This window comes from Pleuronectes platessa, chromosome 11, assembly GCF_947347685.1.
Source record: "Pleuronectes platessa chromosome 11, fPlePla1.1, whole genome shotgun sequence".
Taxonomy (NCBI): Eukaryota; Metazoa; Chordata; class Actinopteri; order Pleuronectiformes; family Pleuronectidae; genus Pleuronectes; species Pleuronectes platessa.
The window spans coordinates 23,244,021-23,778,462 of record NC_070636.1 but is presented as its reverse complement, the minus strand read 5'-3'; the positions used below and the strand labels follow the sequence as shown (position 1 = coordinate 23,778,462).

The 534,442-nt window shown below is 42.0% G+C and overlaps 11 protein-coding genes, 1 long non-coding RNA gene, 350 other non-coding genes and 2 pseudogenes across 372 annotated transcripts; 5 read left to right on the top strand and 359 right to left on the bottom strand.

Annotated features, from left to right (window-relative positions):
* Positions 1 to 7,234: 7,234 nt before the first annotated feature.
* Positions 7,235 to 52,536, top strand: LOC128451577 (transcription regulator protein BACH2). The gene is made up of 5 exons (XM_053435457.1): positions 7,235 to 7,384; positions 27,110 to 27,390; positions 37,966 to 39,381; positions 50,673 to 50,879; positions 52,099 to 52,536. Exons 2-5 carry the CDS (start codon positions 27,124 to 27,126, stop codon positions 52,534 to 52,536), a joined length of 2,328 nt encoding a protein of 775 aa, XP_053291432.1. The 5' UTR covers positions 7,235 to 7,384; positions 27,110 to 27,123.
* Positions 52,537 to 59,730: 7,194 nt separating this feature from the next.
* LOC128450863 (gap junction alpha-10 protein-like) lies at positions 59,731 to 62,927 on the bottom strand. The gene is made up of 2 exons (XM_053434598.1): positions 61,491 to 62,927; positions 59,731 to 59,769 (listed from the first exon to the last, which is right to left on the bottom strand). Exons 1-2 carry the CDS (start codon positions 62,925 to 62,927, stop codon positions 59,731 to 59,733), a joined length of 1,476 nt encoding a protein of 491 aa, XP_053290573.1.
* A 7,555-nt stretch (positions 62,928 to 70,482) lies between these two features.
* ankrd6a (ankyrin repeat domain 6a) lies at positions 70,483 to 76,806 on the bottom strand. The gene is made up of 14 exons (XM_053433788.1): positions 76,657 to 76,806; positions 76,466 to 76,564; positions 76,098 to 76,196; positions 75,836 to 75,934; positions 75,208 to 75,306; positions 74,798 to 74,875; positions 74,543 to 74,647; positions 74,238 to 74,408; positions 73,500 to 73,625; positions 73,169 to 73,321; positions 72,642 to 72,755; positions 72,046 to 72,334; positions 71,038 to 71,405; positions 70,483 to 70,668 (listed from the first exon to the last, which is right to left on the bottom strand). Exons 1-14 carry the CDS (start codon positions 76,804 to 76,806, stop codon positions 70,483 to 70,485), a joined length of 2,136 nt encoding a protein of 711 aa, XP_053289763.1.
* A 5,566-nt stretch (positions 76,807 to 82,372) lies between these two features.
* LOC128452806 (U1 spliceosomal RNA) lies at positions 82,373 to 82,536 on the bottom strand. The gene has a single exon (XR_008341291.1). It is a non-coding gene; the product is annotated as a U1 spliceosomal RNA (small nuclear RNA).
* A 29,083-nt stretch (positions 82,537 to 111,619) lies between these two features.
* On the top strand, positions 111,620 to 114,825 carry LOC128451157 (zinc finger MYM-type protein 1-like). Its single transcript, XM_053434937.1, has 3 exons — positions 111,620 to 113,491; positions 113,605 to 113,707; positions 114,077 to 114,825. Exons 1-3 carry the CDS (start codon positions 111,993 to 111,995, stop codon positions 114,602 to 114,604), a joined length of 2,130 nt encoding a protein of 709 aa, XP_053290912.1. The 5' UTR covers positions 111,620 to 111,992; the 3' UTR covers positions 114,605 to 114,825.
* A 4,085-nt stretch (positions 114,826 to 118,910) lies between these two features.
* On the bottom strand, positions 118,911 to 119,543 carry LOC128450376 (histone H1-like). The gene has a single exon (XM_053433787.1). The coding sequence runs from the start codon at positions 119,520 to 119,522 to the stop codon at positions 118,911 to 118,913; it is 612 nt and encodes a 203-aa protein (XP_053289762.1). The 5' UTR covers positions 119,523 to 119,543.
* A 17,096-nt stretch (positions 119,544 to 136,639) lies between these two features.
* Positions 136,640 to 136,814, bottom strand: LOC128452808 (uncharacterized; annotated as a pseudogene).
* A 555-nt stretch (positions 136,815 to 137,369) lies between these two features.
* On the bottom strand, positions 137,370 to 137,533 carry LOC128452805 (U1 spliceosomal RNA). The gene has a single exon (XR_008341290.1). It is a non-coding gene; the product is annotated as a U1 spliceosomal RNA (small nuclear RNA).
* A 556-nt stretch (positions 137,534 to 138,089) lies between these two features.
* On the bottom strand, positions 138,090 to 138,253 carry LOC128452733 (U1 spliceosomal RNA). The gene has a single exon (XR_008341220.1). It is a non-coding gene; the product is annotated as a U1 spliceosomal RNA (small nuclear RNA).
* Positions 138,254 to 138,809: 556 nt separating this feature from the next.
* LOC128452499 (U1 spliceosomal RNA) lies at positions 138,810 to 138,973 on the bottom strand. Its single transcript, XR_008340993.1, has one exon. It is a non-coding gene; the product is annotated as a U1 spliceosomal RNA (small nuclear RNA).
* A 556-nt stretch (positions 138,974 to 139,529) lies between these two features.
* LOC128452791 (U1 spliceosomal RNA) lies at positions 139,530 to 139,693 on the bottom strand. The gene has a single exon (XR_008341277.1). It is a non-coding gene; the product is annotated as a U1 spliceosomal RNA (small nuclear RNA).
* A 555-nt stretch (positions 139,694 to 140,248) lies between these two features.
* On the bottom strand, positions 140,249 to 140,412 carry LOC128452257 (U1 spliceosomal RNA). Its single transcript, XR_008340757.1, has one exon. It is a non-coding gene; the product is annotated as a U1 spliceosomal RNA (small nuclear RNA).
* Positions 140,413 to 140,968: 556 nt separating this feature from the next.
* LOC128452759 (U1 spliceosomal RNA) lies at positions 140,969 to 141,132 on the bottom strand. Its single transcript, XR_008341246.1, has one exon. It is a non-coding gene; the product is annotated as a U1 spliceosomal RNA (small nuclear RNA).
* A 556-nt stretch (positions 141,133 to 141,688) lies between these two features.
* Positions 141,689 to 141,852, bottom strand: LOC128452245 (U1 spliceosomal RNA). Its single transcript, XR_008340746.1, has one exon. It is a non-coding gene; the product is annotated as a U1 spliceosomal RNA (small nuclear RNA).
* A 556-nt stretch (positions 141,853 to 142,408) lies between these two features.
* On the bottom strand, positions 142,409 to 142,572 carry LOC128452234 (U1 spliceosomal RNA). Its single transcript, XR_008340735.1, has one exon. It is a non-coding gene; the product is annotated as a U1 spliceosomal RNA (small nuclear RNA).
* Positions 142,573 to 143,128: 556 nt separating this feature from the next.
* Positions 143,129 to 143,292, bottom strand: LOC128452643 (U1 spliceosomal RNA). Its single transcript, XR_008341132.1, has one exon. It is a non-coding gene; the product is annotated as a U1 spliceosomal RNA (small nuclear RNA).
* A 555-nt stretch (positions 143,293 to 143,847) lies between these two features.
* On the bottom strand, positions 143,848 to 144,011 carry LOC128452221 (U1 spliceosomal RNA). Its single transcript, XR_008340723.1, has one exon. It is a non-coding gene; the product is annotated as a U1 spliceosomal RNA (small nuclear RNA).
* A 556-nt stretch (positions 144,012 to 144,567) lies between these two features.
* Positions 144,568 to 144,731, bottom strand: LOC128452799 (U1 spliceosomal RNA). The gene has a single exon (XR_008341285.1). It is a non-coding gene; the product is annotated as a U1 spliceosomal RNA (small nuclear RNA).
* Positions 144,732 to 145,286: 555 nt separating this feature from the next.
* Positions 145,287 to 145,450, bottom strand: LOC128452209 (U1 spliceosomal RNA). Its single transcript, XR_008340712.1, has one exon. It is a non-coding gene; the product is annotated as a U1 spliceosomal RNA (small nuclear RNA).
* A 555-nt stretch (positions 145,451 to 146,005) lies between these two features.
* Positions 146,006 to 146,169, bottom strand: LOC128452722 (U1 spliceosomal RNA). Its single transcript, XR_008341209.1, has one exon. It is a non-coding gene; the product is annotated as a U1 spliceosomal RNA (small nuclear RNA).
* Positions 146,170 to 146,725: 556 nt separating this feature from the next.
* Positions 146,726 to 146,889, bottom strand: LOC128452770 (U1 spliceosomal RNA). The gene has a single exon (XR_008341257.1). It is a non-coding gene; the product is annotated as a U1 spliceosomal RNA (small nuclear RNA).
* Positions 146,890 to 147,444: 555 nt separating this feature from the next.
* LOC128452710 (U1 spliceosomal RNA) lies at positions 147,445 to 147,608 on the bottom strand. Its single transcript, XR_008341198.1, has one exon. It is a non-coding gene; the product is annotated as a U1 spliceosomal RNA (small nuclear RNA).
* A 556-nt stretch (positions 147,609 to 148,164) lies between these two features.
* LOC128452772 (U1 spliceosomal RNA) lies at positions 148,165 to 148,328 on the bottom strand. Its single transcript, XR_008341259.1, has one exon. It is a non-coding gene; the product is annotated as a U1 spliceosomal RNA (small nuclear RNA).
* A 555-nt stretch (positions 148,329 to 148,883) lies between these two features.
* Positions 148,884 to 149,047, bottom strand: LOC128452699 (U1 spliceosomal RNA). Its single transcript, XR_008341187.1, has one exon. It is a non-coding gene; the product is annotated as a U1 spliceosomal RNA (small nuclear RNA).
* Positions 149,048 to 149,603: 556 nt separating this feature from the next.
* Positions 149,604 to 149,767, bottom strand: LOC128452766 (U1 spliceosomal RNA). Its single transcript, XR_008341253.1, has one exon. It is a non-coding gene; the product is annotated as a U1 spliceosomal RNA (small nuclear RNA).
* A 556-nt stretch (positions 149,768 to 150,323) lies between these two features.
* LOC128452769 (U1 spliceosomal RNA) lies at positions 150,324 to 150,487 on the bottom strand. Its single transcript, XR_008341256.1, has one exon. It is a non-coding gene; the product is annotated as a U1 spliceosomal RNA (small nuclear RNA).
* Positions 150,488 to 151,042: 555 nt separating this feature from the next.
* LOC128452687 (U1 spliceosomal RNA) lies at positions 151,043 to 151,206 on the bottom strand. Its single transcript, XR_008341175.1, has one exon. It is a non-coding gene; the product is annotated as a U1 spliceosomal RNA (small nuclear RNA).
* A 556-nt stretch (positions 151,207 to 151,762) lies between these two features.
* LOC128452768 (U1 spliceosomal RNA) lies at positions 151,763 to 151,926 on the bottom strand. The gene has a single exon (XR_008341255.1). It is a non-coding gene; the product is annotated as a U1 spliceosomal RNA (small nuclear RNA).
* Positions 151,927 to 152,481: 555 nt separating this feature from the next.
* Positions 152,482 to 152,645, bottom strand: LOC128452676 (U1 spliceosomal RNA). Its single transcript, XR_008341164.1, has one exon. It is a non-coding gene; the product is annotated as a U1 spliceosomal RNA (small nuclear RNA).
* Positions 152,646 to 153,201: 556 nt separating this feature from the next.
* Positions 153,202 to 153,365, bottom strand: LOC128452767 (U1 spliceosomal RNA). The gene has a single exon (XR_008341254.1). It is a non-coding gene; the product is annotated as a U1 spliceosomal RNA (small nuclear RNA).
* Positions 153,366 to 153,920: 555 nt separating this feature from the next.
* On the bottom strand, positions 153,921 to 154,084 carry LOC128452665 (U1 spliceosomal RNA). Its single transcript, XR_008341153.1, has one exon. It is a non-coding gene; the product is annotated as a U1 spliceosomal RNA (small nuclear RNA).
* Positions 154,085 to 154,640: 556 nt separating this feature from the next.
* On the bottom strand, positions 154,641 to 154,804 carry LOC128452765 (U1 spliceosomal RNA). Its single transcript, XR_008341252.1, has one exon. It is a non-coding gene; the product is annotated as a U1 spliceosomal RNA (small nuclear RNA).
* A 556-nt stretch (positions 154,805 to 155,360) lies between these two features.
* Positions 155,361 to 155,524, bottom strand: LOC128452653 (U1 spliceosomal RNA). The gene has a single exon (XR_008341142.1). It is a non-coding gene; the product is annotated as a U1 spliceosomal RNA (small nuclear RNA).
* Positions 155,525 to 156,080: 556 nt separating this feature from the next.
* On the bottom strand, positions 156,081 to 156,244 carry LOC128452642 (U1 spliceosomal RNA). Its single transcript, XR_008341131.1, has one exon. It is a non-coding gene; the product is annotated as a U1 spliceosomal RNA (small nuclear RNA).
* A 556-nt stretch (positions 156,245 to 156,800) lies between these two features.
* Positions 156,801 to 156,964, bottom strand: LOC128452764 (U1 spliceosomal RNA). Its single transcript, XR_008341251.1, has one exon. It is a non-coding gene; the product is annotated as a U1 spliceosomal RNA (small nuclear RNA).
* Positions 156,965 to 157,519: 555 nt separating this feature from the next.
* On the bottom strand, positions 157,520 to 157,683 carry LOC128452631 (U1 spliceosomal RNA). Its single transcript, XR_008341120.1, has one exon. It is a non-coding gene; the product is annotated as a U1 spliceosomal RNA (small nuclear RNA).
* A 556-nt stretch (positions 157,684 to 158,239) lies between these two features.
* On the bottom strand, positions 158,240 to 158,403 carry LOC128452801 (U1 spliceosomal RNA). Its single transcript, XR_008341287.1, has one exon. It is a non-coding gene; the product is annotated as a U1 spliceosomal RNA (small nuclear RNA).
* A 555-nt stretch (positions 158,404 to 158,958) lies between these two features.
* On the bottom strand, positions 158,959 to 159,122 carry LOC128452744 (U1 spliceosomal RNA). Its single transcript, XR_008341231.1, has one exon. It is a non-coding gene; the product is annotated as a U1 spliceosomal RNA (small nuclear RNA).
* Positions 159,123 to 159,678: 556 nt separating this feature from the next.
* LOC128452763 (U1 spliceosomal RNA) lies at positions 159,679 to 159,842 on the bottom strand. The gene has a single exon (XR_008341250.1). It is a non-coding gene; the product is annotated as a U1 spliceosomal RNA (small nuclear RNA).
* Positions 159,843 to 160,397: 555 nt separating this feature from the next.
* LOC128452620 (U1 spliceosomal RNA) lies at positions 160,398 to 160,561 on the bottom strand. Its single transcript, XR_008341109.1, has one exon. It is a non-coding gene; the product is annotated as a U1 spliceosomal RNA (small nuclear RNA).
* A 556-nt stretch (positions 160,562 to 161,117) lies between these two features.
* On the bottom strand, positions 161,118 to 161,281 carry LOC128452762 (U1 spliceosomal RNA). Its single transcript, XR_008341249.1, has one exon. It is a non-coding gene; the product is annotated as a U1 spliceosomal RNA (small nuclear RNA).
* Positions 161,282 to 161,836: 555 nt separating this feature from the next.
* Positions 161,837 to 162,000, bottom strand: LOC128452609 (U1 spliceosomal RNA). Its single transcript, XR_008341098.1, has one exon. It is a non-coding gene; the product is annotated as a U1 spliceosomal RNA (small nuclear RNA).
* A 556-nt stretch (positions 162,001 to 162,556) lies between these two features.
* Positions 162,557 to 162,720, bottom strand: LOC128452761 (U1 spliceosomal RNA). The gene has a single exon (XR_008341248.1). It is a non-coding gene; the product is annotated as a U1 spliceosomal RNA (small nuclear RNA).
* Positions 162,721 to 163,275: 555 nt separating this feature from the next.
* Positions 163,276 to 163,439, bottom strand: LOC128452597 (U1 spliceosomal RNA). The gene has a single exon (XR_008341087.1). It is a non-coding gene; the product is annotated as a U1 spliceosomal RNA (small nuclear RNA).
* A 556-nt stretch (positions 163,440 to 163,995) lies between these two features.
* LOC128452586 (U1 spliceosomal RNA) lies at positions 163,996 to 164,159 on the bottom strand. The gene has a single exon (XR_008341076.1). It is a non-coding gene; the product is annotated as a U1 spliceosomal RNA (small nuclear RNA).
* Positions 164,160 to 164,715: 556 nt separating this feature from the next.
* LOC128452760 (U1 spliceosomal RNA) lies at positions 164,716 to 164,879 on the bottom strand. Its single transcript, XR_008341247.1, has one exon. It is a non-coding gene; the product is annotated as a U1 spliceosomal RNA (small nuclear RNA).
* A 555-nt stretch (positions 164,880 to 165,434) lies between these two features.
* Positions 165,435 to 165,598, bottom strand: LOC128452574 (U1 spliceosomal RNA). Its single transcript, XR_008341064.1, has one exon. It is a non-coding gene; the product is annotated as a U1 spliceosomal RNA (small nuclear RNA).
* A 556-nt stretch (positions 165,599 to 166,154) lies between these two features.
* Positions 166,155 to 166,318, bottom strand: LOC128452641 (U1 spliceosomal RNA). Its single transcript, XR_008341130.1, has one exon. It is a non-coding gene; the product is annotated as a U1 spliceosomal RNA (small nuclear RNA).
* A 555-nt stretch (positions 166,319 to 166,873) lies between these two features.
* On the bottom strand, positions 166,874 to 167,037 carry LOC128452655 (U1 spliceosomal RNA). Its single transcript, XR_008341144.1, has one exon. It is a non-coding gene; the product is annotated as a U1 spliceosomal RNA (small nuclear RNA).
* Positions 167,038 to 167,593: 556 nt separating this feature from the next.
* On the bottom strand, positions 167,594 to 167,757 carry LOC128452197 (U1 spliceosomal RNA). The gene has a single exon (XR_008340701.1). It is a non-coding gene; the product is annotated as a U1 spliceosomal RNA (small nuclear RNA).
* A 555-nt stretch (positions 167,758 to 168,312) lies between these two features.
* On the bottom strand, positions 168,313 to 168,476 carry LOC128452315 (U1 spliceosomal RNA). Its single transcript, XR_008340814.1, has one exon. It is a non-coding gene; the product is annotated as a U1 spliceosomal RNA (small nuclear RNA).
* Positions 168,477 to 169,032: 556 nt separating this feature from the next.
* Positions 169,033 to 169,196, bottom strand: LOC128452750 (U1 spliceosomal RNA). Its single transcript, XR_008341237.1, has one exon. It is a non-coding gene; the product is annotated as a U1 spliceosomal RNA (small nuclear RNA).
* Positions 169,197 to 169,751: 555 nt separating this feature from the next.
* LOC128452186 (U1 spliceosomal RNA) lies at positions 169,752 to 169,915 on the bottom strand. Its single transcript, XR_008340690.1, has one exon. It is a non-coding gene; the product is annotated as a U1 spliceosomal RNA (small nuclear RNA).
* A 556-nt stretch (positions 169,916 to 170,471) lies between these two features.
* LOC128452749 (U1 spliceosomal RNA) lies at positions 170,472 to 170,635 on the bottom strand. Its single transcript, XR_008341236.1, has one exon. It is a non-coding gene; the product is annotated as a U1 spliceosomal RNA (small nuclear RNA).
* A 556-nt stretch (positions 170,636 to 171,191) lies between these two features.
* On the bottom strand, positions 171,192 to 171,355 carry LOC128452175 (U1 spliceosomal RNA). Its single transcript, XR_008340679.1, has one exon. It is a non-coding gene; the product is annotated as a U1 spliceosomal RNA (small nuclear RNA).
* A 555-nt stretch (positions 171,356 to 171,910) lies between these two features.
* On the bottom strand, positions 171,911 to 172,074 carry LOC128452164 (U1 spliceosomal RNA). The gene has a single exon (XR_008340668.1). It is a non-coding gene; the product is annotated as a U1 spliceosomal RNA (small nuclear RNA).
* A 556-nt stretch (positions 172,075 to 172,630) lies between these two features.
* LOC128452748 (U1 spliceosomal RNA) lies at positions 172,631 to 172,794 on the bottom strand. The gene has a single exon (XR_008341235.1). It is a non-coding gene; the product is annotated as a U1 spliceosomal RNA (small nuclear RNA).
* A 555-nt stretch (positions 172,795 to 173,349) lies between these two features.
* Positions 173,350 to 173,513, bottom strand: LOC128452153 (U1 spliceosomal RNA). The gene has a single exon (XR_008340657.1). It is a non-coding gene; the product is annotated as a U1 spliceosomal RNA (small nuclear RNA).
* A 555-nt stretch (positions 173,514 to 174,068) lies between these two features.
* LOC128452141 (U1 spliceosomal RNA) lies at positions 174,069 to 174,232 on the bottom strand. Its single transcript, XR_008340646.1, has one exon. It is a non-coding gene; the product is annotated as a U1 spliceosomal RNA (small nuclear RNA).
* Positions 174,233 to 174,788: 556 nt separating this feature from the next.
* Positions 174,789 to 174,952, bottom strand: LOC128452747 (U1 spliceosomal RNA). The gene has a single exon (XR_008341234.1). It is a non-coding gene; the product is annotated as a U1 spliceosomal RNA (small nuclear RNA).
* Positions 174,953 to 175,508: 556 nt separating this feature from the next.
* LOC128452130 (U1 spliceosomal RNA) lies at positions 175,509 to 175,672 on the bottom strand. The gene has a single exon (XR_008340635.1). It is a non-coding gene; the product is annotated as a U1 spliceosomal RNA (small nuclear RNA).
* Positions 175,673 to 176,227: 555 nt separating this feature from the next.
* Positions 176,228 to 176,391, bottom strand: LOC128452118 (U1 spliceosomal RNA). Its single transcript, XR_008340624.1, has one exon. It is a non-coding gene; the product is annotated as a U1 spliceosomal RNA (small nuclear RNA).
* Positions 176,392 to 176,947: 556 nt separating this feature from the next.
* Positions 176,948 to 177,111, bottom strand: LOC128452746 (U1 spliceosomal RNA). Its single transcript, XR_008341233.1, has one exon. It is a non-coding gene; the product is annotated as a U1 spliceosomal RNA (small nuclear RNA).
* A 555-nt stretch (positions 177,112 to 177,666) lies between these two features.
* Positions 177,667 to 177,830, bottom strand: LOC128452105 (U1 spliceosomal RNA). Its single transcript, XR_008340612.1, has one exon. It is a non-coding gene; the product is annotated as a U1 spliceosomal RNA (small nuclear RNA).
* Positions 177,831 to 178,386: 556 nt separating this feature from the next.
* On the bottom strand, positions 178,387 to 178,550 carry LOC128452093 (U1 spliceosomal RNA). The gene has a single exon (XR_008340601.1). It is a non-coding gene; the product is annotated as a U1 spliceosomal RNA (small nuclear RNA).
* Positions 178,551 to 179,105: 555 nt separating this feature from the next.
* Positions 179,106 to 179,269, bottom strand: LOC128452755 (U1 spliceosomal RNA). Its single transcript, XR_008341242.1, has one exon. It is a non-coding gene; the product is annotated as a U1 spliceosomal RNA (small nuclear RNA).
* A 555-nt stretch (positions 179,270 to 179,824) lies between these two features.
* LOC128452082 (U1 spliceosomal RNA) lies at positions 179,825 to 179,988 on the bottom strand. Its single transcript, XR_008340590.1, has one exon. It is a non-coding gene; the product is annotated as a U1 spliceosomal RNA (small nuclear RNA).
* A 556-nt stretch (positions 179,989 to 180,544) lies between these two features.
* LOC128452745 (U1 spliceosomal RNA) lies at positions 180,545 to 180,708 on the bottom strand. Its single transcript, XR_008341232.1, has one exon. It is a non-coding gene; the product is annotated as a U1 spliceosomal RNA (small nuclear RNA).
* A 556-nt stretch (positions 180,709 to 181,264) lies between these two features.
* On the bottom strand, positions 181,265 to 181,428 carry LOC128452743 (U1 spliceosomal RNA). Its single transcript, XR_008341230.1, has one exon. It is a non-coding gene; the product is annotated as a U1 spliceosomal RNA (small nuclear RNA).
* Positions 181,429 to 181,983: 555 nt separating this feature from the next.
* On the bottom strand, positions 181,984 to 182,147 carry LOC128452071 (U1 spliceosomal RNA). The gene has a single exon (XR_008340579.1). It is a non-coding gene; the product is annotated as a U1 spliceosomal RNA (small nuclear RNA).
* Positions 182,148 to 182,703: 556 nt separating this feature from the next.
* On the bottom strand, positions 182,704 to 182,867 carry LOC128452640 (U1 spliceosomal RNA). Its single transcript, XR_008341129.1, has one exon. It is a non-coding gene; the product is annotated as a U1 spliceosomal RNA (small nuclear RNA).
* Positions 182,868 to 183,422: 555 nt separating this feature from the next.
* Positions 183,423 to 183,586, bottom strand: LOC128452742 (U1 spliceosomal RNA). Its single transcript, XR_008341229.1, has one exon. It is a non-coding gene; the product is annotated as a U1 spliceosomal RNA (small nuclear RNA).
* Positions 183,587 to 184,141: 555 nt separating this feature from the next.
* LOC128452477 (U1 spliceosomal RNA) lies at positions 184,142 to 184,305 on the bottom strand. Its single transcript, XR_008340971.1, has one exon. It is a non-coding gene; the product is annotated as a U1 spliceosomal RNA (small nuclear RNA).
* Positions 184,306 to 184,861: 556 nt separating this feature from the next.
* Positions 184,862 to 185,025, bottom strand: LOC128452639 (U1 spliceosomal RNA). Its single transcript, XR_008341128.1, has one exon. It is a non-coding gene; the product is annotated as a U1 spliceosomal RNA (small nuclear RNA).
* Positions 185,026 to 185,580: 555 nt separating this feature from the next.
* LOC128452785 (U1 spliceosomal RNA) lies at positions 185,581 to 185,744 on the bottom strand. Its single transcript, XR_008341272.1, has one exon. It is a non-coding gene; the product is annotated as a U1 spliceosomal RNA (small nuclear RNA).
* A 556-nt stretch (positions 185,745 to 186,300) lies between these two features.
* Positions 186,301 to 186,464, bottom strand: LOC128452059 (U1 spliceosomal RNA). Its single transcript, XR_008340568.1, has one exon. It is a non-coding gene; the product is annotated as a U1 spliceosomal RNA (small nuclear RNA).
* A 556-nt stretch (positions 186,465 to 187,020) lies between these two features.
* Positions 187,021 to 187,184, bottom strand: LOC128452741 (U1 spliceosomal RNA). The gene has a single exon (XR_008341228.1). It is a non-coding gene; the product is annotated as a U1 spliceosomal RNA (small nuclear RNA).
* A 555-nt stretch (positions 187,185 to 187,739) lies between these two features.
* On the bottom strand, positions 187,740 to 187,903 carry LOC128452740 (U1 spliceosomal RNA). Its single transcript, XR_008341227.1, has one exon. It is a non-coding gene; the product is annotated as a U1 spliceosomal RNA (small nuclear RNA).
* A 555-nt stretch (positions 187,904 to 188,458) lies between these two features.
* LOC128452739 (U1 spliceosomal RNA) lies at positions 188,459 to 188,622 on the bottom strand. Its single transcript, XR_008341226.1, has one exon. It is a non-coding gene; the product is annotated as a U1 spliceosomal RNA (small nuclear RNA).
* A 555-nt stretch (positions 188,623 to 189,177) lies between these two features.
* LOC128452429 (U1 spliceosomal RNA) lies at positions 189,178 to 189,341 on the bottom strand. Its single transcript, XR_008340926.1, has one exon. It is a non-coding gene; the product is annotated as a U1 spliceosomal RNA (small nuclear RNA).
* A 556-nt stretch (positions 189,342 to 189,897) lies between these two features.
* On the bottom strand, positions 189,898 to 190,061 carry LOC128452048 (U1 spliceosomal RNA). Its single transcript, XR_008340557.1, has one exon. It is a non-coding gene; the product is annotated as a U1 spliceosomal RNA (small nuclear RNA).
* Positions 190,062 to 190,617: 556 nt separating this feature from the next.
* LOC128452738 (U1 spliceosomal RNA) lies at positions 190,618 to 190,781 on the bottom strand. The gene has a single exon (XR_008341225.1). It is a non-coding gene; the product is annotated as a U1 spliceosomal RNA (small nuclear RNA).
* A 555-nt stretch (positions 190,782 to 191,336) lies between these two features.
* On the bottom strand, positions 191,337 to 191,500 carry LOC128452036 (U1 spliceosomal RNA). Its single transcript, XR_008340546.1, has one exon. It is a non-coding gene; the product is annotated as a U1 spliceosomal RNA (small nuclear RNA).
* A 556-nt stretch (positions 191,501 to 192,056) lies between these two features.
* LOC128452025 (U1 spliceosomal RNA) lies at positions 192,057 to 192,220 on the bottom strand. Its single transcript, XR_008340535.1, has one exon. It is a non-coding gene; the product is annotated as a U1 spliceosomal RNA (small nuclear RNA).
* A 556-nt stretch (positions 192,221 to 192,776) lies between these two features.
* On the bottom strand, positions 192,777 to 192,941 carry LOC128452787 (U1 spliceosomal RNA). Its single transcript, XR_008341274.1, has one exon. It is a non-coding gene; the product is annotated as a U1 spliceosomal RNA (small nuclear RNA).
* Positions 192,942 to 193,497: 556 nt separating this feature from the next.
* On the bottom strand, positions 193,498 to 193,661 carry LOC128452737 (U1 spliceosomal RNA). The gene has a single exon (XR_008341224.1). It is a non-coding gene; the product is annotated as a U1 spliceosomal RNA (small nuclear RNA).
* A 555-nt stretch (positions 193,662 to 194,216) lies between these two features.
* LOC128452736 (U1 spliceosomal RNA) lies at positions 194,217 to 194,380 on the bottom strand. The gene has a single exon (XR_008341223.1). It is a non-coding gene; the product is annotated as a U1 spliceosomal RNA (small nuclear RNA).
* Positions 194,381 to 194,935: 555 nt separating this feature from the next.
* LOC128452510 (U1 spliceosomal RNA) lies at positions 194,936 to 195,099 on the bottom strand. The gene has a single exon (XR_008341004.1). It is a non-coding gene; the product is annotated as a U1 spliceosomal RNA (small nuclear RNA).
* A 556-nt stretch (positions 195,100 to 195,655) lies between these two features.
* LOC128452735 (U1 spliceosomal RNA) lies at positions 195,656 to 195,819 on the bottom strand. Its single transcript, XR_008341222.1, has one exon. It is a non-coding gene; the product is annotated as a U1 spliceosomal RNA (small nuclear RNA).
* A 555-nt stretch (positions 195,820 to 196,374) lies between these two features.
* LOC128452013 (U1 spliceosomal RNA) lies at positions 196,375 to 196,538 on the bottom strand. The gene has a single exon (XR_008340524.1). It is a non-coding gene; the product is annotated as a U1 spliceosomal RNA (small nuclear RNA).
* A 556-nt stretch (positions 196,539 to 197,094) lies between these two features.
* Positions 197,095 to 197,258, bottom strand: LOC128452734 (U1 spliceosomal RNA). The gene has a single exon (XR_008341221.1). It is a non-coding gene; the product is annotated as a U1 spliceosomal RNA (small nuclear RNA).
* A 555-nt stretch (positions 197,259 to 197,813) lies between these two features.
* On the bottom strand, positions 197,814 to 197,977 carry LOC128452638 (U1 spliceosomal RNA). The gene has a single exon (XR_008341127.1). It is a non-coding gene; the product is annotated as a U1 spliceosomal RNA (small nuclear RNA).
* Positions 197,978 to 198,532: 555 nt separating this feature from the next.
* LOC128452648 (U1 spliceosomal RNA) lies at positions 198,533 to 198,696 on the bottom strand. The gene has a single exon (XR_008341137.1). It is a non-coding gene; the product is annotated as a U1 spliceosomal RNA (small nuclear RNA).
* Positions 198,697 to 199,251: 555 nt separating this feature from the next.
* On the bottom strand, positions 199,252 to 199,415 carry LOC128452732 (U1 spliceosomal RNA). The gene has a single exon (XR_008341219.1). It is a non-coding gene; the product is annotated as a U1 spliceosomal RNA (small nuclear RNA).
* A 555-nt stretch (positions 199,416 to 199,970) lies between these two features.
* LOC128452731 (U1 spliceosomal RNA) lies at positions 199,971 to 200,134 on the bottom strand. The gene has a single exon (XR_008341218.1). It is a non-coding gene; the product is annotated as a U1 spliceosomal RNA (small nuclear RNA).
* A 555-nt stretch (positions 200,135 to 200,689) lies between these two features.
* LOC128452002 (U1 spliceosomal RNA) lies at positions 200,690 to 200,853 on the bottom strand. The gene has a single exon (XR_008340513.1). It is a non-coding gene; the product is annotated as a U1 spliceosomal RNA (small nuclear RNA).
* A 556-nt stretch (positions 200,854 to 201,409) lies between these two features.
* LOC128452418 (U1 spliceosomal RNA) lies at positions 201,410 to 201,573 on the bottom strand. Its single transcript, XR_008340915.1, has one exon. It is a non-coding gene; the product is annotated as a U1 spliceosomal RNA (small nuclear RNA).
* A 556-nt stretch (positions 201,574 to 202,129) lies between these two features.
* On the bottom strand, positions 202,130 to 202,293 carry LOC128451990 (U1 spliceosomal RNA). Its single transcript, XR_008340501.1, has one exon. It is a non-coding gene; the product is annotated as a U1 spliceosomal RNA (small nuclear RNA).
* A 556-nt stretch (positions 202,294 to 202,849) lies between these two features.
* Positions 202,850 to 203,013, bottom strand: LOC128452730 (U1 spliceosomal RNA). Its single transcript, XR_008341217.1, has one exon. It is a non-coding gene; the product is annotated as a U1 spliceosomal RNA (small nuclear RNA).
* A 555-nt stretch (positions 203,014 to 203,568) lies between these two features.
* LOC128451979 (U1 spliceosomal RNA) lies at positions 203,569 to 203,732 on the bottom strand. The gene has a single exon (XR_008340491.1). It is a non-coding gene; the product is annotated as a U1 spliceosomal RNA (small nuclear RNA).
* Positions 203,733 to 204,288: 556 nt separating this feature from the next.
* LOC128451968 (U1 spliceosomal RNA) lies at positions 204,289 to 204,452 on the bottom strand. The gene has a single exon (XR_008340483.1). It is a non-coding gene; the product is annotated as a U1 spliceosomal RNA (small nuclear RNA).
* A 556-nt stretch (positions 204,453 to 205,008) lies between these two features.
* LOC128452786 (U1 spliceosomal RNA) lies at positions 205,009 to 205,173 on the bottom strand. The gene has a single exon (XR_008341273.1). It is a non-coding gene; the product is annotated as a U1 spliceosomal RNA (small nuclear RNA).
* Positions 205,174 to 205,729: 556 nt separating this feature from the next.
* Positions 205,730 to 205,893, bottom strand: LOC128452729 (U1 spliceosomal RNA). The gene has a single exon (XR_008341216.1). It is a non-coding gene; the product is annotated as a U1 spliceosomal RNA (small nuclear RNA).
* Positions 205,894 to 206,448: 555 nt separating this feature from the next.
* On the bottom strand, positions 206,449 to 206,612 carry LOC128452728 (U1 spliceosomal RNA). Its single transcript, XR_008341215.1, has one exon. It is a non-coding gene; the product is annotated as a U1 spliceosomal RNA (small nuclear RNA).
* Positions 206,613 to 207,167: 555 nt separating this feature from the next.
* LOC128451956 (U1 spliceosomal RNA) lies at positions 207,168 to 207,331 on the bottom strand. Its single transcript, XR_008340476.1, has one exon. It is a non-coding gene; the product is annotated as a U1 spliceosomal RNA (small nuclear RNA).
* Positions 207,332 to 207,887: 556 nt separating this feature from the next.
* LOC128452727 (U1 spliceosomal RNA) lies at positions 207,888 to 208,051 on the bottom strand. Its single transcript, XR_008341214.1, has one exon. It is a non-coding gene; the product is annotated as a U1 spliceosomal RNA (small nuclear RNA).
* Positions 208,052 to 208,606: 555 nt separating this feature from the next.
* LOC128451944 (U1 spliceosomal RNA) lies at positions 208,607 to 208,770 on the bottom strand. Its single transcript, XR_008340465.1, has one exon. It is a non-coding gene; the product is annotated as a U1 spliceosomal RNA (small nuclear RNA).
* A 556-nt stretch (positions 208,771 to 209,326) lies between these two features.
* Positions 209,327 to 209,490, bottom strand: LOC128452637 (U1 spliceosomal RNA). Its single transcript, XR_008341126.1, has one exon. It is a non-coding gene; the product is annotated as a U1 spliceosomal RNA (small nuclear RNA).
* Positions 209,491 to 210,045: 555 nt separating this feature from the next.
* Positions 210,046 to 210,209, bottom strand: LOC128452726 (U1 spliceosomal RNA). Its single transcript, XR_008341213.1, has one exon. It is a non-coding gene; the product is annotated as a U1 spliceosomal RNA (small nuclear RNA).
* Positions 210,210 to 210,764: 555 nt separating this feature from the next.
* LOC128452654 (U1 spliceosomal RNA) lies at positions 210,765 to 210,928 on the bottom strand. Its single transcript, XR_008341143.1, has one exon. It is a non-coding gene; the product is annotated as a U1 spliceosomal RNA (small nuclear RNA).
* A 555-nt stretch (positions 210,929 to 211,483) lies between these two features.
* Positions 211,484 to 211,647, bottom strand: LOC128451932 (U1 spliceosomal RNA). Its single transcript, XR_008340453.1, has one exon. It is a non-coding gene; the product is annotated as a U1 spliceosomal RNA (small nuclear RNA).
* Positions 211,648 to 212,203: 556 nt separating this feature from the next.
* On the bottom strand, positions 212,204 to 212,367 carry LOC128452636 (U1 spliceosomal RNA). Its single transcript, XR_008341125.1, has one exon. It is a non-coding gene; the product is annotated as a U1 spliceosomal RNA (small nuclear RNA).
* A 555-nt stretch (positions 212,368 to 212,922) lies between these two features.
* On the bottom strand, positions 212,923 to 213,086 carry LOC128452725 (U1 spliceosomal RNA). Its single transcript, XR_008341212.1, has one exon. It is a non-coding gene; the product is annotated as a U1 spliceosomal RNA (small nuclear RNA).
* Positions 213,087 to 213,641: 555 nt separating this feature from the next.
* On the bottom strand, positions 213,642 to 213,805 carry LOC128452793 (U1 spliceosomal RNA). The gene has a single exon (XR_008341279.1). It is a non-coding gene; the product is annotated as a U1 spliceosomal RNA (small nuclear RNA).
* Positions 213,806 to 214,360: 555 nt separating this feature from the next.
* On the bottom strand, positions 214,361 to 214,524 carry LOC128452724 (U1 spliceosomal RNA). Its single transcript, XR_008341211.1, has one exon. It is a non-coding gene; the product is annotated as a U1 spliceosomal RNA (small nuclear RNA).
* A 555-nt stretch (positions 214,525 to 215,079) lies between these two features.
* LOC128451920 (U1 spliceosomal RNA) lies at positions 215,080 to 215,243 on the bottom strand. The gene has a single exon (XR_008340442.1). It is a non-coding gene; the product is annotated as a U1 spliceosomal RNA (small nuclear RNA).
* Positions 215,244 to 215,799: 556 nt separating this feature from the next.
* LOC128452407 (U1 spliceosomal RNA) lies at positions 215,800 to 215,963 on the bottom strand. Its single transcript, XR_008340904.1, has one exon. It is a non-coding gene; the product is annotated as a U1 spliceosomal RNA (small nuclear RNA).
* Positions 215,964 to 216,519: 556 nt separating this feature from the next.
* LOC128451909 (U1 spliceosomal RNA) lies at positions 216,520 to 216,683 on the bottom strand. The gene has a single exon (XR_008340431.1). It is a non-coding gene; the product is annotated as a U1 spliceosomal RNA (small nuclear RNA).
* Positions 216,684 to 217,239: 556 nt separating this feature from the next.
* Positions 217,240 to 217,403, bottom strand: LOC128452723 (U1 spliceosomal RNA). The gene has a single exon (XR_008341210.1). It is a non-coding gene; the product is annotated as a U1 spliceosomal RNA (small nuclear RNA).
* Positions 217,404 to 217,958: 555 nt separating this feature from the next.
* On the bottom strand, positions 217,959 to 218,122 carry LOC128451897 (U1 spliceosomal RNA). The gene has a single exon (XR_008340420.1). It is a non-coding gene; the product is annotated as a U1 spliceosomal RNA (small nuclear RNA).
* Positions 218,123 to 218,677: 555 nt separating this feature from the next.
* Positions 218,678 to 218,841, bottom strand: LOC128452488 (U1 spliceosomal RNA). Its single transcript, XR_008340982.1, has one exon. It is a non-coding gene; the product is annotated as a U1 spliceosomal RNA (small nuclear RNA).
* A 556-nt stretch (positions 218,842 to 219,397) lies between these two features.
* On the bottom strand, positions 219,398 to 219,561 carry LOC128451885 (U1 spliceosomal RNA). The gene has a single exon (XR_008340409.1). It is a non-coding gene; the product is annotated as a U1 spliceosomal RNA (small nuclear RNA).
* A 556-nt stretch (positions 219,562 to 220,117) lies between these two features.
* Positions 220,118 to 220,281, bottom strand: LOC128452721 (U1 spliceosomal RNA). The gene has a single exon (XR_008341208.1). It is a non-coding gene; the product is annotated as a U1 spliceosomal RNA (small nuclear RNA).
* Positions 220,282 to 220,836: 555 nt separating this feature from the next.
* On the bottom strand, positions 220,837 to 221,000 carry LOC128451871 (U1 spliceosomal RNA). The gene has a single exon (XR_008340397.1). It is a non-coding gene; the product is annotated as a U1 spliceosomal RNA (small nuclear RNA).
* A 555-nt stretch (positions 221,001 to 221,555) lies between these two features.
* On the bottom strand, positions 221,556 to 221,719 carry LOC128451860 (U1 spliceosomal RNA). The gene has a single exon (XR_008340386.1). It is a non-coding gene; the product is annotated as a U1 spliceosomal RNA (small nuclear RNA).
* A 556-nt stretch (positions 221,720 to 222,275) lies between these two features.
* LOC128452635 (U1 spliceosomal RNA) lies at positions 222,276 to 222,439 on the bottom strand. The gene has a single exon (XR_008341124.1). It is a non-coding gene; the product is annotated as a U1 spliceosomal RNA (small nuclear RNA).
* A 555-nt stretch (positions 222,440 to 222,994) lies between these two features.
* On the bottom strand, positions 222,995 to 223,158 carry LOC128452720 (U1 spliceosomal RNA). Its single transcript, XR_008341207.1, has one exon. It is a non-coding gene; the product is annotated as a U1 spliceosomal RNA (small nuclear RNA).
* A 555-nt stretch (positions 223,159 to 223,713) lies between these two features.
* On the bottom strand, positions 223,714 to 223,877 carry LOC128451849 (U1 spliceosomal RNA). Its single transcript, XR_008340375.1, has one exon. It is a non-coding gene; the product is annotated as a U1 spliceosomal RNA (small nuclear RNA).
* A 556-nt stretch (positions 223,878 to 224,433) lies between these two features.
* Positions 224,434 to 224,597, bottom strand: LOC128451837 (U1 spliceosomal RNA). The gene has a single exon (XR_008340364.1). It is a non-coding gene; the product is annotated as a U1 spliceosomal RNA (small nuclear RNA).
* Positions 224,598 to 225,153: 556 nt separating this feature from the next.
* On the bottom strand, positions 225,154 to 225,317 carry LOC128452719 (U1 spliceosomal RNA). The gene has a single exon (XR_008341206.1). It is a non-coding gene; the product is annotated as a U1 spliceosomal RNA (small nuclear RNA).
* Positions 225,318 to 225,872: 555 nt separating this feature from the next.
* On the bottom strand, positions 225,873 to 226,036 carry LOC128451825 (U1 spliceosomal RNA). The gene has a single exon (XR_008340353.1). It is a non-coding gene; the product is annotated as a U1 spliceosomal RNA (small nuclear RNA).
* A 556-nt stretch (positions 226,037 to 226,592) lies between these two features.
* Positions 226,593 to 226,756, bottom strand: LOC128451813 (U1 spliceosomal RNA). Its single transcript, XR_008340342.1, has one exon. It is a non-coding gene; the product is annotated as a U1 spliceosomal RNA (small nuclear RNA).
* Positions 226,757 to 227,312: 556 nt separating this feature from the next.
* On the bottom strand, positions 227,313 to 227,476 carry LOC128452718 (U1 spliceosomal RNA). The gene has a single exon (XR_008341205.1). It is a non-coding gene; the product is annotated as a U1 spliceosomal RNA (small nuclear RNA).
* Positions 227,477 to 228,031: 555 nt separating this feature from the next.
* LOC128452784 (U1 spliceosomal RNA) lies at positions 228,032 to 228,195 on the bottom strand. The gene has a single exon (XR_008341271.1). It is a non-coding gene; the product is annotated as a U1 spliceosomal RNA (small nuclear RNA).
* A 556-nt stretch (positions 228,196 to 228,751) lies between these two features.
* On the bottom strand, positions 228,752 to 228,915 carry LOC128451802 (U1 spliceosomal RNA). The gene has a single exon (XR_008340331.1). It is a non-coding gene; the product is annotated as a U1 spliceosomal RNA (small nuclear RNA).
* Positions 228,916 to 229,470: 555 nt separating this feature from the next.
* On the bottom strand, positions 229,471 to 229,634 carry LOC128452522 (U1 spliceosomal RNA). Its single transcript, XR_008341015.1, has one exon. It is a non-coding gene; the product is annotated as a U1 spliceosomal RNA (small nuclear RNA).
* A 556-nt stretch (positions 229,635 to 230,190) lies between these two features.
* On the bottom strand, positions 230,191 to 230,354 carry LOC128452634 (U1 spliceosomal RNA). Its single transcript, XR_008341123.1, has one exon. It is a non-coding gene; the product is annotated as a U1 spliceosomal RNA (small nuclear RNA).
* A 555-nt stretch (positions 230,355 to 230,909) lies between these two features.
* Positions 230,910 to 231,073, bottom strand: LOC128452717 (U1 spliceosomal RNA). Its single transcript, XR_008341204.1, has one exon. It is a non-coding gene; the product is annotated as a U1 spliceosomal RNA (small nuclear RNA).
* A 555-nt stretch (positions 231,074 to 231,628) lies between these two features.
* LOC128451790 (U1 spliceosomal RNA) lies at positions 231,629 to 231,792 on the bottom strand. Its single transcript, XR_008340320.1, has one exon. It is a non-coding gene; the product is annotated as a U1 spliceosomal RNA (small nuclear RNA).
* A 556-nt stretch (positions 231,793 to 232,348) lies between these two features.
* On the bottom strand, positions 232,349 to 232,511 carry LOC128452656 (U1 spliceosomal RNA). Its single transcript, XR_008341145.1, has one exon. It is a non-coding gene; the product is annotated as a U1 spliceosomal RNA (small nuclear RNA).
* A 556-nt stretch (positions 232,512 to 233,067) lies between these two features.
* On the bottom strand, positions 233,068 to 233,231 carry LOC128452716 (U1 spliceosomal RNA). Its single transcript, XR_008341203.1, has one exon. It is a non-coding gene; the product is annotated as a U1 spliceosomal RNA (small nuclear RNA).
* A 555-nt stretch (positions 233,232 to 233,786) lies between these two features.
* LOC128452783 (U1 spliceosomal RNA) lies at positions 233,787 to 233,950 on the bottom strand. The gene has a single exon (XR_008341270.1). It is a non-coding gene; the product is annotated as a U1 spliceosomal RNA (small nuclear RNA).
* Positions 233,951 to 234,506: 556 nt separating this feature from the next.
* LOC128452660 (U1 spliceosomal RNA) lies at positions 234,507 to 234,670 on the bottom strand. The gene has a single exon (XR_008341149.1). It is a non-coding gene; the product is annotated as a U1 spliceosomal RNA (small nuclear RNA).
* Positions 234,671 to 235,226: 556 nt separating this feature from the next.
* LOC128451778 (U1 spliceosomal RNA) lies at positions 235,227 to 235,390 on the bottom strand. The gene has a single exon (XR_008340309.1). It is a non-coding gene; the product is annotated as a U1 spliceosomal RNA (small nuclear RNA).
* A 556-nt stretch (positions 235,391 to 235,946) lies between these two features.
* On the bottom strand, positions 235,947 to 236,110 carry LOC128452633 (U1 spliceosomal RNA). Its single transcript, XR_008341122.1, has one exon. It is a non-coding gene; the product is annotated as a U1 spliceosomal RNA (small nuclear RNA).
* A 555-nt stretch (positions 236,111 to 236,665) lies between these two features.
* Positions 236,666 to 236,829, bottom strand: LOC128452715 (U1 spliceosomal RNA). Its single transcript, XR_008341202.1, has one exon. It is a non-coding gene; the product is annotated as a U1 spliceosomal RNA (small nuclear RNA).
* Positions 236,830 to 237,384: 555 nt separating this feature from the next.
* On the bottom strand, positions 237,385 to 237,548 carry LOC128451766 (U1 spliceosomal RNA). The gene has a single exon (XR_008340298.1). It is a non-coding gene; the product is annotated as a U1 spliceosomal RNA (small nuclear RNA).
* Positions 237,549 to 238,104: 556 nt separating this feature from the next.
* On the bottom strand, positions 238,105 to 238,268 carry LOC128452714 (U1 spliceosomal RNA). The gene has a single exon (XR_008341201.1). It is a non-coding gene; the product is annotated as a U1 spliceosomal RNA (small nuclear RNA).
* Positions 238,269 to 238,823: 555 nt separating this feature from the next.
* On the bottom strand, positions 238,824 to 238,987 carry LOC128452562 (U1 spliceosomal RNA). The gene has a single exon (XR_008341053.1). It is a non-coding gene; the product is annotated as a U1 spliceosomal RNA (small nuclear RNA).
* Positions 238,988 to 239,543: 556 nt separating this feature from the next.
* On the bottom strand, positions 239,544 to 239,707 carry LOC128452459 (U1 spliceosomal RNA). The gene has a single exon (XR_008340954.1). It is a non-coding gene; the product is annotated as a U1 spliceosomal RNA (small nuclear RNA).
* A 555-nt stretch (positions 239,708 to 240,262) lies between these two features.
* On the bottom strand, positions 240,263 to 240,426 carry LOC128452657 (U1 spliceosomal RNA). The gene has a single exon (XR_008341146.1). It is a non-coding gene; the product is annotated as a U1 spliceosomal RNA (small nuclear RNA).
* Positions 240,427 to 240,982: 556 nt separating this feature from the next.
* LOC128451754 (U1 spliceosomal RNA) lies at positions 240,983 to 241,146 on the bottom strand. Its single transcript, XR_008340286.1, has one exon. It is a non-coding gene; the product is annotated as a U1 spliceosomal RNA (small nuclear RNA).
* Positions 241,147 to 241,702: 556 nt separating this feature from the next.
* LOC128452713 (U1 spliceosomal RNA) lies at positions 241,703 to 241,866 on the bottom strand. Its single transcript, XR_008341200.1, has one exon. It is a non-coding gene; the product is annotated as a U1 spliceosomal RNA (small nuclear RNA).
* A 555-nt stretch (positions 241,867 to 242,421) lies between these two features.
* LOC128452798 (U1 spliceosomal RNA) lies at positions 242,422 to 242,585 on the bottom strand. The gene has a single exon (XR_008341284.1). It is a non-coding gene; the product is annotated as a U1 spliceosomal RNA (small nuclear RNA).
* A 556-nt stretch (positions 242,586 to 243,141) lies between these two features.
* On the bottom strand, positions 243,142 to 243,305 carry LOC128452466 (U1 spliceosomal RNA). The gene has a single exon (XR_008340960.1). It is a non-coding gene; the product is annotated as a U1 spliceosomal RNA (small nuclear RNA).
* Positions 243,306 to 243,861: 556 nt separating this feature from the next.
* LOC128452711 (U1 spliceosomal RNA) lies at positions 243,862 to 244,025 on the bottom strand. The gene has a single exon (XR_008341199.1). It is a non-coding gene; the product is annotated as a U1 spliceosomal RNA (small nuclear RNA).
* A 555-nt stretch (positions 244,026 to 244,580) lies between these two features.
* On the bottom strand, positions 244,581 to 244,744 carry LOC128452782 (U1 spliceosomal RNA). The gene has a single exon (XR_008341269.1). It is a non-coding gene; the product is annotated as a U1 spliceosomal RNA (small nuclear RNA).
* Positions 244,745 to 245,300: 556 nt separating this feature from the next.
* On the bottom strand, positions 245,301 to 245,464 carry LOC128452345 (U1 spliceosomal RNA). The gene has a single exon (XR_008340842.1). It is a non-coding gene; the product is annotated as a U1 spliceosomal RNA (small nuclear RNA).
* A 555-nt stretch (positions 245,465 to 246,019) lies between these two features.
* LOC128452709 (U1 spliceosomal RNA) lies at positions 246,020 to 246,183 on the bottom strand. The gene has a single exon (XR_008341197.1). It is a non-coding gene; the product is annotated as a U1 spliceosomal RNA (small nuclear RNA).
* Positions 246,184 to 246,738: 555 nt separating this feature from the next.
* On the bottom strand, positions 246,739 to 246,902 carry LOC128452781 (U1 spliceosomal RNA). Its single transcript, XR_008341268.1, has one exon. It is a non-coding gene; the product is annotated as a U1 spliceosomal RNA (small nuclear RNA).
* Positions 246,903 to 247,458: 556 nt separating this feature from the next.
* LOC128452453 (U1 spliceosomal RNA) lies at positions 247,459 to 247,622 on the bottom strand. The gene has a single exon (XR_008340948.1). It is a non-coding gene; the product is annotated as a U1 spliceosomal RNA (small nuclear RNA).
* Positions 247,623 to 248,178: 556 nt separating this feature from the next.
* LOC128451742 (U1 spliceosomal RNA) lies at positions 248,179 to 248,342 on the bottom strand. The gene has a single exon (XR_008340275.1). It is a non-coding gene; the product is annotated as a U1 spliceosomal RNA (small nuclear RNA).
* Positions 248,343 to 248,898: 556 nt separating this feature from the next.
* LOC128452708 (U1 spliceosomal RNA) lies at positions 248,899 to 249,062 on the bottom strand. The gene has a single exon (XR_008341196.1). It is a non-coding gene; the product is annotated as a U1 spliceosomal RNA (small nuclear RNA).
* A 555-nt stretch (positions 249,063 to 249,617) lies between these two features.
* Positions 249,618 to 249,781, bottom strand: LOC128452797 (U1 spliceosomal RNA). Its single transcript, XR_008341283.1, has one exon. It is a non-coding gene; the product is annotated as a U1 spliceosomal RNA (small nuclear RNA).
* A 556-nt stretch (positions 249,782 to 250,337) lies between these two features.
* Positions 250,338 to 250,501, bottom strand: LOC128452751 (U1 spliceosomal RNA). Its single transcript, XR_008341238.1, has one exon. It is a non-coding gene; the product is annotated as a U1 spliceosomal RNA (small nuclear RNA).
* A 556-nt stretch (positions 250,502 to 251,057) lies between these two features.
* LOC128452707 (U1 spliceosomal RNA) lies at positions 251,058 to 251,221 on the bottom strand. The gene has a single exon (XR_008341195.1). It is a non-coding gene; the product is annotated as a U1 spliceosomal RNA (small nuclear RNA).
* A 555-nt stretch (positions 251,222 to 251,776) lies between these two features.
* LOC128452780 (U1 spliceosomal RNA) lies at positions 251,777 to 251,940 on the bottom strand. Its single transcript, XR_008341267.1, has one exon. It is a non-coding gene; the product is annotated as a U1 spliceosomal RNA (small nuclear RNA).
* Positions 251,941 to 252,496: 556 nt separating this feature from the next.
* Positions 252,497 to 252,660, bottom strand: LOC128451731 (U1 spliceosomal RNA). The gene has a single exon (XR_008340264.1). It is a non-coding gene; the product is annotated as a U1 spliceosomal RNA (small nuclear RNA).
* A 555-nt stretch (positions 252,661 to 253,215) lies between these two features.
* LOC128451719 (U1 spliceosomal RNA) lies at positions 253,216 to 253,379 on the bottom strand. Its single transcript, XR_008340253.1, has one exon. It is a non-coding gene; the product is annotated as a U1 spliceosomal RNA (small nuclear RNA).
* A 556-nt stretch (positions 253,380 to 253,935) lies between these two features.
* Positions 253,936 to 254,099, bottom strand: LOC128452706 (U1 spliceosomal RNA). The gene has a single exon (XR_008341194.1). It is a non-coding gene; the product is annotated as a U1 spliceosomal RNA (small nuclear RNA).
* A 555-nt stretch (positions 254,100 to 254,654) lies between these two features.
* On the bottom strand, positions 254,655 to 254,818 carry LOC128452796 (U1 spliceosomal RNA). The gene has a single exon (XR_008341282.1). It is a non-coding gene; the product is annotated as a U1 spliceosomal RNA (small nuclear RNA).
* A 556-nt stretch (positions 254,819 to 255,374) lies between these two features.
* On the bottom strand, positions 255,375 to 255,538 carry LOC128451707 (U1 spliceosomal RNA). The gene has a single exon (XR_008340242.1). It is a non-coding gene; the product is annotated as a U1 spliceosomal RNA (small nuclear RNA).
* Positions 255,539 to 256,093: 555 nt separating this feature from the next.
* On the bottom strand, positions 256,094 to 256,257 carry LOC128451696 (U1 spliceosomal RNA). The gene has a single exon (XR_008340231.1). It is a non-coding gene; the product is annotated as a U1 spliceosomal RNA (small nuclear RNA).
* Positions 256,258 to 256,813: 556 nt separating this feature from the next.
* LOC128452705 (U1 spliceosomal RNA) lies at positions 256,814 to 256,977 on the bottom strand. Its single transcript, XR_008341193.1, has one exon. It is a non-coding gene; the product is annotated as a U1 spliceosomal RNA (small nuclear RNA).
* Positions 256,978 to 257,532: 555 nt separating this feature from the next.
* LOC128452795 (U1 spliceosomal RNA) lies at positions 257,533 to 257,696 on the bottom strand. Its single transcript, XR_008341281.1, has one exon. It is a non-coding gene; the product is annotated as a U1 spliceosomal RNA (small nuclear RNA).
* Positions 257,697 to 258,252: 556 nt separating this feature from the next.
* LOC128452441 (U1 spliceosomal RNA) lies at positions 258,253 to 258,416 on the bottom strand. Its single transcript, XR_008340937.1, has one exon. It is a non-coding gene; the product is annotated as a U1 spliceosomal RNA (small nuclear RNA).
* Positions 258,417 to 258,972: 556 nt separating this feature from the next.
* LOC128452704 (U1 spliceosomal RNA) lies at positions 258,973 to 259,136 on the bottom strand. Its single transcript, XR_008341192.1, has one exon. It is a non-coding gene; the product is annotated as a U1 spliceosomal RNA (small nuclear RNA).
* A 555-nt stretch (positions 259,137 to 259,691) lies between these two features.
* LOC128452779 (U1 spliceosomal RNA) lies at positions 259,692 to 259,855 on the bottom strand. Its single transcript, XR_008341266.1, has one exon. It is a non-coding gene; the product is annotated as a U1 spliceosomal RNA (small nuclear RNA).
* A 556-nt stretch (positions 259,856 to 260,411) lies between these two features.
* Positions 260,412 to 260,575, bottom strand: LOC128451684 (U1 spliceosomal RNA). The gene has a single exon (XR_008340220.1). It is a non-coding gene; the product is annotated as a U1 spliceosomal RNA (small nuclear RNA).
* Positions 260,576 to 261,130: 555 nt separating this feature from the next.
* LOC128452703 (U1 spliceosomal RNA) lies at positions 261,131 to 261,294 on the bottom strand. Its single transcript, XR_008341191.1, has one exon. It is a non-coding gene; the product is annotated as a U1 spliceosomal RNA (small nuclear RNA).
* A 555-nt stretch (positions 261,295 to 261,849) lies between these two features.
* Positions 261,850 to 262,013, bottom strand: LOC128451672 (U1 spliceosomal RNA). The gene has a single exon (XR_008340209.1). It is a non-coding gene; the product is annotated as a U1 spliceosomal RNA (small nuclear RNA).
* Positions 262,014 to 262,569: 556 nt separating this feature from the next.
* On the bottom strand, positions 262,570 to 262,733 carry LOC128452632 (U1 spliceosomal RNA). The gene has a single exon (XR_008341121.1). It is a non-coding gene; the product is annotated as a U1 spliceosomal RNA (small nuclear RNA).
* Positions 262,734 to 263,288: 555 nt separating this feature from the next.
* LOC128452778 (U1 spliceosomal RNA) lies at positions 263,289 to 263,452 on the bottom strand. Its single transcript, XR_008341265.1, has one exon. It is a non-coding gene; the product is annotated as a U1 spliceosomal RNA (small nuclear RNA).
* Positions 263,453 to 264,008: 556 nt separating this feature from the next.
* LOC128451660 (U1 spliceosomal RNA) lies at positions 264,009 to 264,172 on the bottom strand. The gene has a single exon (XR_008340198.1). It is a non-coding gene; the product is annotated as a U1 spliceosomal RNA (small nuclear RNA).
* Positions 264,173 to 264,728: 556 nt separating this feature from the next.
* Positions 264,729 to 264,892, bottom strand: LOC128451649 (U1 spliceosomal RNA). Its single transcript, XR_008340187.1, has one exon. It is a non-coding gene; the product is annotated as a U1 spliceosomal RNA (small nuclear RNA).
* Positions 264,893 to 265,448: 556 nt separating this feature from the next.
* Positions 265,449 to 265,612, bottom strand: LOC128452630 (U1 spliceosomal RNA). The gene has a single exon (XR_008341119.1). It is a non-coding gene; the product is annotated as a U1 spliceosomal RNA (small nuclear RNA).
* A 555-nt stretch (positions 265,613 to 266,167) lies between these two features.
* Positions 266,168 to 266,331, bottom strand: LOC128452629 (U1 spliceosomal RNA). Its single transcript, XR_008341118.1, has one exon. It is a non-coding gene; the product is annotated as a U1 spliceosomal RNA (small nuclear RNA).
* Positions 266,332 to 266,886: 555 nt separating this feature from the next.
* On the bottom strand, positions 266,887 to 267,050 carry LOC128452702 (U1 spliceosomal RNA). Its single transcript, XR_008341190.1, has one exon. It is a non-coding gene; the product is annotated as a U1 spliceosomal RNA (small nuclear RNA).
* Positions 267,051 to 267,605: 555 nt separating this feature from the next.
* LOC128451636 (U1 spliceosomal RNA) lies at positions 267,606 to 267,769 on the bottom strand. The gene has a single exon (XR_008340175.1). It is a non-coding gene; the product is annotated as a U1 spliceosomal RNA (small nuclear RNA).
* Positions 267,770 to 268,325: 556 nt separating this feature from the next.
* Positions 268,326 to 268,489, bottom strand: LOC128452628 (U1 spliceosomal RNA). Its single transcript, XR_008341117.1, has one exon. It is a non-coding gene; the product is annotated as a U1 spliceosomal RNA (small nuclear RNA).
* A 555-nt stretch (positions 268,490 to 269,044) lies between these two features.
* On the bottom strand, positions 269,045 to 269,208 carry LOC128452776 (U1 spliceosomal RNA). The gene has a single exon (XR_008341263.1). It is a non-coding gene; the product is annotated as a U1 spliceosomal RNA (small nuclear RNA).
* A 556-nt stretch (positions 269,209 to 269,764) lies between these two features.
* Positions 269,765 to 269,928, bottom strand: LOC128451624 (U1 spliceosomal RNA). Its single transcript, XR_008340164.1, has one exon. It is a non-coding gene; the product is annotated as a U1 spliceosomal RNA (small nuclear RNA).
* Positions 269,929 to 270,484: 556 nt separating this feature from the next.
* Positions 270,485 to 270,648, bottom strand: LOC128451611 (U1 spliceosomal RNA). Its single transcript, XR_008340153.1, has one exon. It is a non-coding gene; the product is annotated as a U1 spliceosomal RNA (small nuclear RNA).
* A 556-nt stretch (positions 270,649 to 271,204) lies between these two features.
* On the bottom strand, positions 271,205 to 271,368 carry LOC128451600 (U1 spliceosomal RNA). Its single transcript, XR_008340142.1, has one exon. It is a non-coding gene; the product is annotated as a U1 spliceosomal RNA (small nuclear RNA).
* A 556-nt stretch (positions 271,369 to 271,924) lies between these two features.
* LOC128452627 (U1 spliceosomal RNA) lies at positions 271,925 to 272,088 on the bottom strand. Its single transcript, XR_008341116.1, has one exon. It is a non-coding gene; the product is annotated as a U1 spliceosomal RNA (small nuclear RNA).
* A 555-nt stretch (positions 272,089 to 272,643) lies between these two features.
* LOC128451588 (U1 spliceosomal RNA) lies at positions 272,644 to 272,807 on the bottom strand. The gene has a single exon (XR_008340131.1). It is a non-coding gene; the product is annotated as a U1 spliceosomal RNA (small nuclear RNA).
* Positions 272,808 to 273,363: 556 nt separating this feature from the next.
* Positions 273,364 to 273,527, bottom strand: LOC128452626 (U1 spliceosomal RNA). The gene has a single exon (XR_008341115.1). It is a non-coding gene; the product is annotated as a U1 spliceosomal RNA (small nuclear RNA).
* A 555-nt stretch (positions 273,528 to 274,082) lies between these two features.
* LOC128452794 (U1 spliceosomal RNA) lies at positions 274,083 to 274,246 on the bottom strand. The gene has a single exon (XR_008341280.1). It is a non-coding gene; the product is annotated as a U1 spliceosomal RNA (small nuclear RNA).
* Positions 274,247 to 274,802: 556 nt separating this feature from the next.
* On the bottom strand, positions 274,803 to 274,966 carry LOC128452976 (U1 spliceosomal RNA). The gene has a single exon (XR_008341452.1). It is a non-coding gene; the product is annotated as a U1 spliceosomal RNA (small nuclear RNA).
* A 556-nt stretch (positions 274,967 to 275,522) lies between these two features.
* Positions 275,523 to 275,686, bottom strand: LOC128452568 (U1 spliceosomal RNA). Its single transcript, XR_008341059.1, has one exon. It is a non-coding gene; the product is annotated as a U1 spliceosomal RNA (small nuclear RNA).
* A 556-nt stretch (positions 275,687 to 276,242) lies between these two features.
* LOC128452965 (U1 spliceosomal RNA) lies at positions 276,243 to 276,406 on the bottom strand. The gene has a single exon (XR_008341441.1). It is a non-coding gene; the product is annotated as a U1 spliceosomal RNA (small nuclear RNA).
* A 554-nt stretch (positions 276,407 to 276,960) lies between these two features.
* Positions 276,961 to 277,124, bottom strand: LOC128452790 (U1 spliceosomal RNA). Its single transcript, XR_008341276.1, has one exon. It is a non-coding gene; the product is annotated as a U1 spliceosomal RNA (small nuclear RNA).
* A 556-nt stretch (positions 277,125 to 277,680) lies between these two features.
* On the bottom strand, positions 277,681 to 277,844 carry LOC128452227 (U1 spliceosomal RNA). Its single transcript, XR_008340729.1, has one exon. It is a non-coding gene; the product is annotated as a U1 spliceosomal RNA (small nuclear RNA).
* A 556-nt stretch (positions 277,845 to 278,400) lies between these two features.
* LOC128452701 (U1 spliceosomal RNA) lies at positions 278,401 to 278,564 on the bottom strand. Its single transcript, XR_008341189.1, has one exon. It is a non-coding gene; the product is annotated as a U1 spliceosomal RNA (small nuclear RNA).
* Positions 278,565 to 279,119: 555 nt separating this feature from the next.
* Positions 279,120 to 279,283, bottom strand: LOC128452775 (U1 spliceosomal RNA). Its single transcript, XR_008341262.1, has one exon. It is a non-coding gene; the product is annotated as a U1 spliceosomal RNA (small nuclear RNA).
* A 556-nt stretch (positions 279,284 to 279,839) lies between these two features.
* Positions 279,840 to 280,003, bottom strand: LOC128452112 (U1 spliceosomal RNA). Its single transcript, XR_008340618.1, has one exon. It is a non-coding gene; the product is annotated as a U1 spliceosomal RNA (small nuclear RNA).
* A 556-nt stretch (positions 280,004 to 280,559) lies between these two features.
* LOC128452292 (U1 spliceosomal RNA) lies at positions 280,560 to 280,723 on the bottom strand. Its single transcript, XR_008340790.1, has one exon. It is a non-coding gene; the product is annotated as a U1 spliceosomal RNA (small nuclear RNA).
* Positions 280,724 to 281,279: 556 nt separating this feature from the next.
* Positions 281,280 to 281,443, bottom strand: LOC128452567 (U1 spliceosomal RNA). Its single transcript, XR_008341058.1, has one exon. It is a non-coding gene; the product is annotated as a U1 spliceosomal RNA (small nuclear RNA).
* A 555-nt stretch (positions 281,444 to 281,998) lies between these two features.
* On the bottom strand, positions 281,999 to 282,162 carry LOC128452953 (U1 spliceosomal RNA). The gene has a single exon (XR_008341430.1). It is a non-coding gene; the product is annotated as a U1 spliceosomal RNA (small nuclear RNA).
* Positions 282,163 to 282,718: 556 nt separating this feature from the next.
* Positions 282,719 to 282,882, bottom strand: LOC128452566 (U1 spliceosomal RNA). Its single transcript, XR_008341057.1, has one exon. It is a non-coding gene; the product is annotated as a U1 spliceosomal RNA (small nuclear RNA).
* Positions 282,883 to 283,438: 556 nt separating this feature from the next.
* LOC128452941 (U1 spliceosomal RNA) lies at positions 283,439 to 283,602 on the bottom strand. The gene has a single exon (XR_008341419.1). It is a non-coding gene; the product is annotated as a U1 spliceosomal RNA (small nuclear RNA).
* A 556-nt stretch (positions 283,603 to 284,158) lies between these two features.
* LOC128452565 (U1 spliceosomal RNA) lies at positions 284,159 to 284,322 on the bottom strand. Its single transcript, XR_008341056.1, has one exon. It is a non-coding gene; the product is annotated as a U1 spliceosomal RNA (small nuclear RNA).
* Positions 284,323 to 284,877: 555 nt separating this feature from the next.
* On the bottom strand, positions 284,878 to 285,041 carry LOC128452930 (U1 spliceosomal RNA). The gene has a single exon (XR_008341408.1). It is a non-coding gene; the product is annotated as a U1 spliceosomal RNA (small nuclear RNA).
* Positions 285,042 to 285,597: 556 nt separating this feature from the next.
* On the bottom strand, positions 285,598 to 285,761 carry LOC128452564 (U1 spliceosomal RNA). Its single transcript, XR_008341055.1, has one exon. It is a non-coding gene; the product is annotated as a U1 spliceosomal RNA (small nuclear RNA).
* A 556-nt stretch (positions 285,762 to 286,317) lies between these two features.
* On the bottom strand, positions 286,318 to 286,481 carry LOC128452917 (U1 spliceosomal RNA). The gene has a single exon (XR_008341396.1). It is a non-coding gene; the product is annotated as a U1 spliceosomal RNA (small nuclear RNA).
* A 556-nt stretch (positions 286,482 to 287,037) lies between these two features.
* On the bottom strand, positions 287,038 to 287,201 carry LOC128452625 (U1 spliceosomal RNA). Its single transcript, XR_008341114.1, has one exon. It is a non-coding gene; the product is annotated as a U1 spliceosomal RNA (small nuclear RNA).
* Positions 287,202 to 287,756: 555 nt separating this feature from the next.
* LOC128452906 (U1 spliceosomal RNA) lies at positions 287,757 to 287,920 on the bottom strand. The gene has a single exon (XR_008341385.1). It is a non-coding gene; the product is annotated as a U1 spliceosomal RNA (small nuclear RNA).
* A 556-nt stretch (positions 287,921 to 288,476) lies between these two features.
* LOC128452624 (U1 spliceosomal RNA) lies at positions 288,477 to 288,640 on the bottom strand. Its single transcript, XR_008341113.1, has one exon. It is a non-coding gene; the product is annotated as a U1 spliceosomal RNA (small nuclear RNA).
* Positions 288,641 to 289,195: 555 nt separating this feature from the next.
* Positions 289,196 to 289,359, bottom strand: LOC128452894 (U1 spliceosomal RNA). Its single transcript, XR_008341374.1, has one exon. It is a non-coding gene; the product is annotated as a U1 spliceosomal RNA (small nuclear RNA).
* A 556-nt stretch (positions 289,360 to 289,915) lies between these two features.
* Positions 289,916 to 290,079, bottom strand: LOC128452883 (U1 spliceosomal RNA). The gene has a single exon (XR_008341363.1). It is a non-coding gene; the product is annotated as a U1 spliceosomal RNA (small nuclear RNA).
* A 556-nt stretch (positions 290,080 to 290,635) lies between these two features.
* Positions 290,636 to 290,799, bottom strand: LOC128452678 (U1 spliceosomal RNA). Its single transcript, XR_008341166.1, has one exon. It is a non-coding gene; the product is annotated as a U1 spliceosomal RNA (small nuclear RNA).
* A 555-nt stretch (positions 290,800 to 291,354) lies between these two features.
* On the bottom strand, positions 291,355 to 291,518 carry LOC128452623 (U1 spliceosomal RNA). Its single transcript, XR_008341112.1, has one exon. It is a non-coding gene; the product is annotated as a U1 spliceosomal RNA (small nuclear RNA).
* A 555-nt stretch (positions 291,519 to 292,073) lies between these two features.
* Positions 292,074 to 292,237, bottom strand: LOC128452871 (U1 spliceosomal RNA). The gene has a single exon (XR_008341352.1). It is a non-coding gene; the product is annotated as a U1 spliceosomal RNA (small nuclear RNA).
* Positions 292,238 to 292,793: 556 nt separating this feature from the next.
* Positions 292,794 to 292,957, bottom strand: LOC128452680 (U1 spliceosomal RNA). The gene has a single exon (XR_008341168.1). It is a non-coding gene; the product is annotated as a U1 spliceosomal RNA (small nuclear RNA).
* Positions 292,958 to 293,513: 556 nt separating this feature from the next.
* LOC128452679 (U1 spliceosomal RNA) lies at positions 293,514 to 293,677 on the bottom strand. Its single transcript, XR_008341167.1, has one exon. It is a non-coding gene; the product is annotated as a U1 spliceosomal RNA (small nuclear RNA).
* A 555-nt stretch (positions 293,678 to 294,232) lies between these two features.
* LOC128452622 (U1 spliceosomal RNA) lies at positions 294,233 to 294,396 on the bottom strand. The gene has a single exon (XR_008341111.1). It is a non-coding gene; the product is annotated as a U1 spliceosomal RNA (small nuclear RNA).
* Positions 294,397 to 294,951: 555 nt separating this feature from the next.
* LOC128452572 (U1 spliceosomal RNA) lies at positions 294,952 to 295,115 on the bottom strand. Its single transcript, XR_008341062.1, has one exon. It is a non-coding gene; the product is annotated as a U1 spliceosomal RNA (small nuclear RNA).
* A 556-nt stretch (positions 295,116 to 295,671) lies between these two features.
* On the bottom strand, positions 295,672 to 295,835 carry LOC128452395 (U1 spliceosomal RNA). The gene has a single exon (XR_008340893.1). It is a non-coding gene; the product is annotated as a U1 spliceosomal RNA (small nuclear RNA).
* Positions 295,836 to 296,391: 556 nt separating this feature from the next.
* On the bottom strand, positions 296,392 to 296,555 carry LOC128452621 (U1 spliceosomal RNA). The gene has a single exon (XR_008341110.1). It is a non-coding gene; the product is annotated as a U1 spliceosomal RNA (small nuclear RNA).
* Positions 296,556 to 297,110: 555 nt separating this feature from the next.
* On the bottom strand, positions 297,111 to 297,274 carry LOC128452700 (U1 spliceosomal RNA). Its single transcript, XR_008341188.1, has one exon. It is a non-coding gene; the product is annotated as a U1 spliceosomal RNA (small nuclear RNA).
* A 554-nt stretch (positions 297,275 to 297,828) lies between these two features.
* Positions 297,829 to 297,992, bottom strand: LOC128452752 (U1 spliceosomal RNA). The gene has a single exon (XR_008341239.1). It is a non-coding gene; the product is annotated as a U1 spliceosomal RNA (small nuclear RNA).
* Positions 297,993 to 298,548: 556 nt separating this feature from the next.
* Positions 298,549 to 298,712, bottom strand: LOC128452619 (U1 spliceosomal RNA). Its single transcript, XR_008341108.1, has one exon. It is a non-coding gene; the product is annotated as a U1 spliceosomal RNA (small nuclear RNA).
* A 555-nt stretch (positions 298,713 to 299,267) lies between these two features.
* LOC128452774 (U1 spliceosomal RNA) lies at positions 299,268 to 299,431 on the bottom strand. Its single transcript, XR_008341261.1, has one exon. It is a non-coding gene; the product is annotated as a U1 spliceosomal RNA (small nuclear RNA).
* Positions 299,432 to 299,987: 556 nt separating this feature from the next.
* Positions 299,988 to 300,151, bottom strand: LOC128452618 (U1 spliceosomal RNA). Its single transcript, XR_008341107.1, has one exon. It is a non-coding gene; the product is annotated as a U1 spliceosomal RNA (small nuclear RNA).
* Positions 300,152 to 300,706: 555 nt separating this feature from the next.
* LOC128452698 (U1 spliceosomal RNA) lies at positions 300,707 to 300,870 on the bottom strand. The gene has a single exon (XR_008341186.1). It is a non-coding gene; the product is annotated as a U1 spliceosomal RNA (small nuclear RNA).
* A 555-nt stretch (positions 300,871 to 301,425) lies between these two features.
* LOC128452571 (U1 spliceosomal RNA) lies at positions 301,426 to 301,589 on the bottom strand. The gene has a single exon (XR_008341061.1). It is a non-coding gene; the product is annotated as a U1 spliceosomal RNA (small nuclear RNA).
* A 556-nt stretch (positions 301,590 to 302,145) lies between these two features.
* On the bottom strand, positions 302,146 to 302,309 carry LOC128452384 (U1 spliceosomal RNA). Its single transcript, XR_008340881.1, has one exon. It is a non-coding gene; the product is annotated as a U1 spliceosomal RNA (small nuclear RNA).
* A 556-nt stretch (positions 302,310 to 302,865) lies between these two features.
* Positions 302,866 to 303,029, bottom strand: LOC128452617 (U1 spliceosomal RNA). The gene has a single exon (XR_008341106.1). It is a non-coding gene; the product is annotated as a U1 spliceosomal RNA (small nuclear RNA).
* A 555-nt stretch (positions 303,030 to 303,584) lies between these two features.
* On the bottom strand, positions 303,585 to 303,748 carry LOC128452616 (U1 spliceosomal RNA). Its single transcript, XR_008341105.1, has one exon. It is a non-coding gene; the product is annotated as a U1 spliceosomal RNA (small nuclear RNA).
* A 555-nt stretch (positions 303,749 to 304,303) lies between these two features.
* LOC128452373 (U1 spliceosomal RNA) lies at positions 304,304 to 304,467 on the bottom strand. The gene has a single exon (XR_008340870.1). It is a non-coding gene; the product is annotated as a U1 spliceosomal RNA (small nuclear RNA).
* Positions 304,468 to 305,023: 556 nt separating this feature from the next.
* On the bottom strand, positions 305,024 to 305,187 carry LOC128452615 (U1 spliceosomal RNA). Its single transcript, XR_008341104.1, has one exon. It is a non-coding gene; the product is annotated as a U1 spliceosomal RNA (small nuclear RNA).
* A 555-nt stretch (positions 305,188 to 305,742) lies between these two features.
* LOC128452614 (U1 spliceosomal RNA) lies at positions 305,743 to 305,906 on the bottom strand. Its single transcript, XR_008341103.1, has one exon. It is a non-coding gene; the product is annotated as a U1 spliceosomal RNA (small nuclear RNA).
* A 555-nt stretch (positions 305,907 to 306,461) lies between these two features.
* LOC128452362 (U1 spliceosomal RNA) lies at positions 306,462 to 306,625 on the bottom strand. Its single transcript, XR_008340859.1, has one exon. It is a non-coding gene; the product is annotated as a U1 spliceosomal RNA (small nuclear RNA).
* Positions 306,626 to 307,181: 556 nt separating this feature from the next.
* LOC128452613 (U1 spliceosomal RNA) lies at positions 307,182 to 307,345 on the bottom strand. Its single transcript, XR_008341102.1, has one exon. It is a non-coding gene; the product is annotated as a U1 spliceosomal RNA (small nuclear RNA).
* A 555-nt stretch (positions 307,346 to 307,900) lies between these two features.
* LOC128452697 (U1 spliceosomal RNA) lies at positions 307,901 to 308,064 on the bottom strand. The gene has a single exon (XR_008341185.1). It is a non-coding gene; the product is annotated as a U1 spliceosomal RNA (small nuclear RNA).
* Positions 308,065 to 308,619: 555 nt separating this feature from the next.
* On the bottom strand, positions 308,620 to 308,783 carry LOC128452773 (U1 spliceosomal RNA). The gene has a single exon (XR_008341260.1). It is a non-coding gene; the product is annotated as a U1 spliceosomal RNA (small nuclear RNA).
* A 556-nt stretch (positions 308,784 to 309,339) lies between these two features.
* LOC128452612 (U1 spliceosomal RNA) lies at positions 309,340 to 309,503 on the bottom strand. Its single transcript, XR_008341101.1, has one exon. It is a non-coding gene; the product is annotated as a U1 spliceosomal RNA (small nuclear RNA).
* A 555-nt stretch (positions 309,504 to 310,058) lies between these two features.
* LOC128452696 (U1 spliceosomal RNA) lies at positions 310,059 to 310,222 on the bottom strand. The gene has a single exon (XR_008341184.1). It is a non-coding gene; the product is annotated as a U1 spliceosomal RNA (small nuclear RNA).
* Positions 310,223 to 310,777: 555 nt separating this feature from the next.
* On the bottom strand, positions 310,778 to 310,941 carry LOC128452570 (U1 spliceosomal RNA). Its single transcript, XR_008341060.1, has one exon. It is a non-coding gene; the product is annotated as a U1 spliceosomal RNA (small nuclear RNA).
* Positions 310,942 to 311,497: 556 nt separating this feature from the next.
* On the bottom strand, positions 311,498 to 311,661 carry LOC128452351 (U1 spliceosomal RNA). Its single transcript, XR_008340848.1, has one exon. It is a non-coding gene; the product is annotated as a U1 spliceosomal RNA (small nuclear RNA).
* A 556-nt stretch (positions 311,662 to 312,217) lies between these two features.
* On the bottom strand, positions 312,218 to 312,381 carry LOC128452611 (U1 spliceosomal RNA). The gene has a single exon (XR_008341100.1). It is a non-coding gene; the product is annotated as a U1 spliceosomal RNA (small nuclear RNA).
* A 555-nt stretch (positions 312,382 to 312,936) lies between these two features.
* Positions 312,937 to 313,100, bottom strand: LOC128452610 (U1 spliceosomal RNA). Its single transcript, XR_008341099.1, has one exon. It is a non-coding gene; the product is annotated as a U1 spliceosomal RNA (small nuclear RNA).
* A 555-nt stretch (positions 313,101 to 313,655) lies between these two features.
* Positions 313,656 to 313,819, bottom strand: LOC128452339 (U1 spliceosomal RNA). Its single transcript, XR_008340836.1, has one exon. It is a non-coding gene; the product is annotated as a U1 spliceosomal RNA (small nuclear RNA).
* Positions 313,820 to 314,375: 556 nt separating this feature from the next.
* Positions 314,376 to 314,539, bottom strand: LOC128452608 (U1 spliceosomal RNA). Its single transcript, XR_008341097.1, has one exon. It is a non-coding gene; the product is annotated as a U1 spliceosomal RNA (small nuclear RNA).
* A 555-nt stretch (positions 314,540 to 315,094) lies between these two features.
* LOC128452607 (U1 spliceosomal RNA) lies at positions 315,095 to 315,258 on the bottom strand. Its single transcript, XR_008341096.1, has one exon. It is a non-coding gene; the product is annotated as a U1 spliceosomal RNA (small nuclear RNA).
* A 555-nt stretch (positions 315,259 to 315,813) lies between these two features.
* Positions 315,814 to 315,977, bottom strand: LOC128452327 (U1 spliceosomal RNA). Its single transcript, XR_008340825.1, has one exon. It is a non-coding gene; the product is annotated as a U1 spliceosomal RNA (small nuclear RNA).
* Positions 315,978 to 316,533: 556 nt separating this feature from the next.
* On the bottom strand, positions 316,534 to 316,697 carry LOC128452606 (U1 spliceosomal RNA). Its single transcript, XR_008341095.1, has one exon. It is a non-coding gene; the product is annotated as a U1 spliceosomal RNA (small nuclear RNA).
* Positions 316,698 to 317,252: 555 nt separating this feature from the next.
* On the bottom strand, positions 317,253 to 317,416 carry LOC128452695 (U1 spliceosomal RNA). The gene has a single exon (XR_008341183.1). It is a non-coding gene; the product is annotated as a U1 spliceosomal RNA (small nuclear RNA).
* A 555-nt stretch (positions 317,417 to 317,971) lies between these two features.
* Positions 317,972 to 318,135, bottom strand: LOC128451996 (U1 spliceosomal RNA). Its single transcript, XR_008340507.1, has one exon. It is a non-coding gene; the product is annotated as a U1 spliceosomal RNA (small nuclear RNA).
* Positions 318,136 to 318,690: 555 nt separating this feature from the next.
* Positions 318,691 to 318,854, bottom strand: LOC128452577 (U1 spliceosomal RNA). The gene has a single exon (XR_008341067.1). It is a non-coding gene; the product is annotated as a U1 spliceosomal RNA (small nuclear RNA).
* Positions 318,855 to 319,410: 556 nt separating this feature from the next.
* On the bottom strand, positions 319,411 to 319,574 carry LOC128452694 (U1 spliceosomal RNA). The gene has a single exon (XR_008341182.1). It is a non-coding gene; the product is annotated as a U1 spliceosomal RNA (small nuclear RNA).
* A 555-nt stretch (positions 319,575 to 320,129) lies between these two features.
* LOC128452692 (U1 spliceosomal RNA) lies at positions 320,130 to 320,293 on the bottom strand. Its single transcript, XR_008341180.1, has one exon. It is a non-coding gene; the product is annotated as a U1 spliceosomal RNA (small nuclear RNA).
* Positions 320,294 to 320,848: 555 nt separating this feature from the next.
* Positions 320,849 to 321,012, bottom strand: LOC128451878 (U1 spliceosomal RNA). The gene has a single exon (XR_008340403.1). It is a non-coding gene; the product is annotated as a U1 spliceosomal RNA (small nuclear RNA).
* Positions 321,013 to 321,567: 555 nt separating this feature from the next.
* LOC128452576 (U1 spliceosomal RNA) lies at positions 321,568 to 321,731 on the bottom strand. The gene has a single exon (XR_008341066.1). It is a non-coding gene; the product is annotated as a U1 spliceosomal RNA (small nuclear RNA).
* Positions 321,732 to 322,287: 556 nt separating this feature from the next.
* Positions 322,288 to 322,451, bottom strand: LOC128452691 (U1 spliceosomal RNA). Its single transcript, XR_008341179.1, has one exon. It is a non-coding gene; the product is annotated as a U1 spliceosomal RNA (small nuclear RNA).
* A 555-nt stretch (positions 322,452 to 323,006) lies between these two features.
* LOC128452690 (U1 spliceosomal RNA) lies at positions 323,007 to 323,170 on the bottom strand. Its single transcript, XR_008341178.1, has one exon. It is a non-coding gene; the product is annotated as a U1 spliceosomal RNA (small nuclear RNA).
* Positions 323,171 to 323,725: 555 nt separating this feature from the next.
* LOC128451760 (U1 spliceosomal RNA) lies at positions 323,726 to 323,889 on the bottom strand. Its single transcript, XR_008340292.1, has one exon. It is a non-coding gene; the product is annotated as a U1 spliceosomal RNA (small nuclear RNA).
* Positions 323,890 to 324,444: 555 nt separating this feature from the next.
* On the bottom strand, positions 324,445 to 324,608 carry LOC128452575 (U1 spliceosomal RNA). Its single transcript, XR_008341065.1, has one exon. It is a non-coding gene; the product is annotated as a U1 spliceosomal RNA (small nuclear RNA).
* A 556-nt stretch (positions 324,609 to 325,164) lies between these two features.
* On the bottom strand, positions 325,165 to 325,328 carry LOC128452689 (U1 spliceosomal RNA). Its single transcript, XR_008341177.1, has one exon. It is a non-coding gene; the product is annotated as a U1 spliceosomal RNA (small nuclear RNA).
* A 555-nt stretch (positions 325,329 to 325,883) lies between these two features.
* LOC128452688 (U1 spliceosomal RNA) lies at positions 325,884 to 326,047 on the bottom strand. The gene has a single exon (XR_008341176.1). It is a non-coding gene; the product is annotated as a U1 spliceosomal RNA (small nuclear RNA).
* A 555-nt stretch (positions 326,048 to 326,602) lies between these two features.
* On the bottom strand, positions 326,603 to 326,766 carry LOC128451642 (U1 spliceosomal RNA). Its single transcript, XR_008340181.1, has one exon. It is a non-coding gene; the product is annotated as a U1 spliceosomal RNA (small nuclear RNA).
* Positions 326,767 to 327,321: 555 nt separating this feature from the next.
* LOC128452573 (U1 spliceosomal RNA) lies at positions 327,322 to 327,485 on the bottom strand. The gene has a single exon (XR_008341063.1). It is a non-coding gene; the product is annotated as a U1 spliceosomal RNA (small nuclear RNA).
* Positions 327,486 to 328,041: 556 nt separating this feature from the next.
* Positions 328,042 to 328,205, bottom strand: LOC128452686 (U1 spliceosomal RNA). The gene has a single exon (XR_008341174.1). It is a non-coding gene; the product is annotated as a U1 spliceosomal RNA (small nuclear RNA).
* A 555-nt stretch (positions 328,206 to 328,760) lies between these two features.
* On the bottom strand, positions 328,761 to 328,924 carry LOC128452685 (U1 spliceosomal RNA). The gene has a single exon (XR_008341173.1). It is a non-coding gene; the product is annotated as a U1 spliceosomal RNA (small nuclear RNA).
* Positions 328,925 to 329,479: 555 nt separating this feature from the next.
* Positions 329,480 to 329,643, bottom strand: LOC128452924 (U1 spliceosomal RNA). The gene has a single exon (XR_008341402.1). It is a non-coding gene; the product is annotated as a U1 spliceosomal RNA (small nuclear RNA).
* Positions 329,644 to 330,199: 556 nt separating this feature from the next.
* Positions 330,200 to 330,363, bottom strand: LOC128452684 (U1 spliceosomal RNA). Its single transcript, XR_008341172.1, has one exon. It is a non-coding gene; the product is annotated as a U1 spliceosomal RNA (small nuclear RNA).
* Positions 330,364 to 330,918: 555 nt separating this feature from the next.
* Positions 330,919 to 331,082, bottom strand: LOC128452683 (U1 spliceosomal RNA). The gene has a single exon (XR_008341171.1). It is a non-coding gene; the product is annotated as a U1 spliceosomal RNA (small nuclear RNA).
* A 555-nt stretch (positions 331,083 to 331,637) lies between these two features.
* On the bottom strand, positions 331,638 to 331,801 carry LOC128452807 (U1 spliceosomal RNA). Its single transcript, XR_008341292.1, has one exon. It is a non-coding gene; the product is annotated as a U1 spliceosomal RNA (small nuclear RNA).
* Positions 331,802 to 332,357: 556 nt separating this feature from the next.
* On the bottom strand, positions 332,358 to 332,521 carry LOC128452604 (U1 spliceosomal RNA). The gene has a single exon (XR_008341094.1). It is a non-coding gene; the product is annotated as a U1 spliceosomal RNA (small nuclear RNA).
* Positions 332,522 to 333,076: 555 nt separating this feature from the next.
* Positions 333,077 to 333,240, bottom strand: LOC128452603 (U1 spliceosomal RNA). The gene has a single exon (XR_008341093.1). It is a non-coding gene; the product is annotated as a U1 spliceosomal RNA (small nuclear RNA).
* Positions 333,241 to 333,796: 556 nt separating this feature from the next.
* On the bottom strand, positions 333,797 to 333,960 carry LOC128452647 (U1 spliceosomal RNA). The gene has a single exon (XR_008341136.1). It is a non-coding gene; the product is annotated as a U1 spliceosomal RNA (small nuclear RNA).
* Positions 333,961 to 334,515: 555 nt separating this feature from the next.
* On the bottom strand, positions 334,516 to 334,679 carry LOC128452860 (U1 spliceosomal RNA). Its single transcript, XR_008341341.1, has one exon. It is a non-coding gene; the product is annotated as a U1 spliceosomal RNA (small nuclear RNA).
* Positions 334,680 to 335,235: 556 nt separating this feature from the next.
* Positions 335,236 to 335,399, bottom strand: LOC128452649 (U1 spliceosomal RNA). The gene has a single exon (XR_008341138.1). It is a non-coding gene; the product is annotated as a U1 spliceosomal RNA (small nuclear RNA).
* Positions 335,400 to 335,955: 556 nt separating this feature from the next.
* Positions 335,956 to 336,119, bottom strand: LOC128452693 (U1 spliceosomal RNA). The gene has a single exon (XR_008341181.1). It is a non-coding gene; the product is annotated as a U1 spliceosomal RNA (small nuclear RNA).
* A 556-nt stretch (positions 336,120 to 336,675) lies between these two features.
* On the bottom strand, positions 336,676 to 336,839 carry LOC128452602 (U1 spliceosomal RNA). Its single transcript, XR_008341092.1, has one exon. It is a non-coding gene; the product is annotated as a U1 spliceosomal RNA (small nuclear RNA).
* Positions 336,840 to 337,394: 555 nt separating this feature from the next.
* Positions 337,395 to 337,558, bottom strand: LOC128452848 (U1 spliceosomal RNA). The gene has a single exon (XR_008341330.1). It is a non-coding gene; the product is annotated as a U1 spliceosomal RNA (small nuclear RNA).
* A 556-nt stretch (positions 337,559 to 338,114) lies between these two features.
* Positions 338,115 to 338,278, bottom strand: LOC128452682 (U1 spliceosomal RNA). Its single transcript, XR_008341170.1, has one exon. It is a non-coding gene; the product is annotated as a U1 spliceosomal RNA (small nuclear RNA).
* A 555-nt stretch (positions 338,279 to 338,833) lies between these two features.
* Positions 338,834 to 338,997, bottom strand: LOC128452601 (U1 spliceosomal RNA). The gene has a single exon (XR_008341091.1). It is a non-coding gene; the product is annotated as a U1 spliceosomal RNA (small nuclear RNA).
* Positions 338,998 to 339,552: 555 nt separating this feature from the next.
* LOC128452754 (U1 spliceosomal RNA) lies at positions 339,553 to 339,716 on the bottom strand. The gene has a single exon (XR_008341241.1). It is a non-coding gene; the product is annotated as a U1 spliceosomal RNA (small nuclear RNA).
* Positions 339,717 to 340,272: 556 nt separating this feature from the next.
* LOC128452837 (U1 spliceosomal RNA) lies at positions 340,273 to 340,436 on the bottom strand. The gene has a single exon (XR_008341319.1). It is a non-coding gene; the product is annotated as a U1 spliceosomal RNA (small nuclear RNA).
* A 556-nt stretch (positions 340,437 to 340,992) lies between these two features.
* Positions 340,993 to 341,156, bottom strand: LOC128452600 (U1 spliceosomal RNA). The gene has a single exon (XR_008341090.1). It is a non-coding gene; the product is annotated as a U1 spliceosomal RNA (small nuclear RNA).
* A 556-nt stretch (positions 341,157 to 341,712) lies between these two features.
* LOC128452599 (U1 spliceosomal RNA) lies at positions 341,713 to 341,876 on the bottom strand. The gene has a single exon (XR_008341089.1). It is a non-coding gene; the product is annotated as a U1 spliceosomal RNA (small nuclear RNA).
* Positions 341,877 to 342,431: 555 nt separating this feature from the next.
* On the bottom strand, positions 342,432 to 342,595 carry LOC128452825 (U1 spliceosomal RNA). Its single transcript, XR_008341308.1, has one exon. It is a non-coding gene; the product is annotated as a U1 spliceosomal RNA (small nuclear RNA).
* Positions 342,596 to 343,150: 555 nt separating this feature from the next.
* On the bottom strand, positions 343,151 to 343,314 carry LOC128452280 (U1 spliceosomal RNA). The gene has a single exon (XR_008340779.1). It is a non-coding gene; the product is annotated as a U1 spliceosomal RNA (small nuclear RNA).
* Positions 343,315 to 343,870: 556 nt separating this feature from the next.
* LOC128452681 (U1 spliceosomal RNA) lies at positions 343,871 to 344,034 on the bottom strand. The gene has a single exon (XR_008341169.1). It is a non-coding gene; the product is annotated as a U1 spliceosomal RNA (small nuclear RNA).
* Positions 344,035 to 344,589: 555 nt separating this feature from the next.
* Positions 344,590 to 344,753, bottom strand: LOC128452598 (U1 spliceosomal RNA). Its single transcript, XR_008341088.1, has one exon. It is a non-coding gene; the product is annotated as a U1 spliceosomal RNA (small nuclear RNA).
* A 555-nt stretch (positions 344,754 to 345,308) lies between these two features.
* On the bottom strand, positions 345,309 to 345,472 carry LOC128452753 (U1 spliceosomal RNA). The gene has a single exon (XR_008341240.1). It is a non-coding gene; the product is annotated as a U1 spliceosomal RNA (small nuclear RNA).
* A 556-nt stretch (positions 345,473 to 346,028) lies between these two features.
* LOC128452813 (U1 spliceosomal RNA) lies at positions 346,029 to 346,192 on the bottom strand. The gene has a single exon (XR_008341297.1). It is a non-coding gene; the product is annotated as a U1 spliceosomal RNA (small nuclear RNA).
* A 556-nt stretch (positions 346,193 to 346,748) lies between these two features.
* LOC128452596 (U1 spliceosomal RNA) lies at positions 346,749 to 346,912 on the bottom strand. Its single transcript, XR_008341086.1, has one exon. It is a non-coding gene; the product is annotated as a U1 spliceosomal RNA (small nuclear RNA).
* A 556-nt stretch (positions 346,913 to 347,468) lies between these two features.
* LOC128452595 (U1 spliceosomal RNA) lies at positions 347,469 to 347,632 on the bottom strand. The gene has a single exon (XR_008341085.1). It is a non-coding gene; the product is annotated as a U1 spliceosomal RNA (small nuclear RNA).
* A 555-nt stretch (positions 347,633 to 348,187) lies between these two features.
* On the bottom strand, positions 348,188 to 348,351 carry LOC128452269 (U1 spliceosomal RNA). The gene has a single exon (XR_008340768.1). It is a non-coding gene; the product is annotated as a U1 spliceosomal RNA (small nuclear RNA).
* Positions 348,352 to 348,906: 555 nt separating this feature from the next.
* Positions 348,907 to 349,070, bottom strand: LOC128452594 (U1 spliceosomal RNA). Its single transcript, XR_008341084.1, has one exon. It is a non-coding gene; the product is annotated as a U1 spliceosomal RNA (small nuclear RNA).
* A 555-nt stretch (positions 349,071 to 349,625) lies between these two features.
* On the bottom strand, positions 349,626 to 349,789 carry LOC128452593 (U1 spliceosomal RNA). Its single transcript, XR_008341083.1, has one exon. It is a non-coding gene; the product is annotated as a U1 spliceosomal RNA (small nuclear RNA).
* Positions 349,790 to 350,345: 556 nt separating this feature from the next.
* Positions 350,346 to 350,509, bottom strand: LOC128452592 (U1 spliceosomal RNA). The gene has a single exon (XR_008341082.1). It is a non-coding gene; the product is annotated as a U1 spliceosomal RNA (small nuclear RNA).
* A 555-nt stretch (positions 350,510 to 351,064) lies between these two features.
* Positions 351,065 to 351,228, bottom strand: LOC128452534 (U1 spliceosomal RNA). The gene has a single exon (XR_008341026.1). It is a non-coding gene; the product is annotated as a U1 spliceosomal RNA (small nuclear RNA).
* Positions 351,229 to 351,784: 556 nt separating this feature from the next.
* Positions 351,785 to 351,948, bottom strand: LOC128452800 (U1 spliceosomal RNA). Its single transcript, XR_008341286.1, has one exon. It is a non-coding gene; the product is annotated as a U1 spliceosomal RNA (small nuclear RNA).
* A 556-nt stretch (positions 351,949 to 352,504) lies between these two features.
* On the bottom strand, positions 352,505 to 352,668 carry LOC128452666 (U1 spliceosomal RNA). The gene has a single exon (XR_008341154.1). It is a non-coding gene; the product is annotated as a U1 spliceosomal RNA (small nuclear RNA).
* A 556-nt stretch (positions 352,669 to 353,224) lies between these two features.
* On the bottom strand, positions 353,225 to 353,388 carry LOC128452591 (U1 spliceosomal RNA). Its single transcript, XR_008341081.1, has one exon. It is a non-coding gene; the product is annotated as a U1 spliceosomal RNA (small nuclear RNA).
* Positions 353,389 to 353,943: 555 nt separating this feature from the next.
* LOC128452667 (U1 spliceosomal RNA) lies at positions 353,944 to 354,107 on the bottom strand. Its single transcript, XR_008341155.1, has one exon. It is a non-coding gene; the product is annotated as a U1 spliceosomal RNA (small nuclear RNA).
* A 555-nt stretch (positions 354,108 to 354,662) lies between these two features.
* LOC128452590 (U1 spliceosomal RNA) lies at positions 354,663 to 354,826 on the bottom strand. The gene has a single exon (XR_008341080.1). It is a non-coding gene; the product is annotated as a U1 spliceosomal RNA (small nuclear RNA).
* Positions 354,827 to 355,381: 555 nt separating this feature from the next.
* Positions 355,382 to 355,545, bottom strand: LOC128452589 (U1 spliceosomal RNA). The gene has a single exon (XR_008341079.1). It is a non-coding gene; the product is annotated as a U1 spliceosomal RNA (small nuclear RNA).
* Positions 355,546 to 356,101: 556 nt separating this feature from the next.
* LOC128452664 (U1 spliceosomal RNA) lies at positions 356,102 to 356,265 on the bottom strand. Its single transcript, XR_008341152.1, has one exon. It is a non-coding gene; the product is annotated as a U1 spliceosomal RNA (small nuclear RNA).
* Positions 356,266 to 356,821: 556 nt separating this feature from the next.
* Positions 356,822 to 356,985, bottom strand: LOC128452677 (U1 spliceosomal RNA). The gene has a single exon (XR_008341165.1). It is a non-coding gene; the product is annotated as a U1 spliceosomal RNA (small nuclear RNA).
* A 555-nt stretch (positions 356,986 to 357,540) lies between these two features.
* LOC128452588 (U1 spliceosomal RNA) lies at positions 357,541 to 357,704 on the bottom strand. Its single transcript, XR_008341078.1, has one exon. It is a non-coding gene; the product is annotated as a U1 spliceosomal RNA (small nuclear RNA).
* Positions 357,705 to 358,259: 555 nt separating this feature from the next.
* On the bottom strand, positions 358,260 to 358,423 carry LOC128452652 (U1 spliceosomal RNA). Its single transcript, XR_008341141.1, has one exon. It is a non-coding gene; the product is annotated as a U1 spliceosomal RNA (small nuclear RNA).
* A 556-nt stretch (positions 358,424 to 358,979) lies between these two features.
* LOC128452659 (U1 spliceosomal RNA) lies at positions 358,980 to 359,143 on the bottom strand. The gene has a single exon (XR_008341148.1). It is a non-coding gene; the product is annotated as a U1 spliceosomal RNA (small nuclear RNA).
* A 556-nt stretch (positions 359,144 to 359,699) lies between these two features.
* Positions 359,700 to 359,863, bottom strand: LOC128452587 (U1 spliceosomal RNA). The gene has a single exon (XR_008341077.1). It is a non-coding gene; the product is annotated as a U1 spliceosomal RNA (small nuclear RNA).
* Positions 359,864 to 360,418: 555 nt separating this feature from the next.
* Positions 360,419 to 360,582, bottom strand: LOC128452672 (U1 spliceosomal RNA). Its single transcript, XR_008341160.1, has one exon. It is a non-coding gene; the product is annotated as a U1 spliceosomal RNA (small nuclear RNA).
* A 556-nt stretch (positions 360,583 to 361,138) lies between these two features.
* On the bottom strand, positions 361,139 to 361,302 carry LOC128452585 (U1 spliceosomal RNA). The gene has a single exon (XR_008341075.1). It is a non-coding gene; the product is annotated as a U1 spliceosomal RNA (small nuclear RNA).
* A 556-nt stretch (positions 361,303 to 361,858) lies between these two features.
* On the bottom strand, positions 361,859 to 362,022 carry LOC128452789 (U1 spliceosomal RNA). Its single transcript, XR_008341275.1, has one exon. It is a non-coding gene; the product is annotated as a U1 spliceosomal RNA (small nuclear RNA).
* Positions 362,023 to 362,578: 556 nt separating this feature from the next.
* Positions 362,579 to 362,742, bottom strand: LOC128452663 (U1 spliceosomal RNA). The gene has a single exon (XR_008341151.1). It is a non-coding gene; the product is annotated as a U1 spliceosomal RNA (small nuclear RNA).
* A 556-nt stretch (positions 362,743 to 363,298) lies between these two features.
* On the bottom strand, positions 363,299 to 363,462 carry LOC128452675 (U1 spliceosomal RNA). Its single transcript, XR_008341163.1, has one exon. It is a non-coding gene; the product is annotated as a U1 spliceosomal RNA (small nuclear RNA).
* A 555-nt stretch (positions 363,463 to 364,017) lies between these two features.
* Positions 364,018 to 364,181, bottom strand: LOC128452584 (U1 spliceosomal RNA). The gene has a single exon (XR_008341074.1). It is a non-coding gene; the product is annotated as a U1 spliceosomal RNA (small nuclear RNA).
* Positions 364,182 to 364,736: 555 nt separating this feature from the next.
* On the bottom strand, positions 364,737 to 364,900 carry LOC128452651 (U1 spliceosomal RNA). Its single transcript, XR_008341140.1, has one exon. It is a non-coding gene; the product is annotated as a U1 spliceosomal RNA (small nuclear RNA).
* A 556-nt stretch (positions 364,901 to 365,456) lies between these two features.
* LOC128452658 (U1 spliceosomal RNA) lies at positions 365,457 to 365,620 on the bottom strand. The gene has a single exon (XR_008341147.1). It is a non-coding gene; the product is annotated as a U1 spliceosomal RNA (small nuclear RNA).
* A 556-nt stretch (positions 365,621 to 366,176) lies between these two features.
* LOC128452583 (U1 spliceosomal RNA) lies at positions 366,177 to 366,340 on the bottom strand. Its single transcript, XR_008341073.1, has one exon. It is a non-coding gene; the product is annotated as a U1 spliceosomal RNA (small nuclear RNA).
* A 555-nt stretch (positions 366,341 to 366,895) lies between these two features.
* LOC128452671 (U1 spliceosomal RNA) lies at positions 366,896 to 367,059 on the bottom strand. The gene has a single exon (XR_008341159.1). It is a non-coding gene; the product is annotated as a U1 spliceosomal RNA (small nuclear RNA).
* Positions 367,060 to 367,615: 556 nt separating this feature from the next.
* LOC128452582 (U1 spliceosomal RNA) lies at positions 367,616 to 367,779 on the bottom strand. The gene has a single exon (XR_008341072.1). It is a non-coding gene; the product is annotated as a U1 spliceosomal RNA (small nuclear RNA).
* Positions 367,780 to 368,335: 556 nt separating this feature from the next.
* On the bottom strand, positions 368,336 to 368,499 carry LOC128452777 (U1 spliceosomal RNA). The gene has a single exon (XR_008341264.1). It is a non-coding gene; the product is annotated as a U1 spliceosomal RNA (small nuclear RNA).
* Positions 368,500 to 369,055: 556 nt separating this feature from the next.
* On the bottom strand, positions 369,056 to 369,219 carry LOC128452662 (U1 spliceosomal RNA). Its single transcript, XR_008341150.1, has one exon. It is a non-coding gene; the product is annotated as a U1 spliceosomal RNA (small nuclear RNA).
* A 556-nt stretch (positions 369,220 to 369,775) lies between these two features.
* Positions 369,776 to 369,939, bottom strand: LOC128452674 (U1 spliceosomal RNA). Its single transcript, XR_008341162.1, has one exon. It is a non-coding gene; the product is annotated as a U1 spliceosomal RNA (small nuclear RNA).
* A 555-nt stretch (positions 369,940 to 370,494) lies between these two features.
* LOC128452581 (U1 spliceosomal RNA) lies at positions 370,495 to 370,658 on the bottom strand. Its single transcript, XR_008341071.1, has one exon. It is a non-coding gene; the product is annotated as a U1 spliceosomal RNA (small nuclear RNA).
* Positions 370,659 to 371,213: 555 nt separating this feature from the next.
* On the bottom strand, positions 371,214 to 371,377 carry LOC128452792 (U1 spliceosomal RNA). The gene has a single exon (XR_008341278.1). It is a non-coding gene; the product is annotated as a U1 spliceosomal RNA (small nuclear RNA).
* A 556-nt stretch (positions 371,378 to 371,933) lies between these two features.
* Positions 371,934 to 372,097, bottom strand: LOC128452673 (U1 spliceosomal RNA). Its single transcript, XR_008341161.1, has one exon. It is a non-coding gene; the product is annotated as a U1 spliceosomal RNA (small nuclear RNA).
* Positions 372,098 to 372,652: 555 nt separating this feature from the next.
* Positions 372,653 to 372,816, bottom strand: LOC128452579 (U1 spliceosomal RNA). The gene has a single exon (XR_008341069.1). It is a non-coding gene; the product is annotated as a U1 spliceosomal RNA (small nuclear RNA).
* Positions 372,817 to 373,371: 555 nt separating this feature from the next.
* On the bottom strand, positions 373,372 to 373,535 carry LOC128452650 (U1 spliceosomal RNA). Its single transcript, XR_008341139.1, has one exon. It is a non-coding gene; the product is annotated as a U1 spliceosomal RNA (small nuclear RNA).
* A 556-nt stretch (positions 373,536 to 374,091) lies between these two features.
* Positions 374,092 to 374,255, bottom strand: LOC128452563 (U1 spliceosomal RNA). Its single transcript, XR_008341054.1, has one exon. It is a non-coding gene; the product is annotated as a U1 spliceosomal RNA (small nuclear RNA).
* Positions 374,256 to 374,811: 556 nt separating this feature from the next.
* Positions 374,812 to 374,975, bottom strand: LOC128452758 (U1 spliceosomal RNA). The gene has a single exon (XR_008341245.1). It is a non-coding gene; the product is annotated as a U1 spliceosomal RNA (small nuclear RNA).
* Positions 374,976 to 375,530: 555 nt separating this feature from the next.
* LOC128452670 (U1 spliceosomal RNA) lies at positions 375,531 to 375,694 on the bottom strand. The gene has a single exon (XR_008341158.1). It is a non-coding gene; the product is annotated as a U1 spliceosomal RNA (small nuclear RNA).
* A 556-nt stretch (positions 375,695 to 376,250) lies between these two features.
* LOC128452646 (U1 spliceosomal RNA) lies at positions 376,251 to 376,414 on the bottom strand. Its single transcript, XR_008341135.1, has one exon. It is a non-coding gene; the product is annotated as a U1 spliceosomal RNA (small nuclear RNA).
* Positions 376,415 to 376,969: 555 nt separating this feature from the next.
* Positions 376,970 to 377,133, bottom strand: LOC128452561 (U1 spliceosomal RNA). Its single transcript, XR_008341052.1, has one exon. It is a non-coding gene; the product is annotated as a U1 spliceosomal RNA (small nuclear RNA).
* A 556-nt stretch (positions 377,134 to 377,689) lies between these two features.
* Positions 377,690 to 377,853, bottom strand: LOC128452757 (U1 spliceosomal RNA). The gene has a single exon (XR_008341244.1). It is a non-coding gene; the product is annotated as a U1 spliceosomal RNA (small nuclear RNA).
* A 555-nt stretch (positions 377,854 to 378,408) lies between these two features.
* LOC128452669 (U1 spliceosomal RNA) lies at positions 378,409 to 378,572 on the bottom strand. The gene has a single exon (XR_008341157.1). It is a non-coding gene; the product is annotated as a U1 spliceosomal RNA (small nuclear RNA).
* A 556-nt stretch (positions 378,573 to 379,128) lies between these two features.
* LOC128452645 (U1 spliceosomal RNA) lies at positions 379,129 to 379,292 on the bottom strand. Its single transcript, XR_008341134.1, has one exon. It is a non-coding gene; the product is annotated as a U1 spliceosomal RNA (small nuclear RNA).
* Positions 379,293 to 379,847: 555 nt separating this feature from the next.
* On the bottom strand, positions 379,848 to 380,011 carry LOC128452557 (U1 spliceosomal RNA). The gene has a single exon (XR_008341048.1). It is a non-coding gene; the product is annotated as a U1 spliceosomal RNA (small nuclear RNA).
* Positions 380,012 to 380,567: 556 nt separating this feature from the next.
* Positions 380,568 to 380,731, bottom strand: LOC128452578 (U1 spliceosomal RNA). Its single transcript, XR_008341068.1, has one exon. It is a non-coding gene; the product is annotated as a U1 spliceosomal RNA (small nuclear RNA).
* Positions 380,732 to 381,286: 555 nt separating this feature from the next.
* Positions 381,287 to 381,450, bottom strand: LOC128452644 (U1 spliceosomal RNA). Its single transcript, XR_008341133.1, has one exon. It is a non-coding gene; the product is annotated as a U1 spliceosomal RNA (small nuclear RNA).
* A 555-nt stretch (positions 381,451 to 382,005) lies between these two features.
* Positions 382,006 to 382,169, bottom strand: LOC128452545 (U1 spliceosomal RNA). The gene has a single exon (XR_008341037.1). It is a non-coding gene; the product is annotated as a U1 spliceosomal RNA (small nuclear RNA).
* Positions 382,170 to 382,725: 556 nt separating this feature from the next.
* Positions 382,726 to 382,889, bottom strand: LOC128452303 (U1 spliceosomal RNA). Its single transcript, XR_008340801.1, has one exon. It is a non-coding gene; the product is annotated as a U1 spliceosomal RNA (small nuclear RNA).
* A 556-nt stretch (positions 382,890 to 383,445) lies between these two features.
* Positions 383,446 to 383,609, bottom strand: LOC128452771 (U1 spliceosomal RNA). Its single transcript, XR_008341258.1, has one exon. It is a non-coding gene; the product is annotated as a U1 spliceosomal RNA (small nuclear RNA).
* A 555-nt stretch (positions 383,610 to 384,164) lies between these two features.
* On the bottom strand, positions 384,165 to 384,328 carry LOC128452580 (U1 spliceosomal RNA). The gene has a single exon (XR_008341070.1). It is a non-coding gene; the product is annotated as a U1 spliceosomal RNA (small nuclear RNA).
* A 556-nt stretch (positions 384,329 to 384,884) lies between these two features.
* Positions 384,885 to 385,048, bottom strand: LOC128451582 (U1 spliceosomal RNA). Its single transcript, XR_008340125.1, has one exon. It is a non-coding gene; the product is annotated as a U1 spliceosomal RNA (small nuclear RNA).
* A 556-nt stretch (positions 385,049 to 385,604) lies between these two features.
* On the bottom strand, positions 385,605 to 385,768 carry LOC128452756 (U1 spliceosomal RNA). Its single transcript, XR_008341243.1, has one exon. It is a non-coding gene; the product is annotated as a U1 spliceosomal RNA (small nuclear RNA).
* Positions 385,769 to 386,323: 555 nt separating this feature from the next.
* Positions 386,324 to 386,487, bottom strand: LOC128452668 (U1 spliceosomal RNA). Its single transcript, XR_008341156.1, has one exon. It is a non-coding gene; the product is annotated as a U1 spliceosomal RNA (small nuclear RNA).
* Positions 386,488 to 387,042: 555 nt separating this feature from the next.
* LOC128452803 (U1 spliceosomal RNA) lies at positions 387,043 to 387,206 on the bottom strand. Its single transcript, XR_008341289.1, has one exon. It is a non-coding gene; the product is annotated as a U1 spliceosomal RNA (small nuclear RNA).
* A 556-nt stretch (positions 387,207 to 387,762) lies between these two features.
* Positions 387,763 to 387,926, bottom strand: LOC128452802 (U1 spliceosomal RNA). Its single transcript, XR_008341288.1, has one exon. It is a non-coding gene; the product is annotated as a U1 spliceosomal RNA (small nuclear RNA).
* Positions 387,927 to 393,085: 5,159 nt separating this feature from the next.
* On the top strand, positions 393,086 to 396,097 carry LOC128450375 (uncharacterized; annotated as a pseudogene).
* A 22,351-nt stretch (positions 396,098 to 418,448) lies between these two features.
* Positions 418,449 to 418,862, top strand: LOC128451418 (histone H3-like). Its single transcript, XM_053435247.1, has one exon. The coding sequence runs from the start codon at positions 418,452 to 418,454 to the stop codon at positions 418,860 to 418,862; it is 411 nt and encodes a 136-aa protein (XP_053291222.1). The 5' UTR covers positions 418,449 to 418,451.
* A 4,808-nt stretch (positions 418,863 to 423,670) lies between these two features.
* Positions 423,671 to 424,267, bottom strand: LOC128451411 (histone H1-like). Its single transcript, XM_053435238.1, has one exon. It carries the CDS (start codon positions 424,265 to 424,267, stop codon positions 423,671 to 423,673), a length of 597 nt encoding a protein of 198 aa, XP_053291213.1.
* Positions 424,268 to 433,163: 8,896 nt separating this feature from the next.
* Positions 433,164 to 439,790, bottom strand: ldah (lipid droplet associated hydrolase). The gene is made up of 7 exons (XM_053435230.1): positions 439,691 to 439,790; positions 438,132 to 438,303; positions 437,166 to 437,300; positions 436,087 to 436,256; positions 435,687 to 435,927; positions 433,727 to 433,809; positions 433,164 to 433,649 (listed from the first exon to the last, which is right to left on the bottom strand). The coding sequence occupies exons 2-7, from the start codon at positions 438,268 to 438,270 to the stop codon at positions 433,461 to 433,463; spliced, it is 957 nt and encodes a 318-aa protein (XP_053291205.1). The 5' UTR covers positions 438,271 to 438,303; positions 439,691 to 439,790; the 3' UTR covers positions 433,164 to 433,460.
* A 4,257-nt stretch (positions 439,791 to 444,047) lies between these two features.
* On the bottom strand, positions 444,048 to 470,042 carry apoba (apolipoprotein Ba). 5 transcript variants are annotated; one of them, XM_053435211.1, is made up of 29 exons: positions 469,853 to 470,034; positions 469,082 to 469,123; positions 468,315 to 468,427; positions 468,075 to 468,220; positions 463,134 to 463,281; positions 461,924 to 462,064; positions 461,516 to 461,640; positions 461,301 to 461,377; positions 460,755 to 461,211; positions 460,255 to 460,399; positions 459,983 to 460,129; positions 459,561 to 459,772; positions 459,155 to 459,362; positions 458,882 to 459,052; positions 458,484 to 458,687; positions 457,444 to 457,617; positions 457,145 to 457,350; positions 456,873 to 457,055; positions 456,518 to 456,648; positions 456,060 to 456,270; positions 455,712 to 455,884; positions 455,437 to 455,612; positions 454,780 to 454,901; positions 454,321 to 454,694; positions 446,447 to 454,021; positions 446,244 to 446,355; positions 445,842 to 445,874; positions 445,564 to 445,750; positions 444,048 to 445,441 (listed from the first exon to the last, which is right to left on the bottom strand). In XM_053435211.1, the coding sequence occupies exons 1-29, from the start codon at positions 469,908 to 469,910 to the stop codon at positions 444,311 to 444,313; spliced, it is 13,182 nt and encodes a 4,393-aa protein (XP_053291186.1). In that variant the 5' UTR covers positions 469,911 to 470,034; the 3' UTR covers positions 444,048 to 444,310. The 5 variants fall into 5 exon arrangements, with proteins under 5 accessions (XP_053291186.1, XP_053291188.1, XP_053291189.1 ...); XM_053435213.1 differs by lacking the exons at positions 460,755 to 461,211; positions 461,301 to 461,377; positions 461,516 to 461,640; ... (4 more) ...; positions 469,082 to 469,123; positions 469,853 to 470,034 and adding an exon at positions 460,478 to 460,630; XM_053435215.1 differs by lacking the exons at positions 444,048 to 445,441; positions 445,564 to 445,750; positions 445,842 to 445,874; ... (2 more) ...; positions 454,321 to 454,694; positions 454,780 to 454,901 and having other exon boundaries at positions 455,469 to 455,884; positions 469,853 to 470,042.
* A 13,227-nt stretch (positions 470,043 to 483,269) lies between these two features.
* LOC128451420 (uncharacterized) lies at positions 483,270 to 484,690 on the bottom strand. The gene is made up of 2 exons (XR_008340102.1): positions 484,640 to 484,690; positions 483,270 to 484,388 (listed from the first exon to the last, which is right to left on the bottom strand). It is a non-coding gene; the product is annotated as an uncharacterized LOC128451420 (long non-coding RNA).
* Positions 484,691 to 489,222: 4,532 nt separating this feature from the next.
* Positions 489,223 to 509,006, top strand: dglucy (D-glutamate cyclase). 6 transcript variants are annotated; one of them, XM_053435224.1, is made up of 14 exons: positions 489,223 to 489,247; positions 491,888 to 492,041; positions 495,532 to 495,618; positions 496,986 to 497,142; positions 497,670 to 497,820; positions 500,669 to 500,791; positions 500,971 to 501,210; positions 503,972 to 504,128; positions 504,215 to 504,357; positions 504,540 to 504,639; positions 505,677 to 505,825; positions 506,721 to 506,840; positions 507,465 to 507,625; positions 508,358 to 509,006. In XM_053435224.1, exons 1-14 carry the CDS (start codon positions 489,232 to 489,234, stop codon positions 508,517 to 508,519), a joined length of 1,920 nt encoding a protein of 639 aa, XP_053291199.1. In that variant the 5' UTR covers positions 489,223 to 489,231; the 3' UTR covers positions 508,520 to 509,006. The 6 variants fall into 6 exon arrangements, with proteins under 6 accessions (XP_053291199.1, XP_053291196.1, XP_053291198.1 ...); XM_053435221.1 differs by lacking the exon at positions 489,223 to 489,247 and adding an exon at positions 489,979 to 490,280; XM_053435223.1 differs by lacking the exon at positions 489,223 to 489,247 and adding an exon at positions 489,981 to 490,280 and having other exon boundaries at positions 503,972 to 504,089.
* A 1,424-nt stretch (positions 509,007 to 510,430) lies between these two features.
* Positions 510,431 to 533,237, bottom strand: LOC128451406 (ovarian cancer G-protein coupled receptor 1). 2 transcript variants are annotated; one of them, XM_053435229.1, is made up of 8 exons: positions 533,000 to 533,237; positions 521,196 to 522,269; positions 519,972 to 520,250; positions 516,355 to 516,504; positions 515,553 to 515,686; positions 515,058 to 515,280; positions 514,776 to 514,956; positions 510,431 to 514,690 (listed from the first exon to the last, which is right to left on the bottom strand). In XM_053435229.1, exons 3-8 carry the CDS (start codon positions 520,056 to 520,058, stop codon positions 514,326 to 514,328), a joined length of 1,140 nt encoding a protein of 379 aa, XP_053291204.1. In that variant the 5' UTR covers positions 520,059 to 520,250; positions 521,196 to 522,269; positions 533,000 to 533,237; the 3' UTR covers positions 510,431 to 514,325. The 2 variants fall into 2 exon arrangements, with proteins under 2 accessions (XP_053291204.1, XP_053291203.1); XM_053435228.1 differs by lacking the exon at positions 521,196 to 522,269 and having other exon boundaries at positions 533,000 to 533,230.
* Between the last annotated feature and the right edge of the window lie 1,205 nt (positions 533,238 to 534,442).

Sequence of the window (534,442 nt, the reverse complement as noted above, 5' to 3'; positions counted from 1 at the left end):
TAACCAGCTTTGGGGGGGGGGGGGGGGGGAGGCCCAGCTTGCAAAAGTTTGAGAACCCCTGTTCTATAGCATACACTTGTAGTGGTGAATTCTCCCCTACTGTAGGTGAACATGGTATCATGTGTAGTGTTATTGAATTCGTTCTGACTTCTCTTCAGAAGAACTGCTACACAGGCTGATTAATTCATGCCCTTGCAAAAAACTTTGTTTAAGTCTTGTTGTCTTGCCCATCTTCTGAGGGATTTGTGTCAAACCTCACACTAGTGGTCAGAATCACAATTTCAATATGTATTGTATGCAGCAAGGTGAGCATGGCAAATATCTGTTTATCTTTGTAGGTTCACCTGCTGCATCTCCTTGCACTGAAACACAACACTGTCTTACACTATTGGTCTCTTTGAGGTTTCCATTTCCATTTGGTTATTAATATTTTTACTTTATAACAGGTCCAGCCCTCGCTATCTGATCATTCTGAATATCACAATAAGGCATTTAAGTCATTAAGAGGTGGTTTTAATTGAGAGGTGACAAATGGAGGAGGCAAAGCTGAGAGTGATATTTTTGAACTGGGAAACAAATGAGGTGACGCAACCTGTCCAACACAGCAGATAGAAGAGAGCAGGCTATTGGTGTTAGTGGCTGTTTCCACTGGAGATATGTATCTGGTTTTAAAAAAGGACTGGATTCTCTTAGATGCAAAGCAGCAGTTTCCATAGCGATGCATGTTTTTTTTATAAATCCCAGTACTCCCTTCAACAACAATTGGAACATACTATCGTCACAGTCACGCACAAACATGCACGCATGTAAGCACATGCAGAAAAGGTTTTTGATAAAAGGTTTGGCTGAATTAAGACCACACCAGACATCAGTAGTTTGTGACATTCAGCAGCGCCATCGGATTTGTTAAAGAGTAAGAAAATATATGTGTGCTGACTGCCATGAATTTGTCACCTCCTGCTGGTTAGAGCTTGTTGTTGAGTTAGGCAAGTCAGTACTCAAACATTATTGCAATATGAGTTATAGAGATAGAATACATTAGATAAAGTGACAGGCTATCTCAAGACCAAGAGCTGTTTCTATAGGAACAACCACCATTGACCTAATAAACTGTTTTTTTTTTACCCACCATTTGAATACTTTTGTACTTTTGTATCATGTAACATTCCAATATAGTGAGGCTTCAGAAAGAATTTACACCGCTTCACTTTTTGCAAACTGTAATGAAGTGTAGATTTCTTTTTAATTGATAAAACTGCAATATTACCCATTGATCTACACTCAATTATATGATAAAGTGGCAACATATTTTTTGTTGTGCTTTTTGCTCATTTATTGAAAATCTGCAACTGAAATCTTTCATTTACAAAAGTAAGTTATCCTTGAGACTTCTCTACAACCAAATTGAATTGACTGGACATAGTTTAGAAAGGCTTGCGCTTACGTGCATAAGGTGCCACAACTCACACAGCATGTCTGGATTTCCTAATGTTTGAGCTCCACGTCTTGTCCATCCTACTCACCGAGTGAGAGCCTCCGGAGTCTCTGAGGTCTTTTGCCAGCTTTAGTATATTCCTTCATTTACGTTTACATGTCAATTTACAGAATCAAATTATTCTAGGATGCATGAATAAGGACCGAATTAATTGCTCGACTAACGTTTCACTTTGCAATTTTTAATACGACCTACAATGTTCCTGTAAATCCAAGTTGCCATTTTTCAACTTCACCTGCCTAGTCCTTTTGCCCTGGCTCTTGGAATGTCAACCCAGATGCCTTCTCCTGCTGGTTTGAGGAGATGACAGGAGATACAGTTGCAATCAGAAATATTCAACCCCCTCACCTCACATAATGTTCCCAATTGTGTCTCTTGGAATATAATTTTTTGGGGAAATCTTCTTCTACCCAAGGCCTTTCAGGTGTGATGAAATAATCTCCTCTCTCAGCTTTTGTGGAAGCTCCTTTGTCTTTCCCATGATTGCAACTCACCTTGAATACCTTCATGGGTGGGGTTTATATACAGTGCCTTGCATAAGTATTCACCCCCCTTGGACTTTTTCCCATTATGTACTGTTACTAACTGGAATTCAAATAGACTTAAATAAACTTTTTCCCGTTTGATCAACAAAACATGCATAGTACTTTGGAGGTGCAAAATAAATTTTATTGTGACACAAACAATAATGAGAACAAAAAAGTTGACATCTGTTGGGTGCAGAAGTATTCACCCCCCTGTGTCAATACTTGGTAGAACCCCCTTTCGCTGCAATTACAGCTGCAAGTCTTTTGGGGTATGTCTCTACCAGCTTTGCACATCTAGAGATGGAAAGGTTTGTCCATTCTTCTTGGCAAAAAAGATGAAGCTCAGTCAGATTGGATGGAGACCGTCTGTGAACCGCAATCTTCAAGTCTTGCCATAGATTCTCTATTGGATTGAGGTCTGGGCTTTGACTGGGCCATTTTAAGACATTAACATTCTTTAATCCAAACCATTCCTTTGTAGCTCTGGCTGTATGTTTAGGGTCATTGTCCTGCTGGAAGATGAACCTCCGCCCCAGTCTCAAGTCTTTTGCAGACTGCATCAGATTTTCTTCAAGGATTTCCCTGTATTTGGCTCCATCCATCTTTCCCTCTATTCTGACCAGTTTCCCTGTACCTGCTGAAGAGAAGCATCCCCACAGCATGATGCTACCACCACCATGTTTCACTGTTGGGATGGTGTGCTCAGGGTGATGGGCAGTGTTGGGTTTTCGCCACACATAGCGTTTTGCATTGAGGCCAAAAAGTTCAATTTTGGTCTCATCTGACCAGAGCACCTTCTTCCACATGTTTGCTGTGTCTCCCACATGGCTTCTGGCAAACTCCAAACTGGATTTTTTATGGATCCCTTTCAACAATGGCTTTCTTCTTGCCACTCTTCCATAAAGGCCAGATTTGTGGAGTAGACGACTAATAGTTGTCCTGTGGACAGATTCTCCCACCTCAGCTGTGGATCTCTGCAACTCCTCCAGAGTAACCATGGGCCTCCTGGTTGCTTCTCTGATTAATTTTCTCCTTGTCCGACTCTTCAGTTTGGGTGGACGGCCTCCTCTTGGTAGGTTTGCGGTTGTGCCATATTCTTTCCATTTTCTTATGATGGATTTTATGGTGCTCAGAGAGATGTTCAAAGCTCTGGATATTTTTTTATAACCTAACCCTGCTTCATATTTCTCCACAACTTTATCCCTGACCTGTTTGGTGAGCTCCTTGGTCTTCATGATGCTGTTTGTTCAGTAATGATCTCCAACAAACTCTGAGTCCGTCACAGTACAGGTGTATTTATACTGAGATTAAATTGCAGACAGGTGGACCCTATTTACTAATTATGTGACTTGCAAATGTGACTTGTGAATGCAATTGGTCACACCAGATCTTTGTTAGGGGTTTCACAGTAAAGGGGGTGAATACATATGCACTCAACACTTTTCAGATTTTTATTTGTAAATAATTGTGAAATCCATGTAATATTTCCCCCCACTTCCAAATGATGCACTATTTTGTGTTGGTCCATTACATAAACTCACGATGAAATAAATTTTAATCTGTGGTTATACCATGACAAAATGTAGAAAAGTCCAAAGGGGGTGAGTACTTATGCAAGGCACTGTATGCATCACAGCTGAAATAAATGAAGGATCAGTATAGAGTTCCCAAAGGCTTAATAATGTTTCAACTCAACTTTAGGACAAAAAAACTGTCAGACAGCTTTAAAAACAACAATATTATAAAGGGGTTGAATAATTGTGACATGGCTATCTTAACAAAATATACTGCTACACACAAATACTACATCATGCATTTTCCGTGTTGATTTTCTGTATCACTCAAGTCATAAAGAAGTCATCCGAAGCAGAATCTTGCTCTTTGAGCAAGATTCTGTCAACTTTAATTGATAAATCCTTAAAATCTTTGGGGGGTTGAATATTTCTGATTGCAACTGTATGCTCTCCAACCGGACATTATTTAGGGCCCCAGTTGGACTGAGGTCTATTATCTGAATAGTGCCACAGCCAGTCTCTTTTTGTTCTTCTGCTCCCAGTGAAAAGGCCAAACTGAACACGACAACCGAGAGGTAAGGATAAGCCTTTGATGTCTGGTATCAGAGGGCTAATCCCTGTGAAATCATTATTAAATTTGAATAGGATCACAGCTCTGTCTGTTTCAGCCAGAGGTCTGTCTCCGATGCCTAGAGCCATCCACAACATCAATGCATCTCTTGTTTCCTATTTTAATGTCGTTATTTTTTCGTGCTGTTTCATCTATACCCCCATGAAGATGGAGAACTTGTTTCCAACCATCCAATCAAATGACTTTTGATTTAATAGATATTTGTATGTAGCAGTAACATGAGTGTCAGATGGTTCCACCACTTACTACACAGGACTCACAGACTTTGAACAACAGTGCATATTATTGTCTTATGAAAGGTGACTGTTCAGCATTTTGATTATCTGACTGCTAATACTTTACTGTACCACAATACCATCAGAAAGTATGTGAACAGTTACCTGAGGACATTACCACCATTTAGATCATCCTTTCTTTGTCATTTCAACAGTATGAGACGACCCTTGGATCCATCCAGCCTCTTTCAAATAAAGATCCCGCTACATAGGTGACCGAGACCCCTCACTATTGTGTATGCTTGTTTACACTGAACCAAACAAAGCTGGCACAGATCTGCCCCAGTGTGTGATTTTTACATAGAATGCTGGCGTTCCATAATCAGAGGCATGGCATGTAACACAACGGTTGGCGTCTGTCCCGTCATGCCAGCTCTCCCTTTTACACAGACATCAATCTGGCTCTGTGACTACCTCTGCCAAACCAACAACCCCACCCCCAATCTGTGATCAGACATTTTAGACATAACACCAATGTGGAATAAAGGTGCAGGATTCCCACCTTTAATGGGCTTGTAAAAAAGGGCCGCCTGTGAACATCACATCCCCCCGCTTAGCTGATCTTAGCTGTCATAGGAGCTGTACAAATCAGTTCTGGCTATTTATAACGTCTTGACATTGAGAATGTGGGCTGATCTGAATGCAGCCGCTCAGAATGAGGCCCAAGAGGTGCCTGTCTGTGGCAAACTGATAATATGTAGCAGCTCTGCCAGTTCCCGCGGGATTATGCTCTGGATTAGAAACCGTACTTTACCTACTGTCCTGTTGAGAATGGCCTCAGTGCACTGCAGACAAGATATAATTATTCAATTGATCATATTTATATTTCTTTGTGTCATAGTCTGCCTATAATGTATAATAGTGTTATATAATTGTGTTTGTTCAATAGATACGAGAGAGATATGAATTATGTCTGTATTGTAATCAAATTGATTGATTTGATTATTTAATTAATAATAATTAATATATTATTATTTAAGTGTCTAAATAATTCAGCAGGTACATTATTTAAAGTTAAAAGTTAAATAATACTATCAAAGCAAACATTTGGGGGCTGAGAATGAAAAAAAATGCCAAGATTTAGTCACCTAATAACTACATTGTGATTTTGTTTCTGTCAATTGTCAGACAAAACAGTTTAACTGATTAGGATACATTAGTTTGGAATCTGGGAAAACTATAACAACCGTCATTGTTTATGGACCTTTAGACCTGTGCTCAAGAAAATGTGACAACAACCTTGCTAGTGGCTGTGCTTTGGGCCAAAATGCTAACATTAGATGATAGCTAACATTAGCATGACATTTGCATCTTTGCACTAATCATAAAGTATAGCTTGGGTTAAGTTTTAACGAGACTACTGAACAAATGCAATTTCACCCTTTTGGTGATGCAAGATGAAAAGTTAAGGTTCAACAATGTCAGTAGTACAAATCATCTCTGGATCAGAATCTGCAGGAAAAACAATATAGAGATGCATTTCAGTATGGACCAAGCAGTGGACCAATGCACACTAAACTTGATCAATCTTGTTTTGCATTATGCATAAATCTAACCCATATATTGATAACCTTGGTATCATCAGAGCACTCCCACTTCTTTTTCCCCATATTAATCAGAATCTTGGACCTTTGTTCACATCCTAGACAGCAAAGAGGGATTGAAAACATGAACATTCTAGTAAGTGTTAATAGTGACACCTCAAAATGTCTGCTATGAAAAAGGAACAACTTCAGTAGACTTCTGGTAAACTGAACCTCAAGGCACACATTATACACACATGCAAAATAGTACTACAGTAGTAGTATTAATACTATTTATAGTACTACAAAGCTAAGATTTAATAAGACATGGGACTCAATGTGACCTCATAAATAAATGGGTAATGGGCATTTCAAGTAGCAGAGATTTTCACTTGTCAGTGACCAACATGAACGACATTGGCCTCTGAAAGTGACTTGTCCCATCATTCATTACAATAACTTGAATTGAAATTATCCTTTCCTTAGTCAAAGTTCTGCACCACTCATCAATAAAAGTTAAATGAAGTTGTGAAGTAATACAATGTGTCTTTAATTATTTTGCATTGTAGATACATGTCTTTGTGAAGAAAGATCCACTGATCCTAGCTTTCACTCCACATTTCTTGTGGACGCCTGCCTCCCAGTTTGCAGAGCCACTGTAGACTAAACACTAGATCAAATGGCAGAAATCTGACTTATTGTGGATTCCTGAGGAATTCAGAGGCATTGTGGGTTTAAGTCTGCTGTTAACAGGTCACAGCAGTTTCTGACGGTTCTCCGGGGGTCTGTGTGGACATGGAAAGGAGGTAACAAGGTTCTAATTCAAGATTTCTGGCATGGTGTCCAGATGTCTCTAAGAGCTCCAAAATATATTAATTCAGCTTTTTAAGTAAATTAAGCTTAAGGTAAGCCAGAGATCGGTAAACGGATTGGATTAATCAATAACTAGTGATAATGTATGAATTGTCCATCTGTAATAGATGCATATATCTTGACACCTTTGGCTCAGGGTTTTAAGACACTTTCCTGACCCAGCAGGGATGAGTGTGATGTCTGATCGGATTCATGTGTGACTGATGGATGAAATGTGCTTCAGAGCACAACATCTCCGCTGCATCGTCAAGGCAGGAGGCTCCATCGTCGTAGAGGAGCAGAGGGGGGCTTGGCCATTGTTGTGAATGAGGGCCAGCATGACGTCATGAAGCCAATGTCAACAATGCAGCTCCTGGAGGAGAAAAGGCGTTTCATCCTTACACACGCGCACGCACACACACACACGCAGACACACGGAGGATCTAGCTCCCACACACCGACTGATGCCGAGGGTCCATTAACAGCTGCAGTTGTGGCTGTCGGAGATTAGACACAATGTGGACTCGCTGGTTTTTCTGAGGATCAGCAGACGAGCAGGAAAAACAAGTAAGTCGCTCCCCGCGTTACACACAATACGCGACCATTGCACGCTTGAACAACCTCGACCACGGGAGCCCCTTGTCAGCCGTGGGTTCGATGCTCGTGTGTCACTGGCTCTCCGCACTTGCTTTGTGTTGCAGCCTGTCTCTGGTTGAGTAGCTTTAACTCCCCGCTACTTGCCCACCTTTCGATCCTTTTAACTCCCAGAGGTTACGGGGATGCTGCTGGTCCTCGCTGTGTTTCACCGCAGATAAATGACAGAACAACGTGTCTGGAGATTCCCGTCGAGGGGGAACAGGCTCCAGCGTGCTGCGGAGCGATTATTAAGAATGAGCGATCGTAGTAGCAGGCTGAATGGCCACGGTGCATGTGTTGGTGTTGTCGTTGTGACAGAACGCACACGTTGCGGCGGTTCCACATGGAAGTTGCTCGGTGTTTGCGGGGCATTTATTAGAATGAAGACATTCTAACGGAGCTGCGGTGGGCTGAAGAAGAGGGGGGCGGGGGCACATGTTTTTCACGGCACACACACTGAATGCTGCCACAACCGGGGCACGCGCTGCTGTCATGCTGGGGGAGGAAGCGGCTGCAGGACAAAGGACCCAGCCTCCCACCCCCTTATTCCCGCCCTCAGCACCACTAAGCACCCATATATATATTATATATACACCCGCATGTGATGTTATATGCACTTATACATTATATTATTACATAATTTCATACTTATACGTCATATACGGCACAACCATACGCATCTATATGAGGATTTCATAAGCTGTGCTACTACCATTCACATCATTACATAAAATGATATAAATAATAAACAATAAACCGCTTTGTTTATATTATATTTCAAAGCATTTGTTGCAAAGTGCGACAGAACAAATAATAAACACATCAAAGACAGGAAGCAAATTAATACGGTGTTATTTAACATCAAAGACAGCAAATGATACAACTCAAATGGTGTATTGAGGTCTTCTTTTCATTGTAGCCCTCATACGTGTAGTACTTACAAATGTTTTGTTATTCAATCAACACTCATATTCCCTTATTATAAACCCTCTGCAATTCAGTGGCAGTTTGTATGGCTTGTTTAGTCCATTGTGTCCATGCCTTGTTGTAAAACAGATTAGCTTTTTATTTTCCTATCCTTCAGGCCATTAAGTCACTCTCCTCATTTCCATCTTTCATTGCTCTCCTAATGGGGAAACAGCAACATCAAGCAAGAGTATTTTGGTTGTAATGGGGAGGGAGGACTCCTCAGTCTGTTCTCCACTGATTTACACACAGTTGGGCTGAATGGCACAGATGAGAGTTGACTGAGCCAATGAAATATTAACCACTTTGCCTGCAGTCAGCTCTTGAGCAAAGACTTCTAAAATGTTTGCTGTGAATATTAACTTCATAACACAAAGGGATAATGTCCTGACAATACATAACAATTATAAGCGAATTTTACACATCAACTTTAGTTTACTTCTCATGGGGGAGATAAAACCTTTCTTATCAAAACAGCTACAGCATAACATACTGTATGTTCTGTGAAGTCAGAGAATAACTTTTACTATGGGTTGTATCAGCTTGGGCTTGGAGATATTTAAGTTAGTCAAACAAGAGATGGTCGTCAGGCACATCATGGGAAGTGTAGCATTCACGTAACATTCTGGACCCAAATTATGGACTTAAAGCAGAAGGTCCTGGCCACTGAAAATGATTTATTCATTTATTTATTCAATCAGTTCACTTCTGTTGATTTGTCGATCACTTGTCAAGAAGTGTTTCCATAATTTTAGGAAGACATTTACTTTATTTGCATGTTTATATCGAAGGCTTTCCATGTGATTCGCATTATCAAGCTCCCTCAGCTATCGATCGAATGATGGGCTAGACTAAGATTTCCATTGTTAAGGGGGTTTGCAAGCAGTGAGGGAAAAAATGAAGGGAAGAAAAATGAAACAAAGACGATGACACACGTAAAAGACACCAATGGAGATGTCAAGAGAGTTTGGGTGATAAAAGCTGACGCCGGTGTCGGAGTGCTGTAAACATGATCACAAGATCTATGCAGCAAAGTTAATACATCACTTCCTGCCTCTGCTGCACCCGGCATGCTCCACCTCTCACCTGAATAACATGGAGGAACCTCCCACTGCGGTTTGTGAAAGGCAAACTATGGTAAACTACATACCCAAATCTACATATTTAACCTGGAGTTCATGACTGAAAACAGCTATTGAGAAACCTGCTTTAAACTAAACACTTAAAAGTAATAACTCAGATAATTTAAGTCCAAGGGACTATTTTGGTCACTTACAGTGCCTTGCATAAGTATTCACCCCCTTTGGACTTTTCTACATTTTGTCATGGTATAACCACAGATTAAAATTTATTTCATCGTGAGTTTATGTAATGGACCAACACAAAATAGTGCATCATTTGGAAGTGGGGGGAAATATTACATGGATTTCACAATTATTTACAAATAAAAATCTGAAAAGTGTTGAGTGCATATGTATTCACCCCCTTTACTGTGAAACCCCTAACAAAGATTTGGTGCGACCAATTGCATTCACAAGTCACATTTGCAAGTCACATAATTAGTAAATAGGGTCCACCTGTCTGCAATTTAATCTCAGTATAAATACACCTGTTCTGTGACGGACTCAGAGTTTGTTGGAGATCATTACTGAACAAACAGCATCATGAAGACCAAGGAGCTCACCAAACAGGTCAGGGATAAAGTTGTGGAGAAATATGAAGCAGGGTTAGGTTATAAAAAAATATCCAGAGCTTTGAACATCTCTCTGAGCACCATAAAATCAATCATAAGAAAATGGAAAGAATATGGCACAACCGCAAACCTACCAAGAGGAGGCCGTCCACCCAAACTGAAGAGTCGGACAAGGAGAAAATTAATCAGAGAAGCAACCAGGAGGCCCATGGTTACTCTGGAGGAGTTGCAGAGATCCACAGCTGAGGTGGGAGAATCTGTCCACAGGACAACTATTAGTCGTCTACTCCACAAATCTGGCCTTTATGGAAGAGTGGCAAGAAGAAAGCCATTGTTGAAAGGGATCCATAAAAAATCCCGTTTGGAGTTTGCCAGAAGCCATGTGGGAGACACAGCAAACATGTGGAAGAAGGTGCTCTGGTCAGATGAGACCAAAATTGAACTTTTTGGCCTCAATGCAAAACGCTGTGTGGCGAAAACCCAACACTGCCCATCACCCTGAGCACACCATCCCAACAGTGACACATGGTGGTGGTAGCATCATGCTGTGGGGATGCTTCTCTTCAGCAGGTGAAAGTAAACTGGTCAGAATAGAGGGAAAGATGGATGGAGCCAAATACAGGGAAATCCTTGAAGAAAATCTGATGCAGTCTGCAAAAGACTTGAGACTGGGGCGGAGGTTCATCTTCCAGCAGGACAATGACCCTAAACATACAGCCAGAGCTACAAAGGAATGGTTTGGATTAAAGAATGTTAATGTCTTTAAATGGCCCAGTCAAAGCCCAGACCTCAATCCAATAGAGAATCTATGGCAAGACTTGAAGATTGCGGTTCACAGACGGTCTCCATCCAATCTGACTGAGCTTCATCTTTTTTGCTAAGAAGAATGGACAAACCTTTCCATCTCTAGATGTGCAAAGCTGGTAGAGACATACCCCAAAAGACTTGCAGCTGTAATTGCAGCGAAAGGGGGTTCTACCAAGTATTGACACAGGGGGGTGAATACTTCTGCACCCAACAGATGTCAACTTTTTTGTTCTCATTATTGTTTGTGTCACAATAAAATTTATTTTGCACCTCCAAAGTACTATGCATGTTTTGTTGATCAAACGGGAAAAAGTTTATTTAAGTCTATTTGAATTCCAGTTAGTAACAGTACATAATGGGAAAAAGTCCAAGGGGGGTGAATACTTATGCAAGGCACTGTAAGTCAGCAGATGTTTATTGTACTGTTCTCAGGACTTTTAAAACTTTGAACTAACTCAATAAACTTACCTTCAGGGATCCAGACAATTCTCATGTCTGGATCTGGCCTCCACTTCCCCCAGCTTTGCTTTCATGTATTTGTTGTCTGTTTTATTAGAGAGCTGCACAGCAACTCCAATTCATCAACATGGCTATTGTCGTTGTTGACGCCAGTTTCAAGTGACTGGAGCCGCTCTCTTGTCTACAAAACATCCAATTGGACTGTTGAATTTGAAATAAAAAGTTGACGAATGTATCTTCTAGGTTTATGTTCATGACATTCATGAACATGAGATCTGAAGGCGAGGGTTTAATGGCTGCCGGCTGCACCTTCTGGATTTTGACTTGCTCGTCTTGGTCAAAGCCGGACATTTAATAATGAGAGGAAATTTCAAAGCTCTCAGTTACAAAGTGTTTTTTTGGAGAGTGTTAGGGTTGCTATCATTAAGGGTTTGAATAACCGGGCACCAATATCCTGGTTTCATGGAGGAATAAGACACGCAGGCGTCATCGGTGTTTACCTGAACCGGAAGTGAGTGACACTTTCGCTTGCAGTCATTTAAAGAATAAAGCATAGACTTCAGAATAAGGGCAATAATCGTGATTATGATATGATAATCGAGCGGCCCTAGTTCATGCAGACTGGAAAGTAAAAACAAGACAAAAAAATAAAAGTGTAACACATATACACTTTAAATTGGGTCCTAGTTAATAATTCATATTTATGAGCCCTTTGTGTGCGTAATAGATTGCATACGAGTGAGTGGCGTGATGTACAGACAAGCAAGCCAAAGCCTAAAATAGACATCAATAAGACAAGAACAAAGTGGAAGCCACGTCTTTACCCACGTCTGATCTCATAACACGTTCTGTGCCTTAAATGATGTGATGTTGCTTGTTTACATTCATTCTGTAATTTACTGCCCTCTTGTGGTGGCAGCAGGCTGTCGACTCTGAAAGCTAGCTTGTCTACCAGCTGCTGCTCCTCATCATTTTTCACCATTTTCATGGTTGTGACCGTTTTTTCATTGACATAGTCTGGAGCTTGTTAAGAGGAGAGCAGCTTGTTCAGGGCTTTTGTGCATTGAGGATTAAACCACGAAAAATATTTATATTATATCTATTATGTTATATTTCTATTATGTATAATACATGCAAACTGTTCCTGTTTTTTTATCAAGATCACTAAATTATTGAAAAACTTTAAAGAAAGTGTTTAGGTCTCCACTCAGACACGTCCTCATCAGCATCGAAATTGTTTTTGTTTACAGTACATCGACACTGGCGTTGGCCCTTATCACCAATAAGGTGATACAGTCCCTCCGGAGAATTACTCTAGGATGTCCCTAGTTAGTTCAGTGCATAGCTTGTGATTCATCATCTCTGTGTAAGATGTGTAGTAAGTTTGATAACGTTGAGACAGAATAGTGTTAAACACGTAGTGCATCTGCTTAAAGGAATATATGAGTGCTTAAGTATTGTGAATAGCAAGTTGGCAAGAGAGAGTGTAAGGAATGTGACTGGAGTAGAGAGATAGAAGTTAGCCAGTGTACCGGCTACAGATGTGCTCTTGTGTACTCTGGTCCACCATCAACCACTGCTGTAAAATTTGACTATGAGAGTTTCAGTGTAGTTCACTCATTTAGTCACCACTGCAATCTTTCAACGAACCAATATTTTTCACCACTGTCGCACTGATCTGCATTACATCTGTGAGAGACCTCGGTCAGTAACACTGCACTCAGATGCACTGGTCTACCTCAAAATTATGAGATAACCAACTGTGTGTTGACTTACTTACACTACACGGTTGTTTCAAAGGTGTTGTAAGTAGCTGAATAATGTATTTATCTGGTTTGTTGAGGGGTGGGGAGGTAGGGCTCTGCATCTGAGGTTGGTTTGAAAACAATGTGACTATAGCATGTTTGCAAACAGGAAAGGAGCTAGCGCATGGGGAGGCATGTATTGATTAGTTTGGTAAGCACAGAGCATGTCGTACCATAGATTCATTTCATGTGGGGGTGTGTGCTGGGGTGGTGGTGTTATAGAGTCTTTGAACTAGCATTGCTCAGAGCTTTGAGCAAGTTTTCTTTCTTCTTCAGTCAACACTTCTCAACATCTCGCTCTATTAACACTTGGTGAGGTAACCAGCTCTGACACTTAACTGACTAGAGTCTGTAAAAACGAACCTGCTGGTGAGCTGGGAAATTAAAGCATTAGAACATAAACACCAAACAGTAGTAGTAGTAGCATGATGTCATGAATGATATCGTCAGATGTCTTATTCATTTCAATTTTCTAAATTACGGGGAAAAAACAAGTCCTCACATTTGAGAGGCCACCAATATTTAGTGTTTGTTTGCTTGATAAAAGTTAACATTAGACATCTGCAGTAATATCTGAATCATGCGATCACAATATTAAAATAAACCATTTAACAACTCCAAACTGCGGCAGCAACAACAACCGGACATGTCCATCACTTTTAGGTGTCCCCTGGAAACACCTCCTTTGTCGTTTTCTGTAATTGCATTGTGTTTCTGTAATGTTTTGTTTTGTGTTGTCCAATTGATGAAGATGTTTTATTACTTCTAATAAAACATCTTTGTCTAAAATTTAATTGAATAACTTATAAAGCCTTCTAATGGAAATGATAATGATATTCTGATCAACCTGCTTCTATTTATCGATACAACTGGTGTACATAGAAGAGTTGCCTTTGCATTATGAAGAAACAGGGAAAATAAGGAATTTGGACTAATGGTGTCCTTATGGAGTTGCAGATCATGCCTCTCAGTAAATGACCCTAGCTAGAGACATGCCTTACAATGACCACTAGGGAGCAGATGGATGAACCTGGACTGACTGAATGAGATGAGAGTCTGTGTCTCTTTGAGGGCTCTACACAGGAGAGGGTGTGTGAACATCAGATACTGAGGCAGTTTGTCATATGATGATTGTTTTTATTTAACAAAATCTCCATGGCTCCGTGTTGTTTTTGATTTGCAAAACGAAACAATCAAAGTTCAGATAGATGAAGAAAGCTTGTTTAGTTTTTGCGTAATTTTCCTCTTCTCAAGCTGCTTTCTAAACTACTTCAAAAAATGTGTCAAATAGTTGCATAATTCAGACTCGGCAGCTCTGATACATGTGTGTGTAAAGATGTGCAGGTGAAGGAAGTGTTGAGCACCACGTGTGTGAGCAAGGGTAGTGAGTACAGACTGACTGAGACCTAACACAACTCGATGGCAAACTGGTCTTAGTATGTTTGGTGGAATTCTGTCAGCCATATCTCTTTTCCCTCCTTATCCATTCCTCCCCCATCACCTCTTCTTCACTCTGGCGGATTGTGTTCATTTTTGGTGTGAAGCAAGGATTTCTGTTTGTTCTCCCTTGCTTGTCTTTAGTGTGATTTATTTATCCTCTAAGAATGGCTCTGACCACTGATATATTAACTGATTGAGTATTTTTTATCAATAAATAAACAGTTTGAACAATTTCAAGTGTTCAAGTGAATAATGCATTTAGTTTATTATCATATCAATTTTTTTCATTATTAAATTATCTCTTATCTCAGTTAGACAGCACAGCAACCACCATGGCTGAGTTTAAGCATTTCATGAGCAAGATTCAGTTAAAATAGCAGCTCCATTTACATTAACATACAAAAACAAAAACACAGTGGTTTCCATATATTGTTGAAATTAGCAGTCTTGAAGTCTATTAGAGTGGAATTTGCTCTAGTATTATACTATTGAGACCAAATGTGGGTCTGGGTCAGACTTAGAGCTACTTTTTCTAAGATCTTGTACATGGATGTAGCACTAAGCCTAGGTCCACACTCATACATTTCAGTTTTAAAATACATAACTTACATCTATTGGAGATTTTGATCCTTTAACATTTAACGCAGAGACTTTTGGAAATTCTGCTGGTCCTGTTTTAGTCTGAAAACACCAGGATTGCGTTTAAGACTAGACATGCAGAAAGTTAGACTTGAAAATAACTGAGCAGGCAGCCACATTTACATCCAAATTGGATTTTATCAGATTAGAAGCAGCAAATACAACATGGATAATAAATTACAAACATTGCAGATCCAGCTCGTTATCAGTCCACGAAAAAAAACTTTTTCTTCCTGTTGATACTGGCACACACAGCAATTGTAGGTGAATTTTCAAGTGACATGCATTTTCAGGTGGGTAAGTATAGACAGTAATTGTAACTGATTCAGAGGTAAAATAATTTTTCTTGTCCTATTAAAGACGATGTCAGACTCAGATCATGATCATTAGTGGGCTCACTCTTTTAACTTCTGGTGTTAACCATCTGGTCTGTTCCTGTTTGGAAAAATAATTATATTTATGTGTGGAGCAAAAACTGTATCGTTATAACGTGCATGCATGTGTTCCTATGGAAACACTACATGTTAGTAAAATAATTTAACACTGAAACCCTTCCCCCCCTCCCTCCCTGTTTTTTTGTTATCAGTGTAACGCCATGTCCATCTTAGTATCCTACTGTCTGTCTATTGTGTTCCTGATACTAGTAATTAAATAAGTGCTATTTTCCAAAGAAATTCAAACAAAATTACCAACTATATAACCAGGACATTTCTCATCATTACTTCCAGCTCTCGTTGCCCTGAGCAGTGTTGGCATTCCTGGTTTATCTGGTCCATAATCTTGCCACAGATCTGGCAACCCATCTGGCATGGCTGGCGGTCATTAGTTTAGACAGGGTGGCAGATGGTGAGATAATGGTCAGCTGTTTGGGGCATTACTTAAAGCAACATATTCCATGTAAGGTTTACTCTGCTTAAGCTAAATCTGTTGTTTAGTCCACAGAACTTCAAATCAGAGTGTCTGAGGGCTGTTAAGCCCGGCCAAGGAGAAACCTGACCAACTAACTAACCTGTATCCAAAAGTAACAGGGGGGAAAAACAGGGATCCCACCTGTGTCCCAGCCTAACATAAGCAGGAGAAAAAGATTTAAAAAAAACCAAAGGGCTTCTCACCCCAACAATTACCAGGGCTGCTCCGAGTATTATTCAACAGACGATACAACGAAGTCGGCACTGTCGTGTTGGGAGCCAGGAAAACGGTTAATGTAAATCAACAGCTCCATCAGCCTCCACTCCTATCGCCCACCGGCCCTTAAAACCAGACACAGGAAAAAACACAGACCAGGGTGAACAGCACAACCTTACGCAGGGAGGGAGAACACCATACAACTCACACATTCACACATTATGACTCAGATTCATAACAGGGACACAGCTAGAATGACAAATAAATATAAAGGTATGCTGCGAGAACAAAAACAGACACATGCTTTGATCCATCACTGGCTGGTATTTTCTTGCCACGTCAGACTGTGCTATAATTGAGTCTGATCATTGTGCTCGATGCCATGATAACATTTCATCCTAAGGAACCTCAGCAGGATCAGTTGAAATCAACCACACCTCCAAAACAGGAAAAACTCCAACTATCAGTCTATAAAGAATATGGCAGTCTTATCAGCAGCACTCAAACCACCAATATGGGGTGTTTATTCCCACCTTCTCCACAAAGATGTATTAGTTCTCGTTTTTCTCCTGCTCAATCAAACTATTTGATGGAAAACAGTCAGGAGTGTTTAGTCAAATACATTTTTGGTCTGAGTGGAGCCATTGAAGCAATTTGTGAGCTGATGTAATGTTACCAATGAAGCTGCAAAGGCTTCTTGATGCTGTGGAGGTTCCACCTGTCGAGACAGATTAACACAGGCTCTCACATTCATCTCCATATCTACTGCTGAGGGAAGACATGGCTGCGATTTTGATATAAGGAAATTAGGGTTTGTTTGCTTTGAAGGATTACAGCAGTCGGGTTGATAAACAAGAACTATGATATGCTTTGCAAACACGTGGCTGGCTTTATTGTATATCCAAAATGAAACAATGCAAGGTACAATGGTAATGTGAGTGTGTTCTCACAGGATACTGAACACCAAGGCCCCACATGGCTGTTCATAGCCTTCTCTTTGTGGCTTCCTTGTGCCACTTTGTAGGCCTATTTGTAAGTTATTACAAGTTCCTTTCCGTAGATGTGTTTAGGTTTCAACTCAAGGTCACTTTTAATGGCACTTTAAATTGACCAATGGTGCAGGGGTTGGAGAATCCAAAACAATGGAATCTATCATGGCACTGTGTTGCACCATCCACTGAAGTATAAACTGCTTCACAAAAGAGGATTTGTCCACTGTTATTTGATCGCCACCAGGGCAAAATAAAATAAAATATGTGAATGTATTATTGTCCTAATAGAAACCAAACTAATGAGGCTGATAACTTACCATTAGCAAAATCATGCTCGGAAAGCTTCTCTCTTGATTTCTCATTGAATGAGATGATGAACTAGCCTGACGTTGTCATACTTGTCTGATACCGCTCCATTGGGCTGTGATTATGGGACGTGTTTTAACCAAACCAGAAGAAAAAAAATTCCTCTTCGCTCAATTGGATGGACCTACAACCAATCAGAGCAACGTAGTATGTGACGTATGTAAAGCGACGCATAGTTGTTGTCAACAGACCTCAACTGCACACACGCTGGAAGAAGTAGAAGAAGAAGATCAGTAAAAAGGATTTTTGCCGGTGTTGTAAAAATAATTTAAGGATACACGGAGAACTTACCAACACGATCAGCATTTTTGAGAGAAACAGTGAATTAGTTTTCAGGGTGTGAGTTTGACATGCAGTGAAGCACGTTAATGGTCCATAAGATTAGAAATACTTTATATAAATTCAGTCCATTTGCTCTATTTCGATTTTTTTTGGCTGCCTTCCCATTGCGGTGAATTTGGATTTCTGGAGCAGTCTATCCCGGGCGTGACTCATACAGCAAAAAACTAACTTCACTTTCCCTGAAACCCAACAAGCCTGATCCACTATGCTCTTAATGGCCCTGCAACCCAAGGCAGAGTGATGTCAGCTCAGGTTCCCAGCTGAAAAGAGGGAATGGAAGTGTCAGGAAACAAGGACGACCATAGAGGAACTCCCTTGGGAGGTAAAGTTGTCTTCTGCTACATCCATAACCATCAAACGTGAAATAAAATCCAGGGGATTCTGGCTTCTCAAATGTTATTGGGTTAATAATGGCAGTGACGTCACCACAATATTCAGTGTGACAACAGGAGGAGATGTCAGGAGAAGGATATGCCAAAACGAACATCCGCTGAGTCTACGGATGACATCTGAGTCACCCCAGAATCTCTTGCTCTAGTGTTATGTGTTATAAATACAATAGCACGGAGCTGCTCATGGTTTCCCTGCAGTGCAAGACATCTGAAACACTGAAAGAAATCAGTGTATTTCATGAGGGTTAATCTGTCCTCCATGGAAACTTTGTGGGCGTCTTGCAGCCCACATGTGTACTTTCATTTTACGCCTACACACACACTGTGTTGCCTTGTGCAGAAGATGAAATAATCCTTCGCTCAACATCCATGCCTTTATGACTCACGTGGCATTTGAGAGCTTGTGTAACCTCTCAAAAAATGATTAAGTTATTGCACAATTTTGATGTGACACATTAAGCATTGCACCAGGCATGAACATACTATATAATGGATATAATATATTTACACTGGCCACTATATAATAGCATGCATTCCTTGTGTGACTGGACATGCTGGTGAATGACTGATGCTGGTTATTTTCATGTGTAAAAGAAAGTGCAAAGAGCAGTTTCCAACTCACACTGTTGACTTGTGCTGAAAGGCACTGAATAGTGGAGTTTTCTCTTAATGCAACAGAGCTCATCTCTGTTCATCTCCAGTTTAACAGCCCTGTGAAAATACACATATTATCCAAGAAGGAAAGCATTTTTGACCCAAAATGTTAATTCTTTCATTAAGAAGCTTTTGATCGATAAGTATCATCAAATATGACTTGCTGTAATCGATAATTATAAATATAAAACAAAACGTGTTCCTCACAAGACCACAAACACTATTATATTAATTCACACAAAATAAATTAAATAAAACAAAATAATAATGATGCAAAAAAATATATATCCTTGTTAGAAGTGGGGAAAAATTTGACAAATTATGTTTGGTGGCAGCCATGAGGTTAAAAAAGGGTTAATTTGATGGAAAAAATTGATGTGCTCAGCCCATTCTTAAATCGCGGGAGTTGTTTTTTTCCAGAGTTTTGGGGTCGGTAGACATGCCAGATACCCAAATTAATGTGTAGCAGCACTACAAAAGTGGAATTTTCATAAAATGTCCCATTTAACCTTTAATAATGAATATCCACATCCAATTGCACGACCGTTTTGAAAACTGAAGATAGATCTGTCACTGGCTGCCATACGAGTCCCCTGGCATTGCATTACAATGTCCTAACATTCCTTTTAGGAAACAAACTGATTACTAAGGTATTGATAATTTTTTATTTAAAAAACAGAATAAGGTACACTACCTTCAGAGATCATAATAAACAATTGATGCAAAGCTGAACTCCTTTATTGCAGCCTTGTTTGATAGTATGAGTATCTTGCTGCCTATGAGAGTGAAAGAGAATGAGACAGCTAATAACTACTCTCTGACACCTTTGCTTGACACCATTGACTGGTCTTATCAGCTGTTGATGTTATGAGTAACATCAAGTCAAATTTAAATGTATCTGTTGCATCCTCTCTGAGTGTTTTTGTAGTTCAAACAACTCCTACCTGATCAAGACATGTCAATTTTGCATCAAAGTTATCTTCTTTCAGGTAACTCTCATTCAGATCATAATAATGTAAGATATGTAATTATTTTCATTAAGAAGCTTGCAAAGATAAGGAGCATCAAATATGGCAATTAAATTTGAAAAAAAGTAAAAGCACCATTAAAATATAATTTGATCCATGCTGGCGAGGGATCTGCTGAGCCTTGTTAAACTGAAATCACCCGCACAGGAGATTGTTAGAAGTGAAGATGTAAACCTACTTGGCAATAAATAGTTTCTGATTCTGATTCTGAAGCAAAATCACCTGCAATAAACAATGATACATTTTTACAGGTTAATTTTGACAAAAAAATAAAGAGTGAGAGCAAAGTGAGCGAAAGGAGGAGCTAAATTGAAGCACAGTACTTTTGCGCTGCACCAGCAAAGCTGCTGTAGTTTGAGCAAGATAAACTACAGCAGCGGTCAAATTGTAGGTCAAAATCCCCACCAGTTCATCTGGATAAATTCTCAAATTTTACAATATCTGACAGAGACACTGAAATTCACACAACAATGCTGGTGCATTATATTTATGAAATAGTAGACATTTTCTGCTTTAATTTTACTATATTTATTGTAATAAATTTCCTAAACATTGATTCGGTTGTCCTATACAGTTTCAGTCTTCCCCAAATAAAGTTGGTTAGTTTCCCCATTCACATCAGACCTTAACCTTAATGTAATAGCTAAAACCACAACATTTCACACACAGATATTCTTCAAAGCAAGAAGTTTTAAAAAAGGCTGTCATTTAACAGAATCAGAATGATCCAATATGAGTGTTCTTGTCTGGAGGGCAGGCATGAAAGCAGTAAAATGTCTTAGTACATTTTTCCGGAACCTCTAAGGAGGGAAAGTGCTCCTCTCACGTTTACAAATGGTCTCCTGATGGAAGCAGATTAGAGCTGGGAGTGCTCTGAATCAGTGTTGAATGACCCACATGCAGTCTGCAGTGCTCTTGTGTGTGTGCGTGCATGTGTGTGCACTTGCAGGATAAAAGGTGAAGTTATTGATGGAGAGGTCGAAGGCATGAGATACAAAGTACCTAGGTCAGCTTTTCAGCTTCTATAGATTGTAACTTAATCGCTAGTTAAACACACACACACAGAATGCAGACATTGTCCTTACCCCTTCCTGCTCATACCAATACATGTCTCCTTCCCCAATAAATGCTGTGCCATCTCCTACCAGTTCACTTATAATCCCTCCCTCCTGCAACAGGCCACTTGCCCTTCACACATATCTACAATGGTCCTTTGATATATGGTCAGGGCAGCTTATACATTCTGAGGGATGAAGAGGTTACATTTGCAACATTTCCACTTGACAATGGCAAGGTGAGTTATGCAGAGTTGAACGAGGCTTAGGTTAGAGCAACACTGTTGGCTGTGACCTCAGAGGTCATTTGTCAGGATCTCAATAACCACAGTGTAAGTGAGAGCTTCCCCAGAGCTGCCTTCTCAACAAAGGCTCATTGTTGAAAAGGAGATGCTGATGTCATAGAGGTGAGTTTCTGGAGCTCAGGAAGTGCCCAGGGAGAGCCTGGGTAATGTAGCCAAGACTAAACACTATTTTTAGCTGTGTAAAATGAGTAAAAGGTCTCCCTGGCATAAAGTTTCTTAAGTATTTGCATGTGTCGATCAGTTGACATGAAAAATCAAGCACTTTGTCAGATTTGGTAAATAAGGCACTAAGGAATACATTCTCCTTACTTTATATTAAGAGGCCAGGCAGATAAAGTCTGCGGAGTGTCTCACTCGTACATTTGCATTCACACATGCACTTTCTCCAGGGAAAATACGGAGAGTTAAGTGAAAGTCTGAAAACAGCTTATAGCCCCTTTTTCTCTGGTCAGGAAACCACTAATGCCTGGATTTTGCCTACTGGGATTGTCTCTAGCTGCCTCTGATGACCCTCAACGGAAAAGTAATACAGAAAATAGGTTCTCTGTTATTTGACACTCATTCAAACTCAACACTTCCTGTTGAAGTTTCAAATTAAATATCACACACTTTCTTAATTGGCCTTAAAATCCCACACACCTCTCTCTCATATGCTTGTAATGTGAAAATGCACATGATTAGTTCAGTCTGATTGACATTAGCTAAAACTTGGGGAGTGGTGAGCATGAGTGTTATTATGCTGATTAGATTAGTATTGTGGAAATGGGCTCTATACCCACAGACACCATCAGATGAAAACAAGACATATTCAGGGCAGTGGAGATGGCAAGAAAAGGGTGGAGGAAAGTAGGGCATCATAATACATACAAATACTGTATGTATTGACTGTAACCCCCCCCCCAAAAGACACACACACATGCATACAGATGCACATAGTGGAGATGGTGAATTATTAGTATTTGTTGATTCATATTTGTGTGAGTAGGAGCAGCTTTGGAGGACGATCCCAACCTGGCCTTGAAATAAATAATTCCCTACGTATGTTTTTGCTCTGCCTGCTGAGATGTGCGTATGTGTATGTGTATGTGTGTGTGTGTGTGTGTGTGTGTGTGTGTGTCTCTGTGTGTGTGTGTGTGTGTGTGTGTGTGTGTGTGTGTTTGGATGGCCTTAGATCGGTGTGTATCAGTGATGGATCTGCTGGGTTGAATGTAGGCTACTGGAGGGAAATTGCTGAGGGGTTGTATATTAGGAAACACTTGCAAAGCCACTTGGGCAAGATAAACCTCCTGCTGCTCTGCTTCACTGGGGTTTAGCCTGTTGATAGTGACTTTGAGATCTGTGTTTGCATACAGTTCGAGTGCTGTGTGTGTACTTACAGGATTAGGCTTAACTCTCTTAACCAACTCTGACTGTTTCCGACTGGGTCCATCATGGGTGGTCATGAGCGTTTAGGCCCAACTGTTCATTCTAAAGATAGATTTACTTTTAGAACCCTGGGCTTCCTGTGTTCACAGACAGTTCCAAAAAACAGCACTGGACCTTTGGCTGCTGTCGGAAATGTATTGGGGTAGGGTGAGGCATTCAATCTCCTGTTCATTTAAAAAACTAAGAACTCCTAGAATTATCAGTAAAGGTGTAAATGGATCAAGCAGCTGTTTGTGGGAGCAAATTAACGTGTTTAAATTATTTCTTCAACTTTGCTTATTAGGACTGTCCCTGATAATTTGTATTAGGACCACCAGTTCTTTTCTATTTGTTAGAAATCTTGTTTCGTCAATTAATTTGACACTGTGAATCTCTCTAAATACGACCCCTTACTATGGTGGCCCTGAGAGCTCAACGCAATGCCACTTAAGAAAAACACATGCAAGTAGACCAAACACAAGCAAAGTAAGAAAACATCTTCATCAATTTGACAAAACATTACGAAGAACACAACACATTATGTACAACACAACACATTGATGTTGAGCTACGGCAAATATATATTAATATGTGGATTGTGTAAGTGTGTTAAGGGAAAGTAAAGCCCTTGGCAATCAGTAGTCAGCACATTCAGAAACATTCACTTCTCTGTAAGAAGAATTTCTTTTCTCAGCTTTCCTCTCAGTCAATGCCAGTTCACCATAAAAAAGCATCATTCATCAGTTGCTCTACACCGACCATTTTTAGTTGAATGCAGGCATGAAGAGGGCAGGATATGAGACTGTGTGAACATTTACTGGTGGACTCTGATTTATAAAGGACATATTGGTGTGGAACCTTCTCACTGTTTTTTAAACCAGGCCCAAGATGTGAATCCAGAAAAATCTTGGGATGTAGCAGATCATGAGATTGGCAGCATGAATGAAAATGAGCTGACAAATCCGCAAAAATAATCTGATTAATCACTTCAACATGGGGCAGAATCTCAAAGGAAATTTTACAACATCTTGCGGAATCAATGCCACAAAGCGAGCAAAGGGTCAGATATATATAATATATTACACAAAGTGCAGGCTGAGTGTATCTGAGCAGCTCATCAGTACCTGGTTATTTAGCCCAGTTAACCTCTGTGTCTCTCCTCTCCTTACTCCTCCCCCGGTCTATTCATTTTACTATAAATGTTTCCAGAGAGATGGATTACGGTTATCAGTGGGCTTCCTGTCAGCATGGTCTGCGGCTAATACATGCCATCCTCTTGTAACACATATTAACACATAGCCCAGACAAAATGATGAAACCACTGGCAATGTCTTGTTTACCAAAGCCCCTCATACTCGATCTGAACACTTTACCCAGCGTGGAGGGGAAAAAAAGGCCAGACATAGAGTAACACAGCCTAATATGTCAGAAACTGCTAATTCAAATTGAGGAATGGCGAAATATTTAAAGTGGGGAATATTTTTGCAATTTCTGTGGTAAAGCAACTATATCTGAAATATCCAGGTTCACATTGCTGTTGGAGTTAATATGTTTTTTGAAAAAACTGTATTTTAATGACACAATAATTTTAAAGCAATATCGCTCCTTTTATTTTTAAGAATTGGGTGTCTGTTCCTGCATGCTAGTCGTTTTTTACCCTTCCATCTCTGTCTCCATTGATTCTTACCTCAAAATGTAACTCACTTTGGCAACTTTCAGTCAGGACTGTGGCTGTGTTGAGTCAGCGCTGAGTGCAGTAAGGTACTGTAGAGTAGAGTACAGGGATAGTTAATTCATCTCAGCCATTTGTAGTAGAAATACATTAGATGACTTGGCACAAAAAGTGATGTTAGTGAATGCATTTCCTCATTCTTTTGTTTTCACTCTCAACAGGCAGCCGCTCAAAAGATACGAGCACAGTGGTGCACTGGGCAAAGGGCTGTCATGAACAATTTGCAAGCATCATAAAAACTGAAGAGAATGGTCTGAGCCTGAAGTGTTCCTGAGGGGAGGCTGGAGATGATGTACAATGCTGAGATGATGATTGGCCCGTGGGCCACTGGAAGAAAAGACAGAACACTACTTCAGCAAGCCCCCAGTTCTGGTCTCTGCCTATTCAAAAGCCATGAATCAGCAGAAAGCAGCCCCCTCTCTGCCTATACTGACACACACACACACACACACACACACACACACACACACACACACACACACACACACACACACACACACACACACACACACACACACACACACACACACACACACACACACACACACACACACACACACACACACACACACACACACACACACACACACACACACACACACACACACACACACAGCCTATGGCTGATGAGGCAGATAGACTGCATGCTCAGTTGTCTGTGTCAGGGCTTTATGGACTGCAGCATTGAAATGAAACACAATGAAAAGCCTCTGGATGAATCTCCCTGGAATCAGTGTGCAGGCTTCTTTATATTCATCTACTACTTATGTGCTTCTATCAACACATATAAATGTGCTGTATCCACAGGTATATACACGTGTTAGCTCTTATAATAAACATTTTACAATTCACTATACAATAACCCCGTAGGGAATAGTTAAATACTCTTTTGTGTCCTTGTGCTGTTCAGATGTCTGAGACTGTCAGAGAGGCGTTGACGTGAAAAGAGAACTGGCAAGGCTTTTATTTTCAAGGGACTCAGCAGTGTGAGGACAGCCATGTAAAGCGTATTACTGTTGAGCAAAGACAGTGAGATACAGAGACACACACTGGAGGCAGGGTTGAGAGTAAAAGGTCTTTACTAATGTTCCAAAGGGTCATACAGAGGTGGTCTATCCAAAACAAAGACTATATATATAGTAGATGTAACTCTGGAAAGTTGGGAAAGCGAAGCCAATGCCTTAAACCTGTATTCTCTTGTATGGCCAGCAGAGGGTGACTCTACTGTTTGCAAAAATAAGTCTGTACCTATAGAGTCAAAAAGAAAAGAACCGTACTTCTCACTTGATTTATAACATCAGTAAACATTTTCATACAGGATCATCATGATGTCCATTCAGTAAATGATGTTCCTATTTAGAGTCAAATAGATGATAAACTATGGTAAACATTGGGACATGTATGCTGTATGATTGATAGCTAGTACTGCAGGTCACAGGTATAGGTGGATGTGCCGTGTCCTCGAGCTCTCAGTCAGGCTCATCCCCCCTCTCCTCCTAATGTGGTTATTTCTGGACTCAAAAAAACAAGATGGTGGTGGGGTGGTATGGTGTTCATCATCTATCACCTCACAGCAAGGTTTGAATCCCAGCTTGGCTGGGCCAAGGCTTCAAAAAGCAGTTCACAAACCTGAGAAATTTGTTGTAGAAAGCTGAGTACAAACAATGACTGTAGTATATACATGGGGATGAACCATGGTATTTTTTTTGCATATTAAATTCAGACAATGACAAGTAACTCAACAGATGCCAATTCATTTTCTAGTGCACTACTAAAAGATGCCTTTACTTATATTCTTACTTCTGTAGTATAGTGTGTGGCTGAGAAGTGGCTTGGTATGGCAGTTGGGCTTCATCCAGTTTTTCATACCATCACAATTTCCCCAAATTGTACATGGCATTACTGGGGCATTTAGGAATGTTGTGGAACTAAAGGAAACAAATATATATTGATCTAAGTAGGTATTTTAAATAAACTTTTAATGCTACTCAACAACCAAACATTCTCAATGTTTTCTAAAGAACAAATCACCTAAATTAGCGAACAACTATGTTTCCTAATTTGTACATGTTTCTATCAGGTCCTTGTTATTTTTCAGATTCACATATTATTTATGTTGATTTGTAAGATCTTGTCAGTAGTCATGCTGAAGAGGAATTTGAGTGATTCCTGAAAATCTTTGCGGACCTAATTTCATGGTAATTTAGAAAAGACTCGGAGTGGCATTTTGCGCTTGTCCAAAGTGGTGGACAGTTGGATGGACGGTCAGACAGATATTCTTGGTTATTTATCCTATGTAATTGTCTTTAAACACAATTGTCCAACAAACAACCTAAACAAACTCCTAGTTCCATAGTCGCTTCTGAAATTGAAAACATTATCCTAGACAAGAATGTACCTATGTAGCAAGCTGACACTATATCATTCCCTTCTTTCTCTCTTCTGTGCACAGTCCTCGAGGGAGTGATGTTGGCAGGCGAAGACCAGGACAGTGAGGCGGCATCGCCCATGTACGTCTATGAATCCAATGTCCACTGTGCCAATGTGCTGTTGAGCCTGGAGGAGCAGCGGCGGCAGGGCATCCTTTGCGATGTGACCGTACTGGTGGAGGGCAGGGAGGTCCGCGCACACAAGGCAGTTCTTGCTGCAAGTAGCCGCTACTTCCTCCAAGTCTTTCTAGGGCCCAACACATCACCAGGCGAAGCGGAGCCCATTATTGACCTGCCAGACAAGGTAAGAGGCCCCAACAAGAAAAACACAATAAAAATACTTTTACAGGGAGTGATCTAAGGTTGGAAGTATACAGGTTAAAGGGAAACACTGGTGAAATAAGCCTGCTGAAGTCGTATGGCTTACTGCAACAAATAACATAAAGCCTGTCTAATTAAAGTTAGTAAGATGTGTGTATTCTAGAGGGCTGTAAGCCAAATTGTGCCTTCCTCAGCATTGGTAATTGTTGTTATAAGCTTCCTAATTATTAATGTATTTTAATGTTTGTTTGTGGTTGGTTTCCTTTATTTTTACCTCTACGCTATTTTATTATCTAACATAATTAATTCCTGAATTTATTCAATACAAGAATCAGAAGTTTATGTGAATTTATTGATTTTAACTAGGGCTGTGAAATGATTACAATTTTTAATCAAATTAATCACAGGTTTCTATGGATTAATCATGATTAATCACATTACCGATTTTTTCGGAATATTTTTGTGAAAACAAGATTTATGACATTTAACTTTTCTTTTGTGCTGCAACTCAGCAGTTCTTCAGCAGTTATCATTGCTTTTCCATATGGAACATTAATATAATCTTCATCCTAAACAGAATTCGGGTTCCTTAGCCATTGTGTGGTTGAATAAAACTTTTTTTTAAAAATTAAACAGAAATTATTTGAGCTTCTTAGCCATAGGATGGTTGACATTTTTTATATTTTTTGTCACACAACCATTAACCACACCATGATACAATCTAATGCCTCTAAAGGCCCTCTTAGCTACTCGGTCTTTAGCCATTTGGTGAGGCAAACTAACTTGTTCAAATTCTCTGACAGTAAAGCTGACCGCTTCTTTTCCACAATGTGTCCGGCGAGTGAGTCTGGTTTGGCGCATTCCACTTGAACGCCCCTCGCCGAGCAACACATGCTTCGCGTTGCGGTGGTTAGGCGGGTACTGCTACGGTGAAACGATAACGTCTTCTCGCAGAGTGTGCATATCACCTTGGTTTTACTGAATGTTCGATCTTTGTTTTTTTGGAACACGATCTTCCCGTCCAGAAGGTCCTCAGGTTCATCAGAATTATCCATGTTGTTTGTTTGTTTGAATGGCAGCTGCCGTCTGACTGCATTAGAGCGGCGACTAGTGCAGAGGCGGCGGAATTGGAAGGTCCTTCTGCGCATGCGTTAAATGCGTTAAAAAAAAAAACGAATTAATCCTGTAATTTAATCATAACGCGTTAACGTGTTATTTTTCACAGCTCTAATTTTAACCCAAACTTAGATACTTCCCTGACAAACAGTCTAGGGCAGAGGAAGTTTCTAGACATTTTGAGTGCATTGTCTAAAGCCTACTTCAGCTCACCAGCCAACCTGAGTTGCCCATGGTAGAGTAGAGGTATTCATTAGGTCGTTTGGACCCGATCAGAAACATACCCTTGTAAAACCTACTTGAACCAGATATGCTTACGTCAGGATTTATTTCATCTGAGAAGATGATAAATTATACCTGGTCCAGAATGCAGTGGACTCAGACAGATGCAAAAAGAAAGAGGCCAGCAACACAAGCAGATGCTCCACCAATTAACCAGCTGCTGCAATGGAACAATAGAACAATGCATGGCATCACATGATCAGAGCTGCTAGAGTCTTCTTCGAACTCAGGTTTCGGACAAACAATTTGTGAAGTGAGGGCTCATGGATTGAAACAGCAGGGGTTGACATAAATTGATCTGTTTATAAAAACCTTTGTGGCATGAATATTAATGCCATTGTCTTGATAGTTGCTGCCGCTTGCCTTCACCACTGGGGCTGATCCGGGAACAGCTTCTGAACCTAGTGGCTGGAATTACCTTATAGTGTCCCAGATCTGTCATATTGATTAATGTTTGTTTTTTTACTCTACTTTATACACCAATAACTCACGCTGGCCTGTAACACTTGACAAATCAAACTACAACCGTTAATGACTCTAAGCATTTTTTTTTTTTCCCCATCCCTCCTGATTTTCGTTCACTCTATCTGTCGTACATTTCTGGAGCTTATAAGAGCTCACAGCTGAAATCGGATGTGAAATGTAGTATTTTCAAAACAGAACAACATATTGTTATATAATGGATTCATGTTAAATAGAACATTTCACTTTACAGGTTATGTATTCCACAGGTGATGAGATGCTACAGACTCATTTAACTTACTCAGCGTGGTCATTTTGAATTGCACTTGTTACGTCCCCCTTCCCTGGCGGTCAGGGAAGGTGTCCTTCCCCTGTGTGGTGGGGGGAGGCGCTGCTTCACTACTTGGGCCATTTGGCTCTTCCCTTTCTGCAGCAGGTGCAACTGATTGACCTGATTGGCCTGGTTGGCCCATAAAAGGAGGAAGACATCCAGCCTGTGGGGCTCTCGCTGCCTGGGTGACTGAAGCTGCTGCCAAACCTCATCGTCTTCATTTTGGTTTTGTTGTACATTCTCATTACACCAGTCCATAACACATTACACATAGTTAAGCTGCCATCTACACTGATACTTAATTTCCTTGTTAGGGCCTTTTATTGTTAAATAAATATACCAAAAACTTGTCACTGCGTGTCTCCCAATTTGTTATGCCATGCTTGAGCCATGTGGTCATAACAAATTGGGGGCTCGTCCGGGATAGGTTTTGCTAAGTTTTTTTTTCATATCTTTCCAAGGCCTGTATAGTTAGTTTGAGAGTGTTATTGTTGGGAGACTCGCAGAGTTTGAGTAGTTGGTTATTTGTTTGTTTTGCTTGGTTGCATATTTGGTTAATTGGTAGTTTTGATCTTTTGTTTGTTTGAATATGGGTTATTGAGTTGGCCTGTTGATTGATTTAATTGATTTGTTTGGCTTGCAGCTTGCAGCAAGGGAGAGCTTGTGAGAGGGATTAGTGGCAGTTGTCCTTCCTTTCTGGTGACCTGGTTGCCGGTTATGATCCTCAGCTGGTCGGTGAGTAGTATGGGATTGTTTGCACCTTAAATGTCATTGAAGCCAGTGGGTTAGTTATGAGCTAAGTGAACCCCCGTGTAGGAGTAGAGCGTTTATCGCTGTTTTTTTTGTTTGGTTTTGTTTGTTGTTTTTGGGTGTGTCGAACGCGCTGGGGTTGCTAGCAACCAAATTGCATGAGGGCACACCGAAGACTAGTTGGTATCTAGTTAGGGACTTCTACTTCCAGTTAGATACGGGGCAGCTCTGATAATTATCCCTTCTGTGCTTTTGGTGATATATCACGCTACTCACCGTTCTGAGTCGAGGCATTATAGCTGATAACAGGTTATTGGTACTACTGATTAAGCATTTGTGGACCGTTGATTGGCTTACAGTAGGATGGATCTTTTTAAGGAGTTGTGGCCAGTCCATCAGTCGAGTTGCTTGAAAGATTGAAAGTTGAAGAATTGTGGCGGGTCGTCACACATTATAGCCTTACCCCCGATGTTATGCAGGGTCGGTCTAAGAAAAAGGAGGTGTTTGCTGCAGTACATGTGGGGTTAATTGACCAGGGTGTGTTAGAAGATGACGAAACATCTAGCCCAGGTGGTTCACCCATTAAAGGGGCAGGGGCTGGATTTGTCTCAGTGGGTACGGGTCTATCCTTTGCAGAGCAAAAAGAACTGTTAGCCATGCAGATGGAGTTTCAGGCCCGAGAATGCCAGAAAGAAAGGGAGGTGCGTCTTGAGCTAGAGAGGTTGCGCCAGGCAAGACCTGATGCTGTTGATGCAAGGTCTAGGGACAGCTTGGGTGATATGGTCCGTCTGATGCCGAAATTTAATGAGAGGGATCCTGATGTATTTTTCTCATTATTTGAAAGTCTGGCAGAGGAGAGAAGTTGGACAGTTACAGACCGCACTGCACTGATTCAGAGTGTGCTTCCGCCGAAGGCTCAAGAGGCCTACTTAGCAATTGACCCTGTAGAGAGGAAAGTGTATACTAAGGTAAAGGATGCCATACTTCTGTCTTATGAGCTGTGTGCAGAAGCCTATCGATTGCGCTTCAGGAATTGGAGAAAAACTGAGACGCAGACATATGTGGAGGTGACGAGGGAGATGGTAAGCCACTTTAAACGTTGGCGTGAGGCAGAAAGGGTCACTACTCTCGATGAATTGTGTGAAGTGTTGTTACTAGAACAGTTCAAGAATGTCACACCTGAGCGCATTGTAAATCATCTCAATGAGCGTAAACCAAAAACCGCCCTTGAAGCGGCCAGGTGGGCAGATGAGTTTGTGTTAACTACCAAAGTTCCATCTGAGTCACGTGGTCATAGCGGGGGAGGTTCTAGTTTCTTAGCTCCGTACCCTGCAATGTTCCCTAGTGGGAACTTGGGATTCTCTGCTCCTAACCCACAATATGAACAAGTTCGTCCCAGCAAGGGTGATTTTAACTCCACATGCAACTATTGCTTGGGGAAAGGACATTGGAAATTGAACTGTCCTGTGCTGAAAAGTAAAAGAAATGATGGGAAGGGTTTATCTGGGGGTACTAGTAGACCTCATGCCCTGGCAGTTCCGGTTGGTGGAGGACAGGGGGCACTAGGCCTAGATGCAGAGAACATGTGTCCTGAAAAACCGGCCATGGTGGCGTCTGTTGTGCCAAGCCTTCCTGGCATCTCGGAAGGTTCTAGCTTGCTATGGGCAGATATGGTTCCGCCTGATTACAGTGAGTTCATCAGGGAAGGTTTTGTCTCATTGGTGGGTAGGTCACAGAAAGTACCTGTAAAGATTTTGCGGGACACCGGGGGTTCAGCATCATTCATCCTAGACTTGGTGTTGGATTTTTCTGAGGAGTCAAGTCTGGGGAGGAGTGTTTTGATCCAAGACATGGGGATGCATACTTGGCCGGCTCCCTTACACAGAATCGAACTTGACCATGAGCTGGTAAAAGGAGAAGTGGCAATAGCACTGAAATCAAAGATGCCTGTAGAAGGAGTGTCTGTCGTACTAGGAAACGATTTAGCTAAAGGGTGGGTTTGGGGAGGTGTTCCGCCTCCTGTGGTGACTTCTGGGCCGACTATCTCCACTGTGCCAGACAGTAGTGAGAAGGAGTTTCCAGAGGTTTTTACTGCTTGCGTAGTAACTCATTCGATGAGTGGGACAGGGCCGGAAAGGGGGATTAAAGAGTCTGGAAGATTTAAAAATGCTGTGTCTCAACTTCCTGATCTGCCTCTTGCCCTGTCCAAGAGTGAGCTGATATAGCCCAGCAGGAGGATCCTGAGCTGAAGGGACTGTTCAGTGAGGTGAAGCCAACAGATGAGATGGAGAGTTTAGCCTGTGGGTACTTTCTACTGGATGACATGCTGGTCCGTAAGTGGCTTCCTCATGATGACTGTTCGGTAGGTGATCCCGTACTTCAGGTAGTTGTGCCTGCCAAGTTTAGAGAAGTAATTTTGGAGACAGCCCACGGTGAGGTGGCTCGACACATGGGGGTTAGGAAGACTTGTAACAGATTGCTGCGTTACTTCTTCTGGCCCAGGTTAAAGAAAGAGGTTACCAGGTTCATTAAGACTTGTCATACCTGCCAGATCACAGGCAAGCCTAACCAGACTATCAAACCTGCACCTCTTTACCCCATTCCAGCAGTAAGTGAGCCATTCTGGCATCTCATCATCGACTGTGTGGGGCCGCTCCCTCCATCCAAGTCGGGGTGCATCTATCTGTTGACGGTAATGTGTCAGACCACACGTTACCCCGCTGTGTACCCTCTCCGCTCCATCACCACAAGATTGATTGTTAAGGCTTTATCACAGTTCATATCCTACTTTGGAATTCCTCGGGTCATACAGAGTGACCAAGGATCCCACTTTACGTCACGAATGTTTGCAGAGGTTTTGAGCCAGCTGAAGGTCAAGCACAACAAAGCTAGTGCTTACCATGCTCAGAGTCAGGGAGCACTGGAAAGGTTCCACCAAACCCGGAAGTCGCTTATGCGTTCATACTGTACTGAGCTTAAGGGGGATTGGGAGGAAGGGCTGTCTTGGCTTATGTTGTCAGCCAGGGAGGTGGTGCAGGAGAGCACAGGGTTTAGCCCCAGTGAGTTGGTGTTCGCACACAAAGTGAGGGGTCCCCTTTCAGTTTTGCAGGATGGCCTAAAAGTTGCAGAGCCGCCTGTCAACCTGATTGATTATGTGAACGGTTTTCATCGTAGACTACATCTGGCGGTTAAGATGGCGGGTGATCATCTGACAGCCGTCCAGAGTAAGATGAAGCGGTACTATGACCGCAGAACAGAGCCTCGAGTGTTCTGTCCTGGAGACCAGGTGTTGGCATTGCTGCCTATCCTTGGTTCGCCATTCCAGGCCAAGTTCACTGGACCGTACACCGTGGTCCGACAGGTCTCTGAACAGAACTATCTGGTTGATACTCCAGACCATAAAAAGTCAACACAACTGTGTCATGTGAACTTGCTGAAAGCTTACTATGCCCGTATATCTGTGCCAGGAGCGGATGTGGTTCAGGAGGTTAAGCCTGCTATGTTGACTACCATAGCTCACATGCTCCCGGCATCTGTTTCAGTAGGGGAAACGGGGGATGAGGAAGAGGCGGATGTGAGAGGGCCTGGGGATGGCGTGCTGCGTCCTCGGCTCAAAAACTCAGAAACGCTTGCAGATTTAAGGGGTCTATTCTGCCACTTGTCAGAAGAACAAGGCAGGGATCTGTCGGGACTGTTGGCTGCTTTCCCTTCCCTGTTTTCTGATACTCCTTCCTGTACCCACTTAGTGCAGCATGACATCGATGTTGGGGATGCAAAGCCAATTCGGCAAAGGTTCTACAGAGTTCCCCTGGAGAAGCGCCGCCGCATGGATGCTGAGGTTCAGTATCTGCTAGATAATGAGCTGGCTGTGCCTTCAAATTCCAGTTGGGCCTCTCCATGCCTACTGGTGGGAAAATCAGACATGACAGACAGGTTTTGCACAGACTACAGAAGGGTAAACGAAGTGACTAAACCTGATTCTTTTCCCTTACCGAGGATGGAGGATTGCGTGGATGCGGTAGGATCTGCCAGATTTGTGAGTAAATTTGACCTATTAAAAGGATACTGGCAGGTCCCGCTGACGCCACGTGCCCAAGAGATCGCTGCTTTCATTACGTCATCGGGGCTGTATTCCTACAGGGTCATGAGTTTTGGGCTCCGAAATGCGCCTGCCACTTTTCAGCGTCTGATGAACCAAGTAGTGGCAGGGCTGGAGGGCATAGCTGTTTATTTAGATGATGTCGTAGTATACAGTGACACTTGGGAACAGCACAGGGATCGAGTCCATGCATTGTTGGTTCGTCTCCAAGACGCTAACCTCACAGTTAACGTGGCTAAATGTGAATTTGCCAGAGCCACTGTTGCGTACCTGGGGAAGGTTGTGGGACAAGGACAGGTCAAGCCAGTAAGGGCCAAAGTCTGTGCTATCGACAAGTTTCCACCGCCTGTCTCCAAGACTGAGCTTAGACGATTTTTGGGTATGGTTGGCTGCTATAGAAGTTTTTTCCCTAATTTTTCTTCAGTGGTCGCCCCATTGACCAGCCTACTACAGCAGAAGGTCAAGTTTGAATGGTCTCTGGCCTGTCGGCAGGCTTTTGGCCAAGTGAAGATGCTGTTGAGTACAGCTCCTGTCCTGGCAGCGCCTCACCTAGATCAGCCATTCCAGTTGCAGGTGGACGCCAGTCAGGTTGGGGCTGGGGGTGTCCTGATGCAGAGTGATGATCAGGGAGTGGTTAGACCGGTCAGCTTCTTTTCTAAGAAGTTCAACCGTCATCAACTGAACTACTCTACAATAGAGAAGGAGGCGCTGGCGTTGGTGTGGGCTCTGCAGCATTTTGATGTGTACGTGGGAGGTGGGGTCCATCCGGTGGTTGTGTATTCAGACCATAACCCTCTAACCTTCCTCCACTCTCTGCAGAGTCCAAGCCAGCGGTTAATGAGGTGGACACTCTTTTTACAGCCCTATAACTTGAGCATCAGACACATTCGTGGCGTGGACAACGTAATAGCCGATGCGCTGTCGCGGGCGCCAGAAGGGTTCAAGTAAACCAGTTCCCGTTTTCCCTGACCGATCCCATTTAACATTTTGCCTTTCCTCCCTTTGACATTAATATTGTTTAATTTCTTTGTTGCCGCAGCCGTGTTTACAGAGGCCACATACGTATGTTGGGCCTCTGTTTTAAGGGGGAGGGTGTTACGTCCCCCTTCCCTGGCGGTCAGGGAAGGTGTCCTTCCCCTGTGTGGTGGGGGGAGGCGCTGCTTCACTACTTGGGCCATTTGGCTCTTCCCTTTCTGCAGCAGGTGCAACTGATTGACCTGATTGGCCTGGTTGGCCCATAAAAGGAGGAAGACATCCAGCCTGTGGGGCTCTCGCTGCCTGGGTGACTGAAGCTGCTGCCAAACCTCATCATCTTCATTTTGGTTTTGTTGTACATTCTCATTACACCAGTCCATAACACATTACACATAGTTAAGCTGCCATCTACACTGATACTTAATTTCCTTGTTAGGGCCTTTTATTGTTAAATAAATATACCAAAAACTTGTCACTGCGTGTCTCCCAATTTGTTATGCCATGCTTGAGCCATGTGGTCATAACACACTGTAGACAGCTGAAGTTTAAGAAAAATTCAAATATTTCCATTTAATAATGATAAATAAAGCAGCATTCATTAGCCTCTTAATAGGTAAACGTTTTCATATAAACACATTTGAAACGGTAACGTTACAGTTGTCGGTAACTGCCAGCCTATGGCCCACAACTGGCCAAACAATGTCCAGACTAGGAAGCCCACACACTGTCCTTTACCTGCAAAACAACTTTATTGAGAAGGACGATGTGCCTCCACTTCCTCTCACTGTACAAAAATGAAGCCAAAATATATATCTGATATATCGATGTGATTTTTGTGGTTTAGAGTTGCATCTTAAACAGGCTGACACAATTAGGCTTATTAGAGGAAATTACATAAAAACATCAGTGTTACTTTTGTCAGAGGTTATTTTTGACACTGTTCTCCCCTACATAATCCTCACTCATGTTTGGTGTTAGTTGTTAGAAATTGAAGCATATTTATGCTTCAAGTCAGTTTGCTATTGCTTCAATTGATTAACCACACCCCAATAACTGACAGAAATCGTATACATTTCTCAGTTTTTAGATGCTGGGGTCTTTTAGGAGAGAGGCCAGTGTAGCTAAAGCACTAAATCAAATTTAGACAATTAAGACAAATTTATCAAACTTCACACAAAATGTATTTACTTATTATTTGTCTTATAGCCCATCAACACACAATTTAATATGTATTTTCAATGGTGCACTACCATTTGCTGTTCAAATGAGTAAATTAATTTGCTTAGTAGTTGAAATAATAATGACTGTCATGACTCGTTTGGGTTCTATAAATGCTCATGGTCATGCAACGTGCAGGTGTGCTGTGTTTTTTGTTTTTTTTTAATTAGCATGGCCCTTTTTAATCCTGACTAAACTGATGGAGCTCCTTACTAATACCATTTGTTATCGAATAAATGTCAGAGGGTCTGGTTCAAATACTTCACTCACTAAATGTTTCAAGATGACACTGAATATACAGTATTTATGCTGTCACACAGAGTTGAATTATGTTCAAACCTGTTTTAAACCTTACAAATACTTAAGAGGAAGTAGATCTTGAACTAGATTTTTAATAATTAATCATTGTCAAGAATTTGTATACTCTCACCTCCACTGTCCTCTATATTATTTCTAGATTTCATACATTTTTTCCTTCTATTTGCTTCCATTTCAGGCCCCTGCTTTCAACATTTTTGTTATAAGCTAAAGTGCATCTATTCTTAATATTGTAATGTAAAAATGTACTCTAATCAGTTTGTTGAAAGAGCTGCTGGAGCATTCTACCATGTAATAATTGCTCGGTTCCCAAAAGGAGTTTGCACAGAAAAATGATTTAATATTCCCTGATTACTCCCATCTCATTGCCACACCATCTCTTTCTCTGCTGCTTCTCATAGTCAGATTGTTAAAATTATTGACTAAGCTTCTCCAGGCTCCTCTTTGAACGTATAAAGACGTGTTTCTGCAGAGAAAACAGCAGCTGCTGGAGTAAGCTGAAACGGGTTTACATCCACACTAATGTAAACACACATACATTGTCATGTATATACGTACACACAAAGCAATACAGAGTAAACATATATACAAACAATCTAATACATATATAACAGCCATTGTGACTATTGGTAAGATGTGGAAAGGAACAAGCAAAGGGATCCTATTAAAAAGTAAAGACATCATGTACAAGATGAATAAACCAGGAATGTGCCTAAATGTTTGACGGGTAAAATTCAGTTTCATCCACTTATAGTTCAGCACCTCTTTCTCAAAAACCCAATCTGAATTGTTTTCCCATAGGTATTCCCACATCCCATGATGTTGTACACTAAACATTACATTAGCAATATTATAATAATATTCTTCTTTTGCCATGGTCTTTTAAGAGTACTAAAATGTTCTTACCACAATATGAACTCTAATAATACTGCTAATATTGTATTGCAATTATGACCATTTTATATCTCTCACTTATTAAAAAATGTGTTCTCTACTCTCCTCTACAGGTGACAGCAAAGGGTTTTGCTCCACTCCTCCAATTTGCCTACACAGCTAAGCTGGTTTTAAGTCGAGAGAACATTCATGAGGTCATACTGTGTGCTGACTTCCTGGGTGTTCACAATTTGGAGGACTCTTGTTTTCGGTTCCTGCAAGAACAGCTACAGAATGACAGCCAACATGCTAGCAATGGCAAGGTGAAATATGACAATGAATTCACGGCCAAGGACACAATGTTTTCTGAGCAAAAATCTTTGGATGATTCTGAAGACACGAAGCCCCACGTAGCAATCGCCGTGCCACTTCCCACTGACCTTCCTCAATGTCCTAAATACAGAAAATATCACCACCAGATCTCTGACAACAAGCTTAATGGAGAAAACCATCATAGCGATGATGATGTCATGTTGCCCCATCATACTTCAGTGAGCCCTGTAAGCTCACTGCTTGGGGACAACAGTGCTGCTTCACAAACTGTACTTACACCCTCAAGAATCAAAGAGGAACCCTTTGCGTTTGAGGAAGAGGATGAAAGCAATGGTTGCAACCCAGAGTTGTGTTCTGAGGAAGTACTGGAGATGGAGCTAGAGGTAGAAGGGGTTCCAGTAGCAGCAGAGCATTCGCCAAGCCAAGGCTCACCCTCTTCCTGTCTGCGCTCCTACCTCCAGAGAGGTGGCCTGGATCTCAGTGGTGTGCCCAGTGCCACCATCCAGCAGCTACTGAACAACAGACTGTCCCTCAACCACTTTGGGGAACTGGTTAAACACAGACAGAGGGATAAGATGGAATCGCAAGCGGACCTCAAGACAGGCATTGCAGATGTGCTGCCAGCAATGTTGACTGGCATTGGTGACAACATGGACAGGCCAGTTTCCAAAGCCTCCTCCTCTAAACATGAGGGGGAGCTAGACAGGCGCAGTGTCATTTTCTCTTCGGCAGCTGGCGAGCGACAAATGATGGCCCATTCCCACATGGATGAGAAGTTCATAGAAAAGGTCTCAACCCTGATGCAGGTAGAGCCTTTTTCATCTGGTCGGTCTAGCTTCACGACCAGCTGCCCTGTTCCCATCAAGACCTCAGCCCACTCTCCTCCTCCCTTTGAAGCTCAAACACAGACCCCCAGCTCCCGTTCCTCATTCTCTTACCCAGAGGACGCAGGCAGTTGTAGCTCGTCTTCCAGCCTGCCCCAGTTTGACTTTTCCTCATCCCCCCACTCAGGCTCCATCTCTGGACTGTCTCACTGCCTGGCTGGGGTGGTGGACCAGAGGAACACCCACACTGGAGAGGTGGTCTTCTCTCAGGGTTGTACAAATATCAAAAGTGCGCAGGAATTTGGTGCCAGTGGTGGCAACTCCAGCGATGAATCAGGATCTTTCTCAGAGGGAGACAGTGAAAGTGGCGCCTCCAGAATCTCTGGTCCTGAGGTTAGTATGGTCTTCTATACTTTCTTGACCATGATTTTGTTTTTGCTAGTATCAAGGTTTATGGAGTTACTCCTAAGGCTGACCTTGTCTTGACACTGACACCAGTTTGACAGCTGTGTTAATGTGAGACTTTTGCTGAGAACCCCTAACTGCAAGTCTCAATGGGACAACTTAATATTCCTCAATTTCCTGATATTTTCTTCAGTAAGTTGCTCAAAAGATATCCTTATTAAGCAAATTGGAGGAATGGAAAAATGTTACATTACATTTTATTTAGATGACGCTTTTATCCAAAGCTACTTACAATAAGTGCATTCAACTATGAGGGTACAAACCCAGAACAGCAAGAATCATGTAAGTACATTAACTTCAAAAGCCAGACTAAAAAGTGCAACTTGTAAGTGCAACTAAACTTATCAAATATATTCAACAACATGTAAGCGCAACTAAACTTATTCAAATTTTGTTTGAATTGGTTATTAATACATCATCTTCTAAACCAAGGAGTACGAAGAGATGTGTTTTTAGATGCGCTGGAAGATGTGTAAACTTTCAGAGAGTCACGATTCTGTTGAGTGTTTAGCTCGCAGTGAGGGAGCGGTAAGCCGATTAGCAGATGCAGAGCGCAGTGAACAGGCTGGGGTGTAACGTTTGACCATGTCCTGGATGTAGACTGGACCCGATCCGTTCACAGATCAGTACGCAAGTACTAATGTTTTGAAAGGGATGTTGGCAGCCACTGGTAGTGAAGGGAGCAGAGGAGCAGAGTAGTGTGAGTGAATTTAGATGCGTTAAAGACCAGTCCAGCTGCTGCATACTGGATGAGCTGCAGAGGTCGGATGGCACTAGCAGGTAGACCTGCCAGGAGGGAGTTACAGTAGTCGAGGCGTAAGATGACCAGGGCCTTGACCAGAACCTGTGCCGCCTTCTGAGTGAGAAAGAGACGTATTCTCTTGATGTAACTACACAAGCGGGTTGTTGCAGTAATGTTGGCAGTAAGGGAGTTTCACACCCAGGTTCCTTGCAGTCTGGGTGGGTTCAACAGAAAACAAAAACGTCTGGATATTTTGTATTTACTTAAGAGCTTAACCAGTGGAACCTGACAAATGTATGTTCAGTTATAACCGTGACACCAGAGCACACACATCATATACATGTTCATCTTTAAGATGCTTATAAATCTTTAAAAACAGACACCGCTTGTAGTTCATCATCATCAGTTATCATGATGCAGATTTGCCAAAAAGAAAAGGCTCCAAAAACTCTACTAGCTAAAGTAATTTGGCTCTGTCAGTTGATCAATGAGTCCATCTTTCTGGATGGACTTCAACAATACTTTTTACATTCATGGTTCCCGAAATAATGAATTCTACTGTGGTTTGTGGTTTTGATTGAAAAACCTTCACAACTGGGGCATTACCATACAATTTGAAGCAAATACTCCTCAGGATGATTTGTCATATCTGTAGCACTCTTTCCACTTTTTATCTTGCACTACAATCAATTGAAAACAAAAATATAAAAATACTTATGATAAAATACTTATTACTCAACATTTTTTAAATGCTATATATTTTTGCATTCTAGCATGCAAAACTAAGGCTTTGAAAATAGTATAACAATATACCTGGATAAGATAGATAGATAGATGTACTTTATTGATCCCATTTCAGAGGTGATTGTATCACAGCAACATGTCGAGGGCATTTTCAAATAGAGCAAAGAACAAAAGGCTAAATACAAAAGACAACAAAAGAGACAAGCATGCAAAATTGCAGTAGTTGTTTGAACATTGATGTGCAGTAAAAAATGTGTGTGAATATAATATGCACAGGAAAAAAAATTCAGAGAGTTTTGGTGTAGACATAAACTATAGGGCTCATGATTTTGAAGGTTCACCTTTTGACAGAGGTGAGAAATTGTGGAGTCCTATTGCTGTGGGCTGGAAAGATGTTCCTGTTTCAGTCATTGTGACAGTGGAGCTGAACCAGTCTGTTGGAGAAAGTGCTCCGCTGTCTGTCCACTAGGTGGTGGAGAGGATGCTTGTGATTGTCAATGATGGATAACAGTTTGTTCAGCGCTTCAAAAGAGTTCGGTTTGCATCCAATGACGGAGTCAGCCTTCTCAATCAGTTTGTTAAGTCAATAATATTGGCGAGTAAACATTCTCATTGTGGACATTGTACATGTACTGTAATGGTAGAATTTAGCCCAAAGCCCCACTGGAGCCTCATGGAGCTTTGAGAATGGATGTTGATTTAAACATGTACTATGCTTAGTACATTGTTGTTTATGTGGTTTTTAGAATTAAGTTTCCCATTCAAACACTGACTCTCCCTTCTCTCTGCTTATAAATGGTGACATTAAGGTATTGATCACCACCAAGTGATAACCAGGCCCCATTTTTCAAGCTAAACATTAAAAGCACATATTCCTGTATAAGTAGTCTGGATTTGTTTTCTCTCTCAAGTAGGTTGTAGGTGTAATATACAGCTGAGACTATTCTTAGACAATTTTCCTCTAAGGAGAAATGACGCAAACATGTCATCCTTATAAGAGCAGTATGGTTGCCATGGTAATACCTAAGCATATGCAATATGTAAAGATTTGAGAGAACAGTTTCTTGCTAGAGTTTTCAGTCTGTCTCACATTCACACACACGCACGCACACACTGATGAGATATTAAGTTTGATATTAATTAGTGATTATGGTCTTTGTCCAGTAGATGACTCATGATGAGAGGTTAATGTTCTGTGAGGTGTTCAGATAATCTATCTACAGACATTTCAGTTACTGCTGTGCTAGCTTGTGTATGGTCTAAATACAGTTAAGGAAACTGACAATTGTGTAATTTCAGTCTAAATTCTGTCCCTCTTAGCGTAGTAAGTCTTTTTAAAGTATACATGAATCATTAGGCAGGTACAACCTAAGGTTTGCAGAATCACATGTTACCTGGTATTGACATATTTAAATAACTAAGGGTGCGTCAGCCTGGAGTTAAGAAGGCAACCTCTTGTTGTCTCTAAAATATCTGTGATGTTTGTTCCAACTCATTTTAAATGTGTAAACTGTTGTGTTACTAAGAAGCCTAAACCATACTCAGAAGCTTTCATAAACTAATTTGACTGATTATGTCCTACAGAGATTCAAATTTATCACTATTTTTAAATTAAGTCTTGGTGTTTTTCCTGACATTTAAAACAAAAAAGTGCAGGTTATCTTGATATAAAGTCAACCTTACTTTTTTAAAATATTTATTCATTTTCAAGTCAACTAAGACTCATTTTAGCCTAATCATAGTTAAAGAAAAACAGAAAAATTATAATAAAATGCTATCAAATAAGATTTGCGATGAATTGTTGGAATTCCTCCAACTGATTTTACCCATTAGGTCTGGAGAGTTGCAGCAACCCTAACTCTTGCAACATCATGTAGAAAGTGACCAGAATAAAACTCACAGTCAAAAATAACCTGGTACACCAAACTTGCAATAAATATTTATCCTAATAAAAAGGTTAAGTCTTTAGAATAGGTTTCAGGACAAAAATAATCTACTTCATTATATGTGGTCAATCCTAAATATCCTAGTCCATGACAAGTGATACGACTCTTCTCCTGCCTCCAGGATCCTTACATTTTTTCAGACCATCAGTTTTGGAGTTTCAGAGGAGAGCTGTGAGACGGTTAGATCTTCCTAACAAACAAGCTGAATATTTTATGTATCAAAACATCAATTTCAGGATCTTTATTCCTGCATTTTTGACTGAGACATTACCCAATATGTATGATCACAGGGTGCTATGACAAGATAACACAAAATACATAAAGTGCTAGATTTTTTCTTTGAGAATTGGGGTTTGATCATCACTACAGGGATCCTCAGACCTTCTTGCAGGCAGCAGTCAAAGTTTCAAAGATAAAAGCTGGACTGTTGCTTCAAATGTGCACCTCTTTTAAATATGCACAGACAGTTTCCCCCACAATTTATGTTATTAATACAATTGGACAATACACAATCACAGAAACACACTGTCATTGACAATGAATAAAAGAGAGGCTTCTATATTGGATGGTGCCACTTAATACTGTTCCAGCTCAAAGCAGAGTGATGATGTCACATCCTGCACATCTCTTTGCCTGTGAGACACTTTTAACAGCTGCTACTGTAAACACAAGAGGAAAACGTGCAGTATAGAGCAGAATTTTACTGCAGTATTTAATTTGAATTTAGTGTGTGCAATAGTTCATACTGTCACAACCCAACTCAAGGCTGGACAAAGTAGGAAAGGGCAGACATGAGTTTGAACTTATAATAAGTTTACAGTAAATGTAGAACTCAAAGAACAACCAAAACCAAATGCTGTAGAATTAATGGGGGCAGATGGTGACTGGCTGAATGTCACTGGCTTATTTACTGCAGCCAGACCAGGAAGTGAATCTCCTTGACTACTAAACTCCTCCCATTAGGCTCCTGCAGGGAGAGGCCTGCTCTGAGAGGGTCATCACAACTAACCTCTTAAAAAAGTTCTGCCAAGAACCCTAGAAATTATACCGTGTTAATTTGCATTAAACATGCAGGCATTCCATATTGATTAAGTATTTTGTCTTTGTACCTGTGAAGCCAAAGGGTTGAAATGTTAACCATCTCATCACTCCCTGAAGCAAACCTCTACACAAATCTCAGGTTGCTCCAGCTTGTCAACCCCTAGATGTCCGCAACCATGGTACCAAGGAAGCATATTTAAGACTTAAGGAGCACAGTCCAGATTATAGTGGCTGTAAACATTATACAAGTGTGTGTCAAGGCCAACTTCCTGATTCCACATGACACCCAACAGGGAGGCAACCACCCCCAACCAAACAAATCTGATACAAAACTACAAATTTGACAGTGTAAATCCAAAAGTGCACCAACAAAACCAAAGATTTAACTTGAGTCTCACCAATCTAGTCACATTAATTAATCTCGCCCCTTGTCTTCAGGCAGTTCCTAATGGGGGGCCTTTCTGAAAAAGCAGAAAGTCCCTGCTATGCAGTTACCCCTAGTGATCCTAACACCAACTTTCCACCAAAACCGAGACAAAAGGACTAATATATTGCTAAGTAAGTAAGCCAAGTGCAATTTTGAAATTATACCATATTAGTAACACTTTTTTAACACAAACCAAACCAGGTCTTATAACAAAAATATCAGGCTTCATCTTACCAACATTGTATCCTGGATGAGATAACTGACATAATGTAGCGTTCGGTGAGCCGACCTGATTGGTCTGCATTCTTCAAAGGCTGTTAAGTGTTGTGGTGAAATATAGCTGTTTTGGCTACTTTTTAGTTCATGTTCTGACTTAGTTCATGTGGTATTTTTTATCTTTGAGTTTGTTAGTCATTTATATCTAGGTTCATTTAAGTTCACTTATGCAACCACCGTGACTATGAGGTGTGGTGTCTGTGATGCATTTTAGTCACTGTTCAAATGGAATGGGATTACAATCATTTCAATTAAACACTCTGTATGTATACATGCTATGTATGGGATTCAAGGTAAATGACCAAACAACACATAAAGCCATAAGTTAATTATTTCCACACATGCTTGCTACAAAAACTGTTACACAATATGGGGGTATGGAGAGTAGATGTATCAGTAGTGAGTGGCATGTATGTGTGAGTGAAACATTTATGTGTGTGGGCTTGTAAACAGCCGAAACCAAACCAAACCTGGAAGTGAGGAGAGAGAGAGAGAGAGAGAGAGAGAGAGAGAGAGAGAGAGAGAGAGAGAGAGAGAGAGAGAGAGAGAGAGAGAGAGAGAGAGAGAGAGAGAGAGAGAGAGAGAGAGAGAGGTTTTATCTGAATTCACAAACTCACTCACTCTTCCCTGATCACTATATTTACTGACAGCATTATATAGTGAGATCATCATGAATGTGAATGTTTTTCTTCTACTCTCACTATGGCCCACATTTAAAGCCTTGCTGAGACCTACACAGGTGCCACCACATGACTATAACGACCGGTCAGCTGACCCAAAACAGAGCAAGCAGAAAGGGAGGGGCCGTAACAATACCAAAATCATAGGCCGACCACTCCTGTGTACATTATGGATTTTTATGTGGTCTGTCCTACTTTGTTGCCTTGACCCAGTTGTCTCATCAAAATAATGGATACACACACACCCAAGGGTGCCCTCTAGGCAGGTGGAAGGTGTCCTTTACATGTTCCCTCCACCATCTGCTTCTCCTGACTCCCAATCTGCCCTGCTCCCATTATGGCAGCCTTTAAGGCCCTCCTCTCCACTAAACTTAGTTTTTTTCCCCTTCTGATTTAGGTATATTTACGTTGTAATAGGAAATTAGGAATGATCATTATTAATATTAATAAGATAGGATATATTTGTATTTTCGGAGTGCAATTTTGAAATATTTGATTCATCCTCATATATATTCTGCAGAGCCCCTGAAGTCCCACATTTTCTTTCTTGTGAGATAACAAATAAGATCGTGTAGCACATTCTGTATTAGAAGGGGTAATTTGTGATTCAGTATCTTGCCCAAAGTAGACGCACAATGTTCATTTTGTTGCTGCAGTGCTGTATACTGAGCAGAATTACCCAGCTTTTTATAATTGTATAGCTGCAGACTTGTATCTGAAGGTTGTGTCCGTTTCTGAACAGACCTACTGTAATTTCAGACATGTTATATAAAAATATGAAATATCTCAGGAGCTTTAACACAGGCCAAGCAGACAGGCAAGTTATGAATGGGAACTGCAATAGTAATAATACATTTTAATATTCAGCTGATAATTTGATCTTTAAGTGGCCAGATAAAAGCATACAACTTTAAATACATTTATAACATAAACCACACTACCTGCCTATTTACCGCCACCGAAACAGAAACATCTAAAAGTCAAAGTTACACCCAGAGTTGTCTGGCTAAATCCTACACAATAGGTAGCCACCTGCTCCCCTAGTAGGAACTTTGGTAGCCAAGAGGCAAAGGGGATTTTGGGGGTCGAGCATCGAATCCAACCGAACACCCTCCAAATAAAGGATACCAAACCACATCATTGGTTAAGTGTTTATTTGACGTGTAAACCCCCATAATCACTCCAGGCAAATCATACGAATACAATATTGAATTAAAAATCATGTCTTGTTTAGTATCATTGCCTCAAGCCTTCTTGAATTGCTGCAAAAAACTGAGCCAGCAAGTACTGGAAAAAGTTGTCAGTATTGCGTTGGTTGTGATACAGTAGCTGTGCTGGGGATGATTCTACATAGTGAATGCTGTTAGTGTATTATTATTCTCGGGGCTTACAAATCGTTCAACTCTTTTCTCCGCTTTTTACCCATGGGGATATGCTGTGGTGTTACTGTGATAGTTGTCTTTATTATCATGGGTCGATCTCAGTATTTAGATCGAGAGTAACATGATGTGGCCCTAATCCTCAGTGTGTTTTGGTGCACCTTTATTGACCTAAATTGGCAGAAAGTGACAGAAAGTGATGTGAATGTTATAGTGTTTTGGAGTTTGAGACCCCTATGTGATGTCATTGGCAGAAAGTGACAGAAAGTAATGTGAACGTTATAGTGTTTTGGAGTTTGAGACCCCTATGTGATGTCATTGGCAGAAAGTGACAGAAAGTGATGTGAACGTTATAGTGTTTTGGAGTTTGAGACCCCTATGTGATGTCATTGGCAGAAAGTGACAGAAAGTGATGTGAACGTTATAGTGTTTTGGAGTTTGAGACCCCTATGTGATGTCATTGGCAGAAAGTGACAGAAAGTGATGTGAACGTTATAGTGTTTTGGAGTTTGAGACCCCTATGTGATGTCATTGGCAGAAAGTGACAGAAAGTGATGTGAATGTTATAGTGTTTTGGAGTTTGAGACCCCTATGTGATGTCATTGACATTAGATGGGGGTGACGCAGAACGTAGTACAGGGATTTCCCCCAGGGTCTGGACTCTGGTGGTGGTTCAATCAATCAGTCAAACAAATTGTATTTGTATAGGTAATATTCAGGAATCACAATTTGTCTAGGAGGGCTTTACAAGGTGCGACATTCTCTTACCTTAACCCTCAAGAAGAGTAAGTAAAAACTCCCCAAAAAATGTAGTAATCTCAGAGAGAGCCACATGTGAGGGATCCCTCTCCCAGGACCGACAGAAGTGCAATAGATGCCACGTGTAACGGAGAACATCAGCAAAGAAGGAGAATTTACAACATTGATTAGAAGAATGAAGACATAATGGAACGTATATTAATTGAGGTATGTTATTGTCAGTAATGATAAAGTATGAGTTAGCAAATTGTGTATCATGCAGTCTTATATTGTAATAATAGTCCACGATTAGCTACCACGATCGGATGCCACTATAGTCCACAATCCATGGGCCATTTAGAAATGCCCACAATCAGCTGATCAATAAGCACAGAGACAGTGAGAGATTTGAGATTTGATTGAATGGGGGTAAAGTCTCCCTGACTGAACTAACCCTGGGCTTCATTTAGTGATATCATTTGTCTCAGAGGATACACACTGTTAAAATGGAAACCAGAACACCAGAGAGAGACACAGATTGGTTGGGGGATTTATGACCATCCAAGACTCACTTTGTCATTCCAAACTTATTATGTGACAGTTGAGAGTCACTGAGCTATAAATAGATGTATATAGAGTAAAGGACAGGCTGCACCTAAACACACACACACAGTGTTGTCATAGGTCACCTTTGGGGACTTGCGTATTCATTGCCCAGAAATAGCTTCAACCTAACATTTTATTAACCATAATCTTAAGCACTGAGCCAAATAAACAGCAGACATGTTGGCATCATAGTAGGAAAATACCAATGTTAAAGATAATATACAAAATGGCTCTCAATTAAAATGTTCCCAGTTGGACATGACTGTGTGACAGTGAACCAGCATGCCAGAAACTGAGGCATCTAAATGGAATTCAGCCATTGTTCATATTATCATTATTTGCACTTGTGATCTTCCCACCTTGGCCTGTCAAAATGTTTGCCATGAGAATGTCTACTGGGGACACAGATTTGTGTCCCTGATTGGACAAGCAATCCCCAATTAAGTATTTTTTTATTCTGAAATTTGGCCCCAGATGTAGCCTATGACACACACACACGCACACACACACTTATGTCATTGCTGTTTACTCGCAGCTCTGTGCTTAACACTGCTGGAATGAAGAAAACAGCATGATGTGCTACAGCAGACTGTTCTGATGTACAAAGAATACAAACAGTCAACACACTCAGTCATTCATCAGTGCTTTTCTTACCTTTAGGTGATATATGTTACAATTTTCAGAAATCAAAATGCAGATGTAAGAAAAAGGCAGGCAGGTTCAGTTAAAAGTATTTAATTAGAACAGCTCTGGCCAGCAGGCAAAAACAGAATCCAAATACTCATCCAAACAATGAACAAGGTAGTAAATAGAGGGGCCTGGTTACAGGAGCAGATGAACATCACAGTACAGATGAACCGACAAAAAGGACTGACTGAGGAGCACCTGGACACAGGTGAAACACATTAGAGCCACAAACAAACACTAAGGCGAAAAACTTGCTAAAGGCAGGAATTAAAACTACACACATAAGAAATGTCAAAATAAAACAGGAAATAATAGTTTTATTATGTCCAAAATAAACTAAAGGATACCTGCATTCTTACACGTAAGGCATTGAAAGCATAGAGTATGTGACATTTGCTGCAGTGAGAGACTACAATAATAGATACATGATAACTAATACAAAATATCAGTACATGCTTAAGCACGTTAATGAACCAGAAAAATAGAAAAACTAAAATAATACACAACCTAAGCAGTTATTAAATTCAAACACATAAACCAATAAAGAAATAGCAAGCATGAACCACACAAAGTGCTCATTTTGTATTTTGCACATGTGGGACCAAATTAACTACGGACTGTGGAACAAAGAACTTGTCCTGTGTTCCCTTTGTGTCAAGAGCTGCTCCAGTTATCAAGCAGCGTAATACTGACATCTAGTGGATGCTCAACATATTTTTTATTCTGCCTTTGTTATTGAACGCTAGATAATAATTAAGTTTTAATCTTACAATTAAAACCCATGTGTCCATTACAGGTGAAATCCCTGCATTTAAAGTCATTTTTATATAAAAGTATAAACATTTATATCCAACACATTACAACTTTATGATGGAACTACGACAATAAATACCTTGTAGACTGCTGCATTATTGAACCAAAACTAAATTAGAATTGCATTTAAACAACATAATGCTGTTGTTGCATCTTTATAACAAATATCAGGGATAGAAGACGTATCCAGATTTTTTTACCTAAGTAAATGTACCAATGCAGCAATGTAAAATGCTCTGTTCAATACAAACGTTATACATTATCAGAATTTCAACATTAGATTAATAATAATTCAACATAAATGTACAAGCACCATGTCACTGTTATAGCTGCTGGATAAGTAGCTACTTTACACACAGTTTTATGTACAGGGACACCAGATAAATCTGTATAATATTAAATTTAGATGAACAGATGTGTATGTAAGCTGACTGTTTCAGACTGTTATTATGACAATTTAGTTGTAATGATGTTATGATAACAGCAGAAAGTTTATTAGCACAAATTGATTTTAGGAGCAACGATATGGATCGATTGCACTTCTGTTCGTCCTGGGAGAGGGATTCCTCACATGTGGCTCTTTCTGAGGTTTCTACGTTCTTTTCCCATTTTTTTGTACTTTTTCCTCACTCTTGTTGAGGGTTAAGGGCAGAGGATGCCCCACCTTATTGAAGCCCTATGAGACAAATTGTGATTTGTGGATATAGGCCATACAAATAAAATTGTATTGATGACCATGTTTTTTGCTGGACACCACCTTGGCAGATAACAGTTAGATGCAGCAAAACATGCCATCACTGCACAGATTATAGGGGCCTTGAGAGTCCAGCATTGTCTTTGCATTTTACAAACTGATTCCAATTGGCAAAATCAGGCATCATTGTTTGACTTCATTTACATGATTCAGCCTATGCCTGCAGTTTTAAATTGGATTCAAAGTGCTATAGGTTGCAGTCAACACAGGCAGTGTTGCATATCTTGGCAACCATCAGTACTAATAAATATGGAATATAGGTTCCCATGGCTCCCATGGTTCCCATAGTTCCCATGGTTCATTCAGGCTCTGTTCAAAATTTGACTACTAGGTGATCGCATGACTTAACTGATTTTGATTTACATTAAAATATGTTGTCCTTTCAGGTGAAGCTGCCCTTCCCTGTGAACCAGATTACCAATCTGCCACGCAATGACTTCCAGATCCTCGTCAAGATGCACAAGCTGAGCTCAGAGCAGCTGGAATTCATCCACGACATTCGCCGCCGCAGCAAGAACCGCATCGCCGCCCAGCGCTGTCGCAAGAGGAAGCTGGACTGCATCCAGAACTTGGAGGGCGAGATCCGTAAACTGGTGCGATTGTACACACACAAACACCCACACTCACACACATCATTCCAGTTAAACAAAGCTGCAACAAACTTGTATATGAAATGTAAGTATGTTAACAGGTTAAAGAAACTTTTAGGCGAACGCATCATCTGGTGGCCACACTGGAAGGTTTCTGTTCGTCTATCGCATTATTTAGGAACAGCTTAATGCTATAAAATCTTGCCCATCACTGGGAAAAGTCACAAAATAGGGTATTGTGGGCTTTCCCTATATTTACATCTCTGTCAGCTGTCTGCAACTATCAGGATGTGCAAACTGTGGTGGGGTTAAAGGATTATTCCAGTTTACTTATCCATCCCTTATGTGACAGCGTTATATGTTTTGATAAGATGATGACAAAGTGTGTTGTTCTATTGTATTTACCATTTTCATGAACACACAGTTCTCTGAAAAGAATCATCACAATATCACAGACAATTCAGCTGTGGACAGTTTGAAGAATGTGGCTAACCTGGTACAAATCATTGGCTTGTGTTTCTTAACTCACTGGAGTTGTGGTGTTATCATATTTCCAGATAACAGCAAAAATAAAACAATGGGCAAAATCTTTAAACTGATAACTATACATTGGAAAGATCATTTAAAGTTGAGGTATACCTCCAGACTAAGCAATGTAAAATATAGTTTTTTACAAGCAAAATTACTGATACAACCATTATTTATGTTAAACTATTTGTGAGGGTAAGGTAAAGATTATGCTTTGGATTAAAATGCCTACAACAAACAACTGTTACGAATAAGGAATAATAGTGAACATTACTTGGAAGGAGGAAACAGACAGACTCTAAACTCCACACTACTATCACACCCCAACATGTTGCTTGCTAAATTTTAAGAGCAGGGTTAGACTGAAAACCACTCTGTATTGAAGCTATTTAAAGGGATATATTTGTGGGGGTCTGTTGCCTCAGGTACCACTGATTGTTGGAAGTTAGAAGCCTTTCAGAACTAAACCACTGCAGAGTTTAAATGGAAAGGGATTTTACTGCGTCAATGCAGGAGCCTCACATGCACAGTGTTAATGTGGGTCTGAATATGAGCATACCTAGACTGTATTTTGCTTTGGCTCAGCTGTTTTTATGGTGAAAACAGTCAAGTTATTCTTGATAAAGTGCTTCCTGTGGAGTGTACTGTGATTCCTCTCTGCTGGACTGATCATAGTTTGTCTTATTAACCTTAGGTGAGTGAAAAGGACAAGCTGCTGAGCGAGCGCAACCAGCTGAAGGTTTGTATGTCTGAGCTGTGGCAGAACCTCTCCTTCCTCTCCCAGCAAGTGTGCAGGGAGGTGCAGGGCAGTCAGCTGCCTACCGTCTCCGCCAGCATCGACCTGACAGCCATGCCACCTTCGCCTTCTCCCGAAGATGTCGTATCCCAGCCCAGGTCACCCGCGTCACAACACAACGAGGCAGTGTGTCTGTCAGATGTGGGTCTCCATCATGTGGGGGAGGATAGGCAGTACAGGGTAGAGGTGTCAGGTTTGGGGCAGGAGAACACAGATTGTCCACTGGAGCATGGATCCACTGAGGAAATACGTAGCCCCACTGTAACGGTGGATTTCTGTCAGGAAATGACTGAGAAATGTACGACAGAGGACCAGAAAAGAAGGGATTGTACTTAGAGTCTGGTGACAAAACGGTTTTGTCTATGACACACTTGTCTTGTCTTTACCTTGATATTTGAAGTTTTTTTTTTTTTTTTAAATGGATGACACAAGCGCTATCAGCAATACTGTTCAACAGATATTTTTGGACTGGTATAAATAAAGAAGCACTGGGAGCTTTCTCTCTCCTCCTCCTCTCTCTATCATCTCAACTCTTTCTTCCCGTCAGCTTCCCCAGTTCTCTCGTGCATCACGAGAGGCCGAACTCAGGAATTCCACAGAATGTTCACTAATGTCCCTGTCAACATGTACATGCACTTTACTTTATGAGTCCTGTCTAATCTTGATCATTATTGTTGGTGCATATGATTGATTTGCGATAAATAATTAGCAGTAAATAATTCACATTAGCTTCTTTTCTGACAGTGAAATGAGAAGATGATACCAGCTTCATGTCTGTGCGTTGGGTACAGTAAAGAGCTGGAGCCAGAACATGGTTAGGCTAGATTAGCATAGCAACTGCAGGCAAGGGGAAACAACTTGTCCGGTTCTTGCCAAAGGGAAAGAAATATGCCTAACAATAAGGGAAAGGCAAGGTAATTTTGTGGAGTGGAGAATCTAAATGTCTGCTTGAACTTTTGATATTTCTGTTGATATAGTATTATACATTATATAATGTTATCTCGGAATAAGATATGGATAGTTCTGGAGTTGGTACTGCTGTAAAACCTTTGGTGAGGATGTTATGTCTTGACAAAACTGTGTCTAATTCCCTGCTGAATTATTTACTCTCGTTTTGATTTATGGTGTGTTTATATCGCAGCTACTGCAATAGGAAATTTGAAAGTTTGCAGTTGGTTCCAGGTGTGAAACAACTTTCCCTTCAATTATCACCTCACCTGCTGCCCGTAGGATTGAGAGAAGTAATTGGAGATTTCTCCATTTTCAGAAAGGAGGCCCACTTCTCCCTATAAGTAATAGGAATGCAGGGTAGTAGATAATGGCTCATTCTTCTAGGTAATTGTCACCAGCGTAGCGTCACTATTCTGATTGGGTTGATTTTGGTGTCCAGAATATTGGGAGTTATTGAATTGCTAGATAAGAAAAACCTAATGTGTAAAAAGCTGCTACGAAAAAAACTAGGTTTATTCTTTTGCAGTTGTAGTATTGGATTGTATTTATAGTAGACTAACTATCTTGCCTCTGGTGTGTTGACACAACTTTTGCTCTTTTCATCAAGAGGGAAATGTACAGACCTAATTTCCTGATATCTTTGACTAGAAATTTTGTTGAAACTGTACTGCTTATAATTATATACTGAAGAATTATGTTAACATGGCACATGACTTTACTGTCACTTGGCCCAGCTTCTGCTCACCAAGAAAGAATTCTGATAATTATCTCCAACCGAAACGACAATTTGTATGCATCTTTTTTCTCTAGTTGTCTAGTACTACGTTATTATGTCAACTTGAGAGCTGATGGTAAACATACCTTTTCACCTTTGGTGGCATAGTCAGAATATCTGTTCCCTCTGTTTGTATGTAAACTAGGCTTACCATGCCCATCTTCTCACCTCACTCAAAGAGAGAAATCTAAATATATTTTCAAAAAGGTTGGTCTTTAAAATAATCAACAAATGTTTCAACATCAAACAGCTTGCTTTTTGTGATATGACATAAAGCTTCAGTGTGAAGGATTTAATGGTGTCCAGCAGTGCGGCTGCATATTACAACCAACTGAGTACCTCTCCCTAACCCCCAAGGGCATATGGGGAATATACTGTGGCCTTCAGGTATCACAAAAACACATAAGTCCCTCTCTAGTGTCAGAGTTTGGTTTTTCCTTTCACATGGCAGTGAAACATGGCAGCCTCTGGGAAAGAGGACCTGCTCCTGATGCGGATACAAGGGCTAATTTTAAGGTAATAAAAACACAATATTTCTTAGTTTCAGGTGATTTTACGCTAATGAAAACACAAATTTTCTTTTTGCCGATAGATCCCCATGAATCCTACACACTGGAGCTTTTAACATCTCAAGTGATGCAGTAGTGACACAGGACTTTAAAGTAAAATGTTACCAAAGGTGTGTATTTGAAGAAAAAAAAAAGAATCTCATTATGCAACGTTTCATTTAAAACACTCCACTTTACTTTTTCTTGTACTCAGATGGACATTTCTACACATAACTTGTCTGCCTTGTTTCATATCTGTGCTAAAAGATAGAACATTGCAAAACAAAAGCACTGCCCAGCACCTCCAAGAGGTTACGCCTAGCACTGAGGCAACATGTCCAAATGAAGGGCCACGCCAGTGCTGATATGCATTTTTGCTGACCATTTTCCAAAACATACTGCCTTGGTTCTAAGTTGATTTCATTCATTTCACTTTGCATGAAACTCAACATGCGTTTTGCTCTCGTTGTTGTCAAAGTTACATGATATTCATGACAGGTTACTTGTTTTTTATTTTAAAGTTATTGTATAGGAACACCAGAAATAATGTGCGTGAAATAAGAGATGGATTTCAATCAGACCTTTTCATGTTTTTCAACCTTTATTGTGTTTTAATTTTGAATGGATGATTTCCATTTTTGTCTACCCAATATCACATTATGACAAAGTAAATATTTTTTTATTTTTTTTTATTTGAAACTTTAACAGAAGTTTTCTGAAATAATACTAAAGTAACGATTGATGTATCTTAAACATTCCTAAAAATTGGTGTGCTCCCAGGAGCAGAGTGGCCTCTATCATTCTAAATGGAAGAAGTTTGGAAACAAGTAGGACTCTCCATAGTCGGTTATTTAGCCAAACTGAATAACACAAGAAGAACCTTACTCAGGGAGGTATCGGTTTAGCTACTTAATGAATGAAAATTTCAGTTTTTTATTAATTATTATTAATCACTTTGTCGAGAGTAATGTGGGCAAAAAAGGCAATTTCTGCACAATAAAGTTAGCAAAATGTGAGGGTGTCTGAATACTTTCTGAAGCCACATATACAAATATAAATGAATGGAAAGCAACAGCTGCCGTAAAACTTCTGCAGCACCGTGCCATGCTTTGGTAAATGGACAGTAAAAATGTGAAGTATAAATGATCCCTTTTTAATTTTAAACATTCTGGTTTGATCGTTTAAATAACTGTTTAAATAATTTATAAGTGCTTTTTTCAACCTATTTATTTATTCTCTTAAAAGTAGCAAGAATTTATGTTTGTACTTATGGCAATCATGTATTTAGCTACAATGTTCTAGTGTTATAGATAAGAAAAAAACCCAGACTAAAAGTATTTGGTACAGTATATCTGTTCAAACGCAAACACACACACAATGTTCCTACTGACCAATCAGTATTCCTCATAGTGTATGGTATGAAGTTCAAAGCTCCAAACAAACACACTGGCGAATTATTGATTCAGGGAGATGCCAAATTCATCTGCTGTTGAAAAGTCGATGGTGATGCACGTGGCAGGGGTGAGTGCTACTGCCGTCTGTTTTGTTGCTTCACTGTCATCTGCACATTGGAGCATGTCGACAGCATTTGAATACTGAATGTGTTTGGGCTTCTTTCTCCCATCAGGGTCATGGTGGAGTGGCTTTTAACACAGGAAGGTCAAACAGTAATTTTAAACTGCAGTTGACAATATTTCATGCAAGTTGATTTTTAGGAACTGAACCTGAAAATCAAGAGCTGCTATTTCCCCTGTGTGATTTTGTAAATGTCTAACTATTCATTTTGAAGAGGGGTATTTGAAACCAGCGCAGTACATAAAGACAAATTGACCATGAAAGAAAAATGAACTGATCACAATCATGACATCAACATGTTAGCCAATGATAATCGTATTAGAATGTACTGAAGTACAAGTACACCGAAGAACACTGCTCACATAATTTTCATAGACGTTCATTTCTTAATGTGAACTTTATTTATTTGTACGTGTTTGGTGGGGTGGGTGTTTGGGATGGGACATGGGTGGGGGTGGTAGAGGAAATTGCATAGATGTAAAATGTAGGTCGCTACCCTTTCTTAGAATGGATTTATTGATGGTTGTAGTTTGTTATCGTTGACTATTTCATGAAAACGTCCTAATTTACAAGTCACATGTACTTAAGTTGTAATATTTTAACTTAAAGGGGAGCGAGAGCGTGTTTACAATTTTGAGTCTTGCCTGTTCTTCTTGTTTTGTAAAGAAATAATCAAGATCGGAGAATTAATTTGTCTGTGTGTTTCAGACTTTGAAAGAATAAAATGAATATGACAAGTGCAGCTACAAATTCTTGCCTTAGAAGTAACAGAGGCCAAACTATCCACTAACTGAACAAATGATTTTGTTAACTTTCTACTTTATTCAGTAGAAAGTAAATATTCATAAAGGTTCTTTTTGTAACAAGTATATCTCACCTTCTGGAAATATGGAGACTCAAAGTGTTCAGTATTAAATTAAACAATGTTATGAATCACATAGATACTAATATAAGATCTCTCAAAACATAATATAACCATGAAACTGTGACACAATAAGAATTAGACAAATAGTTTTTTCAAACATTGTGTGACATAAAAAGATTTTTGAATTGAATCAAATATCACAGTGAATTGTTGTTCGGATATAAAATAACAGATACGCTTTAAATGTAATATAATGTATTGTTTTATTTTACAGTTTCATGGATACATTATAAGTTTTGTACATGTCTTTTTATTACTTTTTTGTTTCACATTTAATCTTTAATGTTGGCCACTTTAATGTTGCCCACTGTGGGTCTCCATATAGAAGCAAAATTCAAAGTTAAGGGTCGTCTTGGAAGAGATTTGTTTCAACATGTATTTGTTGTAATGAATCAGAGGAATTTCTACAGTTAAGTTAAATACCACAAGAAGTTACACTTGAGTAAAGATCTGTATGATGCATCATAAGGATCAGCTTTTAATCCTTTCTACACAAAACTGTGCAAAAAATTTGAACATTGGTGACAATGTGATAGCCAAACATTCATCTGCTAATGTATTTTCATTTTTTGCAACAGTTTTTATATTTGTAGAACATAAATTCCATGAACTTATTCTGTGCCTGACTTTTTAAGTTTACCAGGACAACATTTTCCCTCAGTTTTCTCTTCATGCTACGATGTGAACGAAGCACATGCTGTATTTAAATGGAGCGCTGCACATCAGAGATGTTTACTGAAGTTGGTTGCCCTGCATTTTATTTCTTTCAACTCTGAGAAGCACAATATTCCTCACATATGGAACAAGATTCGACCATAGATGTTAAACTTTGAGGAATGATCACTCATCATAATTCTGTTCACAACGTCATGATTTTGGGAAAGAGTTAAATTCAGTGTTAAATTATAAATCTGATATAAATGTTCAGAATTATGCCATAAAAATCTATTTCAAATTCCATAAATCCTTTATTTTTACTAATCAGTCTTGAAAGTTCCCTCTAGATCTCTGCATCATTACCTTTCCCGTACGGAACCAAAATTAACTGGAGATTAAAAGGTTTGCTTGAGTCAGGTGATTCTTCACATGTTTGAAATGTTTGCAGAGGCTCAATATTGTTGCCTGGCAACGCTGAGCAGAATTATCAGAACTAACTTCACTTGCAACTCCACAACGAAAACAAACCACTGACAGCAGTAAAAGTTGTCACTCTGCCCGCTGAGTAGCAAACTGCAATGAGATAAATGAAAACACATCTGCCTGGCTGACGTTCAAAAAGCTTATAGTTTGCATAATGGTCAGCAGCAGTAATGTAGGCACTGCCAGAAAACACTGGTGTGCATTGCCTTTTGGAAATCATTTGTATGGCTTGTGCCATATTGTGCCTCTAACTGGTGCTGTGGATCTGCATGTTTTCAAAGTAGCAGCTGCTGCTTTCTCCATGTTCAAGCTGATCAGAGGAAAATCCTGTAGACTCGATTGAGAACCACACTGTCTAACTCTATATCCTGCCATATAAGTCTGACAGTCATGTCCACAAACACGAGACTGACGTAGTCATCTTTTGGTCAGTCAAAGAGCAAAAGATGATTTTATTTTAATAGTATATTTGAGTTTCCAACTTTCCAACATCTCTGAATGCAGCGCTAATCTTGGCCCAGCAGTTACTACTTTAATTCTGGTTATCAGGGGAGCGTTTTCCCTTGTGGATGTTAGTATTTTGGAATCAAATGCCTTCAACTTTGCAATGACAACATGATGGCAGTACTTATTTAATCCAATCTGTTTAAAGAAAGAGTCTCAGATTGTAATTTAGGTTTTTTTTAAACCTCTGTTGAACAGACTCTTAACACTTATCTACCTGGATGATTCAGCATACCTCTTTTTATGGACTGTATGATAGACATGTAGAAAGTTTCTGTGATGTGTTTCTAACTTTTTACAGTGATCATTGTATTTGTAGATTTTGGTGAGCCATTTCTCACATTTCCTTTTTTTAGTACATGCAACATGACTGTTATTTGCAGATTCAGCATTTTTGATTTCCTATTTTTTATCTTTGAATGTTCATATTACCTGTTTTGTTTAGATTTTCTTTGTAAATATTGTGCAACTTGTCACATTTTGTTTATTTGATATGACGGTTTTAAAGAAGAAAAAAAAAAACAATATGTCCAGGCAATTTTTCTTGAGAAATAAAACAAAAAGCATGAGAAGTCTATGTTTGGGTGTCGCTGTGTTGATTCTGATGAAATCTCTGATGAAAAGATGCTGTTTTGTTAAGAAGCATTTAATCGGAATATAATATCAACGTCTCTTGTAATTGCTGTATATAAATGACTATACAGACTATACACACATTCTAATCAAGTCTTTCACTTTAAGAAAATGTACTTTAGGTCCATGTTACAGTAGCAGACAGATCCTCTGATGAGATGCTCCATAATCTAGTGTTGTTTCTGCACAACCTAGAAATTCAGCCAACACATGGAATGATGACTACATTTTCTTTTTTAAAGACTCAATTCTGTCCTTTAAGAAACCACGTGCAGGCATTTTAAGGTGCTTCCAAACCAAATATCAAATACTTGGCTTTGGCTGTCTCGTCGTGGCTGTTCTGACTGGTTTTGGCCCCATGTGACTTGATTGGCGGATCAATGTTGATGGCTGGATCATTGATACAGGTTCCCCACTGTTTGTGAACCAGCTGGGCTGTGGAACACAGCTCATATGGACATGATGTTAGCCTCATCTCTTCACTTCTTCATGATAGAGGAGATATCCAGAAACATACTCTGAGAAAAACAAGAAGGCATAAAACACTCATTGTATACCTGCAATCCACGAAAATGCAAGCACATCTTTCAATATTTATCCATAAAGCCATTACTACATCTGTGCACTTTATGTACACAAATACACTTAAAGGCATACTTTCACATTGGGGAACAATGTAAACAATGATATTTAATCCATTTAGACCCTGATTGTTTTAAGGAGGAAGAACATATGCCAAACCATAAATTTTGCCTAGTTATGCAAGGTTATTTGTGAGGTAGCAATACAAGTTTTTGTATATACAACATTTTTTTTAATCTATAGAGAGTTGGCTGGTATGGTGAAGAGCAATACAGACATTACAGATCAATGCATTTCATCACATAACATTAAATTTGTGTTTGGGCTGATTAAGTTAATATTGTTTGAGAGAAACATTCTTATTTCCATATCTCAACAGTTGTCTTTGACATCCCTTAAGGTGACCGTCTGAAAAGTTCAAATTTTACAAGTCACTGTTAAATGCAAAATGAAGTGACACCAAGTGACTGAGCTTAAGTGGCGCTGATGAAAATACTGCATTATTTACATATCTGTAATATTAAAAACCTTAGTTGTGTGTCTGAGGCAACTTTCCTGGGAATAAATCATGCCAATGAGATTTCTTTTAGGAATAATACCCTACGTAGAATGCTAAAATCGTCATCAGACAACAACTGATGGGCCATGAGGTTGGTACTCAATTATGTAGCTTCTCATTAAAAACTTGTGAAACAAAAACTAACTTTAATTTAATATGACTTTATACTTCCTGTGACTAGTTTACTAATGATAACAGGAAAGTGTTTATTGTTGAACGTTGAATTTTTCAACAGCGGCTCAGTTGAAATATTGGAGGGAGTAATGGAGCAGTCGTGAGCAGCCACAGTGAGCTGTTAGATGAAAAACTGCAAACCTCCAACTCCTCAGCCTGGAAACTGACTCCTTCCACTGTGCCCTCTAAGTCAGATTACAGTTGCTCACAGATTGATGGAAAATTACTCCCTTAAAACAACAAAAGTCTGTTGCGGAGGTTGTCATATGCCAAATTAGTTGTTTTTTCTTCTGGTAATTCCTTTGCACAACAATTTGAGAATGAATTTGTAATCGCGAGAGTTCAAGTTAGTTATTAACTGTAAAATATATATAATCTTATATACTGTGTATTGTGTCTCATGGAATTCAATGTATTTTTTTTTTGAACTTTTAAATGTAATATCACACACATCCTAAATTTGCAAATATAAAATATGTGTACCCTTTTATTGATTTATTTTTTCCATCACATTTTTATAAAATATTTTTATCTTTGTAATAAGCTTCGATCAGTTTTGCATTTTACATATTTTACTTTGGTTATGATCAAAATATGATTAATTAACTTACACTCAAAATATTAGAAACAACTTCTGTTCTGTGACATCACCTCAATGCTCTTTCTTTATATTGCTCATTTCCTCTTTCTTTTTGTTGCTGTTTTTCCTTTTTTATTAAATAAACCTTTTATCTGGCTAGTCAGATCTGCAGGCCATTATCTCAAATTCCTTCAGAGCAGTTTTTCTTCTTTTCAGTACTTCCACAGAGAACACTAAATCTACACTGGCTGCCAGTCTGTCACTTCTGGGCTTTGTCTGGATGAACAGGAAAACGTATGACTTTATAACATTATAACACAAAATAATCTTTTGTCTTTACTTGCCATTGACATTCTCCGGCCTCCAGCAGGTGGCATCATGGGCATGTCTCCCTGCAGGGAGCCTAATTCATCCGACTCCTCTGAAGAATGTAAGGAAGGGCTCATGGAGTCACTGATGGAGGAAAAACTCTCAGAGGGTGGTCTGATCATGAAGCTGGTCTTTCTGGAGTTGGGGTTCAGGACCTCACTCCTCAATGATTCCCTACGCTCCTCCTCATTAAGGTCTCTGATAGTGCACGGTCTGAAGGTGTTACCAGAAAGGAGACCCTCCAAATGGCCTGGGTGTGGGTGTTCCCCCTCCTGTATGTCCGCAAGATGGCTTGCTGCACTTCCCTCTGCATTGGATACAGCTGAAGCCCAGGGAGAATGGTGGTCCACCATGGCTGTGTGGTCCTCTGGACGTTCATGGGTTTGGGGGGCTTGCAGTGCACAGATCTGGCCATATCTGGGTGGCATCCTAGGTTGGGGGCAGATATAGATGGTCTGACTGTTTCCCAGATGAGCCAAGCTGTTATTTCTTTGTGCATCCTGGTTGGCTTTGAGCCCAGTGCTGTAATGAGGAGGCTTCATATCCACCTCTGGAATCACTTTGAATGTCTGAGTCAAAGGCCCATTGTGAGGTGATAAATTGCTCATTACACAAAGGTGTGGTAAGGATGTCTTCTTTTTGGACTTGTAAATCAAACTGTCATCTTCAATGTATCTATCTCCATACAGTGCCTGTTTGATTTTCTTGATGCCCAGGTGAGATATTTCCAGAATGTTGAGGAAAAGGGACACACCAGCAATGCCAATCATGAAGACCATGAAAATGGTCTTCTCTGTGGGCCGGGAGATGTAACAGTCTACACTGTTGGGGCAAGGCAGCCTCTCACACTTATACAGTGGCTCCAACTGGACACCATAGAGTAAATACTGGCCCAGGATGAAGCAGACCTCCACCACAGAGCGTGTAAGGATATGGATGATGTAGGTTCTCAACAGAGATCCTCTGAGAGGAGCCTTCTTCACCCTCCTCTGCTCATCTAACCTTCTCAGCTCCCTCTCCATGCGCTTATGGTCATCCAACGGCAACTCAGCTTCATCCAGCTCCTCCTTCAACTGAACTCGTCTGCGGTGGCGTTCCTTCTCCAGTGATCTGATGCAGTAGAGGGCATGGCCCATGTAGACCAGTGAGGGCGCGGACACAAAGATGACCTGCAGGACCCAGAAGCGAATAAGAGAGATAGGGAAGGCACGGTCGTAGCAGACTGCCTTGCAGCCTGGCTGGTCAGTGTTGCAAACAAACTCGGACTGCTCGTCATCCCAAACATCCTCAGCAGCAGCCCCCAGGATCAGCATGCGGAAGATGAAGAGTATGGTGAGCCATATCTTGCCCACGATGGTGGAATGAATGTGGACCTCTTCTAGGATGCTGCCCAACAGGTTCCAGTCACCCATGGTCAGCTTCTCACCACTTCACTGCCACATTTCTTAAAACTGTGAAGACACAGCATGCATGGAATGATTATGATATTGTTTCTCATTGTTTGATGTCTGTTTATGATCATCTTGTCTTTTTATGGTCATTTGGTTCCTTTTTTACCTGATCTCTTTGACTTTCAAACAATCATGCAGGGGATCTGATAACTGGATCTTTGCTCCATAACATTGCACTTGTGAAAGTGGTTTATTGAGTGTAATGTGGCAATACAGCTAACAATGAATCCAAAAAGGCTAGAAAGACAGATAATCAGACAGGTTGTAAATAGTTTAGCCAGATTGGCTAATGCCTCTTCTGGAGATAAGATTGAAAGTAGGGGCAGCAGTAACCTCATTAATAATGGCAGAGGAAAAGTAAATGTGCATAAATTCTGTATTGGACATTGACCGAGACATTTTGGTTGTAAGCTGTTGTGGATTTTTTCAATAGAGAGTTTTGGTTGAATGTTTGCATTTTATGCTTCAAATAAATTTCCCTGACCTGGATCATTGTTTACAATCTCGCTGACATCATGCTGCTGGTGTTTGATTCCCTATTTTGGGTGATGTCGCAGTTCCAAGATCTTGAAGAGATTTGGGTATGGCTCTCTCAATCCCACTAGTTCCTATTAAAGAAGTAAATCTGAAAATATAAAATAATAAATAGGTCTATTTTCTAACTATCCTCAGTCATTTTCTACTACAGCTGACCACTATAGTCTATAGCAAAGCTTACTCAGAGAAAAGAAGGTATTTATTCTGGGCTGCACCTATTGGTGGTCTGTAGTACTGTAAGTATTTCTGGCAGAAGGATGATGTATTGGGTCAAAATAAACTAAGTACATGCAATCATTGTAGAATATTACCTGAATTATTCTCTGTGTCTTGAACGACTTCAAGCTGAGAATCACTTAAGTTACATGCTTTCAAACATAACAAACATTAATAGTCTACATTCTATACATATATTTTACATGACTTATTCATATCATTCAGGTTGTTGTTTTCTGACAGAAAAACACGATTGTCCATCATGACAATGTAGAAATGAGCCTCGTCCAGACCAAACAGATGTGGTCTGGCATGTTGTTGCAACTTTAGTACAACAAAGTGTCAGTGCCATTAAAGTCCAGGCTTTATTCAATCAATCCTTAAGCTCAAGAAGTCATCCAACATCATCACCTCAGTCTACATTTAGTTCATAAGAATGCGACTTAGCTCTAATATTTTTTAAGGGTGCATGTCATAACACTAAATGGCTCCATTCAATAAATAAACCATTTTAGTAGCACTTACATATCACTGGTATGGGCTCCCTCTTTGCCTCTTGATGCCCTGCATCATGTGTCTAGGAGTGGACAGTGTCTGTATGGCTACCCCATGAAGCCGTTTTGGAGTTCCTCTTGCGCTGGTACCTAACTCCGGTCCACATTCCTTTTCTCTCGTCTGTCGTTTTTTTACTGTGTATGTGTGTGTGTGTGTGTGTGTGCGTGTGCTGGTGCTGCCTGTGTGTATGAGTGCTCTCCCGTGTAACATGCAGGGTTCACAGGATGTGAGTATCGATTGCCTCCCGACGGGACAATGCACCCCATCCCCCTCCCCTCTCCCGTGCCAGCAGTACCAACTCCAACCAGTGTCATCAATATCTCCCTCTCTGACAGAGTGATTTGATATTTGTTTATGGCTGGTTTTCACGTAGGACCTGCTCCTGGTGCCGAATAAAGATAAACATGTTAGAGCCAGCAGAGAGGCCTTTACATTTAAATTGACCACTTGAATGTGGCTAATGTGGTTTAAACGGATCATTTCCTACCTGCCTTCTTGCACAAAGCATATATAATGGGTATGTTGGGTTTATATTTGCATGACTGCCTGGCATCCCTGCTGTGCATATTCAATCCAACAAGGTCTGTACAGGGACAATGCCACATGTGAACAATTACTCAATAGTGAAAAAAGATTGCCAAATTAATTGTGATACCCATTGTGATGGGTATGGGGATAACATCTGGATTGGATTGTGAAAAAGCAACCACATAATGACAGTAAGGTCTTTTTTTGTTTCCCTTTTTCCCTTAAGGTTCAACATTAGTGAACTTCTTCACTTTTTTCAGAGACTGAGATTGATATCAATGTCATATCTGTGTTTTATGTATCTTGTACGAACCAGGTCATCGTTAGTCTAACTCAGCATAAAGGCTTGGAAGTCTGGCCAACTTCAAACATACAGCCTACACTTTTTTCTGGTGACAAGCTGTCTTGCTTGTTTAATCTTTACTCAAAAAGAAATGAAAACATAGTATCTCGGCAGCAACAAGACTCCATGAAGCTGCCCAGTCATCGAATGAGGTTCATTAACTCCACTAAGGACAGCTTCAATGAAAAAATAAGCTATCATTACAATCATATTAGCAGACACAAGGTTGTGACTTGCTTGTTACTTACATGTAAGCTCATTATCCAGCTTTGGTTCCCACTTACAATTTATAAATGTAATTATGGTTAATGTAGGTGGACCAGAAATAGTTAACATTAAACATCAGTCAATGTAAACACTTTCACACCCCAATACGATATCATTGTAGTTTATACTTTTTATCCCAAACACATCAGTTCAGTTGTTTATAGTGTACCGAATATACAAGGTAACTTAGACCAGAATGCACTGCTGTATGCTAATAACAGTGACATGACATTGGCATGAGTTGTTTTGCATATTGAATGCTGACACTATGCAGCTCAGGGAGGCCTACATGGCCCCTCCCTCGGCGTTCAGAGTAAAGCAATAGTTCATATTACTGGCTTAATTTTACAGCCTTGGTGCTTGGCTGCATAAAATGACCAGCTGTGCCTGGAGGGCCTTTAATTAGGTTTCCATCGCGCTCTGACAGAGTCAATGTAGCATTGATTTGATTTTCCCTTCAGAAGCTTCTGCCGTGGTCACTGAGGCCAAATGCCAGATGTCATACCAGGATCATTAGGTTACACAACGAATGACTGCTCTGCCCGCCGAACTGAGCTGTGAGGGTAGGACGTTGTCCAATCCGTCTGTTGTTGTTTGACACTAGGCCTAAACTCATCCATGTGTTGAGCTTGATATCCTTATGAGGACTTTCCATTAGTTCAATAAATCCAACTTATCAAGAAACTAATGTAATGTAAGTATGTACATTTAAAGACATTTTACTTTAGTATATCCATTTTACACCAGTTCATGCATTGAATTACTTGTTACTGGTCTAAATGCAAATTTGGATTTTACATACACAATTAGCAATACGCTTAGCAAATGATGCATTCAACTTCCTCACAGTACAGAATGATTGTGTCTCATCTCCATTCAACATGCTCCATCCCAACAACTATAACAATGAAATACTGCTTACACAGATTAATGTATCCCATAATTAAAATTTATAAATAATACGGTATCTGGTATTTATTTGACAGCAAACAATTAAGTGAGAAAAATGTAATGTCTGAGAAGTCTGGTAGAGAAGGATATGACAAAGGTTGTTAAGCAGATTCAAATTCAATATCAAACACATATAAAGAGTTAAAAGGTCTTTGGTTTTAAAACCCAAACCAAATCACATGTTCCCACCTCCCCTGCATAACATGATAAAAACAAGTACCCAAGTTTGAGTTCTGCCTGACTCTTCTTTTTTATTTTTCATTTGGGACAGGTAGTGAGGCAGTGTGCAGAATGATTTAAGCATAAAAAGTTAAAATAAAACCCAAGAGAGTGGAAATAAATCTATAAAAATACAGAATCTACCAGGGTAACATCAGAAAACAAATAAAATAAATAATAAATAAATGCATACATAGGCTACATAAATACACGTCTTGTTGTTGGCTGCACCATCAGTGTGTAAATTATGTGTCATATAAAAGCATGTTGAAATGCTGTATGAATGTTTGTCTGAATGGGTGAATCTGTGACTTTCTGTCAAAAGCACTTTGAGTTGTTGTTTAGACCACAAATGTCTCATATAAACACTGCCCATTTACAATTACAGCATAATTACTTATGTGAGGGCTTATCCAAGCAGTGTAATATAAAGTGACCAGCAGAGGTCACTGTGTTGTAGATGAACACGACAACAGATTGAAGGGGAAAGGTGAGTTACTCTTGAATGAGCAGCTGAAAACTGTTTTGTGGGAAGATTAAATTTGCTTTCAAATTAAATTAAACAGGCTTTTAGTTTTTTAGTTTCTTTCTTTCATTTGTATTTCCATACCATATGTAATCCAATTATGTCATGTTTCTGATGTATAGACAGCAAACTGTCTGAATATGGATCAGCATTGAGGAGACTGAACATTAGATAATATGGGATTAGCTACTACCTCATACTAATCTCTACACTATTACCTGTTACTGTGTCTATTAACTGTTTCACGAATGAATGGAGAGTGTTACCATAATGCGGAAGCCCTATACGGACATGGAATCATACATCATATTTCCTTTGTTTTCCCGAGATAACAGGATAATTCCTTTTCATTCTCTTTTTCTATCCCCACCCAGTAATATAATTTGTTGTTTGATGACGTTCCATAGTACTTTTTATAGTAGGAGATTGGGAAATATTGACTTCAAAGCAGTCCGAAATGCAGCATAATATTGTGGTCAACCAAGTGGTAACCCATCATGACATCGCCCATCAGTTTGTGAACTAAAGCCTCAAATATGTCATTTTGGACATTCCATCTTGGGTTAAACTATGCACACCTGTCTGTACCTGAAACCTACTGCACCAGGCTTCTGGCTGCTCCACCTGAGAAACAGGTTGACAACAGCTTAAAAGGGTATAATCTCACAAAATAAATTGTTAACATTTTTTACAAAATTGTAGCCTGTTATACACAAAATAATTGCCTGACAAGAGGTAAGCATTTGCTTTAGATTAGTTTATTGAGTACTGAATAAGTAGTCACACCTCCACCGAACCCAGTATTCCTCGATCCCTAAATAGCAATATCTTTATGACCTTTTTTAATGATAAAATTCAAACTATTAGAAATAAAATCAACCATCTCCTGCCCTCAATTGGCACTAATACCCTCCCAACAACAGAGATCTCAGAAACGGCTGAGAATCCTACCCATTACTTAGACAGCTTCTCTCTGATCACCCGTGATCAGTTTACCAAATTAATCTCAGGTTCTAAACCAACAACCTGTATCTTAGATCCCATTCCTACCAAATTACTTAAAGAAATTCTGCCCCTAATTGATAGTTCGTTACTTAACATCATCAATCTGTCATTATCATCAGGTTATGTACCACAGTCTTTTAAAATAGCTGTCATCAAACCCCTACTCAAAAAACCCACCCTAGACCCAGAGGTTTTAGCCAATTACAGACCAATATCTAATCTCCCCTTCGTCTCTAAAATCTTAGAAAAAGTTGTTGCCAATCAGCTGTGTGAGTTTCTCCGGGAAAATAATATATATGAAGACTTTCAATCGGGGTTTAGAGCCAATCACAGTACAGAGACAGCCTTGGCAAAAGTCACTAATGACCTTTTAATAGCCTCAGATCAGGGACTTGTGTCTGTCCTCGTTCTGTTAGATCTCAGTGCAGCATTCGACACAATTGACCATCAAATTTTATTACAAAGACTCAAACAGTTAATTAACATTAATGGAACCGCCCTTAACTGGTTTAAATCGTATTTTTCTGATCGCTCCCAATTTGTGCAAATTAATGATGAGTCATCTGTGCGCACCAAAGTTAACCAGGGTGTTCCACAGGGCTCTGTGCTCGGCCCAATTTTATTCTCATTATATATGCTTCCACTAGGAAACATTATCAGGACACACTCGGTAAATTTCCACTGCTATGCGGATGACACCCAGTTATATTTGTCAATAAAACCTGAACAAAGTAATCAATTAACTAAACTTCGAACATGTCTCAAGGACATAAAAACCTGGATGACCCGCAATTTTCTCTTATTAAACTCAGACAAAACAGAGGTTATAATACTTGGCCCCAAACACCTTAGAGATGCATTATCTAATGATATAGCTGCGCTAGACGACATTGCCCCTGCTTCCAATGAAACCGTCAGGAACTTGGGAGTGATCTTTGATCCTGATTTATCCTTTAATTCTCACTTAAAACAAATTTCTAGGACCGCTTTTTTCCACTTACGTAATATTTCCAAAATTAGACATGTCCTTTCCCAAAAAGATGCAGAAAAACTAGTCCACGCCTTTGTTACATCGAGACTGGACTATTGTAATTCATTATTATCTGGCTCCAGCAGTAAGTCGTTAAAGACTCTACAGCTTGTCCAAAATGCCGCAGCACGTGTCCTGACGAGAACAAAGAGAAGAGAGCACATTTCTCCAGTATTAGCGTCGCTACACTGGCTTCCAGTTAAATCTAGAATAGAATTTAAAATTCTCCTCCTCACCTTCAAGGCCCTTAATAATATGGCGCCTTTTTACCTTAAAGAGCTGTTAGTACCTTATAAACCCGCTAGAGCACTCCGCTCCCAGAATTCAAGCCTACTTGTCGTCCCTAAATTCTCTAAAAAAAGAGTAGGAGCCAGAGCTTTTAGCCATCAAGCCCCTCGGCTGTGGAATAATCTACCACTTTCAGTTCGGGAGGCAGATACCATCTTTTCATTTAAGAGTAGACTCAAAACCTTCCTTTTTGATAAAGCTTATAGTTAGAGCTAATTAGTGCGCCAGAACGTTACTTGTTCTATTTTATGACACATGACACACGGAGCTTCTCTTTCCAGCTTCTCCTTCCTCTTCTCCATCCCTATCCCCCTTCCCCGGAATCCCTTTGCTTTATCACCCGCAGATCCAGGGCCTCTGTGGCCGCACCATGGATTGCGGTTTGTGGATCGTACACCGGGGGTCGCGGTGGTGGATCCATTGTGGCGGATTCTGGGCTGATCGTGGTGCTGGTGGCGGACCCTGTGTCGCGTTGGCATTGGGCACGGGCGGTGGACCAGGACCGCGGTGGTGGCTTGTGATGGGTCCTGGTGGGCGGCGGTGGACGGTGACTGAGGACTGGAGTGGCGTCTGGTCTGGATGGTCGATCGTGGTCTGGATGGTTGCTGACCATGGACTGTGCTTGCAGCGGGACTGCTTGGCATGTCATGTTGGGGTTGTCCTTCGGGATGTCTACCCTCATCAAATGCTGCTAGAGACTTTGATTATTGATGATGTTTTCCTGCACGTGGCATCTATTGCACTTCTGTCCGTCCTGGGAGAGGGATCCCTCACATGTGGCTCTCTCTGAGGTTTCTACATATTTTTACCCTGTTAAAAGGGTTTTTAGTAGTTTTTCCTTACTCTTGCTGAGGGTTAAGGACAGAGGATGCCACACCCTGTTAAAGCCCTATGAGATGAATTGTAATTTGTGAATATGGGCTATACAAATAAAATTTTGATTTTTTTTGATTTGATTGATTTTGATTGATTGATTGAGTGGATAAATATTCAATTAAACTGAAACAAATTAAATCCTTCTTCTTTCTGTGTTGGTGACTCTGCGGGTGTGTCAGACGTCTGCATTCTCATTGGTGTTCAGCCTCTGAAGCTCCTCCTCCAGCGTGCTGATTCGTTGCGTCAGCTCCTTCCTGTCCTGCTGGGCCCTGAGCTCGATCTGCTGCTCCACCTCCCCAAGCTTCCTCTCGTACCAGCGCTCCAACTGAGTTGACACCGTGTCAAAGAAACGCTGGGTCACCTGACAGTAGAGGTATGAAGTTTGAATGAATTCAGAGCTTCCTTAGTTCATAAATATAAATTCTCAAGTGAACAGTCCAAAGTTTTGGGAATTGTGCCTATTTTCTTTCTGTCTGAGATTAAGAAGAGAACATTGACATCTGTCTGTCTTTGTGTTAAGTACAGCTGGGGGGGGCAATTAGCCTAGCATAAAGACTGGAAAACAACCAAACCCTCCATGTTGCCCTCTATTATCCGAGTAAAATAATTACTGATAGAATGATGGCTATACATAATACAACATTGATCTGCTTGATTGACAGGTTCAGCAAAAACCTCTTATTGCTCACTGTGGTGGCCAGTTCCTCCTCCAACCCAGTAATACACTAACCTCCATAGCATGCAGATAGTTCCCCTCCTGGTTGAATGAGGGCTCAGTGGGTTTGATGAAACATTCCAGTGTTGTGGTGCTTTCATTGGGCCTGTTTTCTTGCCTGCAGGAACTCATCAGCTCTCCAAAGTGTTTCATGTGTTTCATGTCATGTCTGCGATCCTGATGTGGGATTAGTCCAGGTCCTTGTTCGCTGATGCTGGACTGACTGCTGCTGCTTGAGAAGGCCCCCCCACACAATGGCACCACTGCAGCTACGGGACTGTCCTGCACTGCTGAATGTTGCCAGATGGGGTCAGCAGAGCCAAGCGGGATGTCTCTGATGTGGCCGCTGGGTGGGGAAAACAGGGCTGTGTTCTCGTAATCATCTGAAAGAAGTGGGGTTGGAGAAAAAAATATTTCATCTACTTGACACAAAAGGAAAATAGAATATGTTCAATAAGTAACGTTGTCTGTTCATGGCAAATACCACACAATACACAAACAATTCATCATTCATTCAGTTTCAAGCTTTTTTTAATTGCTTTCAACAATGAAGCAGTTAAAATAAAAAAAAACTCAGAATTTCTGACTCAGTCTATCAGTGTGTGTTTATTGCAAGTAATCCTTCTTTGTCTCACCCTTTATTTCATGTCATCTCTACAGTGTTTTCTAATTTATAGTAGATATATATCAATAAAAAATTGATTTTTCATTGGAATTTTACGGTACTTACTAGCTGTTTTATGAATTGTTCCCTGTGATCTTCCTCGATGAATGTAATTTGAATTCATGCTATTTTGCAACATAACTCATTCATTTTGCAACATAACTCATTTAAGTTAAATAAATGAGTTTAAATTACTGTTCTTAATTTGCATATAGTAGGCTACATGAGTAATCTTCCTCTCTTTCTTTGGCAGTTTCAATCACAGATCATGAAGTTATAACAGCCATTAATACACTGATGAACACCTCTTTTCAAAAAGGGTCATTTAACTGCAATATTGAAGATTTTCTTGGACGTACCTGGTGACCTTTCCAGTCTCATTTCAAAGTATCTCCTCCTCCCCACCTGCTCAAGGTCCCCTTGACCGGATTTTGTTGGCAGGATGTTGACATAGTTGGCCAGTGAAGTGCTGCTGTCACCAGATACCAGAGACAGCAGGGGGAGTGATTCCATATCAGCGTCTGCCTCAGACATCTCAACAGATGGTGAAGAGAGGAGTTTGTAATACTGGCTATTAGCTGGGATTCGGACGTCCATGTCGTTTAGGTGAGACGTCCACCACATTTTCAGTTCATCACTCACTGCTGCCTGCTTGAGATAAGACACAAAGTTGCTGTATGATAACATTTATTTATAAAGAAGGCAAAAATTTGACCTAAACAGCATCAGTCTGTGGAGTGCCAAAGAAAGGTACAGTTTAATTGAAGAATTTCTTTCTAGAATTTCATCGTTAAAATTGTGAGACAAATAACTAATTTCTCAGTTGCATTAGCATTGCATCAAAGATATCAATCTTATTAAGGGCTGAGAATTAAATGGCAAGATAAAACTGGCCCTCCTATGCGGCTTCTGCATGGAAAGAAATCGAGGTTCAGCTGTAAGTAGTAAGTGATACCTGTGTCTTCAGAGCCTCCTCTCTTTCCTGGGCAGCTCTCCGCTCCATCCTATAAACCATGTTCTTTTTCTCTGCTGCTGCTCTTTCCTCATTCAGAACGTTCAACACTTTAATCTGTGCAAACCAAGGAGTAGAAAATCTGTTAAAACACTGAATCAACCAATTTGAACATATCATATATTGTCTGTTTCACATGAAAATTTACATTTAGGATTGCAAAGGGGAAATCCTTGTTAAATTGTAGTAAGCCAAAACAAAACAAAAATAAAACTAATTTGATACATTTTCTACAATGATAGTTTCCCTTTAATTGATGTTATCCAGTGAGAATTTATGGAACCAATTGATTGCTGAGTGTATAAACCCAATAGGCATACCTAAAGATATGCCATAGAAATTGTTCATATTAACAGACACTGGTAAAAAAGTTGGAAAACCCAAATGAGTTGAGCCATTATTTTATGGCACTGAAGGTATAAAAGAAGTCTGAAACCATGATCTGTTAGCAGAGATAAATGGAAAGAGACCTGATGTCTGTTCCTTTGGTCCATTTTGCCCATTTGGCTACTGACGCGCTCCTGGACGTTGAGAATGTGCAGCATCATCTCCTCCTGAGTGGCTTTCATTTGACCCTCCAGCTTCTTCAGGAAGGGCTTACAGTGGCATCCATTGGCTGGTGCCTAAAGAGAAAATGCTCAACATGTTACGTTTTAGCAACAAGATGTTTTAAAGCTCAGTGACAGGCAATGTTTGATGAGTTTCGTGAAAATGTGCCCTTGCTTTGTACCCCGATTTAGAACAACTGCTTTGCAAAAATGGTTTATGTTTGTAGTTAAAAAAATGTCATTCGTCATTAACCTGTATAAGGTTGCCATCCTCATCACGGTACCGGGTGAAAAGCTGTGTGAAGCCATCATCACAGAGTAGAGCTCTCTTATTGTGAAAGTCAGTCTTTCCATTTCTCGGATCATCTTCGTCCAAAGTCTTCGGAAGAGTGAAAGTAACACACTGTTACTAAAAACTGCAACTTACTTTCCTCAATGAAATTCCTATTTGTTTTTTCTATGATATGCATGATATGTGGTGGTCTTAGAACAAGTGGAAACTACAATCTGGCTATACTAGACGGGTTATCATTACAAGCTTAGCTTAGTTAGTGACCCACACAAACAACTACAAGAACATTTTAAAAGATCCATGTTATACATCACCTTCACTGCTAAGGCAGTAACTTTTGTAAATAAAAAAACAACTATTTAACATGTAGCATTTATTGCGTATGAGTAGACATGTATAGTGGTCTCGTGAGGTCATAAAATCACAAAAGAAAAAAGTACATCTTGCATCTTCCAGCAGCCCAATTCTCTAAAATCAGTAACAGCCATCTTAAGAGGGGAGAAAATATTGACTTGCAGCCCGCAGTTCTGCAAATAAATACTATTATGTTTTCATACTCTGAGTCATAATATTTCAAATTGTATTATCTGCAGGATATGAGACCAACTTTTCAATTACCAAAATGAAATAGCTGCCAAGCAGCTGTAACTTTATGTGAGTTGAACATGCTGGTCCTGGTGCATCCTGTTGTTCACCCACCTGCTTCCTGTCTCTTCTCCTGCAGTGACTGTGAGCGTTGTCGATTGTGGCTGGGGTCTTCTGATAAAGCTGCTGCTGCTGCCTTCGTCGCTGAGGCTGCCGCTCGGCTGCAGTTCGGCTCTGCATTTGTTCACTGTTGCGACATTCCTCCACCACAGAACAGCCGTCCTCCTCAGGAGACACAGAATAAGGAACGGCTTTTTTATTAATTAAAAAAAAAATTTAAAAAAATGAAATGTTAAAGATTTGATTTAAATTGACCATCGCCCCTACTCTCATGACACCCATCCTCATATGTTTCTTACTTTATTGGGCAGTATTTCTACTCTGGTGAAAGACTGGGACCTGCGCTCAGATATCAATCTTTCTCTTCGTTTCCTTATTGTTCTTCCTCTCATGAAGCGATGTACCTGAGGAGATACCAATCAAAAAGCCTGAATGCCAAACAACATGGCTACTCGTGCTATCAAACATGTCTGGATTCAAATTATTTTTCTAATAAAAAAAACGGGGGCTAATAAAAGATAAGGTAATAAGATTCTAATATTGAGAAGACTAACCTGAGGTGCCCTGGCCAGAAGAATTGCCAGCTCTTTATGATTGTTGTCTCTGGCCTTGTCCAGTGCTGTTTTACCTGCCTGGAAGGTATGTTACATACAGTACACAGGAAAAAACACTGACATTTCATGACCTATAGCAACAATCCAAAATATTTCTTTCTGAAATATCCTGGATCTGGTTTTCATGACCTTTGGCAAGAGTTGTTGTGAAACGACTATTCCCTAAAAGATCAACTTGAGTAGTGTTGTGGGCACATACAAATACTTTGTGGTGCAGGTTTAGCCTTCTTAATGATGTTACTCTTGACATTGGAGCTCCAAGGTGTGTCAGAATTGGATGTAAATCTAAGATAGGTAATCAGATATTTGAGACATTATGTATGGCGTTTAACTTGTAAAAGGGAACTTACATTGTTTCTGATTTTCCCATCAGTCCCTGCCTCCAGTAAGAGCTGAACTGTTTTCTTATGGTTCAGAGCAGCAGCCACATGTAGAGCGGTTTCCCCTCCCTACAGGAAAATACCAACACCAACCCAGTCTTGTAGAAATTACAATTATATAAAACTAATATGCAACAGAAAATATGTTTTACATGTTCTATTAATGTAGCCTTGTTAACCTTTATATTGGATAGGATGCAAATATTTAAGATGTACACAGACAACACTGTTATTATGTGTACTAGTGTCTATGAGTATTCCACATAGATGGAGGTCAATGAAGAATGAACAATCGCAGCTGCATCTTCATCTTGTGGAGCTGTTGCACCTCATGTAGAGCAGAACAGAGGTGGGCAAAGATGTCAACTGCCACTGGGGGGGTTCCTTGCTCACAAAGGGGGAGCCTAAATGGCAGCTGAACTATACGTGCAGACGTTCAGTGAGATGTGAATATCAATTTCAGAGTGCCTCTGGTATTATTGCATTGTCAGTGTGTGGATTAAGGTATATTGAGATATATATAAAGCTGAAACTGTAAATAGAAAATACAGACCATAAAATCCTTCTGAATATAGTGTTGATGACTGATATACTGCACCTGGTTTCTCTCTGTCACAGAGCACACTGAGTTTAACAGGATTTTCACCAGGGTCAGGTTGTTGTAGCGAGCAGCTACATGCAAGCAGGAGTCACCTACCTGGAACCAAAGCAGAGTTCTTTGTTTAGTCCTATACTGTTGTGAATTGTTCAACAGTTCATGGTACATGGTACATGGACAATCTCATAGTCAAAGTCTGAGTCCACTACTTTTTCAGTCTCTCAGAAGTGTTTGGTGTATTGTGGCATGCTGGACAACTCACGTTATTCTTGGTGTCTGGGTTGGATCCTCCGAGCAGCAATACCCGAGCAGTCTGAGCATGTGCATTCTGACAGGCCAGGTGAAGTGCTGTGTTTCCTGCCTGAATCAACTTAATACAGTTACTAGTGTCGATTTACATTGGGTTAATAGTTGGATACCATTATCTATAAAAGGAGCTTTTTGCAGACATTATGATTTCATCAGAGAGTTTTGACAGTCACTGATGATTAGTATATTTGGCTGAATTTCTGGTCCACAGTGTAACTCTTGTTAAAATTATAAGAATTCTAAAACAAACAATTTCCCGGTGGGGATCAATAAAATGTATGATTATTTTTATAATTATTATAATTATTGTTATTATCCTACCTTGTTCATGATGTGCACAGCAGCTCCTGCTTTAACCAGCAGTTTGACGCACTGAGAAAAACCATGCCAAGACACCTCATGCAGTGCTGTGTTGCCATCCTTAAACACATATTGGACACAATGCTCTAATTACAAATTGTTCTGTTGGTGAATGAATGAGATTTGAAATGCTGAGTGTGCCCACCACTCACCCTGTTCTGCAGGTCCAAAGCACAGCCTCCCTGAATCAGAGCAGTCATGGCATCACTGTTTCCCACCATGGCAGCTTGGTGCAGGGCCGTCTGGTGACCTGGGCCCTGACATGATGATGTTGGGACATGCACTAGTGCTTGGACATTCATCACTGCTAGCGCACACACATTCACACATTTTCATGTTTATTTTAACAACATATCATTCAACATGTTATTTATTAGCCGTCATATCCAATGATCACCTTCTTTTAGCTCTTGTTTAGAGAAAAAAAGTCCTGGCTCTTTAGCTACTCAATTCTCCAGCATGTGGTCACTAATTAAAGATTAAAACATTTGTAAATGTTTTGCTGTGCATGCAGCCACTAATAATATGACGTTTTTGTCTGGACTAGCCACTGACCTGATTTCTTACACTGGCTGTCCTGTTCCTTTAATGTTAAGCATGACAAAGGATTTCGTGTCAGCACTGCAGAGCAGATAGTCGGATTATGCTGCATTCCAAGGGTCAATCTTTGTTGGCGATTAGATACAATGTTGAACCCAAAGCCTGAACAACAGAGCCTCTCAGAATAATGAGCCTTATTCTGTTCTCCTCCTTCATCACTCAACACAATGTAGAACATACACCGTTCTCACTTGTTTTACTGCGTGAATACAAATATTTTATATTTTATACATACAGCTCACCCTATTATGTAATATGTTTTATGGAGTTTCTTCATCTGTTTGACTGTTCATCGAATTTATATTAGTGAACTTTTGCATCTACTGCCTGTTTTTGTTTTTCTAGTGTTGGTGTGAAGATGCTGGAAGACTAATTTAGCAAAAGGCCTACGAATGGTTCTATGTTAAAAAATACACCTACCAAAATCTCTACATGATCAGAAATGTAAAGGTGACACTTTTGCAAGGAATGTGTTAGAGGTCTTTCTTGATAAACAACAGTCCATGGTGTGGCTGTGTTGGAATTCCTGGAGGATTGTCATCACAGATTGTCAGGTCTATTACAATCCTGCCCATGCAAAGACCTAAGCCTGCTTTATACCACATCTTAATTCACAGCTGTAAGCCCGGGCTTAGAGAAAACACTACGGCAAGGTTCTAGACAGATACAACAACTGCTCCAGCCATAAGACTTATTGGTATTTAAATACCTTTTCACAATGAACATACACTGAATGAACATACACTCTATAATGAGTCAGCTAGAGTTGCTAGCACATTTTTTATGTTTGGGCTAGGCCAGTCAAAACATATCTATAATGGTAACGTCAAGCCATTGTTCTCTATTCAATTCTGTCAAAGTAAAAAAAAAAAAAATCCATTGTACATTATAAAAAAATCACTATATTGTAGGATAACAAATGATAATGTTGTTATTGAATGTTTAACTGCTATGCTCAATAAGACAATTTTAGCTTTGTTTTCAAATACATAGTTTTTAGGAGACAGGTTTGGATTAATATCGATCTTCCTTTCTGAAAGAAGGAAAATTAACAGAAAAGAAAAATATATATAACAAAAAATTACAATTACTATAATATTACATTGATTGATATTGTAAAAGCATAATTCAAATTCAACAAATGGCAGTTATACTGTTTCCCAGTTTAGCCTATTCAATGTTTGCTAGTGTTAAAAATGTCAACGTGATGGTTGATATTCCCACATCAGATGACATTTTTTGCTACATATTCTCACAGAAAATAAAAGCATTGCCCAAAATATGATTTACCTTACACACCGCAGACCCTGCAGACTTCTGTTACTCTCTGTTGTAGCAAAAAGGACCATTCATGCAAATCCAAACAAACAGTCCTACAATGAGTTGGAAGCTTTGTGGTGTGTAAGAGGATGATGCAAAACCACCAACCACCAACTCTCTGCACATCCTCTCTGTGAGTATGTGCAGTGAGGATGCCAGCTGTTGCACTGCAGCTTAATGAGTAAGAGATATACGAAGGGGGGGGGGGGGGGGGGGGCGGGGGATTGGTGAACATATTTACATCGATATGTGAAGCCATCTTACACAATGCCAAGTTTTATTAACAGATAACAGTTCATCTGATGTGAAATTATTTCACGGTTTCAACTGACTTCTAGCTCATGCACACACACAGACACAAACACACGCTTTCATTTATTTCCTAGAGACTTAATCTAACGATAACTATTACTTTCCTTAGCCTAACCTAAGTCTAACCAATTGTAACCATAAAGTAAAAATTTGGTGATTCACATTTACATTGGAGACCTGTTTTCTGTCCTCATAAGGACAACTCCAACACCCATCGCACTCACAAATACAACACAGGGAGGATTAGGATCAGAATACGAAAACAAAATCTCTGACATATCCTGCTTTGCTGGGAAGCTGACATTCATCTAAGCTTTTGATGCACAGGATAGAGAAAAAATTCCTAGAGTTGAACTGCAATTTCAGTAATGCCATAATAAACTAAAAAGACTGACGTCTTGTCATGTTCCCAAAGCCATCCTCCATACTTTGTGTATAAGCACGAACCAGATTTCGAACGTAAATGGGTTGAGTTTTGGTTAGGTTTTGGGCTAGGCCTGGATGGCCTTTTATCTTTTACTTCTAAATTCTGCCAAAACTAAATTTCAGTCAGCCAACTCACGTTCAAACATTTATTGCAGCATTACAACAGGTTTAGTGTTTGGCATCTAGGCTCCAACTTAATCACTCCCCCAAATGATTACACAGGAACGATGGGAGTGATGAGCAAATACTTGTAACCCCCCCCGTTGGAGCCTACAGGTGGATGCTAGGGTGGTGGAGGGGCTGAAGCAACTGGTGGCAATACTGCAGCAGCAGTGTAAGAAAGAGGGGTTGATGGGAAATGTCTCTCTGGTTAAATGGACTACCCGATAAGGTGGGTGTGTAATATAGATGGTTGTGGAGAGTGAGGAATGTCCCATGATGTATGTCACATGATTGGCGCAGCGCAGCTCGAGTTGCCTGACAGAACTAGCTCGCCTGCGTCTTTTCACTTTGATTCACCTGTCATGAGGAGTTTTTCACTTCTGAAATGTCTCTGTCCAGATTCAATCTTATAGTGATAGGATGCCTCCATTTTCCACCAACACTGCAGACGTTAAGGCGCAGTGTTGTGATGCTACTATCTAGATCTAACTCTACTAGATGTAACTTTACTTTTCCAGACCCTTATCTTTTTAACAGTCAGTTGCCCCCGCCATGTTTAGTAGGTCCAGATATTCCTTCAACCACGAGTCCCTATAGAAGCAAGCTGGTTTGCGTGCCTTCCAATTTAAAAGGATGAGTCTGTTATTGGTTCGGCATAACAATATCCAGAGCCGATCAACTGTGAGACCTAAATTATTGTCTTGGTTTTTACCTAATAGGCATGCTATAGGAAACTCTAGAGAATTAAAAGGAAAATCATCTCCAACCATATCATCTCCAACCAGAATGGGGATATCATCTCCAACCAGAATGTTTTAACAGCTGGACATTCGCACAGTAAATGGAGTTGTGAACATTGCTTCCCACTATTATACCTGCAAAAATTATAATCCAGAATCTCACATATTTAGAAGCACCCATAACTGACCTCGAAATTGTGTCCCACTGTGGAGGAGTTAAGGATATATTAAGGTCATGCTCCCAGGCCAGCTGGACAGAGGAATTTGCATCAGGGGAATCCCTAAACATTAAGCTGTAAATATGTCAATGTCCCTCAGAAGCTGATCCCATATGAGGCAGGGACAGCTCCTTCTTTGCATGTCCTGCTTATGACAAAGGATAGTTGTTGTTATGCAATAATGCATTAAACGTGATACCATTAAATGGTGTGCCTTTTGGCATTCAATAAATGTGGTTTATCAAAATAAATTATTGAATATTAATATTAAATATTAGTATTAAATAATAGCTTTAATTGATTAAAGTTACCTCGGGGCACCACCCTGCTAAGGAAGGGAAAAGATATCCAATGTATTGATTAAGTCTCAATGGAACTATTTGGAACTATGATTAACAATTAAATTACTAGTATAACCAAAATTACTTTATAGTAAGTTAAGTTGAAGGATATAGAGTTCTTGAGTGTAGCCGTTGAACATTCATTAAAACAACATTTGTGAAAGAAAACATTTATTATGAAGATAATAAAGTATAAAAACACAATGGTGTACTTACTATATAAAGATGTGTATGTGAGTATGCGTGTGAGTGATCGTGCTTTCAAAATGGCGGCTGGCCACTTCAAAGATAACGCCCCCCCCTCCCTTTGGAATGTTTACGTCGTGTAGTGGAGGTATTTGCGTGTGTGTGTGTTGGTGCCAATTAGAGAAGGTATCTAGATGCATGCAGAGAAAGACTGTGAAGGGCATAACATAACTAAAATTTACTTTCATATAACTTATAACCAAAATATCACAACAAATCATCCTTTAAAAAACACACAGGTAAAGAGGATGCTGGTTTGCTTAAAATGAGCAAAATATAATTTGCATACATATTTAATATAAAATTGTGTCCATGAAAGTTCACACCATGTATGTTGTCACTAGAGCACCCAATGGCTCGATCTGCAGCACACTATGAACACTATGAAGGTACAGGATGAAAAATATTAAAAGAGTTAAACAGCCTTGTTTATTTAACCCAGGGGTCTTCAACGTTTTCAGGCCGAGGACCCCCAAACTGTTGGAGAGAGGGAGCAGGGACCCCCTACTATATATATTGTATAAACTTGTGTTTTATATTAAACTGGGCCTAGTGCCATATATAAACATAGCTACCCTGTTATTGTGCATTCAATACTAAGCTATTCAAATATAACACAGGTTCATAAATTCATGTTTTTAATTTGTGGTAGGTACAGGATGGCTATGCCTCTGCCATTTATAAACATACATCTTGCATACAACACTGAGCTATTAAAGTAATTCACAGATTCATGTTTTTATTTTAAACATGCATGTAGAATAGACAGTGAATCCTCAGGCCATCTGTGGATGGCACACATACTCCCACATTAGTGAGATGTCGGACCCTGATGGGTAGCACACAACTTATCTAACCTTGGACGGATGGAGGTTGTCAGGCAGAGGGTCAACTCAGCCTCTCAATATGTTGGATGCATGTTAATGTGTATTTAAACACATTTAAATTTGTGGAAAAAAGATTGATTAGAAAATAAATCAAAAATTATAAAAATATAAAAAATTGTCTAATCATCCAAACATTTCACGACCCCCCTGCAGTACCTCCGCGGACCCCCTAGGGGTCACGGACCCCCTGTTGAAGACCTCTGATTTAACCTATTCATTCCTCATATGAAGCAGCAGGTAACTGGTGGAGGGATTATGCAACATCACCTCCTCATTACACACACTTCACTCATGCATACACCCATTGGTCCAGGACTTGTTGAAGTGAAGCAAACACTGCTGTGAAATTGCAATACCTTTGTCTCAGAGACAACACAAACTGCTACAAATTCGGAAAAATCATCATACAGGCAGTACAAGAATTTCTAGCAAACATTACTTATCAAAACAGCAAACTTGGAACAGGAGTGAACCCGTCTATTTGCTGTAAAATTATACTTCTACCACAATCAGTGGCATTAGTGAGTGCATTGTGTCGGGAGCACAAAAAATGACAACAACAAAGACTATAAAATAGGCCCAGTGTCAGGCTTTTATTGCAATTGAACATAATGATCAGGGGAGAGCGCCGACGCAGTCCCCCACTACCACAAATTATGCAGTCGAGATTCCCACATTTGGGGAATTTGCACAGGTCAGCACAACCAAAGTGCAATGGTTGAGCCTCGCCCTGGGTGAACCACCTTCATGATCACGGTATCTCCCCTAACCGGTAAGTATGAGCTGGAAGCATAGACTGTATATATAAATGGACGGAGGGTCCGTGACGTCACCCATTGGTTTCTGCAGAGTGAGAATGAGGCTACTATTCCCCCTGCGCCATCTTGCCGGTGCTGACTCCTCCTTGTTCCTGGCTAATCAATCAATGGGCAAGGACGAGGAGCACGAGTGACGACTGACAGGTGAGTGAGGCCAGCAGAGCTCTATTTGCCTGGTTCGCTCAGGCTACGGCTAACCGGCTACCATCGACATGCTAACCACCGGTGCTAACGGCTAGCGCTGCCCAGCCGGAGGGTTGCGATCTTTACCATGAACTAGAGGTAAGTAACCTTGAAACTACACAACAACAAAACCAATTGCTTTATCTATCATCATAATCATACGCTTACATGCCTCAAGTGGTTTTTAATATGTAATTGTTATAAAAGTTACCATTTATTTAACATGTCTAATGAACAGATTGAAGCAAATTAACTACAGAGTCGTGTGTTGGTTGTGACTTGATTTTCTATTTTAATAAGTTAAAGGGGACATATTATGAAAATTCCACTTTTGTAGTGCTTCTACACGTTAATTTGGGTTTCTGGCATGTTTACCGTCCCAAAAACTCTGGAAAAAAGGTTTAGTTGGTGAGAGGGGGGTGGGGCGGTGAGGAGGAGGGGGGGGGGGGGGGGTTACTCAAAACAGGTCAATCTTTGGAGGGCTGTTTTAGACAGGGTAAAAAGGGTGCTGTTTTAAATGATCCTTGTGGAATTTTGACCAAAAATGTTACAGACATTTCATTAAGACCAAAAGGAACCATAACAACTGTGGTGAAATGGGCATAATATGTCCCCTTTAATATCAATACACTACATGTGTAAGTTGCATGTGATAGAAACTATGTTTCACCAATGTGCTGATACAGGCTGGTAAATCCACCATTACTATGGCACCTCATTAATTTAGCCTATTATGGAATTTTAGAGTGAATTAGAAGGTTTAGATATGGTTATTGTCTCCACAAACCAGTGTTGTAAACAGTTCTCACATTAATTATATAATTATGTTTTCACTCTGAGGGAAGTGAAGAGACCTGATACGGACTGTTATCAACAGCTCTGTGGGAGATTATCCCCATGAATAATACAGATGAGGTAGAAAGATATTTGATCTATTTGTACAATGTTTTATTTCTTTCAGTACTTTTATCCAAACCGACTCACAATATGTGCATTTAACCATTAGAGTACAAACCCAGAGCCCAGTACATCGGTTCTGACCGAAATCTGTGGTGCTTCATACACAACACAAAACATTCTTTAATAGCGAGTTTCTTCTTTTCATTAGATGAAGCCCTGCAGCACCTGATGTCCTCAGCAGCAACATGGTGGAGATCGGCAGCTTCAGGCTGATCAACACGAGGACGACTGCACCAGCTTCATGTTTTCCTCCCTTAACTAAAGATGGCCTGCAACTGTTTAGAAATGGCTCATTGCTAAGTGTCATGGATAATAGAGTTAATTTCTATATTCTATTCATTATGGTTGGTAAAACAAATGAACACTTAGAACTAAACATTAGAACAATGTTTATCTTTTACTTTCTGATTTGATACACTTTAGATTAGAACCCAGTGTTTTATTTTTCTTCTTTGCCATAAGAGACAGAACACGGTCAGAACAGCTGTGTCCTTCAGGCTCGTCCGTCCCTAATAAAATGATAGGAAACATAAAAGTATGGCATTATTGTATAGGAAGTGTTACTCATGAACAAAGTTTGTACCCTTATTTTCTATGGATATTCAACTATGTATTTGAATATGCTTTTGGATTAAACTGTGCACTACCCAGACAATGAATGTACAGTATGGAGTTATTCCACATTAAAGGTATTACATATATTATTTAATACATTATGTATTATGTGCAATACATTGCTTTGATTGTTTGTAAGTAATGAAAACAGGTCTGTACCTGGAGTCAGTGTTGAAGTGATGACTCTCATGTTCAGTCTGGTTGGATTCCAGTTGTGTCTCATGTTGGGCATCCTAGATGAACATTCAACACAAATACACAGAAATATAAAGTCATACATGTGCCAGGTTAACTCCTTAACAGACTTTTACATGGTAAAAATAAAAGTTTATCACTTCAAAGTTCACCAGATCATAATCATTTAGCTTAGGAAATAGATGGTGGCCATTAGCCTCAGGTTCTCATTGTTTATTCTAGTAAAGTTACACTTCCTATAATTTATTTATATTTAACACAATAATTCAGTGAAGTCTGCCTTAGATTAACAATGTAAAAACTGAAGATAGCAGACAAGTTTAGTTTTTACTGTAACACGTTACAACACAAAACCAATACTCTTACTAATAAAGAGCAATGCAGATGTGACTTTAAATACTCAGGTTTCAGTTGATCACAGTAAATCTATTTCTGCAGAATAAGAATCTATGTAATATTGTCAAGTCAAATGGGTTGTCGAGTGAAACAACTTTACATAACATTAGATATCTTATGTGCTGGAGCTTATCCTCCGTACACACGTCACCTGTCTTAGTTTAAAAGATTTATCCTCAAACTCTTAACACTTCTCTCTGCTTGGTGGAACGGCTCATGTCGGTTCTTGTCGGTGTGTGTCTGTAATTACTCCCGTACGCTCCCCTTAGCATCGCCATTACTGCTGGTATCTAGACTCCAGGTACAGGCTACCTGCTCATCACTTCTAACACATAAATAAAATACTAAACTATACTTACCATAGAAACGGGAGCGCAGACGTCTTTAACTTCTCCGTCAGGAGAACAAGCGGAACATCAAACCGTGTTATTCATCCGATGTGTGAGTGGAAGCCTCTCGGGTCTCAGGTGGTGTTCAGTGCCGGGGAGTAGCCTGTTAGCTCAGGTGCAGCCGAGCAGGCAGCAGGCAGTCGTCGCGCTCACTGTGACGTACATGTGAATTTCAAACCTCTATATCTTTCAAACGAGGGAGATAGAAAAACATTCACCATCCTCAGAGTTGTCATAAAGGAAGAACCTCTCGATTGAGAATAAAACAAATTTTTGTACCAGACTGTAAACAGGTTTAATTCTGCTCTAAAGTCGGCCCTTTTAACATTGTAGTCAATGGGACTTTCTGTTTCTTGAAGCCAGCCTCAAGTGGCGTTGAACTGCAGCTTTTTACACTTCCGTATCGGCCTCATCGCTCAGCCCAGGATGTTGACCCTTGGTTGGAAGCATTGGATACAGGCTCTTGTTTCTTAGACACAGTTGTTTGGCTCACGGTGCCTCCCATGCATATTCACATAATCCAAAGGCCTTCAGCATCCCATCATCCCCTTTTGGTAAAGGACTTGTTGAAGTGAAGCAAACACTTCTGTGAAATGACATCTAATTTCTTTATCAATTTTCTTGTCTCCAGCCCTTTTATTCCCCTTGCAAAACAGAGTAAACCTTGATGAAAAGCAGCCAGGTAAGCCCTGAAAATCAGCATACAGGCAGTACAAGAATTTCTAGAAAACAATACTTATCAAAACAGCAAACTTGGAACAGGAGTGAACCCGTCTATTTGCTGTAAAATTATACTTCAGAGCACTGCACCTAAACACAACAAACCACTCTGTCCACAGTCTTGAAACAAGGTATCCAATTTAGTTATTAAAATTTACAGCCTTTTTCAGACGTGGTTTACCTTAAGCTTCACGTTTGTTAATACAGCTACACAGGGTTATTGTCATTGTTGAAAAACTAACCAGAATAGGGTTATAGAGGTTTACATACAAAGAAGAGCAATTATGATTTGAAATAAACTCTTAAATCTGAAAAAGTACTTTGCTATTAATTTACACTTGAGCACTGGGTGTAAATTACCACATGTGGTCCAACCCAAGCAGGGCCTTAGAAAAGTTTGAAAAACAATCATCAGATGGGGGTTACTAAGATTTACTTTCTAAGAAGATCTATTTATATTTGTAGAAAAACATTTATTTCACAAACCTTTTTTTTCTTAGGAAACAGATGGGAGAGGCGGTCCTGCACCAGATGGGTTAAAGCAGAGGTTAAATTTCCCTACCTGCATGAGTGTGCCTGTGCATGTCTGTGCATGTGTTTGGGACAAATAAATGCATCTTAATCTTAATCTTAACATGGACTTCATGTAGCAGCCATATTCTGTTCAGCTTGATGCTGACAAACCACTTTAAGAGAACAAAAAGACAAACATTCTAAACCATTTCCTCAGATACATTTAACATATAGTGGTTGTGACACAGGAAATATTAACAATAAGTTTTAAATACTCTAAAACTAGTAAACTTATTTGACCCTGTTTGCCATGGATGCAGTCTGCATAGGTGGAATATGAGAATGGATCCTTCAGAGTGACTGCTGCCCCTAATACTGGTGGATCTGACAACAATTTAATGAATGTCTAACGGTGTTGACAAAAAACTGGGAAACAACTTTGAAACCTCACGAAATGTGCAGATTTCACTAATTATCAATTTTGCTCTGAAAGGATTTATTCAGTTCATCTTATGTGGAAATATACTTGTATCAATCATTACAACAAACTTATTTCCATTTTATTGCATATGAATATCTGAGGCCTTCTCTGTGGTGTGATGCAAATCTGGAGATACAAGAGGCTGGAAACAACAAAGTTATCTACGTGTATTTAATAAGGGGCTTTCTGCAGAAAGGATCAACACAGGGAAACCACAAGGGTCTCAGAGTGAGGATGAAGAACAGTCAAAAACACAGATCTTATATAGGAGGATTTAGGGCTGTCCTTCTGAACCAATCCAGGAAGGATACATGGGTGGGGGAAGGAGAGGAATCTAAACATTAGCAGCTGATTCACATGTGTTTCCTTAGGTGATAAGAAGACATCCACTCCTTCCTTTGATGGGTAACAAATGGTCTCAACGTATTTCAACACTAACAGTTCCGACCATAAAACAGCTCAAGTCTTAAACATTTGGTGTATGTAAATACAAGTCATAAAAGTCTCTTACAAGGCTGCAGAAACTTACTATCCAAATACAAAATAGTTTGTTAAGCATATTTAGTAAATTTTTCTACTACAGTGGACATGATGTTTTTGATGTAGTGGGAATACTGTGTGATAGATTTAATTTAATAAGAATTCAATTAAAACTTGAGTGTGTGGAAACAGTGCCGGAGCCGTTACGCAGGACAGGGATGAGAGTGCTATTTTACCTGGACGATCTGCTTTTATTAGCTCACTCCAGGAAGGGAGTCTGTGACGTATCTGGGGGTGGAACTAGACTCCGTCATCTTGGTATTACACCAAGATGGCGGCGCGTGCACAACGCGAGGCTCAGCGTCTCCCCAGATTTAGCAAAATATTTATCATCTGCCTACTCGTTTAAAGCCTGTTCACTCAGAACAGTCTTGCGAATACTGTCTACAGCCGACAGGATCTTTTGGACATCGGATGTTGTTCTTCTACTCACTTTTTCGATGGTCCAAGGCTCATTCCCAAGATCGTCAGAGCTACCGAGGCTACCAACCCGGCGGCACCGACCCGAAGTGCTCACAGGCGGCGTCGAGATCGTAAACAAAGACGGGAGAAGAGAGGTGGGCTAAGGGCTAAGCTAAAGCTAACTCCTCACCGGCTATCTCTACCGAGCCTTTTCCTCACCAATGTTCTCTCTCTGGCGTACAAAAAGGATGAGCTGCGTCTGCGGATCACCACACACAAAAGGATTATGGACTGCAACATCATGATTTTCACCACCTCTCCTTTGTTCCTACTCCCCAAGTACACATGTAGCACTTGTCTGGGGCTAGTATTAGGAAAAAGCACTAAATATCTACCTAGATTCTAAGGAGATACCTCTCCTTCGAATCTAGGCAGACCGGGCACAGGCGGATGTTCGAGGTTCCGTGCTGCTTCATGGCTGAAGAAAATGGGGAATCGAGCGGCCGGTCTCGACGCAATTTATACAAGGTGAGACCGGGGTGGGACCCACCGTTGGTGGGCGTGGACTAAAGTTTCCAGTGGTGCGCATGCGCGCGAGGGATAAACCCACTAGCGATAGCCTTAATGGGCGAAGCCTATACGATATAGAATACTCAGGTTTTAAACTGCGGAGCCAGCCGTGAAATGGTGACGCTGCTTCAGATTCCCTGGTCCTGATTGGTGAGAGGCTCCCCCTGAAGCTCAGCGCCGCCCAAAGGAGCAACCCACCGCCTGAGTCTTCTGTGCCTGTGGCGCCTTTTTACCTTAAAGAGCTGTTAGTACCTTATAAACCCGCTAGAGCACTCCGCTCCCAGAATTCAAGCCTACATGTCGTCCCTAAATTCTCTAAAAGTAGAGTAGGAGCCAGAGCTTTTAGCCATCAAGCCCCTCGGCTGTGGAATAATCTACCACTTTCAGTTCGGGAGGCAGATACCATCTTTTCATTTAAGAGTAGACTCAAAACCTTCCTTTTTGATAAAGCTTATAGTTAGAGCTAATTAGTGCGCCAGAACGTTACTTGTTCTATTTTATGACACATGACACACGGAGCTTCTCTTTCCAGCTTCTCCTTCCTCTTCTCCATCCCTATCCCCCTTCCCCGGAATCCCTTTGCTTTATCACCCGCAGATCCAGGGCCTCTGTGGCCGCACCATGGATTGCAGTTTGTGGATCGCGCACCGGGGGTCGCGGTGGTGGATCCATTGTGGCGGATTCTGAGTCATGTGGGCTGATCGTGGTGCTGGTGGCGGACCCTGTGTCGCGTTGGCATTGGGCACGGGCGGTGGACCAGGAATGCGTGGTGGCTTGTGATGGGTCCTGGTGGTCGGCGGTGGACGGTGACTGAGGACTGGAGTGGCGTCTGGTCTAGATCGTGGTCTAGATGGTTGCTGAGCATGGACTGTGCTTGCAGCGGGACTGCTTGGCATGTCATGTTGGGGTTGTCCTTCGGGATGTCTACCCTCATCAAATGCTGCTAGAGACTTTGATTATTGATAATGTTCTCCTGCACGTGGCATCTATTGCACTTCTGTCCGTCCTGGGAGAGGGATCCCTCACATGTGGCTCTCTCTGAGGTTTCTACATATTTTTACCCTGTTAAAAGGGTTTTTAGTAGTTTTTCCTTACTCTTGCTGAGGGTTAAGGACAGAGGATGCCACACCCTGTTAAAGCCCTATGAGATGAATTGTAATTTGTGAATATGGGCTATACAAATAAAATTTGATTGATTGATTGATTATTGGACAAAAAGGTCGGCCGTCCTCTGCTGCTCTGCTGGGGGCTTCTATTCTGTTTGTTCTGGCATGAACCGTCCCGCTCGATCCGCGGATATATAAGAGAGTGTTCAAGAATTACACAGTTTGGTGTAGTTTGTCTTTGTCACATCTTCTTGTCAGTTGTTGAGGAAACCAGAGTTTATCTGGAAGTGTTAATATAAATTTAGATAAGCCTTAGGTACATGGATCCAAGGCATTAAAGAGACCTGCATGTATCTGTCAAGATGTACAGTACTAACTTTTATATTTAAAAAGTAATGTAGTCATTAACAATTACTCAGATATTAAATGTTGTGGGCTGTGTGTCCGGTCACATGCATGATTATAGTAATGAGGCTGTCCTGAATGACAGTGCATGGAGCTCTGTCACCATCCAAATGGTTTGGATTCTAGATACATTTTTGGGCACTGAAGTTTACTCTTGTTCCCCAGAGGAGACTCTCGATCAATTCAACCAGTGTTGAGATTTCTATGTTTCTCTGTATATTTTACCTGTATCCTATGAATAATTTCAGCTGCATAGTCCATATTAAGCTCATGCTACAACTGTTTCTTTTCTTGGAATGATGTCTATCTTTTTGACTCAGACGCAGGGTTTGCACAACAGGCATGGGTGCTCAGGAAAGAGAGAGGACATGCCAGAATTAATACAAAGAGGTGCTTCATGAAACGTGGTGAGAAAAAGATATGAAATCCTCCTCTGTGTCTAATCTGCTGTGTCCGTCCGCTGTAGCAGGCTGACTGTTTGCCAAATCCACAGTAGTGGGACACCTGGTCGGTTGAATTTGTCACAGTTCTCTGTGCCCCTCGTCCTCTCTCCTCTCCTTTTTCCCGCAGGTGCTGCTCATCTCACTAGATGACCCGGCTCACCAGGCGCACCTGCACTCATCAACTGCTCCCTATATCTGCCCTGGCTGAGCACGGAGTCATCGCCAGTTCGTCCTTGTCACTACAGTGGTAGTTTCTCGTTCTCGGCTCATAGTCATATCCTCCTGTGATTATTCTCCCAGTTAATCCTCGTGTCTGTTCTCCTGTCCTCCAGTTACCCCGTCATCCTGCTCACCTGATTCTCCTTCCCGCTGACGAACTCCCGGAGCCATCAGCTACCCCGTCATCCTGCTCACCTGCTTCTCCATTCCTGCTGAAGAACTTCCGGAGCCATCAGCACTCCCTCGTCCTGCCCTCCTGCCTCTCCCCTTCGCTGAAGAACTCCAGGAGCCATCAGCACCCCGTCTATCCACCTTGTCCCACGTTAAATAAACATCATTGAACGCACCACCTCAGTGCTCTGTGTTTTGCCTCCGCTCTGGGGTCCACCCGTCGCGTATCGTAACAGAACGAACTGGCCATTAAACCATGGACCCCGCGGAGACAAACGAACTCCGCCACGCCATTGCGAGGCAAGGGAGCCTGATAGGACAACACGACCAGACCCTCCAGGGATTTGTTAACTCCGTGAACTCCGTTGGGACCTTGCTCACACAGCTTCAGGAGCGCCTCAACTTCTCCTCCGCATCTTCCTCGCAGGAATCCTCCACCCCAACGCCTTCCGACCCTCCTATGGCTCCCACCCATGATCCCCACATGCCCACACCTGAACGATACTCTGGTGAGTTGGGGTCTTGTCGGCGTTTCCTGCTTCAGTGCTCACTTGTTTTTGATCATCAGCCCCGTAGTTATGATCGTGTTAAAATAGCTTTTGTTGTGAGTCTCCTCTCGGGCCGGACTGCGCAGTGGGCCACGGCGCTGTGGGAACGAGACTCACGATTTAATTTATCATTTGACCAGTTTCAAGCTGAAATGAAAAAGGTCTTTGACCACCCAGTTCGGGGCAAGGAGGCAGCCAATCGCTTGCTTTCGCTCCGACAGGGGACACGCTCAGTGGCGGATTACGCCATTGAATTCCGCATTCTCGCTACGGAGAGCGGATGGGATTCGCTTGCGCTACAGACCGTATTTTCTCATGGCTTAGGGGATAATATCAAAGATGAGTTGGCAGCTAAAAATGACTCAGAATCCCTGGACGATTTGATTTCTTTAGCCATTAGGTTAGATAACCGCCTTAGGGAGAGAAGGCGTGAGCGAGCAGGACGTCAGCAGGCCCCAGCTTCACTCCCCCGTACCTCAGTCAATCCACCTCCGACATATCCTGCACTCAGCTCCTCTTCCCGGGATTCCACTGAGGAGCCCATGCAGGTCAGGAGGGCCCGGCTCACGGCCATTGAGAGGGAGCGACGTTTTCGGGAACGGCTGTGCCTGTACTGTGGTCAGCCCGGTCACACTCTCTCCATCTGTTCCCACCGGCCAAAAGAGGGGATTCATCAGGTAAAGGGGGAGTCCTGGTGAGCCACACTCAGTCCTCCAAGTCCAAGGCAAGACTAGTCACCAACACATTTTCTCTCCCCCTCAAGGCCCTGGTGTATTCCGGGTCGGATGAGAACTTCATAGACACAAATCTTATCTCTCAAGGCAACATTCTCCTCATTCCCCTCCCAAGACCGAGAGAGGTTAGTGCCTTGGATGGTCGACATCTGGCTGAAATCACCCACCAGACTCAACCCCTCACCCTAGTGGCATCAGGGAATCACAGAGAGACTATCCAATTCCTGGTCATCTCCTCACCTCACTCCCCCCTGGTTCTGGGACAGCCCTGGTTACAGCTCCACAACCCCCACGTCGACTGGAGGAGAGGCACGGTGATTGGGTGGAGTTCCCATTGTCATGCAAACTGCCTCCGTTCAGCCAGCCCGTCAGTTTCTGTCCCACCGTCACCTCCTCCTCCCCCCCCAGACCTATCTCAGGTTCCCCCAGAATACCACGACCTCCAGGAGGTGTTCAGTAAGGACAAGGCCCTTATCTTACCCCCTCACGACCCTACGATTGTGCTATCAATCTAATTCCGGGACACACGTTTCCCTCCAGCCGTCTATACAACCTTTCCAAGCCTGAGAAGGAGGTGATGGAGAAGTACATCCAGGATAACCTTGCAGGAGGACTCATCAGGCCCTCTTCATCACCGGTGGGAGCCGGTTTCTTTTTTGTAAAAAAAAAGGATGGCTCACTACGGCCTTGCATTGACTTCCGCGGGCTGAACCAAATTACAGTAAAAAACAAGTACCCACTCCCCCTGATCGATGCTGCTTTCGGCCCCTTACACAAGGCCTCTATATTCTCCAAGCTGGATCTCCGCAATGCCTATCACCTGGTTCGGATCAAGGAGGGAGATGAATGGAAAACGGCCTTCAACACCCCACTTGGTCACTTTGAGTATCGAGTAATGCCATTCGGACTCACCAATGCTCCAGCGGTCTTCCAGAATTTAGTCAATGACGTGTTGCGGGACATGCTCAACCGCATGGTTTTCGTGTATTTGGACGATATACTAATATTCTCCCGGAACATGCAGGAACATCAACAACATGTCAGGCTAGTGCTACAGAGACTGTTGGAGAACAAGCTGTTTGTTAAGGCTGAGAAGTGCGTGTTCCATTCACAATCTGTTCCATTCCTGGGTTTTATTGTGGAGAAGGGTCAGCTTCGGGCGGATCCAGCTAAGGTTCGAGCAGTGAGCGAGTGGCCAACCCCCGGGACCAGGAAACAGCTGCAGTGCTTTCTTGGCTTTGCTAACTTCTACCGCCGGTTCATACGGAACTTCAGTAAGGTCGCTACACCACTCACCAAACTCACCTCACCTAAAATCTTGTTTTCCTGGTCTCCTAGTGCAGAAAGAGCATTTGTGGAGCTCAAGAGGTTATTCTCCACCGCCCCAGTACTGGTGTACCCTGATCCGGCCCTGCAGTTCGTGGTGGAGGTGGATGCCTCCGACACCGGGGCCGGGGCGGTCCTCTCCCAACGTTCCCCAGGGGACGGTAAGATGCACCCTTGTGCCTTTTTTTCACACCGTTTTCCCCCCGCTGAGCAGAACTACGATGTCGGTAATCGTGAGTTGCTGGCCGTGGTCCTGGCGCTGGGAGAGTGGCGCCACTGGCTGGAAGGATCGGAGCACCCATTCCTCGTCTGGACGGATCATAAGAACTTGTCGTACCTCCAGTCAGCCAAACGACTTAACCCTCGACAGGCTAGATGGGCTCTATTCTTGGGCCGATTCAACTTCTCCTTGACTTACCGACCTGGTTCCCGCAACCTCAAGCCTGACGCTCTCTCCCGGCAGATGGCTCCTGCGATCCTCAGTCAGGCACCTGAGACAATCCTTCCTCCATCCTGCATCGTGGCGGCGGCCTTCTGGGAGGTGGAGTCTCGGGTCAAGGAGGCCCAGCTCACGGATCCCGGTCCAGGTAACGGTCCTCCTAACCGCCTTTATGTTCCGGCTTCCCTTAGATCCCAAGTGCTAGTTTGGGGCCACGCATCCAAGCTTGCCTGCCATCCTGGGATCCAGTGGACGCTGGAGTTCATCCGCCAGCGTTTTTGGTGGACCGGCATGACGCAAGATATCCAGGCCTTTATCGCCGCGTGCCCGGTCTGTGCCTGTGGGAAGGCCTCTCGCCAACCTTCCTCGGGGTTACTCCGACCACTTCCCATCCCAAGCCGCCCATGGTCCCACATCGCAGTGGATTTCGTCACGGGGCTCCCTCCCTCGGCAGGTAACACCACCATACTTACCATTGTGGACCGCTTTTCTAAGGGCGTGCATTTTGTCCCTCTTCCCAAACTCCCCTCGGCCCTAGAGACAGCTGCCCTTCTCACCCAGCACGTGTTCCGGCTGCACGGTCTGCCCCTGGATATTGTCTCCGACCGCGGGCCACAGTTCACCTCACAGGTGTGGAGGGCATTCTGCTGGGCTCTGGGGGCCTCGGTCAGCCTGTCCTTGGGTTATCACCCCCAGACCAACGGACAGACCGAGCGAGCTAACCAGGACCTGGAGACAGCCCTCCGCTGCGTTTCTGCCCGACACCCCTCGTCCTGGAGTTCACACCTGGCCTGGGTCGAGTACGCCCACAACTCCCTGACTAGCTCAGCCACAGGTATGACCCCTTTCACAATAATGAACGGCTTTCAACCCCCCTTGTTCCCGTCGCAGGAGGAGGACGTGGCCGTCCCCTCCGTTCAGCTCCATCTGCGCCGCTGCCGGAGAATCTGGAGGGAGGCTCGGGCAGCGTTGGTCCGTACGGCGGCCAGGAATGAAAGGACGGCCAACCGCCGTCGTACTGCCGCTTCTACCTACACACCTGGGCAGAAGGTGTGGCTTTCCGCCCGGGACATTCCACTCCAGGTGGAGTCTAAGAAGTTGGCTCGCCGTTACATCGGTCCGTATGTGGTGGAGAAGGTAATAAATCCGGTGACGGTACCCCTTAAGCTTCCCGCCGCTCTCAAGGTGCATCCGACCTTCCACACCTCCCTCGTTAAACCTGTCTCCACCTGTCCTCTGAGCCCTCCGGCCGAGCCCCCGCCACCCACCCGGCTCATCGACGATCATCCGGCCTACACTGTCTCCAGAATCCTGGATGTCAAACGACGGGGCAGGGGGTACCAGTATTTGGTAGACTGGGAGGGATACGGCCCAGAGGAGAGATCTTGGATCTCCCGGCGACTCATCCTTGACCCTACCCTCCTCCGAGACTTCTATCGGGCCAATCCGGACCGTCCTGGTGGGACGCCCGGAGGCGTCCGTTGAGGGGGGGGGGGTACTGTCACAGTTCTCTGTGCCCCTCGTCCTCTCTCCTCTCCTTTTTCCCGCAGGTGCTGCTCGGCTCACTAGATGACCCGGCTCACCAGGCGCACCTGCACTCATCAACTGCTCCCTATATCTGCCCTGGCTGAGCACGGAGTCATCGCCTGTTCGTCCTTGTCACTACAGTGGTAGTTTCTCGTTCTCGGCTCATAGTCATATCCTCCTGTGATTATTCTCCCAGTTAATCCTCTTGTCTGTTCTCCTGTCCTCCAGTTACCCCGTCATCCTGCTCACCTGATTCTCCTTCCCGCTGACGAACTCCCGGAGCCATCAGCTACCCCGTCATCCTGCTCACCTGCTTCTCCATTCCTGCTGAAGAACTCCCGGAGCCATCAGCACTCCCTCGTCCTGCCCTCCTGCCTCTCCCCTTCGCTGAAGAACTCCCGGAGCCATCAGCACCCCCGTCTATCCACCTTGTCCCACGTTAAATAAACATCATTGAACGCACCACCTCAGTGCTCTGTGTTTTGCCTCCGCTCTGGGGTCCACCCGTCGCGTATCGTAACAGAATTTTCCCTTACAAGTGATGTGCTTGCAAAAAACTGCACTTTGAGGAAACAGTATACATTTGGCCAATAACTGAATTCCCTCAAAGAAAAAGTCCCGCCTCTGTGCTGCACCCTGTGTCTTTTTAAATACTGTGGACTTAGGATGAGGTGTGCGCTTCTTCTCGACATGATCCAGTGAATCTGGTGACGTGTCCGGCAGACCCCAGAGACTCTCTGTAAGTATTGTTCTTATACAATAAACTTGTTACTGTGAAACTTTTGAACATTGAATCTGTCTAAATAAATGGCCTTTCCCACCTGAACCTCGAATCAACGAACACGACGGTGTCCGGTCCGGACGGGACCGGGCTCGACACCAGAAGCTCCACTTTCTGAGCTTTCCACCACTTCTCAAAGAGCTTTGGCCTCATCAGGGAGCTGAGGTTGTAATGTTGGTCATGAGATGACCCTTGGGCCAGTTCCTTTAACTGATGAACATCCTGAGGTTCATTTGAAAGCTGACAAAAGCTGATAGTTGGACCTCTGAGCACAAAGGTTAGACATTTTTAATCAATCATCTATTATTAAGTTGTGAATACTAAAACAAAAAGCTGATTTTCTCAGGAACATGTGATACAGGAAAATGTATTTGACATTCAGTACAGTTAGTTTACTTTCCCCTGCCTCCCTTTTTCCTCCTGGACCAATGAAAAGGAGACACGGGGTGAAACCTGCAATTCTATTTGTGCATCATGGTCTTCTGTTTATACATATATATACCAACAAAAAAAAAATATATATATGGTGTGCACATTGATTACAGGGATTTTCTGTCAGCTCTACTTCAGATCATAATAATACTACACTAAATATATTATAAATATAGCACTGGTGTCGATCAGGAAAACAACTAATAATTACAACTGTCCTTCACCCAGTTGTCCCTAAGGGCTCAGGCTCAGAGTTCTACTTGAATGTGATCAGACAGGTCAACTGACATGGAGAGCTGTCATTGGTCAGCAAGAAAAAAATAATCAGGCAGAAAAGAAAACTCAGAATGTAAAACGTGATATCAAGTGCTGTGTTTTATTTGAGTGTTTATTGTTATTGTGTTTACATTAACCAGTGAGTGTGTCAATAGGTCAGTCAGTCAGGGTCCAGAAGGCTGCAGTTTAAGGCCTTCGTCCAACTCCAGCAGTACGAGGACGTCAGTGTTTAACGCACGCTGTGGTGCGCACGTAAAGGACCCATGTGTTCTTCATAGCAACAAATGTAGTTGCTCAGTGTGTATTTACATATGCACTAAATGGCTGTGTCTCTGTGTGTATGTATTAATGTATGTGTGTGGATATATATGTGTGTGAGTGTCTGTCTGTGTATTTGTGTGAATGTATGTTTTTAAATGTATTTTAATTAGGATACAACACAGATAATTTTAGCAACATGATGAATTTATTTAGCTTGACAAAGATATATTTGTTCTGGTTATATTTGCTCTGGTTTTATTACCATTCTCGCCAATGTCGACAACACTTCCTTAATTTGTGGTTACATTATTACTTTTTTCATAGTTATCTAGTTACAGTCATCTAATTTTTCACCTATGTGTGTTTCTGCACAGACATGAAGTGTTAAACGGCTGCGCTCTGCTCCACAACATCCATTCAGGGCATCACACTGTAGAAGTACAGCACCTAAACAAAACAAACATCTCTGTCTGTGGTCTGTCAGGCGTGTTGGTTTATCCTAAATATGAGAAGAGTCGGACTGGTCCAATTTAAGTATTTATTTAGAAAGCAATGAAAGGTAACAATCAGCAAAGCAATGGGCATCCAACAAGTCGCATCAGAACACGAGACCCATCAGAACGCATCAAACAGCCGGCGCCTGTCTATTTTATAACAGTAGATCTTGGTTCTTCCTCCTCGAAAGTGTGCAGGAGTAGTCCCTCCTTCTTGGCTTTGGAATAAGGAAGTGACAAGTCTCAAAATGTTCATCTCTTGACCAGCCTTGCCACAGCTGATGGCATGTGGGCCAACGGTGTTGACAATTGGAGAAAAGATTATTGTGTTCTTGCTATATCAAAACAATGTTCTGTTTGTACAGACATTCAAAACAATTTAACCAAAACAACGAAACAGCATTGTGACGCAGACACATTCTAATTTTCAAGATTAAACACTTTGAAGGAAAAGGTTATTATTAATCATTTGCGTGAAGGCCTTATCTGGCTCAAACTGCTTCTATCTTTATTCATGTAGAGTTGAGTTAGACACAGACTATAGGTAAAATATTGAAATCCTGACAAACCCTCTTTTCACACCATTTAATGGTGTGAACCACTTACTGGGGATTTCCATGTACTCCTAACCTTCATCCCATCCAGTGCGAACCCGTCTTCATCCTCATCATCATCATCGTCGATAGCATCACCTTCGTCCTCAGCATCTGCATCACCGTCATCAGCATCCTCAGCATCAGATCAGCTGGGGGGATGAGGCATGTTTTCCTCCATCAGAGCCATGGTGATGATTCTATTTATCAATTTCAGAGACTGCAGCCATGTCTTGTCATGGTGCGTAAGGTGGAGAGGGCTCTAGGCCCAGCCACCAGGGGCGGTTTGGTTTGGAAAAAATATATTTCAAGAACTTCCTATCATAGTGCACCTCCTATCAGATCTGCTCCAAAAACAAAATTATCATGACGTTTTTTAGTCCATTTGTTCTAGTGGAGTTTAAGAGTCAATGATCTGGATCTTAGCCTTGTGGAGATCCTTTTGTAGAATTGATACTCGCCGTTTGTCGGGGTAAAAGAGGTGCAGTTGTATACGGATGGGAGTGGGTTGTGGAGACATGGAGCCCAGCTCCCAGAGATTGAAAGAAAACAAACAGAAAAGTGATTAATATGCTGCGGTGCGTAACTGAGTTTAAAGTTGATTATATAAACTTATATTTGCAAAGGAAAATAAACAAATAATCAAAAGAAGACATACATTGACCCTTCTTTTGTGGTCAACAATTTCTTTAAAATTTTGAGGAGTAGTCGGCCAAATCAGTGGACATTAAAAAATATTGGTTCAAAAAGTGGCAGAAGAGTGACATATCTTTGGCATTTCATGAAATATTAAATGATCAACAAGCTGAATTTCAATAAGCAGCAGACTTGACAGCGTTTGAGTATTTGTGTTCTAACCATTTTCCAAAAGTCATCCGACTGCTTCTATACACGATAATTCAGAAGCTTTGACTTCAAATTGTCCTGTGGTAGAACAGGAATCACATACAAAGGACAATGTGTGAGAGATGAGATTCAACAAACCGTTTCAGAGTCGACAGCTGAAACAGATTAAATGAAAGTTATTTTTCTTTCATGATAAAATAATAAAAACATAAGTAGAGCTTAACAACACCTTTCAATTTAAGAGCATTGGACGTTAGATAGTTGGTATAACAAAAATAAAAACCTTCTTCCCTGAGTTTAAGAGTTAAAGTTTTGCAACAAAATTTAAATATAATTATAGATATGGCATTCAATAAAGTGTAAACAAAGGGCTTGTATTATGGTTTGTGCTTTTCATTTAAGATGAAACACGCTATGAGTTAGAGTGTTTCAGACGTCTGGCCCTTTAATTGGATTAAGATTCATACCTCTTTAAGTGGTGAAACATATTTATTTTAGGTCTCAAGAGTCTTACAATAGTTACATGGAGGATGAATCAAACTCCTATTTTAAATTTCCCTGTACTCGGTGGTCAGCATTTTGAATGGCGCATCAGAAACAGGGAAACGGCCCATGGGCATTTGTATGGTCTTTTTGATGCCACCAGAGTATTTCTATGTTCGTCTGAGTCTGTTTCTTACTGATGTGTGTTGGTTCAGGGGCCTGGTTGAGAAATATCTGGGCTAGATTGGATCGGAGATCTTCTCTGAGTTTGATCTCTTCTTGGGAGGGGGCCTCAGAGTTATGTGGGGCGTCTGTGTCCGATATCATTGACCAGCATTGGTCCAAGCCTCCCATGTTGATGGGTTTGGATTCGAAGGTGATGTCAGGCTGTTTGAGCACCTGAGAGCTTTTGATTTGTCGGGGCTGGTGAAAAAGTAATTGCTTTAAAGTTCAGAACTGCAGTTATGCCGTTGTCCGAGTTGACTTTTTAGGGGGGGGGACATATAACAATGTGGCTGGAACTGTGGTACTGTTTTTTCCTAATTCAATGGCGGTGAGGGTTTGCTTTAAAAGTTGGTATTGGGCTGTATTTATACATGATAAGGGGATGGACTCTCCATTAGTTTTAAAAGGTCACTATGGGGTCTAATTCGGGGGTATGACGTGACCTTCTGTGGACACTGGGCAACTTCATTGTTCATAGCCGTTGCCATGTTCCCAAGCGGCAGATAGCATCTGGTGTGGGTGCGGGGACATGCCTCGTCCTCGGCCTCTGTAGGGGTTAAGGTTAGGGTTAGGTGGTGGTCCTCTTTGTCCCTCATAAGGGCAGGTCTCTGACCCAATGGTCAGGTTGGCCGCATATGAAGCATCCGGTATTGGAGTTTCCTCTTGTTTGACCTCGATACTGACCACGGCCGTACCCCCCTCTTGGTCTGAATGGAGGGGGTTGATTGAATGGAGGTATGGGTTGATTGTCTCTTTCGATGTTCCTAGCCTGCGCTACTGCGCCTGCTATTTCCAAATGTAATCCTGACACGACAGCCATCTGATTAAGGGGCTCTTACACTGACAGACGAGTCAGCAGCTCTTGGAGTTCTCTCCGAACTTCCAGTCGTGATTTATCCACTTCTCTGAGATTGTTGCTTAGCTCGGCCACCTCCTCCTCACACTGTCGCTTCATACTGATTCTTTCGGTATCTGCACTTCACAGACTTTCGCTCAGTTGGGTGTTTGATTGGCTGAGAGTGTCCCGCTTTTTGCTGACCTCACTGAGGTTGCGTTGCAGCTCCATGCTCTCTCTCCTGTGGCTTTCTGCTGCGTCCTAAGCTTGGTTGGGCTGGCGCTTACCGTTCATTATATCCCCTCTCAGTTGGTCTCTACTCTCTTCGTTCGCTGCGAAAGAAGCTCTGCACTGGTCCAACTGTTCGAGAGCAATATCAGCACGTGACTGAAGGTCAATACTTATCTCTCGTAGACTCTGGTTTTGACGTTCGTCCTCGCAGGCTGCGTCTTCCAGCTGAGAGAGAAGCTGCAGCAGGGTGGTGGGGGACTGGACAGGGGCGGCAGCCATCTTTCTGAATAAAACACACTGTTTTTGACAGGATTATTTATTTTTCTTTAGCCTGTTAATAATACCTCCAGAACAGCACACCCATCAGTATTCCAAGCAGAAGGGACAGACTCAGAATAAACCAGATCCTCTACCAATCAGCCACTCAATGTTTTTCTAGCGCTGTGACACATCGATGAATGTGTGTGTATTTTGGTGGATCGGCGTTGGTCGTGGTGGTATGTCAGGGGTGTGAATCTCTGTCTGTAAAAAGTTAAAATCAGAATCAAAATTCAAAATCAGAATCTAAATCTAAATCTAAATTACAATCAAAAAAATTTTTTTATTCAAAATTCAAAACAATAACAAAAACAAGAATAAAACAAAACAAAAAATCAATAAAATATTAAAATAAAACCTAATTAATTAAACAATCAAACAAGCAAATCCAATGATGTCAAACCATTTCTAATCCGCTATAATACCCTGTATCAGCTACCAGTTGGTGTATAGAGGACAAAATGGCAAAAGTATTAATTCAAAGATCCAAATTTTAGTATTTTGCTAATTTCAGTCAGCACAGACGCAAGTTTAAAGTTTAGGTTGAATTTCTCATCCTCATATGATTGATTTGGTTCATCGCAAGCACATGAATGACTTCAGCTCTAAAAAATAAAAGTCAGTATTAGAGCATTTCAACAAGACTCAAACATTAATCCCTCTTTTGAAACAATTGTCCTTTGCTTTCAGTTGATATGAAACAGTTGTTAGATTATGCTCACAGACATAATCGATGATTGTTTCAACATAAATTGTTATAAAATAAAAATAAAAAGGGGTGGAGTATGGATTTATATTCCAAAGAGAACAGATCGATTTTCCCTTCTCATCAAACTTGAGCAGAACAAAGCAAACCAGCTCTGTCTAGCTTTACTGGGCTGATTGCATCAGAGAATCAAGTTCTCCATACTAAAAACAAAAACAATTATCATCTTCATTGTCACAAAACCATAGTTGAGGATGACACTTTTTAAGGGCGTAAATGACTCAAAAATAACAAAAAGAAAGAAAGAAAAATCTAAAAACATTGAACATTAACTGTACTCAGAGATGGACTTTTAAAGGACACATTAATGTGATTTTGTTATTCACTCATCCTTGAAGTTATATTACGAATCGAATTAATAAATTGTGAAGTATTATAATGGTGTTTACTATTATCCCTGCTGTGTCAGGTTAAACATGAAATAAATATTAAATGATTTGATTCTATATAGAAATTTGGAGGCCAAAACCTTTTTCCTTTCCTCTAATGGATTGGATATATCGGCAATATCTGAAACCACAAATTGGTACCAAAAACTGAATTTTAACAATTCCTTTTGGAATTTTTTACTTCTTAATGAAGCAATAGTAAAAACAAACAAACATACAAACAAATAAACAACCAAGCCTCCTTATGATCTCAACGCCAGTTGCAAGCTGTAAAGCTTTTGGCCTTCCCCAGATGGCTTTCCTCCCATTGCTCCTGTTGTACACGTACGAAATCTTTCTATCCCACATCTCTTCCCCTACTTTCTTTACCACTCAAGTTTTACATTCTATTATCCATCTCAGAGCAAGATATTACTGAATTGAAACATCTCACTCCTATATATCTTCCTTATTCCTAAACATAGCTTTAGCTTTCTCGTCATTAGTTAATCTCTCAAACCTTTAGTCAACATTCTTTTACTTTCTTTGGCAAGTTCTTTACAAGTTTACCCCTACGGTCCATACATAAAACATACAATAGATGGCAGGCGTATAGCCTCTAGTCTATTTTCTAGGGATGCACCAATTTATCGGCCGAACATCGTAAGCGGCCGATATTCGCCTCGTTTACTGATATCGGCTTATCGGTAATAAACTTGACTTTCACCGATATCTTTGGCCGATGTTCATATTTGTTGTAAAACCGCTGGGCACGTGCCGCAGCTGGGGGAGCAGTCGCTCCGTCGCCCTCCTCTCCACGGCCAGAGGCTCAGTGTGCGGCACCGGGAGGTCCTCATCCGGTGGCACCTCACGGCGTCGCTGGTGCGGGGGCTTTCTTTCTCTTGGACCGCGGGGCGGTGTCCATCGCCGGCGCGGAAGGCGGGCCGTTGGAGGGGACCGGGTACGGCGGTCGGCGGCGGCGACTCTGGACGCGTGTCGGGCCCTTCTCGCAGATCACCTCAGCTACGGCGACCGCTGGGGGAACCCTCCGGCTGGCGCCTAGCAGCTGACTGAGAACTGGTGCGGACCAGGGGAATCCGACTATTTAATTAAAACAAGCATCGCGAAGGGCCACGGTGGGTGTTGACGCGATGTGATTTCTGCCCGACACTAAAAACAGGTAAAATTGAGGAGGGCTTGTTAAGTTATCTTGACTCACGCATTGTAACTTGGCATAAAAAGTATGAGCATAGCGTCTGTTTAAGTACTTTATTCTCATGTGCATCGGCTCTATTCATCCGTCTCATGCACAGGTAACAAGGGAACTGACAACATACGTCATACACACAGAAGCCGTAACACCTCTAATAAACGGGCAATACTGCTACCGTAAAACAATGAGAAGAGCGTTCTCTATAATGATACTTTAACAGGGCTGTTTTAGACAGGGTAAAAAGGTGCTGTTTTAAATAATCCTTGTGGTATTTTGACCAAAATATGTTAGTCATTTCATTAAGATCCCAAGGAACCATTTCAACTTGCGGAAAAATGGTCATTATATGTCTCTGTTAAATAAAGTTTAGTTAAATCAAAGATTGTTTCATAAATCTGATTCAATTTGTGTCATTAAAAGATAAGAGTGATGAAGGGCTGAACATTTTTTAAATAGTGCTTTTTAAATAATGATTTAATTATTTTTCTGGCACAAAAGGGTGAATGAATAATAACAAAAAGAAAATAAACAAATATCGGTATCGGTATCAGCTATCGGCCAGATTGTTATTTTAAATATCGGTATCGGTATCGGCCAAGAATTTCCATATCGGTGCATCCCTACTATTTTCCTATTTTTTCTAGGAAAAAGTCGTTTTCCTGTCAGTCAGTTTCTCGCTCAGTCAGCAGTGTGACTTTGACTCTTTTACTCTCCTCCTCTCTCGTTTTCACAGATACACTTTTTCATTCACACTAGATTTTGAATTTTTGGTGATTCCAGGCAGCCTAAAAATAAATTGAAAGATTATTCTCCCTATTTTGTGCCAATTTAGTTGGAATTTATCATCGCTATTTTGTTTAAAACAATAGCACAAAGTTAAATCTGATATCAGGAATAATAACTAAGCTCTTTAAGCCAGTGATTGATAATAACTAAATGCCCTGAGAATAAACTCTTTAAGTCAGTGATTGATAGTAAATAACTGCTTCTTAATTCTTTAGAAACAGACAAACCCACCTTTAAATAAAACTCTAGACCCAATATGTTCCTTCCTTCTCACAAAAATATCCTTGAGATCGAAATCTATGGTCAATGCGTTTTACACAGAGATAATAGTCATTGCAAAGATTTAAACAGGTTTTTATTTTCAGTGTTCCCCTGCTTTTACGTTTTCAGTCGTTTGTCTGAAAATCTCAAATAAGCTCTTATTTCTAACAGTGAAAGACACAACACAATAACTTTTACAAAACTAAGCCAGAATCAATCCTCTCCGGTCTTTGTGTCATGATTGATAAACCACATAAGCCAAAAAGGACATTGCATATATGTATGTACTATAAATATGGAAGTGTTACTGTGGCGACTGCAGCAACAGCAGCCCCATGGAGACAAAAAACAAAACAGCAGACTGAGGAAGCCTTCCTACAGTGATCAGCCTCAGCGCTGAATCACTATAGATTTTCCCGAGAAGCTTAAATTAGGACAATTCAGATGAGCTCACAATAATATAAAATAGGAACTTGGCGTCTTCGACTTTTGGGCTTGACTCAGGCAACGGTGATGTCTGTCAGTCCAGCTCCAGTCTCGTCAGACACAGGTGCCTGCTGCAGACTTATCCTATATAATTACCTGAGTCGCGTTAACTAATCTTAGGCTTGATTCAAAGTTGCAGTCTGGTTAGTTAAGCTTCAGTCCCATCGAAACAGATGCTACGTACAGACCAACAATATTTTCACAGCCGTTATATTCCAAATTCAAGGGCCGCTCCAAAGCTTTGTGACTGGTTGCAGTTAAGCGTCTGGTCTCGTCATAACAGCACCAACTTCCCAGCACACAATATTTTCGCAGACCCTTATTATCTTTGGCCCAGGCTCCATATTCAACAGGGTATCTGGCCCGTCAAGCAACCGATACCGTCGGATCGGGCACCCCGTCTCCGTACATTTTTTAATCTTTTGCGACAAGCTGAAAAACCTCAATCACTTTTCTGGTTTCTCTATCTCATTTCTACGGTGGCCCTGAGCCACGTAGCAAAGTAAGAAAACATCTTCATCAATTTCACAACACAACGCAACACATTACAGAAACGCGCAGCAAATAGACAAACGCCCTGCAAATAGACAAACGCGCTGCAAATAGACAAACGTGCTGCAAATAGACAAACGCGCAGCAAATAGACAAACGCGCAGCAAGTAGAGGAGAAAACACAACGGAAGTTTTTCCAGAGGACATCTAAAAGTGATGGACACTGCTGCCACAGCAGACACAAAAACATCCAATACACCATACAAATTCGGTTCCACACAGGGTTCGGCCACCTGCGGCTCTGGAGCCGAACGCGGCTGTTCAGGCCCTCTGCAGTGGCTGTACAGTACAGTGTTGTGCATATGTTTCGCGAACGCTGAACTTAACGAATCAGTTTTCATGGAGCTCAGCGTAAGTTCAGTAAGGAAGACTTAAAACCCCACTCAGATCAGCTGACTGCGGGCGGTCCTAAATATCAGGAATGCCCATGGGAGGGCTTAACCTGTATGCTGTCAGCTGATCGTAGGTGTTCCCAATCATCTAATCAGGCCCGCGCTGTTTCCTTCAGCCAGTCACACAGCAGCTGTCAAACTTTAAAAATCCCTTCTCTTCTCTTCCTCAGCAGTGTCAATGCAGTGACTCGCACAACGCAAGCGGTCACTCATCTAGCTTATTCACATTTCATCTCGACGTCGGATCCTGACAACGATTATCGTACACAAGAGGTGGACCCAGCATTCAAGAGATCGGTCAAATCCTGCGGCTCGTCGGTGCAAGGCTTCGCCGGTTTAACTTGACGAGGCTCCCACGGGGAGGCGACTTCATGGCTCAGATTCAACAACGCGGCATCATGCCAGCTCCAGGCGGCCTCCTCCTTTGCTCCGTGAGCAGCGGTTCAAGGAAACAGCTTGATTCTACCGGGTCGCAGTTCGGAACCTGATCCAGCGACCCCAGCGGGTCCCGCGCCGCGTCTGTTCGCTGTCGAAAAAGTTCAACAAGCGACCACTTCCAAAGCCCCCTCCCGAAGATAAGTATTACATTGTCCTTTTAACACTCATAGTAACCACTCTAGCTTTAGATAATATTCTGACCGCCACTCTGCAGTCCCCGGTCCTCAGCACACTGACACTCGTCTTAAACTCTCGCACACCGCAGGCGCCGCGTCGGCGTATTTATTATCTGATCTGAGACTCTAAAGCATTTTACCTTTTCAGAATCATAAAACCGCGCTGTGGTTGAGGCATGCAATACACACCTGAACCGGACCGATTCATTTCCTCTAATTGATTACAGGTGCGCGTGCATTTGATGGCGTCTCGTATATACCGAGACCTCGTGAGCGTCAGTTGTGCACGTCCTCAGAATAATCTAAACGTCCTGGCGGACATTCAAAAATACTGGGCCTGAATCCCATCAATTCCCCATATCAGTGAACGTTAGAAACGTACTGGCATCGTCACGCCGTACACGATTGAGGGGCCACACAGATAATCTAAATGGCAGCGCTGCCTCCCTGCGTAATCTTAAAATCCACAAACATCGTTCACCAGGGGCGTTTCTAGGATTGAAAGAAAGGGGGGGCTTAGCCCCAAGGATGCTGAATGTTGTCTAACCCTAGACATAATTTCAGGGTCATTGTGAAATCTGACAATACAAATATGAACTTCTCAAATGGAGAGAAATAAAGTCTCAATGAATCGGATGATACAGCTCTATGAGGGACACTATGACATTAAGTTTTCACTAGCATTAACTGATTATAAACAACAACATTCTATAGGCACCGATATTATTGTTTTAAAATACTAGAGATGGGTATTAATGCAAAGAATAGAGAGCTGTCGATAGTTTTTACATTTCAAATTTGCTCGTTCAGTCTTGCTCACTGGAGACATTTTCTAACAAAATAGCTAGCTAAGTTGTTAACATAGCTCATTACAATATTCCCTTTCATTTGCCTCAAGTAAACCTAAATTTAAGCAGGTAACAATTGTTAACAACTACAGAGCCACATTCTGTAACTACCTGCACTTAAAATGTCACTCCGTGCATCACTTACTATGAGCTAAACTCCTTGGCTGTAATCCCACTGTCTTGATGAGAGACGTTACTTGGCAGGGTGAGAGTCAGCGCAGCAGCAATGCAGACTCCCCAAGGTCCTAGTGCCCGGTTTTATTGTTAAAGTATGATGAGAGGCTATTGGATCGTAATTTGAAGGGGGAGAAAACATACAAAACAGAAACGCACTCGCATATGTAGCAGGTTAGAATTATAAATAACTTTTTCATGTGAAAACAATAGTTGATAAAAATAAAGATCCTAACTTATTTGGGGGGGGGCTGAAGAACAGTTTAGGGGGAATTCAGCCCCTAAAAATCGTAGAATACTGAGCACAAAAGTATTTTTCATGACGTTTAAATACAGACTTATAAACTCTGGAGCGAACAACAATCTAAATTAATAGATAAATTAAATCATTCTTTGTATTAAATCGATTCGTTCAACTCATCGTTCCCATAAAATAAATGCATAAATTCAAATATAAATAAATAAAAACATAAAATAAATTCAAATATAAATAAATAAAAACATAAAATAAATTCAAATATAAATAAATAAAAACATAAAATAAATTAAAATATGAATAAATAAAAACATAAAATAAATTCAAATATAAATAAATAAAAACATAAAATAAATTCAAATATAAATAAATAAAAACATAAAATAAATTCAAATATAAATAAATAAAAACATAAAATAAATTCAAATATAAATAAATAAAATCATAAAATAAATTCAAAAATAAATAAAAACAAACAATCTATGAACACGTTCACTTACACGTTAATACACAAACTATCCCCATTGGTGAGATTATAGGTACACCGCGATCTGATCAAGGTGCAAGCGACAGCTGACTTCATTTTAAATCGTCAGATGCGTGTTCCTGAGAGGTCCTGCGGTTTTCATCTGCTGGATGATCCCCCCCCCCCCCCCCCCCACGATAGTTCCACAGAGTCAGGCACAGCCTCTCTAACTAAATGCTTCAATCATTCGGTGTCCCGCAGTCCGAATTAAAATAAATAAATCAATTGTACAGCATATTCGCAACAAATCCTCCCATGCAGCTATACGCCTTAAATAAGCGGCTGCTTTCCTCAGCACTTCGCGGTACACATCATCTCATGAAAATTCCATTAACTATTCCATCCATGGGACTCGGGACGTCACGCATAAGGTGCCGATCCGACCTGCGTCTGGGCCCATCTGCACAATCACATGTCACAATCAAAATAAATAATAATATATTTAGCAGTGCATCTAACTGATCATCTGCAGTTATTCACAAATGTACTGCATCTGTGAGTTTTGGGGGATTTTCAAGGACAATGGCGTAGCCTTGGCCTTCTCCATTCGTCTCGATTCCTCATTTTGGAAACCTCCTCTCTAAAACAAAACAGTTCTTCACCAGCATAAACAAGTTTAATTAAAGCAAACTCTTGCCGCACTCTATTCAGCCATGCGTTCAGAATAGGAAATTCAACTTCTTCAGCCTTCCAAGGTATTCCCTTGGCTCACTAGAACAACCGGGAAGAGTATCTTTTGCCTTCACTCCCTATATCCGTCCTCGCATAAACAGATTCCTTTTGAATCAAAGTTTGAAAATAAAATAAAAACTGATGTCTTCAAATGCATATAACTGGTGGTGGTTCCGGATCATCTGCTCATTCTTTGAGTGACGCTAGCTATACAGTTAAATTCTCTTTAAATCAGAATTATTTTCATTGCCATGTACACTTGCACATACAGGAAATTGCCTTGGGCACTCTCCTCACTACATACTGCACTACACCTGGTCGGTTGATGACCCCATACGTGCGAGTGGCGTATGTGCACCCTGTATTTTACTTTCGGTCCAGCGGACCTTATTTTCAGTTCTGTCATATGACTTAATTTCTGTTACGGTGTGCCGTGCCGATTTTCTTTCTGTTGACATTTAATCTCATTTGGTCTTGGACCGTGATTCTGTTGGTCGAATGACCTTTTATTTACGTTTGGTCCTCGCGACCGTTTTTTAAGTTTACATTTTGCATTCACCATGGCTTTAACTCGGTCAGTGGACCTTCACTTAAGTTTGCCATGCCACTTAATTTTTCTGTTGCGGTGTGCCGAGCCGCTTTTAATTTCTGTTCGTCATGCGACTTAATTTCTGTTGCGGTGTGCCATGCCGCTTTGCATTTCCGTTGTTATTTATTTAATTTGGTCCTGGACCTTTAAAATTCATTTTTTTGGTCGAATGACCTTTTATTTATGTTTGGTCCTTGTTGACCGTTTATTCAGTTCTACATTTAGGAGCTGCACTCACCATGGCTTTAACTCGGTCAGTGGACCTTCACTTAAGTTTGCCATGTCACCTTATTTCCGTTGGCGGTGTGCCGAGCCGCTTTTAATTTCTGTTCGTCATGAGACTTAATTTCTGTTGCGGTGTGCCGTGCCGCTTTGCATTTCTGTTTCCATTTATTTATTTTGGTCTTAGACCTTTTAAAAATTCATTTTGGTCGAACGACCATTTATTTATGTTTGGTCCTTGTTGACCGTTTATTCAGTTCTACATTTAGGAGCTGCACTCACCATGGCTTTAACTCGGTCAGTGGACCTTCACTTAAGTTTGCCATGTCACCTTATTTCCGTTCGCGGTGTGCCGAGCCGCTTTTTAATTTCTGTTTGTCATGGGACTTAATTTCTGTTGCGGTGTGCCGTGCCGCTTTGCATTTCCGTTGTTATTTATTTAATTTGGTCTTGGACCTTAAAATTAATTTTGGTCGAATGACCTTTTATTTATGTTTGGTCCTTGTTGACCTTTTATTCAGTTCTACATTTAGGAGTTGCACTTACCATGGCTTTAACTCGGTCAGTGGACCTTCATTTAAGCTTGCCATGCCACTTAATTTCTTATGGCGGTGAGCCGAGCCGTCTTAATCCCTGTTCATCATGCGATTTAATTTCTGTTGCGGTGTGCCGTGCCGCTTTCAAATTCTTCTCAAAATTTTATCTAATTTTGGTCTCGGCCTTATTTCAGTCGTTCAAATTATCTTCTTAAGTTCTACATCTAGAACCTGCACTCACCACGACACTTTACCTTCAGTCCAGCGGACCTAATTTCGTCAAGCAACCTATAAATGTTTGTAGCGGTCGCTTTATCGACATGTAAATACCGTCATATATTTTTGCTCCAATTATGTTTTACATTTTAGATCCCTGTTTAAACTTGTGAATACCTCTTCATTCACCTCATATTTTGTCCACTTGGGGGCGTAGATGCACTCCAACGAGTCATCTTCATATTTTTCGGATAAATGTATAACTATCGTCGTTTTCCAAAGTATGTATTATCCTCTAGGATTCTACAACACAAGGTAAGACTCACAAGTATCTCACTTCCCCCTGATCTACATTCTTTGTCTTCTTTCTTTTGGGGGTTTTCCTGTAAGACGTTCTGCTCCACCCCCTTTTAATCCTGATGACATCACACAGGGGTCTAAAATGCCAAAGACTATAAATATTCGCATTCTCTGTGCACTGTAAAAAATAAATTCGTTAAAGTAAAAACCAAGTCTCTCCTGATTGAAATGGAGCTCAGCGTAAGTTCAGTAAGGAAGACTTAAAACCCCACTCAGATCAGCTGACTGCGGGCGGTCCTAAATATCGGGAATGCCCATGGGAGGGCTTAACCTGTATGCTGTCAGCTGATCGTAGGTGTTCCCAATCATCTAATCAGGCCCGCGCTGTTTCCTTCAGCCAGTCACACAGCAGCTGTCAAACTTTAAAAATCCCTTCTCTTCTCTTCCTCAGCAGTGTCAATCAGTGGCGGTGCGTCAATACAGGGCGCTGGGGCGCCGCCCACCCTACAATTTTGAGATGAAAAAAAAAAAAAAAAAAAAATGACATGACAAAAAACATTATATATCAAATAATTTAATAAGAAATGTACTGTTTTAAAGCGTTAAATGTGTGCCGGAGACCGTAAGCCCCTGTCAAAAACCACTTAAATGTGACCAAATATAATATATTGCCATTCGTTGAATGATAACATACGATAACGTCACTGAGAGAGAAGCCACTCCTCCCTGTGGGCGCCGGTCAAGTGGAAGTCTATGGAAGCCAAAAAAAGGGGCAGGAACATTTGAGCAAGGACAGTTCTCATTGGCGGATGACAGTTCGAGCCATGGGCGCACGTACCTTGCGCCCACAGCCAATGAAAGGGTTTCTTATATATCATGCTGACAGGACTGTCCAATCAGAGACCTTTTGTGATTCCCTCACATCACATATCTACAGGTGCAGCATAGTTAGCACTTAGCAGATACTTGTTTTAATCTGAGAGTATGGCGAATGAAAACTCTATTGTAGCTATTCACAGAACACCATTCAATCGACGATCGGATGTCGATAAAAAGAAACTAAAAGAAATGGGACCTGACCGTCCGGATTTAAAACTTGAACAGATAAGCACTGACCGCGGAAGAACCTACAAGCGGAGCTTCTCCTCCAGCCTTTATGCTAACCGGAGCTGGTTAGCGGGCTGTGCAGTGAGTAATGCGTTTTTTTGTTTCCCCTGCTTGTTGTTCCAATGTACTGGGACTGAAATACTCTGGACTACAACGACGGGGATGAGGGATCTAAAGCACTTCACCCAGAAATGCAAGAAACACGAATCGTCTCGCTGCCATCTTACTAACAGCATGAAGCTAAGTCTCTTTGGGAGACTGAGTATAGCGGAACAGCTCGACGAAGGGTACCGAATTGGCATCCGTAAACACAATGAGGAAGTAAGGAAGAACAGGCACATTCTCTCAAGAATTATAGACTGTATTAAGTTCTGTGGTGCATTTGAGTTGGCACTGCGTGGTCATGATGAGAGCGAGAGCTCTGATAACCCAGGGATATTTCGTGGCTTGGTGGACGTTGTTGCCTCACTCGACGGTGCACTGAAAGACCATCTCGACAGCGCGACTGTGTTCAAGGGAACATCCAAATCGGTCCAGAATGAACTTCTTGACTGTATGCTGGCTGTTGTTAGGGAAAAGATCGTAAGCGAGATTCAAAGCAGCGATTTTCTATCGATCCAAGCAGATGAGACCACGGATATTAGCACACAAACCCAGCTTGTGCTTGTGCTTCGCTACTTAAATGGTGCTAACCTGGAGGAAAGATTCTTTGAGTTCATCCCTCTGCAGTCAGCTACAGCAGCGACCATTGCCATGGCATTAAAAGAACGCCTTGCTGCCATCCTCCCAGGTGAGCAGAAAGTTAAACTCATCTGCCAGGCATATGACGGTGCCAGTGTAATGAGGGGTACCTCTTCAGGTGTTCAGAAGAGAATCCAGGACGACTACCCAACTGCCCACTATATCCACTGCTATGCCCATCAGCTCAATCTTATAATGCAACAGGCCACCTCTCACATTGTTAAAGTCAAGAACTTTTTTTCTGACTTGGGTGGATTAGCTGCGTTCTTTTCAAGATCGCCGAAGCGGACCGTTGTCCTTGATAAAACAGTGGCCCGTAGACTGCCAACGGCCAGCAATGTGAGGTGGAACTTTCACAGCCGTGCCGTCAATACTGTGTTTGAGCACAGAGATGACCTCATTGACTGCTTTGAAAGAATTCGAGCATCAGATGGCTTTGATGACAAGACCAGCCACGAAGCAGGAGGCCACATCAGGCTACTGGAGGATCCTGATTTCAACTTCTTCCTTAAACTGTTTCATCGGATAATGCCACACGTGGACATTCTCTATGCCAAGCTCCAGAACAGAAACATAGATTCAGTCCATATAAATCGCTGCATCCAGCAGTTCCAAGAGGACATACAAAAAATCAGGTAATTTCATTATTGTTATTATTCTGTAAGCTTAGTCATAACATTCTTATTTTACATTAACCATAGTAATAAGACAAATGTGATTTTTAAATTATTATTATTTTTATTTACAGAGATTCAGTCCATGCAATGGTGGTGGAGCACAGAAGTGGCTCTGAGCAGCCGAGGAAGCGCCGGGCTATCGATCAAGATGAGCTTAAAAGGATTGCCTCAGAGGTGAGTGTCAAAATCAGCAGATGCCTGTGTTAAAGTTCAATGTTTTGTCTTTCCCACAGCAGAACACATGTTGGAAATTGTGAGATTTGTGTGGATATCATATCAGACTATACTTTATCTAAAATACCAATGCGAAATGTTGATGAGCCATCAGACCTAATTCCTGGCTTTTGTGTGTCATGGAGTGGGGGTGTGTGTGTTTCATAGCACCAGGCTAGTTCCTGGCTTTTGTGTGTCTAGAGCCAGAGCTGTTAGACTCTGATTGTTGGCTTTTGTCTGCAGCCAGGACAAGATGGTTGAAGTCAAAGGTTATTAGCATCTAAATGCCCCACACCTTATCTGTCTGTCTCTCTCTATATTTATCTGTAGGTATGCGACACCATACTTGGACACACCAAGGAACGCTTTGCCTTCAAGGACCACCTCATCAGTGCCACCTTACTGGACAGCCCCCAGTTTGACCACTACCTCGCTGCATTCCCTGAAGTTGCTCTGGCCACAACATTGAAGGCCTATCCTGTGCTCGATGGAAGTAGGCTGAAGACAGAGCTTACCCTCATCTATGGCTCAGAAGAATTCCGAACCTGTCGTGGTGCTGTGGATCTTTACCAGTTGTTCAAAGACAATAACCTTTCTGAGGTATTTTCAGAGACAGAAACACTGCTTAAAATCATCATCACAACTCCCATGGCCACTGCTGAGGCTGAGAGGTGTTTTTCAACACTGAAAAGGGTTAAAACCTTTCTCAGGAACACAATGACTCAGGACAGACTGAATGCCTTAGCCATGCTCTCAATGGAAAAAAGGCTTGTCACAGACATGATTGACTTTAACCAGAAGGTGATAGAGAGATTTGCCAGCTTGAAAGAGGGGAGGGCTAAGTTTCTTTACAAGTAGTGGGGCCTACTCTTGACAAACAACAAATGTAAAATGTTATGTCTCTTCTGCTCTAAACCTCTTTCGTGTGAGGGTGTGGGCACCTTTTTTATTCTGTTCATCTCTGAAACCCTACCCAATGTCTCTTACCTATGTCCCTACCATTCTGCTCTGAACTGTCATGCCCAAAGTAACAGGTTATTGTTGTTGGATACTAGTGTTGAGCACTGTATGTTATTGAAATAAAGCTATGTTTTTTTTAATATTCTAATCAAAACCTCAGTTTTTTTTTCTCATTGCGGTGGGCTATTTAAACCGCGCCGCCCAAGTGCGCCCCCCCCAAAAAAAATGTCACCAGCCGCCACTGGTGTCAATGCAGTGACTCGCACAACCCCTCCTCCACCCCAATCTCCTCCAGTCCTGAGAAGAACATTCATCACCTCTTCTGGATCCCGATAACAACCGATCACGGACTAAGGTGGCAGCTGACTGCCTGACAACAGACTGTTACTCGTGGCATCCATTGCACTTCTGTCCATCCTGGAAGAGGGATCCCTCGCATGCGGCTCTTCCTGAGGTTTCTACGTTTTTCCCTCAAGAAGGGTTTTTTGTAGTTTTTCCTTACTCTTGTGAGGGTTAAGGACAGGGGATGTCACACTTAGGAAGTCCAATAAGACAATGCTCATACATGGACCATCTAAACAAACGATTGACCAATGAACCACCACCAGTGTCTAGACCCCTGGGGGGGTTTTCCTGTAAGACGTTCTGCTCCACCCCCTTTTAATCCTGATGACATCACACAGGGGTCTAAAATGCCAAAGACTATAAATATTCGCATTCTCTGTGCACTGTAAAAAATAAATTCGTTAAAGTAAAAACCAAGTCTCTCCTGATTGAAATATTATTAACGTGAACGTAACGATGAACGTGAGTGAACGTCACGTTCATTTTTTAAATCATCACCGTATCAGGCCATCATGAAATACCAGGAGCGGGCGAGTGTGTGTGTGTGTGTGTGTGTGTGTGTGTGTGTGTGTGTGTGTGTGTGTGTGTGTGTGCGTGTGTCCCGGCGCTCCGACCCCGCCCACTCAGTCGGAGAAACCCATCTGAGCACGGAAGATGGTCCGTTCTAGAGACATGTCGTCTTCTCCTGTTAAACTGAATAAACAGCGCTAACAAGCAAGCCCCTGTTTGTGAGGCAATATATTGCCCATAGTGTGCAGGGGTACGAAACCTTTACTATCAAAAGAGCGAGTGGACGGGGTCGGAGCCCCGGGACCCGGGACCTATACAGTCTATGCCCGGGACCGGAGCGCTCGCTACACACACACACACACACACGCACACTCGCCCGCTCCTGGTATTTCATGATGGCCTGATAAGATGATGATTAAAAAAATTAACATGACGTTCACTCACGTTCATCGTAACGTTCACGTTAATAATATGAAAACTGATTCGTTAAGTTCAGCATTTGTGAAACATATGAACACCACTGAACTGTACAGCCACTGCAGAGGGGCTGAAGAGCCGCGTTCGGCTCCAGAGCCGCGGGTGGCCGAACCCTGTGTGGAACCGAATTTGTATGGTGTATTGGACGTTTTTGTGGCAGCAGTGTCCATCACTTTTAGCTGTCCTCTGGAAACACTTCCGTTGTGTTTTCTCCTCTACTTGCTGCGCGTTTGTCTATTTGCTGCGCGTTTGTCTATTTGCAGCGCGTTTGTGTATTTGCAGCGCGTTTGTGTATTTGCAGCGCGTTTGTCTATTTGCAGGGCGTTTGTCTATTTGCTGCGCGTTTCTGTAATGTGTTGTGTTGTGTTGTGAAATTGATGAAGATGTTTTCTTACTTTGCTTGTGTTTTGTCAACTTGCATGTGTTTTCTTAAGTTGCTGTTCGTTGAGCTCTCAGGGACACCGTACATTTCCCCTTTGTCATGGCCCCTGCCTCACCTGCCTTCTAGTTTATCTCTCTCTTTCTCCCTCTCTCTCGCTTGTGCAGGTGGCGTCAGTAATTACTGATGAGGGCCTGGTGTGCTGGAGTTGGGGCCTTGATTGACCAGCTGCCTTTATAAGCTCCACTCCTGCTCTCATCGGTGCCGGACTATAGACTAAGTTACAGTCAGTTGTCGCAGCCAAATATTAAGATTTCCGTAAAGGTCCTGTTCATTCCCTGTCTGACTTCCTCTGTCTCCCTGCCCAGGACCAGCAGCTGGACTATTGCCCCGACTCCAGCCCCTGCCTGCCTGCCTGCCTGCCTGCCTGCCTGCCCGCCTGCCCGCCTGCCTGCCTGCCTGCCCTTATTATTGGACTTCCAATAAATCATATTTAACTTTACTTCTGCCTCAGCCTCTGTCTCTGCCTCTGTGTCCGAAGCTTGGCCTTAACACCCTTCATTTCATTCCATTCCTTTATCTCATTTCATACCATTTCTTTATCTCATTTCATTTCATTGCATCTCAAAAAACACAGAACTTTATTTATATCTTACCTCCAATCTCCCAACCGCACTCTCACACCTATAACAATGACTATGTACTAATACAGAATTTGCTTTAACAGGTTTCTGCCTACCTTGTGATTTAGAGCTCTTGTGAGAATGCGGAGGATCGATCGGAGCAGCCTAGACCTCGAGGTCTGCGGTCTTTCTGGTCAAAAGATTCCTCCTCAGGATCACGTCCGTCAAAAATTGTCTTTAGGATCACGTCGGGGTCACCAAATTGTCAGGCGTGTTGGTTTATCCTAAATAAGAGAAGAGTCGGACTGGTCCAATTTAAGTATTTATTTAGAAAGCAATGAAAGGTAACAATCATAGCTATCGACAATGATCACAGCCTAGGCTAAATCAGTTAGCAATAGGTAGTTAATAATGGCCCCGAACAGAAGGGGTTTGATATAATTATAACAGTAGAATTAATGTGACTGGTTATAAAAGATTGGAGGGGAGTCACTGCAAATCAATTTGGTTCTCCCTTATTGGTCCACAGCTGTAGTCCCCCGCCTCTTGTCAAGGAATCCAGGAAGTGACAAGAAGCTGCTCTCCGTGACGCTACTACTACTCTGATAGTTGCTAAGCAAAATGTTCTCTTCATGAAAGGCCTTGACAAAGCTGATGACATGTGGGCCATTGGAGAAAGGAATATGATGTTCCTGCTATATCCAAACAATGTCCTGTTGTATGTAAACATTAGGATCCTCGAAACCAAAACAACGAAACAAAACAATGTCAACAAAGTCACTCTGTCCAACCTCCAGAACTTATCAGACAGCTGCATGAAATATATGTGATGAGAATGAAACTAAGGGAATAATGGTTTAATACCAAAAGTTAGAATTCAGAACAATTATAAGATTCATTATTAACACTATGCAGCAAGGGTTATTTATAAATAATTTGTATAAAGGCCTTATATCTGGTTTAAACTGCTCAAGACCCCCCCTCCTGTCTTTATTGCAAAGAATACAGTTAGACCCCAGAACAGCTAAAATACTGAATTCTCACAGGTCCTGAAACAAGATTAAAACAATTAAGTATTTTTTTATTAAACTCTGAAAAATTCACTTAGTGTTTTAATCATAAATCTGAGAAAAGCATCACCTGAAAAACCCTCTAGTCCCTGTCAGTAAATGCAACCACGTGACTTTCCCTCTGTTGGTGTTGCAGTGTCTGATGACTCAATACTTTAGTTTAATGACAGCCACTGATCAAGTTAATGCAGCTACAGAGCTCATTTTTGTGACTCAAACAAGCAGCTGCAAAAAAACAGGAGAAGCTGAGCGACTGGAAAACAAAGCTTCTGAGGACAAGGAGGAGAGTTCATCTGGTAGTGGACGTTGTTCCGGTTCACATAATTTGGAGAGCAGCGCCATCTGTTGGCTGCCTGATGCTACTACAGTACAGTACAGTTATATGATGTGAAGCCGAAATTGACATTTTTCTAAGCAGCTGTCACTTATATATTTAGCAAGGAAAGACACGAGGAAACTACGATAAATATAACAACAAAGGCACAATATTTAATAAGTATGGTATATGAAGTCGAACGGATATCGCTTAACATCATTGTAAATGATGTATGTGTGTGTGTCAGTAGTAGTCTGCCTCTCCTTCACACAGAGTCTAAAGCTATGTGTTATATTATTTAATGTGAACTAACTTCTAAATCTTAACATTGTAAGAAAGACACTTAATATATTCCTGTCTAACTTGACTCCCTTTTGTTAAGAACTCTGTCTCTACATATGTATTGACAGTGGTGATGAATGATGAGGAAACAGCTCTTTGTGCATCTTTTACCAGGATGGACATGTTTCACAGTGAGGACAGCTCACTTCTTCTTCGCTTTGGGTTTGGCGACCTTCTTCGCGGGGGCTTTCTTGGCAGCAGGGGCCTTTTTCTCCACCTTCTTAGTGCTCTTCGCCACTTTCTTGGGGCTCTTCGCCAACTTCTTGGGGCTCTTGGTGGGCGTCTTGGCCGCTGCTGGTTTCGTCACCTTCTTCGGGGACTTTTTAGCGGCTGCTGGCTTCTTGGCTGCCACCGACTTGGGCTTTTTAGCCACTGCAGGTTTCTTGGCGGCGGGCTTCTTCGCTTTGGGAGCGGCCTTCTTCACCGGCTTCTGGACTTTGGTCTCCGCCTTCTTGCTCATCTTGAACAAGCCGGTGGCCCCGGCTCCCTTGGTCTGGACCAGGGTCCCGCTGACCACCAGCTTCTTGATGGTGGTGTTGACGCAGGAATTGTTCTTCTCCACATCGTAGCCTCTGGCAGCCAGAGCCTTCTTGAGGGCAGACACTGACGCGCCACTGCGCTCCTTGGACGCGGACACGGCCTTCACGATGAGCTCACTGACACTGGGGCCGGCGGTCTTTGGTTTCACGACCTTCTTCTTGGCCGCTTTAACCTTGGCGGCGGCTGGAGCGGGAGCTGGAGCGGCTTCTGCCATCTTTCTCTTTGCGTATAGATCAACGACGAACTATCGGAGTGAGTTACCGGACTGATGAAAAGTCCCTATCGGGAGGCGGTATTTGAACACACCATGAGAACCGTGGAGACTCCGTCGAGCTGTGGCTCCCGTGTGCAGTGTGAACGCCGACACACTTGTGTTTTCTCTTCACTGACAAACGAGGTAAAAATCAGTGGGTGAGCGGTGCTGGAGGCTGACAGTGAGGAAGCAGGTAGCAGACTTATTTGTCTTCATACTGAAGTCATGAAGAGCTCTGATGCTCTCTGCATTTGGTCGGTGGAGCCTCCAAACACGACCCGTTCACCGCGGTGAGCAGCGCTGCTCAGCGGTTTTTCCCACTAGTTTCTGTGTTTTTTCGGTAAGCAGGTAGCAGAGCGGTTGTGCGCCGGTGTGACGTAGGACCCCTGGGATGCCCGCGTTGGGTAGTGTCTTCGAGTGTCTTCGAGTGTCTCTGACGTATGGCCCCCGTCTCTTGTCGTTCGAGGTCCCCGTGACCCTGAGACTCGCGATGTCGGACCGACCCTTCTCCCTCCATTGTGTGCTCGAACCTGTTCCTGCTCAGTGATGCGAAGAAGAAGAAGAAGAAGAAGAAGAAGAAGAAGAAGAAGAAGAAGAAGAAGAAGAAGAAGAAGATGCAGAAGAAGACTCTTGCGCTGTGATAATAATAAAAAAAAAGATATTCAAGAAGACGTAGGGCCTGTCGCATGTCGGCCGGGGATTCCGTGAACTGAGGTCACGCGCCGCGAGCATTCCCGGCTGCCAGTGTTGATTACTGGAGCCTGTTCTTGCTCAGTGATAATACAAATAATAACAATAAGACTTTGACTTTTGAATAACTTTATTTAAGTCACATTGTCAAAAGAAATCCTTAATTATTCAAGATTATGTGTAACAGAAAATGTTAAAAACTTTCCAGGCACACATACATCATACACCAACGATAAAATTACCAGATATTCTGTTAAAATTTTTAAACCAGAGACTGGTTGTCCCCCAGTGAGCAAAGGACCTGTCCCACTCCCCACACAGCCCTGAAACCCTCCAGATTGTCCGTAAGTGTCAAAAACGCATGTTCAACTCTCAGCCGAGCCGCCACCAAACCCCTCAGGCAGAGCAGTGGATCTGTCCAGCCTCCCCCCGCCATTTTGTTTTTTTCTACTAACCCAGATTGCTATCTTGGCATTAGAGAAGAGAAAATTTATTAAAACCATAGTATGTTTTTTCCTTGCAACGTACTTTGGTCCAAAAACAAAGAGTGGCAGCTAGAATACCTCTCCTAAACCCCCCACCCATTCCACATTAAAAGTGTCAGCTAACCTGGGACATGACACTACTAAGTGCTCCAGGGTCTCTGGCAGTGGGCAGAAAGGACACCCCCCCTCAGTGCTTGGGTCCAGGTGAGCTCTGTATCTGTTTGTAGCTAGAGCTCCGTGTATAATTCTCCACTGGATGTCTGCCATCCGTTTCTCCACAGGAGGTTTATACAGGACCCGCCAGCTGCCACTAGGGGAATAATCTGAGCCAAAAACCTCCGTCCATTTCGACCCCCTGACTCCTTCAAGAGAGCGACAGTTCAGGACCTTCACGCAGCTGCAGTACAGCTGTTTCCCTGCAGAGGTGTTGAAAGGGCCCAGTGCTGGAGTCCTGAGGGTTAGCAGTCGTCCGCTCTCTTCTCTCCACTTCCCTACTGCAGGACTCACATTCAGCACAGGAAACTGGTATTCTTCTGTTTTTGTCCACTGGTCAGCCTGGCTTTGGCTCTGGGCGAAGGTCCTAAGAGGCTGGGCCAGTGACTGCCACACCTCGTCCACGAGGCTCCGCAGCATCCTGGTAGATCTTATCCCTGTCACCGCCGCCAGCCTCTCCAGTGATGTCCGTGTCAGGTGACCCTGCTTCCCTATTCCCGCCTCCCTGAACTTGTTTTGTACTGTAGTTGATGAGGATGTGGATGTTAGGACCAGGAAACCATTGTTAAACAGTGGCTCCTCAAAGAGCCACATCCCAGGCGTTGGGTCAGGAGGCCTCTTGAAGGTGGGAGTCCTCCAGGCATCTAATACGGATGTATAGAAAAGACTGAGCCCAGTCAGTCTGTGTAGAGGAGAGTTTAACAGGAATAGTTGTTTGTCGTATCCGAGGCCCCCTGCTCTCCAGAGCAGCATGCGGGCCACAGCCGACCAGCACAGTGTGGAGCCGTACAGCAGCCTCTGGGCTGCCTGCAGTCTGAAAGCAGCAGTCCTGGATATGATGTCTGTCAGTCCATGGCCCCCCTCTGCCACAGGGAGGTACAGCACGGACGCCCGCACCCAGTGATGGCCCGACCAGAAGAAGTCCACCAGCAGCCTCTGTAGTTGTTGCAGGAGTCCCGGTGGAGGAGTCAGCACCTGGAGTCTGTGCCACAGGGATGCTGCAACCAGGTTATTGACGATCAGAGTTCTTCCCCTGTAGGACAGCTGGGGTAGCAACCATTTCCATTTAGACAACTTGAGCTGCACCTTCCCCAGCACTCCCTCCCAGTTCTGCCTCTCTATCTCTTCACTGCCTAAAAAAAAAACGAGGACTTTTAACCCTTTTACTCCCCATGTCAGGTTCCCAGGGAGACGGGGTATTCTCCCTGCGTCCCACTGACCAATCACACATGCCTCGCTCTGGCTGTTGTAGCCTTTGCATACAATGCCAGACTGCCCTCTAATTCCTGTATGTCCCCCTGATCCCGGACAAGAATGTTTACGTCATCAGCATAAGCTGATATTATTATCGGGGGACTTTGAGGCAGCTCTGGCAGATGCAGGCCTTTCAGCCGAGTTCTGAGGCGACACAGGAGAGGTTCGATGGCCACGCTGTAGAGCTGACCTGATATTGGACATCCCTGCCTGATCCCTCTTTGGACTGGTACTGGTCCGCTCAGCCCTCCCCCCACCTTCACCACACAACATGTATCATTATATAATAACTTCACCCAGGACAGAAAGTGCTCCCCGACACCAAAAGCCTGCAGTGTGGCAAACAAGAATGCACGATCGACACTGTTGTTCAATAGTAGTAGTAGATTTGACGTTGGCTAATTATTAATAATCATGAGAAATGATTATTAAATTAGAAATTATTTGTTAAAAATAATTAAAAATTATAAAGCCAGTAATTAAGAATAGTAAAATAATTAATTAGAAATGATACGGTTATCAATTAATAATGGTTAAATAATTAATGAAAACAATAAAATTATCAATTAAGAATGAAACAATTAATGCTTATCGTTGCGGGGCACCACCCTGGTTACAGGGACCAACTAGTCAAACTATAGTTATCAGTCTCAAGTGATAAATGTTATATTAATAATCTCAATATTTAATATTAATGATTATATAATACACAATGAAGGGTTTTAAGTTCGAGCACAGGCTATAGTAATCCAGCTGTATTCACATACACATGTACAAATAATCACAGAAATACAAATACTTTAATTACAAAAGTATTTATTAAAAAGGGGAAATAAAGTTAATGTTATTTCAATGATTCTTCATTTAACAAAACCAATATTTCAAAGATGACAACAGCAGCAGCAGCACTTATCACAATGGTCACACAGGTAATACTGGGTATCTACTGGTGTGTGTGTGTGTGGTCGTGTGTGTCTGCCTGTCTGTGTCTCTATGTGTGTGTGTGGGTGTGTGTGTCTAAAGAGAAAGGGGAGTGGCTATGGCGTAATGACGAGATCACGTGGTGACGAAGTCTGGCCAGGATCAGGATGTTACGTTCACGTACTTTCAAGATGGAGGTTTATGAATGAAGCCACGTTGCGAAAAACAAAATGGTTGCCGGTCACTGAACTTAACAAAGGGGATCTTTAGACAAAGAGAGTTCTTATCTCCTGGTTCTGGCGCCGAATGGCGTCGAGATGTATCAAGGCTCCTTAAATCTAGAATTTTCTATGCCACATGAAATATGTAAGTGTAGGTCGGGACGTGTGTAAAAACAGGTTTAGGAGAAAAGAGAGAGAGAGGTAGAGATAGAGAGATCAGGAAAGCTCTCAAAACATCGTCAGAGACAAACTTCCGGCGAAGCGGGCAGTCCAGTTACATGAGATGTATCTTTTAACAAATGTAAATCTCCGCACAATATCTCTGACGGTAACACTTTAAAAAGGGAAGTGCCGGCTTATTACGCCCGCTTCTCAGAACATAGTAGACAAAGGAACCGGATGTGACGTCTCCAGTTCGCCACGCGTTACACGGCTAAAAACAGATCAGCGATCTACAAACAAACACACTCAAATAAACATGACACGCTAAGTATTTAAACTAGTCTCTGCCCAGACAATAAAGCCTCTTACTGTGACCTTCGCGGTGTTGCTTGCGCGTGGCGCGGATTTTCCAGAAATCCAGTGAATCTCGTTGTTAACCTCAGGATGCCTGCACGAACGGCGAATTTTCCTGGAAAACAAATGAGTGAAGTCCTGGCCTCTTAAGCGGGGCTCCGCTGGGTCTCGTGGTTGCAACGGAGGTCAGCGCTGGGCCGAATAGAGCGAACTTCTCTTGCTCTTGGAACGGAATTCGGCCTCGTCTCTTCTGCGACAGAATGATGCTTTGTCCTGCAGGGATTAACAGCTGTGGCGCTGTTGTGGGGATCGTGAAAAAGAAAGTCTGTGATCTCGGCCGGCGAGTGGACTTCCTTTGGCGATCTCATTCAAGTTAAAACAAAAAGTCCTATCAAAATAAGACATCGACTGAATAAAGAAATAAAAGAAAATGGGAATAAAACAAACGTCTGTAATTGCTCCCTAAAATTACCTCCGGATCAACTAACTGGAAAGGTCAGCTCTATCTTCAGGGAATCGGGAATGGGCAGCGATTATTGATGAGCAGCCCCTCTTATTAACCTGTGGAGGCCCAGCCTCCTTGAGGTGTGGTCATGGGATGATGCTGGCTTTAAGCCAATTGAGTGTCAGAGGTCAGATCAGAGTGGGAACGGCCAGGAGCAGAGCAGGGGTTTCTGGGAAAACCCCAGGGATGAAGTTACTACCAGAGGAGATGCTATCTCCATGCTTGATCTTAGCTGGAAACTTTAGAGCTGGTTTCATCTTGGCTCACAGGCCTTACTTTTACGACTCATTGTGTGGATCCCACCACATGGCCAGTTCAGCAGGGACTCTTGCCCAACAACACGATCAAAGGCTTTTTCTTGGTCGATGGAAATAATGCCAATATTAATGCTATATGTTGCACACAAATCAAAAATGTCTCTCATTAAAAACAAATTGTCCTGGAATGACCTTCCTGGTACACAATAAGATTGGTCAGCACTAATAAATACTTCCATAAAAACCTTGAGTCTATTTGCTAAAACCTTAGATAAAACCTTATAGTCACTGCATAAAAGAGAGACGGGTCTCCAGTTCTTCAGCAGTGTTAGATCTCCTTTCTTCGGTAGCAGTGATATTACTGCCCGTCTGCAGGAGGCTGGAAGAAGCCCTTTCCCAAATGCCTCCTTCAGGACATCAAGCAGATCCTGTCCCATACTGTTCCAGAAATGTTTTAAAAAATCTGCTGGTAATCCATCCAACCCTGGTGACTTGCCTGCAGCCATCTGTGATACAGCAGTGGTCAGCTCCTCCAGCGTGATGTCAGCGCTCAGCGTGTCTCACTCACCTGGACTCATCTGTAGGAGGTCCTGCAGCAGCTCGGCCACAGCTTCCCCGTCACACTCCTCCTCCGCAACCTGCACCACCGCCGAACCGGGCGCCACAGCCACCAGCACTGCCGCCGCCGAACCGGGCTCCGCCGCCACCGGCACCGCCGCAGCAGAACCAGCGGCCTCAGAGGACGCAGCAGAACCGGCCGACCGTCCCCACGCAGGCTTAGTCACCCCGGCGCTTCCCTCCGCTCCAGCGGACCCCGCCGCCCGTCTCCCGTGCGGGCACGTCACTTTCTTGTGTCCCACTTCTCCACACTAAAAACACGTCATGCTTCCCGAGCTCGCGTACACCATATAGAACTGTTCTTCATATCAAACCCGGAAAGACATGTCTAGTGTGTGGGTCTCATTGTCCAGACACATGAAGGCTTGCCTCCGCAGAGACTGGACGTGCTTCAGCTTCAGATCTTTGCAGCCCAGGCCCACCGCGCGGAACCCGCTCGCGAACTTCCCGAATCGCGCAGCTCTCGCTCCAGCGCCTCATTGGGGATAAACGGAGGGACACTGGACACGGTGATCCGGGTGGAAGCTACCGCTAACGGGGACACCTGAATGAACTCCTCCTCTACTGTAACCCCGCTTTCGATTAGCTTAGTGACCGAGTCTAGATATTTAAAAAAGAACACCAGCGCTTTGTTCATCCTGGAAGCGTAGGTGATGTTCCCGTGACCCACCTGCTCACCCACGACCAGCAGCACCTGCTCCACTGTGGAGCTGAGCTGAGGCACCAGCCTGACGCCATGTCTCAGGGACATCGGCGGCGTCCCTGCGGACGCCATCCCCGTCACGAGACACGCATAACTCACAGAAAACTACACTACACGTACACAAACACTACAAAACAATGATCATACAATAAACATACAGAAACCTGAAAAAGTTTGCACGCGCTTTCCTTCACCTCCTCTCTTCACAACTACACCTCCACCAACGAAGAAGAAGAAGAAGAAGAAGAAGAAAAAGAAGAAGAAGAAAATGCGGTGGCACACATTTTACTTTAAATTTAATAATTCATTTGTATTGCTACACACGCCACGCACAAAGACGGGAGACTGTCACACGCACACAAACACATGCTGGGTCAACCAGACCCTGGGACAACACAAGGGTTAAAGCTAAATTCGATTTAAATAAAGTTTTCACAATGGGGTCTAACTTTATGGGGTGGACTGTAATGCGTGATTAGTGAGCGTGGTCCAGCGGTGCATGTAAGATGAAGGAAGTAAAGTGTTTATCCTTGCCGCAGTGCACAAAACGGGCTTTCATTAGATCAACTTCAGCGAATGTCATCTCAACAAGATGGAGATATAAACTACCTCGGTATATATGATTTCATCACACGATGTGACCGTAGCTTGGCGTGACATTTTGATGAATCGCCAAAAAAGAGGGATTTTTTATAACTCCTCTCTGTATTGTTCTTTCAGCCTCAAATATTGTTCACACATTCACAGTCCCGCCCTGATCAGATCCATATCAATATTGACTCATCATTACAATGCCATCTGCTGGTTACAGGAAGTGACATGTGTTAAACTTTGATGAACTGCTCTTGGCTGCTTTACAATATGCAGCTCAAATGAGCTTTTTATATAAAAGAACACTTAAAAGAATTCATTAAGCAAATAATTATTTCTTGTCAGTTTGCCTTAATGTCACAGTGTCAGTGATGTTAGAATCCTTGATGTCTTAGATGCAATGATGAACGATTTATACGATCTGAAGAGAGAAAAGAGTGTTTTTGACGTGAACAGATCTATAAGTATAGTATAATGATAGCGATAGCACCACCTACTGCCAAAAGGAGGTAAGCCTCATTTAAAACTAAATTCGATTTAGTTAAAGTTTTTACTATGGGGTCTATCTTGATGGGGTGGACTGTAATGCGTGATTAGTGAGCCTGATCCAGCGTTGCATGAAAGACGCAGGAAGTGTAGCATTTATCCTTGCCATAGTGCGCAAAACAGGCTTTCATCAGATCAACTTCAACTTCTGTGAATATCATCTCAACTAGAGGAAGATATAAAATACCTTGGTTTATATGATTTCATCACAAGGTGTGACCGTGGTGTGGCGTGATATTTTGATGATTTAACAAAAAAGAGGGATTTTTTGTAACTCCTCTCTGTATTGTTCTTTCAGCCTCAAATATTGTTCATACATTCACAGTCCCGCTTTGATCAGATCCATATCAATATTGACTCATCATTACAGCGCCATCTGCTGGCTACAGGAAGTGACATGTTTTAAACTTTGATAAACCGCTCTTGGCTGCTTTACAATATACAGCTCAAATGAGCTCTTTATATAAAAGAACACTTCAAAGGATTTATTAAGCAAATAATTCTTTGTTATCAGTTTGCTTTAATGTCACAGTGTCAGTGATGTTAGAATCCTTGAGGTCTTAGATGCAATGATGAAAGATTTATATGATCTGAAGAGAGAAAAGAGTGTTTTTGACCTGAACAGACTATAAGTCTATGATATGGTGATAGCAATAGCACCACCTACTGCCAAAAGGAGGAAAGCCTCGTTTTAAAACTAAATTCGATTAAGATAAATTTTTACGATGGGATTTATCTTGATGGGGTGGGCCGTAATGCATAATTAGTGAGCCTGGTCCAGCGGTGCATGAAAGACGCAGGAAGTTTAGTTCTTATCCTTGCAGCAGTGCGCAAATAGGGCTTTCATTAGATCAACTTCAACTTCTGCGAATGTCATCTCAACAAGATGGAGATATAAACTACCTCGGTATATATGATTTCATCACACGTTGTGACCATGGCCTGGCGTGACATTTTGATGATTCGCCAAAAAAGAGGGATTTATTATAACTCCTCTGTGCATTGTTATTTCAGCCTCAAACATCATACACACATTCACAGTCCCGCTTTGATCAGATCCATATCAATATTGACTCATCATTACAGCGCCATCTGCTGGCAACAGGAAGTGACATGTTTTAAACTTTGATGAACTGCTCTTGGCTGCTTTACAATATACAGCTCAAATGAGCTGTTTATATAAAAGAACACTTCAAAGGATTTATTAAGCAAATAATTCTTTGTTGTCAGTTTGCTTTAATGTCACAGTTTCAGTGATGTAAGCATCCTTGATGTCTTAGATGCAATGATGAAAGATTTATATGATCTGAAGAGAGAAAAGAGTGTTTTTGACCTGAACAGATCTATAAGTCTAGTATAATGATAGCGATAGCATCACCTACTGCCAATAGTTGGTAAGCCTCGTTTAAAAAAAAAATTCGATTGAGATATAGTTTTTACTATGGGGTCTGTCTTGATGGTGTGGACAGTAATGCGTGATTAGTGAGTGTGGTCCAGCGGTGCATGACAGACGCATGAAGTGTAGTGCTTATCCTTGCCGCAGTGCGCAAAACGGGCTTTCATTATATCAACTTCAACTTCTGCTAATGTCATCTCAACAAGATGGAGATATAAACTACCTCGGTATATATGATTTCATCACACGGTGTAACCGTTGCGTGGCGTGATATTTTGAGCTGTTTATATAAAAGAACACTTCAAAGAATTCATTAAGCAAATAATTCTTTCTTGTCAGTTTGCCTTAATGTCACAGTGTCAGTGATGTCAGAATCCTTGATGTCTTAGATGCAGAGATGAAAGATTTATACGATCGGAGGAGAGAAAAGAGTGTTTCGACCTAAATTATACTAGATCTATAAGTCTAGTATAATGATTGCGATAGCATCACCTACTGCCAAAAGTTGGTAAGCCTCGTTTTAAAACTAAATTCGATTTAAATAAAGTTTTCACAATGGGGTCTAACTTCATGGGATGGACTGTAATGCGTGATTAGTGAGCGTGGTCCAGCGGTGCATGACAGACGCAGGAAGAGTATTGCTTATCCTTGCCGCAGTGCGCAAAAAGGGCTTTCATTAGATCAACTTCAACTTTTGCGAATGTCATCTCAACAAGATGGATATATAAACTGCCTCGGTATATATGATTTCATCACACGGGTTGACCATGGCGTGGCGTGACATTTTGATGATTGGCCAAAAGAGAGGGATTTATTACAACTCCTCTGTGCATTGTTCTTTAAGGCTCAAACAGCATACACACATTCACAGTCCCGCCCTGATCAGATCCATATCAATATTGACCCATTATTAAAGCGCCATCTGCTGGCTACAGGAAGTGACATGTTTTCAACTTTGATGAACTGCTCTTGGCTGCTTTACAATATACTGCTCATAATGAGCTGTTTATATAAAAGAACACTTCAAAGGATTTATTAAGCAAATAATTCTTTGTTGTCAGTTTGCTTTAACTTCACAGTGTCAGTGATGTTAGAATCCTTGATGTCTTAGATGCAATGATAAAAGATTTATACGATCTGAAGAGAGAAAAGAGTGTTTTTGATCTGAACAGACTATAAGTCTAGTATAGTGATAGCAAAAGCACCACCTACTGCCAAAAGGAGGTAAGCCTCGTTTTAAAACTAAATTTGATTTAGATAAAGTTTTTACTATGGTGTCTATCTTGATGGGGTGGACAGTAATGCGTGAGATTAGTGAGCCTATCCAGCGGTGCATGGAAGACGCAGGAAGGGTAGTGCTTATCCTTGCCGCAGTGCACAAAACAGGCTTTCATTAGATCAACTTCAAATTCTGCGAATGTCATCTCAACAAGATGGAGATATAAACTACCTCGGTATATATGATTTCATCACACGGTGTGACCATGGCGTGGCGTGACATTTTGATGATTCGCCAAAAAAGAGGGATTTATTACAACTCCTCTGTGCATTATTCTTTCAGCCTCAGATATCATTCACATATTCACAGTCCCGCTCTGATCAGATCCGTATCAATATTGACTCATCATTACAGCGCCATCTGTTGGCTACAGGAAGTGACACGTTTTAAACTTTGATGAACTGCTCTTGGCTACTTTACAATATACAGCTCAAATGAGCTGTTTATATAAAAGAACACTTCAAAGGATTTATTAAGCAAATAATTATTTGTTGTCAGTTTGCTTTAATGTCACAGTGTCAGTGATGTTAGAATCCTTGTTGTCTTAGATGCAAAGATGAAAGATTTATACAATCTGAAGAGAGAAAAGAGTGTTTTCGACCTGAACAGATCTATAAGTCTAGTATAATGATAGCGATAGCACCACCTACTGCCAAAAAGAGGTAAGCCTTATTTAAAACTAAATTAGATTCAGATAAAGTTTTTACAATGGGGTCTATCTTGATGGGGTGGACAGTAATGCGTGATTAGTGAGCCTAGTCCAGCGGTGCATGAAAGATGCAGGAATTTTAGTGCTTATCCTTGCCGCAGTACGCAAAATGGGCTTTCATTAGATCAACTTCAACTTCTGCGAATGTCATCTCAACAAGATGGAGATATAAACTACCTCGGTATATATGATTTCATCACACGGTGTGACCGTGGCGTGGCGTTACATTTTGATGATTCGCCAAAAAAGAGGGATTTATTACAACTCCTCTGTGCATTGTTCTTTCAGCCTCAAACAGCATACACACATTCACAGTCCCGCCCTGATCAGATCCACATCAATGTTGACCCATCATTAAAGCGCCATCTGCTGGCTACAGGAATTGAGACGTTTTAAACTTTGAAGAACTGCTCTTGGCTACTTTACAATATACAGGTCAAATGAGCTGTTTATATAAAAGAACACTTCAATGGATTTATTAAGCAAATAATTCTTTGTTGTCAGTTTGCTTTAATGTCACAGTGTCAGTGATGGTAGAATCCTTGATGTCTTAGATGCAAATATGAAAGATTTATACGATCTGAGGAGAGAAAAGAGTGTTTCGACCTAAACAGATCTATAAGTCTAGAATAGTGATAGCGATAGCACCACTTAATGCCAAAAGGAGGTAAGCCTCTTTTAAAGCTAAATTCGATTTAAATAAAGTTTTCACAATGGGGTCTAACTTCATGGGGTGGCCTGTAATGCGTGATTAGTGAGCGTGGTCCAGCGGTGCATGACAGACGAAGGAAGTGAAGTGTTTATGCTTGCCGCGGTGCACAAAACGGGCTTTCATTAGATCAACTTCAACTTCAGCAAATGTCATCTCAACAATATGGAGATATAAACTACCTCGGTATATATGATTTCATCACACAGTGCGACCGTGGCGTGGCGTGACATTTTGATGATTCGCCAAAAAAGAGGGATTTATTACAACTCCTCTGTGCATTGTTCTTTCAGCCTCAAACAGCATACACACATTCACAGTTCCGCCCTGATCAGATCCACATCAATGTTGACCCATCATTAAAGCGCCATCTGCTGGCTACAGGAATTGAGACGTTTTAAACTTTGAAGAACTGCTCTTGGCTACTTTACAATATACAGCTCAAATGAGCTGTTTATATAAAAGAACACTTCAAAGGATTTATTAAGCAAATAATTATTTGTTGTCAGTTTGCTTTAATGTCACAGTGTCAATGATGTTAGAATCCTTGATGTCTTAGATGCAAAGATGAAAGATTTATACGATCTGAGGAGAGAAAAGAGTGTTTCGACCATACAGATCTATAAGTCTAGAAAAGTGATAGCGATAGCACCACTTAATGCCAAAAGGAGGTAAGCCTCTTTTAAAGCTAAATTCGATTTAAAAAAAGTTTTCACAATGGGGTCTAACTTCATGGGGTGGCCTGTAATGCGTGATTAGTGAGCGTGATCCAGCGGTGCATGAAAGACGAAGGAAGTGAAGTGTTTATGCTTGCCGCGGTGCACAAAACGGGCTTTCATTAGATCAACTTCAAATTCTGTGAATGTCATTTCAACAAGATGGAGATATAAACTACCTCGGTATATATGATTTCATCACACGGTGTGACCGTGGCGTGGCGTGACATTTTGATGATTCGCCAAAAAAGAGGGATTTATTACAACTCATCTGTGCATTGTTCTTTCAGCCTCAAATATCATTCAAATATTCACAGTCCCTCTCTGATCAGATCCGTATCAATATTGACTCATCATTACAGCGCCATCTGTTGTCTACAGGAAGTGAAATGTATTAAACTTTGATGAACTGCTCTTGGCTACTTTACAATATACTGCTCAAAATGAGCTGTTTATATAAAAGAACACTTCATAGGATTTATTAAGCAAATAATTCTTTGTTGTCAGTTTACTTTAACTTCACAGTGTCAGTGATGTTAGAATCCTTGATGTCTTAGATGCAATGATGAAAGATTTATACGATCTGAAGAGAGAAAAGAGTGTTTTTGATCTGAACAGACTATAAGTCTAGTATAGTGATAGCAATAGCACCACCTACTGCCAAAAGGAGGTAAGCCTCGTTTTAAAACTAAATTCGATTTAGATAAAGTTTTTACAATGGGGTCTATCTTGATGGGGTGGACAGTTATGCGTGATTAGTGAGCCTGGTCCAGCAGTGCATGAAAGACGCAGGAATTTTAGTGGTTATCCTTGCCGCAGTACGCAAAACGGGCTTTCATTAGATCAACTTCAACTTCTGCGAATGTCATCTCAACAAGATGGAGATATAAACTACCTCGGTATATATGATTTCATCACACGGTGTGACCGTGGCGTGGCGTGACATTTTGATGATTCGCCAAAAAAGAGGGATTTATTACAACTCCTCTATGCATTGTTCTTTCAGCCTCAAACAGCATACACACATTCACAGTCCCGCCCTGATCTGATCCACATCAATGTTGACCCATCATTAAAGCGCCATCTGCTGGCTACAGGAATTGAGACGTTTTAAACTTTGAAGAACTGCTCTTGGCTACATTACAATATACAGCTCAAATGAGCTGTTTATATAAAAGAACACTTTAAAGGATTTATTAAGCAAATAATTCTTTGTTGTCAGTTTGCTTTAATCTCACAGTGTCAGTGATGTTAGAATCCTTGATGTTTTAGATGCAAAGATGAAAGATTTATACGATCTGAGGAGAGAAAAGAGTGTTTCGACCTAAACAGATCTATAAGTCTAGAATAGTGATAGCGATAGCACCACTTAATGCCAAAAGGAGGTAAGCCTCTTTTAAAGCTAAATTCGATTTAAATAAAATTTTCACAATGGAGTCTAACTTCATGGGGTGGCCTGTAATGCGTGATTAGTGAGCGTTGTCCAGCGGTGCATGACAGACGAAGGAAGTGAAGTGTTAATGCTTGCAGCGGTGCACACAACGGGCTTTCATTAGATCAACTTCAACTTCAGCGAATGTCATCTCAACAATATGGAGATATAAACTACCTCGGTATATATGATTTCATCACACAGTGTGACCGTGGCTTGGCGTGACATTTTGATGATTCACTAAAAAAGAGGGATTTATTATAACTCCTCTGTGCAGTGTTCTTTTAGCCTCAAATATCATTCACATATTCACAGTCCCACTCTGATCAGATCCGTATCAATATTGACTCATCATTACAGCGCCATCTGTTGTCTACAGGAAGTGACATGTATTAAACTTTGATGAACTGCTCTTGGCTACTTTACAATATACTGCTCATAATGAGCTGTTTATATAAAAGAACACTTCATAGGATTTATTAAGCCAATAATTCTTTGTTGTCAGTTTACTTTAACTTCACAGTGTCAGTGATGTTAGAATCCTTGATGTCTTAGATGCAATGATGAAATATTTATACGATCTGAAGAGAGAAAAGAGTGTCTTTGATCTGAACAGACTATAAGTCTAGTATAATGATAGCGATAGCACCACCTACTGCCAAAAAGAGGTAAGCCTTATTTAAAACTAAATTAGATTTAGAAAAAGTTTTTACAATGGGGTCTATCTTGATGGGGTGGACAGTTATGCGTGATTAGTGAGCCTGGTCCAGCAGTGCATGAAAGACGCAGGAATTTTAGTGCTTATCCTTGCCGCAGTACGCAAAACGGGCTTTCATTAGATCAACTTCAACTTCTGCGAATGTCATCTCAACAAGATGGAGATATAAACTACCTCGGTATATATGATTTCATCACACGGTGTGACCGTGGCGTGGCATGACATTTTGATGATTCGCCAAAAAAGAGGGATTTATTACAACTCCTCTGTGCATTGTTCTTTCAGCCTCAAACAGCATACACACATTCACAGTCCCGCCCTGATCAGATCCACATCAATGTTGACCCATCATTAAAGCGCCATCTGCTGGCTACAGGAATTGAGACGTTTTAAACTTTGAAGAACTGCTCTTGGCTACTTTACAATATACAGCTCAAATGAGCTGTTTATATAAAAGAACACTTCAAAGGATTTATTAAGCCAATAATTCTTTGTTGTCAGTTTACTTTAACTTCACAGTGTCAGTGATGTTAGAATCCTTGATGTCTTAGATGCAATGATGAAATATTTATACGATCTGAAGAGAGAAAAGAGTGTCTTTGATCTGAACAGACTATAAGTCTAGTATAATGATAGCGATAGCACCACCTACTGCCAAAAAGAGGTAAGCCTTATTTAAAACTAAATTAGATTTAGAAAAAGTTTTTACAATGGGGTCTATCTTGATGGGGTGGACAGTTATGCGTGATTAGTGAGCCTGGTCCAGCAGTGCATGAAAGACGCAGGAATTTTAGTGCTTATCCTTGCCGCAGTACGCAAAATGGGCTTTCATTAGATCAACTTCAACTTCTGCGAATGTCATCTCAACAAGATGGAGATATAAACTACCTCGGTATATATGATTTCATCACACGGTGTGACCGTGGCGTGGCGTGACATTTTGATGATTCGCCAAAAAAGAGGGATTTATTACAACTCCTCTGTGCATTGTTCTTTCAGCCTCAAACAGCATACACACATTCACAGTCCCGCCCTGATCAGATCCACATCAATGTTGACCCATCATTAAAGCGCCATCTGCTGGCTACAGGAATTGAGACGTTTTAAACTTTGAAGAACTGCTCTTGGCTACTTTACAATATACAGCTCAAATGAGCTGTTTATATAAAAGAACACTTCAAAGGATTTATTAAGCAAATAATTCTTTGTTGTCAGTTTACTTTAATTTCACAGTGTCAGTGATGGTAGAATCGTTGATGTCTTAGATGCAAAGAATAAAGATTTATACGATCTGAGGAGAGAAAAGAGTGTTTCGACCTAAACAGATCTATAAGTCTAGTATAATGATAGCGATAGCATCACCTACTGCCAAAAGTTGGTAAGCCTCGTTTTAAAACTAAATTCGATTTAGATAAAGTTTTTACTATGGGGTCTATCTTGATGGGTTGGACAGTAATGCGTGATGAGTGAGCCTGTCCAGCGGTGCATGCCAGACGCAGGAAGAGTAGTGCTTATCCTTGCCGAAGTGCGCAAAACAGGCTTTCATCAGATCAACTTCAACTTCTGTGATTATCATCTCAACTAGATGAAGATATAAACTACCTCGGTATATATGATTTCATCACACAGTGTGACCGTGGCCTGGCGTGACATTTTGATGATTCGCCAAAAAAGAAGGATTTTTTGTAACTCCTCTCTGTATGGTTCTTTCAGCCTCAAATATCATTCACACATTCAAAGCTCCGCTTTGATCAGATCCATATCAATATTGACTCATCATTACAGCGCCATCTGCTGGCTACAGGAAGTGACAGGTTTTAAACTTTGATGAACTGCTCTTGGCTGCTTTACAATAGACAGATCAAATGAGCTGTTTATATAAAAGAACACTTTAAAGGATTTATTAAGCAAATAATTCTTTGTTGTCAGTTTGCTTTAATGTCACAGTTTCAGTGATGTAAGAATCCTTGATGTCTTAGATGCAATGATGAAAGATTTATATGATCTGAAGAGAGAAAAGAGTGTTTTTGACCTGAACAGATCTATAAGTCTAGTATAATGATAACGATAGCACCACCTACTGCCAAAAGGAGGTAAGCCTCATTTAAAACTAAATTCGATTTAGATAAAGTTTTTACTATGGGGTCTATCTTGATAGGGTGGACCATAATGCCTGATTAGTGACCCTGGTCCAGCGGTGCATGAAAGACGCAGGAAGTGAACTGTTTTTCCTTGCCGCAATGCGAAAAACAGGTTTTCATTAGATCAACTTCAACATCAGCGAATGTCATCTCAAAAGGATGGAGATATGAATATATGATTTCATCACACGGTGTGACCGTGGTGTGACGTGATATTTTGATGATTTAACAAAAAATAGGGATTTTTTGTAACTCCTCTCTGTATGGTTCTTTCAGCCTCAAATATCATTCACACATTCACAGTCCCGCATTGATCAGATCCATATCGATATTAACTCATCATTACAGCGCCTGGCTAAAGGAAGTGACAGCACCACCTACTGCCAAAAAGAGGTAAGCCTCATTTAAAACTAAATTTGATTAAGATAAAGTTTTTACTATGGGGTCTATCTTGATGGGATGGACCGTAATGCATGATTGGTGAGCCTGGTCCAGCGGTACATGAAAGACGCAGGAAGTTTAGTGTTTATTTGGGTAATTCACACGGGTCAGCACAACCGAAGTGCAATGGCTGAGCCTCGCCCTGGGTGAACCACCTTCATGATCATGGTTTATCCCCTGCCAGGTAAGTATGAGTTGGACGCATTGGAGACAGGCCCTTGTTCCTTAGACACAGTTGTTTGGCTCATGGTGCCCTCATGCATATTCACAGAATCCAAAGGCCTTCAGTATCACATCAAACCGTTTTGGTAAAGGACTTGTTGAAGTGAAGCAAACAATTCTGTGAAATGACATCTAATGACTTTATCAATTTTCTTGTCTCCAGCCCTTTTATTCCCCTAGCAAAACAGAGAAAACCTCGATGAAAATCAGCCAGGTAAGCCCTGGCCATCTCTGATAAATCACTACAAAAGCCCATAGACATAACAACTTTGTCTCAGAGACAACAGAAACTGCTCTAAAGTCGGAAAAATCAGCATAAAGGCAGTACAAGAATTTCTAGCAAACATTACTTATCAAAACAGTGAACTTGGAACAGTAATGAACCTGTCTATTTGCTGTAAAATTATACTTCTACCACAATCAGTGGCATTGGTGAGTGCATTGTGTCAGGAGCACAAAATATCTACAACAAAGCCTATAAAATAGGCCCAGTGTCAGGCTCTTATTGCAATTGAACAAAATCATCAGGGGAGAGCGCGGACGCAGTCCCCCACTACCACAAATTATGCAGTAGAGATTCCCACATTTGGGGAAATAGCACGGGTCAGCGCAACCGAAGTGCAATGGCTGAGCCTCGCCCTGGGTGAACTACCTTCATGATCATGGTTTCTCCCCTGCCAGGTAAGTATGAGTTGGACGCATTGGAGACAGGCCCTTGTTCCTTAGACACAGTTGTTTGGATCATGGCGCCTCCCATGCATATTCACAGAATCCAAAGGCCTTCAGTATCACATCAAACCGTTTTGGTAAAGGACTTGTTGAAGTGAAGCAAACAAATCTGTGAAATGACATCTAATGACTTTATCAATTTTCTTGTCTCCAGCCCTTTCATTCCCCTAGAAAAACAGAGAAAACCTCGATGAAAATCAGCCAGGTAAGCCCTGGCCATCTCTGATAAATCACCACAAAAGCCCAAAGACATAACAACTTTGTCTGAGAGACAACAGAAACTGCTGTAAAGTCGGAAAAATCAGCATACAGGCAGTACAAGAATTTCTAGCAAACATTACCTATCAAAACAGTAAACTTGGAACAGGAGTGAACCCGTATATTTGCTGTAAAATTATACTTCTACCACAATCAGTGGCATTAGTGAGTGCATTGTGTCGGGAGCACAAAATATCTACAACAAAGACTATAAAATAGGCCCAGTGTCAGGCTCTTATTGCAATTGAACATAATCATCAGGGGAGAGCGCGGACGCAGTCCCCCACTACCACAAATTATGCAGTCGAGATTCCCACATTTGGGGAATTCGCAGGGGTCAGCACAACCAAAGTGCAATGGCTGAGCCTCGCCCTGGGTGAACCACCTTCATGATCATGGTATCTCCCCTGCCAGGTAAGTATGAGTTGGACGCATTGGAGAAAGGCCCTTGTTCCTTAGACACAGTTGTTTGGATCATGGTGCCTCCCATGCATATTCACAGAATCCAAAGGCCTTCAGTATCACATCAAACCGTTTTGGTAAAGGAATTGTTGAAGTGAAGCAAACAATTCTGTGAAATGAATTATAATGACTTTATCAATTTTCTTGTCTCCAGCCCTTTTATTCCCCTAGCAAAACAGAGAAAACCTCTGTGAAAAGCAACCAGGTAAGCCCTGTCCGTCTCTGATAAATCACCACTAAAGCCCAAAGACCTAACAACTTTGTCTCAGAGACAACAGAAACTGCTCTAAAGTCGGAAAAATCAGCATAAAGGCAGTACAAGAATTTCTAGCAAACATTACTTATCAAAACAGCAAACTTGGAACAGGAGTGAACCTGTCTATTTGCTGTAAAATTATACTTCTACCACAATCAGTGGCATTATAGAGTGCACTGTGTCGGGAGCACAAAGTATCTACAATAAAGACTATAACATAGGCCCAGTGTCAGGCTCTTGTTGCAATTGAACATAATGATCAGGGGAGAGCGCGGACGCAGTCCCCCACTACCACAAATTATGCAGTCGAGATTCCCACATTTGGGGAATTCGCAGGGGTCAACACAACCAAAGTGCAATGGCTGAGCCTCGCCCTGGGTGAACCACCTTCATGATCATGGTATCTCCCCTACCAGGTAAGTATGAGTTGGACGCATTGGAGAAAGGCCCTTGTTCCTTAGACACAGTTGTTTGGATCATGGTGCCTACCATGCATATTCACAGAATCCAAAGGCCTTCAGTATCACATCAAACCGTTTTGGTAAAGGAATTGTTGAAGTGAAGCAAACAATTCTGTGAAATGAATTATAATGACTTTATCAATTTTCTTGTCTCCAGCCCTTTTATTCCCCTAGCAAAACAGAGAAAACCTCGATGAAAATCAGCCAGGTAAGCCCTGGCCATCTCTGATAAATCACTACAAAAGCCCATAGACATAACAACTTTGTCTCAGAGACAACAGAAACTGCTCTAAAGTCGGAAAAATCAGCATACAGGCAGTACAAGAATTTCTAGCAAACATTACTTATCAAAACAGTAAACTTGGAACAGTAATGAACCTGTCTATTTGCTGTAAAATTATACTTCTACCACAATCAGTGGCATTGGTGAGTGCATTGTGTCAGGAGCACAAAATATCTACAACAAAGCCTATAAAATAGGCCCAGTGTCAGGCTCTTATTGCAATTGAACATAATGATCAGGGGAGAGCGCGGACGCAGTCCCCCACTACCACAAATTATGCAGTCGAGATTCCCACATTTGGGGAATTCGCACGGGTCAGCACAACCGAAGTGCAATGGCTGAGCCTCGCCCTGGGTGAACCACCTTCATGATCATGGTTTCTCCCATGCCAGGTAAGTATGAGTTGGACGCATTGGAGACAGGCCCTTGTTCCTTAGACACAGTTGTTTGGCTCATGGTGCCCTCATGCATATTCACAGAATCCAAAGGCCTTCAGTATCACATCAAACCGTTCTGGTAAAGGACTTGTTGAAGTGAAGAAAACAATTCTGTGAAATGACATCTAATGACTTTATACATTTTCTTGTCTCCAGCCCTTTTATTCCCCTAGCAAAACAGAGAAAACCTCGATGAAAATCAGCCAGGTAAGCCCTGGCCATCTCTGATAAATCACCACAAAAGCCCAAAGACATAACAACTTTGTCTCAGAGACAACAGAAACTGCTGTAAAGTCGGAAAAATCAGCATACAGGCAGTACAAGAATTTCTAGCAAACATTACCTATCAAAACAGTAAACTTGGAACAGGAGTGAACCCGTATATTTGCTGTAAAAATATACTTCTACCACAATCAGTGGCATTAGTGAGTGCATTGTGTCGGGAGCACAAAATATCTACAACAAAGACTATAAAATAGGCCCAGTGTCAGGCTCTTATTGCAATTGAACATAATGATCAGGGGAGAGCGCGGACGCAGTCCCCCACTACCACAAATTATGCAGTCGAGATTCCCACATTTGGGGAATTCGCAAGGGTCAGCACAACCGAAGTGCAATGGCTGAGCCTCGCCCTGGGTGAACCACCTTCATGATCATGGTTTCTCCCCTGCCAGGTAAGTATGAGTTTGACGCATTGGAGACAGGCCCTTGTTCCTTAGACACAGTTGTTTGGCTCATGGTGCCTTCCATGCATATTCACAGAATCCAAAGGCCTTCAGTATCACATCAAACCGTTTTGGTAAAGGACTTGTTGAAGTGAAGCAAACAAATCTGTGAAATGACATCTAATGACTTTATCAATTTTCTTGTCTCCAGCCCTTTTATTCCCCTAGCAAAACAGAGAAAACCTCGATGAAAATCAGCCAGGTAAGCCCTGGCCATCTCTGATAAATCACCACAAAAGCCCAAAGACATAACAACTTTGTCTCAGAGACAACAGAAACTGCTTTAAAGTCGGAAAAATCAGCATACAGGCAGTACAAGAATTTCTAGCAAACATTACTTATCAAAACAGCAAACTTGGAACAGGAGTGAACCCGTATATTTGCTGTAAAATTATACTTCTACCACAATCAGTGGCATTATAGAGTGCAATGTGTCGGGAGCACAAAATATCTACAACAAAGCCTATAAAATAGGCCCAGTGTCAGGCTCTTATTGCAATTGAACATAATCATCAGGGGAGAGCGCGGACGCAGTCCCCCACTACCACAAATTATGCAGTCGAGATTCCCACATTTGGGGAATTCGCACGGGTCAGCACAACCGAAGTGCAATGGCTGAGCCTCGCCCTGGGTGAACCACCTTCATGATCATGGTTTATCCCCTGCCAGGTAAGTATGAGTTGGACGCATTGGAGACAGGCCCTTGTTCCTTAAACACAGTTGTTTGGCTCATGGTGCCTCCCATGCATATTCACAGAATCCAAAGGCCTTCAGTATCACATCAAACCGTTTTGGTAAAGGAATTGTTGAAGTGAAGCAAACAATTCTGTGAAATGACATCTAATGACTTTATCAATTTTCTTGTCTCCAGCCCTTTTATTCCCCTAGCAAAACAGAGAAAACCTCTTTGAAAAGCAACCAGGTTTGCCCTGTCCGTCTCTGATAAATCACCACAAAAGCCCAAAGACCTAACAACTTTGTCTCAGAGACAACAGAAACTGCTCTAAAGTCGGAAAAATCAGCATAAAGGCAGTACAAGAATTTCTAGCAAACATTACCTATCAAAACAGTAAACTTGGAACAGGAGTGAACCCGTATATTTGCTGTAAAATTATACTTCTACCACAATCAGTGGCATTAGTGAGTGCATTGTGTCGGGAGCACAAAATATCTACAACAAAGACTATAAAATAGGTCCAGTGTCAGGCTCTTATTGCAATTGAACATAATGATCAGGGGAGAGCGCGGACGCAGTCCCCCACTACCACAAATTATGCAGTCGAGATTCCCACATTTGGGGAATTCGCAAGGGTCAGCACAACCGAAGTGCAATGGCTGAGCCTCGCCCTGGGTGAACCACCTTCATGATCATGGTTTCTCCCCTGCCAGGTAAGTATGAGTTTGACGCATTGGAGACAGGCCCTTGTTCCTTAGACACAGTTGTTTGGCTCATGGTGCCTTCCATGCATATTCACAGAATCCAAAGGCCTTCAGTATCACATCAAACCGTTTTGGTAAAGGACTTGTTGAAGTGAAGCAAACAAATCTGTGAAATGACATCTAATGACTTTATCAATTTTCTTGTCTCCAGCCCTTTTATTCCCCTAGCAAAACAGAGAAAACCTCGATGAAAATCAGCCAGGTAAGCCCTGGCCATCTCTGATAAATCACCACAAAAGCCCAAAGACATAACAACTTTGTCTCAGAGACAACAGAAACTGCTGTAAAGTCGGAAAAATCAGCATACAGGCAGTACAAGAATTTCTAGCAAACATTACCTATCAAAACAGTCAACTTGGAACAGGACTGAACCCGTATATTTGCTGTAAAAATATACTTCTACCACAATCAGTGGCATTAGTGAGTGCATTGTGTCGGGAGCACAAAATATCTACAACAAAGACTATAAAATAGGCCCAGTGTCAGGCTCTTATTGCAATTGAACATAATGATCAGGGGAGAGCGCGGACGCAGTCCCCCACTACCACAAATTATGCAGTCGAGATTCCCACATTTGGGGAATTCGCAAGGGTCAGCACAACCGAAGTGCAATGGCTGAGCCTCGCCCTGGGTGAACCACCTTCATGATCATGGTTTCTCCCCTGCCAGGTAAGTATGAGTTGGACGCATTGGAGACAGGCCCTTGTTCCTTAGACACAGTTGTTTGGCTCATGGTGCCTCCCATGCATATTCACAGAATCCAAAGGCCTTCAGTATCACATCAAACCGTTTTGGTAAAGGACTTGTTGAAGTGAAGCAAACAATTCTGTGAAATGACATCTAATGACTTTATACATTTTCTTGTCTCCAGCCCTTTTATTCCCCTAGCAAAACAGAGAAAACCTTGATGAAAATCAGCCAGGTAAGCCCTGGCCATCTCTGATAAATCACTACAAAAGCCCATAGACATAACAACTTTGTCTCAGAGACAACAGAAACTGCTCTAAAGTCGGAAAAATCAGCATACAGGCAGTACAAGAATTTCTAGCAAACATTACTTATCAAAACAGTAAACTTGGAACAGTAATGAACCTGTCTATTTGCTGTAAAATTATACTTCTACCACAATCAGTGGCATTGGTGAGTGCATTGTGTCAGGAGCACAAAATATCTACAACAAAGCCTATAAAATAGGCCCAGTGTCAGGCTCTTATTGCAATTGAACATAATGATCAGGGGAGAGCGCGGACGCAGTCCCCCACTACCACAAATTATGCAGTCGAGATTCCCACATTTGGGGAATTCGCACGGGTCAGCACAACCGAAGTGCAATGGCTGAGCCTCGCCCTGGGTGAACCACCTTCATGATCATGGTTTCTCCCCTGCCAGGTAAGTATGACTTGGACGCATTCGAGACAGGCCCTTGTTCATTAGACACAGTTGTTTGGCTCATGGTGCCCTCATGCATATTCACAGAATCCAAAGGCCTTCAGTATCACATCAAACCGTTTTGGTAAAGGACTTGTTGAAGTGAAGCAAACAATTCTGTGAAATGACATCTAATGACTTTATAAATTTTCTTGTCTCCAGCCCTTTTATTCCCCTAGCAAAACAGAGAAAACCTCGATGAAAATCAGCCACGTAAGCCCTGGCCATCTCTGATAAATCACTACAAAAGCCCATAGACATAACAACTTTGTCTCAGAGACAACAGAAACTGCTGTAAAGTCGGAAAAATCAGCATACAGGCAGTACAAGAATTTCTAGCAAACATTACCTATCAAAACAGTAAACTTGGAACAGCAGTGAACCCGTATATTTGCTGTAAAAATATACTTCTACCACAATCAGTGGCATTAGTGAGTGCATTGTGTCACGAGCACAAAATATCTACAACAAAGCCTATAAAATAGGCCCAGTGTCAGGCTCTTATTGCAATTGAACATAATGATCAGGGGAGAGCGCGGACGCAGTCCCCCACTACCACAAATTATGCAGTCGAGATTCCCACATTTGGGGAATTCGCAAGGGTCAGCACAACCGAAGTGCAATGGCTGAGCCTCGCCCTGGGTGAACCACCTTCATGATCATGGTTTCTCCCCTGCCAGGTAAGTATGAGTTGGACGCATTGGAGACAGGCCCTTGTTCCTTAGACACAGTTGTTTGGCTCATGGTGCCCTCCATGCATATTCACAGAATCCAAAGGCCTTCAGTATCACATCAAACCGTTTTGGTAAAGGACTTGTTGAAGTGAAGCAAACAAATCTGTGAAATGACATCTAATGACTTTATCAATTTTCTTGTCTCCAGCCCTTTTATTCCCCTAGCAAAACAGAGAAAACCTCGATGAAAATCAGCCAGGTAAGCCCTGGCCATCTCTGATAAATCGACACAAAAGCCCAAAGACATAACAACTTTGTCTCAGAGACAACAGAAACTGCTTTAAAGTCGGAAAAATCAGCATATAGGCAGTACAAGAATTTCTAGCAAACATTACCTATCAAAACAGTAAACTTGGAACAGGAGTGAACCCGTATATTTGCTGTAAAATTATACTTCTACCACAATCAGTGGCATTAGTGAGTGCATTGTGTCGGGAGCACAAAATATCTACAACAAAGACTATAAAATAGGCCCAGTGTCAGGCTCTTATTGCAATTGAACATAATCATCAGGGGAGAGCGCGGACGCAGTCCCCCACTACCACAAATTATGCAGTCAAGATTCCCACATTTGGGGTATTCGCACGGGTCAGCACAACCGAAGTGCAATGGCTGAGCCTCGCCCTGGGTGAACCACCTTCATGATCATGGTTTATCCCCTGCCAGGTAAGTATGAGTTGGACGCATTGGAGACAGGCCCTTGTTCCTTAGACACAGTTGTTTGGCTCATGGTGCCCTCATGCATATTCACAGAATCCAAAGGCCTTCAGTATCACATCAAACCGTTTTGGTAAAGGACTTGTTGAAGTGAAGCAAACAATTCTGTGAAATGACATCTAATGACTTTATCAATTTTCTTGTCTCCAGCCCTTTTATTCCCCTAGCAAAACAGAGAAAACCTTGATGAAAATCAGCCAGGTAAGCCCTGGCCATCTCTGATAAATCACTACAAAAGCCCAAAGACATAACAACTTTGTCTCAGAGACAACAGAAACTGCTGTAAAGTCGGAAAAATCAGCATATAGGCAGTACAAGAATTTCTAGCAAACATTACCTATCAAAACAGTAAACTTGGAACAGGAGTGAACCCGTATATTTGCTGTAAAAATATACTTCTACCACAATCAGTGGCATTAGTTAGTGCATTGTGTCGGGAGCACAAAATATCTACAACAAAGACTATAAAATAGGCCCAGTGTCAGGCTCTTATCGCAATTGAACATAATGATCAGGGGAGAGCGCGGACGCAGTCCCCCACTACCACAAATTATGCAGTCGAGATTCCCACATTTGGGGAATTCGCAAGGGTCAGCACAACCGAAGTGCAATGGCTGAGCCTCGCCCTGGGTGAACCACCTTCATGATCATGGTTTCTCCCCTGCCAGGTAAGTATGAGTTGGACGCATTGGAGACAGGCCCTTGTTCCTTAGACACAGTTGTTTGGCTCATGGTGCCCTCATGCATATTCACAGAATCCAAAGGCCTTCAGTATCACATCAAACCGTTTTGGTAAAGGACTTGTTGAAGTGAAGCAAACAAATCTGTGAAATGACATCTAATGACTTTATCAATTTTCTTGTCTCCAGCCCTTTTATTCCCCTAGCAAAACAGAGAAAACCTCGATGAAAATCAGCCAGGTAAGCCCTGGCCATCTCTGATAAATCACCACAAAAGCCCAAAGACATAACAACTTTGTCTCAGAGACAACAGAAACTGCTATAAAGTCGGAAAAATCAGCATACAGGCAGTACAAGAATTTCTAGCAAACATTACCTATCAAAACAGTAAACTTGGAACAGGAGTGAACCCGTATATTTGCTGTAAAATTATACTTCTACCACAATCAGTGGCATTAGTGAGTGCATTGTGTCGGGAGCACAAAATATCTACAACAAAGACTATAAAATAGGCCCAGTGTCAGGCTCTTATTGCAATTGAACATAATCATCAGGGGAGAGCGCGGACGCAGTCCCCCACTACCACAAATTATGCAGTCGAGATTCCCACATTTGGGGAATTCGCAGGGGTCAGCACAACCGAAGTGCAATGGCTGAGCCTCGCCCTGGGTGAACCACCTTCATGATCATGGTTTCTCCCCTGCCAGGTAAGTATGAGTTGGACGCATTGGAGACAGGCCCTTGTTCCTTAGACACAGTTGTTTGGATCATGGTGCCTCCCATGCATATTCACAGAATCCAAAGGCCTTCAGTATCACATCAAACCGTTTTGGTAAAGGACTTGTTGAAGTGAAGCAAACAAATCTGTGAAATGACATCTAATGACTTAATCGATTTTCTTGTCTCCAGCCCTTTTATTCCCCTAGCAAAACAGAGAAAACCTCTGTGAAAAGCAACCAGGTAAGCCCTGTCCGTCTCTGATAAATCACCACAAAAGCCCAAAGACCTAACAACTTTGTCTCAGAGACAACAGAAACTGCTCTAAAGTCGGAAAAATCAGCATACAGGCAGTACAAGAATTTCTAGCAAACATTACTTATCAAAACAGTAAACTTGGAACAGTAATGAACCTGTCTATTTGCTGTAAAATTATACTTCTACCACAATCAGTGGCATTGGTGAGTGCATTGTGTCAGGAGCACAAAATATCTACAACAAAGCCTATAAAATAGGCCCAGTGTCAGGCTCTTATTGCAATTGAACATAATGATCAGGGGAGAGCGCGGACGCAGTCCCCCACTACCACAAATTATGCAGTCGAGATTCCCACATTTGGGGAATTCGCACGGGTCAGCACAACCGAAGTGCAATGGCTGAGCCTCGTCCTGGGTGAACCACCTTCATGATCATGGTTTCTCCCCTGCCAGGTAAGTATGAGTTGGACGCATTGGAGACAGGCCCTTGTTCCTTAGACACAGTTGTTTGGCTCATGGTGCCCTCATGCATATTCACAGAATCCAAAGGCCTTCAGTATCACATCAAACCGTTTTGGTAAAGGACTTGTTGAAGTGAAGCAAACAAATCTGTGAAATGACATCTAATGACTTTATCAATTTTCTTGTCTCCAGCCCTTTTATTCCCCTAGCAAAACAGAGAAAACCTCGATGAAAATCAGCCAGGTAAGCCCTGGCCATCTCTGATAAATCACCACAAAAGCCCAAAGACATAACAACTTTGTCTCAGAGACAACAGAAACTGCTATAAAGTCGGAAAAATCAGCATACAGGCAGTACAAGAATTTCTAGCAAACATTACCTATCAAAACAGTAAACTTGGAACAGGAGTGAACCCGTATATTTGCTGTAAAATTATACTTCTACCACAATCAGTGGCATTAGTGAGTGCATTGTGTCGGGAGCACAAAATATCTACAACAAAGACTATAAAATAGGCCCAGTGTCAGGCTCTTATTGCAATTGAACATAATCATCAGGGGAGAGCGCGGACGCAGTCCCCCACTACCACAAATTATGCAGTCGAGATTCCCACATTTGGGGAATTCGCAGGGGTCAGCACAACCGAAGTGCAATGGCTGAGCCTCGCCCTGGGTGAACCACCTTCATGATCATGGTTTCTCCCCTGCCAGGTAAGTATGAGTTGGACGCATTGGAGACAGGCCCTTGTTCCTTAGACACAGTTGTTTGGATCATGGTGCCTCCCATACATATTCACAGAATCCAAAGGCCTTCAGTATCACATCAAACCGTTTTGGTAAAGGAATTGTTGAAGTGAAGCAAACAATTCTGTGAAATGACATCTAATGACTTTATAAATTTTCTTGTCTCCAGCCCTTTTATTCACCTAGCAAAACAGAGAAAACCTTGATGAAAATCAGCCAGGTAAGCCCTGGCCATCTCTGATAAATCACTACAAAAGCCCATAGACATAACAACTTTGTCTCAGAGACAACAGAAACTGCTCTAAAGTCGGAAAAATCAGCATACAGGCAGTACAAGAATTTCTAGCAAACATTACTTATCAAAACAGTAAACTTGGAACAGTAATGAACCTGTCTATTTGCTGTAAAATTATACTTCTACCACAATCAGTGGCATTGGTGAGTGCATTGTGTCAGGAGCACAAAATATCTACAACAAAGCCTATAAAATAGGCCCAGTGTCAGGCTCTTATTGCAATTGAACATAATGATCAGGGGAGAGCGCGGACGCAGTCCCCCACTACCACAAATTATGCAGTCGAGATTCCCACATTTGGGGAATTCGCACGGGTCAGCACAACCAAAGTGCAATGGCTGAGCCTCGTCCTGGGTGAACCACCTTCATGATCATGGTTTCTCCCCTGCCAGGTAAGTATGAGTTGGACGCATTGGAGACAGGCCCTTGTTCCTTAGACACAGTTGTTTGGCTCATGGTGCCCTCATGCATATTCACAGAATCCAAAGGCCTTCAGTATCACATCAAACCGTTTTGGTAAAGGACTTGTTGAAGTGAAGCAAACAAATCTGTGAAATGACATCTAATGACTTTATCAATTTTCTTGTCTCCAGCCCTTTTATTCCCCTAGCAAAACAGAGAAAACCTCGATGAAAATCAGCCAGGTAAGCCCTGGCCATCTCTGATAAATCACCACAAAAGCCCAAAGACATAACAACTTTGTCTCAGAGACAACAGAAACTGCTATAAAGTCGGAAAAATCAGCATACAGGCAGTACAAGAATTTCTAGCAAACATTACCTATCAAAACAGTAAACTTGGAACAGGAGTGAACCCGTATATTTGCTGTAAAATTATACTTCTACCACAATCAGTGGCATTAGTGAGTGCATTGTGTCGGGAGCACAAAATATCTACAACAAAGACTATAAAATAGGCCCAGTGTCAGGCTCTTATTGCAATTGAACATAATCATCAGGGGAGAGCGCGGACGCAGTCCCCCACTACCACAAATTATGCAGTCGAGATTCCCACATTTGGGGAATTCGCAGGGGTCAGCACAACCGAAGTGCAATGGCTGAGCCTCGCCCTGGGTGAACCACCTTCATGATCATGGTTTCTCCCCTGCCAGGTAAGTATGAGTTGGACGCATTGGAGACAGGCCCTTGTTCCTTAGACACAGTTGTTTGGATCATGGTGCCTCCCATGCATATTCACAGAATCCAAAGGCCTTCAGTATCACATCAAACCGTTTTGGTAAAGGACTTGTTGAAGTGAAGCAAACAAATCTGTGAAATGACATCTAATGACTTAATCGATTTTCTTGTCTCCAGCCCTTTTATTCCCCTAGCAAAACAGAGAAAACCTCTGTGAAAAGCAACCAGGTAAGCCCTGTCCGTCTCTGATAAATCACCACAAAAGCCCAAAGACATAACAACTTTGTCTCAGAGACAACAGAAACTGCTATAAAGTCGGAAAAATCAGCATACAGGCAGTACAAGAATTTCTAGCAAACATTACCTATCAAAACAGTAAACTTGGAACAGGAGTGAACCCGTATATTTGCTGTAAAATTATACTTCTACCACAATCAGTGGCATTAGTGAGTGCATTGTGTCGGGAGCACAAAATATCTACAACAAAGACTATAAAATAGGCCCAGTGTCAGGCTCTTATTGCAATTGAACATAATCATCAGGGGAGAGCGCGGACGCAGTCCCCGACTACCACAAATTATGCAGTCGAGATTCCCACATTTGGGGAATTCGCAGGGGTCAGCACAACCGAAGTGCAATGGCTGAGCCTCGCCCTGGGTGAACCACCTTCATGATCATGGTTTCTCCCCTGCCAGGTAAGTATGAGTTGGACGCATTGGAGACAGGCCCTTGTTCCTTAGACACAGTTGTTTGGATCATGGTGCCTCCCATACATATTCACAGAATCCAAAGGCCTTCAGTATCACATCAAACCGTTTTGGTAAAGGAATTGTTGAAGTGAAGCAAACAATTCTGTGAAATGACATCTAATGACTTTATAAATTTTCTTGTCTCCAGCCCTTTTATTCACCTAGCAAAACAGAGAAAACCTTGATGAAAATCAGCCAGGTAAGCCCTGGCCATCTCTGATAAATCACTACAAAAGCCCATAGACATAACAACTTTGTCTCAGAGACAACAGAAACTGCTCTAAAGTCGGAAAAATCAGCATACAGGCAGTACAAGAATTTCTAGCAAACATTACTTATCAAAACAGTAAACTTGGAACAGTAATGAACCTGTCTATTTGCTGTAAAATTATACTTCTACCACAATCAGTGGCATTGGTGAGTGCATTGTGTCAGGAGCACAAAATATCTACAACAAAGCCTATAAAATAGGCCCAGTGTCAGGCTCTTATTGCAATTGAACATAATGATCAGGGGAGAGCGCGGACGCAGTCCCCCACTACCACAAATTATGCAGTCGAGATTCCCACATTTGGGGAATTCGCACGGGTCAGCACAACCGAAGTGCAATGGCTGAGCCTCGTCCTGGGTGAACCACCTTCATGATCATGGTTTCTCCCCTGCCAGGTAAGTATGAGTTGGACGCATTGGAGACAGGCCCTTGTTCCTTAGACACAGTTGTTTGGCTCATGGTGCCCTCATGCATATTCACAGAATCCAAAGGCCTTCAGTATCACATCAAACCGTTTTGGTAAAGGACTTGTTGAAGTGAAGCAAACAAATCTGTGAAATGACATCTAATGACTTTATCAATTTTCTTGTCTCCAGCCCTTTTATTCCCCTAGCAAAACAGAGAAAACCTCGATGAAAATCAGCCAGGTAAGCCCTGGCCATCTCTGATAAATCACCACAAAAGCCCAAAGACATAACAACTTTGTCTCAGAGACAACAGAAACTGCTATAAAGTCGGAAAAATCAGCATACAGGCAGTACAAGAATTTCTAGCAAACATTACCTATCAAAACAGTAAACTTGGAACAGGAGTGAACCCGTATATTTGCTGTAAAATTATACTTCTACCACAATCAGTGGCATTAGTGAGTGCATTGTGTCGGGAGCACAAAATATCTACAACAAAGACTATAAAATAGGCCCAGTGTCAGGCTCTTATTGCAATTGAACATAATCATCAGGGGAGAGCGCGGACGCAGTCCCCCACTACCACAAATTATGCAGTCGAGATTCCCACATTTGGGGAATTCGCAGGGGTCAGCACAACCGAAGTGCAATGGCTGAGCCTCGCCCTGGGTGAACCACCTTCATGATCATGGTTTCTCCCCTGCCAGGTAAGTATGAGTTGGACGCATTGGAGACAGGCCCTTGTTCCTTAGACACAGTTGTTTGGATCATGGTGCCTCCCATGCATATTCACAGAATCCAAAGGCCTTCAGTATCACATCAAACCGTTTTGGTAAAGGACTTGTTGAAGTGAAGCAAACAAATCTGTGAAATGACATCTAATGACTTAATCGATTTTCTTGTCTCCAGCCCTTTTATTCCCCTAGCAAAACAGAGAAAACCTCTGTGAAAAGCAACCAGGTAAGCCCTGTCCGTCTCTGATAAATCACCACAAAAGCCCAAAGACCTAACAACTTTGTCTCAGAGACAACAGAAACTGCTCTAAAGTCGGAAAAATCAGCATACAGGCAGTACAAGAATTTCTAGCAAACATTACTTATCAAAACAGTAAACTTGGAACAGTAATGAACCTGTCTATTTGCTGTAAAATTATACTTCTACCACAATCAGTGGCATTGGTGAGTGCATTGTGTCAGGAGCACAAAATATCTACAACAAAGCCTATAAAATAGGCCCAGTGTCAGGCTCTTATTGCAATTGAACATAATGATCAGGGGAGAGCGCGGACGCAGTCCCCCACTACCACAAATTATGCAGTCGAGATTCCCACATTTGGGGAATTCGCACGGGTCAGCACAACCGAAGTGCAATGGCTGAGCCTCGTCCTGGGTGAACCACCTTCATGATCATGGTTTCTCCCCTGCCAGGTAAGTATGAGTTGGACGCATTGGAGACAGGCCCTTGTTCCTTAGACACAGTTGTTTGGCTCATGGTGCCCTCATGCATATTCACAGAATCCAAAGGCCTTCAGTATCACATCAAACCGTTTTGGTAAAGGACTTGTTGAAGTGAAGCAAACAAATCTGTGAAATGACATCTAATGACTTTATCAATTTTCTTGTCTCCAGCCCTTTTATTCCCCTAGCAAAACAGAGAAAACCTCGATGAAAATCAGCCAGGTAAGCCCTGGCCATCTCTGATAAATCACCACAAAAGCCCAAAGACATAACAACTTTGTCTCAGAGACAACAGAAACTGCTATAAAGTCGGAAAAATCAGCATACAGGCAGTACAAGAATTTCTAGCAAACATTACCTATCAAAACAGTAAACTTGGAACAGGAGTGAACCCGTATATTTGCTGTAAAATTATACTTCTACCACAATCAGTGGCATTAGTGAGTGCATTGTGTCGGGAGCACAAAATATCTACAACAAAGACTATAAAATAGGCCCAGTGTCAGGCTCTTATTGCAATTGAACATAATCATCAGGGGAGAGCGCGGACGCAGTCCCCCACTACCACAAATTATGCAGTCGAGATTCCCACATTTGGGGAATTCGCAGGGGTCAGCACAACCGAAGTGCAATGGCTGAGCCTCGCCCTGGGTGAACCACCTTCATGATCATGGTTTCTCCCCTGCCAGGTAAGTATGAGTTGGACGCATTGGAGACAGGCCCTTGTTCCTTAGACACAGTTGTTTGGATCATGGTGCCTCCCATACATATTCACAGAATCCAAAGGCCTTCAGTATCACATCAAACCGTTTTGGTAAAGGAATTGTTGAAGTGAAGCAAACAATTCTGTGAAATGACATCTAATGACTTTATAAATTTTCTTGTCTCCAGCCCTTTTATTCACCTAGCAAAACAGAGAAAACCTTGATGAAAATCAGCCAGGTAAGCCCTGGCCATCTCTGATAAATCACTACAAAAGCCCATAGACATAACAACTTTGTCTCAGAGACAACAGAAACTGCTCTAAAGTCGGAAAAATCAGCATACAGGCAGTACAAGAATTTCTAGCAAACATTACTTATCAAAACAGTAAACTTGGAACAGTAATGAACCTGTCTATTTGCTGTAAAATTATACTTCTACCACAATCAGTGGCATTGGTGAGTGCATTGTGTCAGGAGCACAAAATATCTACAACAAAGCCTATAAAATAGGCCCAGTGTCAGGCTCTTATTGCAATTGAACATAATGATCAGGGGAGAGCGCGGACGCAGTCCCCCACTACCACAAATTATGCAGTCGAGATTCCCACATTTGGGGAATTCGCACGGGTCAGCACAACCGAAGTGCAATGGCTGAGCCTCGTCCTGGGTGAACCACCTTCATGATCATGGTTTCTCCCCTGCCAGGTAAGTATGAGTTGGACGCATTGGAGACAGGCCCTTGTTCCTTAGACACAGTTGTTTGGCTCATGGTGCCCTCATGCATATTCACAGAATCCAAAGGCCTTCAGTATCACATCAAACCGTTTTGGTAAAGGACTTGTTGAAGTGAAGCAAACAAATCTGTGAAATGACATCTAATGACTTTATCAATTTTCTTGTCTCCAGCCCTTTTATTCCCCTAGCAAAACAGAGAAAACCTCGATGAAAATCAGCCAGGTAAGCCCTGGCCATCTCTGATAAATCACCACAAAAGCCCAAAGACATAACAACTTTGTCTCAGAGACAACAGAAACTGCTATAAAGTCGGAAAAATCAGCATACAGGCAGTACAAGAATTTCTAGCAAACATTACCTATCAAAACAGTAAACTTGGAACAGGAGTGAACCCGTATATTTGCTGTAAAATTATACTTCTACCACAATCAGTGGCATTAGTGAGTGCATTGTGTCGGGAGCACAAAATATCTACAACAAAGACTATAAAATAGGCCCAGTGTCAGGCTCTTATTGCAATTGAACATAATCATCAGGGGAGAGCGCGGACGCAGTCCCCCACTACCACAAATTATGCAGTCGAGATTCCCACATTTGGGGAATTCGCAGGGGTCAGCACAACCGAAGTGCAATGGCTGAGCCTCGCCCTGGGTGAACCACCTTCATGATCATGGTTTCTCCCCTGCCAGGTAAGTATGAGTTGGACGCATTGGAGACAGGCCCTTGTTCCTTAGACACAGTTGTTTGGATCATGGTGCCTCCCATGCATATTCACAGAATCCAAAGGCCTTCAGTATCACATCAAACCGTTTTGGTAAAGGACTTGTTGAAGTGAAGCAAACAAATCTGTGAAATGACATCTAATGACTTAATCGATTTTCTTGTCTCCAGCCCTTTTATTCCCCTAGCAAAACAGAGAAAACCTGTGTGAAAAGCAACCAGGTAAGCCCTGTCCGTCTCTGATAAATCACCACAAAAGCCCAAAGACCTAACAACTTTGTCTCAGAGACAACAGAAACTGCTCTAAAGTCGGAAAAATCAGCATACAGGCAGTACAAGAATTTCTAGCAAACATTACTTATCAAAACAGTAAACTTGGAACAGTAATGAACCTGTCTATTTGCTGTAAAATTATACTTCTACCACAATCAGTGGCATTAGTGAGTGCATTGTGTCGGGAGCACAAAATATCTACAACAAAGACTATAAAATAGGCCCAGTGTCAGGCTCTTATTGCAATTGAACATAATCATCAGGGGAGAGCGCGGACGCAGTCCCCCACTACCACAAATTATGCAGTCGAGATTCCCACATTTGGGGAATTCGCACGGGTCAGCACAACCGAAGTGCAATGGCTGAGCCTCGTCCTGGGTGAACCACCTTCATGATCATGGTTTCTCCCCTGCCAGGTAAGTATGAGTTGGACGCATTGGAGACAGGCCCTTGTTCCTTAGACACAGTTGTTTGGATCATGGTGCCTCCCATGCACATTCACAGAATCCAAAGGCCTTCAGTATCACATCAAACCGTTTTGGTAAAGGACTTGTTGAAGTGAAGCAAACAAATCTGTGAAATGACATCTAATGACTTAATCGATTTTCTTGTCTCCAGCCCTTTTATTCCCCTAGCAAAACAGAGAAAACCTCTGTGAAAAGCAACCAGGTAAGCCCTGTCCGTCTCTGATAAATCACCACAAAAGCCCAAAGACATAACAACTTTGTCTCAGAGACAACAGAAACTGCTGTAAAGTCGGAAAAATCAGCATACAGGCAGGACAAGAATTTCTAGCAAACATTACCTATCAAAACAGTAAACTTGGAACAGGAGTGAACCCGTATATTTGCTGTAAAATTATACTTCTACCACAATCAGTGGCATTAGTGAGTGCATTGTGTCGGGAGCACAAAATATCTACAACAAAGACTATAAAATAGGCCCAGTGTCAGGCTCTTATTGCAATTGAACATAATCATCAGGGGAGAGCGCGGACGCAGTCCCCCACTACCACAAATTATGCAGTCGAGATTCCCACATTTGGGGAATTCGCAGGGGTCAGCACAACCGAAGTGCAATGGCTGAGCCTCGCCCTGGGTGAACCACCTTCATGATCATGGTTTCTCCCCTGCCAGGTAAGTATGAGTTGGACGCATTGGAGACAGGCCCTTGTTTCTTAGACACAGTTGTTTGGATCATGGTGCCTCCCATACATATTCACAGAATCCAAAGGCCTTCAGTATCACATCAAACCGTTTTGGTAAAGGAATTGTTGAAGTGAAGCAAACAATTCTGTGAAATGACATCTAATGACTTTATAAATTTTCTTGTCTCCAGCCCTTTTATTCACCTAGCAAAACAGAGAAAACCTTGATGAAAATCAGCCAGGTAAGCCCTGGCCATCTCTGATAAATCACTACAAAAGCCCATAGACATAACAACTTTGTCTCAGAGACAACAGAAACTGCTCTAAAGTCGGAAAAATCAGCATACAGGCAGTACAAGAATTTCTAGCAAACATTACTTATCAAAACAGTAAACTTGGAACAGGAGTGAACCCGTATATTTGCTGTAAAATTATACTTCTACCACAATCAGTGGCATTAGTGAGTGCATTGTGTCGGGAGCACAAAATATCTACAACAAAGACTATAAAATAGGCCCAGTGTCAGGCTCTTATTGCAATTGAACATAATCATCAGGGGAGAGCGCGGACGCAGTCCCCCACTACCACAAATTATGCAGTCGAGATTCCCACATTTGGGGAATTCGCAGGGGTCAGCACAACCGAAGTGCAATGGCTGAGCCTCGCCCTGGGTGAACCACCTTCATGATCATGGTTTCTCCCCTGCCAGGTAAGTATGAGTTGGACGCATTGGAGACAGGCCCTTGTTCCTTAGACACAGTTGTTTGGATCATGGTGCCTCCCATACATATTCACAGAATCCAAAGGCCTTCAGTATCACATCAAACCGTTTTGGTAAAGGAATTGTTGAAGTGAAGCAAACAATTCTGTGAAATGACATCTAATGACTTTATAAATTTTCTTGTCTCCAGAACTTTTATTCACCTAGCAAAACAGAGAAAACCTTGATGAAAATCAGCCAGGTAAGCCCTGGCCATCTCTGATAAATCACTACAAAAGCCCATAGACATAACAACTTTGTCTCAGAGACAACAGAAACTGCTCTAAAGTCGGAAAAATCAGCATACAGGCAGTACAAGAATTTCTAGCAAACATTACTTATCAAAACAGTAAACTTGGAACAGTAATGAACCTGTCTATTTGCTGTAAAATTATACTTCTACCACAATCAGTGGCATTGGTGAGTGCATTGTGTCAGGAGCACAAAATATCTACAACAAAGCCTATAAAATAGGCCCAGTGTCAGGCTCTTATTGCAATTGAACATAATGATCAGGGGAGAGCGCGGACGCAGTCCCCCACTACCACAAATTATGCAGTCGAGATTCCCACATTTGGGGAATTCGCACGGGTCAGCACAACCGAAGTGCAATGGCTGAGCCTCGTCCTGGGTGAACCACCTTCATGATCATGGTTTCTCCCCTGCCAGGTAAGTATGAGTTGGACGCATTGGAGACAGGCCCTTGTTCCTTAGACACAGTTGTTTGGCTCATGGTGCCCTCATGCATATTCACAGAATCCAAAGGCCTTCAGTATCACATCAAACCGTTTTGGTAAAGGACTTGTTGAAGTGAAGCAAACAAATCTGTGAAATGACATCTAATGACTTTATCAATTTTCTTGTCTCCAGCCCTTTTATTCCCCTAGCAAAACAGAGAAAACCTCGATGAAAATCAGCCAGGTAAGCCCTGGCCATCTCTGATAAATCACCACAAAAGCCCAAAGACATAACAACTTTGTCTCAGAGACAACAGAAACTGCTATAAAGTCGGAAAAATCAGCATACAGGCAGTACAAGAATTTCTAGCAAACATTACCTATCAAAACAGTAAACTTGGAACAGGAGTGAACCCGTATATTTGCTGTAAAATTATACTTCTACCACAATCAGTGGCATTAGTGAGTGCATTGTGTCGGGAGCACAAAATATCTACAACAAAGACTATAAAATAGGCCCAGTGTCAGGCTCTTATTGCAATTGAACATAATCATCAGGGGAGAGCGCGGACGCAGTCCCCCACTACCACAAATTATGCAGTCGAGATTCCCACATTTGGGGAATTCGCAGGGGTCAGCACAACCGAAGTGCAATGGCTGAGCCTCGCCCTGGGTGAACCACCTTCATGATCATGGTTTCTCCCCTGCCAGGTAAGTATGAGTTGGACGCATTGGAGACAGGCCCTTGTTCCTTAGACACAGTTGTTTGGATCATGGTGCCTCCCATACATATTCACAGAATCCAAAGGCCTTCAGTATCACATCAAACCGTTTTGGTAAAGGAATTGTTGAAGTGAAGCAAACAATTCTGTGAAATGACATCTAATGACTTTATAAATTTTCTTGTCTCCAGCCCTTTTATTCACCTAGCAAAACAGAGAAAACCTTGATGAAAATCAGCCAGGTAAGCCCTGGCCATCTCTGATAAATCACTACAAAAGCCCATAGACATAACAACTTTGTCTCAGAGACAACAGAAACTGCTCTAAAGTCGGAAAAATCAGCATACAGGCAGTACAAGAATTTCTAGCAAACATTACTTATCAAAACAGTAAACTTGGAACAGTAATGAACCTGTCTATTTGCTGTAAAATTATACTTCTACCACAATCAGTGGCATTGGTGAGTGCATTGTGTCAGGAGCACAAAATATCTACAACAAAGCCTATAAAATAGGCCCAGTGTCAGGCTCTTATTGCAATTGAACATAATGATCAGGGGAGAGCGCGGACGCAGTCCCCCACTACCACAAATTATGCAGTCGAGATTCCCACATTTGGGGAATTCGCACCGGTCAGCACAACCGAAGTGCAATGGCTGAGCCTCGTCCTGGGTGAACCACCTTCATGATCATGGTTTCTCCCCTGCCAGGTAAGTATGAGTTGGACGCATTGGAGACAGGCCCTTGTTCCTTAGACACAGTTGTTTGGCTCATGGTGCCCTCATGCATATTCACAGAATCCAAAGGCCTTCAGTATCACATCAAACCGTTTTGGTAAAGGACTTGTTGAAGTGAAGCAAACAAATCTGTGAAATGACATCTAATGACTTTATCAATTTTCTTGTCTCCAGCCCTTTTATTCCCCTAGCAAAACAGAGAAAACCTCGATGAAAATCAGCCAGGTAAGCCCTGGCCATCTCTGATAAATCACCACAAAAGCCCAAAGACATAACAACTTTGTCTCAGAGACAACAGAAACTGCTATAAAGTCGGAAAAATCAGCATACAGGCAGTACAAGAATTTCTAGCAAACATTACTTATCAAAACAGTAAACTTGGAACAGGAGTGAACCCGTATATTTGCTGTAAAATTATACTTCTACCACAATCAGTGGCATTAGTGAGTGCATTGTGTCGGGAGCACAAAATATCTACAACAAAGACTATAAAATAGGCCCAGTGTCAGGCTCTTATTGCAATTGAACATAATCATCAGGGGAGAGCGCGGACGCAGTCCCCCACTACCACAAATTATGCAGTCGAGATTCCCACATTTGGGGAATTCGCAGGGGTCAGCACAACCGAAGTGCAATGGCTAAGCCTCGCCCTGGGTGAACCACCTTCATGATCATGGTTTCTCCCCTGCCAGGTAAGTATGAGTTGGACGCATTGGAGACAGGCCCTTGTTCCTTAGACACAGTTGTTTGGATCATGGTGCCTCCCATACATATTCACAGAATCCAAAGGCCTTCAGTATCACATCAAACCGTTTTGGTAAAGGAATTGTTGAAGTGAAGCAAACAATTCTGTGAAATGACATCTAATGACTTTATAAATTTTCTTGTCTCCAGAACTTTTATTCACCTAGCAAAACAGAGAAAACCTTGATGAAAATCAGCCAGGTAAGCCCTGGCCATCTCTGATAAATCACTACAAAAGCCCATAGACATAACAACTTTGTCTCAGAGACAACAGAAACTGCTCTAAAGTCGGAAAAATCAGCATACAGGCAGTACAAGAATTTCTAGCAAACATTACTTATCAAAACAGTAAACTTGGAACAGTAATGAACCTGTCTATTTGCTGTAAAATTATACTTCTACCACAATCAGTGGCATTGGTGAGTGCATTGTGTCAGGAGCACAAAATATCTACAACAAAGCCTATAAAATAGGCCCAGTGTCAGGCTCTTATTGCAATTGAACATAATGATCAGGGGAGAGCGCGGACGCAGTCCCCCACTACCACAAATTATGCAGTCGAGATTCCCACATTTGGGGAATTCGCACGGGTCAGCACAACCGAAGTGCAATGGCTGAGCCTCGTCCTGGGTGAACCACCTTCATGATCATGGTTTCTCCCCTGCCAGGTAAGTATGAGTTGGACGCATTGGAGACAGGCCCTTGTTCCTTAGACACAGTTGTTTGGCTCATGGTGCCCTCATGCATATTCACAGAATCCAAAGGCCTTCAGTATCACATCAAACCGTTTTGGTAAAGGACTTGTTGAAGTGAAGCAAACAAATCTGTGAAATGACATCTAATGACTTTATCAATTTTCTTGTCTCCAGCCCTTTTATTCCCCTAGCAAAACAGAGAAAACCTCGATGAAAATCAGCCAGGTAAGCCCTGGCCATCTCTGATAAATCACCACAAAAGCCCAAAGACATAACAACTTTGTCTCAGAGACAACAGAAACTGCTATAAAGTCGGAAAAATCAGCATACAGGCAGTACAAGAATTTCTAGCAAACATTACCTATCAAAACAGTAAACTTGGAACAGGAGTGAACCCGTATATTTGCTGTAAAATTATACTTCTACCACAATCAGTGGCATTAGTGAGTGCATTGTGTCGGGAGCACAAAATATCTACAACAAAGACTATAAAATAGGCCCAGTGTCAGGCTCTTATTGCAATTGAACATAATCATCAGGGGAGAGCGCGGACGCAGTCCCCCACTACCACAAATTATGCAGTCGAGATTCCCACATTTGGGGAATTCGCAGGGGTCAGCACAACCGAAGTGCAATGGCTGAGCCTCGCCCTGGGTGAACCACCTTCATGATCATGGTTTCTCCCCTGCCAGGTAAGTATGAGTTGGACGCATTGGAGACAGGCCCTTGTTCCTTAGACACAGTTGTTTGGATCATGGTGCCTCCCATACATATTCACAGAATCCAAAGGCCTTCAGTATCACATCAAACCGTTTTGGTAAAGGAATTGTTGAAGTGAAGCAAACAATTCTGTGAAATGACATCTAATGACTTTATAAATTTTCTTGTCTCCAGCCCTTTTATTCACCTAGCAAAACAGAGAAAACCTTGATGAAAATCAGCCAGGTAAGCCCTGGCCATCTCTGATAAATCACTACAAAAGCCCATAGACATAACAACTTTGTCTCAGAGACAACAGAAACTGCTCTAAAGTCGGAAAAATCAGCATACAGGCAGTACAAGAATTTCTAGCAAACATTACTTATCAAAACAGTAAACTTGGAACAGTAATGAACCTGTCTATTTGCTGTAAAATTATACTTCTACCACAATCAGTGGCATTGGTGAGTGCATTGTGTCAGGAGCACAAAATATCTACAACAAAGCCTATAAAATAGGCCCAGTGTCAGGCTCTTATTGCAATTGAACATAATGATCAGGGGAGAGCGCGGACGCAGTCCCCCACTACCACAAATTATGCAGTCGAGATTCCCACATTTGGGGAATTCGCACGGGTCAGCACAACCGAAGTGCAATGGCTGAGCCTCGTCCTGGGTGAACCACCTTCATGATCATGGTTTCTCCCCTGCCAGGTAAGTATGAGTTGGACGCATTGGAGACAGGCCCTTGTTCCTTAGACACAGTTGTTTGGCTCATGGTGCCCTCATGCATATTCACAGAATCCAAAGGCCTTCAGTATCACATCAAACCGTTTTGGTAAAGGACTTGTTGAAGTGAAGCAAACAAATCTGTGAAATGACATCTAATGACTTTATCAATTTTCTTGTCTCCAGCCCTTTTATTCCCCTAGCAAAACAGAGAAAACCTCGATGAAAATCAGCCAGGTAAGCCCTGGCCATCTCTGATAAATCACCACAAAAGCCCAAAGACATAACAACTTTGTCTCAGAGACAACAGAAACTGCTATAAAGTCGGAAAAATCAGCATACAGGCAGTACAAGAATTTCTAGCAAACATTACCTATCAAAACAGTAAACTTGGAACAGGAGTGAACCCGTATATTTGCTGTAAAATTATACTTCTACCACAATCAGTGGCATTAGTGAGTGCATTGTGTCGGGAGCACAAAATATCTACAACAAAGACTATAAAATAGGCCCAGTGTCAGGCTCTTATTGCAATTGAACATAATCATCAGGGGAGAGCGCGGACGCAGTCCCCCACTACCACAAATTATGCAGTCGAGATTCCCACATTTGGGGAATTCGCAGGGGTCAGCACAACCGAAGTGCAATGGCTGAGCCTCGCCCTGGGTGAACCACCTTCATGATCATGGTTTCTCCCCTGCCAGGTAAGTATGAGTTGGACGCATTGGAGACAGGCCCTTGTTCCTTAGACACAGTTGTTTGGATCATGGTGCCTCCCATGCATATTCACAGAATCCAAAGGCCTTCAGTATCACATCAAACCGTTTTGGTAAAGGACTTGTTGAAGTGAAGCAAACAAATCTGTGAAATGACATCTAATGACTTAATCGATTTTCTTGTCTCCAGCCCTTTTATTCCCCTAGCAAAACAGAGAAAACCTCTGTGAAAAGCAACCAGGTAAGCCCTGTCCGTCTCTGATAAATCACCACAAAAGCCCAAAGACCTAACAACTTTGTCTCAGAGACAACAGAAACTGCTCTAAAGTCGGAAAAATCAGCATACAGGCAGTACAAGAATTTCTAGCAAACATTACTTATCAAAACAGTAAACTTGGAACTCTAATGAACCTGTCTATTTGCTGTAAAATTATACTTCTACCACAATCAGTGGCATTGGTGAGTGCATTGTGTCAGGAGCACAAAATATCTACAACAAAGCCTATAAAATAGGCCCAGTGTCAGGCTCTTATTGCAATTGAACATAATGATCAGGGGAGAGCGCGGACGCAGTCCCCCACTACCACAAATTATGCAGTCGAGATTCCCACATTTGGGGAATTCGCACGGGTCAGCACAACCGAAGTGCAATGGCTGAGCCTCGTCCTGGGTGAACCACCTTCATGATCATGGTTTCTCCCCTGCCAGGTAAGTATGAGTTGGACGCATTGGAGACAGGCCCTTGTTCCTTAGACACAGTTGTTTGGCTCATGGTGCCCTCATGCATATTCACAGAATCCAAAGGCCTTCAGTATCACATCAAACCGTTTTGGTAAAGGACTTGTTGAAGTGAAGCAAACAAATCTGTGAAATGACATCTAATGACTTTATCAATTTTCTTGTCTCCAGCCCTTTTATTCCCCTAGCAAAACAGAGAAAACCTCGATGAAAATCAGCCAGGTAAGCCCTGGCCATCTCTGATAAATCACCACAAAAGCCCAAAGACATAACAACTTTGTCTCAGAGACAACAGAAACTGCTATAAAGTCGGAAAAATCAGCATACAGGCAGTACAAGAATTTCTAGCAAACATTACCTATCAAAACAGTAAACTTGGAACAGGAGTGAACCCGTATATTTGCTGTAAAATTATACTTCTACCACAATCAGTGGCATTAGTGAGTGCATTGTGTCGGGAGCACAAAATATCTACAACAAAGACTATAAAATAGGCCCAGTGTCAGGCTCTTATTGCAATTGAACATAATCATCAGGGGAGAGCGCGGACGCAGTCCCCCACTACCACAAATTATGCAGTCGAGATTCCCACATTTGGGGAATTCGCAGGGGTCAGCACAACCGAAGTGCAATGGCTGAGCCTCGCCCTGGGTGAACCACCTTCATGATCATGGTTTCTCCCCTGCCAGGTAAGTATCAGTTGGACGCATTGGAGACAGGCCCTTGTTCCTTAGACACAGTTGTTTGGATCATGGTGCCTCCCATGCACATTCACAGAATCCAAAGGCCTTCAGTATCACATCAAACCGTTTTGGTAAAGGACTTGTTGAAGTGAAGCAAACAAATCTGTGAAATGACATCTAATGACTTAATCGATTTTCTTGTCTCCAGCCCTTTTATTCCCCTAGCAAAACAGAGAAAACCTCTGTGAAAAGCAACCAGGTAAGCCCTGTCCGTCTCTGATAAATCACCACAAAAGCCCAAAGACATAACAACTTTGTCTCAGAGACAACAGAAACTGCTCTAAAGTCGGAAAAATCAGCATACAGGCAGTACAAGAATTTCTAGCAAACATTACTTATCAAAACAGTAAACTTGGAACAGGAGTGAACCCGTATATTTGCTGTAAAATTATACTTCTACCACAATCAGTGGCATTAGTGAGTGCATTGTGTCGGGAGCACAAAATATCTACAACAAAGACTATAAAATAGGCCCAGTGTCAGGCTCTTATTGCAATTGAACATAATCATCAGGGGAGAGCGCGGACGCAGTCCCCCACTACCACAAATTATGCAGTCGAGATTCCCACATTTGGGGAATTCGCAGGGGTCAGCACAACCGAAGTGCAATGGCTGAGCCTCGCCCTGGGTGAACCACCTTCATGATCATGGTTTCTCCCCTGCCAGGTAAGTATGAGTTGGACGCATTGGAGACAGGCCCTTGTTCCTTAGACACAGTTGTTTGGATCATGGTGCCTCCCATACATATTCACAGAATCCAAAGGCCTTCAGTATCACATCAAACCGTTTTGGTAAAGGAATTGTTGAAGTGAAGCAAACAATTCTGTGAAATGACATCTAATGACTTTATAAATTTTCTTGTCTCCAGAACTTTTATTCACCTAGCAAAACAGAGAAAACCTTGATGAAAATCAGCCAGGTAAGCCCTGGCCATCTCTGATAAATCACTACAAAAGCCCATAGACATAACAACTTTGTCTCAGAGACAACAGAAACTGCTCTAAAGTCGGAAAAATCAGCATACAGGCAGTACAAGAATTTCTAGCAAACATTACTTATCAAAACAGTAAACTTGGAACAGTAATGAACCTGTCTATTTGCTGTAAAATTATACTTCTACCACAATCAGTGGCATTGGTGAGTGCATTGTGTCAGGAGCACAAAATATCTACAACAAAGCCTATAAAATAGGCCCAGTGTCAGGCTCTTATTGCAATTGAACATAATGATCAGGGGAGAGCGCGGACGCAGTCCCCCACTACCACAAATTATGCAGTCGAGATTCCCACATTTGGGGAATTCGCACGGGTCAGCACAACCGAAGTGCAATGGCTGAGCCTCGTCCTGGGTGAACCACCTTCATGATCATGGTTTCTCCCCTGCCAGGTAAGTATGAGTTGGACGCATTGGAGACAGGCCCTTGTTCCTTAGACACAGTTGTTTGGCTCATGGTGCCCTCATGCATATTCACAGAATCCAAAGGCCTTCAGTATCACATCAAACCGTTTTGGTAAAGGACTTGTTGAAGTGAAGCAAACAAATCTGTGAAATGACATCTAATGACTTAATCGATTTTCTTGTCTCCAGCCCTTTTATTCCCCTAGCAAAACAGAGAAAACCTCTGTGAAAAGCAACCAGGTAAGCCCTGTCCGTCTCTGATAAATCACCACAAAAGCCCAAAGACCTAACAACTTTGTCTCAGAGACAACAGAAACTGCTCTAAAGTCGGAAAAATCAGCATACAGGCAGTACAAGAATTTCTAGCAAACATTACTTATCAAAACAGTAAACTTGGAACAGTAATGAACCTGTCTATTTGCTGTAAAATTATACTTCTACCACAATCAGTGGCATTGGTGAGTGCATTGTGTCAGGAGCACAAAATATCTACAACAAAGCCTATAAAATAGGCCCAGTGTCAGGCTCTTATTGCAATTGAACATAATCATCAGGGGAGAGCGCGGACGCAGTCCCCCACTACCACAAATTATGCAGTCGAGATTCCCACATTTGGGGAATTCGCAGGGGTCAGCACAACCGAAGTGCAATGGCTGAGCCTCGCCCTGGGTGAACCACCTTCATGATCATGGTTTCTCCCCTGCCAGGTAAGTATGAGTTGGACGCATTGGAGACAGGCCCTTGTTCCTTAGACACAGTTGTTTGGATCATGGTGCCTCCCATACATATTCACAGAATCCAAAGGCCTTCAGTATCACATCAAACCGTTTTGGTAAAGGAATTGTTGAAGTGAAGCAAACAATTCTGTGAAATGACATCTAATGACTTTATAAATTTTCTTGTCTCCAGAACTTTTATTCACCTAGCAAAACAGAGAAAACCTTGATGAAAATCAGCCAGGTAAGCCCTGGCCATATCTGATAAATCACTACAAAAGCCCATAGACATAACAACTTTGTCTCAGAGACAACAGAAACTGCTCTAAAGTCGGAAAAATCAGCATACAGGCAGTACAAGAATTTCTAGCAAACATTACTTATCAAAACAGTAAACTTGGAACAGTAATGAACCTGTCTATTTGCTGTAAAATTATACTTCTACCACAATCAGTGGCATTGGTGAGTGCATTGTGTCAGGAGCACAAAATATCTACAACAAAGCCTATAAAATAGGCCCAGTGTCAGGCTCTTATTGCAATTGAACATAATGATCAGGGGAGAGCGCGGACGCAGTCCCCCACTACCACAAATTATGCAGTCGAGATTCCCACATTTGGGGAATTCGCACGGGTCAGCACAACCGAAGTGCAATGGCTGAGCCTCGCCCTGGGTGAACCACCTTCATGATCATGGTTTCTCCCCTGCCAGGTAAGTATGAGTTGGACGCATTGGAGACAGGCCCTTGTTCCTTAGACACAGTTGTTTGGCTCATGGTGCCTCCCATGCATATTCACAGAATCCAAAGGCCTTCAGTATCACATCAAACCGTTTGGTAAAGGACTTGTTGAAGTGAAGCAAACAAATCTGTGAAATGACATCTAATGACTTTATCAATTTTCTTGTCTCCAGCCCTTTTATTCCCCTAGCAAAACAGAGAAAACCTCGATGAAAATCAGCCAGGTAAGCCCTGGCCATCTCTGATAAATCGACACAAAAGCCCAAAGACATAACAACTTTGTCTCAGAGACAACAGAAACTGCTGTAAAGTCGGAAAAATCAGCATACAGGCAGTACAAGAATTTCTAGCAAACATTACCTATCAAAACAGTCAACTTGGAACAGGACTGAACCCGTATATTTGCTGTAAAAATATACTTCTACCACAATCAGTGGCATTAGTGAGTGCATTGTGTCGGGAGCACAAAATATCTACAACAAAGACTATAAAATAGGCCCAGTGTCAGGCTCTTATTGCAATTGAACATAATCATCAGGGGAGAGCGCGGACGCAGTCCCCCACTACCACAAAATATGCAGTCGAGATTCCCACATTTGGGGAATTCGCAAGGGTCAGCACAACCGAGGTGCAATGGCTGAGCCTCGCCCTGGGTGAACCACCTTCATGATCATGGTTTCTCCCCTGCCAGGTAAGTATGAGTTGGACGCATTGGAGACAGGCCCTTGTTCCTTAGACACAGTTGTTTGGCTCATGGTGCCTCCCATGCATATTCACAGAATCCAAAGGCCTTCAGTATCACATCAAACCGTTTTGGTAAAGGACTTGTTGATGTGAAGCAAACAAATCTGTGAAATGACATCTAATGACTTTATAAATTTTCTTGTCTCCAGCCCTTTTATTCCCCTAGCAAAACAGAGAAAACCTCGATGAAAATCAGCCAGGTAAGCCCTGGCCATCTCTGATAAATCACCACAAAAGCCCAAAGACATAACAACTTTGTCTCAGAGACAACAGAAACTGCTGTAAAGTCGGAAAAATCAACATACAGGCAGTACAAGAATTTCTAGCAAACATTACCTATCAAAACAGTAAACTTGGAACAGGAGTGAACCCGTATATTTGCTGTAAAATTATACTTCTACCACAATCAGTGGCATTAGTGAGTGCATTGTGTCGGGAGCACAAAATATCTACAACAAAGACTATAAAATAGGCCCAGTGTCAGGCTCTTATTGCAATTGAACATAATGATCAGGGGAGAGCGCGGACGCAGTCCCCCACTACCACAAATTATGCAGTCGAGATTCCCACATTTGGGGAATTCGCAAGGGTCAGCACAACCGAAGTGCAATGGCTGAGCCTCGCCCTGGGTGAACCACCTTCATGATCATGGTTTCTCCCCTGCCAGGTAAGTATGAGTTGGACGCATTGGAGACAGGCCCTTGTTCCTTAGACACAGTTGTTTGGCTCATGGTGCCCTCATGCATATTCACAGAATCCAAAGGCCTTCAGTATCACATCAAACCGTTTTGGTAAAGGACTTGTTGAAGTGAAGCAAACAATTCTGTGAAATGACATCTAATGACTTTATAAATTTTCTTGTCTCCAGCCCTTTTATTCCCCTAGCAAAACAGAGAAAACCTCGATGAAAATCAACCAGGTAAGCCCTGGCCATCTCTGATAAATCGACACAAAAGCCCAAAGACATAACAACTTTGTCTCAGAGACAACAGAAACTGCTGTAAAGTCGGAAAAATCAGCATACAGGCAGTACAAGAATTTCTAGCAAACATTACCTATCAAAACAGTCAACTTGGAACAGGACTGAACCCGTATATTTGCTGTAAAAATATACTTCTACCACAATCAGTGGCATTACTGAGTGCATTGTGTCGGGAGCACAAAATATCTACAACAAAGACTATAAAATAGGCCCAGTGTCAGGCTCTTATTGCAATTGAACATAATGATCAGGGGAGAGCGCGGACGCAGTCCCCCACTACCACAAATTATGCAGTCGAGATTCCCACATTTGGGGAATTCGCAAGGGTCAGCGCAACCGAAGTGCAATGGCTGAGCCTCGCCCTGGGTGAACCACCTTCATGATCATGGTTTCTCCCCTGCCAGGTAAGTATGAGTTGGACGCATTGGAGACAGGCCCTTGTTCCTTAGACACAGTTGTTTGGCTCATGGTGCCTCCCATGCATATTCACAGAATCCAAAGGCCTTCAGTATCACATCAAACCGTTTTGGTAAAGGACTTGTTGAAGTGAAGCAAACAAATCTGTGAAATGACATCTAATGACTTAATCAATTTTCTTGTCTCCAGCCCTTTTATTCCCCTAGCAAAACAGAGAAAACCTCTGTGAAAAGCAACCAGGTAAGCCCTGTCCGTCTCTGATAAATCACCACAAAAGCCCAAAGACCTAACAACTTTGTCTCAGAGACAACAGAAACTGCTTTAAAGTCGGAAAAATCAGCATACAGGCAGTACAAGAATTTCTAGCAAACATTACCTATCAAAACAGTAAACTTGGAACAGGAGTGAACCCGTATATTTGCTGTAAAATTATACTTCTACCACAATCAGTGGCATTAGTGAGTGCATTGTGTCGGGAGCACAAAATATCTACAACAAAGACTATAAAATAGGTCCAGTGTCAGGCTCTTATTGCAATTGAACATAATCATCAGGGGAGAGCGCGGACGCAGTCCCCCACTACCACAAATTATGCAGTCAAGATTCCCACATTTGGGGAATTCGCACGGGTCAGCACAACCGAAGTGCAATGGCTGAGCCTCGCCCTGGGTGAACCACCTTCATGATCATGGTTTCTCCCCTGCCAGGTAAGTATGAGTTGGACGCATTGGAGACAGGCCCTTGTTCCTTAGACACAGTTGTTTGGCTCATGGTGCCCTCATGCATATTCACAGAATCCAAAGGCCTTCAGTATCACATCAAACCGTTTTGGTAAAGGACTTGTTGAAGTGAAGCAAACAAATCTGTGAAATGACATCTAATGACTTTATAAATTTTCTTGTCTCCAGCCCTTTTATTCCCCTAGCAAAACAGAGAAAACCTCGATGAAAATCAGCCAGGTAAGCCCTGGCCATCTCTGATAAATCACCACAAAAGCCCAAAGACATAACAACTTTGTCTCAGAGACAACAATAACTGCTGTAAAGTCGGAAAAATCAACATACAGGCAGTACAAGAATTTCTAGCAAACATTACCTATCAAAACAGTAAACTTGGAACAGGAGTGAACCCGTATATTTGCTGTAAAAATATACTTCTACCACAATCAGTGGCATTAGTGAGTGCATTGTGTCGGGAGCACAAAATATCTACAACAAAGACTATAAAATAGGCCCAGTGTCAGGCTCTTATTGCATTTGAACATAATGATCAGGGGAGAGCGCGGACGCAGTCCCCCACTACCACAAATTATGCAGTCGAGATTCCCACATTTGGGGAATTCGCAAGGGTCAGCACAACCGAAGTGCAATGGCTGAGCCTCGCCCTGGGTGAACCACCTTCATGATCATGGTTTCTCCCCTGCCAGGTAAGTATGAGTTGGACGCATTGGAGACAGGCCCTTGTTCCTTAGACACAGTTGTTTGGCTCATGGTGCCTCCCATGCATATTCACAGAATCCAAAGGCCTTCAGTATCACATCAAACCGTTTTGGTAAAGGACTTGTTGAAGTGAAGCAAACAAATCTGTGAAATGACATCTAATGACTTTATAAATTTTCTTGTATCCAGCCCTTTTATTCCCCTAGCAAAACAGAGAAAACCTCGGTGAAAATCAGCCAGGTAAGCCCTGGCCATCTCTGATAAATCACCACAAAAGCCCAAAGACATAACAACTTTGTCTCAGAGACAACAGAAACCGCTGTAAAGTCGGAAAAATCAGCATACAGGCAGTACAAGAATTTCTAGCAAACATTACCTATCAAAACAGTAAACTTGGAACAGGAGTGAACCCGTATATTTGCTGTAAAATTATACTTCTACCACAATCAGTGGCATTAGTGAGTGCATTGTGTCGGGAGCACAAAATATCTACAACAAAGACTATAAAATAGGCCCAGTGTCAGGCTCTTATTGCAATTGAACATAATCATCAGGGGAGAGCGCGGACGCAGTCCCCCACTACCACAAATTATGCAGTCAAGATTCCCACATTTGGGGAATTCGCACGGGTCAGCACAACCGAAGTGCAATGGCTGAGCCTCGCCCTGGGTGAACCACCTTCATGATCATGGTTTCTCCCCTGCCAGGTAAGTATGAGTTGGACGCATTGGAGACAGGCCCTTGTTCCTTAGACACAGTTGTTTGGCTCATGGTGCCTCCCATGCATATTCACAGAATCCAAAGGCCTTCAGTATCACATCAAACCGTTTTGGTAAAGGACTTGTTGAAGTGAAGCAAACAAATCTGTGAAATGACATCTAATGACTTTATCAATTTTCTTGTCTCCAGCCCTTTTATTCCCCTAGCAAAACAGAGAAAACCTCGATGAAAATCAGCCAGGTAAGCCCTGGCCATCTCTGATAAATCACCACAAAAGCCCAAAGACATAACAACTTTGTCTCAGAGACAACAGAAACTGCTGTAAAGTCGGAAAAATCAACATACAGGCAGTACAAGAATTTCTAGCAAACATTACCTATCAAAACAGTAAACTTGGAACAGGAGTGAACCCGTATATTTGCTGTAAAATTATACTTCTACCACAATCAGTGGCATTAGTGAGTGCATTGTGTCGGGAGCACAAAATATCTACAACAAAGACTATAAAATAGGCCCAGTGTCAGGCTCTTATTGCAATTGAACATAATGATCAGGGGAGAGCGCGGACGCAGTCCCCCACTACCACAAATTATGCAGTCGAGATTCCCACATTTGGGGAATTCGCAAGGGTCAGCACAACCGAAGTGCAATGGCTGAGCCTCGCCCTGGGTGAACCACCTTCATGATCATGGTTTCTCCCCTGCCAGGTAAGTATGAGTTGGACGCATTGGAGACAGGCCCTTGTTCCTTAGACACAGTTGTTTGGCTCATGGTGCCCTCATGCATATTCACAGAATCCAAAGGCCTTCAGTATCACATCAAACCGTTTTGGTAAAGGACTTGTTGAAGTGAAGCAAACAAATCTGTGAAATGACATCTAATGACTTTATCAATTTTCTTGTCTCCAGCCCTTTTATTCCCCTAGCAAAACAGAGAAAACCTCGATGAAAATCAGCCAGGTAAGCCCTGGCCATCTCTGATAAATCACCACAAAAGCCCAAAGACATAACAACTTTGTCTCAGAGACAACAGAAACTGCTGTAAAGTCGGAAAAATCAGCATACAGGCAGTACAAGAATTTCTAGCAAACATTACCTATCAAAACAGTCAACTTGGAACAGGACTGAACCCGTATATTTGCTGTAAAAATATACTTCTACCACAATCAGTGGCATTAGTGAGTGCATTGTGTCGGGAGCACAAAATATCTACAACAAAGACTATAAAATAGGCCCAGTGTCAGGCTCTTATTGCAATTGAACATAATGATCAGGGGAGAGCGCGGACGCAGTCCCCCACTACCACAAATTATGCAGTCGAGATTCCCACATTTGGGGAATTCGCAAGGGTCAGCACAACCGAAGTGCAATGGCTGAGCCTCGCCCTGGGTGAACCACCTTCATGATCATGGTTTCTCCCCTGCCAGGTAAGTATGAGTTGGACGCATTGGAGACAGGCCCTTGTTCCTTAGACACAGTTGTTTGGCTCATGGTGCCTCCCATGCATATTCACAGAATCCAAAGGCCTTCAGTATCACATCAAACCGTTTTGGTAAAGGACTTGTTGAAGTGAAGCAAACAAATCTGTGAAATGACATCTAATGACTTAATCAATTTTCTTGTCTCCAGCCCTTTTATTCCCCTAGCAAAACAGAGAAAACCTCTGTGAAAAGCAACCAGGTAAGCCCTGTCCGTCTCTGATAAATCACCACAAAAGCCCAAAGACCTAACAACTTTGTCTCAGAGACAACAGAAACTGCTTTAAAGTCGGAAAAATCAGCATACAGGCAGTACAAGAATTTCTAGCAAACATTACCTATCAAAACAGTAAACTTGGAACAGGAGTGAACCCGTATATTTGCTGTAAAATTATACTTCTACCACAATCAGTGGCATTAGTGAGTGCATTGTGTCGGGAGCACAAAATATCTACAACAAAGACTATAAAATAGGCCCAGTGTCAGGCTCTTATTGCAATTGAACATAATCATCAGGGGAGAGCGCGGACGCAGTCCCCCACTACCACAAATTATGCAGTCAAGATTCCCACATTTGGGGAATTCGCACGGGTCAGCACAACCGAAGTGCAATGGCTGAGCCTCGCCCTGGGTGAACCACCTTCATGATCATGGTTTCTCCCCTGCCAGGTAAGTATGAGTTGGACGCATTGGAGACAGGCCCTTGTTCCTTAGACACAGTTGTTTGGCTCATGGTGCCCTCATGCATATTCACAGAATCCAAAGGCCTTCAGTATCACATCAAACCGTTTTGGTAAAGGACTTGTTGAAGTGAAGCAAACAAATCTGTGAAATGACATCTAATGACTTTATCAATTTTCTTGTCTCCAGCCCTTTTATTCCCCTAGCAAAACAGAGAAAACCTCGATGAAAATCAGCCAGGTAAGCCCTGGCCATCTCTGATAAATCACCACAAAAGCCCAAAGACATAACAACTTTGTCTCAGAGACAACAATAACTGCTGTAAAGTCGGAAAAATCAACATACAGGCAGTACAAGAATTTCTAGCAAACATTACCTATCAAAACAGTAAACTTGGAACAGGAGTGAACCCGTATATTTGCTGTAAAAATATACTTCTACCACAATCAGTGGCATTAGTGAGTGCATTGTGTCGGGAGCACAAAATATCTACAACAAAGACTATAAAATAGGCCCAGTGTCAGGCTCTTATTGCATTTGAACATAATGATCAGGGGAGAGCGCGGACGCAGTCCCCCACTACCACAAATTATGCAGTCGAGATTCCCACATTTGGGGAATTCGCAAGGGTCAGCACAACCGAAGTGCAATGGCTGAGCCTCGCCCTGGGTGAACCACCTTCATGATCATGGTTTCTCCCCTGCCAGGTAAGTATGAGTTGGACGCATTGGAGACAGGCCCTTGTTCCTTAGACACAGTTGTTTGGCTCATGGTGCCCTCATGCATATTCACAGAATCCAAAGGCCTTCAGTATCACATCAAACCGTTTTGGTAAAGGACTTGTTGAAGTGAAGCAAACAAATCTGTGAAATGACATCTAATGACTTTATAAATTTTCTTGTCTCCAGCCCTTTTATTCCCCTAGCAAAACAGAGAAAACCTCGATGAAAATCAGCCAGGTAAGCCCTGGCCATCTCTGATAAATCACCACAAAAGCCCAAAGACATAACAACTTTGTCTCAGAGACAACAATAACTGCTGTAAAGTCGGAAAAATCAACATACAGGCAGTACAAGAATTTCTAGCAAACATTACCTATCAAAACAGTAAACTTGGAACAGGAGTGAACCCGTATATTTGCTGTAAAAATATACTTCTACCACAATCAGTGGCATTAGTGAGTGCATTGTGTCGGGAGCACAAAATATCTACAACAAAGACTATAAAATAGGCCCAGTGTCAGGCTCTTATTGCATTTGAACATAATGATCAGGGGAGAGCGCGGACGCAGTCCCCCACTACCACAAATTATGCAGTCGAGATTCCCACATTTGGGGAATTCGCAAGGGTCAGCACAACCGAAGTGCAATGGCTGAGCCTCGCCCTGGGTGAACCACCTTCATGATCATGGTTTCTCCCCTGCCAGGTAAGTATGAGTTGGACGCATTGGAGACAGGCCCTTGTTCCTTAGACACAGTTGTTTGGCTCATGGTGCCTCCCATGCATATTCACAGAATCCAAAGGCCTTCAGTATCACATCAAACCGTTTTGGTAAAGGACTTGTTGAAGTGAAGCAAACAAATCTGTGAAATGACATCTAATGACTTTATAAATTTTCTTGTATCCAGCCCTTTTATTCCCCTAGCAAAACAGAGAAAACCTCGGTGAAAATCAGCCAGGTAAGCCCTGGCCATCTCTGATAAATCACCACAAAAGCCCAAAGACATAACAACTTTGTCTCAGAGACAACAGAAACCGCTGTAAAGTCGGAAAAATCAGCATACAGGCAGTACAAGAATTTCTAGCAAACATTACCTATCAAAACAGTAAACTTGGAACAGGAGTGAACCCGTATATTTGCTGTAAAATTATACTTCTACCACAATCAGTGGCATTAGTGAGTGCATTGTGTCGGGAGCACAAAATATCTACAACAAAGACTATAAAATAGGCCCAGTGTCAGGCTCTTATTGCAATTGAACATAATCATCAGGGGAGAGCGCGGACGCAGTCCCCCACTACCACAAATTATGCAGTCAAGATTCCCACATTTGGGGAATTCGCACGGGTCAGCACAACCGAAGTGCAATGGCTGAGCCTCGCCCTGGGTGAACCACCTTCATGATCATGGTTTCTCCCCTGCCAGGTAAGTATGAGTTGGACGCATTGGAGACAGGCCCTTGTTCCTTAGACACAGTTGTTTGGCTCATGGTGCCTCCCATGCATATTCACAGAATCCAAAGGCCTTCAGTATCACATCAAACCGTTTTGGTAAAGGACTTGTTGAAGTGAAGCAAACAAATCTGTGAAATGACATCTAATGACTTTATCAATTTTCTTGTCTCCAGCCCTTTTATTCCCCTAGCAAAACAGAGAAAACCTCGATGAAAATCAGCCAGGTAAGCCCTGGCCATCTCTGATAAATCACCACAAAAGCCCAAAGACATAACAACTTTGTCTCAGAGACAACAGAAACTGCTGTAAAGTCGGAAAAATCAACATACAGGCAGTACAAGAATTTCTAGCAAACATTACCTATCAAAACAGTAAACTTGGAACAGGAGTGAACCCGTATATTTGCTGTAAAATTATACTTCTACCACAATCAGTGGCATTAGTGAGTGCATTGTGTCGGGAGCACAAAATATCTACAACAAAGACTATAAAATAGGCCCAGTGTCAGGCTCTTATTGCAATTGAACATAATGATCAGGGGAGAGCGCGGACGCAGTCCCCCACTACCACAAATTATGCAGTCGAGATTCCCACATTTGGGGAATTCGCAAGGGTCAGCACAACCGAAGTGCAATGGCTGAGCCTCGCCCTGGGTGAACCACCTTCATGATCATGGTTTCTCCCCTGCCAGGTAAGTATGAGTTGGACGCATTGGAGACAGGCCCTTGTTCCTTAGACACAGTTGTTTGGCTCATGGTGCCCTCATGCATATTCACAGAATCCAAAGGCCTTCAGTATCACATCAAACCGTTTTGGTAAAGGACTTGTTGAAGTGAAGCAAACAAATCTGTGAAATGACATCTAATGACTTTATCAATTTTCTTGTCTCCAGCCCTTTTATTCCCCTAGCAAAACAGAGAAAACCTCGATGAAAATCAGCCAGGTAAGCCCTGGCCATCTCTGATAAATCACCACAAAAGCCCAAAGACATAACAACTTTGTCTCAGAGACAACAGAAACTGCTGTAAAGTCGGAAAAATCAGCATACAGGCAGTACAAGAATTTCTAGCAAACATTACCTATCAAAACAGTCAACTTGGAACAGGACTGAACCCGTATATTTGCTGTAAAAATATACTTCTACCACAATCAGTGGCATTAGTGAGTGCATTGTGTCGGGAGCACAAAATATCTACAACAAAGACTATAAAATAGGCCCAGTGTCAGGCTCTTATTGCAATTGAACATAATGATCAGGGGAGAGCGCGGACGCAGTCCCCCACTACCACAAATTATGCAGTCGAGATTCCCACATTTGGGGAATTCGCAAGGGTCAGCACAACCGAAGTGCAATGGCTGAGCCTCGCCCTGGGTGAACCACCTTCATGATCATGGTTTCTCCCCTGCCAGGTAAGTATGAGTTGGACGCATTGGAGACAGGCCCTTGTTCCTTAGACACAGTTGTTTGGCTCATGGTGCCTCCCATGCATATTCACAGAATCCAAAGGCCTTCAGTATCACATCAAACCGTTTTGGTAAAGGACTTGTTGAAGTGAAGCAAACAAATCTGTGAAATGACATCTAATGACTTAATCAATTTTCTTGTCTCCAGCCCTTTTATTCCCCTAGCAAAACAGAGAAAACCTCTGTGAAAAGCAACCAGGTAAGCCCTGTCCGTCTCTGATAAATCACCACAAAAGCCCAAAGACCTAACAACTTTGTCTCAGAGACAACAGAAACTGCTTTAAAGTCGGAAAAATCAGCATACAGGCAGTACAAGAATTTCTAGCAAACATTACCTATCAAAACAGTAAACTTGGAACAGGAGTGAACCCGTATATTTGCTGTAAAATTATACTTCTACCACAATCAGTGGCATTAGTGAGTGCATTGTGTCGGGAGCACAAAATATCTACAACAAAGACTATAAAATAGGCCCAGTGTCAGGCTCTTATTGCAATTGAACATAATCATCAGGGGAGAGCGCGGACGCAGTCCCCCACTACCACAAATTATGCAGTCAAGATTCCCACATTTGGGGAATTCGCACGGGTCAGCACAACCGAAGTGCAATGGCTGAGCCTCGCCCTGGGTGAACCACCTTCATGATCATGGTTTCTCCCCTGCCAGGTAAGTATGAGTTGGACGCATTGGAGACAGGCCCTTGTTCCTTAGACACAGTTGTTTGGCTCATGGTGCCCTCATGCATATTCACAGAATCCAAAGGCCTTCAGTATCACATCAAACCGTTTTGGTAAAGGACTTGTTGAAGTGAAGCAAACAAATCTGTGAAATGACATCTAATGACTTTATCAATTTTCTTGTCTCCAGCCCTTTTATTCCCCTAGCAAAACAGAGAAAACCTCGATGAAAATCAGCCAGGTAAGCCCTGGCCATCTCTGATAAATCACCACAAAAGCCCAAAGACATAACAACTTTGTCTCAGAGACAACAATAACTGCTGTAAAGTCGGAAAAATCAACATACAGGCAGTACAAGAATTTCTAGCAAACATTACCTATCAAAACAGTAAACTTGGAACAGGAGTGAACCCGTATATTTGCTGTAAAAATATACTTCTACCACAATCAGTGGCATTAGTGAGTGCATTGTGTCGGGAGCACAAAATATCTACAACAAAGACTATAAAATAGGCCCAGTGTCAGGCTCTTATTGCATTTGAACATAATGATCAGGGGAGAGCGCGGACGCAGTCCCCCACTACCACAAATTATGCAGTCGAGATTCCCACATTTGGGGAATTCGCAAGGGTCAGCACAACCGAAGTGCAATGGCTGAGCCTCGCCCTGGGTGAACCACCTTCATGATCATGGTTTCTCCCCTGCCAGGTAAGTATGAGTTTGACGCATTGGAGACAGGCCCTTGTTCCTTAGACACAGTTGTTTGGCTCATGGTGCCTCCCATGCATATTCACAGAATCCAAAGGCCTTCAGTATCACATCAAACCGTTTTGGTAAAGGACTTGTTGAAGTGAAGCAAACAAATCTGTGAAATGACATCTAATGACTTTATAAATTTTCTTGTCTCCAGCCCTTTTATTCCCCTAGCAAAACAGAGAAAACCTCGGTGAAAATCAGCCAGGTAAGCCCTGGCCATCTCTGATAAATCACCACAAAAGCCCAAAGACATAACAACTTTGTCTCAGAGACAACAGAAACTGCTGTAAAGTCGGAAAAATCAGCATACAGGCAGTACAAGAATTTCTAGCAAACATTACCTATCAAAACAGTAAACTTGGAACAGGAGTGAACCCGTATATTTGCAGTAAAATTATACTTCTACCACAATCAGTGGCATTAGTGAGTGCATTGTGTCGGGAGCACAAAATATCTACAACAAAGACTATAAAATAGGCCCAGTGTCAGGCTCTTATTGCAATTGAACATAATGATCAGGGGAGAGCGCGGACGCAGTCCCCCACTACCACAAATTATGCAGTCGAGATTCCCACATTTGGGGAATTCGCAAGGGTCAGCACAACCGAAGTGCAATGGCTGAGCCTCGCCCTGGGTGAACCACCTTCATGATCATGGTTTCTCCCCTGCCAGGTAAGTATGAGTTGGACGCATTGGAGACAGGCCCTTGTTCCTTAGACACAGTTGTTTGGCTCATGGTGCCCTCATGCATATTCACAGAATCCAAAGGCCTTCAGTATCACATCAAACCGTTTTGGTAAAGGACTTGTTGAAGTGAAGCAAACAAATCTGTGAAATGACATCTAATGACTTTATCAATTTTCTTGTCTCCAGCCCTTTTATTCCCCTAGCAAAACAGAGAAAACCTCGATGAAAATCAGCCAGGTAAGCCCTGGCCATCTCTGATAAATCACCACAAAAGCCCAAAGACATAACAACTTTGTCTCAGAGACAACAGAAACTGCTGTAAAGTCGGAAAAATCAACATACAGGCAGTACAAGAATTTCTAGCAAACATTACCTATCAAAACAGTAAACTTGGAACAGGAGTGAACCCGTATATTTGCTGTAAAATTATACTTCTACCACAATCAGTGGCATTAGTGAGTGCATTGTGTCGGGAGCACAAAATATCTACAACAAAGACTATAAAATAGGCCCAGTGTCAGGCTCTTATTGCAATTGAACATAATGATCAGGGGATAGCGCGGACGCAGTCCCCCACTACCACAAATTATGCAGTCGAGATTCCCACATTTGGGGAATTCGCAAGGGTCAGCACAACCGAAGTGCAATGGCTGAGCCTCGCCCTGGGTGAACCACCTTCATGATCATGGTTTCTCCCCTGCCAGGTAAGTATGAGTTGGACGCATTGGAGACAGGCCCTTGTTCCTTAGACACAGTTGTTTGGCTCATGGTGCCCTCATGCATATTCACAGAATCCAAAGGCCTTCAGTATCACATCAAACCGTTTTGGTAAAGGACTTGTTGAAGTGAAGCAAACAAATCTGTGAAATGACATCTAATGACTTTATCAATTTTCTTGTCTCCAGCCCTTTTATTCCCCTAGCAAAACAGAGAAAACCTCGATGAAAATCAGCCAGGTAAGCCCTGGCCATCTCTGATAAATCACCACAAAAGCCCAAAGACATAACAACTTTGTCTCAGAGACAACAGAAACTGCTGTAAAGTCGGAAAAATCAGCATACAGGCAGTACAAGAATTTCTAGCAAACATTACCTATCAAAACAGTCAACTTGGAACAGGACTGAACCCGTATATTTGCTGTAAAAATATACTTCTACCACAATCAGTGGCATTAGTGAGTGCATTGTGTCGGGAGCACAAAATATCTACAACAAAGACTATAAAATAGGCCCAGTGTCAGGCTCTTATTGCAATTGAACATAATGATCAGGGGAGAGCGCGGACGCAGTCCCCCACTACCACAAATTATGCAGTCGAGATTCCCACATTTGGGGAATTCGCAAGGGTCAGCACAACCGAAGTGCAATGGCTGAGCCTCGCCCTGGGTGAACCACCTTCATGATCATGGTTTCTCCCCTGCCAGGTAAGTATGAGTTGGACGCATTGGAGACAGGCCCTTGTTCCTTAGACACAGTTGTTTGGCTCATGGTGCCTCCCATGCATATTCACAGAATCCAAAGGCCTTCAGTATCACATCAAACCGTTTTGGTAAAGGACTTGTTGAAGTGAAGCAAACAAATCTGTGAAATGACATCTAATGACTTAATCAATTTTCTTGTCTCCAGCCCTTTTATTCCCCTAGCAAAACAGAGAAAACCTCTGTGAAAAGCAACCAGGTAAGCCCTGTCCGTCTCTGATAAATCACCACAAAAGCCCAAAGACCTAACAACTTTGTCTCAGAGACAACAGAAACTGCTTTAAAGTCGGAAAAATCAGCATACAGGCAGTACAAGAATTTCTAGCAAACATTACCTATCAAAACAGTAAACTTGGAACAGGAGTGAACCCGTATATTTGCTGTAAAATTATACTTCTACCACAATCAGTGGCATTAGTGAGTGCATTGTGTCGGGAGCACAAAATATCTACAACAAAGACTATAAAATAGGCCCAGTGTCAGGCTCTTATTGCAATTGAACATAATCATCAGGGGAGAGCGCGGACGCAGTCCCCCACTACCACAAATTATGCAGTCAAGATTCCCACATTTGGGGAATTCGCACGGGTCAGCACAACCGAAGTGCAATGGCTGAGCCTCGCCCTGGGTGAACCACCTTCATGATCATGGTTTCTCCCCTGCCAGGTAAGTATGAGTTGGACGCATTGGAGACAGGCCCTTGTTCCTTAGACACAGTTGTTTGGCTCATGGTGCCTCCCATGCATATTCACAGAATCCAAAGGCCTTCAGTATCACATCAAACCGTTTTGGTAAAGGACTTGTTGAAGTGAAGCAAACAAATCTGTGAAATGACATCTAATGACTTTATCAATTTTCTTGTCTCCAGCCCTTTTATTCCCCTAGCAAAACAGAGAAAACCTCGATGAAAATCAGCCAGGTAAGCCCTGGCCATCTCTGATAAATCACTACAAAAGCCCATAGACATAACAACTTTGTCTCAGAGACAACAGAAACTGCTCTAAAGTCGGAAAAATCAGCATACAGGCAGTACAAGAATTTCTAGCAAACATTACTTATCAAAACAGTAAACTTGGAACAGTAATGAACCTGTCTATTTGCTGTAAAATTATACTTCTACCACAATCAGTGGCATTGGTGAGTGCATTGTGTCAGGAGCACAAAATATCTACAACAAAGCCTATAAAATAGGCCCAGTGTCAGGCTCTTATTGCAATTAAGCATAATGATCAGGGGAGAGCGCGGACGCAGTCCCCCACTACCACAAATTCTGCAGTCGAGATTCCCACATTTGGGGAATTCGCACGGGTCAGCACAACCGAAGTGCAATGGCTGAGCCTCGCCCTGGGTGAACCACCTTCATGATCATGGTTTCTCCCCTGCCAGGTAAGTATGAGTTGGACGCATTGGAGACAGGCCCTTGTTCCTTAGACACAGTTGTTTGGCTCATGGTGCCCTCATGCATATTCAAAGAATCCAAAGGCCTTCAGTATCACATCAAACCGTTTTGGTAAAGGACTTGTTGAAGTGAAGAAAACAATTCTGTGAAATGACATCTAATGACTTTATAAATTTTCTTGTCTCCAGCCCTTTTATTCCCCTAGCAAAACAGAGAAAACCTCGATGAAAATCAGCCAGGTAAGCCCTGGCCATCTCTGATAAATCACTACAAAAGCCCATAGACATAACAACTTTGTCTCAGAGACAACAGAAACTGCTCTAAAGTCGGAAAAATCAGCATACAGGCAGTACAAGAATTTCTAGCAAACATTACTTATCAAAACAGTAAACTTGGAACAGTAATGAACCTGTCTATTTGCTGTAAAATTATACTTCTACCACAATCAGTGGCATTGGTGAGTGCATTGTGTCAGGAGCACAAAATATCTACAACAAAGACTATAAAATAGGCCCAGTGTCAGGCTCTTATTGCAATTGAACATAATGATCAGGGGAGAGCGCGGACGCAGTCCCCCACTACCACAAATTATGCAGTCGAGATTCCCACATTTGGGGAATTCGCAAGGGTCAGCACAACCGAAGTGCAATGGCTGAGCCTCGCCCTGGGTGAACCACCTTCATGATCATGGTTTCTCCCCTGCCAGGTAAGTATGAGTTTGACGCATTGGAGACAGGCCCTTGTTCCTTAGACACAGTTGTTTGGCTCATGGTGCCTCCCATGCATATTCACAGAATCCAAAGGCCTTCAGTATCACATCAAACCGTTTTGGTAAAGGACTTGTTGAAGTGAAGCAAACAATTCTGTGAAATGACATCTAATGACTTTATCAATTTTCTTGTCTCCAGCCCTTTTATTCCCCTAGCAAAACAGAGAAAACCTCGATGAAAATCAGCCAGGTAAGCCCTGGCCATCTCTGATAAATCACTACAAAAGCCCATAGACATAACAACTTTGTCTCAGAGACAACAGAAACTGCTCTAAAGTCGGAAAAATCAGCATACAGGCAGTACAAGAATTTCTAGCAAACATTACTTATCAAAACAGTAAACTTGGAACAGTAATGAACCTGTCTATTTGCTGTAAAATTATACTTCTACCACAATCAGTGGCATTGGTGAGTGCATTGTGTCAGGAGCACAAAATATCTACAACAAAGCCTATAAAATAGGCCCAGTGTCAGGCTCTTATTGCAATTGAACATAATGATCAGGGGAGAGCGCGGACGCAGTCCCCCACTACCACAAATTATGCAGTCGAGATTCCCACATTTGGGGAATTCGCACGGGTCAGCACAACCGAAGTGCAATGGCTGAGCCTCGCCCTGGGTGAACCACCTTCATGATCATGGTTTCTCCCCTGCCAGGTAAGTATGAGTTGGACGCATTGGAGACAGGCCCTTGTTCCTTAGACACAGTTGTTTGGCTCATGGTGCCCTCATGCATATTCACAGAATCCAAAGGCCTTCAGTATCACATCAAACCGTTTTGGTAAAGGACTTGTTGAAGTGAAGCAAACAATTCTGTGAAATGACATCTAATGACTTTATAAATTTTCTTGTCTCCAGCCCTTTTATTCCCCTAGCAAAACAGAGAAAACCTTGATGAAAATCAGCCAGGTAAGCCCTGGCCATCTCTGATAAATCACTACAAAAGCCCATAGACATAACAACTTTGTCTCAGAGACAACAGAAACTGCTGTAAAGTCGGAAAAATCAGCATACAGGCAGTACAAGAATTTCTAGCAAACATTACTTATCAAAACAGTAAACTTGGAACAGTAATGAACCTGTCTATTTGCTGTAAAATTATACTTCTACCACAATCAGTGGCATTGGTGAGTGCATTGTGTCAGGAGCACAAAATATCTAGAACAAAGCCTATAAAATAGGCCCAGTGTCAGGCTCTTATTGCAATTAAGCATAATGATCAGGGGAGAGCGCGGACGCAGTCCCCCACTACCACAAATTCTGCAGTCGAGATTCCCACATTTGGGGAATTCGCACGGGTCAGCACAACCGAAGTGCAATGGCTGAGCCTCGCCCTGGGTGAACCACCTTCATGATCATGGTTTCTCCCCTGCCAGGTAAGTATGAGTTGGACGCATTGGAGACAGGCCCTTGTTCCTTAGACACAGTTGTTTGGCTCATGGTGCCCTCATGCATATTCACAGAATCCAAAGGCCTTCAGTATCACATCAAACCGTTTTGGTAAAGGACTTGTTGAAGTGAAGCAAACAAATCTGTGAAATGACATCTAATGACTTTATCAATTTTCTTGTCTCCAGCCCTTTTATTCCCCTAGCAAAACAGAGAAAACCTCGATGAAAATCAGCCAGGTAAGCCCTGGCCATCTCTGATAAATCACTACAAAAGCCCATAGACATAACAACTTTGTCTCAGAGACAACAGAAACTGCTCTAAAGTCGGAAAAATCAGCATACAGGCAGTACAAGAATTTCTAGCAAACATTACTTATCAAAACAGTAAACTTGGAACAGTAATGAACCTGTCTATTTGCTGTAAAATTATACTTCTACCACAATCAGTGGCATTGGTGAGTGCATTGTGTCAGGAGCACAAAATATCTACAACAAAGCCTATAAAATAGGCCCAGTGTCAGGCACTTATTGCAATTGAACATAATGATCAGGGGAGAGCGCGGACGCAGTCCCCCACTACCACAAATTATGCAGTCGAGATTCCCACATATGGGGAATTCGCAAGGGTCAGCACAACCGAAGTGCAATGGCTGAGCCTCGCCCTGGGTGAACCACCTTCATGATCATGGTTTCTCCCCTGCCAGGTAAGTATGAGTTGGACGCATTGGAGACAGGCCCTTGTTCCTTAGACACAGTTGTTTGGATCATGGTGCCTCCCATGCATATTCACAGAATCCAAAGGCCTTCAGTATCACATCAAACCGTTTTGGTAAAGGACTTGTTGAAGTGAAGCAAACAATTCTGTGAAATGACATCTAATGACTTTATAAATTTTCTTGTCTCCAGCCCTTTTATTCCCCTAGCAAAACAGAGAAAACCTTGATGAAAATCAGCCAGGTAAGCCCTGGCCATCTCTGATAAATCACTACAAAAGCCCATAGACATAACAACTTTGTCTCAGAGACAACAGAAACTGCTCTAAAGTCGGAAAAATCAGCATACAGGCAGTACAAGAATTTCTAGCAAACATTACTTATCAAAACAGTAAACTTGGAACAGTAATGAACCTGTCTATTTGCTGTAAAATTATACTTCTACCACAATCAGTGGCATTGGTGAGTGCATTGTGTCAGGAGCACAAAATATCTACAACAAAGCCTATAAAATAGGCCCAGTGTCAGGCTCTTATTGCAATTGAACATAATGATCAGGGGAGAGCGCGGACGCAGTCCCCCACTACCACAAATTATGCAGTCGAGATTCCCACATTTGGGGAATTCGCACGGGTCAGCACAACCGAAGTGCAATGGCTGAGCCTCGCCCTGGGTGAACCACCTTCATGATCATGGTTTCTCCCCTGCCAGGTAAGTATGAGTTGGACGCATTGGAGACAGGCCCTTGTTCCTTAGACACAGTTGTTTGGCTCATGGTGCCCTCATGCATATTCACAGAATCCAAAGGCCTTCAGTATCACATCAAACCGTTTTGGTAAAGGACTTGTTGAAGTGAAGCAAACAATTCTGTGAAATGACATCTAATGACTTTATAAATTTTCTTGTCTCCAGCCCTTTTATTCCCCTAGCAAAACAGAGAAAACCTTGATGAAAATCAGCCAGGTAAGCCCTGGCCATCTCTGATAAATCACTACAAAAGCCCATAGACATAACAACTTTGTCTCAGAGACAACAGAAACTGCTGTAAAGTCGGAAAAATCAGCATACAGGCAGTACAAGAATTTCTAGCAAACATTACTTATCAAAACAGTAAACTTGGAACAGTAATGAACCTGTCTATTTGCTGTAAAATTATACTTCTACCACAATCAGTGGCATTGGTGAGTGCATTGTGTCAGGAGCACAAAATATCTACAACAAAGCCTATAAAATAGGCCCAGTGTCAGGCTCTTATTGCAATTTAACATAATGATCAGGGGAGAGCGCGGACACAGTCCCCCACTACCACAAATTATGCAGTCGAGATTCCCACATTTGGGGAATTCGCACGGGTCAGCACAACCGAAGTGCAATGGCTGACCCTCGCCCTGGGTGAACCACCTTCATGATCATGGTTTCTCCCCTGCCAGGTAAGTATGAGTTTGACGCATTGGAGACAGGCCCTTGTTCCTTAGACACAGTTGTTTGGCTCATGGTGCCTCCCATGCATATTCACAGAATCCAAAGGCCTTCAGTATCACATCAAACCGTTTTGGTAAAGGACTTGTTGAAGTGAAGCAAACAAATCTGTGAAATGACATCTAATGACTTTATAAATTTTCTTGTCTCCAGCCCTTTTATTCCCCTAGCAAAACAGAGAAAACCTCGATGAAAATCAGCCAGGTAAGCCCTGGCCATCTCTGATAAATCACCACAAAAGCCCAAAGACATAACAACTTTGTCTCAGAGACAACAGAAACTGCTGTAAAGTCGGAAAAATCAGCATACAGGCAGTACAAGAATTTCTAGCAAACATTACCTATCAAAACAGTAAACTTGGAACAGGAGTGAACCCGTATATTTGCTGTAAAAATATACTTCTACCACAATCAGTGGCATTAGTGAGTGCATTGTGTCGGGAGCACAAAATATCTACAACAAAGACTATAAAATAGGCCCAGTGTCAGGCTCTTATTGCAATTGAACATAATGATCAGGGGAGAGCGCGGACGCAGTCCCCCACTACCACAAATTATGCAGTCGAGATTCCCACATTTGGGGAATTCGCAAGGGTCAGCACAACCGAAGTGCAATGGCTGAGCCTCGCCCTGGGTGAACCACCTTCATGATCATGGTTTCTCCCCTGCCAGGTAAGTATGAGTTTGACGCATTGGAGACAGGCCCTTGTTCCTTAGACACAGTTGTTTGGCTCATGGTGCCTCCCATGCATATTCACAGAATCCAAAGGCCTTCAGTATCACATCAAACCGTTTTGGTAAAGGACTTGTTGAAGTGAAGCAAACAAATCTGTGAAATGACATCTAATGACTTTATCAATTTTCTTGTCTCCAGCCCTTTTATTCCCCTAGCAAAACAGAGAAAACCTCGATGAAAATCAGCCAGGTAAGCCCTGGCCATCTCTGATAAATCACTACAAAAGCCCATAGACATAACAACTTTGTCTCAGAGACAACAGAAACTGCTCTAAAGTCGGAAAAATCAGCATACAGGCAGTACAAGAATTTCTAGCAAACATTACTTATCAAAACAGTAAACTTGGAACAGTAATGAACCTGTCTATTTGCTGTAAAATTATACTTCTACCACAATCAGTGGTATTGGTGAGTGCATTGTGTCAGGAGCACAAAATATCTACAACAAAGCCTATAAAATAGGCCCAGTGTCAGGCTCTTATTGCAATTGAACATAATGATCAGGGGAGAGCGCGGACGCAGTCCCCCACTACCACAAATTCTGCAGTCGAGATTCCCACATTTGGGGAATTCGCACGGGTCAGCACAACCGAAGTGCAATGGCTGAGCCTCGCCCTGGGTGAACCACCTTCATGATCATGGTTTCTCCCCTGCCAGGTAAGTATGAGTTGGACGCATTGGAGACAGGCCCTTGTTCCTTAGACACAGTTGTTTGGCTCATGGTGCCCTCATGCATATTCACAGAATCCAAAGGCCTTCAGTATCACATCAAACCGTTTTGGTAAAGGACTTGTTGAAGTGAAGCAAACAATTCTGTGAAATGACATTTAATGACTTTATAAATTTTCTTGTCTCCAGCCCTTTTATTCCCCTAGCAAAACAGAGAAAACCTTGATGAAAATCAGCCAGGTAAGCCCTGGCCATCTCTGATAAATCACTACAAAAGCCCATAGACATAACAACTTTGTCTCAGAGACAACAGAAACTGCTCTAAAGTCGGAAAAATCAGCATACAGGCAGTACAAGAATTTCTAGCAAACATTACTTATCAAAACAGTAAACTTGGAACAGTAATGAACCTGTCTATTTGCTGTAAAATTATACTTCTACCACAATCAGTGGCATTGGTGAGTGCATTGTGTCAGGAGCACAAAATATCTACAACAAAGCCTATACAATAGGCCCAGTGTCAGGCTCTTATTGCAATTAAGCATAATGATCAGGGGAGAGCGCGGACGCAGTCCCCCACTACCACAAATTCTGCAGTCGAGATTCCCACATTTGGGGAATTCGCACGGGTCAGCACAACCGAAGTGCAATGGCTGAGCCTCGCCCTGGGTGAACCACCTTCATGATCATGGTTTCTCCCCTGCCAGGTAAGTATGAGTTGGACGCATTGGAGACAGGCCCTTGTTCCTTAGACACAGTTGTTTGGCTCATGGTGCCCTCATGCATATTCAAAGAATCCAAAGGCCTTCAGTATCACATCAAACCGTTTTGGTAAAGGACTTGTTGAAGTGAAGAAAACAATTCTGTGAAATGACATCTAATGACTTTATAAATTTTCTTGTCTCCAGCCCTTTTATTCCCCTAGCAAAACAGAGAAAACCTCGATGAAAATCAGCCAGGTAAGCCCTGGCCATCTCTGATAAATCACTACAAAAGCCCATAGACATAACAACTTTGTCTCAGAGACAACAGAAACTGCTCTAAAGTCGGAAAAATCAGCATACAGGCAGTACAAGAATTTCTAGCAAACATTACTTATCAAAACAGTAAACTTGGAACAGTAATGAACCTGTCTATTTGCTGTAAAATTATACTTCTACCACAATCAGTGGCATTGGTGAGTGCATTGTGTCAGGAGCACAAAATATCTACAACAAAGACTATAAAATAGGCCCAGTGTCAGGCTCTTATTGCAATTAAGCATAATGATCAGGGGAGAGCGCGGACGCAGTCCCCCACTACCACAAATTCTGCAGTCGAGATTCCCACATTTGGGGAATTCGCACGGGTCAGCACAACCGAAGTGCAATGGCTGAGCCTCGCCCTGGGTGAACCACCTTCATGATCATGGTTTCTCCCCTGCCAGGTAAGTATGAGTTGGACGCATTGGAGACAGGCCCTTGTTCCTTAGACACAGTTGTTTGGCTCATGGTGCCCTCATGCATATTCAAAGAATCCAAAGGCCTTCAGTATCACATCAAACCGTTTTGGTAAAGGACTTGTTGAAGTGAAGAAAACAATTCTGTGAAATGACATCTAATGACTTTATAAATTTTCTTGTCTCCAGCCCTTTTATTCCCCTAGCAAAACAGAGAAAACCTCGATGAAAATCAGCCAGGTAAGCCCTGGCCATCTCTGATAAATCACTACAAAAGCCCATAGACATAACAACTTTGTCTCAGAGACAACAGAAACTGCTTTAAAGTCGGAAAAATCAGCATACAGGCAGTACAAGAATTTCTAGCAAACATTACCTATCAAAACAGTAAACTTGGAACAGGAGTGAACCCGTATATTTGCTGTAAAAGTATACTTCTACCACAATCAGTGGCATTAGTGAGTGCATTGTGTCGGGAGCACAAAATATCTACAACAAAAACTATAAAATAGGCCCAGTGTCAGGCTCTTATTGCGATTGAACATAATGATCAGGGGAGAGCGCGGACGCAGTCCCCCACTACCACAAATTATGCAGTCGAGATTCCCACATTTGGGGAATTCGCAGGGGTCAGCACAACCGAAGTGCAATGGCTGAGCCTCGCCCTGGGTTAACCACCTTCATGATCATGGTATCTCCCCTGCCAGGTAAGTATGAGTTGGACGCATTGGAGACAGGCCCTTGTTCCTTAGACACAGTTGTTTGGCTCATGGTGCCTCCCATGCATATTCACAGAATCCAAAGGCCTTCAGTATCACATCAAACCGTTTTGGTAAAGGACTTGTTGAAGTGAAGCAAACAATTCTGTGAAATGACATCTAATGACTTTATAAATTTTCTTGTCTCCAGCCCTTTTATTCCCCTAGCAAAACAGAGAAAACCTTGATGAAAATCAGCCAGGTAAGCCCTGGCCATCTCTGATAAATCACTACAAAAGCCCATAGACATAACAACTTTGTCTCAGAGACAACAGAAACTGCTCTAAAGTCGGAAAAATCAGCATACAGGCAGTACAAGAATTTCTAGCAAACATTACTTATCAAAACAGTAAACTTGGAACAGTAATGAACCTGTCTATTTGCTGTAAAATTATACTTCTACCACAATCAGTGGCATTGGTGAGTGCATTGTGTCAGGAGCACAAAATATCTACAACAAAGACTATAAAATAGGCCCAGTGTCAGGCTCTTATTGCAATTGAACATAATGATCAGGGGAGAGCGCGGACGCAGTCCCCCACTACCACAAATTATGCAGTCGAGATTCCCACATTTGGGGAATTCGCAAGGGTCAGCACAACCGAAGTGCAATGGCTGAGCCTCGCCCTGGGTGAACCACCTTCATGATCATGGTTTCTCCCCTGCCAGGTAAGTATGAGTTTGACGCATTGGAGACAGACCCTTGTTCCTTAGACACAGTTGTTTGGCTCATGGTGCCTCCCATGCATATTCACAGAATCCAAAGGCCTTCAGTATCACATCAAACCGTTTTGGTAAAGGACTTGTTGAAGTGAAGCAAACAAATCTGTGAAATGACATCTAATGACTTTATCAATTTTCTTGTCTCCAGCCCTTTTATTCCCCTAGCAAAACAGAGAAAACCTCGATGAAAATCAGCCAGGTAAGCCCTGGCCATCTCTGATAAATCACTACAAAAGCCCATAGACATAACAACTTTGTCTCAGAGACAACAGAAACTGCTCTAAAGTCGGAAAAATCAGCATACAGGCAGTACAAGAATTTCTAGCAAACATTACTTATCAAAACAGTAAACTTGGAACAGTAATGAACCTGTCTATTTGCTGTAAAATTATACTTCTACCACAATCAGTGGCATTGGTGAGTGCATTGTGTCAGGAGCACAAAATATCTACAACAAAGCCTATAAAATAGGCCCAGTGTCAGGCTCTTATTGCAATTAAGCATAAGGATCAGGGGAGAGCGCGGACGCAGTCCCCCACTACCACAAATTCTGCAGTCGAGATTCCCACATTTGGGGAATTCGCACGGGTCAGCACAACCGAAGTGCAATGGCTGAGCCTCGCCCTGGGTGAACCACCTTCATGATCATGGTTTCTCCCCTGCCAGGTAAGTATGAGTTGGACGCATTGGAGACAGGCCCTTGTTCCTTAGACACAGTTGTTTGGCTCATGGTGCCCTCATGCATATTCAAAGAATCCAAAGGCCTTCAGTATCACATCAAACCGTTTTGGTAAAGGACTTGTTGAAGTGAAGAAAACAAATCTGTGAAATGACATCTAATGACTTTATCAATTTTCTTGTCTCCAGCCCTTTTATTCCCCTAGCAAAACAGAGAAAACCTCGATGAAAATCAGCCAGGTAAGCCCTGGCCATCTCTGATAAATCACCACAAAAGCCCAAAGACATAACAACTTTGTCTCAGAGACAACAGAAACTGCTGTAAAGTCGGAAAAATCAGCATACAGGCAGTACAAGAATTTCTAGCAAACATTACCTATCAAAACAGTAAACTTGGAACAGGAGTGAACCCGTATATTTGCTGTAAAAATATACTTCTACCACAATCAGTGGCATTAGTGAGTGCATTGTGTCGGGAGCACAAAATATCTACAACAAAGACTATAAAATAGGCCCAGTGTCAGGCTCTTATTGCAATTGAACATAATGATCAGGGGAGAGCGCGGACGCAGTCCCCCACTACCACAAATTATGCAGTCGAGATTCCCACATTTGGGGAATTCGCAAGGGTCAGCACAACCGAAGTGCAATGGCTGAGCCTCGCCCTGGGTGAACCACCTTCATGATCATGGTTTCTCCCCTGCCAGGTAAGTATGAGTTTGACGCATTGGAGACAGGCCCTTGTTCCTTAGACACAGTTGTTTGGCTCATGGTGCCTCCCATGCATATTCACAGAATCCAAAGGCCTTCAGTATCACATCAAACCGTTTTGGTAAAGGACTTGTTGAAGTGAAGCAAACAAATCTGTGAAATGACATCTAATGACTTTATCAATTTTCTTGTCTCCAGCCCTTTTATTCCCCTAGCAAAACAGAGAAAACCTCGATGAAAATCAGCCAGGTAAGCCCTGGCCATCTCTGATAAATCACTACAAAAGCCCATAGACATAACAACTTTGTCTCAGAGACAACAGAAACTGCTCTAAAGTCGGAAAAATCAGCATACAGGCAGTACAAGAATTTCTAGCAAACATTACTTATCAAAACAGTAAACTTGGAACAGTAATGAACCTGTCTATTTGCTGTAAAATTATACTTCTACCACAATCAGTGGCATTGGTGAGTGCATTGTGTCAGGAGCACAAAATATCTACAACAAAGCCTATAAAATAGGCCCAGTGTCAGGCACTTATTGCAATTGAACATAATGATCAGGGGAGAGCGCGGACGCAGTCCCCCACTACCACAAATTATGCAGTCGAGATTCCCACATTTGGGGAATTCGCAAGGGTCAGCACAACCGAAGTGCAATGGCTGAGCCTCGCCCTGGGTGAACCACCTTCATGATCATGGTTTCTCCCCTGCCAGGTAAGTATGAGTTGGACGCATTGGAGACAGGCCCTTGTTCCTTAGACACAGTTGTTTGGATCATGGTGCCTCCCATGCATATTCACAGAATCCAAAGGCCTTCAGTATCACATCAAACCGTTTTGGTAAAGGACTTGTTGAAGTGAAGCAAACAATTCTGTGAAATGACATCTAATGACTTTATAAATTTTCTTGTCTCCAGCCCTTTTATTCCCCTAGCAAAACAGAGAAAACCTTGATGAAAATCAGCCAGGTAAGCCCTGGCCATCTCTGATAAATCACTACAAAAGCCCATAGACATAACAACTTTGTCTCAGAGACAACAGAAACTGCTCTAAAGTCAGAAAAATCAGCATACAGGCAGTACAAGAATTTCTAGCAAACATTACTTATCAAAACAGTAAACTTGGAACAGTAATGAACCTGTCTATTTGCTGTAAAATTATACTTCTACCACAATCAGTGGCATTGGTGAGTGCATTGTGTCAGGAGCACAAAATATCTACAACAAAGCCTATAAAATAGGCCCAGTGTCAGGCACTTATTGCAATTGAACATAATGATCAGGGGAGAGCGCGGACGCAGTCCCCCACTACCACAAAACTATGCAGTCGAGATTCCCACATTTGGGGAATTCGCAAGGGTCAGCACAACCGAAGTGCAATGGCTGAGCCTCGCCCTGGGTGAACCACCTTCATGATCATGGTTTCTCCCCTGCCAGGTAAGTATGAGTTGGACGCATTGGAGACAGGCCCTTGTTCCTTAGACACAGTTGTTTGGATCATGGTGCCTCCCATGCATATTCACAGAATCCAAAGGCCTTCAGTATCACATCAAACCGTTTTGGTAAAGGACTTGTTGAAGTGAAGCAAACAATTCTGTGAAATGACATCTAATGACTTTATAAATTTTCTTGTCTCCAGCCCTTTTATTCCCCTAGCAAAACAGAGAAAACCTTGATGAAAATCAGCCAGGTAAGCCCTGGCCATCTCTGATAAATCACTACAAAAGCCCATAGACATAACAACTTTGTCTCAGCGACAACAGAAACTGCTCTAAAGTCGGAAAAATCAGCATACAGGCAGTACAAGAATTTCTAGCAAACATTACTTATCAAAACAGTAAACTTGGAACAGTAATGAACCTGTCTATTTGCTGTAAAATTATACTTCTACCACAATCAGTGGCATTGGTGAGTGCATTGTGTCAGGAGCACAAAATATCTACAACAAAGCCTATAAAATAGGCCCAGTGTCAGGCTCTTATTGCAATTAAGCATAATGATCAGGGGAGAGCGCGGACGCAGTCCCCCACTACCACAAATTCTGCAGTCGAGATTCCCACATTTGGGGAATTCGCACGGGTCAGCACAACCGAAGTGCAATGGCTGAGCCTCGCCCTGGGTGAACCACCTTCATGATCATGGTTTCTCCCCTGCCAGGTAAGTATGAGTTGGACGCATTGGAGACAGGCCCTTGTTCCTTAGACACAGTTGTTTGGCTCATGGTGCCCTCATGCATATTCAAAGAATCCAAAGGCCTTCAGTATCACATCAAACCGTTTTGGTAAAGGACTTGTTGAAGTGAAGAAAACAAATCTGTGAAATGACATCTAATGACTTTATCAATTTTCTTGTCTCCAGCCCTTTTATTCCCCTAGCAAAACAGAGAAAACCTTGATGAAAATCAGCCAGGTAAGCCCTGGCCATCTCTGATAAATCACTACAAAAGCCCATAGACATAACAACTTTGTCTCAGAGACAACAGAAACTGCTCTAAAGTCGGAAAAATCAGCATACAGGCAGTACAAGAATTTCTAGCAAACATTACTTATCAAAACAGTAAACTTGGAACAGTAATGAACCTGTCTATTTGCTGTAAAATTATACTTCTACCACAATCAGTGGCATTGGTGAGTGCATTGTGTCAGGAGCACAAAATATCTACAACAAAGCCTATAAAATAGGCCCAGTGTCAGGCTCTTATTGCAATTAAGCATAATGATCAGGGGAGAGCGCGGACGCAGTCCCCCACTACCACAAATTCTGCAGTCGAGATTCCCACATTTGGGGAATTCGCACGGGTCAGCACAACCGAAGTGCAATGGCTGAGCCTCGCCCTGGGTGAACCACCTTCATGATCATGGTTTCTCCCCTGCCAGGTAAGTATGAGTTGGACGCATTGGAGACAGGCCCTTGTTCCTTAGACACAGTTGTTTGGCTCATGGTGCCCTCATGCATATTCAAAGAATCCAAAGGCCTTCAGTATCACATCAAACCGTTTTGGTAAAGGACTTGTTGAAGTGAAGAAAACAAATCTGTGAAATGACATCTAATGACTTTATCAATTTTCTTGTCTCCAGCCCTTTTATTCCCCTAGCAAAACAGAGAAAACCTCGATGAAAATCAGCCAGGTAAGCCCTGGCCATCTCTGATAAATCACCACAAAAGCCCAAAGACTTAACAACTTTGTCTCAGAGACAACAGAAACTGCTGTAAAGTCGGAAAAATCAGCATACAGGCAGTACAAGAATTTCTAGCAAACATTACTTATCAAAACAGTAAACTTGGAACAGTAATGAACCTGTCTATTTGCTGTAAAATTATACTTCTACCACAATCAGTGGCATTGGTGAGTGCATTGTGTCAGGAGCACAAAATATCTACAACAAAGCCTATAAAATAGGCCCAGTGTCAGGCACTTATTGCAATTGAACATAATGATCAGGGGAGAGCGCGGACGCAGTCCCCCACTACCACAAATTATGCAGTCGAGATTCCCACATTTGGGGAATTCGCAAGGGTCAGCACAACCGAAGTGCAACGGCTGAGCCTCGCCCTGGGTGAACCACCTTCATGATCATGGTTTCTCCCCTGCCAGGTAAGTATGAGTTGGACGCATTGGAGACAGGCCCTTGTTCCTTAGACACAGTTGTTTGGATCATGGTGCCTCCCATGCATATTCACAGAATCCAAAGGCCTTCAGTATCACATCAAACCGTTTTGGTAAAGGACTTGTTGAAGTGAAGCAAACAATTCTGTGAAATGACATCTAATGACTTCATAAATTTTCTTGTCTCCAGCCCTTTTATTCCCCTAGCAAAACAGAGAAAACCTTGATGAAAATCAGCCAGGTAAGCCCTGGCCATCTCTGATAAATCACTACAAAAGCCCATAGACATAACAACTTTGTCTCAGAGACAACAGAAACTGCTCTAAAGTCGGAAAAATCAGCATACAGGCAGTACAAGAATTTCTAGCAAACATTACTTATCAAAACAGTAAACTTGGAACAGTAATGAACCTGTCTATTTGCTGTAAAATTATACTTCTACCACAATCAGTGGCATTGGTGAGTGCATTGTGTCAGGAGCACAAAATATCTACAACAAAGCCTATAAAATAGGCCCAGTGTCAGGCACTTATTGCAATTGAACATAATGATCAGGGGAGAGCGCGGACGCAGTCCCCCACTACCACAAATTCTGCAGTCGAGATTCCCACATTTGGGGAATTCGCACGGGTCAGCACAACCGAAGTGCAATGGCTGAGCCTCGCCCTGGGTGAACCACCTTCATGATCATGGTTTCTCCCCTGCCAGGTAAGTATGAGTTGGACGCATTGGAGACAGGCCCTTGTTCCTTAGACACAGTTGTTTGGCTCATGGTGCCCTCATGCATATTCAAAGAATCCAAAGGCCTTCAGTATCACATCAAACCGTTTTGGTAAAGGACTTGTTGAAGTGAAGAAAACAAATCTGTGAAATGACATCTAATGACTTTATCAATTTTCTTGTCTCCAGCCCTTTTATTCCCCTAGCAAAACAGAGAAAACCTCGATGAAAATCAGCCAGGTAAGCCCTGGCCATCTCTGATAAATCACCACAAAAGCCCAAAGACTTAACAACTTTGTCTCAGAGACAACAGAAACTGCTGTAAAGTCGGAAAAATCAGCATACAGGCAGTACAAGAATTTCTAGCAAACATTACTTATCAAAACAGTAAACTTGGAACAGTAATGAACCTGTCTATTTGCTGTAAAATTATACTTCTACCACAATCAGTGGCATTGGTGAGTGCATTGTGTCCGGAGCACAAAATATCTACAACAAAGCCTATAAAATAGGCCCAGTGTCAGGCACTTATTGCAATTGAACATAATGATCAGGGGAGAGCGCGGACGCAGTCCCCCACTACCACAAATTATGCAGTCGAGATTCCCACATTTGGGGAATTCGCAAGGGTCAGCACAACCGAAGTGCAATGGCTGAGCCTCGCCCTGGGTGAACCACCTTCATGATCATGGTTTCTCCCCTGCCAGGTAAGTATGAGTTGGACGCATTGGAGACAGGCCCTTGTTCCTTAGACACAGTTGTTTGGATCATGGTGCCTCCCATGCATATTCACAGAATCCAAAGGCCTTCAGTATCACATCAAACCGTTTTGGTAAAGGACTTGTTGAAGTGAAGCAAACAATTCTGTGAAATGACATCTAATGACTTTATAAATTTTCTTGTCTCCAGCCCTTTTATTCCCCTAGCAAAACAGAGAAAACCTTGATGAAAATCAGCCAGGTAAGCCCTGGCCATCTCTGATAAATCACTACAAAAGCCCATAGACATAACAACTTTGTCTCAGAGACAACAGAAACTGCTCTAAAGTCGGAAAAATCAGCATACAGGCAGTACAAGAATTTCTAGCAAACATTACTTATCAAAACAGTAAACTTGGAACAGTAATGAACCTGTCTATTTGCTGTAAAATTATACTTCTACCACAATCAGTGGCATTGGTGAGTGCATTGTGTCAGGAGCACAAAATATCTACAACAAAGCCTATAAAATAGGCCCAGTGTCAGGCTCTTATTGCAATTAAGCATAATGATCAGGGGAGAGCGCGGACGCAGTCCCCCACTACCACAAATTCTGCAGTCGAGATTCCCACATTTGGGGAATTCGCACGGGTCAGCACAACCGAAGTGCAATGGCTGAGCCTCGCCCTGGGTGAACCACCTTCATGATCATGGTTTCTCCCCTGCCAGGTAAGTATGAGTTGGACGCATTGGAGACAGGCCCTTGTTCCTTAGACACAGTTGTTTGGCTCATGGTGCCCTCATGCATATTCAAAGAATCCAAAGGCCTTCAGTATCACATCAAACCGTTTTGGTAAAGGACTTGTTGAAGTGAAGAAAACAATTCTGTGAAATGACATCTAATGACTTTATAAATTTTCTTGTCTCCAGCCCTTTTATTCCCCTAGCAAAACAGAGAAAACCTTGATGAAAATCAGCCAGGTAAGCCCTGGCCATCTCTGATAAATCACTACAAAAGCCCATAGACATAACAACTTTGTCTCAGAGACAACAGAAACTGCTCTAAAGTCGGAAAAATCAGCATACAGGCAGTACAAGAATTTCTAGCAAACATTACTTATCAAAACAGTAAACTTGGAACAGTAATGAACCTGTCTATTTGCTGTAAAATTATACTTCTACCACAATCAGTGGCATTGGTGAGTGCATTGTGTCAGGAGCACAAAATATCTACAACAAAGCCTATAAAATAGGCCCAGTGTCAGGCTCTTATTGCAATTGAACATAATGATCAGGGGAGAGCGCGGACGCAGTCCCCCACTACCACAAATTATGCAGTCGAGATTCCCACATTTGGGGAATTCGCACGGGTCAGCACAACCGAAGTGCAATGGCTGAGCCTCGCCCTGGGTGAACCACCTTCATGATCATGGTTTCTCCCCTGCCAGGTAAGTATGAGTTGGACGCATTGGAGACAGGCCCTTGTTCCTTAGACACAGTTGTTTGGCTCATGGTGCCCTCATGCATATTCACAGAATCCAAAGGCCTTCAGTATCACATCAAACCGTTTTGGTAAAGGACTTGTTGAAGTGAAGCAAACAATTCTGTGAAATGACATCTAATGACTTTATAAATTTTCTTGTCTCCAGCCCTTTTATTCCCCTAGCAAAACAGAGAAAACCTTGATGAAAATCAGCCAGGTAAGCCCTGGCCATCTCTGATAAATCACTACAAAAGCCCATAGACATAACAACTTTGTCTCAGAGACAACAGAAACTGCTCTAAAGTCGGAAAAATCAGCATACAGGCAGTACAAGAATTTCTAGCAAACATTACTTATCAAAACAGTAAACTTGGAACAGTAATGAACCTGTCTATTTGCTGTAAAATTATACTTCTACCACAATCAGTGGCATTGGTGAGTGCATTGTGTCAGGAGCACAAAATATCTACAACAAAGCCTATAAAATAGGCCCAGTGTCAGGCTCTTATTGCAATTGAACATAATGATCAGGGGAGAGCGCGGACGCAGTCCCCCACTACCACAAATTATGCAGTCGAGATTCCCACATTTGGGGAATTCGCACGGGTCAGCACAACCGAAGTGCAATGGCTGAGCCTCGCCCTGGGTGAACCATCTTCATGATCATGGTTTCTCCCCTGCCAGGTAAGTATGAGTTGGACGCATTGGAGACAGGCCCTTGTTCCTTAGACACAGTTGTTTGGCTCATGGTGCCCTCATGCATATTCACAGAATCCAAAGGCCTTCAGTATCACATCAAACCGTTTTGGTAAAGGACTTGTTGAAGTGAAGCAAACAATTCTGTGAAATGACATCTAATGACTTTATAAATTTTCTTGTCTCCAGCCCTTTTATTCCCCTAGCAAAACAGAGAAAACCTTGATGAAAATCAGCCAGGTAAGCCCTGGCCATCTCTGATAAATCACTACAAAAGCCCATAGACATAACAACTTTGTCTCAGAGACAACAGAAACTGCTCTAAAGTCGGAAAAATCAGCATACAGGCAGTACAAGAATTTCTAGCAAACATTACTTATCAAAACAGTAAACTTGGAACAGTAATGAACCTGTCTATTTGCTGTAAAATTATACTTCTACCACAATCAGTGGCATTGGTGAGTGCATTGTGTCAGGAGCACAAAATATCTAGAACAAAGCCTATAAAATAGGCCCAGTGTCAGGCTCTTATTGCAATTAAGCATAATGATCAGGGGAGAGCGCGGACGCAGTCCCCCACTACCACAAATTCTGCAGTCGAGATTCCCACATTTGGGGAATTCGCACGGGTCAGCACAACCGAAGTGCAATGGCTGAGCCTCGCCCTGGGTGAACCACCTTCATGATCATGGTTTCTCCCCTGCCAGGTAAGTATGAGTTGGACGCATTGGAGACAGGCCCTTGTTCCTTAGACACAGTTGTTTGGCTCATGGTGCCCTCATGCATATTCAAAGAATCCAAAGGCCTTCAGTATCACATCAAACCGTTTTGGTAAAGGACTTGTTGAAGTGAAGAAAACAATTCTGTGAAATGACATCTAATGACTTTATAAATTTTCTTGTCTCCAGCCCTTTTATTCCCCTAGCAAAACAGAGAAAACCTCGATGAAAATCAGCCAGGTAAGCCCTGGCCATCTCTGATAAATCACTACAAAAGCCCATAGACATAACAACTTTGTCTCAGAGACAACAGAAACTGCTCTAAAGTCGGAAAAATCAGCATACAGGCAGTACAAGAATTTCTAGCAAACATTACTTATCAAAACAGTAAACTTGGAACAGTAATGAACCTGTCTATTTGCTGTAAAATTATACTTCTACCACAATCAGTGGCATTGGTGAGTGCATTGTGTCAGGAGCACAAAATATCTACAACAAAGACTATAAAATAGGCCCAGTGTCAGGCTCTTATTGCAATTAAGCATAATGATCAGGGGAGAGCGCGGACGCAGTCCCCCACTACCACAAATTCTGCAGTCGAGATTCCCACATTTGGGGAATTCGCACGGGTCAGCACAACCGAAGTGCAATGGCTGAGCCTCGCCCTGGGTGAACCACCTTCATGATCATGGTTTCTCCCCTGCCAGGTAAGTATGAGTTGGACGCATTGGAGACAGGCCCTTGTTCCTTAGACACAGTTGTTTGGCTCATGGTGCCCTCATGCATATTCAAAGAATCCAAAGGCCTTCAGTATCACATCAAACCGTTTTGGTAAAGGACTTGTTGAAGTGAAGAAAACAATTCTGTGAAATGACATCTAATGACTTTATAAATTTTCTTGTCTCCAGCCCTTTTATTCCCCTAGCAAAACAGAGAAAACCTCGATGAAAATCAGCCAGGTAAGCCCTGGCCATCTCTGATAAATCACTACAAAAGCCCATAGACATAACAACTTTGTCTCAGAGACAACAGAAACTGCTCTAAAGTCGGAAAAATCAGCATACAGGCAGTACAAGAATTTCTAGCAAACATTACTTATCAAAACAGTAAACTTGGAACAGTAATGAACCTGTCTATTTGCTGTAAAATTATACTTCTACCACAATCAGTGGCATTGGTGAGTGCATTGTGTCAGGAGCACAAAATATCTACAACAAAGACTATAAAATAGGCCCAGTGTCAGGCTCTTATTGCAATTGAACATAATGATCAGGGGAGAGCGCGGACGCAGTCCCCCACTACCACAAATTATGCAGTCGAGATTCCCACATTTGGGGAATTCGCAAGGGTCAGCACAACCGAAGTGCAATGGCTGAGCCTCGCCCTGGGTGAACCACCTTCATGATCATGGTTTCTCCCCTGCCAGGTAAGTATGAGTTTGACGCATTGGAGACAGGCCCTTGTTCCTTAGACACAGTTGTTTGGCTCATGGTGCCTCCCATGCATATTCACAGAATCCAAAGGCCTTCAGTATCACATCAAACCGTTTTGGTAAAGGACTTGTTGAAGTGAAGCAAACAAATCTGTGAAATGACATCTAATGACTTTATCAATTTTCTTGTCTCCAGCCCTTTTATTCCCCTAGCAAAACAGAGAAAACCTCGATGAAAATCAGCCAGGTAAGCCCTGGCCATCTCTGATAAATCACCACAAAAGCCCAAAGACATAACAACTTTGTCTCAGAGACAACAGAAACTGCTTTAAAGTCGGAAAAATCAGCATACAGGCAGTACAAGAATTTCTAGCAAACATTACCTATCAAAACAGTAAACTTGGAACAGGAGTGAACCCGTATATTTGCTGTAAAAGTATACTTCTACCACAATCAGTGGCATTAGTGAGTGCATTGTGTCGGGAGCACAAAATATCTACAACAAAAACTATAAAATAGGCCCAGTGTCAGGCTCTTATTGCGATTGAACATAATGATCAGGGGAGAGCGCGGACGCAGTCCCCCACTACCACAAATTATGCAGTCGAGATTCCCACATTTGGGGAATTCGCAGGGGTCAGCACAACCGAAGTGCAATGGCTGAGCCTCGCCCTGGGTTAACCACCTTCATGATCATGGTTTCTCCCCTGCCAGGTAAGTATGAGTTGGACGCATTGGAGACAGGCCCTTGTTCCTTAGACACAGTTGTTTGGCTCATGGTGCCTCCCATGCATATTCACAGAATCCAAAGGCCTTCAGTATCACATCAAACCGTTTTGGTAAAGGACTTGTTGAAGTGAAGCAAACAATTCTGTGAAATGACATCTAATGACTTTATAAATTTTCTTGTCTCCAGCCCTTTTATTCCCCTAGCAAAACAGAGAAAACCTTGATGAAAATCAGCCAGGTAAGCCCTGGCCATCTCTGATAAATCACTACAAAAGCCCATAGACATAACAACTTTGTCTCAGAGACAACAGAAACTGCTCTAAAGTCGGAAAAATCAGCATACAGGCAGTACAAGAATTTCTAGCAAACATTACTTATCAAAACAGTAAACTTGGAACAGTAATGAACCTGTCTATTTGCTGTAAAATTATACTTCTACCACAATCAGTGGCATTGGTGAGTGCATTGTGTCAGGAGCACAAAATATCTACAACAAAGACTATAAAATAGGCCCAGTGTCAGGCTCTTATTGCAATTGAACATAATGATCAGGGGAGAGCGCGGACGCAGTCCCCCACTACCACAAATTATGCAGTCGAGATTCCCACATTTGGGGAATTCGCAAGGGTCAGCACAACCGAAGTGCAATGGCTGAGCCTCGCCCTGGGTGAACCACCTTCATGATCATGGTTTCTCCCCTGCCAGGTAAGTATGAGTTTGACGCATTGGAGACAGACCCTTGTTCCTTAGACACAGTTGTTTGGCTCATGGTGCCTCCCATGCATATTCACAGAATCCAAAGGCCTTCAGTATCACATCAAACCGTTTTGGTAAAGGACTTGTTGAAGTGAAGCAAACAAATCTGTGAAATGACATCTAATGACTTTATCAATTTTCTTGTCTCCAGCCCTTTTATTCCCCTAGCAAAACAGAGAAAACCTCGATGAAAATCAGCCAGGTAAGCCCTGGCCATCTCTGATAAATCACTACAAAAGCCCATAGACATAACAACTTTGTCTCAGAGACAACAGAAACTGCTCTAAAGTCGGAAAAATCAGCATACAGGCAGTACAAGAATTTCTAGCAAACATTACTTATCAAAACAGTAAACTTGGAACAGTAATGAACCTGTCTATTTGCTGTAAAATTATACTTCTACCACAATCAGTGGCATTGGTGAGTGCATTGTGTCAGGAGCACAAAATATCTACAACAAAGCCTATAAAATAGGCCCAGTGTCAGGCTCTTATTGCAATTAAGCATAATGATCAGGGGAGAGCGCGGACGCAGTCCCCCACTACCACAAATTCTGCAGTCGAGATTCCCACATTTGGGGAATTCGCACGGGTCAGCACAACCGAAGTGCAATGGCTGAGCCTCGCCCTGGGTGAACCACCTTCATGATCATGGTTTCTCCCCTGCCAGGTAAGTATGAGTTGGACGCATTGGAGACAGGCCCTTGTTCCTTAGACACAGTTGTTTGGCTCATGGTGCCCTCATGCATATTCAAAGAATCCAAAGGCCTTCAGTATCACATCAAACCGTTTTGGTAAAGGACTTGTTGAAGTGAAGAAAACAAATCTGTGAAATGACATCTAATGACTTTATCAATTTTCTTGTCTCCAGCCCTTTTATTCCCCTAGCAAAACAGAGAAAACCTCGATGAAAATCAGCCAGGTAAGCCCTGGCCATCTCTGATAAATCACCACAAAAGCCCAAAGACATAACAACTTTGTCTCAGAGACAACAGAAACTGCTGTAAAGTCGGAAAAATCAGCATACAGGCAGTACAAGAATTTCTAGCAAACATTACCTATCAAAACAGTAAACTTGGAACAGGAGTGAACCCGTATATTTGCTGTAAAAATATACTTCTACCACAATCAGTGGCATTAGTGAGTGCATTGTGTCGGGAGCACAAAATATCTACAACAAAGACTATAAAATAGGCCCAGTGTCAGGCTCTTATTGCAATTGAACATAATGATCAGGGGAGAGCGCGGACGCAGTCCCCCACTACCACAAATTATGCAGTCGAGATTCCCACATTTGGGGAATTCGCAAGGGTCAGCACAACCGAAGTGCAATGGCTGAGCCTCGCCCTGGGTGAACCACCTTCATGATCATGGTTTCTCCCCTGCCAGGTAAGTATGAGTTTGACGCATTGGAGACAGGCCCTTGTTCCTTAGACACAGTTGTTTGGCTCATGGTGCCTCCCATGCATATTCACAGAATCCAAAGGCCTTCAGTATCACATCAAACCGTTTTGGTAAAGGACTTGTTGAAGTGAAGCAAACAAATCTGTGAAATGACATCTAATGACTTTATCAATTTTCTTGTCTCCAGCCCTTTTATTCCCCTAGCAAAACAGAGAAAACCTCGATGAAAATCAGCCAGGTAAGCCCTGGCCATCTCTGATAAATCACTACAAAAGCCCATAGACATAACAACTTTGTCTCAGAGACAACAGAAACTGCTCTAAAGTCGGAAAAATCAGCATACAGGCAGTACAAGAATTTCTAGCAAACATTACTTATCAAAACAGTAAACTTGGAACAGTAATGAACCTGTCTATTTGCTGTAAAATTATACTTCTACCACAATCAGTGGCATTGGTGAGTGCATTGTGTCAGGAGCACAAAATATCTACAACAAAGCCTATAAAATAGGCCCAGTGTCAGGCACTTATTGCAATTGAACATAATGATCAGGGGAGAGCGCGGACGCAGTCCCCCACTACCACAAATTATGCAGTCGAGATTCCCACATTTGGGGAATTCGCAAGGGTCAGCACAACCGAAGTGCAATGGCTGAGCCTCGCCCTGGGTGAACCACCTTCATGATCATGGTTTCTCCCCTGCCAGGTAAGTATGAGTTGGACGCATTGGAGACAGGCCCTTGTTCCTTAGACACAGTTGTTTGGATCATGGTGCCTCCCATGCATATTCACAGAATCCAAAGGCCTTCAGTATCACATCAAACCGTTTTGGTAAAGGACTTGTTGAAGTGAAGCAAACAATTCTGTGAAATGACATCTAATGACTTTATAAATTTTCTTGTCTCCAGCCCTTTTATTCCCCTAGCAAAACAGAGAAAACCTTGATGAAAATCAGCCAGGTAAGCCCTGGCCATCTCTGATAAATCACTACAAAAGCCCATAGACATAACAACTTTGTCTCAGAGACAACAGAAACTGCTCTAAAGTCAGAAAAATCAGCATACAGGCAGTACAAGAATTTCTAGCAAACATTACTTATCAAAACAGTAAACTTGGAACAGTAATGAACCTGTCTATTTGCTGTAAAATTATACTTCTACCACAATCAGTGGCATTGGTGAGTGCATTGTGTCAGGAGCACAAAATATCTACAACAAAGCCTATAAAATAGGCCCAGTGTCAGGCACTTATTGCAATTGAACATAATGATCAGGGGAGAGCGCGGACGCAGTCCCCCACTACCACAAAACTATGCAGTCGAGATTCCCACATTTGGGGAATTCGCAAGGGTCAGCACAACCGAAGTGCAATGGCTGAGCCTCGCCCTGGGTGAACCACCTTCATGATCATGGTTTCTCCCCTGCCAGGTAAGTATGAGTTGGACGCATTGGAGACAGGCCCTTGTTCCTTAGACACAGTTGTTTGGATCATGGTGCCTCCCATGCATATTCACAGAATCCAAAGGCCTTCAGTATCACATCAAACCGTTTTGGTAAAGGACTTGTTGAAGTGAAGCAAACAATTCTGTGAAATGACATCTAATGACTTTATAAATTTTCTTGTCTCCAGCCCTTTTATTCCCCTAGCAAAACAGAGAAAACCTTGATGAAAATCAGCCAGGTAAGCCCTGGCCATCTCTGATAAATCACTACAAAAGCCCATAGACATAACAACTTTGTCTCAGCGACAACAGAAACTGCTCTAAAGTCGGAAAAATCAGCATACAGGCAGTACAAGAATTTCTAGCAAACATTACTTATCAAAACAGTAAACTTGGAACAGTAATGAACCTGTCTATTTGCTGTAAAATTATACTTCTACCACAATCAGTGGCATTGGTGAGTGCATTGTGTCAGGAGCACAAAATATCTACAACAAAGCCTATAAAATAGGCCCAGTGTCAGGCTCTTATTGCAATTAAGCATAATGATCAGGGGAGAGCGCGGACGCAGTCCCCCACTACCACAAATTCTGCAGTCGAGATTCCCACATTTGGGGAATTCGCACGGGTCAGCACAACCGAAGTGCAATGGCTGAGCCTCGCCCTGGGTGAACCACCTTCATGATCATGGTTTCTCCCCTGCCAGGTAAGTATGAGTTGGACGCATTGGAGACAGGCCCTTGTTCCTTAGACACAGTTGTTTGGCTCATGGTGCCCTCATGCATATTCAAAGAATCCAAAGGCCTTCAGTATCACATCAAACCGTTTTGGTAAAGGACTTGTTGAAGTGAAGAAAACAAATCTGTGAAATGACATCTAATGACTTTATCAATTTTCTTGTCTCCAGCCCTTTTATTCCCCTAGCAAAACAGAGAAAACCTTGATGAAAATCAGCCAGGTAAGCCCTGGCCATCTCTGATAAATCACTACAAAAGCCCATAGACATAACAACTTTGTCTCAGAGACAACAGAAACTGCTCTAAAGTCGGAAAAATCAGCATACAGGCAGTACAAGAATTTCTAGCAAACATTACTTATCAAAACAGTAAACTTGGAACAGTAATGAACCTGTCTATTTGCTGTAAAATTATACTTCTACCACAATCAGTGGCATTGGTGAGTGCATTGTGTCAGGAGCACAAAATATCTACAACAAAGCCTATAAAATAGGCCCAGTGTCAGGCTCTTATTGCAATTAAGCATAATGATCAGGGGAGAGCGCGGACGCAGTCCCCCACTACCACAAATTCTGCAGTCGAGATTCCCACATTTGGGGAATTCGCACGGGTCAGCACAACCGAAGTGCAATGGCTGAGCCTCGCCCTGGGTGAACCACCTTCATGATCATGGTTTCTCCCCTGCCAGGTAAGTATGAGTTGGACGCATTGGAGACAGGCCCTTGTTCCTTAGACACAGTTGTTTGGCTCATGGTGCCCTCATGCATATTCAAAGAATCCAAAGGCCTTCAGTATCACATCAAACCGTTTTGGTAAAGGACTTGTTGAAGTGAAGAAAACAAATCTGTGAAATGACATCTAATGACTTTATCAATTTTCTTGTCTCCAGCCCTTTTATTCCCCTAGCAAAACAGAGAAAACCTCGATGAAAATCAGCCAGGTAAGCCCTGGCCATCTCTGATAAATCACCACAAAAGCCCAAAGACTTAACAACTTTGTCTCAGAGACAACAGAAACTGCTGTAAAGTCGGAAAAATCAGCATACAGGCAGTACAAGAATTTCTAGCAAACATTACTTATCAAAACAGTAAACTTGGAACAGTAATGAACCTGTCTATTTGCTGTAAAATTATACTTCTACCACAATCAGTGGCATTGGTGAGTGCATTGTGTCAGGAGCACAAAATATCTACAACAAAGCCTATAAAATAGGCCCAGTGTCAGGCACTTATTGCAATTGAACATAATGATCAGGGGAGAGCGCGGACGCAGTCCCCCACTACCACAAATTATGCAGTCGAGATTCCCACATTTGGGGAATTCGCAAGGGTCAGCACAACCGAAGTGCAATGGCTGAGCCTCGCCCTGGGTGAACCACCTTCATGATCATGGTTTCTCCCCTGCCAGGTAAGTATGAGTTGGACGCATTGGAGACAGGCCCTTGTTCCTTAGACACAGTTGTTTGGATCATGGTGCCTCCCATGCATATTCACAGAATCCAAAGGCCTTCAGTATCACATCAAACCGTTTTGGTAAAGGACTTGTTGAAGTGAAGCAAACAATTCTGTGAAATGACATCTAATGACTTCATAAATTTTCTTGTCTCCAGCCCTTTTATTCCCCTAGCAAAACAGAGAAAACCTTGATGAAAATCAGCCAGGTAAGCCCTGGCCATCTCTGATAAATCACTACAAAAGCCCATAGACATAACAACTTTGTCTCAGAGACAACAGAAACTGCTCTAAAGTCGGAAAAATCAGCATACAGGCAGTACAAGAATTTCTAGCAAACATTACTTATCAAAACAGTAAACTTGGAACAGTAATGAACCTGTCTATTTGCTGTAAAATTATACTTCTACCACAATCAGTGGCATTGGTGAGTGCATTGTGTCAGGAGCACAAAATATCTACAACAAAGCCTATAAAATAGGCCCAGTGTCAGGCACTTATTGCAATTGAACATAATGATCAGGGGAGAGCGCGGACGCAGTCCCCCACTACCACAAATTCTGCAGTCGAGATTCCCACATTTGGGGAATTCGCACGGGTCAGCACAACCGAAGTGCAATGGCTGAGCCTCGCCCTGGGTGAACCACCTTCATGATCATGGTTTCTCCCCTGCCAGGTAAGTATGAGTTGGACGCATTGGAGACAGGCCCTTGTTCCTTAGACACAGTTGTTTGGCTCATGGTGCCCTCATGCATATTCAAAGAATCCAAAGGCCTTCAGTATCACATCAAACCGTTTTGGTAAAGGACTTGTTGAAGTGAAGAAAACAAATCTGTGAAATGACATCTAATGACTTTATCAATTTTCTTGTCTCCAGCCCTTTTATTCCCCTAGCAAAACAGAGAAAACCTCGATGAAAATCAGCCAGGTAAGCCCTGGCCATCTCTGATAAATCACCACAAAAGCCCAAAGACTTAACAACTTTGTCTCAGAGACAACAGAAACTGCTGTAAAGTCGGAAAAATCAGCATACAGGCAGTACAAGAATTTCTAGCAAACATTACTTATCAAAACAGTAAACTTGGAACAGTAATGAACCTGTCTATTTGCTGTAAAATTATACTTCTACCACAATCAGTGGCATTGGTGAGTGCATTGTGTCCGGAGCACAAAATATCTACAACAAAGCCTATAAAATAGGCCCAGTGTCAGGCACTTATTGCAATTGAACATAATGATCAGGGGAGAGCGCGGACGCAGTCCCCCACTACCACAAATTATGCAGTCGAGATTCCCACATTTGGGGAATTCGCAAGGGTCAGCACAACCGAAGTGCAATGGCTGAGCCTCGCCCTGGGTGAACCACCTTCATGATCATGGTTTCTCCCCTGCCAGGTAAGTATGAGTTGGACGCATTGGAGACAGGCCCTTGTTCCTTAGACACAGTTGTTTGGATCATGGTGCCTCCCATGCATATTCACAGAATCCAAAGGCCTTCAGTATCACATCAAACCGTTTTGGTAAAGGACTTGTTGAAGTGAAGCAAACAATTCTGTGAAATGACATCTAATGACTTTATAAATTTTCTTGTCTCCAGCCCTTTTATTCCCCTAGCAAAACAGAGAAAACCTTGATGAAAATCAGCCAGGTAAGCCCTGGCCATCTCTGATAAATCACTACAAAAGCCCATAGACATAACAACTTTGTCTCAGAGACAACAGAAACTGCTCTAAAGTCGGAAAAATCAGCATACAGGCAGTACAAGAATTTCTAGCAAACATTACTTATCAAAACAGTAAACTTGGAACAGTAATGAACCTGTCTATTTGCTGTAAAATTATACTTCTACCACAATCAGTGGCATTGGTGAGTGCATTGTGTCAGGAGCACAAAATATCTACAACAAAGCCTATAAAATAGGCCCAGTGTCAGGCTCTTATTGCAATTGAACATAATGATCAGGGGAGAGCGCGGACGCAGTCCCCCACTACCACAAATTATGCAGTCGAGATTCCCACATTTGGGGAATTCGCACGGGTCAGCACAACCGAAGTGCAATGGCTGAGCCTCGCCCTGGGTGAACCACCTTCATGATCATGGTTTCTCCCCTGCCAGGTAAGTATGAGTTGGACGCATTGGAGACAGGCCCTTGTTCCTTAGACACAGTTGTTTGGCTCATGGTGCCCTCATGCATATTCACAGAATCCAAAGGCCTTCAGTATCACATCAAACCGTTTTGGTAAAGGACTTGTTGAAGTGAAGCAAACAATTCTGTGAAATGACATCTAATGACTTTATAAATTTTCTTGTCTCCAGCCCTTTTATTCCCCTAGCAAAACAGAGAAAACCTTGATGAAAATCAGCCAGGTAAGCCCTGGCCATCTCTGAAAAATCACTACAAAAGCCCATAGACATAACAACTTTGTCTCAGAGACAACAGAAACTGCTCTAAAGTCGGAAAAATCAGCATACAGGCAGTACAAGAATTTCTAGCAAACATTACTTATCAAAACAGTAAACTTGGAACAGTAATGAACCTGTCTATTTGCTGTAAAATTATACTTCTACCACAATCAGTGGCATTGGTGAGTGCATTGTGTCAGGAGCACAAAATATCTACAACAAAGCCTATAAAATAGGCCCAGTGTCAGGCTCTTATTGCAATTAAGCATAATGATCAGGGGAGAGCGCGGACGCAGTCCCCCACTACCACAAATTCTGCAGTCGAGATTCCCACATTTGGGGAATTCGCACGGGTCAGCACAACCGAAGTGCAATGGCTGAGCCTCGCCCTGGGTGAACCACCTTCATGATCATGGTTTCTCCCCTGCCAGGTAAGTATGAGTTGGACGCATTGGAGACAGGCCCTTGTTCCTTAGACACAGTTGTTTGGCTCATGGTGCCCTCATGCATATTCAAAGAATCCAAAGGCCTTCAGTATCACATCAAACCGTTTTGGTAAAGGACTTGTTGAAGTGAAGAAAACAATTCTGTGAAATGACATCTAATGACTTTATAAATTTTCTTGTCTCCAGCCCTTTTATTCCCCTAGCAAAACAGAGAAAACCTTGATGAAAATCAGCCAGGTAAGCCCTGGCCATCTCTGATAAATCACTACAAAAGCCCATAGACATAACAACTTTGTCTCAGAGACAACAGAAACTGCTCTAAAGTCGGAAAAATCAGCATACAGGCAGTACAAGAATTTCTAGCAAACATTACTTATCAAAACAGTAAACTTGGAACAGTAATGAACCTGTCTATTTGCTGTAAAATTATACTTCTACCACAATCAGTGGCATTGGTGAGTGCATTGTGTCAGGAGCACAAAATATCTACAACAAAGCCTATAAAATAGGCCCAGTGTCAGGCTCTTATTGCAATTGAACATAATGATCAGGGGAGAGCGCGGACGCAGTCCCCCACTACCACAAATTATGCAGTCGAGATTCCCACATTTGGGGAATTCGCACGGGTAAGCACAACCGAAGTGCAATGGCTGAGCCTCGCCCTGGGTGAACCACCTTCATGATCATGGTTTCTCCCCTGCCAGGTAAGTATGAGTTGGACGCATTGGAGACAGGCCCTTGTTCCTTAGACACAGTTGTTTGGCTCATGGTGCCCTCATGCATATTCACAGAATCCAAAGGCCTTCAGTATCACATCAAACCGTTTTGGTAAAGGACTTGTTGAAGTGAAGCAAACAATTCTGTGAAATGACATCTAATGACTTTATAAATTTTCTTGTCTCCAGCCCTTTTATTCCCCTAGCAAAACAGAGAAAACCTTGATGAAAATCAGCCAGGTAAGCCCTGGCCATCTCTGATAAATCACTACAAAAGCCCATAGACATAACAACTTTGTCTCAGAGACAACAGAAACTGCTCTAAAGTCGGAAAAATCAGCATACAGGCAGTACAAGAATTTCTAGCAAACATTACTTATCAAAACAGTAAACTTGGAACAGTAATGAACCTGTCTATTTGCTGTAAAATTATACTTCTACCACAATCAGTGGCATTGGTGAGTGCATTGTGTCCGGAGCACAAAATATCTACAACAAAGCCTATAAAATAGGCCCAGTGTCAGGCTCTTATTGCAATTAAGCATAATGATCAGGGGAGAGCGCGGACGCAGTCCCCCACTACCACAAATTATGCAGTCGAGATTCCCACATTTGGGGAATTCGCAAGGGTCAGCACAACCGAAGTGCAATGGCTGAGCCTCGCCCTGGGTGAACCACCTTCATGATCATGGTTTCTCCCCTGCCAGGTAAGTATGAGTTGGACGCATTGGAGACAGGCCCTTGTTCCTTAGACACAGTTGTTTGGATCATGGTGCCTCCCATGCATATTCACAGAATCCAAAGGCCTTCAGTATCACATCAAACCGTTTTGGTAAAGGACTTGTTGAAGTGAAGCAAACAATTCTGTGAAATGACATCTAATGACTTTATAAATTTTCTTGTCTCCAGCCCTTTTATTCCCCTAGCAAAACAGAGAAAACCTTGATGAAAATCAGCCAGGTAAGCCCTGGCCATCTCTGATAAATCACTACAAAAGCCCATAGACATAACAACTTTGTCTCAGAGACAACAGAAACTGCTCTAAAGTCGGAAAAATCAGCATACAGGCAGTACAAGAATTTCTAGCAAACATTACTTATCAAAACAGTAAACTTGGAACAGTAATGAACCTGTCTATTTGCTGTAAAATTATACTTCTACCACAATCAGTGGCATTGGTGAGTGCATTGTGTCAGGAGCACAAAATATCTACAACAAAGCCTATAAAATAGGCCCAGTGTCAGGCTCTTATTGCAATTGAACATAATGATCAGGGGAGAGCGCGGACGCAGTCCCCCACTACCACAAATTATGCAGTCGAGATTCCCACATTTGGGGAATTCGCACGGGTCAGCACAACCGAAGTGCAATGGCTGAGCCTCGCCCTGGGTGAACCACCTTCATGATCATGGTTTCTCCCCTGCCAGGTAAGTATGAGTTGGACGCATTGGAGACAGGCCCTTGTTCCTTAGACACAGTTGTTTGGCTCATGGTGCCCTCATGCATATTCACAGAATCCAAAGGCCTTCAGTATCACATCAAACCGTTTTGGTAAAGGACTTGTTGAAGTGAAGCAAACAATTCTGTGAAATGACATCTAATGACTTTATAAATTTTCTTGTCTCCAGCCCTTTTATTCCCCTAGCAAAACAGAGAAAACCTTGATGAAAATCAGCCAGGTAAGCCCTGGCCATCTCTGATAAATCACTACAAAAGCCCATAGACATAACAACTTTGTCTCAGAGACAACAGAAACTGCTCTAAAGTCGGAAAAATCAGCATACAGGCAGTACAAGAATTTCTAGCAAACATTACTTATCAAAACAGTAAACTTGGAACAGTAATGAACCTGTCTATTTGCTGTAAAATTATACTTCTACCACAATCAGTGGCATTGGTGAGTGCATTGTGTCAGGAGCACAAAATATCTACAACAAAGCCTATAAAATAGGCCCAGTGTCAGGCTCTTATTGCAATTAAGCATAATGATCAGGGGAGAGCGCGGACGCAGTCCCCCACTACCACAAATTCTGCAGTCGAGATTCCCACATTTGGGGAATTCGCACGGGTCAGCACAACCGAAGTGCAATGGCTGAGCCTCGCCCTGGGTGAACCACCTTCATGATCATGGTTTCTCCCCTGCCAGGTAAGTATGAGTTGGACGCATTGGAGACAGGCCCTTGTTCCTTAGACACAGTTGTTTGGCTCATGGTGCCCTCATGCATATTCAAAGAATCCAAAGGCCTTCAGTATCACATCAAACCGTTTTGGTAAAGGACTTGTTGAAGTGAAGAAAACAATTCTGTGAAATGACATCTAATGACTTTATAAATTTTCTTGTCTCCAGCCCTTTTATTCCCCTAGCAAAACAGAGAAAACCTTGATGAAAATCAGCCAGGTAAGCCCTGGCCATCTCTGATAAATCACTACAAAAGCCCATAGACATAACAACTTTGTCTCAGAGACAACAGAAACTGCTCTAAAGTCGGAAAAATCAGCATACAGGCAGTACAAGAATTTCTAGCAAACATTACTTATCAAAACAGTAAACTTGGAACAGTAATGAACCTGTCTATTTGCTGTAAAATTATACTTCTACCACAATCAGTGGCATTGGTGAGTGCATTGTGTCAGGAGCACAAAATATCTACAACAAAGCCTATAAAATAGGCCCAGTGTCAGGCTCTTATTGCAATTGAACATAATGATCAGGGGAGAGCGCGGACGCAGTCCCCCACTACCACAAATTATGCAGTCGAGATTCCCACATTTGGGGAATTCGCACCGGTAAGCACAACCGAAGTGCAATGGCTGAGCCTCGCCCTGGGTGAACCACCTTCATGATCATGGTTTCTCCCCTGCCAGGTAAGTATGAGTTGGACGCATTGGAGACAGGCCCTTGTTCCTTAGACACAGTTGTTTGGCTCATGGTGCCCTCATGCATATTCACAGAATCCAAAGGCCTTCAGTATCACATCAAACCGTTTTGGTAAAGGACTTGTTGAAGTGAAGCAAACAATTCTGTGAAATGACATCTAATGACTTTATAAATTTTCTTGTCTCCAGCCCTTTTATTCCCCTAGCAAAACAGAGAAAACCTTGATGAAAATCAGCCAGGTAAGCCCTGGCCATCTCTGATAAATCACTACAAAAGCCCATAGACATAACAACTTTGTCTCAGAGACAACAGAAACTGCTCTAAAGTCGGAAAAATCAGCATACAGGCAGTACAAGAATTTCTAGCAAACATTACTTATCAAAACAGTAAACTTGGAACAGTAATGAACCTGTCTATTTGCTGTAAAATTATACTTCTACCACAATCAGTGGCATTGGTGAGTGCATTGTGTCAGGAGCACAAAATATCTACAACAAAGCCTATAAAATAGGCCCAGTGTCAGGCTCTTATTGCAATTAAGCATAATGATCAGGGGAGAGCGCGGACGCAGTCCCCCACTACCACAAATTCTGCAGTCGAGATTCCCACATTTGGGGAATTCGCACGGGTCAGCACAACCGAAGTGCAATGGCTGAGCCTCGCCCTGGGTGAACCACCTTCATGATCATGGTTTCTCCCCTGCCAGGTAAGTATGAGTTGGACGCATTGGAGACAGGCCCTTGTTCCTTAGACACAGTTGTTTGGCTCATGGTGCCCTCATGCATATTCAAAGAATCCAAAGGCCTTCAGTATCACATCAAACCGTTTTGGTAAAGGACTTGTTGAAGTGAAGAAAACAATTCTGTGAAATGACATCTAATGACTTTATAAATTTTCTTGTCTCCAGCCCTTTTATTCCCCTAGCAAAACAGAGAAAACCTCGATGAAAATCAGCCAGGTAAGCCCTGGCCATCTCTGATAAATCACTACAAAAGCCCATAGACATAACAACTTTGTCTCAGAGACAACAGAAACTGCTCTAAAGTCGGAAAAATCAGCATACAGGCAGTACAAGAATTTCTAGCAAACATTACTTATCAAAACAGTAAACTTGGAACAGTAATGAACCTGTCTATTTGCTGTAAAATTATACTTCTACCACAATCAGTGGCATTGGTGAGTGCATTGTGTCAGGAGCACAAAATATCTACAACAAAGCCTATAAAATAGGCCCAGTGTCAGGCTCTTATTGCAATTGAACATAATGATCAGGGGAGAGCGCGGACGCAGTCCCCCACTACCACAAATTATGCAGTCGAGATTCCCACATTTGGGGAATTCGCAAGGGTCAGCACAACCGAAGTGCAATGGCTGAGCCTCGCCCTGGGTGAACCACCTTCATGATCATGGTTTCTCCCCTGCCAGGTAAGTATGAGTTTGACGCATTGGAGACAGGCCCTTGTTCCTTAGACACAGTTGTTTGGCTCATGGTGCCTCCCATGCATATTCACAGAATCCAAAGGCCTTCAGTATCACATCAAACCGTTTTGGTAAAGGACTTGTTGAAGTGAAGCAAACAAATCTGTGAAATGACATCTAATGACTTTATCAATTTTCTTGTCTCCAGCCCTTTTATTCCCCTAGCAAAACAGAGAAAACCTCGATGAAAATCAGCCAGGTAAGCCCTGGCCATCTCTGATAAATCACCACAAAAGCCCAAAGACATAACAACTTTGTCTCAGAGACAACAGAAACTGCTTTAAAGTCGGAAAAATCAGCATACAGGCAGTACAAGAATTTCTAGCAAACATTACCTATCAAAACAGTAAACTTGGAACAGGAGTGAACCCGTATATTTGCTGTAAAAGTATACTTCTACCACAATCAGTGGCATTAGTGAGTGCATTGTGTCGGGAGCACAAAATATCTACAACAAAAACTATAAAATAGGCCCAGTGTCAGGCTCTTATTGCGATTGAACATAATGATCAGGGGAGAGCGCGGACGCAGTCCCCCACTACCACAAATTATGCAGTCGAGATTCCCACATTTGGGGAATTCGCAGGGGTCAGCACAACCGAAGTGCAATGGCTGAGCCTCGCCCTGGGTTAACCACCTTCATGATCATGGTTTCTCCCCTGCCAGGTAAGTATGAGTTGGACGCATTGGAGACAGGCCCTTGTTCCTTAGACACAGTTGTTTGGCTCATGGTGCCTCCCATGCATATTCACAGAATCCAAAGGCCTTCAGTATCACATCAAACCGTTTTGGTAAAGGACTTGTTGAAGTGAAGCAAACAATTCTGTGAAATGACATCTAATGACTTTATAAATTTTCTTGTCTCCACCCCTTTTATTCCCCTAGCAAAACAGAGAAAACCTTGATGAAAATCAGCCAGGTAAGCCCTGGCCATCTCTGATAAATCACTACAAAAGCCCATAGACATAACAACTTTGTCTCAGAGACAACAGAAACTGCTCTAAAGTCGGAAAAATCAGCATACAGGCAGTACAAGAATTTCTAGCAAACATTACTTATCAAAACAGTAAACTTGGAACAGTAATGAACCTGTCTATTTGCTGTAAAATTATACTTCTACCACAATCAGTGGCATTGGTGAGTGCATTGTGTCAGGAGCACAAAATATCTACAATAAAGACTATAAAATAGGCCCAGTGTCAGGCTCTTATTGCAATTGAACATAATGATCAGGGGAGAGCGCGGACGCAGTCCCCCACTACCACAAATTATGCAGTCGAGATTCCCACATTTGGGGAATTCGCAAGGGTCAGCACAACCGAAGTGCAATGGCTGAGCCTCGCCCTGGGTGAACCACCTTCATGATCATGGTTTCTCCCCTGCCAGGTAAGTATGAGTTTGACGCATTGGAGACAGGCCCTTGTTCCTTAGACACAGTTGTTTGGCTCATGGTGCCTCCCATGCATATTCACAGAATCCAAAGGCCTTCAGTATCACATCAAACCGTTTTGGTAAAGGACTTGTTGAAGTGAAGCAAACAAATCTGTGAAATGACATCTAATGACTTTATCAATTTTCTTGTCTCCAGCCCTTTTATTCCCCTAGCAAAACAGAGAAAACCTCGATGAAAATCAGCCAGGTAAGCCCTGGCCATCTCTGATAAATCACTACAAAAGCCCATAGACATAACAACTTTGTCTCAGAGACAACAGAAACTGCTCTAAAGTCGGAAAAATCAGCATACAGGCAGTACAAGAATTTCTAGCAAACATTACTTATCAAAACAGTAAACTTGGAACAGTAATGAACCTGTCTATTTGCTGTAAAATTATACTTCTACCACAATCAGTGGCATTGGTGAGTGCATTGTGTCAGGAGCACAAAATATCTACAACAAAGCCTATAAAATAGGCCCAGTGTCAGGCTCTTATTGCAATTAAGCATAATGATCAGGGGAGAGCGCGGACGCAGTCCCCCACTACCACAAATTCTGCAGTCGAGATTCCCACATTTGGGGAATTCGCACGGGTCAGCACAACCGAAGTGCAATGGCTGAGCCTCGCCCTGGGTGAACCACCTTCATGATCATGGTTTCTCCCCTGCCAGGTAAGTATGAGTTGGACGCATTGGAGACAGGCCCTTGTTCCTTAGACACAGTTGTTTGGCTCATGGTGCCCTCATGCATATTCAAAGAATCCAAAGGCCTTCAGTATCACATCAAACCGTTTTGGTAAAGGACTTGTTGAAGTGAAGAAAACAAATCTGTGAAATGACATCTAATGACTTTATCAATTTTCTTGTCTCCAGCCCTTTTATTCCCCTAGCAAAACAGAGAAAACCTCGATGAAAATCAGCCAGGTAAGCCCTGGCCATCTCTGATAAATCACCACAAAAGCCCAAAGACATAACAACTTTGTCTCAGAGACAACAGAAACTGCTGTAAAGTCGGAAAAATCAGCATACAGGCAGTACAAGAATTTCTAGCAAACATTACCTATCAAAACAGTAAACTTGGAACAGGAGTGAACCCGTATATTTGCTGTAAAAATATACTTCTACCACAATCAGTGGCATTAGTGAGTGCATTGTGTCGGGAGCACAAAATATCTACAACAAAGACTATAAAATAGGCCCAGTGTCAGGCTCTTATTGCAATTGAACATAATGATCAGGGGAGAGCGCGGACGCAGTCCCCCACTACCACAAATTATGCAGTCGAGATTCCCACATTTGGGGAATTCGCAAGGGTCAGCACAACCGAAGTGCAATGGCTGAGCCTCGCCCTGGGTGAACCACCTTCATGATCATGGTTTCTCCCCTGCCAGGTAAGTATGAGTTTGACGCATTGGAGACAGGCCCTTGTTCCTTAGACACAGTTGTTTGGCTCATGGTGCCCTCATGCATATTCAAAGAATCCAAAGGCCTTCAGTATCACATCAAACCGTTTTGGTAAAGGACTTGTTGAAGTGAAGAAAACAATTCTGTGAAATGACATCTAATGACTTTATAAATTTTCTTGTCTCCAGCCCTTTTATTCCCCTAGCAAAACAGAGAAAACCTCGATGAAAATCAGCCAGGTAAGCCCTGGCCATCTCTGATAAATCACTACAAAAGCCCATAGACATAACAACTTTGTCTCAGAGACAACAGAAACTGCTCTAAAGTCGGAAAAATCAGCATACAGGCAGTACAAGAATTTCTAGCAAACATTACTTATCAAAACAGTAAACTTGGAACAGTAATGAACCTGTCTATTTGCTGTAAAATTATACTTCTACCACAATCAGTGGCATTGGTGAGTGCATTGTGTCAGGAGCACAAAATATCTACAACAAAGCCTATAAAATAGGCCCAGTGTCAGGCACTTATTGCAATTGAACATAATGATCAGGGGAGAGCGCGGACGCAGTCCCCCACTACCACAAATTATGCAGTCGAGATTCCCACATTTGGGGAATTCACAAGGGTCAGCACAACCGAAGTGCAATGGCTGAGCCTCGCCCTGGGTGAACCACCTTCATGATCATGGTTTCTCCCCTGCCAGGTAAGTATGAGTTGGACGCATTGGAGACAGGCCCTTGTTCCTTAGACACAGTTGTTTGGATCATGGTGCCTCCCATGCATATTCACAGAATCCAAAGGCCTTCAGTATCACATCAAACCGTTTTGGTAAAGGACTTGTTGAAGTGAAGCAAACAAATCTGTGAAATTACATCTAATGACTTTATCAATTTTCTTGTCTCCAGCCCTTTTATTCCCCTAGCAAAACAGAGAAAACCTCGATGAAAATCAGCCAGGTAAGCCCTGGCCATCTCTGATAAATCACTACAAAAGCCCATAGACATAACAACTTTGTCTCAGAGACAACAGAAACTGCTCTAAAGTCGGAAAAATCAGCATACAGGCAGTACAAGAATTTCTAGCAAACATTACTTATCAAAACAGTAAACTTGGAACAGTAATGAACCTGTCTATTTGCTGTAAAATTATACTTCTACCACAATCAGTGGCATTGGTGAGTGCATTGTGTCAGGAGCACAAAATATCTACAACAAAGCCTATAAAATAGGCCCAGTGTCAGGCACTTATTGCAATTGAACATAATGATCAGGGGAGAGCGCGGACGCAGTCCCCCACTACCACAAATTATGCAGTCGAGATTCCCACATTTGGGGAATTCGCAAGGGTCAGCACAACCGAAGTGCAATGGCTGAGCCTCGCCCTGGGTGAACCACCTTCATGATCATGGTTTCTCCCCTGCCAGGTAAGTATGAGTTGGACGCATTGGAGACAGGCCCTTGTTCCTTAGACACAGTTGTTTGGATCATGGTGCCTCCCATGCATATTCACAGAATCCAAAGGCCTTCAGTATCACATCAAACCGTTTTGGTAAAGGACTTGTTGAAGTGAAGCAAACAAATCTGTGAAATTACATCTAATGACTTTATCAATTTTCTTGTCTCCAGCCCTTTTATTCCCCTAGCAAAACAGAGAAAACCTCGATGAAAATCAGCCAGGTAAGCCCTGGCCATCTCTGATAAATCACTACAAAAGCCCATAGACATAACAACTTTGTCTCAGAGACAACAGAAACTGCTCTAAAGTCGGAAAAATCAGCATACAGGCAGTACAAGAATTTCTAGCAAACATTACTTATCAAAACAGTAAACTTGGAACAGTAATGAACCTGTCTATTTGCTGTAAAATTATACTTCTACCACAATCAGTGGCATTGGTGAGTGCATTGTGTCAGGAGCACAAAATATCTACAACAAAGCCTATAAAATAGGCCCAGTGTCAGGCTCTTATTGCAATTAAGCATAATGATCAGGGGAGAGCGCGGACGCAGTCCCCCACTACCACAAATTCTGCAGTCGAGATTCCCACATTTGGGGAATTCGCACGGGTCAGCACAACCGAAGTGCAATGGCTGAGCCTCGCCCTGGGTGAACCACCTTCATGATCATGGTTTCTCCCCTGCCAGGTAAGTATGAGTTGGACGCATTGGAGACAGGCCCTTGTTCCTTAGACACAGTTGTTTGGCTCATGGTGCCCTCATGCATATTCAAAGAATCCAAAGGCCTTCAGTATCACATCAAACCGTTTTGGTAAAGGACTTGTTGAAGTGAAGAAAACAAATCTGTGAAATGACATCTAATGACTTTATCAATTTTCTTGTCTCCAGCCCTTTTATTCCCCTAGCAAAACAGAGAAAACCTCGATGAAAATCAGCCAGGTAAGCCCTGGCCATCTCTGATAAATCACCACAAAAGCCCAAAGACATAACAACTTTGTCTCAGAGACAACAGAAACTGCTGTAAAGTCGGAAAAATCAGCATACAGGCAGTACAAGAATTTCTAGCAAACATTACCTATCAAAACAGTAAACTTGGAACAGGAGTGAACCCGTATATTTGCTGTAAAAATATACTTCTACCACAATCAGTGGCATTAGTGAGTGCATTGTGTCGGGAGCACAAAATATCTACAACAAAGACTATAAAATAGGCCCAGTGTCAGGCTCTTATTGCAATTGAACATAATGATCAGGGGAGAGCGCGGACGCAGTCCCCCACTACCACAAATTATGCAGTCGAGATTCCCACATTTGGGGAATTCGCAAGGGTCAGCACAACCGAAGTGCAATGGCTGAGCCTCGCCCTGGGTGAACCACCTTCATGATCATGGTTTCTCCCCTGCCAGGTAAGTATGAGTTTGACGCATTGGAGACAGGCCCTTGTTCCTTAGACACAGTTGTTTGGCTCATGGTGCCCTCATGCATATTCAAAGAATCCAAAGGCCTTCAGTATCACATCAAACCGTTTTGGTAAAGGACTTGTTGAAGTGAAGAAAACAATTCTGTGAAATGACATCTAATGACTTTATAAATTTTCTTGTCTCCAGCCCTTTTATTCCCCTAGCAAAACAGAGAAAACCTCGATGAAAATCAGCCAGGTAAGCCCTGGCCATCTCTGATAAATCACTACAAAAGCCCATAGACATAACAACTTTGTCTCAGAGACAACAGAAACTGCTCTAAAGTCGGAAAAATCAGCATACAGGCAGTACAAGAATTTCTAGCAAACATTACTTATCAAAACAGTAAACTTGGAACAGTAATGAACCTGTCTATTTGCTGTAAAATTATACTTCTACCACAATCAGTGGCATTGGTGAGTGCATTGTGTCAGGAGCACAAAATATCTACAACAAAGCCTATAAAATAGGCCCAGTGTCAGGCACTTATTGCAATTGAACATAATGATCAGGGGAGAGCGCGGACGCAGTCCCCCACTACCACAAATTATGCAGTCGAGATTCCCACATTTGGGGAATTCGCAAGGGTCAGCACAACCGAAGTGCAATGGCTGAGCCTCGCCCTGGGTGAACCACCTTCATGATCATGGTTTCTCCCCTGCCAGGTAAGTATGAGTTGGACGCATTGGAGACAGGCCCTTGTTCCTTAGACACAGTTGTTTGGATCATGGTGCCTCCCATGCATATTCACAGAATCCAAAGGCCTTCAGTATCACATCAAACCGTTTTGGTAAAGGACTTGTTGAAGTGAAGCAAACAATTCTGTGAAATGACATCTAATGACTTTATAAATTTTCTTGTCTCCAGCCCTTTTATTCCCCTAGCAAAACAGAGAAAACCTTGATGAAAATCAGCCAGGTAAGCCCTGGCCATCTCTGATAAATCACTACAAAAGCCCATAGACATAACAACTTTGTCTCAGAGACAACAGAAACTGCTCTAAAGTCGGAAAAATCAGCATACAGGCAGTACAAGAATTTCTAGCAAACATTACTTATCAAAACAGTAAACTTGGAACAGTAATGAACCTGTCTATTTGCTGTAAAATTATACTTCTACCACAATCAGTGGCATTGGTGAGTGCATTGTGTCAGGAGCACAAAATATCTACAACAAAGCCTATAAAATAGGCCCAGTGTCAGGCTCTTATTGCAATTGAACATAATGATCAGGGGAGAGCGCGGACGCAGTCCCCCACTACCACAAATTATGCAGTCGAGATTCCCACATTTGGGGAATTCGCACGGGTCAGCACAACCGAAGTGCAATGGCTGAGCCTCGCCCTGGGTGAACCACCTTCATGATCATGGTTTCTCCCCTGCCAGGTAAGTATGAGTTGGACGCATTGGAGACAGGCCCTTGTTCCTTAGACACAGTTGTTTGGCTCATGGTGCCCTCATGCATATTCACAGAATCCAAAGGCCTTCAGTATCACATCAAACCGTTTTGGTAAAGGACTTGTTGAAGTGAAGCAAACAATTCTGTGAAATGACATCTAATGACTTTATAAATTTTCTTGTCTCCAGCCCTTTTATTCCCCTAGCAAAACAGAGAAAACCTTGATGAAAATCAGCCAGGTAAGCCCTGGCCATCTCTGATAAATCACTACAAAAGCCCATAGACATAACAACTTTGTCTCAGAGACAACAGAAACTGCTCTAAAGTCGGAAAAATCAGCATACAGGCAGTACAAGAATTTCTAGCAAACATTACTTATCAAAACAGTAAACTTGGAACAGTAATGAACCTGTCTATTTGCTGTAAAATTATACTTCTACCACAATCAGTGGCATTGGTGAGTGCATTGTGTCAGGAGCACAAAATATCTACAACAAAGCCTATAAAATAGGCCCAGTGTCAGGCTCTTATTGCAATTAAGCATAATGATCAGGGGAGAGCGCGGACGCAGTCCCCCACTACCACAAATTCTGCAGTCGAGATTCCCACATTTGGGGAATTCGCACGGGTCAGCACAACCGAAGTGCAATGGCTGAGCCTCGCCCTGGGTGAACCACCTTCATGATCATGGTTTCTCCCCTGCCAGGTAAGTATGAGTTGGACGCATTGGAGACAGGCCCTTGTTCCTTAGACACAGTTGTTTGGCTCATGGTGCCCTCATGCATATTCAAAGAATCCAAAGGCCTTCAGTATCACATCAAACCGTTTTGGTAAAGGACTTGTTGAAGTGAAGAAAACAATTCTGTGAAATGACATCTAATGACTTTATAAATTTTCTTGTCTCCAGCCCTTTTATTCCCCTAGCAAAACAGAGAAAACCTCGATGAAAATCAGCCAGGTAAGCCCTGGCCATCTCTGATAAATCACTACAAAAGCCCATAGACATAACAACTTTATCTCAGAGACAACAGAAACTGCTCTAAAGTCGGAAAAATCAGCATACAGGCAGTACAAGAATTTCTAGCAAACATTACTTATCAAAACAGTAAACTTGGAACAGTAATGAACCTGTCTATTTGCTGTAAAATTATACTTCTACCACAATCAGTGGCATTGGTGAGTGCATTGTGTCAGGAGCACAAAATATCTACAACAAAGACTATAAAATAGGCCCAGTGTCAGGCTCTTATTGCAATTGAACATAATGATCAGGGGAGAGCGCGGACGCAGTCCCCCACTACCACAAATTATGCAGTCGAGATTCCCACATTTGGGGAATTCGCAAGGGTCAGCACAACCGAAGTGCAATGGCTGAGCCTCGCCCTGGGTGAACCACCTTCATGATCATGGTTTCTCCCCTGCCAGGTAAGTATGAGTTTGACGCATTGGAGACAGGCCCTTGTTCCTTAGACACAGTTGTTTGGCTCATGGTGCCTCCCATGCATATTCACAGAATCCAAAGGCCTTCAGTATCACATCAAACCGTTTTGGTAAAGGACTTGTTGAAGTGAAGCAAACAAATCTGTGAAATGACATCTAATGACTTTATCAATTTTCTTGTCTCCAGCCCTTTTATTCCCCTAGCAAAACAGAGAAAACCTCGATGAAAATCAGCCAGGTAAGCCCTGGCCATCTCTGATAAATCACCACAAAAGCCCAAAGACATAACAACTTTGTCTCAGAGACAACAGAAACTGCTTTAAAGTCGGAAAAATCAGCATACAGGCAGTACAAGAATTTCTAGCAAACATTACCTATCAAAACAGTAAACTTGGAACAGGAGTGAACCCGTATATTTGCTGTAAAAGTATACTTCTACCACAATCAGTGGCATTAGTGAGTGCATTGTGTCGGGAGCACAAAATATCTACAACAAAAACTATAAAATAGGCCCAGTGTCAGGCTCTTATTGCAATTGAACATAATGATCAGGGGAGAGCGCGGACGCAGTCCCCCACTACCACAAATTATGCAGTCGAGATTCCCACATTTGGGGAATTCGCAAGGGTCAGCACAACCGAAGTGCAATGGCTGAGCCTCGCCCTGGGTGAACCACCTTCATGATCATGGTTTCTCCCCTGCCAGGTAAGTATGAGTTTGACGCATTGGAGACAGGCCCTTGTTCCTTAGACACAGTTGTTTGGCTCATGGTGCCTCCCATGCATATTCACAGAATCCAAAGGCCTTCAGTATCACATCAAACCGTTTTGGTAAAGGACTTGTTGAAGTGAAGCAAACAAATCTGTGAAATGACATCTAATGACTTTATCAATTTTCTTGTCTCCAGCCCTTTTATTCCCCTAGCAAAACAGAGAAAACCTCGATGAAAATCAGCCAGGTAAGCCCTGGCCATCTCTGATAAATCACTACAAAAGCCCATAGACATAACAACTTTGTCTCAGAGACAACAGAAACTGCTCTAAAGTCGGAAAAATCAGCATACAGGCAGTACAAGAATTTCTAGCAAACATTACTTATCAAAACAGTAAACTTGGAACAGTAATGAACCTGTCTATTTGCTGTAAAATTATACTTCTACCACAATCAGTGGCATTGGTGAGTGCATTGTGTCAGGAGCACAAAATATCTACAACAAAGCCTATAAAATAGGCCCAGTGTCAGGCTCTTATTGCAATTAAGCATAATGATCAGGGGAGAGCGCGGACGCAGTCCCCCACTACCACAAATTCTGCAGTCGAGATTCCCACATTTGGGGAATTCGCACGGGTCAGCACAACCGAAGTGCAATGGCTGAGCCTCGCCCTGGGTGAACCACCTTCATGATCATGGTTTCTCCCCTGCCAGGTAAGTATGAGTTGGACGCATTGGAGACAGGCCCTTGTTCCTTAGACACAGTTGTTTGGCTCATGGTGCCCTCATGCATATTCAAAGAATCCAAAGGCCTTCAGTATCACATCAAACCGTTTTGGTAAAGGACTTGTTGAAGTGAAGCAAACAATTCTGTGAAATGACATCTAATGACTTTATAAATTTTCTTGTCTCCATCCCTTTTATTCCCCTAGCAAAACAGAGAAAACCTTGATGAAAATCAGCCAGGTAAGCCCTGGCCATCTCTGATAAATCACTACAAAAGCCCATAGACATAACAACTTTGTCTCAGAGACAACAGAAACTGCTCTAAAGTCGGAAAAATCAGCATACAGGCAGTACAAGAATTTCTAGCAAACATTACTTATCAAAACAGTAAACTTGGAACAGTAATGAACCTGTCTATTTGCTGTAAAATTATACTTCTACCACAATCAGTGGCATTGGTGAGTGCATTGTGTCAGGAGCACAAAATATCTACAACAAAGCCTATAAAATAGGCCCAGTGTCAGGCTCTTATTGCAATTGAACATAATGATCAGGGGAGAGCGCGGACGCAGTCCCCCACTACCACAAATTATGCAGTCGAGATTCCCACATTTGGGGAATTCGCAAGGGTCAGCACAACCGAAGTGCAATGGCTGAGCCTCGCCCTGGGTGAACCACCTTCATGATCATGGTTTCTCCCCTGCCAGGTAAGTATGAGTTTGACGCATTGGAGACAGGCCCTTGTTCCTTAGACACAGTTGTTTGGCTCATGGTGCCTCCCATGCATATTCACAGAATCCAAAGGCCTTCAGTATCACATCAAACCGTTTTGGTAAAGGACTTGTTGAAGTGAAGCAAACAAATCTGTGAAATGACATCTAATGACTTTATCAATTTTCTTGTCTCCAGCCCTTTTATTCCCCTAGCAAAACAGAGAAAACCTCGATGAAAATCAGCCAGGTAAGCCCTGGCCATCTCTGATAAATCACCACAAAAGCCCAAAGACATAACAACTTTGTCTCAGAGACAACAGAAACTGCTTTAAAGTCGGAAAAATCAGCATACAGGCAGTACAAGAATTTCTAGCAAACATTACCTATCAAAACAGTAAACTTGGAACAGGAGTGAACCCGTATATTTGCTGTAAAAGTATACTTCTACCACAATCAGTGGCATTAGTGAGTGCATTGTGTCGGGAGCACAAAATATCTACAACAAAAACTATAAAATAGGCCCAGTGTCAGGCTCTTATTGCAATTGAACATAATGATCAGGGGAGAGCGCGGACGCAGTCCCCCACTACCACAAATTATGCAGTCGAGATTCCCACATTTGGGGAATTCGCAAGGGTCAGCACAACCGAAGTGCAATGGCTGAGCCTCGCCCTGGGTGAACCACCTTCATGATCATGGTTTCTCCCCTGCCAGGTAAGTATGAGTTTGACGCATTAGAGACAGGCCCTTGTTCCTTAGACACAGTTGTTTGGCTCATGGTGCCTCCCATGCATATTCACAGAATCCAAAGGCCTTCAGTATCACATCAAACCGTTTTGGTAAAGGACTTGTTGAAGTGAAGCAAACAAATCTGTGAAATGACATCTAATGACTTTATCAATTTTCTTGTCTCCAGCCCTTTTATTCCCCTAGCAAAACAGAGAAAACCTCGATGAAAATCAGCCAGGTAAGCCCTGGCCATCTCTGATAAATCACTACAAAAGCCCATAGACATAACAACTTTGTCTCAGAGACAACAGAAACTGCTCTAAAGTCGGAAAAATCAGCATACAGGCAGTACAAGAATTTCTAGCAAACATTACTTATCAAAACAGTAAACTTGGAACAGTAATGAACCTGTCTATTTGCTGTAAAATTATACTTCTACCACAATCAGTGGCATTGGTGAGTGCATTGTGTCAGGAGCACAAAATATCTACAACAAAGCCTATAAAATAGGCCCAGTGTCAGGCTCTTATTGCAATTAAGCATAATGATCAGGGGAGAGCGCGGACGCAGTCCCCCACTACCACAAATTCTGCAGTCGAGATTCCCACATTTGGGGAATTCGCACGGGTCAGCACAACCGAAGTGCAATGGCTGAGCCTCGCCCTGGGTGAACCACCTTCATGATCATGGTTTCTCCCCTGCCAGGTAAGTATGAGTTGGACGCATTGGAGACAGGCCCTTGTTCCTTAGACACAGTTGTTTGGCTCATGGTGCCCTCATGCATATTCAAAGAATCCAAAGGCCTTCAGTATCACATCAAACCGTTTTGGTAAAGGACTTGTTGAAGTGAAGAAAACAAGTCTGTGAAATGACATCTAATGACTTTAACAATTTTCTTGTCTCCAGCCCTTTTATTCCCCTAGCAAAACAGAGAAAACCTCGATGAAAATCAGCCAGGTAAGCCCTGGCCATCTCTGATAAATCACCACAAAAGCCCAAAGACATAACAACTTTGTCTCAGAGACAACAGAAACTGCTGTAAAGTCGGAAAAATCAGCATACAGGCAGTACAAGAATTTCTAGCAAACATTACTTATCAAAACAGTAAACTTGGAACAGTAATGAACCTGTCTATTTGCTGTAAAATTATACTTCTACCACAATCAGTGGCATTGGTGAGTGCATTGTGTCAGGAGCACAAAATATCTACAACAAAGCCTATAAAATAGGCCCAGTGTCAGGCTCTTATTGCAATTTAACATAATGATCAGGGGAGAGCGCGGACACAGTCCCCCACTACCACAAATTATGCAGTCGAGATTCCCACATTTGGGGAATTCGCACGGGTCAGCACAACCGAAGTGCAATGGCTGACCCTCGCCCTGGGTGAACCACCTTCATGATCATGGTTTCTCCCCTGCCAGGTAAGTATGAGTTTGACGCATTGGAGACAGGCCCTTGTTCCTTAGACACAGTTGTTTGGCTCATGGTGCCTCCCATGCATATTCACAGAATCCAAAGGCCTTCAGTATCACATCAAACCGTTTTGGTAAAGGACTTGTTGAAGTGAAGCAAACAAATCTGTGAAATGACATCTAATGACTTTATCAATTTTCTTGTCTCCAGCCCTTTTATTCCCCTAGCAAAACAGAGAAAACCTCGATGAAAATCAGCCAGGTAAGCCCTGGCCATCTCTGATAAATCACCACAAAAGCCCAAAGACATAACAACTTTGTCTCAGAGACAACAGAAACTGCTGTAAAGTCGGAAAAATCAGCATACAGGCAGTACAAGAATTTCTAGCAAACATTACCTATCAAAACAGTAAACTTGGAACAGGAGTGAACCCGTATATTTGCTGTAAAAATATACTTCTACCACAATCAGTGGCATTAGTGAGTGCATTGTGTCGGGAGCACAAAATATCTACAACAAAGACTATAAAATAGGCCCAGTGTCAGGCTCTTATTGCAATTGAACACAATGATCAGGGGAGAGCGCGGACGCAGTCCCCCACTACCACAAATTATGCAGTCGAGATTCCCACATTTGGGGAATTCGCAAGGGTCAGCACAACCGAAGTGCAATGGCTGAGCCTCGCCCTGGGTGAACCACCTTCATGATCATGGTTTCTCCCCTGCCAGGTAAGTATGAGTTTGACGCATTGGAGACAGGCCCTTGTTCCTTAGACACAGTTGTTTGGCTCATGGTGCCCTCATGCATATTCAAAGAATCCAAAGGCCTTCAGTATCACATCAAACCGTTTTGGTAAAGGACTTGTTGAAGTGAAGAAAACAATTCTGTGAAATGACATCTAATGACTTTATAAATTTTCTTGTCTCCAGCCCTTTTATTCCCCTAGCAAAACAGAGAAAACCTCGATGAAAATCAGCCAGGTAAGCCCTGGCCATCTCTGATAAATCACTACAAAAGCCCATAGACATAACAACTTTGTCTCAGAGACAACAGAAACTGCTCTAAAGTCGGAAAAATCAGCATACAGGCAGTACAAGAATTTCTAGCAAACATTACTTATCAAAACAGTAAACTTGGAACAGTAATGAACCTGTCTATTTGCTGTAAAATTATACTTCTACCACAATCAGTGGCATTGGTGAGTGCATTGTGTCAGGAGCACAAAATATCTACAACAAAGCCTATAAAATAGGCCCAGTGTCAGGCACTTATTGCAATTGAACATAATGATCAGGGGAGAGCGCGGACGCAGTCCCCCACTACCACAAATTATGCAGTCGAGATTCCCACATTTGGGGAATTCGCAAAGGTCAGCACAACCGAAGTGCAATGGCTGAGCCTCGCCCTGGGTGAACCACCTTCATGATCATGGTTTCTCCCCTGCCAGGTAAGTATGAGTTGGACGCATTGGAGACAGGCCCTTGTTCCTTAGACACAGTTGTTTGGATCATGGTGCCTCCCATGCATATTCACAGAATCCAAAGGCCTTCAGTATCACATCAAACCGTTTTGGTAAAGGACTTGTTGAAGTGAAGCAAACAATTCTGTGAAATGACATCTAATGACTTTATAAATTTTCTTGTCTCCAGCCCTTTTATTCCCCTAGCAAAACAGAGAAAACCTTGATGAAAATCAGCCAGGTAAGCCCTGGCCATCTCTGATAAATCACTACAAAAGCCCATAGACATAACAACTTTGTCTCAGAGACAACAGAAACTGCTCTAAAGTCGGAAAAATCAGCATACAGGCAGTACAAGAATTTCTAGCAAACATTACTTATCAAAACAGTAAACTTGGAACAGTAATGAACCTGTCTATTTGCTGTAAAATTATACTTCTACCACAATCAGTGGCATTGGTGAGTGCATTGTGTCAGGAGCACAAAATATCTACAACAAAGCCTATAAAATAGGCCCAGTGTCAGGCTCTTATTGCAATTGAACATAATGATCAGGGGAGAGCGCGGACGCAGTCCCCCACTACCACAAATTATGCAGTCGAGATTCCCACATTTGGGGAATTCGCACGGGTCAGCACAACCGAAGTGCAATGGCTGAGCCTCGCCCTGGGTGAACCACCTTCATGATCATGGTTTCTCCCCTGCCAGGTAAGTATGAGTTGGACGCATTGGAGACAGGCCCTTGTTCCTTAGACACAGTTGTTTGGCTCATGGTGCCCTCATGCATATTCACAGAATCCAAAGGCCTTCAGTATCACATCAAACCGTTTTGGTAAAGGACTTGTTGAAGTGAAGCAAACAATTCTGTGAAATGACATCTAATGACTTTATAAATTTTCTTGTCTCCAGCCCTTTTATTCCCCTAGCAAAACAGAGAAAACCTTGATGAAAATCAGCCAGGTAAGCCCTGGCCATCTCTGATAAATCACTACAAAAGCCCATAGACATAACAACTTTGTCTCAGAGACAACAGAAACTGCTCTAAAGTCGGAAAAATCAGCATACAGGCAGTACAAGAATTTCTAGCAAACATTACTTATCAAAACAGTAAACTTGGAACAGTAATGAACCTGTCTATTTGCTGTAAAATTATACTTCTACCACAATCAGTGGCATTGGTGAGTGCATTGTGTCAGGAGCACAAAATATCTACAACAAAGCCTATAAAATAGGCCCAGTGTCAGGCTCTTATTGCAATTAAGCATAATGATCAGGGGAGAGCGCGGACGCAGTCCCCCACTACCACAAATTCTGCAGTCGAGATTCCCACATTTGGGGAATTCGCACGGGTCAGCACAACCGAAGTGCAATGGCTGAGCCTCGCCCTGGGTGAACCACCTTCATGATCATGGTTTCTCCCCTGCCAGGTAAGTATGAGTTGGACGCATTGGAGACAGGCCCTTGTTCCTTAGACACAGTTGTTTGGCTCATGGTGCCCTCATGCATATTCAAAGAATCCAAAGGCCTTCAGTATCACATCAAACCGTTTTGGTAAAGGACTTGTTGAAGTGAAGAAAACAATTCTGTGAAATGACATCTAATGACTTTATAAATTTTCTTGTCTCCAGCCCTTTTATTCCCCTAGCAAAACAGAGAAAACCTCGATGAAAATCAGCCAGGTAAGCCCTGGCCATCTCTGATAAATCACTACAAAAGCCCATAGACATAACAACTTTATCTCAGAGACAACAGAAACTGCTCTAAAGTCGGAAAAATCAGCATACAGGCAGTACAAGAATTTCTAGCAAACATTACTTATCAAAACAGTAAACTTGGAACAGTAATGAACCTGTCTATTTGCTGTAAAATTATACTTCTACCACAATCAGTGGCATTGGTGAGTGCATTGTGTCAGGAGCACAAAATATCTACAACAAAGACTATAAAATAGGCCCAGTGTCAGGCTCTTATTGCAATTGAACATAATGATCAGGGGAGAGCGCGGACGCAGTCCCCCACTACCACAAATTATGCAGTCGAGATTCCCACATTTGGGGAATTCGCAAGGGTCAGCACAACCGAAGTGCAATGGCTGAGCCTCGCCCTGGGTGAACCACCTTCATGATCATGGTTTCTCCCCTGCCAGGTAAGTATGAGTTTGACGCATTGGAGACAGGCCCTTGTTCCTTAGACACAGTTGTTTGGCTCATGGTGCCTCCCATGCATATTCACAGAATCCAAAGGCCTTCAGTATCACATCAAACCGTTTTGGTAAAGGACTTGTTGAAGTGAAGCAAACAAATCTGTGAAATGACATCTAATGACTTTATCAATTTTCTTGTCTCCAGCCCTTTTATTCCCCTAGCAAAACAGAGAAAACCTCGATGAAAATCAGCCAGGTAAGCCCTGGCCATCTCTGATAAATCACCACAAAAGCCCAAAGACATAACAACTTTGTCTCAGAGACAACAGAAACTGCTTTAAAGTCGGAAAAATCAGCATACAGGCAGTACAAGAATTTCTAGCAAACATTACCTATCAAAACAGTAAACTTGGAACAGGAGTGAACCCGTATATTTGCTGTAAAAGTATACTTCTACCACAATCAGTGGCATTAGTGAGTGCATTGTGTCGGGAGCACAAAATATCTACAACAAAAACTATAAAATAGGCCCAGTGTCAGGCTCTTATTGCAATTGAACATAATGATCAGGGGAGAGCGCGGACGCAGTCCCCTATACCACAAATTATGCAGTCGAGATTCCCACATTTGGGGAATTCGCAAGGGTCAGCACAACCGAAGTGCAATGGCTGAGCCTCGCCCTGGGTGAACCACCTTCATGATCATGGTTTCTCCCCTGCCAGGTAAGTATGAGTTTGACGCATTGGAGACAGGCCCTTGTTCCTTAGACACAGTTGTTTGGCTCATGGTGCCTCCCATGCATATTCACAGAATCCAAAGGCCTTCAGTATCACATCAAACCGTTTTGGTAAAGGACTTGTTGAAGTGAAGCAAACAAATCTGTGAAATGACATCTAATGACTTTATCAATTTTCTTGTCTCCAGCCCTTTTATTCCCCTAGCAAAACAGAGAAAACCTCGATGAAAATCAGCCAGGTAAGCCCTGGCCATCTCTGATAAATCACTACAAAAGCCCATAGACATAACAACTTTGTCTCAGAGACAACAGAAACTGCTCTAAAGTCGGAAAAATCAGCATACAGGCAGTACAAGAATTTCTAGCAAACATTACTTATCAAAACAGTAAACTTGGAACAGTAATGAACCTGTCTATTTGCTGTAAAATTATACTTCTACCACAATCAGTGGCATTGGTGAGTGCATTGTGTCAGGAGCACAAAATATCTACAACAAAGCCTATAAAATAGGCCCAGTGTCAGGCTCTTATTGCAATTAAGCATAATGATCAGGGGAGAGCGCGGACGCAGTCCCCCACTACCACAAATTCTGCAGTCGAGATTCCCACATTTGGGGAATTCGCACGGGTCAGCACAACCGAAGTGCAATGGCTGAGCCTCGCCCTGGGTGAACCACCTTCATGATCATGGTTTCTCCCCTGCCAGGTAAGTATGAGTTGGACGCATTGGAGACAGGCCCTTGTTCCTTAGACACAGTTGTTTGGCTCATGGTGCCCTCATGCATATTCAAAGAATCCAAAGGCCTTCAGTATCACATCAAACCGTTTTGGTAAAGGACTTGTTGAAGTGAAGAAAACAAGTCTGTGAAATGACATCTAATGACTTTAACAATTTTCTTGTCTCCAGCCCTTTTATTCCCCTAGCAAAACAGAGAAAACCTCGATGAAAATCAGCCAGGTAAGCCCTGGCCATCTCTGATAAATCACCACAAAAGCCCAAAGACATAACAACTTTGTCTCAGAGACAACAGAAACTGCTGTAAAGTCGGAAAAATCAGCATACAGGCAGTACAAGAATTTCTAGCAAACATTACTTATCAAAACAGTAAACTTGGAACAGTAATGAACCTGTCTATTTGCTGTAAAATTATACTTCTACCACAATCAGTGGCATTGGTGAGTGCATTGTGTCAGGAGCACAAAATATCTACAACAAAGCCTATAAAATAGGCCCAGTGTCAGGCTCTTATTGCAATTTAACATAATGATCAGGGGAGAGCGCGGACACAGTCCCCCACTACCACAAATTATGCAGTCGAGATTCCCACATTTGGGGAATTCGCACGGGTCAGCACAACCGAAGTGCAATGGCTGACCCTCGCCCTGGGTGAACCACCTTCATGATCATGGTTTCTCCCCTGCCAGGTAAGTATGAGTTTGACGCATTGGAGACAGGCCCTTGTTCCTTAGACACAGTTGTTTGGCTCATGGTGCCTCCCATGCATATTCACAGAATCCAAAGGCCTTCAGTATCACATCAAACCGTTTTGGTAAAGGACTTGTTGAAGTGAAGCAAACAAATCTGTGAAATGACATCTAATGACTTTCTAAATTTTCTTGTCTCCAGCCCTTTTATTCCCCTAGCAAAACAGAGAAAACCTCGATGAAAATCAGCCAGGTAAGCCCTGGCCATCTCTGATAAATCACCACAAAAGCCCAAAGACATAACAACTTTGTCTCAGAGACAACAGAAACTGCTGTAAAGTCGGAAAAATCAGCATACAGGCAGTACAAGAATTTCTAGCAAACATTACCTATCAAAACAGTAAACTTGGAACAGGAGTGAACCCGTATATTTGCTGTAAAAATATACTTCTACCACAATCAGTGGCATTAGTGAGTGCATTGTGTCGGGAGCACAAAATATCTACAACAAAGACTATAAAATAGGCCCAGTGTCAGGCTCTTATTGCAATTGAACATAATGATCAGGGGAGAGCGCGGACGCAGTCCCCCACTACCACAAATTATGCAGTCGAGATTCCCACATTTGGGGAATTCGCACGGGTCAGCACAACCGAAGTGCAATGGCTGACCCTCGCCCTGGGTGAACCACCTTCATGATCATGGTTTCTCCCCTGCCAGGTAAGTATGAGTTTGACGCATTGGAGACAGGCCCTTGTTCCTTAGACACAGTTGTTTGGCTCATGGTGCCTCCCATGCATATTCACAGAATCCAAAGGCCTTCAGTATCACATCAAACCGTTTTGGTAAAGGACTTGTTGAAGTGAAGCAAACAAATCTGTGAAATGACATCTAATGACTTTATAAATTTTCTTGTCTCCAGCCCTTTTATTCCCCTAGCAAAACAGAGAAAACCTCGATGAAAATCAGCCAGGTAAGCCCTGGCCATCTCTGATAAATCACCACAAAAGCCCAAAGACATAACAACTTTGTCTCAGAGACAACAGAAACTGCTGTAAAGTCGGAAAAATCAGCATACAGGCAGTACAAGAATTTCTAGCAAACATTACCTATCAAAACAGTAAACTTGGAACAGGAGTGAACCCGTATATTTGCTGTAAAAATATACTTCTACCACAATCAGTGGCATTAGTGAGTGCATTGTGTCGGGAGCACAAAATATCTACAACAAAGACTATAAAATAGGCCCAGTGTCAGGCTCTTATTGCAATTGAACATAATGATCAGGGGAGAGCGCGGACGCAGTCCCCCACTACCACAAATTATGCAGTCGAGATTCCCACATTTGGGGAATTCGCAAGGGTCAGCACAACCGAAGTGCAATGGCTGAGCCTCGCCCTGGGTGAACCACCTTCATGATCATGGTTTCTCCCCTGCCAGGTAAGTATGAGTTGGACGCATTGGAGACAGGCCCTTGTTCCTTAGACACAGTTGTTTGGATCATGGTGCCTCCCATGCATATTCACAGAATCCAAAGGCCTTCAGTATCACATCAAACCGTTTTGGTAAAGGACTTGTTGAAGTGAAGCAAACAATTCTGTGAAATGACATCTAATGACTTTATAAATTTTCTTGTCTCCAGCCCTTTTATTCCCCTAGCAAAACAGAGAAAACCTTGATGAAAATCAGCCAGGTAAGCCCTGGCCATCTCTGATAAATCACTACAAAAGCCCATAGACATAACAACTTTGTCTCAGAGACAACAGAAACTGCTCTAAAGTCGGAAAAATCAGCATACAGGCAGTACAAGAATTTCTAGCAAACATTACTTATCAAAACAGTAAACTTGGAACAGTAATGAACCTGTCTATTTGCTGTAAAATTATACTTCTACCACAATCAGTGGCATTGGTGAGTGCATTGTGTCAGGAGCACAAAATATCTACAACAAAGCCTATAAAATAGGCCCAGTGTCAGGCTCTTATTGCAATTGAACATAATGATCAGGGGAGAGCGCGGACGCAGTCCCCCACTACCACAAATTATGCAGTCGAGATTCCCACATTTGGGGAATTCGCACGGGTCAGCACAACCGAAGTGCAATGGCTGAGCCTCGCCCTGGGTGAACCACCTTCATGATCATGGTTTCTCCCCTGCCAGGTAAGTATGAGTTGGACGCATTGGAGACAGGCCCTTGTTCCTTAGACACAGTTGTTTGGCTCATGGTGCCCTCATGCATATTCACAGAATCCAAAGGCCTTCAGTATCACATCAAACCGTTTTGGTAAAGGACTTGTTGAAGTGAAGCAAACAATTCTGTGAAATGACATCTAATGACTTTATAAATTTTCTTGTCTCCAGCCCTTTTATTCCCCTAGCAAAACAGAGAAAACCTTGATGAAAATCAGCCAGGTAAGCCCTGGCCATCTCTGATAAATCACTACAAAAGCCCATAGACATAACAACTTTGTCTCAGAGACAACAGAAACTGCTCTAAAGTCGGAAAAATCAGCATACAGGCAGTACAAGAATTTCTAGCAAACATTACTTATCAAAACAGTAAACTTGGAACAGTAATGAACCTGTCTATTTGCTGTAAAATTATACTTCTACCACAATCAGTGGCATTGGTGAGTGCATTGTGTCAGGAGCACAAAATATCTACAACAAAGCCTATAAAATAGGCCCAGTGTCAGGCTCTTATTGCAATTAAGCATAATGATCAGGGGAGAGCGCGGACGCAGTCCCCCACTACCACAAATTCTGCAGTCGAGATTCCCACATTTGGGGAATTCGCACGGGTCAGCACAACCGAAGTGCAATGGCTGAGCCTCGCCCTGGGTGAACCACCTTCATGATCATGGTTTCTCCCCTGCCAGGTAAGTATGAGTTGGACGCATTGGAGACAGGCCCTTGTTCCTTAGACACAGTTGTTTGGCTCATGGTGCCCTCATGCATATTCAAAGAATCCAAAGGCCTTCAGTATCACATCAAACCGTTTTGGTAAAGGACTTGTTGAAGTGAAGAAAACAATTCTGTGAAATGACATCTAATGACTTTATAAATTTTCTTGTCTCCAGCCCTTTTATTCCCCTAGCAAAACAGAGAAAACCTCGATGAAAATCAGCCAGGTAAGCCCTGGCCATCTCTGATAAATCACTACAAAAGCCCATAGACATAACAACTTTGTCTCAGAGACAACAGAAACTGCTCTAAAGTCGGAAAAATCAGCATACAGGCAGTACAAGAATTTCTAGCAAACATTACTTATCAAAACAGTAAACTTGGAACAGTAATGAACCTGTCTATTTGCTGTAAAATTATACTTCTACCACAATCAGTGGCATTGGTGAGTGCATTGTGTCAGGAGCACAAAATATCTACAACAAAGACTATAAAATAGGCCCAGTGTCAGGCTCTTATTGCAATTGAACATAATGATCAGGGGAGAGCGCGGACGCAGTCCCCCACTACCACAAATTATGCAGTCGAGATTCCCACATTTGGGGAATTCGCAAGGGTCAGCACAACCGAAGTGCAATGGCTGAGCCTCGCCCTGGGTGAACCACCTTCATGATCATGGTTTCTCCCCTGCCAGGTAAGTATGAGTTGGACGCATTGGAGACAGGCCCTTATTCCTTAGACACAGTTGTTTGGATCATGGTGCCTCCCATGCATATTCACAGAATCCAAAGGCCTTCAGTATCACATCAAACCGTTTTGGTAAAGGACTTGTTGAAGTGAAGCAAACAATTCTGTGAAATGACATCTAATGACTTTATAAATTTTCTTGTCTCCAGCCCTTTTATTCCCCTAGCAAAACAGAGAAAACCTTGATGAAAATCAGCCAGGTAAGCCCTGGCCATCTCTGATAAATCACTACAAAAGCCCATAGACATAACAACTTTGTCTCAGAGACAACAGAAACTGCTCTAAAGTCGGAAAAATCAGCATACAGGCAGTACAAGAATTTCTAGCAAAAATTACTTATCAAAACAGTAAACTTGGAACAGTAATGAACCTGTCTATTTGCTGTAAAATTATACTTCTACCACAATCAGTGGCATTGGTGAGTGCATTGTGTCAGGAGCACAAAATATCTACAACAAAGCCTATAAAATAGGCCCAGTGTCAGGCTCTTATTGCAATTAAGCATAATGATCAGGGGAGAGCGCGGACGCAGTCCCCCACTACCACAAATTCTGCAGTCGAGATTCCCACATTTGGGGAATTCGCACGGGTCAGCACAACCGAAGTGCAATGGCTGAGCCTCGCCCTGGGTGAACCACCTTCATGATCATGGTTTCTCCCCTGCCAGGTAAGTATGAGTTGGACGCATTGGAGACAGGCCCTTGTTCCTTAGACACAGTTGTTTGGCTCATGGTGCCCTCATGCATATTCAAAGAATCCAAAGGCCTTCAGTATCACATCAAACCGTTTTGGTAAAGGACTTGTTGAAGTGAAGAAAACAAATCTGTGAAATGACATCTAATGACTTTATCAATTTTCTTGTCTCCAGCCCTTTTATTCCCCTAGCAAAACAGAGAAAACCTCGATGAAAATCAGCCAGGTAAGCCCTGGCCATCTCTGATAAATCACCACAAAAGCCCAAAGACATAACAACTTTGTCTCAGAGACAACAGAAACTGCTTTAAAGTCGGAAAAATCAGCATACAGGCAGTACAAGAATTTCTAGCAAACATTACCTATCAAAACAGTAAACTTGGAACAGGAGTGAACCCGTATATTTGCTGTAAAATTATACTTCTACCACAATCAGTGGCATTAGTGAGTGCATTGTGTCGGGAGCACAAAATATCTACAACAAAAACTATAAAATAGGCCCAGTGTCAGGCTCTTATTGCAATTGAACATAATGATCAGGGGAGAGCGCGGACGCAGTCCCCCACTACCACAAATTATGCAGTCGAGATTCCCACATTTGGGGAATTCGCAGGGGTCAGCACAACCGAAGTGCAATGGCTGAGCCTCGCCCTGGGTGAACCACCTTCATGATCATGGTTTCTCCCCTGCCAGGTAAGTATGAGTTGGACGCATTGGAGACAGGCCCTTGTTCCTTAGACACAGTTGTTTGGATCATGGTGCCTCCCATGCATATTCACAGAATCCAAAGGCCTTCAGTATCACATCAAACCGTTTTCGTAAAGGACTTGTTGAAGTGAAGCAAACAATTCTGTGAAATGACATCTAATGACTTTATAAATTTTCTTGTCTCCAGCCCTTTTATTCCCCTAGCAAAACAGAGAAAACCTCGATGAAAATCAGCCAGGTAAGCCCTGGCCATCTCTGATAAATCACTACAAAAGCCCATAGACATAACAACTTTGTCTCAGAGACAACAGAAACTGCTCTAAAGTCGGAAAAATCAGCATACAGGCAGTACAAGAATTTCTAGCAAACATTACTTATCAAAACAGTAAACTTGGAACAGTAATGAACCTGTCTATTTGCTGTAAAATTATACTTCTACCACAATCAGTGGCATTGGTGAGTGCATTGTGTCAGGAGCACAAAATATCTACAACAAAGCCTATAAAATAGGCCCAGTGTCAGGCACTTATTGCAATTGAACATAATGATCAGGGGAGAGCGCGGACGCAGTCCCCCACTACCACAAATTATGCAGTCGAGATTCCCACATTTGGGGAATTCGCAGGGGTCAGCACAACCGAAGTGCAATGGCTGAGCCTCGCCCTGGGTGAACCACCTTCATGATCATGGTTTCTCCCCTGCCAGGTAAGTATGAGTTGGACGCATTGGAGACAGGCCCTTGTTCCTTAGACACAGTTGTTTGGCTCATGGTGCCCTCATGCATATTCACAGAATCCAAAGGCCTTCAGTATCACATCAAACCGTTTTGGTAAAGGACTTGTTGAAGTGAAGCAAACAATTCTGTGAAATGACATCTAATGACTTTATAAATTTTCTTGTCTCCAGCCCTTTTATTCCCCTAGCAAAACAGAGAAAACCTTGATGAAAATCAGCCAGGTAAGCCCTGGCCATCTCTGATAAATCACTACAAAAGCCCATAGACATAACAACTTTGTCTCAGAGACAACAGAAACTGCTCTAAAGTCGGAAAAATCAGCATACAGGCAGTACAAGAATTTCTAGCAAACATTACTTATCAAAACAGTAAACTTGGAACAGTAATGAACCTGTCTATTTGCTGTAAAATTATACTTCTACCACAATCAGTGGCATTGGTGAGTGCATTGTGTCAGGAGCACAAAATATCTACAACAAAGCCTATAAAATAGGCCCAGTGTCAGGCTCTTATTGCAATTAAGCATAATGATCAGGGGAGAGCGCGGACGCAGTCCCCCACTACCACAAATTATGCAGTAGAGATTCCCACATTTGGGGAATTCGCAAGGGTCAGCACAACCGAAGTGCAATGGCTGAGCCTCGCCCTGGGTGAACCACCTTCATGATCATGGTTTCTCCCCTGCCAGGTAAGTATGAGTTTGACGCATTGGAGACAGGCCCTTGTTCCTTAGACACAGTTGTTTGGCTCATGGTGCCTCCCATGCATATTCACAGAATCCAAAGGCCTTCAGTATCACATCAAACCGTTTTGGTAAAGGACTTGTTGAAGTGAAGCAAACAAATCTGTGAAATGACATCTAATGACTTTATCAATTTTCTTGTCTCCAGCCCTTTTATTCCCCTAGCAAAACAGAGAAAACCTCGATGAAAATCAGCCAGGTAAGCCCTGGCCATCTCTGATAAATCACCACAAAAGCCCAAAGACATAACAACTTTGTCTCAGAGACAACAGAAACTGCTTTAAAGTCGGAAAAATCAGCATACAGGCAGTACAAGAATTTCTAGCAAACATTACCTATCAAAACAGTAAACTTGGAACAGGAGTGAACCCGTATATTTGCTGTAAAATTATACTTCTACCACAATCAGTGGCATTAGTGAGTGCATTGTGTCGGGAGCACAAAATATCTACAACAAAAACTATAAAATAGGCCCAGTGTCAGGCTCTTATTGCAATTGAACATAATGATCAGGGGAGAGCGCGGACGCAGTCCCCCACTACCACAAATTATGCAGTCGAGATTCCCACATTTGGGGAATTCGCAAGGGTCAGCACAACCGAAGTGCAATGGCTGAGCCTCGCCCTGGGTGAACCACCTTCATGATCATGGTTTCTCCCCTGCCAGGTAAGTATGAGTTTGACGCATTGGAGACAGGCCCTTGTTCCTTAGACACAGTTGTTTGACTCATGGTGCCTCCCATGCATATTCACAGAATCCAAAGGCCTTCAGTATCACATCAAACCGTTTTGTTAAAGGACTTGTTGAAGTGAAGCAAACAAATCTGTGAAATGACATCTAATGACTTTATCAATTTTCTTGTCTCCAGCCCTTTTATTCCCCTAGCAAAACAGAGAAAACCTCGATGAAAATCAGCCAGGTAAGCCCTGGCCATCTCTGATAAATCACTACAAAAGCCCATAGACATAACAACTTTGTCTCAGAGACAACAGAAACTGCTCTAAAGTCGGAAAAATCAGCATACAGGCAGTACAAGAATTTCTAGCAAACATTACTTATCAAAACAGTAAACTTGGAACAGTAATGAACCTGTCTATTTGCTGTAAAATTATACTTCTACCACAATCAGTGGCATTGGTGAGTGCATTGTGTCAGGAGCACAAAATATCTACAACAAAGCCTATAAAATAGGCCCAGTGTCAGGCTCTTATTGCAATTAAGCATAATGATCAGGGGAGAGCGCGGACGCAGTCCCCCACTACCACAAATTCTGCAGTCGAGATTCCCACATTTGGGGAATTCGCACGGGTCAGCACAACCGAAGTGCAATGGCTGAGCCTCGCCCTGGGTGAACCACCTTCATGATCATGGTTTCTCCCCTGCCAGGTAAGTATGAGTTGGACGCATTGGAGACAGGCCCTTGTTCCTTAGACACAGTTGTTTGGCTCATGGTGCCCTCATGCATATTCAAAGAATCCAAAGGCCTTCAGTATCACATCAAACCGTTTTGGTAAAGGACTTGTTGAAGTGAAGAAAACAAATCTGTGAAATGACATCTAATGACTTTATCAATTTTCTTGTCTCCAGCCCTTTTATTCCCCTAGCAAAACAGAGAAAACCTCGATGAAAATCAGCCAGGTAAGCCCTGGCCATCTCTGATAAATCACCACAAAAGCCCAAAGACATAACAACTTTGTCTCAGAGACAACAGAAACTGCTGTAAAGTCGGAAAAATCAGCATACAGGCAGTACAAGAATTTCTAGCAAACATTACTTATCAAAACAGTAAACTTGGAACAGTAATGAACCTGTCTATTTGCTGTAAAATTATACTTCTACCACAATCAGTGGCATTGGTGAGTGCATTGTGTCAGGAGCACAAAATATCTACAACAAAGCCTATAAAATAGGCCCAGTGTCAGGCTCTTATTGCAATTTAACATAATGATCAGGGGAGAGCGCGGACAGAGTCCCCCACTACCACAAATTATGCAGTCGAGATTCCCACATTTGGGGAATTCGCACGGGTCAGCACAACCGAAGTGCAATGGCTGACCCTCGCCCTGGGTGAACCACCTTCATGATCATGGTTTCTCCCCTGCCAGGTAAGTATGAGTTTGACGCATTGGAGACAGGCCCTTGTTCCTTAGACACAGTTGTTTGGCTCATGGTGCCTCCCATGCATATTCACAGAATCCAAAGGCCTTCAGTATCACATCAAACCGTTTTGGTAAAGGACTTGTTGAAGTGAAGCAAACAAATCTGTGAAATGACATCTAATGACTTTATAAATTTTCTTGTCTCCAGCCCTTTTATTCCCCTAGCAAAACAGAGAAAACCTCGATGAAAATCAGCCAGGTAAGCCCTGGTCATCTCTGATAAATCACCACAAAAGCCCAAAGACATAACAACTTTGTCTCAGAGACAACAGAAACTGCTGTAAAGTCGGAAAAATCAGCATACAGGCAGTACAAGAATTTCTAGCAAACATTACCTATCAAAACAGTAAACTTGGAACAGGAGTGAACCCGTATATTTGCTGTAAAAATATACTTCTACCACAATCAGTGGCATTAGTGAGTGCATTGTGTCAGGAGCACAAAATATCTACAACAAAAACTATAAAATAGGCCCAGTGTCAGGCTCTTATTGCGATTGAACATAATGATCAGGGGAGAGCGCGGACGCAGTCCCCCACTACCACAAATTTTGCAGTCGAGATTCCCACATTTGGGGAATTCGCAAGGGTCAGCACAACCGAAGTGCAATGGCTGAGCCTCGCCCTGGGTGAACCACCTTCATGATCATGGTTTCTCCCCTGCCAGGTAAGTATGAGTTTGACGCATTGGAGACAGGCCCTTATTCCTTAGACACAGTTGTTTGGATCATGGTGCCTCCCATGCATATTCACAGAATCCAAAGGCCTTCAGTATCACATCAAACCGTTTTGGTAAAGGACTTGTTGAAGTGAAGCAAACAATTCTGTGAAATGACATCTAATGACTTTATAAATTTTCTTGTCTCCAGCCCTTTTATTCCCCTAGCAAAACAGAGAAAACCTTGATGAAAATCAGCCAGGTAAGCCCTGGCCATCTCTGATAAATCACCACAAAAGCCCAAAGACATAACAACTTTGTCTCAGAGACAACAGAAACTGCTGTAAAGTCGGAAAAATCAGCATACAGGCAGTACAAGAATTTCTAGCAAACATTACTTATCAAAACAGTAAACTTGGAACAGTAATGAACCTGTCTATTTGCTGTAAAATTATACTTCTACCACAATCAGTGGCATTGGTGAGTGCATTGTGTCAGGAGCACAAAATATCTACAACAAAGCCTATAAAATAGGCCCAGTGTCAGGCTCTTATTGCAATTAAGCATAATGATCAGGGGAGAGCGCGGACGCAGTCCCCCACTACCACAAATTCTGCAGTCGAGATTCCCACATTTGGGGAATTCGCACGGGTCAGCACAACCGAAGTGCAATGGCTGAGCCTCGCCCTGGGTGAACCACCTTCATGATCATGGTTTCTCCCCTGCCAGGTAAGTATGAGTTGGACGCATTGGAGACAGGCCCTTGTTCCTTAGACACAGTTGTTTGGCTCATGGTGCCCTCATGCATATTCAAAGAATCCAAAGGCCTTCAGTATCACATCAAACCGTTTTGGTAAAGGACTTGTTGAAGTGAAGAAAACAAATCTGTGAAATGACATCTAATGACTTTATCAATTTTCTTGTCTCCAGCCCTTTTATTCCCCTAGCAAAACAGAGAAAACCTCGATGAAAATCAGCCAGGTAAGCCCTGGCCATCTCTGATAAATCACCACAAAAGCCCAAAGACATAACAACTTTGTCTCAGAGACAACAGAAACTGCTGTAAAGTCGGAAAAATCAGCATACAGGCAGTACAAGAATTTCTAGCAAACATTACTTATCAAAACAGTAAACTTGGAACAGTAATGAACCTGTCTATTTGCTGTAAAATTATACTTCTACCACAATCAGTGGCATTGGTGAGTGCATTGTGTCAGGAGCACAAAATATCTACAACAAAGCCTATAAAATAGGCCCAGTGTCAGGCTCTTATTGCAATTTAACATAATAATCAGGGGAGAGCGCGGACACAGTCCCCCACTACCACAAATTATGCAGTCGAGATTCCCACATTTGGGGAATTCGCACGGGTCAGCACAACCGAAGTGCAATGGCTGACCCTCGCCCTGGGTGAACCACCTTCATGATCATGGTTTCTCCCCTGCCAGGTAAGTATGAGTTTGACGCATTGGAGACAGGCCCTTGTTCCTTAGACACAGTTGTTTGGCTCATGGTGCCTCCCATGCATATTCACAGAATCCAAAGGCCTTCAGTATCACATCAAACCGTTTTGGTAAAGGACTTGTTGAAGTGAAGCAAACAAATCTGTGAAATGACATCTAATGACTTTATCAATTTTCTTGTCTCCAGCCCTTTTATTCCCCTAGCAAAACAGAGAAAACCTCGATGAAAATTAGCCAGGTAAGCCCTGGCCATCTCTGATAAATCACCACAAAAGCCCAAAGACATAACAACTTTGTCTCAGAGACAACAGAAACTGCTTTAAAGTCGGAAAAATCAGCATACAGGCAGTACAAGAATTTCTAGCAAACATTACCTATCAAAACAGTAAACTTGGAACAGGAGTGAACCCGTATATTTGCTGTAAAATTATACTTCTACCACAATCAGTGGCATTAGTGAGTGCATTGTGTCGGGAGCACAAAATATCTACAACAAAAACTATAAAATAGGCCCAGTGTCAGGCTCTTATTGCAATTGAACATAATGATCAGGGGAGAGCGCGGACGCAGTCCCCCACTACCACAAATTATGCAGTCGAGATTCCCACATTTGGGGAATTCGCAGGGGTCAGCACAACCGAAGTGCAATGGCTGAGCCTCGCCCTGGGTGAACCACCTTCATGATCATGGTTTCTCCCCTGCCAGGTAAGTATGAGTTGGACGCATTGGAGACAGGCCCTTGTTCCTTAGACACAGTTGTTTGGATCATGGTGCCTCCCATGCATATTCACAGAATCCAAAGGCCTTCAGTATCACATCAAACCGTTTTCGTAAAGGACTTGTTGAAGTGAAGCAAACAATTCTGTGAAATGACATCTAATGACTTTATAAATTTTCTTGTCTCCAGCCCTTTTATTCCCTTAGCAAAACAGAGAAAACCTCGATGAAAATCAGCCAGGTAAGCCCTGGCCATCTCTGATAAATCACTACAAAAGCCCATAGACATAACAACTTTGTCTCAGAGACAACAGAAATGATCTAAAGTCGGAAAAATCAGCATACAGGCAGTACAAGAATTTCTAGCAAACATTACTTATCAAAACAGTAAACTTGGAACAGTAATGAACCTGTCTATTTGCTGTAAAATTATACTTCTACCACAATCAGTGGCATTGGTGAGTGCATTGTGTCAGGAGCACAAAATATCTACAACAAAGCCTATAAAATAGGCCCAGTGTCAGGCTCTTATTGCAATTAAGCATAATGATCAGGGGAGAGCGCGGACGCAGTCCCCCACTACCACAAATTCTGCAGTCGAGATTCCCACATTTGGGGAATTCGCACGGGTCAGCACAACCGAAGTGCAATGGCTGAGCCTCGCCCTGGGTGAACCACCTTCATGATCATGGTTTCTCCCCTGCCAGGTAAGTATGAGTTGGACGCATTGGAGACAGGCCCTTGTTCCTTAGACACAGTTGTTTGGCTCATGGTGCCCTCATGCATATTCAAAGAATCCAAAGGCCTTCAGTATCACATCAAACCGTTTTGGTAAAGGACTTGTTGAAGTGAAGAAAACAAATCTGTGAAATGACATCTAATGACTTTATCAATTTTCTTGTCTCCAGCCCTTTTATTCCCCTAGCAAAACAGAGAAAACCTCGATGAAAATCAGCCAGGTAAGCCCTGGCCATCTCTGATAAATCACCACAAAAGCCCAAAGACATAACAACTTTGTCTCAGAGACAACAGAAACTGCTGTAAAGTCGGAAAAATCAGCATACAGGCAGTACAAGAATTTCTAGCAAACATTACTTATCAAAACAGTAAACTTGGAACAGTAATGAACCTGTCTATTTGCTGTAAAATTATACTTCTACCACAATCAGTGGCATTGGTGAGTGCATTGTGTCAGGAGCACAAAATATCTACAACAAAGCCTATAAAATAGGCCCAGTGTCAGGCTCTTATTGCAATTTAACATAATGATCAGGGGAGAGCGCGGACACAGTCCCCCACTACCACAAATTATGCAGTCGAGATTCCCACATTTGGGGAATTCGCACGGGTCAGCACAACCGAAGTGCAATGGCTGACCCTCGCCCTGGGTGAACCACCTTCATGATCATGGTTTCTCCCCTGCCAGGTAAGTATGAGTTTGACGCATTGGAGACAGGCCCTTGTTCCTTAGACACAGTTGTTTGGCTCATGGTGCCTCCCATGCATATTCACAGAATCCAAAGGCCTTCAGTATCACATCAAACCGTTTTGGTAAAGGACTTGTTGAAGTGAAGCAAACAAATCTGTGAAATGACATCTAATGACTTTATAAATTTTCTTGTCTCCAGCCCTTTTATTCCCCTAGCAAAACAGAGAAAACCTCGATGAAAATCAGCCAGGTAAGCCCTGGCCATCTCTGATAAATCACCACAAAAGCCCAAAGACATAACAACTTTGTCTCAGAGACAACAGAAACTGCTGTAAAGTCGGAAAAATCAGCATACAGGCAGTACAAGAATTTCTAGCAAACATTACCTATCAAAACAGTAAACTTGGAACAGGAGTGAACCCGTATATTTGCTGTAAAAATATACTTCTACCACAATCAGTGGCATTAGTGAGTGCATTGTGTCGGGAGCACAAAATATCTACAACAAAAACTATAAAATAGGCCCAGTGTCAGGCTCTTATTGCGATTGAACATAATGATCAGGGGAGAGCGCGGACGCAGTCCCCCACTACCACAAATTTTGCAGTCGAGATTCCCACATTTGGGGAATTCGCAAGGGTCAGCACAACCGAAGTGCAATGGCTGAGCCTCGCCCTGGGTGAACCACCTTCATGATCATGGTTTCTCCCCTGCCAGGTAAGTATGAGTTTGACGCATTGGAGACAGGCCCTTATTCCTTAGACACAGTTGTTTGGATCATGGTGCCTCCCATGCATATTCACAGAATCCAAAGGCCTTCAGTATCACATCAAACCGTTTTGGTAAAGGACTTGTTGAAGTGAAGCAAACAATTCTGTGAAATGACATCTAATGACTTTATAAATTTTCTTGTCTCCAGCCCTTTTATTCCCCTAGCAAAACAGAGAAAACCTTGATGAAAATCAGCCAGGTAAGCCCTGGCCATCTCTGATAAATCACCACAAAAGCCCAAAGACATAACAACTTTGTCTCAGAGACAACAGAAACTGCTGTAAAGTCGGAAAAATCAGCATACAGGCAGTACAAGAATTTCTAGCAAACATTACCTATCAAAACAGTAAACTTGGAACAGGAGTGAACCCGTATATTTGCTGTAAAAATATACTTCTACCACAATCAGTGGCATTAGTGAGTGCATTGTGTCGGGAGCACAAAATATCTACAACAAAGACTATAAAATAGGCCCAGTGTCAGGCTCTTATTGCAATTGAACATAATGATCAGGGGAGAGCGCGGACGCAGTCCCCCACTACCACAAATTATGCAGTCGAGATTCCCACATTTGGGGAATTCGCAAGGGTCAGCACAACCGAAGTGCAATGGCTGAGCCTCGCCCTGGGTGAACCACCTTCATGATCATGGTTTCTCCCCTGCCAGGTAAGTATGAGTTTGACGCATTGGAGACAGGCCCTTGTTCCTTAGACACAGTTGTTTGACTCATGGTGCCTCCCATGCATATTCACAGAATCCAAAGGCCTTCAGTATCACATCAAACCGTTTTGGTAAAGGACTTGTTGAAGTGAAGCAAACAAATCTGTGAAATGACATCTAATGACTTTATCAATTTTCTTGTCTCCAGCCCTTTTATTCCCCTAGCAAAACAGAGAAAACCTCGATGAAAATCAGCCAGGTAAGCCCTGGCCATCTCTGATAAATCACTACAAAAGCCCATAGACATAACAACTTTGTCTCAGAGACAACAGAAACTGCTCTAAAGTCGGAAAAATCAGCATACAGGCAGTACAAGAATTTCTAGCAAACATTACTTATCAAAACAGTAAACTTGGAACAGTAATGAACCTGTCTATTTGCTGTAAAATTATACTTCTACCACAATCAGTGGCATTGGTGAGTGCATTGTGTCAGGAGCACAAAATATCTACAACAAAGCCTATAAAATAGGCCCAGTGTCAGGCTCTTATTGCAATTAAGCATAATGATCAGGGGAGAGCGCGGACGCAGTCCCCCACTACCACAAATTCTGCAGTCGAGATTCCCACATTTGGGGAATTCGCACGGGTCAGCACAACCGAAGTGCAATGGCTGAGCCTCGCCCTGGGTGAACCACCTTCATGATCATGGTTTCTCCCCTGCCAGGTAAGTATGAGTTGGACGCATTGGAGACAGGCCCTTGTTCCTTAGACACAGTTGTTTGGCTCATGGTGCCCTCATGCATATTCAAAGAATCCAAAGGCCTTCAGTATCACATCAAACCGTTTTGGTAAAGGACTTGTTGAAGTGAAGAAAACAAATCTGTGAAATGACATCTAATGACTTTATCAATTTTCTTGTCTCCAGCCCTTTTATTCCCCTAGCAAAACAGAGAAAACCTCGATGAAAATCAGCCAGGTAAGCCCTGGCCATCTCTGATAAATCACCACAAAAGCCCAAAGACATAACAACTTTGTCTCAGAGACAACAGAAACTGCTGTAAAGTCGGAAAAATCAGCATACAGGCAGTACAAGAATTTCTAGCAAACATTACTTATCAAAACAGTAAACTTGGAACAGTAATGAACCTGTCTATTTGCTGTAAAATTATACTTCTACCACAATCAGTGGCATTGGTGAGTGCATTGTGTCAGGAGCACAAAATATCTACAACAAAGCCTATAAAATAGGCCCAGTGTCAGGCTCTTATTGCAATTTAACATAATGATCAGGGGAGAGCGCGGACAGAGTCCCCCACTACCACAAATTATGCAGTCGAGATTCCCACATTTGGGGAATTCGCACGGGTCAGCACAACCGAAGTGCAATGGCTGACCCTCGCCCTGGGTGAACCACCTTCATGATCATGGTTTCTCCCCTGCCAGGTAAGTATGAGTTTGACGCATTGGAGACAGGCCCTTGTTCCTTAGACACAGTTGTTTGGCTCATGGTGCCTCCCATGCATATTCACAGAATCCAAAGGCCTTCAGTATCACATCAAACCGTTTTGGTAAAGGACTTGTTGAAGTGAAGCAAACAAATCTGTGAAATGACATCTAATGACTTTATAAATTTTCTTGTCTCCAGCCCTTTTATTCCCCTAGCAAAACAGAGAAAACCTCGATGAAAATCAGCCAGGTAAGCCCTGGTCATCTCTGATAAATCACCACAAAAGCCCAAAGACATAACAACTTTGTCTCAGAGACAACAGAAACTGCTGTAAAGTCGGAAAAATCAGCATACAGGCAGTACAAGAATTTCTAGCAAACATTACCTATCAAAACAGTAAACTTGGAACAGGAGTGAACCCGTATATTTGCTGTAAAAATATACTTCTACCACAATCAGTGGCATTAGTGAGTGCATTGTGTCGGGAGCACAAAATATCTACAACAAAAACTATAAAATAGGCCCAGTGTCAGGCTCTTATTGCGATTGAACATAATGATCAGGGGAGAGTGCGGACGCAGTCCCCCACTACCACAAATTTTGCAGTCGAGATTCCCACATTTGGGGAATTCGCAAGGGTCAGCACAACCGAAGTGCAATGGCTGAGCCTCGCCCTGGGTGAACCACCTTCATGATCATGGTTTCTCCCCTGCCAGGTAAGTATGAGTTTGACGCATTGGAGACAGGCCCTTATTCCTTAGACACAGTTGTTTGGATCATGGTGCCTCCCATGCATATTCACAGAATCCAAAGGCCTTCAGTATCACATCAAACCGTTTTGGTAAAGGACTTGTTGAAGTGAAGCAAACAATTCTGTGAAATGACATCTAATGACTTTATAAATTTTCTTGTCTCCAGCCCTTTTATTCCCCTAGCAAAACAGAGAAAACCTTGATGAAAATCAGCCAGGTAAGCCCTGGCCATCTCTGATAAATCACCACAAAAGCCCAAAGACATAACAACTTTGTCTCAGAGACAACAGAAACTGCTGTAAAGTCGGAAAAATCAGCATACAGGCAGTACAAGAATTTCTAGCAAACATTACTTATCAAAACAGTAAACTTGGAACAGTAATGAACCTGTCTATTTGCTGTAAAATTATACTTCTACCACAATCAGTGGCATTGGTGAGTGCATTGTGTCAGGAGCACAAAATATCTACAACAAAGCCTATAAAATAGGCCCAGTGTCAGGCTCTTATTGCAATTAAGCATAATGATCAGGGGAGAGCGCGGACGCAGTCCCCCACTACCACAAATTCTGCAGTCGAGATTCCCACATTTGGGGAATTCGCACGGGTCAGCACAACCGAAGTGCAATGGCTGAGCCTCGCCCTGGGTGAACCACCTTCATGATCATGGTTTCTCCCCTGCCAGGTAAGTATGAGTTGGACGCATTGGAGACAGGCCCTTGTTCCTTAGACACAGTTGTTTGGCTCATGGTGCCCTCATGCATATTCAAAGAATCCAAAGGCCTTCAGTATCACATCAAACCGTTTTGGTAAAGGACTTGTTGAAGTGAAGAAAACAAATCTGTGAAATGACATCTAATGACTTTATCAATTTTCTTGTCTCCAGCCCTTTTATTCCCCTAGCAAAACAGAGAAAACCTCGATGAAAATCAGCCAGGTAAGCCCTGGCCATCTCTGATAAATCACCACAAAAGCCCAAAGACATAACAACTTTGTCTCAGAGACAACAGAAACTGCTGTAAAGTCGGAAAAATCAGCATACAGGCAGTACAAGAATTTCTAGCAAACATTACTTATCAAAACAGTAAACTTGGAACAGTAATGAACCTGTCTATTTGCTGTAAAATTATACTTCTACCACAATCAGTGGCATTGGTGAGTGCATTGTGTCAGGAGCACAAAATATCTACAACAAAGCCTATAAAATAGGCCCAGTGTCAGGCTCTTATTGCAATTTAACATAATGATCAGGGGAGAGCGCGGACACAGTCCCCCACTACCACAAATTATGCAGTCGAGATTCCCACATTTGGGGAATTCGCACGGGTCAGCACAACCGAAGTGCAATGGCTGACCCTCGCCCTGGGTGAACCACCTTCATGATCATGGTTTCTCCCCTGCCAGGTAAGTATGAGTTTGACGCATTGGAGACAGGCCCTTGTTCCTTAGACACAGTTGTTTGGCTCATGGTGCCTCCCATGCATATTCACAGAATCCAAAGGCCTTCAGTATCACATCAAACCGTTTTGGTAAAGGACTTGTTGAAGTGAAGCAAACAAATCTGTGAAATGACATCTAATGACTTTATAAATTTTCTTGTCTCCAGCCCTTTTATTCCCCTAGCAAAACAGAGAAAACCTCGATGAAAATCAGCCAGGTAAGCCCTGGCCATCTCTGATAAATCACCACAAAAGCCCAAAGACATAACAACTTTGTCTCAGAGACAACAGAAACTGCTGTAAAGTCGGAAAAATCAGCATACAGGCAGTACAAGAATTTCTAGCAAACATTACCTATCAAAACAGTAAACTTGGAACAGGAGTGAACCCGTATATTTGCTGTAAAAATATACTTCTACCACAATCAGTGGCATTAGTGAGTGCATTGTGTCGGGAGCACAAAATATCTACAACAAAGACTATAAAATAGGCCCAGTGTCAGGCTCTTATTGCAATTGAACATAATGATCAGGGGAGAGCGCGGACGCAGTCCCCCACTACCACAAATTATGCAGTCGAGATTCCCACATTTGGGGAATTCGCAAGGGTCAGCACAACCGAAGTGCAATGGCTGAGCCTCGCCCTGGGTGAACCACCTTCATGATCATGGTTTCTCCCCTGCCAGGTAAGTATGAGTTTGACGCATTGGAGACAGGCCCTTGTTCCTTAGACACAGTTGTTTGGCTCATGGTGCCCTCATGCATATTCAAAGAATCCAAAGGCCTTCAGTATCACATCAAACCGTTTTGGTAAAGGACTTGTTGAAGTGAAGCAAACAATTCTGTGAAATGACATCTAATGACTTTATAAATTTTCTTGTCTCCAGCCCTTTTATTCCCCTAGCAAAACAGAGAAAACCTTGATGAAAATCAGCCAGGTAAGCCCTGGCCATCTCTGATAAATCACCACAAAAGCCCAAAGACATAACAACTTTGTCTCAGAGACAACAGAAACTGCTGTAAAGTCGGAAAAATCAGCATACAGGCAGTACAAGAATTTCTAGCAAACATTACCTATCAAAACAGTAAACTTGGAACAGGAGTGAACCCGTATATTTGCTGTAAAAATATACTTCTACCACAATCAGTGGCATTAGTGAGTGCATTGTGTCGGGAGCACAAAATATCTACAACAAAGACTATAAAATAGGCCCAGTGTCAGGCTCTTATTGCAATTGAACATAATGATCAGGGGAGAGCGCGGACGCAGTCCCCCACTACCACAAATTATGCAGTCGAGATTCCCACATTTGGGGAATTCGCAAGGGTCAGCACAACCGAAGTGCAATGGCTGAGCCTCGCCCTGGGTGAACCACCTTCATGATCATGGTTTCTCCCCTGCCAGGTAAGTATGAGTTTGACGCATTGGAGACAGGCCCTTGTTCCTTAGACACAGTTGTTTGACTCATGGTGCCTCCCATGCATATTCACAGAATCCAAAGGCCTTCAGTATCACATCAAACCGTTTTGGTAAAGGACTTGTTGAAGTGAAGCAAACAAATCTGTGAAATGACATCTAATGACTTTATCAATTTTCTTGTCTCCAGCCCTTTTATTCCCCTAGCAAAACAGAGAAAACCTCGATGAAAATCAGCCAGGTAAGCCCTGGCCATCTCTGATAAATCACTACAAAAGCCCATAGACATAACAACTTTGTCTCAGAGACAACAGAAACTGCTCTAAAGTCGGAAAAATCAGCATACAGGCAGTACAAGAATTTCTAGCAAACATTACTTATCAAAACAGTAAACTTGGAACAGTAATGAACCTGTCTATTTGCTGTAAAATTATACTTCTACCACAATCAGTGGCATTGGTGAGTGCATTGTGTCAGGAGCACAAAATATCTACAACAAAGCCTATAAAATAGGCCCAGTGTCAGGCTCTTATTGCAATTAAGCATAATGATCAGGGGAGAGCGCGGACGCAGTCCCCCACTACCACAAATTCTGCAGTCGAGATTCCCACATTTGGGGAATTCGCACGGGTCAGCACAACCGAAGTGCAATGGCTGAGCCTCGCCCTGGGTGAACCACCTTCATGATCATGGTTTCTCCCCTGCCAGGTAAGTATGAGTTGGACGCATTGGAGACAGGCCCTTGTTCCTTAGACACAGTTGTTTGGCTCATGGTGCCCTCATGCATATTCAAAGAATCCAAAGGCCTTCAGTATCACATCAAACCGTTTTGGTAAAGGACTTGTTGAAGTGAAGAAAACAAATCTGTGAAATGACATCTAATGACTTTATCAATTTTCTTGTCTCCAGCCCTTTTATTCCCCTAGCAAAACAGAGAAAACCTCGATGAAAATCAGCCAGGTAAGCCCTGGCCATCTCTGATAAATCACCACAAAAGCCCAAAGACATAACAACTTTGTCTCAGAGACAACAGAAACTGCTGTAAAGTCGGAAAAATCAGCATACAGGCAGTACAAGAATTTCTAGCAAACATTACTTATCAAAACAGTAAACTTGGAACAGTAATGAACCTGTCTATTTGCTGTAAAATTATACTTCTACCACAATCAGTGGCATTGGTGAGTGCATTGTGTCAGGAGCACAAAATATCTACAACAAAGCCTATAAAATAGGCCCAGTGTCAGGCTCTTATTGCAATTTAACATAATGATCAGGGGAGAGCGCGGACAGAGTCCCCCACTACCACAAATTATGCAGTCGAGATTCCCACATTTGGGGAATTCGCACGGGTCAGCACAACCGAAGTGCAATGGCTGACCCTCGCCCTGGGTGAACCACCTTCATGATCATGGTTTCTCCCCTGCCAGGTAAGTATGAGTTTGACGCATTGGAGACAGGCCCTTGTTCCTTAGACACAGTTGTTTGGCTCATGGTGCCTCCCATGCATATTCACAGAATCCAAAGGCCTTCAGTATCACATCAAACCGTTTTGGTAAAGGACTTGTTGAAGTGAAGCAAACAAATCTGTGAAATGACATCTAATGACTTTATAAATTTTCTTGTCTCCAGCCCTTTTATTCCCCTAGCAAAACAGAGAAAACCTCGATGAAAATCAGCCAGGTAAGCCCTGGTCATCTCTGATAAATCACCACAAAAGCCCAAAGACATAACAACTTTGTCTCAGAGACAACAGAAACTGCTGTAAAGTCGGAAAAATCAGCATACAGGCAGTACAAGAATTTCTAGCAAACATTACCTATCAAAACAGTAAACTTGGAACAGGAGTGAACCCGTATATTTGCTGTAAAAATATACTTCTACCACAATCAGTGGCATTAGTGAGTGCATTGTGTCGGGAGCACAAAATATCTACAACAAAGACTATAAAATAGGCCCAGTGTCAGGCTCTTATTGCAATTGAACATAATGATCAGGGGAGAGCGCGGACGCAGTCCCCCACTACCACAAATTATGCAGTCGAGATTCCCACATTTGGGGAATTCGCAAGGGTCAGCACAACCGAAGTGCAATGGCTGAGCCTCGCCCTGGGTGAACCACCTTCATGATCATGGTTTCTCCCCTGCCAGGTAAGTATGAGTTTGACGCATTGGAGACAGGCCCTTGTTCCTTAGACACAGTTGTTTGGCTCATGGTGCCCTCATGCATATTCAAAGAATCCAAAGGCCTTCAGTATCACATCAAACCGTTTTGGTAAAGGACTTGTTGAAGTGAAGCAAACAATTCTGTGAAATGACATCTAATGACTTTATAAATTTTCTTGTCTCCAGCCCTTTTATTCCCCTAGCAAAACAGAGAAAACCTTGATGAAAATCAGCCAGGTAAGCCCTGGCCATCTCTGATAAATCACCACAAAAGCCCAAAGACATAACAACTTTGTCTCAGAGACAACAGAAACTGCTGTAAAGTCGGAAAAATCAGCATACAGGCAGTACAAGAATTTCTAGCAAACATTACCTATCAAAACAGTAAACTTGGAACAGGAGTGAACCCGTATATTTGCTGTAAAAATATACTTCTACCACAATCAGTGGCATTAGTGAGTGCATTGTGTCGGGAGCACAAAATATCTACAACAAAGACTATAAAATAGGCCCAGTGTCAGGCTCTTATTGCAATTGAACATAATGATCAGGGGAGAGCGCGGACGCAGTCCCCCACTACCACAAATTATGCAGTCGAGATTCCCACATTTGGGGAATTCGCAAGGGTCAGCACAACCGAAGTGCAATGGCTGAGCCTCGCCCTGGGTGAACCACCTTCATGATCATGGTTTCTCCCCTGCCAGGTAAGTATGAGTTTGACGCATTGGAGACAGGCCCTTGTTCCTTAGACACAGTTGTTTGACTCATGGTGCCTCCCATGCATATTCACAGAATCCAAAGGCCTTCAGTATCACATCAAACCGTTTTGGTAAAGGACTTGTTGAAGTGAAGCAAACAAATCTGTGAAATGACATCTAATGACTTTATCAATTTTCTTGTCTCCAGCCCTTTTATTCCCCTAGCAAAACAGAGAAAACCTCGATGAAAATCAGCCAGGTAAGCCCTGGCCATCTCTGATAAATCACTACAAAAGCCCATAGACATAACAACTTTGTCTCAGAGACAACAGAAACTGCTCTAAAGTCGGAAAAATCAGCATACAGGCAGTACAAAAATTTCTAGCAAACATTACTTATCAAAACAGTAAACTTGGAACAGTAATGAACCTGTCTATTTGCTGTAAAATTATACTTCTACCACAATCAGTGGCATTGGTGAGTGCATTGTGTCAGGAGCACAAAATATCTACAACAAAGCCTATAAAATAGGCCCAGTGTCAGGCTCTTATTGCAATTAAGCATAATGATCAGGGGAGAGCGCGGACGCAGTCCCCCACTACCACAAATTCTGCAGTCGAGATTCCCACATTTGGGGAATTCGCACGGGTCAGCACAACCGAAGTGCAATGGCTGAGCCTCGCCCTGGGTGAACCACCTTCATGATCATGGTTTCTCCCCTGCCAGGTAAGTATGAGTTGGACGCATTGGAGACAGGCCCTTGTTCCTTAGACACAGTTGTTTGGCTCATGGTGCCCTCATGCATATTCAAAGAATCCAAAGGCCTTCAGTATCACATCAAACCGTTTTGGTAAAGGACTTGTTGAAGTGAAGAAAACAAATCTGTGAAATGACATCTAATGACTTTATCAATTTTCTTGTCTCCAGCCCTTTTATTCCCCTAGCAAAACAGAGAAAACCTCGATGAAAATCAGCCAGGTAAGCCCTGGCCATCTCTGATAAATCACCACAAAAGCCCAAAGACATAACAACTTTGTCTCAGAGACAACAGAAACTGCTGTAAAGTCGGAAAAATCAGCATACAGGCAGTACAAGAATTTCTAGCAAACATTACTTATCAAAACAGTAAACTTGGAACAGTAATGAACCTGTCTATTTGCTGTAAAATTATACTTCTACCACAATCAGTGGCATTGGTGAGTGCATTGTGTCAGGAGCACAAAATATCTACAACAAAGCCTATAAAATAGGCCCAGTGTCAGGCTCTTATTGCAATTTAACATAATGATCAGGGGAGAGCGCGGACAGAGTCCCCCACTACCACAAATTATGCAGTCGAGATTCCCACATTTGGGGAATTCGCACGGGTCAGCACAACCGAAGTGCAATGGCTGACCCTCGCCCTGGGTGAACCACCTTCATGATCATGGTTTCTCCCCTGCCAGGTAAGTATGAGTTTGACGCATTGGAGACAGGCCCTTGTTCCTTAGACACAGTTGTTTGGCTCATGGTGCCTCCCATGCATATTCACAGAATCCAAAGGCCTTCAGTATCACATCAAACCGTTTTGGTAAAGGACTTGTTGAAGTGAAGCAAACAAATCTGTGAAATGACATCTAATGACTTTATAAATTTTCTTGTCTCCAGCCCTTTTATTCCCCTAGCAAAACAGAGAAAACCTCGATGAAAATCAGCCAGGTAAGCCCTGGTCATCTCTGATAAATCACCACAAAAGCCCAAAGACATAACAACTTTGTCTCAGAGACAACAGAAACTGCTGTAAAGTCGGAAAAATCAGCATACAGGCAGTACAAGAATTTCTAGCAAACATTACCTATCAAAACAGTAAACTTGGAACAGGAGTGAACCCGTATATTTGCTGTAAAAATATACTTCTACCACAATCAGTGGCATTAGTGAGTGCATTGTGTCGGGAGCACAAAATATCTACAACAAAAACTATAAAATAGGCCCAGTGTCAGGCTCTTATTGCGATTGAACATAATGATCAGGGGAGAGCGCGGACGCAGTCCCCCACTACCACAAATTTTGCAGTCGAGATTCCCACATTTGGGGAATTCGCAAGGGTCAGCACAACCGAAGTGCAATGGCTGAGCCTCGCCCTGGGTGAACCACCTTCATGATCATGGTTTCTCCCCTGCCAGGTAAGTATGAGTTTGACGCATTGGAGACAGGCCCTTATTCCTTAGACACAGTTGTTTGGATCATGGTGCCTCCCATGCATATTCACAGAATCCAAAGGCCTTCAGTATCACATCAAACCGTTTTGGTAAAGGACTTGTTGAAGTGAAGCAAACAATTCTGTGAAATGACATCTAATGACTTTATAAATTTTCTTGTCTCCAGCCCTTTTATTCCCCTAGCAAAACAGAGAAAACCTTGATGAAAATCAGCCAGGTAAGCCCTGGCCATCTCTGATAAATCACCACAAAAGCCCAAAGACATAACAACTTTGTCTCAGAGACAACAGAAACTGCTGTAAAGTCGGAAAAATCAGCATACAGGCAGTACAAGAATTTCTAGCAAACATTACTTATCAAAACAGTAAACTTGGAACAGTAATGAACCTGTCTATTTGCTGTAAAATTATACTTCTACCACAATCAGTGGCATTGGTGAGTGCATTGTGTCAGGAGCACAAAATATCTACAACAAAGCCTATAAAATAGGCCCAGTGTCAGGCTCTTATTGCAATTAAGCATAATGATCAGGGGAGAGCGCGGACGCAGTCCCCCACTACCACAAATTCTGCAGTCGAGATTCCCACATTTGGGGAATTCGCACGGGTCAGCACAACCGAAGTGCAATGGCTGAGCCTCGCCCTGGGTGAACCACCTTCATGATCATGGTTTCTCCCCTGCCAGGTAAGTATGAGTTGGACGCATTGGAGACAGGCCCTTGTTCCTTAGACACAGTTGTTTGGCTCATGGTGCCCTCATGCATATTCAAAGAATCCAAAGGCCTTCAGTATCACATCAAACCGTTTTGGTAAAGGACTTGTTGAAGTGAAGAAAACAAATCTGTGAAATGACATCTAATGACTTTATCAATTTTCTTGTCTCCAGCCCTTTTATTCCCCTAGCAAAACAGAGAAAACCTCGATGAAAATCAGCCAGGTAAGCCCTGGCCATCTCTGATAAATCACCACAAAAGCCCAAAGACATAACAACTTTGTCTCAGAGACAACAGAAACTGCTGTAAAGTCGGAAAAATCAGCATACAGGCAGTACAAGAATTTCTAGCAAACATTACTTATCAAAACAGTAAACTTGGAACAGTAATGAACCTGTCTATTTGCTGTAAAATTATACTTCTACCACAATCAGTGGCATTGGTGAGTGCATTGTGTCAGGAGCACAAAATATCTACAACAAAGCCTATAAAATAGGCCCAGTGTCAGGCTCTTATTGCAATTTAACATAATGATCAGGGGAGAGCGCGGACACAGTCCCCCACTACCACAAATTATGCAGTCGAGATTCCCACATTTGGGGAATTCGCACGGGTCAGCACAACCGAAGTGCAATGGCTGACCCTCGCCCTGGGTGAACCACCTTCATGATCATGGTTTCTCCCCTGCCAGGTAAGTATGAGTTTGACGCATTGGAGACAGGCCCTTGTTCCTTAGACACAGTTGTTTGGCTCATGGTGCCTCCCATGCATATTCACAGAATCCAAAGGCCTTCAGTATCACATCAAACCGTTTTGGTAAAGGACTTGTTGAAGTGAAGCAAACAAATCTGTGAAATGACATCTAATGACTTTATAAATTTTCTTGTCTCCAGCCCTTTTATTCCCCTAGCAAAACAGAGAAAACCTCGATGAAAATCAGCCAGGTAAGCCCTGGCCATCTCTGATAAATCACCACAAAAGCCCAAAGACATAACAACTTTGTCTCAGAGACAACAGAAACTGCTGTAAAGTCGGAAAAATCAGCATACAGGCAGTACAAGAATTTCTAGCAAACATTACCTATCAAAACAGTAAACTTGGAACAGGAGTGAACCCGTATATTTGCTGTAAAAATATACTTCTACCACAATCAGTGGCATTAGTGAGTGCATTGTGTCGGGAGCACAAAATATCTACAACAAAGACTATAAAATAGGCCCAGTGTCAGGCTCTTATTGCAATTGAACATAATGATCAGGGGAGAGCGCGGACGCAGTCCCCCACTACCACAAATTATGCAGTCGAGATTCCCACATTTGGGGAATTCGCAAGGGTCAGCACAACCGAAGTGCAATGGCTGAGCCTCGCCCTGGGTGAACCACCTTCATGATCATGGTTTCTCCCCTGCCAGGTAAGTATGAGTTTGACGCATTGGAGACAGGCCCTTGTTCCTTAGACACAGTTGTTTGGCTCATGGTGCCCTCATGCATATTCAAAGAATCCAAAGGCCTTCAGTATCACATCAAACCGTTTTGGTAAAGGACTTGTTGAAGTGAAGAAAACAATTCTGTGAAATGACATCTAATGACTTTATAAATTTTCTTGTCTCCAGCCCTTTTATTCCCCTAGCAAAACAGAGAAAACCTTGATGAAAATCAGCCAGGTAAGCCCTGGCCATCTCTGATAAATCACCACAAAAGCCCAAAGACATAACAACTTTGTCTCAGAGACAACAGAAACTGCTGTAAAGTCGGAAAAATCAGCATACAGGCAGTACAAGAATTTCTAGCAAACATTACCTATCAAAACAGTAAACTTGGAACAGGAGTGAACCCGTATATTTGCTGTAAAAATATACTTCTACCACAATCAGTGGCATTAGTGAGTGCATTGTGTCGGGAGCACAAAATATCTACAACAAAGACTATAAAATAGGCCCAGTGTCAGGCTCTTATTGCAATTAAGCATAATGATCAGGGGAGAGCGCGGACGCAGTCCCCCACTACCACAAATTCTGCAGTCGAGATTCCCACATTTGGGGAATTCGCACGGGTCAGCACAACCGAAGTGCAATGGCTGAGCCTCGCCCTGGGTGAACCACCTTCATGATCATGGTTTCTCCCCTGCCAGGTAAGTATGAGTTGGACGCATTGGAGACAGGCCCTTGTTCCTTAGACACAGTTGTTTGGCTCATGGTGCCCTCATGCATATTCAAAGAATCCAAAGGCCTTCAGTATCACATCAAACCGTTTTGGTAAAGGACTTGTTGAAGTGAAGAAAACAATTCTGTGAAATGACATCTAATGACTTTATAAATTTTCTTGTCTCCAGCCCTTTTATTCCCCTAGCAAAACAGAGAAAACCTCGATGAAAATCAGCCAGGTAAGCCCTGGCCATCTCTGATAAATCACTACAAAAGCCCATAGACATAACAACTTTGTCTCAGAGACAACAGAAACTGCTCTAAAGTCGGAAAAATCAGCATACAGGCAGTACAAGAATTTCTAGCAAACATTACTTATCAAAACAGTAAACTTGGAACAGTAATGAACCTGTCTATTTGCTGTAAAATTATACTTCTACCACAATCAGTGGCATTGGTGAGTGCATTGTGTCAGGAGCACAAAATATCTACAACAAAGACTATAAAATAGGCCCAGTGTCAGGCTCTTATTGCAATTGAACATAATGATCAGGGGAGAGCGCGGACGCAGTCCCCCACTACCACAAATTATGCAGTCGAGATTCCCACATTTGGGGAATTCGCAAGGGTCAGCACAACCGAAGTGCAATGGCTGAGCCTCGCCCTGGGTGAACCACCTTCATGATCATGGTTTCTCCCCTGCCAGGTAAGTATGAGTTGGACGCATTGGAGACAGGCCCTTATTCCTTAGACACAGTTGTTTGGATCATGGTGCCTCCCATGCATATTCACAGAATCCAAAGGCCTTCAGTATCACATCAAACCGTTTTGGTAAAGGACTTGTTGAAGTGAAGCAAACAATTCTGTGAAATGACATCTAATGACTTTATAAATTTTCTTGTCTCCAGCCCTTTTATTCCCCTAGCAAAACAGAGAAAACCTTGATGAAAATCAGCCAGGTAAGCCCTGGCCATCTCTGATAAATCACTACAAAAGCCCATAGACATAACAACTTTGTCTCAGAGACAACAGAAACTGCTCTAAAGTCGGAAAAATCAGCATACAGGCAGTACAAGAATTTCTAGCAAACATTACTTATCAAAACAGTAAACTTGGAACAGTAATGAACCTGTCTATTTGCTGTAAAATTATACTTCTACCACAATCAGTGGCATTGGTGAGTGCATTGTGTCAGGAGCACAAAATATCTACAACAAAGCCTATAAAATAGGCCCAGTGTCAGGCACTTATTGCAATTGAACATAATGATCAGGGGAGAGCGCGGACGCAGTCCCCCACTACCACAAATTATGCAGTCGAGATTCCCACATTTGGGGAATTCGCACGGGTCAGCACAACCGAAGTGCAATGGCTGAGCCTCGCCCTGGGTGAACCACCTTCATGATCATGGTTTCTCCCCTGCCAGGTAAGTATGAGTTGGACGCATTGGAGACAGGCCCTTGTTCCTTAGACACAGTTGTTTGGCTCATGGTGCCCTCATGCATATTCACAGAATCCAAAGGCCTTCAGTATCACATCAAACCGTTTTGGTAAAGGACTTGTTGAAGTGAAGCAAACAATTCTGTGAAATGACATCTAATGACTTTATAAATGTTCTTGTCTCCAGCCCTTTTATTCCCCTAGCAAAACAGAGAAAACCTTGATGAAAATCAGCCAGGTAAGCCCTGGCCATCTCTGATAAATCACCACAAAAGCCCAAAGACATAACAACTTTGTCTCAGAGACAACAGAAACTGCTGTAAAGTCGGAAAAATCAGCATACAGGCAGTACAAGAATTTCTAGCAAACATTACTTATCAAAACAGTAAACTTGGAACAGTAATGAACCTGTCTATTTGCTGTAAAATTATACTTCTACCACAATCAGTGGCATTGGTGAGTGCATTGTGTCAGGAGCACAAAATATCTACAACAAGGCCTATAAAATAGGCCCAGTGTCAGGCTCTTATTGCAATTTAACATAATGATCAGGGGAGAGCGCGGACACAGTCCCCCACTACCACAAATTATGCAGTCGAGATTCCCACATTTGGGGAATTCGCACGGGTCAGCACAACCGAAGTGCAATGGCTGACCCTCGCCCTGGGTGAACCACCTTCATGATCATGGTTTCTCCCCTGCCAGGTAAGTATGAGTTTGACGCATTGGAGACAGGCCCTTGTTCCTTAGACACAGTTGTTTGGCTCATGGTGCCTCCCATGCATATTCACAGAATCCAAAGGCCTTCAGTATCACATCAAACCGTTTTGGTAAAGGACTTGTTGAAGTGAAGCAAACAAATCTGTGAAATGACATCTAATGACTTTATAAATTTTCTTGTCTCCAGCCCTTTTATTCCCCTAGCAAAATAGAGAAAACCTCGATGAAAATCAGCCAGGTAAGCCCTGGCCATCTCTGATAAATCACCACAAAAGCCCAAAGACATAACAACTTTGTCTCAGAGACAACAGAAACTGCTGTAAAGTCGGAAAAATCAGCATACAGGCAGTACAAGAATTTCTAGCAAACATTACCTATCAAAACAGTAAACTTGGAACAGGAGTGAACCCGTATATTTGCTGTAAAAATATACTTCTACCACAATCAGTGGCATTAGTGAGTGCATTGTGTCGGGAGCACAAAATATCTACAACAAAAACTATAAAATAGGCCCAGTGTCAGGCTCTTATTGCGATTGAACATAATGATCAGGGGAGAGCGCGGACGCAGTCCCCCACTACCACAAATTATGCAGTCGAGATTCCCACATTTGGGGAATTCGCAAGGGTCAGCACAACCGAAGTGCAATGGCTGAGCCTCGCCCTGGGTGAACCACCTTCATGATCATGGTTTCTCCCCTGCCAGGTAAGTATGAGTTTGACGCATTGGAGACAGGCCCTTATTCCATAGACACAGTTGTTTGGATCATGGTGCCTCCCATGCATATTCACAGAATCCAAAGGCCTTCAGTATCACATCAAACCGTTTTGGTAAAGGACTTGTTGAAGTGAAGCAAACAATTCTGTGAAATGACATCTAATGACTTTATAAATTTTCTTGTCTCCAGCCCTTTTATTCCCCTAGCAAAACAGAGAAAACCTTGATGAAAATCAGCCAGGTAAGCCCTGGCCATCTCTGATAAATCACCACAAAAGCCCAAAGACATAACAACTTTGTCTCAGAGACAACAGAAACTGCTGTAAAGTCGGAAAAATCAGCATACAGGCAGTACAAGAATTTCTAGCAAACATTACCTATCAAAACAGTAAACTTGGAACAGGAGTGAACCCGTATATTTGCTGTAAAAATATACTTCTACCACAATCAGTGGCATTAGTGAGTGCATTGTGTCGGGAGCACAAAATATCTACAACAAAGCCTATAAAATAGGCCCAGTGTCAGGCACTTATTGCAATTGAACATAATGATCAGGGGAGAGCGCGGACGCAGTCCCCCACTACCACAAATTATGCAGTCGAGATTCCCACATTTGGGGAATTCGCAAGGGTCAGCACAACCGAAGTGCAATGGCTGAGCCTCGCCCTGGGTGAACCACCTTCATGATCATGGTTTCTCCCCTGCCAGGTAAGTATGAGTTGGACGCATTGGAGACAGGCCCTTGTTCCTTAGACACAGTTGTTTGGATCATGGTGCCTCCCATGCATATTCACAGAATCCAAAGGCCTTCAGTATCACATCAAACCGTTTTGGTAAAGGACTTGTTGAAGTGAAGCAAACAATTCTGTGAAATGACATCTAATGACTTTATAAATTTTCTTGTCTCCAGCCCTTTTATTCCCCTAGCAAAACAGAGAAAACCTTGATGAAAATCAGCCAGGTAAGCCCTGGCCATCTCTGATAAATCACTACAAAAGCCCATAGACATAACAACTTTGTCTCAGAGACAACAGAAACTGCTCTAAAGTCGGAAAAATCAGCATACAGGCAGTACAAGAATTTCTAGCAAACATTACTTATCAAAACAGTAAACTTGGAACAGTAATGAACCTGTCTATTTGCTGTAAAATTATACTTCTACCACAATCAGTGGCATTGGTGAGTGCATTGTGTCAGGAGCACAAAATATCTACAACAAAGCCTATAAAATAGGCCCAGTGTCAGGCTCTTATTGCAATTGAACATAATGATCAGGGGAGAGCGCGGACGCAGTCCCCCACTACCACAAATTATGCAGTCGAGATTCCCACATTTGGGGAATTCGCACGGGTCAGCACAACCGAAGTGCAATGGCTGAGCCTCGCCCTGGGTGAACCACCTTCATGATCATGGTTTCTCCCCTGCCAGGTAAGTATGAGTTGGACGCATTGGAGACAGGCCCTTGTTCCTTAGACACAGTTGTTTGGCTCATGGTGCCCTCATGCATATTCACAGAATCCAAAGGCCTTCAGTATCACATCAAACCGTTTTGGTAAAGGACTTGTTGAAGTGAAGCAAACAATTCTGTGAAATGACATCTAATGACTTTATAAATTTTCTTGTCTCCAGCCCTTTTATTCCCCTAGCAAAACAGAGAAAACCTTGATGAAAATCAGCCAGGTAAGCCCTGGCCATCTCTGATAAATCACTACAAAAGCCCATAGACATAACAACTTTGTCTCAGAGACAACAGAAACTGCTCTAAAGTCGGAAAAATCAGCATACAGGCAGTACAAGAATTTCTAGCAAACATTACTTATCAAAACAGTAAACTTGGAACAGTAATGAACCTGTCTATTTGCTGTAAAATTATACTTCTACCACAATCAGTGGCATTGGTGAGTGCATTGTGTCAGGAGCACAAAATATCTACAACAAAGCCTATAAAATAGGCCCAGTGTCAGGCTCTTATTGCAATTGAACATAATGATCAGGGGAGAGCGCGGACGCAGTCCCCCACTACCACAAATTATGCAGTCGAGATTCCCACATTTGGGGAATTCGCACGGGTCAGCACAACCGAAGTGCAATGGCTGAGCCTCGCCCTGGGTGAACCACCTTCATGATCATGGTTTCTCCCCTGCCAGGTAAGTATGAGTTGGACGCATTGGAGACAGGCCCTTGTTCCTTAGACACAGTTGTTTGGCTCATGGTGCCCTCATGCATATTCACAGAATCCAAAGGCCTTCAGTATCACATCAAACCGTTTTGGTAAAGGACTTGTTGAAGTGAAGCAAACAATTCTGTGAAATGACATCTAATGACTTTATAAATTTTCTTGTCTCCAGCCCTTTTATTCCCCTAGCAAAACAGAGAAAACCTTGATGAAAATCAGCCAGGTAAGCCCTGGCCATCTCTGATAAATCACTACAAAAGCCCATAGACATAACAACTTTGTCTCAGAGACAACAGAAACTGCTCTAAAGTCGGAAAAATCAGCATACAGGCAGTACAAGAATTTCTAGCAAACATTACTTATCAAAACAGTAAACTTGGAACAGTAATGAACCTGTCTATTTGCTGTAAAATTATACTTCTACCACAATCAGTGGCATTGGTGAGTGCATTGTGTCAGGAGCACAAAATATCTACAACAAAGCCTATAAAATAGGCCCAGTGTCAGGCTCTTATTGCAATTAAGCATAATGATCAGGGGAGAGCGCGGACGCAGTCCCCCACTACCACAAATTCTGCAGTCGAGATTCCCACATTTGGGGAATTCGCACGGGTCAGCACAACCGAAGTGCAATGGCTGAGCCTCGCCCTGGGTGAACCACCTTCATGATCATGGTTTCTCCCCTGCCAGGTAAGTATGAGTTGGACGCATTGGAGACAGGCCCTTGTTCCTTAGACACAGTTGTTTGGCTCATGGTGCCCTCATGCATATTCAAAGAATCCAAAGGCCTTCAGTATCACATCAAACCGTTTTGGTAAAGGACTTGTTGAAGTGAAGAAAACAATTCTGTGAAATGACATCTAATGACTTTATAAATTTTCTTGTCTCCAGCCCTTTTATTCCCCTAGCAAAACAGAGAAAACCTCGATGAAAATCAGCCAGGTAAGCCCTGGCCATCTCTGATAAATCACTACAAAAGCCCATAGACATAACAACTTTGTCTCAGAGACAACAGAAACTGCTCTAAAGTCGGAAAAATCAGCATACAGGCAGTACAAGAATTTCTAGCAAACATTACTTATCAAAACAGTAAACTTGGAACAGTAATGAACCTGTCTATTTGCTGTAAAATTATACTTCTACCACAATCAGTGGCATTGGTGAGTGCATTGTGTCAGGAGCACAAAATATCTACAACAAAGACTATAAAATAGGCCCAGTGTCAGGCTCTTATTGCAATTGAACATAATGATCAGGGGAGAGCGCGGACGCAGTCCCCCACTACCACAAATTATGCAGTCGAGATTCCCACATTTGGGGAATTCGCAAGGGTCAGCACAACCGAAGTGCAATGGCTGAGCCTCGCCCTGGGTGAACCACCTTCATGATCATGGTTTCTCCCCTGCCAGGTAAGTATGAGTTGGACGCATTGGAGACAGGCCCTTATTCCTTAGACACAGTTGTTTGGATCATGGTGCCTCCCATGCATATTCACAGAATCCAAAGGCCTTCAGTATCACATCAAACCGTTTTGGTAAAGGACTTGTTGAAGTGAAGCAAACAATTCTGTGAAATGACATCTAATGACTTTATAAATTTTCTTGTCTCCAGCCCTTTTATTCCCCTAGCAAAACAGAGAAAACCTTGATGAAAATCAGCCAGGTAAGCCCTGGCCATCTCTGATAAATCACTACAAAAGCCCATAGACATAACAACTTTGTCTCAGAGACAACAGAAACTGCTCTAAAGTCGGAAAAATCAGCATACAGGCAGTACAAGAATTTCTAGCAAACATTACTTATCAAAACAGTAAACTTGGAACAGTAATGAACCTGTCTATTTGCTGTAAAATTATACTTCTACCACAATCAGTGGCATTGGTGAGTGCATTGTGTCAGGAGCACAAAATATCTACAACAAAGCCTATAAAATAGGCCCAGTGTCAGGCACTTATTGCAATTGAACATAATGATCAGGGGAGAGCGCGGACGCAGTCCCCCACTACCACAAATTATGCAGTCGAGATTCCCACATTTGGGGAATTCGCACGGGTCAGCACAACCGAAGTGCAATGGCTGAGCCTCGCCCTGGGTGAACCACCTTCATGATCATGGTTTCTCCCCTGCCAGGTAAGTATGAGTTGGACGCATTGGAGACAGGCCCTTGTTCCTTAGACACAGTTGTTTGGCTCATGGTGCCCTCATGCATATTCACAGAATCCAAAGGCCTTCAGTATCACATCAAACCGTTTTGGTAAAGGACTTGTTGAAGTGAAGCAAACAATTCTGTGAAATGACATCTAATGACTTTATAAATGTTCTTGTCTCCAGCCCTTTTATTCCCCTAGCAAAACAGAGAAAACCTTGATGAAAATCAGCCAGGTAAGCCCTGGCCATCTCTGATAAATCACCACAAAAGCCCAAAGACATAACAACTTTGTCTCAGAGACAACAGAAACTGCTGTAAAGTCGGAAAAATCAGCATACAGGCAGTACAAGAATTTCTAGCAAACATTACTTATCAAAACAGTAAACTTGGAACAGTAATGAACCTGTCTATTTGCTGTAAAATTATACTTCTACCACAATCAGTGGCATTGGTGAGTGCATTGTGTCAGGAGCACAAAATATCTACAACAAAGCCTATAAAATAGGCCCAGTGTCAGGCTCTTATTGCAATTTAACATAATGATCAGGGGAGAGCGCGGACACAGTCCCCCACTACCACAAATTATGCAGTCGAGATTCCCACATTTGGGGAATTCGCACGGGTCAGCACAACCGAAGTGCAATGGCTGACCCTCGCCCTGGGTGAACCACCTTCATGATCATGGTTTCTCCCCTGCCAGGTAAGTATGAGTTTGACGCATTGGAGACAGGCCCTTGTTCCTTAGACACAGTTGTTTGGCTCATGGTGCCTCCCATGCATATTCACAGAATCCAAAGGCCTTCAGTATCACATCAAACCGTTTTGGTAAAGGACTTGTTGAAGTGAAGCAAACAAATCTGTGAAATGACATCTAATGACTTTATAAATTTTCTTGTCTCCAGCCCTTTTATTCACCTAGCAAAACAGAGAAAACCTCGATGAAAATCAGCCAGGTAAGCCCTGGCCATCTCTGATAAATCACCACAAAAGCCCAAAGACATAACAACTTTGTCTCAGAGACAACAGAAACTGCTGTAAAGTCGGAAAAATCAGCATACAGGCAGTACAAGAATTTCTAGCAAACATTACCTATCAAAACAGTAAACTTGGAACAGGAGTGAACCCGTATATTTGCTGTAAAAATATACTTCTACCACAATCAGTGGCATTAGTGAGTGCATTGTGTCGGGAGCACAAAATATCTACAACAAAAACTATAAAATAGGCCCAGTGTCAGGCTCTTATTGCGATTGAACATAATGATCAGGGGAGAGCGCGGACGCAGTCCCCCACTACCACAAATTATGCAGTCGAGATTCCCACATTTGGGGAATTCGCAAGGGTCAGCACAACCGAAGTGCAATGGCTGAGCCTCGCCCTGGGTGAACCACCTTCATGATCATGGTTTCTCCCCTGCCAGGTAAGTATGAGTTTGACGCATTGGAGACAGGCCCTTATTCCTTAGACACAGTTGTTTGGATCATGGTGCCTCCCATGCATATTCACAGAATCCAAAGGCCTTCAGTATCACATCAAACCGTTTTGGTAAAGGACTTGTTGAAGTGAAGCAAACAATTCTGTGAAATGACATCTAATGACTTTATAAATTTTCTTGTCTCCAGCCCTTTTATTCCCCTAGCAAAACAGAGAAAACCTTGATGAAAATCAGCCAGGTAAGCCCTGGCCATCTCTGATAAATCACCACAAAAGCCCAAAGACATAACAACTTTGTCTCAGAGACAACAGAAACTGCTGTAAAGTCGGAAAAATCAGCATACAGGCAGTACAAGAATTTCTAGCAAACATTACCTATCAAAACAGTAAACTTGGAACAGGAGTGAACCCGTATATTTGCTGTAAAAATATACTTCTACCACAATCAGTGGCATTAGTGAGTGCATTGTGTCGGGAGCACAAAATATCTACAACAAAGACTATAAAATAGGCCCAGTGTCAGGCTCTTATTGCAATTGAACATAATGATCAGGGGAGAGCGCGGACGCAGTCCCCCACTACCACAAATTATGCAGTCGAGATTCCCACATTTGGGGAATTCGCAAGGGTCAGCACAACCGAAGTGCAATGGCTGAGCCTCGCCCTGGGTGAACCACCTTCATGATCATGGTTTCTCCCCTGCCAGGTAAGTATGAGTTTGACGCATTGGAGACAGGCCCTTGTTCCTTAGACACAGTTGTTTGGCTCATGGTGCCTCCCATGCATATTCACAGAATCCAAAGGCCTTCAGTATCACATCAAACCGTTTTGGTAAAGGACTTGTTGAAGTGAAGCAAACAAATCTGTGAAATGACATCTAATGACTTTATCAATTTTCTTGTCTCCAGCCCTTTTATTCCCCTAGCAAAACAGAGAAAACCTCGATGAAAATCAGCCAGGTAAGCCCTGGCCATCTCTGATAAATCACTACAAAAGCCCATAGACATAACAACTTTGTCTCAGAGACAACAGAAACTGCTCTAAAGTCGGAAAAATCAGCATACAGGCAGTACAAGAATTTCTAGCAAACATTACTTATCAAAACAGTAAACTTGGAACAGTAATGAACCTGTCTATTTGCTGTAAAATTATACTTCTACCACAATCAGTGGCATTGGTGAGTGCATTGTGTCAGGAGCACAAAATATCTACAACAAAGCCTATAAAATAGGCCCAGTGTCAGGCACTTATTGCAATTGAACATAATGATCAGGGGAGAGCGCGGACGCAGTCCCCCACTACCACAAATTATGCAGTCGAGATTCCCACATTTGGGGAATTCGCAAGGGTCAGCACAACCGAAGTGCAATGGCTGAGCCTCGCCCTGGGTGAACCACCTTCATGATCATGGTTTCTCCCCTGCCAGGTAAGTATGAGTTGGACGCATTGGAGACAGGCCCTTGTTCCTTAGACACAGTTGTTTGGATCATGGTGCCTCCCATGCATATTCACAGAATCCAAAGGCCTTCAGTATCACATCAAACCGTTTTGGTAAAGGACTTGTTGAAGTGAAGCAAACAATTCTGTGAAATGACATCTAATGACTTTATAAATTTTCTTGTCTCCAGCCCTTTTATTCCCCTAGCAAAACAGAGAAAACCTTGATGAAAATCAGCCAGGTAAGCCCTGGCCATCTCTGATAAATCACTACAAAAGCCCATAGACATAACAACTTTGTCTCAGAGACAACAGAAACTGCTCTAAAGTCGGAAAAATCAGCATACAGGCAGTACAAGAATTTCTAGCAAACATTACTTATCAAAACAGTAAACTTGGAACAGTAATGAACCTGTCTATTTGCTGTAAAATTATACTTCTACCACAATCAGTGGCATTGGTGAGTGCATTGTGTCAGGAGCACAAAATATCTACAACAAAGCCTATAAAATAGGCCCAGTGTCAGGCTCTTATTGCAATTGAACATAATGATCAGGGGAGAGCGCGGACGCAGTCCCCCACTACCACAAATTATGCAGTCGAGATTCCCACATTTGGGGAATTCGCACGGGTCAGCACAACCGAAGTGCAATGGCTGAGCCTCGCCCTGGGTGAACCACCTTCATGATCATGGTTTCTCCCCTGCCAGGTAAGTATGAGTTGGACGCATTGGAGACAGGCCCTTGTTCCTTAGACACAGTTGTTTGGCTCATGGTGCCCTCATGCATATTCACAGAATCCAAAGGCCTTCAGTATCACATCAAACCGTTTTGGTAAAGGACTTGTTGAAGTGAAGCAAACAATTCTGTGAAATGACATCTAATGACTTTATAAATTTTCTTGTCTCCAGCCCTTTTATTCCCCTAGCAAAACAGAGAAAACCTTGATGAAAATCAGCCAGGTAAGCCCTGGCCATCTCTGATAAATCACTACAAAAGCCCATAGACATAACAACTTTGTCTCAGAGACAACAGAAACTGCTCTAAAGTCGGAAAAATCAGCATACAGGCAGTACAAGAATTTCTAGCAAACATTACTTATCAAAACAGTAAACTTGGAACAGTAATGAACCTGTCTATTTGCTGTAAAATTATACTTCTACCACAATCAGTGGCATTGGTGAGTGCATTGTGTCAGGAGCACAAAATATCTACAACAAAGACTATAAAATAGGCCCAGTGTCAGGCTCTTATTGCAATTGAACATAATGATCAGGGGAGAGCGCGGACGCAGTCCCCCACTACCACAAATTATGCAGTCGAGATTCCCACATTTGGGGAATTCGCAAGGGTCAGCACAACCGAAGTGCAATGGCTGAGCCTCGCCCTGGGTGAACCACCTTCATGATCATGGTTTCTCCCCTGCCAGGTAAGTATGAGTTGGACGCATTGGAGACAGGCCCTTATTCCTTAGACACAGTTGTTTGGATCATGGTGCCTCCCATGCATATTCACAGAATCCAAAGGCCTTCAGTATCACATCAAACCGTTTTGGTAAAGGACTTGTTGAAGTGAAGCAAACAATTCTGTGAAATGACATCTAATGACTTTATAAATTTTCTTGTCTCCAGCCCTTTTATTCCCCTAGCAAAACAGAGAAAACCTTGATGAAAATCAGCCAGGTAAGCCCTGGCCATCTCTGATAAATCACTACAAAAGCCCATAGACATAACAACTTTGTCTCAGAGACAACAGAAACTGCTCTAAAGTCGGAAAAATCAGCATACAGGCAGTACAAGAATTTCTAGCAAACATTACTTATCAAAACAGTAAACTTGGAACAGTAATGAACCTGTCTATTTGCTGTAAAATTATACTTCTACCACAATCAGTGGCATTGGTGAGTGCATTGTGTCAGGAGCACAAAATATCTACAACAAAGCCTATAAAATAGGCCCAGTGTCAGGCACTTATTGCAATTGAACATAATGATCAGGGGAGAGCGCGGACGCAGTCCCCCACTACCACAAATTATGCAGTCGAGATTCCCACATTTGGGGAATTCGCACGGGTCAGCACAACCGAAGTGCAATGGCTGAGCCTCGCCCTGGGTGAACCACCTTCATGATCATGGTTTCTCCCCTGCCAGGTAAGTATGAGTTGGACGCATTGGAGACAGGCCCTTGTTCCTTAGACACAGTTGTTTGGCTCATGGTGCCCTCATGCATATTCACAGAATCCAAAGGCCTTCAGTATCACATCAAACCGTTTTGGTAAAGGACTTGTTGAAGTGAAGCAAACAATTCTGTGAAATGACATCTAATGACTTTATAAATGTTCTTGTCTCCAGCCCTTTTATTCCCCTAGCAAAACAGAGAAAACCTTGATGAAAATCAGCCAGGTAAGCCCTGGCCATCTCTGATAAATCACTACAAAAGCCCATAGACATAACAACTTTGTCTCAGAGACAACAGAAACTGCTCTAAAGTCGGAAAAATCAGCATACAGGCAGTACAAGAATTTCTAGCAAACATTACTTATCAAAACAGTAAACTTGGAACAGTAATGAACCTGTCTATTTGCTGTAAAATTATACTTCTACCACAATCAGTGGCATTGGTGAGTGCATTGTGTCAGGAGCACAAAATATCTACAACAAAGCCTATAAAATAGGCCCAGTGTCAGGCTCTTATTGCAATTAAGCATAATGATCAGGGGAGAGCGCGGACGCAGTCCCCCACTACCACAAATTCTGCAGTCGAGATTCACACATTTGGGGAATTCGCACGGGTCAGCACAACCGAAGTGCAATGGCTGAGCCTCGCCCTGGGTGAACCACCTTCATGATCATGGTTTCTCCCCTGCCAGGTAAGTATGAGTTTGACGCATTGGAGACAGGCCCTTGTTCCTTAGACACAGTTGTTTGGCTCATGGTGCCTCCCATGCATATTCACAGAATCCAAAGGCCTTCAGTATCACATCAAACCGTTTTGGTAAAGGACTTGTTGAAGTGAAGCAAACAAATCTGTGAAATGACATCTAATGACTTTATAAATTTTCTTGTCTCCAGCCCTTTTATTCCCCTAGCAAAACAGAGAAAACCTCGATGAAAATCAGCCAGGTAAGCCCTGGCCATCTCTGATAAATCACCACAAAAGCCCAAAGACATAACAACTTTGTCTCAGAGACAACAGAAACTGCTGTAAAGTCGGAAAAATCAGCATACAGGCAGTACAAGAATTTCTAGCAAACATTACCTATCAAAACAGTAAACTTGGAACAGGAGTGAACCCGTATATTTGCTGTAAAAATATACTTCTACCACAATCAGTGGCATTAGTGAGTGCATTGTGTCGGGAGCACAAAATATCTACAACAAAAACTATAAAATAGGCCCAGTGTCAGGCTCTTATTGCGATTGAACATAATGATCAGGGGAGAGCGCGGACGCAGTCCCCCACTACCACAAATTATGCAGTCGAGATTCCCACATTTGGGGAATTCGCAAGGGTCAGCACAACCGAAGTGCAATGGCTGAGCCTCGCCCTGGGTGAACCACCTTCATGATCATGGTTTCTCCCCTGCCAGGTAAGTATGAGTTTGACGCATTGGAGACAGGCCCTTATTCCTTAGACACAGTTGTTTGGATCATGGTGCCTCCCATGCATATTCACAGAATCCAAAGGCCTTCAGTATCACATCAAACCGTTTTGGTAAAGGACTTGTTGAAGTGAAGCAAACAATTCTGTGAAATGACATCTAATGACTTTATAAATTTTCTTGTCTCCAGCCCTTTTATTCCCCTAGCAAAACAGAGAAAACCTTGATGAAAATCAGCCAGGTAAGCCCTGGCCATCTCTGATAAATCACTACAAAAGCCCATAGACATAACAACTTTGTCTCAGAGACAACAGAAACTGCTCTAAAGTCGGAAAAATCAGCATACAGGCAGTACAAGAATTTCTAGCAAACATTACTTATCAAAACAGTAAACTTGGAACAGTAATGAACCTGTCTATTTGCTGTAAAATTATACTTCTACCACAATCAGTGGCATTGGTGAGTGCATTGTGTCAGGAGCACAAAATATCTACAACAAAGACTATAAAATAGGCCCAGTGTCAGGCTCTTATTGCAATTGAACATAATGATCAGGGGAGAGCGCGGACGCAGTCCCCCACTACCACAAATTATGCAGTCGAGATTCCCACATTTGGGCAATTCGCAAGGGTCAGCACAACCGAAATGCAATGGCTGAGCCTCGCCCTGGGTGAACCACCTTCATGATCATGGTTTCTCCCCTGCCAGGTAAGTATGAGTTTGACGCATTGGAGACAGGCCCTTGTTCCTTAGACACAGTTGTTTGGCTCATGGTGCCTCCCATGCATATTCACAGAATCCAAAGGCCTTCAGTATCACATCAAACCGTTTTGGTAAAGGACTTGTTGAAGTGAAGCAAACAAATCTGTGAAATGACATCTAATGACTTTATCAATTTTCTTGTCTCCAGCCCTTTTATTCCCCTAGCAAAACAGAGAAAACCTCGATGAAAATCAGCCAGGTAAGCCCTGGCCATCTCTGATAAATCACTACAAAAGCCCATAGACATAACAACTTTGTCTCAGAGACAACAGAAACTGCTCTAAAGTCGGAAAAATCAGCATACAGGCAGTACAAGAATTTCTAGCAAACATTACTTATCAAAACAGTAAACTTGGAACAGTAATGAACCTGTCTATTTGCTGTAAAATTATACTTCTACCACAATCAGTGGCATTGGTGAGTGCATTGTGTCAGGAGCACAAAATATCTACAACAAAGCCTATAAAATAGGCCCAGTGTCAGGCACTTATTGCAATTGAACATAATGATCAGGGGAGAGCGCGGACGCAGTCCCCCACTACCACAAATTATGCAGTCGAGATTCCCACATTTGGGGAATTCGCAAGGGTCAGCACAACCGAAGTGCAATGGCTGAGCCTCGCCCTGGGTGAACCACCTTCATGATCATGGTTTCTCCCCTGCCAGGTAAGTATGAGTTGGACGCATTGGAGACAGGCCCTTGTTCCTTAGACACAGTTGTTTGGATCATGGTGCCTCCCATGCATATTCACAGAATCCAAAGGCCTTCAGTATCACATCAAACCGTTTTGGTAAAGGACTTGTTGAAGTGAAGCAAACAATTCTGTGAAATGACATCTAATGACTTTATCAATTTTCTTGTCTCCAGCCCTTTTATTCCCCTAGCAAAACAGAGAAAACCTCGATGAAAATCAGCCAGGTAAGCCCTGGCCATCTCTGATAAATCACCACAAAAGCCCAAAGACATAACAACTTTGTCTCAGAGACAACAGAAACTGTAGAAGTCGGAAAAATCAACATACAGGCAGTACAAGAATTTCTAGCAAACATTACCTATCAAAACAGTAAACTTGGAACAGGAGTGAATCCGTATATTTGCTGTAAAAATATACTTCTACCACAATCAGTGGCATTAGTGAGTGCATTGTGTCGGGAGCACAAAATATCTACAACAAAGACTATAAAATAGGCCTAGTGTCAGGCTCTTATTGCAATTGAACATAATGATCAGGGGAGAGCGCGGACGCAGTCCCCCACTACCACAAATTATGCAGTAGAGATTCCCACATTTGGGGAATTCGCAAGGGTCAGCACAACCGAAGTGCAATGGCTGAGCCTCGCCCTGGGTGAACCACCTTCATGATCATGGTTTCTCCCCTGCTAGGTAAGTATGAGTTTGACGCATTGGAGACAGGCCCTTGTTCCTTAGACACAGTTGTTTGGCTCATGGTGCCTCCCATGCATATTCACAGAATCCAAAGGCCTTCAGTATCACATCAAACCGTTTTGGTAAAGGACTTGTTGAAGTGAAGCAAACAAATCTGTGAAATGACATCTAATGACTTTATCAATTTTCTTGTCTCCAGCCCTTTTATTCCCCTAGCAAAACAGAGAAAACCTCGATGAAAATCAGCCAGGTAAGCCCTGGCCATCTCTGATAAATCACCACAAAAGCCCAAAGACATAACAACTTTGTCTCAGAGACAACAGAAACTGCTTTAAAGTCGGAAAAATCAGCATACAGGCAGTACAAGAATTTCTAGCAAACATTACCTATCAAAACAGTAAACTTGGAACAGGAGTGAACCCGTATATTTGCTGTAAAATTATACTTCTACCACAATCAGTGGCATTAGTGAGTGCATTGTGTCGGGAGCACAAAATATCTACAACAAAAACTATAAAATAGGCCCAGTGTCAGGCTCTTATTGCAATTGAACATAATGATCAGGGGAGAGCGCGGACGCAGTCCCCCACTACCACAAATTATGCAGTCGAGATTCCCACATTTGGGGAATTCGCAGGGGTCAGCACAACCGAAGTGCAATGGCTGAGCCTCGCCCTGGGTGAACCACCTTCATGATCATGGTTTCTCCCCTGCCAGGTAAGTATGAGTTGGACGCATTGGAGACAGGCCCTTGTTCCTTAGACACAGTTGTTTGGATCATGGTGCCTCCCATGCATATTCACAGAATCCAAAGGCCTTCAGTATCACATCAAACCGTTTTCGTAAAGGACTTGTTGAAGTGAAGCAAACAATTCTGTGAAATGACATCTAATGACTTTATAAATTTTCTTGTCTCCAGCCCTTTTATTCCCCTAGCAAAACAGAGAAAACCTCGATGAAAATCAGCCAGGTAAGCCCTGGCCATCTCTGATAAATCACTACAAAAGCCCATAGACATAACAACTTTGTCTCAGAGACAACAGAAACTGCTCTAAAGTCGGAAAAATCAGCATACAGGCAGTACAAGAATTTCTAGCAAACATTACTTATCAAAACAGTAAACTTGGAACAGTAATGAACCTGTCTATTTGCTGTAAAATTATACTTCTACCACAATCAGTGGCATTGGTGAGTGCATTGTGTCAGGAGCACAAAATATCTACAACAAAGCCTATAAAATAGGCCCAGTGTCAGGCTCTTATTGCAATTAAGCATAATGATCAGGGGAGAGCGCGGACGCAGTCCCCCACTACCACAAATTCTGCAGTCGAGATTCCCACATTTGGGGAATTCGCACGGGTCAGCACAACCGAAGTGCAATGGCTGAGCCTCGCCCTGGGTGAACCACCTTCATGATCATGGTTTCTCCCCTGCCAGGTAAGTATGAGTTGGACGCATTGGAGACAGGCCCTTGTTCCTTAGACACAGTTGTTTGGCTCATGGTGCCCTCATGCATATTCAAAGAATCCAAAGGCCTTCAGTATCACATCAAACCGTTTTGGTAAAGGACTTGTTGAAGTGAAGAAAACAAATCTGTGAAATGACATCTAATGACTTTATCAATTTTCTTGTCTCCAGCCCTTTTATTCCCCTAGCAAAAAAGAGAAAACCTCGATGAAAATCAGCCAGGTAAGCCCTGGCCATCTCTGATAAATCACCACAAAAGCCCAAAGACATAACAACTTTGTCTCAGAGACAACAGAAACTGCTGTAAAGTCGGAAAAATCAGCATACAGGCAGTACAAGAATTTCTAGCAAACATTACTTATCAAAACAGTAAACTTGGAACAGTAATGAACCTGTCTATTTGCTGTAAAATTATACTTCTACCACAATCAGTGGCATTGGTGAGTGCATTGTGTCAGGAGCACAAAATATCTACAACAAAGCCTATAAAATAGGCCCAGTGTCAGGCTCTTATTGCAATTTAACATAATGATCAGGGGAGAGCGCGGACACAGTCCCCCACTACCACAAATTATGCAGTCGAGATTCCCACATTTGGGGAATTCGCACGGGTCAGCACAACCGAAGTGCAATGGCTGACCCTCGCCCTGGGTGAACCACCTTCATGATCATGGTTTCTCCCCTGCCAGGTAAGTATGAGTTGGACGCATTGGAGACAGGCCCTTGTTCCTTAGACACAGTTGTTTGGCTCATGGTGCCTCCCATGCATATTCACAGAATCTAAAGGCCTTCAGTATCACATCAAACCGTTTTGGTAAAGGACTTGTTGAAGTGAAGCAAACAAATCTGTGAAATGCCATCTAATGACTTTATAAATTTTCTTGTCTCCAGCCCTTTTATTCCCCTAGCAAAACAGAGAAAACCTCGATGAAAATCAGCCAGGTAAGCCCTGGCCATCTCTGATAAATCACCACAAAAGCCCAAAGACATAACAACTTTGTCTCAGAGACAACAGAAACTGCTTTAAAGTCGGAAAAATCAGCATACAGGCAGTACAAGAATTTCTAGCAAACATTACCTATCAAAACAGTAAACTTGGAACAGGAGTGAACCCGTATATTTGCTGTAAAATTATACTTCTACCACAATCAGTGGCATTAGTGAGTGCATTGTGTCGGGAGCACAAAATATCTACAACAAAAACTATAAAATAGGCCCAGTGTCAGGCTCTTATTGCAATTGAACATAATGATCAGGGGAGAGCGCGGACGCAGTCCCCCACTACCACAAATTATGCAGTCGAGATTCCCACATTTGGGGAATTCGCAGGGGTCAGCACAACCGAAGTGCAATGGCTGAGCCTCGCCCTGGGTGAACCACCTTCATGATCATGGTTTCTCCCCTGCCAGGTAAGTATGAGTTGGACGCATTGGAGACAGGCCCTTGTTCCTTAGACACAGTTGTTTGGATCATGGTGCCTCCCATGCATATTCACAGAATCCAAAGGCCTTCAGTATCACATCAAACCGTTTTCGTAAAGGACTTGTTGAAGTGAAGCAAACAATTCTGTGAAATGACATCTAATGACTTTATAAATTTTCTTGTCTCCAGCCCTTTTATTCCCCTAGCAAAACAGAGAAAACCTCGATGAAAATCAGCCAGGTAAGCCCTGGCCATCTCTGATAAATCACTACAAAAGCCCATAGACATAACAACTTTGTCTCAGAGACAACAGAAACTGCTCTAAAGTCGGAAAAATCAGCATACAGGCAGTACAAGAATTTCTAGCAAACATTACTTATCAAAACAGTAAACTTGGAACAGTAATGAACCTGTCTATTTGCTGTAAAATTATACTTCTACCACAATCAGTGGCATTGGTGAGTGCATTGTGTCAGGAGCACAAAATATCTACAACAAAGCCTATAAAATAGGCCCAGTGTCAGGCACTTATTGCAATTGAACATAATGATCAGGGGAGAGCGCGGACGCAGTCCCCCACTACCACAAATTATGCAGTCGAGATTCCCACATTTGGGGAATTCGCAGGGGTCAGCACAACCGAAGTGCAATGTCTGAGCCTCGCCCTGGGTGAACCACCTTCATGATCATGGTTTCTCCCCTGCCAGGTAAGTATGAGTTGGACGCATTGGAGACAGGCCCTTGTTCCTTAGACACAGTTGTTTGGATCATGGTGCCTCCCATGCATATTCACAGAATCCAAAGGCCTTCAGTATCACATCAAACCGTTTTGGTAAAGGACTTGTTGAAGTGAAGCAAACAATTCTGTGAAATGACATCTAATGACTTTATAAATTTTCTTGTCTCCAGCCCTTTTATTCCCCTAGCAAAACAGAGAAAACCTTGATGAAAATCAGCCAGGTAAGCCCTGGCCATCTCTGATAAATCACTACAAAAGCCCATAGACATAACAACTTTGTCTCAGAGACAACAGAAACTGCTCTAAAGTCGGAAAAATCAGCATACAGGCAGTACAAGAATTTCTAGCAAACATTACTTATCAAAACAGTAAACTTGGAACAGTAATGAACCTGTCTATTTGCTGTAAAATTATACTTCTACCACAATCAGTGGCATTGGTGAGTGCATTGTGTCAGGAGCACAAAATATCTACAACAAAGACTATAAAATAGGCCCAGTGTCAGGCTCTTATTGCAATTGAACATAATGATCAGGGGAGAGCGCGGACGCAGTCCCCCACTACCACAAATTATGCAGTCGAGATTCCCACATTTGGGCAATTCGCAAGGGTCAGCACAACCGAAATGCAATGGCTGAGCCTCGCCCTGGGTGAACCACCTTCATGATCATGGTTTCTCCCCTGCCAGGTAAGTATGAGTTTGACGCATTGGAGACAGGCCCTTGTTCCTTAGACACAGTTGTTTGGCTCATGGTGCCCTCATGCATATTCACAGAATCCAAAGGCCTTCAGTATCACATCAAACCGTTTTGGTAAAGGACTTGTTGAAGTGAAGCAAACAATTCTGTGAAATGACATCTAATGACTTTATAAATTTTCTTGTCTCCAGCCCTTTTATTCCCCTAGCAAAACAGAGAAAACCTTGATGAAAATCAGCCAGGTAAGCCCTGGCCATCTCTGATAAATCACTACAAAAGCCCATAGACATAACAACTTTGTCTCAGAGACAACAGAAACTGCTCTAAAGTCGGAAAAATCAGCATACAGGCAGTACAAGAATTTCTAGCAAACATTACTTATCAAAACAGTAAACTTGGAACAGTAATGAACCTGTCTATTTGCTGTAAAATTATACTTCTACCACAATCAGTGGCATTGGTGAGTGCATTGTGTCAGGAGCACAAAATATCTACAACAAAGCCTATAAAATAGGCCCAGTGTCAGGCACTTATTGCAATTGAACATAATGATCAGGGGAGAGCGCGGACGCAGTCCCCCACTACCACAAATTATGCAGTCGAGATTCCCACATTTGGGGAATTCGCAAGGGTCAGCACAACCGAAGTGCAATGGCTGAGCCTCGCCCTGGGTGAACCACCTTCATGATCATGGTTTCTCCCCTGCCAGGTAAGTATGAGTTTGACGCATTGGAGACAGGCCCTTATTCCTTAGACACAGTTGTTTGGATCATGGTGCCTCCCATGCATATTCACAGAATCCAAAGGCCTTCAGTATCACATCAAACCGTTTTGGTAAAGGACTTGTTGAAGTGAAGCAAACAATTCTGTGAAATGACATCTAATGACTTTATAAATTTTCTTGTCTCCAGCCCTTTTATTCCCCTAGCAAAACAGAGAAAACCTTGATGAAAATCAGCCAGGTAAGCCCTGGCCATCTCTGATAAATCACTACAAAAGCCCATAGACATAACAACTTTGTCTCAGAGACAACAGAAACTGCTCTAAAGTCGGAAAAATCAGCATACAGGCAGTACAAGAATTTCTAGCAAACATTACTTATCAAAACAGTAAACTTGGAACAGTAATGAACCTGTCTATTTGCTGTAAAATTATACTTCTACCACAATCAGTGGCATTGGTGAGTGCATTGTGTCAGGAGCACAAAATATCTACAACAAAGACTATAAAATAGGCCCAGTGTCTGGCTCTTATTGCAATTGAACATAATGATCAGGGGAGAGCGCGGACGCAGTCCCCCACTACCACAAATTATGCAGTCGAGATTCCCACATTTGGGCAATTCGCAAGGGTCAGCACAACCGAAATGCAATGGCTGAGCCTCGCCCTGGGTGAACCACCTTCATGATCATGGTTTCTCCCCTGCCAGGTAAGTATGAGTTTGACGCATTGGAGACAGGCCCTTGTTCCTTAGACACAGTTGTTTGGCTCATGGTGCCTCCCATGCATATTCACAGAATCCAAAGGCCTTCAGTATCACATCAAACCGTTTTGGTAAAGGACTTGTTGAAGTGAAGCAAACAAATCTGTGAAATGACATCTAATGACTTTATCAATTTTCTTGTCTCCAGCCCTTTTATTCCCCTAGCAAAACAGAGAAAACCTCGATGAAAATCAGCCAGGTAAGCCCTGGCCATCTCTGATAAATCACTACAAAAGCCCATAGACATAACAACTTTGTCTCAGAGACAACAGAAACTGCTCTAAAGTCGGAAAAATCAGCATACAGGCAGTACAAGAATTTCTAGCAAACATTACTTATCAAAACAGTAAACTTGGAACAGTAATGAACCTGTCTATTTGCTGTAAAATTATACTTCTACCACAATCAGTGGCATTGGTGAGTGCATTGTGTCAGGAGCACAAAATATCTACAACAAAGCCGAAAAAATAGGCCCAGTGTCAGGCACTTATTGCAATTGAACATAATGATCAGGGGAGAGCGCGGACGCAGTCCCCCACTACCACAAATTATGCAGTCGAGATTCCCACATTTGGGGAATTCGCAAGGGTCAGCACAACCGAAGTGCAATGGCTGAGCCTCGCCCTGGGTGAACCACCTTCATGATCATGGTTTCTCCCCTGCCAGGTAAGTATGAGTTGGACGCATTGGAGACAGGCCCTTGTTCCTTAGACACAGTTGTTTGGATCATGGTGCCTCCCATGCATATTCACAGAATCCAAAGGCCTTCAGTATCACATCAAACCGTTTTGGTAAAGGACTTGTTGAAGTGAAGCAAACAATTCTGTGAAATGACATCTAATGACTTTATAAATTTTCTTGTCTCCAGCCCTTTTATTCCCCTAGCAAAACAGAGAAAACCTTGATGAAAATCAGCCAGGTAAGCCCTGGCCATCTCTGATAAATCACTACAAAAGCCCATAGACATAACAACTTTGTCTCAGAGACAACAGAAACTGCTCTAAAGTCGGAAAAATCAGCATACAGGCAGTACAAGAATTTCTAGCAAACATTACTTATCAAAACAGTAAACTTGGAACAGTAATGAACCTGTCTATTTGCTGTAAAATTATACTTCTACCACAATCAGTGGCATTGGTGAGTGCATTGTGTCAGGAGCACAAAATATCTACAACAAAGACTATAAAATAGGCCCAGTGTCAGGCTCTTATTGCAATTGAACATAATGATCAGGGGAGAGCGCGGACGCAGTCCCCCACTACCACAAATTATGCAGTCGAGATTCCCACATTTGGGCAATTCGCAAGGGTCAGCACAACCGAAATGCAATGGCTGAGCCTCGCCCTGGGTGAACCACCTTCATGATCATGGTTTCTCCCCTGCCAGGTAAGTATGAGTTTGACGCATTGGAGACAGGCCCTTGTTCCTTAGACACAGTTGTTTGGCTCATGGTGCCCTCATGCATATTCACAGAATCCAAAGGCCTTCAGTATCACATCAAACCGTTTTGGTAAAGGACTTGTTGAAGTGAAGCAAACAATTCTGTGAAATGACATCTAATGACTTTATAAATTTTCTTGTCTCCAGCCCTTTTATTCCCCTAGCAAAACAGAGAAAACCTTGATGAAAATCAGCCAGGTAAGCCCTGGCCATCTCTGATAAATCACTACAAAAGCCCATAGACATAACAACTTTGTCTCAGAGACAACAGAAACTGCTCTAAAGTCGGAAAAATCAGCATACAGGCAGTACAAGAATTTCTAGCAAACATTACTTATCAAAACAGTAAACTTGGAACAGTAATGAACCTGTCTATTTGCTGTAAAATTATACTTCTACCACAATCAGTGGCATTGGTGAGTGCATTGTGTCAGGAGCACAAAATATCTACAACAAAGCCTATAAAATAGGCCCAGTGTCAGGCACTTATTGCAATTGAACATAATGATCAGGGGAGAGCGCGGACGCAGTCCCCCACTACCACAAATTATGCAGTCGAGATTCCCACATTTGGGGAATTCGCAAGGGTCAGCACAACCGAAGTGCAATGGCTGAGCCTCGCCCTGGGTGAACCACCTTCATGATCATGGTTTCTCCCCTGCCAGGTAAGTATGAGTTTGACGCATTGGAGACAGGCCCTTATTCCTTAGACACAGTTGTTTGGATCATGGTGCCTCCCATGCATATTCACAGAATCCAAAGGCCTTCAGTATCACATCAAACCGTTTTGGTAAAGGACTTGTTGAAGTGAAGCAAACAATTCTGTGAAATGACATCTAATGACTTTATAAATTTTCTTGTCTCCAGCCCTTTTATTCCCCTAGCAAAACAGAGAAAACCTTGATGAAAATCAGCCAGGTAAGCCCTGGCCATCTCTGATAAATCACTACAAAAGCCCATAGACATAACAACTTTGTCTCAGAGACAACAGAAACTGCTCTAAAGTCGGAAAAATCAGCATACAGGCAGTACAAGAATTTCTAGCAAACATTACTTATCAAAACAGTAAACTTGGAACAGTAATGAACCTGTCTATTTGCTGTAAAATTATACTTCTACCACAATCAGTGGCATTGGTGAGTGCATTGTGTCAGGAGCACAAAATATCTACAACAAAGACTATAAAATAGGCCCAGTGTCTGGCTCTTATTGCAATTGAACATAATGATCAGGGGAGAGCGCGGACGCAGTCCCCCACTACCACAAATTATGCAGTCGAGATTCCCACATTTGGGCAATTCGCAAGGGTCAGCACAACCGAAATGCAATGGCTGAGCCTCGCCCTGGGTGAACCACCTTCATGATCATGGTTTCTCCCCTGCCAGGTAAGTATGAGTTTGACGCATTGGAGACAGGCCCTTGTTCCTTAGACACAGTTGTTTGGCTCATGGTGCCTCCCATGCATATTCACAGAATCCAAAGGCCTTCAGTATCACATCAAACCGTTTTGGTAAAGGACTTGTTGAAGTGAAGCAAACAAATCTGTGAAATGACATCTAATGACTTTATCAATTTTCTTGTCTCCAGCCCTTTTATTCCCCTAGCAAAACAGAGAAAACCTCGATGAAAATCAGCCAGGTAAGCCCTGGCCATCTCTGATAAATCACTACAAAAGCCCATAGACATAACAACTTTGTCTCAGAGACAACAGAAACTGCTCTAAAGTCGGAAAAATCAGCATACAGGCAGTACAAGAATTTCTAGCAAACATTACTTATCAAAACAGTAAACTTGGAACAGTAATGAACCTGTCTATTTGCTGTAAAATTATACTTCTACCACAATCAGTGGCATTGGTGAGTGCATTGTGTCAGGAGCACAAAATATCTACAACAAAGCCGAAAAAATAGGCCCAGTGTCAGGCACTTATTGCAATTGAACATAATGATCAGGGGAGAGCGCGGACGCAGTCCCCCACTACCACAAATTATGCAGTCGAGATTCCCACATTTGGGGAATTCGCAAGGGTCAGCACAACCGAAGTGCAATGGCTGAGCCTCGCCCTGGGTGAACCACCTTCATGATCATGGTTTCTCCCCTGCCAGGTAAGTATGAGTTGGACGCATTGGAGACAGGCCCTTGTTCCTTAGACACAGTTGTTTGGATCATGGTGCCTCCCATGCATATTCACAGAATCCAAAGGCCTTCAGTATCACATCAAACCGTTTTGGTAAAGGACTTGTTGAAGTGAAGCAAACAATTCTGTGAAATGACATCTAATGACTTTATAAATTTTCTTGTCTCCAGCCCTTTTATTCCCCTAGCAAAACAGAGAAAACCTTGATGAAAATCAGCCAGGTAAGCCCTGGCCATCTCTGATAAATCACTACAAAAGCCCATAGACATAACAACTTTGTCTCAGAGACAACAGAAACTGCTCTAAAGTCGGAAAAATCAGCATACAGGCAGTACAAGAATTTCTAGCAAACATTACTTATCAAAACAGTAAACTTGGAACAGTAATGAACCTGTCTATTTGCTGTAAAATTATACTTCTACCACAATCAGTGGCATTGGTGAGTGCATTGTGTCAGGAGCACAAAATATCTACAACAAAGCCTATAAAATAGGCCCAGTGTCAGGCTCTTATTGCAATTGAACATAATGATCAGGGGAGAGCGCGGACGCAGTCCCCCACTACCACAAATTATGCAGTCGAGATTCCCACATTTGGGGAATTCGCACGGGTCAGCACAACCGAAGTGCAATGGCTGAGCCTCGCCCTGGGTGAACCACCTTCATGATCATGGTTTCTCCCCTGCCAGGTAAGTATGAGTTGGACGCATTGGAGACAGGCCCTTGTTCCTTAGACACAGTTGTTTGGCTCATGGTGCCCTCATGCATATTCAAAGAATCCAAAGGCCTTCAGTATCACATCAAACCGTTTTGGTAAAGGACTTGTTGAAGTGAAGAAAACAATTCTGTGAAATGACATCTAATGACTTTATAAATTTTCTTGTCTCCAGCCCTTTTATTCCCCTAGCAAAACAGAGAAAACCTCGATGAAAATCAGCCAGGTAAGCCCTGGCCATCTCTGATAAATCACTACAAAAGCCCATAGACATAACAACTTTGTCTCAGAGACAACAGAAACTGCTCTAAAGTCGGAAAAATCAGCATACAGGCAGTACAAGAATTTCTAGCAAACATTACTTATCAAAACAGTAAACTTGGAACAGTAATGAACCTGTCTATTTGCTGTAAAATTATACTTCTACCACAATCAGTGGCATTGGTGAGTGCATTGTGTCAGGAGCACAAAATATCTACAACAAAGACTATAAAATAGGCCCAGTGTCAGGCTCTTATTGCAATTGAACATAATGATCAGGGGAGAGCGCGGACGCAGTCCCCCACTACCACAAATTATGCAGTCGAGATTCCCACATTTGGGGAATTCGCAAGGGTCAGCACAACCGAAGTGCAATGGCTGAGCCTCGCCCTGGGTGAACCACCTTCATGATCATGGTTTCTCCCCTGCCAGGTAAGTATGAGTTTGACGCATTGGAGACAGGCCCTTGTTCCTTAGACACAGTTGTTTGGCTCATGGTGCCTCCCATGCATATTCACAGAATCCAAAGGCCTTCAGTATCACATCAAACCGTTTTGGTAAAGGACTTGTTGAAGTGAAGCAAACAAATCTGTGAAATGACATCTAATGACTTTATCAATTTTCTTGTCTCCAGCCCTTTTATTCCCCTAGCAAAACAGAGAAAACCTCGATGAAAATCAGCCAGGTAAGCCCTGGCCATCTCTGATAAATCACTACAAAAGCCCATAGACATAACAACTTTGTCTCAGAGACAACAGAAACTGCTCTAAAGTCGGAAAAATCAGCATACAGGCAGTACAAGAATTTCTAGCAAACATTACTTATCAAAACAGTAAACTTGGAACAGTAATGAACCTGTCTATTTGCTGTAAAATTATACTTCTACCACAATCAGTGGCATTGGTGAGTGCATTGTGTCAGGAGCACAAAATATCTACAACAAAGCCTATAAAATAGGCCCAGTGTCAGGCTCTTATTGCAATTGAACATAATGATCAGGGGAGAGCGCGGACGCAGTCCCCCACTACCACAAATTATGCAGTCGAGATTCCCACATTTGGGGAATTCGCACGGGTCAGCACAACCGAAGTGCAATGGCTGAGCCTCGCCCTGGGTGAACCACCTTCATGATCATGGTTTCTCCCCTGCCAGGTAAGTATGAGTTGGACGCATTGGAGACAGGCCCTTGTTCCTTAGACACAGTTGTTTGGCTCATGGTGCCCTCATGCATATTCACAGAATCCAAAGGCCTTCAGTATCACATCAAACCGTTTTGGTAAAGGACTTGTTGAAGTGAAGCAAACAATTCTGTGAAATGACATCTAATGACTTTATAAATTTTCTTGTCTCCAGCCCTTTTATTCCCCTAGCAAAACAGAGAAAACCTTGATGAAAATCAGCCAGGTAAGCCCTGGCCATCTCTGATAAATCACTACAAAAGCCCATATACATAACAACTTTGTCTCAGAGACAACAGAAACTGCTCTAAAGTCGGAAAAATCAGCATACAGGCAGTACAAGAATTTCTAGCAAACATTACTTATCAAAACAGTAAACTTGGAACAGTAATGAACCTGTCTATTTGCTGTAAAATTATACTTCTACCACAATCAGTGGCATTGGTGAGTGCATTGTGTCAGGAGCACAAAATATCTACAACAAAGCCTATAAAATAGGCCCAGTGTCAGGCTCTTATTGCGATTGAACATAATGATCAGGGGAGAGCGCGGACGCAGTCCCCCACTACCACAAATTATGCAGTCGAGATTCCCACATTTGGGGAATTCGCAAGGGTCAGCACAACCGAAGTGCAATGGCTGAGCCTCGCCCTGGGTGAACCACCTTCATGATCATGGTTTCTCCCCTGCCAGGTAAGTATGAGTGTGACGCATTGGAGACAGGCCCTTCTTCCTTAGACACAGTTGTTTGGATCATGGTGCCTCCCATGCATATTCACAGAATCCAAAGGCCTTCAGTATCACATCAAACCGTTTTGGTAAAGGACTTGTTGAAGTGAAGCAAACAATTCTGTGAAATGACATCTAATGACTTTATAAATTTTCTTGTCTCCAGCCCTTTTATTCCCCTAGCAAAACAGAGAAAACCTTGATGAAAATCAGCCAGGTAAGCCCTGGCCATCTCTGATAAATCACTACAAAAGCCCATAGACATAACAACTTTGTCTCAGAGACAACAGAAACTGCTCTAAAGTCGGAAAAATCAGCATACAGGCAGTACAAGAATTTCTAGCAAACATTACTTATCAAAACAGTAAACTTGGAACAGTAATGAACCTGTCTATTTGCTGTAAAATTATACTTCTACCACAATCAGTGGCATTGGTGAGTGCATTGTGTCAGGAGCACAAAATATCTACAACAAAGCCTATAAAATAGGCCCAGTGTCAGGCACTTATTGCAATTGAACATAATGATCAGGGGAGAGCGCGGACGCAGTCCCCCACTACCACAAATTATGCAGTCGAGATTCCCACATTTGGGGAATTCGCAAGGGTCAGCACAACCGAAGTGCAATGGCTGAGCCTCGCCCTGGGTGAACCACCTTCATGATCATGGTTTCTCCCCTGCCAGGTAAGTATGAGTTGGACGCATTGGAGACAGGCCCTTGTTCCTTAGACACAGTTGTTTGGATCATGGTGCCTCCCATGCATATTCACAGAATCCAAAGGCCTTCAGTATCACATCAAACCGTTTTGGTAAAGGACTTGTTGAAGTGAAGCAAACAATTCTGTGAAATGACATCTAATGACTTTATAAATTTTCTTGTCTCCAGCCCTTTTATTCCCCTAGCAAAACAGAGAAAACCTTGATGAAAATCAGCCAGGTAAGCCCTGGCCATCTCTGATAAATCACTACAAAAGCCCATAGACATAACAACTTTGTCTCAGAGACAACAGAAACTGCTCTAAAGTCGGAAAAATCAGCATACAGGCAGTACAAGAATTTCTAGCAAACATTACTTATCAAAACAGTAAACTTGGAACAGTAATGAACCTGTCTATTTGCTGTAAAATTATACTTCTACCACAATCAGTGGCATTGGTGAGTGCATTGTGTCAGGAGCACAAAATATCTACAACAAAGCCTATAAAATAGGCCCAGTGTCAGGCTCTTATTGCAATTGAACATAATGATCAGGGGAGAGCACGGACGCAGTCCCCCACTACCACAAATTATGCAGTCGAGATTCCCACATTTGGGGAATTCGCACGGGTCAGCACAACCGAAGTGCAATGGCTGAGCCTCGCCCTGGGTGAACCACCTTCATGATCATGGTTTCTCCCCTGCCAGGTAAGTATGAGTTGGACGCATTGGAGACAGGCCCTTGTTCCTTAGACACAGTTGTTTGGCTCATGGTGCCCTCATGCATATTCACAGAATCCAAAGGCCTTCAGTATCACATCAAACCGTTTTGGTAAAGGACTTGTTGAAGTGAAGCAAACAATTCTGTGAAATGACATCTAATGACTTTATACATTTTCTTGTCTCCAGCCCTTTTATTCCCCTAGCAAAACAGAGAAAACCTTGATGAAAATCAGCCAGGTAAGCCCTGGCCATCTCTGATAAATCACTACAAAAGCCCATAGACATAACAACTTTGTCTCAGAGACAACAGAAACTGCTCTAAAGTCGGAAAAATCAGCATACAGGCAGTACAAGAATTTCTAGCAAACATTACTTATCAAAACAGTAAACTTGGAACAGTAATGAACCTGTCTATTTGCTGTAAAATTATACTTCTACCACAATCAGTGGCATTGGTGAGTGCATTGTGTCAGGAGCACAAAATATCTACAACAAAGCCTATAAAATAGGCCCAGTGTCAGGCTCTTATTGCAATTAAGCATAATGATCAGGGGAGAGCGCGGACGCAGTCCCCCACTACCACAAATTATGCAGTCGAGATTCCCACATTTGGGGAATTCGCACGGGTCAGCACAACCGAAGTGCAATGGCTGAGCCTCGCCCTGGGTGAACCACCTTCATGATCATGGTTTCTCCCCTGCCAGGTAAGTATGAGTTGGACGCATTGGAGACAGGCCCTTGTTCCTTAGACACAGTTGTTTGGCTCATGGTGCCCTCATGCATATTCAAAGAATCCAAAGGCCTTCAGTATCACATCAAACCGTTTTGGTAAAGGACTTGTTGAAGTGAAGAAAACAATTCTGTGAAATGACATCTAATGACTTTATAAATTTTCTTGTCTCCAGCCCTTTTATTCCCCTAGCAAAACAGAGAAAACCTCGATGAAAATCAGCCAGGTAAGCCCTGGCCATCTCTGATAAATCACTACAAAAGCCCATAGACATAACAACTTTGTCTCAGAGACAACAGAAACTGCTCTAAAGTCGGAAAAATCAGCATACAGGCAGTACAAGAATTTCTAGCAAACATTACTTATCAAAACAGTAAACTTGGAACAGTAATGAACCTGTCTATTTGCTGTAAAATTATACTTCTACCACAATCAGTGGCATTGGTGAGTGCATTGTGTCAGGAGCACAAAATATCTACAACAAAGACTATAAAATAGGCCCAGTGTCAGGCTCTTATTGCAATTGAACATAATGATCAGGGGAGAGCGCGGACGCAGTCCCCCACTACCACAAATTATGCAGTCGAGATTCCCACATTTGGGGAATTCGCAAGGGTCAGCACAACCGAAGTGCAATGGCTGAGCCTCGCCCTGGGTGAACCACCTTCATGATCATGGTTTCTCCCCTGCCAGGTAAGTATGAGTTTGACGCATTGGAGACAGGCCCTTGTTCCTTAGACACAGTTGTTTGGCTCATGGTGCCTCCCATGCATATTCACAGAATCCAAAGGCCTTCAGTATCACATCAAACCGTTTTGGTAAAGGACTTGTTGAAGTGAAGCAAACAAATCTGTGAAATGACATCTAATGACTTTATCAATTTTCTTGTCTCCAGCCCTTTTATTCCCCTAGCAAAACAGAGAAAACCTCGATGAAAATCAGCCAGGTAAGCCCTGGCCATCTCTGATAAATCACCACAAAAGCCCAAAGACATAACAACTTTGTCTCAGAGACAACAGAAACTGCTTTAAAGTCGGAAAAATCAGCATACAGGCAGTACAAGAATTTCTAGCAAACATTACCTATCAAAACAGTAAACTTGGAACAGGAGTGAACCCGTATATTTGCTGTAAAAGTATACTTCTACCACAATCAGTGGCATTAGTGAGTGCATTGTGTCGGGAGCACAAAATATCTACAACAAAAACTATAAAATAGGCCCAGTGTCAGGCTCTTATTGCGATTGAACATAATGATCAGGGGAGAGCGCGGACGCAGTCCCCCACTACCAAAAATTATGCAGTCGAGATTCCCACATTTGGGGAATTCGCAGGGGTCAGCACAACCGAAGTGCAATGGCTGAGCCTCGACCTGGGTTAACCACCTTCATGATCATGGTTTCTCCCCTGCCAGGTAAGTATGAGTTGGACGCATTGGAGACAGGCCCTTATTCCTTAGACACAGTTGTTTGGATCATGGTGCCTCCCATGCATATTCACAGAATCCAAAGGCCTTCAGTATCACATCAAACCGTTTTGGTAAAGGACTTGTTGAAGTGAAGCAAACAATTCTGTGAAATGACATCTAATGACTTTATAAATTTTCTTGTCTCCAGCCCTTTTATTCCCCTAGCAAAACAGAGAAAACCTTGATGAAAATCAGCCAGGTAGGCCCTGGCCATCTCTGATAAATCACTACAAAAGCCCATATACATAACAACTTTGTCTCAGAGACAACAGAAACTGCTCTAAAGTCGGAAAAATCAGCATACAGGCAGTACAAGAATTTCTAGCAAACATTACTTATCAAAACAGTAAACTTGGAACAGTAATGAACCTGTCTATTTGCTGTAAAATTATACTTCTACCACAATCAGTGGCATTGGTGAGTGCATTGTGTCAGGAGCACAAAATATCTACAACAAAGCCTATAAAATAGGCCCAGTGTCAGGCACTTATTGCAATTGAACATAATGATCAGGGGAGAGCGCGGACGCAGTCCCCCACCACCAGAAATTATGCAGTCGAGATTCCCACATTTGGGGAATTCGCACGGGTCAGCACAACCGAAGTGCAATGGCTGAGCCTCGCCCTGGGTGAACCACCTTCATGATCATGGTTTCTCCCCTGCCAGGTAAGTATGAGTTGGACGCATTGGAGACAGGCCCTTGTTCCTTAGACACAGTTGTTTGGCTCATGGTGCCCTCATGCATATTCACAGAATCCAAAGGCCTTCAGTATCACATCAAACCGTTTTGGTAAAGGACTTGTTGAAGTGAAGCAAACAATTCTGTGAAATGACATCTAATGACTTTATAAATGTTCTTGTCTCCAGCCCTTTTATTCCCCTAGCAAAACAGAGAAAACCTTGATGAAAATCAGCCAGGTAAGCCCTGGCCATCTCTGATAAATCACTACAAAAGCCCATAGACATAACAACTTTGTCTCAGAGACAACAGAAACTGCTCTAAAGTCGGAAAAATCAGCATACAGGCAGTACAAGAATTTCTAGCAAACATTACTTATCAAAACAGTAAACTTGGAACAGTAATGAACCTGTCTATTTGCTGTAAAATTATACTTCTACCACAATCAGTGGCATTGGTGAGTGCATTGTGTCAGGAGCACAAAATATCTACAACAAAGCCTATAAAATAGGCCCAGTGTCAGGCTCTTATTGCAATTAAGCATAATGATCAGGGGAGAGCGCGGACGCAGTCCCCCACTACCACAAATTATGCAGTCGAGATTCCCACATTTGGGGAATTCGCACGGGTCAGCACAACCGAAGTGCAATGGCTGAGCCTCGCCCTGGGTGAACCACCTTCATGATCATGGTTTCTCCCCTGCCAGGTAAGTATGAGTTGGACGCATTGGAGACAGGCCCTTGTTCCTTAGACACAGTTGTTTGGCTCATGGTGCCCTCATGCATATTCAAAGAATCCAAAGGCCTTCAGTATCACATCAAACCGTTTTGGTAAAGGACTTGTTGAAGTGAAGAAAACAATTCTGTGAAATGACATCTAATGACTTTATAAATTTTCTTGTCTCCAGCCCTTTTATTCCCCTAGCAAAACAGAGAAAACCTCGATGAAAATCAGCCAGGTAAGCCCTGGCCATCTCTGATAAATCACTACAAAAGCCCATAGACATAACAACTTTGTCTCAGAGACAACAGAAACTGCTCTAAAGTCGGAAAAATCAGCATACAGGCAGTACAAGAAGTTCTAGCAAACATTACTTATCAAAACAGTAAACTTGGAACAGTAATGAACCTGTCTATTTGCTGTAAAATTATACTTCTACCACAATCAGTGGCATTGGTGAGTGCATTGTGTCAGGAGCACAAAATATCTACAACAAAGACTATAAAATAGGCCCAGTGTCAGGCTCTTATTGCAATTGAACATAATGATCAGGGGAGAGCGCGGACGCAGTCCCCCACTACCACAAATTATGCAGTCGAGATTCCCACATTTGGGGAATTCGCAAGGGTCAGCACAACCGAAGTGCAATGGCTGAGCCTCGCCCTGGGTGAACCACCTTCATGATCATGGTTTCTCCCCTGCTAGGTAAGTATGAGTTTGACGCATTGGAGACAGGCCCTTGTTCCTTAGACACAGTTGTTTGGCTCATGGTGCCTCCCATGCATATTCACAGAATCCAAAGGCCTTCAGTATCACATCAAACCGTTTTGGTAAAGGACTTGTTGAAGTGAAGCAAACAAATCTGTGAAATGACATCTAATGACTTTATCAATTTTCTTGTCTCCAGCCCTTTTATTCCCCTAGCAAAACAGAGAAAACCTCGATGAAAATCAGCCAGGTAAGCCCTGGCCATCTCTGATAAATCACCACAAAAGCCCAAAGACATAACAACTTTGTCTCAGAGACAACAGAAACTGCTTTAAAGTCGGAAAAATCAGCATACAGGCAGTACAAGAATTTCTAGCAAACATTACCTATCAAAACAGTAAACTTGGAACAGGAGTGAACCCGTATATTTGCTGTAAAAGTATACTTCTACCACAATCAGTGGCATTAGTGAGTGCATTGTGTCGGGAGCACAAAATATCTACAACAAAAACTATAAAATAGGCCCAGTGTCAGGCTCTTATTGCGATTGAACATAATGATCAGGGGAGAGCGCGGACGCAGTCCCCCACTACCACAAATTATGCAGTCGAGATTCCCACATTTGGGGAATTCGCAGGGGTCAGCACAACCGAAGTGCAATGGCTGAGCCTCGCCCTGGGTTAACCACCTTCATGATCATGGTTTCTCCCCTGCCAGGTAAGTATGAGTTGGACGCATTGGAGACAGGCCCTTATTCCTTAGACACAGTTGTTTGGATCATGGTGCCTCCCATGCATATTCACAGAATCCAAAGGCCTTCAGTATCACATCAAACCGTTTTGGTAAAGGACTTGTTGAAGTGAAGCAAACAATTCTGTGAAATGACATCTAATGACTTTATAAATTTTCTTGTCTCCAGCCCTTTTATTCCCCTAGCAAAACAGAGAAAACCTTGATGAAAATCAGCCAGGTAAGCCCTGGCCATCTCTGATAAATCACTACAAAAGCCCATAGACATAACAACTTTGTCTCAGAGACAACAGAAACTGCTCTAAAGTCGGAAAAATCAGCATACAGGCAGTACAAGAATTTCTAGCAAACATTACTTATCAAAACAGTAAACTTGGAACAGTAATGAACCTGTCTATTTGCTGTAAAATTATACTTCTACCACAATCAGTGGCATTGGTGAGTGCATTGTGTCAGGAGCACAAAATATCTACAACAAAGCCTATAAAATAGGCCCAGTGTCAGGCACTTATTGCAATTGAACATAATGATCAGGGGAGAGCGCGGACGCAGTCCCCCACTACCACAAATTATGCAGTCGAGATTCCCACATTTGGGGAATTCGCACGGGTCAGCACAACCGAAGTGCAATGGCTGAGCCTCGCCCTGGGTGAACCACCTTCATGATCATGGTTTCTCCCCTGCCAGGTAAGTATGAGTTGGACGCATTGGAGACAGGCCCTTGTTCCTTAGACACAGTTGTTTGGCTCATGGTGCCCTCATGCATATTCACAGAATCCAAAGGCCTTCAGTATCACATCAAACCGTTTTGGTAAAGGACTTGTTGAAGTGAAGCAAACAATTCTGTGAAATGACATCTAATGACTTTATAAATGTTCTTGTCTCCAGCCCTTTTATTCCCCTAGCAAAACAGAGAAAACCTTGATGAAAATCAGCCAGGTAAGCCCTGGCCATCTCTGATAAATCACTACAAAAGCCCATAGACATAACAACTTTGTCTCAGAGACAACAGAAACTGCTCTAAAGTCGGAAAAATCAGCATACAGGCAGTACAAGAATTTCTAGCAAACATTACTTATCAAAACAGTAAACTTGGAACAGTAATGAACCTGTCTATTTGCTGTAAAATTATACTTCTACCACAATCAGTGGCATTGGTGAGTGCATTGTGTCAGGAGCACAAAATATCTACAACAAAGCCTATAAAATAGGCCCAGTGTCAGGCTCTTATTGCAATTAAGCATAATGATCAGGGGAGAGCGCGGACGCAGTCCCCCACTACCACAAATTCTGCAGTCGAGATTCCCACATTTGGGGAATTCGCACGGGTCAGCACAACCGAAGTGCAATGGCTGAGCCTCGCCCTGGGTGAACCACCTTCATGATCATGGTTTCTCCCCTGCCAGGTAAGTATGAGTTGGACGCATTGGAGACAGGCCCTTGTTCCTTAGACACAGTTGTTTGGCTCATGGTGCCCTCATGCATATTCAAAGAATCCAAAGGCCTTCAGTATCACATCAAACCGTTTTGGTAAAGGACTTGTTGAAGTGAAGAAAACAAATCTGTGAAATGACATCTAATGACTTTATCAATTTTTTGTCTCCAGCCCTTTTATTCCCCTAGCAAAACAGAGAAAACCTCGATGAAAATCAGCCAGGTAAGCCCTGGCCATCTCTGATAAATCACCACAAAAGCCCAAAGACATAACAACTTTGTCTCAGAGACAACAGAAACTGCTTTAAAGTCGGAAAAATCAGCATACAGGCAGTACAAGAATTTCTAGCAAACATTACCTATCAAAACAGTAAACTTGGAACAGGAGTGAACCCGTATATTTGCTGTAAAAGTATACTTCTACCACAATCAGTGGCATTAGTGAGTGCATTGTGTCGGGAGCACAAAATATCTACAACAAAAACTATAAAATAGGCCCAGTGTCAGGCTCTTATTGCGATTGAACATAATGATCAGGGGAGAGCGCGGACGCAGTCCCCCACTACCACAAATTATGCAGTCGAGATTCCCACATTTGGGGAATTCGCAGGGGTCAGCACAACCGAAGTGCAATGGCTGAGCCTCGCACTGGGTTAACCACCTTCATGATCATGGTTTCTCCCCTGCCAGGTAAGTATGAGTTGGACGCATTGGAGACAGGCCCTTATTCCTTAGACACAGTTGTTTGGATCATGGTGCCTCCCATGCATATTCACAGAATCCAAAGGCCTTCAGTATCACATCAAACCGTTTTGGTAAAGGACTTGTTGAAGTGAAGCAAACAATTCTGTGAAATGACATCTAATGACTTTATAAATTTTCTTGTCTCCAGCCCTTTTATTCCCCTAGCAAAACAGAGAAAACCTTGATGAAAATCAGCCAGGTAAGCCCTGGCCATCTCTGATAAATCACTACAAAAGCCCATATACATAACAACTTTGTCTCAGAGACAACAGAAACTGCTCTAAAGTCGGAAAAATCAGCATACAGGCAGTACAAGAATTTCTAGCAAACATTACTTATCAAAACAGTAAACTTGGAACAGTAATGAACCTGTCTATTTGCTGTAAAATTATACTTCTACCACAATCAGTGGCATTGGTGAGTGCATTGTGTCAGGAGCACAAAATATCTACAACAAAGCCTATAAAATAGGCCCAGTGTCAGGCACTTATTGCAATTGAACATAATGATCAGGGGAGAGCGCGGACGCAGTCCCCCACTACCACAAATTATGCAGTCGAGATTCCCACATTTGGGGAATTCGCACGGGTCAGCACAACCGAAGTGCAATGGCTGAGCCTCGCCCTGGGTGAACCACCTTCATGATCATGGTTTCTCCCCTGCCAGGTAAGTATGAGTTGGACGCATTGGAGACAGGCCCTTGTTCCTTAGACACAGTTGTTTGGCTCATGGTGCCCTCATGCATATTCACAGAATCCAAAGGCCTTCAGTATCACATCAAACCGTTTTGGTAAAGGACTTGTTGAAGTGAAGCAAACAAATCTGTGAAATGACATCTAATGACTTTATCAATTTTCTTGTCTCCAGCCCTTTTATTCCCCTAGCAAAACAGAGAAAACCTCGATGAAAATCAGCCAGGTAAGCCCTGGCCATCTCTGATAAATCACCACAAAAGCCCAAAGACATAACAACTTTGTCTCAGAGACAACAGAAACTGCTTTAAAGTCGGAAAAATCAGCATACAGGCAGTACAAGAATTTCTAGCAAACATTACCTATCAAAACAGTAAACTTGGAACAGGAGTGAACCCGTATATTTGCTGTAAAAGTATACTTCTACCACAATCAGTGGCATTAGTGAGTGCATTGTGTCGGGAGCACAAAATATCTACAACAAAAACTATAAAATAGGCCCAGTGTCAGGCTCTTATTGCGATTGAACATAATGATCAGGGGAGAGCGCGGACGCAGTCCCCCACTACCACAAATTATGCAGTCGAGATTCCCACATTTGGGGAATTCGCAGGGGTCAGCACAACCGAAGTGCAATGGCTGAGCCTCGACCTGGGTTAACCACCTTTATGATCATGGTTTCTCCCCTGCCAGGTAAGTATGAGTTGGACGCATTGGAGACAGGCCCTTATTCCTTAGACACAGTTGTTTGGATCATGGTGCCTCCCATGCATATTCACAGAATCCAAAGGCCTTCAGTATCACATCAAACCGTTTTGGTAAAGGACTTGTTGAAGTGAAGCAAACAATTCTGTGAAATGACATCTAATGACTTTATAAATTTTCTTGTCTCCAGCCCTTTTATTCCCCTAGCAAAACAGAGAAAACCTTGATGAAAATCAGCCAGGTAAGCCCTGGCCATCTCTGATAAATCACTACAAAAGCCCATATACATAACAACTTTGTCTCAGAGACAACAGAAACTGCTCTAAAGTCGGAAAAATCAGCATACAGGCAGTACAAGAATTTCTAGCAAACATTACTTATCAAAACAGTAAACTTGGAACAGTAATGAACCTGTCTATTTGCTGTAAAATTATACTTCTACCACAATCAGTGGCATTGGTGAGTGCATTGTGTCAGGAGCACAAAATATCTACAACAAAGCCTATAAAATAGGCCCAGTGTCAGGCACTTATTGCAATTGAACATAATGATCAGGGGAGAGCGCGGACGCAGTCCCCCACTACCACAAATTATGCAGTCGAGATTCCCACATTTGGGGAATTCGCACGGGTCAGCACAACCGAAGTGCAATGGCTGAGCCTCGCCCTGGGTGAACCACCTTCATGATCATGGTTTCTCCCCTGCCAGGTAAGTATGAGTTGGACGCATTGGAGACAGGCCCTTGTTCCTTAGACACAGTTGTTTGGCTCATGGTGCCCTCATGCATATTCACAGAATCCAAAGGCCTTCAGTATCACATCAAACCGTTTTGGTAAAGGACTTGTTGAAGTGAAGCAAACAATTCTGTGAAATGACATCTAATGACTTTATAAATGTTCTTGTCTCCAGCCCTTTTATTCCCCTAGCAAAACAGAGAAAACCTTGATGAAAATCAGCCAGGTAAGCCCTGGCCATCTCTGATAAATCACTACAAAAGCCCATAGACATAACAACTTTGTCTCAGAGACAACAGAAACTGCTCTAAAGTCGGAAAAATCAGCATACAGGCAGTACAAGAATTTCTAGCAAACATTACTTATCAAAACAGTAAACTTGGAACAGTAATGAACCTGTCTATTTGCTGTAAAATTATACTTCTACCACAATCAGTGGCATTGGTGAGTGCATTGTGTCAGGAGCACAAAATATCTACAACAAAGCCTATAAAATAGGCCCAGTGTCAGGCTCTTATTGCAATTAAGCATAATGATCAGGGGAGAGCGCGGACGCAGTCCCCCACTACCACAAATTCTGCAGTCGAGATTCCCACATTTGGGGAATTCGCACGGGTCAGCACAACCGAAGTGCAATGGCTGAGCCTCGCCCTGGGTGAACCACCTTCATGATCATGGTTTCTCCCCTGCCAGGTAAGTATGAGTTGGACGCATTGGAGACAGGCCCTTGTTCCTTAGACACAGTTGTTTGGCTCATGGTGCCCTCATGCATATTCAAAGAATCCAAAGGCCTTCAGTATCACATCAAACCGTTTTGGTAAAGGACTTGTTGAAGTGAAGAAAACAATTCTGTGAAATGACATCTAATGACTTTATAAATTTTCTTGTCTCCAGCCCTTTTATTCCCCTAGCAAAACAGAGAAAACCTCGATGAAAATCAGCCAGGTAAGCCCTGGCCATCTCTGATAAATCACTACAAAAGCCCATAGACATAACAACTTTGTCTCAGAGACAACAGAAACTGCTCTAAAGTCGGAAAAATCAGCATACAGGCAGTACAAGAATTTCTAGCAAACATTACTTATCAAAACAGTAAACTTGGAACAGTAATGAACCTGTCTATTTGCTGTAAAATTATACTTCTACCACAATCAGTGGCATTGGTGAGTGCATTGTGTCAGGAGCACAAAATATCTACAACAAAGACTATAAAATAGGCCCAGTGTCAGGCTCTTATTGCAATTGAACATAATGATCAGGGGAGAGCGCGGACGCAGTCCCCCACTACCACAAATTATGCAGTCGAGATTCCCACATTTGGGGAATTCGCAAGGGTCAGCACAACCGAAGTGCAATGGCTGAGCCTCGCCCTGGGTGAACCACCTTCATGATCATGGTTTCTCCCCTGCTAGGTAAGTATGAGTTTGACGCATTGGAGACAGGCCCTTGTTCCTTAGACACAGTTGTTTGGCTCATGGTGCCTCCCATGCATATTCACAGAATCCAAAGGCCTTCAGTATCACATCAAACCGTTTTGGTAAAGGACTTGTTGAAGTGAAGCAAACAAATCTGTGAAATGACATCTAATGACTTTATCAATTTTCTTGTCTCCAGCCCTTTTATTCCCCTAGCAAAACAGAGAAAACCTCGATGAAAATCAGCCAGGTAAGCCCTGGCCATCTCTGATAAATCACCACAAAAGCCCAAAGACATAACAACTTTGTCTCAGAGACAACAGAAACTGCTTTAAAGTCGGAAAAATCAGCATACAGGCAGTACAAGAATTTCTAGCAAACATTACCTATCAAAACAGTAAACTTGGAACAGGAGTGAACCCGTATATTTGCTGTAAAAGTATACTTCTACCACAATCAGTGGCATTAGTGAGTGCATTGTGTCGGGAGCACAAAATATCTACAACAAAAACTATAAAATAGGCCCAGTGTCAGGCTCTTATTGCGATTGAACATAATGATCAGGGGAGAGCGCGGACGCAGTCCCCCACTACCACAAATTATGCAGTCGAGATTCCCACATTTGGGGAATTCGCAGGGGTCAGCACAACCGAAGTGCAATGGCTGAGCCTCGCCCTGGGTTAACCACCTTCATGATCATGGTTTCTCCCCTGCCAGGTAAGTATGAGTTGGACGCATTGGAGACAGGCCCTTATTCCTTAGACACAGTTGTTTGGATCATGGTGCCTCCCATGCATATTCACAGAATCCAAAGGCCTTCAGTATCACATCAAACCGTTTTGGTAAAGGACTTGTTGAAGTGAAGCAAACAATTCTGTGAAATGACATCTAATGACTTTATAAATTTTCTTGTCTCCAGCCCTTTTATTCCCCTAGCAAAACAGAGAAAACCTTGATGAAAATCAGCCAGGTAAGCCCTGGCCATCTCTGATAAATCACTACAAAAGCCCATAGACATAACAACTTTGTCTCAGAGACAACAGAAACTGCTCTAAAGTCGGAAAAATCAGCATACAGGCAGTACAAGAATTTCTAGCAAACATTACTTATCAAAACAGTAAACTTGGAACAGTAATGAACCTGTCTATTTGCTGTAAAATTATACTTCTACCACAATCAGTGGCATTGGTGAGTGCATTGTGTCAGGAGCACAAAATATCTACAACAAAGCCTATAAAATAGGCCCAGTGTCAGGCACTTATTGCAATTGAACATAATGATCAGGGGAGAGCGCGGACGCAGTCCCCCACTACCACAAATTATGCAGTCGAGATTCCCACATTTGGGGAATTCGCACGGGTCAGCACAACCGAAGTGCAATGGCTGAGCCTCGCCCTGGGTGAACCACCTTCATGATCATGGTTTCTCCCCTGCCAGGTAAGTATGAGTTGGACGCATTGGAGACAGGCCCTTGTTCCTTAGACACAGTTGTTTGGCTCATGGTGCCCTCATGCATATTCACAGAATCCAAAGGCCTTCAGTATCACATCAAACCGTTTTGGTAAAGGACTTGTTGAAGTGAAGCAAACAATTCTGTGAAATGACATCTAATGACTTCATAAATGTTCTTGTCTCCAGCCCTTTTATTCCCCTAGCAAAACAGAGAAAACCTTGATGAAAATCAGCCAGGTAAGCCCTGGCCATCTCTGATAAATCACTACAAAAGCCCATAGACATAACAACTTTGTCTCAGAGACAACAGAAACTGCTCTAAAGTCGGAAAAATCAGCATACAGGCAGTACAAGAATTTCTAGCAAACATTACTTATCAAAACAGTAAACTTGGAACAGTAATGAACCTGTCTATTTGCTGTAAAATTATACTTCTACCACAATCAGTGGCATTGGTGAGTGCATTGTGTCAGGAGCACAAAATATCTACAACAAAGCCTATAAAATAGGCCCAGTGTCAGGCTCTTATTGCAATTAAGCATAATGATCAGGGGAGAGCGCGGACGCAGTCCCCCACTACCACAAATTATGCAGTCGAGATTCCCACATTTGGGGAATTCGCACGGGTCAGCACAACCGAAGTGCAATGGCTGAGCCTCGCCCTGGGTGAACCACCTTCATGATCATGGTTTCTCCCCTGCCAGGTAAGTATGAGTTGGACGCATTGGAGACAGGCCCTTGTTCCTTAGACACAGTTGTTTGGCTCATGGTGCCCTCATGCATATTCACAGAATCCAAAGGCCTTCAGTATCACATCAAACCGTTTTGGTAAAGGACTTGTTGAAGTGAAGAAAACAAATCTGTGAAATGACATCTAATGACTTTATCAATTTTCTTGTCTCCAGCCCTTTTATTCCCCTAGCAAAACATAGAAAACCTCGATGAAAATCAGCCAGGTAAGCCCTGGCCATCTCTGATAAATCACCACAAAAGCCCAAAGACATAACAACTTTGTCTCAGAGACAACAGAAACTGCTTTAAAGTCGGAAAAATCAGCATACAGGCAGTACAAGAATTTCTAGCAAACATTACCTATCAAAACAGTAAACTTGGAACAGGAGTGAACCCGTATATTTGCTGTAAAAGTATACTTCTACCACAATCAGTGGCATTAGTGAGTGCATTGTGTCGGGAGCACAAAATATCTACAACAAAAACTATAAAATAGGCCCAGTGTCAGGCTCTTATTGCGATTGAACATAATGATCAGGGGAGAGCGCGGACGCAGTCCCCCACTACCACAAATTATGCAGTCGAGATTCCCACATTTGGGGAATTCGCAGGGGTCAGCACAACCGAAGTGCAATGGCTGAGCCTCGCCCTGGGTTAACCACCTTCATGATCATGGTTTCTCCCCTGCCAGGTAAGTATGAGTTGGACGCATTGGAGACAGGCCCTTATTCCTTAGACACAGTTGTTTGGATCATGGTGCCTCCCATGCATATTCACAGAATCCAAAGGCCTTCAGTATCACATCAAACCGTTTTGGTAAAGGACTTGTTGAAGTGAAGCAAACAATTCTGTGAAATGACATCTAATGACTTTATAAATTTTCTTGTCTCCAGCCCTTTTATTCCCCTAGCAAAACAGAGAAAACCTTGATGAAAATCAGCCAGGTAAGCCCTGGCCATCTCTGATAAATCACTACAAAAGCCCATAGACATAACAACTTTGTCTCAGAGACAACAGAAACTGCTCTAAAGTCGGAAAAATCAGCATACAGGCAGTACAAGAATTTCTAGCAAACATTACTTATCAAAACAGTAAACTTGGAACAGTAATGAACCTGTCTATTTGCTGTAAAATTATACTTCTACCACAATCAGTGGCATTGGTGAGTGCATTGTGTCAGGAGCACAAAATATCTACAACAAAGCCTATAAAATAGGCCCAGTGTCAGGCACTTATTGCAATTGAACATAATGATCAGGGGAGAGCGCGGACGCAGTCCCCCACTACCACAAATTATGCAGTCGAGATTCCCACATTTGGGGAATTCGCACGGGTCAGCACAACCGAAGTGCAATGGCTGAGCCTCGCCCTGGGTGAACCACCTTCATGATCATGGTTTCTCCCCTGCCAGGTAAGTATGAGTTGGACGCATTGGAGACAGGCCCTTGTTCCTTAGACACAGTTGTTTGGCTCATGGTGCCCTCATGCATATTCACAGAATCCAAAGGCCTTCAGTATCACATCAAACCGTTTTGGTAAAGGACTTGTTGAAGTGAAGCAAACAATTCTGTGAAATGACATCTAATGACTTCATAAATGTTCTTGTCTCCAGCCCTTTTATTCCCCTAGCAAAACAGAGAAAACCTTGATGAAAATCAGCCAGGTAAGCCCTGGCCATCTCTGATAAATCACTACAAAAGCCCATAGACATAACAACTTTGTCTCAGAGACAACAGAAACTGCTCTAAAGTCGGAAAAATCAGCATACAGGCAGTACAAGAATTTCTAGCAAACATTACTTATCAAAACAGTAAACTTGGAACAGTAATGAACCTGTCTATTTGCTGTAAAATTATACTTCTACCACAATCAGTGGCATTGGTGAGTGCATTGTGTCAGGAGCACAAAATATCTACAACAAAGCCTATAAAATAGGCCCAGTGTCAGGCTCTTATTGCAATTAAGCATAATGATCAGGGGAGAGCGCGGACGCAGTCCCCCACTACCACAAATTATGCAGTCGAGATTCCCACATTTGGGGAATTCGCACGGGTCAGCACAACCGAAGTGCAATGGCTGAGCCTCGCCCTGGGTGAACCACCTTCATGATCATGGTTTCTCCCCTGCCAGGTAAGTATGAGTTGGACGCATTGGAGACAGGCCCTTGTTCCTTAGACACAGTTGTTTGGCTCATGGTGCCCTCATGCATATTCACAGAATCCAAAGGCCTTCAGTATCACATCAAACCGTTTTGGTAAAGGACTTGTTGAAGTGAAGAAAACAAATCTGTGAAATGACATCTAATGACTTTATCAATTTTCTTGTCTCCAGCCCTTTTATTCCCCTAGCAAAACATAGAAAACCTCGATGAAAATCAGCCAGGTAAGCCCTGGCCATCTCTGATAAATCACCACAAAAGCCCAAAGACATAACAACTTTGTCTCAGAGACAACAGAAACTGCTTTAAAGTCGGAAAAATCAGCATACAGGCAGTACAAGAATTTCTAGCAAACATTACCTATCAAAACAGTAAACTTGGAACAGGAGTGAACCCGTATATTTGCTGTAAAAGTATACTTCTACCACAATCAGTGGCATTAGTGAGTGCATTGTGTCGGGAGCACAAAATATCTACAACAAAAACTATAAAATAGGCCCAGTGTCAGGCTCTTATTGCGATTGAACATAATGATCAGGGGAGAGCGCGGACGCAGTCCCCCACTACCACAAATTATGCAGTCGAGATTCCCACATTTGGGGAATTCGCAGGGGTCAGCACAACCGAAGTGCAATGGCTGAGCCTCGCCCTGGGTTAACCACCTTCATGATCATGGTTTCTCCCCTGCCAGGTAAGTATGAGTTGGACGCATTGGAGACAGGCCCTTATTCCTTAGACACAGTTGTTTGGATCATGGTGCCTCCCATGCATATTCACAGAATCCAAAGGCCTTCAGTATCACATCAAACCGTTTTGGTAAAGGACTTGTTGAAGTGAAGCAAACAATTCTGTGAAATGACATCTAATGACTTTATAAATTTTCTTGTCTCCAGCCCTTTTATTCCCCTAGCAAAACAGAGAAAACCTTGATGAAAATCAGCCAGGTAAGCCCTGGCCATCTCTGATAAATCACTACAAAAGCCCATATACATAACAACTTTGTCTCAGAGACAACAGAAACTGCTCTAAAGTCGGAAAAATCAGCATACAGGCAGTACAAGAATTTCTAGCAAACATTACTTATCAAAACAGTAAACTTGGAACAGTAATGAACCTGTCTATTTGCTGTAAAATTATACTTCTACCACAATCAGTGGCATTGGTGAGTGCATTGTGTCAGGAGCACAAAATATCTACAACAAAGCCTATAAAATAGGCCCAGTGTCAGGCACTTATTGCAATTGAACATAATGATCAGGGGAGAGCGCGGACGCAGTCCCCCACTACCACAAATTATGCAGTCGAGATTCCCACATTTGGGGAATTCGCACGGGTCAGCACAACCGAAGTGCAATGGCTGAGCCTCGCCCTGGGTGAACCACCTTCATGATCATGGTTTCTCCCCTGCCAGGTAAGTATGAGTTGGACGCATTGGAGACAGGCCCTTGTTCCTTAGACACAGTTGTTTGGCTCATGGTGCCCTCATGCATATTCACAGAATCCAAAGGCCTTCAGTATCACATCAAACCGTTTTGGTAAAGGACTTGTTGAAGTGAAGCAAACAATTCTGTGAAATGACATCTAATGACTTTATAAATGTTCTTGTCTCCAGCCCTTTTATTCCCCTAGCAAAACAGAGAAAACCTTGATGAAAATCAGCCAGGTAAGCCCTGGCCATCTCTGATAAATCACTACAAAAGCCCATAGACATAACAACTTTGTCTCAGAGACAACAGAAACTGCTCTAAAGTCGGAAAAATCAGCATACAGGCAGTACAAGAATTTCTAGCAAACCTTACTTATCAAAACAGTAAACTTGGAACAGTAATGAACCTGTCTATTTGCTGTAAAATTATACTTCTACCACAATCAGTGGCATTGGTGAGTGCATTGTGTCAGGAGCACAAAATATCTACAACAAAGCCTATAAAATAGGCCCAGTGTCAGGCTCTTATTGCAATTAAGCATAATGATCAGGGGAGAGCGCGGACGCAGTCCCCCACTACCACAAATTCTGCAGTCGAGATTCCCACATTTGGGGAATTCGCACGGGTCAGCACAACCGAAGTGCAATGGCTGAGCCTCGCCCTGGGTGAACCACCTTCATGATCATGGTTTCTCCCCTGCCAGGTAAGTATGAGTTGGACGCATTGGAGACAGGCCTTTGTTCCTTAGACACAGTTGTTTGGCTCATGGTGCCCTCATGCATATTCAAAGAATCCAAAGGCCTTCAGTATCACATCAAACCGTTTTGGTAAAGGACTTGTTGAAGTGAAGAAAACAAATCTGTGAAATGACATCTAATGACTTTATCAATTTTCTTGTCTCCAGCCCTTTTATTCCCCTAGCAAAACATAGAAAACCTCGATGAAAATCAGCCAGGTAAGCCCTGGCCATCTCTGATAAATCACCACAAAAGCCCAAAGACATAACAACTTTGTCTCAGAGACAACAGAAACTGCTTTAAAGTCGGAAAAATCAGCATACAGGGTGAACAAGAATTTCTAGCAAACATTACCTATCAAAACAGTAAACTTGGAACAGGAGTGAACCCGTATATTTGCTGTAAAAGTATACTTCTACCACAATCAGTGGCATTAGTGAGTGCATTGTGTCGGGAGCACAAAATATCTACAACAAAAACTATAAAATAGGCCCAGTGTCAGGCTCTTATTGCGATTGAACATAATGATCAGGGGAGAGCGCGGACGCAGTCCCCCACTACCACAAATTATGCAGTCGAGATTCCCACATTTGGGGAATTCGCAGGGGTCAGCACAACCGAAGTGCAATGGCTGAGCCTCGACCTGGGTTAACCACCTTTATGATCATGGTTTCTCCCCTGCCAGGTAAGTATGAGTTGGACGCATTGGAGACAGGCCCTTATTCCTTAGACACAGTTGTTTGGATCATGGTGCCTCCCATGCATATTCACAGAATCCAAAGGCCTTCAGTATCACATCAAACCGTTTTGGTAAAGGACTTGTTGAAGTGAAGCAAACAATTCTGTGAAATGACATCTAATGACTTTATAAATTTTCTTGTCTCCAGCCCTTTTATTCCCCTAGCAAAACAGAGAAAACCTTGATGAAAATCAGCCAGGTAAGCCCTGGCCATCTCTGATAAATCACTACAAAAGCCCATATACATAACAACTTTGTCTCAGAGACAACAGAAACTGCTCTAAAGTCGGAAAAATCAGCATACAGGCAGTACAAGAATTTCTAGCAAACATTACTTATCAAAACAGTAAACTTGGAACAGTAATGAACCTGTCTATTTGCTGTAAAATTATACTTCTACCACAATCAGTGGCATTGGTGAGTGCATTGTGTCAGGAGCACAAAATATCTACAACAAAGCCTATAAAATAGGCCCAGTGTCAGGCACTTATTGCAATTGAACATAATGATCAGGGGAGAGCGCGGACGCAGTCCCCCACTACCACAAATTATGCAGTCGAGATTCCCACATTTGGGGAATTCGCACGGGTCAGCACAACCGAAGTGCAATGGCTGAGCCTCGCCCTGGGTGAACCACCTTCATGATCATGGTTTCTCCCCTGCCAGGTAAGTATGAGTTGGACGCATTGGAGACAGGCCCTTGTTCCTTAGACACAGTTGTTTGGCTCATGGTGCCCTCATGCATATTCACAGAATCCAAAGGCCTTCAGTATCACATCAAACCGTTTTGGTAAAGGACTTGTTGAAGTGAAGCAAACAATTCTGTGAAATGACATCTAATGACTTTATAAATGTTCTTGTCTCCAGCCCTTTTATTCCCCTAGCAAAACAGAGAAAACCTTGATGAAAATCAGCCAGGTAAGCCCTGGCCATCTCTGATAAATCACTACAAAAGCCCATAGACATAACAACTTTGTCTCAGAGACAACAGAAACTGCTCTAAAGTCGGAAAAATCAGCATACAGGCAGTACAAGAATTTCTAGCAAACATTACTTATCAAAACAGTAAACTTGGAACAGTAATGAACCTGTCTATTTGCTGTAAAATTATACTTCTACCACAATCAGTGGCATTGGTGAGTGCATTGTGTCAGGAGCACAAAATATCTACAACAAAGCCTATAAAATAGGCCCAGTGTCAGGCTCTTATTGCAATTAAGCATAATGATCAGGGGAGAGCGCGGACGCAGTCCCCCACTACCACAAATTCTGCAGTCGAGATTCCCACATTTGGGGAATTCGCACGGGTCAGCACAACCGAAGTGCAATGGCTGAGCCTCGCCCTGGGTGAACCACCTTCATGATCATGGTTTCTCCCCTGCCAGGTAAGTATGAGTTGGACGCATTGGAGACAGGCCCTTGTTCCTTAGACACAGTTGTTTGGCTCATGGTGCCCTCATGCATATTCAAAGAATCCAAAGGCCTTCAGTATCACATCAAACCGTTTTGGTAAAGGACTTGTTGAAGTGAAGAAAACAATTCTGTGAAATGACATCTAATGACTTTATAAATTTTCTTGTCTCCAGCCCTTTTATTCCCCTAGCAAAACAGAGAAAACCTCGATGAAAATCAGCCAGGTAAGCCCTGGCCATCTCTGATAAATCACTACAAAAGCCCATAGACATAACAACTTTGTCTCAGAGACAACAGAAACTGCTCTAAAGTCGGAAAAATCAGCATACAGGCAGTACAAGAATTTCTAGCAAACATTACTTATCAAAACAGTAAACTTGGAACAGTAATGAACCTGTCTATTTGCTGTAAAATTATACTTCTACCACAATCAGTGGCATTGGTGAGTGCATTGTGTCAGGAGCACAAAATATCTACAACAAAGACTATAAAATAGGCCCAGTGTCAGGCTCTTATTGCAATTGAACATAATGATCAGGGGAGAGCGCGGACGCAGTCCCCCACTACCACAAATTATGCAGTCGAGATTCCCACATTTGGGGAATTCGCAAGGGTCAGCACAACCGAAGTGCAATGGCTGAGCCTCGCCCTGGGTGAACCACCTTCATGATCATGGTTTCTCCCCTGCTAGGTAAGTATGAGTTTGACGCATTGGAGACAGGCCCTTGTTCCTTAGACACAGTTGTTTGGCTCATGGTGCCTCCCATGCATATTCACAGAATCCAAAGGCCTTCAGTATCACATCAAACCGTTTTGGTAAAGGACTTGTTGAAGTGAAGCAAACAAATCTGTGAAATGACATCTAATGACTTTATCAATTTTCTTGTCTCCAGCCCTTTTATTCCCCTAGCAAAACAGAGAAAACCTCGATGAAAATCAGCCAGGTAAGCCCTGGCCATCTCTGATAAATCACCACAAAAGCCCAAAGACATAACAACTTTGTCTCAGAGACAACAGAAACTGCTTTAAAGTCGGAAAAATCAGCATACAGGCAGTACAAGAATTTCTAGCAAACATTACCTATCAAAACAGTAAACTTGGAACAGGAGTGAACCCGTATATTTGCTGTAAAAGTATACTTCTACCACAATCAGTGGCATTAGTGAGTGCATTGTGTCGGGAGCACAAAATATCTACAACAAAAACTATAAAATAGGCCCAGTGTCAGGCTCTTATTGCGATTGAACATAATGATCAGGGGAGAGCGCGGACGCAGTCCCCCACTACCACAAATTATGCAGTCGAGATTCCCACATTTGGGGAATTCGCAGGGGTCAGCACAACCGAAGTGCAATGGCTGAGCCTCGCCCTGGGTTAACCACCTTCATGATCATGGTTTCTCCCCTGCCAGGTAAGTATGAGTTGGACGCATTGGAGACAGGCCCTTATTCCTTAGACACAGTTGTTTGGATCATGGTGCCTCCCATGCATATTCACAGAATCCAAAGGCCTTCAGTATCACATCAAACCGTTTTGGTAAAGGACTTGTTGAAGTGAAGCAAACAATTCTGTGAAATGACATCTAATGACTTTATAAATTTTCTTGTCTCCAGCCCTTTTATTCCCCTAGCAAAACAGAGAAAACCTTGATGAAAATCAGCCAGGTAAGCCCTGGCCATCTCTGATAAATCACTACAAAAGCCCATAGACATAACAACTTTGTCTCAGAGACAACAGAAACTGCTCTAAAGTCGGAAAAATCAGCATACAGGCAGTACAAGAATTTCTAGCAAACATTACTTATCAAAACAGTAAACTTGGAACAGTAATGAACCTGTCTATTTGCTGTAAAATTATACTTCTACCACAATCAGTGGCATTGGTGAGTGCATTGTGTCAGGAGCACAAAATATCTACAACAAAGCCTATAAAATAGGCCCAGTGTCAGGCACTTATTGCAATTGAACATAATGATCAGGGGAGAGCGCGGACGCAGTCCCCCACTACCACAAATTATGCAGTCGAGATTCCCACATTTGGGGAATTCGCACGGGTCAGCACAACCGAAGTGCAATGGCTGAGCCTCGCCCTGGGTGAACCACCTTCATGATCATGGTTTCTCCCCTGCCAGGTAAGTATGAGTTGGACGCATTGGAGACAGGCCCTTGTTCCTTAGACACAGTTGTTTGGCTCATGGTGCCCTCATGCATATTCACAGAATCCAAAGGCCTTCAGTATCACATCAAACCGTTTTGGTAAAGGACTTGTTGAAGTGAAGCAAACAATTCTGTGAAATGACATCTAATGACTTCATAAATGTTCTTGTCTCCAGCCCTTTTATTCCCCTAGCAAAACAGAGAAAACCTTGATGAAAATCAGCCAGGTAAGCCCTGGCCATCTCTGATAAATCACTACAAAAGCCCATAGACATAACAACTTTGTCTCAGAGACAACAGAAACTGCTCTAAAGTCGGAAAAATCAGCATACAGGCAGTACAAGAATTTCTAGCAAACATTACTTATCAAAACAGTAAACTTGGAACAGTAATGAACCTGTCTATTTGCTGTAAAATTATACTTCTACCACAATCAGTGGCATTGGTGAGTGCATTGTGTCAGGAGCACAAAATATCTACAACAAAGCCTATAAAATAGGCCCAGTGTCAGGCTCTTATTGCAATTAAGCATAATGATCAGGGGAGAGCGCGGACGCAGTCCCCCACTACCACAAATTATGCAGTCGAGATTCCCACATTTGGGGAATTCGCACGGGTCAGCACAACCGAAGTGCAATGGCTGAGCCTCGCCCTGGGTGAACCACCTTCATGATCATGGTTTCTCCCCTGCCAGGTAAGTATGAGTTGGACGCATTGGAGACAGGCCCTTGTTCCTTAGACACAGTTGTTTGGCTCATGGTGCCCTCATGCATATTCACAGAATCCAAAGGCCTTCAGTATCACATCAAACCGTTTTGGTAAAGGACTTGTTGAAGTGAAGAAAACAAATCTGTGAAATGACATCTAATGACTTTATCAATTTTCTTGTCTCCAGCCCTTTTATTCCCCTAGCAAAACATAGAAAACCTCGATGAAAATCAGCCAGGTAAGCCCTGGCCATCTCTGATAAATCACCACAAAAGCCCAAAGACATAACAACTTTGTCTCAGAGACAACAGAAACTGCTTTAAAGTCGGAAAAATCAGCATACAGGCAGTACAAGAATTTCTAGCAAACATTACCTATCAAAACAGTAAACTTGGAACAGGAGTGAACCCGTATATTTGCTGTAAAAGTATACTTCTACCACAATCAGTGGCATTAGTGAGTGCATTGTGTCGGGAGCACAAAATATCTACAACAAAAACTATAAAATAGGCCCAGTGTCAGGCTCTTATTGCGATTGAACATAATGATCAGGGGAGAGCGCGGACGCAGTCCCCCACTACCACAAATTATGCAGTCGAGATTCCCACATTTGGGGAATTCGCAGGGGTCAGCACAACCGAAGTGCAATGGCTGAGCCTCGCCCTGGGTTAACCACCTTCATGATCATGGTTTCTCCCCTGCCAGGTAAGTATGAGTTGGACGCATTGGAGACAGGCCCTTATTCCTTAGACACAGTTGTTTGGATCATGGTGCCTCCCATGCATATTCACAGAATCCAAAGGCCTTCAGTATCACATCAAACCGTTTTGGTAAAGGACTTGTTGAAGTGAAGCAAACAATTCTGTGAAATGACATCTAATGACTTTATAAATTTTCTTGTCTCCAGCCCTTTTATTCCCCTAGCAAAACAGAGAAAACCTTGATGAAAATCAGCCAGGTAAGCCCTGGCCATCTCTGATAAATCACTACAAAAGCCCATAGACATAACAACTTTGTCTCAGAGACAACAGAAACTGCTCTAAAGTCGGAAAAATCAGCATACAGGCAGTACAAGAATTTCTAGCAAACATTACTTATCAAAACAGTAAACTTGGAACAGTAATGAACCTGTCTATTTGCTGTAAAATTATACTTCTACCACAATCAGTGGCATTGGTGAGTGCATTGTGTCAGGAGCACAAAATATCTACAACAAAGCCTATAAAATAGGCCCAGTGTCAGGCACTTATTGCAATTGAACATAATGATCAGGGGAGAGCGCGGACGCAGTCCCCCACTACCACAAATTATGCAGTCGAGATTCCCACATTTGGGGAATTCGCACGGGTCAGCACAACCGAAGTGCAATGGCTGAGCCTCGCCCTGGGTGAACCACCTTCATGATCATGGTTTCTCCCCTGCCAGGTAAGTATGAGTTGGACGCATTGGAGACAGGCCCTTGTTCCTTAGACACAGTTGTTTGGCTCATGGTGCCCTCATGCATATTCACAGAATCCAAAGGCCTTCAGTATCACATCAAACCGTTTTGGTAAAGGACTTGTTGAAGTGAAGCAAACAATTCTGTGAAATGACATCTAATGACTTCATAAATGTTCTTGTCTCCAGCCCTTTTATTCCCCTAGCAAAACAGAGAAAACCTTGATGAAAATCAGCCAGGTAAGCCCTGGCCATCTCTGATAAATCACTACAAAAGCCCATAGACATAACAACTTTGTCTCAGAGACAACAGAAACTGCTCTAAAGTCGGAAAAATCAGCATACAGGCAGTACAAGAATTTCTAGCAAACATTACTTATCAAAACAGTAAACTTGGAACAGTAATGAACCTGTCTATTTGCTGTAAAATTATACTTCTACCACAATCAGTGGCATTGGTGAGTGCATTGTGTCAGGAGCACAAAATATCTACAACAAAGCCTATAAAATAGGCCCAGTGTCAGGCTCTTATTGCAATTAAGCATAATGATCAGGGGAGAGCGCGGACGCAGTCCCCCACTACCACAAATTATGCAGTCGAGATTCCCACATTTGGGGAATTCGCACGGGTCAGCACAACCGAAGTGCAATGGCTGAGCCTCGCCCTGGGTGAACCACCTTCATGATCATGGTTTCTCCCCTGCCAGGTAAGTATGAGTTGGACGCATTGGAGACAGGCCCTTGTTCCTTAGACACAGTTGTTTGGCTCATGGTGCCCTCATGCATATTCACAGAATCCAAAGGCCTTCAGTATCACATCAAACCGTTTTGGTAAAGGACTTGTTGAAGTGAAGAAAACAAATCTGTGAAATGACATCTAATGACTTTATCAATTTTCTTGTCTCCAGCCCTTTTATTCCCCTAGCAAAACATAGAAAACCTTGATGAAAATCAGCCAGGTAAGCCCTGGCCATCTCTGATAAATCACCACAAAAGCCCAAAGACATAACAACTTTGTCTCAGAGACAACAGAAACTGCTTTAAAGTCGGAAAAATCAGCATACAGGCAGTACAAGAATTTCTAGCAAACATTACCTATCAAAACAGTAAACTTGGAACAGGAGTGAACCCGTATATTTGCTGTAAAAGTATACTTCTACCACAATCAGTGGCATTAGTGAGTGCATTGTGTCGGGAGCACAAAATATCTACAACAAAAACTATAAAATAGGCCCAGTGTCAGGCTCTTATTGCGATTGAACATAATGATCAGGGGAGAGCGCGGACGCAGTCCCCCACTACCACAAATTATGCAGTCGAGATTCCCACATTTGGGGAATTCGCAGGGGTCAGCACAACCGAAGTGCAATGGCTGAGCCTCGCCCTGGGTTAACCACCTTCATGATCATGGTTTCTCCCCTGCCAGGTAAGTATGAGTTGGACGCATTGGAGACAGGCCCTTATTCCTTAGACACAGTTGTTTGGATCATGGTGCCTCCCATGCATATTCACAGAATCCAAAGGCCTTCAGTATCACATCAAACCGTTTTGGTAAAGGACTTGTTGAAGTGAAGCAAACAATTCTGTGAAATGACATCTAATGACTTTATAAATTTTCTTGTCTCCAGCCCTTTTATTCCCCTAGCAAAACAGAGAAAACCTTGATGAAAATCAGCCAGGTAAGCCCTGGCCATCTCTGATAAATCACTACAAAAGCCCATATACATAACAACTTTGTCTCAGAGACAACAGAAACTGCTCTAAAGTCGGAAAAATCAGCATACAGGCAGTACAAGAATTTCTAGCAAACATTACTTATCAAAACAGTAAACTTGGAACAGTAATGAACCTGTCTATTTGCTGTAAAATTATACTTCTACCACAATCAGTGGCATTGGTGAGTGCATTGTGTCAGGAGCACAAAATATCTACAACAAAGCCTATAAAATAGGCCCAGTGTCAGGCACTTATTGCAATTGAACATAATGATCAGGGGAGAGCGCGGACGCAGTCCCCCACTACCACAAATTATGCAGTCGAGATTCCCACATTTGGGGAATTCGCACGGGTCAGCACAACCGAAGTGCAATGGCTGAGCCTCGCCCTGGGTGAACCACCTTCATGATCATGGTTTCTCCCCTGCCAGGTAAGTATGAGTTGGACGCATTGGAGACAGGCCCTTGTTCCTTAGACACAGTTGTTTGGCTCATGGTGCCCTCATGCATATTCACAGAATCCAAAGGCCTTCAGTATCACATCAAACCGTTTTGGTAAAGGACTTGTTGAAGTGAAGCAAACAATTCTGTGAAATGACATCTAATGACTTTATAAATGTTCTTGTCTCCAGCCCTTTTATTCCCCTAGCAAAACAGAGAAAACCTTGATGAAAATCAGCCAGGTAAGCCCTGGCCATCTCTGATAAATCACTACAAAAGCCCATAGACATAACAACTTTGTCTCAGAGACAACAGAAACTGCTCTAAAGTCGGAAAAATCAGCATACAGGCAGTACAAGAATTTCTAGCAAACCTTACTTATCAAAACAGTAAACTTGGAACAGTAATGAACCTGTCTATTTGCTGTAAAATTATACTTCTACCACAATCAGTGGCATTGGTGAGTGCATTGTGTCAGGAGCACAAAATATCTACAACAAAGCCTATAAAATAGGCCCAGTGTCAGGCTCTTATTGCAATTAAGCATAATGATCAGGGGAGAGCGCGGACGCAGTCCCCCACTACCACAAATTCTGCAGTCGAGATTCCCACATTTGGGGAATTCGCACGGGTCAGCACAACCGAAGTGCAATGGCTGAGCCTCGCCCTGGGTGAACCACCTTCATGATCATGGTTTCTCCCCTGCCAGGTAAGTATGAGTTGGACGCATTGGAGACAGGCCTTTGTTCCTTAGACACAGTTGTTTGGCTCATGGTGCCCTCATGCATATTCAAAGAATCCAAAGGCCTTCAGTATCACATCAAACCGTTTTGGTAAAGGACTTGTTGAAGTGAAGAAAACAAATCTGTGAAATGACATCTAATGACTTTATCAATTTTCTTGTCTCCAGCCCTTTTATTCCCCTAGCAAAACATAGAAAACCTCGATGAAAATCAGCCAGGTAAGCCCTGGCCATCTCTGATAAATCACCACAAAAGCCCAAAGACATAACAACTTTGTCTCAGAGACAACAGAAACTGCTTTAAAGTCGGAAAAATCAGCATACAGGGTGAACAAGAATTTCTAGCAAACATTACCTATCAAAACAGTAAACTTGGAACAGGAGTGAACCCGTATATTTGCTGTAAAATTATACTTCTACCACAATCAGTGGCATTAGTGAGTGCATTGTGTCGGGAGCACAAAATATCTACAACAAAAACTATAAAATAGGCCCAGTGTCAGGCTCTTATTGCAATTGAACATAATGATCAGGGGAGAGCGCGGACGCAGTCCCCCACTACCACAAATTATGCAGTCGAGATTCCCACATTTGGGGAATTCGCAGGGGTCAGCACAACCGAAGTGCAATGGCTGAGCCTCGCCCTGGGTGAACCACCTTCATGATCATGGTTTCTCCCCTGCCAGGTAAGTATGAGTTGGACGCATTGGAGACAGGCCCTTGTTCCTTAGACACAGTTGTTTGGCTCATGGTGCCCTCATGCATATTCAAAGAATCCAAAGGCCTTCAGTATCACATCAAACCGTTTTGGTAAAGGACTTGTTGAAGTGAAGAAAACAATTCTGTGAAATGACATCTAATGACTTTATAAATTTTCTTGTCTCCAGCCCTTTTATTCCCCTAGCAAAACAGAGAAAACCTCGATGAAAATCAGCCAGGTAAGCCCTGGCCATCTCTGATAAATCACTACAAAAGCCCATAGACATAACAACTTTGTCTCAGAGACAACAGAAACTGCTCTAAAGTCGGAAAAATCAGCATACAGGCAGTACAAGAATTTCTAGCAAACATTACTTATCAAAACAGTAAACTTGGAACAGTAATGAACCTGTCTATTTGCTGTAAAATTATACTTCTACCACAATCAGTGGCATTGGTGAGTGCATTGTGTCAGGAGCACAAAATATCTACAACAAAGACTATAAAATAGGCCCAGTGTCAGGCTCTTATTGCAATTGAACATAATGATCAGGGGAGAGCGCGGACGCAGTCCCCCACTACCACAAATTATGCAGTCGAGATTCCCACATTTGGGGAATTCGCAAGGGTCAGCACAACCGAAGTGCAATGGCTGAGCCTCGCCCTGGGTTAACCACCTTCATGATCATGGTTTCTCCCCTGCCAGGTAAGTATGAGTTGGACGCATTGGAGACAGGCCCTTATTCCTTAGACACAGTTGTTTGGATCATGGTGCCTCCCATGCATATTCACAGAATCCAAAGGCCTTCAGTATCACATCAAACCGTTTTGGTAAAGGACTTGTTGAAGTGAAGCAAACAATTCTGTGAAATGACATCTAATGACTTTATACATTTTCTTGTCTCCAGCCCTTTTATTCCCCTAGCAAAACAGAGAAAACCTTGATGAAAATCAGCCAGGTAAGCCCTGGCCATCTCTGATAAATCACTACAAAAGCCCATAGACATAACAACTTTGTCTCAGAGACAACAGAAACTGCTCTAAAGTCGGAAAAATCAGCATACAGGCAGTACAAGAATTTCTAGCAAACATTACTTATCAAAACAGTAAACTTGGAACAGTAATGAACCTGTCTATTTGCTGTAAAATTATACTTCTACCACAATCAGTGGCATTGGTGAGTGCATTGTGTCAGGAGCACAAAATATCTACAACAAAGCCTATAAAATAGGCCCAGTGTCAGGCACTTATTGCAATTGAACATAATGATCAGGGGAGAGCGCGGACGCAGTCCCCCACTACCACAAATTCTGCAGTCGAGATTCCCACATTTGGGGAATTCGCACGGGTCAGCACAACCGAAGTGCAATGGCTGAGCCTCGCCCTGGGTGAACCACCTTCATGATCATGGTTTCTCCCCTGCCAGGTAAGTATGAGTTGGACGCATTGGAGACAGGCCCTTGTTCCTTAGACACAGTTGTTTGGCTCATGGTGCCCTCATGCATATTCACAGAATCCAAAGGCCTTCAGTATCACATCAAACCGTTTTGGTAAAGGACTTGTTGAAGTGAAGCAAACAATTCTGTGAAATGACATCTAATGACTTTATAAATGTTCTTGTCTCCAGCCCTTTTATTCCCCTAGCAAAACAGAGAAAACCTTGATGAAAATCAGCCAGGTAAGCCCTGGCCATCTCTGATAAATCACTACAAAAGCCCATAGACATAACAACTTTGTCTCAGAGACAACAGAAACTGCTCTAAAGTCGGAAAAATCAGCATACAGGCAGTACAAGAATTTCTAGCAAACATTACTTATCAAAACAGTAAACTTGGAACAGTAATGAACCTGTCTATTTGCTGTAAAATTATACTTCTACCACAATCAGTGGCATTGGTGAGTGCATTGTGTCAGGAGCACAAAATATCTACAACAAAGCCTATAAAATAGGCCCAGTGTCAGGCTCTTATTGCAATTAAGCATAATGATCAGGGGAGAGCGCGGACGCAGTCCCCCACTACCACAAATTCTGCAGTCGAGATTCCCACATTTGGGGAATTCGCACGGGTCAGCACAACCGAAGTGCAATGGCTGAGCCTCGCCCTGGGTGAACCACCTTCATGATCATGGTTTCTCCCCTGCCAGGTAAGTATGAGTTGGACGCATTGGAGACAGGCCCTTGTTCCTTAGACACAGTTGTTTGGCTCATGGTGCCCTCATGCATATTCAAAGAATCCAAAGGCCTTCAGTATCACATCAAACCGTTTTGGTAAAGGACTTGTTGAAGTGAAGAAAACAAATCTGTGAAATGACATCTAATGACTTTATCAATTTTCTTGTCTCCAGCCCTTTTATTCCCCTAGCAAAACATAGAAAACCTCGATGAAAATCAGCCAGGTAAGCCCTGGCCATCTCTGATAAATCACCACAAAAGCCCAAAGACATAACAACTTTGTCTCAGAGACAACAGAAACTGCTTTAAAGTCGGAAAAATCAGCATACAGGCAGTACAAGAATTTCTAGCAAACATTACCTATCAAAACAGTAAACTTGGAACAGGAGTGAACCCGTATATTTGCTGTAAAATTATACTTCTACCACAATCAGTGGCATTAGTGAGTGCATTGTGTCGGGAGCACAAAATATCTACAACAAAAACTATAAAATAGGCCCAGTGTCAGGCTCTTATTGCAATTGAACATAATGATCAGGGGAGAGCGCGGACGCAGTCCCCCACTACCACAAATTATGCAGTCGAGATTCCCACATTTGGGGAATTCGCAGGGGTCAGCACAACCGAAGTGCAATGGCTGAGCCTCGCCCTGGGTGAACCACCTTCATGATCATGGTTTCTCCCCTGCCAGGTAAGTATGAGTTGGACGCATTGGAGACAGGCCCTTGTTCCTTAGACACAGTTGTTTGGCTCATGGTGCCCTCATGCATATTCAAAGAATCCAAAGGCCTTCAGTATCACATCAAACCGTTTTGGTAAAGGACTTGTTGAAGTGAAGAAAACAATTCTGTGAAATGACATCTAATGACTTTATAAATTTTCTTGTCTCCAGCCCTTTTATTCCCCTAGCAAAACAGAGAAAACCTCGATGAAAATCAGCCAGGTAAGCCCTGGCCATCTCTGATAAATCACTACAAAAGCCCATAGACATAACAACTTTGTCTCAGAGACAACAGAAACTGCTCTAAAGTCGGAAAAATCAGCATACAGGCAGTACAAGAATTTCTAGCAAACATTACTTATCAAAACAGTAAACTTGGAACAGTAATGAACCTGTCTATTTGCTGTAAAATTATACTTCTACCACAATCAGTGGCATTGGTGAGTGCATTGTGTCAGGAGCACAAAATATCTACAACAAAGACTATAAAATAGGCCCAGTGTCAGGCTCTTATTGCAATTGAACATAATGATCAGGGGAGAGCGCGGACGCAGTCCCCCACTACCACAAATTATGCAGTCGAGATTCCCACATTTGGGGAATTCGCAAGGGTCAGCACAACCGAAGTGCAATGGCTGAGCCTCGCCCTGGGTTAACCACCTTCATGATCATGGTTTCTCCCCTGCCAGGTAAGTATGAGTTGGACGCATTGGAGACAGGCCCTTATTCCTTAGACACAGTTGTTTGGATCATGGTGCCTCCCATGCATATTCACAGAATCCAAAGGCCTTCAGTATCACATCAAACCGTTTTGGTAAAGGACTTGTTGAAGTGAAGCAAACAATTCTGTGAAATGACATCTAATGACTTTATACATTTTCTTGTCTCCAGCCCTTTTATTCCCCTAGCAAAACAGAGAAAACCTTGATGAAAATCAGCCAGGTAAGCCCTGGCCATCTCTGATAAATCACTACAAAAGCCCATAGACATAACAACTTTGTCTCAGAGACAACAGAAACTGCTCTAAAGTCGGAAAAATCAGCATACAGGCAGTACAAGAATTTCTAGCAAACATTACTTATCAAAACAGTAAACTTGGAACAGTAATGAACCTGTCTATTTGCTGTAAAATTATACTTCTACCACAATCAGTGGCATTGGTGAGTGCATTGTGTCAGGAGCACAAAATATCTACAACAAAGCCTATAAAATAGGCCCAGTGTCAGGCACTTATTGCAATTGAACATAATGATCAGGGGAGAGCGCGGACGCAGTCCCCCACTACCACAAATTCTGCAGTCGAGATTCCCACATTTGGGGAATTCGCACGGGTCAGCACAACCGAAGTGCAATGGCTGAGCCTCGCCCTGGGTGAACCACCTTCATGATCATGGTTTCTCCCCTGCCAGGTAAGTATGAGTTGGACGCATTGGAGACAGGCCCTTGTTCCTTAGACACAGTTGTTTGGCTCATGGTGCCCTCATGCATATTCACAGAATCCAAAGGCCTTCAGTATCACATCAAACCGTTTTGGTAAAGGACTTGTTGAAGTGAAGCAAACAATTCTGTGAAATGACATCTAATGACTTTATAAATGTTCTTGTCTCCAGCCCTTTTATTCCCCTAGCAAAACAGAGAAAACCTTGATGAAAATCAGCCAGGTAAGCCCTGGCCATCTCTGATAAATCACTACAAAAGCCCATAGACATAACAACTTTGTCTCAGAGACAACAGAAACTGCTCTAAAGTCGGAAAAATCAGCATACAGGCAGTACAAGAATTTCTAGCAAACATTACTTATCAAAACAGTAAACTTGGAACAGTAATGAACCTGTCTATTTGCTGTAAAATTATACTTCTACCACAATCAGTGGCATTGGTGAGTGCATTGTGTCAGGAGCACAAAATATCTACAACAAAGCCTATAAAATAGGCCCAGTGTCAGGCTCTTATTGCAATTAAGCATAATGATCAGGGGAGAGCGCGGACGCAGTCCCCCACTACCACAAATTCTGCAGTCGAGATTCCCACATTTGGGGAATTCGCACGGGTCAGCACAACCGAAGTGCAATGGCTGAGCCTCGCCCTGGGTGAACCACCTTCATGATCATGGTTTCTCCCCTGCCAGGTAAGTATGAGTTGGACGCATTGGAGACAGGCCCTTGTTCCTTAGACACAGTTGTTTGGCTCATGGTGCCCTCATGCATATTCAAAGAATCCAAAGGCCTTCAGTATCACATCAAACCGTTTTGGTAAAGGACTTGTTGAAGTGAAGAAAACAAATCTGTGAAATGACATCTAATGACTTTATCAATTTTCTTGTCTCCAGCCCTTTTATTCCCCTAGCAAAACATAGAAAACCTCGATGAAAATCAGCCAGGTAAGCCCTGGCCATCTCTGATAAATCACCACAAAAGCCCAAAGACATAACAACTTTGTCTCAGAGACAACAGAAACTGCTTTAAAGTCGGAAAAATCAGCATACAGGCAGTACAAGAATTTCTAGCAAACATTACCTATCAAAACAGTAAACTTGGAACAGGAGTGAACCCGTATATTTGCTGTAAAATTATACTTCTACCACAATCAGTGGCATTAGTGAGTGCATTGTGTCGGGAGCACAAAATATCTACAACAAAAACTATAAAATAGGCCCAGTGTCAGGCTCTTATTGCAATTGAACATAATGATCAGGGGAGAGCGCGGACGCAGTCCCCCACTACCACAAATTATGCAGTCGAGATTCCCACATTTGGGGAATTCGCAGGGGTCAGCACAACCGAAGTGCAATGGCTGAGCCTCGCCCTGGGTGAACCACCTTCATGATCATGGTTTCTCCCCTGCCAGGTAAGTATGAGTTGGACGCATTGGAGACAGGCCCTTGTTCCTTAGACACAGTTGTTTGGCTCATGGTGCCCTCATGCATATTCAAAGAATCCAAAGGCCTTCAGTATCACATCAAACCGTTTTGGTAAAGGACTTGTTGAAGTGAAGAAAACAATTCTGTGAAATGACATCTAATGACTTTATAAATTTTCTTGTCTCCAGCCCTTTTATTCCCCTAGCAAAACAGAGAAAACCTCGATGAAAATCAGCCAGGTAAGCCCTGGCCATCTCTGATAAATCACTACAAAAGCCCATAGACATAACAACTTTGTCTCAGAGACAACAGAAACTGCTCTAAAGTCGGAAAAATCAGCATACAGGCAGTACAAGAATTTCTAGCAAACATTACTTATCAAAACAGTAAACTTGGAACAGTAATGAACCTGTCTATTTGCTGTAAAATTATACTTCTACCACAATCAGTGGCATTGGTGAGTGCATTGTGTCAGGAGCACAAAATATCTCCAACAAAGACTATAAAATAGGCCCAGTGTCAGGCTCTTATTGCAATTGAACATAATGATCAGGGGAGAGCGCGGACGCAGTCCCCCACTACCACAAATTATGCAGTCGAGATTCCCACATTTGGGGAATTCGCAAGGGTCAGCACAACCGAAGTGCAATGGCTGAGCCTCGCCCTGGGTTAACCACCTTCATGATCATGGTTTCTCCCCTGCCAGGTAAGTATGAGTTGGACGCATTGGAGACAGGCCCTTATTCCTTAGACACAGTTGTTTGGATCATGGTGCCTCCCATGCATATTCACAGAATCCAAAGGCCTTCAGTATCACATCAAACCGTTTTGGTAAAGGACTTGTTGAAGTGAAGCAAACAATTCTGTGAAATGACATCTAATGACTTTATAAATTTTCTTGTCTCCAGCCCTTTTATTCCCCTAGCAAAACAGAGAAAACCTTGATGAAAATCAGCCAGGTAAGCCCTGGCCATCTCTGATAAATCACTACAAAAGCCCATAGACATAACAACTTTGTCTCAGAGACAACAGAAACTGCTCTAAAGTCGGAAAAATCAGCATACAGGCAGTACAAGAATTTCTAGCAAACATTACTTATCAAAACAGTAAACTTGGAACAGTAATGAACCTGTCTATTTGCTGTAAAATTATACTTCTACCACAATCAGTGGCATTGGTGAGTGCATTGTGTCAGGAGCACAAAATATCTACAACAAAGCCTATAAAATAGGCCCAGTGTCAGGCACTTATTGCAATTGAACATAATGATCAGGGGAGAGCGCGGACGCAGTCCCCCACTACCACAAATTCTGCAGTCGAGATTCCCACATTTGGGGAATTCGCACGGGTCAGCACAACCGAAGTGCAATGGCTGAGCCTCGCCCTGGGTGAACCACCTTCATGATCATGGTTTCTCCCCTGCCAGGTAAGTATGAGTTGGACGCATTGGAGACAGGCCCTTGTTCCTTAGACACAGTTGTTTGGCTCATGGTGCCCTCATGCATATTCACAGAATCCAAAGGCCTTCAGTATCACATCAAACCGTTTTGGTAAAGGACTTGTTGAAGTGAAGCAAACAATTCTGTGAAATGACATCTAATGACTTTATAAATGTTCTTGTCTCCAGCCCTTTTATTCCCCTAGCAAAACAGAGAAAACCTTGATGAAAATCAGCCAGGTAAGCCCTGGCCATCTCTGATAAATCACTACAAAAGCCCATAGACATAACAACTTTGTCTCAGAGACAACAGAAACTGCTCTAAAGTCGGAAAAATCAGCATACAGGCAGTACAAGAATTTCTAGCAAACATTACTTATCAAAACAGTAAACTTGGAACAGTAATGAACCTGTCTATTTGCTGTAAAATTATACTTCTACCACAATCAGTGGCATTGGTGAGTGCATTGTGTCAGGAGCACAAAATATCTACAACAAAGCCTATAAAATAGGCCCAGTGTCAGGCTCTTATTGCAATTAAGCATAATGATCAGGGGAGAGCGCGGACGCAGTCCCCCACTACCACAAATTCTGCAGTCGAGATTCCCACATTTGGGGAATTCGCACGGGTCAGCACAACCGAAGTGCAATGGCTGAGCCTCGCCCTGGGTGAACCACCTTCATGATCATGGTTTCTCCCCTGCCAGGTAAGTATGAGTTGGACGCATTGGAGACAGGCCCTTGTTCCTTAGACACAGTTGTTTGGCTCATGGTGCCCTCATGCATATTCAAAGAATCCAAAGGCCTTCAGTATCACATCAAACCGTTTTGGTAAAGGACTTGTTGAAGTGAAGAAAACAAATCTGTGAAATGACATCTAATGACTTTATCAATTTTCTTGTCTCCAGCCCTTTTATTCCCCTAGCAAAACATAGAAAACCTCGATGAAAATCAGCCAGGTAAGCCCTGGCCATCTCTGATAAATCACCACAAAAGCCCAAAGACATAACAACTTTGTCTCAGAGACAACAGAAACTGCTTTAAAGTCGGAAAAATCAGCATACAGGCAGTACAAGAATTTCTAGCAAACATTACCTATCAAAACAGTAAACTTGGAACAGGAGTGAACCCGTATATTTGCTGTAAAATTATACTTCTACCACAATCAGTGGCATTAGTGAGTGCATTGTGTCGGGAGCACAAAATATCTACAACAAAAACTATAAAATAGGCCCAGTGTCAGGCTCTTATTGCAATTGAACATAATGATCAGGGGAGAGCGCGGACGCAGTCCCCCACTACCACAAATTATGCAGTCGAGATTCCCACATTTGGGGAATTCGCAGGGGTCAGCACAACCGAAGTGCAATGGCTGAGCCTCGCCCTGGGTGAACCACCTTCATGATCATGGTTTCTCCCCTGCCAGGTAAGTATGAGTTGGACGCATTGGAGACAGGCCCTTGTTCCTTAGACACAGTTGTTTGGCTCATGGTGCCCTCATGCATATTCAAAGAATCCAAAGGCCTTCAGTATCACATCAAACCGTTTTGGTAAAGGACTTGTTGAAGTGAAGAAAACAATTCTGTGAAATGACATCTAATGACTTTATAAATTTTCTTGTCTCCAGCCCTTTTATTCCCCTAGCAAAACAGAGAAAACCTCGATGAAAATCAGCCAGGTAAGCCCTGGCCATCTCTGATAAATCACTACAAAAGCCCATAGACATAACAACTTTGTCTCAGAGACAACAGAAACTGCTCTAAAGTCGGAAAAATCAGCATACAGGCAGTACAAGAATTTCTAGCAAACATTACTTATCAAAACAGTAAACTTGGAACAGTAATGAACCTGTCTATTTGCTGTAAAATTATACTTCTACCACAATCAGTGGCATTGGTGAGTGCATTGTGTCAGGAGCACAAAATATCTACAACAAAGACTATAAAATAGGCCCAGTGTCAGGCTCTTATTGCAATTGAACATAATGATCAGGGGAGAGCGCGGACGCAGTCCCCCACTACCACAAATTATGCAGTCGAGATTCCCACATTTGGGGAATTCGCAAGGGTCAGCACAACCGAAGTGCAATGGCTGAGCCTCGCCCTGGGTTAACCACCTTCATGATCATGGTTTCTCCCCTGCCAGGTAAGTATGAGTTGGACGCATTGGAGACAGGCCCTTATTCCTTAGACACAGTTGTTTGGATCATGGTGCCTCCCATGCATATTCACAGAATCCAAAGGCCTTCAGTATCACATCAAACCGTTTTGGTAAAGGACTTGTTGAAGTGAAGCAAACAATTCTGTGAAATGACATCTAATGACTTTATAAATTTTCTTGTCTCCAGCCCTTTTATTCCCCTAGCAAAACAGAGAAAACCTTGATGAAAATCAGCCAGGTAAGCCCTGGCCATCTCTGATAAATCACTACAAAAGCCCATAGACATAACAACTTTGTCTCAGAGACAACAGAAACTGCTCTAAAGTCGGAAAAATCAGCATACAGGCAGTACAAGAATTTCTAGCAAACATTACTTATCAAAACAGTAAACTTGGAACAGTAATGAACCTGTCTATTTGCTGTAAAATTATACTTCTACCACAATCAGTGGCATTGGTGAGTGCATTGTGTCAGGAGCACAAAATATCTACAACAAAGCCTATAAAATAGGCCCAGTGTCAGGCACTTATTGCAATTGAACATAATGATCAGGGGAGAGCGCGGACGCAGTCCCCCACTACCACAAATTCTGCAGTCGAGATTCCCACATTTGGGGAATTCGCACGGGTCAGCACAACCGAAGTGCAATGGCTGAGCCTCGCCCTGGGTGAACCACCTTCATGATCATGGTTTCTCCCCTGCCAGGTAAGTATGAGTTGGACGCATTGGAGACAGGCCCTTGTTCCTTAGACACAGTTGTTTGGCTCATGGTGCCCTCATGCATATTCACAGAATCCAAAGGCCTTCAGTATCACATCAAACCGTTTTGGTAAAGGACTTGTTGAAGTGAAGCAAACAATTCTGTGAAATGACATCTAATGACTTTATAAATGTTCTTGTCTCCAGCCCTTTTATTCCCCTAGCAAAACAGAGAAAACCTTGATGAAAATCAGCCAGGTAAGCCCTGGCCATCTCTGATAAATCACTACAAAAGCCCATAGACATAACAACTTTGTCTCAGAGACAACAGAAACTGCTCTAAAGTCGGAAAAATCAGCATACAGGCAGTACAAGAATTTCTAGCAAACATTACTTATCAAAACAGTAAACTTGGAACAGTAATGAACCTGTCTATTTGCTGTAAAATTATACTTCTACCACAATCAGTGGCATTGGTGAGTGCATTGTGTCAGGAGCACAAAATATCTACAACAAAGCCTATAAAATAGGCCCAGTGTCAGGCTCTTATTGCAATTAAGCATAATGATCAGGGGAGAGCGCGGACGCAGTCCCCCACTACCACAAATTCTGCAGTCGAGATTCCCACATTTGGGGAATTCGCACGGGTCAGCACAACCGAAGTGCAATGGCTGAGCCTCGCCCTGGGTGAACCACCTTCATGATCATGGTTTCTCCCCTGCCAGGTAAGTATGAGTTGGACGCATTGGAGACAGGCCCTTGTTCCTTAGACACAGTTGTTTGGCTCATGGTGCCCTCATGCATATTCAAAGAATCCAAAGGCCTTCAGTATCACATCAAACCGTTTTGGTAAAGGACTTGTTGAAGTGAAGAAAACAAATCTGTGAAATGACATCTAATGACTTTATCAATTTTCTTGTCTCCAGCACTTTTATTCCCCTAGCAAAACATAGAAAACCTCGATGAAAATCAGCCAGGTAAGCCCTGGCCATCTCTGATAAATCACCACAAAAGCCCAAAGACATAACAACTTTGTCTCAGAGACAACAGAAACTGCTTTAAAGTCGGAAAAATCAGCATACAGGCAGTACAAGAATTTCTAGCAAACATTACCTATCAAAACAGTAAACTTGGAACAGGAGTGAACCCGTATATTTGCTGTAAAATTATACTTCTACCACAATCAGTGGCATTAGTGAGTGCATTGTGTCGGGAGCACAAAATATCTACAACAAAAACTATAAAATAGGCCCAGTGTCAGGCTCTTATTGCAATTGAACATAATGATCAGGGGAGAGCGCGGACGCAGTCCCCCACTACCACAAATTATGCAGTCGAGATTCCCACATTTGGGGAATTCGCAGGGGTCAGCACAACCGAAGTGCAATGGCTGAGCCTCGCCCTGGGTGAACCACCTTCATGATCATGGTTTCTCCCCTGCCAGGTAAGTATGAGTTGGACGCATTGGAGACAGGCCCTTGTTCCTTAGACACAGTTGTTTGGATCATGGTGCCTCCCATGCATATTCACAGAATCCAAAGGCCTTCAGTATCACATCAAACCGTTTTCGTAAAGGACTTGTTGAAGTGAAGCAAACAATTCTGTGAAATGACATCTAATGACTTTATAAATTTTCTTGTCTCCAGCCCTTTTATTCCCCTAGCAAAACAGAGAAAACCTCGATGAAAATCAGCCAGGTAAGCCCTGGCCATCTCTGATAAATCACTACAAAAGCCCATAGACATAACAACTTTGTCTCAGAGACAACAGAAACTGCTCTAAAGTCGGAAAAATCAGCATACAGGCAGTACAAGAATTTCTAGCAAACATTACTTATCAAAACAGTAAACTTGGAACAGTAATGAACCTGTCTATTTGCTGTAAAATTATACTTCTACCACAATCAGTGGCATTGGTGAGTGCATTGTGTCAGGAGCACAAAATATCTACAACAAAGCCTATAAAATAGGCCCAGTGTCAGGCACTTATTGCAATTGAACATAATGATCAGGGGAGAGCGCGGACGCAGTCCCCCACTACCACAAATTCTGCAGTCGAGATTCCCACATTTGGGGAATTCGCACGGGTCAGCACAACCGAAGTGCAATGGCTGAGCCTCGCCCTGGGTGAACCACCTTCATGATCATGGTTTCTCCCCTGCCAGGTAAGTATGACTTGGACGCATTGGAGACAGGCCCTTGTTCCTTAGACACAGTTGTTTGGCTCATGGTGCCCTCATGCATATTCACAGAATCCAAAGGCCTTCAGTATCACATCAAACCGTTTTGGTAAAGGACTTGTTGAAGTGAAGAAAACAAATCTGTGAAATGACATCTAATGACTTTATCAATTTTCTTGTCTCCAGCCCTTTTATTCCCCTAGCAAAACAGAGAAAACCTTGATGAAAATCAGCCAGGTAAGCCCTGGCCATCTCTGATAAATCACTACAAAAGCCCATAGACATAACAACTTTGTCTCAGAGACAACAGAAACTGCTCTAAAGTCGGAAAAATCAGCATACAGGCAGTACAAGAATTTCTAGCAAACATTACTTATCAAAACAGTAAACTTGGAACAGTAATGAACCTGTCTATTTGCTGTAAAATTATACTTCTACCACAATCAGTGGCATTGGTGAGTGCATTGTGTCAGGAGCACAAAATATCTACAACAAAGCCTATAAAATAGGCCCAGTGTCAGGCTCTTATTGCAATTAAGCATAATGATCAGGGGAGAGCGCGGACGCAGTCCCCCACTACCACAAATTCTGCAGTCGAGATTCCCACATTTGGGGAATTCGCACGGGTCAGCACAACCGAAGTGCAATGGCTGAGCCTCGCCCTGGGTGAACCACCTTCATGATCATGGTTTCTCCCCTGCCAGGTAAGTATGACTTGGACGCATTGGAGACAGGCCCTTGTTCCTTAGACACAGTTGTTTGGCTCATGGTGCCCTCATGCATATTCAAAGAATCCAAAGGCCTTCAGTATCACATCAAACCGTTTTGGTAAAGGACTTGTTGAAGTGAAGAAAACAAATCTGTGAAATGACATCTAATGACTTTATCAATTTTCTTGTCTCCAGCCCTTTTATTCCCCTAGCAAAACAGAGAAAACCTCGATGAAAATCAGCCAGGTAAGCCCTGGCCATCTCTGATAAATCACCACAAAAGCCCAAAGACATAACAACTTTGTCTCAGAGACAACAGAAACTGCTGTAAAGTCGGAAAAATCAGCATACAGGCAGTACAAGAATTTCTAGCAAACATTACCTATCAAAACAGTAAACTTGGAACAGGAGTGAACCCGTATATTTGCTGTAAAAATATACTTCTACCACAATCAGTGGCATTAGTGAGTGCATTGTGTCGGGAGCACAAAATATCTACAACAAAGACTATAAAATAGGCCCAGTGTCAGGCTCTTATTGCAATTGAACATAATGATCAGGGGAGAGCGCGGACGCAGTCCCCCACTACCACAAATTATGCAGTCGAGATTCCCACATTTGGGGAATTCGCAGGGGTCAGCACAACCGAAGTGCAATGGCTGAGCCTCGCCCTGGGTGAACCACCTTCATGATCATGGTTTCTCCCCTGCCAGGTAAGTATGAGTTGGACGCATTGGAGACAGGCCCTTGTTCCTTAGACACAGTTGTTTGGATCATGGTGCCTCCCATGCATATTCACAGAATCCAAAGGCCTTCAGTATCACATCAAACCGTTTTGGTAAAGGACTTGTTGAAGTGAAGCAAACAATTCTGTGAAATGACATCTAATGACTTTATAAATTTTCTTGTCTCCAGCCCTTTTATTCCCCTAGCAAAACAGAGAAAACCTTGATGAAAATCAGCCAGGTAAGCCCTGGCCATCTCTGATAAATCACTACAAAAGCCCATAGACATAACAACTTTGTCTCAGAGACAACAGAAACTGCTCTAAAGTCGGAAAAATCAGCATACAGGCAGTACAAGAATTTCTAGCAAACATTACTTATCAAAACAGTAAACTTGGAACAGTAATGAACCTGTCTATTTGCTGTAAAATTATACTTCTACCACAATCAGTGGCATTGGTGAGTGCATTGTGTCAGGAGCACAAAATATCTACAAAAAAGCCTATAAAATAGGCCCAGTGTCAGGCACTTATTGCAATTGAACATAATGATCAGGGGAGAGCGCGGACGCAGTCCCCCACTACCACAAATTATGCAGTCGAGATTCCCACATTTGGGGAATTCGCACGGGTCAGCACAACCGAAGTGCAATGGCTGAGCCTCGCCCTGGGTGAACCACCTTCATGATCATGGTTTCTCCCCTGCCAGGTAAGTATGAGTTGGACGCATTGGAGACAGGCCCTTGTTCCTTAGACACAGTTGTTTGGCTCATGGTGCCCTCATGCATATTCACAGAATCCAAAGGCCTTCAGTATCACATCAAACCGTTTTGGTAAAGGACTTGTTGAAGTGAAGAAAACAATTCTGTGAAATGACATCTAATGACTTTATAAATTTTCTTGTCTCCAGCCCTTTTATTCCCCTAGCAAAACAGAGAAAACCTCGATGAAAATCAGCCAGGTAAGCCCTGGCCATCTCTGATAAATCACTACAAAAGCCCATAGACATAACAACTTTGTCTCAGAGACAACAGAAACTGCTCTAAAGTCGGAAAAATCAGCATACAGGCAGTACAAGAATTTCTAGCAAACATTACTTATCAAAACAGTAAACTTGGAACAGTAATGAACCTGTCTATTTGCTGTAAAATTATACTTCTACCACAATCAGTGGCATTGGTGAGTGCATTGTGTCAGGAGCACAAAATATCTACAACAAAGCCTATAAAATAGGCCCAGTGTCAGGCTCTTATTGCAATTGAACATAATGATCAGGGGAGAGCGCGGACGCAGTCCCCCACTACCACAAATTATGCAGTCGAGATTCCCACATTTGGGGAATTCGCACGGGTCAGCACAACCGAAGTGCAATGGCTGAGCCTCGCCCTGGGTGAACCACCTTCATGATCATGGTTTCTCCCCTGCCAGGTAAGTATGAGTTGGACGCATTGGAGACAGGCCCTTGTTCCTTAGACACAGTTGTTTGGATCATGGTGCCTCCCATGCATATTCACAGAATCCAAAGGCCTTCAGTATCACATCAAACCGTTTTGGTAAAGGACTTGTTGAAGTGAAGCAAACAATTCTGTGAAATGACATCTAATGACTTTATAAATTTTCTTGTCTCCAGCCCTTTTATTCCCCTAGCAAAACAGAGAAAACCTTGATGAAAATCAGCAAGGTAAGCCCTGGCCATCTCTGATAAATCACTACAAAAGCCCATAGACATAACAACTTTGTCTCAGAGACAACAGAAACTGCTCTAAAGTCGGAAAAATCAGCATACAGGCAGTACAAGAATTTCTAGCAAACATTACTTATCAAAACAGTAAACTTGGAACAGTAATGAACCTGTCTATTTGCTGTAAAATTATACTTCTACCACAATCAGTGGCATTGGTGAGTGCATTGTGTCAGGAGCACAAAATATCTACAACAAAGCCTATAAAATAGGCCCAGTGTCAGGCACTTATTGCAATTGAACATAATGATCAGGGGAGAGCGCGGACGCAGTCCCCCACTACCACAAATTATGCAGTCGAGATTCCCACATTTGGGGAATTCGCACGGGTCAGCACAACCGAAGTGCAATGGCTGAGCCTCGCCCTGGGTGAACCATCTTCATGATCATGGTTTCTCCCCTGCCAGGTAAGTATGAGTTGGACGCATTGGAGACAGGCCCTTGTTCCTTAGACACAGTTGTTTGGCTCATGGTGCCCTCATGCATATTCACAGAATCCAAAGGCCTTCAGTATCACATCAAACCGTTTTGGTAAAGGACTTGTTGAAGTGAAGCAAACAATTCTGTGAAATGACATCTAATGACTTTATAAATTTTCTTGTCTCCAGCCCTTTTATTCCCCTAGCAAAACAGAGAAAACCTTGATGAAAATCAGCCAGGTAAGCCCTGGCCATCTCTGATAAATCACTACAAAAGCCCATAGACATAACAACTTTGTCTCAGAGACAACAGAAACTGCTCTAAAGTCGGAAAAATCAGCATACAGGCAGTACAAGAATTTCTAGCAAACATTACTTATCAAAACAGTAAACTTGGAACAGTAATGAACCTGTCTATTTGCTGTAAAATTATACTTCTACCACAATCAGTGGCATTGGTGAGTGCATTGTGTCAGGAGCACAAAATATCTACAACAAAGACTATAAAATAGGCCCAGTGTCAGGCTCTTATTGCAATTGAACATAATGATCAGGGGAGAGCGCGGACGCAGTCCCCCACTACCACAAATTATGCAGTCGAGATTCCCACATTTGGGGAATTCGCAAGGGTCAGCACAACCGAAGTGCAATGGCTGAGCCTCGCCCTGGGTGAACCACCTTCATGATCATGGTTTCTCCCCTGCCAGGTAAGTATGAGTTTGACGCATTGGAGACAGGCCCTTGTTCCTTAGACACAGTTGTTTGGCTCATGGTGCCTCCCATGCATATTCACAGAATCCAAAGGCCTTCAGTATCACATCAAACCGTTTTGGTAAAGGACTTGTTGAAGTGAAGCAAACAAATCTGTGAAATGACATCTAATGACTTTATCAATTTTCTTGTCTCCAGCCCTTTTATTCCCCTAGCAAAACAGAGAAAACCTCGATGAAAATCAGCCAGGTAAGCCCTGGCCATCTCTGATAAATCACCACAAAAGCCAAAAGACATAACAACTTTGTCTCAGAGACAACAGAAACTGCTTTAAAGTCGGAAAAATCAGCATACAGGCAGTACAAGAATTTCTAGCAAACATTACCTATCAAAACAGTAAACTTGGAACAGTAATGAACCTGTCTATTTGCTGTAAAATTATACTTCTACCACAATCAGTGGCATTGGTGAGTGCATTGTGTCAGGAGCACAAAATATCTACAACAAAGACTATAAAATAGGCCCAGTGTCAGGCTCTTATTGCAATTGAACATAATGATCAGGGGAGAGCGCGGACGCAGTCCCCCACTACCACAAATTATGCAGTCGAGATTCCCACATTTGGGGAATTCGCAAGGGTCAGCACAACCGAAGTGCAATGGCTGAGTCTCGCCCTGGGTGAACCACCTTCATGATCATGGTTTCTCCCCTGCCAGGTAAGTATGAGTTTGACGCATTGGAGACAGGCCCTTGTTCCTTAGACACAGTTGTTTGGCTCATGGTGCCTCCCATGCATATTCACAGAATCCAAAGGCCTTCAGTATCACATCAAACCGTTTTGGTAAAGGACTTGTTGAAGTGAAGCAAACAAATCTGTGAAATGACATCTAATGACTTTATCAATTTTCTTGTCTCCAGCCCTTTTATTCCCCTAGCAAAACAGAGAAAACCTCGATGAAAATCAGCCAGGTAAGCCCTGGCCATCTCTGATAAATCACCACAAAAGCCAAAAGACATAACAACTTTGTCTCAGAGACAACAGAAACTGCTTTAAAGTCGGAAAAATCAGCATACAGGCAGTACAAGAATTTCTAGCAAACATTACCTATCAAAACAGTAAACTTGGAACAGGAGTGAACCCGTATATTTGCTGTAAAATTATACTTCTACCACAATCAGTGGCATTAGTGAGTGCATTGTGTCGGGAGCACAAAATATCTACAACAAAAACTATAAAATAGGCCCAGTGCCAGGCTCTTATTGCAATTGAACATAATGATCAGGGGAGAGCGCGGACGCAGTCCCCCACTACCACAAATTATGCAGTCGAGATTCCCACATTTGGGGAATTCGCAGGGGTCAGCACAACCGAAGTGCAATGGCTGAGCCTCGCCCTGGGTGAACCACCTTCATGATCATGGTTTCTCCCCTGCCAGGTAAGTATGAGTTGGACGCATTGGAGACAGGCCCTTGTTCCTTAGACACAGTTGTTTGGCTCATGGTGCCTCCCATGCATATTCACAGAATCCAAAGGCCTTCAGTATCACATCAAACCGTTTTGGTAAAGGACTTGTTGAAGTGAAGCAAACAAATCTGTGAAATGACATCTAATGACTTTATAAATTTTCTTGTCTCCAGCCCTTTTATTCCCCTAGCAAAACAGAGAAAACCTCGATGAAAATCAGCCAGGTAAGCCCTGGCCATCTCTGATAAATCACTACAAAAGCCCATAGACATAACAACTTTGTCTCAGAGACAACAGAAACTGCTCTAAAGTCGGAAAAATCAGCATACAGGCAGTACAAGAATTTCTAGCAAACATTACTTATCAAAACAGTAAACTTGGAACAGTAATGAACCTGTCTATTTGCTGTAAAATTATACTTCTACCACAATCAGTGGCATTGGTGAGTGCATTGTGTCAGGAGCACAAAATATCTACAACAAAGCCTATAAAATAGGCCCAGTGTCAGGCTCTTATTGCAATTGAACATAATGATCAGGGGAGAGCGCGGACGCAGTCCCCCACTACCACAAATTATGCAGTCGAGATTCCCACATTTGGGGAATTCGCACGGGTCAGCACAACCGAAGTGCAATGGCTGAGCCTCGCCCTGGGTGAACCACCTTCATGATCATGGTTTCTCCCCTGCCAGGTAAGTATGAGTTGGACGCATTGGAGACAGGCCCTTGTTCCTTAGACACAGTTGTTTGGCTCATGGTGCCCTCATGCATATTCACAGAATCCAAAGGCCTTCAGTATCACATCAAACCGTTTTGGTAAAGGACTTGTTGAAGTGAAGAAAACAATTCTGTGAAATGACATCTAATGACTTTATACATTTTCTTGTCTCCAGCCCTTTTATTCCCCTAGCAAAACAGAGAAAACCTCGATGAAAATCAGCCAGGTAAGCCCTGGCCATCTCTGATAAATCACCACAAAAGCCCAAAGACATAACAACTTTGTCTCAGAGACAACAGAAACTGCTGTAAAGTCGGAAAAATCAGCATACAGGCAGTACAAGAATTTCTAGCAAACATTACCTATCAAAACAGTAAACTTGGAACAGGAGTGAACCCGTATATTTGCTGTAAAAATATACTTCTACCACAATCAGTGGCATTGGTGAGTGCATTGTGTCAGGAGCACAAAATATCTACAACAAAGCCTATAAAATAGGCCCAGTGTCAGGCACTTATTGCAATTGAACATAATGATCAGGGGAGAGCGCGGACGCAGTCCCCCACTACCACAAATTATGCAGTCGAGATTCCCACATTTGGGGAATTCGCAAGGGTCAGCACAACCGAAGTGCAATGGCTGAGCCTCGCCCTGGGTGAACCACCTTCATGATCATGGTTTCTCCCCTGCCAGGTAAGTATGAGTTGGACGCATTGGAGACAGGCCCTTGTTCCTTAGACACAGTTGTTTGGATCATGGTGCCTCCCATGCATATTCACAGAATCCAAAGGCCTTCAGTATCACATCAAACCGTTTTGGTAAAGGACTTGTTGAAGTGAAGCAAACAATTCTGTGAAATGACATCTAATGACTTTATAAATTTTCTTGTCTCCAGCCCTTTTATTCCCCTAGCAAAACAGAGAAAACCTTGATGAAAATCAGCCAGGTAAGCCCTGGCCATCTCTGATAAATCACTACAAAAGCCCATAGACATAACAACTTTGTCTCAGAGACAACAGAAACTGCTCTAAAGTCGGAAAAATCAGCATACAGGCAGTACAAGAATTTCTAGCAAACATTACTTATCAAAACAGTAAACTTGGAACAGTAATGAACCTGTCTATTTGCTGTAAAATTATACTTCTACCACAATCAGTGGCATTGGTGAGTGCATTGTGTCAGGAGCACAAAATATCTACAACAAAGCCTATAAAATAGGCCCAGTGTCAGGCTCTTATTGCAATTGAACATAATGATCAGGGGAGAGCGCGGACGCAGTCCCCCACTACCACAAATTCTGCAGTCGAGATTCCCACATTTGGGGAATTCGCACGGGTCAGCACAACCGAAGTGCAATGGCTGAGCCTCGCCCTGGGTGAACCACCTTCATGATCATGGTTTCTCCCCTGCCAGGTAAGTATGAGTTGGACGCATTGGAGACAGGCCCTTGTTCCTTAGACACAGTTGTTTGGCTCATGGTGCCCTCATGCATATTCACAGAATCCAAAGGCCTTCAGTATCACATCAAACCGTTTTGGTAAAGGACTTGTTGAAGTGAAGAAAACAATTCTGTGAAATGACATCTAATGACTTGATAAATTTTCTTGTCTCCAGCCCTTTTATTCCCCTAGCAAAACAGAGAAAACCTCGATGAAAATCAGCCAGGTAAGCCCTGGCCATCTCTGATAAATCACTACAAAAGCCCATAGACATAACAACTTTGTCTCAGAGACAACAGAAACTGCTCTAAAGTCGGAAAAATCAGCATACAGGCAGTACAAGAATTTCTAGCAAACATTACTTATCAAAACAGTAAACTTGGAACAGTAATGAACCTGTCTATTTGCTGTAAAATTATACTTCTACCACAATCAGTGGCATTGGTGAGTGCATTGTGTCAGGAGCACAAAATATCTACAACAAAGCCTATAAAATAGGCCCAGTGTCAGGCTCTTATTGCAATTGAACATAATGATCAGGGGAGAGCGCGGACGCAGTCCCCCACTACCACAAATTATGCAGTCGAGATTCCCACATTTGGGGAATTCGCACGGGTCAGCACAACCGAAGTGCAATGGCTGAGCCTCGCCCTGGGTGAACCACCTTCATGATCATGGTTTCTCCCCTGCCAGGTAAGTATGAGTTGGACGCATTGGAGACAGGCCCTTGTTCCTTAGACACAGTTGTTTGGCTCATGGTGCCCTCATGCATATTCACAGAATCCAAAGGCCTTCAGTATCACATCAAACCGTTTTGGTAAAGGACTTGTTGAAGTGAAGAAAACAATTCTGTGAAATGACATCTAATGACTTTATACATTTTCTTGTCTCCAGCCCTTTTATTCCCCTAGCAAAACAGAGAAAACCTCGATGAAAATCAGCCAGGTAAGCCCTGGCCATCTCTGATAAATCACTACAAAAGCCCATAGACATAACAACTTTGTCTCAGAGACAACAGAAACTGCTCTAAAGTCGGAAAAATCAGCATACAGGCAGTACAAGAATTTCTAGCAAACATTACTTATCAAAACAGTAAACTTGGAACAGTAATGAACCTGTCTATTTGCTGTAAAATTATACTTCTACCACAATCAGTGGCATTGGTGAGTGCATTGTGTCAGGAGCACAAAATATCTACAACAAAGCCTATAAAATAGGCCCAGTGTCAGGCTCTTATTGCAATTGAACATAATGATCAGGGGAGAGCGCGGACGCAGTCCCCCACTACCACAAATTATGCAGTCGAGATTCCCACATTTGGGGAATTCGCACGGGTCAGCACAACCGAAGTGCAATGGCTGAGCCTCGCCCTGGGTGAACCGCCTTCATGATCATGGTTTCTCCCCTGCCAGGTAAGTATGAGTTTGACGCATTGGAGACAGGCCCTTGTTCCTTAGACACAGTTGTTTGGCTCATGGTGCCTCCCATGCATATTCACAGAATCCAAAGGCCTTCAGTATCACATCAAACCGTTTTGGTAAAGGACTTGTTGAAGTGAAGCAAACAAATCTGTGAAATGACATCTAATGACTTTATAAATTTTCTTGTCTCCAGCCCTTTTATTCCCCTAGCAAAACAGAGAAAACCTCGATGAAAATCAGCCAGGTAAGCCCTGGCCATCTCTGATAAATCACCACAAAAGCCCAAAGACATAACAACTTTGTCTCAGAGACAACAGAAACTGCTGTAAAGTCGGAAAAATCAGCATACAGGCAGTACAAGAATTTCTAGCAAACATTACCTATCAAAACAGTAAACTTGGAACAGGAGTGAACCCGTATATTTGCTGTAAAAATATACTTCTACCACAATCAGTGGCATTAGTGAGTGCATTGTGTCGGGAGCACAAAATATCTACAACAAAGACTATAAAATAGGCCCAGTGTCAGGCTCTTATTGCAATTGAACATAATGATCAGGGGAGAGCGCGGACGCAGTCCCCCACTACCACAAATTATGCAGTCGAGATTCCCACATTTGGGGAATTCGCAAGGGTCAGCACAACCGAAGTGCAATGGCTGAGCCTCGCCCTGGGTGAACCACCTTCATGATCATGGTTTCTCCCCTGCCAGGTAAGTATGAGTTTGACGCATTGGAGACAGGCCCTTGTTCCTTAGACACAGTTGTTTGGCTCATGGTGCCTCCCATGCATATTCACAGAATCCAAAGGCCTTCAGTATCACATCAAACCGTTTTGGTAAAGGACTTGTTGAAGTGAAGCAAACAAATCTGTGAAATGACATCTAATGACTTTATCAATTTTCTTGTCTCCAGCCCTTTTATTCCCCTAGCAAAACAGAGAAAACCTCGATGAAAATCAGCCAGGTAAGCCCTGGCCATCTCTGATAAATCACTACAAAAGCCCATAGACATAACAACTTTGTCTCAGAGACAACAGAAACTGCTCTAAAGTCGGAAAAATCAGCATACAGGCAGTACAAGAATTTCTAGCAAACATTACTTATCAAAACAGTAAACTTGGAACAGTAATGAACCTGTCTATTTGCTGTAAAATTATACTTCTACCACAATCAGTGGCATTGGTGAGTGCATTGTGTCAGGAGCACAAAATATCTACAACAAAGCCGAAAAAATAGGCCCAGTGTCAGGCTCTTATTGCAATTGAACATAATGATCAGGGGAGAGCGCGGACGCAGTCCCCCACTACCACAAATTATGCAGTCGAGATTCCCACATTTGGGGAATTCGCACGGGTCAGCACAACCGAAGTGCAATGGCTGAGCCTCGCCCTGGGTGAACCACCTTCATGATCATGGTTTCTCCCCTGCCAGGTAAGTATGAGTTGGACGCATTGGAGACAGGCCCTTGTTCCTTAGACACAGTTGTTTGGATCATGGTGCCTCCCATGCATATTCACAGAATCCAAAGGCCTTCAGTAAAACATCAAACCGTTTTGGTAAAGGACTTGTTGAAGTGAAGCAAACAATTCTGTGAAATGACATCTAATGACTTTATAAATTTTCTTGTCTCCAGCCCTTTTATTCCCCTAGCAAAACAGAGAAAACCTTGATGGAAATCAGCCAGGTAAGCCCTGGCCATCTCTGATAAATCACTACAAAAGCCCATAGACATAACAACTTTGTCTCAGAGACAACAGAAACTGCTCTAAAGTCGGAAAAATCAGCATACAGGCAGTACAAGAATTTCTAGCAAACATTACTTATCAAAACAGTAAACTTGGAACAGTAATGAACCTGTCTATTTGCTGTAAAATTATACTTCTACCACAATCAGTGGCATTGGTGAGTGCATTGTGTCAGGAGCACAAAATATCTACAACAAAGCCTATAAAATAGGCCCAGTGTCAGGCACTTATTGCAATTGAACATAATGATCAGGGGAGAGCGCGGACGCAGTCCCCCACTACCACAAATTATGCAGTCGAGATTCCCACATTTGGGGAATTCGCACGGGTCAGCACAACCGAAGTGCAATGGCTGAGCCTCGCCCTGGGTGAACCACCTTCATGATCATGGTTTCTCCCCTGCCAGGTAAGTATGAGTTGGACGCATTGGAGACAGGCCCTTGTTCCTTAGACACAGTTGTTTGGCTCATGGTGCCCTCATGCATATTCACAGAATCCAAAGGCCTTCAGTATCACATCAAACCGTTTTGGTAAAGGACTTGTTGAAGTGAAGCAAACAATTCTGTGAAATGACATCTAATGACTTTATAAATTTTCTTGTCTCCAGCCCTTTTATTCCCCTAGCAAAACAGAGAAAACCTTGATGAAAATCAGCCAGGTAAGCCCTGGCCATCTCTGATAAATCACTACAAAAGCCCATAGACATAACAACTTTGTCTCAGAGACAACAGAAACTGCTCTAAAGTCGGAAAAATCAGCATACAGGCAGTACAAGAATTTCTACCAAACATTACTTATCAAAACAGTAAACTTGGAACAGTAATGAACCTGTCTATTTGCTGTAAAATTATACTTCTACCACAATCAGTGGCATTGGTGAGTGCATTGTGTCAGGAGCACAAAATATCTACAACAAAGCCTATAAAATAGGCCCAGTGTCAGGCTCTTATTGCAATTGAACATAATGATCAGGGGAGAGCGCGGACGCAGTCCCCCACTACCACAAATTATGCAGTCGAGATTCCCACATTTGGGGAATTCGCAAGGGTCAGCACAACCGAAGTGCAATGGCTGAGCCTCGCCCTGGGTGAACCACCTTCATGATCATGGTTTCTCCCCTGCCAGGTAAGTATGAGTTGGACGCATTGGAGACAGGCCCTTGTTCCTTAGACACAGTTGTTTGGCTCATGGTGCCCTCATGCATATTCACAGAATCCAAAGGCCTTCAGTATCACATCAAACCGTTTTGGTAAAGGACTTGTTGAAGTGAAGAAAACAATTCTGTGAAATGACATCTAATGACTTTATACATTTTCTTGTCTCCAGCCCTTTTATTCCCCTAGCAAAACAGAGAAAACCTCGATGAAAATCAGCCAGGTAAGCCCTGGCCATCTCTGATAAATCACCACAAAAGCCCAAAGACATAACAACTTTGTCTCAGAGACAACAGAAACTGCTGTAAAGTCGGAAAAATCAGCATACAGGCAGTACAAGAATTTCTAGCAAACATTACCTATCAAAACAGTAAACTTGGAACAGGAGTGAACCCGTATATTTGCTGTAAAAATATACTTCTACCACAATCAGTGGCATTGGTGAGTGCATTGTGTCAGGAGCACAAAATATCTACAACAAAGCCTATAAAATAGGCCCAGTGTCAGGCACTTATTGCAATTGAACATAATGATCAGGGGAGAGCGCGGACGCAGTCCCCCACTACCACAAATTATGCAGTCGAGATTCCCACATTCGGGGAATTCGCAAGGGTCAGCACAACCGAAGTGCAATGGCTGAGCCTCGCCCTGGGTGAACCACCTTCATGATCATGGTTTCTCCCCTGCCAGGTAAGTATGAGTTGGACGCATTGGAGACAGGCCCTTGTTCCTTAGACACAGTTGTTTGGATCATGGTGCCTCCCATGCATATTCACAGAATCCAAAGGCCTTCAGTATCACATCAAACCGTTTTGGTAAAGGACTTGTTGAAGTGAAGCAAACAATTCTGTGAAATGACATCTAATGACTTTATAAATTTTCTTGTCTCCAGCCCTTTTATTCCCCTAGCAAAACAGAGAAAACCTTGATGAAAATCAGCCAGGTAAGCCCTGGCCATCTCTGATAAATCACTACAAAAGCCCATAGACATAACAACTTTGTCTCAGAGACAACAGAAACTGCTCTAAAGTCGGAAAAATCAGCATACAGGCAGTACAAGAATTTCTAGCAAACATTACTTATCAAAACAGTAAACTTGGAACAGTAATGAACCTGTCTATTTGCTGTAAAATTATACTTCTACCACAATCAGTGGCATTGGTGAGTGCATTGTGTCAGGAGCACAAAATATCTACAACAAAGCCTATAAAATAGGCCCAGTGTCAGGCTCTTATTGCAATTGAACATAATGATCAGGGGAGAGCGCGGACGCAGTCCCCCACTACCACAAATTCTGCAGTCGAGATTCCCACATTTGGGGAATTCGCACGGGTCAGCACAACCGAAGTGCAATGGCTGAGCCTCGCCCTGGGTGAACCACCTTCATGATCATGGTTTCTCCCCTGCCAGGTAAGTATGAGTTGGACGCATTGGAGACAGGCCCTTGTTCCTTAGACACAGTTGTTTGGCTCATGGTGCCCTCATGCATATTCACAGAATCCAAAGGCCTTCAGTATCACATCAAACCGTTTTGGTAAAGGACTTGTTGAAGTGAAGAAAACAATTCTGTGAAATGACATCTAATGACTTGATAAATTTTCTTGTCTCCAGCCCTTTTATTCCCCTAGCAAAACAGAGAAAACCTCGATGAAAATCAGCCAGGTAAGCCCTGGCCATCTCTGATAAATCACTACAAAAGCCCATAGACATAACAACTTTGTCTCAGAGACAACAGAAACTGCTCTAAAGTCGGAATAATCAGCATACAGGCAGTACAAGAATTTCTAGCAAACATTACTTATCAAAACAGTAAACTTGGAACAGTAATGAACCTGTCTATTTGCTGTAAAATTATACTTCTACCACAATCAGTGGCATTGGTGAGTGCATTGTGTCAGGAGCACAAAATATCTACAACAAAGCCTATAAAATAGGCCCAGTGTCAGGCTCTTATTGCAATTGAACATAATGATCAGGGGAGAGCGCGGACGCAGTCCCCCACTACCACAAATTATGCAGTCGAGATTCCCACATTTGGGGAATTCGCACGGGTCAGCACAACCGAAGTGCAATGGCTGAGCCTCGCCCTGGGTGAACCACCTTCATGATCATGGTTTCTCCCCTGCCAGGTAAGTATGAGTTGGACGCATTGGAGACAGGCCCTTGTTCCTTAGACACAGTTGTTTGGCTCATGGTGCCCTCATGCATATTCACAGAATCCAAAGGCCTTCAGTATCACATCAAACCGTTTTGGTAAAGGACTTGTTGAAGTGAAGAAAACAATTCTGTGAAATGACATCTAATGACTTTATCAATTTTCTTGTCTCCAGCCCTTTTATTCCCCTAGCAAAACAGAGAAAACCTCGATGAAAATCAGCCAGGTAAGCCCTGGCCATCTCTGATAAATCACTACAAAAGCCCATAGACATAACAACTTTGTCTCAGAGACAACAGAAACTGCTCTAAAGTCGGAAAAATCAGCATACAGGCAGTACAAGAATTTCTAGCAAACATTACTTATCAAAACAGTAAACTTGGAACAGTAATGAACCTGTCTATTTGCTGTAAAATTATACTTCTACCACAATCAGTGGCATTGGTGAGTGCATTGTGTCAGGAGCACAAAATATCTACAACAAAGCCTATAAAATAGGCCCAGTGTCAGGCTCTTATTGCAATTGAACATAATGATCAGGGGAGAGCGCGGACGCAGTCCCCCACTACCACAAATTATGCAGTCGAGATTCCCACATTTGGGGAATTCGCACGGGTCAGCACAACCGAAGTGCAATGGCTGAGCCTCGCCCTGGGTGAACCGCCTTCATGATCATGGTTTCTCCCCTGCCAGGTAAGTATGAGTTTGACGCATTGGAGACAGGCCCTTGTTCCTTAGACACAGTTGTTTGGCTCATGGTGCCTCCCATGCATATTCACAGAATCCAAAGGCCTTCAGTATCACATCAAACCGTTTTGGTAAAGGACTTGTTGAAGTGAAGCAAACAAATCTGTGAAATGACATCTAATGACTTTATAAATTTTCTTGTCTCCAGCCCTTTTATTCCCCTAGCAAAACAGAGAAAACCTCGATGAAAATCAGCCAGGTAAGCCCTGGCCATCTCTGATAAATCACCACAAAAGCCCAAAGACATAACAACTTTGTCTCAGAGACAACAGAAACTGCTGTAAAGTCGGAAAAATCAGCATACAGGCAGTACAAGAATTTCTAGCAAACATTACCTATCAAAACAGTAAACTTGGAACAGGAGTGAACCCGTATATTTGCTGTAAAAATATACTTCTACCACAATCAGTGGCATTAGTGAGTGCATTGTGTCGGGAGCACAAAATATCTACAACAAAGACTATAAAATAGGCCCAGTGTCAGGCTCTTATTGCAATTGAACATAATGATCAGGGGAGAGCGCGGACGCAGTCCCCCACTACCACAAATTATGCAGTCGAGATTCCCACATTTGGGGAATTCGCAAGGGTCAGCACAACCGAAGTGCAATGGCTGAGCCTCGCCCTGGGTGAACCACCTTCATGATCATGGTTTCTCCCCTGCCAGGTAAGTATGAGTTTGACGCATTGGAGACAGGCCCTTGTTCCTTAGACACAGTTGTTTGGCTCATGGTGCCTCCCATGCATATTCACAGAATCCAAAGGCCTTCAGTATCACATCAAACCGTTTTGGTAAAGGACTTGTTGAAGTGAAGCAAACAAATCTGTGAAATGACATCTAATGACTTTATCAATTTTCTTGTCTCCAGCCCTTTTATTCCCCTAGCAAAACAGAGAAAACCTCGATGAAAATCAGCCAGGTAAGCCCTGGCCATCTCTGATAAATCACTACAAAAGCCCATAGACATAACAACTTTGTCTCAGAGACAACAGAAACTGCTCTAAAGTCGGAAAAATCAGCATACAGGCAGTACAAGAATTTCTAGCAAACATTACTTATCAAAACAGTAAACTTGGAACAGTAATGAACCTGTCTATTTGCTGTAAAATTATACTTCTACCACAATCAGTGGCATTGGTGAGTGCATTGTGTCAGGAGCACAAAATATCTACAACAAAGCCGAAAAAATAGGCCCAGTGTCAGGCTCTTATTGCAATTGAACATAATGATCAGGGGAGAGCGCGGACGCAGTCCCCCACTACCACAAATTATGCAGTCGAGATTCCCACATTTGGGGAATTCGCACGGGTCAGCACAACCGAAGTGCAATGGCTGAGCCTCGCCCTGGGTGAACCACCTTCATGATCATGGTTTCTCCCCTGCCAGGTAAGTATGAGTTGGACGCATTGGAGACAGGCCCTTGTTCCTTAGACACAGTTGTTTGGATCATGGTGCCTCCCATGCATATTCACAGAATCCAAAGGCCTTCAGTAAAACATCAAACCGTTTTGGTAAAGGACTTGTTGAAGTGAAGCAAACAATTCTGTGAAATGACATCTAATGACTTTATAAATTTTCTTGTCTCCAGCCCTTTTATTCCCCTAGCAAAACAGAGAAAACCTTGATGGAAATCAGCCAGGTAAGCCCTGGCCATCTCTGATAAATCACTACAAAAGCCCATAGACATAACAACTTTGTCTCAGAGACAACAGAAACTGCTCTAAAGTCGGAAAAATCAGCATACAGGCAGTACAAGAATTTCTAGCAAACATTACTTATCAAAACAGTAAACTTGGAACAGTAATGAACCTGTCTATTTGCTGTAAAATTATACTTCTACCACAATCAGTGGCATTGGTGAGTGCATTGTGTCAGGAGCACAAAATATCTACAACAAAGCCTATAAAATAGGCCCAGTGTCAGGCACTTATTGCAATTGAACATAATAATCAGGGGAGAGCGCGGACGCAGTCCCCCACTACCACAAATTATGCAGTCGAGATTCCCACATTTGGGGAATTCGCACGGGTCAGCACAACCGAAGTGCAATGGCTGAGCCTCGCCCTGGGTGAACCACCTTCATGATCATGGTTTCTCCCCTGCCAGGTAAGTATGAGTTGGACGCATTGGAGACAGGCCCTTGTTCCTTAGACACAGTTGTTTGGCTCATGGTGCCCTCATGCATATTCACAGAATCCAAAGGCCTTCAGTATCACATCAAACCGTTTTGGTAAAGGACTTGTTGAAGTGAAGCAAACAATTCTGTGAAATGACATCTAATGACTTTATAAATTTTCTTGTCTCCAGCCCTTTTATTCCCCTAGCAAAACAGAGAAAACCTTGATGAAAATCAGCCAGGTAAGCCCTGGCCATCTCTGATAAATCACTACAAAAGCCCATAGACATAACAACTTTGTCTCAGAGACAACAGAAACTGCTCTAAAGTCGGAAAAATCAGCATACAGGCAGTACAAGAATTTCTACCAAACATTACTTATCAAAACAGTAAACTTGGAACAGTAATGAACCTGTCTATTTGCTGTAAAATTATACTTCTACCACAATCAGTGGCATTGGTGAGTGCATTGTGTCAGGAGCACAAAATATCTACAACAAAGCCTATAAAATAGGCCCAGTGTCAGGCTCTTATTGCAATTGAACATAATGATCAGGGGAGAGCGCGGACGCAGTCCCCCACTACCACAAATTATGCAGTCGAGATTCCCACATTTGGGGAATTCGCAAGGGTCAGCCCAACCGAAGTGCAATGGCTGAGCCTCGCCCTGGGTGAACCACCTTCATGATCATGGTTTCTCCCCTGCCAGGTAAGTATGAGTTGGACGCATTGGAGACAGGCCCTTGTTCCTTAGACACAGTTGTTTGGCTCATGGTGCCCTCATGCATATTCACAGAATCCAAAGGCCTTCAGTATCACATCAAACCGTTTTGGTAAAGGACTTGTTGAAGTGAAGAAAACAATTCTGTGAAATGACATCTAATGACTTTATACATTTTCTTGTCTCCAGCCCTTTTATTCCCCTAGCAAAACAGAGAAAACCTTGATGAAAATCAGCCAGGTAAGCCCTGGCCATCTCTGATAAATCACTACAAAAGCCCATAGACATAACAACTTTGTCTCAGAGACAACAGAAACTGCTCTAAAGTCGGAAAAATCAGCATACAGGCAGTACAAGAATTTCTAGCAAACATTACTTATCAAAACAGTAAACTTGGAACAGTAATGAACCTGTCTATTTGCTGTAAAATTATACTTCTACCACAATCAGTGGCATTGGTGAGTGCATTGTGTCAGGAGCACAAAATATCTACAACAAAGCCTATAAAATAGGCCCAGTGTCAGGCTCTTATTGCAATTGAACATAATGATCAGGGGAGAGCGCGGACGCAGTCCCCCACTACCACAAATTATGCAGTCGAGATTCCCACATTTGGGGAATTCGCACGGGTCAGCACAACCGAAGTGCAATGGCTGAGCCTCGCCCTGGGTGAACCACCTTCATGATCATGGTTTCTCCCCTGCCAGGTAAGTATGAGTTGGACGCATTGGAGACAGGCCCTTGTTCCTTAGACACAGTTGTTTCGCTCATGGTGCCCTCATGCATATTCACAGAATCCAAAGGCCTTCAGTATCACATCAAACCGTTTTGGTAAAGGACTTGTTGAAGTGAAGAAAACAATTCTGTGAAATGACATCTAATGACTTTATACATTTTCTTGTCTCCAGCCCTTTTATTCCCCTAGCAAAACAGAGAAAACCTTGATGAAAATCAGCCAGGTAAGCCCTGGCCATCTCTGATAAATCACTACAAAAGCCCATAGACATAACAACTTTGTCTCAGAGACAACAGAAACTGCTCTAAAGTCGGAAAAATCAGCATACAGGCAGTACAAGAATTTCTAGCAAACATTACTTATCAAAACAGTAAACTTGGAACAGTAATGAACCTGTCTATTTGCTGTAAAATTATACTTCTACCACAATCAGTGGCATTGGTGAGTGCATTGTGTCAGGAGCACAAAATATCTACAACAAAGCCTATAAAATAGGCCCAGTGTCAGGCTCTTATTGCAATTGAACATAATGATCAGGGGAGAGCGCGGACGCAGTCCCCCACTACCACAAATTATGCAGTCGAGATTCCCACATTTGGGGAATTCGCACGGGTCAGCACAACCGAAGTGCAATGGCTGAGCCTCGCCCTGGGTGAACCACCTTCATGATCATGGTTTCTCCCCTGCCAGGTAAGTATGAGTTTGACGCATTGGAGACAGGCCCTTGTTCCTTAGACACAGTTGTTTGGCTCATGGTGCCTCCCATGCATATTCACAGAATCCAAAGGCCTTCAGTATCACATCAAACCGTTTTGGTAAAGGACTTGTTGAAGTGAAGCAAACAAATCTGTGAAATGACATCTAATGACTTTATAAATTTTCTTGTCTCCAGCCCTTTTATTCCCCTAGCAAAACAGAGAAAACCTCGATGAAAATCAGCCAGGTAAGCCCTGGCCATCTCTGATAAATCACCACAAAAGCACAAAGACATAACAACTTTGTCTCAGAGACAACAGAAACTGCTGTAAAGTCGGAAAAATCAGCATACAGGCAGTACAAGAATTTCTAGCAAACATTACCTATCAAAACAGTAAACTTGGAACAGGAGTGAACCCGTATATTTGCTGTAAAAATATACTTCTACCACAATCAGTGGCATTAGTGAGTGCATTGTGTCAGGAGCACAAAATATCTACAACAAAGCCTATAAAATAGGCCCAGTGTCAGGCACTTATTGCAATTGAACATAATGATCAGGGGAGAGCGCGGACGCAGTCCCCCACTACCACAAATTATGCAGTCGAGATTCCCACATTTGGGGAATTCGCACGGGTCAGCACAACCGAAGTGCAATGGCTGAGCCTCGCCCTGGGTGAACCACCTTCATGATCATGGTTTCTCCCCTGCCAGGTAAGTATGAGTTGGACGCATTGGAGACAGGCCCTTGTTCCTTAGACACAGTTGTTTGGCTCATGGTGCCCTCATGCATATTCACAGAATCCAAAGGCCTTCAGTATCACATCAAACCGTTTTGGTAAAGGACTTGTTGAAGTGAAGAAAACAATTCTGTGAAATGACATCTAATGACTTTATCAATTTTCTTGTCTCCAGCCCTTTTATTCCCCTAGCAAAACAGAGAAAACCTCGATGAAAATCAGCCAGGTAAGCCCTGGCCATCTCTGATAAATCACTACAAAAGCCCATAGACATAACAACTTTGTCTCAGAGACAACAGAAACTGCTCTAAAGTCGGAAAAATCAGCATACAGGCAGTACAAGAATTTCTAGCAAACATTACTTATCAAAACAGTAAACTTGGAACAGTAATGAACCTGTCTATTTGCTGTAAAATTATACTTCTACCACAATCAGTGGCATTGGTGAGTGCATTGTGTCAGGAGCACAAAATATCTACAACAAAGCCTATAAAATAGGCCCAGTGTCAGGCTCTTATTGCAATTGAACATAATGATCAGGGGAGAGCGCGGACGCAGTCCCCCACTACCACAAATTATGCAGTCGAGATTCCCACATTTGGGGAATTCGCAAGGGTCAGCACAACCGAAGTGCAATGGCTGAGCCTCGCCCTGGGTGAACCACCTTCATGATCATGGTTTCTCCCCTACCAGGTAAGTATGAGTTTGACGCATTGGAGACAGGCCCTTGTTCCTTAGACACAGTTGTTTGGCTCATGGTGCCTCCCATGCATATTCACAGAATCCAAAGGCCTTCAGTATCACATCAAACCGTTTTGGTAAAGGACTTGTTGAAGTGAAGCAAACAAATCTGTGAAATGACATCTAATGACTTTATCAATTTTCTTGTCTCCAGCCCTTTTATTCCCCTAGCAAAACAGAGAAAACCTCGATGAAAATCAGCCAGGTAAGCCCTGGCCATCTCTGATAAATCACCACAAAAGCCCAAAGACATAACAACTTTGTCTCAGAGACAACAGAAACTGCTGTAAAGTCGGAAAAATCAGCATACAGGCAGTACAAGAATTTCTAGCAAACATTACCTATCAAAACAGTAAACTTGGAACATGAGTGAACCCGTATATTTGCTGTAAAAATATACTTCTACCACAATCAGTGGCATTAGTGAGTGCATTGTGTCGGGAGCAAAAAATATCTACAACAAAGACTATAAAATAGGCCCAGTGTCAGGCTCTTATTGCAATTGAACATAATGATCAGGGGAGAGCGCGGACGCAGTCCCCCACTACCACAAATTATGCAGTCGAGATTCCCACATTTGGGGAATTCGCAAGGGTCAGCACAACCGAAGTGCAATGGCTGAGCCTCGCCCTGGGTGAACCACCTTCATGATCATGGTTTCTCCCCTGCCAGGTAAGTATGAGTTTGACGCATTGGAGACAGGCCCTTGTTCCTTAGACACAGTTGTTTGGCTCATGGTGCCTCCCATGCATATTCACAGAATCCAAAGGCCTTCAGTATCACATCAAACCGTTTTGGTAAAGGACTTGTTGAAGTGAAGCAAACAAATCTGTGAAATGACATCTAATGACTTTATCAATTTTCTTGTCTCCAGCCCTTTTATTCCCCTAGCAAAACAGAGAAAACCTCGATGAAAATCAGCCAGGTAAGCCCTGGCCATCTCTGATAAATCACCACAAAAGCCCAAAGACATAACAACTTTGTCTCAGAGACAACAGAAACTGCTTTAAAGTCGGAAAAATCAGCATACAGGCAGTACAAGAATTTCTAGCAAACATTACCTATCAAAACAGTAAACTTGGAACAGGAGTGAACCCGTATATTTGCTGTAAAATTATACTTCTACCACAATCAGTGGCATTAGTGAGTGCATTGTGTCGGGAGCACAAAATATCTACAACAAAAACTATAAAATAGGCCCAGTGTCAGGCTCTTATTGCAATTGAACATAATGATCAGGGGAGAGCGCGGACGCAGTCCCCCACTACCACAAATTATGCAGTCGAGATTCCCACATTTGGGGAATTCGCAGGGGTCAGCACAACCGAAGTGTTATGGCTGAGCCTCGCCCTGGGTGAACCACCTTCATGATCATGGTTTCTCCCCTGCCAGGTAAGTATGAGTTGGACGCATTGGAGACAGGCCCTTGTTCCTTAGACACAGTTGTTTGGATCATGGTGCCTCCCATGCATATTCACAGAATCCAAAGGCCTTCAGTATCACATCAAACCGTTTTCGTAAAGGACTTGTTGAAGTGAAGCAAACAATTTTGTGAAATGACATCTAATGACTTTATAAATGTTCTTGTCTCCAGCCCTTTTATTCCCCTAGCAAAACAGAGAAAACCTTGATGAAAATCAGCCAGGTAAGCCCTGGCCATCTCTGATAAATCACTACAAAAGCCCATAGACATAACAACTTTGTCTCAGAGACAACAGAAACTGCTCTAAAGTCGGAAAAATCAGCATACAGGCAGTACAAGAATTTCTAGCAAACATTACTTATCAAAACAGTAAACTTGGAACAGTAATGAACCTGTCTATTTGCTGTAAAATTATACTTCTACCACAATCAGTGGCATTGGTGAGTGCATTGTGTCAGGAGCACAAAATATCTACAACAAAGCCTATAAAATAGGCCCAGTGTCAGGCACTTATTGCAATTGAACATAATGATCAGGGGAGAGCGCGGACGCAGTCCCCCACTACCACAAATTATGCAGTCGAGATTCCCACATTTGGGGAATTCGCACGGGTCAGCACAACCGAAGTGCAATGGCTGAGCCTCGCCCTGGGTGAACCACCTTCATGATCATGGTTTCTCCCCTGCCAGGTAAGTATGAGTTGGACGCATTGGAGACAGGCCCTTGTTCCTTAGACACAGTTGTTTGGCTCATGGTGCCCTCATGCATATTCACAGAATCCAAAGGCCTTCAGTATCACATCAAACCGTTTTGGTAAAGGACTTGTTGAAGTGAAGCAAACAATTCTGTGAAATGACATCTAATGACTTTATAAATTTTCTTGTCTCCAGCCCTTTTATTCCCCTAGCAAAACAGAGAAAACCTTGATGAAAATCAGCCAGGTAAGCCCTGGCCATCTCTGATAAATCACTACAAAAGCCCATAGACATAACAACTTTGTCTCAGAGACGACAGAAACTGCTCTAAAGTCAGAAAAATCAGCATACAGGCAGTACAAGAATTTCTAGCAAACATTACTTATCAAAACAGTAAACTTGGAACAGTAATGAACCTGTCTATTTGCTGTAAAATTATACTTCTACCACAATCAGTGGCATTGGTGAGTGCATTGTGTCAGGAGCACAAAATATCTACAACAAAGCCTATAAAATAGGCCCAGTGTCAGGCTCTTATTGCAATTGAACATAATGATCAGGGGAAAGCGCGGACGCAGTCCCCCACTACCACAAATTCTGCAGTCGAGATTCCCACATTTGGGGAATTCGCACGGGTCAGCACAACCGAAGTGCAATGGCTGAGCCTCGCCCTGGGTGAACCACCTTCATGATCATGGTTTCTCCCCTGCCAGGTAAGTATGAGTTGGACGCATTGGAGACAGGCCCTTGTTCCTTAGACACAGTTGTTTGGCTCATGGTGCCCTCATGCATATTCACAGAATCCAAAGGCCTTCAGTATCACATCAAACCGTTTTGGTAAAGGACTTGTTGAAGTGAAGAAAACAATTCTGTGAAATGACATCTAATGACTTTATAAATTTTCTTGTCTCCAGCCCTTTTATTCCCCTAGCAAAACAGAGAAAACCTCGATGAAAATCAACCAGGTAAGCCCTGGCCATCTCTGATAAATCACTACAAAAGCCCATAGACATAACAACTTTGTCTCAGAGACAACAGAAACTGCTCTAAAGTCGGAAAAATCAGCATACAGGCAGTACAAGAATTTCTAGCAAACATTACTTATCAAAACAGTAAACTTGGAACAGTAATGAACCTGTCTATTTGCTGTAAAATTATACTTCTACCACAATCAGTGGCATTGGTGAGTGCATTGTGTCAGGAGCACAAAATATCTACAACAAAGCCTATAAAATAGGCCCAGTGTCAGGCTCTTATTGCAATTGAACATAATGATCAGGGGAGAGCGCGGACGCAGTCCCCCACTACCACAAATTATGCAGTCGAGATTCCCACATTTGGGGAATTCGCACGGGTCAGCACAACCGAAGTGCAATGGCTGAGCCTCGCCCTGGGTGAACCACCTTCATGATCATGGTTTCTCCCCTGCCAGGTAAGTATGAGTTGGACGCATTGGAGACAGGCCCTTGTTCCTTAGACACAGTTGTTTGGCTCATGGTGCCCTCATGCATATTCACAGAATCGAAAGGCCTTCAGTATCACATCAAACCGTTTTGGTAAAGGACTTGTTGAAGTGAAGAAAACAATTCTGTGAAATGACGTCTAATGACTTTATACATTTTCTTGTCTCCAGCCCTTTTATTCCCCTAGCAAAACAGAGAAAACCTCGATGAAAATCAGCCAGGTAAGCCCTGGCCATTTCTGATAAATCACTACAAAAGCCCATAGACATAACAACTTTGTCTCAGAGACAACAGAAACTGCTCTAAAGTCGGAAAAATCAGCATACAGGCAGTACAAGAATTTCTAGCAAACATTACTTATCAAAACAGTAAAGTTGAAACAGTAATGAACCTGTCTATTTGCTGTAAAATTATACTTCTACCACAATCAGTGGCATTGGTGAGTGCATTGTGTCAGGAGCACAAAATATCTACAACAAAGCCTATAAAATAGGCCCAGTGTCAGGCTCTTATTGCAATTGAACATAATGATCAGGGGAGAGCGCGGACGCAGTCCCCCACTACCACAAATTATGCAGTCGAGATTCCCACATTTGGGGAATTCGCACGGGTCAGCACAACCGAAGTGCAATGGCTGAGCCTCGCCCTGGGTGAACCACCTTCATGATCATGGTTTCTCCCCTGCCAGGTAAGTATGAGTTTGACCCATTGGAGACAGGCCCTTGTTCCTTAGACACAGTTGTTTGGCTCATGGTGCCTCCCATGCATATTCACAGAATCCAAAGGCCTTCAGTATCACATCAAACCGTTTTGGTAAAGGACTTGTTGAAGTGAAGCAAACAAATCTGTGAAATGACATCTAATGACTTTATCAATTTTCTTGTCTCCAGCCCTTTTATTCCCCTAGCAAAACAGAGAAAACCTCGATGAAAATCAGCCAGGTAAGCCCTGGCCATCTCTGATAAATCACCACAAAAGCCCAAAGACATAACAACTTTGTCTCAGAGACAACAGAAACTGCTTTAAAGTCGGAAAAATCAGCATACAGGCAGTACAAGAATTTCTAGCAAACATTACCTATCAAAACAGTAAACTTGGAACAGGAGTGAACCCGTATATTTGCTGTAAAATTATACTTCTACCACAATCAGTGGCATTAGTGAGTGCATTGTGTCGGGAGCACAAAATGTCTACAACAAAAACTATAAAATAGGCCCAGTGTCAGGCTCTTATTGCAATTGAACATAATGATCAGGGGAGAGCGCGGACGCAGTCCCCCACTAGCACAAATTATGCAGTCGAGATTCCCACATTTGGGGAATTCGCAAGGGTCAGCACAACCGAAGTGCCATGGCTGAGCCTCGCCCTGGGTGAACCACCTTCATGATCATGGTTTCTCCCCTGCCAGGTAAGTATGAGTTGGACGCATTGGAGACAGGCCCTTGTTCCTTAGACACAGTTGTTTGGATCATGGTGCCTCCCATGCATATTCACAGAATCCAAAGGCCTTCAGTATCACATCAAACCGTTTTGGTAAAGGACTTGTTGAAGTGAAGCAAACAATTCTGTGAAATGACATCTAATGACTTTATAAATTTTCTTGTCTCCAGCCCTTTTATTCCCCTAGCAAAACAGAGAAAACCTTGATGAAAATCAGCCAGGTAAGCCCTGGCCATCTCTGATAAATCACTACAAAAGCCCATAGACATAACAACTTTGTCTCAGAGACAACAGAAACTGCTCTAAAGTCGGAAAAATCAGCATACAGGCAGTACAAGAATTTCTAGCAAACATTACTTATCAAAACAGTAAACTTGGAACAGTAATGAACCTGTCTATTTGCTGTAAAATTATACTTCTACCACAATCAGTGGCATTGGTGAGTGCATTGTGTCAGGAGCACAAAATATCTACAACAAAGCCTATAAAATAGGCCCAGTGTCAGGCTCTTATTGCAATTGAACATAATGATCAGGGGAGAGCGCGGACGCAGTCCCCCACTACCACAAATTATGCAGTCGAGATTCCCACATTTGGGGAATTCGCACGGGTCAGCACAACCGAAATGCAATGGCTGAGCCTCGCCCTGGGTGAACCACCTTCATGATCATGGTTTCTCCCCTGCCAGGTAAGTATGAGTTGGACGCATTGGAGACAGGCCCTTGTTCCTTAGACACAGTTGTTTGGCTCATGGTGCCCTCATGCATATTCACAGAATCCAAAGGCCTTCAGTATCACATCAAACCGTTTTGGTAAAGGACTTGTTGAAGTGAAGAAAACAATTCTGTGAAATGACATCTAATAACTTTATAAATTTTCTTGTCTCCAGCCCTTTTATTCCCCTAGCAAAACAGAGAAAACCTCGATGAAAATCAGCCAGGTAGGCCCTGGCCATCTCTGATAAATCACTACAAAAGCCCATAGACATAACAACTTTGTCTCAGAGACAACAGAAACTGCTGTAAAGTCGGAAAAATCAGCATACAGGCAGTACAAGAATTTCTAGCAAACATTACCTATCAAAACAGTAAACTTGGAACAGGAGTGAACCCGTATATTTGCTGTAAAATTATACTTCTACCACAATCAGTGGCATTAGTGAGTGCATTGTGTCGGGAGCACAAAATATCTACAACAAAGACTATAAAATAGGCCCAGTGTCAGGCTCTTATTGCAATTGAACATAATGATCAGGGGAGAGCGCGGACGCAGTCCCCCACTACCACAAATTATGCAGTCGAGATTCCCACATTTGGGGAATTCGCACGGGTCAGCACAACCGAAGTGCAATGGCTGAGCCTCGCCCTGGGTGAACCACCTTCATGATCATGGTTTCTCCCCTGCCAGGTAAGTATGAGTTGGACGCATTGGAGACAGGCCCTTGTTCCTTAGACACAGTTGTTTGGCTCATGGTGCCCTCATGCATATTCACAGAATCCAAAGGCCTTCAGTATCACATCAAACCGTTTTGGTAAAGGACTTGTTGAAGTGAAGAAAACAATTCTGTGAAATGACATCTAATGACTTTATAAATTTTCTTGTCTCCAGCCCTTTTATTCCCCTAGCAAAACAGAGAAAACCTCGATGAAAATCAGCCAGGTAAGCCCTGGCCATCTCTGATAAATCACTACAAAAGCCCATACACATAACAACTTTGTCTCAGAGACAACAGAAACTGCTCTAAAGTCGGAAAAATCAGCATACAGGCAGTACAAGAATTTCTAGCAAACATTACTTATCAAAACAGTAAACTTGGAACAGTAATGAACCTGTCTATTTGCTGTAAAATTATACTTCTACCACAATCAGTGGCATTGGTGAGTGCATTGTGTCAGGAGCACAAAATATCTACAACAAAGCCTATAAAATAGGCCCAGTGTCAGGCTCTTATTGCAATTGAACATAATGATCAGGGGAGAGCGCAGACGCAGTCCCCCACTACCACAAATTATGCAGTCGAGATTCCCACATTTGGGGAATTCGCACGGGTCAGCACAACCGAAGTGCAATGGCTGAGCCTCGCCCTGGGTGAACCACCTTCATGATCATGGTTTCTCCCCTGCCAGGTAAGTATGAGTTGGACGCATTGGAGACAGGCCCTTGTTCCTTAGACACAGTTGTTTGGCTCATGGTGCCTCCCATGCATATTCACAGAATCCAAAGGCCTTCAGTATCACATCAAACCGTTTTGGTAAAGGACTTGTTGAAGTGAAGCAAACAAATCTGTGAAATGACATCTAATGACTTTATCAATTTTCTTGTCTCCAGCCCTTTTATTCCCCTAGCAAAACAGAGAAAACCTCGATGAAAATCAGCCAGGTAAGCCCTGGCCATCTCTGATAAATCACCACAAAAGCCCAAAGACATAACAACTTTGTCTCAGAGACAACAGAAACTGCTGTAAAGTCGGAAAAATCAGCATACAGGCAGTACAAGAATTTCTAGCAAACATTACCTATCAAAACAGTAAACTTGGAACAGGAGTGAACCCGTATATTTGCTGTAAAATTATACTTCTACCACAATCAGTGGCATTAGTGAGTGCATTGTGTCGGGAGCACAATATATCTACAACAAAGACTATAAAATAGGCCCAGTGTCAGGCTCTTATTGCAATTGAACATAATGATCAGGGGAGAGCGCGGACGCAGTCCCCCACTACCACAAATTATGCAGTCGAGATTCCCACATTTTGGGTATTCGCAAGGGTCAGCACAACCGAAGTGCAATGGCTGAGCCTCGCCCTGGGTGAACCACCTTCATGATCATGGTTTCTCCCCTGCCAGGTAAGTATGAGTTGGACGCATTGGAGACAGGCCCTTGTTCCTTAGACACAGTTGTTTGGATCATGGTGCCTCCCATGCATATTCACAGAATCCAAAGGCCTTCAGTATCACATCAAACCGTTTTGGTAAAGGAATTGTTGAAGTGAAGCAAACAATTCTGTGAAATGACATCTAATGACTTTATCAATTTTCTTGTCTCCAGCCCTTTTATTCCCCTAGCAAAACAGAGAAAACCTCTGTGAAAAGCAACCAGGTAAGCCCTGTCCGTCTCTGATAAATCACCACAAAAGCCCAAAGACCTAACAACTTTGTCTCAGAGACAACAGACACTGCTTTAAAGTCGGAAAAATCAGCATACAGGCAGTACAAGAATTTCTAGCAAACATTACCTATCAAAACAGTAAACTTGGAACAGGAGTGAACCCGTATATTTGCTGTAAAATTATACTTCTACCACAATCAGTGGCATTAGTGAGTGCATTGTGTCGGGAGCACAAAATATCAACAACAAAGACTATAAAATAGGCCCAGTGTCAGGCTCTTATTGCAATTGAACATAATCATCAGGGGAGAGCGCGGACGCAGTCCCCCACTACCACAAATTATGCAGTCGAGATTCCCACATTTGGGGAATTCGCACGGGTCAGCACAACCGAAGTGCAATGGCTGAGCCTCGCCCTGGGTGAACCACCTTCATGATCATGGTTTCTCCCCTGCCAGGTAAGTATGAGTTGGACGCATTGGAGACAGGCCCTTGTTCCTTAGACACAGTTGTTTGGCTCATGGTGCCCTCATGCATATTCACAGAATCCAAAGGCCTTCAGTATCACATCAAACCGTTTTGGTAAAGGACTTGTTGAAGTGAAGAAAACAATTCTGTGAAATGACATCTAATGACTTTATACATTTTCTTGTCTCCAGCCCTTTTATTCCCCTAGCAAAACAGAGAAAACCTTGATGAAAATCAGCCAGGTAAGCCCTGGCCATCTCTGATAAATCACTACAAAAGCCCATAGACATAACAACTTTGTCTCAGAGACAACAGAAACTGCTCTAAAGTCGGAAAAATCAGCATACAGGCAGTACAAGAATTTCTAGCAAACATTACTTATCAAAACAGTAAACTTGGAACAGTAATGAACCTGTCTATTTGCTGTAAAATTATACTTCTACCACAATCAGTGGCATTGGTGAGTGCATTGTGTCAGGAGCACAAAATATCTACAACAAAGCCTATAAAATAGGCCCAGTGTCAGGCTCTTATTGCAATTGAACATAATGATCAGGGGAGAGCGCGGACGCAGTCCCCCACTACCACAAATTATGCAGTCGAGATTCCCACATTTGGGGAATTCGCACGGGTCAGCACAACCGAAGTGCAGTGGCTGAGCCTCGCCCTGGGTGAACCACCTTCATGATCGTGGTTTCTCCCCTGCCAGGTAAGTATGAGTTGGACGTATTGGAGACAGGCCCTTGTTCCTTAGACACAGTTGTTTGGATCATGGTGCCTCCCATGCATATTCACAGAATCCAAAGGCCTTCAGTATCAAATCAAACCGTTTTGGTAAAGGACTTGTTGAAGTGAAGCAAACAATTCTGTGAAATGACATCTAATGACTTTATAAATTTTCTTGTCTCCAGCCCTTTTATTCCCCTAGCAAAACAGAGAAAACCTTGATGAAAATCAGCCAGGTAAGCCCTGGCCATCTCTGATAAATCACTACAAAAGCCCATAGACATAACAACTTTGTCTCAGAGACAACAGAAACTGCTCTAAAGTCGGAAAAATCAGCATACAGGCAGTACAAGAATTTCTAGCAAACATTACTTATCAAAACAGTAAACTTGGAACAGTAATGAACCTGTCTATTTGCTGTAAAATTATACTTCTACCACAATCAGTGGCATTGGTGAGTGCATTGTGTCAGGAGCACAAAATATCTACAACAAAGCCTATAAAATAGGCCCAGTGTCAGGCACTTATTGCAATTGAACATAATGATCAGGGGAGAGCGCGGACGCAGTCCCCCACTACCACAAATTATGCAGTCGAGATTCCCACATTTGGGGAATTCGCACGGGTCAGCACAACCGAAGTGCAATGGCTGAGCCTCGCCCTGGGTGAACCACCTTCATGATCATGGTTTCTCCCCTGCCAGGTAAGTATGAGTTTGACCCATTGGAGACAGGCCCTTGTTCCTTAGACACAGTTGTTTGGCTCATGGTGCCTCCCATGAATATTCACAGAATCCAAAGGCCTTCAGTATCACATCAAACCGTTTTGGTAAAGGACTTGTTGAAGTGAAGCAAACAAATCTGTGAAATGACATCTAATGACTTTATACATTTTCTTGTCTCCAGCCCTTTTATTCCCCTAGCAAAACAGAGAAAACCTCGATGAAAATCAGCCAGGTAAGCCCTGGCCATCTCTGATAAATCACCACAAAAGCCCAAAGACATAACAACTTTGTCTCAGAGACAACAGAAACTGCTGTAAAGTCGGAAAAATCAGCATACAGGCAGTACAAGAATTTCTAGCAAACATTACCTATCAAAACAGTAAACTTGAAACAGGAGTGAACCCGTATATTTGCTGTAAAAATATACTTCTACCACAATCAGTGGCATTAGTGAGTGCATTGTGTCGGGAGCACAAAATATCTACAACAAAGACTATAAAATAGGCCCAGTGTCAGGCTCTTATTGCAATTGAACATAATGATCAGGGGAGAGCGCGGACGCAGTCCCCCACTACCACAAATTATGCAGTCGAGATTCCCACATTTGGGGAATTCGCAAGGGTCAGCACAACCGAAGTGCAATGGCTGAGCCTCGCCCTGGGTGAACCACCTTCATGATCATGGTTTCTCCCCTGCCAGGTAAGTATGAGTTTGACGCATTGGAGACAGGCCCTTGTTCCTTAGACACAGTTGTTTGGCTCATGGTGCCTCCCATGCATATTCACAGAATCCAAAGGCCTTCAGTATCACATCAAACCGTTTTGGTAAAGGACTTGTTGAAGTGAAGCAAACAAATCTGTGAAATGACATCTAATGACTTTATCAATTTTCTTGTCTCCAGCCCTTTTATTCCCCTAGCAAAACAGAGAAAACCTCGATGAAAATCAGCCAGGTAAGCCCTGGCCATCTCTGATAAATCACCACAAAAGCCCAAAGACATAACAACTTTGTCTCAGAGACAACAGAAACTGCTTTAAAGTCGGAAAAATCAGCATACAGGCAGTACAAGAATTTCTAGCAAACATTACCTATCAAAACAGTAAACTTGGAACAGGAGTGAACCCGTATATTTGCTGTAAAATTATACTTCTACCACAATCAGTGGCATTAGTGAGTGCATTGTGTCGGGAGCACAAAATGTCTACAACAAAAACTATAAAATAGGCCCAGTGTCAGGCTCTTATTGCAATTGAACATAATGATCAGGGGAGAGCGCGGACGCAGTCCCCCACTAGCACAAATTATGCAGTCGAGATTCCCACATTTGGGGAATTCGCAAGGGTCAGCACAACCGAAGTGCCATGGCTGAGCCTCGCCCTGGGTGAACCACCTTCATGATCATGGTTTCTCCCCTGCCAGGTAAGTATGAGTTGGACGCATTGGAGACAGGCCCTTGTTCCTTAGACACAGTTGTTTGGATCATGGTGCCTCCCATGCATATTCACAGAATCCAAAGGCCTTCAGTATCACATCAAACCGTTTTGGTAAAGGACTTGTTGAAGTGAAGCAAACAATTCTGTGAAATGACATCTAATGACTTTATAAATTTTCTTGTCTCCAGCCCTTTTATTCCCCTAGCAAAACAGAGAAAACCTTGATGAAAATCAGCCAGGTAAGCCCTGGCCATCTCTGATAAATCACTACAAAAGCCCATAGACATAACAACTTTGTCTCAGAGACAACAGAAACTGCTCTAAAGTCGGAAAAATCAGCATACAGGCAGTACAAGAATTTCTAGCAAACATTACTTATCAAAACAGTAAACTTGGAACAGTAATGAACCTGTCTATTTGCTGTAAAATTATACTTCTACCACAATCAGTGGCATTGGTGAGTGCATTGTGTCAGGAGCACAAAATATCTACAACAAAGCCTATAAAATAGGCCCAGTGTCAGGCTCTTATTGCAATTGAACATAATGATCAGGGGAGAGCGCGGACGCAGTCCCCCACTACCACAAATTATGCAGTCGAGATTCCCACATTTGGGGAATTCGCACGGGTCAGCACAACCGAAATGCAATGGCTGAGCCTCGCCCTGGGTGAACCACCTTCATGATCATGGTTTCTCCCCTGCCAGGTAAGTATGAGTTGGACGCATTGGAGACAGGCCCTTGTTCCTTAGACACAGTTGTTTGGCTCATGGTGCCCTCATGCATATTCACAGAATCCAAAGGCCTTCAGTATCACATCAAACCGTTTTGGTAAAGGACTTGTTGAAGTGAAGAAAACAATTCTGTGAAATGACATCTAATAACTTTATAAATTTTCTTGTCTCCAGCCCTTTTATTCCCCTAGCAAAACAGAGAAAACCTCGATGAAAATCAGCCAGGTAGGCCCTGGCCATCTCTGATAAATCACTACAAAAGCCCATAGACATAACAACTTTGTCTCAGAGACAACAGAAACTGCTGTAAAGTCGGAAAAATCAGCATACAGGCAGTACAAGAATTTCTAGCAAACATTACCTATCAAAACAGTAAACTTGGAACAGGAGTGAACCCGTATATTTGCTGTAAAATTATACTTCTACCACAATCAGTGGCATTAGTGAGTGCATTGTGTCGGGAGCACAAAATATCTACAACAAAGACTATAAAATAGGCCCAGTGTCAGGCTCTTATTGCAATTGAACATAATGATCAGGGGAGAGCGCGGACGCAGTCCCCCACTACCACAAATTATGCAGTCGAGATTCCCACATTTGGGGAATTCGCACGGGTCAGCACAACCGAAGTGCAATGGCTGAGCCTCGCCCTGGGTGAACCACCTTCATGATCATGGTTTCTCCCCTGCCAGGTAAGTATGAGTTGGACGCATTGGAGACAGGCCCTTGTTCCTTAGACACAGTTGTTTGGCTCATGGTGCCCTCATGCATATTCACAGAATCCAAAGGCCTTCAGTATCACATCAAACCGTTTTGGTAAAGGACTTGTTGAAGTGAAGAAAACAATTCTGTGAAATGACATCTAATGACTTTATAAATTTTCTTGTCTCCAGCCCTTTTATTCCCCTAGCAAAACAGAGAAAACCTCGATGAAAATCAGCCAGGTAAGCCCTGGCCATCTCTGATAAATCACTACAAAAGCCCATACACATAACAACTTTGTCTCAGAGACAACAGAAACTGCTCTAAAGTCGGAAAAATCAGCATACAGGCAGTACAAGAATTTCTAGCAAACATTACTTATCAAAACAGTAAACTTGGAACAGTAATGAACCTGTCTATTTGCTGTAAAATTATACTTCTACCACAATCAGTGGCATTGGTGAGTGCATTGTGTCAGGAGCACAAAATATCTACAACAAAGCCTATAAAATAGGCCCAGTGTCAGGCTCTTATTGCAATTGAACATAATGATCAGGGGAGAGCGCAGACGCAGTCCCCCACTACCACAAATTATGCAGTCGAGATTCCCACATTTGGGGAATTCGCACGGGTCAGCACAACCGAAGTGCAATGGCTGAGCCTCGCCCTGGGTGAACCACCTTCATGATCATGGTTTCTCCCCTGCCAGGTAAGTATGAGTTGGACGCATTGGAGACAGGCCCTTGTTCCTTAGACACAGTTGTTTGGCTCATGGTGCCTCCCATGCATATTCACAGAATCCAAAGGCCTTCAGTATCACATCAAACCGTTTTGGTAAAGGACTTGTTGAAGTGAAGCAAACAAATCTGTGAAATGACATCTAATGACTTTATCAATTTTCTTGTCTCCAGCCCTTTTATTCCCCTAGCAAAACAGAGAAAACCTCGATGAAAATCAGCCAGGTAAGCCCTGGCCATCTCTGATAAATCACCACAAAAGCCCAAAGACATAACAACTTTGTCTCAGAGACAACAGAAACTGCTGTAAAGTCGGAAAAATCAGCATACAGGCAGTACAAGAATTTCTAGCAAACATTACCTATCAAAACAGTAAACTTGGAACAGGAGTGAACCCGTATATTTGCTGTAAAATTATACTTCTACCACAATCAGTGGCATTAGTGAGTGCATTGTGTCGGGAGCACAATATATCTACAACAAAGACTATAAAATAGGCCCAGTGTCAGGCTCTTATTGCAATTGAACATAATGATCAGGGGAGAGCGCGGACGCAGTCCCCCACTACCACAAATTATGCAGTCGAGATTCCCACATTTTGGGTATTCGCAAGGGTCAGCACAACCGAAGTGCAATGGCTGAGCCTCGCCCTGGGTGAACCACCTTCATGATCATGGTTTCTCCCCTGCCAGGTAAGTATGAGTTGGACGCATTGGAGACAGGCCCTTGTTCCTTAGACACAGTTGTTTGGATCATGGTGCCTCCCATGCATATTCACAGAATCCAAAGGCCTTCAGTATCACATCAAACCGTTTTGGTAAAGGAATTGTTGAAGTGAAGCAAACAATTCTGTGAAATGACATCTAATGACTTTATCAATTTTCTTGTCTCCAGCCCTTTTATTCCCCTAGCAAAACAGAGAAAACCTCTGTGAAAAGCAACCAGGTAAGCCCTGTCCGTCTCTGATAAATCACCACAAAAGCCCAAAGACCTAACAACTTTGTCTCAGAGACAACAGACACTGCTTTAAAGTCGGAAAAATCAGCATACAGGCAGTACAAGAATTTCTAGCAAACATTACCTATCAAAACAGTAAACTTGGAACAGGAGTGAACCCGTATATTTGCTGTAAAATTATACTTCTACCACAATCAGTGGCATTAGTGAGTGCATTGTGTCGGGAGCACAAAATATCAACAACAAAGACTATAAAATAGGCCCAGTGTCAGGCTCTTATTGCAATTGAACATAATCATCAGGGGAGAGCGCGGACGCAGTCCCCCACTACCACAAATTATGCAGTCGAGATTCCCACATTTGGGGAATTCGCACGGGTCAGCACAACCGAAGTGCAATGGCTGAGCCTCGCCCTGGGTGAACCACCTTCATGATCATGGTTTCTCCCCTGCCAGGTAAGTATGAGTTGGACGCATTGGAGACAGGCCCTTGTTCCTTAGACACAGTTGTTTGGCTCATGGTGCCCTCATGCATATTCACAGAATCCAAAGGCCTTCAGTATCACATCAAACCGTTTTGGTAAAGGACTTGTTGAAGTGAAGAAAACAATTCTGTGAAATGACATCTAATGACTTTATACATTTTCTTGTCTCCAGCCCTTTTATTCCCCTAGCAAAACAGAGAAAACCTTGATGAAAATCAGCCAGGTAAGCCCTGGCCATCTCTGATAAATCACTACAAAAGCCCATAGACATAACAACTTTGTCTCAGAGACAACAGAAACTGCTCTAAAGTCGGAAAAATCAGCATACAGGCAGTACAAGAATTTCTAGCAAACATTACTTATCAAAACAGTAAACTTGGAACAGTAATGAACCTGTCTATTTGCTGTAAAATTATACTTCTACCACAATCAGTGGCATTGGTGAGTGCATTGTGTCAGGAGCACAAAATATCTACAACAAAGCCTATAAAATAGGCCCAGTGTCAGGCTCTTATTGCAATTGAACATAATGATCAGGGGAGAGCGCGGACGCAGTCCCCCACTACCACAAATTATGCAGTCGAGATTCCCACATTTGGGGAATTCGCACGGGTCAGCACAACCGAAGTGCAGTGGCTGAGCCTCGCCCTGGGTGAACCACCTTCATGATCGTGGTTTCTCCCCTGCCAGGTAAGTATGAGTTGGACGTATTGGAGACAGGCCCTTGTTCCTTAGACACAGTTGTTTGGATCATGGTGCCTCCCATGCATATTCACAGAATCCAAAGGCCTTCAGTATCAAATCAAACCGTTTTGGTAAAGGACTTGTTGAAGTGAAGCAAACAATTCTGTGAAATGACATCTAATGACTTTATAAATTTTCTTGTCTCCAGCCCTTTTATTCCCCTAGCAAAACAGAGAAAACCTTGATGAAAATCAGCCAGGTAAGCCCTGGCCATCTCTGATAAATCACTACAAAAGCCCATAGACATAACAACTTTGTCTCAGAGACAACAGAAACTGCTCTAAAGTCGGAAAAATCAGCATACAGGCAGTACAAGAATTTCTAGCAAACATTACTTATCAAAACAGTAAACTTGGAACAGTAATGAACCTGTCTATTTGCTGTAAAATTATACTTCTACCACAATCAGTGGCATTGGTGAGTGCATTGTGTCAGGAGCACAAAATATCTACAACAAAGCCTATAAAATAGGCCCAGTGTCAGGCACTTATTGCAATTGAACATAATGATCAGGGGAGAGCGCGGACGCAGTCCCCCACTACCACAAATTATGCAGTCGAGATTCCCACATTTGGGGAATTCGCACGGGTCAGCACAACCGAAGTGCAATGGCTGAGCCTCGCCCTGGGTGAACCACCTTCATGATCATGGTTTCTCCCCTGCCAGGTAAGTATGAGTTTGACCCATTGGAGACAGGCCCTTGTTCCTTAGACACAGTTGTTTGGCTCATGGTGCCTCCCATGAATATTCACAGAATCCAAAGGCCTTCAGTATCACATCAAACCGTTTTGGTAAAGGACTTGTTGAAGTGAAGCAAACAAATCTGTGAAATGACATCTAATGACTTTATACATTTTCTTGTCTCCAGCCCTTTTATTCCCCTAGCAAAACAGAGAAAACCTCGATGAAAATCAGCCAGGTAAGCCCTGGCCATCTCTGATAAATCACCACAAAAGCCCAAAGACATAACAACTTTGTCTCAGAGACAACAGAAACTGCTGTAAAGTCGGAAAAATCAGCATACAGGCAGTACAAGAATTTCTAGCAAACATTACCTATCAAAACAGTAAACTTGAAACAGGAGTGAACCCGTATATTTGCTGTAAAAATATACTTCTACCACAATCAGTGGCATTAGTGAGTGCATTGTGTCGGGAGCACAAAATATCTACAACAAAGACTATAAAATAGGCCCAGTGTCAGGCTCTTATTGCAATTGAACATAATGATCAGGGGAGAGCGCGGACGCAGTCCCCCACTACCACAAATTATGCAGTCGAGATTCCCACATTTGGGGAATTCGCAAGGGTCAGCACAACCGAAGTGCAATGGCTGAGCCTCGCCCTGGGTGAACCACCTTCATGATCATGGTTTCTCCCCTGCCAGGTAAGTATGAGTTTGACGCATTGGAGACAGGCCCTTGTTCCTTAGACACAGTTGTTTGGCTCATGGTGCCTCCCATGCATATTCACAGAATCCAAAGGCCTTCAGTATCACATCAAACCGTTTTGGTAAAGGACTTGTTGAAGTGAAGCAAACAAATCTGTGAAATGACATCTAATGACTTTATCAATTTTCTTGTCTCCAGCCCTTTTATTCCCCTAGCAAAACAGAGAAAACCTCGATGAAAATCAGCCAGGTAAGCCCTGGCCATCTCTGATAAATCACCACAAAAGCCCAAAGACATAACAACTTTGTCTCAGAGACAACAGAAACTGCTTTAAAGTCGGAAAAATCAGCATACAGGCAGTACAAGAATTTCTAGCAAACATTACCTATCAAAACAGTAAACTTGGAACAGGAGTGAACCCGTATATTTGCTGTAAAATTATACTTCTACCACAATCAGTGGCATTAGTGAGTGCATTGTGTCGGGAGCACAAAATGTCTACAACAAAAACTATAAAATAGGCCCAGTGTCAGGCTCTTATTGCAATTGAACATAATGATCAGGGGAGAGCGCGGACGCAGTCCCCCACTAGCACAAATTATGCAGTCGAGATTCCCACATTTGGGGAATTCGCAAGGGTCAGCACAACCGAAGTGCCATGGCTGAGCCTCGCCCTGGGTGAACCACCTTCATGATCATGGTTTCTCCCCTGCCAGGTAAGTATGAGTTGGACGCATTGGAGACAGGCCCTTGTTCCTTAGACACAGTTGTTTGGATCATGGTGCCTCCCATGCATATTCACAGAATCCAAAGGCCTTCAGTATCACATCAAACCGTTTTGGTAAAGGACTTGTTGAAGTGAAGCAAACAATTCTGTGAAATGACATCTAATGACTTTATACATTTTCTTGTCTCCAGCCCTTTTATTCCCCTAGCAAAACAGAGAAAACCTTGATGAAAATCAGCCAGGTAAGCCCTGGCCATCTCTGATAAATCACTACAAAAGCCCATAGACATAACAACTTTGTCTCAGAGACAACAGAAACTGCTCTAAAGTCGGAAAAATCAGCATACAGGCAGTACAAGAATTTCTAGCAAACATTACTTATCAAAACAGTAAACTTGGAACAGTAATGAACCTGTCTATTTGCTGTAAAATTATACTTCTACCACAATCAGTGGCATTGGTGAGTGCATTGTGTCAGGAGCACAAAATATCTACAACAAAGCCTATAAAATAGGCCCAGTGTCAGGCTCTTATTGCAATTGAACATAATGATCAGGGGAGAGCGCGGACGCAGTCCCCCACTACCACAAATTATGCAGTCGAGATTCCCACATTTGGGGAATTCGCACGGGTCAGCACAACCGAAATGCAATGGCTGAGCCTCGCCCTGGGTGAACCACCTTCATGATCATGGTTTCTCCCCTGCCAGGTAAGTATGAGTTGGACGCATTGGAGACAGGCCCTTGTTCCTTAGACACAGTTGTTTGGCTCATGGTGCCCTCATGCATATTCACAGAATCCAAAGGCCTTCAGTATCACATCAAACCGTTTTGGTAAAGGACTTGTTGAAGTGAAGAAAACAATTCTGTGAAATGACATCTAATAACTTTATAAATTTTCTTGTCTCCAGCCCTTTTATTCCCCTAGCAAAACAGAGAAAACCTCGATGAAAATCAGCCAGGTAGGCCCTGGCCATCTCTGATAAATCACTACAAAAGCCCATAGACATAACAACTTTGTCTCAGAGACAACAGAAACTGCTGTAAAGTCGGAAAAATCAGCATACAGGCAGTACAAGAATTTCTAGCAAACATTACCTATCAAAACAGTAAACTTGGAACAGGAGTGAACCCGTATATTTGCTGTAAAATTATACTTCTACCACAATCAGTGGCATTAGTGAGTGCATTGTGTCGGGAGCACAAAATATCTACAACAAAGACTATAAAATAGGCCCAGTGTCAGGCTCTTATTGCAATTGAACATAATGATCAGGGGAGAGCGCGGACGCAGTCCCCCACTACCACAAATTATGCAGTCGAGATTCCCACATTTGGGGAATTCGCACGGGTCAGCACAACCGAAGTGCAATGGCTGAGCCTCGCCCTGGGTGAACCACCTTCATGATCATGGTTTCTCCCCTGCCAGGTAAGTATGAGTTGGACGCATTGGAGACAGGCCCTTGTTCCTTAGACACAGTTGTTTGGCTCATGGTGCCCTCATGCATATTCACAGAATCCAAAGGCCTTCAGTATCACATCAAACCGTTTTGGTAAAGGACTTGTTGAAGTGAAGAAAACAATTCTGTGAAATGACATCTAATGACTTTATAAATTTTCTTGTCTCCAGCCCTTTTATTCCCCTAGCAAAACAGAGAAAACCTCGATGAAAATCAGCCAGGTAGGCCCTGGCCATCTCTGATAAATCACTACAAAAGCCCATAGACATAACAACTTTGTCTCAGAGACAACAGAAACTGCTGTAAAGTCGGAAAAATCAGCATACAGGCAGTACAAGAATTTCTAGCAAACATTACCTATCAAAACAGTAAACTTGGAACAGGAGTGAACCCGTATATTTGCTGTAAAATTATACTTCTACCACAATCAGTGGCATTAGTGAGTGCATTGTGTCGGGAGCACAAAATATCTACAACAAAGACTATAAAATAGGCCCAGTGTCAGGCTCTTATTGCAATTGAACATAATGATCAGGGGAGAGCGCGGACGCAGTCCCCCAGTAGCACAAATTATGCAGTCGAGATTCCCACATTTGGGGAATTCGCAAGGGTCAGCACAACCGAAGTGCCATGGCTGAGCCTCGCCCTGGGTGAACCACCTTCATGATCATGGTTTCTCCCCTGCCAGGTAAGTATGAGTTGGACGCATTGGAGACAGGCCCTTGTTCCTTAGACACAGTTGTTTGGATCATGGTGCCTCCCATGCATATTCACAGAATCCAAAGGCCTTCAGTATCACATCAAACCGTTTTGGTAAAGGACTTGTTGAAGTGAAGCAAACAATTCTGTGAAATGACATCTAATGACTTTATACATTTTCTTGTCTCCAGCCCTTTTATTCCCCTAGCAAAACAGAGAAAACCTTGATGAAAATCAGCCAGGTAAGCCCTGGCCATCTCTGATAAATCACTACAAAAGCCCATAGACATAACAACTTTGTCTCAGAGACAACAGAAACTGCTCTAAAGTCGGAAAAATCAGCATACAGGCAGTACAAGAATTTCTAGCAAACATTACTTATCAAAACAGTAAACTTGGAACAGTAATGAACCTGTCTATTTGCTGTAAAATTATACTTCTACCACAATCAGTGGCATTGGTGAGTGCATTGTGTCAGGAGCACAAAATATCTACAACAAAGCCTATAAAATAGGCCCAGTGTCAGGCTCTTATTGCAATTGAACATAATGATCAGGGGAGAGCGCGGACGCAGTCCCCCACTACCACAAATTATGCAGTCGAGATTCCCACATTTGGGGAATTCGCACGGGTCAGCACAACCGAAATGCAATGGCTGAGCCTCGCCCTGGGTGAACCACCTTCATGATCATGGTTTCTCCCCTGCCAGGTAAGTATGAGTTGGACGCATTGGAGACAGGCCCTTGTTCCTTAGACACAGTTGTTTGGCTCATGGTGCCCTCATGCATATTCACAGAATCCAAAGGCCTTCAGTATCACATCAAACCGTTTTGGTAAAGGACTTGTTGAAGTGAAGAAAACAATTCTGTGAAATGACATCTAATAACTTTATAAATTTTCTTGTCTCCAGCCCTTTTATTCCCCTAGCAAAACAGAGAAAACCTCGATGAAAATCAGCCAGGTAGGCCCTGGCCATCTCTGATAAATCACTACAAAAGCCCATAGACATAACAACTTTGTCTCAGAGACAACAGAAACTGCTGTAAAGTCGGAAAAATCAGCATACAGGCAGTACAAGAATTTCTAGCAAACATTACCTATCAAAACAGTAAACTTGGAACAGGAGTGAACCCGTATATTTGCTGTAAAATTATACTTCTACCACAATCAGTGGCATTAGTGAGTGCATTGTGTCGGGAGCACAAAATATCTACAACAAAGACTATAAAATAGGCCCAGTGTCAGGCTCTTATTGCAATTGAACATAATGATCAGGGGAGAGCGCGGACGCAGTCCCCCACTACCACAAATTATGCAGTCGAGATTCCCACATTTGGGGAATTCGCACGGGTCAGCACAACCGAAGTGCAATGGCTGAGCCTCGCCCTGGGTGAACCACCTTCATGATCATGGTTTCTCCCCTGCCAGGTAAGTATGAGTTGGACGCATTGGAGACAGGCCCTTGTTCCTTAGACACAGTTGTTTGGCTCATGGTGCCCTCATGCATATTCACAGAATCCAAAGGCCTTCAGTATCACATCAAACCGTTTTGGTAAAGGACTTGTTGAAGTGAAGAAAACAATTCTGTGAAATGACATCTAATGACTTTATAAATTTTCTTGTCTCCAGCCCTTTTATTCCCCTAGCAAAACAGAGAAAACCTCGATGAAAATCAGCCAGGTAAGCCCTGGCCATCTCTGATAAATCACTACAAAAGCCCATACACATAACAACTTTGTCTCAGAGACAACAGAAACTGCTCTAAAGTCGGAAAAATCAGCATACAGGCAGTACAAGAATTTCTAGCAAACATTACTTATCAAAACAGTAAACTTGGAACAGTAATGAACCTGTCTATTTGCTGTAAAATTATACTTCTACCACAATCAGTGGCATTGGTGAGTGCATTGTGTCAGGAGCACAAAATATCTACAACAAAGCCTATAAAATAGGCCCAGTGTCAGGCTCTTATTGCAATTGAACATAATGATCAGGGGAGAGCGCAGACGCAGTCCCCCACTACCACAAATTATGCAGTCGAGATTCCCACATTTGGGGAATTCGCACGGGTCAGCACAACCGAAGTGCAATGGCTGAGCCTCGCCCTGGGTGAACCACCTTCATGATCATGGTTTCTCCCCTGCCAGGTAAGTATGAGTTGGACGCATTGGAGACAGGCCCTTGTTCCTTAGACACAGTTGTTTGGCTCATGGTGCCTCCCATGCATATTCACAGAATCCAAAGGCCTTCAGTATCACATCAAACCGTTTTGGTAAAGGACTTGTTGAAGTGAAGCAAACAAATCTGTGAAATGACATCTAATGACTTTATCAATTTTCTTGTCTCCAGCCCTTTTATTCCCCTAGCAAAACAGAGAAAACCTCGATGAAAATCAGCCAGGTAAGCCCTGGCCATCTCTGATAAATCACCACAAAAGCCCAAAGACATAACAACTTTGTCTCAGAGACAACAGAAACTGCTGTAAAGTCGGAAAAATCAGCATACAGGCAGTACAAGAATTTCTAGCAAACATTACCTATCAAAACAGTAAACTTGGAACAGGAGTGAACCCGTATATTTGCTGTAAAATTATACTTCTACCACAATCAGTGGCATTAGTGAGTGCATTGTGTCGGGAGCACAAAATATCTACAACAAAGACTATAAAATAGGCCCAGTGTCAGGCTCTTATTGCAATTGAACATAATGATCAGGGGAGAGCGCGGACGCAGTCCCCCACTACCACAAATTATGCAGTCGAGATTCCCACATTTGGGGTATTCGCAAGGGTCAGCACAACCGAAGTGCAATGGCTGAGCCTCGCCCTGGGTGAACCACCTTCATGATCATGGTTTCTCCCCTGCCAGGTAAGTATGAGTTGGACGCATTGGAGACAGGCCCTTGTTCCTTAGACACAGTTGTTTGGATCATGGTGCCTCCCATGCATATTCACAGAATCCAAAGGCCTTCAGTATCACATCAAACCGTTTTGGTAAAGGAATTGTTGAAGTGAAGCAAACAATTCTGTGAAATGACATCTAATGACTTTATCAATTTTCTTGTCTCCAGCCCTTTTATTCCCCTAGCAAAACAGAGAAAACCTCTGTGAAAAGCAACCAGGTAAGCCCTGTCCGTCTCTGATAAATCACCACAAAAGCCCAAAGACCTAACAACTTTGTCTCAGAGACAACAGACACTGCTTTAAAGTCGGAAAAATCAGCATACAGGCAGTACAAGAATTTCTAGCAAACATTACCTATCAAAACAGTAAACTTGGAACAGGAGTGAACCCGTATATTTGCTGTAAAATTATACTTCTACCACAATCAGTGGCATTAGTGAGTGCATTGTGTCGGGAGCACAAAATATCAACAACAAAGACTATAAAATAGGCCCAGTGTCAGGCTCTTATTGCAATTGAACATAATCATCAGGGGAGAGCGCGGACGCAGTCCCCCACTACCACAAATTATGCAGTCGAGATTCCCACATTTGGGGAATTCGCACGGGTCAGCACAACCGAAGTGCAATGGCTGAGCCTCGCCCTGGGTGAACCACCTTCATGATCATGGTTTATCCCCTGCCAGGTAAGTATGAGTTGGACGCATTGGAGACAGGCCCTTGTTCCTTAGACACAGTTGTTTGGCTCATGGTGCCCTCATGCATATTCACAGAATCCAAAGGCCTTCAGTATCACATCAAACCGTTTTGGTAAAGGACTTGTTGAAGTGAAGCAAACAATTCTGTGAAATGACATCTAATGACTTTATACATTTTCTTGTCTCCAGCCCTTTTATTCCCCTAGCAAAACAGAGAAAACCTTGATGAAAATCAGCCAGGTAAGCCCTGGCCATCTCTGATAAATCACTACAAAAGCCCATAGACATAACAACTTTGTCTCAGAGACAACAGAAACTGCTCTAAAGTCGGAAAAATCAGCATACAGGCAGTACAAGAATTTCTAGCAAACATTACTTATCAAAACAGTAAACTTGGAACAGTAATGAACCTGTCTATTTGCTGTAAAATTATACTTCTACCACAATCAGTGGCATTGGTGAGTGCATTGTGTCAGGAGCACAAAATATCTACAACAAAGCCTATAAAATAGGCCCAGTGTCAGGCTCTTATTGCAATTGAACATAATGATCAGGGGAGAGCGCGGACGCAGTCCCCCACTACCACAAATTATGCAGTCGAGATTCCCACATTTGGGGAATTCGCACGGGTCAGCACAACCGAAGTGCAGTGGCTGAGCCTCGCCCTGGGTGAACCACCTTCATGATCGTGGTTTCTCCCCTGCCAGGTAAGTATGAGTTGGACGCATTGGAGACAGGCCCTTGTTCCTTAGACACAGTTGTTTGGATCATGGTGCCTCCCATGCATATTCACAGAATCCAAAGGCCTTCAGTATCAAATCAAACCGTTTTGGTAAAGGACTTGTTGAAGTGAAGCAAACAATTCTGTGAAATGACATCTAATGACTTTATAAATTTTCTTGTCTCCAGCCCTTTTATTCCCCTAGCAAAACAGAGAAAACCTTGATGAAAATCAGCCAGGTAAGCCCTGGCCATCTCTGATAAATCACTACAAAAGCCCATAGACATAACAACTTTGTCTCAGAGACAACAGAAACTGCTCTAAAGTCGGAAAAATCAGCATACAGGCAGTACAAGAATTTCTAGCAAACATTACTTATCAAAACAGTAAACTTGGAACAGTAATGAACCTGTCTATTTGCTGTAAAATTATACTTCTACCACAATCAGTGGCATTGGTGAGTGCATTGTGTCAGGAGCACAAAATATCTACAACAAAGCCTATAAAATAGGCCCAGTGTCAGGCACTTATTGCAATTGAACATAATGATCAGGGGAGAGCGCGGACGCAGTCCCCCACTACCACAAATTATGCAGTCGAGATTCCCACATTTGGGGAATTCGCACGGGTCAGCACAACCGAAGTGCAATGGCTGAGCCTCGCCCTGGGTGAACCATCTTCATGATCATGGTTTCTCCCCTGCCAGGTAAGTATGAGTTGGACGCATTGGAGACAGGCCCTTGTTCCATAGACACAGTTGTTTGGCTCATGGTGCCCTCATGCATATTCACAGAATCCAAAGGCCTTCAGTATCACATCAAACCGTTTTGGTAAAGGACTTGTTGAAGTGAAGCAAACAATTCTGTGAAATGACATCTAATGACTTTATAAATTTTCTTGTCTCCAGCCCTTTTATTCCCCTAGCAAAACAGAGAAAACCTCGATGAAAATCAGCCAGGTAAGCCCTGGCCATCTCTGATAAATCACCACAAAAGCCCATAGACATAACAACTTTGTCTCAGAGACAACAGAAACTGCTGTAAAGTCGGAAAAATCAGCATACAGGCAGTACAAGAATTTCTAGCAAACATTACCTATCAAAACAGTAAACTTGGAACAGGAGTGAACCCGTATATTTGCTGTAAAATTATACTTCTACCACAATCAGTGGCATTAGTGAGTGCATTGTGTCGGGAGCACAAAATATCTACAACAAAGACTATAAAATAGGCCCAGTGTCAGGCTCTTATTGCAATTGAACATAATGATCAGGGGAGAGCGCGGACGCAGTCCCCCACTACCACAAATTATGCAGTCGAGATTCCCACATTTGGGGTATTCGCAAGGGTCAGCACAACCGAAGTGCAATGGCTGAGCCTCGCCCTGGGTGAACCACCTTCATGATCATGGTTTCTCCCCTGCCAGGTAAGTATGAGTTGGACGCATTGGAGACAGGCCCTTGTTCCTTAGACACAGTTGTTTGGATCATGGTGCCTCCCATGCATATTCACAGAATCCAAAGGCCTTCAGTATCACATCAAACCGTTTTGGTAAAGGAATTGTTGAAGTGAAGCAAACAATTCTGTGAAATGACATCTAATGACTTTATCAATTTTCTTGTCTCCAGCCCTTTTATTCCCCTAGCAAAACAGAGAAAACCTCTGTGAAAAGCAACCAGGTAAGCCCTGTCCGTCTCTGATAAATCACCACAAAAGCCCAAAGACCTAACAACTTTGTCTCAGAGACAACAGACACTGCTTTAAAGTCGGAAAAATCAGCATACAGGCAGTACAAGAATTTCTAGCAAACATTACCTATCAAAACAGTAAACTTGGAACAGGAGTGAACCCGTATATTTGCTGTAAAATTATACTTCTACCACAATCAGTGGCATTAGTGAGTGCATTGTGTCGGGAGCACAAAATATCAACAACAAAGACTATAAAATAGGCCCAGTGTCAGGCTCTTATTGCAATTGAACATAATCATCAGGGGAGAGCGCGGACGCAGTCCCCCACTACCACAAATTATGCAGTCGAGATTCCCACATTTGGGGAATTCGCACGGGTCAGCACAACCGAAGTGCAATGGCTGAGCCTCGCCCTGGGTGAACCACCTTCATGATCATGGTTTATCCCCTGCCAGGTAAGTATGAGTTGGACGCATTGGAGACAGGCCCTTGTTCCTTAGACACAGTTGTTTGGCTCATGGTGCCCTCATGCATATTCACAGAATCCAAAGGCCTTCAGTATCACATCAAACCGTTTTGGTAAAGGACTTGTTGAAGTGAAGCAAACAATTCTGTGAAATGACATCTAATGACTTTATACATTTTCTTGTCTCCAGCCCTTTTATTCCCCTAGCAAAACAGAGAAAACCTTGATGAAAATCAGCCAGGTAAGCCCTGGCCATCTCTGATAAATCACTACAAAAGCCCATAGACATAACAACTTTGTCTCAGAGACAACAGAAACTGCTCTAAAGTCGGAAAAATCAGCATACAGGCAGTACAAGAATTTCTAGCAAACATTACTTATCAAAACAGTAAACTTGGAACAGTAATGAACCTGTCTATTTGCTGTAAAATTATACTTCTACCACAATCAGTGGCATTGGTGAGTGCATTGTGTCAGGAGCACAAAATATCTACAACAAAGCCTATAAAATAGGCCCAGTGTCAGGCTCTTATTGCAATTGAACATAATGATCAGGGGAGAGCGCGGACGCAGTCCCCCACTACCACAAATTATGCAGTCGAGATTCCCACATTTGGGGAATTCGCACGGGTCAGCACAACCGAAGTGCAGTGGCTGAGCCTCGCCCTGGGTGAACCACCTTCATGATCGTGGTTTCTCCCCTGCCAGGTAAGTATGAGTTGGACGCATTGGAGACAGGCCCTTGTTCCTTAGACACAGTTGTTTGGATCATGGTGCCTCCCATGCATATTCACAGAATCCAAAGGCCTTCAGTATCAAATCAAACCGTTTTGGTAAAGGACTTGTTGAAGTGAAGCAAACAATTCTGTGAAATGACATCTAATGACTTTATAAATTTTCTTGTCTCCAGCCCTTTTATTCCCCTAGCAAAACAGAGAAAACCTTGATGAAAATCAGCCAGGTAAGCCCTGGCCATCTCTGATAAATCACTACAAAAGCCCATAGACATAACAACTTTGTCTCAGAGACAACAGAAACTGCTCTAAAGTCGGAAAAATCAGCATACAGGCAGTACAAGAATTTCTAGCAAACATTACTTATCAAAACAGTAAACTTGGAACAGTAATGAACCTGTCTATTTGCTGTAAAATTATACTTCTACCACAATCAGTGGCATTGGTGAGTGCATTGTGTCAGGAGCACAAAATATCTACAACAAAGCCTATAAAATAGGCCCAGTGTCAGGCACTTATTGCAATTGAACATAATGATCAGGGGAGAGCGCGGACGCAGTCCCCCACTACCACAAATTATGCAGTCGAGATTCCCACATTTGGGGAATTCGCACGGGTCAGCACAACCGAAGTGCAATGGCTGAGCCTCGCCCTGGGTGAACCATCTTCATGATCATGGTTTCTCCCCTGCCAGGTAAGTATGAGTTGGACGCATTGGAGACAGGCCCTTGTTCCATAGACACAGTTGTTTGGCTCATGGTGCCCTCATGCATATTCACAGAATCCAAAGGCCTTCAGTATCACATCAAACCGTTTTGGTAAAGGACTTGTTGAAGTGAAGCAAACAATTCTGTGAAATGACATCTAATGACTTTATAAATTTTCTTGTCTCCAGCCCTTTTATTCCCCTAGCAAAACAGAGAAAACCTCGATGAAAATCAGCCAGGTAAGCCCTGGCCATCTCTGATAAATCACCACAAAAGCCCATAGACATAACAACTTTGTCTCAGAGACAACAGAAACTGCTGTAAAGTCGGAAAAATCAGCATACAGGCAGTACAAGAATTTCTAGCAAACATTACCTATCAAAACAGTAAACTTGGAACAGGAGTGAACCCGTATATTTGCTGTAAAATTATACTTCTACCACAATCAGTGGCATTAGTGAGTGCATTGTGTCGGGAGCACAAAATATCTACAACAAAGACTATAAAATAGGCCCAGTGTCAGGCTCTTATTGCAATTGAACATAATGATCAGGGGAGAGCGCGGACGCAGTCCCCCACTACCACAAATTATGCAGTCGAGATTCCCACATTTGGGGTATTCGCAAGGGTCAGCACAACCGAAGTGCAATGGCTGAGCCTCGCCCTGGGTGAACCACCTTCATGATCATGGTTTCTCCCCTGCCAGGTAAGTATGAGTTTGACGCATTGGAGACAGGCCCTTGTTCCTTAGACACAGTTGTTTGGCTCATGGTGCCTCCCATGCATATTCACAGAATCCAAAGGCCTTCAGTATCACATCAAACCGTTTTGGTAAAGGACTTGTTGAAGTGAAGCAAACAAATCTGTGAAATGACATCTAATGACTTTATCAATTTTCTTGTCTCCAGCCCTTTTATTCCCCTAGCAAAACAGAGAAAACCTCGATGAAAATCAGCCAGGTAAGCCCTGGCCATCTCTGATAAATCACCACAAAAGCCCAAAGACATAACAACTTTGTCTCAGAGACAACAGAAACTGCTGTAAAGTCGGAAAAATCAGCATACAGGCAGTACAAGAATTTCTAGCAAACATTACCTATCAAAACAGTAAACTTGGAACAGGAGTGAACCCGTATATTTGCTGTAAAATTATACTTCTACCACAATCAGTGGCATTAGTGAGTGCATTGTGTCGGGAGCACAAAATATCTACAACAAAGACTATAAAATAGGCCCAGTGTCAGGCTCTTATTGCAATTGAACATAATGATCAGGGGAGAGCGCGGACGCAGTCCCCCACTACCACAAATTATGCAGTCGAGATTCCCACATTTGGGGAATTCGCACGGGTCAGCACAACCGAAGTGCAATGGCTGAGCCTCGCCCTGGGTGAACCACCTTCATGATCATGGTTTCTCCCCTGCCAGGTAAGTATGAGTTGGACGCATTGGAGACAGGCCCTTGTTCCTTAGACACAGTTGTTTGGCTCATGGTGCCCTCATGCATATTCACAGAATCCAAAGGCCTTCAGTATCACATCAAACCGTTTTGGTAAAGGACTTGTTGAAGTGAAGAAAACAATTCTGTGAAATGACATCTAATGACTTTATAAATTTTCTTGTCTCCAGCCCTTTTATTCCCCTAGCAAAACAGAGAAAACCTTGATGAAAATCAGCCAGGTAAGCCCTGGCCATCACTGATAAATCACTACAAAAGCCCATAGACATAACAACTTTGTCTCAGAGACAACAGAAACTGCTCTAAAGTCGGAAAAATCAGCATACAGGCAGTACAAGAATTTCTAGCAAACATTACTTATCAAAACAGTAAACTTGGAACAGTAATGAACCTGTCTATTTGCTGTAAAATTATACTTCTACCACAATCAGTGGCATTGGTGAGTGCATTGTGTCAGGAGCACAAAATATCTACAACAAAGCCTATAAAATAGGCCCAGTGTCAGGCACTTATTGCAATTGAACATAATGATCAGGGGAGAGCGCGGACGCAGTCCCCCACTACCACAAATTATGCAGTCGAGATTCCCACATTTGGGGAATTCGCACGGGTCAGCACAACCGAAGTGCAATGGCTGAGCCTCGCCCTGGGTGAACCATCTTCATGATCATGGTTTCTCCCCTGCCAGGTAAGTATGAGTTGGACGCATTGGAGACAGGCCCTTGTTCCTTAGACACAGTTGTTTGGCTCATGGTGCCCTCATGCATATTCACAGAATCCAAAGGCCTTCAGTATCACATCAAACCGTTTTGGTAAAGGACTTGTTGAAGTGAAGCAAACAATTCTGTGAAATGACATCTAATGACTTTATAAATTTTCTTGTCTCCAGCCCTTTTATTCCCCTAGCAAAACAGAGAAAACCTCGATGAAAATCAGCCAGGTAAGCCCTGGCCATCTCTGATAAATCACCACAAAAGCCCATAGACATAACAACTTTGTCTCAGAGACAACAGAAACTGCTGTAAAGTCGGAAAAATCAGCATACAGGCAGTACAAGAATTTCTAGCAAACATTACCTATCAAAACAGTAAACTTGGAACAGGAGTGAACCCGTATATTTGCTGTAAAATTATACTTCTACCACAATCAGTGGCATTAGTGAGTGCATTGTGTCGGGAGCACAAAATATCTACAACAAAGACTATAAAATAGGCCCAGTGTCAGGCTCTTATTGCAATTGAACATAATGATCAGGGGAGAGCGCGGACGCAGTCCCCCACTACCACAAATTATGCAGTCGAGATTCCCACATTTGGGGTATTCGCAAGGGTCAGCACAACCGAAGTGCAATGGCTGAGCCTCGCCCTGGGTGAACCACCTTCATGATCATGGTTTCTCCCCTGCCAGGTAAGTATGAGTTTGACGCATTGGAGACAGGCCCTTGTTCCTTAGACACAGTTGTTTGGCTCATGGTGCCTCCCATGCATATTCACAGAATCCAAAGGCCTTCAGTATCACATCAAACCGTTTTGGTAAAGGACTTGTTGAAGTGAAGCAAACAAATCTGTGAAATGACATCTAATGACTTTATCAATTTTCTTGTCTCCAGCCCTTTTATTCCCCTAGCAAAACAGAGAAAACCTCGATGAAAATCAGCCAGGTAAGCCCTGGCCATCTCTGATAAATCACCACAAAAGCCCAAAGACATAACAACTTTGTCTCAGAGACAACAGAAACTGCTTTAAAGTCGGAAAAATCAGCATACAGGCAGTACAAGAATTTCTAGCAAACATTACCTATCAAAACAGTAAACTTGGAACAGGAGTGAACCCGTATATTTGCTGTAAAATTATACTTCTACCACAATCAGTGGCATTAGTGAGTGCATTGTGTCGGGAGCACAAAATATCTACAACAAAAACTATAAAATAGGCCCAGTGTCAGGCTCTTATTGCAATTGAACATAATCATCAGGGGAGAGCGCGGACGCAGTCCCCCACTACCACAAATTATGCAGTCGAGATTCCCACATTTGGGGAATTCGCAGGGGTCAGCACAACCGAAGCGCAATGGCTGAGCCTCGCCCTGGGTGAACCACCTTCATGATCATGGTTTCTCCCCTGCCAGGTAAGTATGAGTTGGACGCATTGGAGACAGGCCCTTGTTCCTTAGACACAGTTGTTTGGATCATGGTGCCTCCCATGCATATTCACAGAATCCAAAGGCCTTCAGTATCACATCAAACCGTTTTGGTAAAGGAATTGTTGAAGTGAAGCAAACAATTCTGTGAAATGACATCTAATGACTTTATAAATTTTCTTGTCTCCAGCCCTTTTATTCCCCTAGCAAAACAGAGAAAACCTCGATGAAAATCAGCCAGGTAAGCCCTGGCCATCTCTGATAAATCACTACAAAAGCCCATAGACATAACAACTTTGTCTCAGAGACAACAGAAACTGCTCTAAAGTCGGAAAAATCAGCATACAGGCAGTACAAGAATTTCTAGCAAACATTACTTATCAAAACAGTAAACTTGGAACAGTAATGAACCTGTCTATTTGCTGTAAAATTATACTTCTACCACAATCAGTGGCATTGGTGAGTGCATTGTGTCAGGAGCACAAAATATCTACAACAAAGCCTATAAAATAGGCCCAGTGTCAGGCTCTTATTGCAATTGAACATAATGATCAGGGGAGAGCGCGGACGCAGTCCCCCACTACCGCAAATTATGCAGTCGAGATTCCCACATTTGGGGAATTCGCACGGGTCAGCACAACCGAAGTGCAATGGCTGAGCCTCGCCCTGGGTGAACCACCTTCATGATCATGGTTTCTCCCCTGCCAGGTAAGTATGAGTTGGACCCATTGGAGACAGGCCCTTGTTCCTTAGACACAGTTGTTTGGCTCATGGTGCCCTCATGCATATTCACAGAATCCAAAGGCCTTCAGTATCACATCAAACCGTTTTGGTAAAGGACTTGTTGAAGTGAAGAAAACAATTCTGGGAAATGACATCTAATGACTTTATACATTTTCTTGTCTCCAGCCCTTTTATTCCCCTAGCAAAACAGAGAAAACCTCTGTGAAAAGCAACCAGGTAAGCCCTGTCCGTCTCTGATAAATCACCACAAAAGCCCAAAGACCTAACAACTTTGTCTCAGAGACAACAGAAACTGCTTTAAAGTCGGAAAAATCAGCATACAGGCAGTACAAGAATTTCTAGCAAACATTACCTATCAAAACAGTAAACTTGGAACAGGAGTGAACCCGTATATTTGCTGTAAAATTATACTTCTACCACAATCAGTGGCATTAGTGAGTGCATTGTGTCGGGAGCACAAAATATCTACAACAAAGACTATAAAATAGGCCCAGTGTCAGGCTCTTATTGCAATTGAACATAATCATCAGGGGAGAGCGCGGACGCAGTCCCCCACTACCACAAATTATGCAGTCGAGATTCCCACATTTGGGGAATTCGCAGGGGTCAGCACAACCGAAGTGCAATGGCTGAGCCTCGCCCTGGGTGAACCACCTTCATGATCATGGTTTCTCCCCTGCCAGGTAAGTATGAGTTGGACGCATTGGAGACAGGCCCTTGTTCCTTAGACACAGTTGTTTGGATCATGGTGCCTCCCATGCATATTCACAGAATCCAAAGGCCTTCAGTATCACATCAAACCGTTTTGGTAAAGGAATTGTTGAAGTGAAGCAAACAATTCTGTGAAATGACATCTAATGACTTTATCAATTTTCTTGTCTCCAGCCCTTTTATTCCCCTAGCAAAACAGAGAAAACCTCTGTGAAAAGCAACCAGGTAAGCCCTGTCCGTCTCTGATAAATCACCACAAAAGCCCAAAGACCTAACAACTTTGTCTCAGAGACAACAGAAACTGCTTTAAAGTCGGAAAAATCAGCATACAGGCAGTACAAGAATTTCTAGCAAACATTACCTATCAAAACAGTAAACTTGGAACAGGAGTGAACCCGTATATTTGCTGTAAAATTATACTTCTACCACAATCAGTGGCATTAGTGAGTGCATTGTGTCGGGAGCACAAAATATCTACAACAAAGACTATAAAATAGGCCCAGTGTCATGCTCTTATTGCAATTGAACATAATCATCAGGGGAGAGCGCGGACGCAGTCCCCCACTACCACAAATTATGCAGTCGAGATTCCCACATTTGGGGAATTCGCAGGGGTCAGCACAACCGAAGTGCAATGGCTGAGCCTCGCCCTGGGTGAACCACCTTCATGATCATGGTTTCTCCCCTGCCAGGTAAGTATGAGTTGGACGCATTGGAGACAGGCCCTTGTTCCTTAGACACAGTTGTTTGGATCATGGTGCCTCCCATGCATATTCACAGAATCCAAAGGCCTTCAGTATCACATCAAACCGTTTTGGTAAAGGAATTGTTGAAGTGAAGCAAACAATTCTGTGAAATGACATCTAATGACTTTATCAATTTTCTTGTCTCCAGCCCTTTTATTCCCCTAGCAAAACAGAGAAAACCTCTGTGAAAAGCAACCAGGTAAGCCCTGTCCGTCTCTGATAAATCACCACAAAAGCCCAAAGACCTAACAACTTTGTCTCAGAGACAACAGAAACTGCTTTAAAGTCGGAAAAATCAGCATACAGGCAGTACAAGAATTTCTAGCAAACATTACCTATCAAAACAGTAAACTTGGAACAGGAGTGAACCCGTATATTTGCTGTAAAATTATAATTCTACCACAATCAGTGGCATTAGTGAGTGCATTGTGTCGGGAGCACAAAATATCAACAACAAAGACTATAAAATAGGCCCAGTGTCAGGCTCTTATTGCAATTGAACATAATCATCAGGGGAGAGCGCGGACGCAGTCCCCCACTACCACAAATTATGCAGTCGAGATTCCCACATTTGGGGAATTCGCACGGGTCAGCACAACCGAAGTGCAATGGCTGAGCCTCGCCCTGGGTGAACCACCTTCATGATCATGGTTTATCCCCTGCCAGGTAAGTATGAGTTGGACGCATTGGAGACAGGCCCTTGTTCCTTAGACACAGTTGTTTGGCTCATGGTGCCCTCATGCATATTCACAGAATCCAAAGGCCTTCAGTATCACATCAAACCGTTTTGGTAAAGGACTTGTTGAAGTGAAGCAAACAATTCTGTGAAATGACATCTAATGACTTTATAAATTTTCTTGTCTCCAGCCCTTTTATTCCCCTAGCAAAACAGAGAAAACCTTGATGAAAATCAGCCAGGTAAGCCCTGGCCATCTCTGATAAATCACTACAAAAGCCCATAGACATAACAACTTTGTCTCAGAGACAACAGAAACTGCTCTAAAGTCGGAAAAATCAGCATACAGGCAGTACAAGAATTTCTAGCAAACATTACTTATCAAAACAGTAAACTTGGAACAGTAATGAACCTGTCTATTTGCTGTAAAATTATACTTCTACCACAATCAGTGGCATTGGTGAGTGCATTGTGTCAGGAGCACAAAATATCTACAACAAAGCCTATAAAATAGGCCCAGTGTCAGGCTCTTACTGCAATTGAACATAATGATCAGGGGAGAGCGCGGACGCAGTCCCCCACTACCACAAATTATGCAGTCGAGATTCCCACATTTGGGGAATTCGCACGGGTCAGCACAACCGAAGTGCAGTGGCTGAGCCTCGCCCTGGGTGAACCACCTTCATGATCGTGGTTTCTCCCCTGCCAGGTAAGTATGAGTTGGACGCATTGGAGACAGGCCCTTGTTCCTTAGACACAGTTGTTTGGCTCATGGTGCCCTCATGCATATTCACAGAATCCAAAGGCCTTCAGTATCACATCAAACCGTTTTGGTAAAGGACTTGTTGAAGTGAAGCAAACAATTCTGTGAAATGACATCTAATGACTTTATACATTTTCTTGTCTCCAGCCCTTTTATTCCCCTAGCAAAACAGAGAAAACCTCGATGAAAATCAGCCAGGTAAGCCCTGGCCATCTCTGATAAATCACTACAAAAGCCCATAGACATAACAACTTTGTCTCAGAGACAACAGAAACTGCTCTAAAGTCGGAAAAATCAGTATACAGGTAGTACAAGAATTTCTAGCAAACATTACTTATCAAAACAGTAAACTTGGAACAGTAATGAACCTGTATATTTGCTGTAAAATTATACTTCTACCACAATCAGTGGCATTATAGAGTGCAATGTGTCGGGAGCACAAAATATCTACAACAAAGCCTATAAAATAGGCCCAGTGTCAGGCTCTTATTGCAATTGAACATAATCATCAGGGGAGAGCGCGGACGCAGTCCCCCACTACCACAAATTATGCAGTCGAGATTCCCACATTTGGGGAATTCGCACGGGTCAGCACAACCGAAGTGCAATGGCTGAGGCTCGCCCTGGGTGAACCACCTTCATGATCATGGTTTATCCCGTGCCAGGTAAGTATGAGTTGGACGCATTGGAGACAGGCCCTTGTTCCTTAGACACAGTTGTTTGGCTCATGGTGCCCTCATGCATATTCACAGAATCCAAAGGCCTTCAGTATCACATCAAACCGTTTTGGTAAAGGACTTGTTGAAGTGAAGCAAACAATTCTGTGAAATGACATCTAATGACTTTATAAATTTTCTTGTCTCCAGCCCTTTTATTCCCCTAGCAAAACAGAGAAAACCTCTTTGAAAAGCACCCAGGTAAGCCCTGTCCGTCTCTGATAAATCACCACAAAAGCCCAAAGACCTAACAACTTTGTCTCAGAGACAACAGAAACTGCTGTAAAGTCGGAAAAATCAGCATACAGGCAGTACAAGAATTTCTAGCAAACAGTACTTATCAAAACAGCAAACTTGGAACAGGAGTGAACCTGTCTATTTGCTGTAAAATTTACTTCTACCACAATCAGTGGCATTAGTGAGTGCATATGTTGGGAGCACAAAACATGTACTACAACAAAGCCTATAAAATAGGCCCAGTGTCAGGCTCTTATTGCAATTAAACACAATGACCAGGGGAGAGCGCGGACGCAGTACCCCACTACCACAAATTACACAGCCGAGATTCCCACATTTGGGGAATTCGCACGGGTCAGCACAACCGAAGTGTAATGGCTGACCCTCGCCCTGGGTGAACCACCTTCATGATCATGGTATCTCCCCTGCCAGGTAAGTATGAGTTGGAAGCATTGGAGACAGGCTCTTGTATCTTAGACGCCGTTGTTTGGCACATGGTGCCTAGTCTAGTTCTTCTGCCAAAAAGTTTGGGACGCTTCTCCTCCCACAAATGTTGTTGCACATTCAAGAGACCTATTAATAAACCTGCGGAATTATGTCAATATGTGTGTTATTATTCGGATTTTAATTTCGTCCCCCGGTTCGCTCAAAGATCGCGATAAAGACGCTAGAGAGGCTGGTCCTTGTACACCTCCGCCCCCTGGTGAGCTCATCTTTGGACCCGCTCCAGTTCGCCTACCAGTCTGGCATCGGGGTGGATGACGCTGTCATCTACCTGCTACACAGATGCCTTTCTCACCTGGAAAAAGCTGGAAGCACTGTGAGGATCATGTTCTTTGATTTCTCCAGTGCCTTCAACAGCATCCAGCCTCTACTTCTGAGGGACAAGCTGGAGCAGACCGGAGTGGACCACCACCTCACCGCATGGATCCTGGACTACCTCATCAACCGTCCACAGTATGTGCGGATACGGGGGTGTGAGTCTGACCTGGTGTGCTGCAGCATGTGGGCCCCACAAGGAACCGTTCTAGCTCCATTCCTCTTCACCATGTACACCTCGGACTTCTCATACAACTCCACTAACTACCACCTGCAAAAGTATTCTGACGACTCTGCAATCGTCGGCCTCATTTCCGCCGGTGATGACAGGGAGTACAGAGAACTGAACCAGGACTTCATAACATGGTGCCAGCGGAACTGCCTCCAGATCAACTCTGGAAAAACCAAAGAGCTGGTGGTGGACTTCCGCTGGAGTAAACACCAGTGAACATCCAGGGAACGGACATTGACATCGTGAGATCTTATAGGTACCTGGGTGTTCACCTGAACAATAAACTGGACTGGACTGATCACACACAGGCTATCTACAAGAAGGGACAGAGCAGACTCTATCTGCTGAGGAGTCTGAGGTCTTTTGTGTGCAGGGAGCACTCCTGAGGACCTTCTTCGACTCGGTGGTGGCATCAGCCATCTTCTTTGGAATGGCCTGCTGGGGCAGCAGCATCTCGACAGCCGACAGGAAGAGACTTAACAAGCTCATCAGGAAGGCCAGCAGTGTGCTGGGGTGTCCACTGGATACGGTGGAGGTGGTAGGAGACAGGAGGATGGTTGCTAAGCTATCCTACCTGATGGACAACTCCTTCCACCCCGTGCGGGACACCCTGGCAGCTCTAAACAGCTCCTTCAGCCACCGTCTGATACAGCCCCGGTGTGTGAGGGAGAGGTACCGCAGGTCCATCCTTCCTGCTGCTATCAGATTGTACAACCAGCTGTGATCCCATTGAACACACAACACAATTCGTGCAATTTGTGCAATTTATTTAATTATTTTATTTAATTATTTAATTAGTTAATTGTATTATTTAGTTGTTCTACTACTTACTATTTATTTACTTATTTACTATTTACTTTTTTGCTCATTGTTGTTTTTGTTTCTTACTATGTTGTTTTGCTCTTTCTTTTGCTCTTGTTGCACTGTACCTTCGCTGCTGCTGTAAACCCTCAAATTTCCCCACTGTGGGACTATTAAAGGATTCTAATAACCTAGTGGTCAGTGTGAAAATTAAGTGTTAGCAATCAACCCCAAAATTCTGTCAAGTGATTAGAGTCAACACCTGATGAAGTCAAGACGATTACTGCATACACACTAATAGTGATAGCGTCACCTAGTGGTCGGTCTGAAAATGAAGTTTGAGCAATCAGCCCCAAATTGGACACACTTCATCAGATGCCAGACCTGAACAGATATATTAGGGTGTATTCATTGATAGGGATAGCGCCACCTAGTGTTCAGTGTGAAAATGAAGTGTGAGCAATCGACCCCAAAATTCTCATATTCTCATATGTCATATTATCAGAGGCCTGACCTGAAGAGACCTATGAGTGTATGCAGTGTTAGTGATAGCGCCTCCTACTGATCAAGTCACTCTCTTTTTCTTAAACCAGTGTCTTTCTCTCTGGGTCTCTCTATGCAACTGGTACATTTTCTCTCTCTCTCTTAAGGCAGCCAGTCTGTCTCTCTTCCCCAAAAAAACAAAAGTATAGTTAAAATAGTTTTTTTTATTATTATCACTGAGCAGTCTACCTGGCGGCTGTGCTGGAGTATCTCACCGCTGAGATCCTGCAGCTGGCTGGAAACGCTGCCCGCGACAACAAGAAGAGCCGTGTCATCCCCGCCACCTGCAGCTGGCCGTCCGCAACGACGAGGAGCTCAACAAACTCCTGGGCGGAGTGACCATCGCTCAGGGCGGCGTGCTGCCCAACATCCAGGCTGTTCTTCTGCCCAAGAAGACCGAGAAGGCCCCCAAGTCCAAGTAAAGCAAAGCAAAGCAAAGCTGTTGGAAACCACAGACACAAAGGCTCTTTTAAGAGCCACACACTCACCTCTAAAGTAAAACTCCTCATGTCACACACCAACTTGTAAAATATACAAGCATGACTCATTTAGACATGCCGCTGTTCTTCATAGCACTAAATGTAGTGGCTCAGTGTGATTGTATATATGCACTAAGTTCTGTCTTTGTGTATATACAGTGCAGTGAAAAAGTATTTTCCCCTCTCTGGTTTCTTTTAATTGGCATATTTGTAATACTTAAATGTTTCAGATCATCAAACACATTTTAATATTAGACAAAGATAACCCAAGTAATTAAAAAAGTTTTTAAATGATTTCATTCATGAAGGGAAAAAAACTATCCAAAAAGCGTTTTGCATTCACTTGAAAAATTTTTTTTTCTCTTTTTCAGATATAAGTATCTCAGAAATTCCAAGATAAGTTACCCAAAGAAAAATAAAACAGTGTTATCTTTTTCAGAAAAAACGAGTTTTTTTACATGCTTTTATGAAAGCAAAGTTCCTATACAGAAGTGGACTCCTGTTATGAATCTGTAACTTCACAAATGAAAAGTTTTATGTTTTAGAGACCCTCTGAAGAGGCACGGTGTTGTTTAGGGAAGTTTCAAATAAACCTGAAACAATTGGTAGAAAATCTCGACCATCTTTCGAGGGATATGCTATAGATAGATAAAGGATAGTTTACATTTTTTGTATTTGATGTCAAACATACCGGCTTTATGCCAAAGTTTTCTCATTTGGTCTTACATTTCAAAATCAAGTTTTTATGTGACTTAACAGACAAAACAGGAGTCAAGTTGATACTTTCCAGTGATTATAGTTGTTTTAAGGTCAATTGTGAACAGAAATGCAACAAACTGAATATCACAGACCTGGCACCGATGTGCTGCTGTATCAGGCAGCGCAGGCCCGGAGATAGGGAGCAGCAACAGGGCTATTGGGACTCCCAAGGACCCAATCGATCTCCTCATTGATCCCCTCCTGCCTCGGCCTAGTCCAGACAACTGGGAAGGTTTAAACGGCCACTACGGGAAAGAGCAGTGAAAAACTACAGACGAGAGCAGGCCTGACATAAGGGGACGCACGTGATGAGGGCGGCAGGAGAGCCACTTAGAGGAAGAAAAAAAAGATATAGAGTCAGAGGGAAAGTTTGAAAAGTCAAAAACCTTCCCCCTCTCCTTGCCTATATTTTACGCAGCCATAGCCATTCACACACGAAAGGGGGGAGACAGGGTTCAAACCGTCAGGATAGTGGATGACCCACTCTACCTCCTGAGCCACAGCTGCTTTCAAGACTCCCGTTTTATTTTAACATACAAAGTTTACATTTCTCTTTCATCTGGAATTCTCCAAATGATAAAATGACATTGCTATTTACAATATAAAGATGTTATCCAACAGTCGGAGTAGAGCAGATTTATAATCTTTGACAAAATGGGTCAAAGAAAAGAAGAAAAAAAAACTTCCTCGCCCTTTTATGATCGAGCATCACGGTTATCAGAACCAGGATGGAGCCTGCACCTCCAAATGGGTCATATTAAAGTTACACATGAGACTGAGGTATGTAGGGAGTTCAGCCCGATGATCAACAACTTCTGAAAAATATGTAACAGAGGACGAGAAACGATTGTTTCATTTATAAATTATAAAGATGTTGTAATAGTTGTTATCAGTCAGTGCTGCAGGGCTCCTACTACACAGCTGCTGGCACTGGAGAACGAAAATAGAGCAATAGTGTCCCCACTGGAACTGTCTTTTTACTGCTACTGTCAATGCATTAGCACAAGCAGATATGTATATATCCTAAACAATCTAATAATTGATGTCCAGTCACTTTGTGTGTGTGTGTGTCCTCACTGTCCAGACTCTGTGACCATAGTGCTGAGTGTGGCCCTGATGTGTGTTAATGACAGAGGTGATGGCAGCTCCTCATCAGTGTCCGGCTGATTAATGAATAACCGGCCCTTCACTTTGTCACTCTCTCACAACTAACTCTGTCTCAGTCTGTCTGTAATTATCACTTAATAATGAGGTCCAAATGAAGGCTTGTGTGTAAGAGGTTCATCTGTGTGTGACACCGAGAGGGAGGGTAATATGAAGTTTGGAACATGTAGTAGATTATACATTGAATTTATTAGTTGTTAACAAGTGACAAACCTCCATGCTGGAAGGAAGCTGGTGTTCATCAAGTACAGGCTTTAAGTATAAATCTATTTGCACTTTATTTGAATCCTTTCACTTTACACTTCCACTTCCAGTTCAGAGGGATGCACTGTATCTACAGATGAAGAATTTGTATAAAATGCAAAATTGCATAATTTATCATACAGAATAAAATATCAATGTTCTAGATTAAACTACCATCTATATTGTTAATATATATATATTGAATATTTTAGATGAGCCCCACTCGCAGGTACAACCTTTCAGTTTCAATTTTACTTACTTTTACCTGGTATTTTAGTCAGACTACTCACGTTCAAACATTTATTGAAGCATTACAACAGATTTAGTGTTTGGCGTCTAGGCTCCAACTTAATCACTCCCCCATATGATTACACAGGATAGATTGGAGTGATGAGCAAATACTTGTAACCCCCCGTTGGAGCCTACAGGTGGATGCTAGGGTGGTGGAGGGGCTGAAGCAACAGGTGGCAATACTGCAGCAGCAGTGCGAGCAAGGGGGTTGATGGGAAATATCTCTCTGGTTAAATAGACCACCTGAGAAGGTAGGTGTGTATTATAGATGGTTGTGGAGATTGAGGTATGTCACAGGATGTATGTAACATGATTGGCGCAGTGCAGCTCGAGTTTCCTGCCAGAACAAGCTCGCTGGCGTCGCCACATTAGCGTCAACAATTTTTCAGAGTACATTTTTTGGGACTAAGTTTTCACCAAACAAAAAGTTACCGTGAGAGATGTTGACAGTGTGAGTTCATTAAACTTAGGCTGAGGCCAAATATACAATACTTGGATAAATTATTAGGATTATCATTCTTACATTACAACCGTGCAATGTGCTGGTGACCGGTAGAGTGAACCACAACTATCGCCCTGTGTCAGCTGGCGTTGGCTCCAGATGACCCTGTGACCCTTCAAAGGATAAAGACCAAAGGTAATGGATGTACGCTGGATGGACGTATTATTTTATTACAAAGTTGGCAGTAGGAACAGAAAATGACAGGTGGGAGAATTTGGGAACAAAGATAATTTGTATTTGTGCTTGATACTATTATTGATATATAATATAACATTTAGTAAATTTTCTTTTAATTTGGTTAAATTTGTGTGTGTGTGTGTGTGTGTGTGTGTGTGTGTGTGTGTGTGTGTGTGTGGGGCAGGCAGGGCCGTATCAGACCACCAACTGCTCCCTCCACCGTTGGCACATAAAAAAAAGCGCTTGCATACAGTGGATTTTTATAAAACAAGCCTCTAGAGGATGAGTGCAGAAAAACACTTTGAAATAGGATTTCTCACCAACAGTGGATCTGTTCTAAGGACGCAGACACTGAAATCCCCCGGAGCATAACACCCTCCCTGATGAGCATTGCACCGCAGCACAGGTGACCACTTGTTTCTGATTATCTGCTGTGCAGCGTGCAGCATTTTGCAGAGTCATCCACCTGCTTTTTTTTTTTTATTAGACTTCCCTCTATTTTCTTTCATGGGTCATCTCATTGAGGCCATCAGTGCATGCCAACTGTGATAAGAGAAGATAGAGTTGTCAGAAAAATGCACTGACGTGTCCCTAACGTCATCATTAGGAAAAAGGTCTCGTCTTACATCAGACTGCTGAACAGAATAAGTGCCACCATAAACATGCATTACTTGGTGATTGTGACCTATTTGTCGGTCACTATCTGATGTGGGCATCAAGCGCAGGGGTGTGTTAACATGTCACCAAAAAAACAACAACACATTGCCAAGCTCAGGGGATAAACTCTTCATTTAAAAGAGCGATAAGGATTCATAAAACCTTTACGATCTCTGAGCAGCAGAAGAGCCCTGATGACTGTGCTGCTTTAAAGACAAGGGTTGGAAGGGGTGTGACTGGATTTCATTCATATCTCCATCTGAGAATGGCTGAGCGCACCATTCATGATGCAGCGTCATGATGACCTATCACATAGTCAACAAAATGTTATCGGAAAAAGTAACAAAGGAAAATTGTTATGAAAGGATGTGTTATGATCAAAAACAAATTAATTGGGGAGAACCTTAAAAAGCTACAAATATATATAAAAGAAAAACTGATGTTGTGTATCAAAGGGTTAGGCAGAAAGAATAACCCAGGCTTCAAATAATTCCTTTATGTCATTTTTCTTTAATGTCACAGTGTAAGTGGTCATACATTCCCTTGCTTTCTTTAACTGTTGCAAAGGTGAAAGGTGCACAAAAGGCACGCAACACGGAGCCGTTATGTTGCGATATGGAGTTCTCATCTGTCCGCCAACGAGTCTGCTGTATTGTTTTCTTATCAGCTCTCAGCCAAAAATTATTTCCTCGATGTGTCTGCCCTTAGCAGCTCTATCTCGCTCATCCCTCTGACCCCAGATTAATACTGTGTTAAAAATACAACCGTGGAGGGAGGAGCATTCCACGGGGAGGTGACAGAGAAACTCACACATGTGTTCAGATTTGAAGAGGTGACTTGTTTCTAGTGTAGGTGACTCTAGCATTGTCTTATCCTGAACAGGCACCAAGGGATAAAACTGGAAGTCGGTGTCATCAGGACTTTTGAAGGTTTTTTCTCCTTCTCTCTATCAGAAGACACAAAAAAGGAGGGACAGGCAAAAAGACGACAAGTGAGTTAAGTGATCATGATTGTGACGAAGCAGATGCTGTCTCTAGCCTTGATCATCCTCCATTGCCTGGGCAATGGGATGACGCTCATCGGGGTCTACCTGCTGTCTGTGCAGACCGAGTTAAAGTTGACCTGGAAGACCCTCCCTGCCTATATGTTGATCATCTTTGGCCTCATGGTGGTCCTCATCGGATTCCTCTGGAACATCTGTCACAGCATGAAGAGCAAGATGTACCAGAGAGAAGGACCTGAGCAGCAGATCCAGATCTACACCATTGACAGGTAATTGTTATAAGACAACACTGTAATTTGACTTTAATGAAAACATTGAATGAAATAACCTTTTTTTGTGTGAAAAAAATGGAACTTTTAAACGTTTTAATCTCATTAAATTTTACATAAAAGTTTCAATAAAAATTGTTTAACATACAAAAGTAGTTATGTAAAGTTATTATAGTGCTTTGTGTTGGAAACCACAGGAAAAATGTCACATCAAAACTTGTAACTTTTAGAATTGTTCACATATCATTTGTTATATATCTCTAGTCTCATTTTAACCCTCGTTCTATTTTATATGTGAATTTTCAACATTTGGCTTGGAACAACAGATAATGCATATCTTTACAGATTAGTTCTGTCTCTTTTTCTGATGATAAAATCTTGTTGAATCATGTCCAACAAAAAACAAACACCCTATCTTTCCTCTGCAGACCAGGCTCCTTTCCCCCGTCGTACGAGGACTCCCAGGCAGGCCGTGTCTCTTCTGATGCACCCCCTGAGTCTGCGGTTGTGGATGTTGAGATGAGCCTCGCTCCTCCTCTGTACAGCCAGGACAGCTCAGAGGCCCCGGACTGCACGTGGAGCTGGGAGGCGCCTCCTCGGTACAGTCAGGTGGATCAGCAGGGACAGGATGGTGCAGAGGAGCTGAGGCGAGAAACGTTGTCCCCCCACTGAGAGATGAGATGTCGACCAGTTCCAGAAAAAATAGAAAAGACATGTCAATGGATTGGCTCGGCTGCCAATGATGGTCCACGGAAACGTGTTGACATCACATTTGTGACATGGATCCATATCCAGCTCTTAACCTCTGAACTCTAGTGAGTGAACAAACTGCTCAGGCTTGTTTCAGCCCAGAGGTATTAATAGAAGTACTGGCTGTTCAGGTAAACTGTTGATCTGTGTTGATTTTACTCTAAATCAGTGGTTACTTAACAGTATCAACCTGTCGAATGGATGGATGTGTGAATTGACTAATATACTTGTATAATTTTTTTTACATGCACTGTATTGTTCCTATTTGCGCACAATTGAAATTCATTTACTTTTAGAAGTAAATGACGCCTGTTCATGTGAAGTTTGTGTTATAGAATAAAAACCCAAGTCCTCAAAATGTTTCTCTTATATTTTGCCATCCTGGGGATAATTTCTATTTACAGTCTTTAAGATATTGTTGGTATAATAACAATAACACTACATTACATTGACAATTAGATCAAACCAACAACCGTAAACTTTTAAGTTAAGTATATGCATATATTCTACAACTATACAAACTACTATGCATCTATAACTCGAACCCTTCTTGGTATGATTTGGATTTGTCAATTAAAAATAATTTTGTCGATTTTTCCAAGTGGCTGGAATAGAAAGCATGAAGACTGTCTATTTAATTAAGGAACAGCAGATATACAGTATATCTGATGCACTGAGCTGTTGATTACAATCTGGATTTTGTGAAATAAGTTTCCACTCAATAAAACTGTGGCCAGAATAATTTATAAATAACATGATCAACTAACTGCTTAGTGGAAGTATGAAAAGAGTGTTATTGGTCTTACTATTTTTAATTAAAAAAAACTTTGCATTTGTATATAAGTCTATTGGTCCTTACTGAGGTATAATAAAATAATAATGTGTTTGACTGCTGTAGCAAGTCTTTTCACTTTTAATGTATGAAATCAGGAGATGTGCTAACAGGCTGTTTTAACAGATTACGAATATTCACTCTGAAGTGCACCTGACAATACACCTTGATACTCAGAAGTCACCTGACAGCTCAGTCGCGAAGTTCACCCAATAAAAAAACAGGTGGAGCATTAATGTGCTCTGGTTTGCAACGTTGAAGCTTGTACATTATTGACAACTGACACTGTTCAAATTGACAAAGTACTTTAAAAGTAACATTTTCATTTAATTCTGCTTCTTCCTATTTAAAACAAATCTCTGACACATGGATGATTTCAGCTGAAACTCAAACCGTCTTCCAAGCAACAAATTGAAATGGTAATAAAGTGGCGTGGATCCTCATCCAGCCTCAGAGAGAACCACTGATTATGAAGCAGCCGGATGAGGCAATAAATTGTAATGGCTGACAGGTAATGTCTGACTGAGTGAACACATCCTTGCGGATATCCACTGCCATATCCTCAACTCATAATGATGGCAATCAGCTTGTTTATGAGATCTTCTCTCTGCGTCTCATTCAGGCCATATAAAGATAAAGCCTTGTCGTTCCTTATCGCTGCACAACAGTTTTAAGGGGTTCCCACACTCGGCCCCAAACAGCTGCCGCACTTGCCAGACAAAAGCCAGTACTTCTCCTCAAGGATGTTCAATCACCGCGCAAAGTATCCGCACAACACAAGGCTCTAAATTATGAGGAATTTGTTTATTTAAAATCCAAAACCGCTAGATCAATCTGATGTGTTTTTATTTGTCCCCATTAGAGCTGTTCAATTCAATTAAAAATAAAAGGCAACCGCTACACACACAAAAAAAGTTAATTGGGATTTAAAAAAAATAAAAAAATAAAATATATTCAAATATGGTTATGTGGCATTCCCAAAGGCCTGAACTGACAAATTAAAGGAAAAGAGTAAAATCATTTTAGAATATATTTTCTTCCTCTCCTTCATTCCTTTTCTCGCTAAGGCGTCATTATTTTACATTTGCTCCTCAGGCAGTATTCTAGCCTGGATGCCAGACGAACTTAGCCCCGCCCACAACATTTTTGGTCGGGCAGTTCGGTCTGGAGTCGCTCGGTTGAGGAAAAATTATGCCCGACCGGGCCAATCAGATTGTCAGGGCGGGCTTTATACGATGATTGACAGATGATCAACGGTAACGTAATCAACCACGTCATCAAAGTGCCCTTGGGTTGAATTCGTTTTCAACAAACATGCCTGCCGCTGGCGAGCTGAGATGTGTAGATGCTGCCATTGAGTCTGTTTTAGAAGACATCGACAGCGCATTCATTTTGAAAGAGGAACACAGAACGTGGAGGCGACGCCAAAGCACCGCGCTAATCCCTATCGCCCCGGCGCTTGGCTGTTCACAACGGACACTGAAGCGACGCTGAACCGCCGGGCAGCGCTAATAATATCACCCGTTGATCCAGTAGATCGCTGCACGGCTTTGTGCCAGTCACACCGGAGGCTGAAGCACCGCGCTGCGCCAAGGCTGCCTCGCGGTGCTTCAGCCTCCGGTGTGACTGGCACAAAGCCGTGCACATGGGAGTGGATGGGAGCCAGCTGTTATTTAAGGCTTGGCGCTGCGCTGAAGCGTCAGGTGTGAACCCGGGTTAGTAAATAATTCACAATGCGTTGCTTAGCATACGTCACATACTACGTTGCTCTGATTGGTTGTAGGTCTATCCAATTGAGCGAAGAGGAATTTTACTTCCTGGTCAGTTGAAACACGCCCCATAATCACAGCCCAATGGAGCGGTCTCAGACTCACATTCTGACTAGAATTGTGAGTCTGACAACGTCAGGCTAGCAGTATTCATGAGTGTGAGAACTCCCCATACTGTCATTCCCTTCACTATGTTGTATTAGCTTTGATGCAATGTGGCTTTTACTTCTACGCTTTGACGAAATTATTAATTCTGCATGAATTGGTTATAAAACAAAAATACATTGTGACATAATGTATATGGGTGAGAAAGGGATGCAACATGAAAAGTGAACACTGCACCGTTATACAAAAACCAGCGTGAGTTACAAAACGGACAATTTCTCTTTGATAAAAGCACGGCACAAACATTAATTGTCAGTTTGCACAGAACTTGTTTGCTGTTTACAGAGTTTTCACTATTAATCCCAAAAGATAATTAAATAGCCTTCCTGCCAGAGACACCATGCTATGGTCTCACTAGTGGTCAATACACATGTGAGATAATAGCGTGCAGCATTCCTTTTCTTTTTCAGAGATAAACTCCTGCAGCCTCCGTTGAGTCGTCATTAAAGGAAAAACTGAAAACTGAAGCTAAAGAGAAGCTTTGAGGGGATTGGTGTCTGTGTGAGCGGGTGGATGAATGTGCATGTGCATGTGTGTGTGTGTTGTCCTGCTCGCTCATGTGATGACGTTTGGGCAGCAGCGTCCCATCCGCTCGTGGATGCTGGAGATCTTCAGGGCGATGGCGATGAGAGGACCTAGCGCCTACTGCAGAGAGTGACGTACAGTTCATGGCTACCAAAACATTTTCAATGCAGGGATTATTCAACTATGAGGTTCTGAATCGAGCAGCGAGGAATGTTGCAATCTGAGGGCGCACGTGGAGATTTATCACAATCACAATCAGAATCAGAAGCTATATTGGCATTGTGTAGTGAATGTGACTTACATAATTCACCCTTGTTCTTAGTGTGGTTCTATACACTGTTGTTTCATGCAGTTATTTAATTAATGTGTTAGGCATAAATATGACTGTGCCGGGATCGTGGCCCCTTTAAATATCTCATGTCCGTGATGACGTTGAGCCCAATGCTTGCTGGGTAACGTGATGACGTTGAGCCCAAGGATTGCTGGGTAACGGGACAGCGCCATTTTAGTTCATTGTTTTGATATGTAAAATAAACGGGACACAGACTTGGGTGCCCAACTTGAGGAATGCTGGACTATCTGCAGTTGGTTCGGGAACATGTTTCAAGCCTTGGAGGAAAAATCCTAAAGATCACAGCACTCAGAAATGACAGTTTTATTTGCATTGTTTGAACCTTTGACTAATGAAGTTCCTTTACATGTTGCACAGGAAGTGAGATGTTGATGACGCTTCTGTGACGACCCCTTCCACACTCACATGGACACTAGGTGTCCCTGTTCTCCCTTTTTCTGAGTTACAGGTGGAGTGGGTGTTAGCAACAATCAGAGCACATCTCGGCCAGGTGTGCTCTGCCCCTAAAAAAGCTGGCCAGATTGGTCGCGCTCTCTCTCTCTTGCGCTACCTACGGGACGAGGTTGGCTCTCCCGGACGCCAGTACCTTTGCTCTGTTTTGTTTTTGAAGAGTTGGCTGTTGTTTGTAGTTGGTTCCATTAATAAATGTTCTAAAAGAGCCACAGTTTTCCCGTGTCGTCTCCCTCCTTGCCGCAGTCTTGAGCCGGGCTGTGACAAATGGGGGCTCGTCCGTTGCACGCTTTTCCTCCGCGTTTGTGAAAGACTGGATAGGCGGAGAAGGCGACTTTTGTGAATGAGACCTGTGATCAGGTAATGTGTGAGCGTAGTGTGACGTCACACACCAAGTCAGCTGTGCGCCTCGTGTTTTTCTGAATGAGCGGTGTAGTTTGTTTTTGTGGGAGATGTTTGGGTAAGTTACTGCTGTTCTGTCCCGGTTAGGTTAAAGGGCGGACTCCTTTGGAGTTCGTTGGGGTTTGGTAGTGTGGTGTGAAAGTGGCTAGAGCAATTGTCTCGGGAGCACGTCCGAGGCTGCAGGTGGAGTCGCCAGTTTGGTTGCTTCGCCGGGTTTGCGGGATTCAGTGCATAAATACCCACCACAACTAGCACCTGAAGACTAGGGGGTAGCTTTAGTCAGTTTCTGGTTAGGCAGTCAGCGGGACAGCGCTGCAGTGGCGTGTTGCTGTGTACGGCTATACGAGTGTGACCGCCGGTGCACATAATTAAAATTGTTAATATTCAGGCAGGTTAGCTGTGTTTTCAGTCATGGCTACTGTGGATGAGTTTCTGAGTGCTCCGTCAGAGGAGTTATTAGACCGCTGTTCGCGGGATCAGTTAATTAAAATTGCTGATCATTTCCAGATGGATGTCGGGGATAAACGTTTAAAGGAAAATGTCAGGACTATCCTTCGTGATAATCTGGTGGAAATTGGAGTAATTGACACAAAAGTCAACGCCGCTGTTTCTCCAGAGTCTGGTGCTACTGCTCAGTCTGTCTCTGAGGCTGTGTTAACGTTTGAACAGCGTAAAGAGCTGCTATTGTTACAGCGGGATGTGACTCATGGGGAAATTAAACGAATGGAGCTGGAAGTCCGCCGACTGAGTTTATCTCAGGTTGAGGGCCAGGTCCCCGTTTCTCCTGCGCTGTCACGCTCTTTTGATGTGACCAGTTGTCTGCGTCTGATTCCTCATTTTGGTGAACGGGATGTAGACACGTTCTTCTCTCTCTTTGAGCGCGTCGCCGACAGAGACTGGACGGATTCCGAGCGAACATTATTGTTGCAGTGCGTGTTATCAGGTAAGGCTCGGGAGGCGTACTCCGCGCTAAGTATTGCTGATAGTAAGATCTACGAGATGGTTAAATCTGCGGTGTTAAAAGCATACGAGCTGGTGCCTGAAGCATATCGCCAGAGATTCAGATCATGGGAGAAATTAGGTAAACAGACTCACATGGAGTTCGCCAGAGAGCTAAACATTCATTTCAATCGTTGGTGTAATTCACTAAACGTGGACACTTATGGCGATTTGTGTAATTTAGTCGTTCTAGAGCAATTTAAAAATACAGTACCCTCTCAGATAGCGATGTATTTAAATGAGCGTAAAGTAAAAACTGCGACAGAGGCCGCTGCTCTGGCTGATGAGTACGTACTGACGCACTGCGGGTACGGTGAGTACAGGGCTCCTGATGGTGCTAGCTCTCGAGGGGACGAGCATAACTTCCGCACGGCGGGTAAACGCTGCCAAGAGGGAAGCAACCCGCGTCCTTATAAACCAGAGAGATCCCCGCGCTCTCAGTTGCAGTTTGATCCGAATAAAGTGTGTAATTATTGTAAAGGAAGAGGACATTGGAAAACCGAATATCCTATTAAAGCAGGGGCTAAAGGTGGTTCTGAACGTGGACAAGTGAGGCCCGTTGCATTGACTGCTCCTGTCAGAACACTTAGTCCCAGATTTCTACCATGTGTTGATGCTCCATGTGAACAAGTAAAGCCTTCAGTAGAGCTTGCTCAAGAGAAATACGATTATTCTGCTTTTGTGTCTGATGGTCAAGTGTCTTTAGTAGGCAGCAGAGTAAAAGTGCCAGTGAAAATCCTGAGAGATACTGGAGCTTTCGATTCATATATTCTGAGCTCTGTGCTGCCGTTTTCTAAGCACACTGACACTGGAGATTACATTCTGATGCAGGGAATGTGTTTGACTGTGTTGCCTGTTCCGTTGCACAAGTTAGAACTGGACTGTGGCTTAGTACAGAGGGAAGTAGCCATGGGGGTGCGCCCTGCATTGCCAATCCCAGGTGTGGATATCATTCTGGGGAATGATCTGTGTGGTAGCCGTGTGTGGGCTAGCTGTCCGCCATCTCCGGTGGTAACATCCTCTCCTGTCAATACAGAGTCGGATGAGAGTGCACAGCGTTTCCCTGATGTGTTCACTGCCTGTGCAGTTACTAGAGCTATGTCCCATGAGAAGGCAGAACCTGAAGCTGAACATAGCATTGCTGAGAGGACTGTAACCTGCTCTGTGCCCGTGCCTGACTCTTTGTTATCAGTTTCTCACACTGTACTGGCCACTGAGCAGCGAGCTGATCCTTCACTTGGAGAGCTTTTTGACAAAGTGCTATCGGACGCTGATGTAAAGAGTGCTGCTATTGGTTATCTGTGTCAAGATCAGTTGTTGGTGAGGAAGTGGGTTCCTCATGGACTTAACTGCGTCGGTGATCCGGTTTTTCAAGTGGTCGTTCTGTCGAAATTCCGCGAGGAGGTACTGAGGACCTCGCACGATCAGTTGGGGCACTTGGGGGTACGTAAAACTTATGATTACATTCTAAAATATTTTTTCTGGCCGTACATGAAGAGGGATGTATCTCAATATATCAAGACTTGTCACACTTGTCAGATGACCGGTAAACCTAACCAGAACATTAAGCCAGCTCCTCTCTTCCCCATTCCTGCAATTTCTCAGCCTTTTGAGCATTTAATAATCGATTGTGTTGGTCCCTTACCACGCTCAAAATCTGGAAGTAATTACTTGCTTACAGTAATGTGTCAGAGCACGAGATATCCAGCCGCATATCCGTTACGCTCCATTACAGCTAAATCCGTGGATAAAGCTTTAACCCAATTTATTTCTGTTTTTGGGATCCCTAAGGTGATCCAGAGTGACCAGGGCACAAATTTTACATCCAAACTTTTTTCTCAGGTTTTGAAACAACTGGGTGTAAAACATAATCTGGCCTCAGCGTACCACGCTCAGTCAAGGGGCGTTTTCATCAAAGATTTCATCAAACACTCAAATCTCTGTTGCGTAGCTATTGTGTGGAGTTGAGTCAGGATTGGGAGGAAGGTTTACCCTGGTTGTTGTTGGCTGCCAGATGTGTTCTTCAGGAGAGCACTGGATTTAGTCCAAACCAGCTTGTGTTTGGTCACACGGTGCGTGGGTCATTAACAATACTTCATGATCAAGTTATGCAATTTGAGCCACCCCTTAATCTGCTGGATTATGTGAATGGTTTCCAGCATAGATTGTATGTTGCGGGCGAGATGGCTAAAGAAAATTTAGCATCTGCTCAGAAAAAAAAAGAAAAATATTTATGACCGTAGAGCCAAGACTCTCGTCTTCAGTCCAGGTGACCAGGTTCTGGCTTTTTTACCACTAGTGTGTTCACCGTTTCAAGCCAAGTTCCACGGCCCTTTTTCAATTTTGCGTAAAGTGTCGGAGCAAAATTACCTACTTTCTATGCCTAAACGTAGAAAGTCAACCCCAGCTCTGCCATGTGAATCTGTTAAAGCCTTATTATAGTCGTGAGTCACCATTTTGTGAGAGAGTACCGCAGCAGAATGTAAAACCTGTGCTAGTGACAGACACTGTTGGAAGACACTCGCCTGCTGCGGAGATGTCTGTACAGGTAGAAGATGGTGTGGTTTCACCTGATGAAAGCAGGCTGTGGGGTCGTTTGAGAAATTCTGAGTCACTACGTGATTTAAAATCAGTATTTGGCCATTTGTCCAGTAAACTGTCTTCTGAGTTGTCTGATTTGCTTAACAACTATTTGTGTTTGTTTAATGATGTTCCAACTCGTACACATTTGTTGGAGCATGACATTGATGTAGGTGATGCACAACCAGTCCGCCAGAGGTTTTACAGGGTATCTCAGGAAAAACGTAAGGTAATGGAAAAAGAAATAAAGTACATGCTAGACAATCGCATTGCTGAACCGTCAGCTTCCAGCTGGGCGTCTCCATGCTTGCTTGTGGATAAATCAGATAAAAGTCCTCGGTTCTGTACTGACTACCGTAAGGTAAATGGTGTAACAAAACCTGATGCTTATCCACTGCCACGCATGGAAGACTGTGTAGATCAAGTTGGTTCAGCTAGTTTTGTTAGCAAGTTTGATCTGCTCAGAGGGTATTGGCAAGTACCTCTGTACCAGAGAGGGAGAGAGAGCTCTGCTTTTATTACCCCATTTGGACAGTTTTCCTATTCAGTGATGAGTTTTGGATTGAGGAATGCACCGGCAACTTTCCAGCGCCTTATGAACATAGTATTGTCCGGGCTGGAGGGGTGTGCTGTGTATCTTGATGATGTAGTGATTTATAGTGATACCTGGGAAGATCATGTCTGCCTAATTAAAAGTCTGTTTGACCGCCTGCATGACACCAACCTAACTGTCAACTTGGCAAAGTGTGAGTTTGCTAAAGCCACTGTTACCTATCTGGGTAAAGTGGTAGGGCAAGGGCAAGTACGGCCTATTCAGGCAAAGATAATTGCAATTCAAAACTATCCAGTACCCACTACCAAGAAGGAGCTGATGCGTTTTTTGGGCTTGGTGGGATACTACCGAAATTTTTGCAGGAACTTTTCTTCTGTTGTTGCTCTAACAGATTTGTTGAAAGCTAGAGCCAAATATGTCTGGTCGGATTCCTGCCAAAATGCCTTTGTTAATGTAAGATCTGTTCTGTGCTCACCCCCTGTTCTCATGGCACCCTGCATGAACCGTCCTTTTGCCTTACAGGTGGATGCGAGTGATGTAGGTGCAGGTGCTGTTTTGTTTCAGTGTCACAGTGATGGTGTTGAGCACCCTGTGAGTTTTTTCTCCAGAAAGTTCACATCATATCAAATAAATTATTCAGTTATTGAGAAAGAAAGTCTTGCTCTGATCTGGGCACTGCAACACTTTGAAGTTTATGTTGATTCTAGCGTTCCCATTTTGATATACACTGACCATAATCCCATTACTTTTCTACATTCTTTGTCTTGCCCCAATCGCAGATTGATGCGTTGGTTCCTTTTCCTGCAGTCCTATTGTTTGGATATTCGTCACATCAAGGGTTCTGAGAACGTTGTGGCGGATGCATTGTCTCGAGCGCCTTGCTCTTGAGTAGTTTAATCATCTTCTTGGTCAACCTTTATCTTATCTGCCTCTCTTAAAAGTGCTTCTCCAGACGTCAGGAGTTGCTGGGGGGCAGGGAGAAAAATGAGTGGACTTTACAGGTGAGTATGGTATACTGCAACCTAATTTCCTTATCAATTTAAGTTATTTAACTCTCTTGCAGTTTACCATTTGTTGAAAAATGTTATAGAAATGTATGAATGTATATATGTTAGTATGTCGTGATTCCCGTTGGGAACCCCTCTCTTATGGGGGGGTGGTGTGACGACCCCTTCCACACTCACATGGACATTAGGTGTCCCTGTTCTCCCTTTTTCTGAGTTACAGGTGGATTGGGTGTCAGCAACAATCAGAGCACATCTCGGCCAGGTGTGCTCTGCCCCTTAAAAAGCTGGCCAGATTGGTCGCGCTCTCTCTCTCTTGCGCTACCTACGGGACGAGGTTGGCTCTCCCGGACGCCAGTACCTTTGCTCTGTTTTGTTTTTGAAGAGTTGGCTGTTGTTTGTAGTTGGTTCCATTAATAAATGTTCTAAAAGAGCCACAGTTTTCCCGTGTCGTCTCCCTCCTTGCCGCAGTCTTGAGCCGGGCTGTGACACTTCCAACACGCAACCAACATTAAAGCAGAAGAATATCTCAGGATGAAAAAGAGGAGCCATGAAGGTGGAAGATGTCAACTTGAAAGGATGACATTTGTCGTTTCCCGCCTCTTGCGTACTCTACCAGGGTGCTTCCCCTCGCCTGAATGCTCTGAACATTTTCCTGTTCTTGTGAACGTGTCTGACCCGTAGAATCTCCTGCGCCACTCTTCATACGTGAGAGAGAAACTGAGCCAATTTTCGATTTGATAACTTTATGACAATTATCTTACAGTTCATAAACTTCCAAAACTTTATTCTAAGCAGCCGTAGCACAACTTTTACATCCAGCCTATCATTAAATTTCAATTACTGATGAGAACTTCTTATAGTAAACCTTTGTTTTCCTGTGCAGAGCAGCACATGCAGTGCTTTGTAGCTATAATGTGAGTTTGTCACGCAGATGAACAGATTCCAGAGCAAGTAACCTAATTTGAATTGTGTCATCGATTAAAACTTTGTAATAAGGCACGTATAATAGGAACTTTACAGAGGCTATTTGAACTCTTGTGTCGACCAGTTCTTGTTACTTGTTACAGATCATTCATTCATAAAGTTTGTAGGCCAAGAAAACGGTGTAATAATCAGCCATGAGGAAATGCTAAGTTGGGCCATGAGAAGAGTTTGAACTAGATCAGGTACAGAGGGGGAAAAAAGTCTTAACGAAAACATTCCTAAAAATGAAAAAAAAAAACTGAAGAATGTATAAAGACAAAGAAGAAATACTCCCTCTAAACAGCATGTACAGTTTATTAGTGTGTTTGTTTCTTCTTATGTGTTCTGTGCAGGATTGCATAAGGATTTATTTGACTTGACTATTGAGTACATACAAACACAACTACATGAAAGTCAAGAATGTCATTTCTGCTGCCTGTGGCTCTGCTGCTCTTCTCACCTCAGTGCAATATATATAAAAACGTATCCGCAGTGCTTTTTTAATCTCGCCTAATAAGCATGTTGGCTAATCATATATGTCCCCGGGTGATTTATGTGTGTCGGATAAGGGGCAGATTATATGAATGTATTATGATTTGATTATTCATGATCTAATATCAATGACACATTGTTCAAGGGTTCCATGGAGGTCACACAAGGGGACAAGGGAAATACCAGAAGAAATATAGCAGGAGGTAAAAAATAAGCCAGAGGAATGCTAAGTAGTTATCGGCAATACAAACTGAATGAAGCCTGTTTTTCATTAGCTACACACACAAAAATATGGTTATAATATTTATATTCTTGCCCAAAATTAAGTCTAAAAATATATCTAATACGTATTAGTAGTGCTGGAATACAACTCTGATAGCAAAGTATTTATTTAAGTTCATAACTTTCTGTCCTTTGTTTGTCCTTTTTGTCTTCTGGTAAAATAGTCGGTAAAAGCACAGATTGTTTGATGATATTGTGCGGTTTGGTGGCCAAACCTAAATGAGGCTGTGCAGCCATCGTGACTGCAGCTTTACAGCACCCACCTTTGGTTAAAGGTCACAACATGTCCCGAGAACCATAACAACATGAGAAGGTATTGTCCCAACGCTCCAAAGTCTACAGGTCGATCAACTTGTCACAAACCTCACAAGTCTCTCAGGGTCTCTCTCGAAGCTCTCAGCATAAATGCAGACTGTGGAGCCCGTTCCTCCGCAGCTGCCGCTCATCCGGAAAACCAGATTTCCATGTTTACTTTCATTACCATCTTATACAAACAGCCAATTCCTAATCATTCAGTTTATAAAACCATGTGTAATGACACTGGTCCAGGAGAAACCTGGATATAAAATGTGTTAGTTTTACCCAGTCTTCCCAATCCCAAGAAAAAAGGCAGCGGCACAGTGTCCAAGGTATAGTTTAAAATACAAAACACCAGTTTTATTTCAATATATTTCTATTTAATTCTTCAGAGACAAAGCAATGTCCTAATTAACAAACAAAAAAGGCCACTAATTTCCCATAAACTTTTCCTATCAAGGGAAATGAAAATAAACAAATAACACATTTCTAACTTAATGAAGAGATTCTGAAATTCCGTACATGGACTTGTTATAGTGTCACTAACAGGATCAACTGAATAATCACATGCGTGATGCATATTAAATTAAATGTAATTTAATGTTCAACCTAAATACTACATACAACATTAACACATTACGAGCTTCATCCAAAAAAAGAAAATCTTTAAATTATGGTATATATTAAAGAATGAAACATGTATCCACTCCTATCAAACAAGCAACTAGTGAAATTGGTGAAAATGACAAAAAAGAGACAGGTGCCATTAATGGAGCAATGGTCACACGGGACATGTTATTTGATATGCAGTAACCAAACATATCCACTAGAAGTCACTGACATCGTATGTATGTCTGGGACAGTGTTGAGATTGGATTTCTTGACCGTTTAAGCTCCTGAGACCTTGTATCCAGACCTGTGTTTTTCTACTAAGTTATATAAGGTGTTGTGCAATAGTGCTTAAAAAGTGTTACCATAGAATGGTGTGCCTTTATGCACTCAATAAATTTGGTTATCAAAATAAAATATAAAACATTAATATTTAAAATATTAATATTAAATCATAACTTTAATTGGTTAAAGTTCTCGCGGGGCACCACCCTTCATAGAAGGGAAAAGATAGCCAATTTATTGATTAAGATCAGTCTCATTTAGATCTAGTTCAATTAGAAATCTCAATATTTTACCATTAATGATTATATAATGAACAGGGAAGGTTATGGAGTTCTTAACAGTGTTACGGTTGGCAAAATTCACTTATGCAATATTAATGACAGAACATTTGTGAAAGAAGAACATTTATTATTAACATAATAAAGTATAAAAACACAAATTACTAAACAATCAAACTAACTAACAAGGAGGTGTGTGAGTGTGTGTGTGAATGCAAATTAGCATGCTTAAAACAAATATGGTCCCTAAGATAAGAGCCCCCCCCTTCTTCTGTGGTTGCTTTATGGCCGTTGCTTTACGGGTTTAAGCGATATTGAGGTTTAAAATTACGCATAATTAGGGGCGTGGTCTATTGATTGACACCTGGGCACAGGCTACGATGCGGGCACAGCTTGTCACTAGCCGCTCGTTAGCTCCCCTCAAGCCACCTGCAAGCTGCTGGGTCCACTCATCGGTTCATGTCGGCGGACAAACCATGGCTTGCTGTGCAGTTCATTGTACTAACAGACGTATCACAGCTCTGTTGTCAAGTTCTTCCGGTGAGTGAAAATCGATTTTTATTTAATTCATATATTAGAACCGTAGCAATAATTAGCAGGTAGCATTGCTCACGATGCATGGCTTGTTAGCTTATGTCGAGATTAAGCTAATGTTTAAGCTTGTGTTCGCCGCATAGACTGTAGGTTCCTCTCTGAGCAGCACAGCCCGATGCGGTCCTGATGCTACATTATGGAGCGTGAATGCTTGACACAGTAAACCGGTGCGCATTCTAGACATAGTGGAGCAGTGTTTCAATGAAGAAATGGGGAGTTTTAGTTACAGCGATCAATGCTGTTACATCACTTAAAACTACTGCGCACATATGTAAGCCTGGTCACAGGAATGAAAGCTTAAATGAAGCTATATTATTTCTTTAGCATGAGTTTTTTATCGAGACTAACCCTATTTGTTAATGTTAAGGCTATATACATCTGGCAAGGGTAGATGATGATGATAATAATAATAGTTATTATATTTATATATATATTTGTTTCACTAGATGATGTGTCATCAGTGGTTTCAGTGAAATACTTAGTTTGTGTTCCATAATTTTCCGCTTTTAAACTATTAAACTTATCTCACTTGTGTGTTAGAAACGTGAATATGGCATGAAATGGTAACTGTATGAATATGAAATAACTATGAAATAAGTGTTACAAATAGGCCCATAACTCAAAAAGAGGCAATGCAATAGATGGATTATGTGAACTGGGATATCTAAAAAGACTGATATTGACATTTTATTGTTTGCATATACATAAGTATGAAGATGGTAACCTGACAAATATTGTTTTTTACAGATTTTTTGTTCGTGTAGTTTTCATCTAGGTGATCCTGAGAGGCTAGACCTGTGGGTGATCAACATGAAGAGACAGAACTGGATTCTGAGTCTCTGCAGTCAACACTTGAGAGACAACACTTGAGCATTGACAAAAGGGTACACAGAAATGTTTTAATAGCTTCTGAGAAATCAAGCAACTTGATTGTTACATGGCAACTACAATTTTAGCATGAATTGTGTACTGTACATTTCTACTCTATTTACAATGAATTTTGTAAAATCAGTGTATCACATATCGGTGTGTTTTCGAGTTTTCCCTCCAGGTGACTCAGACAGCCTGCACCAGTGGATGTCCAACATGAGGAGACAGAACAGGACTCCAACAAGACTGAACATTAAGTGTCATCACCTATGCACTGACTCCAGGTACAGAGCTGTTTTCATACCTTACAAACAATCAAAGCAAAGATAATGTGGAAGAACTCCATACTGCATTGTCTTGGTAGTGAACTGTTTAATTCAAATACAGAGTTAAATATCCACAGAATTTTTAGGACAGAAACTTTGTTCATAAGTAACACTTCCTATACAATAATGCCATACTTTTATGTTTCCTGTCATTTTGTTAGGGACGGACAAGCCTGAAGGACTCAGCTGTGCTGACGGTGTTCTGTCTCTTATGGGGAATTAGAAAAATAAAGCACTGGGTTTTTATCTAAAGTGTATCAAATCAGATTGTAAAAGATAATAATTTTTTTAACCAACCATAATGAATATAGAAATTAAATCTATTATTCATGACACATAGCAATGATTGCCAACTCTAAACAGTTGCAGGCCATCTTTAGTTGAGGGAGAAAACGTGAAGTGTTGGGCCGATGAACTTGTGCAGGTCGTCCTCGTGTTGACCAGCCTGAAGCTGCCGATATCCACCATGTTGCTGCTGAGGACAGATCAGGTGCTGTAGTGCTTCATCTAATGAAAAGAAGAAACTCACTATAAAATAATGTTTTGTGTTGTGTTTGTTCCAGCAAAGACTGGTTCTTACAGTTTATTCTGTGTTCAGCACCACAGATTTCAGACAGAACCAATGTACTGGGCTCTGGGTTTGTACCCTCATAGTTGAATGCACATATTGTAAGTAGGGATGTCCGATAATATCGGTCGGCCGATAATATCGGCCGATATTAGCCTATTTTTTTAATATCTGTTCATATCGTTATCGGATTTTCCACCGATAATGAAAACCGATTATAATGCCTGGGTTGTGCTGCCGCTGCTGCTTGTTGGGTCCTGACATTTACCGGCGCGCAATTGATGACATCAACAAACCGCACCTGGAACCAAAACAACAACAGAAGAGTGTGGTTAGTGTGGCTAACAGGTTGCCCGCTAGTTGCTTCACAAAATGTCTGCGGTCTGGAATTTTTTAACGTTTCACCTGCGGATAGCAGATTTGCGGTTTGTAAAGATTGTGAGGCGCATGTCATGCGAGGGGGGAGCAAGGCTTCGTCATTCAACACTTCGAATTTAATCTGTCACATTAAGAAGAACCACCCCGAGGCACACGAAGCGTTTTTGCAGCAAAGTAAGGCAAAACAACAACGAGGAAAGGACTCCCTGCAGAAACAACGCAACTGTCGCTCAAACAGTCAGCAGAAAAAAAAATGAAATACAACAAGGAACACCCGAGAGCGAAAGCTATCAGCCAAAAAATCATGGAGTGTGGTTCCTCGAGCCGCGCTTTGCCATGCCCAGTCGCAAGTATTTCTCTGATGTTTGCCTCCCCGAGTTGTACAGTGTTGTTTATGAACACGTCGAGAAGCTAATTTCTGATGCTGTAGCCATTAGCTTCACGACAGATATCTGGTCTTCAAGCGTTAGCCAGGTTAGCATGCTGAGCTTGACGGCTCAATGGCTGGACCCGGACTTTAAGCTCGTCAAGACTGCTTCATTCTCAAGAGTGCCGTGGGTCTCACACGGCACAAGCGATCACATGTGCCTTTGAAAAGATGTTTGAAACATGGAAAATCTCCAAGGAGAGGGTGCATGTAATAGTTCGGGACAACGCACGCAACATGGCTAAAGCTACGTCGGAGTTTGGTGTGCTAAGTCTGCCCTGCATGGCACACACCTTGCAGCTGGCAGTGAACGGAGGTGCCCTGTCTCAACGCAACATAGCAGATGCTCTGGCTGTGGGTAGACGTGTGATAGGCCACTTCAAACACTCACCACTGGCTTGCAGTCGTTTTGAAGACATACAAAAAGAACTCAACATGCCTGTGAAAAAGCTGCAACAGGATGTATCCACTAGGTGGAATTCCACCTATTATATGATGCAGAGACTGGTGGAGCAGAAGAGAGCATTGAGTGCATATGCTGCAGATTATGAACTCCCAGCAACATTGAATGCAACTCAGTGGGGGATTCTGGAGAAGATGACCAACCTCCTGGAACCATTTGAACAACTTACCAAAGACATCAGCTCTGCGGAGGCCACTGCTGCAGATGTCATCCCTGCTGTGATGTCCCTCACACGGCTGCTGGCCAGGGTTGATGAGTCAGACAAGGGTGTGCAAACGGCCAAACGTACTCTACTCGAAGCTGTCTGTAATCGCTTTAATGGTGTTCAAAGTGAACCACTGTATGCCATTGCAACCTTGGTTGATGCTCGTTACAAAGATCGGTATTTTGACTCAGACAAGAAGGGGGAAGCACTGAATATGCTGCTGAGTGTTGTGGATGAAATGGCTGGTGGTGGTAACGATCAGCAGGAAGAGACTGCTGGTGCCAGTGCAGATGACCCAAGCCAGGAGGACGGGGACCCAAGACAAGAGGAAAGGAACCCAAGACAGGAGGACGGGAACCCAAGACCACCTAAGAAGGCCCGAAATGAAAGCCTGCAGGACATATACCAAGAAATCCTGGCAGAGAATGATATCATCACTCAAGCAACTACAGGCGAAACAGCTTCACAGGTGAGTAAATAATAAACTATTTTCATTCTGCTTCATATTGAAGTGTACATTAGATGAAGAAAAACAAACATTTGTCTGTCAGTGCTTTGAAGAATAGTTAATAGAAAATTCTATTTTTGTGTTTACTTTTTCTTTAGGTGCATACATACCTGGGAGAAGTCCTCATCCTCAAGAAAGAATGCCCTTTGAGCTACTGGAAGAGCAACCAGGCCCGCTTCCCTGCTCTTGCCCGTGTAGCACGCAAGTACCTCACTGCACCCTGCACCAGTGTAGACAGCGAACGGCTGTTCAGTGCTGTCTCGCATGTCATCGACGAGAAGAGGAATCGTATACATTGCGACAATGCTGAGATGCTTATTTTCATTCAGAAAAATCTCCCTCTTAAACAGTAGTACGAGGATGAGAATTAGAGCACTTTAAGTCGTTGCACTCTAATTTATGTTTGCTTCTTTCAACTGAAGCTGTTTTTAGTTTTGTGCCTTTTTTATTTGCACATTTTTTGTTATTCATTATGAAAGAGAGGGCAGAAAGAAACGGTTTATATTTGTAATGATTGTTTTAGCCAAGTTATGGACAGTTACATATGGCCCATCAATCTTTCAGCATCATTTTCTGGACAAAAGGAGAACTTTGTTTACTACTCTGGAAGGTTTGAACTGAACTGTGTGCCTTTCTTGTTTTTATTGCACACCACATTAATATTACAGGTTGTGTTTTTGCTCATGTTTAGCAGGGCTGATTGAGCCCAGTTTATATTTTAAATTGACAAATACTGTATTTGTCCAAGTAATGGGCTAAGGACTGAGTCTGTCTCTAGGCTATATCTTTGCACTTTTATTTCCTTTGTGTGCACTTTACCTCATTCCAAAAGTGTTGTTTGTTGTACCTCATAGAAATTTGTTTTCAGTAGGCTGTCCTACACTACACATGTTTACTTTAAATGCTGTATGAAGTTGTACAGGACAACAAAGTTGTTGTTTTGTTTTTTTACAATTTGTGAAGAAATCAGATTTGTCCTAGTTGTAATGGGCATTGTCAGGATGATCTCAGGAAAAGTATGATGATCCAATCTGTTGACAAAATGTTAATAAATATGGAACTTTTCCATAAGTTGAAGTAGTTTCCTTATTTTTTTATAGACAATGTATGGCAGAAAATAATGTGATGGGACCTAAAATTAGTCTGGGGGAAAAAACGCCTGCATATGTATATCGGTATACCATATCGGTTGAAATCGGTATCGGAAATTAAGAATTTGGAGAATATCGGCTATCGGATATCGGAAAAAAGTCAATATCGGACATCCCTAATTGTAAGTAAGTTTGGATCAAAGTGTCAGCCAAATGAAATGTAATGTACTGAAAGAAATAAAAACTTAGTACAAATAGATAAAATGTATTTCTACCTCATCTGTGATAATCTCCCACAGAGCTGTTGATAACAGTCCACATCAAGTCTCTCCACTTCCCTCTGTAGAAAAATAATTAATGAGAACTGTTTACAACACTGGTGTGTGGAGATTATAATCCTATCTAATCTGTCCAATTCAGTCTAAATAAACGAGGTGGGAATGGAGGATATACCAGCCTGTATCAGCACATTTGTGAAACAGTTACTATCACATGCAGCTTACACATGTATTGATATTAACTTATTAAAATTAAAATCAAGTCACAACCAAACACAACTCTGTAGTTACCTTGCTTCAATCTTTTCATTAGATGTGTTAAATAAACGGTAATTTTTATAACAATTACATATTTAAAACCACTTGAGGCATGTAAGCAGATGATTATGATAGATAAAGCAATAGGTTTTGTTGTTGTAGTTTCAAGGTTACTTACCTCTAGTGAGTTTGTGTGATCACGACCAGCCGGACCAGCTGCAGCACAGCGCTAACCGGCTAGCAGCGTCGGGTAGCATGTAGCCTAGCTCCTTAGCCCTGAGCTAACCTGGAAACGTTGAGCTCCGCGGGCATCGCTCGGCTTTCAGTCTTCACTCGCGCTCCTCCTCTTGCCCATTGATTCGTTAACCAGGAACGAGGAGGAGTAAGCACCGGCAAGATGGCGCCGGGGGAACGCCTCCTACTAGCCTCATTCTCACTCTGCAGAAACCAATGGGTGACGTCACGGACCCTCCGTCCATCTATATATACAGTCTATGGTCCCAAAAAAGGTCACAGCTCTGCCAGGACCCGAGTGTTACTTCTCCTCCATTAAGTTTGCGACAATTTTCCACCAAACCAGTGAAACATCATTATTTTGCCTCCATAACCTCAATAACGTGTTCAGTGCTTGAACCTGACAAACAGGATATCATTGCGTTGGGGTAACCAGCCACATCTCTCGCCGGCTGACGTAAGGGAGATAAGGCTTTTTGAATAATGAATGTGCAATGACTCTCTTTCCTCATCCCATTAGAGCCAGACACAAGCTCAGGGGAGAAGACAGCGATGAGTGGGGGACCATGAACAAGAGGTTTCCAAAACACACCAAAGATACATTTTACACGATTACCTTGACTGACTCTGCTTAAATATCTGTCCATTTAACATTTCTGACTCCATAAAGATCAATGAATCATTCTTGAAAAATAAACAAAGATGTTGAAAACATTCTCTCTTGCAATGTTACACAAAAAAGTAAATAATCCTGGGTCCGCCCCCTTTTCTGCATCTGCACCAATATTTGATGTGTTAAGATTAAGATGATGCATTTATTAGTCCCAAACACATGCACAGACATGCACAGCACAAGTTTCTCCTCGGGTCTCGCCTATTAATTTTTTATAGCCTACATTTTTATCTGTCTGTGTTTGCATCTGTACACAGTCCAAAAGTTATTGTGGATGCAGAACAATTTGACAGGCTATTTGAAAGCACGTGAAATAATGAATGTATAGCATTTCCTATCCAATCTGAAGTCTCGCCGAGGGATCCAACATTGCAAGGGCTGGCCTGATATGAATACTTTGTGCCACAGGACCACTACTCCAGGGAGCAGGTGATGAACAATCTTCCAAAGAGGAGTAGGCTAATGCCTTCTTCCAGATGACCGCAGAGGGCAAAGTTTAATCATCATGCATCTCAGAAACACCAACTTGTTGATAAATGTGTATCTTATGTGCAAAAGACATACAGTTTATCTGTGGAATTTTTTTTGTTCTTTTTTATTATTGCAATTAACATTGTAGTATGAACTCAATTCAACAAACATAAATTACTAAACATATAAATAAGTATATCATAGCATGAACTCAATTGGGAACATGTTACAACAAAAATATAAAATTTAAACAGATTTTTAAATTGAAATAGGAAAATAAACAAGATTAATAAAGGTCATGTCCATATACTGTATGTTTGATGCTATGATGATGCTTATTCAGGTTTGTGAATACTACAGATACTTAATGAAGATTCCAGAGGGCCTGAAAGAAAACTCAGAGGCCAAGAATGAAACCTGGTGGATCAGGGAACTTGTCTCTGATCCTACGAACACAGCAGCTGAGGATGATAAGACAGTTTCCCCGACGTAAAGAGCCATGTTGCCAATAAATAAAGTTGGCCATAGGCCGCATAACGCTGCTCCCTGTTGTCATCCCCATGTTCTCGAATATGGCCTAGTTCCGTAACATCCTCCAGGTTCATAAAATAACTTCTAGGGTGGTAGTCGACTCACACAGTTGTCATGATCCTGGCCACAGGATGTTCTCGCCCGGTCCATAGGCATGTCCCACCAGTTACCACAAGTACACCATGGTACCCCTGGCACTCCAGATAAAGTAGGGTCACCGTGCCTGCACTGAAGCATCATCAAGGCATCAAACAGTAACCCTGGCTGATTCTCCAGGAGTTGGTCGGTCAGCTCGGTGTACTCCTTAAGCCTCATCTCTTGAATATGTCTCTGACAGCATAATGGAGGGAGAGGTGCCGGCGCCCCCGTCTACCTGGCGGCTGTGCTGGAGTACCTCACCGCTGAGATCCTGGAGCTGGCTGGAAACGCCGCCCGCGACAACAAGAAGAGCCGTATCATCCCCCGCCACCTGCAGCTGGCCGTCCGCAACGACGAGGAGCTCAACAAACTCCTGGGCGCTCAGGGCGGCGTGCTGCCCAACATCCAGGCTGTTCTTCTGCCCAAGAAGACCGAAAAGGCCCCCAAGTCAAAGTAGAGCAAAGCTTCTGGAAACCACCGACACAAAGGCTCTTTTAAGAGCCACACACTCACCTCTAAAGAGCAAAACTCCTCATGTCACACACCAATTCGAGAAATGTCATTCAATACGTATTTATTTGGGTAGTTTTTCTGTCTCAGTTAGAAGAACAAGTACAGAGAGGAACTTGTGCAGGTACAGCATATCTAATGTCGTTTTCAACCTCTTTACATTTGTCGTAATGCAAATCTAGCGGAGGAGGAAATGATATCTATCTATTACTACCTTTATCATTTACAAAGTAATGTAGTCATACACAACTTTGATGATACCTTTGCTAAATGGTGTAAAATCAGGTTTTAAAAGTAAGGTGCCATGTGTATGGTCACATGTGCATTTATAGACGTGATTCTTCAAAAACATTGACTGTCCTCTGTTGTATTAAAGTACCGCATTAAACGTAACAGTGATCCAGCATGCTCAACATTAGTGGTCTGCCCTTTTTTTTTTATCTCGTGATTCTTCTGGTGTGACAGTGATAAGGCTGTCCTGAACGACAGTGCATGGAGCTCTGTCACCAAGTGAATGGTTTGGATTCCTCCATAAACGTTTTGACCACTGAAGTTTACTCTTGTTCCCCAGAGAAGCGTGACTCTGGATCAATTCAACCAGAAGCTCCACTTGTTTTCTGAGCTTTCGACCACTTCTCAGGGTCTTCTTCACTGAACTCAAAGAGCTTTGGCCTCATCAGGTGAGCTAAGGTTGTAATGTCATGAGATGACCCATGGGCCAGTTCCTTTAACTGATGAACATCCTGAGGTGCAATTGTAAGCTGAAAAAAGCTGATAGTTGGACCTTTGAAATACAATGATACATACTTGACAAGAACACAACAAATAAACTTGTTGTGTTGGCTCCGCAGTTTAAAACAGAGTGTCTCTATACCGCTTCACTCTTTCTCCCAAATCAGACACAAGAAACAAAATGGCAAGAACCAAGCAGACCACTCGTAAATCCACCAGAGGCAAAGCCCCCAGGAAGCAGCTGGGCACCAAGGCTGCGCGTAAGAGCGCCCCGGCCACCGGTGGCGTGAAGAAGCCTCACCGTTACAGGCCCGGTACCGTGGCTCTGAGAGAGATCCGTCACTACCAGAAATCTACGGAGCTGCTGATCCGCAAGCTGCCCTTCCAGCGCCTGGTGAGAGAAATCGCTCAGGATTTCAAGACCAACCTGCGCTTCCAGAGCTCCGCTGTCATGGCTCTGCAGGAGGCCAGCGAGGCTTACCTGGTCGGCCTCTTTGAGGACACCAACCTGTGCGCCATCCACGCCAAGAGGGTTACCATCATGCCCAAGGACATCCAGCTGGCCCGCCGTATCCGCGGAGAGAGAGCTTAAACCACTGCTGCTCCACTGACCATAACAACGGCTCTTTTAAGAGTCACTTCACTGCACTCAAGACAAAACTCCTCCGCTGCTCTCATTAAAAAGAATGAAAACAATTAATTAATATAATAGCCTTAATGTACCAATAATTATATCAATTATTGGTACATTATTTAGATGAGGGTTATAATTCCATGTTAACATTAAGGACGTCATAACTAAACCATTTTCCTAAGGTCAATATCCTCAGCCTTTACTCTGAATTTCTATCCGAGCAAGTTCTTAAGACAGATAAAGTCATTATAATAGGAAACTTAAACGTTAATTTATGCTACCAGTGACAGTCTTAGTTCATCATTAAATGTATCAATACTCAAACACGGAAAAAAACTCAATCACACTCTTGGTCTTCTTCTGCCATGATTTTGAAGTTGAAAATGTAATATTTCCCCAAATCCTGTTCTGTCCAACCATGTTTTAAGTGGCTCAAAACTCCACTCCACATTTGCACATGGCCTGGAAAGATATATATATATATATATACAGTTGCAATCAGAAATATTCAACCCCCCAAAGATTTTAAGGATGTATCAATTAAAGTTGACGGAATCTTGCTTTTTGAGCAAGATTCTGCTTCGGATGACTTCTTTATGAGTTGAGTGATACAGAAAATCAACACGGAAAATGCATGATGTACTATTTGTGTGTAGTAGTATATTTTGTTAAGATAGCCATGTCACAATTATTCAACCCCTATATAATATTGTTGTTTTTAACGCTGTCTGACAGTTTTTTTGTCCTAAAGTTGAGTTGAAACATTATTAAACCTTTGGGAACTCTATACTGATCCTTCATTTGCTTCAGCTGTGATGCATATATAAACCCCACCCATGAAGGTATTCAATGTGAGTTGCAATCATGGAAAAGACAAAGGAGCTTACACAAAAGCTGAGAGAGTAGATTACTTCATCACACCTGAAAGGCCTTGGGTAGAAGAAGATTTCCCCAAAAAATTATATTCCAAGAGACACAATTGGGAGCATTATAAAGAATTTTAAAACTGATGGAGCAGCTTCAAACCTGCCTGGCCGTGGAAGAAAGCCCAACATTTCATCAAGGACCCTCAAGTCAGAACAACTCAGATAAACCCCTCTGTGACTGCAAGACATCTACAGGATGACCTGATGAAGGCTGGTACAAGTCCGTCAGTGGCAACTATAAGACGTGCACTGAATAAAAAGGACTTCATGGCCGGCTTCAAGACACACTCAGCTCTTGACCACAAGGAACATCAAAAGTCGACTAGAATATGCCAGGAGTAATTTGGATAAGACTACTGAGTTTTGGGTGACAGTTCTATGGACTGATGAAACCAAACTGGAACTGTTTGGACGTATGGACCAGCAGTATGTCTGGCGTGTGAAAGGCCAGGCTTATGACCAGAAGAATACCATCCCCACAGTCCAGCATGGAGGTTGGTCAAAGATGATGTTGGGCTGTTTTTCTGCGGAAGGAACTGGCAATCTTGATGGTGTAAATGGCATCATGGATTCACAGAAATACCAGGCCATTTGAAAGAGGAATGTGATGCCATCTGTTCACAAATTAAACCTTGGTGATCATTGGACTTTCCAGCAAGAGAATGATCCAAACAAAACCTCCAAGTCCACCAAAGCTTGGTTGAGAAAAAGATCCTGGAATGTCCTGGAGTGGCATTCACAGTCACCAGATTCAAATTTGATTGAACATTTTTGGTGGGATTTAAAGAAGGCAGTTGCAGCATGGAAGCCATCAAACATCACTGATGTAGAAGCTTTTGCAATTGAAAAATGGGCAATGATTCCAATCGAGAGGTGTAAGAAGCTTGTCCGCACTTACCGAAAATGTTTTTTAGAAGTTATAAAAGCTAGAGGATGTGCCACAAAGTAGTGAAGCTGGGGGGTTGAATAATACTTCACATGCACATGTGTTGAAAGGGTTACATTTCTCATTTGAACTCAAAGATAGGTCAACTTCTGATGTCAAAATAACTAAAATACGCATCAATAAATATCTTTTGTTGTTTGATGAGTTTTTTTTGTCATTTACTTTCATTATCTGTCATCCACATCACTATAATGATACCTTTATTTAAACTTATTTATACCTCGCTGATATAGACTGGTAATAGAAAAGATGAAGTATTACTGACATATCACTAGTATCAGGACGCTGTAATAAAATTTTCTGTTAAAGGGGAGGTTTTTTTTCCTCTCCAGTCGTCAGGGATTGTAAATATGAGAACCATTGGGTTTCTTAATAATTTTGTTTGGTCTCTGTAAAGTGCCCTGAGATGTCTTGATTCTGAGCTATATAAATACAATTGAATATATATATATACATATATATAATGAATGTGATGGGTCTGTAAGGATCACGTGTCACAATCCAGGTTCTATACGCATTTTGACCAATGGATTTACATGATCAAAATGTGATCATGGATCACTTTTCCATGACTTTTCAATAACTTTTAACCAAATTTCCATGACCAAACATTTTATGAAATATCAGTGTATACATGAAAAAGTGACAACATTTAGTATTTAAGCTAACAATAAGAATTCCAAAGCATACAGTATACCTTAAATGACACAAATGAATGATAGACGATAGTTTGATTGAGGGCTTTGTCTGTTGTACTCCATAACTTATACTTTTCCATTTGTAGCCAAGCATGGTTAAATCTACACTTCCCTGGCATAGTGCATTATGCTGCCTGCTTCCCCCCCAAACTTTTCAATTAGTATGACAATGTATGCCTGCTTATATTTTGAGCATATTTCTTTTAAAAACATATGAATTATCTTATACTCCGCGTAAATGAATGCCATGAAAATATGAATACAACAAATTTCCATGACTTCTCTTTAAAGCACTTTTCCAGGCATGGAAATAAACATTTTACAATTCCATGACTTTTCAAGGTTTTTTATGACCGTAGGAACCCTGACAATCAAACAATCTAAAAGTAAACATGTGATGTGAAGTTGAAATCATATTTTTTCTAACCAGCTCACCCACAACGTCATTACTTTACGCTTAATTATGCATTTGTGTATATATATAAACTGTTTGTAAGTTTTATTTATATATTTAGCAATTAAAGAGACAAGGAAACTATGATAAATATATCAACAAAGGAACACTCTTTGAGAGAAGTATGATTTAAAATGGCTATCTTTGCACATCAGGTTACATGGTTTATGCGTATGTATAGCAGTGGTAGTCTGCTTCTCCCTCAATCAGTCTAAAAATATGTTTTCTATTACTTGATAGTATATGATGTATTGATATGAGATAAGTTCTAAATCGGGACATTGTAAAATGTACCTTTTTAATACTTTTCTATCTAACTTGACTCGCTTTAGTTAAGAACTCTGTCTCTACATATTTATTGACAGTGGTGATGATTGATGAGGAAACAACTCTTTGTGGAAAGACGTGTGTGGCTCTTAAAAGAGCCTTTTACCAGGATGGACGTGTTTCATAGTGATGGGAAGTTCGGATCTTTTTACCGACTCGGTTCTTTGAATCTCGTTCAGTAAAATGAACGAATCTTTTTTCGAGTCATTCGTTCATTTCAACGGGGGGGGGGGATGCAAATGATCCAAAGACTCGTACCCGGCAGATGAACGAATCGTTCACCCCCCGACCGTGTTTCCGGATCAATGATTTGTTCATCGTTCAGATTCTTCGGCTTGGACACACAGAGCGAGCTCATCTCGCCGGTGACCGCGGTGCGGGCAGCGGACCTGAAAATCGCTCCCCGGAAAAGCAAGCCGAGCTCCGGGGCGGCGGGCCTCGAGAGCCCCCCGGTCACCTACATGCACATCTGCGAGACGGAGGTGTTCAGCATGGGGGATGTTCCTGCTGAAGCCGCTGCACGACCACACGCACATGAACGGGAATCTGCGGAGCTGCTGATCCGCAGGCTCCCTTCCAGCGCATCCAGCTGGCCCGCCGCAGCCGCGCACACAGAGCTTAAACTGCTGCTGCTCCACTGATTATAACAACGCCGCATTACTACACTTATAAAATGCAATTCAATGTGGAAGTAATCCAAGTATTCAGAATACGTTACTCAGATTAGTTAATGTAACGGAATACGTTACAGATTACATTAAATATAATTTAAATGCCAATGTGATAATAAATGACAATTTAAAACCATACAAACTGTCATGTTTTACTGTATTTAATAGAAAATATGATCTGCCACACAAATGTGCAATTCAAGTAAAATGGTCTTATATTATATGGAAAATTCTGTGTAGACAGTACAGACAGTTTGTATGGTTTTAAATTGGCATTTATTATCACACTGGCATTTAATTATCAAGCCAAACATTTACACTGCACTTAACTGCAAGTGAAAGTGTAAAGTGAAAATAACAAAACCAGTCAGTATGACGAATATCATTCACGTCTTTCTAAAACAGCGGTCACGCGAAATGGAATGAGGTAACTGTTCCTCTTCTGAGCCTATGCAGGTCACGTGGAAAATTATCCAAAGACTCGTACCCGGCAGATGAACAAATCCCGACCGTGTCTTCAGATCAGTGATTCGTTCTTCTGCCAACAGAGTCTTCGGATCAGTGATTCGTTCATCTGCAACAGTCCCGATGCGCGAAAATGAACGAATCTCTCTTTGAGAGGACTTGTTACTCCAGAGTCCTTGTAAGGATTCGTTCAAAACGAACGAATCGTTCACGACCGACACAACACTAATGTTTCATAGTGAGGACAGCTCACTTCTTCTTGGCTGCTGTCTTCTTCGCTTAGGGTTTGGCGACCTTCTTCGCGGGGGCTTTCTTGGCAGCAGGGGCCTTTTTCACCACCTTCTTGGGGCTCTTCGCCACTTTCTTGGGGCTCTTCGCCACCTTCTTGGGGCTCATGGTTGGCGTCTTGGCCGCTGCCGGTTTGGTCACCTTCTTCGGGGACTTTTTAGCGGCTGCTAGCTTCTTGGCGGCCGCCGACTTGGGCTTTTTAGCCAATGCAGGTTTCTTGGCGGCGGGCTTCTTCGCTTTGGGAGCGGCCTTCTTCACCGGCTTCTGGACCTTGGTCTCCACCTTCTTGCTCATCTTCAACGAGCCGGTGGCCCCGGTTCCCTTGGTCTGGACCAGGGTCCCGCTGACCACCAGCTTCTTGATGGTGGTGTTGACGTGGGAATTGTTCTTCTCCACATTGTAGCCTCCGGCTGCCAGAGCCATCTTGACGGCGGCCGCGGACACGCCGCTCCGCTCCTTGGACGTGGAAACGGCCTTCACGATGAGGTCACTGACGCTGGGGCCGGCGGTCTTCGGTTTCACGACCTTCTTCTTGGCCGCTTTAACCTTGGCGGCGGCTGGAGCGGGAGCTGGAGCGACTTCTGCCATCTTTCTCTTTGCGTATAGATCAACGACGAACTATCGGAGCGAGTTACCGGACTGATGAAGAGTCCCGATCGGGAGGCGGTACTTGAACACACCATGAGAACCGTGGAGACTCAGTCGACCCGTGGCTCCTGTGTGCAGCGTGAACGCCGAGACACTTGTGTATTCTCTTCACTGATAAACGAGTAAAAACTCAGTGGGTGAGCAGTGCTGGAGGCTGACAGTGAGGAAGCAGGTAGCGGACTTATTTGTCTTCATATTGAAGTCATGAAGAGCTCTGATGCTCTCTGCATTTGGTCGGTGGAGCCTCCAAACACCACCCGTTCACCGCGGTGAGCAGCGCTGCTCAGCGGCTTTTCCCACTAGTTTCTCTCGTAAAATGAGTTCAAAAGCACCACAGCTCCACCAAAACCCGTTTCCTAGCTGCTCCACATGTTTTTTCAGAGAGACCGAGTAAAAACAAGGACCTGCTGATGATCCCTTTGTAATAAAGTAAAGTTATTGTGCAGGCAGCAAACACACCGCTAATGGTTGAGGCTCCTAAGGAAGTTGAGCCGTTAACGTGTCATCCTGAGGATGCTGGAGTCATTCTAGAATTAGGGCTAAATTTGATGTCCATTTTGGAATTGTCAATTTTAAACGATTGTATTGTCAATAACCATAAACACAGGAATGAGCTAAACTTACATTGGTCATCATTGATATATGAAGCCAATTAAGTCCCTGCATTAAATGTCTTTTCCCTTTTTTGATTTGATAAACTATCTTTCCACTATCATATGAATAATAATAAGATACATTTATTGATCCGAAATACAATCACACGATATGCAGAGTATGGAAATTTGTCTTCTGCTTTTGTCCCATCTGGTGAACATCACAGGACAGTGCTGTAATACACTGGTGTCCTTTACTCGTTCAAATACAGAAATTATGGAAAAATACAGATCTAGAATCACTTTGACGTTTGAATACTGTGGCGTTCCCCTCACCGGTGGAGAGCTAATGTCCAGACGTCCGCAGTAAAAGGACAGTAAAACAAATTGTTCGTCAACCCACGGCTCTGGCATCTTCAGCCCCTCTGCAGTGGTTCCCTATACAGTGTTGTGCATGTCGTGCATACTTTTCGCGAACGGTGAACTTTATGAATCAGTTTTCAAATGTGGAACGTCACATTAATTTGTTAAAAACATCATCGGATCATGCCAGCATGAAATACAAGGAGCGGGCGAATGTGTGTGTGCGTGCTCACAGACAGTGCACACACAAACAGGCCCCGATGATCCTCCCCGCCCCCTCTCACTGGCTCATAGAGAGACACAGTGACACAGCGTTCATCATCAATTTTAAAAAGCCAGAATTTAGAGCAGAATTAAAACTGTTCAAAGCCTGGTTAAAAAAACTGTCTTATCACAACTGTGAGGCATTGAAGTCTTTTTGTCTGCTAACTAGCTGATTATGATGACATACAGGTTTGAAATTGTGCATAATTATCACTTCATGGTGACGTCACCGTTTGGATTTCAGTCACATATCGGGCATACCAGCAGTAATTGCAGGGCTTGGTTATACTGGTCTGATAAAGTAAAGTTGAATTCAAATAGTTTAATTTGAACACAAACACAGATATTGTTCTGCAGAATCCGATTTACTCTGATCGACTGAAGCTGGAGTATTTGATGTCACATCTGCATATTAACATCAGCTGTTTGAATAAAGAGCTTTGGGAGTGTCCACCACCTATTTCATAAGAGAAAGTGAAGTGATATGATCTGATGAACTCTGAAGTTATACACTTTTATTTTGATCACGTAATTCAGTGAAAGTGTTTGACTCTACACATCTGTGTATTTGTGTTGAGTTTTCCTCTAGGTGACTCGGACATCCATGGGTGCATGCTTTCTAACAAAACTGAATACTGAGAGTCACCACTTCAGCACTGACTCCAGACCTTTTTTCATTACTGACAAATAATCAAAGCAACGTATTGTACATAATACATAACGCATTAAATTATATATGCAATTTTTCTAACGTGTTAGAACTCCATATTGCACATTCACTGTCTTGTGTTACCACCTGGCTCAAGGCTGGAAACAAAAAGGGAGGTCACACAGAACGATCAATCAAAAGTAATTTATTTAACTCAACTCATATACTTATTAATTAACTGGTGAGGCTGAAGTATGAAGTCCATCAGTTGTGTTAGAACTGTTTTAATGAGTGACAATATAGTGTGACGTGTAGTTGAAAATTATTAAGTGGGTTGGAAAAACTATTTTGTTATTGTCGGCTCTGGAAGAAGATGTAGCAACATCTTATAGCCAACAGATGGCGCTGCTCTCCAGATATGTGACCCAAAACAACGTCCACTACCAGAGGAACTCTCCTCCATGTCCTGTCAGAAGCTTTGTTTTCCAGTCACTCAGCTGCTCCTGTCTTATTGCAGCTGCTCTGTAGCTGCATCAACTTGATCATTGGCTGTCATTAAACTAAAGTATTGAGGAACTGTCATCAGACACTGCAACACGAACAGAGGGAAAATCACTTGGTTGTAGTTACTCATAGGGAGCAGAGTGTATTTCCAGGTGATGTCAAAAACCCTAAATAATTAGTTTCTTGCAAATATTAATAGATCTTCTATCAAAGTAAATCTAAATACCCCCCCTGACTGTTGTTTTTCCAATCTTGGCTAAGGTCCTGCTCGGGTGTTTCTACATATGGTCATTTGCACCCAGTGCTCAAGTTTAAATCAATAGCAATTACATTTTTCAGATTTACAAGAGAGTTTCTTTCAAATCACACTCACTCTCCTTTGTATGTAAACTTCTCTAACCCTATCATGACTAGTTTTTCCAACCATGACAATGGCCCTGCGTATGTGTAACACACTTGGAGCTATTGATAAAACCACCCCTAAGAAATGGCTTTAATTAATAAGAGTAAACTAAACTTTTAAATTACTAAATTGGATACCTTGTTTCAGGAACATAGACAGAGCTGATGTTTTGGTACTGCACCTCAACAGTTTTTTTAGGATGACAGACCACATTTTATTAGGCTACATAGGCAAGATTGGCCTTATTTTATTTTAAAGTCTCTAAGCGCCAGAACGTTACTTGTTCTATTTTATTACACATGACACACAGAGCTTCTCTTTCCAGCTTCTCCTTCCTCTTCTCCATCCCTATCTCCCTTCCCCGGAATCCCTTTGCTTTATCACCCGCAGATCCAGGGCCTCTGTGGCCACACCATGGATTGCGGTTCGTGGATCGCGGTGTTGGATCCAGTTTGGCGGATTCTGAGTCATGTGGGCTGATCGTGGTGCTGGTGGCGGACCCTGTGTCGTGTTGGCATTGGGCACGGGCGGTGGACCAGGACCGCGGTGGTGGCTCGTGATGGGTCCTGGTGGGCAGCGGTGGACGGTGACTGAGGACTGGATTGGCGTCTGGTCTGGATGGTGGATCGTGGTCTGGATGGTTGCTGACCATGGACTGTGATTGCAGCGGGACTGCTTGGCATATCATGTTGGGGTTGTCCTTCGGGATGTCTACCCTCATCAAATGCTGCTGGAGACTTTGATTATTGATGATGTTCTCCTACACGTGGCATCTATTGCACTTCTGTCCGTCCTGGGAGAGGGATCCCTCACATGTGGCTCTCTCTGAGGTTTCTACGTATTTTTACCCTGTTAAAAGGGTTTTTAGTAGTTTTTCCTTACTCTTGCTGAGGGTTAAGGACAGAGGATGTCACACCCTGTTAAAGCCCTATGAGATTATTGTAATTTGTGAATATGGGCTATACAAATAAAATTTGATTGATTGATTGATTGATAAGATAGTTGACTTATCAACAGCTAATTTTAAACAATATATTTCAACACCTAACATCATCTCTCGGGCGGCTGTAGCTGAGAGTGGTTGTCCTCCAACCAAAAGGTTGGTTCAATCCTCAGTCTTCCCCATCCAGCAGTAAGTCGTTAAAGACTCTGCAGCTTGTCCAAAATGTCACATCGAGTGTTAACCGACGATAACCAAGAAAAGAGAGCACATTTCTTCAGTATTAGCATCGCTACACTGGCTTCTGGTTAAATCTAGAATATAATTGCTGTTAGTACCTTATCAACCAACTAGAGCACTCCGCTCCCAGAATTCAGGCCTACTTGTCGTCCCTAAAGTCTCTAAAAGTAGAGTAGGAGCCAGAGCTTTCAGCAATCAAGCCCCTCTCCTGTGGAACAATCTCTCACTTTCAGTTCGGGAAGCAGACACGTTTAAGAGTGGGCTTAAAACCTTCCTTTTTTATAACGCTTATAGTTAGAGCTGGTCCAGGCTTGTCTTAGACCTGCTCTTAGTTATGCTGCAATAGGTCTAGAACAGGGCCGTCCAAAGTACGGCCTGCAGGCCAACTGCGGCCCGCCATCCATTTTTATTTGGCCCGTTTCAAAGTCTAAAATATAATTGATTAAACACCAGGTGGCGCCAAACGTACACCCAACCTGGACACCCTTGGTCTAGATAGACTCAACATCTCTCAACAATGTGGTCTACAAGCAGTATCTTTGTGTCCTTGACTGGTCTTTAACCTTCCTAAGTTTACTCACACTTCACCGCTCCTCTGCTCCCTTCACTGGTTACCAGTGGCTGCACGCATCCGCTTCAAGACACAAGTACTTGTGTACCGTGCTGCTGAGGAGTCGGGCCCAGTCTGCATCCAGGACATGGCCAACACCCCAGCCCATCCACTCCGCTATGCATCTGCCAATCAGCTTGCTGCTCCCTCACTGCGAGCTAACCACTCAACAAAATCTCGACTGTTTGCAGGTCAGTACAGCAGAAAGTCTACACATCTTCCAACATAGGCTAAAGACACATCTTACGTCTACACCTTGTTTAAGAAGATGGTCCATTAACCATAACTGTGGATTCCAGTAACACAAATAGTTATGGTTGATTAGAATGGCACACAGAAATTTTGAAAAAATAAATAAATGTAAAGTTTAACATTCAACACTAAATATATTCTGCACCTTGTAACTTAAGAAGAATTGCACCCATTTATATTGTTTTATCGGTTTTCCTTTTCTTTTCAATTGGAAATACCGGATGTACATACATCTCATGTATTATGGATACCACTTTAATTTGTGGCAAAGTTCACAGCCGCCTCTCTGCATTACTGATTATTCTGCCTGTATTTATTATTTAAGCAAATGTTTAACTTGTGGTTTATTCAGAACATTGTATACATTCTTTTTTTTTTTTTTTATTTAATCTTGGAGTCTACATTATTTTCTTGAATAATATCCCCAATATATGGTAGAAAAATCCAATGGACGAGCTGGAGAGGGTATAAATGTTAACGATGTCTCAGCCAAAATATCTCCCCTTCTACATGTGAAGAGAGTATCTCAGGACACAACCCACTGAAGTAACAAACCAATTTTAATTTCAGATTCCTGTAAAAAGGGTATATTCTTTCTGTCGATAGTACCTTCCCCTTCTTCTATGTGTGACCTGGCACATTATTTAGAATGACTGTTTTAGAATTAAGACAGCCTATTGGTCATGCTTCACTCCAATGACTTTAGTGTGCATGGAAACAATCAAATCTGTATTTAATAATGGGAGGACTAGAATGGGGATCTAAGTAAGGGCAAAATGATCGACAATTATAAATAAAACAAATAGCTTTTTATTTCTTAATGTTTATAAAAGCTAAAACCACAAATACTGTGACCACAGTGATACAACACACTTTAACCTAAATATCGTGGGCCATTATGCTGCGTACTTACTATGGCGATATCAAATTGCAACCAAATAAATTATCGGGGATCACCTTTTATTTTGCTATTAAATATTACCTTGCTCAATATGAGACCTTACTGTACAGCGACCATGGATGGCTGACTCTTTACTGTGGCTCAAACAGGGGAGAGGCGAACCCTGAATCTCCACTCAACCATGGGGCCACAGAAATCTGGAAAAAGACACAACCACCCAACAGAATATATATAACACCTCATTAGATTTCAAGCGGGTAAATCTTCTCCCCATCTCCCTTACCTGCACAAACACAACAGTCACCATTTACCAGGCATCAGACAAAGAGGCAGTAATTGCCCGCACCTATCCTTATAAAGGTGGGGAGCTCTCCATCCCACCTACCAGGGCGGTGCTTTAACTCCTAGCTGTTAACCCTCACATATGTGTATATTTTTACCATGTCCACAGCAAGGGAATGATGGTAAATGAAGGGTCAGAGATATAGGCAACCAAATGAGAAGTCCCTTGTTAGACTTGAAGTATGGATGTTGCGGTTCATTATCAGTGCTTTAGCTCCCAGGATTATTATATATCATTCATATAAATCTATTGACATTTTGTGGGTATCTTTATATTCAGTGGGTTGTCAGTTATACTGGTCAGATTATTCTTGATCAAGTCCTGAAGACCATCATTGAAGCCATCGGCACAGGACTTAAGTGGGCGAGGCAGTGCCGACCCTCCAAGAAGTCCATCACCTTTGTCAGCGCTTAAGACCAGCCAAACCACACAAAGGGGCCATCAGCTGCAGGTGTCCTGACCTTGGCAAGGGACTGGCACCTGTTAATGGGAAGATCGGTTTGAGGAAGCCTTTGAAAAGATGCTCTCCAAATACGCGGGACTGGTCAACAACTGTCAGCAGGCTGGATGAAGAGCAAGGTGTATCCCAATGGAAGTTGGGTGCAGGGATTTCGTAGCCCGTTCTCTAGCAAGCGCCTTCAGCAGTTTGGGCATCGAAGTAGAGAGGAAGAGGAGAGCTATCTGCAGTACCACATAAGCGGCAGAGAGAGTCTTAAGATGGCTGGGGCTCAAAAGAAGAGAGCCATGGAGTCAAGGTAGCTAGCCATCTGGACACAAGCCTGGGTCTGATCATCCCTGGCTGGGTCACCTGGAGGAGGGTATATGATGTTGAAAGACCCGAAACATCCGATGATTCCAGGAATATTACTGAAGATGTGTCCAGACGCATCAGAAGATGTATATTCAGGTCTGTGAGCACCATATCATTGTCTGGACCTGAAGCAAACTTTACAAACTCATATTTCCATAAACATATGTTTTTCACATAAAGATCCAGAATTTTTATTTTCCTGAGAAAAAAAAAAAAAGTAAACTAATACTCTGGTTTATGATGTTAAGGGAAGTGATTTGAAGTCCTGGATCTGCACTGAAATGTAAAAGGCTTCTTCCCTGGCTCAGAGCCCAGTAATCCTACTCACAGATCAAACAGACAGAGGTGAAAACATCACCTCGTTGGCTAAATTAACATTTCATTGGAATCATAGGCAGCTCTCATGTTTCACAGTACTGTGTCAACAATATACATCAGCCAATGGAAAATAAAAGGCATGTATGAGAAATGTCATCACTTTGTGTTTTCCAGTCATCATGCATTTGAATGCATGGTTTCAATTGTATATACTATCGTATATGAAAAACTAAAAAACTAAAGCGCCTTACTATAAAAACAAGCTAAATAGCAACATATGCAAACTTGAAGTCATACTAACCTTGTAGCAACTTGAGAAATTGTACAGTTTTGTCATTGATGGTTTCTTACTTTATCTTTGGAGGCTGATAAACAAAAAGATGCAGAAAAACTAGTCCACGCCTTTGTTACATCGAGACTGGACTATTGTAATTCATTATAATCAGGATCCAGCAGTAAGTCGTTAAAGACTCTACAGCTTGTCCAAAATGCCGCAGCACGTGTCCTGACGAGGACAAAGAGAAGAGAGCACATTTCTCCAGTATTAGCATCGCTACACTGGCTTCCAGTTAAATCTAGAATAGAATTTAAAATTCTTCTCCTCACCTTCAAGGCCCTTAATAATATAGCGCCTTTTTACCATAAAGAGCTGTTAGTACCTTATAAACCCACTAGAGCACTCCGCTCCCAGAATTCAAGCCTACTTGTCGTCCCTAAAGTCTCTAAAAGTAGAGTAGGAGCCAGAGCTTTCAGCCATCAAGCCCCTCGGCTGTGGAATCATCTACCACTTTCAGTTCAGGAGGCAGATACCATCTTTTCATTTAAGAGTAGGCTCAAAACCTTCCTTTTTGATAAAGCTTATAGTTAGAGCTAATTAGTGCGGAAGAACGTAACTTTTTCCTATTTTATGACACATGACACACGGAGCTTCTCTTTCCAGCTTCTCCTTCCTCTTCTCCATCCCTATCCCCCTTCCCCGGAATCCCTTTGCTTTATCACCCGCAGATCCAGGGCCTCTGTGGCCGCACCATGGATTGCGGTTTGTGGATCGCGCACCGGGGGTCGCAGTGTTGGATCCAGTGTGGCGGATTCTGAGTTATGTGGGCTGATCGTGGTGCTGGTGGCGGACCCTGTGTCGCGTTGGCATTGGGCACGGGCGGAGGACCAGGAGCGCGGTGGTGGCTCGTGATGGGTCCTGGTGGGCGGCGGTGAACGGTGACTGAGGACTGGATTGGCGTCTGGTCTGGATGGTGGATCGTGGTCTGGATGGTTGCTGACCATGGCCTGTGATTGCAGCGGGACTGCTTGGCATGTCATGTTGGGGTTGTCCTTCGGGATGTCTACCTTCATCAAACGCTGCTAGAGACTTTAATCTTTAATCTTGAAGACTTTAATCTTAATGATGTTTTCCTGCACGTGGCATCTATTGCACTTCTGTCCGTCCTGGGAGAGGGATCCCTCACATGTGACTCTCTCTGAGGTTTCTACGTATTTTTACCCTGTTAAAAGGGTTTTTAGTAGTTTTTCCTTACTCTTGCTGAGGGTTAAGGACAGAGGATGTCACACCATGTTAAAGCCCTATGAGATGAATTGTAATTTGTGAATATGGGCTATACAAATCAAATTTGATTGATTGATTGATTGATATGAATACAACACAAGAGGGTTTTAATAAATTTGGTAGTTCAATATATTTTGCTATGATTTCTGTAATCAAAAGTTCTTCACAAAGCCACCAATTTAAATTAGCTGTCAGATTTGAGTTTTTTTTCTTCCATTCCATATCAACTTACATCATTAGGCCTATACAAATACAATATATATTAAAGTGAATATTGGATTTGTTCCGAACGAAACATCTATGTATATTCAGTCATTATAGTATCTCTATTATTTAAAAGAATATCGTCACTGTCATGAGCATGTGAATAAATGAAAGCGCTCATGTCCTTAAATCTCCACGGATCCATTCTGCCACCATTTTGGCGACGTCTCTTCCTGCATCCAGGACAAAGGCATGACGGAACCCTTTTTCACACAGTCTGATATCTCCATGTGGGAAGTCCTGCTTGATGTCGAGATAATACTGCACAGGGCACCAGTGGTCTGTGGCTCCATAATAAAATATAAGCTGAAAATACAATAGATATGTTGTTTACTATACAACTTTGAACCATTAACTGATGTTAATCATGTTTCTTTTCTTACCTTTTCAAGATTTTTCTTGATGGTTATGTTGTCTCTTTCAAGAACTTTCTTCATTTCCTGACCACCCATGTACATAGCATTGGCTGCAAAAGAAAGATAATTACATTAGTTTAGTTGTTGCTTTGATTCAGGTTATTAATTTCATGATCAACAGACATATTCAAAGTTGTTCAACAGATTGAACAAGAGACTTGGGGGTCAGGTATGAAACAAGCAAATGAGTTTTTTCGTGTTCTGATCAAATAACTCAACATTTATAACAGTATCCAGCTGTCTGTACAAGCAAGCTTTAAAACACTTTATCATTCAGTCATAGGGTTAATTGACGAGGAGCCTAACCGGGTGTTTGTAGGCTGTGAGTTTCACGTTGGTCTTGTTAAAAGTTTTAATACAGTGTGCTAATATCTGCATCGTTGAAAAAAACACACATTATATATTACTATATGTATTATTAAATTCAGCAGTGATAAATTGCTAACATAAATAAAGGGATAAGGAAACACACTATTCACACCCTTTAACAGTATTTGTGTGACAGTGTGAATAGGATCTGTTTATTTGGTTGTTACAGATTCAGTGAGTGAGTATTCTCAGCTAAAGCTACATAATTTGAGTCTTTTTTAAACTACTTCTCAGTAGACTTTTTTATTTCATGTTCGTGCATGAAAGCACTGCTGAGTCTGTTAAAAAAGGCTGAAGTTACTGAATTATTATGTATGATGTATAACTTTGTGTCCTTAAGAGACAATTTTAGTTTTTTAATTAAAATGCAGCTGAAAGAGTGTAAAGAGAATATTTCCCGCATCGCCACCTGCTGGTCGTTTTGGTTTATCATAAAACACGTTTTATTGTATTGACATACTGTGGTATTCTCTACTCTCTCAGATTCAAACTGCACCATCTTTTCATTAAACAAATTTGAGAAGTTGAAAATGATCCTCGATTTGGGTCGCGGCTTGTCATTAAGGGGTGATGGTGGGTCCCGAAGCCAGACCAGTTGAGAACCACTTTCTTACTTAAAGTCGGCTCCATGGAGGAAGACCCAGGAAGACCCCACATTTGAAAGAGTAACGTAAAAAAAGGTTGTGTAGAGTTAGTAAATCCCTGTTTTCAAGCCACTTTTCTTCTGATAGTATGTCTTTTGACAGAAGAAACTAGAGTCCCATTGAGAGCAACAAAAACGGTTTGACCCAAAAGGTACGATATGTATATATTTTTGTGTGTCATTGTTTTTGTACATGTTGCATTTCCATCTATTCATAATCTACAATAATGTATCACCTAAAATAATGACACCATAACTTACAACTGTAAAACCACAGCATTGTTAATCTTTGGTGTTTTGCTCCTGGAGGAATAATAAATTGGTTTCAAGTAAATGAAAAGCGTACGACATTAAAAGCATTGAAGTAAACAAAGTGAATGCATTATAATACCACATTATGCGATTGTGTAACTTGATAGTGATGTGACGATGACATCATTCCTACCATATGACCATGAATGATTTTTCGGTCTATATAAGATTCAGATTGTGTCTTTAGTCCTACAAAATGCAGAGGTACCTAAAATAAATGCATTTTTTCAACAAGGCGTGATGTCTTTCTTCATTATGCCACTTATCCTTACACATAACATGATTGGTAATATATTTCCAATCAATATAAGCTTCAGATTGTTTCACCGTTATTTGCATAGGTATCCTGGGAAATAGCTCACTCCAACCTTATTATTCTTTACCTCGACTTTTGACTTATACACAATCACACAATCTCACACACACACACACACACACACACACACACACACACACACACACACACACACACACACACACACACACACACACACACACACACACACACACACACACACACACACACACACACACACACACACACACTTTGACAAAAACATTAGGATCGAACAAATAAAAGGGCAAAATCAAAGCTTAACCAACCTGCACAGTCACCACTGAGCAGACCTACAGTCGGTCGGACTACACTGAGGTCCAGATAGCGAATGCCACCAAACACCAGTTTGATCAGGCTGCCTTTCAGGCTGTCAGGCAGCAGAGAGAGCAGGAAGACTGGCAGGTAGGCCACATAACGCATATGACACAGTACAGGGGTCATGACCTTCCCCTGAGGGGTCTCAACCATCCGCTCAATGGTTGGAAACAGCATGACAGCCTTCAGAATCTGTATCAAATAAAAGAAGGAAAATCGTAGATGGTGAAAGAGTCACTCTGAGACCAGAAATTGTTAATGATGGAAACTGTGATTTTTTTTCTTCCTTTTAAGAAAGATGGGTGTTTCTGCAGCATAATCTGACTGACTTGGTGATGAACAGTTATTAACCTTGAGTTCAGGGTCTCTCTTCATCATTTCTAGAATAATGTAGCAGCCGATTGAGTGCCCAATTAGGACCAGGCTGGTTTCTCTAGGAACATGTTTCCTGAGGAAGGCCAGCTTGTGTTCAATCTGTCCATTCAGACCAAACACATCCTGCTCTGCTGCCAAGGAAGCATCTGTTCAAAACAAAGACAAAATATGGGCATATGGTGTCTTTATGCCTAGTACAATTAGTGCATATCAGTGTTGAAGTACATTTAGAGAATCATTAGTTATTTTTTAAGAGTCCATAGATTCAGCTCTAAAAGAGTAATTCAGAGTGATACATTTCTCTCTATAGCGGTTTTCAGACATGAACTCTGGGGAATGTCTGCTCAATGTGGTCCGGACTTTCTCCGGAGTTTGCCTTTCACACATGATAAACGCAGCAGGAGATTCACTACTCAGAGGTTTTACCTACAACTTAAAAGTATCTGGAGCATTCAGGTAAAGAGTATCAATTAACGTATCAACTCTGCTACAGAGATTGCATGTTTTGTGTTCCCTTACCACCAAAAGCCCTGGAACATCGTTGTTTATTCCAAGTTGATATCTTTGTCGGTGTCCGCTGCATGTATCTTTGCTCTTTTTCAACCTGAGATGTTTGTATTATTATTGTCTTTTTCAGTATTGTATCTATTGTGTTTTAGAAAGGTCCCCCTTGTGCCCCCTTGCTTGCAGTCAATCCTCTGGATTATCTCCTGCTGTTTTCTAACATGGGCTCATTCAGACATTATAAACGTTTTTACTAGGGCACTGGCAGAAGAAACTCCAAAGAAAGTCTGGGATCTCTCACTCAGACATTTGCGTTCTCACATACAGCTCATCTGGTAAATGTCAAGAGATTATCCAGAGTTCGTTGCATGTCTGAAAGCAGCTTATATATATTGTTTGGAGTCTAGCTGGCATATTAAATACAGGAAAAATACAGGGCCAGTATATTCTGCCCACAAATTACTCCTTAATACCTCCCCCACCCTCTCTCTCCCTCTCTTCATCAAATATAATTGTTTAAATCAGTGTGTAAACTTCAAAGGAATCAATACCTTCTACCATGTCCATGGAGTCTGGAGGTACACAGTGACCTGCTTGACTTACAGCCCACACTGGGTGGTGGTACCCAAACATGCTATGAAGTGTTAGCATGAAGGTTTTGTAGTAGCCCACAATGCCAGGATTTCCTGTATGGAAGAGGAAAACATAACTGTATATTTTACTGTGAAAGATGTGATTAATTCCTTGAGCTACTCAATAAATATTAATGTTATTGGTTGTTAGCGTCATGTTGTTACATTTCGTTCAAATTCTCCCATTCACTCTCTCTCACCTATATTTTTAAAAACCTAAAAAATGCATCTTACAAATAACATTTCCATGCAATGGTCACTTTAAAAGTTGCTAATTTTAATAGATTAACAAATGACCGCAAAAACATGTGGCTTATTTAAACCTATTAAACTTAAGTGTACTTAAATGTGAACTGATAACAAATACATGTCATTACCAACGCACACCTCTGAATCTCTGTTATGAAGCTGCAGGTGCTCAGTGATGCAGTATTACACAAAGACATAACAGAGTGGGAACATTCATGTAATTCTAATACATTCTGAGAGTTATGATTATTTGGTTTTAGAAATGAAAACAGAAACATGCACCTTCAGTACCGATAGTTCAAATCTATCAACAGTAACTCTATCGGACACATTTTCAAAGCTAATTAATCATACACTAAATCTACTATTGTCTTTTAAAATCTTTAATGGTATTTCTTTGTCAGCATTTGTATTTGTTTTACCTATTGTATGTACATCACTCGATTACAAGGAACTTTTAGCTGTACTAACCTGTATGTTAGGTGCTATACAAATAAATGTTTTATTGAGTGATTCATAAAAACAAAGTGTTATGGCATAATGGATGAATGACCCGTTGTTTTAACTGTTAGCAAACAACTGGTCACAATGAGGCAATTTATATGATCATTAACACAAAGTGCTGGTCTTACTCACCTGGAATGACAAGAAATAGGAGTTTGTGACCTGAATTTAACTGACGGGAGCCAAATTTAAGGACCTCCGTGTTAGCTCCACAGCAGTAGATGAAGTCTGTCTGTGGTTGATCCCTGCTGTCTGTCACCATGTTTTCCATCTCATCAGCTTGGAATACAAAGAAGGGGAAAATCTGAAAGCCAATGGACATCTGATCAGTTAACTTTAAAAGTCACATGTTAATGCACTTTTCAGGAGCTTCAATCATCACTTACATGGTAAATATATATTGCATCAGATCTAATAAAGAGGTCCTGTTGTTATTGTGTAATTGTGTAATAATTGCCAGCAGTTTTCAAGGTGATGCATTTGTCAGGGTTTAAAAACTGACTTTTGGACAGAGGTGCAACTGACAAGACTTGACCCCAGTGGACTATATGTTGATAACTGACTGCCTGTCATGGGTATGAATAATAGGCCTGAATGTTGATTTGTCTCTCCATTGTTTGTTTTTCTCAATTCTTCCTTTTTATTCAATCTACTCAGTTTGATGGTGATATAGTTTAACTATAAGACTGTAGAGTGAAATGATTTGAATTCTTTGTCCATTGTTATTATAGGAGCCTCTCGTTATTAAGGGTTACTGTCTAACAATCCCAGTTATGCTTTTTCCCCTTGAAAATAAACTGACAGGGAAGGGAGCTATAATGTTTTTAGTGATGAAGAGTGGATGCACCTGTACAACGAAGTGAACTCCTCTACGGCAGCTAATATGAGATTTAAAGGAAATAATGACTTCCCTTTATCGGTTAAATAATTCTCCTCTCAGAGAGAAAAGCCACATTTCTTCATACGTTTTAGAATTGTACAGCTATTAACTATTTCTGGGAAAACGATTCATAGGAAAATTACAACACAAAGAACATCCCAAACAAAACTACTTTGTGTTGTGTGGCTACAGCAAGCAATATATATATTTCCGTTTTAAATAATTCTTACACAAATACACAAACACACACATTTATTCTTGTTAAACCGATGGCTGGTATGGTTGATGTGTTTTTTTTCCTCACAATCTTTTTCATGTAAGAATTTATCATTGAAATGATTCTTTTTCAGTGTGTGACGCTTTTAGTGCGTGTTTTTGTTTGTGTGTGCGTATGTGTGTGTGTGATTATGAAAGCCGATTAAATGATAAATAACATAAAAAGGAAGTGGTGCGTTTACGGGCTCCTCTTGAGTAATTCTAGGACCACACCAGAAGGCTAACACATGACCTCAATAAAGTTGGCATTTCAAAATAACGGATATCGCTTCTGCTCATTCATTGGCACCGAATTACAAAACGGGTTTTCAGTAAAATATACTGAGGTGTCTGAGGTGTACCTCCACTATTTCCTTCTACCAGTTTGTTACTGTGTTAAATTGACGATATTTTAAATACAGTTTGGTCTAACAGTAACACTGACAGTATTTTAAATGAGTTAATTACAATATACTGAACGACGCAAGGGCAAATCCCAGTAGTTGTTTTTCTGTCACTGTCTGACATGTGTAATATTTGATAATAAATGTTTTACCTCTAAATATTGCGGAGAATTTCTCGATGATTGGTGTCTCCGGTTGGATCCGTGTATGAGGACTTCCTGTCTCTCAAAGTGCTGGATTCTGATTGGTGAGCTAGTGGACCTCCCACTCTGACAAGCTCTTTCAATTTTTTTCTTAAAGGGGTACTTTCCAAGCAACATTCAGCCACATTACTGGCAAAGTTAAAGACAGACAGACAGTAAGAAAGACAGATAGATAGATAGATAGATAGATAGATAGATAGATAGATAGATAGATAGATAGAAACTAAGAAAGACAGACAGACAGAAAGACGAAGCCCCCTGACAAATAGACAGTAAGAACAGAAAGACAACAAGAAAGATAGTTTAGACAGAAACAAAGAAACAAAGAAACAAAGAAAGAAAAACAGAATGATGTAACCAAATTCCAAATCAACATTAAAAAAATGTAATCCATAAACCTCATGGTGTGTCCCTCTGATATCTGTCATAAAAGGCCTGATCTATATATATTCATCCGTCAGACACTTTTATTTTTTATTACTCGCACATTTATTTAGTTGCAATTCCACAAAGAAGGACAAATACTTGAGTGACTTGCATTGTTTTAACACTACTGATTCTGATTAGCAATGCTGATTGTGGTTGCTATGTTAAACAATTGGTCTAAGAAAGCTAAAATAAATCATGTAAATAAATAAATTGAAAAAAAAAAAAAGTTGCTGGGCTTTTAATTCCCCCCCGAAAATTTTAATAAAAAATATAAAAGGAAAAAACATTTTGTAAGACAGAAGGAACTTAATCTAACCTTCTAAGTCTGAGGTAAAGAAGATATACTGGAATTGTAAGATCACAAAGACAAGGGAAGATACTAATAAGAATGTTATCTTGTCAAAATAACACATAAATATGATGTGTTATTCTGCAAGAAAAAACTGAATTAACTGACTTATCAACTTATATATTAATAAATAGACAAACTGATAATAGTCAATGTTTTACTATTTCTACATAACATGGAATCTGTTTGAACAAAATGTTGTATTCTATATAAAAACATTTGTGAATACATTTTAAAAATGTTTCTATTAAAATATCGTTAATAAACATGCAAACAACTGATGTCAAATGATAATGGGTGTGTCCTTTTGGGCCATGTGGCTGCATGAGTTAAAATCACTTGGTCACAAGAGTAGGAGGCTATTGAAAAAAGTCTTTATATTCATGAATAAAAGATCTTATGAATAACAATAATAATAATGAATAAAGTAGAAGGTCATCCAATTTATATATCTATATATAAGTAGCCAATCCACAAGTTTGTCTTTAGTCTCAGCACACGGTTAAGTATGAGCAATGTAGGAGATGACTGGACATCAGTGACCAACTTTAATAAGTACATTGTTACAAAATAAATTAAACATATTTTCCCAATATATTTCTTCCTCTAGAGTGTCAACCCTCCAGCTGGTGTGACCCTTTGCAACCATCAGTTACCCTGAGTCTAAGTGAATTCATCCTCCAAGATGGGAGGATGACAAGATGAGAGGGGTGTTAATCTCATGACCTACTTAATAGACCTTTAGTGAAAACAACTTTAAACTCATCCTGTGCAGCAGACACTGGTTTCTGTTTGAAGGCAGTCCGATGAGATGGTGAACTTCTGCTGGTGCAAAAGGCCGTGACAAAGATGGACAAGGATTAGAGTAACTGAGAGAAAACATGATGTTTAAACTAATGGGATACTCCCCCAAGGTGGTGATGACACCCAAAAGGATTTTTTTTTTTTAAATCACAATAAACGTCACTAGAGAATTGGATGTTCATATTCAAAAATTCCAGTTTTTGTAAGCATAAAATGTATTGGTTTGGTTCATGTGAAGTTGAGAATTTCCATCACTGTTTGTTAGACACATAGTCTTTCACACATTAAAGGATTAAATCATAACTTTTTTCATGATTATCCTGTAAACATAATTCTTGAAAATCTGTCTCTCATTCCTATTTGACTGTGCAGTAAATCTCAGCTCTAATAAAAAAATTTGGGGTCGCACGCAGCAGTGTAATTTTTCTAAAGGCGCAGTATTTACTCAAGCAATTGATAACTTGCCACCCAGCCCTACACTCTGGCTCAGCGAGATTTGTTTAGAGTTTTGGGATGTCCTGTTGAAAGACTGCATTTATTTCTTACCAAAAATAGAAACTAAATGAAAATATTTTCACACCAAAATATAATTCATCAGACATGTGTTGACCACCTTGAGAATTAATGCCAACTAAAATTGCTGATTGTCACAAGTTATTAAATTAGATTAGAATCAACTTTATTGTCATTCCACAGAGTACAAGTACTTAGACAATGAAATGCAGTTCAGCATCTAACCGGAAGTGTAGAAAAAACATTAAAAGTGCAGAATATGTGCATATGTAAAGTGGAAGTGAGCAAGATAAATATCTTAATATATAAATATATATACATATGAATACATAATAGGTAGGATAATACAGTAGTAAAAAATAACAGTCCAGTTCAAATGTTCAGTGGCTGGAGGAGGGTGTGTGGCAGTCCAAGCCAGGGTGGAGGGGGGAAGTATTGTCACTGGAGGAGGTGTGTATCACTGTGGTGCAGAGTTCAGCAGGATGACAGCCGCAGGGATGAAGCTGTTCCTGAACCTGCTGGTCCGGGAACGGAGGACCCTGTAGCGCCTCCAAGAAGGGAGGAGGGCAAACAATCTGTGGCTGGGCTGTGAGCTGTCCTTGACGATGCTGCGCGCCATCCGCAGAGATCTCTTGCTCTGGACAGCCTCAATGGTGGGAAGTGAGGAACCGGTGATGAGCTGGGCAGTTTTCATCACCCTCTGCAGTGTTTTCTGGTCCGCAACTGAGCAGTTGCAATACCCCACTGAGATGCAGTAGGTGAAGATGCTCTCGATAGTGCAGTGGTAGAAACTTACCAGAATCTGAGGAGACAGATGGGCTTTCTTCAGTCTCCTCAGGAAGAAGAGACGCTGGTTTGCCTTCTTGACCACGGTCTAGGTGTTGAGGATCCAAGAGAGGTCCTCAGAGATGTGGACACCCAGGAACTTGAAGCTGGCAACACGCTAAGCCTCCGTTCCGTTGATATGGATGGGGGTGTGTTAACCACCTTTATTCCTGAAGTCCACAAGGAGCTCTTTGGTCTTCTCTCATTCTCTCTGTGTCACTGGATGTGGGACAAGGCCCATTGTTTTTAATTTGAGGTGTAGACATAATGTACAGCAAATATATTGTTTAATCTGGGTTTAGTCATGGTCCTATCCCAGTGATGATTGTCCACACTGGACAAGGCCAAATAACTCTATACTATAAAGGGTTTTATACTTCAGTTCATACAACTGCATTGTTTAAATTCCCAGTGGCTCATGATGATGTTGGGTGGTAAAACAAGTAGAATACAGAGAATGCAGTAATACCTTTTCCAAACTAACTATAATTTCCCTTTTTACTCATAAAGCAAGCATTAAGTCTTGCAATCAACCTTGTTGAGCTATATGATCTGATATAGATCTGATCTTATTTGATTAAAAACAGATAGATTGGATGACCTCCTACATGTCCTGGGAGGAACAAACACAAACCCATAGAATTGTCTTTCTTATGTTTATTTTACACAAACTAGTATGTACAATATCACAATTTCATCACAGGAGTTCAAAAAGAGCTCAGGTTTATTAAAAGCTTTTCCCCCATCATGTTTTTCTTTTAAAAAACAGTAATTGTTCAATTAACTAACCCTTATGTAAAGGTTTACGAATCACATTTTTAACTATTTGTTAGCAAATATCTTAATCTTAATAGTCGTCAGTAACTGTAGCTCTCAGATAAATGGAGTGGACGTGGAGCTTTTGGGGTCAATTGTAGGACTGGGACAATTAACCATTGCCCCTTGCTGAGTATATGTAATCCACCCTTGTGTGTCATGGCTATTGAAGTAAAACAAAAAAACGATTGTGTTCGGTGTATTTTGCTTTGGCTCTAGCTGACTGTTGGTTATTATACACATAAAGACCCACAGAGGTTACATGGTCCGTCGGATGGGAAGTGGGACAGCTTTGCTCAGTTCCTGTTTTATTCTCTTAGTGATCTATTGAGCCACTGTTTTGTGTGTATGGGTGTGTACTTTTTTTTTTAATCTGAGGCATTTTGTGTTACAGTTTGTATGGAGGGTGCTATAAAAATAAAGTTATATTAATTGATTGATTGCTTGACTTGAACTTGAACCTTTTCCCTGAATGAGTGATGTAGACATTTCATATAGTTGGTTAAATGTTTCACCTCTGTCTTTAAGACAGATACCTTTGCTACTTACGGAGTACATATGGAGTCACTGTGAGAAATGCAAACATTTGTTTTTATTATTGTTTAATTGACCACCATCATCAAACAATCTTTCAATACATGCTAAACATTAATTGGGCATAACGGTATAAATTGTCAAGTATAAAGCAATATCACTTGAGAATAACTAATATTTCATAAGAACTAAAATTCCTTTAAACTAATATTTATTGGCAATGTACAAAAAATCCTTTTTTTTATCCGGACATAAATGTTGTTAGCCTTGATGAAGAAATCCATGATTCACTGACTGGATCACATTGGCCAGTTGCTGAAAGACTTCCAACGGAAGGGTAAGGGAATTTCAATTTCAGTCTTTTTATTGGTCACTCTAATGTATGGAGCTGTGTTCTGTGATGCCCTTCTCATTAGATCTACACCCTCATTAAGTCCTCCATAGAGATGTGATTGCAAAATAGAAATAAACTCCTTGGTATTGTTATTTGCACTTTCCATATTTAAAGCATTATAAGCCTCTTGAATCTTTAGTTTAGTAAGGTCTTTGTAGTCACCCATCCGTCTCTTTGCCTTCTCAATGTGGTGTTTTGAAGATTTCAGAACCTCTCCATAGACAGCGTCAACTTGAGAAGCAATTTCTACCTTTTCATCTTTCAGGTAGGTAATAATATTCTTGGTCTTTTCAACAATCACTTGAAAGAGGCTATTAACTGTTACATGAAGCAAACTGAACCCCCTACGCAGTGAGTCTCTTAGCTGATCATATGCAGATCTGGTAGTAAACTCCAGTTTTTCTATGATCTCCTTTACATTGACAATAACCTCGGTTCCAGGTATGGTGAACTCAATCTCCCTGATGTATCTAGAAACCTCCTCCATGAGGCGGGCAAACCTTTGGATTGCCGTGTCAGTGGCTATTGATACAGACCTATGAGCGTGAACAAACATGTCTAATGTCGAGAGCGTCTCTTCAGATCCAGGCACTGTAAATTTTGTGGCGTTCAACAACTCTTTGACTTCAATTAGCAAGGCCATTATATGTCTATCAACGCGCTGCAACACTTGTTCAGCCTCGTGAGGTAGTTTGTCTAAAACAACCTTCACATTTATTGACTCCCCAAGGTGTTGGATTGAACTCTGCAGCGAGTTAAGAGATATAGGGACCTCATTGTAGACTCTCTCGATGGCATTGGAAACTGTGTTTTTTAGCTTCATGTTGCCTCGGTTGAGGTCAAAGCCAAAGTGGGCAGTGTGATACTTGTTAATGAATTTGAGTACAGCATTGTTCATAGCAGGAATCCTCTCCTTGGTACCCTCAATAGCATCATTGAGGAAATCCAGATTCCATGACATCTGTAAGATTAACTTCTGAGAGCTTCTCAATGTGGCTTTGGCAGTGAAAACATCAGTATCCTTCTCAGGAGTAGACTGAAGTTGAAGGAAAAATTGAGAAGAATTGCAATTAAAGGTTGCACAGCATTTACCGTGAGCCATATGTAGATTTAAAACAATTTGGGATTTTGACAACAATATGCAAATAAAAGATTTACCAGGTAGCGACTGAACAGTTTTCCAATCACTTGTGATGGAGACTTTCGCTGAAATTGCAGTCCAAGGAAGCCGGATGTTGAAGAAGACATGGAGGCTGTGATGCCATCTTTGCGGGAAGCGAAGCGGAAGCTCACATCACTAAATGTTGGGCTGGTGATGTCCACATTAAGAGTATGACGAGACTCCCTGTAAAACAGGAAAAGGGTTAAGGGAGTATTCCTTAGAGTGCATTAACACTTATGAGAAGTGCTGAAATATGCAGAAAAAAAAGTCTCACATCGAGTCAGGCAGAGGAGTTTGGCGTTTCATTCTGAAAGAAAAAACAACTATATTTATAGTACAATTAATCAAGATTTATCTCGTTCAACCAAGGGCAACAGCATTACATATACATTCATGACACCTACCAGACTGCTTCAGTATGTCATGGTAGCCTTTTTTTTTTTGATTGGATATCTAAAAATTCTGCTAAAGAAACATTAAGTAACAAAATGGAAATTGGTTTTTAGAATACTGTCTAATACTATATCTCTTTGGACTTTGAGTTGTATGCCAAGATTTAGCTTTAAAATAACAACTATTACTTAATTTATTCCACCTATCTTCTCATTTTTTCCTTTCACAGAGGTTAATCTGGGGAAATATATATAGAAGCAGAAAATATACTGTATACACTTACCTCAGGTTGCGTGCCAAAACATGTTGCCAGTTAACATTTACATCATTGTGGATTAAGTTCCCTTTCCCATTTACATCGATTCCTCCATTATCAAATCCAAGGTTTGCAGTGACTGAGGAGACATCCAGAAAATACGATCTATTTATATATTGCAATATCGTAATTCAGACAAAATGGTTGAATAGAATGTGATCTAGTCTTACCAGAAAAGTCATATTCCAAGAAGATCATTGTAGAAGTGCACAAGGAATTCAGTGAGGTTGCAAGGCTAGAGTCCTTTTTCTCCAGATTGGCAGTTGTTGATACATTATAGATAGGGGAGGACATCTTAAGAGTGGCACTAAGAGCCCCAAAAGCTGGGATAAACACGCTTGCTGGAAAATGTAGGGCAATTTCAGGAATTTCAATTCTTTGCTCTGGAATTGTAATTGTTGGAAGTTCAAAGTTTGAAATCTGTCGTGTAACCTCATCGAGACTGATGGTATGCTGTCCAAAGCTAAAAGATTTTGGCAGTGTGAAAGATGAGACTGTGATTTCATATTTTGGAATTTTGAATGAAAGGAATGACATTTTCCCTTGTAGATACTCAATATTAATATCGTAACTGGGCACTGACATTATTGGCAAACCAGGAAGCATGATTTCAAAGGCTGGGGTGGTAATTTCCTTTGGAATGTTCAGGTTCTTTGGATCAATTGTAAATGGTTCCATATGTAAATTGGTGAATGGTAAATCAAAGGGTGGAATTGAGATCACAGGTGGAAGACTTAGATGATCAGGAACATCAGAGGTTTCAAATCGCATATCTATGTTCTTAATGGAGTGTGAAATTTGTTCTTCCCAAGCTGGTAAAGGAATGCGAATTTCAGGAATGCTAAAAGTGATTCCATTTTCAAATAGTTTAGATGGTATTGCATACTCCTGGCCTTCCGGAGACTTTGTATACACAAAGCCATAAGATATGTTAAGGAATTGTAAGCTGTCCATAGTTGTGACCTTGTCAAATTGTAGCACATCCCAGAGGGTCCTCTGATAAACAGGTAGCTTAACTGCCTTCAAGAAAGCTAGGTGGCCTTCCACTGATTCAGTCAAATCCATGCGTACCTGAGATTCATCGTTCGACATGAATAAATCACAAGCATGGGTAAGAGATGTCAGTTGTTCCTTACCACTCCAGGCAAGGGACTGCTTCTCTGAGCTGATGGCCAGGTTGATGCTCTGAATCAGTCCAACATCCACCCAACTACTTGGCTGACTTGAATCAATGTTCAACATAGCCTTGAGGTTTGTTAAAGGAACAAATTCCAATTCTCCTTTGACAATGTGTTGTCCATTTGTGTTGAAAGATGCTGATTTAACATTGTTATTGCACATGTAATCCATTGTTGCAAACATTCGCTGAGAGGAAACTTCAAGAGCCAAGTTCTTGTTCAAGTCGACCTGGAATATGTTATGGTTTAAGCTTCGTTTTTGCTTCTCTTCTTTCTTAATGTTTGAGTTTAATGTTGTCTTGACAGTTGAACGCAGGTGGTTGGCATTAAGGTAGAATATGGCCTCATTCTCTAGGTATCCAATAAAATTATAACTTCCCATTGTTGTTATGTCGGTCTTCCCTTGGGTAGACATTTCCAGTGAAAGATAGGAAGAAAGTGCCTCCAGTGCCCAGTTTATATCAAGGTTTCCTTTGCCTACAGATTCAAGCAGTGGAATGTTAAACATGTATTTTAGTTTTTTCTTGGAGGCAACAGTTGGCTTGATATTGGTATTTCCGATGAGTTCTTGGCTGACTTCTAAATAGAAGAAGGGTAGATTGATTTTTGCATTGTTAGCTAAGGAAGCTTCCATGCTCCTTTTTGTGACACTAACCGCACATTCATGGTTTGCTTCCACATTGTTGTGCTCAATGGATATAGTGCTGGCAAGTTTTAGTCCTCTCTTCATTGTCAGACTGGTTGTGCCATCCATTTTTCCATTTAAAACATCAAACACAGATGTTGAGGAAGCACCAAACCGAGCAACAATGTCTGCCTGGTTGTACAGGCCAGCATTAGCACTCAAGGTAATCACTGTGGATTTGAAGGAGAAATCACAAGTTGTGTTACCCATGGCTGGAATCACAATGTTGTTCTGAATGGTTGGCAGTGTAAATGTGGGCAGCTTTATTTCACTTAGAGTTTCTGGAACATGGATGACAGGTAGCTCCAAAGATGGTAGCACAAGGGTATAAGATGGTACAGAGAAACCCAGTGCTGGAAGTTTAAAGCTTGGTGTACTGACCTCTTTAGGAACAAAGTAGCTAAAAGCCGGCATCTCAGCACTGAATGCAGAAACGTCAATATTTAGTATAGGTATTTTGTATCCAGGTAATGTGAAGATTCTTGGAGGCAGGCTAGAAGTGTCAATTTTGTGTTTGATATACTGTGACTTTGCCCGATTGTATGAATCTTTTAGAAGCACAACTACTTTGTCTCTTGAATGTTCAAATTGGGCCTGAATGATGTTAGCGTTATCACTGATGGCATTGTAGATTGGTTCAAGGTGTAATTCAATGCTGTGCAAATCGGGATTCTTGTGGTAATGAAGCCTCAGGCTCATATCGAATGACTGTTGAGGAGTGGTAAGTAGGGTTTTGAATCCAGCCTCCTCCCACAGAGATAGATGTCTGACCTCAGGGGTTTTAATTTCAAGATAAGGGACCACTATTTCTGGGATAGAGAGAGGAACAGTCAGAAAGTCCAGATTAGCCTCTGCAGTAGCTGATGAGTAAAAGAAGATGTCTACATCATTGTTTTCTGCTGTGAAGTTATGATTGTACTTGTACTGGTTGAATCTTGCCAGGGCAAACCAACAGGAACGCTGCTTGTCAGCATTTACTATGACTCCATAGTCATGCTGGAGATCCACTTTACCAGTGAGTTTTAAGGGGAGAGACATTCTTGAGTTTACTTTATTCTTAATGTCAAGCACAATCTCAAATGGATGTGCCAAAAAGTCCAACGAGTTGGACATGGATCCAGTCAGACTCCCAATGAATTCCGCATCATGAGAGGCAGTCAGTGCAACTTTCAAGTCACCAATATGTGTCTGTGCATTTAAAACCATAACACTTTTCTTGATAGAGGGGACTTCAGTTTCACATCGTGCTTCTACAGTAATATGGCTTAAGCTTTCTGATTCAGCAGTCAGCGATTGCTTTGATTTCAAAGCCTTACAGTCTGTTTCTCCAGCAAATATTAACTTGGCAGTGCTGAAATTGATGTTTAAATCTATATTGCTTGTGTGTGTGCCGTCATCAGAGTAGTCTTTAATGGACCACTTGCCATTACCAGAAGATTCCCCAGTCACAGCAATTCTGCCAGATTCTATTGCAGCAGCAATATTCTGTTTCAGTGATGCCTGACTTGAAGTTTCAATTAATGGGATGTCCGCATTGTGATTGTACGTTGTGTCTATGGCTGCATAGATTCCACTCTTCAAAGTAAGTGACATATTGTTGACCAAGTCTGCTGTGTACATTTGGGTTGTGACCTTGGTATTAGTCTTGGCAAAAGCCTCAGCAGAAGTGCCTGTAAGTGTTATGGATCCCTCATGATCAATGGAGAAGGCCATGTGTGTAGCTTTAACTGTTTCTGTGAATAGCAGCTTCTTCATTCTGGGAGCACCCAACTGAGCAGTGGCTTCAAAGTTATATTCAAGGGGCTCAATTGGCGATTTTGCATGAGAGATAATAGTGGCTGTGAACTGTGGGTTTTTTGGTGTGGACGTTGAGTTTTCAATCTTTCCTGTGGTTACAAGAGTATACTGTGGGGAACTCACTCTAAATTCTCCATGGAGTTTACCGAAAATTGGGATACATATGTCACTGGGAACCTGAGGCAAATTGATATCTGGAATTGTTAGCATTGTGATTTCAAAGTCCTTTACATTTAATTTGGGGATGACGATGACTGGAAATTTAATTTCTGAAAGAGTTATTTCTGAGAATGATAAATCTGGTAGGTTCAATAGGTACAGACATTTTAGGTCACCAAATATTTCCTCAGGGTCAGGCATTTGGATTTCAAATTCTTTGATGTCATCTATGACTGCAACAATCTTTGCTTTGATTTTATTGAAGTCTATGGTAAAGGCAGGGATCGTGTAGGAGTTCAGAATAGTAAACTCAGGGACTAATATTTGAGCTGGGATGTTAATCTCCTGCAGTCTGTTCAGATTGATGATAAATGACGGAATGACAAGGTCAGTTAGAGGTAAAGTAAAGGTGCCAACTTCAATCTCTGCTCTTTTCAGTGCATCCAAAACTCTATCTACAGAGTGCTTTATCTGGGAAATTACCTTATTGTCATTTACCACTTGTCTTATCTTCTCTATCAGCTGGTTAAATTGCACAGTAATGTAGGCAACAATATTGCTGTAGGATTCACTGGCTCTTTGGATGTGAATGTACATTTCATCTCTGATATCCATATCAAGGATTCTTTGTCTCATGTCCTCAAGGAGATCCTGCACTTTCATCTTAATGTCATTGTAAAATGTAGTGTCGATCACATTTTTTAGTTTCTTTACAGCTTCTGCAATATTTGTGTTTTTGAGTTTATCCAAATATGTGTACATGGAGTTTTGAAGCTCTCTAAAGAAATCCCTAATGGCCTCAATTTTTTGAACTATCTCGTATGTTTTTATTTGCTCGTTGATATAGTTTGTTAGGTCAGCTATTCTGTTGTTGATCTCATCAACAAATGCACTGTGATCAAATTCCTTCATTGACTTTAGAATTGATGATATTTGTTCATTAAGGGCATCAATGTTTTTCTTAAAGTCAGTTGCTCTAAGCTGGCTCGTCACACTGTGAAGGAATTGCATAGTTTTATCATAAACAAATTCAATGTTGATAGATTTCAAAGCATCTGCTACAGACTGAACAGTCTCTTCAATTTTTAACTCCTTGACAAGAATCACCATATGATCCATTAATTCTTTAAGTTTACTGTCAAGATTGTATTTTAAAAGTAGATCCCTAATGTAGGCATACACACCATTGAGTTTGTTGGGGATTTCATATTCATCAATCCAGTTAACGATAACATCATTCATAGATTCAATCACTTTTGCTATTTCCGAAGAGGGAATTTGATATGGTAGCTCCTCAAAATACATGGCCAAATTTATTGAGAGAAGGTAGTCATTTACATCTTGGAAAAACATGTTGATGTCTAACTTCTCAATTGTCTGTTTTAGTTCAGACAGTTTGTCTTTTAATAGTTCTACTATTCTATATTTAGAATCAAGCTGCTGCAGCCATGCAGCACTGGTTTCTGTGAGTTTCTGTAAATTAATCTGTCGGATAATGTCCTCAATGGCATGAAGTGCTTTGATAAGCGATGGCTTGATTTCATACTTCTCATCAAAGGCTTGAAGATGATTTCCAATCTTTGAGAGAAAATTGGTTATCTTGGCAGAAAGATGTCCTTCCTTGAGATTGTTTTTTACTGTAAGGATGAGCTCTCTTATTTTAGTGGCACTGTCCATCACTGTGTTTTCCAAGTTAATTTTCAAATTGTTGATCACAAGCTCCAAGTCATCAATTGTTACTGCAAATTCAGTGATCAAATAATCTAGTTTTGCTTTTACTTGATTCACTTTGTTCTCTAATTCAATCTTTTGCATGAAGTCCCTCACTTGCATTGGTAGTAAATCTAACTTTCCTCTAAAGTCAGTGACCAGCTGATTAATATTTAAATTGTTGATGAAATGTTGAAGAGATTCTAACGCTTGTACAAGTGTGTTCTTGAGACTCTCAAAAGCAGCAGGAAGGCTCTCAATGAACGGGATATCAATGATATGACAGTCACTGTTCTTGTCATACTTCAGGAAACCAGCCACATTGAACTCTTCTGTTTCTGGTTGTGATCTCTGGTCTTTGCTCAGTTTGCTCAAAATGTCTGTTAATATTGCTCCTGAAAACTCTAAACCAATCTTCTCAGGATTATTGTAAGTAGTGATGTCCTGGTTGTATGCATGGTTGTTCAGTTTAGATTTTACTTTCCAGGTCATATATTGGTTATTCGGTGCCAGGAGGCCATCAAAATTGCTGTCTAAATTAGTGGAAGACTCTCCGCTTGGAAGGAAGTGTGTGCTTGACACCCGGCTGTCATGTGAGTATGCAAGAGCCAAAGGCTCAGCTTTCACTAACAACTTGCTGTATAGTTGTCCAGTGTGCTCTGCATATAGATTAATTTCTCCATCACTATTGACAAGAGCATCAATAGTGACACTGAAAGGCACTACCATGGTGCGAATGGTGCTGTCCAAACGTAGTGGCTTCGAGTTTATTCTTGCTTCACATTTTGACTTTGAGGAAAGTCCAGCAAACTCAAGTTCACAGTTGTGACTTAGCTGGGCATCCATTGTATCTCCAGACAGGCTGAATTGCATTGTACCAACCATATCTTCATAGGTCAGTTCATATGAATGTTTAATGTTGTGTTCTTCTCTATATGCTCCCATTATTGTTCCACTCATATCCAACTTAATTGGCTCAAGCTTCATGTGGCCTTCATTTTTCAAACTGACGTCATATAATCTGAGGTCATTTGTCATGTCAACTGATGCAACAAATGGCTTCATATCAAGATTGGTATTGTGCTTGTAGTAAACATCTTCACAGATGATGCTGTTAGTCTTTGAGGTAAGAGCTAGGGTCCACAGAGTGAGAGTCAGCGTTTGGCTATTTTCTGTTTTCATCTGATTCAATGTTCCCATGGTATTGCTCGCGAAATTCAGAGCTCGATGGTTGAGGACAATATCCACGTTGTTTCTTGTGGTTGCATCATATGCATTGCCCTTGAGTATGCCATGCAAAGAGGCCTCCACACCTGTGACTTTACCCTCAATGTTCAGTTCTCCGCGGCTCTCCTCAGCCATTGCTTTGGTCCAGGAGGACAGGGAAGCACCATTGTTGTCTATGGCACCATTGAAAATATTCTCTATGGTCACAGGGCTACATTGAATGCCGTTAGTTCCACTTGTGGTCAGACCATTTCTTCCAAACAGAACAGAAGCTTTGTGCAATCCACGACCTGTGGCAAATGTGAGGGAACCTTCAGAGTTCACCTCAACTCCATTCAAATCCAGGGATCCGGTTATAAGTGAGTAGGCCCTATTTGTTTCATCATCTGCCTGTGACTCAATTCGGAGGATGGCCATATGATCAGACACACCAAGTTCAATTCTGTTACTGACAGATTTTTCCATGACTGTGGCAATAGCATTGCATTTTAGGATAAGTTGTGCATCCTTATACTTGAGCTCTGCTACATGCTTGAGGATGTCATCCTGGGCATTGGTTTTAGACACAATATTTAACTCAGAGTTTGCATAGACTCCATGGATTCTGTTGTGAATTTGTATGAATGGCGAGTCAAAGTGCAGGGTGGACTCTCCTCTTCCCTCTCTATCTTGTGGACGCAGATTGTAGCTGTTTGTGTAGGAGGAGTTGGTGTAGAATGAACCTATTCTAAGCAATACATCCAGGGTGCCATCTCCCGAGACTTCATCTGAATCTAGAGTGGAAGTTGACTGGGCAGAGTAATAGAGAGAGGTCTGCAAGCCCACTGGACTTGAGGCTTCCATCTTATAGTTAGCGTTTGCCTTCAATTTATCTGTAATCCTTAAGGTTTCTATGACACTGAAGCTTGTGTCAATGAGGCTATGGCTGAAGGAAGTATTTAGAAGATACTTGAGATAGTCATTAGCTCTTCCAGACGTCATCCCAGTTCCTTGACACAAACAAAAATAAATTATATTACTATAACTATCTGTAACTACACAGGAAAAGATCTAGAATATGCTCTGAACAGATGGTTTCTGTTATGTTAAGCATCAGTTCATGCACATTTTAACACCTCTTGCAGGAACCCCTGCAATGTGTGTCAGATGGATATCCAGATGGAACAAACTAAATTGCATGAAAACTACACAAAGACATCTTAGTCTTAACCAATCTATGTGAATACAGCAAAATCCTACAGCACATTTTTTTTATTATTAATAATCTGCAGTTTTGGAAGTTTCTTACCTTCAAGCTTGTATGACAATAAGTTGATAGGTGATTGAGCCATGGCCTTGCACTGCACTATGTAGCTGGGGAAATCAACAGAGTTGTTGCCCCCAGTGATGGAGCCTTCCCATTGGTAGAAATTGCTGTTGATCTTGGTGGAGGCTTCTGCCAGACCAAGAAGGGGTACAGTGAAATCCAAAGAAGCTGGTATAGTAAAGGATGGTAATGGATAGGTTTTGGCAGGGATATGTAGGCCTATCTCTTGTAAATCTATGAGGGGAATAGACAAAGTGGTTGGAATGTTAAGTTCCTCTGACTTTTTGCCTCCAAGTGGAAGAGAAAGCGAGATGGCAAGCTTATCCTTGTTGAACTGGTAACGAATCAAGCTGTCACTGTTAAGGTGAAAAAAAAGGAAAGGGGGTTAAGGCCATATTTATTTGAAAGCAATTATTTTCAAACTCGAGATTAAATACTTACAAGTGTAGAAACAGTTTCTCAGGCACAGCAGGCAAGGTGAGATCTGAGATGCTTCTTTTACTTCGTGGGTTTGCAAGGTAGGGAAGGCGTGCTGCTAATTTGTCCAGCCATATGTTACCTGCCTTCAGAGTGACATGAAGATCAGTTAAATCTCCCATTAACCAGAAAGTACAATGCTTCTGTAAAGCACTCAAATTACACATAGTGACAGAGAGAGAGAGAGAATCATGATGATTCTTTGTCGAATAGCTTTGTACTCGCCTATCAAAATGGATTTGGACTGTATAGGATCTCTACATTTTCCAAAACTTGGACTCATTAGCAGTAAGTTTAGGCTATTCAAATTCTATGCGTTACTTTTGCAACACCTAAATGCAGAATTGCAGTTTTTGTAAATTTACTGAGTTTGCATGTACATCTTTTATCTGAGTCTGGTAGCAACTGCCCAATGTTTTAATTATGGCTATTTATGTCACAGACTTTTTTCCTGGATAAAGCTTTGTACCTAACTACCTGCCTCAACCAATTTTACAGGGGGAGATGGATTTTCTCAATATGTCACTGATCAGAATTGATAGGGGCCAAGACCACACATTTGCAATGATTATGTCAGGGTTTTAGGAAGAACAATATAGTGTCAAATGTCAAAGCACATACCTCAATTCCTTTGTTGACTATGTGACGAAGTTTCATATCAGACTTTGCCACTTTCTGGTCCAGGACATCGTCAATGAGCTGCTGCAGCTGCTCATGATAATTTGTTACATCTGGGATCAATTTGTGAATCTCTGAATTCATGTTGGATTTCAGTTCAACTTCAAACCTGTCATCATCTGTAAAGAAAAAGTCAAAAGCATGCAATACTTATAATTACATGACTATTATTAATCTGAGTTATTACTTGAAGATCTGGTTGAATAGCTGTAAGTTACTATATCTGAGTAAAGCTCTCTGTTGGTACGATGTCTCAGGGAGGGTGATGATTGTATCTAAGTCCATGAGCACATCTTCATCCCTCTTTAGGGTTGCAGTGACAGACGCATCTGTCTTCAGAGAGGGGATGACCATCTGGAGTTGCAGCATGGCATTCTTCATCATGTCAAGCCTAAATTTTAATAAAGGACATGTATGTTGATAAGACACAACTTAATTTGTTAATCGTTTTCCATTTCCTGGGATGTTTCTCATCCACTCATTCCCTGTCAAAAAACCAGGCAGCGCAGCAGACAGGCTAGCAATACTATCATGAAAAAGGATGTTTTTAGAACAACAGTACAAACCGTGTACGTCCAACAAGAGACAGTTGTGGGATGTTCCTGTTTGTGATGTCAATGGTGATACCTCGCATCTTGTTTTCCTTAGCATCACTGTCAGTTACCGCCAGCTTGATGCCTGCTTCCACATCATAGTTAGGAATGACGACCTCAGAGGTGAAAATTTTCTTATTGCGGTTGTATTTCAGAGTTGCAGTGGCTTCTGTTGAATCATCACCTAGAAACAGCAGATATTAAACATTTTTAGCCTAAGCTTATTGTGTACATTCATGAATTCTTAACGATTAAAGGTCATGACGGTGCAAACTTGGGACAGTCAGGCAAATCCAGAGTTATGTTCAATTGCATTTTTTATACCCATTGTTTTTTTTAATCACAACTGCATATGTTAGCCGTATGATTACTAGCTGGCCAACACACATATAGATACAAACAAACATACACATATTTTATAATGGATGTACCTTCTGCCTTCACCATTAGCTTTAGAGTGTCCACTTTGTGATGACCCTTTTTACCCTCTCTGAGTGTTTCAACAGTGATGGTGGCTGTGTACTCTAAAATGTCTCCTGTGGGCTGGATTTCCACTGCAAACCTGCGTGAGATTAAATGTTTCAATAAATCTGGCACTCTGGAAAAACCCTGTTGATTCAATAAAGGAGGACTCCATTAGGAAAATGTAAATATCAAACAATTACAAAGCTACACTATTGATGTATTAGCTACCCAAATATAAAATACATCAATCAGAAATCTCAGATCAGAAAATCCCCACAAACTGATGTTCACTTCATATTTCATAATTTAGCCACCGCTTACATGGTTTCTCCAGTCAGGGGGAAATATGGGGCCTTGTCCATGGAAGGAGCATTAGAGTAACGCATTATTTTGCAGAATTTCAAACCACTGAATAGGAGCTGGCAGTCAGTTGAGTCTGTCCTGTCCTCCACCAGTGATGGCACTATTTCCGTTTGACCGGAGGAGACTGACAGCAGCTTGTTGCTGTATTTCAACAAGAAAAAGGACAGTTATGAATACTGAGAGAAAACGTTTCAATGGCTTTTGTATCATTTGACACAGGTGACACTGACCTAATACGAAGCAACTGAATGTTTGACTTAGGAGCAGGTATGGACAGTCTCATCTGGTTTCTGTTCACAATGACCTCAGCATTGATGGAACTCTCATGGTACATATTAGTGTGCATCTCAAGCCCAGCCTCCACATAGTCTGGAATGTGCACACCCATTTGTGTGATAAATTCTAGCCCAAGTGATGGCATGAAGGATAATTTAGTCTGCAAGGAGAAGAACAAAACATAATAGCTGTAAACAATGACCCAGTTTCATTTAAATAAAATTATAATTTTATAATGAAGAGCCTAACTTACTTTCCCGCTACGACCCGTGTGAACCAGACCTCCTTTGGCGCCAGGTGCAAACACACCAGCCAATGAGAACTTAAGAGGGAAGCCAGAGGCAGTAGGTAGAGAGAAAGCACTCTCCATGAAGATATAGTGGGCAAAGACCTCATTGTCAGTGCTGGAAACCAATGATGAAAGGAACTGTTGGAAGGACAAAAAACAGTAGTTTCTATGAATACATCACTTTCAGTTGCGTATTTCACCATAAGTACTGATTTCATTAAAGTGCTCAATCAAATATGTAAATGACTCAATATAAGGCAACAAAAAAAAAATTCCATGTAAAAGGTTGCTGTGAGACATAATTAACATTATAATCATTATATCCTTCATCACACTGCCTAGCATTGTTATTATGATAACATTAGCATGCTGACGTTAGCATCCAGCTCAAAGTACTGCTATGTCTACATGTAGCACCACAGGTCTGCTGGCATGGCTACCAACTCTTTGGCTCAGACCTGGTATTAACGTCTGTCTGAGGTGATCCAAATCACAGGTAGACAGCTCTATTGTTGAAACAAATCACAACATTCAAATGAACTGAAGATACTTTTAAACTCAGTGTCTCACAAATCTATTTGTGGCCACTGCTATAATATTAATATTAGCCCCACATATATATATTTTTAAAATTTCAAATGAGACATTATTATTATTTGAGTGTAGATCTGGGAAATGAGATCCAATCACAAGTGGTCACTCCAGACACATGTGGAGATGCATTCTACTGACAAGTCTGAATTGTTGTACTGCGACCTGTCCATTGTGATCGGATCTCTACAGGTTGATGTTGATACAAGATCTGGCCAAGGCCTTAGTTCACAACATTGAGCTGTCAACCTTGTGAACTCTTGTTTTTAGTCATATAGCCAAGGGAACAACATTTTTAGGTTTATGCTGTTAAACAATTGGCCTTGATACTTTTCATGAATTCACTAATTTCTTCTGGACAAAAAAGACAGTTTAAAGAGACAAAGTTCATGTCAGCAAACAACAGATCTAACCTTGGCTGGTAGAACCCTGAAGAAAACATGGTAGTACATGTTTAGAGTTTCAACCATCTTTCTCATTTCACTGGACTTCAAGTAACCTATCTCATTTCCCAGAAGCCGGAAATAGGTGATGGCCTCCGGTGCTTGAGAGAAACGGACTTCATCCATGAGCTTCTGGAGGCTGTTTGTGATGTCTTTCAGAAGATCCTCTGGGACCTAAGGACATCTAGGTTTTAGCTTGTATCCATGCAAAAGCAATGAAGCTGCCACACCGGTCAGACATAACAGTATTTCCATGTTACATCATAACAGCTTTCATGTTCAGTAGTAAATGTTCAAGTTGAGACAATGTTTTATTCATGTAGCATAGTCAAGCTCAATATGTAAAGTCTGTTCAAAAATCTTCTCACCTGTCTTTTCATTCTATTTCTGTCCGGGGCGATTCTGTCCAAAACAGGTTTGAGCACCTGGGCTTTGTCCTCGGCCCAGTACATGACTTTGGAGATGGAGTCAGGGAAGAAACCCTTCTCTCCAAAAAGAGCATCAATTGTTGGTTCAAATCCTGTTCCCTCAACACCAACCTTGATGGGGTGGATGTGAATAGAATCGATTGTTTGAAAAATCTTTGCAAAGCTCATGCGAATGCCTCCACTACATATATAAATGTGTTCTTGAAAACATACCTCAAAGATGTCATAGTTGTAATCAAAAACCCTAAGTGTGGTTTCCAGCATCACCTCCTTCGGTAAAGTATCTCTGCTATCGAAGATGATGTTGGTGTGTGCTGAGCCCAGCCGAGAGTCTATTTTGTAGTTGTGTGACATGCCATCAAAAACCATGTTTAGAGCTGATGGATGGTCTGTCAAGGCCAACTCAATGTATTCCCTGAGTCTTTAGGAAGGAGCATTAAGAGGATTTCAGATGCATCAGGGCAAAACAGCAATAATATTATTTTTTTTCTCAAATCAAAAACTCCTTGTAAGATTTTACCATACAAGTAAACATGAAGCATGCCAAGAATCCATGGATAACCTCTTTATGTTGTACATTTCCGTTGTAATACTATATTGCTGCTGGCTGATTACTCACTGATACATCTGTGGCTCATCAGAGTTGCGGATGTTGTTCAGGTGAGAGACCAGGAAGCTCTTGAGCTGCTCGTCATTCACGTTCTCCAAATCGTTCACAATGTCTTTAATAAGGGCTTGATGTGGGCTCTTCATCAAAATCAGGTAAGCTGCAATACGTTTTTCAACGGAGCTCTGCGTGTCCTGATAAACATCCATGACAATGCTTGTGACCTGTAGTTGACAAAATGATAAATTACTGAATGTCTGTACAGAAAATCTTCAGATGTTTCCATTGTCAGTTATTAACAATAATATTATATTTATAATCATGATTTGGTGCTCTTTACTGCTGTAATCTTTATGTTAATTTGTTCAAATGTCAAACAGCACATGGTGTGTTCATCATCACACTTCCATGCATGTACTAGAAATCGGTGTTACCTCATCATTCATGTCCATCAACCTTAAGGCCTGTATAGCGGCCTTTTGGTTAGATAAAGGAATGTCTGTTTTCTTAGCACATTGCAAAATGGAGGAAATCAAGCTGGGGCTGACAGCCTGCATGGCTTCGCCCATGACACCAACGACCTAGAGAAGAAGAAATAACAAAAATAACATCTTGGATACTGGGATCTTGAACCAAATTCCACTAAGTTGACTCATCAGTGAAGACAACACGACTGTATGTGAGATGTTTGCGTGATCATCATTACCTTCAGTACAAGGAAGGACATCTCATCAGAATCAGTGGGAAATTCATGGTTATCATCAAGGATTTCTCCTGAGCAGTCTTTTAAGAGTGTCTCCATGAACTTTGACACATCTGTGACCACTGGAGTAACCTCTCCTTTATGGAACCTATGGAGAAGTGATAGCAAATTTTTATTTTCATTCATTTTCAATGCTGATTAGCTTTCACAACATTTTGTCACAAACCTTTTTAAAGGGTATACACGTTTAAATATCTCCACTTTAGGTAGAGAGGAGAATGGTGCGGAATTTAGGCCTCAGCATTTACTTTGTATACAATCTCATCACGTAAAAAGATTGTTTCGCATTTGTGAATTTATCAGTGAGGAACCTTCACCTCCCCATTCACTTCCAATCAGTGCGAGAATAAAACAATTGCTTCCTGTGGTGAAGAAAATAGCAGCATTGATTTGCATCGAGTTAAGCTTTGTGGAACCTTGACCCACAACATCCATATACTTACTTCTTGACTGTGTTGGCCAGAGCATACATGATTGCCTTGCTCTGTTTATACTGAGCCATGCTGAGCATATCTCTGACACGTGCTCTATCAGGATTAGCCTGTAGACTCAGCCCATAGACTAGAGCATCCATCTCTAGTGACACCCCATCAATAGTCCTGATGGCCTGGAGGATGGCACTTGTGCACTCCGGAGTCCCACACTGGAGCAGAGCCTGCCAGGTAAGCCAGCCTGATATATCTAGCATTTCAGTGACTGTCTGGCTCAGGGTCTCATTCCTCAGGACACGCAGGCTGGACACCAGCTTATGGAATAGACTGGGCCTCTTCTCACCCAGGTCTGTGCCTGCTAAATCCACAAGGTCCCGAAGTGTGCTAATAGCATTGTCCTTCGTCTGGACTGGAGCTTTATCATCAGGGTCTTCAAAGTGGAGAGGCTTGCTCTGGCTAGGGTTCACATCTGTGTACACACATAGTTATGTTTTCAATCCAGGAAGTTGACTAAACCTTCACAATCAGGCTGCAGACATGCTTCAAATGACAGCTCACCAAATACTCTGTTGTTGATCCTCTTGGAGCTTTGAAAGCTGACATCCTGGCTCACCACAGATGATATCCCATTGTCCCTGCAAAGCAGATTAGAAGGTGATGCAAAGTGTATAATATATTGATAAACACACACACACACACACACACACACACACACACACACACACACACACACACACACAGACACACAAACATGCATTCAAATTATGACTTACTCATAGGAGAAGGGCAGGTAGATGTGTTTTTCTGTGCATGTGGCTTTCAAGATGTGCTTTCCCCTGTTATCAAACTGGTAGTCACAGTCTTGAGTGCTTGTAATAAGCTTTGACATTGGACGATGCTGGGAACAAAAATTAACAATGAGTGTTTATAGTAATAAACAGGAATAATTTGACAATTTCATTTTATTTTTGGCAACCTACGGGATCCATCCCAGTTTTTTGTAATACCATTTTAAATACAAGTGGTTGTATTGATACATCCCATTGAAAAAAAATAAAAAATAAAATAGGAATATAATATTATTTAGAGTCTCATGGTCAAATATTTACATCTGAAATATAGGTCTCAAAGCAATAAATATTTAATAAGGAACAGCAGGCAGGTATCATTGTCTCTCTCACCATTTTCTGCAGCAGGGCCAAGGGGCTGTTGGCTAGTTCCCTGCTATAGAACTGGTCACACTGAGAGAGATCTCTGGACAGTTTTACATCCGTGGTGCCATTCACCAGGTTGTCCGTAACACAAAGGCCATGCACTGTGCTCTGAAAAAAACAACAAAAAAAGGGACATAGCTCATAATATTAAAAGTATTATACATGCAGGTGTAAGTGTGTTTATACTGTATCTTAATTCAGAGTTGGGCATTAAAGGGGATCTTTCAAGCCTTAATCTGAGTTTTTAGTAAAAATATTATTTTAGTTTCTGAGGTAAATCACAATTCTTAATTAAAGGTACAACACACAAAGCGAGTATAATCATTGCATATTTAAATAACTTATTTTCTACACTTAAACTAAATGTATTTTGAAGTTGTCAAGACACAGAGGGAAACATATATTTGATATTGATATCATTATTCACCAATAGTATAGTGTAAAGACTCCGATATTTCACTTTAAATAAAAAAAATGGCTTGGAGAACATCAGAAAGCATTGATCAACCCTCTAAAATGGCTATTGAATAGTGATAGAAATTTCGGACATTTGGGGAAAACCATTATAACTTTCCCTTAACTTTTGGGGCAGTGGGGAGTTTTGAACAAATGATTGACATGCAATCACATTTTAAGATGCAGATTCATACATCTTGCAACATTTTCATTCATTAGGAGTTATGTATGGAAGCCATTTCCACCACTGTGATGAAGAAAATAAAAATCCTGTATCTCATAATTATGACTTATTATTTCATTATTGGGCCATTCTACCAAATTGGTGCAAAGTCAGGTTGGAAATATTTTGAAATTTTGTATGTTTTATTCCCAAAACTTTTTCCGTATATATATTGTACCATATCTAAAGTACACATATCTAGTAAAACAACTGTCAATTTTGTACATGCACTGTGCTCTGAAAAAAACAACAAAAAAAGGGACATAGCTCATAATATTAAAAGTATTATACATGCAGGTGTAAGTGTGTTTATTGGCAGGTTGTCGTTTACCATAATTTGGCCTCTTCCATGTTATTTTCCTGTGTATTACCTCCTTTGACTTCTCATATGAATGCTGTATTGAAAGCTGTATGTAACAACCCATCTTCATATGCACACCCTCCTGCTGAAGTTGTGCCTTTTCTTTAATCCTCTTTGGGTTGTGTGAGGATACTAACCATGATGCTGCGCTGTCCCTCCTCCACAACTGGCACCATGAGTGCCGAGACAATTCCTCTCTTAATGTTGAGGAGGTTGACCTGCTCGTCTGTCTTGGGGTAAAGCTGGACAGTGGTGACATCATCTACAGTGAACTTCAGAGGGTTCCTGAATGAAGAAAAGACAAACCACGATGTTACATTTTACAGTAAACATGGCCAGCAATTCAACTCAGGAAAGTCTTACACTCTCTTTGTTCTCGTCACTTCAAATATGTTTTAGTAATCTGACAGTGTCCCGTTTCTGAACAGCATGGTGCCAAAGAACTACTGTAAAATAATTATAATATCTCAATGTGCATACCAACTGATGTATTAGGAATACATAATAGATTATTTACACACGTGGACAACATTGTTGGTACCCTTCCATTAAAGAAAGAAAATCCCACAATGGTCACTGAAATAACTTGAAACCTGCAAAAGTAATAATAAATAAAAATGTACTGAAAACGAACTAATGAAGATCAGACATTGCTTTTAAATTGTGGTTCAACAGAATCATTTAAAAAAAAAAAAAACTTATGAAAATGGCCTGGACAAAAATGATGGTTCCCTTAACTTAATATTTTGTTGCAAAACCTTCTGAGGCAATCACTGCAATCAGTATCCTGTTGGAGGACCCATGACCTGCAACTGAGACCAAGCTTTCTGACACTGGGCAGCACATTTCGCTCCAGAATGCCTTGATAGTCTTGAACATAACCGAGTCTCCTCCATGTTTCACAGTAGGTACAATGTTTTTTGTCTTTGTATGCTTCATTTTTGCATCTGTGAACATAGAGCTGATCTGACTTTCCAAAACGCTCCAGTTGTGTCTCATCTGTCCAAAGGACATTCTCCCAGAAGCTTTGTGGCCTTTCGTCAATATGCATTTTGGCAAATTCCAGTCTTGTTTTTTATAATTTGCTTTCAACAGTGGTGTCTTCCTCGGTCGTCATCCATGAAATCCACTTTGGCTCAAACAGCGACGGATGATGCGATCTGACACTGATAGACCTTGACCTTGGAGTTCACCTCTGATCTCTTTGGAAGTTGTTCTGGGCTCTCTGGTTACCATTAGTATTAATCCATCTCTTCATTTTGTCATCAATTTTCCTCTTGCGGCCAAGTTCAGGGAGGTTGGACCTTTAACTTCTGAATAATATGTGCACCTGTAGTCACATGAACATCAAGCTGCTTGGAGATGGTTTTATAGGCTTAACCTTTAACATGCTTGTCTATGAAAAAAATTATAATCTCCTGAGACAACTCTCTCCTTAGCTTTCTGTGGTCCATGTTAAGTGTGGTACACACCATGATGCCAAACAGCACAGTGACTACTTTTCACCCTTTAAATAGGCAGATTGACAAGTTTGAAGACACCTGCGATGCTAATTAGAAGACACACCTTAGTTTAGCATGTCCCTATGGTCAAATTATTTTCAATCTTTTCTAGGGGTACCATCATTTTAGTCAACGCCATTTTCATTAGTTTGTTTTTTTAAATGATTCTGTTGAACCACAATTCAAAAGCAATGTCTGATTTTCATTAGTTAATTCTCAGTACATTTTTATTTATCATTACTTTTGTCAGTGTCAAGTTATTTCAGTAACCATTGTCGGTTTTTCTGTCTTTAATTGAAGGGTACCAACAATTGTGTCCACGTTGGTATGTATAATGTATCTTAATTCAGAGTTGGGCATTAAAGGGGATCTTTCAAGCCTTAATCTGAGTTTTTAGTAAAAATATTATTTTAGTTTCTGAGGTAAATCACAATTCTAAATTAAAAGGTACAACACACAAATCGAGTATAATCATTGCATATTTAAATAACTGGAAAACATTTTATTTTCTACACTTAAACTAAATGTATTTTGAAGTTGTCAAGACACAGAGGGAAACATATATTTGATATTGATATCATTATTCACCAATAGTGTAGTGTAAAGACTCCGATATTTCACTTTAAATAAAAAAAATGGCTTGGAGAACATCAGAAAGCATTGATCAACCCTCTAACATGGCTATTGAATAGTGATTATTATAACTTTCCCTTAACTTTTGGGGCAGTGGGGAGTTTTGAACAAATGATTGACATGCGATCACATTATAAGATGCAGATTCATACATCTTGCAACATTTTCATTCATTAGGAGTTATGTATGGAAGCCATTTCCACCACTGTGATGAAGAAAATAAAAATCCTGTATCTCATAATTATGACTTATTATTTCATTATTGGGCCATTCTACCAAATTGGTGCAAAGTCAGGTTGGAAATGTTTTGAAATTTTGTATGTTTTATTCCCAAAACTTTTCCGTATATATATTGTACCATATCTAAAGTACACATATCTAGTAAAAGAACTGTTAATTTTTTTGTTGTATTTCCAGACTGTGTTCGAATGTTTTTCCTCTCCCAAAAATTGTCACTACCGAAACATAGTAATAAACTATAGTAAACAATCATTATTATTAACATTTTAAGATTGTGTTTCCTTCCTTTCTCTGAAGAGTATTTTTTTAAATATTTCTTGAATGTTTTCACAATTAAATCAATAAAAATTGAATTTTTAACAAATTTCAAAGTTCAATTTATACAATTCATCAAAATCTAAATGCAATATTTCTTTGTAAAATGCATAATACTGATCATATTGATTTCAGAGTTGATGATTGATGAAATTGAACATACATTAAACCAATCAGTATCGTAACATTTTAGTTGATAACTCAATATACTTTATTTTTTACAAAACATCCAGTGTTTCGGTAGTGACTGCACTGTTTTTGGAGTGAACACAGTATTTTGTTTGCAAGATTGTATCATATCTCCTCAACCTTATTGCTTAATCTTAACTTATAACATGAGGTTAGGTTCGGAATATTAAAAACACAAATGTTTTGTTGTCAATAGAATAATTTTATTTTTGAAAACATTGCCAAATAACTGATATTATGTTGTACTGTATGTTTCAGGGGGTTAGTCTCAGACACCATCACAAATCCATTCACAAATTTAACTTTTCACATACTGCGGTGAACACTCTTGGGGAAATCTGGACATGCCTCTGTGTGATGTTTTCTGGTGGTGGGATTAAAGTGACGACCTTGTCCACTGTGTACCAGATCTTGTCCTCTAGTCGCGGCCAATAAAACCGGTTTCGCCCAATGTTGTGCGTGACTTTGACCTTAAGGTCAAAATTTTGGTCAGAGAATTGGAAAAATTTAATAATGGATATGTCCTGTGAGCAGTTTGCGGCATTAAAGTATTTGTGCAGAACTAGCATCTCATGAGTTGGCAAATTGCAGCAGTGAGATCGGCTTCAGACTGTTGAATAATGTGCAGTTAAACTTGGCCATATGTTTCGGTAGTGACTGTTTCTGTAGTGACAATTATAGCTAACTAGCACATGGCTAGTATACACATCTTTGAAGTGGTGTACACACATAAAAACATAATACTTTGCATAAAAAACCCCAAAAAGTTTACTTAATTGAAGAGAATATGTGTTCGGTAGTGACAATTTTTAAGGTTACACACTGATTTTCAGACTTTAGATCACATTTATATCAAAAGTATGAGATTTAGCTATTTAACATTCAGCCATGAGGGACAGGGATGCAGTGTCACTGCCTGGTCAAAAATGCAGGGGTCTGGCTAAAAACCAGGCTCAGCCAATGGACTAAAACTCTTGTGTTTCGGTAGTGACATGAAAACTGGGGACATGATTTTTTTAGTATAATTTTTAATTAAAAAATTAAACCCACAATAAAACTTAATCTTCCAAGCTCTGTTTAAACTTAATCATAAAGATCTTTGAAATAAGACATTTAGATGTCAGGGTTGGGGACAGCTACTACCCAATAGAAAGTACCCTATAAATGATGATTTTGTATATATTTAGCTTATCCCTATCTCATTTAATGTCTTGGGTTTAAATAGACCATAACATATTCTTAGTAAATATCTATGTCTGAATACTTAATTGTTTTGTAAATAGGTTTTCTCGTTGGGGGACAATACTTTGCACCAATTCAGTAGAATGGCCCTATTATGACTTACTATCTCATTATTATGACTTACTATCTCATAATTATGACTTATTATCTCATTATTATGACTTACTGTCTCATAATTATGATATAGTGACTGTGGGCGGGGCGCAACAGAGCAGGGAAGCCGTGGCTGTCAAGACAACCGCCGGTCCCTCACAAGTGGGCGACTATTCATCGAGGCAGGGACATAACAAAATCGATTCCTTTTTTCTGCTACGTTCATTGTCTTAACGATGTGCTACCGCTGCATAATCAGAACCAGCGCTGCTCCAGGATCAGAACAGACGCTCGTTAAAGGTCTGATCGTCCTGTATGTGTCGGAGTCTGTTTCCGCCTCACTTCCCCTCTGTCCTGCGCACACTTTAACAATAAACACCAGCACTGATCACAAGTTATTAGGACACGTGCAGGCTGATGATTACTTTGTGTTTGTTTGAGTTCATGAGAGACATAAATACCGTGTGCACGCATTCCCCTGCTTCACACTACATGAGACTGTCAGTATCTCATAATAATGAGATAGTAAGTCATAATTATGAGATACGAAGTCATAATAATTATATAGCAAGTCATAAGTATGAAATACTATCTCATAATAATGAGATAGTAAGTCATAATTATTTTCATCTAATCTCATATAATAAATCCGATACAAATTATATCAAGGCAGTTTGTTCCAAGACTTGCAGGCATGGTTTTAAAATGCCTTAGATTTCAATTATAACTTTGTAAATGGTAATGCAATCTACCCAACATATACAAAATTGCTCTTCTTCTCTTTTTCTTTTTTCATCTCATCACAAAGGAGATGTCACAATACTGCATGTGTATTTGCCCACATTAAGAATGGTTTGCACTAACTTTTCCATGGCAGCCTTGAAGGCCTCCGAGCCAGGGGCCTGCCTGTAGATTGGCTGACCCTGGGCGTCCGTGACCGACACCTCACTGAGAGCACAGTTCCTGGTGTGCATGATGAAACTGCATGCTTGGGGGACTTCGATCTCGACCTAATGATATGTTACAGCAGACACGGGGTCAGCAGAGAGACAGAGAGGCAGCTCAGATAAGAACTTTCGTTTGGGACACATAACAGTCACATACCTGACAAGAGACTTTGGGGCCGTTCCTCAGGTTGGCAGTGCCCACTACACCATTTCTGCTCTCTGTTGTGTACTGGTACACATATTTCTTGTAGGCCTTGAATCTGGATGCCACTGCAGTAAAATTATTGTATCACATAGTTATACTGACTCTCTGAATGTGTGTCTCTTGTACAATGCTCTAAGTGCTGATCAACTAATTTCAAGCTAACAGTGGTTAAAAGGGAGATCATTGTCCCTATATCAAACCTATAGGGATTACTTTGTTCTGCATTAGATATTTACAGTCAAAGTTCCAAATCATGACCAGGGAGGAAAACCTTTGGACCCAGCAACAATAGTAAATTATGTAAATGATGCTCTCAACAATGAAAAACTGTTATTGTACTGTATAACAAACAGCACTAAGCAAGAGTTCATTAGAGCCTGCTGCTATCTCCTGAAAACAAGTCATGTGTTTATTAGTTTAGCGCTGCAGGTCAGTGTGTCTGTTAGGAACATCATATCACCCACCTCCTCTATCTACCCTATGCACATACACACTCAGCTCACATAGGTACAAAGAGCATCAAGCCCCTTCTAAGAATTGAGAAAGTCCAGTTTTTGGAAATTTGAATAATTCAAATTAATTTAGGGGGTTGTATTGCTTAAAAAAATCAATGCAACAATTTATAAACCATAATACTAAAATAGCCTAATGAAAACCACTCAATTACATTGTTAAATTATGATTTTGAGTTAAATTTTTATTAAATGACATCTACTTACATAGACATGTTGAAGTTTGTTCATTGATGTCACTGCCTTCCTCTGGAAAACAAGGAGTTAAATATTGTGTGAATGCTAAACATTATGTCACAAAAAAACTGTTGATTACAACTCAACTAAGAAATTTTGCAATTGGCTTGAAAAGGCGTGGGCCGAAATATTTCAGAAATAAAAAATTAAAAATTCTTAGTTGAGTTATATGTTCCTTTAAATCACCAGCTGGGGCAAGCAAAGAATACAAGTACAAAATAAAAATGCAAGTTAAGTTTATCGGCATCAAATATGTCAAATAAATAAAAAAGACCTGGGTGGGTTATTTTCACGTTTCTTTCCTTGTTTTTTAAAGAGATGGGTACTTCCATACATTTATAACATATTCTGTAATTGAACTGCAAAGGGTAAGCTGTTTGATGAACTCAAATACTGTTTCTACACATATTTACAGACCATATATGCGTATTTCACCGTGGAGTTTATGTATTTATTTAATCATTTAAAACTCAATTAAAAAAATAAAGCTAAAATATTTTAATAACCTTAATGTCTGCTGTAAATTCCTCTACCACATGTTGACTTTTTGTAGGGAGGTATAATGGACGGCCTTGCACCATTAGATAAAATCTGAATCATAAGTATGTTGGCTTGGAACTATATATATATATATATGAATGTGTGTGTGTTACAAAAAAAAATACAAAAAAATAAGCATGCTAGCAAGATTTAGCACAAGTCCTAATCCAATATGTTAAATCAAAATAGATAACTACTTACGAGCCAAAGTGTAGCTGCTCAACAGCAGTAACAGGCACAGCTTCCTATAACCCATCATGGGCTATAATAAAGAGTTTGTTCTGTGTTCTTTAACTCTTCTGTCTTGACTAATACAGCAACACTTCTACCCCAACCATTTATAAAGTCCCTCCCTGTCCCTCCAGGCCTGCTGAACTATATAGACACAAAGCCTGAGAGGACATCCCAAAGTACAAACTCTAATCAAAAGACAGAGACAGTAATAATCAATACCTCAAAAAAAGTATCAGAGGTTTGTTTATGTTCGGCATTTGGTTCATATTAGGTTAAGACCACATAGTACATGATAAATAAGAAAGAATTCAACATTATTGCAATTTGTATAACTTGCACAGCATAAGCAGGGGTCGGTCACATGCTATACAGACAGTGGGATGCTTCTGTGTACTTTTCGTTGTACATTACAGAAACTGGTCATGATTCCAATGTAAACAAAGGCAGGCTCAACCAAAACACACAGGACTGAACATTTTTAAACAAATCCAAATCAAGGTTAGTTGGGCTGCCTGCATAAAGATAGTTAATTTGCATTATGTTTTGCCTCTTTAATTCAAGAACCTCTTCATGAATAGTTAATATCAATGACTGAGAAATGTGTGTTCTTAATATTGTCTTTGAAAGCAACTATTGTTTGACTTACAGGTTTTTTGTGAGAAGACCTTAATAAATACCATAAAGGTTTAATTGCATGGACAACATCCCAGAACTGCATAAGCATGACATAACCTTTTTTTCCTTTATTATAATCTTCCTGACTAGGGCTGACTCACAATAGAGTGACATGTATTTTTGAATCAATCAATGCACACTTTGAGACAAAGGCAACTTGAATAACAGGTCATGTATATATCAGTACACTTACAACTCAAGTATTCCCTGTATCAGTTCAATCACCGGACAGCTCTTTTCACAGGTCAGAGTTCAACTTTGTTCACCTTTGACCAAGCTGATGTGTTCAGACAACCAATAGAAAAACTGCTGCACTTTGTTCCGAATTGGAAGAGTTACTCATTTGTACTCTTTATGCAGTGAAAGGGTCCCTGTCTGTGTTTCACTATTATATATTTGGATTAATATCGCTGCTTCATTATTGTGTCTGCTGTATTTTACTGTTGTAAACTGCTTGGGTTCGGTGACTGACTCGAATGGGAAAGTAATTGAAGATTCACTGGATGATAGGTATTTGGTGTGTATGAATGATGGCAGAGGAACCAGGATTAACATATCAACAGGTGCAAAATCAGCACATCCCATAAGACTCTAGCAATTTGGCTGGAGTGAGTGGCTGTCATGTTTGGGTATCTATATCAGATGGTAGTCTCATGTGCAGAAGGGGAAACAATTGAAGTGAGAGCAGGTGGGAGAGTCCAAAAATGTAGGTTTGAAGCCGACAGTTTCGAATTTGATCAGAGCCATCTTGGTGATTTGAAACCAGACTGAGGCGTACCATATTAACCATATTTGGACAAACAGGAGGAGCTGGGTCTGACCTCTGACCTCCAACTTGAGAACTGATACCACGCCCACCTACACTGGACACTGAACACACTGTCCTCTCAACTGGGCTGAGAACTAGCTGCTAACACAGTTAGCTTCCATCATCCCAGGTAAAGATCATAACGTTTAATAATCAGAAAAGTTAGTGGTGCGCATGTCCACATATGCTCTGAAATATTAATGTAGTAATGAGTCGAGCTGAAGTTAGTTTGTGGGCTAACACTGTGTTTAAAATTTGCAGAACATGAAGAGACGTCCGATCAGAGGTGAGCTGCTACATGAACTGTGAAGCATCTCCTGGACTATTTGCATCTTTCGTCCATCACCATCATTACAGTCAAACATTAAGTTTAAAATTTTAAATGTACGAGTAGCTTGTGTTCCTCCAGTCTTTGGCCTTTACTCTTACAGTAAACAGACGACTAAATCAAGTGCTTTAAAATGTGTATAAAATACTATTTCACTATTGTGCTTTCTCAATTTGAATATTTTTACTGTAAATTATACTCACTGAATATTACACACTAGAGATTAATCTTCCTATAGTGAAGATCATGTTTACATTGATCCACAACTGTTTAATTGTTTTGTTGGATTATAAATTAATTAATGTAGTTTATTGTGCAATAAAGTTATCTATGAAACTCTGTTTTACTACTAACGATTCTAAGGAGCACGTCTGGTAAAAAGCCACATGCACAGTATTATAATCATACAAGAACCCTTTGATGAACGTGTTGTTGGAGTTCAAAATAAATCACAGGCCTTTTACATTTGCAAAATATGTTTAAAAAAAGTTACTACCACCTCTAAAAACAGCAGAAATTAAGTAAAAGGTAAGAGAACAAATCTGAGAATATAGTGAATAAAACAAAGTTCTGTCTGTCTGTCATCTCAGAGAAAACTGAACGTGGTTTATAACTTTACTGATTCATCATCACATCTCATTAAAGAATCAAAGATGATGTTATCCAGTCTCTCTCTTCCACATCCTGAAGAATGGCATATTATTCTGCTACATACATGAGGTCTTCCTTGTATTGACACCAGTCATCTGATCATTGGATTAGGTCCAGTTGTTTCACGTCATCATCATCATCTAAAGCTTCAGTCCTTCTGCCTCTAGTAGATTCATGGCTGATTAAAAAAACATACACAACATCAGCAGAGAGAAATAGAAAAAGAATGAATGAAAGTGACTTGAAGAGCAGATTTAACTGACTGCACCTCATGTTCCCAGGCTCCTCCAAAATGTGGAGAATGAGTGGGGGTTGTAACAGAGCACGATCTTCTTCGACCCTATATACTACATAATTAGTATATAGGGTCCACCTGTCTGCAATTTAATCTCAGTATAAATACACCTGTTCTGTGACGGACTCAGAGTTTGTTGGAGATCATTACTGAACAAACAGCATCATGAAGACCAAGGAGCTCACCAAACAGGTCAGGGATAAAGTTGTGGAGAAATATGAAGCAGGGTTAGGTTATAAAAAAATATCCAGAGCTTTGAACATCTCTCTGAGCACCATAAAATCCATCATAAGAAAATGGAAAGAATATGGCACAACCGCAAACCTACCAAGAGGAGGCCGTCCACCCAAACTGAAGAGTCGGACAAGGAGAAAATTAATCAGAGAAGCAACCAGGAGGCCCATGGTTACTCTGGAGGAGTTGAAGAGATCCACAGCTGAGGTGGGAGAATCTGTCCACAGGACAACTATTAGTCGTCTACTCCACAAATCTGGCCTTCATGGAAGAGTGGCAAGAAGAAAGCCATTGTTGAAAGGGATCCATAAAAAATCCCGTTTGGAGTTTGCCAGAAGCCATGTGGGAGACACAGCAAACATGTGGAAGAAGGTGCTCTGGTCAGATGAGACCAAAATTGAACTTTTTGGCCTCAATGCAAAACGCTATGTGTGGCGAAAACCCAACACTGCCCATCACCCTGAGCACACCATCCCAACAGTGAAACATGGTGGTGGTAGCATCATGCTGTGGGGATGCTTCTCTTCAGCAGGTACAGGGAAACTGGTCAGAATAGAGGGAAAGATGGATGGAGCCAAATACAGGGAAATCCTTGAAGAAAATCTGATGCAGTCTGCAAAAGACTTGAGACTGGGGCGGAGGTTCATCTTCCAGCAGGACAATGACCCTAAACATACAGCCAGAGCTACAAAGGAATGGTTTGGATTAAAGAATGTTAATGTCTTAAAATGGCCCAGTCAAAGCCCAGACCTCAATCCAATAGAGAATCTATGGCAAGACTTGAAGATTGCGGTTCACAGACGGTCTCCATCCAATCTGACTGAGCTTCATCTTTTTTGCCAAGAAGAATGGACAAACCTTTCCATCTCTAGATGTGCAAAGCTGGTAGAGACATACCCCAAAAGACTTGCAGCTGTAATTGCAGCGAAAGGGGGTTCTACCAAGTATTGACACAGGGGGGTGAATACTTATGCACCCAACAGATGTCAACTTTTTTGTTCTCAATATTGTTTGTGTCACAATAAAATGTATTTTGCACCTCCAAAGTACTATGCATGTTTTGTTGATCAAACGGGAAAAAGTTTATTTAAGTCTATTTGAATTCCAGTTAGTAACAGTACATAATGGGAAAAAGTCCAAGGGGGTGAATACTTATGCAAGGCACTGTAGCATTCCCTTGTTGGTCCTCGGTGCGGAGATATGACTCACAGCTTCCTTTGGGGCGTGTAAGTGGACATTTTTTTGGCTCTGAGGAGTGGCGTCACATATCAATAGATCCTAACATTACATAACATAACATGACATTCCATTTAGCTTACGCTTTTCTCCAAAGCGACTTAAAGTAAGTGCATTCAACCAGCAGGGTACAAACCCAGAACAACAAGAATCAAGAAAGTACAATTTTTTCAAGAAAGCCAAACTACAAAGTGCTATAGGTAAGTACCATTTAAGTGCTAGTAAATTGTTAGTTTAAACTTTAAGTCACAACCATACTCACACGCAAGAGGTGTGTTTTTAGTTTGTGGCAGAACAAGATGTATAGGCTTTCTGCTGTCCTGACGTCATTGGGGAGCTCCTTCCACCATTTAGGAGCCAAGAAAGCAAACAGTTGGCAGATGTAGAGCGGAGTGTTTTGAAGGCCCTCATCAAGTCTTACCTTGTTAATGACACTATCCGGCTTATCACCATGGGATGTTGATCGACCACAAAGGTGGAATAACTTTTAGGCAGACCGTTTTACCAGTTTATTAGTGAACATAGTATGAATAAGTATGTGGGTGTGTGTCTTTTCTTAATTTACCCACACATGGAATCAACAGCAACTTCAAATTTAAACAAACTGGTCACTTGTCTGTCCTGGGAGAAGGATCTCTCACATGTGGCTCTCTCTGAGGTTTCTACGTATTTTTACCCTGTAAAGGTTTTTTTTAAGTAGATTTTCCTTACTCTTGCTGAGGGTTAAGGACAGATGATGTCACACCCTGTTAAAGCCCTATGAGACGAATTGTAATTTGTGAATATGGGCTATACAAATAAAATTTGATTGATTGATTGATTGATTGACTTGTCCCTGTCTCTTGCTCTCGCATGTCACTTTCACTTTCTAAAAAAAATAATCTCAGGCACTCAATGATCATGGAGAGAAGGGGGATGGGCTTTGTCCACGATGGCAGCTTGGAGGAGGAGAAGATCTGTGACTGAAGAAGGAGCTGATTATCACAAACCCCTCTCTCTCTCTCGCTCTCTCTCTCTCTCTCTCTCTCTCTCTCTTTTTATCTCTCCCTCTAGTCTATTGAACAAGAAGAGAGGTGTGGGGGGAAATCGTACTGTCTTTTGTGAATTTATTCAATCAGGAAATACAGGATTGAATATTAAAGAAAATATAAAACTAGGGCTACGTTGTAGCACTAACGGGCCCGAGCACAGGCAATTTCAAGTCTGTTGCGGTCGGGGAAGAGAGAGCGATCGATGACCAAGCGCACGTCTCTGCCTTGCGTGCGTTTTAAGCTCTGCAGCAAGAATAAACGCTTCACTTCCTGTAGCCAGCAGGTGGCGTTATGATTTTAAGTCATGGTGTCTTTGTAGATGTCATCAGGTCGCGACTCTTGTCTTACATGTCTAGTTTGGAGTCGATGGGACCAAATATGTCTAAGATATAGAAGCTTGTGTTTTCATGGCGTTCATCACACTTTGCCGCCACGCCACGGTCAGACGGTGTGTCAGAAAGTTGTTTCTTTGATAACTTTTTATCTCCATATTGTTGTGATGACACTCATCTACATTTTTTGTTGATCTGATGAAAGCTCTCCGAGAAGTACAAAAAAATAGAACATGTACCAAAAACAAGACATTTCCTGCTGCCACCAGGGGGCGCTGTCATTTTAAGTCAAGATTTTTGTGTTGTTGTCTTCAGGTCGCGACTCTTGTCTTACATGTGTAGTTTGGAGTCCATGGGACCAAATATGTCTGAGATATAGAAGCTCGTGTTTTGATGGCGTTTCGTCACACTTTGATGCCACGCCACAGTCAGACGGTGTGTCAAAAAGTCGTTTCTTTGATAACTTTAGATCTCCATTTTGTTGTGAGGACACTCGTCTAAATTTTAAGTTGATCTGATGAAAGCTCTGCTACAAGTGTATCATAGAAAAAAACATGGAATATTCCCAAAATGGCCACTAAATCCTAAATTGCTGGCTTCCTGTTGCGTTTTTCATAATGCTCCGAGTGGCTTTTTTGTGCGTCTGGTCATGATACACAACTGTCTTCAAAATCGTGAGGATCAGTGAATGCTAAATGAGGTGCTTCTCCGTAAATGAGGGGAAGCTCCGTTGGTGGCGCTGTTGAGCCATTTTGCCACGCCGGTTATTGAGCGGTTTTGACACACCCGTTCCCAAATACTTCAGAATACGTAAACTTGCGCACATTTCTAATTTACTGTACACTTTAGAAACTTTTTGAGCACGTTAAAGCCCTCAAAAAGCCAATTCACTGAGCGAAGAAAAATAATAATAATAATAATCTTTTCAATTTCAATAGGTCCTCTCACCGATTTCGGTGCTCGGGCCCTAATAAGAACTAGGGCTACGTTGTAGCACTAACGGGCCCGAGCACAGGCAATTTCAAGTCTGTTGCGGTCGGGGAAGAGAGAGCGATCGATGACCAAGCGCACGTCTCTGCCTTGCGTGTGTTTTAAGCTCTGCAGCAAGAATAAACGCTTCACTTCCTGTAGCCAGCAGGTGGCGCTATGATTTTAAGTCATGGTGTCTTTGTAGATGTCATCAGGTCGCGACTCTTGTCTTACATGTCTAGTTTGGAGTCGATGGGACCAAATATGTCTAAGATATAGAAGCTTGTGTTTTCATGGCGTTCATCACACTTTGCCGCCACGCCACGGTCAGACGGTGTGTCAGAAAGTTGTTTCTTTGATAACTTTTTATCTCCATATTGTTGTGATGACACTCATCTAAATTTTTTGTTGATCTGATGAAAGCTCTCCGAGAAGTACATAAAAATAGAACATGTACCAAAAAAAGATATTTCCTGCTGCCACCAGGGGGCGCTGTCATTTTAAGTCAAGATTTTTGTGTTGTTGTCTTCAGGTCGCGACTCTTGTCTTACATGTGTAGTTTGGAGTCCATGGGACCAAATATGTCTGAGATATAGAAGCTCGTGTTTTGATGGCGTTTCGTCACACTTTTACGCCCCGCCACAGTCAGACAGTGTGGCGAAAAGTTTTTTCTTTGATAACTTTAGATCTTCATTTTGTTGTGATGACAGTCGTATACATTTTAAGTTGATCTGATGAAAGCTCTCCGAGAAGTACATAAAAATAGAACATGTACCAAAAACAAGACATTTCCTGCTGCCACCAGGGGGCGCTGTAATTTTAAGTCAAGATTTTTGTGTTGTTGTCTTCAGGTCGCGACTCTTGTCTTACATGTGTAGTTTGGAGTCCATGGGACCAAATATGTGTGAGATATAGAAGCTCGTGTTTTGATGGCGTTTCGTCACACTTTGACGCCCCGCCACAGTCAGACGGTGTGGCGAAAAGTTTTTTCTTTGATAACTTTAGATCTTCATTTTGTTGTGATGACAGTCGTCTAAATTTTAAGTTGATCTGATTAAAGCTCTACGAGAAGTGCATTAAAGTAAAAAATTATGGAATATGACCAAAATAGTCACTAAATCAAAAATGGCGGGCTTCCTGTTGCATTTTTCATAATGCTCCAAGAGGCTTTTTTGTACATCTGGTGATGATACACAACTGTCTTCAATTTCGTGAGGATCAGTGAATGCTAAATGAGGTGCATCTCCGTAAATGAGGGGCTCTCCGTTGGTGGCGCTGTTGAGCCATTTTGCCACGCCCATTTCCAAATACCCCAGAATACGTAAATTTTCACGACTTTCTAACTTACTGCAAACTTTTACAACTTTTTGAGCATGGTAAAGCCCTCAAAAAGCCAATTCATTAACGACACAGCAAAATAATAATAATAATAAGAATAACTAGGGCTACGTTGTAGCACTAACGGGCCCGAGCACAGGCAATTTCAAGTCTGTTGCGGTCGGGGAAGAGAGAGCGATCGATGACCAAGCGCACGTCTCTGCCTTGCGTGCGTTTTAAGCTCTGCAGCAAGAATAAACGCTTCACTTCCTGTAGCCAGCAGGTGGCGCTATGATTTTAAGTCATGGTGTCTTTGTAGATGTCATCAGGTCGCGACTCTTGTCTTACATGTCTAGTTTGGAGTCGATGGGACCAAATATGTCTAAGATATAGAAGCTTGTGTTTTCATGGCGTTCATCACACTTTGCCGCCACGCCACGGTCAGACGGTGTGTCAGAAAGTTGTTTCTTTGATAACTTTTTATCTCCATATTGTTGTGATGACACTCATCTAAATTTTTTGTTGATCTGATGAAAGCTCTCCGAGAAGTACATAAAAATAGAACATGTACCAAAAACAAGACATTTCCTGCTGCCACCAGGGGGCGCTGTCATTTTAAGTCAAGATTTTTGTGTTGTTGTCTTCAGGTCGCGACTCTTGTCTTACATGTGTAGTTTGGAGTCCATGGGACCAAATATGTCTGAGATATAGAAGCTCGTGTTTTGATGGCGTTTCGTCACACTTTGACGCCCCGCCACAGTCAGACGGTGTGGCGAAAAGTTTTTTCTTTGATAACTTTAGATCTTCATTTTGTTGTGATGACAGTCGTCTAAATTTTAAGTTGATCTGATGAAAGCTCTACGAGAAGTGCATTAAAGTAAAAAATTATGGAATATGACCAAAATAGTCACTAAATCAAAAATGGCGGGCTTCCTGTTGCGTTTTTCATAATGCTCCAAGAGGCTTTTTTGTACATCTGGTGATGATACACAACTGTCTTCAATTTCGTGAGGATCAGTGAATGCTAACTGAGGTGCATCTCCGTAAATGAGGGGCTCTCCGTTGGTGGCGCTGTTGAGCCATTTTGCCACGCCCATTTCCAAATACCCCAGAATACGTAAATTTTCACGACTTTCTAACTTACTGCAAACTTTTACAACTTTTTGAGCATGGTAAAGCCCTCAAAAAGCCAATTCATTAACGACACAGCAAAATAATAATAATAGGAATAATAATAATCATTTCAATTTCAATAGGTCCTCTCACCGATTTCGGTGCTCGGGCCCTAATAATAATCTTTTCAATTTCAATAGGTCCTCTCACCGATTTCGGTGCTCGGGCCCTAATAAAAATCCTTACAGATTCAATAGGGCCTCTCACCATCGGTGCTCGGGCCCTAACTAGGGCTACGTTGTAGCACTTGCGGGCCCGAGCACCCGCACGTTGAAGCCTGTTGCGGTCGGTGGAGAGAGCGATCGATGACCAAGCGCACATCATCGATCGAGCATGCACTTCTCCACGTTGCATGCGTTTTGCGCTCTGCGGCAGTAGGTTTGCCAGTAGGTGGCGCCATCACTATTATTACGCACAGACATATAGATCTCTTCATGTAGGCGCTCTGATGTAGCGTGAGCAATTTTGTGTCAATTGGACAATGTTAACACAACTTAATTTTCACACTGATCAGTAGGTGGCGCTATGACCCTGAACTAATATTTATATGTGGAGCTGTTCAGATCAGTATTGTGATCATAGGTCAGTAGTTTGGAGCCGGTTGGATTATGCAGAGTGGATTAACAAAGTACTTCCTGTTTCCTGGCGAATCAGTAGGTGGCGCTATGACACTGAGGAAATATTGACACATAGAGCTGTTCAGGCTTGTACTCTTATCATGTGACAGAAGTTTGGTAGTGATAAGACAATGCACAGTGGACTTATGAAAACATCGTGTCCTTTGGCGAAGGATGATCCTTCGCCAAACATCAATGTTTACATGGTTTGAGGAAATGTCACAATTCTGACCTTGATTCAATGACTTGACTGAGCTCATTTGAGCTGTATATCTTAAAGCAGCCAGGAGCAGTTCATCAAAGTATAAAACATGTCACTTCATGTTGCCACCAGGGGGCGCTGTGATTTCAAGTCATAATTTCTGTGTAGATGTCATCAAGCCAGAACTCTTGTCTTGCATGTCCAGTTTGGACTTGATTGGACCATGTATGTTCGAGATACAGATGCTCGTGTTTTGATGGCGTGTAACCAAACTTTAACCCCATGCTACGGTCACACGGTGTGAAGGAAAAAAAATCCCTAAATCACTTTTTATCTCAATCTTGTTGTGATGACACTCATCTGAATTTGAAGTTGATCTGATGAAAGCTCTACGACAAGTAAACCAAAGTAAAAATGTGGAATATGGCTAAAATGGCCACTAAATCCAAAATGGCGGGCTTCCTGTTTAGTCTAGCATATCTTTCCAAGAGACTTATTTGTTTGTTATGAAAAGACACATCCCCAAATCGATTTTTGTACATGTCGGCCAATCGTAGTGCCGGGGCTGCCCGTTAGGGGGCGCTAGTCAGTTATTTTGCCACGCCCATTCCTTAAAACCATATGAAAATCTTCAGGGGGGGGATGTTGTTGCACACATGTAGTTTGAGTGAGATAGAGCCATGAACACTGAAGTTAAAGCAATTTCGTGTTACGCTGCGAGTTGATGAACTTTGATGCAACGCCATTAATATGGCGTTTGACGAAAAGTCACAGTTATCTTATGCCTTCATTATCAATGTCTTGAGACCCATTTGATACAGTTTGACATGGTTGAGGTCAGTGGATGAGGAGGAATATATCCAAGTGTAAGACAAGCTAAAAAAAAGACATTTCCTGGTGCCACCAGGGGGCGCTGTGATTTTGAGTCATTATTTCTGTGTAGATGTCATCAGGCCGGGACTTTTGTCTTACTTGTCTAGTTTGGACTTGATTGGACCATGTATGTTCGAGATACAGATGCTCGTGTTTTGATGGCGTGGAACCAAATTTTGACTTCACGCCACGGTCACACGAAGTGACGAAAAAAAATTCCGTTGATTATTTTTTTTCTCAATCTTGTTGTGATGACACCCGTCTAATTTTTAAGTTGATCTGATGAAAGCTCTACGACAAGTACATTAAAGTAAAAATGTGGAATTTGGCCAAAATGGCCACTAAATCCAAAATGGCGGGCTTCCTGTTGCATTTTTCATAATGCTCCAATAGACTTTTTTCTATGATTAGTCACGTTACATCAGTGTCTAGATTTTGGTGAAAATCGCTTATGTGGAAACCTAGGGGCTGGTTCCAGGGGGCGCTGTTGAGCCATTTTGCCACGCCCAATTCAAATGACTCCAGAATACTAAATTGTCCGCAGACCTTGAATTTCCTGCAAAGTTTCACAACTTTTTGAGCATGTTTAGACCCTGAAAAAGCCCCCCGAAGGGAAATAATAATAATAATAATAATAACTAGGGCTACGTTGTAGCACTAACGGGCCCGAGCACAGGCAATTTCAAGTCTGTTGCGGTCGGGGAAGAGAGAGCGATCGATGACCAAGCGCACGTCTCTGCCTTGCGTGCGTTTTAAGCTCTGCAGCAAGAATAAACGCTTCACTTCCTGTAGCCAGCAGGTGGCGCTATGATTTTAAGTCATGGTGTCTTTGTAGATGTCATCAGGTCGCAACTCTTGTCTTACATGTCTAGTTTGGAGTCGATGGGACCAAATATGTCTAAGATATAGAAGCTTGTGTTTTCATGGCATTCATCACACTTTGCCGCCACGCCACGGTCAGACGGTGTGTCAGAAAGTTGTTTCTTTGATAACTTTTTATCTCCATATTGTTGTGATGACACTCATCTACATTTTTTGTTGATCTGATGAAAGCTCTCCGAGAAGTACATAAAAATAGAACATGTACCAAAAACAAGACATTTCCTGCTGCCACCAGGGGGCGCTGTCATTTTAAGTCAAGATTTTTGTGTTGTTGTCTTCAGGTCGCGACTCTTGTCTTACATGTGTAGTTTGGAGTCCATTTTACCAAATATGTCTGAGATATAGAAGCTCGTGTTTTGATGGCGTTTCGTCACACGTTGATGCCACGCCACGGTCAGACGGTGTGTCAAAAAGTTGTTTCTTTGATAACTTTAGATCTTCATTTTGTTGTGAGGACACTCGTCTAAATTGTAAGTTGATCTGATGAAAGCTCTGCTACAAGTGTATCATAGAAAAAACATGGAATATTCCCAAAATGGCCACTAAATCCTAAATTGCTGGCTTCCTGTGGCGTTTTTCATAATGCTCCGAGTGGCTTTTTTGTGCGTCTGGTCATGATACACACCTGTCTTCAAAATCGTGAGGATCAGTGAATGCTAAATGAGGTGCTTCTCCGTAAATGAGGGGAAGCTCCATTGGTGGCGCTGTTGAGCCATTTTGCCACGCCCATTTCCAAATACCCCAGAATACGTAAATTTTCACGACTTTCTAACCAACTGCCAACTTTTACAACTTTTTGAGCATGTTAAAGGCCTCAAAAAGCCAATTCATTGCGCTCCGCGAAATAATAATAATAAGAATCATTTCAATTTCAATAGGTCCTCTCACCGATTTCGGTGCTCGGGCCCTAATAATAAAAATCCTTACAGATTCAATAGGGCCTCTCACCATCGGTGCTCGGGCCCTAATAAGAATAATAATAATCATTTCAATTTCAATAGGTCCTCTCACCGATTTCGGTGCTCGGGCCCTAATAAGAATAACTAGGGCTACGTTGTAGCACTAACGGGCCCGAGCACAGGCAACTTCTAGTCTGTTGCGGTCGATGAAGAGAGAACGTTCGATGACCAAGCGCTAGTCTCCGCATTGCATGCGTTTGCGCTCTGCGGCAAGGATGATCGCTCCACTTCCTGTAGCCAGCCGCTGGTGCTGAACTAGAGGTAAGTAACCTTCAAACTATACAACATAACCTATTGCTTTATCTATCATCATATGCTTACATGCCTCAAGTTTTGTGTAATATGTAATTGTTATAAAAGTTACCGTTTATTTATCACGTCTAATGAACAGATTGAAGCAAGTTAACTCCACAGTCTTGTTTTGGTTGTGACTTTAATTATTTTTTTAATAAGTTACTATCAATACTCTACACGTGTACGTTGCATGTGATAGTAACTATGTTTCACCAATATTCTGATACAGGCTGGTATATCCACCATTACTATTTTCACATCGTTTATTTAGTCTGTCATGGAGTTGTAGAGTGAATTAGACAGTATAGATAAGATTATAATGTCCACACATCAGTGTTGTAAACAGTTCTCACATTAATTATATAATTATGTTTTCACACTGAGGGAAGTGGAGAGACTTGATGTGGACTGTTATCAACAGCTCTGTGGGAGATCATCACCTTGAATATTACAGATGAGGTAGAAAGACATTTTATCTATGTGTACAATGTTGTATTTCTTTCTCACGTTTTATCAAAAGCGATTTAAAGTATGTGCATTTAACCATTAGTATACAAACCCAGACCCCAGTACATCGGTTCTATCTGAAATATGTGGTGCTTCATACACAACACAAAACATTCATAACAGTGCGCTTCTGCTCCTCATTAATGCAGCTCCTGATGTCCTCAGCAGCAACATGGTGGAGATTTGCAGCTTCATGCTGGTCAACTGGAAGACAACTGATTAAGATTAAAAGATTAAGATTAAGATCCATTTATTCGTCCCAAACACATGCACAGACATGCAAAGGCACACTCATGCAGGTAGGGAAATTTAATCTCTGCTTTTTACCCATCTGGTGCAGGACACACAGAGCAGTGAGCGACCATGTACGGCGCTCACGGAGCAGATGTTGGGGGAGTGAGGTGCCTTGCTCAGGGGCACTAGAGAGGGTAGGGAGACTCTTGGATTTTTGGACAGATCAATCCAGGTTTGTCTTTTGTTGTCTCTCCGTGGAGTCGAACCGGAGACGAACCAGAGACCTTCTCTGCCCATAGTCCAAGTTTCTGCCCTCTACACATCACTCCATACGTTGCTCCCTTAACTACAGATGGCCTGCGAATGTCATGGAGTTTTACAGTGAATTAGACAGTTTAGATATGATTTTAATCTCCACACATCAGTGTTGTAAACAGTTCTCAAATTAATTATATAATTATGTTTTCACACTGAGAGAAGTGGAGAGACTTGATGTGGACTGTTATCAATAGCTCTGTGGGAGATTATCACCTTGAATATTACTGATGAGGTAGAAAGACATTTTATCTATTTGTACAATGTGTATTTCTTTCAGTACTTTTATCAGAAGGGACTTAAAATATGTACATTTAACCATGAGGATACAAACCAAGACAACAGTTCTATCTGAAATCTGTTGTGCTTCATACACAACACAAAACATTCTTTAACAGTGCGTTTTTTCTCTTCATAGATGAAGAGCTGCAGCACCTGATGTCCTCAGCAGCAACATGGTGGAGATCTGATTTGATACACTTTAGATAAGAACCCAGTGTTTAATATTTCTGCTTTGCCATAAGAGACAGAACATGGTCATCACAGCTGTGTCCTTCAGGCTCGTCTGTCCCTAATAAAGTGATAGGAAACATGAAAGTATGTCATAATTATAGAGAAAGAGTTACATATGAACAAAGTGTGTATTCTTATTTTCGGTGGATATTCAACTATGTATTTGAATATGCTTTTGGATTAAAACGTGCACTACCATGACAATGAATGTTTAGTATGGAGCTATTTCACATTAAAAGTATTGCATTATAATTTAACACATTATGTATTATGTGCAATACTTTGTAAGTAATGAAAACAGGTCTGTACCTGGAGTCAGTGTTCAGTCTGGTTGGATTCAAGTTGTGTCTCACGCTGGACATCCTAGAGGAACATTGAACACAAATACACAGATATGTTAAGTCATACATGTGCCATGTTAACTGCTTAACAGATTTTACATGGTAATAATAAAATATTAATTCAAAGTTAATCAGATGAATACGCTACACGTGTAAGTTGCATGTGATAGTAACTATGTTTCACCATTATTCTGTTACAGGCTGGTATATCCACCATTACTTTTCCCACCTCGTTTATTTAGCCTGTCATGGAGTTTTACAGTGAATTAGTCAGTTTAGATATGATTATAATCTCCACACATCAGTGTTGTAAACAGTTCTCACATTAATTATATAATTATGTTTTCACACTGAGGGAAGTGGAGAGACTTGATGCGGACTGTTATCAACAGGTCTGTGGGAGATTATCACCTTGAATTTTACAGATGACATAGAAAGACATGTTATCTATTTGTACAATGTTGTATTTCTTTCAGTACTTTTAGCAAAAGCGACGTAACATATGTGCATTTAACCATGAGGATACAAACCCAGACCACAGTACATCCATTCTATCTGAAATCTGGTGTGCTTCATACACAACACAAAACATTCTTTAACAGTGCGTTTCTTCTCGTCATAGATGAGGAACTGCAGCACCTGATGTCCTCAGCAGCAACATGGTCGAGATCTGCAGCTTGATGCTGGTCAACACGTGGACGACTGCATCATCATCATGAGCTACACAACACTTCGAAATTCCTCCCTTAAATAAAGATGGCCTGCAACTGTTTAGTGGTGGCAGTCATTGCTAAGTGTCATGGATAAGAATTAATTTCTATCTTCATTATGGTTGGTTAAAAAAATAAAAACTTATTACAACAATGTGTATCTTTTGCTTTCTGATTTGATACACTTTAGATAAGAACCCAGTGTTTAATATTTCTGCTTTGCCATAAGAGACAGAACATGGTCATCACAGCTGAAGCAAAAAGTAGATTTTTTAATTAGATTTCCATCTTGTTGTGATGACACTCATCTAAATTTTAAGTTGATCTGATGAAAGCTCTCCGACAAGTGTATCAAAGTAAAAAGGTGGAATATGACCAAAATGGCCACTAAAGGCAAACTGGCGGGCTTCCTGTGTGATGTAGCATATCTGTTCAAGAGACTTATTTCTTTGTCATGAAAAGACACATGTCCCTATGTGTTTTTGTAGATGTAGACCAATCGTAGTGCCGGGGCTGCCCTTTAGGGGGTGCTAGTCAGTTATTTTGCCACGCCCATTCCTTAAATCCATCTGAACATCTTGGGGGGGGGGGGGGGGGGGCTTTTGATACATACATGTAGTTTGAGGGAGCTGGACCCATAAACACGGAGGTTACAGCAAATCCGTGTGTCATGGCGAGTTGAACTTTGATGACACGCCATTAATAATCCGCATGATGAAAAGTCACAGTAATCGTAAGCCTACATTAGCAATGTCTTGAGACCTATTTGACACAGTTTGACATGGTTTCACAAAGTGGATGAGGAGAAATACATCCAAGTGTAAAATGTTCCAAAAACAAGACATTTCCTGCTGCCACCAGGAGGCGCTGTGATTTTAAGTCATTATTTCTGTGTTGATGTCTTCAGGTCGCGACTCTTGTCTTACATGTATAGTTTGGAGTTGATTGGACCAAATATGTCTGAGATAGAGAAGCTCGTGTTTTGATGGCGTTTCATCTAACTTTGACCCTACGCCACGGTCAGACGGTATGACGAAAAGTTGATCTTTCAATAACTTTTGATCTCCATTTTGTTGTGATGACACTGGTCTAAATTTTAAGTTAGTATGGTGAAAACTCTACGAGAAGTACATCAAAGTAAAAATATGGAATATGACCAAAATGGCCACTTAATCCAAAATGGTGGGCTTCCTGTAATTCTTTCATTATGGTCCTTGAGGCTTTTTTGTGCATCTGGTCATGATACACAACTGTCTAGATTTTCGTGAGGATCGATGAATGCTAAATGAGGGGCTTTTCCGTAGGTTGCGCTGTTGAGCCATTTTGCCACGCCCATTTCCAAATACTCCAGAATACGTACATTTAAACCACTTTCTAATTTACTGCAAACTTTTACAACTTTTTGAGCATGTTTAAAAATTCTCAGAATAATGCCTACAATTTCAATAGGGCCTCTCACCATTCGGTGCTCGGGCCCTAATAATAATAATAATCATTTCAATTTCAATAGGGCCTCCCACCGATTTCGGTGCTCGGGCCCTAATAAGAATCATTTCAATTTCAATAGGTCCTCTCACCGATTTCGGTGCTCGGGCCCTAATAATATATCTAAGAATATAATTGAGAATGTATATCAGAGTCTATATTCAGCTGAAGAGGACAGGGCTATTGTATGACTTATTATTTATTGATTCATACATTTTTTTCAAGAGGATATAGTTTGTAAGTGTATTGTCCGGTCCACACTCAGGTGCAATAGGCGGCGGTAAAGTGCCCCAAGCTGGATGCCAACCGCGGTTAAACATGAAGAAGAGGGTGGCGATAGTTGGCGACAGCGCACCAAGATGCTCGCTGACCATCAAACACCAACAAGGAAGAAAACAGTCGGTCAAAGTGGAAACAACATTCCGGTTCTGCAGAGCTGTCATTATGTCCTTTAACAAACAGTAGTTATCTGAAAACAAAATAGAGAAACTAACGGGACGCCAAAGACTGCAGTTTGACACCACGCAGCCCAAACCGTGAGGGGTCACCGAGGTAAAACAGACCGCAGGGTCGAAACACGAAGAGTGTGTGGTCACTTTGGTACAATGTTCCTGACTCGCACTCATCTACACGGTGAAGGCTCATGTGGCGTTATTACTGGGATTGTGAAACTGCCACGTTTCCTCTCTATGTGTTTCTTGTTAAAGTTGGCTGACGTGATTTTCCTATTTTAAGAAGTGATGGGTGTTCCTATCTTTCAACAGAGCAGACATTGAGTCACATGAGAAAGGAAATAATCCATATAGTTATTTGTGCAGTTTATCGGGATTTTATAAAAACGAATCTTTGCAGTTGTTTCCTCTTCACAACAGCTCGAGCTATGTCCATGTTGATGGACAGACGCTCATAACGTTCTGGTCTTCCTGTATGAGTCTCTGTCAGAGTCTGCTTCCTCCTCACGCTACACTTTAACAATGAACACCATCACTGATCACACGTTTTTAGGACAAGTACAGTACTGATGTTTACTTTGTATTTGTTTGATTCTAAACTCTCTGGAGTTAATGAGAAACGTATTTAAACGTGCTACACAACACTTGATACAGTAAATGCTCAAATTAGAGTTTGTCCTTTTAAGCCTGAGGTGCAGCACACAAGTCTAAACTGAATGAGTGTGACATCAGTGTGGAATCCACTGACCACTGTCATAGACTTACTGTTGTAGACCGATTTTTTAATTGAAACCTTATTGTGTAAATTACAGCACACTTATGATAACAGTAACTGCTTAAAGCAGACATTTCCATCTAGGCTACAGCTCAACATACACTTTATGCATATAGCATGTACATCCACTGTCTAGCATGTGACCCCATTGTCTAAATCTTTGTTGCAGAAGTTGATCCTGAGGTCACCTGATCAATAGTGACCTTTTGCTGTACTCTGGTTGAATTCTGTTTATCTACTCAGCTGACTGACAAACATCCTTATACCCTAGGCATGATGCAATCTACAAGTCACATGTTACAAACACAGAACAATACATTCACACACACATTATTGACCAATTTCCACCATTCTGTCTATAATACTTTTTAAAGCACTTTCTTAATAAAACAGAGTTCCTATTTGACTGATGGTATTAACTGACGAAAAAGTATATATGTGCAGTAATATAGGAAATTGTGGATGTTATACATTTAAATGCATCGAGATGCATTGTTCTGCATTCAAATAGTTATGGAATCGTGAGTCTAGTGAAGATGCACACCTCTAGTGAGCACACGTTCATCGGCAGTCATGTCAGACAGGCAGCACCTCTCAGCTCCTGTCCCACTTGTGGTGGGTTTTCTTCTCTTGTGCGAACTGCAGACCTCCTGATCGCCTGGGAGTTTTTGTTGTTCCCTCAGGGACGAGGGACTTTGAGGGGGTGAGGTAGTGTAAAGGACTGGTAGTTAAGGTTATGTTCTGGTTGACTGCTATGTGGTTCTTGTTATGACTTATGTTCAGCTAAGTTACAATGTGTTTAATAAGTACAGCTAGAAGCAGTGACAGAAAGCATTGTTGTCAGCTCAGCCATGATACACAGTATGTCACATCCTGTTTTTAAGATGTTGCCCTCATAGTGGACACGTTATGTGTCCATGAACAGTCAGCTCTGTTATGACGCATTTTATTTTTTATCAACCTAATTATCCCACATACAAATTTGCCACAATAGTTGTGAATTAGATTTTAAAGCAATGAATACTTTTGCAAATAAAACAACCAAATTGTGTCTGTGTTGTGTAGGTGAAGCATGCGGACTGCGTTCAGAGCCACAAGATGTTCTCTCAGTTACCTCAGGGGGTTTTCTACCTCTGCAATGGATGCCATGTCAGGTAGAAAACACACACACACGAACACACATGTTGAATGCACATTATATGATGGACATAGACCATGGCCTTTAGATTTGGTTTCATAGCATTTCCTCGCTTTCTCTTGTTTTCTCTCATAGTTAGATTTTGTATATTGGCCAATCTCTGCTGTGATATTATAGAAAACCTACTAGAGAATAGAGAGAAAACGGATTTGACCGTCAAGTCTCCTCTAACTCGATTCTACTGTGGAAACTTCTAGGGATCACGCTTGTCCTGAGTCAGATTCATGAGCAGTTGATTATATGAAAGAAATGTGACGCTTATTAATGATCCCAGAACCTGAGGAAATAGTAACAGTGGGCTAACTGACTCTGCTACTCTCACTCTTTCTCTCTCATCTGATGCCTCTGTTTAGCTACAGCCTAAATGTTTATCTGTTTGTCGACACAATATCAACTCTGATCGTCACATAATGATCGATACTTTTCTTAATAAGTTATATCATTCTTCAGAGAGCCCGCATTCATTAGCCATCCCACTCGCTCTTTTCCCCTCTCTCTCTCGCTCTCTCTTTCACACTCGGACATGAGTAAAGTCTGAGTAAAAACAACAGACTTTGTAAACTAAGTAAATGTATGTAGAGCTGGAGGAGATGCCGGGGCGCTCCGCTTGGCTTGACTTGGTTTGCGCAAGGCACAGCGTGGATGATAGCCCGTCTAAACGATATTCCTATTAATATTTAACAGCTTTTCAAACATTAACCACAATCCAACTTTACTTAAACATTAAGCCTAGTGAAGCCAGCAGGATTAGTACAAGCGCCTGCAGTTACCAGTTCCATCTGGATGGAATGTTTTCTCTTGCAGACAAGAAAAACCAGAATGTCAAGACAGTAAGAGAGAGTGATAACATTTAGTCTGAGTGATTTACAAAAGTGTGCGGTCTAACATGGAGCTCTCTGGGGATTTGAAATGTCTGAGTCCTCCTGAATTGAGGCTGTTATTTAGGCGGAACGTTTCTGGAATAATCAAAACAACTGGATTAGCTGAAGGTAAGAGCCATTATGTCACCTATATTGCTGCATGTGACACTGGAACAATGTACTTTTACATTGCATTACATTACATTTCATTTAGCTGACCCTTGTATCCAAAGCGACTTACAATAAGTGCATCAACTCCGAGGGTACAAACCCAGAACAACAAGAATCAAGAAAGTAAAATTTCTTCAAAAAATAAGCAAAACTACAAAGTGCTATAAGTAAGTGCCATTTAAGTGCTACTAAATTGTTAGTTTTAATAATTGTTAGTATTATTTATTTTTTTATTCAAGGAATAGTCGTAAGAGGTATGATTTTAGTTTGCGGCGGAAGATGTGTAAACTTTCTGATGTCTGGATGTCGATGTGGAGCTCATTCCACCATTTAGGAGCCAAGACAGCAAACAGTTGTGGTTTTGAGTTTTAGCTCGCAGTGAAGAAGCAACAAGCCGATTGGCCAAAGCATAGCGGAGTGAACGTGCTGGGGTGTAACATTTGACCATGTCCTGGATGTAGACTAGACTTGATCTGTTCACAGCACGGTACACAAGTACTAATGTTTTGAACCGGATGCAGGCAGCCACTGGTAGCCAGTGAAGGGAGCGGAGGAGCGGAGTAGTGTGAGCGAATTTAGGTTGGTTAAAAACTAGTCGAGCTGCTGCATTCTTGATGAGCTGCAAAGGTCGGATGGCAGCAGCAGGTAGACCTGCCAGGAGGGAGTTACAGTAGTCTAGGCGTGAGATGATCAGAGCCTGGACCAGAACCTGCACTGCCTTTTGAGTGAGAAGGGGGCGTATTCTCCTGATGCTGTACAGCATGAATCTACAGGACCGTGTTGTTGCTGTAATGTTGGCAGTAAGGGAGAGTTGGCTGTCGAGTGTCACACCCACGTTCCTAGTAGTCTGGGTGGGGGATAACAAGGAGTTGTCAAAGTTAATAGTCAGGTCGTGGGTGGGAGAGTTTCCCTGGAAGGAAAAGTACTTGCAATGATTTAGTTACTTGTGAGACCTCAAGTGATGTTGAACATAGGGAAGTCAGGAGTGTTCACACCAAGCTGAAAATAAATTACAATTTAAAATATTTTCGTTCAACTGTGGAGGAATCAATTTTAAACTGTGTACCAACCATAATCATAGACGACATATCTAGCACAGGAGTTACTTGTTGATGAGATTGTACTCTAACCAGTAAATAAGAGAAAAGTCACTTTCTAGGTAAACAAATCAAGTTTGCAATAGATAAATGTGGCAAATCAGTACCATGATAGTCCATAATTGATGTAAATTACCTTACTAACTATTATTTAAATATCATTCAAATAAACATTGATATCAGCTGTGATATACACTCAGCAGGACTTAGTTTATTTAAGTGATATAGATCACTTATGTAGACTCATCATCAAGGTATTGACATAGCTCCCATATAATATCTAATTCTGGTTTGATGAAAGTCATGTTTGAAAGTCAGCCTTTAGACCTAAAGAAATAACAACATTTGTCATGTTACCTCTTATTGATAAATTAACCTCTAAGAGAACTAGAGAAGCTCTTTAAAGTTACATTGAAGTTATTATTATTACAATTATTATGTGTTTGTGTTTGTTTTACTTTTTGTAAGGATACATGCAGGCGAATGTGGTCATCCTGCCCAATCATCTGGCCGATGACTTTGAAGCCTTCTGTCAGAGTAATCCCGCCTCCTTGCCTCTTCTTTATCGCAGCCAATCAGGAGAGACCTCCTGTCCGCCTCTAGCTCGACATGCCGACATAAGGTATTCACACACTGTACATACTCTACTTTAGTTTTGTTTCTGTTGATTCTTTTGTTTCAGGACTTTCTGTAGTGATTTGAACATCTTTAGAAACATTTAAAAATTAATCAGGCAATGTAGGGATGCACTATATATATATATATATAGTACCAGTCAAAAGTTTGGACACACCTTCTCATTCAAGGGTTTTTCTTTATTGTTATATCTTTCTACATTGCAGATTAATATTGAAGACATCAAAACTATGGAGGATTACATATGGAATAATGTAGTAAACAAAAAAGTGTTAAAAGAACCAGAATATGTTTTATATTTTAGATTCTTCAAAGTAGCCACCTTTTGCTCTGATGACAGCTTTGCACATTCTTGGCATTCTTTCAACCGGCTTCATGAGATAGTCACCTGGAATGGTTGCCAATTAACAGGTTTGCCTTGCAAAAGTTAATTTGTGGAATTTCTTGACTTCTTTATGTGTTTGAGACCATCAGTTGTGTTGTGCAGAGGCAGGGTTGGTGCACAGTTCTATAAAGTGAATATGCCTCTTCGACTACAGTTCTATTCCATATAATTGCAAGAACCACTCAACTAAGTAAAGAGAAACAACACCTTCATTACTTTAAAACTGGGTCATTAAATCCATAAAATGTCAAGAACTTTGAATGTATCCTCCAGTTCAGAGGATCGCCCCAGGACAGGAAGACATCGGTTGTCCAGGGGAGACTGTGTGAATCAGGCCTTGATCGTCGAATTCATGCAAAGAAGCCACTAGTGAGGAAGAACAACAAGAAGAAGAGACTTGCTTGGGCCAAGCAACACAAGGAATGGACATTAAGCCAGTGGATATATGTACTTTGGTCTGATGAGTCCAAATTTCGAAATTTCTGGTTCCAACCGCCATGTCTTTGTTAGACGCACAAAAGGTGAGCGGATGGTCTCTACATGTGTGGTTCCCAGCGTGAAGCATGGAGGAGGAGGTGTGATGGTGTGGGGGGGGCTTTGCTGCTGATACTGTGGGTGATTTATTCAAAATTCCAGGCATACTTAACCAGCTTGGCTACCACAGCATTCTGCAGCTACATGCCATCCCATCTGGTTTGCGCTTAGTGGGACCAGCATTTGTATTTAAAGAGGACAATGACCCAAAACACACCTCCAGGATATGGAAGGGCTATTTGACCAAGAAGGTGAGTGATGGAGTGCTGCGTCAGATGACCTGGCCTCCACAATCACCCGACCTAAACCCAAATGAGATGGTCTGGGATGAGTTGGACCACAGCAGCCAACAAGTGCTCAGCACCTCTGGGAACACTTCAAGACTGTTGGAAAACCATTCCAGGTGACTACCTCATGAAACTGATTGAAAGTCACTGTCACTAAAGCAAAAGGTGGCTATTTTGAAGATTCTAAAATATAAAACAAATTCTGGTTTGTTTAACACTTTTTTGTTTACCACATAATTCCATATGTGTTCCTTCATAGTTTGGATGTCTTCAATATTAATCTGCAGTGTAGAAAGAAATACAAATAAAGGACAAGAAAGATGAGTGGGTGAACCAGGACAACATGTCTGTTTATTTCTTCTTTTCTCCTCTCTCTCCACAACAGAACCACTTTCGTTGGTGACCCTTCACAACAATAGTCCAGCAGACACACTGCTTATGACAGGAAGCACACACCAACCTTCCACAGTAAAAGAAACTAAACAAAATAGCTTACCATTTCAATAAGAAATAGACATTGCTGCAGGCATTCACATACAGCAGCCTGTCAGTTCTATAAGAGCCTTAATTTTTTGATGAAAGATGCACTTTATATTTTGTTTCAACTAATTGTGTTTAATAATTTACATTTCTGTTCAGAGATATTGTGAGTGCATCTAATTTATTTTGAATATTAATGAAAAAGGTTTGATAAGATGTATGTTACATGAAGGCCAAAGTATAGAGACACCTTCCTTACTCTCATGCACCAAAAGTACATAGGCTATCTTCAACCTTTTTCCTTTTCTTTAATGAGCATAATATTCCACGTGCTGTGTGTGTGTGTGTGTGTGTGTGTACGTGTGTCCCCCGGCGCTCCGACCCCGCCCACTCACTCGGAGAGAGCCACAGTGAGCTCTGATCACGGAAGATGATCCGATCTAGAGACATGTCGTCTTCTCCTGTTAAACTGAATAAACAGCGCTAACAAGCAAGCCCCTGTTTGTGAGGCAATATATTGTCCATAGTGTGCAGGGGTACAAAACCTTTACTATCAAAAGAGCGAGTGGGCGGGGTCGGAGCCCCGGGACCCGGGACCTATATACAGTCTATGCCCGGGACCAGAGCACTCGCTACACACACACACACACACACACACACACACACACACACACACACACACACACACACACACACACACACACACACACACACACACACTCGCCCGCTCCTGGTATTTCATGATGGCCTGCTACGGTGATGATTTAAAAAATGTACGTGACGTTCATTCACGTTCATCGTTACGTTCACGTTAATAATATGAAAACTGATTCGTTAAGTTCAGCGTTCGCTAAACATATGCACAACATTGTACTGTACAGCCACTGCAGAGGGGCCGAAGAGCCGCGGGTGGCCGAACCCTGTGTGGAACCGAATTTCTATGGTGTATTGGACGTTTTTGTGGCAGCAGTGTCCATCACTTTTAGCTGTCCCCTGGAAACACTTCCGTTGTGTTGTGGCCTCTTCTTGCTGCGCGTTTGGCTTCTTGCTGCGCGTTTGGCTTCTTGCTGCGCGTTTGGCTTCTTGCTGCGCGTTTGGCTTTTTGCAACGCGTTACGGTATTTGCTGCGCGTTTCTCTATTTGCAGCTCGTTCCGGTATTTGCAGCGCTTTTCTCTTTTTGCAGGTGTTTTGTCAACTTGCATGTGTTTTCTTAAGTTGCCGTTCGTTGAGCTTTCAGGGCCACCGTAGTTATATAATAACCTTTATTTTTGAATGCACATTATTTTATCTGAATAACTGTTTTAATACATTGACATATCTTATTTGAGATGTCAAAATATTTAATCTAAATTCTTTTGAAGGAAGGAGTACCTAAAAAACTAAACAAACACTCAGAACTGAGTCAGAACTATTTTTTTATTGTTGTTAACAATGGAAGTGTTCACAGCCTGTTATTTCAACTACAGGCTGTGAACACTTTTTAAATAAACATGAACTTATAATCGGTATTGGGTGTGTGCAGCATGTAATTATTGTATATTAATTATATTCCACAGCATGCATCCCTGCGGCAATGTATAAAAAAGGAAAATTCAAAAATATGGTCCTATTAAAATAAAGTAGGAACGAAAATGTTTATCTTTTTTCATGCAAGATATTGAATAGATGTTACTGATGTAGCTGTTTTTAAAAGCAATGAAAGTAATTTTTTAACCTTTGACTCTTTCCGTGCACCTTAGAGCTTGGTGAAGTTATGTCAGAAACCTGGACTCTGTTTGTTTGTCTTCAGGACAGATATGTCTCAGTACTGTGTGTATGAGAAGGGTCAACTCGTGAAAACAGTCTCCAGCCTGCAGAGCTACACCGATCAAGCAAGGTAATTCTAACAAACACAAACAGTTGAGTGCCAAAGGTCTCACCACAGATGTTCTTTGACGAATGCTTTAACACCCTTGCCCTGATCCACGCCTCACCACAAAGTCTTATCATAGAGGAAAACTGACGTGCAGTATGAATCATAAGGCCTTGTGCATAATGTAGGTGTGTGCCTTTCTAAACTAGGTCCAGTCAATAAAGTTTTATTGATGGATTCCAATCTGGCTCTAGACACATCTCATTACCACACTTTGAAGTGCCACAACAAACCCTTGGGACACTATTGTTGATAAGATTGTTGATGAAATTGCAAAAACACTCAAGAAATGTTTTCACTTTGTTATAATGGATTATTGAGTGTAGATTGACGGACAACAATGTACATTTTAATGATATAGAATCAAAATCCACGAAACGATAATAATTGCAAAGAGTGACAGAGTCCAAACACTGTAGACACTGTATGCCAATTAATTGTGTAACAGGGTAAACTTGGGTCACTGATGCACACAGCTGACAGCAGCAAACAACATCACCTCTTCAGACTGGATTGCATTCATGATGCAGTTAATAATTATATCAACCGGTCAAGAGCGTGTCATTTTTTAAACCTACAACATTTATCGAAGTAGACTTAAGGGCAATAATGCACAAGCACACAATGTAGACACAAGTGTTGTTTTGTTACTGGTAATTTTGCATTCTATTTAACTAATGTTTAATCAAGAACAAACCTGTTTAGTATCCCAGCATAGAAAATGTAGGTTCAGTTCAGTTTAGTTCAGTTTATTTGGAATGTTTCTTTAAAAGGTTAAATACAAATATATTAAAAAAAAGAGAACCCCTCCCCCCATAAAAAATAAAAAAATAAACACCAATGCCTCCATACTAATGTGGTGTCATCCAAGTGTCTGTAAGCCCCGACATTCAAATGTATCTCATGACAGCGTCATTTACACCATGTTTTTAGCGTAAACGTTTTTTTTTACATTTGAAGAAGTGGTCACAATTTACTTCCAATGTATTGGATTTGACAGCAACAGAGTTTACTCCTGAAACTCCAAAATTGTTTTGTGCACTCAAATACCTCACCCACCCCTCCATTGGCATAGTGGTGAGTTGATAATTGGTGTACTATCCCTATAAGACTACCCTGTACCTTATATTTGCCTAAGGGTGCCCCCTAGCTGGTTCACCTGGCCATGCCTGTAGCCACACTGTGCCTTCATGTGAAAATAAAATAATCTGGTTTAAATAGTTCACTGATGAAAATCAAGTAATTTTATCTTTGATCCATAATAAATGGCCTGTCATGGTCAGATTGTAATCCTTACGAGGCTAACTTAACTTTCTTTACTGTGCTCCCAGGAATGCATCAGATCAGCAGGATGTGCATCATGGCCATCAGTGGTCAGACATGGTGTGTTTCTATCTGGGCTGCAGCTTTGGCTTTGAGGGCAGACTGAAAACAGCAGGAGTCCCAATTAGGAACGTGGAGCAGGGCAGAAACGTCAGCATGTACAGGGTATGTTACAAATATAATTTTAATTATGGATGACTTTTTGTCACCATGAGCTGGCAGGTAGGACATCAGGGCCCGCATATTGAAGCAGCTAAATTGAAATCAGCTGTTACTCCATTTGTAATCTAGATCTGTGCTTTTCCTACTTTGACATGTCACAAATATCTGCCATGAAAAAGACCAATTTAGCATTTGTTCTGTATTATGTCTGAAAGGATTGAGATTCTAATAATATCTCCCAAACCCAAGGGTGACAGCTTCAGATTTGTCAGTCAAAGACAGGGTTAACTAATGTTTAGGCTAATAGTATTAAAACTATAAAGATAAAACAAAGTGTTAATGCTTAATGGATTCAACCGGAGCCAGGGAACAAAAAATCTATATATACCATACAGTTTGATGTGATAGTGTAGTGTGAACCATTAGAACTGCAATTAGCATAATTTTCTGTCTGTTCCTATACCACTGAATAGGTTTCACTCTGAATCTACTCTGCAACATCTGTGTTGTACATGTTTGTGTGTTTGAAGACTGCAGTTCCCTGTATTCCTGCTGGAGTGTTCAGCTGCCCTGTAGTTGTCAGTATGCGTCCTGTTCCGGCTGAGAAGCTGGATGCAGCAGTGGAGGTTTCTCATCTCAGCCCACTAGCACATGGAGCACCTATACACATAGGAGAACCAGGTACACATGCAGACACACACACACACACACACACACACACACACACACACACACACACACACACACACACACATATTCTAGTACTTATACACTCCTGATCAAAATCTTAAGACCAGTTAAAAAATTGCATGAATTAGCATTTTGCACTGTTGAATCTTAGGAAGGTTCTAAGTAGAGTTTCAAAATGCAAAAAGAAGAAATGGGAACAACAGCCCAAAAGTTGTGAGCAGGCAATTTATTGAAAACAACAATTTAACTAGAAATAGGCTGTTCATCAGCTGATCAAAAGTTTAAGACCACAGCAAAAAAAAAAAAAAAAACTCCTAAAACAGAAATTAAAGTGTCACAAACTGAGTCAGTAATGATTAGCTCCACCATTATTGTTGATCACTTAAAAAATTCGTTTTGGCATGCTTGACGCAAGTGTTTCCAAAAGGCTAGTGCGAATGTTGCGCCAAGTGGTGAAGATGGCTTCACGAAGGGCATCCACTGTCTGGAACTGAAGTCCATTTGTGTAAACTTCCCTTGCCATCCATCCCCAAATGTTCTCAATTGGATTAAGATCAGGGGAACACGCAGGATGGTCCAAAAGAGTAATGTTATTCTCCTGGAAAAAAGTCTTGGTCAGGCGGGCATTGTGAATTGGAGCGTTGTCCTGCTGAAAAACCCAGTCGTTACCAAACAGACGAGGGCCCTCAGTCATGACGGATGCCCGCTGCAACATCTCCACATAGCCAGCTGCTGTTTGACACCCCTGCACAACCTGGAGCTCCATTGTTCCATTGAAGGAAAAAGCACCCCAGATCATGATGGCGCCCCCTCCACTGTGCCGCGTAGAAAACATCTCAGGTGGCATCTCCTTGTCATGCCAGTAACGTTGGAACAGTCTTAATTTTGGCAGCTATTTAGTCTTAGTCTTTTGACGAAAATGCATATTAGTTTTAGTCACATTTAGTCATTTTTATCCTTCCTAGTTTTAGTCGACGAAAACGAATTACATTTTAGTCTAGTTTTAGTCACATTTAATAGCCACATTAAACTCCTTTTCTTCCCTTCTCAGGCCCAGGGACCCTGTATTGTGTCTAAAACTGCAAAATAGTCCAGCTAGCTGACATTTTAATTGTACCTGTTACAACAAAGGAAAACACAGAACCCTTATGAAGAGAAGAAAATACACAGGGAAGTGCAGGCCTACTTTGAAATAAATTAAACACAGAACTTTGTAGGGCTATTTGAATAAGAAGTACCCTATTTTGAAATAAATAAAAACCTATAGCTGCAGCCTAATAGCTTAAAAATATATATTTAGTTTTAAATGTGAAAACAAAAAGTGAGAGCAGGTTAGACTGGAGGCGGACACAGAAACTGAGGCTCGGTACAAACAACCTGCAGCTTCTGCTCTGATCAAGAAGCTGCTGCGCTGATCTCTGATCAGCTGAGACCAGAGAAACTCTGTGTTTTCACTGTTTCCACTGTTAAGAAGCAGCTTCACATGGACAAGCTCAGATCTTGTGTCTCTGAGCGAGTGAGCAGGCGGGGTCGGAGCCTCGGGACCGGTGCGCTATCTGGGGCGCGCACACAAACACACACACACACACACAGACACACTCACTCGCCAGCTCCTGATACTTCATGACGGCCTGATACGATGATGTTTAAATAAATTATTGTGACTTAGTCAACCACCAACATTTTCGTCTCGTCTCGTCTCGTCAACGAAAGTTAAAACAGATTTAGTCATAGTTTTTATTTTCAAAGAATCATTTTCGTTACGTCTTCGTCTCGTCTTCGTCATGGAAAAAAGATCGTTAACGAATATTTTTCGTCATCGTTTTCGTCAACGAAATTAACACTGCGTTGGAAGCCATCAGGACCATCAAGGTAAAAAAAATTCTCGTCAGAGAATAAAACTTTCTTCCACCTTTGAATGTCCCATGTTAGGTGCTCCCTTGCAAAGTCTAAACGGGCATATTTGTGGCGTTGAAGGAGACGTGGCCTTTGAAGACGTTTCTTGTTTTTGAAGCACTTCCTTCGCAGATGCCGTCTGATGGTTATTGGGCTGCAGTCAGCACCAGTAATGCCCTTAATTTGGGACGAGGAATGGCCCCGTGTCTTGACGGTTCCATAACCCTGAGGATCTTTTAAGAAAGGCAAAATGACTGTCTTACTGCATCCAACCTCAGCAGCGATGGCACGTTGTGAGAGGCCTTGTTTATGCAGTTCAACAATCCTACCACGTTCAAAGACTGTGAGCTTTTTTTGCCTTTGCCATCAAGAGATCTTCATAGTGTGATTTTTTTGCACAGATTTGGGCTTTTAAAGGCTGTGGTCTTAAACTTTTGATCAGCTGATGAACAGCCTACTTCAGTTAAATTGTTGTTTTCAATAAATTGCCTGCTCACAACTTTTGGGCTCTTGTTCCCATTTCTTCTTTTTGCATTTTGAAGCTCTACTTAGAACCTTCCTAAGATCCAACAGTGCAAAATGCAAATTCATGCAATTTTTTAACTGGTCTTAAGATTTTGATCAGGAGTGTATGTGAGGACTCTTGTTGACATAATGTATTACGTAGCCCCTTACCTCAACTTTAATTATCCCAAATAAATGTCTAGCCATAATCTTTACCCTAACCCTAACATAATCCTAATTCGATGTGAGTGCTGCGAAAAATGTCCTCAGTCCCTAGGTTCTACACCAAATATTGTCCTTAGTTATACATATGCAGGATAATGGCCTTAATTCACCAGTATCACCAAAAGATGGCATAAGGTTTCCAAATGTGTGTTTATACATTCTATCTTTCACTCTGTCTGTCTGTCTGTCTATCTGTTTCTGTTTGTGTGTTCAGCTGTCCTAGGCATACAGGACCTGTGCAGACCAGACTATGGGGACCGACTCGAGCTGCAGCCTGGTGATGTCCCTGTCTTCTGGGCCTGCGGAGTGACTGCTATACAGGCAATACGCAGCACCAGTGAGCAGACTAATTGGCTAGAACTTTCTTAACTTCAGTTACTCACCAGTTATACAATTTAAGAGATTGTGGTAAATGATCATGATTCTAGCGTGAGCTGATCTTTCTGCTTGAGATACTCAGACTAAAGTTCAAAATATCGAACAGAGTGAACTGACATCATGTTTTCTATCTTTCAGAGCCTTTGCTGGCATTCAGTCACTCACCAGGCTCCATGTTCCTGACCGACATTCCAAACTCCTCTACTTCCATCATATCCCCTCCCTCTGACAGCAGGAACACTCCATACATTAAACCCAACCCTGAGCTGATCCCCCTCTGCATCCTGGTATCCCACAAGCCCTTGCTGTACAGCCTGGCATCTCAGAGGGCAGTTTCAAGGATCAGAGATCTGGAGAGGATTATTGGAGAGGACCCAGGTAAATATACACAAACATTTGTGTTTGTTAGTAAAGATATGTATGTGTTTTGGAGGAGATGAATCTGACATGGAGGTATATGTCAGCAGTATGTGTATAATCATGCAGTGACATATGTTTTTATTGACAAAATTACACAACAGTAGTTGACATGACTGCTTATCACATACATCACTTGAATGCAAATCCAATATTCACTCTGGCTGTTTAGCTGATAAATGTAACACTATGTTCACCAGCTGATCACTGAGTGCGTGTGTCTGCTGTTTGGTGCTGATTAGGAGGCAGACACTGAGTTATTTTTTATAAGCTGTCTACTACTAATAAGCAAGGTTGATAAGAGCAGTGAGATTGAACCTAAACAGTGAGGATGCTGACTGTTAAACCCCAACAATTAAAAGCAGAGGAGGCTCCACAGAGCTGAGGAGACCTGTGGAGTTCCCCTTTTCGAATTAACACATTGTCCATTTATTCCATTTATATATGCATTATTATTATGGGGTGTTTGTATCGTACAAGACTGTTATTACAGAGAAAACAGGTGATAATAGAAACATTCTGTGAGCAGAATTTTGTTAATGAGCTATGAAAGGAGTAATGAATACACTGGCAGCATTCCCAACACACACCAGGCACTTACCAAACAAGTTCACATAGTGTCATTATTAATACACTTTTGGTGATAACATTCAGGCACATACGAATTATAACTTTATTAGGTCGGTTTAACTGTCTCACAATGACAAGTAAACCCTTTGTAATGACCTGATTTTCTGCAGTAATTGCTTATTATTAACTTGGATCTGATTAAGTCTAGACAACCACACTGTGCTTAAGCCAATAACAGACCTATTCTAATGTTATTTCTAGAGCTGTGAAAAATAACGCGTTAACGCGTTATGATTAAATTACAGGATTAATTCGTTTTTTTTTTTTAGCGCATTTAACGCATGCGCAGAAGGACCTTCCAATTCCGCCGCCTCTGCACTAGTCGCCGCTCTAACGCCGGGTTCACACCGGACGCGGAAGCGACGCCGAAGCGAGGCGTAAGCGCTAATCCCTGGCGCGCCGGCGCTTGGCTGGTCACACCGGACGCGGTAGCGACGCCGAAGCGCCGCGCATTACTAATAATATCACATACTTCTGCTGTTATCAGCCTGCAGTAAAAACGGCATTTAATCATTTTTTTCAAGCATATACTTACTTGTTGCTCCAACATTAAGCAACAGCGTTCCAACATGTGTCTTTTTTGGTGTTGTCTTTATACAACATATGCTGAGAATCAACAACTCAAGTTACTTCTCCACTTCAATGATTAATTTAATGTCATCCATGTTGAAGAACTTCTCCGCTGTTAGCTCCGGTAAATGTCGGGTGTCGAGGGTAAATTACGTATTCTCCACTCAAGCCTATGTGGAGAATACGTAGCCCCCCCCCCTCTCTCTTTTTATCTTTATGACTGCTTGTGTGGCTGTAGTGGATGGGCAGAGGGGGACATTAAATAATGTGGTTGGTAAAAGTGGTAAAATTAAAACTCCAAGACAACAGAACGTGAATACAAAGTATGGGATGCATATTTGATAATTTATATCATATAAAATATGTCATCTATATCGTTTAAAATCATTTTTCAGTGTGTTTCCTGTCGCGATACGCTCGCGTCAAGCGGAAAAAATAGACTCGACGCCGAAACGATAGCTTCACGGCGCTAGGCAGCCGCGGCACAACGCTACGCTTCAGCCTCCGGTGAGTTCAGCGCTGCGGTTTAACATGGGAGTGGATGGGAGCCAGAGGATTGGCGCTGCGCTTACGCCTCGCTTCGGCGTCGCTTCCGCGTCCGGTGTGAACCCGGCGTAATGCAGTCAGACGGCAGCTGCCATTCAAACAAACAAACAACATGGATAATTCTGATGAACCTGAGGACCTTCTGGACGGGAAGATCGTGTTCCAAAAAAACAAAGATCGAACATTCAGTAAAACCAAGGTGATATGCACACTCTGCGAGAAGACGTTATCGTTTCACCGTAGCAATACCCGCCTAACCACCGCAACGCGAAGCATGTGTTGGTCGGCGAGGGGCGTTCAAGTGGAATGCGCCAAACCAGACTCACTCGCCGAATTCACAATGTTGATGGAAAAAAGTAAATTAACCCTTGAATTCTAATAACTTGAACCTCCTATGGCAGCAATACATTCTAAAAAGCTCATCAAACCATCTGTATGAAATGAAGGTGTAAACTCTGAGCGTAGATCTCCCTCTTTGTGAGGCATGGCTCACATCAGCTGATTCTTCTTATCGCAAACTCAAAATGTATTTCTTTGTAAGTCAGAGTTTCTATTATATAAGCCTCTTACCTTGTCTCCTTGATTGGATCCGAGGTTTGCTGTTCTCCTGAATCGAGTTTGCTTTTGTTGACATCATTACCCCCTGATTCATATCCACATCTTCATGGAAATTGGTGGAGTAGTTTGTGCTTAATCATGCTGAGTAAAAAACAATTCAGAGAGAAACGTAACCTCCTTTGCATAGATAAATGTGCGAAACATAATAAAGAATTGAATGTTTGGCTTATTAGTGTTCAGCTATAAAGGAGTGTAAACCAAATACCTGGTGAATCATTTTCTGAGTGTCTTTTACCAGTAAGAGAGGGATGATGCACCAGTGGTCCAGCTATTTATAGGTATTCACTAAGCAGCTCTTCAGGTAACGAGCAGTGGCAGAAGATGGAATTCAAGTTGTCTGGATATTGTCTGTCACCAGGTCAACGGGGGATCCAGGTTTTATGCACTCAGGATGAACTTTTGCGCTCCAGTCTGGCTCTCTCCCACTCTTCCTCCGTTGCCATAACAACCGGCTTCCCTGCACACTACATGCACAGGTACCTGCATCATAAGGAAGCAATGGAGTTCATACAATGGTACAGACACAGGTCACGAGCTCCAGTGAATTATTCCCCTAAAAACGTTGATCTGAATTATCTGTTTGCCTGTGTTTTCCCTTTAGCCCTCCTGATGAGACAGATGGGTCACCTGGAGCTATTGCAATGGCAACCATGCTGTTGTCTCTAGGGAAACAGGTGACAATGGTAACCGACAGGAGAGCCCTGGAGATGAACCAGGCCATTATTGATGAAGCTGTGAAAACAGGTGGGAGAGTGTTTAAATGAAAATCTGTGGATTAAACACACCAATCCGTCTCCAGGATTGTACCAACACAACTGAAATAATTATTTTATCCCTATTGATCATTCTCTTGAAATTGAAGCAATTGTTTCTTTTAAAGAGCAAGCCTCTGCTAGCTCTAATCTCCCCGACAATTCCCCCCTCAGGTGTGCTGAAAACTGCAATCCCATTGGTCACTTTTGAAGACTGTGGACCAGACGCCGCACTGCATTTCCTGTGTCACCATGGAGACCCCAGCAAGCCCAGGTTATTTGAACTGTGACGTGTGCTTGCAGTAAGAATGATTACAAAGCAGTCTTCCAATTCCGAGTAAAGAGTAAAGTCATAATTTTTAAGAAACTTAAATATTCCAAGGATAGCTTTGTTTTATTGTCGAATAAAGAACAAACATATTTGTTTAGGAAATAAACAGCTAGGAGAACCTTTGCTCATTGGAGTTCCACTCCTTCTGGATGCCAAATCTTGATCCAACCTGCAATGTGTAACTAGAAACCCATTTGAATAGCACACAGATGTAATCAATGACAGATACTCAACCACTACTCAACCTTTCCTCTTGGTTCTTACTTCCCGATAGACTTAAACAATCATCTCAAAGTCTTAATAATAATTTTTTAAACATAGGACATGATGGTGATTGTCCCTTGTCCTCTGCACAAATAAAGCTAGCTACTACCAGTAGATGTTAGCAGGTGTTAGTGACCGCCAGCGGATGTTGAGACATAACTTCAGTATTAGGAAAAGGCATGTGGCTTTCATAGTTGAGCAGAAATCATCTCTCTGCCTTTTAAAACTAAACACTGTCCCATTTTAGAACATAAGACAAGATAGAGAATATTTTTTTGGAGTCATGAAAACATTTGACATTATATACTAATGGTGAACACAACATTCTATGTATAAAGTGATTGAAAAGGCACAGGCAGAAGAAATATGTTTCTTGTCTTCCATTTCTATCCATCCAATTCATTCTGCAGATGTAAACAAACACAGCAAAAAAATCAAGTTACACATTTTAAAGTTTATTATGAATTCATAAAGATTACACTAGACTTATGTGTCCTTCCATCTGGTGCGATTGGGACAATAGGCATCATTCCAAACATAGAATACCCAAATCAGTGAGTAGAAGAAAAATGCTTCGTTAAAAATCCTTGAGTATTTATTAAGTGTTTTAGCTAGACATGTAATGTACAATTTTCACGTGACTATGGAGTCATGTAGTCTGTCTTTCAGCTGTCTGAGTGATAAATTTCTTATTTGATTGTTATGTTTATATCCAGGTATGACCACCTTGTGGCGATAGAGCGCAGTGGAAGGGCTGAAGATGGAAATTACTACAACATGAGAGGTGTAAACATCAAACATTTGGTGGATCCTATTGATGACCTGTTTATTGCTGCCAAAGATATACCTGGAATTATCACTACAGGTCGGTAACACTTCCTACAGTTTGCTGCCTGTTTTACTTATGTTTATGTGACCTTTTTTCATTTTATTTATTTTAAAATGACTATCAATTTAGCCATGTCCATTGAAAGTTATATGCAAATATAGCATATATTTTATATTAACACTTCTGTTTAAGTTTTACTTATCTTAGGTTATACTACACTAAACTCGTACTAATATGTGTATATATGCATATACATATCAGCATATGTTTGTACATTTTAATGTAAAGCAGCATTTTTTAAACCTTAAATTTGCATCCAAATGAGTGTGATGTTATAGTGACTTGGAGAAGTAGGACAGGTGCTGTTAGCATTCCAAGGCCTCACACTTATAGACTTTGTTGAATTGTTTTAAACCTGAGAACCACCTCATCACTTGAACGTGGAGCCAAACAATTACTCACTATGTGTGGCTGCAGAGGGCGGTGTTGCTCCGTAAAGGTTGCATTATGTTGGCTTATAGCGCTTCAGTACAGTCATGTAAAATACATTTTTTTTTAATGTGTTTATTTATGTAACAAGTAATGTTTAATGTACATATACTCATACACGTTGCATTCTGTGTATAGGTATTGGGGTGTCCCACTGCATATGTGCAGAAAACGTTTTTCATTTTTTGGCTGAAGTGATGTCACTTCACTTTTCCCTGGGCTGTATCACTTCTTAAACAGTTAATACATGCTAAATATATGCATAATACAGACCAAACATGTGTTATCCCACTGTAGGAGCGCTTGCAATTGATAATATTGACTCTTTTTACACTATCACTAAAATGTCTGTTTACATCTGTCTGATTGTTGAGTTTATTTGTCACCATCTCTCATAATTGATCATATATCTGAGCAGAATTTCTTTCCTCTGTCTCTGCAGGTATTGGAGATGGTGGTAATGAGCTGGGCATGGGTAAACTGAAGGAGACGGTGAAGAACCTGATGCCCAATGGGAGTCTCATAGCCTGTGATGTTCCTGCTGATTACGCCATCACTGCAGGTAAAGACAATCACTACACCAGCTGTTACAATACAGACACTGCAGAACATGCTGTTACTGATGTTACAGGCTCATATGCACATGTGCAGGAATGACTAAATACTCACAAACACACTGAATAAGTGGAACTGGCACCGGCATGTCACGTCACAATTTTTTCAACCACCAGAAGTGTTCAGAGAGTTTCACAGTGAGTTTAAGAAGTTAGACAACAGAGGAAATCGTCAGGAAATGGCACGCCACCATTTATTATTCAGTGATGTGTTCCTAGAAAATAAGAACTCAAGCAATGAGGAACCAGTAGCACTGAGATAAAGGGACCAATCAAGTCAAATCAGCTTTACCTGCGAAGGGCAATGTTCCTCATCAATTAATCCTGATTTTAAAAATGAAAGATTTAACTATAGCCTTTTTGACCAAGTTACAGTTATTGATACAGACCTGGTTATTTATGACAGTTGTCTAAGTACAGGTTTGGACTCATTTAGGCGACAGTACATTCCTGATGATCATTTCCCATTTAGAGCCAACTCCCTTTCTTTGATAAAAGCACAAGCATGCTTAACTGCAATTGTACTTGCCAGCATCTTTGGTTCATCTTTATTCTCATCCATCTTCCTCCAGGGGTGTCTAACTGGGGGGGCTATGCTGTGGCCTGTGGGCTCTACCTCCTCCACACTTGCCCTTCACACCAGCGTTACCTAAAAAAAGGTATTGGGCAGGAAGCCCCACCCCCCCAAGAGCAGCTGCGGGACTGGATTGCTAACCTGCCGTCTGTGGACAAGGTGACCGAGGCAAACACACAAATACTTTTATTAATATTCTCCATTTTCAGCAGATCTGGATTTCTCATATCCGGCCAATTTCAAATAAATAGCTGCCGACTGCTCTGTGTGGTCACTAACCTTGTGAGTGTGTTGTGTTCCTTGTGCTGTGTCCACCTACAGATGGGTTAAAAGCAGAAGTTGAATTTCCCAATTGAGTTTAGTATGATTGTGTGTACATGATTGATTCGGGATGAATTAAGGAAATTTGTATCTTAATCTTAATCTTGTTATTATTTAAAATGTAAATCATCTTCAGCTTTTATTTTTTCAAGATGCGGACAACTCCATTCCACACAAAACTCATGTTTTTTTATCTCTCTCTGACCCAGCTTTTCAATTATATTTTTACCATGTTACTTAACTACAGCCTAGTACTAGATGGATACTAACTCATAAAAAAGTTATGTATGTCCTGTCTGTCTGTTTTACGGAAGCGTATTCCAGCAAGTTCTGTTAGAATAGTACATTATCTCTGTGAAAAATAAACATCAAATGCATTGTTTTTAAATTGTTTTTTTATTTAAAAATTGTGCAACACAAAAACATTATATAGCTTAGTGACTGTACAAAAATGATTTGTCTTGATCGACTTATTAAGATTGTTGAATATTTTTGGGAGAAAGGCAAAAACCCCTCTCTCTACATTTCGATTAACACACCCTCTCCTCTCTCTGTCTCTTTGTCCTGCAGGAAGAGTCTTTCCTCTCCACGCTGGTGCGGTTTGGAATAAGAAGTGGGAAAACTGGTCACCTCGCCATGGAGGTGGATGGTTTGACCTTTCACCCCACACACTCTGACATAATCACCAGACTACTGGAGGTCACACAAGGATCCACCTCTCAAAACCCATGATCTGCTACTCCTGTGTATTATCAGGAGTATTTTTCAAAGAGACGCTGTTCTCGAAAGTGAAGGATCTGTCTTTCTATCTTGAGCATCAAAATAACTTTGATATCATATGAGAAAATAACACTTTATAATCAAAATACTCTTCTGAAATTTGTCTTACATCCCAAGAGGTACACTGTACAAACAATTACAAATTATACATTATGAATATGTGGCTGCTTTTCCATCAATGTTATCACTTCCTTTTAACACTGAGTGCTCACTCCACATAGCAACTAATTCCCAGATGGGAAAATAATTTTAGATGTGATGCTAATTTGTCGCAAACCTTTTTAGAAAGTTACACCACATAGACGCACACACACATACACTAAACACACGTATACACAGACGTACACACACAATAAATATTCTGATTGGTGAAATGCTGTTTCCTTTTTATTCAGATTGCTGAAAGAAAGTGTAAATAAAGAGAGAATTGTGTATGTGATTGTCGATGCCGCCTTGGTTACCTTTCAGCCCTCTCCTCTTTCTTGACTACCAGAGGCAAAGCTCTCTGTTAGGCTGGATCATTAGAATTAATAATTCAGAACGTTGATTTTATGTTGATGCTTAAAAGAAGAGAAAATACACTTTGTCATGGTCCGGGGTGCATCATTTGTCTTTCTGCAGAAGGATGACTTTGTAAACACGTGAAGATAGTGGATCTTTTGTTGCAATACTCATATTAAAATCATATTAAGCATATTAAAATAGGCATTCTTAGACATATAGGCATTAACAGATGCAAGTGTGAGTTGGCTGGGCAATTCCATATCTCAGGGCTGCTTGTGTTGTCGTAGCACACAGCTGTAAAGCTTGTAGGAGCCTCACAGCTTTGTCAGTTGATTAAATGTCTTGGATGGGCTAGTATGTCAGATATCTGCACGCTTCATCTCAAATGAAATAATGCAGCATGAAGATGGTCACATTTAGGCAGCCAATGGTGCTCTGTTTGAGTGCAGTGTCACTCTGAACACATGAGAGACTTGAATCAAACCGCCGACCCTCTGGTTAGTGTAGTAGGGGTGGTGTGGCCTAGGGGTAGAGTGGACGTCCTCCAACCAGAAGGTTGTTGGTTCAATCCTCACTCTTCCTCATCTGATTGCCAGGTGTCCAAATGCAGCCACATCTTATCACATAACAACAGGCAAAACAAGACCGACAGCAAGATGAGGCAGAAAGATTCTAACGAAATGTAGCAAATTAAAAAAAAACACTGACTCCAGTCTCCTCTGCACCACTTTCTTTTTTTTTTGTCTTTTTACAACGGCAACATTGATAAAAGGAGATCTAGAGTGTTTTTTCTTCATGTCTATAGTTTAAAGTTTGATCTCTTCCAACTACTGATAACCTGAGAGGTATCTTTCAATGTCAAGATGCCTAATTTATTTGATAATTGTACTGCTTTATCTACCCAGTTCTGCTGGGTCATACTGGAAACACAAACATGAGACAAATGTGTCACTGCTCCGTTAAATAGATCAGGGATTTAGTCAGTAAAAAATAAGGAAGAATCTAGTAAATATTTTACGAGGTTGAGCCAAAGAATGAGGGACAGCCAGACTACACATCTCCTTTTTCGCTCAGTTTTTTTTCTTGCTGTTCTCTAATCATCTCCTTTTCAGCAGTGCCCTTTGACCTTAATATGACCCAAGCTTAATGTGACTTCCTGCTGGATGACAGCAGCAGCCAGGAGCAGCTGATATTGCCAAGATTAATACACACTTGCATTAATATCACACACACACACACACACACACACACACACACACACACACACACACACACACACACACACACTTAATACTTGGATAAGTACCTCCACAGGAAGGATGCTACTAAAAAAACAAATACAATGACACACAAAGAACATTTTTGTTTTCTCATACCATCGATTTAATTTTCAGCTACTGGTTCACCTGCAAACTTTATTTATAAATCTCCTAAAAGCAACAAACAGTAGTAACTCACATCCAGCCAAACATAATATCACTCCAGCAAGTGACTGAAATACAGAGACACAAAAGCTGTTCACTTATCCAGAGAAACAGAGAAATGTTACATCTGAGAGGCAAGGCAATACTTTGTGTACGAGTTATTTTGAAATATACATTTTTTTCAAAAAAATATGACTAGAGCAATGTTGAAGAAGTACATTTGAACATGTAACCTGTTAAATGTTCGAACCCGAAGTTTGTGGTGGAGTTTGTTTTCTCCAGGTACTCTCACTTTCTCTCACAGTCCAAAGAAATGCAGATTGGAGTTGATTGGAGACTGTACATTGACTTCAGGTTTGAATGTGAGGGTGAATAGTTGTTTCTCTCTATATGTCTGCCATATGATTTGCTGGCCACCTGTCCCTGACACCACCTGTCGCCCAGTGTCAGCTGGGATTGGCTCCAGATGCTCCTGCTACCATCAAGCGGATCAGTGGCATAAATAATGAATATATGTATATTGTTTATTTTTGTTTTGGTGTGACTAGCTAATTCTGAAATAAAAAATGGTAATGAGTAAATGCAATGTACCTGCAGCATAAGTGCAGGTACATTGCACTTATGTACCTGCACTTTCACCATTCACACACACATTCATACATGGGCAGTGGCCATTCAGGGTTCGGCATCTTGCCACTTCGGCAAACATATTGGGAATACTGTGATTGAAGCGCTGACCTTCTGGTTATCCTAGCCTAGTCCCTATAAAAATCTTTAAATTGATGAGCATTCAATATAAGTTGTCGACGCCATCTCAAGTACATCTGACGTCACTGAGTAACTTCCGCCGCGAGCTGATTGGCTTCAGTGGAACTTCAGCAAATCCGGTGATTTCTTTACAAGAACCATTAAAACAAGACAAAAAGAGGATAAAGAAGCTGGGTCCGGACCGACACAATTTACAGATTCAGCAGCAAGTGACAGGGAAGAGTCTACACCCAGTGCTTCTCGCGCTCTTCTTATGAGAAACAGAGGTGACTAACTGCATGTGGTGTAAGTGACGCATTTTATTCCTTCACCTATTTGATGTTTCAAAGTGTCGGCAAATTGTATGAGAGTTGTCTCTGGCTTTCAAATGTTTGACCTCCGACAAAAAGAAAAAAAAGAAGAAAAAAAACTGAAAAAGTCCCACTCTGCCACCACTTCCTGTTATTGACACCACCAGCGTCAGAGAGGAAAGGCCTAGGTCACACTAAAGCACACCAGTATGCACAGAAAACCAACAAACAAACATGCACATGCACACACACAATAGTATGGCTCTACACAGCAAACACACAACTAAAAGTATAGCTGTCCTTTAGTTTGCATTCAGTTTCATACTTTTATAAAAATATCATCATCACGTTCATATCTGCGAAGAGGTCATTTGAACATTTATCATTATAAAACGATACTTTGAACATTATGTTAGTAACAACCATAGCTTTAACAATATTGTGTCTACGTAAGAATGTCATATTATGAGAATAACATAATATAGAACTATACCCATGCACATAGCAACATGTAAACACTGTATGTTGTTCACGTGACATTAATCATTTCATAGCACAGGAGCAGAACATGTCTTATGCTGTTCACCCATCTGCATTCACTGACACCTTCATGGACATTTAAATTTGCCCAAAGACATTGACTCACAAAAAAGCATCACTTTCTTAAAAAATTTGATTCATGAAGAATAAATAGTAACATTTTTTAAAACCTTTAATTCATAATTTAAGTTAGCGTAGAAGTTAGCAAATAGGAAAATACAGTTTGGTCAAACTATTCAAATATGTTAAAAGCAAGACTGCTTAACTTTTGATGGAAGAAACAATGATCTGACAAAGGAAACGTTTAATCTGTAAGCAATGAAACACACCAGTGGCTTATGGTGGCTTATGTTACCACTGTAACAGAAATTACTGACTTGATGACTCTTTACTACTTGAGCTGCTGGTGATCTTTGCACATTTACCATCATCACTTGTCAGTTAATGGTGACATTAGATGCTCAAAGTTTAATTGTCTTGCTTTTCTGTATTAATTATACCATAAAGTCTCTAGTCCATTGATTTTCCATTCTACTGAATTTATGACCAACTTTATCAATCTAACCCCTTAATTTAGATATCACTTCTTCCGATCAGACAAGGCATCAAACGACAATTTATTATGTGGGGTACCTACACAGCTGTACAAGTATTCAATAATCTAATTTAAAGATTTCTATGGAGGCAGCCATGTTTCTTGTAGTAGCCCAGACTGGACAAACTAAACACCTTTTGAGTTTTTATGACAACTAAAGGTTACCACAGGTTCTCTTTCATGTTGGGAAGGGGAGGATGAGGTGAGCTGTATTGACCTGCAACATGCACATTCACCACTAAATTCTACACACTGCAACATTAACACACCATTCATGTATTGACTTACTGTCATGTAATATGTCACACCAATATGTGTTTATACTGCATTTGGGATTTCAATACCACTTCAAAGTTTGATTCGATATGTTCTGGTACTGTGTTTTTGTGCTGTTGCGTTATCTCAATAGGTAGAAGAATTGTGAAAGTACAGTGTTTTTCTCTAGGTCGTATATCAGATAGACTTGTGAAAGGATCAGACCAAATAATTGGTTCACTTGTTTTCACTCTTAAAGACTTATCCCTCCCATCATTATAGTACATAAAAAATTCACTTATTCTAATAGTGAAATCAGAAGATGAGTGTAGTGCAGTTTTACTCAACCTACACTCATTGCCCTCTAGGGGTAATGACAAGGTGACAACCCATTAGTAGAGTAGAAGACTTTGTCAGCAGTTAGTTTCAACAATCTTTGATTTGGCCAGTTTATCTTTTTGACAGTCCCTCTCAATATCAACCAGACTGGATGGGGAGTATCTGTGAACTGGCGTCTTGATGCTTATACACGTTTTCCTTTTCACAATTATTCAGGCCATTATATCCTCTTGGAAACACTCAGAGCTTTGGAAAATGGTTTTAATTGTGTTGCAAGGTCCACAGTCCAGTTCCTTGGACATTATGCTTGTGTTTTATCTGAACTGCAGCATGAACTGGAGGAGCTTATACACAGGTGTGTTTGTGTGTCCACTCAAACAAATTTTCCCCAGATGGTCAAACATCAGGAGGCACATGACCACAATTTGGAGCCAAAGCAAAGTGTCTGAATACTTCTGTAAATTGATGCTGCTTTTTGGATGGGTTACTGAATATAGATTCCTCTAGGGTGTTATATATTCTACAATAAAGGGATCTGTTCTCCCCAACAGACAACACTGCACCTGAATTACCTCATCAGTAGTCCGGCCCATAGTAACACATCATCATGATGTCATGTGACATCATGAGACAGGCTGCCCCAAATTTTCTAAATGTGCAGCTAGTCGGACATGCCTCCTGACAAAGTCATGTAAAGGGAAACTGGAGGCCATGTTTTCTTACACACACTGGAAGCAGTTGGCCAGTCACAACAGATTGGAGGAGATAGCCAATCAGAGAAGACGTTTTTTTTTAGGAGTGCAGGCTTAAAGAGACAGGAGCTTAAAATCAAGCGTTTCAGAGAGAGGCTAAAAAGAGGGGCTGCAGCAATGGACAGGTAAAGCAAGAATTATAGTAACTGTAAAAATAATGCACCTAAGAGTGGATGAAGTTGGCTCACCTGATTTTGTCCATGCCCAGACACAACATAATTTCAAGCTCAACCACAGCAGGCTTTTGTTAATGGTTTAAAGTTGACCTATAAAGCACTGTCCAAACTTTTGTCAATTTTTGTTACTTTGCACAATTGAGGGTATGATAATTTTTTCATCCATCTCTGTAATTAAAATAGTTTTTTTGATGGCAGGGTCTGTTTTTGCATTATTGAGTGGGCTGGTGTGAGTGAGAAGCATCACTGTTGGGTGGCCGTTGTTCTCGTCAGTGGCGACCTCGTGTGAATCTGTAGCCGGGTTGGCGGGACTCGCTTTGCCACGGCGACAGCAGCAAATGAGTATCCTGGCAAAGGGTCGGATTACGGCTCTGTACAGGCTGCGGCGGGCACTTTCGCTGACGAAGCAGTAGAGAGCAGGATCCGCCACGCAGTTCAGGGTGGTCAGCAGCAGGGACAGGTGGTAGTAGTTAAATATTTCTAGGAAATAAGAATACAAATGATCTGGTTAAGCTGTGTTTTCACTCTCACTCGCCAGAATATATTTCGAGAGACTAAACCGTACTTGAAATAAAGTTGCAGTCCCGCTCCAGAAGGGTGCGTACTAACAAGAAGACATGGTATGGGGAGAAACAAACAAGGAAGATGAGAATGGTGCTGCCGACCAACTGGCGGATCCTTATCTTCTGAACCGGCTGTGTCCCTGCGCTCCGGCCCACAGCACGGAGGACGCACAGGTAGCTGACCTGGACAGAAAAATAAATGTATGTAATCATGCTACATCCATTAAAACCCCCTAGTGGATGCCCCTGTGCAACAATAACTGAGAACAAATATATGATAGTACCGACAGAATGGACAGCGGGAATACAAAGCCAATTGTGAAGCGGTAGTAGTTTATCGGGTACTCCCACGGCTCCATGGGGTAGTGCTCGAAGCACACTGATTGGTTTTTGTGGTCTTTGCTCAGTTCTTTGTGGCGGAAGAAGACCACGCCTACTGCAATCTCCTTCACCCAGATGATAGCACTAACAAGCCATGCTGCATTCATAGAGCGGAGAGAGGTGAATCTGGAGGTTTAGAAAGAATAGTAAAGATTAAATACACATCTTTTGTACCACACATTTAATTGTCAGATTTCAGTGGAGAAATGTGGTTGTTAATTTTACCAATTCAACAAACGTGATGACTAATATTAAGTTTTATATTTAGAGTAGCTTTTGGAAGAACTGGTACATTTCTTGTTTAAGTGCATTGAATAACATGATTGTCAATAGTAATAGCAGTTGTTACAGAGCTACAGTGGTAAATGGCTCGACGAACTTCTCACCATCAAGCTTACCTTAAAGGATGGACCACAGCCAGGTAGCGATCCAGACTGATACAGCACAGGAAGCCAATGCTGATGTAGATGTTTTCATAGAGTAGGAAGCCACACAACTGACACAACCATTCCCTGTGACGCCAATCGTCGTCCTGAACCAACACATATACACTGTTTTTATCAAGAACATCATACTGGCACCGGGGCCTATCTTATACTGTTACACCATCCTTGCTAGTTTCAGAATGATGATGAAGATGGTGGCCATAAAGAGATGATCATGATCAGCAACAATTCACAGTCAGACTGTGACATTCAAACCAGGATTGGTTGGTGTTAATGGGACCAAAGTGGTCCGATCTCAACTTCAAGTCCGAGCCGACCACATCTACTGTTCCTGCTGCTGAGGAAGATTGGTTGCCCCCACATTTTCTCAGCATTATCATTTCCTTTCATGAAGACATGAAGGGTGTAGTCAGCCATGATGGGGAAACCTCAGCTTTGTTTGGCATTTTCCTCTCGTTGCTATTATTATTGTTATTATTTAATTCACCCACAGATTGCAGACTGACAATGTGAAACTAATGTAGCTCATTATGTATGTATTTGTATATCTGCTATTATAACATTATGAACAGCAGCAGTGATGTTTTCAGTTGTGATTCTGATGAATTTTGTTATATAGATAGCCTGCCTATAGGTAAAGAAGGCTAGGCGAGTTAATATAACATCATTATAAAACGTTGCACTATCCAAAGCTTTCAGTGAGTGGTGGTGATTTTAGCAAATTAAAAGTATTACAAAAACATTTTTATTTTACCTGAAAGATATATTGGAGCCACACTGGTAACGATGCCAGGTACAACAGATCAGATACAGTGAGGTTCATTAAATAAACTCCAAGTTCATTCTTCTGCTTCAGCTGTACAGCAGCATGGTACAGAGAGTACATGTTGGAGGGAACACCAACCTGGAATCATTAAGAACATTCATTGTTATTTTTTGATTTCTCTGTAATACCCAGTTTTACAGAGAGTATATGTTGGAGGGAACACCAACCTGGAATCATTAAGATCATTCATTGTTATTTTTTGATTTCTCTGTAATACCCAGTTTTATTTCACACTGCCTTCTCTCCAGCCAATCCCAGCTGACATTTGCTAAGAGGCGGGATAAATCCTGGACATACAGAGATTCAAATTGGGAACTGTCTGACAGTGCAAATCACAACACCACCGTATCAGCCCTACAAAGAATCCCCATATTGGGAAATCCCGAATTCAAAATCAATCAGTCACAACATTGTTATGTCCAATTTAAAATTAACAACATAACAAAAAACTTGAAAACACATCCTAATCACTTTCTTAATATCAGCAAATACTAAAAGAACAACTTTGGTGTATGGCAGATATGATTAGTAAACACTTGAGTAAGGCAATGGAAATATTGTAGGGCTCACTTTATATTCCTCACACTGACCTCCACTTACTTTCCACCATGTTACTTCAATAAAGAAAGACAAATTTAACATGGATTCACAATGCTTATGTAATAAGATGTTAATAGGTTGAGGTGGGTGCAAAATTTATTTGGAGATAATTGTTATGCTAAACTTTGTGATTGAGGGTGGCTTGGCAATATTGGACCACTACCCAACTTTGGCTAGACTATGGACAATTTAGTCTACAGGTAGCAGGTAGGACACCGACCTCCAAGGAGGCCCTTTAAGGTTTGTTAGTTGGAAAAAACTTCCCCCCGGGAAATTAAATTCTTCTGAAAATGTCCACCAATGTAATCAGGAATACCACCTGAAAAGTTTGTTTGGGTACCCTGTTGATGAAGCTCAAGTGTACTTACGCCGGGTTCACACCGGACGCGGAAGCGTGGCGTAAGCGCTAATCCCCGGCGCCTGGCTGGTCACACCGGACGCGGTATTACTGATAATATCACATACTTCTGCTGCTATCAGCCTGCAGTAAAAACGGCATTTAATCATTTTTTTCAAGCATATACTTTGTTGCTCCAACATTTACTGCAACAGCGTCCCAACATTTGTCTTTTTTGGTGTTGTCTTTATACAACATATGCTGAGAATTAGAGATGAGCCGGATACTCGGTTGAAACGAGTATCCGGTACGGATAAAGCACTTTTGCCGAGCACGAGTATTATACGAGTAATACGAGTCAATATCTGTGCTCGGACTGAATGAAAATCCTCACACAGCGTCACAGCGCTCCTTCCCTTCACACACCGCTCTGCTCACTCACTCAAAGAACAGCTCTCTGTCTCTCAGTCACTCAGGTTCGCGGGTCTTTTACGTTAACGTTTAGGGTTTCTTCAGCTTGAAGTTTGTTTTTATTTCAGTTTGTACTTACTTATTAACCAGTAGAGTTCTGTTAAACGTGTGTTCGTTTATTTATTTTTTTTTAAACAGTTTGTTAAGTTATCCTTACTCACTTGGCGTAAAAAGTATGAGCAGAGCGTCTGTTTCAAAAATACTTTATTCTCTGTACACCGGCTCTGTTCATCCGTTAAATGCACAGGTAACAAGGGGACCAACTGACAACACACGTGATACAAAACAGAAACCGTAACACCTCTAACAAGTGCGGGACTGCTTGGCATGTCATGTTGGGGTTGTCCTTCGGGATGTCTACCTTCATCAAATGCTGCTAGAGACTTTAATCTTTAATCTTGAAGACTTTAATTTTGATGATGTTTTCCTGCACGTGGCATCTATTGCACTTCTGTCCGTCCTGGGAGAGGGATCCCTCACATGTGGCTCTCTCTGAGGTTTCTACGTAATTTTACCCTGTTAAAAGGGTTTTTAGTAGTTTTTCCTTACTCTTGCTGAGGGTTAAGGACAGAGGATGTCACACCCCCGTAATTTGTGAATACGGGCTATACAAATAAAATTTGATTGATTGATAACAAACGGGCAATAGTGCTACCGTAAAACAATAACAGCGTTCTCTATCCTGATAATTTAACACAGTTTTTTTTTTTTTACTTCACGCATTGAGTGTCTGACTACTCTCCTGCGTCTGGCTACTCTCTCTCTCTCTCTCTCTCTCTCCCTCTCTCTGCCGGTCATTGGAGTTTTTTTATTTTTTTTAAACCGTCAGTTGGCTCTAACCAGTTTTATTTTACTTCACGCACTGAGTGTCTGACACTTTCTAGGTAGTAGTGGTATAAAAAATATTACAAATTAAGCTACACACACACCTGGTGTGGAAATAAATTTAAAAAAAATAAAAATAAAAAAATCATAAAAAAAATTCAAAGTTAAAAAAGAAAGTTATGTTGAGTATGAAAACACTTGTTATTACATTTCACTACATAATTGCAACAGCATGTGTTGTATTCATTGTTGCAAAACTTGTTCTGTAAATAGTTTGTTTGCTATTGTGATCAAAATCATTGATCTGAAGCTCAATGCTGATGCTGTCCTGTAATAGTTTTCTAATCAGCAATAAATATAACAATTTCTGATCAACCCATATCAATTGCATGCTTAAAATAACATACTGGTTAAAGACCCGCCCGTTTCAAGACAACCCGGCCTAGTTCCGGGTTAAATCCAGCCCAATTCCGGGTTAAATCACACCCACTTCCGGGTTAGGCCCCGCCCACTCCGAGTACGGATACAGATACAGATAATTCATATGGTTAACAGATACAGATACAGATAATGCTGTACTCGCTCATCCCTACTGAGAATCAACAACTCAAGTTACTTCTCCACTTCAATGATTAATTTAATGTCATCCATGTTGAAGAACTTCTCCGCTGTTTGCTCCGTCAAATGTCGGGTGTCAAGGGTAAATTACGTATTCTCCACTCAAGCCTATGTGGAGAATACGTAGCCCCCCCCCCCCCCCCTCTCTCTTTTTTATCTTTATGATTGCTTGTGTGGCTGTAGTGGATGGGGAGAGGGGGACATTAAATAATGTGGTTGGTAAAAGTGGTAAAATTAAAACTCCAAGACAACAGAACGTGAATACAAAGTATGGGATGCATATTTGATCATTTATATCATATAAAATATGTCATCTATATCGTTTAAAATCATTTTTCAGTGTGTTTCCTGTCGCGATACGCTCGCGTCAAGCGGAAAAAATAGACTCGACGCCGAAACGATCGCTTCACGGTGCTAGGCAGCCGTGGCGTGGCGCAGCGCTTCAGCCTCCGGTGTGACCGGCACAAAGGTTTAACATGGGAGTGGATGGGAGCCAGAGGCTTGGCGCTGCGCTTACGCCACGCTTCGGCGTCGCTTCCGCGTCCGGTGTGAACCCGGCGTTATACTGCAATTAGGACATGTTTTTTCTGAGCTGTTAATACCCTTTTCTGTAAACAAACATGAACTTGTATAAGGAATTCAGAATCCTTTTTAAACAGTTTTGTTCAGATATACAACATATTCACACACTTACCAATAGTACAAGGATATACACACTGGAGAAGAGGTACTGGTGGATTTCATGGCGGATTGTGCAGTTAATCCTTTCCTCCTCAGACATGGTGACCGCCTTCACATCACACTCACACTAATTCACCTTTAACATGCACAGACTGACATGGATGTTCTTACACATGTTCTTACGTTCTCGTGACAAAAGATCTATCAACACACACACAAATCCTCATTAAACTGGTTTCATCTGGTTGAGTATTGGTCTGGTCTGATAACGTAGTCCAGTCTCATTTGGCCACTGTAAACACAAATATAGTTTAGCTTAGTATAAATAAAAAAAACACAGATTTTATATTAGATATGGTCCTGTCACTGCTTTGAATTAAGGTTAGAGCTGTCATTGCCATGCCAGCATGCTAACATTGACAAAGCTAAAATATGATATCTACTTTGTTTAGCATCTTAGCTCAGCCTCTTCATATCCTAAAATGTTCTATCCAGCCCTAAACACAAAGGAGTTAACATAAATGTAATTATTCACCGGGACAAATACAAATTTTGCACAACAGTAAAAGTTAAAGGATCACCTTACTTCAATAAAATGTATATGTGTAATGTAAGGTGACATAGAATGTCTGTACTAAGTATATCAGTACAGTTGTTGAGATCATCTTCCAAAAACCATTCAGCTCAAACTCATTGTGGGGCCACAAACATATTCATCAGAATCAAAAGGGTTCATCATATGGGGACCATGAATGACTGTGCAAAGCGTCTTTGTACTCCACTGACTAGATAGACAATGGATTAGTCGTGAACTGCCCGACCAAACAAACAGAGTGACACTGACATCCAGGTCACTGACACCGTACAGTGGTTGATTCAGGGTAAATCTGAAGTGAAGAAATATGCTGACTTCCTGTTGAAACTGTGACCGCATCGTCTTCCTCTAAATGATTTGCGTTTTGTCATAGAGTAGGCATTGACTTGAGTCCATTTACAAGTATATTCTGATATTAGAAAGATAAGATAATTTTTTTCAGATCATTGTGATACTGTTGAATTTGCAAACAATATTAGCATTTACCAACAGCCATTATCAAAGATTCATTGTTAAATGGTTGTTGCTTTTGAAGATCATTTTATGAGCCAATAAACTATATGAATAATAAAGACATGTTACCCCTAAATCTTGGACCCTCGTTGAGATGGTTAAAAGAAGAAAAACTGAGGATGGCCTTACCACTGCTTGTGTTGACGTGGCAGTAGTTTCACTCACAGCAAAGTCAGACTTACTTTTACAGGCTGCCAGACCACATTATAATGAGTGACACTCAAGCACTTCTCCTTAACTTACAAAGAGATAATGACCGAGTGCGGAAGGATGCAACTTGTGCAGTATTTCCCCTATAAAGCATTCTTCTTAGTTCAGCTTTGGGAAGATATGATGTGACATTTACAGTTACAATACACCAATTATTGGTAAATGTTTGAGCAGCCTGCTCGATTACAATAGAGAGAGCTCCTCATCATGCAGATATCTTACCATGTCTACATCAGTGGTGGCCAACTGTCCTCCACTCTGCAACTAAACTGCATCACTGTGGCAGAAGCTGCTATAAAACTGCTGCTAATGCAGCATTGTTCAGATGACTTTGTAACATCACACAACTTGAAAAATGTCAAATACATTTGTTTTCTGCAGTTTTCACAGACCTTAATAGGCCTTTTAATGTACTAAACTAGGCCGATTGCATTCATCTATTTGCATTAGTCCCCTGTGAGTAATGGGCTGTGGGCCCTTTACTCCTTGAATTGACTCAAGTGCACCGTTCGCTTTAAATATTAATAATTAGTTTCAGTGAAGTGCAATATGTATAGATAGTATGTGATAGGAAAATAAAAGCTTTAAACAGGATTTCCACTCAGGGATTGTAGCACCACTAATAGGCAGTAGATGTTTTATGGCACAGGTAAATTTAAATGTGATTAAGATGCATTTATTAGTCCCAAACACATGCACAGACATACTCATGCAGGTAGGGAAATGTAACCTCTGCTTTTAACCCATCTGGTGCAGGACACACAGAGCAGTGATCGACCATGTACGGCGCCCGGGGATCAGATGTTGGGGGAGTAAGGTGCCTTGCTCAGGGGCACTAGACAGGGTAGGGAGAATCCTCTTGGATTTTTGAACAGATCAATCAAGGTTCGTCTTTTTGTTGTTTCTCCGTGGAGTCGAACCAGAGACGAACAAGAGACCTTTTCTGCCCATAGTCCAAGTTTCTGCCACTAGTCCACCGCCACTCCCTTGATGCTGAAAAAGCAGGTTTTAGTAATTAAGTAATAGAGGCAGTTAAAATGCTAATATTAGTGCACTATTCGAAATATCAGCTATCATCATTGACTGTATGTATGGATGGACGTCATGACAGCGCCCCAAAAGTGGATACATAGTGTCTTGATCGCCCCCTGTTGGCTGGCTGCCATTTAAGTCATGAAACCTGCCTCCTCCATATTAGTGGATGGTACATGGATAAAAAATCCAAAGTACACATCAACCTTTTTTTTTCAAAGATGGCTTCTGTCATTATACGTAGTCCCCAACCCATCCCACTCAGTGAGATTAAGAGAGAAAAACAAAATCACAGAATACAGGTGTGCCAAGCTTATAGAGACTTATATACCAAAGGGGTTTCAGCAAAAACCTGAATGAAGGGTCTGGATTCTCGTAAATGAGAGATTTCAGATAAAAAATTTCCACAAACTTGCAATAGAATAGGTTTTCATTGAACCATATTATCCCTTTGCCATTATTTCTTAGTGAGTCTGAATACTTTCTGAAGGCACTGTAAATGCCCCTTTTCTTTGAACTCCAACTCCAGTGTAAGACTAGTCAATGGACAATGATGCCTCTGAATATAAACTATATTTCTTTTTTCTAGCATTTTTAGAATGGCTCCATAAGTACATACCATAAAACCATTTAGAGCCACTTTGACACCACACACTTAAACCACACGCAGCATCTCAGTCTGTCATTCTGTGTGACTCGTCTTCCCAAATAAACCACTTCCAGATTAAGGCACAGCTGGATGTACTGTGCATTCTTTCGAGTCAAGCTAAAACAATCTCTTAACCCTTATTCAACCAGATGAGTGGACTATAATAGACTATAGCAATACTGAATGTTTTTGGGGGATATTTCATATTTTTTTCTGAAAAAATATTTGCTCTGCACACTCTCAGCCACCGATCCTGCCAGAGAGGATCTGATCTGAATCTAACCACAGTGTGCGTCACAGGACTTTATCAAGATGCTTATATGTTGAACTGCAAAAACAGCCAACGCAAATTTCCTTGAGACGTTTGACATCTGGCCGAACTAACCTCCCCCATTTTTGTGTAAAAAAGTCCTATTTTCTATTTCCTCTACCACAGACCCCCCACACTCACTTAGAACAAGCATTTACAAACTTCTGCATTCAAACATTTGTCTGTTTGATTCACATTCACTAAATTAGGCACACTGAACCTTTAGGGGGGACAAGTGAGATAATAGGAAGATCTCACCCTCAAATAATGATAGAAAAATTACTTTTTACCACAGGGTTTGCGTTGTAGGGTGCATGCTGCATGTTAGAAGAGTAATCCACAGTGCTGAGGTCGCAGATGGGGCAAAATGTTTGTGTGCATTCCATCTTTATTCTTAGCTTTATACTTTTTATGCAAAGCAGGCAGTTTATAGTTTTTATCTCTTTCACTCAGTATAGGGAGCAGGTGATGATTCCAGGGGGTACTATTTAAAGTCATGTGATCCATTTTCAATATACATCACATTGACTACATCATTCAGCTAAATCCTAGTTTTGGTCTGAGAGATACAATATAACCAAAAAAACTCTTAGTGTAAATCACTCCAATGAGTTCTTCTTTTTCAATATAAACTACAACTCAAGCTGAAGCCTGTGAGGTTTGCCAACTAAGGGAAAGTGGTTGTAACTTTTAATGTTTCAAGACAGCAACACAGGCAGAGTACAAGATGTCATGTTTCACCAAGAATATACAATGATTCTTTATAATTACACATCTAACCTTAACCTCGGCCCTTTCCCTGCTCCTGAATCAATGGAAGTGACTGGACTTTTATTTCATATAAATTCAACAGCAACTTTTCTTTATGGAATGACTCTCTCTGTGATACTTTATTCACGTAATATGGGATGAATGGTTGAGATGAGAAACACCTATTAAGTTATTGTTAACATCCTTGGACAACTCATGACAGTTGTTTGATTCCAAAGGTCAAAACAATGTTTATTTAAATCTATTTTGGCTGACATGAGGTGTCAGTGTTTGTTTGGTTCTCAGGAAAGTCCGTATTATTTAGCAACGTAAGTCTTCTTGAAAAACTAAGTCAGCAACACGTCCCGATTAATAAAAGCCAAGTAATTAGCTGATATCATAACAGTGTTTATTGGGCGAGAGTAAATAACAAAACATAAACCTTGGGAGGAGTGTACACAAGCTGCAAACCCAATAATGTTTATACATATTGTATATCCTTTGTCAAGTTGATATGGAGAACCTGTTAGGCACCTATTTCCATTGAGTAACATTAGCATTTATGCAGGGTAGTGTTTCTGAATACCTGATCAGTGCAATTCCCAGATCAGTTTTAGTCTTCGAGCTTTTGAAAATAAACTAAAACAAACATCTTTCTTTTTAGCTAATAAATACCCAACTATACTCACTAGCTAATGGGGCTGTCACTTTTTATTACGAATTTTAACATTCATTCAAACATTGGGGGTTGAAGGGATCATATTCAAACTGATTTGACCTGTTTGAATTCAACATATACAGTATAGCAGCACTTCAAAAAGCATAGGATTGTGTGAAGTACTTTCCCTGCGATCCACTAGGCTGATCACTATCAGCACATTTTACATCTTTTCCTACAAAAATGGAGGAAGCTATCAAGAAAACCATAGGCAGCAATAATGACCACTGTCGCTGTTTATCAACTTAGTTCAAAGCAACTGGCTTACTGGGGGGGATTGAATACATTTTAATTAATGTGTGTCATGCTAAATTCTCTACAACAACAACAAAACAAAACTAGGGCTATGTTGTAGCACTGATGGGCCCGAGCACACGCATTTTGAAGCCTGTTGCGGTTAGTGGAGAGAGCGATCAATGAACAAGCGCACGTCTCCGCATAGCATGCGTTTTGGGCACTACGGCAAGTACCACGCTCACTAATCACGCATTAGGGTCCACCACATCAAGTTAGACCCCATAGTGAAACCTTTATCTAAATCTAATTCAGTTTTAAAACTAGGCTTACCTCCTTTTGGCAATGTCGCTATCACTATATTAGACTAATAGATCTGATCAGGTTAAAAACACAGTTTTATCACTTCAGATCGTATAAATCTTTCATCTTTGCATCTAAGACATCAAAGGATTCTAACATCACTGACACTGTGACATTAAAGCAAACTGACAACAACAAATTATTTACTTAATGAATCCTTTGAAGTGTTCTTTTATATGTACAGCTCAACTTGGCCAGTGATAACAAAGCCAGGAGGAATAATGATGGACCTCAGAATCTAGTTAAAGAGGCTTAAATCAAGTACACCTCGTGTCAAGTCTCATAATAAGTGCTACAATTGGGCCATTTGGGCACAAATGGTTGAAGCTTTTTTCTACAGGAACACATCTATTCCGCAGCGGATGGTTCCAGTGCAGAGGTTCAATTCTCCTAGTAAACAAACCACTCACTGAACATTCACGATTCTCCTTTTAGACCCCAAGATTAATAACTTTCTACAATACCCTGTGATCAATATCTTATTTCCCCAAGGATGCTGGAAAACTAGTGCTGCTGCATGATCAGTGACCCTGACAGCAGTAACTGCGGCAACAGCATTGGGTTCTAAATCAGACGCAAATGAGGGTCACTGCTCCAGCCAATATACTGATAACACAACTGTTCCTTAACTCTATCATGGTTATCACAGGTCACATACAAGATTGTCTCAGTAAAAGACATAAATGGTTGATAATTGTCATATAAACACGTTCCTTCCAAATCACAGGATGTTGTGTGTCACTCCACATCATCACATCACCTTTTCTCATTTGCACTTGTAAACATGGAAGCAATCCACTCTCCAGTGTTTTTTTCAGTTTACCACACAGCATCAATTACGCCTCAATTCCTGGAACGAGTCTTTGTTTTATAACAACACAGCCTGAAATGTCTTTTTGTTTTAGTCTCATGCAATTGCACCACAGCCCAACTTAGTCACACTGACCTTGTACTGACTGTTACATGATTCATATTAAACTAAAAGAGAGCGTAGCAACAGGCATGCTACCTCTCACTCAAAAGTCTATAGGAGAAACAGAGGTGGGCTGCATCCTTAACACAGTGTCACAACATGTAAATAAACTAAAATAAATAAAGCCCAGACCTGAAACCTGATTCAAAATTAAGTGAAAATATTTAACCATGTGCCTGTGAAGTGGATTGTTTTTATATCTGCACAGGCCTTCACCACAGTTTGTCATGGGTCTACAAATAAGATGTGGTGTTGTTGCTGCAGGGGTCTGCGTCTATCTATCTACTGTCTGTGTAAAAGGGCGTTATATGATTTAAGTACCTGGTGGCTAGGTTTGATTTATGATGCACTCAGAAAAACAAAGAAACAGAGAAAACACACCAGAGTCTGACTGAAGAGGAAAAAGCAGGTTAGGTATGTGCACCTTAAACTAAGACATTTGTTAGCAACTTGTCAACAGGGGCATGTCGTTAGCTGGTTGATGTCAATGGTAATTCCCATTACTATTACTAGTATTCAATTACGAATCCAAATTCAGAAAAATGACACAATTAATTATCAAGATCAGCTCAAGGCTGATTTTTGCATTTCTTATTTTGATTTGGGCATACAATCAAAGTATGAAAAATGGTATCAGATTAATAAACAAATAACGGAATTACATTATTTTTTTATTTTTTCAGATTTTGGATTCTTAATTAAATATGGAAAGAACCAATGGTAGAGAAATGATGCAGTCATTTTAATTATGTATATTTAACTGTTAGGAAAGTTAAGTCCACAACTATGGTTTCCTGCTTGTTCTCCCCCAGACATTATCTTTATTTTGTCCAGCAGGTTGTAAATCAGCCTCCGGCTCCGTTCTTGATGTTGATTTACAGTCTGCTTCAGCCTCTTACAGATTTGATTTATTGTCAATACATCTATAAAACAGGGTGTTGTGTTTTTTTCATGAACAGCTGTTCATCAACTAATGTCACATCAAGTGAATAACACATGTTCACCTTGGAATGTAATACTCTGGATGATGAGTACTGAGCTTCTCTGTCCCTCCGGATTCACATGTGGACATGATACCTCCTTGTCATGATCACTGACATTGCAATGCCTGCCAACATCATCCAGCTTTAAATCATAGATTTAAAGAATCATACTCCATATGTCTTTAAATTCAGTTCCCAACATCATCTCATCACATGTCAGATTAAAACAGCTGATTAGTAGTTACTCTATCACAGAGTTTCAGATCTGGATTACACAGGCTTAATCATCAGATAATCAGTCCATAAATTAATCTGGATTTCGTTTTTCTCATGAATAACTGTGAAGATGAATAAACTGAAGTAATCTTTCCCCTGATCGCTCACAGAGATTGGATCTCAGAGATGACGTAAAATATGATTTGATGTGTATTATGTTATCTTGTAACGCACACTCCTCTCCACTCGTGTGTTGACTGAGGAGCATTCAGCCATCGCAGCAAGATGACTGCCCCATAAGGCTCTGGGAACCTTCACCTTGAGTAGCATCACTGTATTTCTCAGTTTCCCTCTTTGATCCAGACATGGGTGCACAAAGTCTGACTTTGAAGGTTGACAGTTGAATCAGATTAACGGTTAGTTTTTCATATAGATTATGATGTAATGCTTCATTGAATTTTTTAATTGGGTTTTGTGGAAAGTTCAATGTGACAGCACCAAGGAACTATGGCAGCAAACTAGGGTGGGCATCACAAATTGATGCTGGTATTAAGAGCTTTCTTGAAATATGATATAATATAATGTAAAAACAACATTTTGGTGGATTATATATTATTTGGCATAAAAATGTAATACCAAACTTGTAATAAAACAAATTTAAATGTTATAATAAAAAAATTGCCTATACTAAGCTAATGGCAGCAAGCAAAAAATTCAATAAATTTGCATGTCCAAAAAGTATTAAATATCTTTAGTATTAAATTCCTTTTTTTCTTTCTGAATGTACTGACAGACTTAAATCATGTTAGAAAATGCTGACAGTAAAAGTGGATCAAAACATCACAGCAGGGATGATTATGCAAACCGTCCCCCATAATAAGAGACTTCCCTGCTTCTAACTAGTATGTGGGGATATTTGAAACCCTCACTGGCCTTTTGTCTCCATCTTATAGCTAAGGGCTGAATGATGTGGTGTTTTTGGAACTGCATTTCCCAGAGATCACCTGCCCTCAAAACAGCACTGTGATATATGGTACTTTTCTGACCTGTGAATTTATACATTGTCCTCTTCCCTTTTCTCTGATCAGCTGAGGTGCTTATCTGTGCTGTTCTTAAGTTTAAATGGAATAAAGAGGAAGTAAAAACTTAAACATTTTACGATAATGGTATTTTTAGTTTGCAAGAGTTCCAACAAGAAGTAGTGTTTAGATAAGAAGTTTTTTCCATCATGGCCGACATCAATCAATCAATCAAATTGTATTTGTATAGCCCATATTCACAAATCACAATTTGTCTGATAGGGCTTAAACATGGTGCGACATCCTCTGTCCTTAACCCTCAACAAGAGTACGGAAAAACTACGAAAAACCCTTTTAACAGGGTAAAAAGAACGAAATAACCTCAGAGTGAGCCACATGTGAGGGAATCCTTCTCCCAGGACGGACAGAAGTGCAATAGATGTCAAGTGTAGAGGAAAACATCATCAGGATAAAGGTTTTAGCAGCAGTGATAAGGGTAAACATTTTGAAGAATAACTGAAGGTCAATGAATTGATGGATTACATGGGGGTCTAACTTTACTGCTCCAGATTTAGATAAGAGTTTACAAGAATAAGTGTGACACATAGTAGTGTTTACTGGCATCCATTATGTAAGCGTAGGTCAAAAACTGTTGCAGTTATGAGGACATTTCTGTGTTTAGTTTGCAATGCAAATTTGTCCATTAAATGTTGTATAAGAATAATTTCATATTTAGGATGAATCAATAGTGGAATTGACAAAGACAAGGTTAACCCTAACTTATTATAAACTTACAGAAGTAACAACTGATCAACTGTTATTGCAATGTGTTTTTACCAATCACCACTACCACAACTTCAATGTCAACTGAAAATGTCAACAACTGACAGAATCTGTCTGTCGGTTTGTATAGTTAACATGAAGACAATGTCAGACAGAATAAAAGAGCAATAAGTAGTATTTCAGTCTAAAAACGAGGCTGAACCCTACCACATCTCTGTGTGTGCATTGTGTTCCCTGTCATTATTAAGTGAACAAATTTAAAAAGGATAAACCATGACAGCCCAATATTAGCTTGAATAGCTAAGGTCCCCCCTCAATAAGCCAGGGCCTCAAGCAGAGGTGAAAGTCTCAAAATGCTGATTCAAACAACCATGTTCAATTTGCTGACTATGCAGTCCATTCACCATTCAAAGATAGTTCAGTTAGCAAAACAGTAGATGAATGCATCACTGTTCAAAGGCACTTCTTTAAATGAGGATGTATAGCACTGTGAAACACAGCTGAGCCCAGTCCCCAGTAAGAGGGGACTGGTGAAAGGTACTGATTACGTTGGTGCCAATGATTATTCACTGAAATCAATTCATGTTGAAAATTCTTTGATAACACACAGAAAACAACCATTAAGGGCCCATGCAATTTTAACTCCAGTTGATACTGTGGTTATGTGCCACAACTACAATGCAGCACAAGGCGATTTTATGATATGTCAGACATAAAGACTCAAAAACTAATACATTATTCTTGTCCATTAACTGCTTCTCATGTGACAGCAGCAGTACATGTGATACGATATAAAGGTCTCAGTAGCTGAGAATTCCATTTTATCTGTGGTATTCTATTAAGAACAAAAGCCTATCCAGCTTTTCTTCTGATTAGGAACACCCACTCCAGGGCCCCTGACAGTCCTCTGTCTCTACACCTTGCACTGACATCTCAGCTGGATTCTATGTTTTAGGCCACTGACAATGCATACAGACATTGGCTTTTTCTGCCTTTCTGTTTATGTCTGCAGTGTGTCATGATGGACTTTTCATTGATGAATGCGTTTGATGTACAAAAAGGACCAATGCACTCTGTCTGACCAGTGCACAATATCTGGGCAGAGACCCAACAGTGATAGCAACCTGTGCCATTTTACTTTTCAAGTAAGTGGATGGCCAATTTAATTCAGCAATTGTGTTTGTACCAGAACTGGTCAATATGTGGAAGTAGTGTCTGACAGTCGTCCAGCTGGATGTGGGCTGGATGTGGGCTGAGGAACTAGCCTAAACAATCGGACCCAAGTATCATATAAGCGTATGTTGCTATTTACAACTCAATTGTTCTTAATTTCCTGTTTCTATATTCTGGTTATAGTTTGATGCCTTTAGTATGTCAAGTCAGATACTCATTTGGTCTGTTCCGTGACTCATGCTGCTCATTTAAATGCAGACACTAATTCTTTCAAATGTATCTTAAAGAGTTTGTATTTGTTATAAGCAAATATCTCATTGTTCTGAAATCTTTGTCAAGTATGGTCGCAAACAAGAAACTGCAAGTTGGTAGACAGCTTCCTGAAACAAAATTAAAACAAATCCATTAAAGGTTCCTTGTGTAGAATTTGGTGACAGCTAGTGGTGAAGGGTCAAGTGGCAGCTGAATAACCCTCACTTCACCATCTCCTTCCTAACATGAAAGAGAACCTATGGTAGCCTTCAGGTGTCATACTTGGCGGCCTCCTTGGAGAGGACACTCTGCCATATACCCAAATTCTCAGGTGTCAGAATTGGTTTGGGATAAAAGAAAGTAATTTGATGTATTTTATAAATTCATGTTCTATTTCTGCAAATAGATCCCTTTTACCTAAATCTTACACACTGACCCTTGCAACTATTGAATGTCACGTCTCAACACTCTGTGCAGCTTTTGTAAGCTTTCGCAGTATGGTTGAAGTGACCCTTTAAGAAGAGGTCCAGGTATCGATGTGTTTAATCAGTCACTAAGTAAATAAAAGTCTGTGTCTGCTCTGCTGCACATCAGTGAGTTAGTGGCGTTGTGAGAGAGAGCATGGAGCAGATAGAGCAGTGAGGTTAACCAGCAGTAGACTCATGGGATGCAGCCATGACACATGTGTCTAAAGGTGATACGATAAATCTGATTATTATTACATTACATTTCATTTAGCTGACGCTTTTATCCAAAGCGACTTAAAAGCAAGTGCATTCAGAAATGAGGGTACAAACCCAGAACAACAAGAATCAAGAAAGTACAGTTTGCTTCAAGAAAGCCGAACTACAAAGTGCTATAAGTTTGTGCCATTAAGTGCTACTAAATTGAGCTTTAAAAAAAATAAAAAATATTCAAGGTATAGTCTGAAGAGATTTGAGTTTAGTTTGCAGTGGAAGATGTATAGATTTTCTGCTGTCCTGATGTCATCGGGGGGTCTCATTCCACCATTTAGGAGCCAGAGATGATAAGACTATTTGATCACACACCTGGGAAATGCCCTGGCTACAGCAGCAGACAGGTAAAAATGAGGTAGATAAGAGAATAAAAATATAAAAGAACTCGACAGAAAAATAATAATTGAAAATAAAATAAACCCTTCACTACAGAAGAAAATATTGTTTGTAGAGATAAAAACATGATGATTGCTAAATAATGTAAAAGCATAAGGTGATACTGGCAAAATTAGGATATAGAAAATAGTTAAGAATAGTGCAAGTCCTAAGTAGATTGTGATGATAGAAAAAAAACAGCCAGTATTTATTTAGTTCATACTGTTATAGACTCTGACAGCAGTGGGAATAAAAGGACTTGCGATAGCTGTGGGTGCAGCAGCCTGCTGCTGAAAGAGCTGCTCGGGGCAAACACAGTGTTGTATAGGGGATGAGAGGTGTTGTCCATGATGGAGTTCAACTTCGGTAACATCCTCCTCTCACCCAATTCCTCAGTGAAATGCAGAGGGCAGTCCAGGACTGAGCTGGCTCTCCTAACCAGACTGTTAAGTTTTTTTCTGTCCCTCTCAGGGCACCCACATCCTCCTCATTATCACAGCAGCACTAAATTCTGCCAAAATCCACACCCAATCTACAGCACTAAAATTCAGAAGTTTGTGTGTGATGTCTAGAAGTTTTGATTTTCTTCTCAACCGCAAAATCACAACATCCCCATGATACTGAAATATGAATTTAACATGTACCTGAGCTCGACAGAGGTTCATATTGAATTGATATGTTTTGTCAGTGCAGAAAAATAAACAGACACCAACAGGTGCAAGTGGACTGGCTTACAGTCCATGTATGGCTGCATCCCACACTTCTCTATCAGTCAATGATCCATGCATGGTAACTCTCTATGAATATTACATGAAGTTCTGCTCTCCACCAGCCAGAGAAAGGACTGTCCAGTGACACAGGGGAAGTGTTGTGTTGTCTCTCAGCAGCAGCGGCTACTGGCAGAACTGATAGTTAAGATAAATAAGGAATAAATCTGGATTATGCAAACATTTAAACCCTGTCGTCCTGCCCTCCTCAGAATAAACTAACATTCACTTTGCCTTTGATGTTTCACCCGCAGCACAGCGAGTCACATTCAACAGGATGTAAAGACGGAGCATGTCTCTCACACACTCACACACGCTCTACTGATGTAATCTCAAATTCAACCAACAATTATTAACATGTACATGATAGAAAGACGATCGGGTCTTACCGAAGCTGTCCTCTGTGAAGCTCTGCATCAAACTGACTGCTCCGTCTCTCTCTCTCTCTCTCTCTCTCTCTCTCTCTCTCTCTCTCTCTCTCTCTCTCTCTCTCTCTCTCTCTCTCTCTCTCTCTCACTCTCTTCCTGGCTTACGCTCTAAAGCATGTTGAAATATGCAGCCTCTGAATAAGAATGAATGCCACGACGGTGGTGTTGTTTTCACCTATTGTGTGCGTGTGTGTTTGTGTGTGTGGAAACACCTACTGTAGCGAGAGTTAACGAGTAGTAGTTTGACAGGTGTCTCTCTCTCTCTCTCTCTCTCTGGCTGTCTTTCTATCTGTCTGTCTCTGTCTGTGTCTGTCTGTCTGTCTGTCTATATCAGATAGCAGTCACCACTGACACTAAAATGAAGGCCTAAACTTAATATACATTCTACTGTCATTTACAAAGTATTTACTGTTAATTCAGAACTTTGCAAAAGGAAGTTTAGCTGCACTTTGACCCACCTCAGCTTTTCCTGACAGATCCTCTCAAAGTTTTTAAATCATATCCACTCAAATGATGAGTATGGTCATGGGATTTTCATTGTGTTGCTGTTGTCTGAGTGGCATGGGTCCTTGGGTAGCTTCAGTCTGCTCACTGACGTCATAGAAGGTAGGCTAGTTTCCATGACTCCCTAATTTTTCACTAATTTTTGATCCTTTTATAGGGTCCCCCCATGACACCTTTTTTTGTTTTATGAGATGTTGTATCGGGGAAAATAACAGATGAGTACTTCAAATGTGTGTCGAGTGGACCAGCGCCGTGGAAGGCTGCTGTGTCTCACGCTCTCCCACAGCTCTGCTCTTTTTTCTCTTTTTTTCTATCTTGTTATTTATTCTACTTTATTTTGTATCATGCACTCCGGTAAAGCAAGCCCTATCATCATATATGATAGAGAACAACTTCTGTCCATCGGGTTGACGCTAAAAAACACTTTTTCGCTGCCACCAACTACAAACAAAAGGGAGCTCCCATGGCGCGGCTTACCTGCCGTACCTGGAACACGGAGGCGACGACGAAGGAAAAGAGGGTCGCGAGCCGGCGTCCTGGTCCGGCTGAGGAAACGTGAAATCCGGCCTCCTCTACCAAGCATTCTTCTGGCTAATGTCCAGTCCCTGGACAACAAGCTGGACAAACTTCGTAGCAGGATGGCGTTTCAACGGGACATCAAGTTTTGTTACGTGATGGTTTTCACGGAGACTTGGCTCGACCCCTCGATCCCGGACTCCGCCATTGTTCCCGAGGGGGTCTCCATTCTGCTTCATGGTGAATAATCTGTGGTGCTCTGATGTGAGGATTATTTCTTCAGGCTGTACTCCGGACCTGGAGCACCTCATGATCAGTTGCCGACCTTATTACATCCCGAGGGAGTTTACATCGGTCATTATAACAGCGGTGTACATTCCGCCC

Coding starts and splice junctions, on each gene's coding strand:
- LOC128451577 (XM_053435457.1), top strand. CDS start 27,124: ATGTTGGCAGGCGAAGACCAGGACAGTGAGGCGGCATCGCCCATGTAC. Junction 27,391..37,965: donor TTATTGACCTGCCAGACAAG/GTAAGAGGCCCC, acceptor TCTCCTCTACAG/GTGACAGCAAAGGGTTTTGC. Junction 39,382..50,672: donor CCAGAATCTCTGGTCCTGAG/GTTAGTATGGTC, acceptor TTGTCCTTTCAG/GTGAAGCTGCCCTTCCCTGT.
- LOC128450863 (XM_053434598.1), bottom strand. CDS start 62,927: ATGGGTGACTGGAACCTGTTGGGCAGCATCCTAGAAGAGGTCCACATT. Junction 59,770..61,490: donor GAGGCCGGAGAATGTCAATG/GCAAGTAAAGAC, acceptor TGTTTTTCTCAG/AGTATGTTTCTGGATATCTC.
- ankrd6a (XM_053433788.1), bottom strand. CDS start 76,806: ATGAATGTCCAAGCACTAGTGCATGTCCCAACATCATCATGTCAGGGC. Junction 74,648..74,797: donor TTCTGGCCAGGGCACCTCAG/GTTAGTCTTCTC, acceptor GTATCTCCTCAG/GTACATCGCTTCATGAGAGG. Junction 73,322..73,499: donor AGGATGGCAACCTTATACAG/GTTAATGACGAA, acceptor TTTTCTCTTTAG/GCACCAGCCAATGGATGCCA.
- ldah (XM_053435230.1), bottom strand. CDS start 438,270: ATGGAAAACATGGTGACAGACAGCAGGGATCAACCACAGACAGACTTC. Junction 435,928..436,086: donor AGAGAGACCCTGAACTCAAG/GTTAATAACTGT, acceptor TATTTGATACAG/ATTCTGAAGGCTGTCATGCT. Junction 433,810..435,686: donor GCTCAGTGGTGACTGTGCAG/GTTGGTTAAGCT, acceptor TTTCTTTTGCAG/CCAATGCTATGTACATGGGT.
- dglucy (XM_053435221.1), top strand. CDS start 490,178: ATGGAGCTCTCTGGGGATTTGAAATGTCTGAGTCCTCCTGAATTGAGG. Junction 492,042..495,531: donor GCTCGACATGCCGACATAAG/GTATTCACACAC, acceptor GTTTGTCTTCAG/GACAGATATGTCTCAGTACT. Junction 504,358..504,539: donor TGATGAAGCTGTGAAAACAG/GTGGGAGAGTGT, acceptor TTCCCCCCTCAG/GTGTGCTGAAAACTGCAATC.
- LOC128451418 (XM_053435247.1), top strand. CDS start 418,452: ATGGCAAGAACCAAGCAGACCACTCGTAAATCCACCAGAGGCAAAGCC.
- LOC128451406 (XM_053435229.1), bottom strand. CDS start 520,058: ATGTCTGAGGAGGAAAGGATTAACTGCACAATCCGCCATGAAATCCAC. Junction 516,505..519,971: donor TGTATATCCTTGTACTATTG/GTAAGTGTGTGA, acceptor TAATGATTCCAG/GTTGGTGTTCCCTCCAACAT. Junction 514,691..514,775: donor GGACTGCAACTTTATTTCAA/GTACGGTTTAGT, acceptor CTTATTTCCTAG/AAATATTTAACTACTACCAC.
- LOC128451411 (XM_053435238.1), bottom strand. CDS start 424,267: ATGGCAGAAGTCGCTCCAGCTCCCGCTCCAGCCGCCGCCAAGGTTAAA.
- apoba (XM_053435211.1), bottom strand. CDS start 469,910: ATGATGGGTTATAGGAAGCTGTGCCTGTTACTGCTGTTGAGCAGCTAC. Junction 461,378..461,515: donor TACCTGCCCTTCTCCTATGA/GTAAGTCATAAT, acceptor TCTGCTTTGCAG/GGACAATGGGATATCATCTG. Junction 456,649..456,872: donor CCCCTGACTGGAGAAACCAT/GTAAGCGGTGGC, acceptor AATCTCACGCAG/GTTTGCAGTGGAAATCCAGC.
- LOC128450376 (XM_053433787.1), bottom strand. CDS start 119,522: ATGGCAGAAGCCGCTCCAGCTCCCGCTCCAGCCGCCGCCAAGGTTAAA.
- LOC128451157 (XM_053434937.1), top strand. CDS start 111,993: ATGGCGAATGAAAACTCTATTGTAGCTATTCACAGAACACCATTCAAT. Junction 113,492..113,604: donor GAGGACATACAAAAAATCAG/GTAATTTCATTA, acceptor TTTTATTTACAG/AGATTCAGTCCATGCAATGG. Junction 113,708..114,076: donor TTAAAAGGATTGCCTCAGAG/GTGAGTGTCAAA, acceptor ATTTATCTGTAG/GTATGCGACACCATACTTGG.